This window comes from Lissotriton vulgaris, unplaced genomic scaffold (assembly GCF_964263255.1).
Source record: "Lissotriton vulgaris unplaced genomic scaffold, aLisVul1.2 SCAFFOLD_721, whole genome shotgun sequence".
Taxonomy (NCBI): Eukaryota; Metazoa; Chordata; class Amphibia; order Caudata; family Salamandridae; genus Lissotriton; species Lissotriton vulgaris.
Genome location: NW_028246456.1, coordinates 443,178 through 958,013, shown reverse-complemented (window position 1 = coordinate 958,013; position 514,836 = coordinate 443,178). Strand labels below are relative to the sequence as shown.

Below are 514,836 nucleotides of genomic sequence, written 5' to 3'. Positions count from 1 at the left end.
CATAAATAAAAAATGTCATTTACAATACCAATAGCTCAAACTTTCCTAATGCGAGACCTATTGCATTGCAAATGCTTGTTAATGTGAGTTTTCCTACTGCAACCTGGTCCGGTAGGAGGCAGCAATGCTGAAACGTGTCTGTCAGTTTTTAGTTAACCAAGATTGCTCACTCACACACCCATAGAGCCACTGACTCATACACAATCTCACATACACCCAGGTTGCAGGGACTTTATAGGTAGGAAATTGCATTAAAATCATAGAAATTAACTGAAAAAACAAAGGTAACTGGGATGTTATAGCTGGGAAATCTATATCTATACTACTATTATAAAGACACACCTTTGAGCCAGGTAAACTCGGGAACCACGCGCCAATCCACACACCCGATACATTGTAGAAATTGTCAGGGTGTGCAGATGGACATAGGCGATAAAAAAAAAAAAAACGTACATTTTAAAATGTAACTTTTAAAAAAAAGTATTGTCCTGAAAGTAGCGCCGGCCGCGACGATGTGCTGGCCGCGACGTAGCGCTGGCCGCGACGTGCGTGATGACGAGCGGCGGAGAAGTGAGGAGCGCGGGGAGAAGCGGCGGCTCAGGTGTGTCATGACGAGCGGCGGACATGGAGCTGTGGTGAAGTGAGGAACGCGGGAAGGAAGCGGCCGCTCAGGTAAGGTAAATGCACATTGGAGTCGGGACGGGAGGGGGTCTGGACGTGAGGGGGTCGTGGCGGGATGGGGTCGGAGCAGGTGTGCAGCGGGAGGGGGTCGGAGCGGGTGTGCACAAAGGGGCGGGAGGAGGCGAGAGGGAGTCGAGGAGGGAGGGGGTCGGGAGCGGGTGTGCACAGAGGGACGGGCACGCAAGCATCAAATGCTGCCCCCAGCCCCTTTCTGCCCCAGGCAACGCTGTGGCGGGCTGCTAGTAAAATATAAAAATCCTTAGAAATTCACTGGAAAAAACCCAAAGGTAACAGTGACGTTATAGTTAGGTTCCGATTTTACACACAAAACCATAGAAATTGAGCAGTTCTAGTTTGCCAAGTTTCTATAACTCGTGCCCTAAGGTAACTATAACTTACGCAATCACCATGCACTGTTAACCTCTTCCATTCTTGTGACGAGCTCGTCATGAGGCACAGTGGAGCTGCACTCATGACGAGCTGAGCTAGTCACAGCCGTTGGAACGTTCGCACGCGGGGATAATTTTCCCGCTCTGCTGAACGTTCCAAAAACGGGTGTGGCTGTGACTAGCGCCGCTCGTCACGAGTGCAGCTCCACTGTGCCTCATGACGAGCTCAGCTCGTCACAAGCACAGCGGTGCTGCGCGCGCTCCCCCTTCCCCCCCCCCCCGCACAGCGGGGGGAAAACACCCTGCAGCGAAGGGGTTAATAGCCCCACATATTGCATCACTCATGACCTCTTCTAAGACCTCATTGATAATATCATTGCAACATTTGCAATGAAATTATTGATGAGAACTGATGGCGAGGGCACTATAACTGCTCAATTGCTATGGATTTGTGTTTATAGACATCACTTTGATACAGTGTATAAATAAGGACAGGTGTAAATGGTCAGTTTTTTGCTTACTTACTGTAGTTACTATGCCATTTTTCTACGTCTTAAGTGCTATTGGAAGCTACTTTTTTAGGTTTTGCCTGGCGAAAAGATGCGCTCTGCGCATATTTTTCGCGCAGGCGAAAACCTAATGAGAACTGTAGTGTGGGTTTGGGTCGGCCCTCGTCATTTATTGGCTGGCTCCATAAATGGAGCCTAGCCATTGGACGAGGGGCCTGTCCGTCAATGCCGGACCAGATTCGGGGGCGTTCCCGAGATTCTTTGGCTTTTTGCCGACGTCACGCGACGTCAGCCGAAAGCCGGGAACGCCCCCGAATCTGTTCCGGCATTGCCGGCACCCGCCTTCCTGCTCCGGTGTCTCCCGCCGTCCGTGTCCTCTCCCGCCCCCCTCCCCCTTGATGAACAGCCGGCATTGCCGGCACCCGCCTTCCTGCTGTAAGGGTGAGCCGAGGTGCATTTAATAAAATTACTGTTTTCAGTTGCAATGAGCGATCTTTCACTCACGCTGTATTCTGGGCCCACGACGGCATTTCCTGGTCTCTCGCGCATGTTTGCTGGTCGGCGTCTGCCTCACAACACGTTCCATGTCGATCCGCTCTCCCCGCCTCCCTCTCCCCTCCCACTGCAGATCCCCGCCTCCCGAGCCGCAGCTGATCCCGATCCGCTCTCCCCGCCTCCCTTTCCCCTCCCACAGCAGATCCCCGCCTCCCGAGCCGCAGCCGGTCCCGATCCGCTCTCCCCGCCTCCCTCTCCCCTCCCACAGCAGATCCCCGCCTCCCGAGCCGCAGCCGGTCCCGATCCGCTCTCCCCGCCTCCCTCTCCCCTCCCACAGCAGATCCCCGCCTCCCGAGCCGCAGCCGGTCCCGATGCCGTTGTAACACGGCCTCCGCTCTCCCCCTCCCCTCCTACAGCAGATCCCCGCCTCCCTCTCCAGGTGAGTGTCTACTTTATTTGGGAAACACCACAGTGAGTGCTGTTTTTTTTTTTTTGCGCCGTTCCCGCTCCCGCTGTCCGTTTGCGCCCCCCCCCCCCGTCCGTGTACCGCCAGCGCTATGCTGCAACTTCCCACGCCACTGCCCTCCGGCCACCGGAGACATGTTTCAGATATCCACCTTCCCACACCCGACCCACTCTAATTCCCACCATGAACCTAAGATCGGCCAATGTACCTGATGCAACAACAAACCTTCAGAAGACTGAAACGTGGAGGACGAACTCTGGGTGTTCAGGGTGATGGACTTGTGACCTCTTTCAATCCCAGCCTTAAAGCCGAACCAGATCTCAGTTCAGAAAACAAGTGGAAAGCAATCTCTTTAGGCCATCCTTCGGCTAAAGTCTTGTGACCACGAATGCTATGAAGGAGGAACAGTGGATGTGACGCTCAGCCTCACATACAGTTTGACTCAAGTTACTCTTTATGTTCTGATCCAATTGCTCCCTCTGTGCTTGAGAGTGGTCGTAAACCATCAATGTGCAGATAACACAAATACGTGTCTTTAATTTACGTATGTGCATTAGAAATGTTCGTTTCAAATTGACTACTGAAAATGACTATTTGCGCTTAAATTTAGATTGTCAACTGATCCTGCAAGGATGTGTCTGCAAATGGCCAAGAAGCAGCCATGAGGCTAATAGAGGGCAAATGAATGTAATGGATAACCCACCTTTAGGATAGTACTTGCAACAGCCTTTCCCTCTCCCCTCCCACAGCAGATCCCCGCCTCCCGAGCCGCAGCCGGTCCCGATGCCGTTGTAACACGGCCTCCGCTCTCCCCCTCCCCTCCTACAGCAGATCCCCGCCTCCCTCTCCAGGTGAGTGTCTACTTTATTTGGGAAACACCACAGTGAGTGCTGTTTTATTTTTCTTGCGCCGTTCCCGCTGTCCGTTTGCCCCCCCCCCCCCCCCATCCGTCCGTGTACCGCCAGCGCTATGCTGCAACTTCCCACTTCCCACTTCGTACGTGTTCCACGAGGCGTTTTGTCTTGGAAGTAGCAGCTGCTTTTTTCTTTTCAGATAAAGTGTGCAAGGTGACAGGCACATCAGAGGCTGCACAAGGGATAAGTGAAACGTGTACACGAAGGATTTGGAAAATGAACACTGTTTCTGGGCAGAAAAAGAGAAACTTTGTATTACAGCCCTTTGATGTCCGAAAAAGAAGAAATGATTTGACTTTAGACGTTAGGGAGGCTGCCTGAGGTACAGGGCGGCTGAGTGGCAGATGGCATTTCACCGAAATTACCTTTTGTCCTTGCCACGTGCCAGGAGGCACCTCACTTTATTTGTGTGAACACGTGCACACTTGGACTGCTATAGACACGTCGTTTTTCAATCAGATTTTTATTTTATTTTAAAAGGAACATGACCATTTATTTTTTGCTATGTTCCATCCTGGTGGGGTCCTAATGTCATACTTTTCATCCCATCTACGCTAATAGCATGAATATGCCGTTTGGGAAATTGCAGAGTGTAGTTTATAGTTTTAGATTAAAATAGCTTCCCCTGTGTCCAGAACATGCACTGTGCGCTGTTGTACCAAAACTCCGAAAATGGGATATTCTATTAAAAGATCTCCAGTGTATGTTTGTTGTTGCCCTTTGTTTTGGTTTTCGCTTGATAAATGCGGAACTACATATGGCAAAAAACAAACGGATAGCTAAGATGAGGTCGGTTAATAGGCAAGAAGTCAGGATAACAAAAGCGTGAAGTTGAGCCCCCCCGAACCCCCCCCCCGCATAGCGCCCCACACACGAGGATCTCACGCCTCACTGCTGGATATGTCACCTTTTTATTCTATGAACACTGTTCCTGCCCCAACCCACCCTTCCCGTGTCTTGGGGTTGTATCTGTACCAATACATCAGAGTCCATGTCAAATCATAAAGTGCAATGTCAGCGTAAGCGATTAATCGAAATCTTCGTACTACGTTTACAGTGCACACTGTTAGTCAGGACCGAGGAGTATTGTGAGAGTTTCCGTAGTGGTAGAGCTTTATACGGTGCAGATTAGATGTGCGTTGTAGGAGTGCTGGTTAGTGCAAGTACTCGGACTGGTGTGCATTTTGTAAACTCTACCTCGGAACTTCAAGATAAGTTTACTCTGCAAATCGGAATCTAAGTGTATTGAGGGAGGCTGATATGACTCAGTACTGAAATACGCTCATGTAGCAGGTTAGGGTAGAAGTGCTTTGTCATGGCTGAGTGGATGACTCACTGCTGCTCGGATACAAGTGTGTACTGCGTGTAGGTGCATTGTGAGATCTATGCGTGTGTTAGCACAAGGAAACCAAGGCATGATGCAAGTCATAATAAAGGCGCATTGAGAGAGCGCTTGGTGGCTTAGTCAAAGACACGTAGGCATAATGACACATACAGAGGCAAAAGACTGATGCATGTAATCCTAGTGGCATTTAATCTCTCACTGGGAGATCAGTTCCAGCATAGTGCCAAAGGGAGAAAGATGCTGAGGGATGCGTCTAGAAAAGAGACTTGTGAGCAAATTGAGTAAATGGAATGTGATTTGAATGCCTCTTTCAATTTTCACTCATTCCGGTCATGCTCTGACCCTGAATGTAAAACCACTTGCAGAATAGTTGCGAAATATATTTCCCTGCTGTTTAGGGACATTATCCATCTTTATTCCAAATGAAGGTAAGTTCTGCTGTGAAGGTTTTGTTCTTGCCAATGCTGCATCCGTGATCCGTGATACACCAGCTTCAGGATAAGTAGGCTAAGCGAAAGCCTTGAAATTGATATTGTATCATTGCATCGAAAGACTGGTATCCTGTGGAGTAGTGTGTTTGAGCCAGGAGCATAGGATGAACAATTCTGGGTACAAGGGTCACTAACTAGCGCGGGGCCCGTTAGTTATGTTCACTGTGGATCTGAGCGAGATTTCCACTGTTGTTTCGGCACTCAGTAAGGTTGGTGGGAATGTACTATCTGCAGAGCTTTAACCTGTCGCTGCAGTAGAATGTTATACATGGCTTTTAGTTGATGGTGCTTTCTTTGGCTTAGTGAGTGAATAATCTGTTGACATACAAGCGAAGATTGTCATCTAAGGGCCACTAGGTGCAAATCCTAGGAGCCAAAGATACAGCATACACTTGCCAGCCATCTTCTTTTGTGTAGACCTTATTGTGTGTGCTCTTGGTGTTATGTGAATCAAGTAGAAACTTTGAGCTTTCATCTGCCTCAGTTGCGATCATAAACAGTAGAGGTATCACGTGTGCACTGATTGAGCTCTGCTTAGGATCCCTGTACTAGTTCCCACTTCCAGAGTAGCAATTGTCTTAAAATGTAGACTGATTTGTGTTTATGTGGTTGCGTGCATTGTCTGTGTTTACGGCACTTTTGGAAAATATCATTTCTTTCACTGGGCCAAGTGATTATAATGATGCATTGGCACAAAGCTGTCTTGGATCCTAATTTTGAAATGAGAACTAGGATTCAGATGGGTCAGACTGACAGAGCTCATAGTAGATCCATTGCTGGAGTCAATGAAGGAGTGTTGTGCTGGCTTGTATTGTAAAGCAGAGTCAGGTTGCATTAGTAGCTAGGGAGTCAGAACTGGGAAACCGTGTGCTTAGCTATTGGACCATAAGTCAGCAATGCACAGAGGAAAAATGTATTTTGTTTAGTGATGACAGTTGTTTTGATTCATTCTCTTTACTAGATCCTTATTTCTCAGTGTCATGTGCCAGTCCTGTTGCCTGCTTGTGCCTCCGTGTGCCCCTGTTGCCTGCCTGTGCCTCAGTTTTCGTGCCCCTGTTGCCTGCTTGTGCCTCACTTTTCGTGCCCCTCTTGCCTGCTTGGGCATCCGTTTTCATGCCCCTGTTGCCTGCTTGTGCCTCTGTGTGCCCCTGTTGCGTGCTTGTGCCTCTGTGTGCCCCTGTTGCCTGCTTGTGCCTCTGTGTGCCCCTGTTGCCTGCTTGTGCCTCCGTGTGCCCCTGTTGCCTGCTTGTGCCTCCGTGTGCCCCTGTTGCCTGCTTGTGCCTCCGTTTTCGTGCCCCTGTTGCCTGCTTGTGCCTCCGTGTGCCCCTGTTGCCTGCTTGTGCCTCCGTGTGCCCCTGTTGCCTGCTTGTGCCTCCGTTTTCGTGCCCCTGTTGCCTGCTTGTGTCTCCGTTTTCGTGCCCCTGTTGCCTGCTTGTGCCTCCCTGTGCCCCTGTTGCCTGCTTGTGCCTCCCTGTGCCCCTGTTGCCTGCTTGTGCCTCCGTGTGCCCCTGTTGCCTGCTTGTGCTGTGTGGGTGTGTGTGGAGGGCTCTGTGTAGCTGTGTGTGTGGGAAGCTTTGTGTGGCTGTGTGTGTGGGAAGCTTTGTGTGGCTGTGTGTGTGGGGGGCTGTGTGGGTGTGTGTGGGGGGGGGGCTCTGTGTGGGTGTGGGTGTGGGGGGGCTCTGTGTGTGTTTGTGTGTGTCATTTGCGAGAGATAAAGCTAGTGGCATTGTAAATGGCAATGCCATTTATTTATGTTAAAAAAACATAAATAAAAATAATGTCAAGAGCAATGCCAATAGCTCTAACTTTAACAAAGGCAAAACCATTGCATTGTAAATGCTTGTTTTTACAAAGGACTTGTGTGGTATTCATAGCAACATTCCTAACCTGTTGACATTAACTAATTGTTATGTTATTGCAAAATTAGTTTGCTGAATGTAGAATCTGAATAGTACCATCCTGACCCTCTTTGTGATGAACACTACTAGAACAAATAAATCCGACCAAGCAGGAACATGTGGTTTCTGATCTGGCTTAGAATTCGTCTAAATGTTAGGCAGCCCTCTCTAAAGACCAGGGCGGGCTGGCCGTTCAGGGCATTTTACCGAGGGGTTTGGGGCTCGTTTTTTTTTTGTGTTTGTTACTAGAGGCAGATTTAGCAGCGCTGCTGAAAAATCTGCAGCATGCGAGCATTTCTAGTATCCGGGGAGCAGGCAGTGCTTCCGCAGGGGCTGGGTCGAAAAAATTGCCAGTTCTGCTTTGGGTTTCAAGTCCCGCCCTGCTAAAGATCTAGGCTTGTTAAATTAATACTTGGCGATTCCCTTTTTCGTCAATGTTTAAAAAAAGGCTCAGTTAAATAGATTTGACGTATCATGGTGTGCTAATTTCCTCTGTATTGAGCTAGCCTTTTTCTCAGACTCGTTGAAGCAAATAAATACGTAATTGCCATACAATATTTGGAACCACTGTATTCATGTTCAACAAGCATTTTCTTGGAAGACATGGCTTAGGTGCAGCCTGTGTTCCATGCTGTTGCATCCTCTTTGGTGGTCACATCTTGTACATAGATGTAGGTAGACCACCAGCCATGATGAAGCAAGAGACAAACGCGCTACACACCATCTGGTATGTTCACTTGGGGCTTTCTCGAGGCTTCTTAGGCCAGTGACGGAATTGTGGTCAAGACTGAATCAGTTAAAACGGGGAAAATATGTGAACATTATCCATCGGCCAAAGGAAAAGAGCCCCAGTAGCCCGTTGCCTCGGAAAAGTAGAATGTTTGCGGTTGGCTTCATAGCGAAGCTGTATGGTGCAGTAAGAAGTATCTCATTTTAAGTCGACTTCCCATGTTTACCTCACCTCTTTACCTGTCCATCGCGTGGCTTTGCCTCTCCTTGTAAGACATTTAAGGCGCCAGCACAAAGGCATCGTAATTGAAGTTTTTAAGATTATTATCGTAACCTAAGATATGTAGGGTGGTGTGTCCCTTAAGATATTAAAACTGGGTGCTTTAGAAACGGGCTCAGTGTACTGTTCCACTGTAGCTGAATGCAATCCGAGAAGGCAGAACAGGTTTTGAAAATGAAGCAATAAACATAGCTTTGGGTGATTGATTATTCTCCTGTCTTTCTGTTGCTGTTCGCGCATTGGATTTGCCCTTTGCACTGCATTCCTTTTGTTTTTTACTCGCTTTGGTTTATGCGGAAATGAGCGCATACCGAAAACGGCAACATGTTCCGACTCGCTCACAGGATACAAACCCATCTCCTTGCACGAATGCATGAGCCGAGACTAGATTCTTTCTGTACACACAGTGCCATTCTTACCTACTGTTTATTTCCTTGTTACTTCAGTGCAAGTGTCCAACTCTAAGGGTGCAATGCCAGACTCCATTCTTTCTATTGTATCTTTACAGAATGGGAAAGGCAAATGGTATATCTATTTGTAATATCAGACGAAATAGTTGAGGAAAAATATATTTTTTTATTCGCAACACCTTTGCTAGTATCTCCTGGAAGGCATTCCGACATCGAGAAAAGTGATGATTTCCTGTGTGTTGTAATTAATGTGGAAACTTTTGTGGTGTGTTTTTGTTTTTTTTAAAAACATTTTTTTCAATCTTAACCACACAACACCAACGCATGGCCCAAAGCCAATAGCAAGGCAAAACAGTTACAACAGTTCATATTAGATTGCAAGTTTGACAGCCACAATTAACGCAGAGTCGAGAAGAAACACAGAGGAGACCTCGAAATCCCCCCCCCCTTACAGTCAGTCAGCTGCGGCCCTGTGAGGACGTGTCTCCCATCATGGGTCATGGTCTGGGTGGGCAGGGTTCCAACAGTATCCCAAATCATATTGTGTTTCTGTGGGCACCCACTTGCTAAGTAAACTGTTCATTCCAGACTAGTGCAATAATCCATACCTTTGGCACGTCTGTCGACAGGAGGGGCCGCAGTGTCTTTCCATGTCCATACTATGTCTCGCATTGCCACCAATACACCCAACCAGGGCAACGCTTTCCTGCATCTGTCACCCCCTATATCTCCTGTGGTGTGTAAGAGGATCAATTTCAGATCATTGGGTATCCTTCAGTCCAGTGTTCTTTTCAAGGTTCCCAATCTCCCCCCTCCCCTCCCCCCCCCCCCCCCCCCCCCCCCCACACACACACACACCTCAAAGGGGTAATAAGACCGAACATTGCCAGAATCTATGTAGCAAATTCGCTATTCGGGCATTGCAGCGTAGGCAACATTCTGTGCCAATCAGTCCTGTTTTTTACAGTCTTGTTCTTGTAAGGTACGTGTGGTGTAGCAGCTAGCCAGATCTGTGAGGCCATCACCGCCTCGAATCAGTCTTTTTCCTCCAGTGGTCCCAGGTCTTGCGCCCACACTTCCCTCTACCTGACCAACGGGTCCGTTCGGTTGCGCAGCAGTCTGATGTATGATGGACGGTTTGTGGGCCTTCATATTGGCGAGTAGGATCCTTGCCTCAAAAGGTGAGTTTTCTGGATTGTCCATGTTAGATTGTATGTTATGGCATGAGTCCATGTTGGAGCTGAAGATAGCGGAAGAACTGGGTGGGATTCATATGGTATTCTGCCTGCAGGTCCTAAAAGTACTTCAGTAAACCATTGTGCAGCATGTCGCCCACTGTTGATAGGCCTATCTTGTCCCGCGGAGAGAAGTTACCTGTGGGAGCCTAGTCTCCTCCACAGCATGACCTATTTGCCCATACCATGGATTCCGCCGTATTCACCCAAACAGTCAGTACATCATTTGTAGCGGCAGGTAGAGAGCCCGGGATCCCCCCAATCCCCGAATAGAGCAGGTCAGGGAGGTTGCTGTGATCCATGATACACCTCTCCACCATGTATACGGGCTCGCCAAACCCCTTGAGCCAGCAGTTAAGTACAAGTAGGTACACTGTTCTGTAGTAGGAGTATGTCTGTGGTAGGTAGGTCTGCACTTTGCTAGGGAGATCAGGGGGACTTCGCATTCCCACTAAAGGTCCCTTATCAGGGCATTGATCTTAGCCAAAAAGACTCGTCCCAACAGAAAGGGTTGGTTCTGCAGCTTATAGAGAAGCCTCAGGAAAGAGACCATCTTGAAAATGGGCAATCGGCCCAGTAGGGACAATAGGGGGCAGACCAGTGTTTTTTATGTCCTTTGTCAGGCCATCAGCTGAGGCTGTAGGTTGGTCTTGTACGTCTGGGCCTTATCATCCGGGATGAAGACCCCTAGATATTTAAACCCCAGTGGGCGCATTTGTAACTCAGGTGCCCATGGCATGTCTGGTAGGCATGGAGCAATAGGCTATAGAGGATTTGGCCTTGTTCATGAGTAGGCCGGAGAAAGGGCCAAAGACTTCTAGGATCTGTAACTCGTGTTGCTATGTCACCTCGTGGTAAGACATGTTGGGGTAGAGAGAGATTCTGTCACCAACTGTCTGAGGCCACATGCACCAATGCTGTCAGGGGGTTCAGTTGCCAAGAGAAACAGCAGCGGGGAGAGAGAGGACAGCCCTGGCAAGTGCCCTACTCTATATTGAACCAATCCATCATAGCCCTATCAATGCGCTCAGAAGTTCTTACGGAGCTGAAAAATTTTGTTCCAAAGCCAAACCGATAATTCCAGTCAAATGATTTTGTGAAGTCTACCAGCAGCAGGACTTGGTGACTGGTCAATCAACTACTCAGCTCTATGGCGTTATGGATGCGCCTATTGTGTTGGGTGGCCCGATATGTCATAAATCTTGATTGATCAGGGTGAATGAGATCAATCACTCACATAAGTCGGTTACCTAACATCTTGGCCCATATTTTGACCTCTTAGTTGTACAGGGAGATCGGCCTGTATTCCTTGCATCGGGTGCCGCTTAGGCCTGGCTTCGGGGTCACTACTATCTTCCCCGCTCTGGGGTTCTTGGGTAACTCACCCTTGGTTAGAGCTTCACTGAAAGTTTGTAGTAGCAGTGGGTCCCTCTGGAACCAAAAAAGGTGGCAAAACTCAGCGGGGAACCATTATGCCCAGGCGCCTTGCCAGCTTGAAGTTGTGGAAGGGCTGCTTTAAACTCCTCGCAAGTGACCCTGCCTCCAGGGATTTGCAGTCAGTCAGGGGCAGACGAAGCACTGGTAGGTCTGCCACAAACTGGTTCAGATGCGCCCAGGTGCCCGTTGGGTCTGGAGCATGGAGTCCACTGTAGTATCCTGCGAATGTATTCGCTTTGTCCTCACTTCCTGTTTCCTGGGACTCCCCACCGGTCTCGAGGTACGCAACGAGGGTTCCAGCAGCGCAGTGGATGCTCAACCAATGTGCAGCGTTTTGCTTGCTTTGTCACCCCATTGGTAGGCGCGTCTTCGGGTATCCAGCCAAACCTGACGAGCCTTCTGCATGAGCTCCTGTTAAAGCAAGGATGTGTATATATGGATTCTTCTGCCACAGCAACATAATGCCGCTCAAGGTCAAAGACCTGCGATTCACCGTCCTCCACCTTCAGCTGGGTCAGATCTTGCTGACCCTTTTTGTAGCTAATGATGTCATCGCAAAGGGTGGCCTTGAGGGCCTTTTTAAAGAACACCAGGAAACCAGCCGACCTGCTATTCTCTTTTAGAAATTGTTGGCTCATTGATCAGCCACTCGAAACTCCTCACCTTGGAGGCTCCAGCGGTTCCATTGCCACCCCGTGGCAGACCGGGTGGGTCCCCAGGCTAAGTCCAGCATCACCGGTGAGTGCTCCAACAGGCCCCTTGCCAGCAGTCGGACATCAAGTACTCAATAGCCATCTCTGTGGGGTAGCTGAAAATAGTCTAATTGGGAGAAGGATCTAAGGGCGCCGGAGTAGAAAGTGTACCCGAGTTCTTTTGGGTGGTGTGCTCTCCACACAGCCACAAGATACATGTTGTGTAAAAAGGTAAAGCGTATTGTTGGGATGGGTGTGACTGCAGCGAATACAGAAGATCGGTTAAGGCCAGAGTTGTTCACCTCATTAAGGTAGAATCCATTGTGCATCTGGCAACTTCATGAGGAGATTGGTCAGTTTTCCCCAAAATTCAGAGGTGGAGAAGCGTATATGCAAACCAGAGAAATCAAGGACCCCTGCAAAGTGCCCATCACTGCTACATATCTGCCTAGAGCATAATGCCATACCCTGGACCCTGCCAGGTGGATATGTCTGCAGACCAAAATAGCTATGCCTTTTGAACCCTGAGTTCTATACCTGTGAGTATCCCTTGCGGGCTAGAAAGGGGGAGTTAGCCAGAAGAGCCGTCTTTTGAATCATAAGGATAGTGGGGTTGTATTTGTGATCCGCTTTTAGCACTGCCCCTCACTTGATCTTATCGAACTTGCCATTAACATTCCAAGAGAGGACACTTCGCCTCCCCGAAAAGATGCACCATTTTGCATCAGACATGTGGTTGGGTCCGCAGTAATTTGCTTGGGGAAGTGAGTCTCTAGTGTGCCTGTTGTGTGAGTGCTTCAAGGTGTACTGCTGATGGAAAATAATTCGCCTCCCCTCTTCTCCCAACTCTACCCCATACTTTGCAAACTATAAGTACATGTCAAGGTGCAACTAGGGACAGTAGTCGATGGGGCTAACCTGAGATGTGTATCTCCCCTCTCTTGCAAGCACCCGGTCCCCTACCTCAACGGGCCCAAGGGTACCTGTCCCTCATTCCTAACCAACTCAAACCCACAAAAGAAAAAAAAGGCGGGAGGCCTAGTCGACCAATCATTCCAGGCCTTCACAGTGTTGTGCGAGGCCGGCTGTAGTTCAGTGGGGGCATCTGTTGTGTCAAGGCCCCGTCTGTGACTCTCCCTCCTCATGGATCGGGCCCTGCAATCTTGGTGGCACGGTCTTCGCCTCAGAGCTGTGCGTCACTCACCTGGAATGCCCCCATCTCCTCCACTCCTCCTGGTTCCCCTTCCACCCCCATGCAAGAAGGAACCTCCACTGCATAGTTTGGGACGCTCCTCATCCCAGTCCCAAGTCGACTGCCGTGTGTTGAAAAAGAGTTTTGCGTTCGAAGGAGACTTTCAGGCGGGCCGCAAAAAGGAACATGTATTGGATGCCCATGGCCCTGAGATTTTGCTTTGCCTCCTGGAAGGATCGCCTGTTGAACCTTCATAGTGTAATCTGGGAATATCATCAACGGGAGGATTGGAACGTCAATGAGCTGGCCTTGCATGCAGCTCTCGAATGATGCCATCCCGGTCTGCATAGTTGAGAGCATTGGCACCAAAGAGGAGGGGTGGGGAGTCCGCCTGGGGCCTAGCAGAAAATGCTTGGTGTGCTTGTTTAACAATAACTCGGGCAAAAACCTCCAATGTAGGCACCCAACTTTTCAACCAGTCCAAGATGAATGCGGTGGATGCAGTCCCCTTTGCGCCCTCGGGGATGCCCACAACGCGCAGATTATTGCACTGCAATCTACCCTTGGCGTCCTCCATCTGGGCCTCCAGATGTTCAACAAGACTTTGTAGGGTCACAAGGCGGACCTTGTGCCATTTGAACATATGTTCAGTTTCAGATACTTGCCCTTGACCTCCAAGAGCCTGTGCGCTGTATTCCTCAGATCCTGCTGGAACAGGGCGAGGTCTACTTTCAGTTCACCTATTTTGCCTTTCATTGTGTCCTTGAGATCCTGGATCGCCTGCAGAATGGATTAAGTCTGTAACTGTAAACTAACACAAAAAGATGGACGGAATGCTGAACGTTGTTAAACTCACCTGCAGTCACAGATCTGGGCCTACATCCATTGTTTTATTGCTCCCCATGCCATTGAAGTTTAAACCCAGCCATATGCAAATAAGTCTTGATCCTGCTCCACATGGGAACCGTCCAGCCTGAACTGCCAGGCCCGGCTTCCCTGGGCTGGAAAATAAGCATCCTGTGGCTGGTTTTGGGGAAGTCTGTAAATCCTCTGCAAGTTTGGTGCTACCCCCAGTCTCACTGGAGTCATCCGTCTGGGTTGCTTGTTTGGTAAATGTGACTATTTTCTGTTGTGATATGGAGCCAGACTGTTTGTCTCTCCATGATGTGTTTGGAGATACTGGAGAGGTGAGGTGGGGGCGGAGGCAGATAGCCGAGGGCCACAGACAGCAGCGCACATATGGACTTGCTTCAATTCTCCAGCAAAGTGCTAGGATTTGAGGTTTACCATTAACACAAGCTGACTAAGGCACTTGGAGTGAAAGAACTGGAAGGGCCACGTGACTCTTAGAACGGAGAGAGAAATGGGCCGATATTAAAGGATTTGATAATGCAAGCAATCCGGAGAGAGAGAGCGCGAACAGTTTAGGTTTGTTTTACTCACCGATGGAAGAGAAAGCCAGTCTCCTTCCGAGGGGCAGCCCCACCCATGGAGTGAGGCACAAGCATCACCCTCCGCAGGGCAGCCTGCCAGCTGGGCGTGCCAAAGGCCGCACTGGACCACAGCTGCCAGCCCTGGTTTTCATTTATTCTTTGCAGATTTCATTGCCTGGTTTTCAGTTTGCACAATGGGCAGTGTGGCAGACTTATAAAAAAAATTCAGATCGACTTCAAGAGCGCCCCATCTTCCATGTTTAACTGAAGTGCCATGGGGTATATAACAGTCATAAATTTAGCGCTGTAACAGGAATAACTAGCTCCTATCAAATATTTTAGCAGCGCTACACGCTACATTACATATGAACATTTAACTCGTGTGGTGGGAAGGTTATGGCCTAATGCAGAGATATTTAGCAGTACAGCAAGTAGGAAACCATCATTTAAAAGGACTCCCATTGGTTTTGAAGCAATGTTTAACTATAAATGGTTCACACAGAATTTAGTACAAAAATATAGTAAATGAATGTTTGAAAGACACAAGTTACAAAATGTCAAAAAGCAGAGTGTGCTGGTAAATAGTGGGCCGCTGGGAGAGAGCCCTGGGGCGCTGTTCAATAACAAGCATTTGCAATGCAATAGGTCTCGTATTTACGCGAGTTTAAGCTATTGGCATTGTAAATGACAATGCCTTTTATTTAGGTTTTAAACACGAAAACAAAAATAAAGGCTTTATTACTTGGAATGTCAATAGCTCAAATTCAGAGGTTGCCTAATCAAGTAGGCTCTAGTCTTGATCCCACTTCAAATCTGTTTCTCCCAGCACCCTCCACTTCCTGTTTCTCTAACTCACTTTTGAAAGTTCTTCTTTCATCCATGCTTTCTCAGTGTTTTCCTATATTTGTCTTCCTCCTTTCTCCATTTTCAGCTGTTCTCGCTTGATCTGGGGTAAGGTCTGATGATGAAAAACCAGTCCCAATCCCCCAAAATCAGCATTGTAGCCCCCTATTTCCATCCACCGGCTCAGTTTAGCCGTTGGCGAAGATGTTTTTGCTGCAGAGGGTGATGGTATTTTTTTGAATCTTGAGACTTCACATAAAAATTTCATTATTTCTAAACAATCCGGTCCTAAGAATTGCAGGAAGCTATTTTGGGATCCCTTGTGCAAGATGGACTATTAGAACTCAGGTGGGACAAGATGGATTTATACAGGAGTGGGAAGGGGCTGTGGATGGCCTTAAACTAATGTGAGAAATGTGTGAAGATGATCTGTTTTCGGCTACGAGATATATATACCTTTGTGACATAACCCAGAAGGCACATGAGGAGGTTGTGCTTGTGAGGCAGAGTAGAATATGGATGTCGAAATTTAAAGTCTAGTCAGAGTAAAGAGTTGAAGAACAGACGAAGGTTGCAGTTGCAGTATTTTAGTTTGCTGATAACAAGTGTGAGGGTCATGGTCTTGGTCTAGTGAAGTAACATGTAGGAATGGATCCTGCAGTTCAGGAATGTCAGTATATGTAAAGTATGGTTATGTGATCAGAGACGACGGTCGCATGCAGCAGTCAAATTAAAGGGCAAGATTACTGCTTGAGGCAGGTCATAAAATATGTAGTGAAGGGCACTGAAATTATTAAACTTGTGGCATGATAGACAATGGCAACAACATAGTTTCAGTTTTGGCAAGGTCACTAAAAGATAGCTCAGGGCCATGCAATGTGCGTTGGCAGAGGAGTAGCCCCTAATGTGATTTTTACATAGAATTTGAGTGACTTAGATGAATTCTGTAGTAGAAGAAACCATGCTTTCAGTGGTGGTGTAAAGTCCCCTCTTTAAAAGGATTGAAAACAGTTTGTGGAGTGGATCCTTTTAGAATTTTAGGTTAAGCATTATGGGACCATATTTATGTGAAGGAAAATTCCCCAGCAGACAAATATTTGCAACGGGGAATACCATGTCAATGTGCTGATTTTGTGCTTCCCTGTGAGAACAGGTAGCATGTATTGCCTACGTAATGATGGTTGGCTTTGTCTTTCCCGTTTAGTTTCTTCTTATTTGATGGCTTTCCTTTCTCTTCCTATGTTTGTCCTCCCCTAGAGCATAACGTATTTACCATCCCTTTGATTGGATTACTTATTTCCTTCTAACTGACATTAGGGAGTTACTTTTTTTTTCCTTTTTCTTTCAGCACTCCATGGGAGGGCAGATGTTTTTATGCACTCTTGCTGTGTGCTGCTCCCCCCTCTACAGTCAGCCTCCTGTTCTTCCAACTCCCTTGTTGCTTTCTTGCACTGGTTTTCTTTCCCTACATACCCCACAACTCTTCCATTGCTAACCTGTCCCTCCTTGCTCAGTGTTCTCACATTCCTCCTTTGCTCTCCAATACTGCTTTAACACACTTATACTAATTATTTTTCAAATTTGCCACTCCCAAGATAGATGTCCACCATCCTGAATCAGTAAATTAAAAGAAAAATGGCTACTTAAGAGTCAAAATGCATATGTCTACGTGTAGTGATGCTTTTGTGCATATACAGCTTCATACTGCAGCAACCATTTCAGATGCTTTTTTTCTTTTTACTTATGCTATTTAGCATCAGCAGCAAGTGTTGGCAAAGCTGAGAGATCAGTTAATGCCTTTCAAAGGCGAGGCCTATAGACTTTGCCTGCTCCTAATTAGTAGCTAGATTTTTTTATATCTAATAGTTTGTATCCAATTGGATTATTACCATGTGAGCAAAGAGAGGATTGCCAACGAAGGGCTTGCAGATGCTTCCTCAAAGGATTTTTAGAATCCTTTTGGACATTTGATATGGTGTTGTATTGCCACCCACTGAGGCCTATATCCAGGTTAACAACTCTTGATGCGAAGCTTCAAAGTTACTTATCGTTAGAAAATAGCTTTCACTCTGAACAAAGTCAAACTGGAGCTAGTATCTTGGACTATCTCGGTCTCAGAGTGAGTGCTAACAAAAAAACGGTTTACCCAGATGGCCAAATATGTAAATACCTCACAGAAACTCTGATTTTACAGTTTTAAAAAGGGATGTGACCCGGTTCCAGATTATTTTTGCACCTATAAGGCAAAAATTTAATCTCTGGTGCTGTACGTGGCTGGAGTGTAAAGGCACTGTGATACAAAGGAGTTGACCTATTAAACTTTATTAAACAGATTTTCCATCTTCCAAATTGACCCCTTTATTACTTTTGAGCGATGGCATTGCCTAATGAAATATTTCTGAATTGGCTCCATTCTGGAGACCTGTAGGCAGTGGATGCACCTATGGTCTAATAGAGAATTTACATTTTTGTCAGGAAGGTCGTAGAGATCTGCTAAGCTGTGATAATGTGCTTGTTCTAGGTATGATGTATATATTTAAGGAAAACTTTGCACAATTTGGGGTTTGTGGGGCTCTGGTCCAGTACAGGTTTGGTACTTTTTAAAGATAGTTATTTTGAAACCAAGATTTGTTGAACAGTTGAATGTAAGAAAAGATTCTCCTTTGCTGCCATCAACACAGAGGTGTAGCTGACTCTCACAACCACAGCCCAAGGACTTGACTGCTGCTCGCTGGACCCGCTCCGCCCTTGAGGATTGTAAAAACCAACTGTTCTGGACCTAGCGCTGAAGCGCTGTGATTGGGGAAGGTGAGGGTTGAAACGGCGACAGGGCTGCGAGCGTGAAAACAGGGACTCCGTTTCCCAGGAGTCCCTGTATGACCTCTCACCATCACCTGGTCCGCTCTCCCTGCCTGGCCGCCCCTAAACACCCCCCCCCCCCCCTCCCTATATATTAGGCGGAACACACCGCTGCGCGGGAGCGTCCCGGGAGAAGCCCGGGACAAGAGCGGGGCCGTCTGCGGCCGTCAAAGGACGATTTAGGACGGGACGGGCCACCCCCCGAATATTTGCTATCTCATACCTTTTGGTAAGATTTATGCCCCTTATTGTAACGTCTTATTCTTACTGCTACTTAAAGACAGTATTGTGCTCACCCCACAGTGATCCAAATATTTCTCACCCTTTTGTAGCATAATTAACCCTCCAAATTCCTAACTATGGCCTCCCAAACGTGGGCAAGTAACAATATCACGGTGAAAACCTCTAAAGGGATAGCCACTGGCACGATTGATCAATTCTTTAAGCGTATCTCTATCGTCTTGGAGAAAGAAATTGCCGATACAGAGAAGCGCCTTTCCCTCGATTTACTAACGGGAAAGTGCTCCTCATTAGGACAAATAGGCCAAGCACCTTCCCCGGGTATGGCAAGCTTAGAAGGTGACCCTTCGCAGTTGGCCATAAGGGAGGAGGATGACTAACTGATTTGCCTTAGTGGAAACGTTTCCCCTCCTAATTCCTCGGTGGGGACAGACACCACGGGCCTATCAAGCTCCACAAAATTATCCATTGCCTCGCCCCCAACGATAAGTCAGAGTGGCCAATCGAGCATCAAAGGAAAGAAAAGGAAAAGAAGGGGTTCATCTCAAAAGAAATGTCAGGTTAAGCGTATAAACAATCCAATTCCCGTACTCCAAGTACCCTCGCAGCCGATAGAGATTGGTAATTCAGTTTCTCCTAGAAACCCCTTAGTAATGCCACATGGCTCCAGTATAGAGGGCGAACTCTTATACAAACTAGAGATTATGGTTAGGTCTCTTCTACTCCCCTTAGTCGAGAGAACGAGGATGATCAGTGCAAAGCTAGACAAACTAGGTGACCAATTAGAAGGAAATAAAGCTGTTCTGGCAGAACTAGTAAAAACACAGGCCACAACGAGTATTGGAGGTCCCGCTGTGACTTGCACCCTGACTACAGAACAACCCTCAACTAGTACTTCAAATGTGAATACTGGGACTATAACAGGGAAAAAAAAATGGTGGGTAAATCCTCAAATTCCGCCCACTAAAGAACAATCCACCCAACCAGTAAAAGGCCAACCGAAACAAAGGGAGTCTGCAGTCGCTGAAGAGAAAAGGGTATCTGAGAACAATACCACATTCAATAAAAATAGATTAGAGAACGAGAATGGGGAACAGCCCCCACAGCGATCCTATAGGCACACGTTCAGAAAAGTAGACCTACCACCTGAATCTGCTCCCTTTACTATCATTATGACAGGAGTACCTGAGTTAGCAGAAGGGGTGAGGGAAAACCATCACGCCCTAAAAAAATAAAACAATCCATTGGTTAGAACAAAATAGACCACTCCTGCGCATGTAGACTGAGAAATCCGAACCGTGAGGCGCGCAAACTGGGTGGGATCACGACCAAAGGACAGGAAAGGGGACGTAGTAATTGTACATTTTAAGGATCACAGAACCGTGAGATGCATTGGAGATTGGTACGAGGCAAGAGGAGGGGGGGACTCCATCTCCACCCACTATGTTAGTTATTTTTATCCAAGAGACCCATCATCCTACCAAAAAGCTAACTCTGTAAGAAGGAACCCCTTTCAATGGAAAGAAGTGGGGCACCAACCTTTTTTCCAAAATCCTCATAACCACCCAAGTTGGCCACCGTCGTATAGGGGGTTTAATAACAATAGCTTCCCAGTACAACAGGGATTTAACCTTCCCACCTTTAATCACTTCTCAATGCTCTATGGGTTAGATAAAGTGGACTGACTCATCCCGACTACAAATGGGGATGAGGGCCCTTTATCAAAACTTATTCCCCTACAAACTACTAATATAAGGGGTGCTGATATAATGGAGGATGAGACAAATGAGGAAATGATAGCATACGATCACCAGCAGGTAGCTTCTAATCTGGTACCCCTGGAACTGGGAGAAACCCTGAATCTAGAGAACACACTAGGCACTAAAATAGGCTTCCCAAGGGAGAAGAGGCAACTGATAGTAGATAGTTCCCCCCTAGAGGAGGCTCCCCCAAGTGAGGTATCGTATGCACACAAAGGTGGAACGGTATCACTCTTGATTTGGAATATAGCGGGACTTCGCGCAAAGATTGAGGATGGTAGTGCCCTAAATTATGTTAAAGAATATGGGGTTATCTGCTTACAGGAGACTTGGGCTACCTCGGAACAACACCTGATGGGCTATAAAACTTATTTCTCCCCAGCAAAAGCAGCTACTCCTGGAAGGGCAAAGGGCGGTCTGACCACTTGTATAGCAAATACCATATCTGGGCTGAAAGTCACGGTCCTCCAAATAGAACCAAACTATCAACTACTAAGCCCCTCTTTTGGGAAGAAGGAGACTGTTCTCCTGTTAAATTTTTACGACCATTTAACTGGTAGTGAGGCAGTAAAAATACTTGGTGAGCTCCGCCAAAAACTCAGTAAACTGATCAATTGAAACTCACGAGCACACCGAGTATTATCTGGGGGGGGGATTTTAATCAGCACCCTTGTCCTAAAATTAATACCAATATCTGTGGTTTGGCGGATAATCAAGACAAGCAAATTGTCCATTTTAACCACTCTATGGTAGGAGACTATTTAAACGAAACTTTATCTGAATTAGGCCTAGTGATAACAAATGAGGTAAAAAATTCACAGGGAGGATTGGATCCAACCTATTTAGGGAGAGGGTGTGAGTCGACTATAGATTACATCCTAGCCACCACCACATTGGTGAGCAAAATTAAAGATTTTAGAGTATTAGTAAACTCTCTAAGTGATCATGCGGCTCTGGGTGTGAATCTATCTTTAGAACAGGGCCAGCTCTCACCCCAGCTCATTTTGACTGCTCTTGCCCAGAACAACTTACATCTCTCCAAAATGAATGGTTATGCTCTGGGCTGGTAAAAGATAGATCCAGCAGAATTAACAGCCAAGGTGGTATGTGCGGTATATCTGGCCATATCGAAATGTCTAGATACTGACATAGAGGAAGAGGAGGTTCTCCAAAACTTCGATTTAATTCTGGAAAATGTGAAAAAAATTCTAACTGTAAAGAAGAAAGGGAAGAGAGACATAAAAAAGGATGGTTTAACCATAAATGTACATTGGCCCACAAAAGCTTAAAAAGAGCACTATCTAATAGACCTAGAAATCAGGAAGAAATAAAGATGCCGAGAAGGTCCTATAGATCAGCCTGTAAGGAAAGAAAATTAGAACTGAAACAAGCCTTGTGGAACCAACTACATGAAAGTTCCCTGAATAAAAACAGCGAGACATTCTGGAAAGTGATAAGAGCCCCGTTTCTAGCAGACAAAAAAAAACAACCATCAATAGAGGTGGCTATAGAGGGACCTGCATGGGTAAATCATTTCTCAAAAATCTTTGGTAAAAACCCAGAATCAGATCTTGCAGGGGAAACAAATAGCGAGAGTAACACCCAACAGCTAAACCTTCTTCCAATCCCTTTAGTATTTGCATTAACTGAAGTTAATGATGCAGTAACGGCTAGCAAAAGTGGGAAAGCCCCGGGCCCAGACGGGGTACCAGTGGACTTTTTTAAATACAAATTAGATTTGTGGGCCCCAATTTTAAAAAGGGAATTTGACTCCGCTATGAAGTGTGGGCTACCTAAATCCTGGACCCAATCTTTTATGGTCCCCATCTTTAAGAAGGGTGAAAGACAGGATGTCACCTGTTATCGTTCAATCTCACTCCTGGATTCGCTGGGGAAAGTCCTGGGCAGAGTGGTTCTCCAGCGTTTACAGGAGTGGGTTGAGGACGCGGAGATTCTTTCTGACATCCAGTTTGGCTTCCGAGAGGGTTTCGGGACAACGGAGCAAGCCCTAAATTTGTCATTAATGATGGGGAAATATGTCTCAGCAAAGCGGGGCAGGTTATATATGGTCTTTGTTGACCTGTCCGCAGCGTTTGATTGCGTTTCCCATTCAAAACTATGGTCTGTCCTCACTGAGATGGGGATAGATCAGGCCCTCGTAACCTTCCTGAGAGAGCTTTACTCAAACGCCTCTGCTAGAGTACGTTTTGGAGTAAACGGCGAACTATCTGACTCGTTCGCGGGGGAGCGTGGTGGTGTTAGGCAGGGTTGTGTCCTGGCTCCCTTTCTCTTCTCCCTCTACACAAATGGCCTTGAGGTTGAGATGTTGAGGGGGAGTCAGGACCTTCCTCGAGTAAGAAATCGGCTGATTCCCGCTTTACTATATGCGGATGATGCCGTGATTCTCGCACGCCGCGCGAATTACAGAAGACACTAGATAGGTACGCAAGGTTTATGGGCAGTTTGGATCTGCGCATAAACATAAAAAAGGCCTACGTCATGGTGGCAGGAACTAGGTAAAAAGGGGGAAATGGTATCTTCCTTGACAGCGAAAGGATTGAAACAACTGCCCAATATCCATATCTTGGCATTATGATGGATGAAAAGATAAACTGGAAACCAGCCATAGAAGCTCGAAAGCACCAGTTGCTACGAGCAATCGCTGCTCTTAAAATTTTTTCACAAAAACTAGGAAAGAGACCACCAGTAGAACTGCTCCATATTTACAAAGCACAGTTTCAATCTACTGCACTTTATGGGGCAGGACTTTGGGGACACAAAAACACTAACTCCCTACAGGCTGCACAGAATACATTTCTAAGATTCCTTCTGGCAGTCCCCAGACGTGTATCTACCTATACCTGCCATATGGAGCTAGGCATGCCGCATATAGTTGACCTGGCAAAAATACAACCGCTCCTGCTCTGGTGACGTATCTGGACCGCGACGAAAAATACCTTATCCAAACAGATAGTAACAGATTGTATTTCACTTGACTATGCGGGGAAAATTGAGTGGCTCATGTACGTAAAGAACTTCCTCACAGATCTGGGGCTTAGTAAATATTATTCTGCCCCGGAACTAATTGGTGAAATATCCAGAAAAGATCTAAAAAAAGGGCACTGAGCCATGTGGAAGAGTTACGAATTTGCACTGAGGCAAGAAAATCTTCGGTCCAACACTCCATGGCGGCTATGACCACCCTGGAGATTGAGCCGTACCTGACATATGTCCAGTCACAATTCGAGCGCTTCCTATTGACAAGATTTAGAATGAATATTTTTCATAGACTGGTGGCATTCCCGATAAAAAACAGTTGGGAAGAGTGTTTAACAGTGTGCCCATGTGATGACACACCAGAACAATCCACCATGCACACCTTTCTGTTTTGTAAATTTTACTCTGCACACCGTAAACTTTGGCTAATCCCACTCTTAAGAAAAATGGGTCTAAGAAGATGTCGCCCCGCCATGTTGCGTTTGCAATTTATAGAATCAGAAATAGTTTGTAAATACATAGTGACTTTTTTAAAATGTATTTTTAAACATAGAGTAAATCTTTGACCAAACTCTGTTGTATATTTTAGGAAAAATGAGAGAAACTGAAAAACTGTTCGATATGTCTAAACTTCATTTTAAAAACTTTTTTGATACTAAAATCGAACTAGGGGAAAGGTGATCTTGTTATCCTGTAATAATAATAACTTGTTGACTGTATATGTTATGATATATTTGCTGAAATTCTTTTATGGTTTTTTATGTACCTTGAAAACAGAATAAAGATTTACTTACTTACTTACTACTAATAAGTAATTATTAGACTTTCCAAATAAGATATTTCTGAAACCCTTTTGTTGTTTTTTATAATCGTAACCCTTTAAGTGCTGCCGTCGGCCAACGGTCGTCGCGAGCACTACCTTGCCAGTGCTGCGCACGACCGTTGGCCGACGGGTCCGCACCCGTTATTCGAACGTTCAGCACTGGGCGCTGAACGTTCGACGCTGCTAAGGAGTTAATTTGCCTTGTAGACTTTACCAGAATAAAGGTTTTGAAGTTCAGTGGCAGAATTAGTAACTCACAGTTTTACTTCACATTGGAATGTAAATAAATTGGTTATTGTTGCGACAGTAGAAATAATGAAGTTTAAATGCACTTCCTGCTTTTTGCTCTTTAGATGTAAGTAAAAAATATTTAATGCTAAGTTAATTTAATGTATCTATTTCCAGGTGCTCTATATCAGCCAAGATAACATAAAACAAGCATGTACAATGCAATGGTTTCGCCTTTTGGAAAGTTTGAGCTATTGGCATTGTAAATGACGAAATTTGTATTTATGTGTTGGTTTTGAAAACAGATAAATAAATGGCATTGTCATTTACAATGCCAATAGTTTAATCTCTGCCAAATGCCACACAAAAACACACAGACCCACACACACACACAGACCCACACACACAGACCCACACACACCAACAGCGCCCCACACACCAACAGCGCCCCACACACACACCAACAGCGCCCCACACACACCAACAGCGCCCCACACACACCAACAGCGCCCCACACACACCAACAGCGCCCCACACACACCAACAGCGCCCCACACACACCAACAGCGCCCCACACACCAACAGCGCCCCACACACCAACAGCGCCCCACACACCAACAGCGCCCCACACACCAACCGCGCCCCACACACCAACAGCGCCCCACACACCAACAGCGCCCCACACACCAACAGCGCCCCACACACCAACAGCGCCCCACACACCAACAGCGCCCCACACGCAGAGCCACACACGCAGAGCCACCCCCACCCACCCAGAGCCGCCACACACCCACCCAGAGCGCCACACACCCACCCAGAGTCACACACACCCACCCAGAGTCACACACACCCACCCAGAGTCACACACACCCACCCAGGAGAGCAAGCACAGCAAGGGGGCACTCACATATTACACTTTGAGTACCTATTCCACCCGCCCACACTCACACAAATATTACACTTTGTAGGTATTTTTTCCAATCCACTTTGAGCGCACTGAAATATATTATTACATATATACCCTTCGACCCTCAGTGCGTAAATGAAAAAATCAGCAATATGTACACGCCAACCCACACAAACGCAGAGAAACGCACCAAACACAAAAAATAAATACTGGCATGGACACCTTACCACACAGATGCATATATACCCAAGCATACAGAAATACAAACGGAAAGAGAAACACGTGCGTAGAAATATACGTAGGTGAAGAGAACGCACAAAACGAGACACACAAATATAACACTGACTTCAAACGTAGGCTGACCGCGATAAAAAAATAAAGCAGAGAAGTACACACACGGGTCCATTTAACTTGCATGTCCAACTCTTTGCGTAGCCAACTTCCTGTGTCAGAACCTTCACCGGCGAGGAGAAGTGGGTTCCACCCCTACAGGACACTGGCTCTTCTCAAATGAGCCTAACTTTTATGGCGGATTAACAAAGGAAAACTGCATCTTGTATTGTTCTGTAGAGTCTTTTAAACATCCACATTTATACAGAAATAAAAGTGACAACCTTTTGGCATTAACTTGAAACTCCCCCTGGCCTGGGAGGGATGCAGCGCTCACCGCCACTAACTTCGTGGCTGTGAAATGTCTGGGTAAACACTGAAAACACTTCCTCGGGGTAGCGTCTCCCGCCACCAGTCCAAATCGAAACTAAAAGTGCAGAACGGGCTAATTTCAGTGTTTGAACTTGTAAATCTTCAGCGGAACGCGCTGGATGGGCTGGTTAGGCCCCGTTACCAGCTCACATAAAGATCACATCACACGCTGCTCGGTGAACACAACTAAGTAAGGAACGCGGCCATATTACAGCTGGTGCCATTTTCAGGCAGTATCTAATAACGGGTCGATATTGTTTCTGAAGCAGCAAAGGGGAGCGATTATCGATGAACTGACGGAGCGAGGCCCTCTGCTTTACACTACTAGCGGGAGGGGGACGGGCACACAGACAGCGGGAGGGGGGGGGAACGGGCACACGGGCAGCGGGAGGGGGATGGGCTCACGGACAGCGGGAGGGAGGATGGGCACACAGACAGGGAGGGGGGCGGGGAACGGGAGTAAAATATGCCGCTTAACTGCTAGCAACTCTTGGAAAGTGAAATCACGCAGCCCACCCCTGCAAGGCACACGTTGGTAATGAAACCAACATGCCGATACGAAAAAATAAAGCACCGCCCACCGCCGCATGACATGGGCAAAATGCGAAAAACTGTCTGGAACGCCCACGAATCTGGTCTGGCCATGACAGACAGATCTCTGTTCCAATGGCTAGCCTCCATTTATGGAGCTAGCCAATGGAACAGAGAGGCGGCACAAACATCCATACTGTAACTCATAAGATTTCGCCTGCGCGAAAGTCTGCTGCGCAGCTTTCGGCGAGGCGAAACCTAAACATAAAGCACCAGGAAGAAATAAAATTGGTTTATTTTTTTTTACTCAAACTTAAATGATGTGGTTTAATCAAATATCTCAGACAGTTTTGCTCCATCATATCCATGTTACAAAAATTCGATTGGCTGCTCGTGGTACAAAATATTTTTGTTTAAGAAAGCTAACTTGGTGCATAAGTGTTTATGAACTCAGCCCCACCTTCATTTGAAAATTCTTTTGAGATCATATGCACTGAATAGAATCCATTGCTTAGCATCAGAGAGCCTCCTGACTGTAAGTTCAGGAGAGAATGTAGATTAGTTGTGGTATGAGGGCAAAGTTGCAAACTAAACTGCTGCCTTAATTGATAATGTGGTGTAGCAAATTTAAATTTAAGTAGTGGAGAAGTGTGGCGCAGGGGTTAGAGGCGGCAGACCCGGAAGCTGAGATCTGTCCTGGACCAGGGTTCAATTCCCCGCCTCGGCGGGTCTTGGGCTCAAAAATTCCACGGACTGGATAATTCTCGTTCCGGTGCCTACTTGACTCACGGGTTCACACACTGCGACTCTGGGCAATAGCTTGCTTAATCTCCACTACGGCCCCACGCGGCGGGATGCCTGGCTTTCACCTTGTGGATACCCTGCTGGGGTTATCTCACAGGGGAATACCAGGACGGGTTCCCAAGGCAAGCGCCTTGATGCCTTCAGGTGATACGTGCGCTATATAAATCGCAATACATTTACATTTACAAGTAGCAATTGTCTGCTTTAATATCCCTATTTTGGAAACATTTTCTTCAATGTCTGTAAGGATTTTTGTAAGGATCATTTTACTATCTAAAAGTTGCTCTGTGGAAGATGGTGATCCGTATTTAAGAATGTTTAAACATTGGTCTATGGAGACAAATAGCTTCATGCAGTGAGCTTTAAATTGGCTCCAATCTGAATGGTGTTGCTTCTTGCATCATAACTCAATCTTATCTTAATATTAAAATTGAAGTGTTGGTGATTTGGACTCTGGTCACGTTTGCATACAATGGGCTATTGCCGTGGCACCGTAGATGAGCATAGTAAATATTTTCTATCATTTTGGTTAAGAAATAATACATTGGTTTTGCATGCAACAATTATAGCCTGTCATTTTTAAAAACACATTGTGTTGTTTTTATTGTCCTCTTTACTTCTACAACCCATTTCCACCTTGTAGCTGAACTATAATGTGCTCACAAACAAAGCTATTTTATTATATATATTATCTATGATTGTAACATCATTGGCTGTTCTCACTTAATCGTTCCGTCCCCTCTTATTCTTAATAACATACCCACCCACTCTGAGTGGATCTATGCACCTAATCTGCTAATATGTGTACTGTATTTGGTAGGTATTTTGTTACCTTAAATTATCTTGTGATTCGATTCATTGAATGGGATTTATCTGTAACTGTTGTAAGAATTTATGAAGCTATACCATAAACTTGATTAAAGTGGTTTTATTTCATGTTAGTTTGGTCTCTTTTAATTTGTTCACTTAAGTGTTCTCATCTTAAACAATGGAATCTGTTGTTCCATGGTCTGTCATAAAAAACATGCAGTTTGGCAAGCATTTTTAAAACCTACTATTCAAAGGTTAGGCAATATTTGTTGGTCTACGGATGGTTTCATATGAATAGTAACGACAGTTTGCATATTTGATCTCCTTATTTGTAGACATTTCAAACCAACGAGTTCCATTGTGCATTTATCTTTTTTACATTGGTGATTTCCATAGGTATTGTTATGTAAAATGTATTTAGAAATTGATTTTGTTGTTGTTTATTTAGGAGGCCGTCACACGTTTTATTCAGACCTTTTCTTCATTATCTTAGGGCTTCAGCAACTAACTTGTAACATCAGCTGCTTGAGGATTTAAGCTTTTTAAGTACAAAATAAACCAATCTCCACTGGTAAATATTTTTTCACAGGTATGTGTATTTTTATAAATTATTTACTGGTACATATGAACAAAATTTTAACAATGGGTTTATATAGATCTAGAATGCAAGAGAGCACGGATCAGTCTAAAACTCTGTAATACGTTTGAATCACTTTCCTAATTAATACATTGTCAAATTATCTCAAACATTGCAAACTGTTGGTAACTTTTTTCTTTCAAAGGGAAATTAATAGCATTGATAAGGTTTGATGAATATTAGAAAGTGTTATCTGTGAAACGTTTCAATAGGGTTTTTGGACAATTGTAGCATTTTTATTTTTAAAAGGTACTAATCAGACAAGTAATAGCTATAATGTGATGGAAATAGATGAACGATTATTGGCTGAGTCACAGCCTCTGTTAAAAATGAATGCACTGGTGTGTGTTTCTTGGGTACATCTATCATTCCCCGACAGCACACTTGACCTGAAACACTATGCTGGGGAAAGATGCAATGCAATTAAAGGAATACATTTCTGGTCCTTGCTGATCTGTGGAGGACAATGTGCTCGTACACCAGAATAGCTAATGAGAACAAATTAAACGCTCTGAATCTGGACCCTGCTCACAGGTTGAGTATTCATTGAGATATCCCGGATAAAGGTAGCGCACTGCTTGACTGACTCTCTCAGCATGCAGGTTCATTTTTGAACCGTGGCCTGTAGGGTCAAATAACGCAGCCACACATTTTCAAAGAGAATTTTGCTCTTCACATATGTTTCACTCATTTTATGTGTAGGTCTGCATATATGCCTGCAGGTGCTAGGCACTGTATGTATTATTAAAGGAATTTATAGGGTGCTCAAATACCCGGAGGTGTCTTGGCGCCAACTTTTCTCGAACACAAGGAAACAACCCTTAATTATTAAACAGCCATGTTTTTAGCTCCTTTCTGAAGTATAGCAATGAGGGCAAGGCCCCGATGCGAGGAGAGGAAAGATTCCAAATCTTGGTCGTGCCTGTAATGAAGTTTCTTCCTCCCCAATTTGTCCTCTTGTATCTGGGGACCATGGTGTTTTTGGCCCCAGAGAATCGCAGATTCCTGCTGGGTTAGTACTATTTCAATGCCTGCCTCAAAAACTCAGGGCCAATGCCATGCAGTGCCACATGGCCTAAGCAGAGAGCCTTAAATGTGATGTGGTACCGGACTGTCTGCCATTGTAGATTGCCAAGGAGACTGATTGAAGTTCGGAAATGCCCAAAAGCAACCTAGCTGCCGCATTTTACAAGGTCTGTAATTTATTCTGGTATTGTTCTTGCATATTTAAATGCAGACCATTCCAGTAGTCGTTTTGTTAAGACTACAGCTGTCATTCGTTTTTTTGTTGTTGCATTTGATGGGATGTACGGATAAATGTATTTAATCATCCTCCGGTTGTAGAATGAGGATGAAACAACTGAATTGATCTGATTTTCGAAGTTCAGTTTGTCATCAATGACAGCACCTAAGTTTGCCTTTTTCTAGGGAGATGGAAGCGGTCCCAGTTCCTCGGCCACTGGAATGGGGACCAAACCAAGGTATGATTTTCAAATAAGATGACCTCTGTCTTTCCTGAATTTAACTTTAGACCGTGTTTGCTTATCCATTCACTGATTGCTCAAATGCAACCGTGAAACGTATGCCAATGATGTTTCCGGTTTTAAATGCGAACATCCCAATTTGTGTGTTGTTGATCAGAACCTTCTGGTCTACTATATCAAAGGCCACCGACAAATCAAGGAAAATAAAGATGCAGTTCCTCCCTTATCCATTGCTGACTTTATCTCGTTTGTGGCCTTGATTAAGGCAGTTTCGGTGCTTGTCCAGGTCTGAACCCAAACTGCGTTGGGTCCAGAAGATGGTTGCACCTGGAATAACATTATCTACAATAGCATGGAAATTCACTGATGTTCAGAGTATCCACCATTGATGAATCCTCGTGAGGTGCGAACTGCTTTCCTTTGTATTGCATCTCAACTTAATACAGTTTTGTTCTTAGTGATTCCTGTAGTCCAACAACAAATGACTTGCTTTAAAACCAAGCTGTACAAAAACTTGATTGCTCCTCTTGTCACTCTTTGGTCCACTGACACTGGAACCTTTAGTAATTACAGTGCGACCGACTAATATTATAGGAGTTAAAATGGGTAAACATTTGCACACTTTTGATGTATATGGCCGATGACCTGGTGCTGACCAATAACGCCATGCAATCAATTCTGGCCTTGATACAGGATTTAGGAGTATTGTGAGAAACTCAAGGTTCAATATGAACATAGCCGAATTCCAGATCTTAAATCTGTCTATGCAGTGGGACCAGGTGGCTCTGCTTAAAGCGAAATTTCCCTTCTATTGCCTGAAGGAAGAGTCACCCACTTAGGGTTACAGCTCACCCACTCTCGACCAAACAAACCGGCAAAGCACACCTCTCCTGAGCAATATCAGATAGGACAGACGGTCATAGCACACTGAGGTCTGTCCTGATGTTGAAGAGTTGCTATGGTTATGATGACCACCTTGCCTATAGTTCGTACCTCTTTGAAGCACTCCCACTGTTGGTACCTGTGCTGACTCCGAGGAGGATCCAGGGATGATTGTTGAATTTATCCCGGATGGGAAAAAACAAGATTATCCAAAGACATTATGCATGGATCCCTTAAATTAGGGTGACCCGACTTTGGCAATATTAAACTACACTACCAGGCAGCCCAACACCGGTACCTTATGGAAAGCTAACCCCCAAAAACCGAGAAAAACTATTCAATTAGTGTCACAATGGTGTCTGGCAACACAATAAGGAAAACGAATTGACTAGAAACCCAGGGCGCTTTATTCCTAGTCTGTAGTCGGGGCAACGCTTTGGGACCTGGTGGCCAGAAAACGGGTTAAAAATGTTTCCCTCTCCCTGCACACCAGTGCTGGACAAATCTGTATTTCACCCCAGCTCAAGAGATTGGGGTCATTTTCTGGTTGGAGGGGTCAGGTTTGCAAGGGAGTGGGAGACCAATTTGACAAAGCAGGCATAAGAGCCTTTGAGTGCATAAAAACATGTCTCTGGCTTACTGAAACAAAGTGAATTTACTACTACCAGGTTGGCCACTGGGTAATGAGTTAGTCTAGTGTTGACCTCATTAGAAAAATGGCTCACTGCGAGACGATATGACAAGCGCCTTCTGGCTGGCTTTTATAAACACCTTACACATTCACTTGGACCAGAGAGAGTCCAGTGACATAAGAGATGGGAGGCTAAGCTAGGGCAGTCAGTGTCCACCAAGGACTGGGAGGAGATATACCATAGAACATAAGACTTCAAGATTCAGAAGACTACAGTAAAATGTGATGTACTAGTATTGCATACCTGTGAAACTACTTTCTTGGAATGGACACAAGACAACACATGTTGAGGGGTTGGGGCTTGCTATTTCATCTGATCTGGCAATGTCCAAAGCTAAACGCATATTCGTCATGCTGTCTACCAATTATTATTTTTTTTTTGCTCTGCGTCTGGGAGAGCGGATAGTCTCAAAATCAAGTGACGTCCGCACATGCAGTGGCACCTTTATAGGTCCCGTACTACAGTTCCGGAGCAGATCAGTCTCATTGCGGAGCCACATGGCACCACCTTCAGACAGTTACTTATGCAAAGTTTCCGGATTCAGTCTGACACCTCGGGCATATTCAGATGGTGAGCAATCTGTGGCTAGATAGTCTCGATCAGAAAGAGTGTTACTAAACGTAAGTTGTCCATTAGACCATGAAAAATGTTGATTAACATTAATATCCCAGAAATGATCCCTTTGTTTTGGATACATTGTGTTTTTCTACCTGCAATATTTAACATTGATTGATGCAAGTTTTGCTACTGCTACTTATGTAAGAATACCTTTAACCTGATAGTGGAGCCTCACAAAGCACGCTTTTCAGCTGGCTCAGGCATCAACACCCATGCAGCTTTTGCAATTTGTAAATAAACTAATCACGTGAAGCAGTATTAGAGTAGGATTCTGTCATTGAAGATGCAAGAATGCTGGTGCTCATTATCCTGCTTGGATGCATAATGATTCAATGTGAAATGCTAATCTCTTTGCACACCTTGAAGTACTCGTGGGCAGAACAATATATGGAAAGCGCCTTTTATTTTCTTCTTCCACTATACTGATCTAAGAGCATTGAGGAATGTTCTGTAATTGGACATTGCTCATATTTGAAAATCAAACATTGTAGCAATGTGGGGCAGGGCTAGTTTCAGTAGTTTTTTTGCGATTAACATGTGTGCCTCACTTTTTATGAGACTTACCAAATGGGCATAGACTTGTAACTGTGTTATTGACAGTGGTGTGTATTTGCCTGTCACATTGATTGTGAAGGGGTGAACTAATATTTGCAGTGTAGATCTAACCTTGGTAGACTCTGAAGGGAATGTTTATGAAAGGAAATATGGGATTTTAAGATGCACAGCTTAATCTGCCATGCAGGCCTTTAAGTCTCTCTAGGCTTTGATGAGCAACCAGTCAAGCGACAAGAGGACATCAATGATGTCACAGATGTGATCACATATAACATTAAAGACCTCTCTAAAGTGTGATTTGGTATGTGCGTCTTAAGCAAGCACAAGAAATAATTAAGTCTATTCTATATACATCTAAGAAAAGCAAAATGGCTAATCATTCTGCACAGTGAATGCGTCTTGCGAAGGGTTATCACCTCAACTATCCCTGAAGAAGGTAGTGCATGATAAACATATAAAAAGCACAAATGGACGCAGTATACCCATGATCGAGAGATGGCTGACCGCACATAATGGTTGAGTACGTAATTCCTGGATGAAGAGGTTAGACCTCACAGAGTTTCAGAAGAGCACGTGTTGTATCATATGCACCATACAGATAAGTCCTCTATGAGCACAACATACTGAACTGGTCATACTGATTGTGTTTGAACTTAACCGGTATTGTGCACCAGTAATAGCCACAACATGCGTACTGTTCATTAAATAATAAGGCTAAAGGTAGTTTATATGGTTTAGTCAGCTCAATTTATCTTGTATGGTTTACCTGTTAAGCCATGAATATTGTTTCAGGGTAGTGGTAACCAAATTGTAAACTAATGAGAAATTGGCACAATGAGTATGTCGACTTGTAGATCGGGGGGAAAAAAAAATCTAAAAAAGCCTGCACCTAGAGACAAGAGAGAATGTACTACCCGTGGCTCAGTGTTACACTTGGTGTACAGGCCACTGGAAGAGGTTTGTGAAAGGTAATGTCTAACCTCTTCGCGCTATTCTGAAAGTTGGGTGTGTGTGAAGATCTAAAGGATATTTACCTTTAATGTAGACCATATTATCTTTAAGAACATAGTTTGCACACATTATGGTGTTAGTACGTAGTGTGAGAGAATAAAGGGGATTTAAACTCTGCCTTAAAAAAAACTGCTTCTCATGTATATATTAATACTGTCGTAGAACCAATCAAGTGCTTTCAACTGCAGTGCCGTCAATGTCATCAGTAATGTGTCTGGCCCCGTCATACATGTGTGAGGTCACGAGCAGTGCAAGGCGGCAATGAGGTATGATTTATAATGTGGCTTCTGATAAGGTATCAAAGATTGTGAGAAAACATTGGAGGACCCTAAACAGCGGGGGCCTAGATCTGGCGTTACCTATGTTCAGCCACCGAAAAGGGAGAAACCTGAAAGACCTGTTGGTACATACCAGGCCAAGAGAAAAGGTGGGACAAGTACGTCTTTTACATCCGTTGCCACTTGGTAACTATCCATACACTGACTGCAGCGTTTGCCACTTAACAAAGAAAGTGACATTCAACAATGGGGTCACTTGGGACATAAGGTCATACTCCAATTGTAATACAAAAGGCATGGTTTACATGTTCACATGTGCGTGCAATCTGCACTATATTGATATGACGACAAGAAAGGTCTGCACACGCATGATAGAACATCGCAGCAGCTTTAGATGCAAACATTCGAACACCAAAATGACCTCACATTTCTTAGAAAAGGGACACACCACCACCAACTTCAACTGGGTGGTCCTTGAGACTCTACAGCCACAATATGACCTAGAAAAGAAACTACTGGAAAAAGAGCAACGCTGGGTCTTGAAGCTTAGGTCTCACGTCTTGGGTCTAAATGATGACATACCATGGGGGCAACCGGCATAGACAACCACTCAGACAGCAGGTTCCCTCAAATATGAAGTGAGAAAAGGATGCACAGACCCTTGTCTAGGTGTACTGGGAGACTGGCCCAATAAGAGGTGTTGTAACACTACTATATATTCACCCATCCCTTCAGATATGCATGAAGGGTAAAACAACAACTACTACCACTAGTGGCACCCAACTCAAGTATTTGAAAACACCATAGGGTCAGAATAACACTGTGTTAATACCCTAGTAATATACGACAAGAATAAAAAAAAAACGGGTCATAAATCGTTTTTTGAACCAAACAAAGGGGAGATACTCATAATATACCAACTGTTAACATGAGAATGAGTAATTTATCATTTTCAAAAACGAGACCCCTTTCATGTGAAAAAATAGTTTTTAATAGTGGAAGATCCTAGGGTACACACAAGATGGCGCCCGCTCCTATGGATAGTAGCTAGCACATATCAGGAATTAGGTCCGATTTTATACAATTGCCCAGAGACTTTTACTTTTTTGAGCCCATAGTGTGCGAATCCGAAAATACTTATTTCTTCAAAAACGAGGCCCCTATGAGTTAAATATTGTAAAAAAAAACTGTTCCAGAATCCCGGAATACACCCAAGATGGAGCCCGTTAAGCACGCGACCACCACATGTACACGCGCTAGTCTTTCTATTCTCACACCAGGAAGCAGGATACATGAGCAGGCACCGCCCTCGGTCCACTAACATTCGGACCGGAGAGGTTTGCCTAGGTGAGACCGATTGTGGTATCCCGGCAGCAAGTAAGTGTTTTTTGTAGCGTTTTTGGAGGCACCAACACTGGGATAATCTCCTAGTTCTTTTACCAGCCTTTGGAAACATTTATCAAGGGAGACAGCTAAGGCTAACAGACACCATTCTTCTATTTTTCCCAGATCTACCAGGATATTGTACCCCTACCAATTCCATGGGGCACAGTTAAGCCTCTTTTCATGTATGTAAAAATGTCTTTGTGTGAGCGTAGTCACAACAGTGTGGTTGTGTTGTGTGTGTTCACTGTGTGCTCACCAAGAGGTGCTTAACCACGTTTTCAAAAACGTCTTCACATCAATGGGCCACATGAAATACAGTCAATATTCTTAAAGGTCCATGCAATATGTGTGTCATGTGAAATTACAAGGGGAACTTGATACCCCTTAACTATCACTATTGTTTTCCTTTTATTTTACAGGACCACGTGATTAAGTTTGGTTGCGTAGGTACCAGATGCATGCCTCATTTATTTGCAGCATTAAATTAACTATTATTATTATTATTTCGTATTTAATAGCTTATTAGGCTTTGGATAAGGAGTGGCGAACACAGGGCTGGTCCCTGTGTAGCCCTGAGGAAGTGCTAGGGGGACGCACGAAACATGTTGGCAGACAGGAGTTGTTAGGTACACCTAAACCCATTACAATTTAGGTATCCTACCATTTCAACACCATTTTTAGCTTTACCACCTAGGAGCCAGAATAAAGTATTTGCAACTCACTAGGCAGGTAATTTTAACTAATCACATATACTCCCCTCCTTCACATCACATTCCTCGCACCACACATAGTCTTTTGTAAGTGCTCCTACGTAATTCTGCAAGTCGCAGCACGCCCCAGTCCGTAGAGTGCTGGGATGGCCCCTATGATGAAGCATGTCACCGTGGGGCAACCCTGGTGAGTGAGGGGACACCTAAAAAAAGGAATATTTTTCATTTTTTTCCCTTTTTTCTTTCTTGGAACTATTGACACTATTCCAACACCATTGTGTGCTTTGGGAATAGAGTCATAGACTACGGCTGGGTTCTTGATCTCTGTCCCCAGAGATCTTGTGTGACGTATGATTTTTGTAGCCATCCGTGGCGGCTTCCTCCGCCAAGGCGGAGAACGTTGCCGCACTGCTCAAAAGGCAAAATAAAATTATTATACGGTAACGCTATTATTATTTTATTTTTTCTGTGTCAGTCCCTGGTGGGCGGTGCTGGCCAGAGCAGGGGGGGGAGTGGTTTGCGCTCTTAGTGCTCATGACTGTTTAGCCAGCCCTCTTGTGCCGGCCATACAGTTATGTGCACTTTGCATGTTCCCCACCAGGCTGCATTACACAGCTTGGAAAAGAACATGCACAGCCTCCCTCTCCCCGTCTGAGCGCCGAACAGGAAGAACAAAAAGGATTAAGGAGAGGCGGCTGCTGACCATTCCAGGGAAGGTCTCTTTTTTTTCATTCCCTGGACAAGCCCCGTCTGACAGTAGTCGCTACTGGTAGCCATCCATAAGTTTTTAGATTTTCTTTCATAACCTTGGCATCGCTTTAACTTTTTTTTTCTTCAGGGAAGTGCTGAAGTTTGTTATTTATATATTTTTTTGTTTTCTGTATTTATTACATGCACAAGTCCTCTCAGCAAAAGAAAGCATAACTTCCCCTTTAACCGCGGTGGCAATTCTGCCACGGTGGGGCCGCGGTGGCCAGCGGACGAACGGAGCACTACAGAAGTAGTGCGCGCGACGCCCGTTGGCCGACAGAAGCACGCAATGGATTAAGTTAAAAAAATATATATATTATTTCTCATGCCACAGAATGCTGTTACTTGTGGCGTTCAGCTGTGTGCAAAAGGGTTGGGCAGAGGGTTTCGGCTTCAGCTGTGCAAGGTTGAAGCACATGCGATCTGGGCACATTGAAGGAATTAGCTTTACTCTGCCTACCTTGCAACCAACATTGATCACTCGCTGTGCATGTCCTTCACTGATGCATACCGATTTTTGGATGCAAGGAGAGGTGTCCAACACTCGCTACATGTGCCTTTTGGCCATTGGTGGGTGCCAGGATGCAAACCGGACTTGTGGCTGCCCAACCCCCAGTTCGCACATCCGTTGGCCTTTTACAGTAAGGCAGTGGATGTATTAGTGGATGGCAAACCCCAGTTATTCATACTCGGTGGAATTGGCCTTGGAGCATGGTCTGTTGGGAAGGCGCTGACCCAAACATCTGTGCCCTTCCTCCTCTAGGCGCAGTCTGGATTAGCGCCAGACCTTGATTTTGTGAAAGATGTACAACCCGGTGTCCAGGATCCTTCACCCATTATGATTGTGCTTCAATAAATGTCACAAATAGGATAATATGTATACCATGATTTTTATAGAAAGTCCTGAAATTAGCGAGAATCAAGGAGTTTTTTTTTGTGGCAAAAATAGATATTTCTTATAAAAACGTATTCTTTGTGGTTTTATGTTTTTGAGGGTTTTTTCTTTTTTCTTTTTTTTTATTTTCCCTAGATTTGACATACACGTTACTGAACAACAGTACTTTAAATACTTTAAACCTAGGATTAAAGTATTTATATTTCGTCAATATTATTGGGGGAATTTCCTTTGATGTATTTTCCATCATTTGTGAGTCAATTCTCAGATTTTTCTATTCGTACCACACATTTGTTTCACCCTGCTGTATCATGCAAGGTGTGGAAGCAAACCGCATTCCCATACCTTATTTTCTGCATTGCTTTACAAACAAATTATGTCCTTGCCTCTTTTGGGGTTATTTTTTTGCTCTAGCTTTTCAGGGTCTTATACTCTTTAGTAAGTTAACGTATTGGTAACTCATTTTGTTGCTCAGCTGTTAAGTTTCTCTTCATTGTTGGGATTCCAAAGAAATACATACCTGTGTGTCGCCGACTCAGAATCCGAAATCATCTCATAAACGTGCGCAATCAGTTCTGTTCCCTTCGTTTAATGTCAACATTATTCCTTACATCTTTGCAGTCATGAAGAGTTACAACCTTCCTCCTATTTTCTGGACGAAAATACAAATTAGGCACTCCCATCCCTAAAGCAATCATGCCCTCTTGTGGCATCTTCACTTCATTTCATATCACTATTTCTCTTTATTTATCTTATGAAATGTGTGTTCCATTTTTTTCTTGATTAACGGGTCTATATACTCCTTATACCAGTGATATTCAAGATATCCTCCTTTTCTTTAGAGTGAGGTTATTTTTTCAGTATGGACTTTTCCTTTTTGTATGAAAAAAGATATACGCATGCAATAAGTCTTATTGTTCGATTATTCTTGAGCAAAAATATTCTGCCTTGGAATCACCTTAAAAATCAAACTCTAATCAAATACTCTCCATTTGAAGCAAACGAATCCAACACGCAGCTTCTTTCCCTTTCTTTCTGTCTGCACCTTTTTTGTATAACAGTCTGGCACTTTCCTGTTCTTCTATCTAGACTTCTGCTCCAGATAGACTTTTTTTTAATCCTTTAGGTGTTACATAGTCATTTCTTCATTTGATAGTGTGACTCTTCTGCCTTTATTGAAATGGATAAATTAGCCTATATAATGCAATCCTAATCTAATATTTTTCAACTCATCAGATGTCGCACAGCCTTTATTTATTTAATGTCCTTTAGTTATCTTTCTCCACGAAAAAAGCTAACTTCATATTGTTAAGACTTCGCGGACCAAAGTTTCAAAATGTTCTATGAAAATCTTTCCTCGACTGTTAATGTTTCTTTCTCTGACATTACTCTTTGATAATTCCAACCAGTGCTCCCTCTACTTATTTTCATCTGCCTGGCAATAGAGTGCTTGTGGGTATACTTTTCTTTTTTTTTTTTTTATGTGAGAGCCATTGAGAATAGTCACACGAGTCACAGAGCGTGAACTATCAGATTTGAGGGGTTGGTGGTGGTGGTAAAGCTGTAGGAGGAGTCCGAGGTAAGGGGCTTAGCTAAGATCTGTTCGAAAAATTTCCACAAAAGAGAAGTGCACTACTCGATCTACCAAAGATCCAGTTGTGGACTTTGGACCCGAGTTTGGGTAAAATTACATTACTGTAAAAGAGGGCGCCTCGGATGCTTACACGCGATCTGTCTAGTCAAATTATTTGCAAATATGCTGGCAAAATTCTATATAAAAGTGAGATCTGGTAGTATGTAGCTGGTTCAGTTCCCAAATGGAGCACACTCAAATGGGTATTAGCTAAGAATATTGTACAAATATAAACAAGATTATAAATATAAAATAGTAATAAATAGGTTCACTTGTAGATATATTTTTTGGTCTGTACTCTCACTGTATTTCCTGCAGGGCAGCAGAAGGTTTACCAAGGAAGATTCTGGATTATTCCCCATTATGAAAAATGTCAAACATAGTTAATCTGTTTTAAGGCTCAATATTTTAAATCCTACAATAAACATGAAGCACCATACACTGTCCTGCAGACTTTTTTTTAACGGATCATAGTCTTTCCAGAAGTCTTACACCGTGTGCCTGGATACAAGTCCAAGTGCAGACACATTTTAAAATGCACAGGTATATGCTCTAAATAAAAAAGAAGTGCGTTTAGGTGTGCATGTTTTACCCACACAGCAGAAGGATGACCTAAACGAAAGAGACTGCAGTATCACCCAGTGATAAAAGTAAAAAATAAATAAAAATACTCTTTTGAAGAACCAGTGTCTTGAATTCTAAACTGCTTCGTAGACACTTCAAAAATAAGGATAAAGTGTACTGCAAGTCCTTCTTAATGGTTGTGCAGAGCTCTCTATTAATTGGCAGAGATTCTTCGAGAGAATTGTAGAGTGGGCACAGGTAAACATGAAACCGAAGAAGACTTGCCCAAAACAAATACTGGAATGTACTGAATAAATGAAGCTCACCTTTTATAATAAGTGTGTACATGAGTGCATGTTTTCTGCAGAGTGCAACGCCCTATGTGTTACACAATCCATTGTACTCTGGACAGGAGAAAGGAGAGATTGCCTGAATAAGAAAAAAATTGCTAAGGAATTTGGGTATACAAATATACTTGAGACTTATTAGGAAACATTTTTAAATGGTTTCCCCTTCTGCTGTGCGCACGGAAGCCATACACTCTATTCAATAGCTTTGTGCACAAAAACTCTATATTCTTAAGATCTTTGTGTACATAAGCAATACTATTCAGTAAAGGGTGAGAGGGTAACTGGTAAAGCCGTAGCTCTCAATGGTGTAGCACTGTGAAAAACGTTTGTAAAGATGCCCATTGCTGACTTATGTTCAATAGTTTAAAAAGACTGTACACAAACTCCACTTCTCCCAAGGCATGCCTTTTGGACCTGTAATGGTAATGATGTACATTTGTTGAAGTATCGACACTGAAGTGTCGCCGGGATACTCTTGCAGGTAGTGCGCTGTAGAGATACACATAACATAAAAAGATTGTATTTGACCCTGTGCTGTCAAAAGGAAAAGAGAAAATGGAACTTTAAGAAATGTAAAGATTTATAAGTTGCACTTGGTAAACAAGCAAGCTGTAGTGCTTATAGAAAGATATATTTTAAGTGGCCTATTGTTTGCATTGATGTAGAAGCTGCTGGAGGAAGGAGTAATGCATTTTTTTTAGCAACAAGTTTTGGGTTGAGATATGTTCACGAGAAATGTGAACGAGTTCCGTAGGACAGCCCTACACCAACTAGAGACCTGCGCCTAGGCTTTAATGTAAGGCCCTGTGAGCGTTAGCCCAATAGTAATCCCCACACCCCTCAGCCCTCCCACTATCTCCCTAGGAGGCTAGTAATTGCTGTATTTGTTCCGTCAGGTTTGTGTCTGCGAGCGGTCTGCTTCTCTGTGGGAGATATGGCGACAGTGGTTGTGTGGGCATCCAGACCCACAACTTGAAGGGAACCCATATTCCAACATTTGAAATCTTAAAATGTGATAGTTAATGTTACTTTTGAACAAAGTTCTTTGCCAGCGGTGATTTTGTGTTTTTTAAACTTAAGTTTGATCCCTGTTCATTCAATCAGGACTAGGCTTTTATTTCAGTGATCTCTAGTAAAGTCTCTATGGACATTTATTATCATAGATTTGTTTTTTGCTCTCATGTTGCATAATGTACATGTTTTTATCTTTTTTCCTGTAAATGGGTGGCACACCAACCCTTCTCAATGCATAGGTACAGTTTGTACAATTTAGGCAGCACATGTTTCCTATTAGTGGATTTAGCAATCTTTGTTGTCATCAATCGTTGATTTACATTTGAATCCTAGATCCCTCCCATTTCCAAAATCTATCGTGGTTATTTTACTTATGTTTGTGTTGTCTTCAGTTCATTTCTAATATCTGTTTATTCTGATCTGATTGGTCTCAGAGTTTTATCACATATATTGGACATCATTTTTTTCTTTTTTTGATATGGGTTTAGGCAATACCTCCTTGATTTTACTACCACTATACGTATAATATTCGTACTTATAGGGGCGGTTGCCACCTCTCTTAATCCATTGGTCTGTTACTGTGTAATTCAATCTTTTTTCTTCACCTACTACAGGATACAGGATGGGGCAGTTGACCAGTCCACTGATCTATTAGCTAACTTCACATTGGGTGACTGGATTCACTCATTTCTCAAGAAGAACATCCACACACAAAGTAGTTCCCTTAAGTGACAGGGACGTCTATGGCAATGTGTGCTTTTTCGGACCCAAAAATATTTTGGCTTGTAGCATATCCTCTTCCCTAGCTATAAAGATTTGCAAAAACCATGACAAACTGTGACAGAAGAAAACGAGCATTGTTAAAGTCAAAAGGGCTGTGACGAATCCCCTTTTCTGATCCATTAGTCTCATACAACCTTCCATACTTGCCAGTATTTCTTCTAGACCTGGTAGTTAAATTAAAGCTCGATCTCAGAAGGGGTGACCACTGTTAAGCTGCAATTAAGTATGTCTCATGTTGAAGTCTGCGATCAGCATTATATTTCTAGTTTTTGTTGAGAAAACTTTGCATACCCTTGAAGTTAAAAGTACTGTTTGAAAACCACAAATGAATTCACTCACTTTGGAGTGCATGCTCAAAATATGTCTAGATAGCTACAACTGGATTGTTTCAATTGTATGTATTTTTTAGTTTTCTGTAGCTAATTAGGTCATTGACGAGTCACTTCAGAGCGTATCTGCCCTACAATGATATCTCAACATGTGCGGGGGAATTAGTTTGAAGCCCCTTATTAATGTCTTTAGAGAACCCTTGGTGCTCATTGTAATCATCTTAGGGTACCTTTGAGATCTGGCCAATATAGCAGTGTATTGGTACTTTTTGGGATGTGAGAATTTGGAGGTTGACTCCTCGTATATTTATGGTGTGTTCAACATCTATGGGCAATGGACTTAGACACTTTCTTCCATGTTTTAATTGCCTACTGCTGTTTTTTCGTGAGCTAAAGTTGGGATCTAGAGGTCTGGGCCATGGATGCCTTTCTCTCAGACTTTAAGATTTCTGTGCTCATGCCTTCCTCCCTTTTCCCCTCTGATTCTACAAGGCTCTTCAGTTGTGCTCTTTTCCTATTTATCCCATCTTGTTTTCAAAAGCTTGGTTCTTTCATCTTCTGGAGTTGGCAGTGGATTTCTGTCTATTCTTCCTAAGTTTAATGTTCTTCTTTAAAAGTCTGGATGGTCCTTACCATGAAGTGGTCTTTGAAGTTTAGTGGTAGTTCTTCACTTGGAGAATCTTTTGGGATCCTTGCAATAAGTGGAGCTTCTGAGACTTGCTGCTGACTTGGTCACCAGGTAATGATTCACAGGAACTAGACATGCCTAGGAGTCTTCACATTCTATACAGGGAGCAAGAGTAATAAATAAGACAACCAGCACACCTTCCCATTCTACCATAATGTTAATTCAAAATAATGTTCATTAAACGGATCATTCAATTGTAGAGCCTAAATTATTAAGTTCAGTGGTGTGAGTGTTGATGAGGTAAAGTTTGCATCCCCTTACTGCTTTCCCTACTTCCCTTGCAAATTTTCTTTCAGATCGGCTTGTTTAAGGTTTGTGCTAAAGGACCAGCCTTATTTATTCCTTGGTGATTGCGGCCCCTCTGTACTCTACCATGTTGTTTCTGTTGGTAAAGACCCATTGATATGCATCATAAAACGGTCAATTTCTCCAAGAAACCTCCTTCTCCCTATTGTCTTTCACTTGGTGTGCATCTCTGTTGTGTAATCTCGTAAATCTGCTCTTTTTTATCTTGCAGAAGATTCTCAGATGTTCGTGCTCTTTCTGACTTAGACCTTCAATTTGGTCCAATGTGGCTTCTGTTTGATCTTGTACCTCTACCTTCCATTGGGTCATCACTTTAACATTGCCCCCTGTCTGAAGTAATATGCATCTGGGACAATCCCCCTTAGATAACATACCCCTGACCACCTCCATGATATCCTTCAGGAATCCTGATAAGCAAATCTCACTGGGGACTTGTTACCTGAATCCAGTGGACTACATGGCTGGCAGATTCCTGCAAGGGCTCCAAACTTGTTTACTGTACCATCTCATTGTCTTGATCTAGACATGAGATTTTCCTAGCTTTAGCAAAAAGGAAACCTAAAAGTTTAGTAAAGACTATGAAAGAAGTGTATTTTAATTAACCAAGGAATCTAAACTATTTACATTAGAATGAAACCAGAAGAAAAAAACCAATGAGCATAACATTAGAAGATTTGGGATGGCCAAAGCATGGAATAGTAAACCATATTCTTTAGTATATGGTAAAAAAAAAACTCTTAATGGAACCTTCCAATAAAGAACAGCTCTGCAGTTCTTATGTGAAGAACCTTGGATTGGTGGGTGAGAGATTCATCCAGAAAAGGTGAGTTTTCTCAAAAAAAAGACTGAGTTTGGTGCGAATAGGAAGGACGTTTCACACTTATAGCTACTCCTGAGATGGATCGCCTCATTGCTTGTAGTGTTTTGGGGTCTCCAGGTGGATTCTTTGCTTTTCAAATTCGGTTTTGCTTTAGATGTAGTCTATAGATTGAACAAAACAGGAAGGATATTCAGATGTAAATATGTACAACAAAGAAGGGAGAGGAGAGATGAAGTGGATTCGGTCTCCCCGGACACAATTATTTAAACAAAAAAAATCTACACAAGGATATTGTTGGGGTGAACTCTACAATGGTGGGGAGCACACAGTGTTCTTTAAATACCAGTCGCACACCAAAAGGATCCTTGGTGTCATGCTTCATCATTGGGGTCTTCGCACCCCTCTACGGAATGCGGCGTGCTACTAACCGACGATTACGTGGGAGCACTTTATATTTAGGCTATGTGTGGTGTGTCAAGGGGTTTGGATGTTAAGTGAGTGGTGGGTTCGAAAAAAGTGAATATTAAAGTACCTGGCATGTAATGTCTAAACGTTTTAATGGGCCTCCGTGCTGATACTGTTAAAAAGGGTGAAGTCTAGGTATTTTGTATATTAATTTACAACACCTCATGTGTGCGTCGACCTGTTTCGAAGCTAGGCTTCTTCAGGACGGGGTGCACAGATCCCCACCTTACTCACGTTGTGGTGTCACTAGGCGTAACTATAAAACCCAGTTCTGATTAATTCAGGCTAATATGTGCCTACTTCTTTATTTACAGATATCTGCAATGTATACCTGAAAGAAATGTGGGAAACTGAAGAACACAAAAAGAAGCATATGGCATTACAATAGTGAAATATCCAACATGCTGGTTCAGTGACCTAGAAAAAAGTGAGGGCAGCACTGTCTAGACAAAATGTCATTCTATTCCTGAGGTGCCCTGTAAAAAAAGAGACTAACACAAGACACACACACACACACACATGTAACATGAAACACACGCTCTATTTGAATATCCTTTTAGATGATGATATGCTGTGGGATATAAATATATCAATGTGGTTCAAAGTCAAAAGATCAATTTATAGTGCATACTTGCTGCCAAACTAATGGTTAGCATCATGAGCCTTCAGGACGGGGGGTTGTAGTGTTTAATAGCATCCTGGAAAGAAGCAGGTGAAATCATAGTCCAGCTTGCCCTTGTATTAGTCACGTAGCGAAAGATGACCCTGTGATCTATCTCGGCTAAGCCGTACTCACTAAATCAGGAGAATCCCTGTGCTTGACTGCCCCATACCGATGCTCCGTCGATAATGTGAGTGGCCTGGTTGTGTACCTTTAAGTACACCCTTCAGTTACCGTTAATTGGTGAAAACCGGGAAAACCGGGGGGCCATACAAGGTATTTCCGGGTTTGGATCGCCCTCGCTCTGCTCGATAGTACGCATTGCACGTCTGAGCTTTGGGAAACTCAGTAGTGGACCGTGGTCGCGCATGCTCAGAATGAGCTGCGGCGCGTAAGTTACCGACAGATCTTCTTCTTTCTCCTGCCTTTCTCCTTAGTCCTGTATTTTTATGGTAAATAAACTGTGTGAACAGCATGCCGTTAGTCAGTACAGCTTGTAGATATTGCTCATTAACAACGGGTAGCGCAAGGGTAAAGGGGCGGTTGTTTGCACATATCGGACCTTTTACAGGTAATCCTTCGTGACACCAGTTTTTCAAGTTATAAGACATAGTTTAGGCCACAAACCCATTGAGTTAGGGCAGTGATAAATACACATGTACCAATTATCCGCTCCTCAGTATGACACGCAAATATATGGGTTCTGCTCCCATTTTTTGGGCAGGGGTGGTACATCCTTCATTTATCTATAGGGTGTCAAAAAACCATGCATCAAGGCCACTCAGTCCAACCTGAATTCCCTATGGGCACTGTATACAGTCACAATGTGCTTTGTAAACTTTCTTTCTTTTCTTTTATCCTCTTTATTTCGACATGAATGTCATAAAAGAGGTCACAATGCATCGACAATAAAATTTCTACTGGAATCATTACAATTTTGCATAAAAAAGACCAGAAATACATCGTGCCAATAAAACTATTTCATCAAACTAAAATAGAAAAGCATTATAAACAGTTAAAAAGAAAGTCTACTCAAATTCCCTACCCTCGCTAATAACCTTCCGGGACCCTGAAGCTATACAACTGGATCTCATTTTACCATAAATTTCCTTCTCATGTTCCACATATTAGCTAAAAATGTGGTTACAGCAAAAACAATTACTGGAGATAAATCAGTTTTTAATATTCGGTACGGCTGGAAACACTGCCTAATCCCCAAGTTTTTGCAAATTGGAACAATCCAGTTCTTCCTGGGTGTCCGATATGCCGGGCAGAAGAACAATACATGCAGTTCATTTTCTAGCTTTGCAGTGCAGGCTGCACAATTTTTAGAAGTAGGTGGGGACCAACGGCTAGTAAGGGCTCTAATTGGCAGAGAGTCGTGTCTCCATTGGAGATACAACTTCCTTAAACCAGTAGGACTGATATCATCAAGAACGGTCTCAATTTTGTAATAGTCTTTCCTTGCTAAGAATGTGTTCGACAGTGTCCCTGTTTGGGCATTCAATAAGCAGTCAGCCAGATTGTGATCATAGTACAAGTTAACCAGCTCTTTACGGGATATGCTTCTACAAGCTTGTTCCGGGTTAATCCACAGTAGGGGGCAGCCTAGCCTCTCAAATTCCTGCCTTATATATTTTAACCAGGGAAGTTTCCATGCATTCGGGAGATTTAACAGCTCCGCCAGTTGTTGCCTGTAAGTGGCGAGTTCTGGGGTTACCCAGAGTCGCCTCCAAAAAGTTAAAGGCTTAAGGCCCAATTCCTCTTTTAATGATCTCAGTCCCAGATCAAGCCTTAGGGGGAGCAGAGGTGTACTTATAGACCAAGATACCAAGTGCCTAAGGAACTTGTTTTCCGTGACGGTAATTACAGGGGCACACTGGTGACCCCACAGCTCGCCACCATAAATTACCGCTCCACGGGCCTGCATTTTATAAATTTCAAGAGGTGGGCCAATAGGTTTTAGCGTGGATTTATTTAGCAATTTAAGAATGCCCCCCGCCTTTTGAGAGCGCTTTAGTTGAGATTTAATCTGGTGTTGAACCCAGGTAATGTTTTCATTGAGAGTCAGACCCAGATACTCGAACGTCTGCACTCTTTCAAGCCGAACACCTCCTATAGCAGGGTTTGGGCGTGATGTTTTCGGAGGATTAAAAATCATGAATTTCTTTTTAAATGTATTTATTTCCAGCCCCTGGTCGTGGCAAAAGGTGACAAAGCCATCCAAGACTCGCTGAATACCCATTGGATTCTTAAAGAGTAACAGGGTATCATCTGCGAACATAATCGCAGAGATCCCCGACCTAGCGAGCCTTGGGGCATCTCTATTGGGGACCGCGTTCAGATGGGGGATTACTTCGTTGACGTAGAGGCAAAACAGGGTAGGCGCCAGGACGCAACCCTGCCTTACCCCCCTGCCAACGGAGAAGCTAGATGACAAATTGCCTTCTCTCCCGCACCTGACCCTCGCGAAATTCTGGGTATGAAGTCTTATTATGTTTAAAAGGGGGGCCGGTATGCCTAAGTCCCCTAGAACGCTCCAGAGTTTCCGACGTGGGACCGGATCGAAGCCCGCACGAAGGTCTACGAAAACAGTGTATAATGACCCGCCATCTACCTTAACCGTTTTCCAGAAGAGCGTAGTTAGTCTGAAAATCTGGTCTGTGGTGGATACGTTCTTCCTAAAGCCCGCCTGATACAGGCTTAAAATTTCAGAGTCCTCTATCCAGTCCAAGAGGCGGTCCAAAATCAGCCTTGCAAAAAGTTTCTGAGATACATCTATTAGGCTGATTGGCCTGTAGTTGGCTGGGACCAGAGGCGACCCCTTCTTAAATATAGGGACCAACTCTGCTCCCAGCCAAGTACTTCGGACCATCATACCGCCAAGGATTGCGTTAAAAATTGTTAATAGATAGGGAGCCCAGATCCCGGGTTCATGTTTATAAAGGTCGCACAGAACCTTATCCAACCCGGGGGGCTTTACCCCCAGGGAGCTTAGATATAGCAGCCCGGACCTCGCCTAAAGTGAACCTAATCTCTGGTGAGCCAGGGACAAAACTGTTCAATATATCACCTGGAAGGGGCTCCATATGGGGATTGTCCCCCTTGTAGAGTGTACTAAAGTGTTCCTCCCATACCTCAGCTGCAATGTTCGGCCCTACTGCCAGCTCTGGTTGCACCAAACCAGTGCTCACAATCTGTCAGAACTTCCGTGCATCTTTAACCGCTAAGGCTGATGTTAACTTCGCCCAGTTTTCATTCCCCCACTCGATCTTAGCATTGTGGATTAACTGCCGGTGTTCTTGTCTCCTGCGCTTTATAAGTTCCCTGTTATTCTGTTTCAATGCGCCAAGGAGTTCTCTTTTCGCCAATCTGCAGGCCCTGTTATACCAGGTTGGCTTCCTTCCAACCTATACCAATTATCCGCTCCTCAGTACGACACACGAATATATGGGTTCTGCTCCCATTATTTGGTCAGGGGTGGTACATCCTTCATTTATCTATAGGGTGTCAAAAAACCATGCATCAAGGCCACTCAGCCCAACCTGAATTCCCCATGGGCACTGTATAGAGTCACAATGTGCTTTGTAAACACCTTTCCACATAGGAAGATGCAATACCATTTTGCCACTAAAGTGCCACTTTTGGTACGATTAGTATATGTGTATTTATCACTGCCCTAACTCAATGGGTTTGTGGCCTAAATGTGGTCTTATACCTTGAAAAACTAGCGTCACAAAGGATTACCTGTAAAAGGTCCGATATGTGCAAACCACCGCCCCTTTACCCTTGTGCTCCGCGTTGAGCAATATCCATTAGCTGTACTCACTAACGGCATGCTGTTCACTCAGTTTATTTACCATAACAATACCGTACTAAGGTGAAAAGCAGGCAAGAGAAGAATATCTGTGGGTAACTAACGCGCCGCAGCTCATTCTGCGCATGCGCAACCACGGTCCACTACTGTTTTTCCCAAAGCTCAGGCGCGTGATGCATCTTTTCTTTTGCGCATGTGCCAAATGTCAATACTATCCCTTGTATGGCTCCCCGGTTTTCACTAGTTAACGGTAATTGAAGGTTGTACCTAAAGGTTGACAACCAGGCCACTCACATGATCGACGGAGCAGCGGTCGGGGGCAGTCAAGCACAGGGATTCTCCTGCTTTAGTGAGAACGGCATAGCCGAGATTGATCACAGGGTCATCTTTCGCTACGTGAGTAATACAAGGGCAAGCTGGACTATGATTTTGATTGTTTTTGCCTGCTTCTTTCCAGGATGCTATTAAGCACTACAACCCCCCGTCCTGAAGGCTCATGATGTTAACCATTAGTTTGGCAGCAAGAATGCACTATAAATTGATCTTTTGACGTTGAACCACATTGATTTATTTATATCCCAGAGCATATCATCATGTGTAAATGTAAATGTACAGGAATTTATATAGCGCAAATCACCGAGCGGTTTCTAAGCGCTTGCTTAGGGAACCCGTCCTGGTATTCCCCTGTGAGATAACCCCGGCAGGGTATCCGTAAGGTGAAAGCCAGGCATCCCGCCACGAGGGGCCGTAGTGGAGATTAAGCAAGCTATTGCCCAGAGTCGCAGAGTGTGAACCCGTGAATCGAGTAGGCACTGGAGCGAGAATTGTCTAGTCCATGGACATTTTAGGACTCAAGACCCCGCCGAGCCGGGAATTGAACTCTGGTCCCGGGCTGACCTCTGCTTCCAGGTCTGCCTCCTTTAACCAGTGAGCCACACTTCTCCATCTAAAAAGATATTCAAATAGAGCGTGTGTTTTATGTTAGATGTGTGTGCGTGTCTTGTGTTCGTCTCTTTTTTTACAGGGACCTCACAGGAATAGGATGACATATTTTGTCTAGACAGTGCTGCTCTCACTTTTTTCTAGGTCACTGAACCAGCATGTTGGATATTTCACTATTGTATGCCATATGCTCCTTTTTGTGTTCTGTTTCCCACATTTCTTTCAGGTATACATTGCAGATATCTGTAAATAAAGAAGTAGGCACATATTAGCCTGAATTAAACAGAACTGAGTTTTATATTTGCGCCTAGTGACAGCACGACGTGAGTAAGGTGGGGATCTGTGCACCCCGTTCTGAAGAAGAAGCCTAGCTTCGATACATGTTGAGGCACACATGAGGTGTTGTACATTGACATACAAAATACCTCGACTTCACCTTTTTTAACAGTTTTGGCATGGAGGCCCATTAAAACGTTTAGACCTCACATGCCAGGTAATTTTTAATGTTCACTTTTTTTACTTTTTCGAACCCACTACTCACTTAACATTCAAACCCATTCACACACCACACATAGCCTAAATTTAAACTGCTCCCACGTAATCGTCGGTTAGTAGCACGCCGCATTCCGTAGAGGGATGCGAAGACCCGAATGATGAAGCATGACACCAAGGGTCCTTTGGTGTGTGAGGGTTATTTAAAGAACACTGTGTGTTCCCCACCATTGTAGGGACAACCCCAATAACATACATGTGTGGATTCTTTTTGTTTTATTCAGATGCAATGCCTTGTGTGCAAAGTAGTCTTTCTTATATTTGGCCATTGCTTCTAGGGGCAACTCTGAAAGTCGCTGATCTCTGGACTGAATGATGACTGGAGAATGCCTGCCAAAATAAAATTTCTAAAGGCATATCCTGAAATAATTTGGGTATGACCATCAGTTTTTACTCTGCTTGAGGTAATATGGTACTTAAATTCTTTTTAGTTAGTTTAGCTAGAAGGTAGTCTTATTTAATGTGTTTGTGTGAGAATAGAAACGCGGCATTGTCAAGTGTGAGTATTGTATATCTCCCACCTTCCCAACCTCTGAAGAAGTTTGTTCCACACACACCATTGTAGTTTATTTTCCAAGAAATTACATTTTAAAAATACAAATTTGAGAATATTTTTAAACTTTTTTTTTTTTAAAGACAATTTGTACCAGTTTGTATACTAAAAATGAGAACCAATCAGTGGTTATAGTTGCCCAATGCCAAATTGGTCCTCTTACGTGCAAAAAACTTGTTGCAAAAGAAATTAATTTAAAATTTCTTTGAAAGAAACTTATCTTACCAATTCATGTAAAAAAGAAACTAGAACAAGTAAGTGATTGCAAATGCTTAACAGAAAACTTAGCCCAGTAACAAATCCCAGCATCATCTTTGCCCAAGTTATTGATATTTGACGAATCAACACCCCTCAGACCACTTCTTCATTCATATTGTGGGCACTTCCTCTGAAATTAACTGAAGAATCTTATACTAGCAATTGCTATGTAAAAATATTTCATTGAAAATAAAATAGCAAATGCTTCTCAACAAGATCAACTTCATGGTTCTTAAAAATTGGGCGACTTATTTTTTCCTTTTTCTCAAAAAGAATAGACAGTCTTGAGGAGGGCAAGTTGTGCCTTATTTTACTCTTAGTGCAACATGAAAAACAACTTAATGGATGGAATGCTTAAATTATTCTCAGCCACTGGCAGTAGCTCGGGTCACATACCAGTCCATGGAGGATTCCTAAGCCTGCTGAAGGACTTGCAATTTTGTTTTAATATCGCCTCATTTTTATGGGGGGGGGCAGCCTGTACTAGGAAAGTCCCATTCTCTAAGTCACTATGTGGCCTATATGCAGGTTATTGATCTTATTGTATTGTTTTTAAGTCTTTAAGTGTGCTTATTTCCCTTTTTATTGAAACATACTTAGAATTATAGCAGGCCTAGCTATGCGCTGCACTCCTTGCTTACAACTGTTGACTAACTGCCATTTTATGTTTTCATTACTCTGAAGTGATTTTAATTACATTTTTACTGTTGTATCTTTTATGATCAATTGTGTTGAACTGAATAAAGATTTTACTTCAAATCGACTGATTTGCCTATGGCTTGTTCAAATCTGAGGTGGCATGGTGGACAAAAGAACGATGGGTTGGAATGCTACCCCAAGCGATTGGCAGTGGTTAGACTTATTTCAAGCATTCTCTATCACCTTTTGTGTGTTTGTTGTCTACTGCCAGGCCGCAAATGCAGCAGCCATTCTCCATGTTGGGTCAATTCCTATGCAACTTAAAAAAATGATGTTCCAGACACCCCTCCAAATAGGGGAAAACCCCTTCTTACCCCCAAAAATCAATAGTGTGGCACTTTTTGTATTTTTTCATTTTTTTTACTTTCGAGAACACCACAGTACCGAAAACTTTCTGAAATTAACCCAATCCATTCTAAACTGGTCTTTCAGGTTGCTCACATACATCGATAGCTGTGTGTTGACCACACACCAGAATTGTTTAGTTCATGTATGATATTGTCCCTGCAATAGGGCCCTGTTTTAACTAAATGAAAATTGTTTTCGCAATATTAATGGCTAGAATTTTTTATCCCATTTGTAAACTCTTGTGTAACTATTGCACTCTTATTATTCATTAGTTTCTTATGTACCATGTTTAGCATTCTTGTGTGTGAAGGGCAGTCCCTGTCGGACCACCCTGTGGAGTGTCTTATTTTGTGGTCAGATTAAGCTGTCTATGACAGTTATACAGCCTTTAGATAAGACAGTACTTTTTTTGGAAGTTGGTAATTTTTGTGAGTTGGTCAGTGGAAGAGTTTGCTCATTAAGGTTGTTGCTTTGTTTGTGGTATTACAATTTAACGTGCCTCTTTCAGTGAATCTTTGGACTTTAAATAATTGTTACATTTTGATTTATCAGTGTCTTTTATTGCAGATAGTGGTGCACACAAAACTTCGGGACTGGCTTTAGGTGAGCTTTTCAACGCACGTTAAAATTGTCTAGAAATGAACTGTTAATATGTGCATGTCATGCAGAATGTCTAAAATCAATGCAGTGTAATTTTCAGTTACAAATTGCATCTTCAAATGAAGTGGGTAATTTGAAATAAGGTTTTCATCTAATGCTGTTGTCCACTTGCCCTGTATCGTGAAACTGCCTAAAGTGCTCTTGCCAGTGCCTTGTTTTTTTTTTACCTGGCAGAAAGTTTATTTAATGATCTCCAACATCATCCTAATATTTCATCCCACCCCCCTACCCACTGTGATTTACTTTTGCTTAACTAATGCTTTGAAATGTTCCATTGATGAATACTCGACCTGTTGCCAACATCCCTGCTGCTTACCTAGGAGGAAGCAAGTATATGTATGACAACTGGACACTGATTACCCCAATGTTTTGGGAGACTGTTATCCATATATTCAAAAGTATGACCACACCCCAGCAATCTTCCCTCTATTGTTATTGGCATAGAAAAGAGAAAATCTGACGCACACTGAAGGTGTATATTTAGAGTTCGAGGCATGTGGGCTGCTGAATTCATATCTGTGCATAGATCGCCGCCTAGTGTTGGGTCCGGATGATTGCACATTGTTGTCCTGGAAGAGTCTTCGAAGTATCACGAGATAGGTGGCTCCTCCCCTGGACTACAGTGCGCATGGGCATCGCCTCCATCCCCAGATTGTTTTTTTCCGCCATTGGGTTCGGATGTGTTTCGGTTCCCTCTGTCGGAACCGATAGTTGTTCAACTTCTACTCGAGACCAGAAGGTCTTTAGGCTGAGCGTCGATATTGTTGCGTTCGGGTTTCTTATCTGACTCTCAGCTCCGAACTCTTGCTACCCTTCCGCGTGCTTTCGGCGCGGACGGGCCTACACTACACTACACTTCTGCTATGGAGCGAACACCGTTTAAGAAGTGCCCGGTGTGTAACTCCAAATATTCACACCTCGACGTGCACCCCGTGTGCAATACCTGCTTGTCACCGGATCATAACGAAGACAGCTGCATGGCGTGTTAGAAATTCCGGTGCAAGAAAACTCTCAAGATTCGTCGGGCCAATAGGCTCCAGGCCAAGTTCTCGGCTACCGCGGCGCCCCCACCAGACGACATATTCCAAGAATCTGTTGGAGACGAAGACGACGTACAAGGTTCGGAATCTAGTCCCGCGTCCGAAGGGGATGCCTACGACGCGGGTGATGAGGACTTTGACGAAGTCGCCGACGAGGTAGGGGACGACGATCGGGCTATTGCCACCGTAGGGGATAGCTCGGAGGAGGAGCATCCCCAACCAGACTCGGGGGTCAATCCCCTTCATACGGCCCAGGTCGAGGGATCGCCTTCGGGCCTTACCCAAGATCTACTTATAAGTCCTACGTCCCCGCCTCCGGGCCCGGTCACGGACATTTCTGAGGCGCCACTCCCGTTGAAGAAAACGAAAGTGAAGCCATCTGGTCACGCTTCCTCGGTTTCGAAACCGAAAGTGAAAGTTGCGCTAGGGCAGAAGGTTCTGGAGGCGTCAACTTCCAAAAAATTCAAGATGGCCGACTTGAAGAGCCACGCCAAGATGGCCGACCCGAAGCCCTCGGGGTCGGCGTCGAAGGCGACCGACGCGGCAGCGTCGGCGCGAAGGGGGTCGAGGACCCGAAGACGGCTCCGAAGAAGCGTCAGGGCGACGACGCGACCCGGGCACGGCCGGCGCCGGGCCTTTGGGACAAGGCGCGTGAGGTGTCGGCCCCGAAGAAGGTGCCTGCCATCGATCCGACTCCCGACTCGGGGAGATCGCTCGAGCCGGTCAAGCCCTCTCCTGCCTTGACAAAGAAGGTGGCGGAATCCCTGCAGCGAATACGGAAGGACAATGTGGTTCCTGATCAGGACACTGTGGCGCCTAAGCACACGCCGAAGCCTGCGAAGGCGCAAACGCCTATCCGTTTTACCCTGCCGCCAAAGTCGACGCCGAAGGCTTTCGCGCCGAAACATGGCGGGCCCTCGAAGGAGGTATTGACACCGAAAACAGCCTTGGTGGTGTCGAAGCTTCGGCTCCAGCCGCTTGCTGAGGAGGAGCGTCGAGAGGTCATCATCAACGCCAATACTGGGAAACTATCTCTCCTCAAGAGAAAAATCACCACTGAGCCGGTGTTGGAACATTTTCGGATCCCTCTCAAAAATAAGAGGGACTCTGCGGAAACTTCGGCCCCGACAGAACCTATGTCTCCACAAGCCCTAGAACACTTGCCGACGCATTCCGCCGCAGGCGATGCTGACGAGGAAGATGCCGAGTACAACTATCCGGCGTACTCGGACCCGGAGGAGGAGCACGAACCTTGGTCGGCCGGAGGCGACGCGGAGGACCCGCAGTCGGGCCAGGACACGCAGCTTTTTGCGGCCAAAACGTCACCGACGGAGGACTCAGCGGCCTTCAACGCTCTGATCGAGAGAGCTGCGGCTAACCACGATGTCGAGCTGCACTCGGACCCTGTGGATGTGGACTTTTTATTTGACACTTTCTCAGTGGCGGAAAAGTCAGTCAAAACACTGCCAATGCTTAAGGGGGTGCTTAAACACGCAACGGAGGTCTTCAAGGAGCCCACCCGGGCGCGTGTCGTCACCCCTCGCATTGACAAAAAATATAAGGCAGCGCCCTCGGATCCTACATACATCAAGGGACACTTGCCACTGGACTCGTTGGTTGTATCCAACGCTCGGAAGAGGGCGAACTCGCAGACCACTGGTGACGCTCCTCCCCCAGACAAAGAGTCCAAAATCTTCGAGGCCTCAGGGAAACGAATTGCTGCACAGGCAGCTAATATTTGGAGAATCTCAAACACACAGGCCCTACTTGCACGCTATGATAGGGCTCATTACGACACCTTAGAATCACTACTGCAACACTTGCCTGACCAGTACAAGGAGGCAGGGGAAATGCTGATTCAGGAAGGAAAGCTCATCACAAACGCATCCATAAAATGTGCGCTGCATGTGGCCGATACAGCCTCCAGGGCAGTCAACACCAGTGTGTTGCTTAGGCGGCATGCTTGGCTTAGAATTTCAGGGTTCAAGCCCGATATTCAAACGACAATACTGAACCAAACAGTTAATCCTGACCACCTGTTTGGCCCTGAGGTGGATGCGACGCTGGAAAAAATGAAAAAAGATACGGACACTTCCAAGTCTATGGGGGCCCTCCAGTCTCAGCAGTTTCGGAGTGGTTCCTTTCGCCGCTCCAATTCCAGAGGCACCTCAAGGGGTCAGGCATCGCAGTCCACACAGTATTACAAAAGTAACACCCAGACCTCGTACAACAACAAGGGTAGAGGTGGCTACAGAGGCAATAACGTCAAGGGCAGGGGACGTGGAAACAACAGCTCCAGGTCCACCACCGCCAACAAGCAGTGACGCCTTGTCACTGCCCCCCGACCATACAACACCGGTCGGGGGGAGACTCCAGCAGTTCCTGCCCGCGTGGAGATCCATCACCACGGACAGGTGGGTCAAGTCTCTTATCCAGTACGGTTACTGTCTGGAACTTACTTCCATTCCACCAAACATACCCCCAAGGAGCCGTCCTATGTCCGGCGAGCACTTGACCTGGTTGCAGCAGGAAGTTCTAGTCATGCTGCAAAAAGGGGCAATGGAGCTCGTTCCATTGCAGGAAAGGGGAACAGGGGTTTACTCCCTGTATTTCCTAATTCCCAAAAAGGACGGATCCCTCAGGCCCATCCTGGACCTCAGGCCCCTCAACTGGTACATTCTCTCGGAGCACTTCCATATGCTCACGTTGCAGCAAGTTCTCCCTCTGCTTCAGCAGGGGGACTTCCTGGCTACGCTGGATCTGAAAGATGCATATTTTCATATCCCCCTGCATCCTTCCCACAGGAAGTATCTCAGATTCACGATTCAAGACCAGCATTACCAGTTCAGGGTTCTGCCGTTCGGGGTCACCATGGCGCCAAGGGTATTTACAAAGTGCCTAGCGACTGTGGCGGCGCATCTCCGTCGCCAGAACGTCCACGTCTACCCCTAATTGGACGACTGGCTCATTCAAGCAAAGACAGAACAGCAGTGAGTCGACCACGTGTCACGCACCATTCATCTCCTGCACGATCTGGGATTCTCTCTGAACTATCCAAAGTCCCATCTCCAGCCCGCCCACGTGCGACAGTATCTGGGCGCGACAATCAATACTCTGGCTGCCACTGCGCAGCCAATTTCAGTGAGAATCGCCAGTATCCAGACGCTGATCCAACGATTCAGACCTCAGCACTCGCTTCCAGCGAAGGTGTTCATGCAGTTGATAGGCATGATGGCCTCCTGCATCTCCATTGTCCCGCACGCGAGACTACATATGCGTCCGCTTCAGGAGTGCCTTGCACGTCAGTGGACTCAGGCTCATGGGCAACTGACAGACCTAGTGTTGGTGAGCGGTCGGGCATACAACTCTCTGCATTGGTGGAATCCACAAAACCTTTGCAAGGGCCGACCATTCCAAGAGCCTGTGCCACAGATTATCCTGACAACGGACGCCTCTCTCCAGGAATGGGGAGCGCATGTACTCCAGTACACAGTGCAGGGACTCTGGACACTACAGCAAAGGAAGATGCACATCAATGTGTTGGAACTGATGGCAATCTTCATGGCCTTAAAGGCGTTCACAGTACATCTGTGCAACAAAGTCGTGTTGATCCGGACGGACAACATGACGGCCATGTACTACATTCAGAAGCAGGGAGGCACACACTCTCCGCAGCTGTCTCATCTGGCTCAGAGCATGTGGAAGTGGGCCATTCAGAGTAACATCTTCCTCATGGCAGAGCATCTCCCGGGAAAGGACAATCAGATGGCGGATCTGCTCAGCAGGCACAGCCATCAAATGCACGAGTGGGAGATACATCCATCAGTACTCCAACCGTACTTCCAAAAGTGGGGTCATCCAGAGATAGACCTGTTCGCCACAAGGGAGAACGCAAAATGCCAAAGCTTCGCCGCCAGATTCCCACACCCGCAATCACAGGGCAATGCGATGTGGATGAACTGGTCAGGCAGATTTGCGTACGCTTTTCCCCCAGCACCTCTGATACCGCTGGTGGCACGCAAGCTCAGGCAGCACTCGATGACTCTCATCCTGGTTGCTCCAACGTGGGCTCGCCAACCATGGTACACCACGTTTCTGGAACTCTCCGTGGTACCGCATCAAAGGCTTCATCTCACCCCCAGCCTTCTGACGCAGAATCATGGCGACATTCAGCACCCAGACCCGCAGCAGCTCAACCTGGCGATCTGGCTCCTGAAGTCCTAGAGTTTGGCTACCTCAATCTTCCTCCCGATTGCATGAACATCATTTGGGAGGCAAGGAAGCCCACTACTAGAGCTTGTTATGCAGCTAAATGGAAGAGGTTTGTCATCTACTGTGTTAACCACAATATTGACCCGCTAGATGCTTCCATTCAAAACATCATTTGTTACCTGTTTCACCTGTATCAATGCAATTTAGCATACTCTTCCATCCGCATTCACCTGTCTGCTATGGCGGCATACCTCCAGAATAGGCAACACCTGTCACTCTTTAAGGTCCCTGCTATCAAGGCCTTTCTGGAAGGACTCAAAAGGGTCATTCCACCACGGACACCACCAGCTCCGGAATGGAACCTCAATGTGGTTCTTACAAGGCTGATGGGTCCTCCCTTCGAGCCACTGCACTCTTGTGAGCTTCAGTTTCTAACTTGGAAGGTTGCGTTCTTCGTAGCAATTACATCGCTACGGAGGGTTAGCGAGCTGCAGGCGCTCACCATTCAAGAACCTTTCTTCCAGGTGCATGCTAACAGGGTTGTGCTCCGCACTAACCCTAAATTCTTACCCAAGGTTGTATCTCAATTCCACATAAACCAGACAATTGAGTTGCCGGTGTTTTTCCAAAACCCAGAGACTCTGGCGGAGCGGATGCTCCACACCCTTGACGTTAAGAGAGCCTTGATGTACTATGTAGACAGGACAAAAGATTTTCGCAAAACCAAGCAGCTTTTTGTTGCTTTTGCCACACACCACAAGGGAAACGCTATCTCCAAAGCGGGGATCGCTAGGTGGATCGTGAAATGCATTCAGATCTGTTACGCTAAAGCTAAGCGCACTCTCACTATCCCACCGAGGGCCCATTCCACCAGGAAGTTGGGGGCCTCTATGGCTTTCCTAGGTAACATTCCCTTAGAAGATATCTGTAGAGCAGCCACATGGTCTACCACACATACTTTCACTAAACACTACTGTGTAGACGTGCATTCCAAACAGCAGGCAGCTGTTGTTCAGGCTGTTCTCAAAACACTTTTCCAGACTGCTGCAGCTGGCACGGGCGGCCGCCGCTAATGGAGGGACTGCTATGTATTCTATGCACAGATATGAATTCAGCAGCCCACATGCCTCGAACTGCAAATGCTACTTACCAGTATGCATCTGTTCTTGGCATGTAGGGCTGCTGACATTCATATCGCCCGCCCTCCTCCCCGGCGCCTGTAGCAGCTGCAGTATCATTCATATGTATATATATATATATATATATATATATATATATATATATATATATATATATATATATATATATATATATATATATATATATATATATATTCATCACTCACATACTTCACTCCATCTCTGCCAATGGCTAAAAACAATCTGGGGATGGAGGCGATGCCTATGCGCACTGTAGTCCAGGGGAGGAGACACCTATCTCATGATACTTCGAAGACTCTTCCAGGACAACAATGTGCAATCATCCGGACCCAACACTAGGCGGCGATCTATGCACAGATATGAATGTCAGCAGCCCTACATGCCAAGAACAGATGCATACTGGTAAGTAGCATTTGCAATCGAAGACGACATGGTAAAGGTGTAAGGCTGCAAGAAAGGAAGATCGCTGCGGTTTTCAGGTTGTTAGAAGAGGACACTAAAGTGATCAATTAGACCTTAAAAGGTAGTGGCAATGTGGGAAATGATTGAAAAATCCTTGGCATGCCCAGGAATTAACCATGAGCACCTGTTCAGTAGATGGGTGGAATAGAAAAGCATGATTTTCAATGAGAAAGGCATAAAACCGATGTGTAGGCAATTGTGTAGCTTATCATTTAAGGAAATCTTAACTATAAGTTGTAGTTAAACAACTTTTTTTTAACTTATTTTTTTTGGGGGATACACCTAGCAGCAGTAAACAGTACGAGCATATACGTCATATATACAGTATATCATTATGGTTGAAAACCTGTAGGAGGTGCATGCCAGAGCATGTATTATAGTCAAAATGCTATAAGAGCTGCACATCCCTATATTTAGGTAAATAAGCTACAGCGATATGGTGATCAATAAACACGTAACCATTAACAGGAGGAATGAAAAAATTAGGCAGCGGTTGGCAGAGCAGCACTTCTCATATATCTTCTAACAGGGACCTATGTGATTTTACGGCTATATCCATCCCAACTTCTCCTCTGATGGATCTTTAGTGTATTTGATAGCAAAGTACTGAAGACTTGCCCCTATGTATCTCCTGCAGCTTGGCATCCTAGGCCGTAGGGGCGGCTTGCTCATCATCAAAGTATGACCATAGATCTCATCTTCCTGCAGTAAACGATCAGGCTCCCTTGTCACCAAATAAAACCCCTAAAACTCCCATGTCAGCCGGTATTATCCGGGATGTTTGAGTTCCCCCACCACCCCCGTCTGAAGTTAAACAACAAAATATAGTAGTACACCGATTTAGAACCATTACCTTAAGGTTGTACATCCAGTGGCATGGTTTCTGAAAACTAAGCAAGCAAGCAAGCTTGCTGGATGAATATGGAATGATCTGTAATAGTTAGTCAACACTTTTAAAGTCCGGTGACTCTATTAGCCAAAGTCTGAAATGTGGTGTTAGCTGCATGTGTGTTGTAGATGCATACCCTGTACACTTCGCAACGTAAAACAAATCCATGTTGGGTATGTTTAGGAGGCTGGCTTAGTATATGGTGCACGTTTATTAAAGTGAATCAGCTTGCACTAATCCAGACCACCTGTATGTTGATTTTAGGGGTCTTAGACAACCTTAGAAAGTTCTCGAAGTGGTAGTGGTTGAGAGCAACCTTCAGGCTTGGTTCCAGAGAGTGTTAAGCAACTTGTTTTACCAGATTTAATCATGTATTGTAGGTTAAATGAAAGAACCACACAGGGTACTTATAAAAATTTCCATTCATTCTACAACACTCACTAACACATTGGTATATCTCCTACACGTAGATATCAACACAAATACACACAATGCTTCAATTGTAAATAGGTAAGTAAGCACAATGCACAGTGATCTCCTGGGGGAGACCAAACCAGTCCCAATTCGCATTCCCCTTTCTTAGCATATGAAGTCGGGACTTGGACAGGGAGAATCAGAAGAGCTGTAGTCCCGAGGAACCATCCAAGGTAAGTACCCAGGAACTCCACTGAGTCTGTGTGCAGAGTGGAAACACAGCTGCATACTCAATAGAAGTCAACAAGAAAGTCGTGGTTTCAGTTTTGTAGAAGGACCCTTACCAGTGGACTCAGATGAAACTCTGTGGAACCCAGAAGGTTGGAGAGTCACCCCACCCGTGGATACCCCAGGAACCAGGATACCTACACCAGGGAAACCAGGTGCATTGGTGCAAAGTGATGTCTGAAACCGCCATAGACCACAATGGTCGACTTTAGAAAAGATGCTTCTGGTGAAGACTGTGCAAGAGTCCGATGGAATCCAGGGAAGGATTCTTTAAGAGAAAAACCTGCAAGCAGAGGGGACAGAGTCTATACCACTTAGGAGTTGACCAGAAGGCACGGAAGGGCAATGACCACTGATGACGAAATTTGCAGGAGTGATGACGGTGACCTTGTCACTGCAACTGTGAGAACCAGGCGACGCTGAGGAAGACCAGGAGATGTTCTCGAGCCTTCCCACGTTGCGTTGGCAGTTGAGAACCAGGGGGGGTCGGTGTCCGGCAGGAGCACCAACAAGCTTTGGCAGCAGCAACCGATGTGGAAAACGATGAAGGAGCAATGTTGGGGCCAGCAAGGACCAAGGGACTCACCAAGTGCAGGAGAGTCAAAGCAGGCCCTGAGCAGGCAGGGGAGCCCACTGAAGCAAGAGAAGACCCTTGAGAGGACCCACAGGCAAAATGCATCAGACTCGCAAGAGGACCTCTAGCAGCTCACCAAAGAAGGTGGCCCACAGTGCAGAGGATGCAGTGAGGACGAGTTTCTTGGCAGGAAGAGATACTGGAGAATGGAGCTTCTTGCAGCCCAAAGATCTTTGGAATGCAGAGCCAACAATCCGTGGCAATGGTAAGTTGACGCAGTGCAGTGGGGTTTGGTCAGGTCAGGCCTCGAGGGTGTTACAGAACCACCACTTGTGAGGCTGGGCCTTTCGAAGTCCATGTGACGTTAGGAGCAGCAGACCGGTCAGCTTTGTCACAGTGCCTGCAGATGCAGGGGAGTGACTCCTTCGCTCCGAGAGAGATTACATCTGGTGTCCTTGATGCCCACAGGTCTGTTAAAGATTATGGAAAAAGCACAGACACAGACCATGAAGACGACTTGCAGAATAGCTAGACCAGTATCAGCAGGAGTCGTCGGTGATGCAGTCTCGATTCCAGGCGAAGTCCAAGTGTCTAGACAGTCGTAGAGTGATGTGGTTTCAGGCTTGAGTCTTGTCCCCCGATGAATCTGAGGACCCACCCACAGATAAGCCCTTTTATACCCTAAGAAAGAGGTTAGGATGACTCAGCGGTCCCTCCCAGAGGAGGGGCTGGATAGACGGGAGGAGACTTCCATGTCCTTTGTCCAGGTTGGCGCCATAGTGGGCCCCTTTTTCTTCTGTTACCTTCGTTGTCCCTCACTGCCCTTGCCCCTGCGGCCCCGCCCCCTTGACTGTCAACTGCTCATTTGCTGCCCCCCCCCCCCAGCTGTTCCTCCCTCCCACCTCCCCATATATGCCGGCTGCTCCGCTGGCGCGCCAAAGGCGTGCCTAAGGCAAGCTCGTCTGTGCCTGGAACGGCGCCCAGCGCCAGAACCCCTGGCTCCCGCACCCACCACAACAACTGCCGCCACTACGACGTCATCACTCTGCACTCTCTCAACTCCAGACGGAGCCACACCTGCTTCAAGGCCACCCCGAAACGCACACACGGGCCCCTTCACCTGCCGGAACTGCAGCTACACCAGCCTCCGAGCCGATGAACCACCCGCCAAGAAAGACCCCAACCACCTCCGATGCATACTACTGAACACCTGCTCCGCACGCAAGCATGCCGTCGAGCTCTGGGACCTGCTCGACACAACATTCTCGGACATCGCCTTCCAGGCAAAGACCTGGTTTAACGACTCCTCCGCACCTGACCTCGCCAAAGCCATCCCAGATGGCTACAAGATCACCTGCAGAGACTGCACCAACATAGTTGGAGGAGGAATCTCCATCGTCCACAAGAACAGCATCAGGGTCTCGACTAGCACCGACGACGCGCTCAGCACAGCCGAACACATGCATTTCCAGATCCACACAGACCCTAACTCCACCCTCAGAGGCACCCTAGTCTGCCGCCCCCCCCCCGGACCCCGCCCCTAGATCAGCGACTCCATTGACGACTTGATCAGCACGCACGCCCTGACCTCCACCAACTACATCCTCCTTGGAGACCTGAACTTTCACCTTGAGAACAACAACAATTCCACAACCCTGATCAATAACCTCACCAACCTCTGACTGAAGCAACTCGTCGCAACGCCCACCCACTCCGCCGACCACACACTCTACCCCTTCTTCTCCTCAAGCCTGCACGTCTCCGTCAGCAACACCACGGAACTCCTCTGGACCGACCACCGCTGCATCCACTTTGCCTTCCAGAAACCCATCACACACCACCGCACCCAAAAGATCCCCCGCCGCTGCTTGAGCAAAATCACCAAAGACCAACTACACGCAAACCTCACTCTCAGCCCACCCACCGAACCCTCCAACACCGACGACGCTGTCCACCGCCTCAGATGCTGGATCGAGGACTGCACCAACACCCTCGCCCCGCTGAAGAAACCCCCCCACAGAGACATCAGCAAGAGGGCCAGCTGGTTCACCGCAGAACTCCTAGCCTCCAAGCAAGCCTGCCGGAAACTAGAGAAGAAATGGCACAGTGAACCAACTCCCGACAGCCACGCAGCACACAAGGACGCCATCCGCATCCACCTCCACCACCTCATCAGGGCGGCGAAGAGGACCTCCTTCAAAGACCGCCTCGACAACAATGCACACAATAGCAAGGAGCTCTTAAACATCGTGAAGGAACTCTCCAACCCCAGCTCCAACACCAACGACATCCCGCCGTTGCAAGCCCTGTGCGACTCCCTCGCCACCTTCTTCCACCACAAGATAGCAGCCATCCACAACCGCTTCAACACCTAGACATCCCCAACAGACAGCAACACAACAGACTCTGTGCACACCATCGACCACGACCCCCTGCTAGCCTGGGCCAGCGTGAGTATCGATGACACCAAGACCATGCGCACAATCCACTCCGGCTCTCCGTCAGACCCATTCCCGCACCACGTCTTCAACAGAGCAAGCAGCTCCATCACACCCTACCTGTGCAACGTCCTCCATCGAGACTGCGACCTTCCTAGAGATCTGGAAACATGCCGAGATTAACGCCCTACTCAAAAAACCTAAGGCAGACCCAAGAGACCTCAAGAACTCCCGCCCCATCTCTCTGCTCCCCTTCCCGGCCAAGGTCATTGAGAAAACAGTCAACAGACAGCTAACCCGATACCTCGAAGAAAATAGAATCCTGGACCCTTCCCAGTCAGGGTTTCGCAGCAACCACAGCACTGAGACTGCCCTTATCGCCGCCACCGACGACATCAGGACCCTGCTGGACAACGGCAAGACCGCAGCACTCATCCTCCTAAACCTCTTTGCGGCCTTCGACACCATCGGCCACTGCACACTACGCGCACGTCTCCGCACCGCAGGGATCCGAGACAAGGTTCTGGATTGGACCACCTCCTTTCTCCCCGGCAGAACCCAGAGCGTCCGCCAACCCCCATTCCGTTACAAAGCCTCCAAGATTATCTGCGGCGTTCCCCAGGGATCCTCCCTCAGCCCGACGCTGTTTCAATATTTACATGGCCCCGCTCGCACACATAGCCCGACAGCATGACATCAACATAATCTCCTACGCCGACGACACTCAGCGGATCCTCTCGCTCACCAAGTACCCCATCACCGCCAAAGCCAACCTCCACGAAGGGTTGAAGGCCGTCGCCGACTGGATGAAGACCAGCCGTTTGAAGCTGAACTCGGTCAAGACCGACGTCCTCATCCTCTTCTCCAACCCTTCAGCCTGGGACGACTCCTGGTAGCCGACGGCACTGGGGGCAGCCCCAACACCCACTGACCACGCACGCAACCTGGGAATCTTCCTCGACCAACGCTCTCAATGACCAAGCAAGTCAACGCCGTCTCCTCCTCCTGCTTCAACCCCCTCCGATTGCTCCACAAGATCTACAGATTGATCCCGACAGATGCAAGAAAGACAGTCAACCAGGCCCTCGTCAGCAGCAGACTAGACTACGGAAACGCCCTCTACGTGGGAGCCCCAACCAAGCTCCTCAAACGACAACGCATCCAAAACGCCTCGGCATGACCGATCCTCAACGTACCTCGCCACGGCCACATCACCCCCCACCTGGGAAACTTGCACTGGCTCCCCGTCAACAAGAGGATATCCTTCAAGCTCCTCACCCACACAAACAAGGCACACCACGTGACCGGCCTAGCCTACCTCAACAGACTGCTCTCCTTCTACATCCCCAACCGCCACCTACGCTCCACCGACCTCTTACTAGCCACCGTCCCGCGCATCCGAAGAACAACCACCGGTGGGAGATCTTTCTCTCACCTCGCCGCCAAGACATGGAACACCCTCCCACTGAGCCTACGACAGACCCACAAACTGCTGACCTTCAGGAGGATACTCAAGACCTGGCTGTTCAATCAGTAGCGCACTCCCCACCCCACGATATGACACACCAATCCACTGTATAACAATTTACTCCTATGTACGCAATGACAGTCCACTCTAAAATACTCCACTCGATTGTTCAACACTCTGCTTCACTGTACTACACTACCCTCCACTTTGACACTCCAATCTATGACAATCCACAATGCAATTTAAAACGCATTTCTTTTTTTTTAAACAAATTTTTATTGAGTGCATAATAAGCATATATTCTGTAATGCTCGGTCACCCAGAGTCAATCACCATCATCATTAAACAAAGCACAAATGCACTCATTTTCTTTTTTGTTGCAGTAAGGAAGAGGAAAAAATGCAAACCAATTGTGCATCAAACTGGTCCCCCCCCTCCCCGATCCCACCCACAACACCCACCCCCCCTATGCGCTGCTGCCTGCTCTGTTCAAGTAAAGCACCTTCAGTGCACAATACATCTCATGCACCGATAAATACACAGTGTTGCCAAGATTGTCCGGCTAAATCCGAGGCTGGTCTGTAGTGTCCTCTGGTGGTGGGTCTAGCTCCAGTCCGCGATAGTCCGCCCACCTCTTCCAAATCCTATAATGTTTGCGCGGGCATCCCCTGGCCACAAAGACAGGCTGCTCCATCCCCATGCAGAAGTCCATACCCTTTTTCCATGCCACTAGTGAGGGAGCCTGGGGCGCCTTCCACGAGCTCGCAATATCCCTCTTCGCTAATGTTAATCCCAGTAGAAGTAAATGGCGCTTGTACCCATTACCTCCCACCCCAGCCATAACATGTAGCAGAGCCAATTTAGGGTCTCTTTGAAGTACCCAGGCCAGGACTTCGTCCAAACACCGGAGCACCCCTGTCCAGAATCTCTGCAACGCCCTGCATTCCCACACTGTATGTAGTAACGTTCCAACCTCCGTCCCACACCTAAGGCAATCTGGGGACGCAATCAGACCCGCCTTCCACAAGCGCCGCCTAGTATAATATGTGCGGTGTAGGTACCTAAATTGTATGAGTCGCAGGCGCGTTGATATTGCAGCTCCCCTATGGCTCTCCAGTGCCTCCACCCAGTCCTCCTCGTCCAAGTCCCTAACATCTTGTTCCCATGCTGTTCTAAGGTGCTGCAGATCGGTGGAGCAGTGTCTTACTACGGTTTGGTAGATTCGGGACAGTTTCTTGTCGGGTAGCTCCCCCATAAAAACTTTGGCCTTTAACGGGCTAAATTATGGGAGGTCATCCAACCCCGCTATATATGGCGTCGGAGCATGACGGAATTGAAGATATTTATAGAACTGAGTTCTCAGCATCTCTAATTCTACTCGCAGATCGTCAAAGGACTTAAGCACGCCCCCGACATAATGTGTCCTAAGGTAGAGATGCCGATCGCGTCCCATCCCCGGAAGCCCATCAGTGTGTCCAACTGAGGTAGTCGGCCATTGTGCCACAGTGGGGTCTCCTGGGTTAGCATGTTCCACCAACCCATCCTACGTAGTGCCTGCTTCCAAACCTGAAAAACCACCTGTGTGATGGATGGTAGAGATTTCCTGAGAGGCGCCGAGTAAAGTATTGTGTGGACGGACGCTGTGCCCATCAAAGCCCTCTCCACTGGGTAGGCGGGGTCATTTCTGTCTGCATACCACCAGTCGTTCAGAACCAATAGGTGGGATGCCTGGTAATACGATAGGACGCCTGGTAATACGATAGGACATCTGAGGTGGCCAGGCCCCCAGTGTAGGTTGACCGGAAGCAGGTCCTCAGGGCAGCCCGTGCCGTGGCCCCCTCACACAGGAACCGGCTGAGCGCCGAGTTAAGGCGCCTGAACCATTAAAACACATTTCTATTAAAAAATAAAAAACATTAACATACAATGAAAAAAACAAAGGTTAAGGATCATTTATAGTAAGAATTGCCTTGCGTATTCTTTCTATACCAAACCAACTTGATATTTACAAACATAAAAAATGATAATTATAACTTCAATTTATAATTTACCCACCACCTTCAAATTACTATAGGTTGTGCACCTCCAAACAGTCTGGTCACCTCACTCTTCATACTACATTACCTATTACTCATGCCTTTTTCGTGCAACGGTCATACCCTTGCATCCTACCGCCTGTGAAATCATAGCATTGATAACATTTATAACTCTCAAATTACATTATTTGTCACAACACTGTGCATGATAGTGGTGAGCTATAGTTATTGTTGTCTGGCTATCAAGCTGAAAAGAGTGTGTTACGAGGACTGCTACTTACAAGAATTTGAAGGTGGTGGATACATTGTAAATGAAAGTTCTAACTATAACTTTTAATTTTTATAGTTTGTGTAGTCTAAACTTGGTTTGTATAGGGGAAAAACTTTTTCCTGACTATAACTAAGCTTTAACCTTCGTGTTTTTTCTTTGATATATATTGCTTTATAATGTTCAAACCCTGGGTGGTGATGGAATAGTTTTCTACGCTGGTGATCAGCCACTGCAGGCCATGAGCGTTCCGGGAGGGGGTCTTAATGACACTTTGCAAATACTGTATAAGGGCACCTTTTTATAGCTGAAGAATCTATGTAGATGCTCTTACAGCATCCAGCCCCTTATCAATAACCAACTGGCCTGCCTAGTCTCCTTCTGGCTATACAGTTAAAGGCTAAAGGACACACAACTCTGTGATCTCTGCATAAGAAAATGTTACAAGTAAGTATCTTGTCTATTTTTAGCGTATAAAAAAAAAAGTATAATGTGGTCAGTGCAAGGTTATATGTTGCTTAGTCATTCCTTAGGCATTATCTACCAGAATATTTCTCCCTACAAGGAATACATTTCTGGTTTAATTGTGATTGTCTCAACTCATCCAAAGTAATATTATTAAATCTCCTGTGCACCGGGTGACAATGCCCGTTCCATCCATTCACTATTATATGGTGGTTTGCTAATCTAACACGTGTTGTTGTACCCTAGAGAAGCCACCACTGATTAAACCCATCCTCCGGCAGAAAAGAATCACCAGTACTAAACAACTTTGCCATTTTTATTTGTAGGTTTGCTGGCATGGGTAATCTCATTAAGGTCCTAACCAGAGACATAGACCACAATGCAGCACATTTTTTCTTGGATTTTGAAAGTAAGTCTATTCAGACCTTCACAGCAAGTCCACTTCAAACCGTGACTGTGAGCTATCTCTGCAGCAGTTAAGGCAAATGGACAAATCTATTTAGAACCCACTGTTGGACATGGGTGCCATAATTATTATTTTATATTATTTTAAACGGTGGATAACACATTCGTTTAACAATTGTATTTTCTTTTTAAAGTCTGGAAGGTCATTGGTTGCTCAATCATATGGATACTTATTAATGTAGGAAAAAGGTGGCATTTTTGGGCATTAAAGCTCTGTCACTAAAGATTTCAGTGTGGAGGATTTGTTTGGATCTCCAGAGCTGATTGGATGACCATGAAAGAAAACGCTAGTTACACCATTTACAGTGTAATGATGTTTTCTTTTAAATGGTTGCAGGTAAGGCTTTTGATAAATTTTGAGGAAAGATTAGATTCATTGAAGAGATAAATTTGTGCAATTGAATGGTTTGCTTTAATAACCCTAATCCCATTGTTGTAATGGAGGTGGATTTATTTTATGTTAACCCTTCCAACAAATGCTCTCCACTGAAGCTTGAGTGCCGGGCTGCAACTAATTTATCTAAATAATCCATCTGTGTTGCGCGTCGTGTATCACAGAAGGATTAGGATTTTGGGCCTTCTTTAAACAATTTTGCATAGCATGACCAGGTTCAGTGTTGGTTTTTGACAGTGATATAGATCAATCAGACTGTCACAGATAATAAGCTTACCTTTCTCTCCACAAACCACACGTTGTGCTACTGCTTTTGGGCTGCTCTTACTCACAAAGGGAAATGTTCTTTCTTTTTCTTGTCTTAACAGGTACCTTAACATGGGGAACCTTCTAAAAGTTTTGACTTGCACAGACCTTGAACAGGGGCCAAATTTTTTCCTTGATTTTGAAAGTGAGATGATTTTCCTATATCTTCTTGTCTGCAGTAGACTGCAATTTTGTCTTGTTCTTAACGTGCTTGCACATTGCCATCTATTTACTGACTTTTATATTCGGAAATGTGATTAGTTCCATGGAATACCTACTACGAAGTAATAAAGAACTCTGTACAGTATACCTTGACATATCTGCAGTGTACCTGGATAGATGTGAAATGATACATTTGTGTTTTACATTACATTTGTGGGTTGAGGCTACTTATTATCAGAAAATCAAGCTAGAGTTGTTGATATAGCAGAGGCACTGTTGACCGCTACAAATACCCTCTTCCTTTTGTGACATCCACAAGTTCTGATAACACATCACTGTGTACATGTATAATCAACACTTGTGTACAAATACCATTTCAGGCTTCTCCGTGGTCCTTTTGGAGGGAGTCACAATGACCTACAGATGACATTCCTTTGTTTTGACTTGAGTGTATGTTCCGAGCGTAGAGGTGTTGCCAAAACTGATTTACATCCCCCAAATACATGTACTGACAGATGGAAGCCACACCTGCTGATCATGATCATTTATTGGTAACCACTCTGAGGAAGGCTAAAGTTTTTTCTTTTGGCAAGAGTACATGCAAAATGATTTCTTTCCCTCCTAGAAGTACAGCTACAAAATGAAAAATATATTTTTCAATGTATATGTTTGTACTATGAACAGTCCTAAATAAATTACATTTCAGATCTTATTGTAAATATATCTGGTACTTTTACCTTTTATCAGATATCATTAAAGACTACCCAACCCCACAAAATGGTGGATAAATAATTCTGTTTCTCGGTTAGGTTTACCTTTTGAACCTTGTAGGCAGTGCGTACACAGGAGCAGGAATAGGCTGACTATGCAAAGTAGTACAAATTAGCTGTGTGTTTTACATTCATTGAACTCCTTGATCAGATATATATATTACTTAGCGGAGCAAGCTGTGCTTGACCTCTTCCTTAGATAATGCAGGTAATAGATGACAGCTCATCCATGCGATTAGCTATGCAGTGTTCAAATACACTTTTGTGGGATATATGTAAACTTAAGGAGTCCACACATACAAAATACCAAGATCATTCACAGTGTATTGTTAAGTTATAGAGATGAATCCAGTCAATGTTCCTATCTTACCAGCCTTAGAGGAAAGGTCTTGAATGGTCTCTGATATAAAAGAAAAAAGTCTGAGCGACTGCTCTGACCAAAATGAGGTGAATTACTGGTCATCATGCAGGAAACTGTTTGCATCTGGATTTCCAGCACTGACTTACAAGTGAACTACAACAGGGAGGCATAGTTGAGGCAGATATGTTGATGTCTACCATACAGAGCCTCTATACTATTCATGGAGACTATTCACAGAAAAGTAAAGCGAAGTGCCATGATGCAAACCTTTAACATTATTTGACATTGCACATGGTGATGAGCACAGTTTTCCTCAAACTGCTACTAAAGACAATACGCCAAGTCATTTCAAGATGGTGATGGTTGGGCAGTCTGTATAAATATGTGCCTTGCTGTAGATCGAAGTGCTAAATGTAAATTGATAAAGATCGGCTTCCCTTTTTCATGTCATATGAGATTTTGCATGGCACAATGTACAACAGGTAAGGGAACTTGATTGCTGTGAATGCTTAATTGCTGTGCATGCTTCTTTGCTGTACTTTGTCTTATCAAGTTTTTTATATGCTTTAAATCACCTACATTCTTTACTGTTTTGATTATCAAATGTTTCACTTTGTCAGTTGAAGTGTCTGAATACATATAAATCAGTGCATTTATAGGGGTTTGGGTGTGGGCAGGAATGTACAAATGCTGAAACGCACGCAGCATGTCACAAATCTGTTATTCTAGAGATTAGCATTTAAAAATATCCCCAGAAAATCCACCATCAGTACAAATCCTTAATGAACATTACTGACACAACTAACCTGTTGCAAATATTTCTCTATAGGACAAATATTGTTACTAGGTGCCTCACTATAACTAAAGTTAAACTTTGACCTAAGCCTCATCCTAACTCCAACTATAAATTGAGACCAAGCTCTACGCTTAACCTTAACCCAAACCGTAACAGTTTTTCTCATTCTAATTGTAGCCCTAAATTGAATTGTAGCCCTAAACCTAACCTGATCCTTGACCCAGTCTCAAGCCTGTACTAAAAATCTAATCAAAATGATTCTTTTTTTCGACAGAAATATCCCTTTGAATTCAGTGCTCAAAAATCATAAAAATCATGTTCTCACTTACCTGAACTTTCCTTTGAAATTACTTTTCTTTCTGGAGCGATTATATTTAACCCCTTCCTTGCTGATGACGAACCCCAGCCGTCATGCACTACGGTGCTCGTGTGCTGATGACGGCTGGGGTTCGTCACGGCCCGCCCCTGTTCGTGCTGTTTACAGCACACCAGGGGAATCGCGGCCGCATGGAAAGGGTTAATAGTTTTCTCTATCAATATTTTGTTGTAACATTGTCTTGCATGCCAGCCAACAGACCTTCCCATAAACTTGGTCTTTTGTCTGTCTATTCCAGCATGGAATAGATCCCTCACTCTTTCGACAAAGAATGCAGAGTCTGAACAGTAGACACATCATGTTTGGCTGAAGATACTGAGGGAATAGGCAAGGTGTCTACTGCTATCCTGCAGTGCCACCACCATATCTGGCCAGCGTTGACATGTTCAGCTAGCCTAATCTTCTTGCATTATCCTTTGAGGAGCACCTTAACCCAGCTTTTGCATCAGTTAATGTGCCCTTCCCTGGGCTACACTTCCTTTCGAGCACCTGTTTTGACTCTTTCCTCCATCTCTCCTAATTTGTATTACTTGTCTTGATCCTTCTTTGCTTCTGGCCACACCTTCAACTTTCAGTATGACCATTTAATTTCAGTAATTTCTACATCTCCTAATCTTTCTTCTGTAACAGTGTCATTATTTATCTAGGCATTTTTTTGCAATTGGCCAAGTCACCTTGAAGTCCAGAGACTACCTTTTTTTCACTGACGTTCTGAAAGCCCCATTATTTTCGTAGTTCTTTTGGAGAGAGATTTTTTAGTGTTCGCAAATCAGATTGCACTGAGCCCAAATGTGATCAGAGCTCCATCCATTGCTGATTAGTGGCAGTTTTGTGAAGTAGTGCCTTTTGTGTGTCAGATGCTTCTTCATCTTTTTAACTGTTGGCTGTAATCATTGTGCATGGCCTGATTTTGGGGAACGGTCGCTTACACGTTTTCTTTCTGTGAATTTGTCCCATGGTGATGATTCTGTATATGGCAGTCTATCGCAGCTTTCAGAATTCTTATTTGCTAACTGGGAATTGTTGCTATTTCCTGCGCTTTGGTGCTAAATGAACTTGACATTTTAAATTGAAAAGCCAGCATCTCTGTTTCAATTGCATAATCATTTTACAAACAATGAAAAGGATTTTTGGTCTTTTTGAGAAAATAGTTTAGAAAATCCCTGGTGTGTTCAGAGTAAATGCCTTGTGGAAGAGAAATTAATAAAATAATGCTTTGCAAGTGCATTGTTCATCTACTCTAGAATTTGTATTAATTTCTGAATGTGTATCTGATGTTTTGTATAGAGTTGATGTATGTTGCAAAAAGAAAAAACTCAACTTCCATTTGCAAGAAAATAAAATGCACTTTTTTTCTTGGCAAATCAGGCTTTGACACATAGAAGTACACAATAGTGTCATCGGAGACCTAAATAATTATTTTTGATCATCTGTTTACGTGATTTGCAAGTGTTTCAGAATAGGAGCCTCCTGATCAATAATATTATTGAAAAGATGTTGGTTTTGTAATTCGAATGTGGTTTGAACCCCTAGGACTTTCCCATAAATGACCCTTGGCACTGCTAAATGCAAGTTATAATTGGTCCCTTACAGTATGGTTTATCTGTCTGAGGATGTCCAATTATTCAAAGGTAGTTAAACATTGAGTAATTGAGGTGTGAGTAAGACCTACAGCTGTACTCTGCACTCCTTTTTCTACCCTAAACTAGACTTTTATGTTGCTTTGATCACTGAATAAGACCTTACCAACTTTCAGTTTATGCCAGAACTGCTTATACCCGTAGACTGAAGGACCACACGTTTCTGATGAATACTGCTACTGGCAGATTCTTCACCTCTCGAATCCTGCCAGGGGCCGGAGTGCATCTTGAATCTGTTACACCTCTCCAGTGCCAGTAGGTCACACAACAGCAAAAGGAACAAATGATGGACGGAATGCTGAACAATGCAAACATTCACCCCCAGTCACAGTGATCTGGGTTTAATCCCCTTGTTCTTTTGCTCACCACGCCATCCCAGTTTGGACCCAGCTACATGCAAATCAGTTGTGTCCCTTCCCCTTATGGGAACAGTACAACCCAAACTGCCTAGCCAGGTCCTCCCTGGACTGGAAACAAGCATCCTAGGACCGATTTCTGGGTGTCACCCCTTATCAGCAAGGCAAGCTTGTTTCCAGTAGCGTATTGAGCACAGGACCCACGTCTGGGCATTCCCTTCCCACTTATGACAACAAAACCCAAATAAACAATGATCGACAGAATGCTGAACAATTCAAGCATTCTCCATAAGGCACGGAGATCTGGATTTAATCCATTGTTCTTTGGCTCACAACGCCACCCCAGTTTGGACCCAGCTGTATGCAAAACATTTTTGACACTGCTCCTTATGGGAATAGTCCAGCCCGAACTGCCAAGCCAGGTCCTCCCTTGACCAGAAATAAGCATCCTGGCACCGGTTTCTGGGTATCACCCCTCATCAGCCAGGCTATCTTAATTCCAGGGGCGCAGTGAGCACGAAACCCACGTCTGGGCATACTCATAGGGCGACAAAAGCAAATGGAACGAATGATGGCCGGAATGCTGAACAATGCAAACATTCACCGTGTGTGAAGTTTATTGAACCTTTACTGGGTGGACAAAAACATTTAAGCACTCTAGTTTCCTTATCATATTAACTGGTGGCTGCAGAAAAGTATCCTACAGGACTAGCAGCCTCACTGACCCTTAGTCCTGTTCAGACCTGGGTGGGCCCAGATGAGCGTGCCTTGGGTGTGACTGTGGTACAAAAGGGGGTGGTGATGGACGGAGAATCTGAACCAATCAAACACTCGCACCCAGTCAACCGATCTGGGTTTAATCCATCACCTTTCTTTAGCCCACTCTGCCACCCCAGTTCAGACATGGCCATATGCAAATCAGTCTGACCCTGTGCCTCATGGGAACAGTCCAGCCCGAACTGCCAAGCCATGCCTTTCCTGGACCGGGAACAAGCTTCCGAGGACCGGTTTCTGGCACTTTAGCCGTGTCCAGCCCGGCTTGCTTGAATCCAGTGGCAAAGTGAGCAAGGGACTCTCGTCTGCGCATACCCTGCCAACTTATGGCGAACAAAGCAGTACAAAAGGGGGTGGTGATGGACGGAGCATCTGAACCAATCGAACACTCACACCCAGTCAACAGATCTGGGTTTATTCCATCACCGTTCTTTAGCCCACTCTGCTGATACCAGTCCTAGGATGCTTGGTTCCGGTCCCAGAAAGACATGGCTCTGCAGTTCGGGCTGGACTGTTCCCATGAGGCATAGGGTCAAAGCTGATTTGCATATGGCCATGTCTGGACTGGGGTGGTGTGGAGTGCAAAACAACGATGGATTTAGACCCAGATCTCTGTACTGGGGTGAATGTATGACATTGTTCTGCATTCTGTCCATCAACTGTTATTTTTGCATTTGTCACCCGAGTGGGGTGGGTATGCTCAGTCGTGAGTCCCATGCTCTCCACACCACTGGAGTCAAGCTATCCTGGCTGAAGACGGCTGATAGCCAGAAACCGGTCCTAGGATGCTTGATTCCGGTCCAGGAAAGACATGGCTTGGCAGTTCGGGCTGGACTGTTCCCATGAGGCACAGGGTCAAGGCTGATTTGCATATGGCCATGTCTGAACTGGGGTGGTGTGGAGTGCAAAAAAACGATGGATTTAGACCCAGATCTTTGTAGTGGGGTGAAGGTATGACATTGTTCTGCATTCTGTCAATCAACTGTTATTTTTGCAGTGGGTGTGACTGTGGCACATGCAATTGTTCAGTGTACTGACATGCCATTTACCACCCTGAATAGCCCTAATTGCGTGTTGATGAAGTTGGCATTGTTGAGCGAGAGGCGCATGTTCAGATGAACATCCCTCTGCTCAACTGGGGAAGAATCCTGCCTTACACCTGAAAGAACAGGATAGGAAAAAAGGGAAAAAAACCTGCCAAATTAAGCTAATTAACTGAAATAAAAAGTTCAGTCTCGAACATACACCCCTTAACTTTAAAAAAAGGGAAATTTTTAAAATGTGCATGCTTTACTAATGTACAAGCTGGAAGCAAGATTCTTTCCGCCAGGTACAAGGATATCGGAAGACTGTGGTAAATAAATGAACCAATCATAGGTTAAAGAAATAAATGGCTTCTTCTGTGGCTTCACATAGAGAATTAATAGGTGTCTATCAAGCAGCAGGAGCCAGTAACGTCATGGAGGTACTTAAGGCGCCACTTAGGTGCCCAAAAGTCAGTCCCTTTTTTCCCCCAAGCCCTGGGATGTGATTCCAGAATTGCTTACCTGTGAACTTTGCAGTTAAAAGCTTTAATAATGCAGAATTTTGGTTACAGTCTAACCTCTATAGCTTACAGGCATAAAACATTGACACTCTTGCGGCAAACAAATGTTGATATAGAACCCCCACGATGTCTGCCGGCTGTGTCTCAGACTGTGGTATGATTCCATATATTGTGAGAAGTGTGAGCTCATGCATGCTAAGACCATAAAGGAGAGCGGATGCTAAAAAGCTTCATGATCCAGGATCGGCATCTGGTAAGCAGCGCTGCTTTGCTATCTTGTGCCATTACATATTCTACTGTAGTTTGCCTTTAATCAATAAATCCCCCAAGAGTGCGCCCTCCACTAGCAGGCCTCTAGGAGACCACACAACTGGCGCTTGAGAGATTCTTTAGTATGTCGATGTTTGTGTTCCAGGGATAGATCGTTCAGCTACTGGTTCTGCATCTCGACCATGGCTTTTGAGTCTGCTTCAGTTGAAATTTTTAAGTGTGAAACCGGCTTTACAGATCGAGCTAAATGATGTGCTTTTGGTTTTTCCAGCCCCTGGCGTGGATGCAATAAACCCAGTGGACTTCACGCAGGCGTTCCTAGCCGCCTCTTGCAAAAGTTCTTCCTAGCTACCTCTGGTGTGTCTTACTTATCAGCCATCCACCCCTCATTCTTCACCACAGACATTGTCAGCTGTTCTGCCTTTAAAGCTGGAATTGACTCTGCCTTTGGCACCATCTGCACAGCATTAGGTTACCTTTTATTATTGGAGGGATTTTCAGAAAGCTGAGTATTTTCCTGTCTAATCAAAAATCACAGCATTTATTGGGAGATATAGCATACAGGACCATGCCTTGTGATGAGTACTTTAACTGTATGGGAAAATGTTATAGATTCAACATGGATCCAATTTGGATACCCTCTATGATTTATCATGATAACAACAAGGTTGGACACCTTCGTCCTCCTGTGAGAACAGGGGCTAGGGACTACTTTTGCCTTCAAAATGCTTTTGGATTGGGCACGTTGCCTGATGTTGACCTAGATGGTCATTGGGTCTGCTTCAGAGGATATAGCTTCAGTTACAGCCTTCTGCATTAGGTGACAAAGGGCCTCAAATTGCACTTTGCCTGTAGAAGAAGCCATGTGGAATCTTCTCATCAAGATTCTGCTGTCTGTCATTGACCCTTTCCTGCTGTTTGAAGATGTCTTGAAGGACCACTTGGAAGAAGCTGGCTTCCGCTCCACTGTGCTTGACGGACAGGATGGCAAAACACATACTCTGCTCTGGTTGCGACACTGTCGACTCAATATATGGTTTCCTCAGTTGCTATCTGCCACAATGCCTTTATGCGCTCCATGTGAGTTTTCAAAGATAACCAACATCTTTAACTGATATGCACTTCTTTGCTCTCTGCTCTTTGGCAATGAGAACATTTCAGCTCTGAAGACCTTTAAACAAGGATGGGTCTCAGCTTCGTTTTTGTGTTTCACACTCTCCAAGGGAGCTGCCACTTCTAATCGCGGTCTTATGCTTTTGTTATATATTGGTTCCGTTGTGTATTTTTTTTTTGTTAGCCTCTGCATGTGTATCAGCACAGCGCCCGCTTCATGTTTTACGTCGGCATTTGCATCGCTCGTTTATTGTTCTACTTTGGAGGGCGGTGTGCCTTTTAACAATGTACACACTTTCATTTTCACCATTGCGTCTGGTTTCCTGCTCGTCCGGTGCAGTCTCTCCCTTCATTACTAAATCCTTACAAGGTCCCAAAGGAAAGACCTATTGCATTGTAAAGGCTTATTAGGGAAGGGCAACAGTTCAAGAAAAGCAATGTCATGTTGTTAGTTCAGCTTTTATACCCGTCACTCTTTGCAGCTTCCGTACTATTTCCTCCTAAAACGGTCCAATAACCTGGCATGTTCACGGGCCGTGCAAAGGCAGCTGGGGACGCCTGCATCTTTGCGAGTTGGGTTCACCCTATGCAACTACTGCGGTGTCGGGTACGCTCTATGTAAGTAATAAAATGGTGTCAATTTAAACATGGCTTTGCTGGCCACCTCCTACACTTGCTCCCCGTTACGCCTCCACTCTCCACCTGAGAGAGCTCTCTAAGCTCCAGTCCAATTTATCATGCGTGGATGTGAAATCCGTCTACCTATCACTTTCTAGAACAGCTTATAGTCTGGAGAGTATAGCCTTGGTGGATCCGGGGTCCAACATCACCCTCAGAGTGTTTAATTCACTAACCCAGGGAATGCTGTCTACAGCTCCCTGGTCGTGCGGGACACTGGCGTATTGCAAAAAGTGTCCAGGAACTATTCCGTAATGTACTCCTGCTTCCTCCATTGTCATGAAGGTACCAAATGGGTAGCATCTTAGCATAGGGTACCCTCTTTAGTACTTGGGTGACTGCTCTTTCCCAGGTTTGCGCGACCTATCTGACTGTAAAAGAGGTAGCTGCTGGTGATCTGTGGCACTGCAGAGGTAACTCTGCAGCAGTCAATCTCTCCGGTAACAAGTATTCCCATTTGGAGTCTTCATGCTGCGTATTGAAGTAACCCTGCCAAGTAGTGTAACTTAAGGTTTGGGAGACCCAGTCTTCTTCAGCCATGTCTAGCTTTAGGTTCTCTAGCTAAACTCTGTTATTTTTCCCTGACCACACCTGTGAGACCAGTAATCTGTCAAGCCTCTTAAATAAGGAGTTTGGTAGGATGCAGAAGGAGTGCTACATAGCGTATAGGCATTGGGGTAGTAATACCATATTGTTTAGTGACACCCTACTCATAACCAACGGCGATGGCGTGTTCCAGAACTTTAGCCTGTGAGGCCTTCCAACACTCTACTCCTATTCATTTCATATTGTTGGTGTGAGTCCTGCATTATCTGCATTCCCATATTATGAAACTGTGGCATCCCACGGCAACCGACAGCAGGGAGACCAGCCTCCGAACTGTCTGCTAGGGACACTAGGGGGAAAAGTATGGTCTTGTCGCGGTTGATGTGAAGACCCGACACTCTCCCAAAGGTAGTCTTAAGCCGCAGGAGGTTGGGCACTGAGATTCCTGGATCCGACACATATATGAGGGTGTCACCCGAATACATTGACACAAAATGTCATGGCGCCCGCTCGCATACCCCAGTCACCCAGTTCTACCCTCAGGTGTATAGCTAATGGCTCCATGGCGAGCACAAAAAGGAGCAGGAACATTGGGCATCCCTGCCAGTTCCTCTCTCAATATTGAAGGCATCGTACACAGTCTGTCGGGTGCACACCCTCGCTCTAGGCTTTTGATACAGAAGGCAGACATGTCAAAAAGCCTAGAACCATACCCATCTGCCTCAACATCTCCCACAGATATTCCCAGGAAATGGTATCAAATGCCTTTACAATATCTAAGGCAACTAGTGCTGCCTCCACCGCTTTGTCTTGGGTCGAATGCATCACATGTGAGAGCCTTCTCAGATTCATGTAGGTGCCTCTTCTTGGCATAAAGCTGCACTGATCCCTGTGTACCAGGTGTGTAACCACACAGCTCAAACTCAGTGCCAGTACTTTCGTGAGAAGCTTGACATCCACATTAAGCACGAACAGTGGCTGGTATGAACTGGGATCCGTGGGGTCCTTGTCATGTTTTAAGAGTATAATTATCGAGAACTTCCGCATGTGGGTTGGTAAGGCCTCGTAGGTTTGAGCCTCACAAAGTGTCTCTACCAGGGCAGAAAGTAGGACAGCAGAGTATGCTTGGAAATACTCAACTGGGAGACCATCGGGTCCCGGGCATTTACCGTGGGCCTTGTCCCGAAAAGCCTGTACATTTAATGTTGATGCTTTCGCCTTTTTTTCGGCTGATTTACTATAACATGAAATAACATACAATTGAATGTTTACTAATATATTTTCCTGCTGTTTAGATGCCAGACCAACAGAATTTGAAAAGGAGATCTACAATCAGGTGAATGTAGTGTTAAAAGATGCAGAGGGAATATTGGACGATTTACAGTCATACAGAGGTGCAGGCCATGAAATTCGACAGGTAAAACTTTCAAAATGTCTACGATGACTTTTATTCTGGCAGAGATTGTTTTGCTGCCAGTTTATGCCATCCATAGGATTTTTACAGTGGTGGGTGATTAACATATTCATTCCATTGTAATGTTTAGTTTTCTCTTCCTTAACAGCCAAATATTAAGTGACCATATATGCGTGTTATGTAAATGGACTTTCCAATTAAGTATAATAGCTGCAGAAATCGCCATAAATGGCGGCCGACACAATGGAATGGCGACTGAGGCCATGATCCATAGAGATGGCCTTTAAAAGCTATGCAGAACTGTTAAGTCAAATAATGTGATGCAAGTGTTCATTGGGAGTGTATATGAATTTACTGCAGGTTGGTAAGAGATGTTTGTGTGGTGACGCTGGACGAGAGAGGTCTTTAGACTCTGGGCATAGGGGTGTGAGAGGTAGTTGTATGTAGTGCATATGATTATGCTTTTTTGCACACATCTACTCAAGTGGAGAGCTTCACAAAAACAAAAGCAGTGATCCTCAGTTCAGCAATTCCAAAACCACTAGGTAGAGATTAGAAAAGTGAAGGAGTCTATAAAGCTTTGCTCAGTGGAGGCAATATTTGCATCTCCTCCAGTAAATAGTAAGAGTCTGACTTGCTCCTGACAGCCACACTAATGTGCCACCAAGTCCCCCCCACACTGGTATCCACAACTAAATTGTTTGTTCGTCCTTGGTATATCGTTTTCTGCCAATAAGTGACTCTGACCAAGCAGGGAGAAAAGGAGGACAGGGCACCTTAGCGGTGAGGAATACCAGTGGTAGAATTTACAGAGTTGGGAACATTCTGCGCTAGGTGAATAAAAAGCATACCTGTTTTTTTTTTTTAAGATCTTTTTATTGCAAGTAAAGCAAACAAAAGAAGACTAACAGTAAGCATTACACAAGACACACTTCGACGAATTCTGAACCCCATCTTTCTTCAAAGCCCTCAAACCCCCCTGCCATCAAATCACAAGGCAGCATTTGAGTCTGGACGCTCCAGATCTACTGGATTAAAACCAGTATTTGCAATAGAGGCACATATACCTCCTCTGTAATCATTCCATTTCTCCCATATCTTTGGCCCAATTTTGGGGACAGCCTCTTCTTTCATACCCCACTCTCTCCACCAACATGCACCAGTCCATGTCCTCTTTCCACTCACTCTGTTGCGGAGCTGGTTCATACTTCTGTTTTTTTAATAAACAAATTAATAACGGTCTAGGCATTTTTCGTAATCTGGGCCTCTAGTTTTTCTATTACATTTGCAAAATGCCACCTCACAATGTGTAAGCTATAAATATTGTGGGAGATTAGCCTCAAAGGTTGTTCTGTGTCTTGCAGTAACAAGCGGTGGTAGCGCTTCTTGAAATTGGTCTCTAAGCCCTTGAAAAAGGGTGAAGGTGGAAATAAGACATTGTGATAAATTAATTTAGATATAAAGAGGATGCCCAATAAAAGGATCCAAATGTACAGACCGATCAGGCTCACATAATTAAACAAGCAGACAAGGCAGCAATCCTGGTTGTCGCAATCAATCAAGCAGGCGTTTGTTAAGCGCGACTACTCACCCATATGGGTCTCAAGGCGCTGGGGGCTGCAGGTTTCAGTCCATCAAGGAGCGGGTCCGCCGAAGAGCCTGGTTTTGAGGGTTCTTACGAAGATGGGAAGCGATGTTGTCTGGGACCACAGCGTGGGAGAGCTGGGCTGATAGTAGGGTCCTTTGGGGTGCGTGGAATTTGAGTTGGCTGTTCAGGTATGCTGGTCCGGTGTCATGGAGGGCTCTGTGTGCGTGGGGAAGCATCTTGAAAGTGACTCTTGCCTCGATGGGGAGCCAGTGGAGTATGCGCAGGTGCTGGGATATGTGGCAGTGTTTTGCCAGGTTGAGGACCAGTCTTGCCGCAGCGTTCTGGATGTTCTGTAGCTTGCGGTTGAGTTTTTTGTTTATTCCGGCGTAGAGTGCGTTGCCGTAGTTGAGTCTGCTGGTGACCTGGGCGTGAGTGACTGTCTTTCTGTGTTCAAGGGGGACCCATTTGAAGGTCTTACGTAGGAGGCGGCAGGTGAGGAAGCAGGAGACTGAGGCTGAGACTGAGTTGATCTGGCGGACAATTTTTAGCTCGGAGTCCAGGATGATTCCCAGGTTGTGTGCGTGGTCCGTGGGGGTGGGCAGGTTTCCGAGGGCGTGGGGACCACCCAAATCCCAAATCCAGGTGTCTGGGTGTGGGCCCATGATGAGTACTTCTGTGTCTTTGTTGGCTTTTAGTTGTAGGCAGCTGTTCTTCATCCATTTGGCGATGGCTTCCATGCCTTCTCGAAAGTTGTGTCTGGTGATGTTGGGTTCATTGGATAGGGAGACGATGAGTTGGATGTCTGCGTATGACACAATGTTGAGTGCGTAGGTTCTGACGATGGGGGCGAGCGGAGCCATGTAGACGTTGAAGAGGGTCGGGCTGAGGGAGGAGTCTTGGGGACTGCGCAGGTGGTTTGTGTAGGGTCAGAGAGGAGGGTGGGGTGGGGGACTCACCCGCTGCGTTCTGCCGGAGAGGAAGAAGCTGATCCAGTAGAGCGCCTTGTCCTTGATCCCTGCGTCGTGAAGTCTGCATATCCGGGTGCGGTGGGAGACTGGGTCAAATGCCGCTGAGTGGTCTAGGAGGATGAGGGCTACTGTTTCCCTTTGTCCAGTAGGGTGCGGATGTAGTCTGTTGCGGAAAGGAGGTGGTTTCCGTACTGTGGGTTTTCCTGAAGCCGGATTGGGAGGAGTCGAGGATGTTGTGCTCTTCGATGAAAGTGGCGAGTTGGCTGTTGATGGCTTTCTCTATGAACGGGAGCAGGGAGATGAGTCTGTAGTTTTTGAGGTCGGTGGGGTCCGCCGAGTGTTTCTTCAGGAGGGGGTTGATCTCTGCGTGTTTCCAGTCGTCTGGGAACGAGGCGGCCACCTGGGAGCGGTTGATGGTGTGGCGGAGCAGGGGTGCGATGGTGCCGGCAGCTCTGTTGAAGATGTGGTGGGGGCAGGGGTTTGTGGGGGCCCAGAGTGGATTGACTTGTCTTCAGTGCGTCTTTTGTGGTGAGGGCTGTCCAACTGTCTATCGTTGGCTTAGGGTGTCTGAGTGCTTGGTGTGGGTTCAGTGTGTGGGCTGTCTTCGTCAAAGTTGTTGTAGATGCTTTTGATTTTGTGGTGAAAGAAGGTGCAGAGTTTGTCGCAGAGGTCTTGTGAGTCAGGGATGTAGGTCGATTCGCTGGTGGGTTGGGCGAACTTCTTGATGATGTTGAAGAGTTCTTTGCTGTTGTGTGCGTGGATGGAGATTCTGTCTTCAATCGCTTTTTTCCCCGTTTTTCTGATGAGGTGGTGGTGGGCCTTGTTAGCGGCACTGAAGTTGTGGGATTTGGTGTTCCTCCAGGCCTTTTCGAGGCAGGTGTGTCTGGACTCTGAATGCTTGAGTCTGTTTCGATAATTGGTTAAGAATTTGAGGGTTATCTGACTATCTACATCGTAGAAACATGGCCACAGTTGGTGACCATCAATTTGTCAGTCTTGAAAGGTAAACATTATACTGCAATGCGGGGAATAGCTTTTCTGTTGCTATGTTTATAATTATATCCACTCATGGATTTATTTTCTGAAGTGTTTATAACAAACCTCTAGGGCACATGTAAGAGTAAACCTCTTAAGGTTTCTTTTTCAGTAAACAATGTGTATTTCACTAAACGTGCAGTTTGTTAAAGCAATATTCTCCAGGGCCTTCCCAATTGAAGGTGGATCAATCTTTTTAATACATACTGCCTACTAATAGGAACCAAAATATTACCATTTGCCACTAGAAAAGTTGTGACACTGTTTGATTTTAAGAGTTGTTTAGAGTATATTTGACCATTTTCTTTTAACTCTCCCCTCTATGACTACCTATGAAAGTCTTCACTAGATGAGGATATAGGATCAAGATCTAGAGTGAGTGTGGCAAAAAGGAGCATATCCAGCTGGATTTAAAGGCTAAACAAAGTTGCCTTCTTATTTAGTTCCACAACGATGAGACTCCTGGATGGGTTTTAAGAAGGTGTCATTTTTGAGTTAGTGGGTTTTCTTGGGAATTGGTTGGAAGCATGGATGAGCATTGGAGTGACAACTAGTGTTGAAGATGTTTAACAGAGATGCCATATCCTTTCCTAAGCTTCACCAGGATTTTCTGACAGCTTCTACATTCAGGTTTAAGGGGAATAGATTTTTCTCTCTTTGGCATCTAATTTCTGAGTTTAAGATTTGCTTTATACACTGTGCCCATACAATAAAGATGTTATCAAACCCTGAATAAATGGTCAAATGTTTTCGGAGTATGTCTTCAATCTGAGGACCGGTCGTAAGGAGTGGTCAATGCAAATAGCATTTTATTCAAACTTTCATGTCTCAACCTCCACAACAACCACTACATGATCACTGCCTGTACCGGTCTCTGGGCCCTCCATGCTGGGATGCCCATTAATAATCCTTTGCTTGCAGGTTTTGCAACAAAATTGTAAACTCTAGAACTAGTGTAGTCTTTTAGAGAACTGTTGCCAGAAGTGGTTTCCATGCAATACTTTTTAACAAAATGTGCAAACTATTGGTCCCAGATTTGAGGAACAGCAGACATGGTCGTCCTGAGATGATTTACAAATCAGGCTTGTGTTAATTTTTTTACCCACATGCCATAAAGGTTCAGCTAATCAAAGTGACCTTTACAGTAAGTGATTGCTCTTAGTAAATTGAGCGATCAAAGTAGACCCCGACATCAGCGACTCTGCATTTTGGTTGCAATATTTTTGACCCAGCCTGGAGTTCAGCTGCTTTTATCCTGGAATCTTCTAAGATCTAGAAGGGTTGCAGTTAGGCTTTTGTGAAGTAAAGATTCTAAAATGATTCTGTTTCATTCCGATTCATGTTTCATGAGCATCCAGACTTGAACATTTTTCTACATTAATGGGCATTGCGATTAGTGGCAGTGTCCAACCTTTCAAGGAGCCTGTCAAACTATCCCTGATTTGAACAGACAGGTTGATTAAAGAATTGTAAAGCACATGGTTACCAAATGTATCCTGGTGCTAGATTTTAAATGATTAGTGGCGGGGAGAACAGTTATGAGGGATATAGGTATGTTAGTAGTCTGTGGAATGATAGGTAAGGAGATGTATAAGGCGGAAGCATACAAGATCTTAGACATAGTCTTAAACGGAGTGGCCTACTACCTGAGCAGAGCATATCCACTGAATATTGGCAAGTGCCAAAGAGGCAGGTCAAAGAGTGTTTAGGTACATAATGACTGATCTTTCTTTGAAAGTCTGTAGGATCAAAGATATTTAAAGGCAAGTGAACCAAATATAGCGCATTTGAAATTCCTTCGTTTTTTAACAAGAAGCTATTAAAGGTTGCATAGATGAGTGGAGATTTATTTGCGTTACTTTGGTCCCGAAGGAGAACAGCTGCAGTTTTCTGAATAATCTGCAGTCTACTGGCTTGGAACTTGGGCAGCCCTTGCTAGAACGTGTTTTAGGTCAGATGTGAGGATATCACAGACTAACGTGTGAGGCACCAGTAGTATGAATGCAGGTAGTAGGATAATTTTGTACAAGAACATAAGATGAGGAACACACCAGAGGCCACGTTGATGATTTGGTAAATGAAATATAAAGCAGTGTGAAAAAAGACACCAAAATTGTGACTTTTTGAGGTAGCTGTTGGCCATCGGGTTGTGTTCCAGATGGAATGTGGGAGGGATTTAGGGTGAGAACCTCTGTTTAAATGAAGCTAAGATTTGAAGAACTAAGTCTTTCAGAAACCTCTAGCAAGCAGAACCAAAGATTCTAATATTCATTCCTTTGCGGGCCATCAATATGGACCAGCTGATTGGGGTTATCTGTACAAGCATGAAATCAGATACCCAAAAGTGTGAATCCGTGCCGCAAAAAGGGCTACAAGTGTACCTAAGAGCATTAGAATATAAGATCTGTGACCTGGGTCAGTCAACAAGCAAGTGTTTTATATTCATGTACAAAAGGAAGTAGAGACAGCCTTATTCTGACAGCCAAATAGGAATGCATCACAATCAGGGAGAGGTGCCTTATTTCTTGCATACTTTGAATGCTGGACAAGGCACTCTTAGTAGTATGTGCCTCTCATTCTTTCTCTCCTAATAGAGAATACAAAAAATGACATGCTAAGCACCCTCCTGCCATACTTTGTTTGGATTATTGGCCCTTTCATTATTGTGGTCTGAACACATTTACTGGTTTCGGTACAGTTGTAGAGGTTCATATTTTATTAGAAATCACATTTATCACAACATACAATAATTAATCTAATTTTGCGGTCTATAATTCAACATTCCTTGGCCTACTTAAATGTATGTTAGTTTCTCAGTTTGGTTACAGTGAATGAGGCCTGGTACATGCATTGCACATGAAGAGAGCAGGGTGTGGCTAAGAGCCTACAACCTCCACATTGGCCAACTTAAGTGTCCAAACTCTCTTCTTGGGCTTTTTGCTGATTTGGCTTTTCCAATGTGTTGACTGTTGCCTTCAGAATACAACTAAGCAACCCTGCCCATCGCTTGCCCAACATTGTGGGACACATCATAGCCCTAGAGCAATAAGTCATCTACTTCATTGCAATATTGTGGGTGTTTAAAGTGTACCGACCTTGGAGATATCAGGGATGGGTTTAGACCCTCCTTTGTCAAAGATGGTACAATTAAAGTTTGGTAACTTGTATTTTCCACGAAGCACTGTGAGCCTTATTTAAAGATAAAGGCTTTTGTATTGTATGTGTAGAACCAGAATGCATTGGCAGAACATGCTTTTATGGCAGCTCTGCAAAATGCCAAGTAGTCTGTATTTCAAAATATTTTTCCGTGTTTGATAATTCACTGTGTAACCGCTGTAGCTAGCTCACAAAGTGTAATAGTGAAAATTGCTGTCTTAGTCTACTTGTTAGAATGCAGTTCTGTTTGTCCTCTTGTCTAACATGTCGCTTTTCAATCTGCGCATTTCGAAGTTAAGTCCTCTTATGAATGTTTTGAGTTTGTGTTATCCATAGTCTGATGTTTTTTACTTTGATTTTAAAGGCAATTCAGCATGCTACTGATGAAAAGTTGCAGGAGAAAGCATGGGGTGCTGTTATTCCCTTAGTTGGAAAACTAAAGAAATTCTATGAATTTTCACAAAGACTTGGTAAGTGGCACCAAAATGAGGTAAACATTTGTTACAAGTTAGTTTCTGTTAAGTCATTACTCAAGCTTTGGTATGGAGATATGGTAACATCATGAAAGGGCATTGAAGTCTTTGGTCCTATTAAGGTATTCGAAATACTGCTGAACTCTGTTTACTAGGACATTGTGGATTAGAACCATGTGTTCTGGCAAACACAATGCCCGAAATCCCTGTGGTTAATGATTTCTTTCTCCTAGAGATCAAACAAACTGCATGATTAATGAGACATGATCCATTGGACAGAAAAGTCAACCTCTGCACATCTGTCTGTCAGTGCAAGGCATCCATGTAGTCACAAACATTTAATTTAAGGAACACACATGTATAGGCCAACGAAATTAGCCAGATTTCTTTTTTTTTATCTGCTCTGTACCCCGCAGAATCTGTTGGCCTTTTTGGAATATGCAGAATTCTGTAATAATACCTGTGGAGATTAAAATGCACATTTCTGTTGGGCACTTCTACCGACTGATAACTCCAGGTGCTTGAATGGATCTGTTAACATTTTCACATACCAGTAGCTCTTCAGGGATACTGATGGTGAAATGAGAGTCCAGTTGCGGCCCCACTGATCTATTACACTTTTTGGCACGTTTATATCAGTTCTTTATTTTGTGCGCCTCACCAAAGTAAGTCCATTCTCTCCTTCATTGTTGTGGAATTCCTCTAAATTATATCAACCCTTAATCACCAGAAAAGGTCAAATATGAACTACTGATGTGTTGAGATTCAAATCATGTTGACTTTGATATAAATAAGACACTGTCCAACCCCCCTCCCCCCCATGACATCTGTCTGTGCCCTCAGTGGATGACACCTGCTCCTCTATGCCCTGCCAGAGACTCCTTAATTGGTCCCTTTTTCCTCCCTCAGGTTAATCTCCTGACAGTGGTCCTCCAAAATGTTCTCTCGCGTAAAACACAGCAAACACCATAGAAAACAAAAGTCCTCCTTCAGCCTTGAAGAAAATGTCACACTCTTTGATCATTTGGAACGCGTGATGGCCTTCTGCAACACTTCCTTCTTCCTCTGAGCGAATTCTGGCTCTGTTGGAGCTTTGGTTGGTGTTCCTATCATCATCAGCTCTGCTTCAAGTTGCGGCTTTACGGCAAGCCCTGTTGGACTTTATCAGCCCTGCTCCTTCTCCCTCTGGACCCTTGGTGTCTCCAAGGAGCAGACACAACTATTTGGGACTGCCTCCTGCACCGTTTTCACAGAAGCTGCCCCTCTAAACTCCTGGGACACTGACATTAACACACCTTTTGACACCTATTCTCAAGGGAGGGTTAGTGGCATAGCATATTTTAGGCACTTTTGGCTATACGTTACGTCTGCACAAAATAAAAATATAGTTATACGTCTATATATAAAAAGTCAACGGGCAAGCAAAATATTGGAACATGGGAAAAGGTTCTATGTCAGGTTAAAAGTACACATTACTGAAAACAACTAAAATCCATAATTGCCAACATAATTCAGGTCATATTGTTGGGCTGAGACCACGGAGGAGTAGCACTGGTTTGAAGACAAGCAAACGCACACCTTGGTAGAGAAGGTCAAGATGGATTTATTTGGTCCAGCTTTACAGCCCCTTTTAGATTCCAACATTGATTAGTAGACTCCTGGGTTGGCCTGCTTTTGTAAATTGTAGCTTTTGCAGTCCAACTGTTAATGTGGATGGCAGTGAAATTAAAGAGATGTTTTATACTCCTTAGGCGTCTTCCATACACTGAGCCTGGCATGCTCCCTGACTGAAAAGCCAGTTATGCCACTGTACAATTTCACTTCAGTTTTTAGGTCTCGGCCTGATCCTGCGCATGCGCTGGTCTCTGCCGTGATAATTTCTGGCTCTGAGAAATGCTACTTTGCCGGTGATCAGCTTGCTAGAACGCGCACAAGAGCGCGCACATGCGCGTCATAGCAAGCTGATTGCCGGCAAAGTAGCATTTGCGGTGATGCGGATGCGTCACCACATGCGTTTTATTTTTGTTATTTAATTTCGCGGCCACCAATGCTTGTTTCCAGAGCTGCCCACAACTCCCGGTCCCAGCCGAACTTCTCACGTGCACCATTTGCTTGTTCTTCTGATGGATGCTCTGCTTCAGCACACTCACAATCATCCTTTCCTTCTGTCCCTCGGATGTTGCTTTCCGGTAACATATTCACTCTGAATTTTTATGTCTTGCTCCGTATGTAACAGAACCTACTAATACGGTCTGAACTTTGACTAACAAAGGAGTGCACTACGGGGTTGCAGGCGAAGGAATGGAGTCAATTGACCCATCAAAGAAGAATGGAATAGTGTCTGCCTACCTAGAATTTGAACTCCTGAATTACAGGCTGCAGCATTGGTCACCGGCGAGTGTTCAACACACAGGGCCCCCAACCACGAAGCAGAAAAAATGGGATTAGAAATCCATTCAATTAGGCTAAAACTGCATTAGCCGCTTACTGACAAGTAAGAATCCGAGTGGACTGCTGGCTTAATGCAGGCTTCTAGTTAACTGCGGCAGAGCTTGCTGGCTAGCACTGCGAGCTGCTTCAAGATTAGAGCTTCGAGCGGAGGCCGCATGCTTGGCGCTCATTCAAGAAAATTTAAACAGTAATGAAACAGTTGCGAGCCGCCCATCTTTAAGCCCCGCCAGCTGATCAACTACAGACCCTCTCCGAGCTTCAAGAGACTGGATAATTGCAGCTTTGCCACTTGTCCCCAGCGTCCTGTCTTCGGCGCATGTGCTGGGCAGCTCGTGCCCTAGACTCTGACACTCCTCTGCAAACTTACTCTGGACGACCACCCCTTAGGCTCCGCAGGTAGAAGAGAGTAGCAGCTTCTAGCAAATATCGACAGCGTAAGATACTCAATGCGTACCTATTATATTCTGATAACATCACTAACATTCCAAACGTTAAACACCATTCTGCCTGCTTACTGGCTCAGTACTCTAGCCAAGTGTTGGTGATTTCCAGAGCACACTGGCATGGCTCTAGTTCCATGTAAAAATGTCGTCTGAACACACACACTGCAAATCTATATTTTTTTTAACAACCCTTAATTGTCGAACTGGACCCATGCGGATCATACCAGTTTTTTGGGGTGATGGTGGTGTTAAAACGAAGAATGCTATTTTTTGAAGGAGATATTTTCACATGTCTTGATTTTCGAGTTTTCTTTTTTCTGTGTTTCGGTATACTACCAGGGAAGAGCCTCAGCCTCTCCACCTGAATGACCTGAATGACCTTGCCCCAACACCCCTTTCATAGCATGCACGTGGTACTGTCCAATACATTATTAACTCAATGGCGCATTGATCCTTCTCAATATTTGGAATAACTGTGCAGCGATACTGTGTTTTTTTTTTTTGCTTGTTGTTTTGGTCAAGAGATGCAATAACCTCTCGTCGAAATGCCCGCAATGCGACCCCTCCCCCCGCTCCAGGACGGAATGTAGTTAAACATACTGCCCCAGCTGCTGGAGTGATCTTTGACCCCTCTGTAGACATACTTGGTGTGATAATGGCCCCTCGACTCCCTCCACCCTTGAACTCGGCCATTAATCACATCCTAGACACAAAGCATCTCTCACTACTTCCTGTTTAAGTCCCGCAGACCCCTGCGGGGAATGGGCCTACCCTGACTCCCCCTCCCCCGCCCCCCAGCCTACACAGAGCCCTCTACCTGCCTGTGGCCGGTAAAACAACAGCGCCGCCTTCCTAACGGTCAATACGATAGCAATACGACCAACGCCACAGGTCCCCATTAACATACCAAATAATATTCAGTGGATCGCTCCGGTTAGGGCAAGATGATTTTCGGTCTTCATTTTGAATAACAAAAAATGCTCAACAAATGCTTTAAAGAGCTTTAGATAGGTCGATAGATTACTACCCCAGCTGCAAATTACTACCCCAGCTGCAAAGGCTATTGCGCACAGCACAGGCCACTAAATATTCCAATACGATCTGTATTTCCACAACCAACCAAAAAGTCAGTATTAAAGTTTGGGTTACAGAAACAGGTGCACAAATAATACTAATTTTGCAGTTTTCTTTCCAACGGGCACAACTCGGCCGTTTATCCTTCGGAGGTCAATACGATGAATAGCGTTCAGACAGACAAGGACGATGGAGCTCATCAGCATTTCGAGAGGTAACACCACTTTACATAGATAGCGTACACCACTAAAGCTCACACGCAACTCCTACTAATTTACTTCATCACAAAGATACTGAAGTAAACGCATAGAATGCACTTCAATAGGTCTCTCAATATTAAAGTTTGAGCTATTGGTGTTGCATTACTATTAGCAATGCCAGTAGCTCAAACTTTAATAATGCAAGACCTATTGCATTGCAAATGCATGTTTACTTTTGCTGTAATTTTCATTTGTGTTTGCCAAGACTAAAGCAAGTGGTTTTTCCCCCCCATGAAACACGCTTTTGCTTAATACCAGTAGAAACTTCTGCAAACTGTAATACGATCATCTTCGTGTACCTATGTACAGTCAGGCACATTTGGTCTGTTTTCTCTTTACCCTCCTCTTCCCCTGATGTTCAGTGGTAGATTACCCGTTAGCAGTCCCAACTACTTTGTGTTTAGTGTATTCTACCCTATTCAAAGGGATTCACTGCCGAGAATTTCTGTTAGCTTGGGAGAACCTTCATCTAATCAAGAAAGTACAGGTGATTTAGAAGAACTAGAGGCAAAATCTGATTTTCGAGGCATGTGTGTAGGAGAGTAGGGTCTGCAATCCTATGATCACCCCAGATTTTTGCTTCTTGCTTCACTGGTTTACGACTTCCCTGGCTGTGGGCCTGCTAATCAGACCCACAGCCTAGCTGCTCTCTCTCTAAATTGACACGTGTACCGTAGGTGCATTTACCAATTGGTACTGGGCCACCTTATCAGTCCCTGTACACAGGGCATAGGTGTACCCAGGGCCTACCAGGGGCTGCAGCATGTATTGTGCCACCCCTGGCTGGCCATCTAAATCTGACACAACTGGCTGCACGACAGCTGGGGCAAGGTGGTGTAATCACCCTTTGCTTTAGATATAGTATACCTATATCTAACCCTAAAATGGACACATATATTCCTATCAGTCACTCCTATGGCAGGCCTTAACAATCCTGAAGGCAGAGTGCTTGGAATTATGTGAGATGGTGCTCTGGCATGAGCTGAGCCCGTCTGCAGCTTGCGGAACCAAGATCTAATAGCTGTTCTTTGATAATGCGTACCATATACTCTTAAGTGCATTATAATCCTCGCGGTTATTTGCTATCGCTTTATCAAAACATGTCGAGTAAGGTGTCATACGAATTGGAATACTAACCCCTCGCCAATTCTGGCAACGGGGTTAGCATTCCACCCTTCTAGAGGGACACGACATGTATGTAACTGTGAACCCCGGTTAAAGTTAACTCGAGCCTCAGCATCACAAAATGGATGCTGCCACCACAGACACAAGTCTGACCTCCTGCTGCTGGGAGTCCTTCCAGCGAGGAGAGCTTGGACAAAGGGTTTCCTGTCAGGGGCGGTGCTAGCACCATCCCAGACAGGGTTTTGTGTATCCTAGGTAGGCAGGGCTGAATAGGAAGGTGACTGCAAGGGGCACCCCGGTGCTCACTATGCATCTGCCGGCTTGAACCAGTTCCAGGGGCACACCAGCCCCTGAGCTGGGCAAAGTTTGGACAGGGGAGAGGGGTGTAACCACCCCCCTTCCTGGTCCCACCCATGGGCAGGACCTAGTCGCGTACCAGCCCCTTTCTTTAGAATAAAGGTAGGAGCGGGGACCCTTCCAAATTAGATCATCTTTGAATCCTGAAACTACTTTCTACGAAAGGAACTCAGACTTCTTCTCAAGATTTCTCCCTTGTGACTAAGGAGTAGTCACCCTGCCGCAGCAGGCACCAACTAAGTATCTTGTGGTTTGCTGAACGTCCTTCCTCCGGAACCAGACCGACCAGCACGACGAGATCCGGACTCCCTGCCCTCTCTGACCTCTACCTGCCTCTACAGCACAGCTGAGAACCGTGGGTGCGACGAGACCAGAGGACCCGGCGACCATCAGAACCAGCACGACACTGACCCAGCACGACCGCCGAGGGACCCTCGAGTGGGTGCACTGGGGTAAGAGAAGCCCCAACCCCAAGCAGCACGAGCACCGAAGACAGCCCCCCAGCATCCACCAGATCTGCGTGGGGCCCTTTTGCGTCTGTGTCGCTTGCCACGTTGTCCGGTCACTAGCCCGTTGGCTAGTGACCCTCCAGACGACGACCTACGTTTGTTTTACCGCTGGTCTAGCTCCTCTAGACTGGCCCTAGTCTCCTCCTGAAGGGGACCTTCCTCTGACCCTCCTGGTCCACTCCAGACGCCATTTTGTGTCGCACGTGGGCTTGCCGTAGCCAAGGCTTGTTGCCTCCTTCACCGGATCCAGCATCGCCAGCAGCAGACATCCGACGTGGGACAGCTCGCAGACCACCAGCCTGATCGACATCAGCGCCCCCTGGCCCGTGCAGCAGCAGAATCCAGTGTCACCTCTTCACCTGGCTGAGTGACCTCGTCCGGTGCCATCCTGGTGCCCACCTAATCACTGGCTAGTGATTCAGAACTCGGTCCCCTCTGCTTAAATGTAAATGTATTTGAGCTTATATAGCGCACAGCTACCCACAAAGGGTTTCCCGGCGCTTGCTTGGGGAACCCGTCCTGGTATTCCCCTGTGAGATAACCCCGGCAGGGTATCCACAAGGTGAAAGCCAGGCATCCCGCCGCGAGGGGCCGTTGTGGAGATTAAGCAAGCTATTGCCCAGAGTCGCAGAGTGTGAACCCGTGAGTTGAGAAGGCACCGGAGCGAGAATTATCGAGTCCGTGGAATTTTTGAGCCCAAGACCCGCCGAGGCGGGGAATTGAACCCTGGTCCAGGGCCGATCTCACAGGTGCTTACAGGTACTCTTCTTCACTGATCCGTCCCTGGATCAGCCCGGAACATCTTCACTGGTGGCCTGCCAGCAACTTCCACTTCAGGCTCCTGGTTCGTCAACGAGGATTCCCGACGACACTTGAACCCTATGCAGCCCCTGGGCTAGGTAAACAGAGTACCACGGTGCTCCAGCGTAGAACAACTCTCTAAGTGTCTAGATCCACTTTCGTTTTTGACCTACCTAGTCTGGTTCGCCCGAGAACACTAACTTTGCATTTACTAGCCTCCATAGACTTTGTCCCGCAGTACGCGTGAGAGTTTCCACTCTGCACACGACGTCCCTAGGCCTCCTGCTTCTAATCTAAGGGTTCAGCATTGTAGGCCTAGCGATTCTAAAGTCTCTGAGAATAGTTACTTACCTGCTAGTAATTCGCATTCCACTTCCATAGTATATGGTTTTTCGTGCCCCTCAGGCATTTGTGTAAATTGTGCGACTTTCAGTATTTCTTTAAGAGTTTTGTATTGTGCTTAGCACCCTGTCCTCATAAAGAGTCCAGGGTTGTTGTGTTATAAATAAATATCCTTTTATTTTCATAACAACTTGTGTGGTGTCCTTTCACTTGGTGTTCAAGGGGTGTATGTGATGGTATAACAGCTGGCTTAACACGCCCTCTAGAGTTTAGCCTAAAGACTGCTCTTGTCCATGCTACTAGGATAGCTGGTCTATAAGGTTGACTTACAACCAATCATCAATAAGGGTTGTTTGGACTGATACATAGTGATCACTAGAATAGTGAGCACTGCATATCAGGCCAACTTCTCACATTGGTGAGCAGCGGTTGGGATTTGAGCTTGCTGTTGTTTTACTACATGTATCCTAAGAATATCATTTGAAAGATCACATAAGTACCAAGGTACATATAACTTAGCTTAGAATACTCTGAGTTCTACTGAACCAGCTGTTGTAGTTCAACAGGGCCTAGCACACCCTGACTACAACTCTTAGCAAGGGATCAGTAGGCAAACAAATAGTGTAGGTAAGTGCACCACTTACACCTCACTAGAAAAGCATGTCAGACAAAGGAGGGAACTCAGAGGCCCCCCTTGTGTCAGTTGGCCCTCCACAGGTCATTTCAAGATATGCAGCTCTTAGCTTCCAGGAGATGAGACAAGTGTGTACCTCCAGGAAGCTAAAACAGGGTTCTAATCCTATAATCCCATTCCTGATTGGTCTCTTAGAGACTTATGATGCCAGGAGGGCTTCTAACACAGGCCCTCCTAATCCAGATGGGAGCATGCCCCCCTTAGAGGGAACCCTTGGGGACCCTGACCTTAACCTCAATGAAGCAGTTAGTGGTGGTGAGGAAGAGGATCAGGAGTTGTCGGGGGATGAGGCAGACAAAGGTCAGGTAGAAGTCAGTAGACTCACCAGACCAACTTAAGCAGGCATGGGAATGGATTTGGGGGACCCCCAGGCCCACTCTCAGGCAGGCTTAACATTGGGAATGGACGAGTTAGGTCTCTATCCAGAGGCTCTAACAGATCCATTCGAACCAATGGCTCTCAGACCTCTTCTCACAGAGGGATGACATCCCCTCAGAGAAGAGAGCATGAAGCTAAGATGAGGGAAGTCAATCTGAGGATTGAAAGGGAAGAACTTGCCCTGGCCAAAGAGAGACTTGCCTTTGCTAGAGAGCAGAAATTGAGTGGGGCAGACCCCACTGGTGACAGCATTTTACCTAGAGAAAAGGACAGGAGTTTAGACACTAGACAACTGAGTAAGATAGTGCCCCCCTTTAAACAAGGGGATGATATCCACAAATGGATAACTGCTTTGGAGAGGGCCTGCACTGTCCAGTGCGTCCCCCAGAGTCACTGGGCAGCTGTCTTGTGGCTCTCCTTTGAAGGCAAAGGTAGAGATAAGCTCCTCACTACTAGAGCGGAGGATGCTAACAATTACCAAGTCCTGAAAAATACACTGATTGATGGGTTTGGCCTAACCACTGAGCAGTACAGGTTGCTGTTCGGGGACACCCAGAAAACTCAGTCTCAGGATTGGTCTGACTTTGTGGATTGTGCCACTAAGGCTTTGGAGGGCTGGTTGCTGGGCAGTAAGGTTACTGATTACACAGGATTGTACAATCTGATCATGAGGGAACAGATTTTAAATAATTGTCAGAACCAGTTGTTGCATCAGCACCTTGTTGACTCAGATCTGACCTCTCCCCAAGAATTGGGAAAGAAGGCAGACAGATGGTCCAGAACAAGGGTTAAGCAGAACCAGACTGGTCAGAAGAAAGAAGACCAAAAGGGTAGTAATAAGAATCAACAAAGTGACCAGAAGTCTTCGACAGGCCCCCAACAAACCAAAGAGGGTGGGGGTCAGGCTTCACAGCAGAAAAAGAAGACTCAAGAAGGCCAGTCTAAAAGGTGGTGCCAATACTGTAAAAGTAAAACTCACTGGTTTAGTGAGTGCACCAAGAAAGGAGGGCAAACTCCTACCACTACAGCCCCTAAGGCACCTGCACCCCCTAGTACAGTCAGTAGTGGTAGTGCACCTCCCAAGGGATTAGTTGGGCTAACCTTGGGATCTGAGGGGTATGACAACTTAGTTGGCACACTCACTCAGGCTGTCCTTGTCTGTACAGGGGATGTGGATGTATCCCCTGATGCAAGTCCCAATACTTTGGGCAAATACAGGCAGACAACTTTTATAAATGGAAAAATGGCTCAGGCCTACAGGGACACTTGTGCCAGTGTCACAATGGTGACACCTAACTTTGTGGACCCTGGACAGATCATGCTAGGTACAGACTACCTAGTGACCAATGCCAGCAATGTCACTACCCACCATAGTATGGCAATTGTTGATTACTCCTGGGGAGGGGTAAGTGGCCAAAAGAAGGTTGTGGTTAGTTCAGACCTCCCAGTTGAATGTTTGTTGGGCAATGATTTGGAAACATCACTATGGTCAGAAGTAGAGCAGAGGACTCACATGGAAATGTTAGGCTTGCCAGCACATGTGCTTGCTGTGACTAGGTCACAGGCCAGAAGATGCCCCACTGAACAGGTGCTGGATCCTGGAACAATGGACCAGAGACCTTCCAAGAAGAAGAGCAGTAGGGTTAAGGCATTGCCTTCCCCCTTGCCCCAGGTTGTGGATCAAGTCTCAGAGGAGGCTGACCTCAAAGAGCTGAGGGAAACTGAGCCTAAAGAACTTGAACCTGATCAGGATGAGTTTCTGGGTTCAGGGGGACCCTCCAGAGAAGACCTGGGGAAGGCACAGTTAGACTGCCCTTTTCTTGAACCCCTCAGACAGCAGGCTGCTGCTGAGGCTGCAGGGAACGCCATAGGTACCCACAACGTATACTGGGATGATGGACTCCTGTACTCTGAAGCAAGAGACCCCAAACCTGGTGCAACCAGGAGGCTGGTCATCCCCTTGTCACAGAGAGGTTTCCTTCTTACCTTGGCCCATGAGATTCCCCTTGCAGGACACTTAGGCCAGACAAAGACTTGGGACAGGCTTGTCTCACACTTTCACTGGCCTCACATGAATGAAGATACCAAGGAGTTTTGTCGCTCCGGTGTCACTTGCCAAGCCAGTGGTAAGTCAGGTGGCACAACAAAGGCCCCCCTTATACCACTACCTGTGGTGGGGGTACCCTTTGAAAGAGTTGGGATTGACCTTGTTGGTCCAATGGAACCCCAGACAGCATCAGGGCACAAGTTTATACTGGTGGTGGTGGACCATGCCACCAGGTATCCTGAAGCTAATCCCCTTAGGACCACTACAGCACCTGTTGTGGCAAGAGCCCTAGTTGGAGTATTCTCCAGAGTGGGCTTCCCTAAGGAGGTCGTCTCCGACAGAGGTGCAAACTTTATGTCGAGCTACTTAACTGCTATGTGGAAGGAATGTGGTGTCAACTACAAGTTCACCACACCCTATCATCCACAGTGCAATGGGCTTGTTGAAAGGTTCAACAGGACCCTAAAAGGGATGATTCATGGACTACCTGAAAAGCTCAGGCGTAGATGGGATGTCCTGATACCCTGCCTTTTGTTTGCTTATAGAGAAGTCCCACAGAAGGGGGTTGGCTACAGCCCTTTTGAACTTTTGTATGGACATCCTGGAAGAGGACCCCTGTTTTTAGTAAAGGAAGGATGGGAGAGACCTCTCAAAAAGCCTGCAACCAACATAGTGGACTATGTACTTGGTCTCCGCTCCAGGGTGGCTGAGTATATGGAAAAGGCTTCTAAAAACCTTGAGGCAAGCCAAGAACTCCAAAAAGCTTGGCATGACCAAAAGGCTGTCCTGACTGTGTACAAGCCTGGACAGAAGGTGTGGGTGTTGGAGCCAGTGGCCCCAGCAGCACTCAAAGACAAATGGTCTGGGCCCCACACAATCATTGAGCAAAAGGGAGAGGCCACCTACCTGGTGGACCTTGGAACTCCCAGGAGCCCCCTCAGGGTGCTCCATGTGAATAGGCTCAAGGCATATGTTGACAGGAAGGACATGAGCTTGCTCATGGCCACAGATGAGGGACAGGAGGAGGAGAGTGACCCTCTCCCAGACCTGCTCACTCAGAACCCTGATGATGGGTCAGTTGATGGTGTTGTCTTTTGTGGCAGCCTCTCTGAGCATCAGCAAAAGGATTGCAAACAAGTTCTTCAATCCTTTAGACATATGTTCTCTCTGACACCCAGTCAGACCAATTGGTGTACCCATGAGGTTGACACTGGGGACAGTCTGCCAGTTAAGAGTAAAATCTACAGGCAGCCTGATTATGTCAGAGACTGCATTAAATCAGAAGTGCAGAAAATGTTGGAGCTGGCAGTCATTGAGCCCTCAGATAGCCCTTGGGCTAGTCCAGTAGTTCTAGTGCCAAAGCCTCACACCCAGGGTGGTAAGAAAGAGATGAGGTTTTGCGTAGACTACAGAGGCCTCAATGCAGTCACTAAGACTGATGCCCACCCAATACCAAGGGCAGATGAACTTATAGATAGGCTTCTGCCAACTACTTAAGCACATTTGACCTGACAGCTGGGTATTGGCAAATCAGGTTAGCTGAGGAAGCCAAGCCCAAGACCGCATTTTCTACCCCTGGTGGGCATTATCAATTTGTGGTAATGCCCTTTGGTTTGAAAAATGCACCTGCCACCTTCCAAAGGCTGGTGAATCAAGTTCTCACTAGGCTGGATGACTTCTGTTCAGCATATCTTGATGATATAGCTGTCTTTAGTTCCACCTGGGAGGATCACCTGGTCCACCAGAGGAAAGTGTTAGAGGCACTGCAAACAGCAGGTCTCACTATCAAGGCCACAAAGTGCCAGATAGGGCAGACACAGGTTGTATACCTGGGCCACCTTGTAGGTGGAGGCCAGGTTCAGCCACTGGAGAGCAAGATACAGTCCATCAAGGACTGGGCTCCTCCAACAACCCAGACTCGGGTTCAAGCTTTCTTGGGCCTGACTGGTTATTACAGGAAATTTGTCAGAAATTATGGATCAATTGTGACTCCACTTAATGACCTGACGAGTAAAAGGATGCTAAAGAAAGTTCAGTGGACAGCAGGCTGTCAAAAAGCATTCGATGACCTAAAACAGGCCATGTGCACAGCACCTATCCTAAAGACCCAGACTACTCCAAACCATTCATTGTCCAAACAGATGCTTCTGAGTTTGGTGTGGGAGCTGTTCTATCTCAGCTGAATTTTGATGGTCATGACCAGCCCATTGCTTTTATTAGCAGAAGGCTGACCCCCAGAGAGAAAAATTGGTCAGCTATTGAGAGGGAGGCCTTTGCTGTGGTTTGGGCCCTGAAGAAACTGAGGCCATACTTGTTTGGCACGCATTTCAAGATTCAGACCGACTATAAGCCCCTCTTGTGGCTAAATCAGATGAAGGGTGAAAACCCCAAACTACTTAGGTGGTCCATTTCCCTACAGGGGATGGATTTTACAGTGGAGCATAGACCTGGCACTGATCATGGCAATGCAGATGGGCTCTCCAGGTATTTCCACTTAGAGCACGAAGACTCACCTGGTCAAGGTTAGCTTATTGTCCCAAAGTTTGGGGGTGCGGGGGGGTCATGTAGGAGAGTAGGGTCTGCAATCCTATGATCACCCCAGATTTTTGCTTTTTGCTTCACTGGTTTACGACTTCCCTGGCTGTGGGCCTGCTAATCAGACCCACAGCCTAGCTGTTCTCTCTCTAAATTGACACGTGTACCTTAGGTGCATTTACCAATTGGTACTGGGCCACCTTATCAGTCCCTGTACACAGGGCATAGGTGTACCCAGGGCCTACCAGGGGCTGCAGCATGTATTGTGCCACCCCTGGCTGGCCATCTAAATCTGACACAACTGGCTGCACGACAGCTGGGGCAAGGTGGTGTAATCACCCTTTGCTTTAGATATAGTATACCTATATCTAACCCTAAAATGGACACATATATTCCTATCAGTCACTCCTATGGCAGGCCTGAACAATCCTGAAGGCAGAGTGCTTGGAATTATGTGAGATGGTGCTCTGGCATGAGCTGAGCCCGTCTGCAGCTTGCGGAACCAAGTCCTAATAGCTGTTCTATGATAATGCGTACCATATACTCTTAAGTGCATTATAATCCTCGCGGTTATTTGCTATCTTTGGTATCGCTTTATCAAAACATGTTGAGTAAGGTGTCATACGAATTGGAATACTAACCCCTCGCCAATTCTGGCGACGGGGTTAGCATTCCACCCTTCTAGAGGGACACGACATGTATGTAACTGTGAACCCCGGTTAAAGTTAACTCGAGCCTCAGCATCACAAAATGGATGCTGCCACCACAGACACAAGACTGACCTCCTGCTGCTGGGAGTCCTTCCAGCGAGGAGAGCTTGGACAAAGGGTTTCCTGTCAGGGGCGGTGCTAGCACCATCCCAGACAGGGTTTTGTGTATCCTAGGTAGGCAGGGCTGAATAGGAAGGTGACTGCAAGTGGCACCCCGGTGCTCACTATGCATCTGCCGGCTTGAACCAGTTCCAGGGACACACCAGCCCCTGAGCTGGGGAAAGTCCGGACAGGTGAGAGGGGTGTAACCACCCCCCTTCCTGGTCCCACCCATGGGCAGGACCTAGTCTCGTACCAGCCCCTTTCTTTAGAATAAAGGTGGGTGCGGGGACCCTTCCAAATTAGATCATCTTTGAATCCTGAATCTACTTTCTACGAAAGGAACTCAGACTTCTTCTCAAGATTTCTCCCTTGTGACTAAGGAGTAGTCACCCTGCAGCAGCAGGCACCAACTAAATATCTTGCGGTTTGCTGAACGTCCTTCCTCCGGAACCAGACCGACCAGCACGACGAGACCCGGACTCCCTGCCCTCTCTGACCTCTACCTGCCTCTACAGTACAGCTGAGAACCGTGGGTGCGACGAGACCAGAGGACCCGGCGACCATCAGAACCAGCACGACACTGACCCACCACGACCGCCGAGGGACCCTCGAGTGGGTGCACTGGGGTAAGAGAAGCCCCAACCCCAAGCAGCACGATCACCGAAGACCGCCCCCCAGCATCCACCAGATCTGCGTTGGGCCCTTTTGCTTCTGTGTCGCTTGCCACGTTGTCCGGTCACTTGCCCGTTGGCTAGTGACCCTCCAGACGACGACCTACGTTTGTTTTACCGCTGGTCAGGCTCCTCTAGACTGGCCCTAGTCTCCTCATATCTGTGCATAGATCGCCACCTAGTGTTGGGTCTGGATGATTGCACATTGTTGTCCTGGAAGAGTCTTCGAAGTATCACGAGATAGGTGACTCCTCCCCTGGACTACAGTGCGCATGGGCATCCCCTCCATCCTCAGATTGTTTTTTTCCGCCATTGTTGGGTTCGGATGTTACTATCTTAGCTCAAGTTAGGAAAACTTTCTACAAAGCCAAAAGGCTTTCGAAAGTGTCGGTATCGTTTCGTTCGGTACCGATAACTTTGCTTTGAGAGGACATCGAGGAATCAGACTTTTTTTTTTTCCACGCTCGACCCGATCTTCGATCTACGATGGAAAGAAGCCCATTCAAGAGGTGTCCACTTTGCAATGCAAAATACCCGCACATCGATGTCCACCCGGTGTGCAACAAGTGCCTGTCCCCGGATCACAACGAAGCCAACTGTATGGCCTGTGCCCGGTTCAGGTTGAAGAAAACTCTTCAGATTCGACGCGCGGCTCGATTTAGAGTCTCAGAGATCAGCGCCTAATCCAGAAAACATCTTCGGGACCGAAGACGAAGAGGTCATTGATCTGGAGGATCCGGAAGAACACTCGGATCCTGTTTCAGAGCATGACTCCGAGTATGACGATGAAGAGATATTGGAAGAAGAAGAAAACGTCGTCGAAGAGGTAGGAGACGACGCAGAGGCCCTTGGGGCCGTAGAAGATAGCTCAGGCGAGGAGCTAGGCCCAACAGCGCTGGGATGCTCATTGGGTTACTATGCGCTTTACAAAACCTTTAAATAAATAAATAAATAAATAACAGTCTATACGGGGGCCGACGATGAAGCACTCGAGAAGGCTCGGGTCGAGGGATCGCCACAAGGCCTTTCCCAAGATCTATTGAATCGTTCTACAGCCCCGCATAAAGGCCCGGCTACGAACATATATAAAGAGCCATCGGTATCGAAAATGCCATCGGTAGATCCAAAGAAATCGAAACCGAAAGCATCACTACCAAAAACGAAACCAAAAGTGCAGCTGACTCTGGTCGGTTCCAAGGCCTCAAACCCCTCGGAGCCCAAGAAACAGAAGGCCATCGATACCGAGAAGTTCAAAAAGGTCATCGAGCCGAAGGTTGGGGCACCGAAGACCAAGGTCAAGGCTGTCGAACCGACGAAGTCGGCGCCAAAGAGAGTCGACAGACAAGAGGCTCGAACCGAGAGAGGGGGTCGATCCTCGGACAAGGCCTGAGACCAAGACAAAGACTGGCTCCAATGACCCTGTCGAGTCGACACAGCCGACCCCATTCGTATCCAAACAGGTGTCGGAGTCACTCCAACGCATCAAAGAAAAGGCTAAGACGGTCGGACCAAAGAAGGCCCCAACCCCGAAGTTGGTCGGAAAAATTCAGACCGCATCGACACCAATCAAATTTGGGTTGCCACCGATGGTGTGACTGAAGATGTTCGAACCGAAAAAGGGTATCTGAGCCATTAAAGGAGTGTCGATGGGACTAGGGGCTACAGAGGAGCCTGAAGAACAGGAGTTGAGGCAGTTCATCGACTCTGACACTGGTAGACTATCCATGTATAAGAGGAAAATAATACCAGAAACACCCATGGAGTCATATAAGATTCCATTAAAGAAGAGGGATTCAACCACATCACCAGTTTTTGTGGAACCTCTGCAATCCTATGGACAAGAACCTCAGTCTTTTTCACCCACATACTCAGATGTGGATGCAGGCGATGACGATAATGAGGAGATACCCTTTCGGGGGTGGACTTCCTGCGCTATACAAGCACATAAATAAATAAATGCCACTTATCATGTGGACACTGATCCAGACGATCAGAACCAACCATGGGCAGACCCAGCTGACACAGGGGATCCACAGAATGCCCCTGACACACATACATACAATGTAAAAACATCTCCTACTGAGGACACTACAGCCTTTAACGCCCTTATTGAAAGAGCGGCGGGTAACCATGATGTGCAACTACATGGTGACCCTGTGGAAGATTTTCTGGTCGACACCTTTTCCACTTCGGAAAGAACCGTCAAGACTCTGCCCATGCTAAGAGGGGTCCTTAAGCATGCTGATGACATTTTTAAGGAGACCACCAGAGCAAGGGTATTAAACCCTAGAATTGAAAAGAAATATAGACCGGCACCTGTGGATCCTACTTATATAAGAGGACAGTTGCCATTGGACTCATTAGTTGTTTCTAATGCACGTAAGAGAGCATACTCCCAAACTACAGGTGATGCTCCTCCTCCTGACAAGGAGTCGAAAGTACTGGAAAGTTCGGGAAAAAGGGTGGCAGCGCAGGCAGCTAACATCTGGCGCATTGCCAACACTCGGGCACTCTTAGCCAGATATGACAGGGCCCATTATGATACCCTTGAGACACTGTTGCAACACCTACCAGATCAGTACAAGGAGGGAGCGGAGCTGCTAATCCAAGAAGGAAAGCTTCTAACCAATGCTTCCATCAAGTGCGCGCTAGACACAGCTGACACTGCAGCCAGAGCCATTAACACTAGCGTCATGATAAGAAGACATGCCTGGTTAAGAATCTCGGGATTCAAACCAGAAATACAAACTACTATCCTCAATCAGCCAGTTAACCCGGACTACTTATTTGGACCTGAGGTTGACACCACCCTTGAAAAGATTAAAAAAGACACTGAGACTGCAAAGTCTATGGGGGCTCTGCAGTCACAGCAGTTTCGGGGTGGCTCTTTTCGTCGCTCCAATAATAGAGGACCTTCAAGAGGCCAAAACACACAGCAGACCCAGTATAATAAAGGAGGTACACAAACCACCTACAATAAACACAACAGGGGTGGATATCGTGGAAACAACATCAAGGGCAGAGGAAGAGGAAACAACTCCAGATCCTCTGCCAATAACAAACAGTGACGCCCTGTCAATTCCCCCCCGACCATATAACACCTGTCGGGGGGGAAACTGCAACAGTTGCTGCCGGTCTGGAAATTCATCACCACAGGCAGGTGGGTGAGAGACATTGTCCAGTACGGGTACTGTCTAGAGCTGACATCCACTCCACCCAACATACCACCAAGACACCGTCCTATGTCCGGAGAGCACTTTCACTTATTGCAGCAGGAGGTCGTCAGCATGCTGCAAAAAGGAGCCATAGAGCTCGTGCCTGTAGAAGACCAAGGGTCAGGGGTGTACTCTCTGTATTTCTTAATACCCAAAAAGGACGGGTCTCTCAGACCCATACTGGACCTAAGGCCTCTAAACGGATACATTCTGTCAGAGCATTTTTATATGCTCACCTTACAGCAGGTTCTACCGTTACTCAGTCAGGGAGACTTCCTTGCAACACTAGATCTGAAAGATGCGTATTTCCATATACCCATACACCCATCACACAGAAAGTATCTCAGGTTCACTATTCAAGATCAACATTATCAGTTCAAAGTCCTCCCTTTCGGAGTAACGAAATCACCCAGAGTGTTCACAAAGTGCCTGGCGACAGTAGCAGCACATCTAAGGAGAGAGCACATACATGTCTACCCTTATCTGGACGACTGGCTTATTCAAGCAAAGACGGCCCAGCAGTGTGCCAGCCACATGTCCCACACCATTCATCTTCTTCACAGTCTGGGATTCTCGCTGAATTATCCAAAGTCACATCTTCAGCCCGCCCACGTGCGACAGTACCTGGGCGCGACTATAGACACTCTGGCAGCCAAAGCTCAGCCAAATTCAGTGAGGATAAACAGCATGCAATTGCTGATACAAAAATTCAGACCCCAACACTCGCTTCCAGCAGGAGTGTTTATACAGTTGATAGGCATGATGGCCTCCTGCATCTTCATAGTCCCGCACGCGAGACTACATATGCGCCCGCTTCAGGAGTGCTTGGCACGTCAGTGGAATCAAGCTCAAGGACAATGGAAAGACCTAGTGTTGGTGAGCGGTCGGACATACAACTCTCTGCAGTGGTGGAACCCACAAAACCTTGGCAAGGGCCGACGGTTCCAAGAGCCTGTACCACAGATAATACTGACGACTGACGCATCTCTCCAAGGATGGGGAGCTCATGTACTCCATTACACAGTGCAGGGACTATGGACGACACAGCAGAAGAAGGTGCACATCAACCTTCTGGAATTGATGGCAATCTTCATGGCAATGAAAGCTTTCAAAGTACACCTGTGCAACAAGGTAGTGTTGATCCGGACGGACAACATGACTGCCATGTACTACATACAGAAGCAGGGAGGAACACACTCTCCACAGTTGTCTCATCTGGCTCAGAGCATGTGGAAGTGGGCCATTCAGAGTAACATCTTCCTCATGGCGGAACACCTCCCGGGCAAGGGCAACCAGATGGCGGATCTGCTCAGCAGACACAGCCACCAGATGCACGAGTGGGAGATACATCCATCAGTACTCCAACCGTACTTCCAGCAGTGGGGTCATCCAGAGATAGACCTATTCGCCACAAGGGAAAACGCAAAATGCCAAAGCTTCACCCACATCCGCAGTCACAGGGCAATGCGATATGGATGAACTGATCAGGCAGGTTTGCGTACGCTTTTCCCCCAGCACCTCTAATACCGCTGGTGGGACGCAAGCTGAAGCAACACTCGATGACACTCATCCTGGTTGCTCCGACGTGGGCACACCAGCCATGGTACACCACGCTAGTAGAACTTTCCGTGGTACCGCATGAAAGACTGCGGCTAACACCCAGACTTTTAACGCAGAGCCATGGTGAAATTCAGCACCCAGATCCGCACAGCTCAACCTGGCGATCTGGCTCCTGAAGTCTTAGAATTTGGCTACCTCAACTTGCCCCCAGAATGCATGAATATCAAGGAGGCAAGAAGACCCACAACCAGAGCATGTTATGCGGCTAAATGGAAAAGGTTTGTCATATATTGTAACAATAATGACATTAACCCACTGGACGCATCAATTCAAAACATTATCTGTTATTTGTTGCACTTGTACAGATGTAATCTAGCGTACAGTTCCATTCGTATACATTTATCCGCAATAGCAGCTTATCTTCAGAACAGGCAGCACCTCTCACTATTCAGAGTGCCTGCCAATAAAGCTTTTCTGGAGGGACTTAAAAGAGTGATCCCTTCCAGACACCCACCTTCACCAGTCTGGAACCTGAATGTGGTCCTCACCAGACTGATGGGACCACCTTTTGAACCTCTTGTGAGATTCAATTTCTGACCTGGAAAGTAGCTTTCCTAGTAGCCATTACCTCACTGAGAAGAGTTAGTGAACTCCAGGCACTAACCATTCAAGAGCCATTCATACTGGTCCACGCAAATTGAGTTGTACTACGCACCAACCCTACATTCATGCCTAAGGTGATTTCGCAGTTCCACATTAACCAAACCATAGAACTGCCAGTTTTCTATCCTAATCCGGAAAATGTCACAGAGATCTCTACACACATTAGATGTCAAGAGGGCTCTTATGTACTGTATAGACAGAACAAAGGATTTCAGGAAGACAAAACAACTGTTTGTTGCCTTTTCTCCACAGCACAAAGGCAACCCCATTTCCAAAGCAGGAATAGCCAGATGGATCGTTAAGTGTATACAGATTTGCTATGCAAAGGCTAAACACACACTAACCATTCCTCCAAGAGCACCCTCCACACGTAAGCTAGGAGCATCCATGGCTTTCCTAGGGAATATTCCTTTAGAAGAGATATGTAGAGCAGCCACATGGTCCACTATACATACATTTACGAAACACTACTGCGTAGATGTACATTTAAGACAGCAGGCAGCTGTAGGACAGGCTGTTCTCAAAACTCTTTTTCAGACTGCTGCAGCTGGCACTGGTAGCCGCCGCTAACAAGAGGGACTGCTATGTAATCTATGCACAGATATGAATTCAGCAGCCCACATGCCTCGAACCGAATATGCTACTTACCAGTATGCATCTGTTCTTGGCATGTAGGGCTGCTGACATTCATATCGCCCACCCTCCTCCCCGGCGCCTGTAGCAGCTGTAGCATTCAGAATTACTATGTAGCATGGACATCACTCACTGTATTACACTCCATCTCTGCCACAAAACAATCTGAGGATGGAGGGGATGCCCATGCGCACTGTAGTCCAGGGGAGGAGTCGCCGTTCTCGTGATACTTCGAAGACTCTTCCAGGACAACCATGTGCAATCATCCGAACCCAGCACTAGGCACAGATATGAATGCCAGCAGCCCTATATGCCAAGAACAGATGCATACTGGTAAGTAGCATATTAGATTGCTTTTGGAGGCAGGAAATACAATAGATAATCTAAAAGTGTAAAAACTTTGGGAGATAGTTGGAGACATTGCTCTGTGTACTAGTAAGATGAATCAAAGAGTCGCATATTTGAATCTCAGCAAGTTAGACTAAGTCTTTCATCCATTTGGGATAAATAGTAGTACATATCTAATAGGCAGGATGTTGGTAAGATAGTGTCCAGGCTAAGTATTTTGTGACCTCTAGGATGAACAGCAGGACAAGAATTAAAATCATGACCAAGTCAACTGTGCCTTCTATTCTTCAGTGATAGATATTTGGAGTACCTTTTCTTTGGGTAGTAGTAGTTTATGTGCTTAGGAACAAGAAAACCTAGAGTGGAAAGTGCTTTTTAAAAATAAATTGATATTGATGTGATAATATAAAGTTGTGACATGAAGTTTTGTCCAGTGTTTGATATTGAATAATGACTTTGAGTACAATTAGGTTCTTCTCGTTTTGTAAGTTTAATGAGTATGTACTACTGCTCCCAAAGGGATATTAAATTTAAAGCACCACATAAATAAAAATATTTAAACAAATTAGGAATATGGTTAATGATATTTTAATATATATCCTTTGTTTAGAAGCAGCATTGCGTGGTTTACTGGGAGCTTTGACAAGCACGCCGTATTCTCCTATGCAGCATCTAGAGCGAGAGCAGGCTCTTGCAAAACAGTTTGCAGAAATCCTCCATTTTACACTCCGATTTGACGAATTGAAGGTAAACTAGGTTTCCGTGTAATTGACTCAAACATATTTTTATTTGAATGACGTGTCAATAATTGTTGACAGATTTCCTATGTGAGATTTTACATATCAAAAGCAGAAATGTATTTTTTTCTTTAAAACCTCAACAAACTTTTCTTATTTTAATATGCACATATTTAATGTTTTTAGGTTGCTTCAGTTTCATGGATTAAAAAAAAAGTATTTGTTTAAATGAAAGCTTTTAATGTGTCTTCGGACTGATTTGTTCTATCAGCACATTTTTTATGTTGGAGGCAGAGTAGACCTAAACTGCTGTCAAATGTTGGTGTAAATATTGATGATTTGCAGTGTTCTGTGATTTGTACTATTCCTTGACTAATTTGTATTTTTTGTGTTCTGAAATGGCGCAGTTATACTAACACAGATAACTTTTCTACACACTTTCCTATGAATCTTTGGTTTGAAAGGGCTAATAAATCTCAAGTGACTGTTTATGGACTTTCTCAGCATCATAGTAATGTAGATTTAACAGCTACGCTCTCAACTACAAATTGTATCTAAGCAAGAACATGTTTGCTGTATTGCATAGATTCTCCCAAAAGAGACCTCTTACTTTCCTAGTTTTGTCCCCCTCTATACCCAAGGTTATTTCATATATTTTATGGGGTACACTGACTCTGGTGTCTGTAGTTTCCACCTGAATGTATTCATTCGTGTCCACTGTCTCCAGAAGATTCATCAGGATCTTGCGAGCTATGGTCACTTCTGCTGCACTGTCTAGCATTGTCTGGGCCCACTCTCAGTTCTTGAGTTGTGTCCTCAGGATCCTCGGCATGTTTTATTTTAATACTAGCTACCTTCTTTTTGGGAAATTGTGATTTTTTTACTGATGATGAGCAGGTTCCTTGTCTTTGGACTTGACATGCTCTTCTTTATTTTCTGACCGTCCTCTTCTTTCCGAATTCTGTGAGGAAGTCTGAAAAGATTGAGAGAGACGTGTATCATTATCTTGATATCTCAGGTTTTCTCAAATTATCCCTATTTCTTAAGTTGTATCTTTTTTCAGAGGGCTCTCGTTGGGGAGACCTACCACCCCGTTCTGGAGATCTCTCTCTCCTTTGGGGAGACCTTCCTCTGGACTGCAACTGTTTTTCTCTGGGAGTGGTCTGTTTATTACCCTCCCACTTCTTTTTTGGAGTAATGAGATTATTCTTAATAAAAGTTTTTTCAGGATTTTCAGTTAGTTGTGGTTTTAGTGGTTTCCCAACAAAACTATCTACCTAATTCTTCATAGCACTTTTCAATTATTCTGGCAAGTTCAAAAGGTTGGTCTGTTATTTCTGTTTCTTTTAATTTTTGGCGGATCGCCACAGATGCTGCTTCTCCTTTTATGTTGGCTAGTAATATAGCCGAGACTTGCTTAAAGTCTTTCAGTAATTTCATACCTAGATTTAAAGCAGGCTCTGGACAGTATTCATTTTGAATCTCTTAGTACGTCTGGTATAACCGCCATAGACTGAACACCATGTGTTTTTGTGTAGATTGAAGCAAAGACTGTTCCCCAAGTGTCACATGTGGTGCGATCCCCATTGGTAAACAGATTGTCAGAATTCTGTGTTTTTCATGAGGTGTACTATCATGGAATATTGCCTCTATTTGAGTAATCTTTTGAGCTAACCAGAACCGAATTTGTTCCCGTTTTGCGGGTAATTTGCCAATGACTGATTGTATAGTCTGTGGTGTCATTTTATTTGTGTTCCCCTGGTGAGGGGTGTGCTGTGGATTTTTTTTTTTGCCGGTTGGACTGTTAAAGTCCGCGTGACATATTGGACCAATTGTCTATGTATTTTAATTAATTGTTTTAGCTGAACTAAAAGTTCTCGGTCTGACATATCTTCAATGTCAGGATGTGGTGTATAGCTGGCTAGAACCGGCCATGTGGCTCCAGGTCTGCCTAGTGGACCGAGCCTGGTAAGGTGATTTTGACGTTTTAGGGCGCCATTAAACCAGAGCTGATGCTCCTGGTAAGTTAGTGGAATTTTAATGTCCTCGAAAGGAACGTATTCCGTTGGAGGTTCCTCTGCTTTGTAGTAGTGGAACTCGCGTTTCACACAGCATTTGCTTCTGGAAAAGTTATCCATGAATAGAATACCTCTGTCTGCCGATACTCATGTGTCTCTACCACAAATATGACTGTACCACCTCTTGATGATACTCCACTATTTATAAGTTTGTAAGTTACACTTTTTCTTACATTTATCGGGATGATTACTGCATTCGGATTGTTTTTTTTGGAGACTTGTGTCCTCCGCTAACAGTTGAGTTGCCAAGGCTGCTCTCTCCCTTTCTTCGTCACTTTACGTCATTTTACTGACAGAGTTTGCAGAGCTTGAAAGTTTAAAGGAAAAAAAGATTAGGTGCACAATATTTTGGAACACTGTATCCTTCAACGTTGACTAAACCAAAAACTAATACATAGGATTCTCCTCCTACTAAGTTTTGGCGGATATTAACCTTTCACCCACTCCAGACGTCTATTGGAGTTTTTACGGGAAAAAGGGTCTGTGAGAAAAGCACGACTGAGTTACTCTAGTATCTAGCGTTATATTATTGCCTTACCAAACGTGGGGCGCCATGTAGTGTAGTTCCTATATTCCCAATAGGGTCTGCGCATTGGAATAACATAAACAATAGTTTAGACGTAGGACTTAGGTCGACTAGGTCTCTATTGAATATGTTAGACTTAATTATGAATCCCAGCTAGCTCAGAGGTCACTAGAAATTTTCTCGAGTTCACAAGAAGTGATTAGTTTCTGAAAACCGCATAAACATGACAACTTTGCTCCCCCAAGAATAAGGAGTATATCTCCAGAGTCGCGAAACAATAGATAGCTATTTTACTCTGTCAATTGTGCATGCTTAGGAGTGCAGAGATAATAGAGACGGGCGTTTTCAATAAAAAGGTTATTTATTGAGCAGTTTTCTTTCTCATGCAAGCGAAGTGAATTGCTACAATCGCAATACTTGTCATAAACTAAAGTGCGTACAGTAAAAAGAGTATCCTGAAATAATACTGTGAAAGCATGGTATGGTTTCTAAGCCATACGGTACTTAAAATGGATAAAATGCATACAATGATAAAATAATGACTTAACGTACTCAACTGGTGCTTCTAAGATACACCTACCCCGGTGTACCTAACCTAAGCCTAGTACATGGGAAGAAGTACGGGAGAAGCAGTTTAAAGTTAAATAGTTTCTGCCAAGAATCTAAACCAAGAATTCTCTACAGGTCTAATCAGCTCCGTACCCTGGTTATAGAATGAAGGAGGTCTTGTATCTCTTTCTCAGGACTCAATCCCCCAGCAACCCGCAATGGTAGCAGGGAAACACTGGAGCTGGATTTCTCGGCAGGAAAAAAGACAGCGTCTCTCTCAGTGCGTCAGCGGGAGGGTCGGCTTCCTTCGGCACTTGCTCCAGCAGGGCGTCGGGCAAGTAGATAGTCGATCTGCTCCAAACCACCATGTGTTTTGCTAGGGCAGATGCTGGTATATTTATACCTGGAAGGTGCAGAGTTTGACGTAAGGTTGGACATAAGACGTCACTAAGAACTCGTAGTTCTTTCACGACTCCAGGAGTTCTAGGACAAATCAATACAGAAGCAGGGGGAAGTCCCGGGCTGCTGGAGGCTTGGTTTATCTAAGAACATGTTGTGCTTTCTAGGAGTCTATAGGAGTAGCCTTGCCGTATTTGGACTGCATTGGCTATATGTCTTAATATGGGTATGATTCTTATGCCTATATAAGGATATGATTTGATATAACCATATAAGGGCATAAATTGGGAATATTAACTAGAGTCCTAGTTTTGTCTACAACAAGCATGCTATCTGTTAGAGACTATGGAACAATTGTCCTTTCAATTTTACTGACCGTGAGGCACCTGGACATAGTCAGCAGCTTAAACCTCTTGACAATAATTCTCAGTTAATTTACAGTTTTTCTATCCTTGCTGTATTGCATGAGCTCCACTCGCCCTTCTCTCTCATATGGTTTCTGCTAGTCATACCGTTCGGACGGATGGTACACGCTCCGCTTTTGACTGTATTTTGGTGTTAAGACATGGTAGAATTAGAGGATCTGTCAAATGAGATTCCCAGCCACCTGGGGGCACCTTTCATCCTCCATCTGTTAGCTTACCATCAGCCAGACAATGAAACATAAACATCCATACATTGGATTTTGTGTTTTTGGGTTAATTTGCTGCTTGAGTTCTGGAAGGGCAGTACACATTGTGAGGCTTATCCTCAACTGGGATTTACACAACCCAATATAATCATTCATGTCTCCTAAAGACATGGAGATCTGAATGGACAAGAAATTGAAATAATGAATAAATTATTTCTCAAATTTTACATTTGACCAATTTCTCTTCACTGTTGGCCCTAAACCCATGCACACCCTAAAAGAATCTGAAAAAGCACTGGCCAAATAATAAGTTTTAAGTCTGGCGAATATACTGCTTTAGCCTTCTTTCCAGCCTTTTGTTTTCCGAAAGAATCGTAATAAAAACATAAGCCTGTATATATAACTGGGAGGGCTTTTGGGCTCTCTTCAACCACTGGTCTGTTTAAGTGTCAATCACATTTAGTTTTATCCCAGCACAGCCTACAGCATTGGACAGTGAGTCATCCCTCTCAGCCATTGGCTTTCTTCTGTGTGATTAAATGCATTTTGCTCTTTGACATGTACACATCTGCCTAGAAAGTAGTCCACCTTGGTTTAAGGACTGGTAGGCCAATCTCCCAATTTTCTTTCTGCATTCATTTAATTTTTTTTAATTTATTTTGACAGTGGGGCAGTTTATTTTCTTACTTGTTCATATGCATTCTAGCTTTAGATAGCAGCATATTTACTTCTTTCTGCTGTTACATGTTCAATGTCTATTGCATAGTTTTGCAAAAATCATTATAAGCTTGTCAATACTCGTTACTAAATCCATTCAGGTCTACTCCTTTCAAATAGTTCAAATCTAAGGTTGCCTCCTCTTTCATACCACTGTATCCAGGCTTCAAAAGAGCCTCACCTTAGCCAATGTGGACAACAGCAGCAGACTTGCTGCCTACCACTTTCATTCCGAAAGCAGTCTAGAAACAGTAGAAGGGGTTATGTACTTGTGAACATGGTAGAATATGCCAGTGCAGTCATTGTAATTGAAAGAGGACTAGAGGTTGTCCAGAGTGTTGAGGGACCCATAAATAGGACCTGCTGGGTATTTCCACTTCACTTTCTTTTTCTTACTGATCTTCACCTGTGCATCTACATAAACTGTTGTTCTTCAACTGCTGTGTTGACGAGTGTTTATTAATACTTTTCCTATTTTAAAGAAAAAAGAAAAGTAAAACACAAACGACGTCCCACCTTCGGAAATGTAAATTGATACTTGTATAGCGCACTACTCACCCGCAAGGGTCTCAAGGCGCTTGTACGAATACCGCTGTGGAACCCATCCTGGCTTTCCCTGTGAGGCGTCCACTCCTGGGCACCCCCAAGGTGGAGGCCAGGCATCCTTAGCGTTGTAGGGACCGTTGTGGAGATTAAGCAAGCTATTGCCCAGAGTTTCAGAGTGGGACTCCATGATTGGAATAGGCACCGAGGCGAGAATTATCAGGCCCGTTGAATTTTTTAGCCCAAGACCCGCCGAGGCGGGGAATTGAACCGTGGTCCCAGGCTAGACCTCTGCATCAGGGTCTGCCGCTCTAATCATTGAGCCACACTTCTACCTGGCCACCTTCTTCCACCGCAAGATCGCAGACATCCACGACTGCTTCAACGCCACAACGTGCCCCGACAACCACTGAGACCTCCGCCCCAACGACCACCAACCGCCTGCTCTCCTGGACCAGCATCAACGACGACGACACCATCAAGATCATAAACACCATCCATTCCGGATCTCAGTCAGACCCCTGCCCACACCACATCTTCAACAAAGCCAGCACGCCATTGCACCCCATCTCCGGAAAGTCATCAACATCTCCTTCGAGACCACAACCTTCCCGGAGAGCTGGAAGCACGCCAAGATCAATGCCTTACTCAAGAAACCCAAGGCAGACCCCAAGGACCTCAAGAACATCCGGCCCAACGCCCTGCTCCTGTTCCCGGCGAAGGTCATCGAGAAGACCGTCAAACATCTGACCCGCTACCTCGAGGAGAACAACATCTTGGACCCTTCCCAGTCCAGGTTCCGCAGCAACCACAGCACCAAGACTGCCCTCATCGCCGCCACCGATGACATCAAGGCCCTCCTGGACAACGGAGAAACAGTGGCCCTCCTCCTCCTGGACTTGTCAGTCACCTTCGACACGGTCTGCCACCACACACTACGAACACGCCTCCACGGCGCCGGGATCCAACAAGAGAAGGCCCTGGACTGGACCAGCTCCTTCCTCTCCGGCAGAACACAGAGCGTCCGCCTTCCTGCCTTCTTCCTCCCCCCCCCCCCCCTTCACCCCCCAGTTCCGCTCCAAAGCTACCAAGATCATCATTCGACGTACCCCAGGGCTCATCCCTCAGCCCAATGCTGTTTAACATCTACATGGCACGGCTCGCCCACGTCGTCACGACCTCAACGTCCTCTCCTACGCCGATGACACCCAGCTGATCCTCTCCCTCACCAAGGACCCCCACACCGCCAAAACCAACCTTCACGAAGGCCGTCGCCGAATGGATGAGGAACAGCCGACTGAAGCTTAAGTCTGACAAGACGGAGGTCCTCATCCTCGGATCCACCCGTTCGGCCTGGGACGACTCCTGGTGGCTGACCGCACTGGGAACCACGCACGCAACCTAGGGGTCAACCTCTACCCCACCTGCTTCATGACTAAACAGGTCAACTCTGTCTGCTGCACCTGCTTCCACACCCTCTGCATGCTCCGCAGGATCTACAAGTGGATCCCCACTGAAATGAGAAGAACGGTCACCCAGGCCCTCGTCAGCAGCAGGTTGGACTACAGAAACACTCTACACAGGAGCTTTGGACAAACTCCTGAGACTGCTCCAATGCATCCAGAACGCCTCTCCATGCCTGATTCTTGACACCCCTCGCCACAGCCACATCACATCCCACCTGAGAGACCTGCACTGGCTCCCTGTCTACAAGAGGATAACCTTCAAGCTCCTCACCCATGCACACAAGGCACTCCACAGCACCGGACCAACGTACCTCAACAGACGACTCCGCTTCTACACCCTACCCACTAGCTCCGCTCTGGCGACGTCGCCCTCGCCACAGTCCCCCGCTTCCGAAGAGCAACCTCCGGCAACAGATTGTTCCCCCACCTCGCCGCCAAGACCTGAAACACCCTCCCCATCCACCTACGGCAGACCCAAAACCTGGCTTTTCAAGCAGTAGCAGCATTCCCCACCCCCCAGCGTCTTGAGACCCTCACGGGTAAGTAGTGTGCTTCACAAATGATTTGATTGATTGATTGAACTAGAACAAATGAAATATGAAGACTGACTAATCAAACTTCCCCGCTCAGCTCCACTGTCCTTCTCTGACATATTTATACAGTTCACTAATTCATATCGGAGAGTGCTCTTGTCCAGCCCAGGTATTTACCAGGTAGGTGAGGAAAAACAAAGATAATCAAGGCAGCTGACTTAAAGCCTTAAGGATCAAAGGATAATAATGTGATCCTCCACTCTACTTGACCACCAGAGAAAAAGCATAATTCACTTCTCCATCCCCATGATGCTCTATGGACAGTAACCACTAGCTGCAACCCCAGCTCATCTGTTTGTTATAACATCAGCCAGTTGGTCAACTGAAGCACCTACTGCAGTTATTAAAGGCTATCTTGTGCAATCTGTCTGGCATACTGTACAAAGTATCATCCAGTTTACCACAGCCGACAGCCGCCACACAAAAATTAAATATCTCTAATCCCAGGTCATATTATCTAACCTATACCACATTTAACACTTTCTCATTAATCAAAAATTCCATAAACCCACACGATATCTCATCACATAGCTTCTCCTTAAGCAAGCAGTTGTGCCCAGTAATGAGTCCGTAATGCAGGGGGTAGCTCCAGATGCCTCCATAGCAGAGTTGTTCAAACAGGGAAGTGGGGGAGAGCTGCCCTTGGGGGTGGGGTGGGGTGTGGTTGGAATTGATTATAGGAGAACTTGGGCACTGGCAGAGAGGGCATCATGCTGAAAACAGTACTATGTATTTTGGTGAAAACAAACCGTCAGTGCGCCACTCTTGTAGTGTAGTTCCTATATTCCCAATAGGCTCTGCGCATTGGAATAATATACACTATAGATTTGACATAGGACTGTATGTTTCTACCGAGTATATTAAACTTAATTGTGTTTGTGCCAGCTAACTCCGAGGTCACTAGAAACTTTCTCGAATAAACAAGAAGGGATTAGTCTCTGACAACCGCATAAACATGACAACTTTGTTTCCCCTAGAACTGGAACAATATCTTCAGAGGCGTGGAAACAATAGATAACTATTTCAATCAGGCAATCGTGCATGCTTCGTTTCTACAGAGGTGCATAGAAATAGGGAGACTAGCATTTCAATAAAAGGGGTTTATTGAACAGTCTTATTTCTCATGCAAGAGATATGAACGGCTACAATCGGAAGACAGAATGGGAAGTATAATGCGTACAGCATAAACAGTAATATAAAATAATACTGTAATAGCATTGTCTGTTGCTATGACATATATAAAAATACAGGCTAAAATACTCAACTGGTGCTTCTTAAATACGCCTACCCCAATGTACCTAACCTATGTCTAGTACCAGCGAAGACGTAGGTGCTGTTTAATTATAGTTTTAGTTCTGCCAAGAAGTGCCAAAGGTTTCTCTAGGTTCTAATCGGCTCCATGAGAGAGGCTAGTATCTATTTCCCTGGCTCGATCGCCCAACACCCCGCAAGGGGAGTCAGAGACACTGGAGCTGGATTCTCGGCAGGAAGATGACCGCTTCTGGTCAGTGCGTCAGCTGGAGAGTTGGCTTCCCTCGGCACTTGCTGTAGCGAGCTGCGTCTGGCAAGTAGGTTGGTGAACTGCACGAACCTCGCCGTGCTTTGCTATAGCAAGTTAAGGTATATTTATACCTTGAAGGTGTTTAGGAATTCCAGTATTGACGTAAGAGTCGGGCATATGAACGTCATGAAAGAACTCCTAAGGAATAGATGTTCATACAAAATGAGTTCTTGAAGAAATCAATATCCAGGCAAGGTAGAAGTCCCTTCTGCTTAAGAGTCTGGTTTTCCTAGAAATCGTGACGAAGATGAACGGATGGAAGTAGCCATGCCTGTATTTGGGTAGCATGGGCTATTCCTAAATAAAGACTGGATTTCTAGCCCTATAAAAGGGTAATGTGAATTATACCTATATAAGGGCATGAATCGGGAAAATGCATACGGAATCTAAATCGATACACAACACTAATCCACTTTCGTATGTACGACGTTACTAAAAATGTTTAACATATCTAAAACATATCTACACATGAAGTGCTAAAACCCCTCCAAAATACATACAAAATGCATTAGAATTGGTTGTAAGCATACAAAATGCACTAGTGCAGTACACATTAAAGCAATGTTTCATTCTAAGCATATATTTACATTTGAATTCTAAATGAATGAACCATGAAAATTTCCATTTGTGAAACAGCTCGTGAATACAGAAGAAAAAAGGCCGAAACCATTTCATGTCAGATTACATAAAACTGTCTGTTTGTGGACAAGGTCATTTATTGTCTCTGGAAGTATTCAATGACTTCTTGTTCTCTATGAATAGTTTTACTATAAGCAGATTACTTGTGCCAAAAAATGAAAAATACAAATTTGAATTTTTTTTTTTTTATCATTGGTAAAAGTTCTTTGTTTTAAAAAATGAAGGTCAAATTCAAAGTCTCTAAGAACACTGTGTGCCAAATTCAAAATTCAGTGTTAGCGCTTGGAGAAAACATGAAATATTCTATGTCTGTGAAAAAAATTGTCTATCATTGTAGGTGACAGTTGGATTACCTTGTTTAGAAGATTAACCGCACATAGATGTGAAGCATCACCTTCAGTATTGGTCGCATGTAGCAATGTTTGTATCGTATGTTACTTGGGTGCCTGTTTCCTCTCGTGCCTCAGCATCCGCATTTTGCGTCTGTGAGATCTCAATGAATGCCGTCATCCGAATTGGTAGCCGCTGGGGACAACACAGAGCATGGACCGTTACCGGTTCAAGCAAAGTATCAACATCCGTTGGCATGACTGATGGAAGTGTTAGACAGATGTCTAGTCCGCATTCTTCTCCGCATAGCAGGCAGCCTAAAACAGGTAAGATGCAATCTTGCCAGATTGGTCTGAATGACAGAAACCATGTGGTTTTTAATTTTCGTAGAAGAATGAATCCCAAATTTGGACGATGCGCTCACAACACTTCATCTCCAATAGAGATTTCTCTATGGTGCTTGAAGTGACGCTGGTGATTTGGCTTGCCATATCGTAGCAGAAGGAGCAAAAATAGTATACCTGCAATGAGTCCTAATAGGGGGGGCAGTCCGCCAAACACAGAGTGCACAAAGTTTGGAAATATTCAGAGGACTGCTTGAAAAGGTGGTAACAGTCCGGAACATACATTCTTAAGTACAACACTGCTCGTATCAGACATGTTTAAAATATTACTTAACATTTCCGAGAAATGTATAGGGCACTTTGTAGTTAAAATGGCATGTATCTCGGCAGAAGTCCTTGCGATTTGTAGATCATAGGTCTCTTTGGCCGAAGGTCAGTGGCACATTTTTTGTAAAAGAATGGCTTTCATTCTGCTTAGCGTATCAATTTGTATAGAAGAGATGTTCCGTGAAGGCCATAATGGCGACTCCCTGGCTGTCTTGGTTTTAGGAAACAATACTTGCATACAGTAAGTGACCCTGGCGGACACACAGTTACTAGATATGGTATGCCTGGCAACATGCCACAGCAGCCGTGATCGTTCAACATGAGGCAACTCCCATTTGAAAGTTGTCCCAATATTGGATCAATCACTGCAGGTGGTGACAGGATAAATTGTTAGAGGAACCATCGCAGACCCCGTGTAAATTAATACCCTGACAAAGGAGAGAACCGCTAAGTGCGTTTTCAGTTTTTCAGCTAAGAAACACTTCACAAGGTGATGAGTCTCTGTTTGAACGTCTTGGATCGTAGCTAGAGGAGTGCGTCTGCTACTTGGTCGGAGTCCACTTGGCCTACTGCTTAGTATCGGCCACATAGTGTGGTTTGATCAGGTCTATAGACACAAACCTGTTCTCCTTTTTACCAGCAAGGGGCGGCAACAAAACTGTTCTTGATCCGTGGATTGCTGGGACAGGTACTGGTTGTTTGTAAGAAGGGCCAAATTCCTTCTTGTCCACAATCTTTTCTCTGACTAGATCACCAAGCTTTGGGATCCAGACAGGCCTTGCTGGGACGGCTGTTTTTTCTCCAGTGGTCGTTGGCTTCAGGAACACGTTGCATTGTTTCGTTCTTAATTCACTTCAGTCCTGTAAAACAGCCAAACGATCTTTGATATCAAATGTTTTTTGTTCCACCACTGATGTCTGACAATCAAGGTCGGGGACCAACATTCCTGTCCCAAAAAGGACTTCATATGGAGTGATACCCCCTAGAGAACTTCTTGGCAAATTATTTAAACTACTTTGGACACTTATTAGAGGTTTGACCCACCCATCACCCGAACCGAATACCCTAGCTGTTATAGATTCTTTTATGTCCTGGTTTTTTCTCTCCACAACCGTATTTCCCTAAGGATGGAATGGACTAGACTACAATACTGCAATGTAACACTCAAACTGGCCATGGCTTCTTTGTAAGCTAGAGAGCTAAACTCAGGACCCTGGTCAGAATGTAGCATGCCCATTGCGTATGTGCTGATAAAGACTCGTAACTCTTTTATTACAGTTCAAGCGTCAGTTGAGCGCTGAGGCCACATCCAAATGAACCTTAATTTAGTGCTTGTGTGACTGCATTTGTCTATAAAGACGTCTGCGCGTAGATAGTCTAATGTTATTTAAATTATTATTTAAAATTTTATATAGCGCGCAGTTACCCTAGGGCATCCCAGCGCTGTCTAACAACGTTGTATGTACTGGGCTTTCTATGCTATAGTCGGGTAACTGGCGGCGTTCTGTGCTGCGATCTATATTGCAGTTAATTACAAAAATGTGAATGTGTGCATTCATTCCTGGCCACCAGAACGTCTCTTTTAACTCTAATATTGTTTTAGAGATCCCCTGATGTATCGGACCCTCTCCCAAATGGGCTTCGTAAATCAAAGCTGTCCTTCGTTCCCTGTTTGGAATTACCCTATCCCTCACTCCAGGAATTTGAGGAAAAGGAACATTCTTTGCATCCGTTATATGAGTATTTGAGTGGAAACCCTTTAGGTAACGTACTACCGCTGCCTTTGCTTGTCACATTGACAGCTAGCATTATTTCAATGTCTATTTTCGTTTTTGAACGAGTGATTGCAGCTACGGAAGCAGTTTGCACAGCTGCCTACGCGCTTTATCAGCCAATGAATTCCCTTCAACGTGAACGCCATCACGTTAATGACTCAGCGTTTGTATTACGTGAGTGTTTTGTAGTCCTTCTCGTAACTGAACTTCTTGTTCCCAAAGCGTTTTATGCTTTAATTGTGCCACCTTTTGCATCTTTGAAACTGTTTTGAAGCCAATTATGTAAATATTCAGTATAAGACTGTACACAATAGAAAGAATCACACACTATAAGTGTGGGGAATTTGCGATCCGTATTTTTACAAGTGCCATTTTGAATGCTTGTAGTTTAGCTTGCTGAGCTGTACAATCTCCTAGAGATTGCGTTTTAGTGACCATTGGCCCAAATTTGCCAGTGCGCATACGACCTTTAACGACCGCGCACTCCACACTATAAGCTTGTTTACCCCCGTAGCGGGGTTGAGCTGATCCGTCCGTATAAATTTATACATTCATTCTGGTCAAGTCGCAACATTTCAGTAGACCGAGGGAATTCTTATTCCTATTGTACAAATGCTCGTGTTTTCGAAAAAAAGGATCAACAACGTATTCAACATTTGTTGCAGTAAAAGAATTAACCTATTTTATCCATCTCGGATGTAAAGCTTTAGCATTTGGAATGCTCGCTTTTGTCACTGCCTCTAAGGCAGGTACAGGAGTTACGAACATAATGTTTTTTCCCTGTGCTATGGCTCTTTCTTTTGCTACAGCGGTTTGAACAGCTGTCAGAATTTTTTCTGTAGAAGTGAATTTCATTTCTGTCTGTGTACACAAATGTGATTTGTAAGTTATTGGAAATTTTTCACCTTCATTAAAAGTTAAATAGGTGAATCCGCATTGACCCGGAATGATTGGGATCACTAGGTTGCGTACGTTTACGCGTGTTTGCAAATGTGTAGTTGCTAACATGTCTTTTTGTAGTGAACGCAACATTTCTGTGTGTTTTTGTGTCCAATTTACTGTTTTGAAATCGGGTCTGATTAATTCGTAGAGAGGTTTAACCCTTTCTGCGTAGTTTAGAATGTAAGCTCTTCCGACATTCAGGAAACCTAGAATTGACTAAGTTTTTCAGTGTTCTTGGAGGTTGGAGCAGCGCACACTTTTCTAGAAGGTTTGCTGCTATGCTTTTGCCTTCACTTGATAGTTCATATCCTAAAAAGGACATTTAAATGGGCGATTTTTTTAAAATTGAATTTATAACCCTCAGAGGCGAAGCCAAGTATAATGGTGTTCACCCTATTCAAGTGCTTATCCAAGACATCATCTGTTTTGCTGAGAATAACCCCGGACTATTCATGAATCCTTAAGGGAGACGACAGAAGTGACTCTGTGTCCCTATAATTGAGAAAGCGGTCAAATACCTACTTTCTGGTGCAATTTTTTGACCCGTTCGAAATATCTAATGTGGTTTTATATTTTTTACGCACAATGTTATTCATTAATGCTGTACTGTGTGCATTTTGCACTACAAATGTTTTGCAACACGAGTTTAGATGTCTGTAATCCAATGCTAGACTATATGTATTGTCTGGTTTGGAGACAGTAAACAAAGGTTTGCTCATTGACTAGGTGCATGTTTCAATCACCCCTTGGTATTCAAGTTGATCTAAGATCTCCCTCACCTGTTTTTTAGCTTCTTGCTGAACTGGGTACTGCCTTTGCGCAGTTGGTTGATTCTTTAGTTCGATTTTATGGTCGGGCGAGTCCTCATCCCATCCTACATGATTTTTGTATAATGCTGGGGCGACTTCCCATTTCCTGGCGTATGTATACTTTAAATAAATTGGAATATGGTTAGAGAAGGCTGGCATAATGAGGTCTTCGCCATGTGGGCACTAACTGACAAATGTTGGTGGCCAGTCTTTTTCAGCAAGAAGTATATCATAACCCTTGGAAAGTCTCTTCCAAAAGAGTGCTTGCACTTTTCTTGGTATGTCTCCTTCCATCAGAGTGTTATTTCATATAACCTATGTGGAGATCTAACCATGGTATCTGCAGTTTCAATGTCTTCATTTAAGTCCACTGTCTCCAGAAGACCCTTCAGGTTCTGGCAAGCTATTGTGGCTTCTGCGCTGTCCAACATTGTCTGAGCCCATTCTCTGTTCTTGAGCTGTGTCCTCAAGATCCTCGGCATGTCTGGTTTTTAGACTTGCTACCTTCTTTTTGGCGAATTAAGGTTTCTTGTTTTTCTAAACTTGTTGATAGTCTTTAAACTTTACGCGTTCTTCCTTATTTTCTGACCGTCCTCTTCTGTAGTAGGGGATCTCTGTGTATAGTCATAATCTAGTGAATAGTCCCGCCTATGTGCGTGGACCCCGGAGCAATCAAAAATAATCTCTTAAATCTTCAAAAATTGCAGACCTGCACAGACACTTAAGAGCGAATTTAAAGACAGATAATGCAACCTATATCCACAGGCTACACTGTCCAGTACTTCAACTGGAAATTCCACAAAAACCCACAAACAGCACAGCCTGTCCAGCGTTCTCCACAGAGAAAAACTTTCCCTTACTAACAAAAGACCCTGGAATGATAGAGCGAAAGGAGTGGACAGACAAGTCCCATAGGCTGCCATTATGTGGCTCCGAACAGGATACTGTGCCTTTAAGAGAACTTTCCAGAACTCTCTCAGTATCCCAGAATGTACAGCAGGTCCCTTTTTACTTTGAGTCCTTTTTTCCGGCTCCTGCAAGCAGGACCCTGGAGCGTTGAGCTCTCCCTTTTTATTAGGGTTTCTTTAGAGATTTTTTCACTTTTCAAGTATTTAAGTGCTTTCATTTGAAGTGCTTTGGTGCTTTCTTCCTTGTGTGTGTATTTGGTAACTCTTTTATTTGTCTCGAGGAAGAAGGCCAAGTCGGACCCACACGAGGTGTGCATCATCTGCCTTCCTTCATCTCATGTCCCGGAGAAGTGTGACATTTGCCAGACCTTCTCCAGCAGGACCCAGAGAGAGAGGACGAAGATCAGGCTCCAAGGCCTGGAAGATAGGAGGCTGAAGGAACAAGGTGGGTCTGAGCATACTCCAGCTGCCCATGCCGAGGCCTCTGGGGGGCTCCCCAGGGGCAGGAAGACCAGCAAATGTCCCTGTTCTCCGCCGGCGTCGATCGCACCGACGACGTCGAGAGGGATGACAGCAGTCTGTTCCCCGTCTCCCCAGGGCTCTGGGTCGAAGCAGCGTCTACGTTCGGCGTTCAGGGAACTGACTAGGCCACCGTCGATCGCCGTTGACGGTGTCATCATCATCGTCGTCGTCGTAGAGTCGTCTACATCGAGAGGCGGTCCGGCGTCGGCGCTCGCCGTTGAGGCGACACCGCCGTTCGCCGTCGGCGAAGAGGTGGTCGGCGTCAAGGGGATCCTTGACATCGAGGAGGACATTGAAGTCTTCCAGGCGTTCGTCGTCCAGGAGGCATTCGCCGTCGAGGAGAAAGCGTTGGCCGTCGAGAAGGAGGCGTTGGCCGTCGAGAAGGAGGCGTTGGCCGTCGAGAAGGAGGCGTTGGCCGTCGAGAAGGAGGCGTTGGCCGTCGAGAAGGAGGCGTTGGCCGTCGAGAAGGAGGCGTTGGCCGTCGAGAAGGAGGCGTTGGCCGTCGAGAAGGAGGCGTTGGCCGTCGAGAAGGAGGCGTTGGCCGTCGAGAAGGAGGCGTTGGCCGTCGAGAAGGAGGCGTTGGCCGTCGAGAAGGAGGCGTTGGCCGTCGAGAAGGAGGCGTTGGCCGTCGAGAAGGAGGCGTTGGCCGTCGAGAAGGAGGCGTTGGCCGTCGAGAAGGAGGCGTTGGCCGTCGAGAAGGAGGCGTTGGCCGTCGAGAAGGAGGCGTTGGCCGTCGAGAAGGAGGCGTTGGCCGTCGAGAAGGAGGCGTTGGCCGTCGAGAAGGAGGCGTTGGCCGTCGAGAAGGAGGCGTTGGCCGTCGAGAAGGAGGCGTTGGCCGTCGAGAAGGAGGCGTTGGCCATCGAGGGAGGGGTTCGCCGTCGAGGGAGGGGTTCGCCGTCGAGGGAGGCGTTCGCCGTCTAGAAGGAGGCGTTCCGTGTCGAGAGAACGACTGTCGCCGTCGAGGCGACGTTCTTCAACGCCAAAGAAGCGCAGAAGGAGTTCTGGCGCAAGGAGTCATTCTGGGTCCACTGGGGACTCTGCCTCTCCATCGCCTCCGCCTAGGAAGAAGAGTGAGTCACCGGGCTTGGTGTACTCTGAGGTATATACACCTCCTAAGGCGAGGTCGCCTCCCCCTCCTCCTCCCTTGCCCAAGGAACCTCCGCCGCGGACTCCCCCTCCGCTTCCACCTCCGCCTCCGCCTCATCCTCTGCTTCCGCCTTGTGGAATGGCTGCGGTTCCCCCGAGGACGGCTTCACTACCACGATACCCGACGCCTCCTGAGGGGACTCTTCGGCCGAGGTTCCCTGTCAGGTCACAGTCGCCTACTCCTTTGAGGCCTGTGGAACGTCCGAAGCCGAGGAGATCGTGCTCTCGCTCCGGCCGGAGGGGGCGATCGCGGACTCGTCACCGGCCGCCGACGAGATCAAGGCGACACCACAGGAGGCGTAGATCAAGGTCCCACACAGACTCTTCTGGGGCCAGGGACTACTCGCCGACTTTGTCGGAATCCCCTGGGACGAGGGTGTCTCCTGTAGACTACATTCTCATTCCAAGATGTTCTGTTGAGGGGTGAGGCTAAGTTGGGCATCACGGTGACCGTGCCTACGCCCACGACGTTCTTGATTTTCGAGACGCTACATAAAAAGCACCTGTCTCGACCGTTGCTGCCTCTAGTACCAGGATTGGGGGAGCCCGCCGAGGAGTTGTTTCTCACTCCAGCGGTGACAAAGGCGGGTCCTTCCAGGCTCCTCAAGAAGTACCGGGATCCGGATTCTGACCCGGCTTTTCTTTGGATGGATCCGACACCGAACTCATAGTGATGGCTACTAGGAAGCAGCATGCCACCACCCCGTCGTCTACAGTGCCTCCTGATAAGGAGAGCCGCTGGAAAGGCTCAGCAGGCAGGAAGGCCTGTGGGACGGGGTCTACTGCAATGAAGGCTGCAAGTGCCGCGGCTTTGCTAGGGCGATACGATCGAGCCCTATGGGAGTCCCTTCAGCAATTCGCTGAGCTCTTTCCTAGAGAGAAGAAAGAGGACTTTCAGGAGATTCTGAATGAGGGGATGCTGGTGTCGAACCAACTCATCAGCGTGGCTGCTGATGTGTCTTCTGGCGGCACATGGGTACTGCCATGGTGTCCACTAACGGTTCCACGCTTGGCTTCGCCTTACATATCTCACGCCAGAGGCTCAACAACAGGTGGCCAACCTGCCTTTCTCGAGGGAAACCCTGTTTGGCAAGCATGCAGACGACGAGATGGCCCGCATGGAAGCGGAGACGGCTGTCGGGTTGGAGAAGCCCAAGGAGAAGAAGAACTACCGCCCATTCCAGAGACTGTTCGGGCGCAGGGCAGAGGGCGAGGGCAGGCTCGGGACAGCAGCAACAGCAGCAGCAGTTCCGGAGGCCCTTCCCGAAGCGCCAGAGGGGCAGAGGTGGCCAGCAGTCCGCAGCGGCGAACAAAGGCCCAGCTGGGTCTAGGCCCTGAGCGGTTACTTCCCCTGCATCGGTGGGGGGGAACGTTCAATTCTTTCTGGAAGAGTGGAGAAAAATTACTCCGGACAAGTGGGTGCTGAATATTGTTTGCAATAGATACAGTCTTCGGTTCTCCAGCCCACCTCCAGCAATTCCACCCGTCAGCTCGCAGTTTCAGCTGCGCGAGCTTCAGGTGGAGGCCGATACCTTGTTGTGGAAAAGGGCGATAGAGGACGTACGTCGGTCTCAATGGGGAAGAGGTCTGTACTCCCGGTTCTTTCTAGTTTACAAGAAGGACAAGAACTAGTTCAGGCCCTTTCTGGATTTGCGACAAGCAAACCAGTGGATTCGCAGAGAGAAATTTCGCATGCTGTTGTGCATCAGATTTATCATCCGCTGCAACAGGCTATGTGCTATAGACCTACAGGATGCGTACTTCCATGTGCCCATTGCACGCAAACACAGGAAGTTCCTGCGATTCCAAGTCTGCGCCAATCATTATCAGTACGCAGCACTGCCATTCGGGCTGAAGTCTGCACCCAGAACATTCTCAAATTGCATGGCAGTGGTAGCTGCACACCTGAGGAAGAACAAGGTGTTCATCTACCCGTACCTGGACGATTGGTTGATCAAGGCCTCCTCCTTTTCGGAAGCTCAAGCGCACTTCCAGAAGGCGTGCGTTCTCTTGAACAAGCTGGGGTTGCACATCAACATGTCCAAGTCTGTCACGACTCCGGTCCAGTGCATACAGTACTTGGGAGCCTCCATCAATATGCTGTCAGCAAGCGTGTCTCCTTCGGAGGAGAGATGATTATCACTCCTTCGGAAGGCTCAGGCTCTTATGACCGCTCCATCTACAACAGTGAGGACGGTGTCTTCTATACTGGGGTCGATGGCCTCTTGTATCTTCCTCACGCCACACGCACGGCTGCCCATGAGACCATTGCAGGAGTGCTTGGAGGATCAGTGGGATCAGAGGAAAGGGTCTTGGGACGACAAGATAGGACTGTCTCTGCATGCTCTTCAGTCTCTGAAGTGGTGGTGTTCAGCGCAGAATCTCCTCAGAGGGGGTTCCCTTCCACAAGGACATTCCCACACAGACTATCGTGACTGATGCACCTCCACGGCTGGGGGGGGCGCACTCCGGAGACTTACAGATTCAAGGAATGTGGTCCTCGACTGAGTCCACGTATCACATCAATTTCCTGGAACTCAGAGTTGTTCACTTGGCACTGAAGGCCTTTCATCCGTCCTTCCAGACCAACTCTCTGCTTGTACAGACAGACCATACGACCATGATGTATTACCTCAACAAGCAGGGGGGCTCGAGATCACGCACTCGTTCGCAGGAGGCGCAGGCGATCTGGTGATGGCTTTTGGCCAGAGGACTGACTATAACTGCTACCCATCTACCAGGTGTGCAGAATGTTCAGGCGGACGCACTGAGCAGACTAATACAGGAAAACCACGAATGGGTCATAATTGACGAAGTACTAGGAGAAGTCTTCGCAAGGTGGGGGACTCCCGACGTAGATCTGTTCACCACCTCCGAAAACAGCAAACGCCGAGACTTCGCCTCCAGGTACTACCAGCAGGGGACGCTGGGGAATGCGCTATGGATCAACTGGTCGAACAGCATTCTGTACGCTTTTCCAGCCATTCCCCAGATTCCGGCGGTGCTCATCAAGCTGTTCCAGTCCAGGGCGCGGATGATCCGGAATGGCCCAGGCAGTGGTGGTTCATGGACCTGCTTCACCGGTCTCTCCTTCCTCACATACGGCTGCCGTACCGGCCGGACCTTCTCACGAAGTTTGGGGACAGATGATGATCTACCAGAAGATTGTATGGACATACTGAAGGAGGCTAAGCGACCTTCCACTAGGACTTCCTTTGCTTACAAGTGGAAGAGATTCTGCATATGGCGCAAGTTCAAGAATCATGATCCAACGACATGTAAGGAGGATGTCATCCTTCCGTATCTTCTACTTTTGGCGCGGTCTGGCCTTAATTTCCATTCCATTAAGGTTCATCTCGCTTCGCTGACTGCCTACAGGAAATGCCCTTCACAGACTTCCTTCTTCCAGATCCCTGTGATCAAGGACTTTTTGGAAGGCTTGAGGAAAGTGTTCCCCCCTGTCCGGCTTCCTTCGCCTTCGTGGGAATTGAATGTAGTGATGTCCAGATTGATGAAGGAGCCTTTTGAACCTATTCATAAGGCTTCCTTGCAGCACCTGTCCTGGAAGGCGGCGTTCCTCGTGGCCATCACATCGGCCCACAGTGAAATTCAGGCGTTGTGTTGCCAAGAACCTTATACTCTATTTCATGCTGCTAAGGTTGTTATGCGTACTCACCCTAAATTTCCTCCAAAGGTGATCTCTGATTTCCATGTTAACCAGACCAATACGTTACCTACGTTTTTCAGAATCCCTATTCTCCAGTGGAAAGGTCTCTGCATTCCCTGGATGTTAGGAGGGTGTTGAATATTTATCTGGATAAAACCAAAGATTTTCGTAGGTCAGACCAATTGTTTTATCAATTATGGATCCGTCAGGACCGGTCTTTCTACCTCAAAACAGTCCATTTCTAGGTGGATTGCGTCCTGTATACAATTGTGTTACCAAAAAGCTAATAAGACCTTAGGGGGAAAACCTAAGGCTCATTCCACCAGGGCCAAAGCTGCCACGACTGCTTTGCTGCGTAATGTTCCAATTGCAGAAATCTGCAAGGCGACCACTTGGAAGTCGGTCCATACCTTTGCTAAGCATTACTGTCTGGACACTGATGCCAGGACAGACGCTCAGGTTGGGCAGGCTTCGCTGCGAAATCTGTTCGCACAGTAGTGGTGTTATTTCTCTTCTCTCCACCGCCGCTTTGGTGTGGGGATGGGCTTGCCATTCTATTCACTAGATTGACTTACACATAGATCCCCTACTACAGAAGGAGTAGTTTCTGTCCTGTAACTCCAGTTCTGTAGTAGGGGTATCTCTGTTATAGTCATAAGCGCCCGCCCTCCTTCCCGGTGGAGAAAGATATTCATGTAAGGAATGCTACAGGTCTTGCGTGTTTCGCCTTCAAAAAGAACTGAAAGTAAAAGGGACCTGCTGTGCATTCTGGGATACTGAGAGTTCTGGAAAGTTCTCTTAAAGGCACAGTATCCTGTTCTGAGCCACATAATGGCAGCCTATGGGGCTTGTCTGTCCACTCCTTTCTCTCGATCATTCCAGAGGCTTTTGCTGGTAATGGAAGGTTTTTCTCTGTGGAGAACACTGGACAGGCTGTGCTGTTTGTGGGATTTTGGTGGAATTTCTAGTTGAAGTACTGGACAGTGTAGCTTGTGGATATAGGCTGCATTATCAGTCTTCTTTTTTTTTTTTTGTAAGACATTTATTATGGAAAAAGAATCATAAGATTACACTGCGTCACACCAACAACCCGGAGGCAGGCCGCTATGAAGTTTACATATCACCAAGCATAATAAAGCAGTCGGTTTTAAAGTAACTCTGCGGAACTCCGAGCTCCCAGAAAGATATACAATACAGTAATGATTTGTATGTGAGCAATGCAACCTTAGCACGTTAAGTGATCTTACTTTTATCAGTACTGTAGACAGATAACCGTAGCATGAGGTAATATGGCTGTTCCGGGGCGATCAGCAGACCCCAGTATTGAAACAGCATATGAAAAGGGTACGTCTAGCAGTACTGTTTTCACCCAACCTTCCCCAACAAACAAAAAGGAAACGTAAACAACCTAACATTGGTGCAATTACAGAAAATCAACCACGCAGTGTCCCACACATTGATGGGGCTGCGTGTGCCTGCGCCGGACGACTATCAGTGGATGGCGATCTGTGGCAGGGGTGGAGGTGTGGCAGGTATCAAGCCTCCTTCGTGAAGATGGAGGGGGGGGGGGAAGGTAGGGGGAGGAGAGAGATGATGTCGGAGCAGGGCAATCCACCGGGTCATGTGGTCTCAGGGGAGGCAGATGGGACAGGACACGCAGAGCGTGCTAAGTCAAAAAGGACAGCAGGGTCAGTACTCATTACGGCCAGGGCAAGCTAGCGCCGGATTAGATCAACAGAGTTACAACAGTCCGGTCTCATGCTCAAATCATTCAGCCCATATCATCCGAAACACCCACATCAGGTGATCCCCCAGAGGCGACCGAACCCGCACGCTCTCTGGTCCATTGCAGAAACGGTTCCCAAATGTCATTCGGCCTAGAGGCAGTGGGCATAGTCTCCCAGTAATGAGTTAGTTGTGCATGCCCATAAGCGACATCCCCAATCCACTCTGTGAACAATGGAAGTGCTTTCCTGCCCCAGTGTAGTGAAATCTGTCGTTTTGCATAGAGGAGGAGGAGTGCATGCAAGTTCGAGGCATGTGGGCTGCTGAATTCATATCTGTGCATAGTCCGCCACCTAGTGTTGGGTCCGGATGATTGCACATTGTTGTCCTGGAAGAGTCTTCGAAGTATCACGAGATAGGTGGCTCCTCCCCTGGACTACAGTGCGCATGGGCATCGCCTCCATCCCCAGATTGTTTTTTTCCGCCATTGGGTTCGGATGTGTTTCGGTTCCCTCTGTCGGAACCGATAGTTGTTCTACTTTTTACTTGAGACCAAAAGGTCTTTAGGCTGGGCGTCGGTATAGTTGCGTTCGGGTTTCTTACTGACTCTCAGCTCCTATCTCTTGCTGCCCTTCCACGTGCTTTCGACGCGGACGGGCCTACACTACACCCTTTGCTATGGAGCGGACTCCATTCAAGAAGTGTCCGCTGTGTCATTCTAAATATTCGCACCTCGACGTGCACCCCGTGTGCAATACATGCTTGTCACCGGATCACCGTGAAGACACCTGCATGGCGTGTTCGAAATTTAGAAGTAAGAAGACTTTAAAGATTCGCCGGGCTAATCGGCTCCAGGCTCAATTGTCGGCTTCGGCACCCCCACCCGATGACATCTTCCAGGAATCGGTCGAGGGAGAACACGACGTACAAGGGTCGGACCCTGGCCCCGCGTCCGAGGAAGAGACCTACGACGCGGATGAGGAGGCCTGCGACGAAGCCTCCGACGAGGTAGGGGACGACGATCTGGCTTGTGCCACGATGGGTGATAGCTCGGAGGAAGAGCATCCCCAACCAGACTCTGGGGTTACTCCCCATCATACGGCCCAGGTCGAGGGATCGCCTTCGGGCCTTACCCAAGATCTAACTATGAGTCCTACGTCCCCGCCTCCGGGCCCGGTCACGGACATTTCTAAGAAGAAACCGAAAGTGAAGCCAACTGGTCTCGCACACTCGGATGCGAAACCGAAACCGAAAGTGGCGTTGGTGAAGAAGGTTCTGGAGGCGTCAACTTCCACGAAACCCAAAATGGCCGACTTGAAGAGCCACGCCAAAATGGCCGACCAGAAGTGCCGCGCCAAAATGGCCGACCCGAAGCCCTCTGGGTCGGCGCCGAAGGTGAAGGCATCCGACGCGGCTGCGTCGGCACCGAAAGGGGTCGCGGACCCGAAGACGGCTTCGAAGAAGCGTCACGCCGACGGTGCGCCAGGCCATGGGGCGTCGGCACCGAAGAAGAGGCCTACCGGCGCCCGGGCTCTCGGAGACGAAGAGTCGCTCGAGACAGTTCAGCCCTCGGCATCCCTTACAAAGAAGGTGGGAGAATCCTTAAAGCGGATCCAACAGTCCACTGTGGTTCCCAGCCAGGACACTGTAGTGCCCAGGCCCACGCCGAAGCCTGCCAAGGAACAAACGCCCATTCGTTTTACCCTTCCTCCCAAGTCGGCGCCGAAGGCCTTCGCGCCTAAGCAGAGCGGACACTCTCAGGAAGTATTGACGCCGAAGGCTGCCTTGGTGGTGTCGAAGCTTCGGCTCCAGCCGCTTGCGGTGGAGGAACGTCGTGAGGTGATCATCGACGCCAACACCGGAAAATTGTCGCTCCTCAAACGAAAGATTACGTCTGAGCCGGCCTTGGAACCTTTTAGGATTCCACTCAAGAACAAAAGGTACTCTGCGGACTCTTCGGCTCTGATGGAACCTCTGTCTCCACAAGCCCTGGAACACTCGCCGGGCCATTCCCCCGTGCCTGATGTGGACGAGGAAGAGGCCGAGTACAACTATCCTGCGTACTCTGATCCGGAGGAGGAGCAGGTGCCCTGGACAGCAGGAGGCGACACAGACGACCCGCAGTCGGGGCAGGACACTCAACTTTTCGCCGCAAAGACGTCCCCGACAGAGGACTCGGCGGCATTCAATGCATTAATAGAGAGAGCTGCAGCGAACCATGACGTCGAACTGCACTCAGACCCCGTGGATGCAGACTTCTTGGTCGACACCTTCTCGGTAGCCGAAAAACAAGTCAAGACACTACCGATGCTGAAAGGGGTGCTGAAGCATGCACAGGAGGTATTCAAGGAGCCCACCCGGGCGCGGGTGGTCAATCCTCGCATCGACAGGAAATATAAAGCGGCGCCCACGGATCCCACGTATATTAAGGGACACTTGCCATTGGACTCCCTGGTGGTTTCCAACGCTCGAAAGAGGGCGAATTCGCAGACTACTGGTGACGCTCCTCCCCCGGACAAAGAGTCCAAGATCTTTGAGGCATCAGGCAAACGCATTGCTGCACAGGCAGCGAACATCTGGAGGATCTCTAACACTCAAGCCCTGCTTGCACGTTATGATAGGGCCCATTATGACACATTAGAGGCCATCCTACAACACTTGCCTGACCAATATAAGGAGGCGGGGGAGATGCTCATTCAGGAGGGTTAACTCATTACAAATGCATCCATCAAATGTGCCCTAGATGTGGCAGACACTGCCTCCAGGGCTATCAATACAAGTGTGTTACTTAGACGTCATGCCTGGCTTCGAATTTCGGGGTTCAAACCCGACATACAAACCACAATATTGGGTCAAACAGTGAATCCTGACCATCTGTTCGGCCCTGAGGTGGATGCCTCCCTAGAAAAGATGAAAAAAGATACTGAAACTGCCAAATCTATGGGGGCTTTACAAAGTCAGCAGTTTCGGGGTAGTTCCTTTCGCCGCTCCAATTCAAGAGGCACCTCGAGGGGACAGGCATCCCAATCCACACAATACTACAAGGGTAACACCCAGTCCTCGTATAACAACAACAAGGGCAGGGGTGGCTACAGAGGCAACAATATCAAAGGCAGGGGACGTGGAAACAATGCATCCAGGTCCACCACCACCAACAAGCAGTGACGTCTTGTCACTTCCCCCCGATCACACGACACCTGTCGGGGGGAGACTCCAGCAGTTCCTGCCGGCGTGGAGGTCCATCACCACGGACAGGTGGGTGAGGTCTCTTATCCAGTACGGGTACTGTCTAGAACTTGCGTCCATTCCACCGGACATACCGCCAAGAAGCCGTGCTATGTCCGACGAGCACTTGACCTTGTTGCAGCAAGAAGTTCTGGTCATGCTGCAAAAAGGGGCAATAGAGCTCGTTCCATTGCAAGAACGGGGAACGGGGGTTTACTCCCTGTATTTTCTGATCCCCAAAAAGGACGGATCACTCAGACCGATCCTGGACCTCAGGCCCCTGAACTGGTACATCAACTCGGAGCACTTCCATATGCTCACATTGCAGCAGGTGCTTCCCCTGCTTCAACAGGGGGACTTCCTAGCAACGTTGGATCTGAAGGATGCCTATTTTCATATTCCCCTGCATCCTTCCCACAGAAAGTATCTCAGATTCAAGATCTTAGACCAGCATTACCAGTTCAGAGTCCTGCCGTTCGGGGTCACCACGGCACCGAGAGTATTTACAAAGTGCCTAGCGACTGTGGCGGCGCATCTCCGTCGCCAGCACGTCCATGTCTTTCCATACCTAGACGACTGGCTTATTCAGGCAAAGACGGAACAGCAGTGCGTAGACCACGTGTCACGCACCATTCACCTCCTGCACGATCTGGGATTCTCTCTGAACTACCCAAAGTCCCATCTCCAGCCCGCCCACGTGCGACAGTATCTGGGCGCAACAATCGACACTCTGGCAGCCACTGCGCAGCCGAATCCAGTGAGAATCGCCAGTATCCAGGCGCTGATCCTACGATTCAGACCCCAACACTCGCTTCCAGCGAGGGTGTTCATGCAGTTGATAGGCATGATGGCCTCCTGCATCTCCATTGTCCCGCACGCGAGACTACATATGCGTCCGCTTCAGGAGTGCCTTGCACGTCAGTGGACTCAGGCTCATGGGCAACTGACAGACCTAGTGTTGGTGAGCGGTCGGGCGTACAACTCTCTGCATTGGTGGAATCCACAAAACCTTTGCAAGGGCCGACCATTCCAAGAGCCTGTCCCACAGATCATCCTGACGACGGACGCCTCTCTCCAGGGATGGGGAGCGCATGTACTCCACTACACTGTGCAGGGACTATGGACACTTCAGCAAAGGAAGATGCACATCAATGTGTTGGAACTGATGGCAATCTTCATGGCCTTAAAGGCGTTCAAAGTACATCTGTGCAACAAGGTCGTGTTGATCCGGACGGACAACATGACGGCAATGTACTACATCCAGAAGCAGGGAGGTACACACTCTCCACAGCTGTCTCATCTGGCTCAGAGCATGTGGAAGTGGGCCATTCAGAGGAACATCTTCCTCATGGCAGAGCATCTCCCGGGCAAGGACAATCAAATGGCGGATCTGCTCAGCAGACACAGCCATCAGATGCACGAGTGGGAGATACATCCATCAGTACTCCAACCGTACTTCCAAAAGTGGGGTCATCCAGAGATAGACCTGTTCGCCACAAAGGAGAACGCAAAATGCCAAAGCTTCGCCGCCAGGTTCCCACACCCCCAATCACAGGGCAATGCGATGTGGATGAACTAGTCAGGCAGATTTGCGTACGCTTTTCCCCCAGCACCTCTGATACCGCTGGTGGCACGCAAGCTCAGGCAACACTCGATGACGCTCATCCTGGTTGCTCCAACGTGGGCTCGCCAACCATGGTACACCACGTTTCTGGAACTCTCTGTGGTACCGCATCAAAGGCTTCATCTCACTCCCAGCCTTCTGACGCAGAGCCATGGCGACATTCAGCACCCAGATCCGCAACAGCTCAACCTGGCGATCTGGCTCCTGAAGTCCTAGAGTTTGGCTACCTCAATCTTCCTCCCGATTGCATGGACATCATTCGGGAGGCAAGGAAGCCCACTACTAGAGCTTGTTATGCGGCTAAATGGAAGAGGTTTGTCATCTACTGTGTGGACCACAGCATTGACCCGCTAGATGCTTCCATTCAGAACATCATATGTTACCTCTTTCACCTGTATCGATGTAATCTAGCGTACTCTTCCATCCGCATTCACCTGTCTGCTATGGCAGCATACCTCCAGAATAGGCAGCACCTGTCTCTCTTTAAGGTCCCTGCTATCAAGGCTTTTCTGGAAGGACTCAAAAGGGTCATTCCACCAAGGACTCCACCAGCTCCAGAATGGAACCTCAATGTGGTTCTTACAAGGCTGATGGGTCCTCCCTTTGAGCCACTGCACTCTTGTGAACTCCAGTTTTTGACTTGGAAGGTTGCGTTCTTAGTAGCAATTACATCGCTACGGAGGGTAAGCGAGCTGCAGGCGCTCACCATCCAAGAACCTTTCTTCCAAGTACATGCTAACAGGGTGGTGCTCCGCACTAACCCTAAATTCTTACCCAAAGTGGTCTCACAGTTCCACATGAACCAAACAATTGAATTGCCGGTGTTTTTCCAAAACCCAGAGACGCTGGCGGAGCGTATGCTCCACACTCTTGATGTGAAAAGGGCCTTGATGTACTATGTGGACAGGACAAAAGATTTCCGCAAAACCAAACAACTCTTTGTTGCTTTTGCCACACAACACAAGGGAAATGCAATCTCCAAAGCGGGGATTGCTAGATGGATAGTAAAGTGCATTCAGATCTGTTATGCTAAAGCTAAGCGCACTCTCACTATCCCACCAAGGGCCCACTCCACTAGGAAGTTGGGGGCCTCTATGGCCTTCCTAGGTAACATTCCCTTAGAAGACATCTGTAGAGCAGCCACATGGTCTACCACACATACTTTCACTAAGCACTACTGTGTAGACGTGCATTCCAAACAGCAGGCAGCTGTTGGTCAGGCTGTTCTAAAAACGCTTTTTCAAACTGCTGCAGCTGGCACGGGCGGCCGCCGCTAATGGAGGGACTGCTATGTATTCTATGCACAGATATGAATTCAGCAGCCCACATGCCTCGAACTGCAAATGCTACTTACCAGTATGCATCTGTTCTTGGCATGTAGGGCTGCTGACATTCATATCGCCCACCCTCCTCCCCGGCGCCTGTAGCAGCTGCAGTATTTATTCATTTACACATATGCTCATAGCATGGTCATCACTCACTTTCTTCACTCCATCTCTGCCAATGGCTAAAAACAATCTGGGGATGGAGGCGATGCCCATGCGCACTGTAGTCCAGGGGAGGAGCCACCTATCTCGTGATACTTCGAAGACTCTTCCAGGACAACAATGTGCAATCATCCGGACCCAACACTAGGTGGCGGACTATGCACAGATATGAATGTCAGCAGCCCTACATGCCAAGAACAGATGCATACTGGTAAGTAGCATTTGCATTTCCTGTCGCAAGGTTCAGTGTCTTTGACATAGCCCAACAAGCCCAGGAGTGGTGAAGGTGTGTCATTTCTGTGTAAGATTTGGTTGATAGCTGTGAAGACGTCCGCTCAGTATTCGTGCAGTTTGGGGCAGCTCTATGCCACATGTATGAAGGACGCATCCTCTCTTCCGCACTTCCAGCAGGACGTATCCGTGCGGATGCCTATGCGGTGTAGCAGCATCGGTGTGCGGTAGTACCGGTGTAAGAATTTGAAGTGTATGAGCTGCAGTCGATAGTTTGGAGATAGTGCCGTCAGTTGTTTACAGCAGTACTCCCACATTTCGTCGGTTAACGGGACTTCCAGATCAGCAGCCCAAGCCATCTTGGCTGTGGCCACAGTGATTGGGGCCTGCTCATGCATGCTGTTGTATAGTCTCGATACTAGCTTTTTGGGAGAAGGTTTTGAGAGCAGGTTCTGGAGGGCATCTAGAGTTCGCGGCTCTTCCGGGAATTGGGGCCCCATCTTTTTGCAAGATTCCCTAAGGGAGTGGTATAGCAGCGCGTCCGCAAAAGATTCAGGCTGGTCGTCATCTCTCGCGCACAGCTCCACAAAGGTGCCGTCGGGATATAAATCTGCGAAGGTGTGCAGCCTCTTCCCGCGGAGCATGAGGACGTCACCCCTTGCGGTTAAGCAGGGTAGCATCGGGTTTCCCCGTAGGGGGATGGCAGGCGCGTAAAGTAAGGAGAGTCCTGCTCTCTTTTGCAGTTCTCGCCAGGTCCAGCTTACCATCTCCACGGTGTCGATCTCCCCTGAAGGGCGTGAGACTTTTCCGTATAGTGCCACTCGCAGAGGCAACGGGGCAACCGCGGCCAACTCCACCGCCACGTGCGGTTGGTAGGGATTGGGGAAGGCCCAAAAATGTAGAAATTGCGCCTGCGCACATAGAGAGTACAGCCTCAAGTCGGGAGCCCCAAGGCCCCCTTGCCGAAGCGGGAGTGTGAGTAGGTCCCAGGAGACCCTCGCCTGTCCCCCAGCCCAAACCAGTTTCAATAACAGAGAGCGAACACGTGCGTGAAAATGCGATGTCATGGGCAGCGGGATATTCACGAACAGATACAGGAACTTGGGGAGAATCACCATTTTCGCTTATGCTATTCTTGCAGCCAGGGATAAGGGCAGTTTATTCCAAACCTCGATCTTCCCTTCCAGCCAGTCCACCGCTCTCCCAAAGTTCAGTGACCATAGCTCCTGCACATCCCGACTTACCCATATCCCCAGGTATTTAACAGCCTCAGTCTCCCAACGCAGAGGGTAGTCTGGAGCTGGCCGACTAGTCCCATCCGTCGGAGGGAAAGCCACAGACTTAGACCAATTTATGGATACTCCCGCCAGGCCCTCAAATCTCACGAATTCTCGGAGCAACGGGTTCATATTGTCCTTAGGGTTGACGATGTACAAAGTCACATCGTCGGCATATAATGAGATCAGTAAGCTCCGGGAGCTGAACCCGATGCCTCTCGCGGTGTGGTGTTGTCGTATCCTAGCCGCAAGCGGCTCCATTGCGATGGCAAATAGGAGGGGGGACAGTGGGCACCCTTGTCTGATTCCTCTAGTGATATCGAAAGGTCTAGAGACAAGGCTGTTAGCGCTCACTCTAGCTCTGGGTCCAGTGTACAGTAATTTTATTAGGGTCATGAAATTACGACTGAATCCCATTCTTTCCAAAATTTTAAATAAATATGGCCATTCCAAAGAGTCAAACGCTTTAGTGGCGTCCAAGAACACCACCGCTGCCTGCACAGATGGATGTAAGTAATGAAGGATCGAGAAAATAGTCCTGAGGTTGTGTGACGTGGCCCGACCGGGGATGAATCCGGACTGGTCAGGTAGTGCAATGATCGGCAACATCGGCTGTAATTTGTCCGCAATTATTTTAGCATAGATTTTTGCGTCCACATTAATCAGGGATAGGGGCCTATAGGAGTCCAGGAGCATCTCGTCTTTGTCAGGTTTTAAGAGCGTAATTATTAAGGCTTCACGCATGGAATCTGGCAGGGAGTTTAATTCAAGAGCCTCCACGAACACTGAGTGTAGTTTCAGCGCCAGCTCATCTGCATAAGTTTTGTAAAAGGACGTTGTCAGGCCGTCAGGCCCAGGGGCCTTGTTTGCCGGCATGCTTTTGATCACCTGGACAATATCCTGGACGGTAACAGGTAGGTCCATGTATTGTCTGTGGTTGTTATTAAACCAAACTAGGGCAATAGAGTCCAGAAAGCTGTCCAAGGAGGCCGGGGCAGTGGGTTGTTTGGACGTGTACAGTGACTCATAAAAGTCAGTGAAAGCGCGTAACACAGCTTCTTGGCCAACGGCCAAAGACCCCTCCTTGTCATAAATGGTGTGGATGTGGTGTGATTGTGTGCGAGGAGCTATCAACCTGGCAAGTGTCCTGCTGGGCCTATCCCCCTCTCCTTATCTGCGGGCCTCAGCTTGCCTCCCCAGAAACCGCACCTCGCGTTCCGCTTCCTCATGAAAGGCAAGCAGCTTTGTTTTTATGTCACCAGCAATCGCTAAGGTCGGGTCAAGGCTAAAGGCCGCATCCAGACCTCTCAACTCCCCCTCCAGTTTGGCCAGTGTGTCACGAATTGTTCGCAGCACTCCCGCCTGTCTCTCTATGCACTGGCCCCTGATTACCGCCTTAAAGGCATCCCATTCAATGGCTTCTGAGGTGACGGAACCCGCATTCTCGGCAAAGTATTTAATGATATCATCTCTTATCTCCTCAACAAATACTGGGTCCGTGAGTGCGTGTGGGGGTAATCGCCATGTGAATGCCCTGTTAATGGTGTCGGGTAGGCGCAGCTCAAGCATACAAGGGGCGTGGTCTGATAGTGATCTAACTGGTATTTCGACCTTTGTTGCAACCTCAGGAGACACCAACCAGAAGTCCAATCTGGACCAAGCCCCTTTATGACATGTGTAACAGGTTCCCATTCTCGCATTCGGGTGACAAACTCTCCACACATCAGACAGCAATCCCTCACCCATCACATCAAGGACGGCCTGTGCAAGATTACGTATCTTCCATCCACGTCCTGCATGTGAGCATGTTCCCGCCAATCCAGCCACCTGCGTACAAGTATAGCCACCCCTCTCGCATAATTAGAGTAAATGGCAGAATACACATTTGACCATCTGGAATTTTTCAATCTGGGTGAAGGGGTTGTATTAATGAGTCTCTTGCAAGAAGCAAATGTCTACATTATGTCTGGCCAGTGTGCCATGCATCAGTCGGGCTTTTTTGTAGTCCCCGAGGCCCCTGATGTTCCAGGTCCATAGCTTAATCCCTCCCATATCTGAGGTATTGTAGAGGTAGGGTCATCCCCATCTTTTCCCACCCTCCAGTGCCACAAGGTTCTTCACACCTCCCTGCCACTAATCTCGCGCACAAAAATGAAATCATAGCAAAAGGCACATTGCACCGTGTCAGAACAAAAAATAACAATTCAATTAATCCCCCCCATTTCCCTCCACCCTCAGCAACCTCCCAATTAGGTCGTGATATACCCCGTAGTAAGGCACGCAAGGCGTGACATAAAACCAACATCGAAAACAATGGGAGGCACCCCATGGGGCGTGGTGTGCCCAGCTTACACCCCCGTGTGAACGGGGTGGCTACAGTTAGGTATAAGGTTCCATGGTCTCTGCGGGTCCCCCGCCCTAGGGTCATTTGGTTCTACCATTTCTAATATTCACATAGGCAGTAGGGCACCATTAATCACAGCCGGGTGTCTGGGGATATGGCATGTTCTCACCCCTCTCGTTCCCAGGTTAAGTGTAACAGCAGTGATCGTAAGGAGACTTCGTGAACCCATGTATGACATGAGGGGGTAATCCTATAATGCCGCAAACCGTACAACAGCAGACCATTTAGTCATTATCACTTAGCTGTTCCGCAGTGTCCTCGTGTCTGGGCGACCTCCTTCTGGCCCCTGCACCGCCGATGTGCTTGGCGAACTGGAGTGCTGATTTTGCATCAGTGAAAAAGTGTGTAGTGTTATCATGGAGTACCTTCAGTTTTGCTGGGTATAGTAGGGAGTACGGCACACCTGCCTGCAACAACAGTTTCTTCGCCGGCAGGAATTCTTTACGGGCCGCTTGCACCAGGGGAGTGAAGTCTGGATAAAAGGAAATGTTTCCTTTATGGGTGTTTTTGCCCTTCTCTCTCGCCAGTCGCAATATCAAGTCTCTGTCCTGGTAATTTATCAATTTAGCGAGGATGGGACGAGGTGTAGCCCCTGGCGGTGGTTTCTTCCCTAGCGATCTGTGGGCTCTCTCGACCGTGAAGACTGAGGACAGGTGTGGGTCGAATAATTCATGCAGTAGGTCTGTCACATACGTCTCCATCTTGTCAATGTTTGTCGTCTCCGGAATTCCCGTTATGCGTATATTGGATCTACGGGAACGCGCCTTCAAATCATCCGACTTGGCTCGCAAAATGTCCAGCTCTCGTTCCAGAGATGTGATATGCTGCTTGGCCTGCTGTTGGAATTCACAGCATTCGGTTTGCCTGTTTTCTAAGCAGTCCAGCCGAGTTTCATGTACGCCAACCTTGGATTTCACAGATTCCAGTTGCGCAGACATGGCGTCGAGTTTGGTGTCAATACTTTTCAGGCTGGATCTAACCTCCATGATGAGCGCACCAAAGTCTATATCTGTTGGTGTCCCTTGCGACGACGCCATGTCGCCTCCCGCCTCTGTAGCTGGGTTCTTCGGAAGACGTTTATTATCAAAGCTTATTTTGGGCTGTCTGGCTTCGTTTTTCCCCATCGTGGTGGTGAGACCACTTCAGCAGGTGGCTCGGAAACGCAGTGGTCTCCCGCAGTTGTTATGTGCGCCGATCGGTGTGGTGTCGGAGCAGTACAGGCAGTCCCGGGGGGTTCTGGACGTGTAACCGTGTTCCCAGGCCTCAGTGGCGTATCTGCACAGTGTTCACGTTGTCAGCAACGCACAAGCCAGGCCACTCGTAAGTCACAAAATGGCGGGCGCCTTATGTACTTCACTTTAGCGGCGACGCGCAGCGTCTAACAAGTCAGCAGAGCAGGGGGCCGGTATACGATGTCAGGGCCCCAGTCCCCCGGTGCCACAGCGGTGCAGGTATTGCTCAGGACCCGTTATCTAATGGCTGCAGCACTGCTCAGGCGGAGCGGTGTGGGCAGGAGGGTGTCAGTAGGTCCCCACCACACCTACCGCTTCTCGCTTCACCCCTATCGCCGTGGCCGGTATTTGTAGTGGTGCAGGGTCAGTCTCTAACCTGGTTGCAGCAGCTCCGGTCACCATGCGCCAGCTCCGGACGAATGGCGGGTCCGACTCCTGCGTCTCAGTCGGAGCCGTCGCCAAGCAGGGGATCCGGCCGCCCTCCGTGTTCTACCCGCCTGCAGTGTTCAGGGCCGCCCCTCGGGCTCAGCAGGGGCTGATCGAGGATTGTTCTAAGCAGCGGCGCCGCCGGCAGCAAGATTTCGCGCCTTCGTGTGCCAGACCCCCAGAGGCCTTCAAAGCCGGGGGCTGTAGTGGTTCGCGTTGCCCAGGGCACAGCACTTCCGCCCAGGACAGAGCGGGCTTTCGGGGCGACAGTTCCGCAAATGGCTCTAGTGTCCCGACCACATCAGCTGCGCGCCTCAAACTTCCGCGCAGGGATCCTTTAGGTGTCCGCTGTCGAACCCTGAGGTAGCGGGGGTTCGCAAGTGCCAGGATCAGGATAATAGCAGGATTAATGCTCGTAGCCGGCGGTGCCCACTCACCGAGCGACCATCTCGCAGCTCGGCTAGCCACGCCCCCGCATTATCCGTCTTTAAATTCTCTCTTAAGTGTCTGTGCAGGTCTGCAATTTTTGACGACTTAAGAGATTATTTTTGATTGCTCCGGGGTCCACGCACATGGGCCGACTATTCACCAGATTATGACTATAACAGAGATACCCCTACTACAGAACTGGAGTTACAGGACAGAAACTACTCCTTCTTTTGGATTTCTGTGACTAAGTCTAAAAGGTACGATCGGAACGTGTATCAGTATCTTGATATCTGTCCGTTTTTTTCAAATTAACCCTATTCCTGAGGTAATACCTCCTTTCAGAGGGCTCCTTTTGAGGAGACCTGCCTCAGGATTGAGAACGCTTCTCTTTGGAAGTTTGTTTCCTATTTTCCCACTTCTTTTTAGAAGAAGTAGGAGTGTTTTTAGTAAAGACCTTTTCAGGACTTTAAGACAGTTGGGGTTTAAATGGTTTGCACCCAAACTGTCTCTGCCTAATTCTTCATATGATTATTCTGGCTAATTCTTGTGGTGGTTCTGTTACATCAAATTCCCTCAACTTCTGGCGGATCGCCACTGATGCTGCTTCTCCTTTAATATTATTGCTGAGACCTGTTTGAAATCTTTCAGTAGTTTCATACCCAAATTTAAAGCAGGCTCTGCCCCGTATTCGTTTTGAATCTTTCAGGATGTCCGGTATTACCGCCATAGACGGAACACCATGTGTTTTAGTGTAGATTGCAGCGAAGACGGTACCCCAAGTGGTGCAGTCCTCCAGATGAGGTTTGATTTTTTTTTAATGAGGGCTAGTATTAGGAAATACTGCTACGATCTGAGTCATTGTTTGAGCTATCCAGAATGGAATTTGTTCACGTTTTGTAGGTAATTTACCTATGACTTAGTGTGAAGTCTGTGGTGTAATTTTTTGTGTAGTCCCCTGGTGAGAGGTTTGTTGTGGAATAACTACTGTAGGTTGGACTGTAAGAGTCCGCATGACATATTGAACCAATTGTCTGTAAATATTCAGTCATCGAAGAGGCAAGGTGCATCTTGGATTCGGGAGGATCAGCGGTAGTGATCCTCCTGGATCTAAGTGCAGCCTTTGATGCGGTTAACCACCGTATCCTAATTCAGCACCTATTTAACATCGGAGTTTCAGGCTCTACCCTGGCTTGGTTAACATCCTTCCTTAACATCCTTCCTTAACAATCTGACTTTCCAAGTTTGGGAAGGCAATGCACGGTCCAACTTGATCCCCCTCCAGTGTGGTGTGCCGCAGGGCTCCTCATTGAGCCCTACGCTGTTTAACGTGTACATGTCCCCACTGGAGGAGGTTGTTGCCCCATTCGGGATAAAAATAGTTAGCTATGCAGACGACACACAACTTGTCGTCTCACTTACTCAACAGGTCCAGTGTTTCGAAAACCTTCATTCCGGTTTGGCTGAAATACATGCCTGGATGAGCAAGTCCTCTCTCAAATTAAATGGATCTCAATCCGAGTTTATGGTTCTGGGGCACAAACTGACATCACCACCTGATGCCATCTGGCCTGCCTGTATGGGAGCTCTCCCCCCTCCAAAAAATGAAATCAAAAGCTTAGGGGTATGGATTGATCAGGACCTCTCTTTTAGATTTCAAGCCAAGAAAACTGCTGGCATCTGCTTCGGCTTACTTCGTTCCGCTCGGAAGATTCTTCCCCTTCTCCCTGCCCTCTCAAAAAAACTCCTAATCCAAGGGTTGATCCTATCAAGGTTGGATTATAGTAACTCCCTGTATTTGGGCGCCCCGGAAGCGACAATCAACAAATTACAATATATTCAGAACTCCGCAGCCAGGCTGCTCACAGTTACTCTGGCAAGGTCCTCAGCGAAACCGGCCCTTAGAATTCTTCACTGGCTGCGTATTCGTGAGAGGATAAAGTTTAAATCCCTGTGCATTGCTCATAAATCTTTACAAGGCAAGGGGCCTCCCATCCTGAAGAACCTAGTGTCCCCTTACAAAGACAACAGGCCCCTTCGCTCTGACCACGAGTTTCTGGCCATAATCCACAGTGAAGAGGGCGCACACAGGCGGTCTGCGATTTTCCGTCAACGCAGCAACTCTGTGGAATTCTTTACCACTGAAGATTCGAGCTGAACCGAGCCATTTGCGGTTTCGGAAACTCCTTAAGACCATCCTTTTTCCCCAGGGTCCCTAACTCAGCCTTTGTCCTTAGTAATCTTGGCTCAACAGCGCTGGGACGCCCCCGGGTAACCATGCGCTTTATAAATCTGCATCATATATCATATTGATTAACTCTGTGAGTTGAGCTAATAGTTCTAGATCTGTCATTTCTTTAATGTCAGGATGGGGTAAATAGCCGGCTTAAATCTGCCATGTTGCTCCTGGTCTACCTAGTGGACGGAGCCTGGTAATGTGATTTAAATGTTTTAGGGTGCCTTTAAACCAGAGCTCATGCTCCTGGTATGCAAGTGAAATTTCATTATCTTTGAAAGGAACACTCATCCGGTGGTTCATCTTCTTTGTAAAAGTGAAACATATGTGTTACTGGATTTGCTTCTGGGTAGACCATCCTTGAATAGAATACCTCTGTCTGGTGATATTCATGTGCCTCTATCACAAAAACTGCTCTACCTCTCTAAATATTTTAGTGTTTGAAGTTTTAAATATTTTGCCCTTGATATATTTATCTAATTTTGTTTTAGATGACAAATCCGGCCATACAGAATGACTTCAGCTATTACAGAAGGACATTAAGCCGTATGCGGATTAACAATGTTCCAGTAAGCTAAATTGTTGAAATATTTTTTTGTTTATGCACTTTGTAAATCAGGTTGGTTCCAGCATGCTGTAGATAAGGTTGGTTCCAGCATGCTGTGAACAGAGAATACTTTTAAGAGTTTGCTTTTTCTTTTGTAAGGTATGCATAAAATGTTTAGTGACCCGTACCTTCTTAGATATTGCCCATTTTATATTAACTTCAGAACCAGTTGTCAGCAGTTCTCAAATTCAGAGTTTGCACAGCACCACCAATTTCCGCTAATTTACTGACCCTTTCCCCCTATATAGACCGTGCCAATGTTGTGTGTCAACTATACTAGGTGCATGTTGGGCTGAATTTAGTTTGTGTGCTGCGTTTTTTTTTTCTTCCACACTTGGGAAATGCCTTACTTGCTACTTTTTCGTATTAATTCAATTTTCATTTACAGGCAGAGGGAGAAAATGAAGTTAATAATGAAATGGCAAATAGAATGTCCTTATTTTATGCAGAAGCGACACCAATGCTGAAAACGTTGAGTGATGCGACAACAAAGTTTGTATCTGAAGTAAGTGCACATACTCGTACTAAGGAGATTTATTTTTATTAACATTAGTAAAATAGTTTCTTTGTCTGTGCAACCACGAAAGTACTGCTGCAGAAGTGTCTATTCCATACATTTCAGCATGAAGACGATTTTCTCAGTAGGGACTTGTGCTTAGCTTTCCCTTAACTTACTCAAAGATGTGTATTAAAATGTGACTCCAAACAAAACGAGTATACATATTCCCATATGAAATAATTTAACTTGTATAGTAGCATTTACATTGTTCAAGCCCAGAGCCTCTGATGTTCTAGAGTTAGATAATGAGTACTGGTTTACAATTCCAATGGTTTAACACTGATGAATATTATGACAGCAAAACCCTATCCTGCCTACTTATCAAGACTAGGCAGATGATTCAAGAGTACATAAATCTTTTCTGGTAGTCTCGAATGTTACTGCAACCTCCACTCGTAGTGTAAAGAGGCTTCTGCAACCAGTGTGAATACACAGGTGTGTTCATTACCTGCATGTTCCTTGCCACACAGACCAACGTCAGTGTGGTTTTTCCTGTCCTGAAGAGTCACTCCCTACTCTGCCTTAATCCTAAATGGCTAAGAGAACTCAGGCCCTCCAGCAGCCTTAGAGCTAGCATTTGCTTGGGTGATGGACATAACCAGGCCTCTGTGTGAGTAAAGTTACCCAATTCATATTGTCAGTATCGCCATAGGGGTTTACGGTCTCAAGCAAGGCAGGATTGTCTGCCTTATCCACATGGAACGAGAGGCTCACCCCAGACCCCACTCAGGCTTGGTGCCCCAAGGCATACTCTCTGGGACCCCCAGCATTCTCTGCTTCATGAGCCCATTAGCTGTTTGCTATGATGCATTGCCACCTTGCACACAGGAGTCCGAATAGCACAAGGCATCATTGAGCAGCTGAACCAAGAATGCCATTTTCTCCATCACCTCCAGGCAGCTGCCTAGTTTGGGGGGAAAGTGGAACCAATACTGCAAAGCTTCTTTATGATGTGCTTGGAAGCTAGTGTCACAGGTTGCTATTTTACAAGCGTTTCCCCATGCAGCGTATTGGAGCTGTATGGTGATGTTAGTGTCTAGGCAGCCACCTAGACACAAATGCGCACATCATGTGTTCTATTTTCTTTTAGAAGACTGTCAGGTTTGCTGCCTTTTGCCGGATTCTTTGATGGTATTTTAATCAGTTAGTGCACATCATATGATAGAAGCCCAGATGTGTCAGGACCATTGATTTTGCTAGCTATGTTATTTAAGATTTGATACAAAAACTGTGACTAGCAATAATCCTTAGAAGCTGATACCCTTGACCACAAAATTAATGTTTTGGATGCACAGTGGATACTGAAGATAAAAATGAAGGCGATAATCCTCCAACTTTAAATTCAGGAACACAGCTGCTGATGGATCAACAGTATTTCCTATTGCTGAAGAATGGAAGCCTCTGTTGTATTCTAGATCACGCCTTCTAAATGCTTTCCTGAAGAAGGATGAATTCAAAATGCTCACACTGGCACAGGTTCTGCCCTGGTTTGAGTCACTGAATGGTAGCCTTGAACCTGCCGGACGTGCACTTTCATGTGCCTGTCCTTCTGTTCCTCAGATATTAATTGTGGTCTGGGGTTAGCCAGGAGCATTTTAAGTTTACTCTGCCCTCTTTGACCTTACAAGCACCCCTGGAATATTCACAAAAGTGATGGCGGTGGTCTCCGTTCAACTTTGGAGGCTGGCGATACCCCTACTTTGACAATTGGCTGTTGAAGTCGGGCTCACTGTCAGTTGTACACCACCAACAGCATACGTCATGACACTGTTGAGTTCTTGATCAACGAGCAGATGTCGGACCTCACTTCTTGGCTATTACTTTTTTGATTATAGTTAGAGCTTCTTTCGACACAGTGCTGTTCAGGGACACTCCTCTGCTGCAATGAGTCTTGGACATTCGGACAATGATCCTGTTGTTTCTGTCTCTGTTCTGGATCTCAGTGAGAGCAGCTCTGAGGTCTCTAAGTCTGGTGGGCATTGTCCTCTTTGCCAGGTGACCGGTGCGAACCCTGCAGTGGGATCTGCAGTCTTCGTGGCCCCAGCCCCAAGGAAACCTGTTGGATGTTATCCAGGTTTCAGAGGAGGCTGCACAAGATCTGCAGTGGTGACTGCTGCTTGACCGCAACCTGACACTTCACCACCCAGAGCTGAATTGAGGAGGTCATCTGGGAGAAGTGGAGATCAGAAGACTCTGGTCTTGTGCAGAAACCCTGCTCTACATCATTCTGTGAAGCTGGAATCCGTTCTCCTAGTATTGAAGGCCTTTCTGCTGTCCAGCAAAGGGAAGTTGGTGCAGGTTCACACTAACAACACCACCACCATGTGGTACTGCAAGAAGCAGGGCAGAGTTGTGTCCTGTGCTGCCAGGGATCATAAATAACGGTTGCTCTCTGAGGTAGTGCCGAACATTTTCTGACAGTGGACAGAACCCTGGCTGGATCTTTTCACCACCATCAAGAACTTGCAGTGTCAACATTTCTTTGTGTTGATTTCCTAAGAACGATATCTCTGGGAGGCTCATTCAGGCTAGATTGGTGCAAGGGACTCCTGTGTGAGTTTCTGCCTCTGCTTCTCTTGCCCAGAATTCTGAAGAAGATTAGGAACAACCAGGCATAAGTCATCCTACTGGCTTCAGATTAGGCCAGAAGAGTGTGGTATCTGGAATGTATGGGCTTGAGCATTTGTCCTCAATTCAGGCAACTGCTTCTTGAGGAGTAACCCTGGGCGATGAACTCCGCTCACTGAGTTTTTTTCCTTGCACATGCTCGTCAACATCAAGTTGGTGAGCTTGAGCGTGGAAAATCCACCTCCTGGCGAGAGTGTTCCTCGTACGCGATCGTCCACGTCAAGTTGACGTGCGTGGAAAATCAGCCTCCCAGCGAGATTTTTCCTTGTTCGCGATCATCGTCCAGTTGAAGAGCGCGGAAAATCAACCTCCCGATGACATTTCTCAGTGTGGGCGGTCTGATTTCTCTTTGCAAGTGGTCCTTTCGTGTTAAGAAAGCTGCCGCTCGAGTAAATATACTCGAGCGGCAGAAAAGAAGCAGTGCCCGCCTGCGCTGGGCATGGTGGCGTTCACAATGGTTGCACAGTGCGGATAAACACCCAGCACTGAAAATCACCACAAACTGCAATTATCGAACACACTCCACCGCTTGCAGAGCTCTGCGTAGCGTGGTGCAGTTTTTTTTTGTGTTGCATTTATGCAGCACACCGCAAACTCCACCCAGGCTTACTCAGGAGCAGGCAGGGTTCTGAACCTATACAGTCTACAGTTCCATATGCGGAGATTGAGCATCAGTAGTTGACTGCATTCGATCTACCACCTGAGGTTGTGGATGTTATCATTTCAGCCAGGCATCTATCTACACAGTTCATCCATGCCAGGATCTTTGTACAAATTTGTGGCCTGGTATGGAGTCAGCCACACAGACGCCTTGTAAGCCAAACTGTCAGATGGTTTATTGTTTTTCTCTTTGGCTCAGCAAAGCCTTGATGTTTTTCAATAATGGTTTGACGCACATGTTTTCTCCCAAACCATTCATGATTCCAGTGATATCTTAATTTTGTTTTGACATTCCTCATGCGCATCCCCTTCGAGCCAATGCAGATCTGCCTGTTGCGTCTTCTGTCAAAGCTGTAGGTGAATGAGCTCCAGGCTCTCTTGGTGCAGCCGCCCTACACCACCTTCTTTCCCTCAGACAGGGTGGCCTTTTTGCAGAAAGTTATGACTCCTTTTCACTTTGGGCAAACCATTCCCCTCCCAGCGATCTTTGCTCACCGTCAACCCTTTAAAGCGGAGGAGAGACTCATTTGGCTAGACCCCAAGAGAGGCTTAAGCTTTAACTTTGATTGTACCAGAGACCATTGGCTAGTATGGTAAGCTTTTTGTAGGGTTCTCTGTGGCAAAGAAACGCAAGTAAGTTCTAGAAATGTCTATGCTAAGGTGGATAGTCCACTGCATTCAGATTTGCTACGTATACGCCTGGAGGGACTTAGGGCTCTATTCACCTGGGCTAGGTCATCTATCGCTCTGTTGGCATACAGATTGCCTGTTCTTGACATCTGTGAGGCTGTGACGCAGGTGCATATGTTCAAGAAGCACAACTGCCTTGGCAGCCAGGTCAGACTGGAAAGCTATTTTGACTTTTTAGACTGATTCCAAACAGACCCTCCACCTTTGGAAGTATTGCTTTGGTATCTGTTTTAAAGGTAAGTATTCTGTGTGGTCCGAAGTATGCATCAGTAACCTTTTTTGCCAGTGGATACTCTCTCTAACCATCTAAAAACGTTCGTCCCTGCCCCAAGTATTTATAATCATGGATGCTTTAATATCTGGGTGGGGTGCGCCTCTCGACAACTTGAGCTTTGGTACTCTGTGGTCTCTGAATGAAACCAGTTTGCAGATAAATGTATCTGAGTTGATAGCAATTTAATTGGCTCTGAGTTTTGCTCCTGCATGTCTAACGCAAGCAAGTGCAGACTTTTAACGACTAGACTTGTACATTGTATTATCTAAACAAACCAGGATGAGTGGGCTTCCTACCTCTTTGTCAAGGAGCTCTAGCCCTTTGGAGCTTGACGATAGACAAAGAGAGCTATTCGGGTGTGATGTAACAATTAACGAGAATCATAAGTCGATATACTGGTTAGGCTTCTTTTAGAAAATCAAGAATGGGAACTTCATAATCTAAATACTTTTCCAGTGTTTTTTGTTGGGGTGCCAAGTGTGGCTTTGTTTTTAACTCCGTCCAGTAAGAAGTGTCATCTGTTTTGCTAAAAGATTATTTCATCCCGTTCACAAGGGAGCAGTATCATGGCTCAGGGGACCTCCTACCTACATTATGCTTTCCACCAATACGGTTGATTCAGACTTCCCTGAATAGCAGGTTGCAGAAGGCTATAGTCTTTCTGGTAGTCCTGAACAGAGTCAGGAGACAATGTTGTATGTTGCAGATTGCTCTGGATACCCAGTGAGTTAATCCATGCTGCGGATATCTCCCATTGTAGTACAATCAGTTGATTTCTCCAAACATCTTGAAAGGTTAACATTAACTAACCTCAATTTGGATACAGACTTGGTAAATATTTTGCTTGCTACCTAGCAAGCCTTCACCAGGAAGGTTTACCTGTACTACATGGCTAGTTTGGTTATCTTGGTGTAAGGTGAACTCTTTGGATACTTCTGAAGGTGATGTTATTCTCTGAATTGGCTTACACTTGGTAAAGAAAGACCTTCATATAGGCAAAAAGGTTACCTAACAGCTATTTTGGCATGTTGGTTTGTTCCAGATCAAACATCACTTTTGAAAATGCTGTTGGCACGACTTCTTAAGTAAATCTTTCCTCCTTTTCTTGCTTTTCAGGGGAGTCTTAATCTTGTGCTATTTTTTCTAACGAGGGAGCAATTTGAACATTTTACATTTTTGTAAATAAAAATTCCTTAACCCCTTCGATGCTCATGACGAGCTCAGCTCGTCATGCAGTACACTGCTCGTGTGCTCATGATGAGCTGAGCTCGTCATGAACAATGGGAATAAATCAGAAGTAGAACAGAGGGGGGATTGCTGCAGCACTGATGGTGTTAAGGCGGCTTTTATACCATCTATAACATCAACAAGAAATGTTGGTGCAGATCGGGCTTTATCAGATTATACTCGGTTTGCTATTTTGTTTTCTCAGAAAGGACTTTAAGGGTTCATTCATTCAGCCTTCTTTTTTCCCCAAATACTTTCTGAATTTCATTATCTCAATTGCTTTCTGTCTCCTTTTACATTCCTTTTCTTATCCTATTAAAGATGAAGAATGATGAGGGGCGCTAGGTGGCGCCAGAGCAGGATGGCTGCCCTGGCGTAAAGCTCCCGCCTAGCCGGGCGCTACAATAATCAGAATCCTCATCCTGCCCCATAAAATGCTGCTTTTCACCCCGCCGATGCTGCTAGGAAGGTGTTGAGCAGCTTCGGTGCAAATTTGGGCCGGCTCCGTGGAGCGGAGACACCCCCCCCCCACCCTCCCCCGATGGCGGTGATCATTAGAGCGTAGCGGCGGCCTAGTACTGTTGAAAGCCAGAAGCGGATACGGCAGCTACACGAGGCCCCTGCTTTCGGGCCTACTGAATTCCTTGGGTCGGCTCCGATAAATGGGGTGCGGCCACCCACGCTCACACCCTTGTGGCTGCTCCTACCTGGCCTGACAGACTGACGACCCGCTGAGTAAGGCCCTTTACTCACACTCCTGGGTGCGGAGGTCCGGCACGGAGGATCGCGGCCGACATTGCTGGTGAGGAGGGACAACGATGGAGCGGCTCTCCTGTCTGTACCCTGTACCCGGCCCCCCAGTGCAGGTGAAGATACGGCGCACTCCCCCCCCCCCCCCGCCCCCCTCAGCCGCGCTGAGCACCGCGATCCGCCATTTTGTGTACCATGGGGCGAGCTGGCGGAATCAGCGGCCATACACCACTGCTGCAGCTGGGAGTGAACAGCCGCCTTACAACTGCCCTGCTGTGGCCCCCAGGGGCCCTACTACACCACTTGGCTCCCTCACCTCTTTGCCCAGAGGGCACCCACTGCGGACCGCATTGAGCCAATTACCTGCGCCAGGCGGCGGAAGGTGACTGCCATTACATTGCCACATGCGGTGGGCCCACTAAAATCCTGCCACTTCACTGCTGACCCAACCCCCTGCTGGCACGGCCTCGGGAGACTCGGCGGAGGCGGACACGGAAGTTGGCACTGCCCACAGCGCTGGGTGCCCGGAGCAGGAGGGGAATTCGGCTGGCCTTCTTTGGACGCGGAGGGGAGACCCCATACACAGGTACGCTGCCAGTGAGGCTTTGTGCAGCGGGTCTACTACACTGCACCCCCCTTGAACGTTTTTTGGCGCCACCAATGTACTGCGGCCTGTGACGCTTCGCTACCACGCTCTATCTACATTGGGCCTGACCCCCTGGGAGCTGCTACTGGTCGGGGTATGGCTCCGGCCAACGCCCGGGCCTCTATCCTTGCGTCTATTGGGGGCACAGCCGCGGACGTCCCTGTCCCCCCACCTTGGGTGGCGGTGCTGCGTCTGGGGGCAGCGAGCAAGCATGGGCAAGACGGAGCCTCGGCAGTCCAAGCTGCCATTTGACACCCGAAAGACACCGAGTTCTGCACCTAGAGGACATGGAGATGACGATCCTCCAGACATGCGGGAATCTGGTTAGAGGTAATTACTAATGAGCATGCAGCAGAGCTTATCCTCCATTGACTCCAAAATAGACCCGATTACCCTACGCCTAGATAATGTGTTGTAGCGAAACTAGATGGCCATGAAGAACGACTAAAAGAGGCTGAACAACGCGTGTCAGACTTGGAAGATGGCGCCAGCGCGAGCAGCTAGCACGTGTCCCAAAAGAGTTTCCACTAATGGAAGGTGCACTGACGTGTTTGCATCTGAAAGGGGAGTCCGACAGGGATGCATATTGGCACCACTACTGTTCACGCTATACGTGAACGCTTTAGAGCCCGCCCTAAGGGGCGTTACAAGAGACATCCCACGTGCAGGGGAACAGGGCATACCAGTTCTTCTGTACGCGGACGATGCGGTTCTACTTGCTCGAACAGGGGTGGGGCTTCAACGACTTTTGGACGCCTTTGAATCCTTTATGGGTTCCTTAGACCTGAAAATAAACGCGAAAAAATCTCAGGTTATGCTCCTGGGCCGTGCCTCAAGGAAATCTTTCCACAAAACCTTTTTCTGTGGCCAGGAAAAGCTTGTTCGCGTCACCTCTTTTCCCTACTTGGGGATCACCTTTGATGAGAAAGGTAGTTGGGGTCCCCACGTAAAAAGCAGAGTAGCCACGCTGGCCAGAACTTCCGCTGCCCTCCATGGGTTTTCTAAAAAACTGGGGGGTAGGCCAATTGCAGCTATCAGTAAAATATATAGAGCTAAATGCATCTCAGTTGCATCATATGGTGGCTCATTGTGGGGTTATAAGGGAGTTGATCCCATTCAGACAGCGGAAAACACATTTTTTAGATCTGTTTTGGGTGTCCCACAGTCAACCCCGTCCTATACCGTCCATTTGGAATTGGGGGAAGGCTACATCGCAGATTTGATTAAAACAGCACCCTTAATCACTTGGCTCAAGATGTGGCTTAATACTGAAATCCCCCTAAATCATACCATAATGAGGGACTGTTTGACTCTAGATAATGTACATAGGATTGGGTGGTTGATGTATATTAAGGATAGCTTTTCTAGGTTGGGGAGGCCCGAACTATACTCTGTCATTGACTCTATAACATCCAAAGACGTCGTTTACACCAAGGTGGCCATGAAGGAGCTCCTTTTATTGGAGAGGGAAGAAACCGAGCTGAAGAAACCCTGTGTCAGGGCCAGTCTTTTGCTGGCTATACCTATTGGTCCTGACAACTACCTCAACGTGGTGACTCATCCCTACCACAGGTTCATTTTAACTCGTTTTCGACTTAATTTGATTCATTTTAACTTGGGTTTTTATCCTGTGTGGAGCACCCCTGAAAAGGCTCCGCCCTGTTCTTGTGATCATTTTTCTGAGCAAAGTACAATGCACTTTATAATGTTCTGCAGTTATTGTAACGATGCTCGGAAGCTGTTTCTTGTACCTATACTTAAGGAAGCAGGATTTATTTTAGTCAGACCTGCTCTTATTTACTTACAAATGTTACAAACTCCCAGGATCATGTTTTATGTGGCAAGTTTCCTGGTGAGAGCTATAAGAAGCAGGAACATCAGACTTAAAAATGTGCCTACCTCCTTTTGTAGCCCAGACTCGCATATCAACTAGTCTGGCTGCTGGTAATTTTTGGACAAGATTCTTAGATTATATTGTAACAGGGCTTGTAGTTACCTTACTCTATTATCTTTGTGGGGACACACCTAGGAAAATTTGTAACCTTTTCTGCACTTTAGCACTTTGCACTTTAAGTACCTCATAGCTTGTACTAATATTTTATCTATGAAATGTAATATGGTGTACAATGATTTTAACTAAAATGTTTTTTAAAAGTTTTTTAACTGCTTTTATTCATGGTACTTGTTGTTTGTGATTTTATGCCATTGTCTTTGTATGATATTAAGTTATCGCAATAAAGAACTTTGACTGACCGACTGACAAACTCCTGAAAATGATCTCTGACAAGAACGAGGAATTGGAATCCTGCTCTCGGCGGAACAACGTTCGCATGATTGGACTGGCTGAGACGAGCAATACGGGGCGGCTGGAGGACTTGATGGAAACCCTGCTTGCGGACCTGTTTGGCAGAGACTCTTTTTCCGCACAACTGGTCATTGAGAGAGCTCATCGTTCCTTGGCTGTTAGACCTCCACCGGGGGCTCAACCTCGCCCCATAATAATGCGGTTCCTCAACTATTGAGATCCGGATACCTTGCTGAGGCTGGCGAGAGAGAAGGGGGAAGTGAAGTATGAGAATACCACCCTCTCATTTTATCCCGACTTCACACAAGCTGTGCAAGACGCACGTCGGAAATTCCTTGCGGTAAAGAAGCAACTTCAGTCCCGCAGCATTCCGTATGCTATGCTGTACCCTTCACGATTTTCTCAAGCACGACCGACGCTCCGCCTCTAGGGAAGCTACTGCGCGGCGCAGGTCGAGGTCCCACTCGCTGCTGTCAGAGCCCTCCTGACTGTGATGAGCCTCTTGCTGCAATGGGACCACACCGGAGTCGCTGCTGAACACCTGAGAGACGCTCTCCAGATTGGTGATGTATGACTGTTCTTATTGACCTGAGGGCACAGACTTTCGCCCGGCCGCCCGCCCTCGTCCCGTCAGATCGACCCCCGACTACAGGGGGTTGTGGATGGGTGAAATAAGAGAGGTGGCGTGGTAAAATGGCGGGAGCCCCCACCCTGCAGCTCCCCTTTTGAGGGCATTACCCCTAGTTCATGGTCTGTTATATGTTCTTGGTTTCGTCCTTAGGAACTGGGACCCTAGGTCCTATGGGATTCTCTGGGGGGGGGGGAGGGGGGACGTTACTTCCTGGCTAGTTGGGTCAGCCGGTGTGGGTGGGAAGGGGTGGGTTGGGATGTTTAGTAACACTTCATTGGTGAATAGTGAGTCAAAGCAGTGCACCGGCACGCATGTATAGAGATTTCCTGCGACCATGGGTGAAAGAATAGATAGCAACGTTAGCAACGTATCGCTCTTCTACAGGAGACGCACTTGGCGATGGGTAGCTCCCCCAGATTTGCGTCCCGATGGGCCTCACATAGCTGCTTTGCCTCCTACTCATCGTATGCCAGGGGAGTAACTATACTTATCAAACGGGGAGTCTGATTTGTGGAGGGTGGACAGGACTCTGATCCAGTGGGCAGGTATTGCTTATTATGGGGAGGCTTCAATCACATGACCTCGTACTAGTGAACTATTATGGGCCGAATGTTGATGATCCCCCACTTCTTGTTAACGCTCAGGGGTAAGATTTCCACGTTAAGATGTAGATATGTCTTCTGGGGGGCGGGGAGGGTGATTTCAACACAGTAGTTCACCCCTCCTGGGATAGGTCGGCTGCGACTGCGGCGCATTACACCTCCTCCCAGCGCACCTTACAGGACATCTTAAACACGGACTGCTATGTAGACACATGGCGCTTCCTTCACCCCACGCAAAGAGAAGGCACACATCACTCTTCCATGCATAACACCTGGGCCAGGTTGGATTATGTGTTTGTTGCGAAAGGCATGACTAACTGGCTACTGGGGCGATACACATGGCTAAGACCTTTTCAGATCATTCCCCTGTGAAAGTTTCCCTGCGCCCCCCTGTGGATCTCACGCCCTACCTTAGCTGGAAGCTTAACCCCCTGCATTTACAAGACTCCGTCTTCAAGGTGGAATTAGAACAAGAAATCCTGGATTTCTTACCCAGGAACACTGGCTCAGTAGCAAGCCTCCCGACTGTCTGGGAGGCTTTTAAAGTGACTGTGAGAGGGTGGTGCATTTCCAAGGGGGGAGGCATCCTACAGGACCTTGGGCGGACCTTCGCCACATTAGAAACTGAAATGAAAACCCTGGAGCGGGAGGTGCTAAAACGGGGAGACTCAGGACCCCTGATGGCCACGTTATGCAGAGTGAGGCAAGAAGGGGATGATATAGACCAGTTGGAGGAGGGGGAGGGGCAGGGAATGCTTAGAACTATCGGGGGTAGATTCGGGGGGGAGGAATTGGCAAGCTACTACGGGCAGATGCTCATGTTAAGATGTATATGAACGCTGTTGTTCGACTTGCCTCTTCTATGGAACTCGCAAACTGCAGACTGCGGCAAATTATGGTAACTGTGCGGTAATGTTTCCTGGGTGCATTATGAACATATGTTTCATTCGCTACGGTACCATGTAACGTTGTTATGGTTGGGGACTGTAAATGTCACTGGATGTGTGGGAGGAGATTGTTAGGGGAGAAATGATGCTTGCTTAGTGATGGCACCATTGTATTACACTACAGCTGCACTTTTGCCAAGGATACCTGTTTTGTATGACAAATGCAAATAAATACAAAAATAAAAAAGATGAATGATTTCATAGTTTTGATCAATGTAAGGCCTCTATCATTACATTTACAGGACCATGGATTTGAGAGTCGTTAACAGTTTGTGAGTTTCACTTGTTAGCAGAACTGTAGAGTAGTCTATTTCCTTGTGGATTTATTTGGTGGTTGCTTAGTGTTATGAATTTGCAAATGTATCTGTAGTGGCAACTGTAAACACACATCCCATAAGAAGCACTGTCTCTACTTTTTCTTTTTCTGGGTAGAGGGTAACTAAGAGGACAATGAATACTGAGACAACTGCAAGTAGTTCATGGGTTACCATTGTTCGCAATCTGTGGGAGTAAGGGTTCACAGATGCAGTACACACAAATTCTATGATGTTATCTGTTTGACATGTGACAGGGGTTTGGGCCTGCATCATTTCACAACCTAATCACTAACATCAGCATTAATTGCTCGCTGTGTTTTAGCCCTGTTGGGGAACTGTATATGTGCATGTAGATACACCTAAGGTTTGGAAATTTTTCTTTTTCGGTATTGTGTTGCGATATAGGTGGTACAGTCAATACACTGGTACACGTGATCATAGTTATATTACGGTACCTCATCTGCCATATGTCCTGCTGGTATCGTACATGGTATGGGAAGGGGATGTATGGCGTTTAGTCGTATTGCATTTTTCTATGGGAAGACTGTGGACAGCGCTGCATCTGTTGGGTGTTGCATTTCGCCTTCGAGACAATAAGTGATTTTCTGCACAACTGTTATGGTACAACATGTTATAATCTGATGTGCTGAGGGAACATAGGTATGGCCCAGACCCCCCCCTTATTCCCCCCCCTCCTCCCCCTCATACCAACGATGGGGACTGTGGGCACCTAGTGACCTCCATAAGGGTACACCCCAAGCAGTTCTACATTCGTAATTAGGGTATGGGCAGACTTTCTGCTTATGGTGGGTGGGGGGTGGCTTCTTTTTATGGTGTTTCTTGCAATGGGGCTGCTTGGCATAATTGGGATGCCTGAGTGGGAGGGGGGTTTGGTTGGGGGTTTGTTTTACTGCACTATTGAACGACTCTGAATACATTATGGTAGCCAGAATGTGAAATACAGCTTGCATACAGTGACAGTGTGATGCACAAATTGTGACTGGAATAACTGATGACTGAGGTAGGCAAACTTACATGGTTGACGTGGAATGTCAGGGGCCTTAACAATCCAAGAAAAACAAGGCAAGTACTAGCCTACCTGGATAGACATAATGTGCAAGTGGCGTTCCTACAAGAAACTCATTTGTCCAAGCAGGCAGCTGATAAAGTGACCACCATATGGGCTGAGGCAAAATGGGCATCCACTTACTCCTATGCGAGGGATGTAATGATTTTATTTTAAAAAAGCTATTCCTTCCTGAAGACGCATGTGGACATAGATGATAATGGAAGATATATTATTGTGCAAGAGAAAATCTGTGGCATGCTGGTAATTCTTCTTAATTTATACGGTCCTAATGTTGATGACCGTCTGGACCTCTGTGAAAGCGGTTGCTCCCACCACGCTCCCTGGCCTCAAGAGCTGTCTGACTCACTGTGGTATCGTAGGCTGTCTTTATTCATAGAGCATTTTAGCGCTGAATCTAGCACTCGATTGTAATCTGTTTCGAAGCGCAACTTTAGCTTATTGAATCTGCTGCCGCCTTTAGGATTTTGCATCGTGTGCTGCTCTGAACATTGTTTTTTAAAGCTACCGCCGCCATTAGCATTTGACATTCGTGCTGCACTGTTTGCTTTGATATTGATTGCATCTTCCTCAGCCCAGTTTCACTTTCCCAGGAGACATTTTGTTGTGTTTGTTTTTGCCTTCCTTTGGGCCGCCTACCCTCCCTGATACCGCCTCCCAGCTGACCTTTCAAATAAAAATCACGAACAATTACACCTTTAGTGGTCTATTAATCTACAGACCACCAAGTGCCAAAACACCTCTAATTGAACTTTTAAGCCCATTTTTGGAATCCAGCGTGACGTACTGCGATTATACAATTCTAGGAGACTTTAATATACACCTAGAAAAAACATCAGACCCTAAAGTAGAATCATTTAACGATGAAATGAAAAACTTTGACTTAGAGCAAAGAGTAACAACAGATACGCACTGTGCCGGCCACACTCTGGATGGAATCTTCACCTCGTGTCGGAAATTAAAAATAACTGACACACTCATGATTCCGTGGTCAGACCATAAGATGGTCTGTTTTCTTTTGGAAAATATGCAAAACACGAGAAAACCGATCAAAGCTAAAAAAACCATATATCATGAATGGTCTAAAACACAGCCTCAAAAACTTATAGATACTTTAGGTTCCTCGTATCCAACGTTAGATGCAGACAGTAACAAAGCCTGCAAACAAATTAATACATGGATAGAGAACGCAGTCCAATTAACAGTTCCAACGAAGCAAATCACTCTTAGAAGAAAAACCCCTTCACAGCCATGGTTCTCAGAAGCTCTGAGGGAAAAAAAACAAGAATGCAGAAGAGCAGAAAAGAAATGGAGAGTTGAATACGAGGGGCAAAAAAGATCAGAATATAAAACAATACTGGCTAGCTATAAAAAACTAATAATATCAGAGAAAAGTAGATTCTTTGTCCAAAAAATTAACGAATCAAAAAACTCCAGCAAAACTCTTTTCTCCACTGTTAAAAAACTCTCAAAAATAGAAAACAACACGCCTGAAGAAATATCACCTGAATTTTGTAATACTCTGGGGAATTTCTTTGTAAACAAAGTATCATCAGTTTATGATTCCTTTAAAAAACACGAAAAAGATAAAACGAATCAAACAGATAAAGCTATAACTCAAACAAACTTTAAAGAAAAATCAGTCCAACATACAATGTTTGAATTCACTGTTCCAACAAAAGATCAAATTCAAAAGGAATTACTTAGCATTAATTCAGGCAGCCCAACAGACCCATGTCCGCCTAAAATAATGCATATTTGCTCAGAACAAATGAGCATTGCACTAGTGAGTCTTTTTGGCAAAATAATTGATACCAAAACGTTTCCGGATGAGTGGAAAAAGATCTCCATTAGACCACTGTTAAAAAAGCCCAACTTGGATAGAGAAGAACCAAGCAGTTATAGACCTATAGCTAGAATCCCTTTCGCCGCCAAAATTTTGGAAAAACTCCTAAACAAACAACTATCCCGCTATCTGATTGATGGCAACTGGCTAGACGACTCTCAGTTTGGCTTCCGGGAAGCACACGGAACAGAAACTGCCCTAATTACAGCAGTAGAAGAGCTTCGGAAAGTGATGGACAATGGAGCGAAGGCCGCCTTGATATTACTTGACTTATCGGCGGCCTTCGACACGGTCAGTCATGAAATTCTTCTACAACGACTAAAAACAGTGGAAATACACGAATCAACATGTATGCTCATTGAATCATTCCTTGCTAATAGAACTTTTACAGTAGAAGTAGAAGGATCAAAATCCAAAGCCTTCTCCCTACCATGTGGAGTTCCACAGGGTTCGTCGTTAAGTCCCACCCTTTTTAACCTTTATGTAGCCCCACTAGCTGAGATAATAAGAAACAATGGATTCACCCCAATATCATACGCTGACGACACTCAGATCGTGGTGACCATCAATAAAGAAATAGAAGAAACAGCAGAAAAATTCCAACATTGTATGATACAGGTCAGCCAATGGATGGAAGGAAATTGTCTAAAACTTAATGGAGACAAGAGTGAAGTGATGATAATGGGAGGTGACATTAACATCTGGTCCCCTGCCTGGTGGCCCACGGACATGGGCAGATGGCCTGGATCATCAGAGAAAGTGAAGAATTTGGGCTTCACTCTTGATGTGAATCTATCATTCGAAGCTCAAGCCAACAAGCTGTCATCATCACTCTGGTACATCTTAAAAATGATAAAAAAACTATTTCCATATCTACCACAAGAGTCTCGAAAAACAGTAGTCACAGCACTTGCTCTAGCAAGACTGGATTATGGAAATGGTTTATACGCCGGAGCCAGGAAAAAGATCACAGATAAACTACAGCGTCTACAGAATACAGCAGCAAGACTGGCACTGGACATACCCAGGTTTGAGCCGATCAGACACAGACTGAAAAGTCTACACTGGCTACCAATCGAAAAAAGGGTGAAATTCAAATCACTCTGTATAACATACAAGGCACTTCAGGGAAAGGGTGCAAAGTTTCTAAGGGATCATTTGAAACAGTATGAACCCATGAGACCTCTAAGATCGGGCCAAATGAAATTAATTACTGTTCCTAGATTTAAAAGAGCGAACTGGGGAGGAAGAAGCTTCCTGCTGCATGCAGCACGCACATGGAATCAACTGCCTCTGTATATAAAAACCTGTCCATCCTTAGAAACTTTCAGGAAGGAAATAAAAACATGGCTGTTCTCCGAATAAACATCAGACTTTGCCATCTAGCTGGAAAGGATTTATCTTAGCGCCAAGACGCCCATGGGCAATCGCTGCGCTGTATAAATTGACAAATCAAATCAAATCACTCGCCCACGCTCCGCCCCCCCCCACTCGCCATTTATGTCAGTTGTCCCAACGTGCAGCGTTCACGCGCAGCGATCGCGCCCCAGTTGCGCCGAAGGTGCGCCAAAGGTAAGCCCGTCTACGCCTGGACCGCGCCCTGCGCCAGACCCCCTGGTTCCCGCATTGCCCAGCCCACTCGCATCACTTACGATGCCACCACCCTTCTAGCCCTTAACCCCGGCCGTTCCCCCAACTGCGCCCAAGCCGCTCCAGGACACACCCATGGACCCTTCTCTTGCAACTCCTGCAAGTTCGACGGCACCAAGAACAACTCCTCATCAACGAACACACAACAGATATCCGACATCAACCACCTAAAATGCATCCTGCTCAACACCCGCTCAGTCCACAGACACGCCATCGACCTCTGGAATCTACTAGACACCATCTCCCCGGACGTCGCCTTCCTAACAGAAACTTGGATGAACGCCTCTTCAGCCCCAGACATCACCATTGCCATCCCGGAAGGCTACAAGATCATCCATAAGGACCGCACTGACCAAACAGGAGGAGGCATCGCTATCGTCCATAAGAACTCCATCCGCATCTCAAACAGCTCAGACGTCAACCTTGCCAGCGCCGAACACCTTCACTTCCAGATCCACACCGACCCCAAGACCACACTCAGAGGCACCCTCCTCTACAGACCACCAGGATCCCGTGCACAATTCAGTGACATCACTGACTTTATCACCCCACACGCCCTCCCCTCTAAGGAATACATCCTATTGGGAGACCTCAACTTCCACCTGGAAAAGAGCAACGACAGCAGCGCCACCACCCTTCTGGACAATCTCGCCAACCTTGGACTCAAACAACTTGTCACTACCCCCACCCACGTTGCCGGACACACACTCGACCCTATCTTCACCTCCAGCAAACACGTCTCATTGAGTCACACCACAGCTCTTCATTGGACGGACCACAGCTGCGTTCACTTTATCTATAATAAGACCACAATCCACAACCATCCTCAACCCACTCTGCAAAGAAATTGGAACAAAATCACCATCGACCAGATCTCCTCATCGCTTCTTCTAAACCCCCCCCGCCCACTCCTCTAACCCCGACCTAGCAGCCATTAACCTCACCCAATGGCTATCCAACAGCGCCGACATCCTAGCACCGCTGAAAAAACGTCAAATCAAACTAGGCAGCAAAAACGCCTCTTGGTTCAACGATGATCTTAAGAAATCCAAGAAACTCTGTCGCTCCCTAGAGAAGGCCTGGAAAAAAAACCCAAACACCAGCACCAGGGACACCTTCAAAAACGCCACTCGCATACACCACCAACTAATCCGATCTGCCAAGAAAGCCGCATTCAAAGACCGACTAGATAACAACGCCCACAACAGCAAGGAATTATTCAACATCGTCAAAGAATTTACCAACCCATCAGCCAACTCCAACGACATCACCCCCTCTCAAGCCCTCTGCGACTCCTTAGCTTCATTCTTCCACTACAAAATCGCAGACATCCACAACAGCTTCGACAACCGTCCCGGAGACCATCCCACCCAACCTGCTGCCGTACCCTCACTCCCCTTGAACATCCTTAATGAATGGAACCCAATCTCCACTGAGGACACCATCCGCCTGATGAACTCCATTTACTCAGGATCCCCCACAGACCCATGCCCTCACCACATCTTCAATAAAGCTGACTCCATCATAGCACCACACCTCCGAGACGTCATCAACTGTTCCCTCAACTCCGCCACATTCCCGGAAAGCTGGAAACACGCAGAACTCAGCGCCCTTCTGAAAAAACCCACAGCTGACCCCACCGAACTCAAAAACTACCGCCCCATCTCGCTTCTTCCATTCCCGGCCAAAGTCATCGAGAAACCTGTCAACAACCAGCTCGCCGCCTACCTCGAAACTAACAAATCCCTCGACTCCTCACAGTCAGGCTTCCGAGCCAAACACAGCACGGAGACCGCCCTTATCGCAGCAACAGACGACATTCGAACCCTACTGGACAATGGAGACACAGTCGCCCTCATCCTCCTCGACCTCTCCGTGGCCTTCGACACAGTCTGTCATAGCACCCTTTTACAGCGCCTCAGAAACGTCGGAATCCAGGGAAAAGCACTGGAATGGATCACATCGTTCCTCACCGGAAGAACCCAGAGAGTCCGCCTCCCACCATTCAAGTCAGAAGCCACTGATGTCATCTGCAGCGTGCCACAAGGATCGTCACTCAGCCCCACCCTCTTCAACGTATGCATGAGCCCCCTTGCGGCCATCGCTCACCAACACAACCTCAACATCATGTCCTACGCTGATGACACTCAACTGATCCTCTCACTCACCAAAGACCCTAACACCGCCAAAACCAACTTACACGAAGGAATGAAAGAAGTAGCCGAATGGATGAAGCACAGCCGTCTGAAACTGAACTCAGACAAAACAGAAGTCCTCATCTTAGGCACCTCCCCCTCCGCCTGGGATGACTCTTGGTGGCCAGAGGCCCTTGGAAAAGCACCCATCCCGACGGACCACGCACGGAACCTGGGCGTCATCCTGGACTCCTCACTCTCGATGACCAGACAAGTCAACGCCGTCTCATCTTCTTGCTTCAACATTCTTCGTATGCTCGAAAAAACATTTCGCTGGATCCCCACCGAAACTAGAAAAACGGTCACCCACGCACTGGTCACGAGCCGCCTGGACTACGGAAACACCCTATACGCCGGTACCACCGCAAAACTCCAGAAAAAACTCCAACGCATCTAGAATGCTTCAGCCAGGCTCATACTAGACATCCCGCCTAAAGAACACATCTCCGGTCACCTGAAAAACCTCCACTGGCTCCCTGTAAATAAGAGGATCACTTTCCGCCTCCTAACCCACGCACACAAAGCACTTTACGAACTTGGACCCGAATGCCTCAACACACGACTGTCCTTCTATACCCCCTCCCGTCAACTACGATCCTCCAACCAAGCCCTTGCCACTGTACCTCACATCAACAAAGCCACCATGGGAGGTAGATCCTTCTCCTACCTGGCAGCTAAAACCTGGAACTCACTTCCCACTCACCTTCGCCTTACTCAGAACCACCTAGCATTCAGAAAGCAACTTAAAACTTGGATATTCGACAAGTAATTCCCCTCCCTTCATCAAGCGCCTTGAGACCCTATGGGTAGGTAGCGCGCTATATAAATTTTTTGACTTGACTTGATGAGGTCTGGAACAAAGTCTATAGACTGCAGCCAGCTCCCATTGTTTTTGGGTGGAATCTGAATGTGGTCTTGGATCGGAAATTAGACCACCACTCCAAGGTGGAGTATGTTGCCAAAAAGGCTGCGCAGACCGTTAAAAATGGTGTGCAGGAATTTTCCCTAATAGACATTTGGAGGTTGAGGCATCTGGGGCAGAGGGAGGGCACATGTCATTCTTACATGCATCACTCTTGGTCTCGTTTAGACTATTGGTTAGTTACGGATGAGATCAAGTTGTTGATCACTAAGGCACTCCATCTGCCTAGAACACTTTCTGACCACTCCCCATCCCTGTTTCAAATGATTATACCTACATACATGCCACCCCAATTCCAATGGAGGCTGCAGGCCACTGCCCTGCAGGATCAGGTGTTCCGGGAGGGGGTGAGGGATGCCATTGTAAATTACTTTGCTGAAAACACTGGATCAGTTGACAATTTGAGTACACTGTGGGAAGCGTTCAAAGTTACAATTTGGGGTGTGTGTATAGGATTGCAGGCATGAGTTCTTAAGTCGCTACGGGGATCTATGAAGCGGCTGGAGCAGGACCTGATAGAACTAGAACGCCAGTACACGACGACCTCGATATCCAGACCTTGGCATCAATTAGAACTAAAGTGACTGAATATAATGATTTAGCGGACTCGGAAGTCGAACATATGTTGCACGATTGACGGCCAGATATTATGGTGAGGGCGGAAGGCCGGGTCGGGCTCTAGCAAACAAAATCAAAGAGCCTTAGACAAAAAACAGCATGATATAATCTATTGTGGATGGGGAGAATAGGCATTGCGACAGTGCGGGTAGCCTTGCAACCTTTGTACGGTATTATACGGATATGTATAAAGCTAGACAGAAACCGGATAAAGACGAAATAGCACAGTATCTAGAGGATATTGCCTTGGTGTGGTTGAAAGGGCAGAAAGATTTTTTAATGCACCCTATCACGACTGGCAAAATACATGATGCAATCTTCGCTTTGCCCAATGGCAAAGCTACAGGTACGAACGGGCTCCCTGCGGAGTTTTATAAGGAGTATGTTGATATACTGGTGCTGCATCTGCATACTATGTTTGAGGATGAACAGCAGACGCTGCCTGGCACGCTCCGTGAGGCACTGATTGTAATCTTATTGAAATCAGGGAAGGAATCTGATAAATGTGAGTCCTATCGACCGCTGTCCTTAATGAATACGGACGTTAAAATACTTGCGAAGGTCCTGGCCACGAGGTTGCAATTATTATTGCCTGTCATGGTGCTGCCAGATCAGTCTGGTTTTGTCCCTGCTCGATCCACAGTCCATAACCTGCAAACACTATTTGCAGTCCTACATCTTCTAGAGCCCACTTTGCCTGCTGCGGTGGTCCTTTTGGACGCCGCGAAGGCATTTGACTCGATCTCCTGGCGTTATGATAGCTGTGCTACAACATATGGGGGTACCCTTTATTTACACCAACTGGATAAAATTATTGTATGAAAATCCTGTGGCCCGAGTGAGAGTGAATGGTCGGATATCTGAGCCGTTCCCAATTCGACGTGTAACGAGGCAGGGCTGTCCTTTATTGCCTATACTCTTCGCGATAGTGCTGGAGCCTCTGGCTTGTATACTGCGGCAGCATCATGCCAACGCGGCGTTGCGTTTTCATCAGAGACCATTGGTAGTTTCCATGTACGCGGATGACATGCTTTTATATGTGCGAGAACCAGCAGTGTACATAGAACAACTAATTATGGAATATATATAAGGTTTGAGTGGCACTCCGGGTTGGAGATCAATTGGAATAAATCGGTGGTGTTCTCTTTGACGACAGTCACGAAGAGATTTGAGCTAGGATTCCCTCTGGTGTGGAGTGATGAACCGGTTAAATATTTAGGAGTGTGGGTTCACAGCGACTTGCAATGCGTTCTTAGCGAAAACTATGGCACTGCGATTACCCGGCTTGTGGAGCAGGTCACTCCATGGATACGCCTACCATTGACATTTGCGGACCGGGTGGCACTGCTTAAAATGGTAGTGTGGACTTGGGGAACGTGCGGACCGGAATAACAGGCGGGGAGGCCGAATATAGTGAGCTATGTCTCTGGTTTTATTCAACAGATGGATGGAAATACAAAGTCACTGTGCAGTTAGGGATGATGGATTTGGTTGATGACCCGGTTCGATGAGGGGGATCCTGGATCAGGTGTTGCTTCCCGCTTTCGCCTTTCGTCTCCTCGGGATGGCGCTGGGGCTCCACGGAGGCTTGAAGAAAGGGAGAGAAGCGTAAGGGCTTTAGTCCGTGCAACACAGTCGGAATGCTGCCACCTACACCCGGGCGTGAGGGGGTATGAAAGAGGACGGTGAGGGAGGGACGGTAACGGGGTTTGGAAGAGGCAAGGAAGAGACGGGAAGGTAAAGAGGTGCCAGGTGCTGGGCAGTGATTGGGCTCTATACAGCGTGCGTGAAACAGGGCTTATTAATATATATACAGTGACTCGGTGCTCGTGAATCCTACGATATTTACAGGTATCTATATACAATTCTATGTACAGGGGCACTGAGAAAGGGTGACGTGTACTCACGTGCCCCGCCGCAACTCTCGTCCGAGTTGCGGCCGCTCTCCAGCTTCCTCCTGAGGACGCCACCAGTCCTCCGTCCAGACGTCCTCGTCCTCCTCCTCGCTTCGATCTAGCCGTGCGGCGCCGCTCTCTGTCGGGGGTTCGTCGCTCTCCGCTGCCTCCTGCCACGAGTCGGTTGCTCCGAACGCCTTTCCTCTCTCCTCGGGGCTTTTTCTATCTTCCGGCTGGTTGACAGCCCGTCCACTTCCGGGGTCAGGGGCGGGTACTTCCGGGTTGAAAGAGGTCGTCCTGTTTCCGCTTCCGGGATCGCTGGTGAGGGTTTCCGGTTCTCCGCGTTCAGGGGTCGGCACCTGCAGGGGATGAGAAAGAGAGGGTGTCCTGGGTGACCGGGACGTTAACTGGTCGAGCGAGGGAGACAGGAGTCCGCCGCTCGGACACCGCCGTAAAGAGGTAGGTGCAGCTTCCGTTCCACAGGTAGTTTTACCAAAAATGTTATACCTATTTGTCACTATACCCATAATATTGAAGCCACAATTTTTGTAACACACTCCGCAGCCTACTGATTACACTGGTTTGGGTAGGGGGGGTGGACGCGCGTTAAATGTGAGGTCCTGACACGTCCTTATGAAATGGGAGGCTTTAAAGTGCCTGAGATGCACTTGTACTACTTATGTGCCCAAGCGCAATATGCCTTTTATTGGCAGAATGCGCCGCCATACACACCACATGTATCTGAGGCTGGGACGGTGCGACCAGTACCGCTAAATGCAATGATTGTGAATAGCACTACGGTGTTTGAAAAAGGTGAAATAGATACTGTACAAGGTACAGCACATGCTTGGAAAGAACTCGGTAGGCGAGCTGCGAGATTCCCATTGTATGCGCCGTCACAGCTGCTTTTACACCATGAGGGCATATCAGTGTCCAATGAACCGGGCTCACTCAGTTTTGCAAGGTGCAGGAATGTACACTATGGGTGATGTTTACCCTGCTGGCAAATTTCTTGACCTTCAGACATTTGTGGGGGAAGATAACCGGCCCGCTGTGGCATCGTTTATATACAGTCGATTGAGAGCTGCGGTTAGGGCATTATATCCCGGATTTCCTGACGAGACCCCTACTTTAACAGCTTTACAGATACTATACACTTCGCAGCTTAGAACTAAATTGATCACCAGATTGTACACTGCCTCACAGGCTGATGAGGCGACTGTTGCTATGGGACGATGAAATGATGTATTACCACAGCCGCTCACAGATGAGTGGGGGTCATGCTGTAGGCTAACAGGCAAATATGCGTCTAATGGAAACTTGCTGTTAATCCACTGTAAATATCTTCATCAAATGTATTATACGCCAACACAGCTCCATAAATATGGGCTCAGGAACTCGCCCTGCTGTAGGCGCTGTGAGGCGGATAATGCTGACTTCTGTCACCTGGATTGGAGCTGTCCGAAGGGGGCGGACTTCTAGACAAAGTCCCAGGGGACTTGAGGGAAATAATTGGTGAGCCTGTATCCTGTGATATGACTTTGTCTTCTAGGAAATGTGCTAATGCCCAAATCTTGTAATCGGAAGTTGGCTGCAATGGTGCTGCTGTTGGCGAGACGGAGGGTCTCAATTCACTGGGATGGTAGACCTGCACCACAAATGACACAGTGGCTTAAAGATGTTGCATATTGTCGTGATCAGTTGGTGTGTTATGGTGAGGAGCTGCCTCAAGACCGCGTGACATTTGGGGTACTTTTACTGCTTATGTAGTAGCGCACTCGACTACTGAATAATGTCTCTCAATATTCTCCTGACATTGTATGATTTGCTATTCTACTGTGTGTTACTGGGCTATACTTGAATTTGATAATGCTGTTGCACCTTGCTGCTATGTATTCTTACTGTTAACTGAAAATATATAAATAATTTTTTTTAAAAACTATAGCGATCCTTGGCCATAACCTACAGCACAAAGTTTAGTAAGTCATGATTGCAGGTTAGTATTTTGCTCCGTATACTATACTTTTAGGATAACCACCGACTGTGTAAACAATTCCCTTTTAGAATAACTGTATGTACATTTTTCTTTTCTGTAGATCTTAATAATCTGACCGGAACATAAACTGTACAGCCTGGCTATAGGAGACTAATAGCCACTTAATTTTTTGCAATTTCAAAAGATATTTTGAGTGAAGAGAAAGATCTGTGTTGCAGAGGATGTCTATTTGTGAGATATTGCTCCAGAAGGTTTTTTTATTAGCTGTGAAGACCTTCTCATTAATGTGTGCTACCATAACTAATGAATTTTAGTTAACACCTTAACCCCGGCGGCAATTCTGCCGCGGTGCGGGCGTTCCATTAGGTGGGCGCGGCTGCTTCGGCCAACGGACGTGCGCAGCACAACGGAGGTAGTGCTCGCGACGGCCGACAGAAGCAGCGAAGGGGTTAAAAAAAGTTTTCAACTGAAAACAGCAAAAAGCAACATGAAGTTAAAAAAATTTTTTTTAAAGTAGGCTGTGGAATTTACTGGTGTACAGCCCAGGTATCCTAGAGTCGGCAACCTCTCATTCATTTTCTAAATGATCTGCTTACAACCTCGAGCAGGTTGCAGCAACGCCTTTAGAGTCTTTGCAGTTGTAAATCAAATCCTATTCTTTCATTTGCCATAAGAAATAGAAGTGATATTTGCGACTTTTGACTTGCCATTGTACTCCGGTTACAGTTCTTGATATTTCCTTTATGCTTTCTCCTAAAACAGTACTTTTTATTTTCCACAGAACAAAAACTTACCTATAGAAAATACGACTGATTGTTTAAGCACCATGGCTAGTGTGTGCAAAGTGATGCTGGAAACGCCGTAAGTATTTTTAATCCGCTTTCTGAAGAATACATTGGGACTGTTTGATGCATACGCCATAAAACTTAATTTAGGATAATTGAACAATATTTCTAGGGATGATAGTGCACCATTTCCTGGAGAGCTTGGTCCTCGAGATAAAACAGATTTCTGATTTTCCTTTCCTTGTGAATACCCCCCAGTCACCAGGTTAGATCCAGCAGCTCCTAAAATAGCTCCTAAATGCAACGAGTGGCATTGGTCATGGCTGTGACTTCAGGGAGCCATGTATGGTGCCACTATATATCAGTTTCTATTTTTCCTCTGCCCCTTGATATGGATTCAGAGGGCCTCTCCAATTTTTACAGGTTTTCTCATAACATTTTAATATTTGGCATTGTGCATTAGGGTGGTCATGCTTCCTTCCACTCTCCATTCCCACCCTCGAAAATTAAGCTCTAGATTTTTTTCAGTAAGTGAGTCATTTAAACAAAAGTATTCCAGACGAAAATCCTCTCAGTCCACCCGGACTCCTTTTACTGCTTGGCAAATCCTTCTCGTTCTCTTGATATGTTAGACTTTAAGTTGCATTGTAGAAATCTTGTAGCCTGGACAGCTCCCTGACGCATATCTGGATTGTCTAGTTAGTCTTCCCTGTGAGGAAGTTGCTTCTTTTACTGTAGTGATCTACAAGGTGGTCAAAGTTCTGGAACTTACTATGGAAGAAACTACGGTTAGCTAACTGAGATTTGTCTACATTCCTCTTCTTTCTTTTCCACTGCAGAGCCTTTGATGCCCTGCAATAAGGTTCATTTGAACTCCTTTATGCAGCCTTTGCAAGCTCTGTGTTCCTGTGGTTAATCACTATTTAGCTTGGTGCCATGATCCAACTTTCTTTGCACTAACCCTTAGCCCAAGAGCCTTCTAATGCAGGCTTCCTTTTATAAGCAAATCCCAACTCTTACCTTTCTGTTCATCCCGAGTAATAGTCCAGGAAGATGGGACCTGCGAGGAGAAAGGTTTTCTTTTATTCTAGTCTGGCTCTGCAGTCTTCCAGTGGTACATGCCATTCCCACGTACTTTGGAAGATGGCTTAACTGGATATGGGTAGTCTTCTGGACCAAAACCCTGTGAAGCATGGTGAAGATGTTGCCAAACAAATTCCCCTGCTCTTGGTTGAACGCAACCCATTCCATCGATCTCCAAGTCAATTGCCACTTCCTTTGCCATCCACTAAAATGCCTACATGCGCTCTACTATATTTTCCAGAGACCTGCAAGCAGTTCATATTGGCATACCTTTCACTGTTTCCTATCTTTTTGCAGACAAGACCGACTCTGTCTTGGAACGTTCTAGGCAGAACTGCATTGGCATGCTCTCTAGGTCTGCCATCTCCGGCACTCTAGTTCCACCTTTAGTACCAAAGGTTCTTGCAATTTTCATCGGGCCTACCCACTTGTGAGCCCTACCGTCTTAGCACTGCAGCAGCCACTGCAGTTTTTTGAGTCTCCAAGGGATGTGGCTGTGCCAAGGGAAGACACCAGCAAGAGTCTTTTTATTTCTTCCTCTCGCGCCACTTCCTCAAAAGCTCTTGCCTTTGCATTTGTGCAATCAGGTGTATCCTGTGGGGCAGCATGTGTCTCAGTTTACAGCACTCAGGCGAACCATCATGGTAGGCTGTTGGATCATCCAATTTAGTAGCCACCTCTCTATATTTGTCGTACAGGTTCTACAGTGTTGGAAGATCATGCTTAGATTTTCCGCAAGGATATGCTCTTGCTACTGAGCTAAGGAATTGGTCCCTTAGGCGTTATTGGATAAGGGTGTTACCATTTGGTTCTCTTGAAGAAGGGTGGATAGTGTTGAATATGATTACTGTTGAGGTATTTCTCCATGCTCATTGAGCATTCCGGTTAGTATACTCCTTTTTCTTCAACTACTAGAACACCTGACCTGCTGTATTTTGCTTATTCTGTTCGCACATTGACACATGGGTACTTGTCATTGGTATCCCTGGCTTCAGTAGACTAGTGATCCCTACAGTCCGCATTTTGATTTCCATAATGTGTTTTCAGACCTGCAGTGGTGGCTGGTGCTAAACTATCTAATTTGCAGGCAGCCCTTCTGTTCTCCACCAAAAATTTCCAAAATCGTGACCATTCCTTAACTCTTAGCTTGGTCTGTCATCCCCATGTCATAGCAAAACAAGGATGCCACATCAGTCTGTTCAAGCTGCACGCAATTCAGTAAGACCTCAAGGCATTACTGCCCTCTGTCTGCTGTTGGGCACTTAAGTCTTATTGGACAGTAGAACTGCAGTGTGGTACATCAGCGAATAGAGCAGTGAGGGTTCTTGCTCCCTGTGCCTAAAAGGTCTGAAGTTATGGTGCTGTACAGTACCTTACGATGTCTCCCTCTCCATGAATTTTCTACCGGATCTCTGGATGTGAGGTCAGATATCCTGAGCAGATGACATCTTGCCAATCACAAGTGGGGTCTCTACCCAGAAATAGATTAGTTGTTGTTTGCCCTTTTGGGACATGCCCAGAGTGGACACATGAAAAAAAGTTCACTGTCTGTGCCTTGTAAATTAGGCTGCAGTGGGCTTTTTGAGGAAGGCTTCTTTGGTGGAAGACTGTCTTTCTCATTGCTTTTTTCTGCGACCGGGGTCAGCAAGCTGCAAGCCCTTTCTGTTCATCATTTGCTTAAATTGTTCTTCCTGGGCAAGCTTTTTTGTTTGTTTGTTGGGCAGTAATTTCTCTGCTGATGTTTTCGCCTCCTCTACATCCTACCACTGAGGCTGCATCACTTGAACACACACACTGGCTTTGAGCTCCTGTAACTACTTTATTTGGGAATTTCGTGTTGACATTAGTTGTTTTTTTTGCGTCCTTTTCTCCAAGAGCAAGGTGGACCAGAAAAGGACAATCTCCGCTAGAATTGCCTTAAGCATTAACAAGTTCTCAGATGTGCAGCCTTTGACAAAAATGAGCCCCTTGCTGGCATCAGGGTGCATTTTACTATAGTAAACACCACTTCTTCAGTGTTGTCTAGGGGTGTTGCATTTCTAGACATCTGTGAGCTGTAGCACACCTTCACCAGATGCGGCTGACTATTGGTTTACCGCATCTACTACTACCTGGACTCGGAGGATGACAGAGAATGGTTGTTTTGCCAGGGTGATACTGCAAGATTTTGTATGGGGTCAGCTCCTCGGACCCACCTCCCTGGAGGTACTGTCTTGGTGCTGATTCACACGGGGGCAATCTACAGGTAGAATTGTCCTTCGGAAACCATTAGTTTTGTGTAGGTCAGGATTCTTTAAAGACCTGCCCACCTGATGAATGGCCTTACAAATTTTGATAAGGACCAAAACTAGTTTCATTCTGTACACAATTATTCTCTCAATTTTGTCAGTCTCTATTGTGCCTTTAAAGTCATTGAAAGTAGGTTGGGATCTGACATGTGTTCGGTTTGATTGCATGTCACTGCTGGGGAGTAACCACTATTGAAGCATTTCTGGATCCACTCATTGGCCTGTGGAAATTCACAAGAGGGGGGATATCCATGAAGATAGATATAAAGATTGTTACCAAATGAAAGATTTGATTATTAAAAGGAAAGGTTTTTTCCTGGCAAAAAAATTATTTTGGGAACAATAGGAGCCTCTTCAGGCACCCAACGCAGGGTGCACAGCATGGGTTGGGTGCGTGACGAGTCTCATATTGTTTTCAGAGATATTTCCTGCGCGCTGATGGAGCGTGTTTCAGGATGGCACACACTTATTTCTTTGAGCACCCCAAAAAATTATTGATTGTGTTGTGCATTCTACCATAGGTGTGTAAAAGGTTTATTTTGCTAGACTGAAATGGCAGTTATAACTGCACTAGAGGCTGCAGTGGTAGACCTGAGTAATGTTTGTAAGATGGTACTGTAGTGGGTGGTACAAAGAGTGCTGCAGGCCCGCTATTAGCACTTCATTTACAGGTACAGGTTACAGTAACTAACATTTACTAGAGACTTACAAGTAAATTAAATGTGCCAATTAAGGGTAGGCCTATTTTAGCATATTTGTAGGAGTGAGCACAAACATGTCTGCACTGGTTAACAAATGCAGAGTCCTAAAGGCAACAAAATCGAATTCAGCAACAAAAGGCAAAAATGTGGGGAGAGACTCTGCAAAAAGGAACAGGCTGACCAAAGGTGTTTGAGAAAATTAGGCACTTGTGTACTGCAATGAAGGCCAGGCACTAATACTAATTCCAGAACATCTACATGACCAGTTATATAGATGAAAAAAAACAATGCCTTTATTAAAATTTCTGAAAGTCAGTCACCTAAAACTTATCTACTACATGTGTAAGGCTTTAGAAGACTTGGATAATAGCTGGAATGGTTGTCAACTCAGAATTATAACGTTTGAAATACTTTGTTAGTAGAATTCCCTTTCATGAAAAATGTGTGGCATGAATTATATCTACTTTAATTGCTTTCAGCAATTTTGATGGCGTCCATTGTTTTTTTTTTTTATCATGCTTTTGTAATTTTTTTTAATAGTTGTGAGCACGTTCTGGAGTGATCCACTTACTCAGCTTTTTGTGTGAAGCATTGACTGTACAAAGTCATCTAATTTTGTATTTATTGTGCCCACAATATTGTGGCATTCTACCAGTTTTCTCCAAAATGATTGCTTTAATCTTCAGGCCTAACCTTTACCTAGTTAGTAGTTTTAACATCTCTTATTTCCTTGGTTAACCCCTTCGACGCTTGTGACGGAACCATTCCGTCATCAGTCACGGTTGAGCTGTGCTGATGACGGAATGGTTCCGTCACGACCACACCCAGTTATGGAATGTCCAGCACCGGGGGTAAATCGGGGTCGCACGCAAGGTGTTAAAGATATATCATGAATATAATTTATTTATGGCATGCTGCCAGTATTCCAAAAGAGTTCGAATATAACTTTTAGTTAAAAGGTCTAGCAAGGCTGTCAGTCAGGTAGGTGTGTGCACTTTCTAAAAGGTGTGTTTAATTTATAATTTGAAAACCATGGTACCAAATAACTCTCAAATAGTACTTGTCCCACAATCCTGCCACTTTAAAATGACAATTTAAAATTGCTGTCTATACTGAGGTTGGTATCGGGTGATATAAGCAGGATTATCTGATCCCAAAGGAGTGTCTCAAAAGAATTGTTGTCCGTAGGAAGTCAATACATTATTACACTGTCTTTAAAGCCAATAGTATGCATATGGCTGTGATGTGTTCAAAATGCACAAATGCAGGTGATTTTTAGTTCTTTAAGCTGACATCAGATGTATGTATTATTGCTTACCCCTCCCACCTTTTCTGGGCCAAAAGTACTGTTTGCCTTTTCTGTTGAGCAATGATCCACAACTGCAGCCGATTAGTAGTTTAAATCATCCAGCTACATATCCATAACAGGCTCAGTGTTTGGTTTGGCTTCTTTAATTAGATTGTGAATGTCAGCGCTGTGCACATTTAGTTGAGTGCATTTCCATTGCTCATCACTAGGCTGAAATGACACATTTTTTTTTCTCCATCATGGTAGCCAGTGGTTGGAAGGTTTTTTTTTTCTCTGAGGGAGGCAGCAGGGCTTGGGTAGTTGTGGGGGGTGTGCATGCCACTGGGCAGGGTCTGGTCGCCTGGCAACCTTAGTGCAGCTTGTAGTGTGAGCTTAGGTGCGCTTTAGTGGTGTCTGCCACAAGTAGTCAGGTTCTCGAGACCAGCCGTGTGAACCATAAAGAAAACTTGCCTACCTCAGGAGGACTCCCTAACTGACAACCTTAACAAGTTGCCTTGAATCTGTACACCAAGTAGGGAAGTGGTCTGAAATAAGGTATCATTTTTAAAACAAGAGTTCAAGCTGCGGTATTAAATACAAGTGTATAAACTAAACTTTCCAGTAAAGCACAGTACATACAAACCTAAGAAATGTCTGAAGGAACTGGGCAAGCAGCAACATTTAAATCAAAGGATGTGAAAATAAAGCCAAAAACAATTAAAGCATGCATTGAATTAGAAAGACTACTGAGTCCCTTTCCAACCATGTCCAGTATGCTGAAACATAGTGCCAGACACGAGAAAATTCTGCAGCAAAATAATATAACAATAATGACAGCTCAAATTAATGCTCCAACATGCTTTCAAATCCTCCCAATACCCAAGTTGGACTTAGACAGTGATTCCATACATGGAGGGTCAGAACAATCGGCACAGGACTTAAATTTCACACAAAAGTCTCCCTAAATGACTGAAACTTAACTGAGCTAGATACCTTTCTATGACCCTTGACTACATAAAACATTGGACACCTCGATCCAGCGATATTAGCAGACGAGCAATAAACAGCATTACTGACAGATGATACACATTCTTTTCCAAAATACTTAAATAAAATAACATCACAAGAACTTGTTGAGGACAAAGACATGCCACCAATCTACCCATTTCGATAGGCTATCATTGCCTTAAGCAACAACTTCTAGAAAATATCAGACACAATAGTGGAACAATCAAGTCATTGCAAATCAGATGGCAGTCTTAAGCGTTTGCGAACAATCTAGATACTGAAAAAGAAAACCGTATTAATGCAGTATTGCTGAGGCTCTTGGAACTGTTAATGATGCAACTTTAGCAGACTTTCCACATTGATGATATAGTGGATTTGTTACAGTTTTTAAAGTCAAACCTGAAAGGCCTACTAGTAGATCTGGGAAACTTATCTGACATCAGTACTGTCACTGCTACTCTGCTTTCATCAGGATCAGATACAAATGGTGCCTCAGAGTCGGTCCTGGAACCAAACCAGGAAACTAAGAACAAGAAGTCAGGGTTATTCCACGCTAAAAGCAATCCAGATACCGTATCCTATCATCAAACAGCAAGCTTGAACATAACACAAAAGGGGTAGCTTCCCATTACGGCTCAGGAACCCATGAAAGATCAACACTCACTTGTAAGACCTAAAGAAGAAGCTGATGGTATCATCCATACATCAGCAGAAAGCGGCTGAAAAGGCTACACAAACTAAATAACGAAACCACACCATTTAGCTCTATTTAATAACCCATCTCAGCATATCGAGCCAAGGAACTTTCCTATATTGTTGTATAGCATTTTAGGACCCTAGTGTGATTAATGCCCTTATATAGGTACAAATCACCTTGCCCTTTTTATAGGCATAGAAATCATACCCATATTTAGACATAACTCATGCATTCCAAATTCAGGCATGGCTACTTCCACTAGTTCCAAAAAGCCACAACGATTTCTTGGAAAACTCTGCTTCAGCAGTCAGGGACATCCCCTTTCTTGAATATTGATTTGTCCTAGAAATCATGGCGTTTTCAAAGAACTACCATTCCCTTGGGGTTCTTTGGTGACGTTATGTCCAACTTTACGTCAAACAAGGCACCTTCAAGGTATAAATATGCCACACTTTCCCTAGCAAACACACAGTGGATTGGAGCAGTTCCACTATCTACTTGCCCGAGGCAGCTCCAGTGTCGAAGGAAGCCGACTCTCCAGCTGAGGCACTAACAGAGATGCTGTCTTTTCTCTTGCTGAGAATCCAGCTCCAGTGTTTCCAAGCTCCCCTTGCGGGGTGTTGGGAAATAGAGTCCCGAGACCGAGATACCAGACCTCCTTCGTTCTACACCAAGGTACGGAGCTGATTAGACCCTAAGAGAAATCTTGGATAGATTCTTGGCAAAGAAACTAATCTTATGACACCCCTCACTTAATTCTTCCCTCGTACTAGACTTCGGTTAGGTACATCAAATCAGGCATATTTTAGAAGCACCAGTTGAGTACTTTTAGTCTTTGTTATTTATGTATGTATTTTATGGCTTAGAAACCATACCATGCTTTTACAGTATTATTTTATAATACTCTTCTTACTGTACGCATTATACTTTGCAACCAGTATTACGATTGTAGCAGTTCACTTTACTTGCAAGAGCAAGAAGACTGTTCAATAAATACTTTTATTGAAAACGCCTGTCTCTCTATTTTCTCTGCACCTCTGATGAAACAAAGCATGCACGATTGACTGAGTAAAATATCTATCTATTGTTTCCACGTCTCTGATGATACGTTTTATTCTTGGGAAACAAAGTTATGATGTTTATGCGGTTGTCAGAAACGAATCCCTTCTTTTTTATTCGAGAAAGTTTCTAATGACCTCTGAGCTAGCTGGCACTCACAATTAAGTCTAATATATTCAATAGAGACCTAGGCGACCTAAGTCCTACGTCACATCTATAGGATATATTATTCCAATGATCAGAGCCTATTGGGAATATAGGAACTACACTACAATATGTGATGACAACCACATGCTTTTAAAACAAAGTGTTGACGACTAGAATAACTGAATTACTTTAACAAAGGCAACCTCAAAAACCGAGCTACATACAGAGTTAAACTTTCAAGAACAAAGTACCAAGAACACAAAGTACAAATTTCACACAAAAAAAACAGTGAAAAAGCTGAGTGTCCTTGGTAAACTGTTAACCTGAGTCAGGCATTCAAGCAAACTCGGTACATAATGTGGCACACTCTATGCTGGAAGGAACAATTGTGCCTGGACAAAAGGATAATACACTTAAAAAAACTGTTGATTACTTTAAAAACGCTGAAATAAAAAAATAACAGGGACGTCCCCAAGCTGACACATGTTAGAAGGTATTGCAGAGATTTTGAACAGCTTACGACACCCACAGTCAGACCAATGCATTAGGCAGGGACTTAACGTAAAAGGAAGATGGTGTGCCTTCCGAAACATGGGTTCATGGTAGGAGCATCTCACACCTATCAATAGCACCACTGGCCCCATAGATGCAGTTTCATTTCTTAACACCTTCATCAGCCACCGCACTTAAGACCCAGCTAAAATCATCACTAACGTTGCAAATAAACTGGAGCCAACATCTTTCTACCAACATACGGGTCTGAGGGATCTTTCACAATTCTAAACACACAAAATATACTTAGGGTCTTGCAGCAGTTTAAAGACGTGGCAATCATTCAATCTTTGGACTTAATGAGTATCTGCTATCTGACGGACAAAAGCTCCAAGAGGGAATTTATTAGAACAACTTGGTGCTCTGGAAATTAGTATGCAAAATATTAACTAAAGCCACAGTGATATTGGATTGGGAAATTATTATTAAACCTGGAATAGCCATACTACTTAAAAAAATAAGCTAAAATCCAGGTAGGCAAGCCAGCAAAAAAAGCCCTTACTCACATGACCACCTTTAAAGGGCCAGAAATTTATTTTAAATGAGGTAAACCACTTCAGAGTCACTTTCTTAAGCAACAAACCAAATGAAAGAGTAGTACAACAACCAACAGGCCCAGATGAGTTGCAATCAATTTGGCACTCCTGATGGCAGCATTCACTGGCAGGTAAAAAATCTGATCAGTTTGATGGTATGTTCATGGAATATCGCAGGCTAAAAGTGGCAGCTATAAGAGACTGTGTCAATCTATGCGCCTTTCTCAATGCCTCCAAACAAATTGAAAAAAATCTGAATAAAATGTTCGAGGCATGTGAGCTTTAGATCAAATGCTTAAGCATAGATCTCCATCTGGTGTTGGGTCTGGATGTTTGCACTTTGTTTTTCTTCAAAGAAGTCTTTCCAGTCACAAGGTAGGTGACTCCTCTTTTTGGTGACTTCATCACCAGATTGTTTTTTTCCGCCATCGGGTTCGGATGTGTATTGCTGCGGTGCTGTATCTTCCGACGCTCAATCCTCTACCCTCGCTGGTTTTGTCATCGATCGTGGTTCCCCATTCGACACGCATAGTTTCGACTGGGAACACCTTTGATCAGGAAACTCGAGGCAGGCCGTTTGGCCTAACCGTGCTGACCGGGCTAGCAGCCGATGGAACGGATTCCATTTAAACTATGTCCCGGGTGTCATGCTAAGTTTCCACGCACCGATTTGCATGAGGTCTGAAACCTCTGCTTATCCCCGGAACACAATGAAAAGGAATGTGACGCATGTCAATCATTCCGATCGAAAAAGATAATTTGCGATCGTCTGGCTCGAAGCCATGAGAAGCAACACCATAGCAGCTCCGTTCTAGACATCTTCGGCAAAGATTCTGTTATCCAACACCCAGCTGAAGAAGCAGAGAAAGAACAGGTCACCGTGTCCGAAGCAAACTCCGACATGGAAGAACAACAGCACATCACTCTGGGTCAGTGTACAGTGAGTACTAATTCCCCCGTGCCCAGTGAACATAAGACCAAGGCTCCGATACCTCCTTCGCCTTCAGGCTCAGTTTGGCACCGACAAAGTTTCAGACGCCATGCCCCTCCAGCCAAGGTAAGAAACCTAAAGAGAAGCCTTACGGCTCGGGCTCGAGCCAGCCCCATTCAGGTGCTGAAACAACACCTTCGGCACCAAAACATAAGTCAAAGCATACATCTGAAAGAAACAGGTTAGTATTTGATTCCTTACCTTAGAATATCCCCAGGCGTCAGACTGGATCCGGAAACTTTTGCGTAGCAGGACCTTTGCGCGTCGGTAGGTGTCGTCTGCTGCTCCGCGTCCGTCGTCGGCGTCGTTGGCGCCGGGATGACGTCGCCGGAGTACTTAGATGCCGCCCACGCGCGCTGACCTCAGTTCTTCTTTTTTCCGCGCCAGCTAGCGCCGAGCCTGAAAAAGTGGTACTCTTAGTACATTTTTGACTAAACTTTTTCATCCCTTTTCGAAGTCAACACGACTCCGTCGGTGCCGGTAGGATGCCCGGGTTTAAACCCTGCGAGGATTGCGACTGACTGTCGGTTACCGACCCCCATCGCCGGTGCCTGCACTGTCTGGGCTACGACCACGACGACAAGGCCTGCCCAGACTGCCGAGCCCCGACGTCCAAAGCTAGACGGGAGTGGTCCCGTAAGCGGCTCGAGCTCCGGCGGTCGGCCCCGCGCTGCTCGAAGTCCCGGTCCGGACGGAGGTAGAGGGACCGGTCGCGGGGTCGGAGCCACCATAGCTCCAGGAGTAGTCATCGGTCTTCGTCCTCTAAGTCCACCGGTAAGCACAAGAATTCTAAAAGGAATCATCGCTCTTCTGACTCCACCCGACGCTCGCACGATACGGCCGGGTTTTCGGGGGACACCTTCCATGCGCCTCCGTCGGAGACGCGGGCGTTGCGGCCTGCTTCATACCCTCCGGTCCCTGGGCAGAACACGACGCCGGAGGAGATCGAGCGCTTCCTCATGGCCATGAGGTCTCTCTCTCTTCCGTCTGCTTCCGCGGTGCCTTTGGGCCCAGCGGTCCAGTCTGGGGGCCCCAGCCGGTCGGGTGCTTTGGCCGGACGCCGTCTGGTGCTTCGGCCCCGGCACCGCTGGCGACTTCGGTTCCGGTGCCGCAGGGCCCCACTGGATCCGGTTCCAGATCCGGGTCGTCGCCGGTCGACCCACTACCCACCCCGCCCCCGACGCCTCCTCGATTCGGTTCCGGCGCCGCTCTCGACGCCCACCGAGGTCCTCAAACCGCAGTCAAGCTCGGCTGAGCCTTTGCTGCCGTTTAATGAGGCCTTGATGGACGTTCTTTTGGGCACTTGGTCCAGGCCCGCTACAGGGCAGCCTGTTCATAGGAACGTGGCCAGACGCCACCGCCCGGCTCCGGGTGACCCTTGCTTTCTGTCCACCCACCCCACCCCCGAGAGTATGGTCATCCAGGCCTCTAACTCCCAGACTGCATTCCCGACGGCTCCCCCGATCGGGAATCTAAGAGGTATGAGCAATACGGTAAAGTATTCTCCTCGCTGAGTTTGGGACTGCGGTCTGCCAACACCGCATGCCTCTTGGGCCGCTACACCCACTCTCTGTGGGACACTGTTGCAGACGTGCTGCGACAATGTCGGGTGGAGGTCCAGACTAAACTCGCCCAAGCCCTTGCGGAGGGTCGAGATGCGGCAAGTTATTCTATCCGGTGTGGGCTGGATACCACAGACTCACTGGGCAGAGCGCTGGCAACGACAGTGGCGATTCGTTGCCACGCCTGGTTAAGGTCCGCCAACTTCTCGGCTGATGTCCAAAACACCCTTCTGGACATGCCGTTTGATGGCTGCCGCCTCTTTGGCGACAAAGCAGACCATGCGCTTGAGCGCTGTAAGGACTCCAGGGCTATGGCCAAGTCCTTGGGCCTCTCTGCCCGCTCCAGCAAATGGGTGCCTTTCGCTCCTTTTGTGGCCAAGGAAGGGGCGCCCTAACACGTGCTGCCAGCCACGCACCGCAGACTAACATCCAGCGCTGTGGTGGCCGTGGTAACCGCCGTGGCGGCGGTCAGGGACAACGGCGAAGCCAGTCCACACCCGCCCCTGCAGCATCCGCCTCTAAGCCCTCCTAGTCCGTGCTTTCAGGCCCATGTGACGCCAGTGGGGGGCAGGGTTCGCCATCATCACTTCCACTGGCGCACTGTCACTTCGGACAGGTGATTGCTGCAAATCGTCCGAAGGGGCTACTCCCTCCCCTTCGAGGCGACCCCTCCAGCCATGCCACCGCAATACCACCGCGTGTCGGGGGATCACTTGAAACTTCTACAAGAGGAAGTTACGGCCCTCTTAGCTAAGGGGGCCATCGAGCACGTTCCTGAGCCAGAATTAGTGTGGTTGTTACTCCCACTACTTCCTGGTACCCAAGAAGGGCAAAAGGGGCCTACGCCCTATCTTGGACCTATGGAACGTCAACGGCTTCCTCCGGAAGGAAAAGTTCAAGATGCGGACACTGGCTCAGGTCTTAGCTGCCCTGGTCCCAGGATACTGGATGGTAGCGTTGGACTTGCAGGACGCTTATTTCCACATCCCTGTCCTGCCGGCCCACTGGCGCAACCTGCGGTTTACGGTAGGGCACGAGCACTTTCAGTTTACCGTGCTCCCCTTTGGCCTTACTAGCACCACATGGGTGTTCACGAAGGTGATGGTGGTGGTCGCAGCTCATTTGCGCAGGTTAGGGGTTTCAGTCTTCCTTTACCTCGACGACTGGTTGTTGAAGGTGGGCTCGCCCCAGACAGTCGTCAGCCATCTCCAGACAACGGCAGACCTCCTGCACCAGCTGGGGTTTCCATCAATGTGCCGAAGTCACACCTGTGACCCTCTCAGAAGCTCCACTTCATCGGAGCGGTTCTCGACTCGGCGCAGTTTTGGGTTCATCCTCCCGAACATCGGGTTCGGGATATTCAGGCTCTGATTCCGATCTTTCAGCCTTTATCCCGGGTCTCGGTCAGGTTGATGCTGCGGCTTCTGGGGCTGATGGCCTCCTGCATCCTTCTGGTGCATCACGCCCGGTGGCGGATGCGGGCTCTGCATTGGGACCTGAAGTTTCAGTGCGCCCAGCATCAGGGCAACCTGTCCGACCATGTCCTGATCTCGGAGGGAACTACGAGACAGCTGCATTGGTGGCTTACGGACCGCGATTGGGTCAGCGGCACATCCCTCTCCCTACCCCAACCGGAGCACGTAGTTGTGACGGACGCGTCCCTCCTAGGTTGGGGAGGCCACATGGGAGAGGCGGAGATCAGAGGCCTCTGATCTCCGGCGGAGTCCTGGCTCCATATCAACATTCTGGAGCTGCGGGGGATTAGTCTAGCACTGAAGGCATTCCTCCCCTCTGTCTGGGAGAGTGTAGTGCAGGTGTTAAGGGACAACACCACCGCCATGTGGTACTGCAACAAACCGGGCGGGGTGGGGTCGTGGACCCTCTGCCAGGAGGCTCTGCACCACTGGCAGTGGCTGGAACATCCGGGCGTGACCCTGGTGGTTCAACAACTGGCAGGTTCTCTGAACGCCATGGCGGACAAACTCGGCAGACTGTGCATGATGGATCACGAATGGCGTCTGAACTCGGACGTGGCGCAAGGTCTCTTTCTGCAGTGGGGAGAGCCTTAGTTAGATCTATTCGCCACAGAAGAGAATGTGCAATGTCATCAGCTCTGCGCGTTGGAATTTCCAAGGCGGCACTCGCTCGGAGATTCTTTTCGTCACGAGTGGATTTGCGGTCTGTTGTACGCCTTTCCGCCTATACAACTTCTGCCCAGAGTGCTAAAGAAGATCAAGCGCGACCGGGCCCAAGTCATCCTTGTGGCTCCGGACTGGGCACGAAGGTACTGGTATCCCGAGCTACTCAGTAGGTCTGTCGATCCCCCGGTTTGTCTGCCTCTTCAGGAGGACCTTCTGGCGCAGCAGCAGGGGACTGTCCTCCACCCAAACCTGTCCAGTCTCCACCTCTATGCTTGGAGATTGAGCGGCTACAGTTGAGGCCATTTGACTTGCCTCCTGAAGGCTGTAATGTCATTCTGGCAGCCAGGTGTCCCTCCACAAAGTTGGTATACGCCTGCAGGTGGAACAGATTAGTGGCATGGTGCACAGCAAAGGCTGTGGAGCCTCTCTCTGCCCCTCTTTCTGAGTTTTTCCTCTTCCTTCTTTATCTTGCCCAGCAGGGCTCTGCTCTGGGCACTATCAAGGGCTGTAACACAAGGAGGGTACAAAGTTCCCCGAGTAAGGTAAGGGTGTGAATGTAGCGTAGAGAAGGAAAAGGAAAAAAGGGCGGGGAATTTCCCTTTTTGGAACTAAAACCCTCACACACCTAGCAAGCTAGGTGTCATGCTTCATCATATGGGTTCTGCTCCTCGTCAGACTGGCGCTGCAATGTCTGACAGGCACCCGCGAAGGGGCTCTTTATCGGAGATCTTCTGTTCCAGCCATATGGTGCATGCGTGTGAGAGGGCAAGTGAATGTGTAGTTGTGAAGTGAGATGCCTCAGTGGGACTTGAACCTTGTACTAACTTATCTGATGTGTGCTCCCTTTGAGCCACTTCATAACGATCTTCTCTGCCTTCTTACTCTGAAGACTGCTTTCCTAGTTGCCATCACCTTTGCCAGGAGGGTGAGTGAGCTCCAGGCTATTTCTTCCAAATCTCCTTTCCTTTCTGTCCATCCAGACAGGGTTGTGTTGCGGACAAGACCCTCTTTCCTGCACAAGGTAGTCATAGCCTTCCACATCGGGCAGTCCGTCACTTTGCCTACCTTCTTTCCGCATCCTTCAAAAGAGGAAGAGCGGCTCCACAGTCTGGATCCGAAACGTGTGCTTTCATACTATCTTGATCGCACACGCCAGTTCCGGGTGGATGACCAACTCTTTGTTTGTTATGTGGGCTCTAAGAAGGGACGGGCGGTGCACAAGCGGACCATCTCTCGGTGGGTCGTGTTGTGCATCAAGGCATTCTACTCTTTGGCTAAGAAGGAACCTCCTGTTGGGCTGAGGGCCCATTCCACTCTGGCCACGGCGGCTACTACTGCCCTGGGCCGGGGGGTCCCCTTTCAGGACATCTGTCTGGCAGCTACGTGGGCCTCGCTGCACACGTTTGCAAGACACTACTGCCTGGACATCCAAGTCCGGAGGGATGGCTTCTTTGGCCGTTCCGTCCTCCAGGACTTTCTGGTGTGATTATTGGTTCGCAGACCCACCACCGGGGTTGGTTTTGCTGGGGTATCCATTCTAAGGTAAGGAATCTAATACTAACCTGTTTCTTTCAGATGAACAAGTTACTTACCTTTGGTAACGATATATCTGTAAGAAACAGTAGTTGGTATTAGATTCCTTACCGCCCCACCCATCCTTCCTCCCCGTTCTGCGAACTGATATCTAGGGTTAACGTCATCCCCTTTCAGGGCCCTAGTTTCAATGGCACCAGTGTTGGTTTTTAACTTCGCTCTGCGTTTCTGGCGCGGAAACGCTGTGTATAAGAACTGACGTCAGCGCGCGAGGGTGGCGTCTAAGTTCGACAACGTCATCCCTGCGCCGACGGCGGACGCAGAGCTGCAGATGCCTACCGACGCGCAAGGCTACTGCTATGCAAAAGTTTCTGGATCCAGTCTGATGCCTGGGGATATTCTAAGGTAAGCAATATAATACGAACTACTGTTTCTTACAGATGTATCGTTACCGAAGGCAAGTAACTTGTTCACCGGCACCGAAGACTACACCTTCAGCGTCGAAGACTTTGGAACTGAAAACCCCGGTACCTAAGGGATTGGAGCAGAAATCCCCCATTCCTACAGGTTCGGAGCCGAAAGCTTCCATACCTGAAGGTTGGGACCTGAAACTTCCAGCACCAACACATTCGGAGCCGAAATCGGTAACACCGAAAGGCTCAGAGCCGAAGTACAAAGACTCTCAGCCAAAACCTTCCACACCAAAAGGGTCTGAGCCAAAACCTCTGGCACCGAAATCGATGCACAAAGAAAAGGACACTCCAGCCAAAGAGCTTCACTCCGATGAACCACTGTTGGATCCCAAACATAAAAGGCTTGTCATTAACCCTCAAATAGGTGATATTCATGCCACTCTTCCCAAGAAACTGAAGATTGATCTCTGAGGATCCTCCTATACCTCTCAAAAAGGACATGGGTTCTTACCCTTATCCCCCTTACATTCCACCTCTTTCTCCTCCTCCTAATCCTCATTGGCTTAACTCACCAGCAAATTCACCACCACATCCTCTTTCACTTACCACACAGGAAGATGATGATGATGATGGAGATACAGACGGAGAACAGGACATACCCCAAGATCATATTATACAAGAAGACACTGACCCATGGAAAAATTATGACAAGGAACCAGATAGATAGCAACCCTGACCTGTATCCCTCTAAACCCTCTCCACCTGATGATAACGTTGGCTATGTTCAGCTCATTAATAGTGCTGCCCAATATCACGGGTGGAACTCCATTAAGAGCCTTTAGATGAGGACTTCCTCCTTGAAACACTTACCTATTCATAAAAATCTACTCATACTTTACCTATGCTAAAAGGCATGTTAAAGCATACAGATGAGGTATTCCAAGACCCAGTTAAAGCAAGAATACTCACACCCAGACTAGACAAACATAAGCTCGCTCCTACTGATCCTGCTTACATCAAAGGTCAGTAGCCTTTAGACTCTCTTGTAGTCTCGGACGCTCGCAAGAGAGCTAACTCTCAGACCACAGGGAGGCACCCCTTCCTGACAAGGAGTCCAAACTCATTGATGCCTCAGGTAAGAGAGTAGCTACACAGGCTGCAAATTATAGGAGTATCACAAACGCTCAGTCTGTACTAGCACGCTATGATAGGGCTCATTACAATGAGCTAGACCAACTAATGCAACACTTACCTGATCAATACAATGCAAAGGCTAATGACATAATCCAGGAAGGCAAACTCTTCACCAACACTTCCATTAAATCTGCACTAGATGCAGCACACACAGCAGCTCTTGCAGTAAATAATAGTGTACTTCTGCGCCTACACGCACGGCTTAGGATCTTCGGATTTAAACAAGATGTGCAATACTTCATACTTAATCAACCCTTTGATAAGGAACATCTTTTAGGACCAGCTGTAGATACCTCGCTCAAAAAAATGAAAAAAGACACTGAGGTCGCAAAGTCTATGGGGGCTGTACAGTTACCTACTAACAGAGGTTCCTTTCACTGCTCCTTTTACATGGGTGATTTAAAGACAGCGTCCACAGAGAATCCCTCTTCCTCTTACCAAAGGAATAATTAATCCACCTCTGCAGAGGTTGTTATTTTCAAGGAAATTATAGGGGGAACAATAATTGGTGAAGAGGCAAGGGCAACTCAAACCGCACTTCCCCTGCAAAAAAACAGTGACTTCCCTCCACTACCCCCAATTATTCCACACCTGTCGGGGGATGTCTCTCACAATTCCTGCCTGTCTGGAACTCAATCACCTCAGACAAGTGGGTCATCCAAATTATCCAGTAGGTTTACTGCCTGGAGCTTACAAGCACTCCCACAACTATTCTTCCAAAACCACATTTAATGTCACAAGAACATCTCACTCTCCTAAAACAAGAGGTTCTCTCCCTATTGGAGAAACATGCAATAGAACCAGTTCCATTTCAGCATCAAGGGTTCAGGAGTATAATCCCTGTTATTCCTAATCCCCAAAAAGGACCGCCTTCTCAGGGCTATAGTAGACCTGAGACAGCTAAATCTCTACATTCAATCAGACCACTTCCACATGGTCACACTCCAACAGGTGCTTCCACTACTTCAACAGGACGACTTTCTATCCACTCTGGATTTAAAGTATGCTTTCTTTCATATTTTTAGTTTTGCAGAGTTTTATATAGCACGAACTTGACACGAATCGGGCATCAGAACGCTTTACATAGCACCAGGTACGTTACATTAGGACACACATTCATTTTTGTTAGGCACGGAGAGATTAAGTGATTTGCCCAGAATTACAGGATGTTTGGCGTCGTTCCCGAGACTTGAACCCAGGTCGGAGATCGAGCGCCCTAGCCGTTAGGCCAACTCCTATTTATAATTACCATTCACCCGGCTCACAGAAAATAGCTCAGGTTCATGGTGGATGGACAACATTACCAATTCAAAGTTCTCCCGTTCGGGGTAACTACAGCACCCAGAGTTTTCACCAAGTGTCTGGCAGTAGTCGCAGCTCATTTATGAAGACAACACATTCACGTCTTCCCTTTCCTTGACAACTAACTAATAAAAGCCAGATCACAACACAGCTGTATACAATATACTCACAAAACAGTTCAGCTGCTTAACGACGTAGGATTCACTGTAAACCTCACCAAGTCTCACCTCCTGCCATCCAACAAGCAACAATACCTAGGAGCCACCATAGACACTTGCAAAGCTCTAGCATACCCCAACTCAGCCAGGATATGCATCATGGAAAATCTGATATCGCAATTTCAGCCTCAACTCTCATTACCAGCCCGAGTGTTCATGCAATTAATAGGCATGATGGCCTTTTTCATTCTCATCTTTCCTTACGCAAGACTTTGAATGCGTCCCCTGCAGGAATGCTCGACACATCCGTGGAACCAGCCTCAAGGTCAGTTAACCGATCTAGTGTTGGTGGACGGCCGTACCCATCTCTCTGTGCAGTGGTGGAATACACACAAGCTTTCCAAGGGACGGCCATTCGTCGACCCGGTTTCACAAATAGTGCTAACAGCAGAAGCATCGCTCACTGGTTGTGGAGCTCATCTTCAAAAACATACCATCCAGGGCATGTGGACCCTACAACAAAAACTCCACATAAACCACTTGGAGCTACTAGCAATTTTTCTAGCATTGAAAACCTTTCGACTGCATCTAATAGGCAAAGCTGTCCTAGTTCGTACAGACAACACGACAGCAATGTACTACATACAGGGTTGGGGACACACTCTCTACAGCTTTCACAACTAGTTCAAAGCATATTAAGATGGGCCATTCCTCAAAAAATAAATCTCCTTGCAGAACACCTCCCAGGAGTAGATTGCAGATCTGCTCAGTTACCAAAGACAACAGCTTCACAAATAAGAACTACATCCTCAAGTTCTCCTCCCATTCTTCCAGATGTGGGGCTACCCAGAAATGGATCTCTTAGCCACACACCTCAACGCAAAATGCCCAAGCTTCGCCTCCAGGTATCTTTACCTATCATCCAAAGTCAATGCACTATTTATGAATTGGTCAGGAAAATATCCTTACACTTTTTTCCACATCTCCTGCTAATTCCATTAGTGGTTCTGAAGCTCAAACAACATTCCCTGACAATGATCCAAGTTGCTCCAACATGGGCTCGACAACCATGGTTCACAATCCTGTTGGAACTATCAGTAGTTCCTCACCAAAAACTACATCTCTCCCACAAGCTTCTCCCTCAGAACCATGGAGAGATAAGACATCCAGATCCTAGTCGACTCAACCTTGCGATTGGACATCTGAATTCTTAGAGTTTGGCTACCTCGATCTTCCGCCAGACTGTATAAATGTCATTAAAGAAGCTAGAGGTTCTACCACAAGAGCATGCTACGCTGCTAAGTGGAAACGGTTTGTAATTTACTGTACAAACAATCAAATCAATCCACTAGATACTTCAATTCAAAACATAATTGTTTATCTGTTACACCTACATCGTTCCAATTTAGCTTACATCTTGCTGCAAATAGCTGCTTACCTACAAAACAGACAGCATTTTGTTGTTGTTTCGAGTGCCTGCTATCAAAGCTTTTATAGAAGGACTCAAAAGAATCATTCCTCCTAGGCTTCCACCTTCCCCAGTTTGGAATCGTAATATAGTTCTCACAAGACTAATGGGTCCACCATTTGAACCTTTACACAAATGTGACCTACAATTTCTCACCTGGAAAGTAGCCTTCCTTAAAGCCATCACATCTCTTAGAGTTGGTGAGCTGCAGGTATTAACAGTACAAGAACCATTTTTGCAAAGTGGTTCTTAGGACTAATCCCACGTTTTTACCCAAAGTAATCTCTGCCTTTCATATCAACCAGTCTGTTGAGTTACCCGTGTTCTTCCCCCAACCAGATTCAGTGGCAGAGCGTGCTCTTCATACATTAGATGTCAAAAGAGCCACAATATATTATATTGAGAAAACTAAACACGTTAGGAAAAAAATAAAGAAAACCTCTTTTTATTGCATTTGCACCACCGCATAAAATTAATCCCATATCAAAAGCAGGTAATGGGAGGTGGACAGTTAAGTGCATTTAAACATGCTACTTTAAAGCTAAACACACATTAACAATTCCCCGTAGAGCACACTCCACATGCACACTGCAGGCGTCTATGGCATTCTTAGGAAATATACCATTAGATGACATCTGCAAGGCTGCAACATGGTCTACACCACACACATTCACAAAGCACTATTGTGTAGATATGTTAGACAGGCAGTTTTACAAACACTATTTCAAACCACTGCAACAGCTACAGGGTAGCCACCTCTTGGGATATAACTGCTGTATAGCTAAAGCTAAAGCAATATCTACAGCTCATATGCCTCGAACGGAAAATGCTACTTACCACAGTATGCATCTATTTTTGACATATAGAGCTGTAGATTCATATGTGCCCACCGCCTCCCCAGGAACATTTCTCTGTTGCAGTATTATCTTACTAAGATACATTATACCTGGCCATCTCTTTACTGCTCTTACTAACTCCATCATCACCCTTACGGGAAAAACAATCGGAGGATGGAGTTAATGCCCATGCGCACTATCACCGAAAGGAGGTGTCCCCTTGAAGAAAAACAAAGTGCAAACATCCCAACCCAACACCAGATGGTGATCTATGCTAAAGCTTACGACTCTACGGCTCTATATGCCAAGAACAGATGCATTCTGTGGTAAGTAGTATTTTGCTTCCAGAACTAAATAAATCTCAATTCTCCAGCTACAGAAGGGCAAATGAGGAGACATAAGGGTGGCCTATCTATAACATTGAATACTAATATGGGCCAGGAACAAAGCACTAGAACAATATGGGTTTTGCCCATATAATTTGCCTGATTTTCTTGCTGTTTGATCACCTGTTTTGCCTTTTTACTGTAGGTGAGCCCCACAACTGGTGTTTGATCCAGAGTAATCACAACTGTAAACAAACTGCATGTGGTTACTGCAGTTGTCCACAGCAAGTGTATTTGGCACTTTGCTGGTTACATGTGAACACGTGCACAGGCCTGCGCACACATGTGAGGGCTGCACAAGTGAGATCACTGTTGTGGGTAGCCTGGTAATTGTGAACAGTTAGCCCTGAGCAGAGGGAACTCTGCGGGGTTAGATATTGACCTGGGGTAGACCTTATAAAAATAGTGGCCACTTATGTAAAGTCAGTGTGGGCCACTGTCTTGTCTGTCTTAACTATTGTACATATTGGGGGAAATCTGCCTTAGAGTACAGTTTTGCTTCCCTTTGGCCTACAAATCCATCAACATGTCAAAATCGGATGAAAGGTATGCTCCAAGATAAAATCCGCAAGTTTTGAAAAGACATTTAGACGTTATGGATCATCCAGAATTGTCCTAGTTCCCTAACTCCAGATCAGAGCCCAGTCCTTTTGACAGCCTGCTGAGCCAAGTTAATTAAATTGCTCTCCAGTAGCAGGAACAAAAGCCTCCCCACACAAAGGAAGCCATTAACACTCCGCTCCTGAGGAGGAAGGAATAAGGAAGAAAATCTGCATCCATTAATTATATTTCACGCTATAAAAGGCTGGCACAGCCCAAGCCCACTGAACAAAGGAGGGAGTCCAGACCTCTGGAGCCAACACAGGAGAGGTCTCATTTTAGGTGGGAATGGCCTTGGCAGTTACATCAGCAAGGGGCAAAGCAGAGGCCCCCAGAGGAGATGTAACCAGTGAGACCTTGATACCTCCATATTGAATTGTCCCAGCATGCTGTGCAAGAGAGTTGGGATTTGGGTGGTGATGTGAGACCCTAGGATTAGCCAGGGGTTCCTGGCATCTAGAACATTTTGCCTCCCACTTAAAAAGACCTGCACAAGGGGGAGAAAGTGTTTTTGATGGATCTAGACACTGGGACTGGACTGCAGCAGCCATGGGCAATTGGAGGTAGGAACCCCCTGATGCCCACCTGGATTAAAGACTTTGCCAACAGTTGATCACAGAAACAGTGGGTATCTCCGCAGGACCAGGGAAGCTGGCCCCCTTACACCTCATAATGTTTAGTTGGGGGAAGAACTGGAGATCTGCATCTGGTGAGAGGCTGGTGCAGGAAAGCCAGTGGGATCCATCCTCCTGCAAAGTTTGCTGCCCTAGTGACCAGAAGACCTAAGAAAAGGGCTCCAGATGGCTACGGCTCACCATCAGAAGAAAAATGATCCCAGGATTACGAGAATCTGCCTAATGGGCCTAAGATGTCAACAGGAGAAGGATTTGACCCAACCCGCGAGGACACAGAGCAGGTGGAGCTCTGCTGCCAAAGTCCAGATACTCCCAGGGTGGGCAGGACCCCAGCGCAAGCAGAATGATCATGTCTAAGCTTGGGATGGAGCGAGCATGGAGCCCCCTCCCTAGAGGCCTTGAGGCACGGGGATTTCAAGCCCCAGACTGGATTATGCATGAGGTTCCCGGGACACTATCTCCAGGCCCCTGTGAAGATGATCGGAGGGGGAGCACTGTTTTGAGCAAGAAGCAGGAAAAGGGGTCCCGGACCCCATCTCGGAGCTCACGACGTCGCCAAAGGAGCCAGATGGCCTAGGAAGATGCTGCTGATGCGTGAAGCTAACTGAGGCAGCTGAGGGTATGGTGCCCATGCTGCCCCAAACAAAAAAATGCAGGCGGGGTGGCCGGGTGGGACCGATTCTCTTCTCCCCCCCCCCCCCCCCCCCCAAGAATAAAAAATTAAAAAGTAAGGATGCCACGCGGCAACATCAAAAGGAATACAGCCAAAGCCAGTATTTGACGCTTTCTGCGAGGGAGCACTCATAATGACCTGCAGGGCTTGAACTGTTAGTATTTTTCAGATGTTTGTGGCAGCCACGGGGTGGCAGGGGCTCCACTAAAGAGCCATGGTACAGGGGAGCTGCAGAAGGAAATTTAACTGTTTGCAAAAAAGGTGACCCTAAGTTGACAGGGTGCCCCTGCGGCCCCTCTCACCCCGACACAGCCCCTGCTCCCGCCTCCCTACCGCTGGTCCCGCCCCCCTCCCCTACTAAATGGCAACCGCTGCGTGGGAGTGCGTGTGACCCTAGACCTTCCGTCCAGGCCAGTCCTCTCCCCAGCAGCTCCGCCTCACCGCCGCAGCCTTGAGTCCTATACTGTTCGGGTTCGCGCCAGCTGCCCGCCCAGCCTCTAGGTGATTTCATTAATTTCCGCATTCCGCCGGACTCACTTACTTAGTCATAGTATTTTATTCTGCTTATTTTCTTCAGCCTGGTTCCCTGCCGCTGCTGCCCCTGCGCACCCTCTCACCCTGACACAGTCCCCACTCCTGCCTCCCTACCTCTGGTCCCGCCCCCCTCCCCTACATAATGGCGACCCACCCTCCCCTACTTAATGGCGACCACTCCGACTGTGCCGCTGGTTCACCTAAGGCAAGCCCGTCCGATCCTGACAGAGTCCCGGAAGCGGCCAGCGCCAGGAACCCGGAATCCACTACCTTCCATCGGTACAAAAACGCCGCCCTCCTCTCACTCAACCCCAGAAGACTCAGACTGCCAATTGGCATCTCCGGCCTCGACCCACGGCCAGTACTCCTGCCACCACTGCTGCCAGATGTTTTCCTCCACCCGACTCCCGGAACTGCAGACACCACCGCTAACAAAACGCTAAGGTGCATCCTCCTCAACGTACGCTCCGTACACAAACACGCAAAGGAAATCTGGAACCTACTCGACTCTCTCTCACCTGACATAGCCTTCTTCACGGAGACCTGGACGAACGCTGCCTCCGCCCCCGACATCAACACCACCATACAAGATCCAGAGGATGGACCGTCCCCAACACCAGGGAGGATGCCTTGCCATCGTCTAAAAGAACACCCTCCGACTCACCAACTCCAGCGAAACCTTCCCCGCCACCAAACACCTGCACTTCCAGATCCAGACCAGCTCCAACACCACATTCCAAGGAACCCTCATCTACAGACCTGCCGGACACCCTTTGCCACCACCATCACAGACTTCATCGCACCACACGCCATTGCATCAATGACCTACATACTCATCGGAGACCTCAATTTCCACCTAGACAACCCCAGCGACCTCCAACTCCGCTACCCTCTGCGACAACTTTGCCAACATCGGACTCAACCAACTAGTCACCATGCCCACACACAAAGCAGGACACACCCTCGATTCCATCCTCGCCGCAGCCAACAGCATCCGCTTCAGCCACACAACGCAACCTCCATGGACCGACCACCACTGCGTTCACTTTACCATTAATAAACCCAAGGCACCTAAACCTCCCCCTGCCTACCTCAAAGGAACTGGAGCAAGGTCACCCACTACCAACTGAGCTCCACCCTCGCCTGAGAAAACCCTGCCTGGACACCTGGCGCTAACACCGCAGCCAAAGAACTCCACACTTGTATCGCCAACTGTGCAGACTAACTCGCCCGCTATGGAACCCCCGTGAACAACGCCCCAGGAAAGCCATCTGGTTCACCACAGATCTCCAAGAAACAAGACGCACCTGCAGACGCCTGGAGAAGACCTGGAGGAACACCAAGACAACCGACAACTACTCCACCTACAAGAACGCCATGACAAACTACCACAACCAAATCAGAACAACCAAAAGAAACTTAATCCACAGCAAAATCCTCACCAATGCCACCAACTCGAAGGAACTCTTCACCGTAATCCAGGAATTCACCAACTCACGCAGCGAAGCCACAGCCATCACCCCATCCCAAGACCTCTGCAACAAACTGGAGAGCAACATCCACCTCAAGATCAGAAAACTCTACGCCAACTTTGTCGCATGCAAGACGCCACGGTCAGCCCTAACCCCCAGAGGCACCACCCAGCCCACCATCGCCGACTGGAGTCCAGTCACAACTGAGTTCACCACTTCGACCATGAAAAGCATCCACTCGGGAGCCCCCACTGACACCTGCCCCCCGCACATCTACCACAGAGCCGCTGACCCCATATTGCACCTGGAATACAACGGATCATCAGCACCACCTTCACGACAGGCACCTTCCCACACAGCTTGAAGCGTGGCTCCTGCTCAAGAAGCCCTCAGCTGACCCCACCGACCTCAAGAACTACCGGCCCATCTCGCACCTCCCCTTCGCAGCCAAAGTAGCGGAGAAAGCTGTCAACAGGGAACTGACACGGTTCATCGAAGTAAACGCCGTCCTTGACCCTTTCCATTCCATTCCGGATTCCGGAGCAACCACAGCACCAAAGCTGCCCTTCTTGCCGCCACAGACGTCATCCGCACCCTCCTGGACCCAGGCCACTCAGCAGCCCTCATCCTTCTTGACCTGTCCGCAGCTTTCGACACCGTCTCTCACCGCACTGTAGTCGCCAGACTACACTAAGCCGGAATACAAGGGACCGACCTGGACTGGATCCTATCGTTCATCACCAGTAGAAGCCAAAGGATCAGCCTACTACCCTTCCTCTCTGCCCCCACGGAGATTACCTGCGGAGTCCCCCAGGGGTCATCGCTGAGCCCGACCCTCAGCCATCGTCCGACAACACAGCTTCAACATCGTGTCCTACGCCGACGACACCCAGCTCCTCCGCACCCTCACCAGAGACCCCACCACTGCAAAACTAAACTTCCAACAAGGAATGCAAGACTTTGCAGTCTGGATGACCAACAGCTGCCTTAAACTCAATGCCCAGAAGACAGAAGTCCTCGTCCTCTGAACAGCCACCTCAGCATGAGAAAACATCTGGTGGCCTGCCACCCTCGGGAGCCCACCTACCCTTCAGACCACGCCAGTAACCTCGGCATTCTACTTGACTCATCGCTCACCATGAACATACAAGTTATTGCTGTCACAACCAGCTGCTTCAACACCCTCCGCATCCTTCGAAAGATCTTCAAATGGATCCCCTTGAGTCTAGTAAGACAGTCACCCACTCGCTCACCACCAGCAGACTGGACTATGGAACCGCACTCTATTCAGGCATCAACAATTCCCTTCTCCGCAAAGTTCAGACCATACAGAACACCTCAGCCAGACTCGTCTTCTACATCCTCCATAACTAACACATCAGCCAACACCTGCGGAGACTCCACTGGCTCCCCGTGGAGATGAGAATTACCTTCAAGATCCTCAACCACGCCTTCAAATTCCTACACAACAACGACCCAAATACCACAACGACCGAATAAACTTCCACGTGCCCAAAAGAAACCTCCGGTCTGCCAATCTCGCACTGGCTGAAACCCCCCGTATCCACCGAGCAGGCGGAAGATCGTTCTCCCACATTGCAGCTAGAACTTGGAACGAGCTACCAGCAAATATCTGACTCGCCCCCAACCTGAACACCTTCAGGAAGACCCTCAAGACCTTGTTCTTCGGCTGAACGGATCTGCATGCCCCCTCCGTGCATTGAGACTCTCACGGGTGAGTAGCTTGCTTACAATTCCCCGACTGATTGATTGAAAGAAAGGAGGACTACTTTTATTGAAAAATGTAATACGCAAGTCTTTAAACAATGTTTTATTTAAAGGTCTTGTGCTGATAGTAATGCTGATTCCTAGAATGCTTTTGTAATTACATTGTGAGCACATGGTTGCAGTGCCTTATTTCATATGAATGCACATTGATCATGGTTACTAAAGTGTGACATTAAGGATCAAAATTTCGTAACAGAAATATGGAAGCATTTGAACAATAATTTATCACACACAATAATGGATATTCCTGTGCCACAATCTCGTTAGACATCTAACTTCTTGATGTCTCGGTTTAATGACTATACAGTGCAAAAGTAAGATAACTTCTCAACATGGAAATAATTCTATGCAAAGGAAAGTTTGTAAAATGTCTTAAAACGGGCAGAATATTCATAACATTGAAAACAGTCATTGAGAAAGAGCATGAATAGAGCTCCAGATAGCAATTTTGACAAATATACAATAAACTGGTAGACCCTTGTGGGCTCAGGAACATGGTTATATAAATTTGAGATGAGAGTATCATATTTCATATCAAACATGGAGAGAATATCTGTCAGAGCTGTATTATGTTATACCCTATAACCTACACATTAGGGCAGGATCACAAAGTTTGTTTATCTAGGAGACTTTTACAATAGGTGCAGAAAGGTTAATTTAAGCTTTGAGAAACTTCTGAGCACCAGGTCCGGAATGGCCTCTCAATGGCACTTTTAGAACTGAACCCAACATACTTTGGGGCTTTATTATGTGTTATAAATAACTCCATATTTGATGCTAGCTGTGTACTACCATCCTGCAAAGTTTCTATCATTCAGCCAATCCATAAAACCTGTTCAAGAGATTCCCCAAGCAGTCACAGGCTATTAGCGCTGCTAGACTAAGATAAAAATAATTAGCAAAACAGTTGTTGTCTCAACTGGCAAAATGGGTGACTCAACTTAAAAAGATTCTTTCCATCAGCTAAATTTGGGTTTTTGACAGATTTGCGGCACTACAGATAATATTACTTTAACTCTGCCATAGAAAGAACGTTTGTCTATAGTCAGTAAATGATTTGCTTGTTTTATAGATTATTCGATAGCTTTTGACAAAGTGAACAGTGGTAAACTCTGGGGCAAGCTAAACTCATGGGACATGGACCACGATTTACTGACATTACTAATTGACTTTTATAGCAGCATGTGAGTAAGAGTGAAGTTGTTGGATGGAAGGGGAATGATGCTAAAAATCCCACTTAAACAGCTTGAAACAAGATTGTATTTTGGCCCCTTTATTATTTAATTGCTGTATTTCAGATTTTCCAGAGGCCTTACAACAGACCACAGGAGATGCCCCAAAACTAGGCATTGCACATTTGGCATACGCGGATGATCTTGCCATTCTGTCTCCACCCCAAAGCGGTCTACGCTGTCGGTGACAAAACTGCAGGAGTTTATTATGGATCATAATATGAAGATTAAGTTTAAGAAAACCAAGTCTGTCTTTTAGATGCCATAAACTGAAATGTGCCTGGAATAATGGCCTGAATAAGAATGAGCATGTGAAACCATATAACTATTAGGGGATGAAAATGAAACATTTCTTAGCTATGGTAACGGAAAGTTTCAAATCTATTAAGGACTCCGAGGCGAGGATTACGCTGTACTTTTACTTTTTCCACTTTATTTTTACAGCAGCCATTCAAATTAAACATTAAACAACTACAAGAAAAAAATGAGGCAGTCCTATCAGTAGTCCATCCAGATCTCCAGCCAATAGAGGGGAGCCGTGCCACTGATATTCCCTTATCTCTATTCCTCATGCCTCTTTTGATGCACGAGAGCCACAGCCTCTTTTTCACAAGTCTTGTTAATGTAAATCTCCTGCTACAAAAGGCGCATATTACACCTAGCTCCTGGATTCGGTGTATCCTGTGAACAAACAGGTAATGGATTCAATCGTAACTGACGACCACAGTTAACACCAGCATGGGGAGCATCACATCAACAAAACAATGAAAACGAGTACTTACTCGTCACGGGGGTGGGGGTAGGACTACTAGTCTCAGGAATCCTGGATGGGATAAACCTCGCCTCTGAATACTTAATAGAGTTGAAACTTTCAGTTACGATAGGTAGGAAATGTTTCATTTTATGTCAGGACTGGAGGCTCGGATTATGCTAGTTCAAAGCTTACTTACCACCAAACTAGCCAGATCCACAACTGGCTTAAAATAGAACCTCTTAAAGGTTGAGTCTGAAGACCAATCCGCTGCATTGAGGCCAAATGATCACCAAACATGCGCAGATTAGTGCCAGCCTCCTGCATTCCTGCATCACCCATCTGACCCAACGAGCAATCGTGGTTGAGGAGATGACTCTGAGGTTTTCACAGAGCGATGAGGAGCTGTCATTCACTGGGAGGTCGGAACTCTGCATACATCTCTTCATATGCCTTGAGTCAACACACAACTAAGGGGAACCCTGAAGGCCCGATAGGAAACAGATCTTGTTCTACATTTAGTCCGTCTACAATGTTAAAGGTCACACCAGATGGAGAGTGCGCCCGTGATATCCAAGCACATTCGCAAGAGGTGGATTCCCTCCATTTTGAAGTGGTGGTAGACCAACCACTTGTTGAATTCGCGGAGGTTGATAACTGGTTGCTGGCCTTGTCGACCAAAAAGATATTGCTGATAAAGCCCAGCTGGTGTGGGCTCGCTCGAACAATGGCCACTTTGGCTAGGAGGGAGCGTATCTCCTCGTTCAGCAGCTGTTCCTCGCTGTCTGAAAAATGTAGCAGTTGAGGGGCGAAGGCTTGCCAGGGGGAATCTTAAAACTCTGGTAACCCCACACGTTCTGCAACACCCAAGCATAGTTTGTGATAAAAGTTCAAGCCGAGAAAAAAATCGCGAGCCAGCCCCCAACTTTTACAAGCGAAGGAGAAAGAGCACTCGTCAGAGCCACTGGAAGCGGCTGCGCCTCTGCCCCCTCTTCCTCTGCCACATTGTCCTCTGGTGGGATAGAAGTTAGCGAATCTGGCCTGGTCCTGAAACTGCCTTTGTCAGGAGCCTTGTCCCCTGAGGGGGTATTTGTTATTTAGGCGTCCGGACGAGCGACCCCTACCTCGGCCGGCCCCATGGAAAACCTAGTTTGAGAAGACTTGCTTCATGGAAGTCTGCACCTTATCTAAGGAAGTGAATGTATTAACAAACTTCCTTAATTCCTTTATAACGGAGACCCTCCTGCGCAATAGAGGCTTCCTCAGAATCCGCGAAGCCACCCTGTTTGGGGTCCACTTTAATCAACAGGGAGTGGCTCCGCTCCGTCGATAGCGCACAGTTTGCGTTGCCCAAGAAAATGACTGCCCTCTGTGCTCAGGCCAATAGAGTGGTAGGCAATATCACAGAGCCTAAGGACTTGGCCTCCTTGGCTATATCCAATACTTTAGTAAGGGGACCCAGGACGTCCAACAACTTGTCCTGGCATGCCCACCAGGACCTATCGATCCACTTTTTAGGAACTTTCACAAACTTTTGGAGGCAGGTGGCCATTCGTGGGTAAATTTTCCCAAGGGAGATCAGCCAGGGGATCCTCCTCACCCTAGTCCTCATCATAGGGTTCCTTAATGGGAGCGCTAATTGCAGAACACAGGTTATTAGGCTGATATATATATATATATCAGCCCGATAATTTGAAGGCCAAGCCTCAGGGTCACGTACATGCACACGGTGCGCAATCAATAAGGACGCTCTCCTGTGTGTCCCTACAGGTCTGCAAGCCTGTAATATGTACTATGGCCCCCTCTTTTGGGGCGTAAAACTTGTCTCAATACCTGATCCCGAATAGGACGTCAACTGGGAAAATGCAATTAAATCACAGCTGGTAGAGACCACGCGGGGCATCCCTCTCCTGGGGCCAAAAGGCTCAGGCTGGCGGCGTGCAGCTCCAATTCCTCAGCAGTGACATGAATTCGGGCTGCGCGTCGCCGGCATAAGACTTGTTCCAGCTCCTCCTAGGTTCTGGAGGACCGCACCGCAGAGCCGCCCCACAAAAGAAAACAATGGCCATGAAGAAGCAAACGTTCTTGTCGCCGTGAAAGGTAATATAACCTTCGCTAGAGCGTGAAACCGCAATGCTACACAACTAAGAAACAACATAGCATTTCTTGAGGTGTTCGAATGCAAGACTCTCCCACTAAGTATGAATTAAGGCTAAATTTGTATGATCTTGAAGCCGGGGGGAGATAAGAATGACCCTTCGGCATATCCTCCCATCACAATGATTAACACGGACTTGAAGATCTTGACCAAAATCTTGGCCATCTGTCTGGCGCCGCATATGGCCCACCTGGTCCACGCGGACCAGTGCGGGTTTATCACAGGACGCAACACAGCCATGAACCTGTGGCGGTTGAATCGTATTATGCACGAGGTTCGCAACAGGGAGGAACAGATGGTATTGGTGTCGGTCGACCTCGCTAAAGCATTCGACACAGTCGATTGGGGGTATCTGCAGGAAATCCCGCGGGCGGTAGGGCTGGGCCCCAACTTTTGTCACTGGATTCGCATCCTATACAGGGCCCCCCGCGACAGGGTGAGACTGGGAGCGGCACGATCAGAGGAGTGGCAATTGGGACGGGGTACACGCCAGGGGTGTCCCCTCTAACCGCTCATTTTTGCTCTGGCCATAGAACCCTTTGCTGTTAGAGTCCGTACGGAAATGGTGCAATGGGGCATAACGGTGGGGGACACGTGCTGTGTTGTCTCCTTGTATGTGGATGACTCCTTGTTTTATTTGACGGCCCCGCGGGAGTCACTGCCGATCTTGCTACACCACCTGGACCGGTTCGAAGAGGCTTCGGGTCTGAAACTTTGCGGCAAGTCTTTGATATTCTCGCTTGCAGGGTATGGTTCGGTGCCACTGACAGATTTGCCGGACCTCTGGCTGTGCTGGGAGCAGGAGGCATTCAGTTAATTCGGAATTCAGGTGGCCCCAACGGACTCACTGCTGCTGGTCCGGAATATCGATCGGATTCTTAAGTCCCTACAGCAATCTGTGTTCTTTTAGAACTCCTTGCCGCTTTCTTTAATGGGACGGCTAGCCCGTCGCTAAGATGGTAATGCTTCCCAGGACGCTATAAGTCCTCCAGAATTCTCGGTGCCCTCTCCCCCGCGAGTTTTCCGCACCCTTACGTTGCTTACGTCTCTGCTTTGGGCTGGATGAAGCAGCAGGGTCGCCCTTCATACTGTTCGGAGCTATGAGGGAGGCCTGGAGGCGCCGCGATTCGAGTTATACTATTATGCGGCACAACTACAGCCTGCAGCACTGTGGTTTGCGGACGCAGACAGCTGGGAGACGCGACTCTTGGCGGGCAGAGCGAACATGCGGACGTTACAGGTCGCACTGATGCAGGGAAGAGGAGCGAACGACACTCTGCCATATGTGGTACGCCACACTGCAGGCATCTGGCAGCGGTTTGTGGAGAGGGTTCTACGGCGGGCCCCCTTCCATAGGGAGCTGCCAATCTGGATCCTGGCCCCTTTAGTTGCCATGGAGGAGCACATGTCCTTTGGCAACTGGTGGGCAGGAGGATGCGAGACCCTAGCTGACCTCTACCCCAATGAGTCCTTCCTGTCTTTTGAGCACGCGGAGAAGACCTTTTGGGCTTGGAGGGGGGCAATACCTGCACAACTGGGGACTTCAGGATGTGATGAATGTTGCCTGGCCCCAGTTCCTGGACACGCCCCTGATGTCCCACACTCTAAACATCCTTCTTTCCTGCGGTAAAGGGCGTAGATTGATCTCTCTGCTATATTCTGCTATGAAACAGGACTCCACTCCCCCTGTCCTGCCTTCCTGGGGGGGCATGGGGGGCAGATCTTGGTGCCGCCCTGGACCAGTGGCAGCGGCAGCGGCAGCGGAAGCGAATAGGGAGCCTCATGCACAAGGTATCGTGCAACAAAAGGTTCAAATGAATACACTTTAATTTCATGCACTGTACCTATCTGACTCAGATTATCATTGAAATGCATCTCTGGGGACAGGGGGGACAGCTGCCCCCGATGGGGCGTGGTGGGAGCAGGCTACCTACATTTAGCCTGGGACTGCCCATTGGTCAAGAGCTTCTGGATGGGGTAGTAGAACACATATCCATCACCACACGCCTTCGAAAAGTCATGAATCCCCTTCATTGTTTGCTGGCGCTGGTACCCAAGCCCAAGAGAAGGAACCTTTCCTACAAACTATTGCAATTAATGTTGGTACTGGCTAGGCATAGGGTGGCAATTACTTGGATGGGACAGAGGGACACAGATGTGCCCTCCTGGCTTAAGGATGTGAGGGAATGGTCCCTGGCTGAGGTAACGCATATGCAGCTTACGCGCAGAGATGAGAAACTGCAGGGTGATTTACTCGCTTGGCTAACTGTGTGCCTCAGAGTGACTCCGATGGGGCAAGCGACGATCTGTTCTCGCCAGTGAGGTCGGGTTCTGACGGGGAGGGAGGGGGGGACTAATCGGGCTTATTTATTGCAAGGGATTGACTGGTGATCGGCTGCTTCCTCATGCTCTTTTTTTTTTTATTCCATACTATTCTGTTACTCCTCATGGGTCTTGCCTGTCCCGATGTCCTCTAGTGCCATAATGAGGTTGTCGAACTGTCTACATGTGTTGTAACGATGCCACTTTGAGGGGGGGGGGGGTTTATACATGTTGTATAACCAAAAAAAAAGTTCAAAGAAACAACATAGCACATTGCAAAAAACAATGCCTTTAACACGCATGCAAACGAAGAGGAAAAAGGCTACTTATCTTGGCTGAGAGCAGCAAAGAAAGAGACATGAGAAATATAGACAAGGGACTATCAGTGGCACGGCTTCCTTCTCATTGGCTGGGGAGCAAGATGGACTGTTGATCGGACTGCCTCTTTTCTTCCACATTCTTAAGTTTGCATGGGAAACGTAGTTGTTTAATGTTTAATTTGAATGGCTGTTTTAAAAATGAAGCAGAGAAAGTACCGCATAATCAGAGCCTCCGGTCCTGACATATAATTGGCAATAATCTCAGTTGGAGCCCTCACTTGGATCAGTTGCGCACACCACAAGTCCATGAATACAACAGGAGGAATTCAATTATTTGCACAAAAATATGGAGGTGATTCGATGGGACCCCACCTTAACGGCAGATTAGTGCTTGTGATGATGTATGGTGTATTTCGGATGGTCTCAAAAGACAATACGGAAAACAGAGACTATATTTATTACGCTTATCAGGAGTTACTGCAAAGTAGACACTAAAATAGCTTGTCTTCTATATATCACTGAGATCCAGGGAGTAACTTGCTAACGCTTTAGTAGCGAACATATGATAAGATGGGGTAAGCTTGGCAAGATTTTTGCAGTAAGGGAGCATTCAAAGTGTATGACACTAATAAATGGAGTGATGGTGAGTATGAATTTTGGGGATGTAGAGTGTGTAGTAGCATCCAAACATACTAGTGGAGGTGGTAGTCGTAGAGGAGGGCATTTAAAGGTCAACGCAGATTACTAAATGTGGCTATTTTTATTTTCTGTTCTCATCTCCTCTAGTTTAAAGAGTGTTCCCACACATGGTTTGTGGCTCATATGTGATACTATTTTATACTCCTGCATCTGGTCTTTTATGCTCTCTTTTGCCTTTTATCTGTAAATGGCTGAATTACATTTATTTTGTGTCCTTTTATTTTCCCAGTGAGTACAGAAGTCGATTTGCAAGTGAAGAGACTGTATCCTTCTGTCTGCGGGTAATGGTGGGTGTCATTATCCTGTATGACCATGTACATCCAGTGGGGGCTTTTGCAAAGACGTCAAAGATTGATGTGAGTAATACTCTGTTTCAGTAAACTACTGCCAATGTATGATATGAGCATTACCATTTCAAACCTTGAACATCATATGGCAACATTAGCAAATATAATCTGGGTACCAAAGTTAAAACTACTTTTTTGCAGAAACTTTGATCTTTGACAACATCATTGCATGCATTTGCAAAAATAAATTTTGTTTGGATCATCCTTTTTGAATTTGTAAACGATATCAAGAACTGTAATACTTATATTGCCATTTACATTGTACTTTCAGTCACCCCCCCCCCACCCCCCCCCCCATGGAAAATGAGAGGAAATTGGGTGTTTTCAAGCATAGCTATGATGCTTGCAGGGAATTCTGGGTAAATAGACTTACTGGAATTCAAATCACCTTGGACTTCCTCTGGTGTCTAGTTTTCAGAAATGTCTAGGGATGATAGGGTTTCCTGGGTGCTGTCTATCCCTGGGTCCTAAAACCACAGATCCCAGTGTCTCAAGTAACCGTGAAAGTTCAAAGGAAAATTATTGAAGCTTCCCTGTAGGGTTTTATGGGCCTGTCTTGTTCCAAAATCGGCCCATCCATGAAAGTGAAGCACTAAATTTATGAAGTGGGATACCAGATGTATGAACTTCCTACATTGCTACATTGAAACCGGAGTACATTGATTGTTCTGATGAATGGGTGAAACTGCAGATTCTTCGCCTTAAAGATTATCCCCAGGCACCAGACTGGATCCTGAGAATTTTCTCAGCAATGATCTTCTGCACTGTAGATGGTGCCTGGTCTCTGCATGGTGACTCCGTTGTGTCCGTGAAGTGATGGAGCAGAGCCTCCATTAAAGTGCAACCCCTGCAATCTCATGTAATTTTTTTTCTTTCCTCGCTCTTCGAGGCGGATTGGGAACTCTGCTCCCAAATTTTTGTTTTCCACGACTTTCAATACATTACGGACAGTTTGCCAGAGGCATCAAAGCCCAAAGCAACAGAATTAAAGTAGCAGGTAGCACATATTGGTCATGGACCCGCATAACGTGTACCTTTGTGCTTGGACTCCGGTAATGGCTCAGTTATGCAATAAATGCGCATTTATGCGCTTGAAGGTGAATTGGGAACTGGAGGCAGAACTCTAGATCACTGAACATTGAGGGTGCTCTTGAAAAATACAGCATGCACCCACTCCAAGTCATAGGACCATTCGCTATCCCATTCAGGGAGTTGTCTTGTGTATCCCTTTCGCATTTGAAGATGCTCTGTAAGTCCAAGTTGAACTTGACAACATCCTGCCACTCAAAAGCCAGCAAGAATACTCGAGGTCCTCAGTCTAAGGTGCTCATACCCCACAAGCGACTACGACTCTGATTCGATTTTGTCGTGCCCTGAATTTCCCAGGAAATTGTCCACCCTGCAATAAATTGCAGCGTTCTAGATTTCTATGCTGCACCTTTCTCAAACGTCTGGTGCCCTCTGGCATGCCTTTGGGCCCCATGGAGCTACAAGCGATTCTACTTCTGCTAGTGGGCCTCCCTCTGCTGCAACTGATCTTGTGGGAACTGTACCTTCCTGGCATGTACAACCATGCTTTATGGTATATGACCAGCAAAACTTGGCAGCTGTCCCGGAAGACCTCTCTGGCTCAAACGATACATGGCTAAAACATAGTGAAGTATATCTTGTATGCTGGTTTGGACACCATGGCCTGTGTGACCAAAGCTTTATGCAATGATGTAGTGCTTAAAAAGGATGCCTGGATGTGGTTTTGGGGAGATGTTCAGTTGGCTTATAGACATGCCCTTTTATGGCTATAGATTGTTAGAGAAGGCTGATTTTATGCTCAACAGATGGAAGAACAGCTGAGCCAGGGCAGAATCCTGGAGAGACTTGTCTAAGGCCAAGCCATTCCATCAACTGAACAGGATTTTCAGGGGTTATTCCAAGAGGCAAGTCTTAAGACAACCTCAGCCCTCTCACCCTCCGTAGAAGCAGAAGGCTCAGCCCTATGGGAGCAGAGTTTGTGGCGGCGGCTGAAGACTGTTTTCACTAACAAGACAGTTCTCCTCTACGCCTACCTCTCCTGCTGCATCAGCTGCCAGACTGCTTTAACTTGCCTTCACAAGCCCATGCTCAGCCGGCTGGAAAAATGTGTTGAGCAGAAGGGTCTTGTAAGTCATTTAAAGGAGCTATGCTATGCCTTTCTTCATTACCACTGTACCTAATTTCACCCCACACCAGACACTGTCAGCTGACCATTCCGCAATCTCGTTGCAAAAAGTCCACCTTTTGTTGGACAAGGGTGCAGTCGCGTAGCTACTGACTTCAGGGAGAGGAAGAGGGTGGGGTTCTAGTGGCGCTACTTTCTCATACTGAATAAGGATGAAGACGTCTGGCTTATATTGGACAGCTATCCCGTGACTGCCTTTCTGGGGTTCAGGTTGCTCACAGTTTCCAGATTCTTTCTGCTCTGCGCCCAGGAGAGTGGATGTTGTCCCTGGACTTGAAGGCCATGTATTTTAATATATCTGTCCTACAGTTTCACCGGATCCCTTCCAATTTGCTGTTTTCATCTTTGACTTTACCTCAGCTTCTTGGGTGTTAACGAAAGGAAAAACAGTGGTTGCGCCCACCTTCGTAGGTAGGGGATACATGTATTCCCATACCTCGATGAATGACTGCTAAAGGTGGTGCTGCCTCAGTCTGTCAAAAACTATCTCCAGTTCACAGACAAACTCCTTACATATTTTGGATTTCCGTCAATGAGCTGAAGTCCCTCTCAAAGGGTTCCCTTTGCTGGGGCTCTCCTGCACATTTTGGTGTTCAAGGCTTTTCCACCCCTGCAGCAAGTCCGGGGCATTCAGGATATGATCCCAATGTTTTAGACTCACTCCTAGGACTCTGTGTTGCTCGCTCTGAGGCTTCTTCGTGAGACCGGCAAGAATGTGCGGTGCCAATTCTACTCTGCTCTAGAGTTTCCTCAATACAAGAAAGTCACTAGAAGACTCCTTCCAACTGCGATGGGACGCTGTTCTCTGGTACACCTTCTGGCAACTACCTCACCTACCTAGAGTTCTGACATAAGTCAGGGAAGATCACGCCCAATGCCTCAAAATAGTCCCCGGGCTAGATCAGGAGCGAGTGGTACCCATGAGCATTTGCCATCCAATCTGGCTACCTCTTTAGAAGAAGCTCCTGCATAAGCAACATGAGAGGATCCTTCACCCTAGTGTCTGAAACCCTACAACTCCATGCCTGGAGATTGAGTGGCGACCGAACAACACATCCACTTCTGTTTACAATCCATTACACATTAACAGACTGGAATTAAGTAAGGACAGTTTAAAAAAAAAATATGATTACAAGATAAAAATAAATATAAGTAGTTGGCTAAAACTCATTTCCTTGCATCTTGCAATAATCCTATCAAGTTAAAACATTAGTACATTTCAATGTTTTGGGGGCCAGGTAAAAAAAAAATAACAATCTGTCACATCTCCTCAGAGCACAGTGACTGCAAATAAAAACACTCTACATTTCGTGATCTGCATATTTTTTTTAATTGGGAATATTAAACCTTGCAACAGGTACTTATATTTACAAAAAAAGACATTTAATAAAGTTTGAAGGGAAATTTTGGCACAAGGACAACCTATTTTAGCCATTTTGTTGTCCCAAGGGGAAACCAAGTTTCTATCTGATGGACATAATGTGAAACCTTGTGAGTAACATCTTTTTATAGGGATGAGTCACCCATTCCAGTTAGGGCTCCATCCCGGGAAGTAGTTTACATCAAAACCTAATATTTAAAGGAGGGTTTCACTGACTCGGACAATTCCCTCTCCCTGGCGGCTCTATTTCCCATTAATCGCTTAGCCAGCTTTTGTCCTTCCGGAGGTCGCACAGAATAAATGATCTTCCCAATTTCGGAGTGGCAGGCCAGATGTAATGCAGCCATGGAAACTTAAGGCCCAGGGCACATGCCAGACAAATTGTGATAATCTCCCTATTTAGGGAGGCCCTTATTACTCAAATCGAGGCTTAAAGTAGCAAGGGCACCAATTTTACATGGTCCTCAACGTAGTCAATGCAAAGCTTCTCATGGGCCAAGAATGAGGGGCTACTTGCGGGGATGCCCAATATCTGTCTGCCATCTTTTCCTCTACCTGCAGGATTTTAGTGTCCTTTTAACCCCAAAAGCCTGCACCAAAAGTCAGTAGAGGAATACACTTTCTTTTGTAGAGCTTGAAGAAAGACCAAATCGGTTTATTCCCAATTTTAGAGTAGAAGCTGAAGATGGAGCAAACTGTCAGTAAAAAGCATGCTCTCCTACTCGAAAGGCAAGAGGCCCAGGGATCACAGATCAAATGTTACCCTCTGGTAGGGAAACTGGTTTACCCTCTCTAACTGCTTGCCTTTGATGGAGAGACAAGTTTCAGATTCTTTAGACCGCATGCCATAATATACATTTGAGATCTGTTGGTCTCAAGTTTCCGGTTCTCCTTAAAAGCCATATAAAGCATAATGTTGGATCCTGGTGGTTCCCTTTTTTAGGCTGATCGAGGCATGCTGTATTGAGGAATGGAATAAAAGCTCCACCCATTTCCTGCCCATCTTTTCAATTTGCTCCTGTTAGTCCTTACAAAATCGTTGCTTTTCATTTGTGAATAGGTTTACTAGTCCCTCTTTGGTACCGCCTTGTCTGCATTTGCCACCTCCCAAAACGACTGGACTTTTTACTTGTGGTCTTAAATGGTCTGCTTTATCTAGTCGGTGAGATCTATTTTCTTTAATGGCAGTTTTTTTGGGGGGTATTTGCAGCGTGCTTTCATTTAATGGGAGTCTGCTATAAATATGCCCCCTTAACCCACTGCACAGACGCAGTGCGAAGCAGGTGCTGTTAATTTGCCCAAACAGTTTTTTAGTAACTCAGCACCTCTAAGTTTGAAATATGCTCCGTTCCTTGCCCCCTCGTGTCAGGTGCCCCACAAGTGTTACCTTTGCTTGTGGTGCAATTCCGCAGAGACAAGAGCACCCGTCCGTGTACCCACCTGACCCTCGTGGAAGGAAAAGCCCAGCAGGGATGAGATGGACGCAGGGATGAGAGCCAGGGTGTAGGGTAAGGAAAGCGTGGAGCTGGCGGGGTGTTCCGGTGTCAACTGGAAACCAAGAAAGAGCAAGATTATAGACAGACCCAAAAAGGAACCTCCCCCCACATACACACACACACCAGGTAATCGTCTGTGGACTCACCAATGCTTCCGGGAAGGCAGGACCTCAGATGGGTTTCTGCTCTGAGGATGAAAGGCGAGGTCAAGACGCTCCTGCGCGTTATCCCCGAGTTCAAACTAAAGAAAGCTCTCCTGCGCTTATCCCCAAAAGCTATAACAAAAGAAAAGCGCTCCTGCGCGTTGCACCCCAGTGTAAACCAAATGAAAAGCGCTCCTGCGCGTTGCATCCAAGTGTACACAAACAAAAAGCGCTCCTGCGCGTTGCACCCCAGTGTACACAAAAGTAGTCACTCAACCCAAGAATGCTGGCTGAGCTGTTTCCCTTTTTATACGCTCCTGCGCGGTGGGAAACTGATAATGAAGTCTGTAGCCTGTTCAGGAGCAGTCCTGGAAGAAACCAGGTGAAGTTTCACTAAGCGCTCCTAACTAGCGCTGTCTCCTGATGCCGAGTTGCGCTCCAGCGCGGCTTGTCTCCCGTAGAGACGGACAATGGCGCTTCAGCGCGGTTTGTCTCCTGTAGAGACGTGCAGGTCAGAGACAGCGGGACTTCTGCAAAGTGTCTGGAATCCGAAGCACCCATCCGGCGGGAAACGCGATGTTTAAGCGTTTTCCCCCGGAAGTGCTTCGGTGCTCTGTAGACCGGGACTAGACCGGGTACTCGACTTCCGGCCGGAAGTGAGTACTCCGGCCGCCCGTGTGTGCATGCGGGAGAATGGCCGGCCGCGGCAATGCCGCGAACCGTGACACCTCGCCCCGCTACACAGACACCTGCATGTTTTTTAATTTATTTTTACGATTTCACTTTTTGGCTATTTTCAAGTGCCCCATCCCGCACTTTCACATTAATAGAGGCTACGCCCCTTTCTTTAGACGAGCTGTGTCTAATGAAAGGTCTGTGGCTGGCTGCTATTAAAGTGAAACTGCGGCATGGGGCACTTTTACTAGAAAAAGCATTTGTCAATATGACAAACAAATGCTTTACATCCGGTGCAAATGTGGTCTGGGGATGCCACCTAAGTACCAGATTTTGGGGTGTTACGAGGGAGTGACAGGTAGTGGCCAAGGGGCTCTTACCTGGGATGTCTGCATCTTCTATTATGCCCATGTTCTGTGAGAGTGTGACATAGACCATGGCCTGATTGGATAAGTCCCACCATCTTCAAGATGTTGGGCACTGTGAATCGTAAATCATAAGTTCTTATATAGCGCCTTTCACCGTAAGATCTCAGGGCGCTTGCTTTGGGAACCCGTCCTGGCTTTTCCCTGCGAGATAACCCCTACTGGGCATCCCCAAGGTGAAAGCCAGGCATCCCATTGCGGTGGGGCCGTAGTGGAGATTAAGCAAGCTATTGCCCAGAGTTGTAGAGTGTGAACCCATGATTCGAGTAGGCACCGAGGCGAGAATTATCGAGTCCGTGGACATTTTGAGCTCAAGACCCTGCCGCATCGGGGATTGAACCCTGGTCCCGGGTCTGACCTCTGCGTCCGGGTCTGCCTCCTCTAACCGGTGAGCCACACTTCTCCTGTGTACTTGCCCTCGCATCCAGCACCTGAGGGGTGGAGTTGTCAAAGAGGGGTACACCTCCTACCCTAGGTGAGTTTTCCTGCCTGTTCTCTCGCCAAAATTGGGCGAGGACAGGAAGGCGGGCCTGCTCCTTCTAACAGGAGAGGCTGGGGTTGGGTTACAAAGGCGGCAAGGCCTTTGAAGCTCACCGCTAGACATGGCTCTCCCTGACCTTGGGGAGGTGTGAATACCTCCACCATGGAAAGGCATTTTTCTCGACCTCTGAGCGCGCAGGCACATATCTCATGAGGTCAGAACACTGTCTGGGGGTAGCAGACTGACTTCGGCCGGTCAGTGACCACAACAAGGGTTGATAGGTTTCAGGGGACCCCCCTAAGGGGTCCTCTGTCTGTGATTTTTAATAAATATGACACTGGACTCAGTGCAGGTTTATTATGATGCGGTGTTTGGTACCAAATATCTCAAACTTCAGTGAAGCCATCATAGACCTGGGGAACACGTAATGACGAGTGTCCAGCCCATGTACTTATTATGGCTTCCCTTATCACTTACAATATCCAGGAATCTCCATGGATATTGCAGGGGAATATCTGCTCAGGCAGATATGCCCTCACAGGAGATATAGTGCACCCTGCTCTAGTGCGAAGGGTTCTAGAGAGGTGTCTTACCTAAATCCCATGAGGTGTCGGGGGGCATGGTACACATGGATGTGTTCCATGTCAACTCTTCAGTTTTATCTGCACCAAGACACGCAGGCTGCAGTGGCAATGTGCATGTGCTTGGTGAGAGGTCCCTTAGGGTGGTGTATTTTGTGCTGCAGCCCTTTGGGACCCTCGTTAACCACAAGGCTTTTGGTACCGGGGTATCGTTTACAAGGGGCTTGTGTGAGCTAAAGCGATGCCAATTGTGTAAACAATAAGTACGGTTTAGAGAAGAAGCTCCGGAATTTGTGACCTTTTGAAATTATATAATTTTACAGGTAAAAAAGAGGTATTTGCCTGCTTGATACCACTCCCACTCTCACACAAAAGAAGATGAGATTAACCTTTCCTTCAAGAATCTTCATTGTGTAAGTAGAAGAACCTGGAATGTCCATCGGTATTGGCATGGGCAGTCCTAGGTCAGTGTTCCAGTTGAAAGTACATTCCCTGTAAGAATTTGGACCACCTTAGCAGTTTGGTATTTTGATCTTTCATTTGCATTAACGATCTGAGAGGCCTATGGTCGGTTTGAACAAGGAAGTGAGAGCCAAACCGGTATGGCCTCAATGTCTTCAGGGAGAAAAACTACAGCAAAGATTTCCATCTCAATAGCGCTCCAATTCTGTTCCCTGGGGAGTAGCCTTCTACTTATGAAAGCCACTGACTGGTCTTGACCTTGGTCATTTATTTGGGATAGGACCACTCCTATCTCGTGTTCAGAGGCATTAGTCTTCACAATGAATTTCTTGGCATAACCTGGAGCTTTCAGAACAGATGCGGAGCACATTGCTTCCTTCAGAGTGTCAAAAGCCTTTTGACCGCTTACTGTCCAGTTCACCTTTTTGGCAATTCTTTTGGAGGGTGGTTCTGTGAGGGGTGCCACAATTGCCATAATCCCTCACAAACCTCTGTAAGTACTGTATCCAGTCAATACAAGGAAGGCCCTGACTTGAGTCTGGGTAGTTGAAACTACCCATTCCACAATGGTCTGGAGCTTGGGTTGGAAGGGTTAAACTTGGCTTGGCCTACACCAACAAGGTGCTTTGATAGTGAGGCCTGCACCTCTCAGAGCTTCAAATACGTTCCGAAGGTGATCAGGTGATCCTTCCAAGTGGAGCTAAGGACAGCAATATAATCCAGATATGCACTAAAGAATTCCCCTCCAGCAAGGACTTTATTCACTAACCTTTGAAAAGTGTCGGGTGCATTTTTCAAACCAAGGAGCGTCATAGTGAACTGATAATGCCCATCTGGGGTTGAAAATGCAGATCTTTCTTTTGCTCCTGGAGTCAGGCCTATCTTTCCGTACCCTAAGGTGAGTTCAAAGGCACTCAGATTCTTGGCTTCTCCCAACCTGTCAATAAGTTCCTCTGCTGCTGGAATTGGGTGTGCATTGGTTTTGGTCACAGCATTGAAGCCCCTATAGTCCACAAACAAGCTAATATTTTTCTTAACATCCTGGTTATGAGCCTTGGAGACTAAGACCTCTAGGCTGGCCAGGGGTCTGATGGCTTTATGACTCCCAATTCCAGCTTCTTGCTTACTTCTGCTTTGAAGCTTTCTTTCACATTGTCAGACTGCCTGCATATTTTATTCTTGACAGGTAGGCTTACACCCATGTCTACATCCTGGGTACACCTGCTATTCTGACCAGGGATCAAACAGAAGAGCTCAGTAAACTGATTTAGGACTTGCCTGCAATCAGTCTGCTGGTGGGGTTTGAGGGTGTCTGCCAAGACCACTCCTACTGCCCCCAACGTTTAGGTTGTTGGACTGGGTTCAGGGAGAGGTTCACTCTCTACTTCCTGATCCTCATCTGTAACCTTGAGCATGGTCACATCTGCCCAGGCATAGTAGGGTTTTAGGCGGTTGACATGGATAACCCCCTTGGGGTTCTTGTCCGATCCAAGATCCACCAGATAGGTGACCTCACCTTTTCTACGATAGGGTGGGGCCCACTTCACTTGTCTTAGAGAACCCGACTAGCTACTGACTCTAAAACCCATTGCTTCTGCTCTGGATGGAACTCAACCATAGCAGCCTTTTGGTCCTACCGTTGCTTCAACAGCTACTGGGTGGCATCAGGGGTTTTACTTGCTTTCTCCCTGCATTCAGCTATCCAGGAGCGGAGGCCAAGCACATAGTCCACTTTATCTTATTTAGGTTCAGCAAGAGGTCTGTATCATCCCTCCTTCACAAGGCACAGTGGGCCCTTGATAGGATGAACAAACAGAAGTTCAAATGGGGAGAACCTCACTACCTTCTGTGGCACTTAACTAGGCAAAAAGCAGGCATGTAAGTTAGACATCCCATCTCCTTTTGAGTTTTTCATGGAGTCCACCAATCATGCCTTTCATGGTCTTGTTGAGTCTTTCAACAAGGCCATTACATTGTGGGTTGTAGGGGGTAGTGAACCGGTAGGTCATGCCACACTCCTTTCACATGTGTTTTAGATACCCAGACATGAGGTTGGTACCTCTGTCTGACAACACTTCCTTAGTGAAGCCCACCTGGTGAATATGCCAATTAGGACTACCACTGCCCCTGCAGGGGCTATTGCCCTAAGTGGAATAGCCTCAGGATGCCTGGTGGCATGGTCCTCTAACACCAGAATATATCAGTTTTGTGATGCTATACTATGGTCAAGGAGACCAACAATGTTGATCCCTACTCTTTCAAAGGGAACCCCAACCAGTGGAAGTGGGGTTAAGGAGTGCTTTGGGTGCACACCTGTTTTGCCACTAGTTTGACAGGTGGGGCACGTGTTGACAAACTCCTTCACCTTCAGGTGCATCCCTGGCCAGTAGAAGTAGCTGACTAGCCTCACCACGTTTTGGTCTGGCCATGGTGTCCAGCTAGGGGGTATCATGGGACAAAGTTAGGAGGAATTCCCTAAATGGGTGAGGCACTACCACTTGCTTTGTGACACTAGGGTTGGGGTCTCTGGCCTCCGTGTAAAGGACTCCCTCCTCTTAGTAGGTCCTGTGGGAACGACTGACATTACATCCTTTCTGCGCAGCAGCTTGCTGTCACAGGTTTTCAAGAGTGGGACAGGTTTATGCCCCTGGCACAACTCTTCCCTAGAAGGTCCCCCCTGGGCCCAAAGCTCAGCCGGTAAGGCTCCAGCTCCTGAGGCTCAGTTACCTCTCAGTTATTATTCTCGGACTCCGGCACCTCTTTTTCACCCTGTGCTCTGCTCTCTGGTTTTATAAACATCAAGTGTGGGATTCCAAGCATTTCTGCAGGGATTCTCAGTTCTGCCTCAGCCCAGGCTGAGGACTCCAAATCACTGCCCAGCAAACAATCAACTGGTATAGATGAAGATACTGATACCTCGTTCTTTCCTGCAACCCCTCCTTAGTCACAGGACCCTATTGCAATGGGACGGGGTTTTGTCACATTGTCATCATTGGTGACTGGATAGGTTTTTCCAGGCAGATATTGTTCAGAGGACACCAGCTGCTCATTAACCATGGTAATGCTGACACCAGTGTATCTCCAGGCTTTCACCAGATGCTGCCTGTGTTTTTGCATTTTGGTGGGATAGACAGCTAGGGTGACTAAGTCCACATCCCCTACTGGATTTGCCACAGTGAGCTCCTTTGCATGGCTTGTGCTTTCCTGAGATCCCATCTGGAGATTTGTCACTGCATTTACTGCAGGTGGACTAGAGGCATTTTTCTTGTTTATGCAGCCAGTCTCCAGTTTGGTGCCCTTTGGTCCTACAGTTATGGCACCAAGCCTTCTTGCGATCCCAGTTCTCCCCTGATACCCACTCTTTGGAGTCTCTGGGCCCACCCTCCTGAACAGGTTTTTGGGGGCCTGAAGAAGACTGTTTTTAGGGTAACCCTTTTTCCCGTCAACTGACTTTTTGGCCTCTCTTTTGGTCTTCTCCCACAGTGGTATTCTTGGTCACCTTTGCTTTGACCAAGTGGTCTACCTTCTTCCCCAACTCTTGAGGAGAAAGTCGACCTAGGTCTATCAAGAATTGATGTAACTTCTCCTGGTAACAATTACTTAAAAGATACTCCTTTATTATCATATTATAAAGCCCTTCAAAGCCATAAACATTATTAACTTCAAACCAACCTCCTAGTGATTTCACTGAGTAGTCTACAAAATCTACCCAGGTCTGGCTCTGGGTATTTCTACCCTCCCTGAACCTGATCCTATACTTCTCAGTGGTGAATCCAAAGCCCTCAATTATGGTACCATTCATGAGGTCATAGGATGCCGCCTTTTTCTCAGTGAGTGTCAGGAGTCTATCCCTGCACTTCCCTGGGATCATTTCCCACAGAATAGCACTCTACTGCTTCCTGTGGATCTGTCTGCTAGGACCGGTCCTCTTAAAAGCAATGAACCACTTGGTGATATCATCCCCCTTAATTAATTTTGGGACAATTCCTTTGTGGATGTAAGGGTCAAATCTACTTTCGCCCAATGTATTATTGTGCTGCTACCAGAGATGGGTCCTAGGCCCAACTGTTTTCTCTCTCTATAGCTAGGACTTGAACTTCTAGAGCTACCCTCCTGGCTAGTCTTTATAGAGCATGCTCTTCATATGAAGGTTCTTCTATGTCTTGGTGTATTATGTTGTAAAGATATCAATATCCACAAGGAATAAGTTTTGATCCTTTTATTAAAGCATAAACCCTAGTGACAGTAGGAAGTGCAGACGCAGCTGCCTGTCAGCTCTACTCCTGGGTCTCTCCCTCACAATCTCCTAACCGTTCTAAAAGGAATGTCATAAGCATTACATAAACCATTTCAAACAATAACAACATGCCAGACTGAGTACGTACGTGTCGCACCCGAGCCAGGGAAGTTCTGGCTCGAGATACCACACGTGTCGCACTCAAGCCAGGAAAGATCTGGCTCGCGATACAACACTCCCTCCAGCCCCCCCACCCTCACCCCCCTACAATAACCTAAAATAAAACAGTACAATAGAATACAAGAAATAAAGATATAAGCATACTAATCAAAGCTCGTTGTCAATGAATGTGTGTTATGTAATCTTTAATTTTCTTTGGTTTTGTGCAAATACGTTTAGAACGTGTAATAACAGTATCACACTAGTTTGTTCCTAAATCGTCTTGCAAGGCAAAGGATCCAGATTAGTCTCAGATGTTACAAAATCTGTTAGATCTTTGCTGCAAGAAGGTTTTACAGTACCATCACCAATTTGGGGTTCAACAATGGTACCATCACTATCTTCAATCCAATCATATCTCTTGTCAATGGTTTGTGAATTGATGTGACCTCTGAAAAAAGCAATTCTGTTTGCATTCCACACCTTTCCATCACTCAAAAGAGCTGAATTACACAGAACCTTGATAACTTTGAGTGGAGAGGAATACTTACTCTCATCTTTCAATACCATTCTCCCTTTCTTCACCTTAACGAAATCACTTACATTTAGTGCAACACTTCTTCCCCTCTTAGTGAGTTTATCTTTCCAGTGTTTTTGATTATCTTAAAGAGAATGTCTGACACCCTGAACTGACCAGTTCATTTTTTTTGTACTGCATAGCCAACCCATGTTATCTTTTGTACGTGGGGAGCGAACCCTCATTCGTTCAAAAGGGGAGAAACCTGAGGAATCACATTTCGTTACTCTATACGCACAAACTGTCTTTCTTAATTCATCCTCCCAGTTTATGTTGTTGCTATTTGGCATTCAATAATCCCTTTAATGACTGTATTAAAGCGTTCAACGCTACCATTTCCTTCTGGGTGATAAACTGAGGTCGTTCTGAGTCATAAATACATTTCTTAAACTGCTCTCCAATAAATTGTCCACCATTATCTGAAATAATGTCTTTAGGAAGGCCTTCTCGTCCGAAAACTTCCCCCAAAAATTGTAAAACATTCCCTGAGTCAGCTTTCTCAACCACTTTATATTTTGGCCATTTAGAAAAATGATCCACAATTACAATAATTTACTTCTGCATGTCATCAATACCTTTAACGGGCCCAAAAATGTCAATACTGACTCTTTCAATAAATCAAAAAGAGACTAGCTAGGAATGGGGTTAGCATGACATTAATATTATAACCATCATGGTGACTCAGTATTGTTTTGTCAATTGGTGGTGGCACCTGCTGGGTGTCTTTAGAAAGCCCTCACCCACCAACCTAGTTGGTGGCATGCTTCATCATCGGGCCCACCCAGTGACACCTAGCGTGTCCCGGGTGTGCTACGACGCCTAATTACAGCGGAGCAGGTATGTCACTGTGTGTGCGGTGAAGGGTGATAAGTTCGTGAGTTTATAACGGCTTGGCGGGGGTCCCAGAAGATGAGGACACTTTATTAAATGGGCCTCCGTCAGCGGTTAAAAATAAGGCTGTGGGACGTTAGAGGCGGGTTACGACCTCCTACATCCTTAATGTGTCAACATGTTTCAGCCAGTGCCTTATCAATATTCTGGCTTTCTTCAGGACAAATAAAATGTGTGTGTAGTTAAAATTAGGGGGTGTGTAGTGTAGTCTATGTGTCTACACGCCCTAAAGTGTATCTAACTGTGAGAGGGGGATTCCCTTCTCAAGATCACGCTAGTTTTAGGTTGGTTAAGCTTCAAGGTTATTGAAGTGGCAAGGGGTTGGCCAGGATTTCTGGCCAGCACCGGCGTTGGACCTGTTGTGCCTCCTTCGCAGAACCGGTCTGCGAAGGAGGCACAACAGGTGCCGAAGCTGGCCAGAAATCCTGGCCAATAACCTTGAAGCTTAACCAACCTAAAACTAGCGTGATCTTGAGAAGGGAATCCCCCTCTCACAGTTGGATACACTTTAGGGCGTGTAGACACATAGACTACACTACACACCCCCTAATTTTAACTACACACACATTTTATTTGTCCTGAAGAAAGCCAGAATATTGATAAGGCACTGGCTGAAACATGTTGACACATTAAGGACGTAGGAGGTCGTAACCCGCCTCTAACGTCCCACAGCCTTCTTTTTAACCGCTGACGGAGGCCCATTTAATAAAGTGTCCTCATCTTCTGGGACCCCCGCCAAGCCGTTTTAAACTCACGAACTTATCACCCTTCACCGCACACACAGTGACATACCTGCTCCGCTGTAATCAGGCGTCGTAGCACACCCGGGACACGCTAGGTGTCACTGGGTGGGCCCGATGATGAAGCATGCCACCAACTAGGTTGGTGGGTGAGGGCTTTCTAAAGACACCCAGCAGGTGCCACCACCAATTGACAAAACAATACTGAGTCACCATGATGGTTATAATATTAATGTCATGCTAACCCCATTCCTAGCTAGTCTCTTTTTGATTTATTGACATATAAACCGGGGATCTGGACTAGCTAGCTGGTCCTCTCTCTCCCTCTTGATACTCGCACAATACTGACTCTTTCCCATGGCATGTTAGGAACAATGGGATGTATGTTGGTTTACACGTTGTTGAGCTTTTGTCAGAATTGATACAATCCTGACATTAACGTGCCACTCTCTCAATGTCTCTGTCAATACCTGGCCACCAATACGATTGTTTATTTCGGCACTTTGTTTTTACACTGCCTAAGTGGCCTTCGTGACACAGGTTGATTACTTCCACCCGGAAAGTTGAGGGTGGAATTAGTTTTCCACCTCTAAGGAGTAACCCATTTTCAAGAGACAAAATGTATTTCTCACTTCCAGAACAGAGTCAAAGTTTTGCTAAGATTAGATTTCTCCGGCCACCCTTTCTTAACAAATTCACATACTTCTTGAATCTCATGGTCTGAGGATATATTTTTTTATCCAATCATGGGATATGCTCTTAAAATGCTGGCAACGAACCATTTGTCCCAGTCGTTTTCAAAGTTACCTACTGTAGAGAGGGGACTCCTGCTTAAACAATCTGCAATTCTATTACGTGCTCCAGATACATAAACTACATTGTAAACAAAGTCTAACAATTGTGCAGAAAATCGTGAAATTCTAGGTAAAACGTTAAGACCAAAAGAGGTGAGGACTTTAGTGAGTGGTTTATGGTCTGTTCGTAAGGTAACGTTAGTTTCCCAGATGAATTGTCTAAAATGTTTAAGACCCCACAAACACCGTAGTGCCTGCCTCCCTCTCAATCACTGAATAATTTTCTTCAGCAACAGTTAAAGTTCTTGAGCAACAGCTACCACGCATTCAGAGTCATCACTTTGTAATTGAATTTGTAGAGCGGTCTTCCTTTCAAGGTTTGTCTTTTATGATTTTTGTCCAGTGTCCTCTATTTTCTTTTGTCCGAATGCACAGTTTCAGGTGGAATAATTTTGTGGGAAATTTACGCGTAGTTTCTTCCTTAGGGTTATGCGGCCATCGTCGCCATTGTTGTAAAGATATCAATATCCATAAGGAATAAATTTAGATCCTTTTATTAAAGCATAAACCCTAGTTACAGTTGGAAGTGCGGACGCAGCCGCCTGTCAGCTCTACTCCTGGGTCTCTCCCTTACAATCTCCTAACAGTTCTAAAAGGAGTGTCATAAGCATTACATAAACCATTTCAAACAATAACAACTTTTCAGACGGAGTACGCACGTGTCCCATCCGAGCCAGGGAAGTTCTGGCTCGAGATACAACATATTACACTGTCACTCCTGTTGTCAGTATTTTGATCTACTGTAAGATCAGAGTCATCCTTTGGATGCTAGAAGCTCCTGGAGCTGCGCTTTGGAAGAGTTTGATCCAGTCCTGAGGCCATGGGTTTTACATAAGCCTCGAAGCTGTTTCATGCTTAGAGACAGTAAGGTGTAAAGTTGAGTTCCTCCACCTGCATCAGCTCTTTTTATTTACTACTTCTAGTACTCGTTATCTTTACTAGGTTGGGGCATTTTTGGGAAGAGACATTTTTTTTAAAGCATTGTTTATTTTAACTACAGTAAGGTTTGGACTTTTAAATCAGTTGTACTTAAGGGAGCAAACCAGGCACCTATTTAAATTTTGGAGAAATAGTCAACTTTCAAAACTACAAGCAATTTTTGGATATATTCCTGTGGTCACTTATTGTCATAGTGGTCCAGCAAACGCAAAGTCATATACCCCACCTCTGATCCACCAATGTAGGAATCCGGCGCTCTGCACAGTGTACCTCTTTTTGGTAAAGTATGTAGAGTCCCATGGATCCCAAGAGGCTAAAGTAGGTAATGCTAATGCTCTCTATTGTGGTAGTGTGGGCAGTTAGGCTTACAGATGGCCGTGTTCAGCATTATCCTAGGGCCGGCGAGTGTAGTTGTGCCTTTTAGTGTCAGAAATGGCTTACCAGAGCAGGTCATAGTCGAGGGGTCTCTGTGCAGAAGCTGCAAGCCATGTTGAGGAGTCCTGGAGGTGTTAATCCACGATGGCTCGGGTGCGCTGGGAAACCTCACTGGGATCGGTGGCCACTTGGAGTTGGGCCGTAGGCGTCTGAGTCAGAGGTGGAACCAGGAGCATGGTTTTGTGGTTCTTCTGGTCACTAAGGCCTGTACTTGAAGTTTGTGTCTGGTAACAGGTCTGCTATTCTCTTGATATCCTGATCTTTGTCAAAGGTTGGCAGTCCTCCCAAGGTTTCGGAGGTCGCTGACTGCAGGACGAGTCCTCTTTTGGCGCACGATCACCGAAGGCTGCAGACAGGCCGGTAGGGCTGGGGCCAAGTCAGTAGTTCGCTGCAGACTTCTCGGCTGGTGAGACTCTGTGCTGTCCGGCTTGTCTTAGGTCGTCAGGAACTGAGGTTCAGGGTCTGAGGATGCCACCTAAAGGCTAATTTTAGGGGTGTTACAAGGGAGTGACCGGTACTGGCTAATGGACCCCTTATCTTGGGTGTCTGCACCCTCTATTATGCCCACCTCCTGTGGGAGGGGGACATAGATCTAGCCCTGATTAGATAAGTCCCACGATCTTCAAGATAGTGGGATCTGAAAAGTATAATTTACCTCTCCTCCAGCACCTGAGGGGTGTGGTTCGCAAAGGGGGGCACACCTCTTGAGTTTTCTCACCTGTTCTCCGAACCAAAAGGGGGTGTGTATAGGAAGGGGAGCAGCCCTTCGTACCTGGGGTACCTTTTACAAGGGATTTATATGTGAGCTAAGTAGTGCTAATTGTGGAAACAATAGGTACGCTTTAGGGAAGGAGCTCTGGCACAGTGGTCCTGGTTGGCAGGGACCTTGTGCAATGCCAGACCAAAATACATAATTTTCCCTGTAAAATGTGAGGGCTTACCATGTCCAAAAGATGCGCTTTCCTACACTGCCGTTACCTATTCTGAGGAAAAAAAGATGTTGATCGGAAATTGTGGGGACTCCGTTCCAACCCACTATGTCTCCCTGTTCACAGGGCTATCTATTTTGCTAAAATGCGTTACCCCGGTATCTGAAACAAAGTTATAACCCAAAGAAAGATTGGGGAAGTTCTATAAAAAGTTAGAATTTACAATGTTCCAAAAGGCATGTTTATCTTTTTAGAAAGGAGGCTTGAGACCATTTTCCCCACATAACGGTTACCCCTTTATCCTTTTTTTTCTTAGTCAGTTCATACTCCATATGGCAGAATAGTATTTGGTCGCTATACCACTGCGATTTCCTCAAAGCATGTTGGAGATTTCTATTGGTCATCCTGCAAGCTTCATCGAACCAAGGGGATACTCTAGTATCCTCACGAGTTTCATGAGTAACAACTTGGTGGAAAATTCTAGTGTTTCATAGGAGGCACCCACTGGCCCAGCCCAGTCTACCTAGAGCAGGAACTATAAAGTATAGTCTAGTATTTGAAAGAGATTTCTAGCCACAGATTCCTTGCATTAGAATTTATCCCCAGGTATCAGACTGGATCTGGAAATGTTTTGTGAGTAGTACACCTGTGTGCCGGTAGGTGGTGTCGTTCACCTCCGCTTTGTTGCCGTAGTCCGCACCGAAAGTGATGTTCACAGTGCCTAATTAGGTGCCAGCCAGGCGCGCTGACCTCCATGCTTTTCTTTCTGTGCCAGTCAGCACAGATCCGAGAAGAGCTACCCCTTATTCGTTTTTTTTGCTAGGTTTTTCTTCACCATTTTGTCAGTCTTTTTGAGGTCTTATCTCCTGGTGTGGTAGAAATGTCATCTGAGAAGGCTGGCTTCAAGCCCTGCTGCACATGTCACCGTCCGATGTCGTGGGAGGGGGGGTGGAGACCCGCATCTTGTTTACTTCAGGTGCCTAGAGTGGGACCACAACTCGAAGACCTGTCCCGACTGCCGTTCTATGCACCCGAAGGCTTTGAGAGAGCGCTCCCTCAAACTTCTGGTGGCTTGACATGTGATGCCACAACTGTGGGTTCCCGGTCAAGAGGAAGGTCCTGGGAGCAGTCGCTAAACTTGAGGTCATTGCTGCACTCTAAATCGTCTAGTCATTTGGGTAAGATGAAGTCTCACAAGAAGTAGTCATCGAAGCAAGCTTCTAATTTGCCTCAGCCGACGATATGAGGGAGCGTCAGCAATCAAGGACTGTCTCCATGATTAAGCCAGCGCCTCGGCTGGCTGTGACCATCCTCAAGTTTCCGGGCACTGGAGCGAACCCTGTCCAACTTAGAGAATTCTTTGAGGCCATGCACCTCATATTTGAGTGTCCCATTCCTGCCAGCACGTCTTTGAACCCCGCAAGTTCAGGAGGGGCGCCTTCTGGATTCACACCAGTTTTACCATTGTCCTAGCATTTGCTTTGGATATTCACTATCCCATCATGGCCCAAATGTGATGCGCCACGTATCAGCAATACCATAGGATGTAATATTGCATTAGCTAGCATAAATCATGTGCCCTCTCCATGTTTCTATCAACCACTCGCCAGAATACCAGTCTCTTGCAATTTAACCCATTCCTTCTCTGTGGCCTACTGTTGAAGTTCCACTATTCCTCCTTCAGTGAAATCTAGTTCCTTACTTTGCTATACAAGTCAAAGCCAATTGTCCTTGAGCAGTCTCTTTAGCATCCATATCAGCAAAAGTGTTACCTTTTCTCACATAATCCATTATTCTTTTATGAGCACTACATCTGATAATTGCCAATGTATTTGGTAGAAAAGGAGCTTTCAACAATCGCAGTATTTGTTTACCATGCTGTATCTTTGTGCCTTGAGTCGTAAGAAATCCCCTTTCTGCTCATAATCTTCCATAGCTATGGGCCACCCTAAATGCATATGAGTTGCCTGTATAAATGTTTACTGTCAATCCAGTACTCAATTCACAGGCTCTTGTCCATCAGTTATGTTACTTGGGCAGACATTTCTGTCAGTTTACATGTTTCAACCACAGTGTGCAAGCTGGTGACACCTAAGCAGCTACTGGGAAACTACTATCTTTTAGTTTGAAACACGATCCATCCACCCATAGATCCCCAATCTTGTTCTGGCATAATAGTGTCCTGCAGATCTATGCATGCCTGTGCTTGTTTCTCTGTAGTTGGTACAGTCCTACATATATCTAATGTCCTATTCTTTCTGTTCAATGGGCAGCAGGGTAGCTGAATCAAGAGTGGTACATCTGTGTAAAATGGCGTGGACTAAACGGACATAATTCATAATGTGTTAATCGTGCATTTGTCCAATGTTTTGTCGGTTTTAGTTAATAATGCATCTATAGAATTTGGACATACAGATATGTTGTGCAGTCTGGGATCAGTGGCTCAGCTTGTTTCAGGATAACTGCAGAGGCAGCTGCAATTTAGCAAACCTCTGGCGACTGCATCGAATAACAATGAGAAATAGCTTCAGGGGCATTTATGTCCTTGATATTGGCTGTGGACTCCTAGTGCACAGCCATTTTTTTCATGTACAAATAAGTGACCATCTTTAGAGTAATCCGGTTTACCCAAGTTGGGTGCACTATTAAGAGCTTGTTTAACATGTAGAAAACTGTTTTGACATTCATCAGTCCATGGAAGTAGATGAGGAGTATATTTAGTTGTCAGTTACAATCAGGGTTTGGAAAGGAGAGGGAAGTTAGGTATACATTTTCTTCAGTGGCCTGCCATTCCCAAGAAAGCCCATACCTGTTGTTGTGTAGTGAGAGGTGCCAAGTCTAGTATTGATTAGATATGTTTTGGATCCAATCTCCTTTCCCCCTAAGCAAGGAGGTGCCTTAAATAAGCAATCTCCTTGAGAGTAAAACTGTAATTTAGAGCAGGATACCTCGTGTCCATTGTCTGCCACAAAATTCAATAATGCAATGTTATCTCTTTGGCACGCCTTCTCATTGGCACTAGCTAATAGAATATTGTCAATGTACTGTGTATAGGCAGACTGGAGAAAATTGGAAGTTCTCTAGTTTTTTTTGGGCTTGATAATAAATAGAAAGACTCAGTATAGCCGTGTGTGATCCTTTTAAAAGAATATGATCTGTTGGCAAAAATTAAAACTAAACAAATATTGGGAATCTTCTTGTAATGGATGGAGAAGAAGGCATTCTTCAGGTCTATCACTGAAATGTGAGTGCGTCCTGGCGACACTGGCAAGAGCCCTAGAAATGTTTGGAACAACTGGATATTGGGCCTGCACTATTTTGTCAATCTTGTAAAGGTCAACCACAAAACTCAACTAATCTTTAGAGGCTCACTTCCCCTTCTTCAATACCGAAAGTATGGGGCTATTACATTGTGGCTCTGCCGTCTTTTTGACCCCCCGCCCCCCTTTCTCAACAAGTCTGTTATTGTGTTGCAGTCCTTTCTCCCCCTCTTTAGATATCCTATATTGAGGAGTTCCTGGTAAAACACCTTATTTAGCAATAATGGTAAAGTGTGATATCCATGTGACCCACATCATTATTGTCCTTAGCCCAAACATTTTCATTCACTGCGTCTGTGAATCAGTCAGGGATGGTGTTGGGGTAGCTGACAATCTACTAAAAGGTGGGGTTTCATTTGAACAATCCAAATATATTCCATCAGGGGTACACTTGATGGTGGCATGCATTTTCTGTAGCAAATCTATTCCTAGCAAATTCATGGGACATTGGTCTGTTAACACAATGGAATCTTTGTCTGTGATTGGCCCAATGGTGTTTGTTAGTGGGGCTGAAATAGGGCTCCTAACAGGCACATGGGTAAATCCACAGATGTATTATATTTGCCCAAGAGGCTTACCTGTGAGAGGAATTGTTTTAAAACTGAGTAATTGGTGGCCCCTGTGTCTAGCAAAAACGTAACCCTTTCTCCTTGTACTATCCCTTCAATGTATGGACCTTTGTGATTCACTTGGATGGCCACCATTTCCACATCTCCTCTTGGGCTCACCTATTAAACAAAATCCTAATCCGGAAGGTGAATGGTAACTATCTGTTTGTGATCAAAATAGTTAGTGAAATCAGAAAAATTATCAATGGAGAAATCCGCATTTTGGTATTGTTGGAAGGGGCGGATTGTCTGTTGGTGTTAATAACTGGTGATTGCACCCTATCATGGGATCGTACTCTTGGGAGCGCTGTTACTCTATTAGAAGTCAGTAGGTATGGGCACTCCCGAGCCCAGTCGTCGGGCTCCTTAAAATTAATTATTTACGCGTCCACTGTGTTGGCGGCCAGGAGGGGCGGAATGAACCCTTTTCCCTCATCTATTTCCTCTGTGTGACCTTCTGTTCCCAATGCCACTCTGTAATTGTTGTAGCAACGCTTTACTTTTTAGTTCCCAAATCTTCTTATCCATATTTGTCTCTTCCTGAAAGTATTTTTCTTCATAATATTATGTTATGGCTTAAACTTCCATCAGGAGTTTAACAGTCCATGTAGGTTCATATGTATGAATATGTTTAAATATATCTCACTGTAATCCGTTAACTAGGCAGTTAGCCAATGCCTGTTCCGCACCTAGTTGCGAGGTGTCCATGCTGCTAAATGCAGCAAAAATAGCTTACAACCTGGAGAAAGATGAAGACTGTCTGTTTCGTGCCCTGTTGCAATTATTTCGTTTCTGCCAATTTATTTTCTGTCAGGGAATTATTTCCTGCAATCGTTATATCAACTTATTGGGCAAATCTGCTATCACTTCTTGCACTTTCATAGTCGTTTTTACTCCAACATCCTGGAGGGCTTCTAATTACTTCCTCTTTATCTCTGGGCCTTCCCTATCCTGTTACCTCAATTTACACCATATATCTAAGGGCAGGATACAGGAGAACATCTGCTCTGTCATCTAGTGTCAGTTGAAGTATTCAGAGTGTTTTGGTGTACCATTCTTCTGCTGTTTTGTCTAACGTCAAGATAATCTTTAGAGCATGATATTGGTTCTGCCTTTGTCCATGGTACATGTACATGATATAATGGTTTGGCAGCATCAAACCCTGGTGTTTGCTCCCTCAAGGTGGTTGCTTTGTTTTCGGTAGGCATATTAGAGGGGGCAGAGTTGGTATCGTCGGGACGGACACTTAATTTTATCTTTACTCATCTGGTCTATCTGCCATTGTGTTTGTGCAATATCCTATTCTGCAAACTACTGTTGGACAGTCTGGAATATTGCCCTTTCTTTGGCTGGGGGAATATCTACTCCACCGGCATATTTATAAAATTCCTTGTAATTGTCAACTTCCAGGACACCAATCACTGATTCTTTCGCTTTTTGTACTATTTTGTTAAAATCTTTGAAATGGGCTCACATCCTAAGTAGCAATATCCTATTCACCAAATGTTGCATGGAATAAGAGTCCTCCTGGGAAGTCAGTCATAGTCAAAATACTTTATTCGGTTTTACAAATAGCAAACCATAAAAGCGATATTTCAACAATAAAAAGGACAATTATATGATTAAAAATATGTACGTTAAACTTGTGCAAGTAATAAAACGGTACCTTCGTATATTAATACAAAACAAGTTAAAAAGCTTGCATCCCAGCAGTGCAAACCTAAGTCTAAAATGTAGTTGATACCATGAATACGGTACAAGGTTCCGTTAGTTTGGGAGGCTTTTTCTCAGTCTCAATGCATTTTTTAAAAAACCAACCACAAATAAGTGCTTTCTGGGCTCAACATTTGCAGGAAGCAAAACCTGGGTGAAATTCATTTTTTTTTTTTAAAGAGGTTTTAAAAAGTCTACGGGGAACATCATAATAATGGCAAAAGAACATAAAGTGCATTAGGTCCTGTGGAGATGAAACATCGCAGCCACAGGGCGGCAAGACCGGCCCTTTATGACTTGCCTTTGGGACAGCAAGTAGAAGGTAGTAAAGGTTAAACCTGAATCTGGTTAACCGAAACCGCTCATGAGATGAAATAGGCCATGTTAGATAAGGTCCCAGCGAGGGTGTGGTTTTAAGTAACATGAAGTTACGAACACTAGGTTTAACCAGTTCTGCCCCTTCTCTGTTACTTTTTTGCCATAGGGAAAAGGGTTTATTAACATAGGCCACATCCTCGATGTAATCGTTTCAGGGTTTAAAAAGAGATCCAGTCGTCCTAGGTCGTTAAAGCATGATTTTAAATATTTTAGCCAGGGATTTTTAAGCATGTTATCCAGAGTCAGGGCCTCTTTAAGTAGCTGATGATTTAGGGTAAGATCTTTATTTAACCAGCTTTTCAACCAAAAAAGCAGAGGGTGGATAGTTAACGTGTCGCTGATGAATGGGAGCCCAGTTTCTTCATGAATGATTAAATTTGAGGTTCCCTTTGGTACGCCCAATAATTGTTTTAAAAAATTATTCTCAGCCACCTGGATGCCCTTCACTGCTGTATATCCCCATAGCTCACTGCCATAGCTGCCAATTGCGACACTTTTTGCCTGGTACAACTTCAGCATTGTAGCAATTGGGCGTTTGCCCATTTTGCTTGCAAAGCTGAAGATGGCGGCATTCGCCCGTGTAATCTCCCCTCCTTTTTTTCTCAACTAAAGCAGCCCAAATTAAATGGTTGTCAAATAAAAATCCCAGGTATGAGAGTTTTAGTAATGGGCACTTTTCCATTGTTTATCATAAAGGGGAAGTTGCGTTTCGGGCGAGTTCCGACCTGCAGTATCAGAGACTTGTAATTATTTATGGCTAAATCACGTTCAGCCATAAAGCTGCGGAAAGCATTCAGTAAGGATTCAGGCCTCTGGCAGTTCTAGCCAAGAGGACTGCATCGTCCGCATAAAGGAGGACGGGAAGGCCCCTGCGCCCTTCGTAAGGGAATTCCACCCCGGTTTCAATTAGAGACTTCTCTAACTCATTGATATATAGGTTAAAAAGAAAGGGCGCTAAAATGCACCCTTGCCTTACTCCCCGGGTAACTGTAAAATCCCTCGATACTCCAAGATTGTATGAGAATCTGTTTGCCCTGGTGTCCCTGTGTAGATCCCTTAGGAAGTTGACAAGAGTGACATCCACCCCCATGGTGTCTATGGACTGCCACAATTTCCCCCGGTTGACAGTCAAAAGCGGTGGAAAGGTCCATGAACGCCATGTAGATGGCACCCCTGCGAGCAACAGTATACTTCCCAAGGGTCATGTACAGGTTAAGACATTGTGCCAGGGTAGAATACCCGGGGCGAAACCCGTACTGAATATCAGAGATGACTCTATTTTCTTCGGCCCAAGTGGTCAGTCTGTTCAGGACTACCCCTCCCACTAACTTTACTACAGAATCAATAAGGGAGATTGGTCTTTAACAACCAGTGCTATTGCGGTCTCCCTTCTTAAAAACTGGGACGATCGTGGAAGTACCCCATGATTCTGGGCATCCTTCCAGCACTGCTGCATTAAGCACAGCCGTGAGGACTGGGGTCCAAAGAGGTTGATTTGATTTAAAAAGATTGGAAGTCCTTATTCTCTCTGATTTGACCATCTTGTATTATGTTCGTATAAAAATCCAATACTTTATCTTCTTGAGACAAGGATCTTTGCATTTTCAACTTGTCATCTCTAGTCATATGATTAACTATATCTACCGTCGTCTTTTTGTCACTTTTTTCGTCCCCTGGATCACTTCCTAGGTCCACTTGTTAATATGGAGGCAGTCTTCATCCCCTCTCTAACAACCCCTTTAATACTACATCTTTCTCTACCAGTGGGGCAGTTGCACTAGGGAAAATAATATTTTCATGTTTCAAGGCATTTCCTTTACTTTTTGAGTCATTCTAGGCTGCCAACTTCCTTCTGCTTTCAAAAATTCTTTACTCTCCCTCTGTCTAGCATATTTGTCCCATTTATTTAACACATAAAATTGTAACCAACAAATTATCTTCCTGCCTAATTTACACAGACATTCACACCGAAAGGTCAATTAACTAGAAGTGCAAGTTGCATATTCATGCCATTTGTATTAAAAAAAAACACATTTAGTCACCATTTTCCAAGCAGGTGTACTGTCCCTGGCTAAGGCCATGCCTCATTTATGCCTTTCGTTCCACAGTTACCCATTGTGGTACTGTGTCAAAAACATTGCTGCCGTAAAATAAATATCTCGTATAACAATGATACTAATAATAGTTTCTAACCAGTGAAGCATACATTCATATTTCATTTAATTCTAAAGACTTTTGTGATGACAATCATTCATTACAGACTTAGGCCATCATACATCTTACCAGGTCTCCACGTCTGTGTCTCAGGTTCAAGAGGATATAGCTCAGTCATTCTTTAGTCTTGGGTTACCAACGATTAGCTCAGACTGTGAAAAGCGGGAAATGCAATCCCCTCTGCGTAAATGTACTTTGGAGTCTGTCTGCTCTTCAACCAGCCCTTCAACTGCAGTTATAGTTGTCCGTCTGGATTGACTCAGTGAATCCCAGATGAGCCCCCAGTTTGTGAGCGCAAAACTCAAGTACTGGCAATTCGGTGACCCTAAATGGGCACAGTTGTGAAGACAGTTTATAGCAAGTTCGAACTGGAGATCTGCTAAGCCAGATGCTTCATTGAACGCTCACTGGATGCAACCAGCATGTGTATATTTATACAAAATGGTTCCCATTCTATTGTATGGAAAAAACTCAATCATCTGTGCGTGCTAACAGTTTATCCGCAATAAATCGAACTGTTAAAAGCTTAAGCACTTAATCTAGTTAAGATAAGCACATATTCTTGCTAACCTTTGTACTTGTGGTCGGAACATCTGTCACAGGTGTTCCTATCTTGTGATCAGGTTTGATCTCGTTCTCGGAACAAACAAGCAAAACTGTTAATTGAAATCTCCTATCTCACATCTGCACATATGAACTTTAAAATAATTACAGAAGAGATGAATAGAAATCTGGCACATCTAAAATAAATTGGCAGCTGAACCCACAAATTGAAGAACAATTGTTCAACTCCTATGTAGCGCACATATACTTTCTCAATGCTTTCTCCCCCTACTGTGGCTTCAGGGGACAGAGCGTCATTCGCCATGGTGATGTAGATGGCAGAGGAGATCCTTGACCTAAGTCTATCCTCAGTGGCTGTCCAGATGAATGTCTTGACAGAGGTATTGCAACTGGGAGTGCCCCCCTCAGAACCTCTGCTTCTGTTCAACGAAGACCTTACAGACGTCCTATTTGGGGCCTGGTCTAAGCTCAACATGTGTTCTTTACCACCGCCCTGCCCAAGGGGACCCAAACTTCTTCACCTAACATCCTACCACCGAGAGCTTGGTGGTATAATCCTGAATATGTCCTGTGTCAATCCTGGTGCATTCCCTACCGCACTGCTGAACAGGAAGTCCCAGAGGCTAGATAATTTGGGTAGGATGTTTTCTTCTGCCAGCCTGGCACTGCGGTCTGTGGACGTGTGTTTCTTGGGCCATTATTCCCATGCCCTGTGGGATACAGTTGCACAGGTGCTGCCAACGGTCACGGAGGGTCCCCAGGCCGTGCTCTTTCAGGCTGTTGCCATCGAGAAGGATACAGCTTAGTACATCATTTGCTGTGGACTAGTCACCACCAACTCACTAGGCACAGCAGTTTAGTCGACAGTAGCCCTGCAACTCCACACCTGGTGGAGGACTACTGGATTTTCAGGGGATGTCCAGTCATCAGTCATGCTCTTTGATGAATCCCATCGCTTCGTATACAAGGTAAATTCGGCGCTGAAGCGCTTCAAGGACAGCAGGGCTACGGCCAGGCCCTTGGGCCTTTCTATGGCCCTCGTCGCCCTCAATCTGCCTTTCGTGGCCACACATGGGGTGTACAGCTGTGGCCTGTCTTGCCCAGCCCCTGCAGCGCACAAGCTTTCTAGCCTCTGCATGGCTGTGGAAGCTGTACCTACCAGCCCTGTGGGTTTGGTGGCCAGTGGTCGGCTCGGTCCACCACTCCCCCAGCAGCTGCAGCTTCCAAACCCTCCTAGTCTGCCCATTTACCATCACGGGCACCTGGTGAGCGGCAAGATTTGCCATCACTTGCCCCGTTGTCAGTTCAAAACATTGGACAGACCAAAACATTAAACAGATGAGTTTTGCAGATTGCCTGAAGGGGCGACTCCTTTCTCTTCGAGACTACCCTTCCCGCCATGCCACCTATTTATGACCGGCTGATGGAGGATCACTAATTCCTGATGAAGAAAGGATGACTGCTCTTTTGGCTAAAGGAGCTGTAGAGAGACTGCCAATGCCAGAAGTAGGTTGTGGTTGCTATTCCCACTACTTTGTGGTGCCCAAGAAGGCTGGAAATCGTATTCCTATCCTCAACCTGTGTTAATATCTTCCTCAAGAAGTTGTTCTAGGTGCTCACTCTTGATCAGGTCCTGTCTGCCCTGGACCCGACACAGGAGACTGGATGGTAACATTGGACTTGCAGAATGCATATTTCCACATTCCAGTCCTGCCTGCCCACAGTTGCTACCTGCGTTTCACGGTCGACCAAGGGCACTTTCAGTTCTCTGTGCTCTCTTTTGGCTTCACCAGCGAACTTTGGGTGTTCACCAAGGTGATAGTGGTGATTGGCATCCCTGATCTTCACAGATGAGCTGTAGTCTTCCCCTGTCTCGACAACTGGGTGTTGAACGTGTGCTCAGACACCTGCATTCTCCCGGGTTAATGATCAATGTGCCGAAATGAGGAGTGACGTTTCTAGTTGGTACCATAAAGAGGACTCCAAAAAGCCCAATACCTGAGAAGTTGCCTCCAAAGAGGACAACACCTACCCTTTGCACTTTTGGGAGTCCTATGGTCTTGAGGCTCCAAAATAAAAGCGCAGTCACCTTATCTCTGCATTTGTTCTCAGAAAAGTGAACTGTACTGGTAACATGCCACTCAGTTGTTGGTACCATCTAGAACTTCAAACTCTGAGGTTTGATACTGCCATTGTCCCATCCTATGGAAAATATACTCCCACTGCCTTACCAAAATCACAAACTCAAGTCTCTGGTCAATGCCATTGACATTTCTGGAAGATGCCATACAATGCAATATTGTTTTGGAGGTCCTCATAATGTTTGGAACTCTGCATCACAGTAATCCATCGATTTATTTCATCTTCATAGTTAGAAGACTGATTGTTACCATTGCAGATATTTTTCTTAATCCAGCTGCAACTACACCACAGTGCAGAGGCAAGAATCAAAATGCCAAAGGAGTACTCCACCTTCCTGACTACAGATTTCTTTCTAGATTCAGTAATAACATTTAAAGTAACAAGTTCCACTGAAGAATAATCTTTCTTTATGGGAAAAGATGCGAAGATGTCAGGCCAGGGATGTCTGTAGGCAACATTCCAGTTGCCAGTTGATGAAGCCAGAGGTGTGTTTTAGCCATCCGACTAGTTATTATTTTTGTCCTCTGACTTCCCTGAAGCTTTAGGTAACACTGATTCTTTTTCCCCCCCCCAAAATAGGGGGAGTAGGCACACATTGTCTCGTGTATGCAGATGATTTAGTCTTAGTGGACGTTAAAAATTGGATTTTTGGTAGGCTAGGGCGTGGGCAAAGCCAGGCAAAAACCACCACTCTAGTCAGGATAAGGGAGTTACACGTCTAAAATAACCCCTGCTCACTCCCTTGGTAGCTTGGCCCGAGCAGCCAGGCTTATCTTAGAGGCAGTGTGTAAAGCATTTGCACATAACGAACAGTAAGACAGTGTACACACTACAAAAGGACACCACACCAGTTTAGAAAAATATCCAATATTTTTATATAATTAAAACCAGACCAAAAACAATGAAAATCCACAATACTATACTTAAAAGTTCACAGTTCAAAAATACGTTGATTAAAAAGAGTTCCTTGTGTGGATAGCTCCGTCCGGGCTTCCACGGCGTCGTGAGCACACAAACTCAAAAACAGTTCTGGCTGACCGCGGGGTCGCAGGCCAACGACTGTCTGGAAGACCCACAAAAACAGTACCTTACAGAGATGCAGGGCGATTGTGCCCTTCAAGTCACTCGCGTTGCAGGTCAAGCTCCTTCCTGATGGGATCAGGAGTGCTGGCGCCAACAGGCGTCTGGTGCTGCAGTGTGAAGGTGTGCGGTACCCCCAGGTCGCAGCGGCTCGGTGGCGGCGGCGGCGAGACCAGGGTTGCAGTGCGAGATGGAGGCGGTGCTCATCACGGTGATAGCAGGTCATGGTGCAAGCAGCTGCGTTGTTGCTGAAGCGCGGTCGATGGCTGACGACCTAGAGTCGATGACCCCGGCGCCGATGGGCCAAGGCTGCTGTGTGGGATGAGGGCGGTGCGTCGTTCAACTAACGAGCGGTGCCCCCGAACCACGGTGCAAGCAGCCGCATTGATTTTGGCGGGAAGTGGCCGCATCAGGAGGGCCACGGTGTTGTGTAGCGAGGCGGTGCAGTGTGCGCGCCCACAGGTCGCGGCGCGAGCAGCGGCTCTGTGATGGCGTCAGCAGGGGTCGTCGGTGAGACCAGGGTCGCGGTGCAGTGTGGCGGTGGTGCCCTCTGCGGTGCCATCTGTGGTGCTGGAGAACCGCAGCCTTAAGGCCCGGTGGCGCAGGGTATGCCTGAAATTCCCGGGATTCACCTGCCTTGTCAAAAACAGAAACACTGACTCTTCGTCTGGCGTAGAAGAGAGGGTATTTATTGGCTGCAGCTAGTACAGTGGTCTTAGAAGTCGTCAGTACAACGAGGTTCAAAAGAGACTGCCACTTAACTCCGTGGCGCACAGGTTTATATACGATACAATACAATGCAAAAATGCAATCACACAAGAGCATGAGCTATAGGCAAACGTTATAGACAATGTTTTAAGACTAAGGCAACTCAAGTTCCCGGTTCTGTTTGTTACTCGTCCCCTTAAGTAAATTACAAATGAATCCACACAATTCGGTTTACAAGTAGAGAAAATACAGCTGCGTGTTGTAGAAGGACAATCATGAAACAGGAGAATGCATGAGACGTGTAGCGAAGGACAGCAGATAAGATAACTTAAAGGAAACAATTGTGTAAACCAACATGTAGTCCGGACAGGGATTAATCAGCTCAGACAGGAATTAGTGTACTCTGCCAGACCCTGACACTCGTTAGTAAAAATAGGAAAAGAAACCACCTGACACGCAAAGGCAGAAAAGACAAAAACATCGCGTTCGCCGAGCTGCCTGAGTGAGTGCCTGAGTGAGGGCAACATAAAATGGTGGCGATCACAAAATGGAGGCTGAGCACGAACAAATTCGTAATTTACAGAACCTCAGACCCTCATTTTGCCATTACTCAGGCAAAAACAAACCAACTCATGCTAATCTGAGTCGGAATCAACACTGATGTTCATAAAATCCTCAAGCAGTTGCTGCACCATCATCCTAATATTATCGTTCTTCTGAGTCTCAGATTGTGAAACGCATAAAGTAGCCACCAGGCCACAAACTGCAGGTCCACATTGGACGCATATGCAACAAGAGAATATGATGGCCAAAATTGCTCCAAGGAACGTTAAGATCTTCCTTCCCCAAGCTGACAACATTCCCCAAAACCATCCCATAAAAGACCAATCTCCTTCGTCCTGATAAATCGACTCTGAGACCGTGTGCAATTTGGAAATGGCTTGGTATACTGCCGGGGCGTCATCTGGAATATAAATGCAGCAACTAGATCCGATCAATCTGCAGACACCTCCTCGGTCTGCTAAGATCACATCTAGCGCAATCCGATTTTGCAACGTCATAAGACAGTCTGATGTGTTTTATCTAGGACCCCGATCAATATTGTGACCTCATGCCCCTATACTTATCCCTATAATGGCGTAACAATCAGAGCCATATTTCAGTAACTCGCCTCTGCAGTCCATGACAGTCCATGCCACAGCAGAAGCCACTTCCTTAGATTCCTAGATAGCACACAGAGTTTTTTCGACATACCAAACCCCCAGCAACCTGGGAAAGCCCCGCTTGCTTTGTTTTGATTAGTAATAGAACTCCTGCGAGCACTGTAAGAACGACCAGTTCTTAGTGACATCTTTATTGACGTCTTATGTCCAAAAACGTACGTCCAACTCGGCACCTTTCAGGTATAAATATACCAACGTTGCCTTAAGCAAACACACGGTGGTGGTGAATACTGGAGCAGAACAGCTGTCCCCTTGCAGAGAGCCCAGCAGATGCGAGAAGCCCACGGACGCTGCCCCTCCTCCTTGACGCGCTGAGAAAGACGCTGTCTTTTATCCTGCTGAGAAAATCCAGCTCCGGCGTTTCCGGCCTACCCTTGCGGGTGACTGGGATATCTGGTCCTAAGAAGGAGATACCAGACCTCCTGCATTCTATTCCAGAGGTACGGTGCTGACTAAACCCTTAGAGAGAATTCTTGAAACAAACTCTTGGCAAAACCAACTTAACTTAAATTGCTACCTACTTACTCCCTCCCATGTATTAGGCTTAGGTCAGGTACACCGGGACAGGCTTAGTTAGAAGCACCAGTTGAGGTAGTTAGCCAATGTATATATGAATGTATATATATTATTCATTTTAACAATATAATAGCTAAGAAGCCATATCAATGCTTTTACTGTATTTCGTAAAACTCCTTTTACTGTACGCACTTTTCATAATAACAATAAACATAATAACATAACATAATAAACATAATTGCAATTGTGGCAATTCATTTCTCTTGCATGAGAAGGAAGACTGCTCAATAAATAATATCTTTTATTGAAAACGCCCGTCTCTCCATTCTCTGCACTCTGGTGAAAGTAAATCTGCACAACTGACTGAGTGAAATAGCTGTCTACTGTTTCACACGACTCTAGAGATTGACTCTTATTCTGAGGAGCAAAGTTGTCATGTTTATGCGGTTGTCGGAAGCTGAATCCCTTCTTGTCTGAGCCAGGGAAGTTGATTACTTCCTATTCAGTCAAGAAAGTTTCCAGTGACCTCTGAGCTAGCTGGCACAAACCTAAATTAAGTCCAACAGTCAGTAGAGACCTAGAAGACCGCAGTCCTACGTCTACACTGCTGTTTGTTATTCCAATGCGCAGGGCCTATAGGAAAAATAGGAACTACACTACATGGCGCCCAACGTTTGGTAAGGCGATAAAACTAACGCAAGACGTTAGAGTAACTCAGTCGTGCTTTTTCACACAGACCCTTTCTCTCGTAAATACTCCAATAGACGTCTGGAGTGGGTGAAAGGTTAAAATCCGCCGGAACTTAGTAGGAAGAGATTCCTATGTAGAGTTTCTGGTTTAGTCCAAGTTGAAGGATACAGTGTTCCAAAATATTGTGCACATAATCTTTGTTTCCTTGGAAACCTGCTCTGCAAACCTTCATTAATACAATGTCAGTAAATGGCAATAACAACGGAACCAATGAAGTCGCAGTAGACGCGAATCAACAGGGTCCCGATGTTACAGGAATTTATGAACCGGGTGCGATTATAATCCCGGAAAACATAAGAAAATCTATAACTTCAAAACTTATAGAAAACGGACTGACATCGCGAGGTGGTACAGTCATTTTCGTGATAGAGGCACACGAATATCGGCAGACAGAGGTATTCTATTCTTGGATAAACTTTCCAGCGGCAAACACTACAACACAGGAGTTCCACTATTACAAAATAGAGGAACCACCGGAAGAGTACGCTCCTTTCGAGGAGATTGAAATCCCATTAAAATACCAAGAGCACCTGCTCTGGTTTAAAGGCGCCCTAAAACATAATGACCAGGCTCGGTCCACTAGGTAGACCAGGAGCAACGTGGCCGGTTCTAGCAAGCTACACGCCACATCCAGACATTGATAAAATGTCAAAAGAAGAACTTTTAGCACAGCTAAAATTATTAATTAAAATACACAGTTAGTCCAATATGTAATGCGGACTGCAACAGTCCAAACAGCTGTTAATATTCCACAGCTGACCCCTCATCAGGGGAACACAAATAAAATTACACCACAGAACATACATTCATGTCTTTGAAAAACTCCTGCAAAACTGGAACAAATTCCCTTCTGGTTAACACAGAAAATTACTCAAATCGAGGCAGTATTCCCGAATACTACCCCTATTGATAAACACAGAATTCTGACTATCTGCCTTCCAATGGGGGTCGCACCACATGTGGAGGACTGTGACACTTGGGGTGATTCTTTTATTGTGATTCTTTTCTTGTTTTTATTTATGCAAAAAAATATTTTTATTGATATGCACATTACAAATGTTTTAATGATGATTTTATATGAATTGTGAATTGTATATTGTTTATGTGGAATAAAATTTAAATAACAACGTTACCAAACATACACTGTTATAAGTCTTATTTTAATTTATATTCTTGCTGTTAGCACTGTACCGAATCTGTCACAACCCATGTTTGTCCGTGATAATATAATGTGGAACTGATATAGATTGATAATCAAACACATTCGATTGTACTTTTGCTTTTCCCGTTGATTTGTCGACATGTCAAGTTAGGAGATAACTCGTAGTACCATCACTAAAATAGGACAGGTTTCACTTCATCCTCTGGTTTGGGACTTTGTCAATTTTTTAACACTTGGGGTACAGTCTTTGTTTCCATTTACACAAAAACACATGGTTTTCCGTCCATGGCGGTAATTCCAGATGTGCTAAAACAAATTCAGAATGAATACGGTCCAGAACCTGCTTTAACTCTTGGTATGAAATTACTGAAAGACTTCAAGCAGGCCTCTGCTATATTACTAGCCAACATAAAGGGAGAAGCAGCATCTGTGGCGATCCGCCAGAAATTGAAAGAAACAGATATAACCGATCAACCAATTGAGCTTGCCAGAATAATAGAAAAATGCTATGAAGAAGTAGGTAGAGATAGTTTGGGTGGGAAACCAGTAAAACCCCAACTACTCGAAAATCCTGAAAAATTATTTATTAAAAATCATCTTAACACTCCTAAAAAGAGCTGGGATGGAAATAAACAATCCACTCCCAAAGAAAGTCTTCCAGTCCAGAGGAAGGTCTCCTCGGCGGAGGGAAAGAACTCCGAATCGAGAACACCAGTCTCCCCAGAGGGAGCACTCTGAAAAAAGATACAACCTTAGAAATAGGGATAACTTGAAAAAGCCTGATAGATATCAAAGTATTGATACACGTCCCTCTCGATCTTTTTCGCAGAAATCGGAAAGAAGAGGACGGTCAGACCCAAGGGAAGAGCACACCAAGTCCAAAGACAAGGAACCTGCTCAAAGTAAAAAATCACAATTTCCAAGGAAGAAGGTAGCCAGTATTAGAGTAATCGAACATGCCGAGAATACTGAGGACACAGCTGAAAAACGGAGAGTGGGCACAGACAATGCTAGACAGTGCAGCAGAAATCAGCATAGCTCGCAAGATCCTGATGAGTCATCTGGAGACAGTGGACACGAATGAATACATTCAAGTAGAAACTGCAGACACCAGAGTTAGCGAACCTCATAAGATATACGAAATAACACTGCGTATAGAGGGAGAGAAGACTAGGAAAATAAGGGGTCTATTTTGGGATAACCTCTCAAAAGGCTATGACATCCTGTTAGCCGAAAAAGATTGGCCCCCAGAGTTTTTCAGGGAGTGCCCTCATGGCGAAGAAATGATTATACCTGCCTTCTCAAATCACCTTCCAATTCACACTAAATATATATATGCAAGGAAATGGGCAGTAGCCCAGGCACCAGCATTATATAAAAATCATGTAGGATGGGATGAGGACTCTCCTCCTCACAAAATCCAGTTAAAATGTCAACCAACTGCACAAAGGCAGTACCCAATTAAGCAAGAAGCAAAAAAACAAGTCAGGGAGATTTTAGATCAACTTGAATACCATGGGGTAATTGAAACATGCACCTCTCATGAACAATCCTTTGTTTCCTGTCTCCAAACCGGACGATTCGTATCGTCTAGTCTTGGACAGACACCTTAACTCATGTTGCAAAACATTTGCAGTACAAAATTCACATAGTGCTGCACTAATGAATAACATAGTTTGCAAAAAATACAAAACAACATTAGACATATCTAATGGGTTCTTTTGTCAAAATATTGCACCAGAAAGCAGGTACTTGACCGCTTTCTCAATAATGGGGTCACAGAAAATTTCTGTAGGCTCCCACAGGGATTCAAGAACAGTTCAGGACTATTCTCAGCCAGAGTAACAGAGTTACTACAAATATATGATGATGAGGCATTATCTTATGTCGATGACATCTATCTCACATACGACGACTTGGATACTCACTTGAAACGAGTGAACACCATAATACTTGAGTTCGCAGTAGAGGGTTACAAATTCAACTTTTAAAAAGTCAAGAATTGCCCATCTAACAGTCCTATTCTTAGGATACGAATTATCAAGTGAAGGAAAAAGCCTAGAGGACAACTTCTTAGAGAAGTGTGCTGTACTCCAAGCACCGAGAACGCTGAAGAACTTACAATCGATTCTAGGCTTCATGAATTTCGGAAGAACTTGCATTCTAAACTACGCAGAGAGGATTAAACCTCTCTACGAATTAATTAAACCTGATTTTAAACCAATCAACTGGACTCAAAAACACACAGAAATGTTGAGATCACTGCAAACAGACATGTTAGCTAAAACAAAATTGGAAACACGTGACCATACACGCAACCTTGTAATCCGGGTCATCCCAGGAAGATGCGGATTCACATACCTAACCTCTAATGAGGGAGAAACGGTACCAATAGCTTACAAATCACATTTGTACACACAAGAAGAAAAAACATTCAGTCTCACAGAAAATACTGTAAAGGCAGTGCAAACTGCTATAGCGAGAGAACGAGCACTAGCGCAAGGCAAAAGAATCACTGTCTTCACAGCAGAATCAGCCTTCGAGGCACTATTCAGCCCAGTAAACCTGCCTACAGTGTCACTAGATGCGAAATGGATACAGTGGGAAAATTCTCTTGCAGCAGAGGACGCGAAATACTATTTTGTCCCGAACATGAAAAAACTGAATGATTTAAAATATGAAAAAGAATATCCTCTGCCAATCGAAATTCTGCCCCTTGAACAGTACTCCAGTATAATCTATACAGACAGATTTGTACAGCATTACAATGTAAAAGATAAATCCTACGATGCAGCCTGCGCGATTGTTTAAGGTCGCTGGCTTTGGGGTAAATTCAGACCGAAAATAACAAAAACTGAATCGCTGAGAAAATGTTCGGCTCAGCGAGCTGAAATCAGATCTTTAAAGATGGCGCTTGAAAATGCCGAACGTGAATTCCCGACACTAATCGTGTGCGATTCGCATTTTTGCGTCAATTCTTACAATAATGATTTGCAGAACTGGGTTCAAAATGATTACAAAGACACAGGTGCCCAATCAAGCATAAAATGCTTTGGAAACAAGTAGTTCTTTTTCAGAAAGAACTACAAAAGACTCACGTGATACACACTCTGAGTCATCAACGTGATGGCGTTCACGTTGCAGGGAATTCATTGGCTAATTCAGCCACAGTGGAAGCAACTAAACCGGCTTCCCTAGCCACAAAAAAGCGTTCAGAAAAATACATAGACGGGGAAACCATGCTGGCGGTAAAAACGTCTTCAAAAGGCAACTGTGCAGCACTACCTGTGAACCATCCACTCAATTATACATACGTAATTGATGCAAACTCCGTTCCTTTTGCTCGAATCCCTGGAGTGGGGGATAGGGTAATTCCAAACACGAATCGGAGAATCTTATTAATAGCAGACGCACACATGGGTGAAGGTCCAAGGCACAAACAGATGAAGGAATCTCTGACTGAATTACAATCAGAATACTGGTGGCCGGGGATGAGCCTGCACCATTATAAATTTGTAAAGAACTGTCCAGACTGCGACAGAGACCGCAGTAACGAGTCAAGCGGAGTAATGCCATGGACATTTCTGAAGGTAGCATAGAGCTATCTACACATGCAATCCAGCGTCCTATTAATTAAGACTACATTCACTTAAAAAATGTGGCCCCAGCGCTCGGCTGACGCCAGAACTGTTATAAAAGATTTGCGAGTCTTTATCGGCACATACGCAATTGCCATGCTTCATTCTGACCAGGGTCCTTCTTTTAGCTCTCGAGCTTATAAGGAGGCCATGACCAGCATGGGCATTGGATTGCGATTCTCTTGTCCCTTCCATCCTGAGGGAAATGGGGTAGTGGAAAGAAAAAAACCGAGACATAAAGCAATCTATAACGGCAAAGGTATTAGGTTCGGGTGATAGGTGGGTCCAGCATTTAACAAGTGTCCAACGTAGTCTTAACAACTTGCCAAGAAATTCTCTAAAAGGTTTCAGCCCGTACGAACTATTGTTCGGAACTAGAATGTATGTTCAGGACTTAGATAGTCTTGCTTCAGTGGTAGAAGATAAGAATAAAGACTTTGACATCAAAGATCGTTTGGCTGTTTTACAGGACTTAAATGAAACAAGAAAAGCCCTGAGCAACATAAAGTTAAAACCACAGCCAACCACCACTGAAGACACACCACCTGTCCCAGCAAGACCTGTCTGGATTCCAAAGATTGGGGATCTGGTCAGAGAGAAAATAGCGGTGAAGAAGGAATTTGGGCCTTCTTACAGAAAAGCAGTACCTGTCTTAGCAATCAACGGAACAAGATCAGTAGTACTACCCCCCCTTGCTGGTAAAAAGGAGAACCGAGTTGTATCAATCGACCTGGTAAAACCACAAACATGTGTCCTATAATCAATAGCAGGCCCAGTGGACTCCTGAGAAGTAATAGAATACCCAAATTTGCTAGTATCCAAGAGGTTCAAACTGAAAGACTAATCACATTTGATAAACCTGCAGTGAATAAAAAATGACTATGCAGAAATGCCATGGAACTTGTGCCTCTTGAAACATAAATTGAAACAGTTATTCATGAAACACCAGTCTACAATGATGTGGCATCAGAATGTGCTAATGAAAACCAAATGGAAAAATAATTCCAACAATCGACAGAACTGCATCTGGCTACTTGATCAATTTCGACAACTTTTCTGAAGTTCAAAGCGAACCTGAAGTAACGCCAGAAACAAAGACTTTTAAAGAAAAAGCAACAGAACTCTTTCATCAACTCAAAGAAACCTATCTTGTTTCTCCATGGTTAGAATTTTGGATTGGGCTAGGTGTATTTTTCCTCCTGCTTTGGCTCATCATGGTACTTTGTTTGGGAAAATTCATTGAGGGAAAATACAGTTCAATGGACACAGCAAGTCAGAACATCAACTTAGTTCTGAAGCCTCACAAATCATCTCACATCGAGAAAAGAGAACTATCATCAGTAAATGTCACAGCCATTCCAATACCCGGCGGGGTAGTTTGGGACAAGACAGACTATGAAATATATGGCCCAGTCAAGCTCTTGAAATATCCTCACCAATTTAAGGTTTCATTAAGTGACTTTGTAAAACCAAGTACATTCTCTGATGATTGGGATTTTGAAAGTATAAACAATATGATGTCTGATCTAGTGTTGTCAGCAAAATGTACAGAACATGATTATTTACAAGGTTCATCTAATTATGTAACCAATGGGAACATTGTGCTACTCCACCTAAAAGCAGTTCAAAAACATTCTATGAAAAATTCCAATACTTCTCAGGGTTTAACACAAGTAATGCAGAAACATTATTATAAACTGTTGGATAAAACAGGGACAAAAACCATGCTGACAAATACTAAATTGATATATTCAGAAGCATTTTATGAAAAAATGATTACATTTGGTTTTGATTTCTGGAAAAATAACATTGAAATAAAAACCATCTGGGGTACAAAAGATTGGCAGGTACAAGGCCTAGAAGCATTATTTCGAGCCTGCATGATCCCAGAACAAATAATGTTCTTGAATGACACAATTCAACAAACAACCTGTCTTGGTCTAGCCAAGATTAAAGACCTTAACAAACAGTCTATTCCAAAGCCAATACCTGATAATGCAACCACAGATATTGAAGTAGACATATCCCAAATTTTAAATGAAAACAGAACACATCCTGATTGGAAAAAGTGGTTAATCTGGCCTACAGACACGAATATCTGTCAAGATAGATTCCTGAACAAATTACAGGGGTTAAAAATGACCAGACCAGACCCTAGATACTCCCAGAGACAACCTCCAGGGATAGTAACAACATACAGTGTAGGGAAATTATGCCTTGAATGGCTACAAACATCCACACTGGCACAAATTAAGCAACACTTGTCTTTACTTAAAGATGGTGCTGACTTGCACGATTTCATTATGGGACCACGCAAACAGCGTCAAAAACGTTTCATAACGGCCAGCATATATGCTGCATACAACGAGGCATGGAACGAAACTCAAATTGAAACAGCCGAGAAAATACGAGAAATTGATCGTATTAATTTGGAAAAATCACTTTCTGTTGTGGACAATGGGTTAATGACTCTGTCCTCCAGAATATATTCACTGGACAGTATTGTATCATCTGCAATTGATATTATAGACCAGGACTTGCTAATGTTACAACATGGCCAGTCCCAATTACGTTCTATTGTACAGCTAGGCTGGACGTTGCAAAATCTTCGTTCAGGCTATGTGCCATGGCGTTTAATCAACCCAACGTCATTGTTTTCTATCTTTAACCTTACTGATAAACAAATCAGTTTCGCACAAAAAGAAGCAGACTATACAATCCTGAGCATCGAAAAACTTGAGAGATTACCATTGACAATGTCAGAAAGACCTGTCATTGAATGGATAATACACTGGATTATCACAATTCCGATAACAACTTTCCAGTTTAAAAATTGCCTTGAGTATATACCGGCAGGCCAGTATGAAAAGTTGGGTAAAGGATACATTAAGTCATCATGGAAATTACCTTATACACACACATGTTATAGTGACAACAACAAAAGTGTATTTCTTAGTGGTGATAAGTGTAAACATTCACTAAGCGGTATACTTTTGTGCCAAGGTATTAACTTACATGGGGCCTGTGAGGGTACTTCGAATAACCTTTCTTGCCACCAGCATGGCACACCTGCAGCACAAATAGAGCCATTCTTTAGGCAACTTTCTACCGGGAGTTAGGTTCTAATAATGGATCACAGCTGTTGTGGCTTGGTGCCAGGGAAAGCATATCTCTTAAGCGTGAGTTCCATGGTCACTTGCTGTATGCAAGCATTGTATCCAAATGGCCCTGGAGACTCAGTGGCTCCGATTTGGCCTCGTTTGAATATCTCTTCTATACGAATTGATACTTTAAGCCTAATGAAGTCTGTGCTTTTGCAGACAACAGTGCCCATCTCGTCATCAAAAGAGACGTATGATCTCCAAGTTGCAAGACGACTGCAGAGATGCATACACTTTTATCAACAAATTGCCCGGTGCATTTCACAGAAATGCTCAGCCAAATCCTAAATATGTCGAATGCCAGTGGTATCTCGAATGTATTTAAGACCATTTTTTCGGGACTGTTAACACCATTTGAAGCAGTCCTGGGTATCTTTCCCAATTTTGTCCATTCGATCTTTGGCGGCCTACCACTACTTTTGGGACTCGAAGCAGGTATTTTATTTTTGACCCTCCTTCTCCGATATGGCAAACCAAAACGCAGACAAGACTCCGGCAAGGATGGAAGAAACGATCCTAGCAATACGCTACCGGGACCGCATAACTAAAGTCCTTGGGATAGCCTGGCTACGAGATCTGAATATGACCTGGTTTCTTTCATTCAGACCTATATGGCAGACCTGCATCTTACCTGTGCTTCGATGTATGCTATGCGGAGAGGAATGCGTGTTCGACACCTGTCTTGCACTACCATCAGCAATACCAATGGACGTCGATACTTTGCTAAGTCCAGTAACGGCTCACGCATCGTGTTGTCCCCAGCGGTTACCAATCCGGATAACTGCAATCGTTGAGACTCCTGCGCTACGACTAGGTGGTGGCAGTGAGGCAAGCAATGAAAGCAACATCACCCAGGTACGACCCTCTGTGAGCATTGCTGATCCTGAGATCGATGATAGCAATCATTCTCACAACTGCCAAGTTACAGCATTATCGAACTTGGTCGAACTGTCACCTGAATATGTAGACCAATTCTTTGCGAGCCTGTCTGAAATGATGTTCTCCCCTGAACAGAAACAATAACTTTTGGAAAACAATCCGGCACACAGCGTTCCAATGAACTCTGAATCCGGCCTTCAGCTTTGATAAACAAAAGCTACTGAAAAGCGTTTTGAACTATTTTTTCCCCGCTCACCATGAAATTATTTTTTCCAAAATTTCCAAAATATTTACCTTTTTTCTGGCACACATACTTTGCTTAAAGTAGAACTATTCATAAAGAACAGAGCTTCTATTTTTAGTAGATCTAGAGACGTAATAATGCCTCTAGCACATTTTACAGCAATTGTATTTATATGTGATGAAATAGTCTCGCCCTTCTTTTCTGTATTTAGAGACATTTCATGTGTAATTCTTCGCAAAATCGTTCAACTGAATACATATGCAATATTTTTGAATGATTACTATGCTTGTAAAATGTACAGTACCTATTATCATTTTCATGTATTTCATATACACCATTTCAAATGCAAAATGTATTTTGGGGTGGGTAGGAAAACACATGCTTCTTATTGCTTTAGTTTTAGTAATTTGATGGACATAAATTCGTGGAGTGGGTGATGTGTTTTATCTAGGACCCCGATCAATATTGTGACCTCATGCCCCTATACGGCTATAATTAATACTTATCCCTATAATGGCATAACAATCAGAGCCATATTTCAGTAACTCGCCTCTGCAGTCCATGACAGTCCATGACACAGCAGAAGCCACTTCCTTAGATTCCTAGATAGCACACAGAGTTTTTTCGACATACCAAACCCCCAGCAACCTGGGAAAGCCCCGCTTGCTTTGTTTTGATTAGTAATAGAACTCCTGCGAGCACTGTAAGAACGACCAGTTCTTAGTGACATCTTTATTGACGTCTTATGTCCAAAATCTTTCGTCAAACTCGGCACCTTTCAGGTATAAATATACCATTGTTGCCTTAAGCAAACACACGGTGGTGGTGAATACTGGAGCAGAACAGCTGTCCCCTTGCAGAGAGCCCAGCAGATGCGAGAAGCCCACGGACGCTGCCCCTCCTCCTTGACGCGCTGAGAAAGACGCTGTCTTTTCTCCTGCCGAGAAAATCCAGCTCCGGCGTTCCCAGCCCACCCTTGCGGGTGACTGGGATATCTGGTCCTAAGAAGGAGATACCAGACCTCCTGCATTCTATTCCAGAGGTACGGTGCTGACTAAACCCTTAGAGAGAATTCCTGAAACAAACTCTTGACAAAACCAACTTAACTTGCTACCTACTTACTCCCTTCCATGTATTAGGCTTTGGTTAGGTACACCGGGGTAGGCATAGTTAGAAGCACCAGTTGAGGTCGTTAGCCAATGTATATATGAATGTATATATATTATTCATTTTAACAATATAATAGCTAAGAAGCCATATCAATGCTTTTACAGTATTATTTCGTAATACTCCTTTTACTGTACGCACTTTTCATAATAACAAGTCTTGCAATTGTGGCAATTCATTTCTCTTGCATGAGAAGGAAGACTGCTCAATAAATAATATCTTTTATTGAAAACGCCCGTCTCTCCATTCTCTGCACTGTGGTGAAAGTAAATCTGCACAACTGACTGAGTGAAATAGCTGTCTATTGTTTCACACGACTCTAGAGATTGACTCTTATTCTGAGGAGCAAAGTTGTCATGTTTATGCGGTTGTCGGAAGCTGAATACCTTCTTGTCTGAGCCAGGGAAGCTGATCACTTCCTATTCAAGCAAGAAAGTTTCCAGTGACCTCTGAGCTAGCTGGCGCAAACCTAAATTAAGTCCAACAGTCAGTAGAGACCTAGAAGACCGCAGTCCTACCTCTAGACTGCTGTTTGTTATTCCAATGCGCAGGGCCTACAGGGAAAATAGGAACTACACTACAGGTCAGCCTGAAGCTCTGCTGTAATGTTACCTATCGCACCTGCAGTAACATTAATAGTGGTCTCAACCACTCGTACCAGTTGCCTTATGTGTCTGCTGTTGATCATCGGGTCCCAAAAGGGAAGGAATCCTTTAAGGAAATCTCCTCCCTCTTGTTCTGCAGTGTCTTTGGCATCAAATACACCTCTGCTATGCCTAACTCTGTGGTGGTCTGACGGAGCCGTGTATGTAGGGGGAAGGAGAAAAGCTATGTAACAAGTTCCATAAAAGTTGGAAGGGAGCCAAGTATACGCTCGGTCGTTACATACAAAATATGTTCCTTGAGACGGAACTAACGGAGGGAAATCGGAAGACGAGAAAAAGTAAGTGTATAAACATTTCTGCTTGATGTCAGCTTTCTTGCTGTTGACTTGGAGACAAAAATTACCTTGATGGGGTACAGTCCATACTGGAGAAGACTCACCCTTCTTAGTTTTGTCACCAAGGATAGAGACATAGTGGGTAACATTCCATCCGTCATAAGCTCTCTTCATCTAATGGAATTTTATTTTTCTCTATAATCTTAGCCATTACCACTATACCTTTAATCAAAGAGCTGTGACTGAAATCTAATCCATTCCCAGAAGTTCTTACAGGGCTTCTAAGTCTGTTGTGGTATGCGGCTGAAAACATTGTCAAATAGGCCCAGGCTGAACCTTTGTATGAGAAAGGAAGAACCAGATATGGCATTCCCTTTTGTGTATTGTGCGGCATGAGTCCGCACACCCAACAATCAGTCCTATTAATAGCCAACTGATGTTGGTGCACAACTGTCAGTCAGTCAAAATACTTTATTTTCGATAAATTAATATCATAAAAAGACATAGGCACAAATACATTTCACACAATTATCAATACATAATTTACCAAAAAATCAAAACCTTATTGATATACATACTATAAATGTTTGCATAAAAGGAAAGAAAACTCATTATTAAGATGCATTAAAAAGAGGTCACAACTGAATAATCGTATTATTCATATATTCGGCTCTCCTTATCTGTTCATGAGGGGGTAGAGTATGCATTTTGTGTGAAAAGACAGAAAGACGAGAAGGCAAAGAGGTTGTAGAATTAGCAACATTTCTTGATTGCAAAACATGTATGATCCAACCTGTGCAGGCTAATAAAATACACAAAAACATAAGAACACACAAAGTTACGCCAAATCGACTAAGCAATAATTTACAATACTTCGATCTCATTTCCTGCTTCCTATTTTCCCTACCTACGATCGTTGTACCATCCGTCTTTATCTAAAAAAAATGTTGATTCCGGCAATCTTCCTTAATCACTCAGCTACTCACTTCTGTATATCCTGAGGCACTAGCCACTTACTAAAAGAAAAAAATCAGGTTACAGTCTGAGTCTCCTACCGTGACCCTGCGACGGAGACAGATGGCACATCTAATACTAATATCATACTAAAAAACAAGGAAGCAAAAAGGACCCAAAAAAGGAATGTCTTTAAGTAATAAAGAGTATTCAAAATGTTCAGTTCTCTTTGTTAGCTCTCGGTCTTAAGTTGTAGCGTGTTTTGCTCGGCACGGGCTGGTCTCTGAATAAAGTTTCTGGATCGGTAGTGTCTATTCGACGATGCACAGGCACAGCGGCTTGAAGAATATCATCATCTGCTTTTTCAGACTGAGTCCCATACATTTGAGCATCACTAAAAGGAACAAAACAAGGAACCGCTGCAGTGTCCTATTCCCTTACACCACTACGAATCCACTGGTCGAAGGGTAATGGCAGTGGCACCTTTTTACAGTGCACTCCATGCACTCAGTTACGCTTGCCAACCACTTTCACAGCTGTGCGGGTAACAAGCAAAACTTGTGTAGGGGCAGACCAGCGAGGCTCCAAATTCTTAGTCTGTTGAAAATTCTTTATACAGACTCAGTCACCGGGCAAGATGGTGTACCCTGGGTCTGTGGATGCCTCCGGCAAAGCACTTTGTACCTGTTGGCGAATAACACTTAATTTAGTAATCAAGTCATGCAAATAGTCAATTAACAAAGGATATGGTATGTCTGAATATATTTTGGGGCGGGGGATGCCCCAAACATTAGCTGGGCGTCCAAATACCACTTCATATGGGCCAAGTCCCATACGAGAGTGCACAGTAGTTCTGGTTGACAAAAGCGCTAGGGGCAAGGCATCAGGCCAAGCAAGACCCGTACTGGCTTGAATCTTGGCCAGCTTAAGCTTGAGTGTACCATTGTAACACTCAACCAAACCCGCTGACTGTGGATGGTTTGCTGCATGGAATTTCTGTCTAATACCAAGACCAGAACATAATCTGGCCCACAAATTCACTTCCATTGTCACTCCATCTCATAGGAGGGGATTTTAACACCACAATAGATGCAGCTTTAGATAGATACCCTGCTCGATTGCAAACGCCTGGGCCTTCGCGATTCCAAGGGTTCATAGAAGCAATGGGTCTCATAGATATCTGGAGGCACACATATCCTACTACTTGTCAATACACATATCACTCCATGGGACATAACAGTCTCTCCCGGATAGATTATTTTCTGCTATTGGGCACCAGCCTCCAAAATGTTGAGGAGATAGACATACGACCAAGAGGCATTTCAGATCACTCCCCGATCATGCTGACTCTCAAGTCAAGAAAAAGCGCGCTGGCGCCTGTACCCCATCTATCCAGGTTACCTCAAGGTGCCAGCCATCAAAAAAGAACTCTGTACAGCAACCAAAAATTATTTTGAGGAAAGCACGACGTTGGTAGACTCCGCCATAACAGTATGGGAAGCTTACAAAACGGTGTGTAGGGGACAGGCCATTGCATCCATCACTGGGCACAAGCGGTTATAACAGAGGGAACTAACAGAGTTAGAACTGGCCCTTTCAGAAGCGGATAAAGCTTACACATTAGATCCAACTCCAGACGCAGCACATATCCTGAAACTCCGCCAACGGCAATTTAAGGATTGTCTCGAAAAGCGGACCATGGCCAAATTTACAATGACTAAACATAAAATCTATACTATAGGAGACAAGGCTGGTAAAATGTTGGCATGGCTAGACAAGAAAGGAGAAGGCACAAAGGGATTACGATCATGGGAGGGTTCGATTTACTCACACCCAGAGGAAATAGTGCACCTACTAGCAGACCATTTCGGAGAGGTATACACTCCAACTACAGTATTGACGGAAACAGAGATACAGGACTCCCTGGAGCACATCGAGATGCCGACTCTGACACCGGAGACGGCATTAGAGCTGGAAGGGAAACTAACTCTTGAAGAATTACAAACTGCAATTAATGCGGTGAAATCGGGAATGGCGCTAGGACCCAACAGGATACCCATAGAATGGGTTAAGCAAATGGCAGAAACATTAGGCTCACCCCTATTAGCGAAATATAATGAAAGTTTGGGGAAGGCTGAACTCCCGTTGGACCAGCGTATCGCGACGATAGTGGCGATCCCAAAACCTGGGAAACCACTGGCGGAGTGTACGTCATACCGCCCGATATCTTTATTAAACGCAGAAGCCAAAATTTTAGCAAAACTATTGGCGAACAGATTGATGATCCATCTACCGCAGTTAATACACCCGGATAAGTCTGGTTTTCTACCCCACAGGAACACAGCACTTAATTTGAGGTGAGTACAGGGGGCGCTGGCGAGAGCCCCATTCCTAACGGGCCCAACAGTGATATTATCATTGGATGGCATTCGACATGGTAGAATGGAAATATCTATTTGGAGTATTAAAGCATGTGGGTTTTGGCCCTAAATTCTGTGCATGGATAAGACTCCTATGCTCCAAACCCGTGGCCCGGGTTACTGCTAATTGCCACTTATCAGAAGAGATACCGCTGGCGCGGGGAACACGCCAGGGATGCCCCTTGTCCCCACTATTATTTGCACTAGTACTGGAGCCCCTGGAAACACTGATTAGAGCGACCCCTCTGCTGAAGTGAATCAGCTGGAGGGAGGGATGGGAAGACCGCCTTTCACTTTACGCGGATGACATGCTAGTGTATCTGACAGAGCCGGAGAGCGGCATACCTGAACTTCTTAATATTTGTAATACCCATGGGAGGCTCTCGGGATACACACTCAATTGGACTAAATCGGTCATTTTCATTCTAAAGGGGCCAACACCGACACTTCCCTCGGACTGCCCATTATTGATTGCAGAAAACTCCTTCAAATATTTAGGAATACACATCACTAGAACTTCAGCCGACTTCTTTGCCAAAAATTTGACACCACCACTGGAAAGCCTGAGACGCGATGTGGCACACTGGGCATCACTGCCCCTTACACTACTCGGGAGAGCAGCATTGTACAAAATGAAAGCACTCCCTAGATTCCTCTACGTCCTAGAAAATACGCCCGACCCGATAGCATCCCGCTATTTTCAACAAGTAGCGGCACAAGTGTCGATCCTTCTTTGGGGTAACCGCCCAGCTCGTATAGCTCAAGCGAAACTATACAAAAGCTGGTTAGATGGGGGGATTGCACTGCCGAACCTCCAATTGTACTATTGGGCGGCGCAACTTAAAGTAATAAACCACTGGATCCACATACCCCAAGACGACCCAACATACAGGGCGGACAGGGCACAGCTGGGAACAAATAATATGCTAGCAGTGCTATATAACAAAGGATCAGTCTCGAAATTGATTGGCCCTACTAAACACACTGCCCAGATTTGGCATGCGGCACAGACTCGGCTGGGATGGAAAGGAGTGATAACCAAACTGACCCCACTATGGGACATCAAGGTGTTAGGGCACCTGCGACGAAGTAAGGGGTTCACACAATGGGACAACATAGGCATCTCCACAGTGGGAAACCTGTGGGATAAAGGAACAGCGATACCCTTTGAGCAACTACAACAACAATACAAACTGGGCTTGAAAGAGAAATTCAGATACATGCAAATACGACACACCTTACTGAAGGCGATACCACTAGACTCGGAGATTCCAGATGCCTCCCCGCTGGAAGACCGGCTGCTCAGACTATATGGAAACGAGGGCCACCTCATCTATCTGAAACTACTCAATAACCTAGCAGACCCCACAACCCCACTAAGAGTCAAATTGGCAACAGAAGTGGGAGAATTAGACGATCAGGAATGGCAGGAAGCCCTAGCATCACCTAAAGAGTGGGAATGTCTAGCAGGCTCAGGCTAGTGCAGCTTAAAATATTGCACCGCATATACTATACTAGAACCACCCTACACAAACTACAGAGAGCAACCCACCCATACTGCCTCAGGGGATGTGGGGAGGAAGGCACCTTTTTACACACCTTATGGGATTGTCCAGTTTTGGCAAGCTACTGGCGACAGGTACTGCGCACCATATCGCAGACAACAAAAGTATCACTCTTACCAGACCCGAGAAGGTGTTTACTAAATGTATGGGAGCCCAACGACCTCTCGCGTTACATGCAAATCTGGGTTACACGGGGTCTTTTAATTGCCAAACGAGACATTGCGCAGAAATGGGGAGCAGCGGAGGTTCCGAAATTGTCAGCATGGTGCAGGAATATGGACTTAACGATGATCACTAAACGCACAGTGTATGCAACCAGGGGCTGCCCAAGAAAGTGAAATAAAATCTGGACGACGTGGAATACTTTCTGAGGGGACATATGTGACCCATTGCCAGAGTCTGAGGTAGATAGTTCAGACGAGGAGGAAGAGGAAGGGTAAGGATCAATATTAGGGCTGAAGCGAGGCTGGGAACTAGAGAGGGAATGATGTTGAAATGTATTTAACAAAGAATTGCTCTAAAATATGTGACTTGATTTAACTGAGTTTTGAGAACACATCCGACGTATATGCTACTGTATGTATTGCCAAGTTTCTTATTGCTTTAATAAAAACAGTTATAAAAAAAAAATACAGAGCACAATGACACAAGCCAATGAAAAATATGGGCGAGAGTGGGTGTAGTTTAAGTCCCTACCTCAATACAGCATGCCTCGTAGAGCAGCACATGCGCTGCCCATGCTCGACCTAAAAAACATCCAATACACAGACCTGTCAGACAAGTCATCAGGAACTGCCTGATTTCCCTATAGGCCAGTTCGAAAGTGTAGCCAGGAGAAGAACATGTCTCCAGGTGAGCAAAGTGTCCTACGAAATAATGGAACGTTGGGGAATTAAGCAGAGACACAGCAAATGCAACATCAAGGAGACATATGCGTTGTACAAAATAACCTCAAAAAATAATGATCAACTCAACATTTGAACTATTTTCCTTCTGTTGCGCTGTGTGACGACGACGTTAGTTTTAGGTTCCTGAGAGTATTGTTTTCGTGCTTTCGATTTCCCTTAATGTGATTCTGACTGGTTGTGCTGCTGGGGTGTACAGAGGTGTGACAAACAACTCTGAGAACCTCCCCATCCCTGAAGACAGAGGGCTGTGAAAGAGAGCAACAAGCATGACTAAGCACAGAGGGCGGAGGAGGCACACAACATTCCTACACTATATGCCTTCACAACGGGCCCTGAGGACAAGTAACTCTCACAACGCAGTACACAGTTGTCCAACAACTGAAAGCGCAAATGTCGTAGGAAAAGAGAGATTGATATTCAACCCATCTGTACTGTTATGTCCCAGTGCCTTCTGGTAAACTTAGTCCGCCTATCCTAAGAATTAAGACGGTCTTGTTTAAGTGATGGGGTGTGAAGTTCCACCAGTCTCTCCCGCCGTACCTTTTCTGACGTAGCATAGGGCGTCTCTTTAGTAGAAGTGCATACACGCCAATGTCCTACCACTTCAGAAGTTGGCACGCTTTACGCATGCACAGCAACATGCCCGTATTTTTAACCCCACCTTCTAGACTTAGGTTACAAGACCAGAAATAGACGTTCTCCAAGTATCCATTCCAGACCCTTGAGTTAAAATAGTAAATGATCATGTCCTCTAATATTTGGAGATATGTAATTGCCATTGTTCTGCTTTTGAAGTAACCATCGTAATGTAGTTAATTTCAGGGTGTGCGAATGTACAGAGAACTTCGAATGCTTACAGCAGCAATTGCACGGTTGATCCAAAACGAACCTAACCAGCTTCAGTATTTCCAGCAATACCAAATATTCTGCCGTTGTCAGGCCTTACTATGAAGGCAGCTATGAGCACGATCACGTGGGGATCGGTGATCTGCAACAAACCTACTGCAGGTATGATAATGGAGTCAGTCCTCAGCCAAGGCTCACGCGTGAGATTTTGAAGCTTTTCAGCCCCTTGCGGTCCACATGAGATGTGACCATCTCACACGAGCACAGGGACACAGACGAAAGTTAAGAGCGCCACAGATGCACAGCAACCCACATGACCGATGCAGAGCCCATCATATCACGAGCAATCATCCGCACTTTAGGTGGACTGATAACCACACCCAGTGCACAGCGAACCACTGAACGGGTGGGTGCGTAACCTCCATCGCAAGCAGACAACCAACCACAATCACTCTCCCCACATGTACAAGAAAAACCTTATGCTACCTGTATAGTAAACCACAGGAACACATAACCTTTACTGGTAGTGCACAGGCAAGCTTATGCCAGGTGCATAATCAACCTCACCATTGCTGCACAGCAGGTTCAAGAACAGGGGGCACAGTTCACACCACGGATTAAAGCACACATAAGGTGTACAATTAATCCCATGCTGGTACACATCAATCGTATCACAGATGCATGACCAACCAAGAAAACTCACTTCACCATAGTTTACAGCCACCCACGTGACATGAGAAACTGCAAATACTTCACATGTGCTCAACTAAATACACCACAGGTGGACAGGAAACAACACCACAGTTTGAGGTGACCATGTTTCTAAATCCAACAAGCATTGGCCGCACGGCCGTAAAAGTAACGCGGCCGCAAAAGCGAAAGTGATCGCGGGGACGCGCTCTGTGGTGGGGGAGAGGCAGAGAGCACGCAAAAGAAAAGGGCGCCGCGAGGAAACCCAGATGGTGGCTGTGTGCGTGCCAGTTTTAGGCCACAAGCAATAGCTTGTGGTGGGATTTCTAAAGCCCACTCTCTAAATGTCTCGCCAGCTCAACGCATGCGCTGGTTCAGGCGAGACCTTAAAATCAATGATGGACACTGTTTGGAAAGGAACAAAGTAGCAGGGCAGACTAGCCCAACATTATGGCCAATAGCGACTGCCAAATTCAAACCCAAAAAGGAAACCAAAGAATACACAAAAAATAACACAAACACAGCATGTACTGGTAGATTAATCTCCAACCACTGACTGGGGCAAAACAAAAGGAAGGAACATAAAACACTCGCTTTTTTTTTCTACCCTCAGCATTCAAGATGCGAAATCTCAAATTTTGGCCTCCAAAACACATTTAATTTTTAAATAAAATTCCTCTAAAGAATGTCCGTGACTATAAAAGTTTAGGGCTTTCTTTTTTCTGGAATTTAAATTAAATAGTCACATGCCAAATGTTAAAAACCTTGCTTTTAAGGGCTGTAAATGCGGAATGGAGGCCCATCTGTAGATCCTCGAATCAAGGCAGTAGCAGGTAAAATAATCCCTCAAGCACTATATGGGCGCTGAGCTTGTTGCATTAGACCTACGTGCTAACTGGGAATCGCAGGAAAACCTGTGTCTGAAGACTCTCCTGGGTCTACCTCAGAGTTTGAAGTTTCAGGCAATAAGGCTCGAGTTAACTCTAGAATCTTTAAGGTTTCTTTATAGCTTCAATTTATGCAACGGCAATGAAAAACGTTCCGATTTGATTTTGCAGGCCATAATGTCTTCATCAAATGATTTCTCACGATCAATCATGTCTAGTTAAAGGCACAACACGTTAAAGATAGTCGTCCGTGAAGGGGTAAGCTATCGTTCAAAAGCTGGTGACCGAGCATATCTTGCATCAAAACATTAGTTGCACTTTTAATTGGGTGTCTGAGAAAAGAAAAGAGTTTTCTGTGTGGATCCCAGATCCTGGATTAGCGCCTCTCGTCGCAAGCAGAGTTTTAATGGTTTGCAAAAGTCGAAGCAATAAATAAAGATGCCTTTAAGTTATGTCATTTTCTGGGCATCAAAGACAAAGGCCAAATGTCAGGCTATGTCTTTTGACTAATTGCTGACTGTTTATTTTTGTAACATGGGATTTACAAACTCCTCTCGCTTTGCAGTCCGAGAAAGAAAAGTAAAGTGAATTATGTGACAGTTTTGCTGGGGAACATGGCGTGTTAAAGGAAAGGCTGAAAGATGTTTTTGTAAGTATAGAGGAAAATGGAGAATTGTGCCCTCACGATTTGTCAACAGTAGTCCAAAAGAAAAATTAAAACTTTCTTTGAAAGTTTTACATGCGTGATTTTTATTTCCTGTTATATTTGTGAAAAGAGAGGACAGCCGACACGTGTTTTGCCCCTATAGCCTATAGGCCGTGGGCTTTTTCAAGGCTGATGGGTTCGTGAAGATGAATAGAGTGTGAGGACGTTTAACATGGGGACAAAGATCCAAAGAAAAGACAAGGAAATAATAAGGAATAAGCATGGAAAGGAACGTGGGGAGCAGAGCAGGGCAGAATAGCGAAACAGAGAGCGAGAAAAAGGTTAGTCCCCCCCACTTCTTTTTTAGGACTTGTGCCCTGCCCTATAAACAATTCGAAGAGTGAAATTTGTGTGCCCAGTCCAGCCTCTGGTAGGAAGTACTTTTTGGGCGATATCTAGTCTCCGGTCTATAGTCCCTGATCTTAAACTTGAAATGATGTATCAAATGGACATGTTTGTGCACTAACATAAAGCACTGTGAGTGCATTGGTTGGCAGGCACGAAGTGTTTGGACTTACATTTTTTTCGCTCTTTTGAGAAGTATCTCTTCACTCCACCTTTTGCCTTTCAACCCCCTTGCTTAATATGTTGCATTACATTTTTCTCTTTCATTCCCCCCCCACCCTCCCTCTGCACTGCAGCGTCTTACTTCCTTCTTTACTCGTTTTAAGTCTCCCATGTCTCCATATTTCACACTACAGATCATGCTGTCTCCTTCTGCTACCCATAATTTACCTCGTTCTTTTCCTCTCCTTCTCTTTTTGTTCGCTTCTCTTCCAACTCTTTTACATGTGCTTCATCATACTCTATTCCCAAGGCTTTCTTTCCCCATCTCATTTCTTTGCTGCTGCTTTCTCTTTTCTTCTGCATATCCAATTTTCTTTTCTCTCACCACATATTTTTTAGTCCAACCCAGCAAGCCATAGGAATAAAAAAGCTAGAAAACCACTTACTGTCCGAAAGTTCATAAAAAATTGGATGCTGAAAGTTGTGTCCCTAAGTGATATTTAGGAAACCAAAAAAGCTGAGACCTGTAATGCAATACAATATAATACATCTGTCAAATGAAAGTGAAACAACTTTTAAGTAAAATAAAGCTGTATGTGTTGGGATCTTGGTTGCAAAAAAAAAAAGGGAGACCGGGAAAAAGGAAGAAAATAAAAATATTAAAGCATATGGTTTCAAAATTAGGTGGACACACTGAACTAGCTATAGATCAGTCCACTGTTATTTAACTGTTACTTGGGGGATTCAATAACATGGAGTACATGATTAGCATAGTATTGAGCAAATAAAAATGAAGCATACAAGTGTTAGAAATGGTGATGAAAAATATCACATTTGAAATAATTACATCATCTATGTTTGACATGTGAGCCTGAATGTACGAAGTACATGAATGACATACTATCAAGTAATTGAAAATAGAGCATAAAATTATTGAGACCAATACATCATCTAAGTTGGTCATGTGAACTTGAATAAGACCAAGTTAAAAAGCAAAGAGTCATGCTCCATAGTTTCAAACAAGAAGGGAAAAATTTGCACTTGGTAATGGGTCAGAGACGAAGTAAAAATAACATTTAAGGTATACATAACTAAACAAACAATTAATTATATCGTATTGTGAGTAGTGGGTGCTTACCAAATATCAGTTGTTGGGGTGGGTAGAATTCATGATTCTAAGGTAAAGACAATAGGCAGAATAACTTATGTCACGTTGCATGTTGGAAAGAGGCGCTTATGTGCAATCAAACTCAGAGGCCAAGGGAGGGGCGGCAGTCATGACAGCTGATCGTAGATAACGCTGCCGGTAGTTTGTTCTTTTGAATAGTAAGAGAGGAGCGCACTAGAAACAATTAAACAAATCAAGGTCATAAGGACGTGCTTGGCCGAGGAAACGAAAAATAAATGACCAGGCAAAGTTTAAATAATGTTGGATATTTTTATGAACACAAGATGAACTTTTATTGTTTTGTATTGTTTTGTATATTTTGACGAATTTGAGTATTATGTACATCCAAGAAAATGTTAATTTTATTTTTATGAGCCTGGAAAGATGTTTTATATTGGTATTTCTAGAAGAAATTATTCTTGTAAATAATATATTTAATAGTAAAAAAATGACACCTGTCACCTGTACAGTGACTATCTTGTACTAATCAAAGGATTAGAATATGGGGACCCATTACTATCATAGAAGAATGCTGCTTACCCATTACATAGTTTTTATTGGGAGTATTATTTTCACATTTATGAATGTTCGTCTCATTGTCGCTAATATTTTTTGGATGAGTGGCATGAAGATATTTCTGACATGTAATCAAAATGACTAAGCTGCAGAGGAACACGTTTTATAGAAGGCTGGCAAATCTACTATTTTGAGGCACTAGTGTTCTTTTCTGCATTATTGAAGGATCATCTGCTTCTTTTCATTTTGTAAGTGGCCTTTAAAGATAGTTGTATTGTTTTAGAAAGTGTTTTAACATATTCCTGCAGTTGACAGCTAAACGTTATGAATGACTGAGAACTGGAGACAAATAGCCATTTCATAGTGGAGAGAGCCTGAACCTATATTTGTAAATAAATGCTATGAGTGTTTTTTATCCGCATACTTTGTAACTGACAATTACATTTTCGTTACTTGTTTGCAGATGAAAGGGTGCATCAAAGTACTTAAGGACCAACCTCCCAACAGTGTGGAAGGCCTTCTTAATGCTCTCAGGTTGTATAATATCTATGTCACAGCATAACCTATTTCATTTTGTTGTCTGTATCTGATCTTTGATTTTTCATTACTGCTTTCTTTGTGGCGCTTAAATAGATTAAACAAATTTGAATATCTCATGTTAAATAACCTGACATAATAAAGCAGTGATATTGAATGAACAATTGCATTACTTCATTCATGGTTTTATTTATATATATTTTTATATATATATATATATATATATATATATATATATATATATATATATATATATATATATATATATATAGTCCAGTTGTGGTCCAGTTGAAGGCATTCGCCGAAACGCGTCGACAGAAAAAATAAAAATAATTTAAAGAGACTTGCTGTGCTGTGGAATCCCTCTGTGCCGTGGATACTTTGGTGGGGGACCTTGCCGTGCTGTGTATATATATTTAAGTTTCAGGGTGACTCGTCAAGCAGGGGCTGAGAAAAAAGGGGATACCAAAACTTGTTTTCTCATGTTAATTTCCATAGGAAATTTAGGAAGAGGCTTTAGCCTGAACTGCTGAACGGATTTACACCAAATTTGGCAAAACAATAGCTCTTTGTTCAGAAAGCAACTTTTTTTTAAATGGTGCAAATGTGTTCAGTAGTTCCTGAAATTCTTATTTATAAATCTGGTGACCGTGGTGGATCCGCTTATCCTCCTGATTACAAGCTTGAGTCTGATTGGCTAGCAAAACTAAAAACCCAAAAATGTTGGCAGCCATCTTGTGACTCGGCTTAACCAAGTCAGAAGAAGAAAGGTAAAAAAACAAGAAGGGGCAGGGTAGAAACACCCTGACCCCTATGCTTGCTCAGGGGGTCCCACAGGGCCCCAAGGGTCCAAAAAAGCAGTAAAAAAAATGAATGGCCGGCCAAAATTATTATTATTTTTAAATGTGTAGTCTCCCGCACTTTTTCGGTGGGCCAGGTCCCTGGGGCAATGTTTCATATTGGTGGGCTCCCGCAGCCCGGGGGACCACCACCTCACTGGGGCTGTGTTCAAATAAAATGCATGGAGGGGGCTCCTGCCCCTTATGCTGCCTCAAGGGGACCACCACCTCCCCGGGGCTTTCAACTTTAAATGCGGGGGCCGCCTTGTACCCCCCATAGCCCTAGGGACAGCCACCTTCTCAGGGCTTTGAACTGCAACTGCAAAGGTTTACAAAAGTGTGGGGGGGGCTCCTCCCACCCCCGCCCCAGAGACCACCATCTCCCCGGAGCATACGGTAATTTAAATAGAGAGGTCCGTATGATAATGCACCCTGTGTGGAGAACATGCAAAGTGCGCATGACTGCCGAGACCACTGGCCAAAGCGTCCTACATACTTGGAGTGGTCAAACCACTTATCCCCTTCCCTGCTCTGTGAGCAGAGCAGCCCCGCCCTTACCCAGCTAAGCAAGGGGAAAAATAAAATGATAATTAAGTTATCATTTTATTTATTTCCTTTTTAACCTGGTTTATGACACCCAAGTTTGCCTTAAGTCATTGCCCCCCACACGTGAGAAGTTGGCACAGGTTTCCAAGGGCCTAGATACCTATATCTGTGTCAAAATAGAATTTTCTGCTAGCGTATTTTCTGCATATTCGAACCTCACCTGGACTGGTTGAAAGAAGTTGAAAATGCTGCTGTCAGACTCAGCAGCCTAATGAAGAGACCTTACTGCTCTTTTTCTCATAGGAGACATAACATTATACTGTGCCAGATCCCTAGGTGCTTACTGACACGCCCTATATCATAGATCTTACGCTCAGCAATCTCTTATCTTACTACTCCATCACCAAACTTTTCAAAAGAGGTGTCAGTTGTTTTCACAGTGGAAGTCATTCGCCTCTTAAATGACCTTTCATTGTCCCCCACCATCCTAACCAGGTTCTATTTGACATTGCTAAGTTTCACAATGAACCTAAAGGCTGCCATTCCCGACAATGGAGTGTGTGTATGTATGCGTTATTTGTAGCCAAAAATAGCAAAGCACTGTACATCCCACTCCCAACATTGGAGTATGTGTGTGTTTATTGTACATATGTGCTATTTGAAGCCAAAAGCAGTAAACCACTTCACGTGGTCCAAAGCAAAAATTCAGTCAATGAGTGAATTGAGTGGTAGCAGGGCATTTAGATGTGATGTTAGTTAGATTTCTTTACATAAGTGTCTTCCCTTTACCACATTAGTCGGTCAAGGGCTTGATAAATTAAGAGATGTAGCTGCAAATCTGTGTTGCATGCCTGGAAAAGACGAGGCTGATGGTACCGTGGCTGCTTGTGTCCCAAGAGCGTTGAGAGGTGGTGGTTTTGTCAGCCAGGCAGTTAGGGTGCCAATCGTGATGGAGCTGTTTTTGAAGATGAGGCGAGATGGCAAGCAGAGCATGTGAAGTTCCATCAGGGAGGGAGTTATGAGGTTATGTTTCCTCCAGGCTCTTGATGAGGCTGTGTGGGCTGGATGTTCTCATTGGAGCAAGGTCAAGACTGATTTGCATATGGCTGTTTCTGTACTGAGGTGGCATGGTGTGCAACAACAATGGACTGGGATGCTGCCCGAGTAATTACCTGTGTCTGAGATCTGATAGAGACTACTAGCCACAGATTCCTTAACGTAGAATTATCCCCGGGCGTGAGACTGGATCCGGAAAACTTTTTGCCACAGCATCCCTGCGCTCCAGGGGGACGGCATCATGCGACTCCGCCCATGCATGACGTCGGCGAGGTCACAGAAGTCCTACCCCGGCGCGCCTACGTCAGTTTTTTCCTTTTCAGCGTGCATTGCAGATCCGGTCTCTGTTCGAGCTCCCTTTTTTCCCTCATTGTGATAGTCAGTCAATTCCTTTATTCTCGATAAATTAATATCATATAAAGACAAAATAGCACAGTCATATATACAAACTATTACGGCGAAATTGAATTAAAAATGTACAGTCAGTTACAATAAAACTCATTAAGATTAAGAATGTCATAGAAATAGAGCAATGTTTAACTTAAAACTCATTTCATGACATATAAAATAAAGTATACATATCAAGACAACTATTTGTCACATATATTTAAGAGTGGTGGAAGTGTGACATTTCTCCTCCTTATTCGATTTGCTGCAATTAAAAAACATGCAACATGAAACATTATTTTTGGTGAACCAAGTTGTTTTAGGTACACTAATGCCGGTCTAACTTGTAAAAATCCTGCCTCTTGGAGGATTGGCAACAAATATTTCCTCCTACACTCAATAAAATGTTCACAGAACATCAGGAAATGTAGGGTATTTTGAGGTGAGAAATTGTCGCAAGAGCAAGGGGCTGCTTGTTCAGGGGAGCACCATTTATGATATACACCCAGCGTATAATGAATAAGGTTGAGCCGGAATCTGGTCAAAAGAAACCGATGATAGGGTTTATTTACTGTGACCAGATACGGTTTCGGCCCTGTGCAGGTCACCAGTGCATAATTTTCTCTTACCCTGATTTTTCCCACCTCTATCCCTTCCCGCTCTAAGGAGAAAAGATCCAAAAGGGCTTTCTTCATTAAGCTAATATTTTTTTTAGTTATAGTTTCTGGGGATGTAAATAAGCCAATGCGCCCTATTCTCTGGAATCCAGTTCTTATATATGCCAACCAGGGGATTTTATGTGCGTTATCCAGTGTCTGACAGTCCTTGATTATTGAGTGATTTAGAGGGATCTCATCATTCACCCATATTTTTAGCCAGTAAATCAAGTGTGCGATTTTGATCCGATCAGAAATATACCCAAGTCCCAGTTCTGTGTGGGTTGAGAAAGTAGGGGTGGATTGGGGAACTGAGAGTATACTTCGTAGAAACTGGTTCCCCACTAATTGGAGTTTCTCTTCTCTAGTATAACCCCAAATTTCGCACCCATACGTTGCAAGCGACAGGCATTTAGATTCATATACTTTTAAGATTGCCTTTATCAGTTTAGCTCCCAATTTTTTACTAAACCCCATAAGCCCTGAGACTGTTCTTGTGAATGCCACCGAGCGGCTGTGATTTTGTGCCTGCCAGGTGCCATTCTGATCAAAGACCACCCCCAGGTAGGGAAATGTAGGTACCCTAGAAACCATTTCGCCATTACAAAAGAAGGTTTTTGCTTTGTTTTTTGGTTTACTTCTTCCTATAATGAGGACCTGGGATTTCTTGGCATTTATTTTTAAATCCAGGTTCTGCATGAAGGAGCCAAAGCTATTTAACAGTTTTTGTAGACCTACCCAGGTTTGTGATATAAGGACCGCGTCGTCCGCGTATAGTAGAACAGGTAAAACCATTTCCCCCACACGCGGACTATCTGCGAGAACCTCCCCTAGAGTTTGTTCTAAGGCATTTATATAAAGTGTAAACAGCAAGGGTGCCATAATGCACCCCTGCCTGACGCCCCGTCTGACCTGAATTGCTTAGTGCATCTGCCATCTGAGTTTACTCTGATTTTGGCCGTGAGGTCTGTATGCAGTTCTGCTATGAAGTGCACTAGCGGTGCATCTACCCCCAATTCGAGCAGAATATTCCAGAGTTTGGATCTATTTACATAGTCAAATGCAGAGGAGAGGTCCATGAACCCCATGTACATGGACCCCTCCCTTGCCACAGTATACTTGTTGATTAAAAGATGTAAATTCAAACATTGATCTATAGTACTATGTTTAGCTTTAAAACATACTGAGTTTTTGACAGGACACCTCTATCAGCTAGACTATCATTTAATCTATGCAATAAGACCCGACCCAAGATTTTTACAGAGGAGTCGATCAATGAAATCGGCCTGTAACATGTAGGGTCCTGTCTAGACCCCTTCTTAAAAATTGGCACGATAATTGATGTGGTCCATGTAGAGGGGATACTGTCCTGTCCTAAAGAATTAAAAACGTTTGTTAGGACTTTAGCCCATAATTTGGGGGCGGCTCTGAACAGGTCCGCAGGTACCCCATCCGAGCCGGGGGCCTTATTTTTAGTCATTTCCCCAATGGACCTTTCAATTTCTTCAGTCTCAAACCTCAAGCGCTGTACAGCATAATTAGGGGCATAATTCCTGGTATTATCTCCACTCTGAGGGACACTATATATTTGCTAAAAGTGGGCGATCCAGGCCTCATCAGTGATGTTACAGTCTAACACAGTGTTAACATTGTTTTCAAATAGTGGCTGATTTATAACTTCCCAAAATCTGGAGCTATTTTTCAAGACTTCAGGTGACAGCAAATCAGTCCACGCCTCATCCCGTAGTTCCCTTTTTCTGTTAAGTACAGCTTGTTTGTATTCAGCTCTATTTTGGGCTACCAGTCTCTTATCCCGTGGAGTTGTCTTCAGGGATTTCAGGAGTGCGGCATGAGCAGAAGAACACTTTTTGTCAAACCATCTGTGCTCCCTATGAGGTTTGCGTTTATCCCTGTCAACTTTTGGTTTATATGTGCACAAATAACATCAAAAGCATGTATTATGGTTGGTCCAAGTCCTGAATCATCTAAACCTATATTTATCTCGGCACCTGCGTACGTTAAAATTTCTGTTGTAAAGGCCTCAGGGACAACTTTTCCCCATTTTAATTTCCTACCTTGGTCCGTTGATGTGACCTCTCGTTGACCTTTTGGGGTCAGATCTTAAAGTCAATGCACCCACCGCTGCTAGTTCGATTATCACAGGATTATGGTCGCTGAAGGTAGAGACCTCTATAAAGTACCTAAAAACCAAACCTAACATAAAGGAAGTTAAAAAAATATAATCAATGACTGTGCCCGAGTCTCCATCCCTCCCTTTAAAAGTGGGGATCCTTTGTCCTACCTCGCTACACACTCATTGTGATATATTTTGGTGGAACCGTGTGCGAATGCCTTCGGGCTTCAAGATTTGCACGTCATGTGGGGGTCTTATGTCGGCGACGGACCCTCACCTCACCTCATTTGCATGTGGTGTTTGGGGTAAGATCACGGCACCACTGATTGTGAGGCATGCCAACAGTTGAAGCTGAAGTCACGGCGGGATCGCCGGATGAAACTACTCTCTGCGTGTCTCTCAAGGTCGGCTTCATCCCCTCGATCAGCCTTGGCAGACTGTTTTAGAAACGCCCGTCGTCGGCATCCTCATCCCTCCGCTGTCGTGAGAGCGTCGCTCCCCGGTGGGTAAGTGTCGCAGCTTGTCCCCGAGGGCTGGTGTCCGGCCTGCCGGGGGCGTGGGCTCTCTGCGGGTGATGCGGACCTGCGTGTTGGCCCCCTATCCACCGTTTCCTGGTGAAGGGTCGTCGAGAGTCCAAATGAAGACCTATGCGGCGGCCTTGCAGGCCTCGCTGGCGTCTCCTCCTTCCCCATCTGGGGCGTCAGTGGATCCCTTGCCTTGCGCTGGGCCCTCCGCGTCGCCGGTGGCTCCGGCGCCGACTGGTTCGGCTCCAACTGGTTCGGCTCCAGGCTTGGAGGACGTGGTGCTGTTGGGGTGCGGCCCTTCGGGGGTCCCTCCTTCGGATAAGGAGGGACCCCCGAAGGGCCGCACCCCAACAGCACCACGTCCTCCAAGCCTGGAGCCGAACTAGTCGGCGCCGGAGCCTCTACTTTGCCGCAAACTCCCGCGGGAGTCTCTGTGGTGTCGCGGCAGGTCACCGGGGCTCCAGTCGCATCCCCGAGCCCCGCTTGGCTCTCTGGACATGAGACTGCCTTGTCCATGGCTGAGCTGACGCCGCCGAGGCGCCTGCTGGACCGGGCGGCACAACAGGGGTCAGGGGACCTTCCCCGTCCCGCTTTGAGTTGAGCCTGGATGGGGACCCCTCATCCTCCTCCGGGCCCCTCTCGTCCCTCCACGCAGGCGGCTGCCTCATCAAAGGGCGAGTCGGAGGTTAAATCTGACCTGTTGGCGCCGCATTGGTCGGCGGGCCACCTCTGTCACATTCTGGGCCGAAGCTGGCAGAGGGCTTAGTTTCACTCCCCTGGTCCCTCTCGTCCCTACACGCTGGCGGCTGCCTCGTCTGAGGTAGAGTCTGCATTGTTCCGGCACCGCCCTGTGGCCACTTCGGCCCCGCTCCGATCCCTGGCGCGGTGTGACTTGGAGCAGCCCAATCGGGCGTTTCCTTCGGCGCTGGATGGTGATGACGTCCTGCCTCAGGCGGCGGACTCTACGTCACCAGACAGGCGTCAAGTCACGGATTAGTCATCGGACGCTTCCTCTTCTCCAAAGGTTTGGTGCCTACTGGTGTCATCCTCCCCGGAGACAGGCCGCCGCGTGGTGGCTTTTTCACCCGTGTCCTTGAAGGGCGGCTCCCCGCCATTCCCAGATGTTCGCCAGAGGAGCGACAGGTCCCCCACTCTTCGGTACCTTCTGACTTCCAGGTCTGGCCTTTGCCTGCCTCGCTTGGCTTCGGGGACAGCCGCCTTAGTTTACAGCCGTCGCCCATGGAGGAGCTGCTTTCTCTGCCGCGGGGCCCTATGGAGTCGGGTGCGGCCTTCGCCCAGGCAGTGTCCACAGCTGTGGGTATACTGCACATGGGTGACCCGATTGCGCATTTCCCAGCGGTTCTCCACCAGGGCTCTGGTCGGAGGGAGCTATTGCTTTCCTTTGAGGGTTTGCTCCTTTCTTCCCTGATGGGGGCTTGGCGGCGCCCCGCCTTAGGGGATCCGGAGCCTCAACACCTTCTGCACCAGCAACTTCCGGCGCTGCGTGACCAGGCATGTCTTTCCCTCCACCCCACTGCCTCAAGTCCACTTTTACGGACTGCTTTTCCCTCCCTGCCGCCACTGTTGACTCCACCATCCCGGGAGGCCCGCTGGCTGGACCCTTGGGGGCGCACCATGTTTGCCTCGACCAGCGATGCCCTGTTGGCCATTAACACCTTGTGTGTTGGCTAGGGCCACCTCTTGTTTGTGGGACTCGGCTGGGTATCGGCCGCTTCACAAGAGACTGTTCAGGTGGACTTAACAGCATCATGCGTTGGATGGCCGGGAGCTAGCAGCGTTTATTCTCGTCTCCGCTCTGGACATCTCGGAAATGCTGAGCCGAGCCATGGCTTCCTCAGTTGCCTTCTGTCGCCATGCTTGGCTTCGGGACGGCTTGTTCCCTGAAAATGTTCGGGAGCGGCTGATTGATTTTCTATTCAATGGCCCCCTGTTATTCCATGCCCCGGCAGACTCTGCCATCCAAAGGCTCCGTCCTCCTCCCCCTCCTCAGTGACTGCTGAGTTAAGCTGGTTCTGGACCTTCATTTGGGCAAGTTTCCCTTGCTGTGGGGTGTGTTTTATGGCCACTCGAGTCCTCCTTGCTGGGACTGTGGCTTTGTTGGCTGCTGGACGGCCCTTTTGTTGACTGCGTGTTTTTGCTTTAGTCATATGCACAGACTTGACCCTGAGATTAGGCCTTCTGTTTTTCTCTTGGGCTGCTTGACGAGACCCTTGTGGGTTTTTTTTTTCTCCGTGGCTCTTTTGTTTTTTCCTCTGCTGCGGAAGTTCCTTCCAAAGAGGGTTCCCATGTCTTGGGACTTAACTTACCCTATGTGGGGTAGTGGTAGCTGTTAAATAGCTTGCACTCTGCTAGGGAGTTCTGGTCGCCTTCGGGCCTCTGCAATCCAGGGCGTTTATGTATGTTGCTGAATCTTCTTTGGGTCGTGTGTGCGGACCCCTTGTAGTAGTGTGTCGGGCATTTCCTCGCCTTCATGCTCCTGTCCTGGAGGCTGGGAGGGTTCTGTGTTTCTCTCTTTGTCAGGCGTAGCCGCCCGGTCTACCTGGGGCCCCGGGTGGTTCTTCCTGTTTACGGCGGCTTATTACTGCTGACGCCGCTCGGTCTGGTCTGTTGGTATGGTGGGCTCACCTTCTTTTCCCTAGTTTCCTTGGTCCCTCTAGGCTTTTCTTCTTCAGTGTCCTGATGTTGGATGGAAGCTATGTTGCCTTGTAGCGGCGTGGGGTGCTGCAGCCTCCCTGGCCTTGCCCTTGGTTCCTCCGTTGAGAATGAACGGGCTTCTTCTAAATTCTTTCTTCCCACATCCCTCTTTGGGTCGGTGGTGTTCTGCTTGTGGGGGTTCCCCCTTGCCTAGGAGGACGGGGCTCTTCGCCCTGTCCATTGGACTAGTCCCCTGTGGGACCCTCTGTTATGTCCAGACTGGTGGGGTCCTTCCAAAGACCCTTCTTCCCCGTGGGTATGGCTAAGGTATCTATTCTACGTTATGGAATCTGCGGCTAGTTGTATCTATCAGATGTACGAGTTGCTTACCTTCGGTAACAATGTATCCGTTAGAGGCGATTCTAGCCGCAGATTCCTTCACTGCCCGTCTTTCCTCCCCGTTCTGTGGGGACCTTTGGCTTCTGCACTCGCCTCCCAGTCGGTGCCAATTATGTCTACTGTGAGTGCATACTTTCGTTCTTTGACAGGTTGATTTGTCTTTTTCTGGAATCTCTCCTCCTCTTTGACACTTTGGAGGAGGGGTCTATAGGTAGTCCTGTGCCCCTCTGCTCTGGTTACTCCGGGGTTGAGGCTTGCCTTTACTCTCGTCCCTCCCCTTCCGCCCTCTTTGTTACGTGTCCTGGCCCCTCTGCTACCCTCTGGGTTTGGATCATTTGGCCGTGACCTGCCCTGGCTCCCCTGGGGGGGTTGTCGCACTCTGTGCTGGGATTGCTTTGGAGGTCTTTCGTTCCCGGTTTGTCTTGGAACTGGCTCCCCTTCATGGGTCTTGGTCGGGGTTGTAGTCCTGCTACATGTTGTTTTTTTTTTTAAATAGGTTTGTCATAGCAAGGTCATCATTACACTTATATTCACTCCGTCACTTCATTGTTGCAGAATATATTACGGTGCCAACATCTTATCAACAATGGAACAACTTTTTCCGTTTACTTTGTTTAGTACTGTGCGCCCCCCCCCCCCATGACAAGAAATACTATTACAAGTTTACTTTTGTTTCAATTTTTGCATCAACTAAACTCCTCCCTCCAACCGCCCCCCCCCCCTCCTCCCCCCCCCTCCGGCACTCACATATGATATAGAGTTTTCTCATGCGAGCAATGTCCATTCCTTTATATTCCGTGATGTAATATACATTAGTCGTACAATTCTCATGTTACAATGCAACTGCAAGGTATGATGTATTCACAGTCTGCAACCTGTACTACGTGCATGTGGCTCATGGCGGAGTGTGTCCGGCACCCTACGCATGAGCCCTCACCTGTCCTTGCCAGTTTACCGCCATTGCCATTATCGGCCTAAGTATTCATTCAATATGCGCCTTTGCGCACGCTTCAAACTCTGCTACCACTGAGTTCCAGTCTAGGGAAATCGGGGTTTTGCGTAGGCCCCTTCGCTCCTTTCTTTGTAGCTCCTGGCCCTCTGCCTTTCCCCAGCGCAACACCTCGCTACACCATGACTCCACACTCGGCGGTTTCACCGACTTCAATTTCATTGCTATCGACCTCTATGCTAATAACGGCGCCAGGTCTACAAATCTAGTGGCCACACTCCTCTTCTTTTCTTTGTGTCCCATTCCCAGTATGTTGTATAGTGTTGAGTCATAGAGTCTGCCTGGGGCGATCTCGGCTAAGATGTGATGGATTGTGACCCAGTAGTATCCCAACTTAAAGCAGTTCCAAAACATATGTAGCATACCTGCGTCATCACGGTGACATCTGGGGCATTGGCTGGACGCCTCAGGGAACATCACGTGTAGTCTGTGGGGGGGGGGTTAGGTATGCCCTATGGACAATCATTTGTTGAATGAATTTGAATTTAGGGTTGCGTGACACTTTATTGGGCAGCTTTAGTACCTTTTCCCAGTCCTTATCACCAATGTCTCCACCCGTGTCACCCTCCCAACGTGTGCAAAGGGGCTGTAGCGGGAAGCTTTACTCGCTCTGATGCACCTAGTGAGCCACTTTGTTAAATGGCTGCCCGATCCCATTAGATATTGCTTAGTGAGCAGGGCAGTCGTTGTCGGTTCCACACCTTCTCTCGCCCAATGTGTGGATATATAGTGTGTGACTTGTGCATGTTATAAAAACAACGACCGCGGCGTCTGGTGCAACTGCATGAAGTCTGTATGTGTAAGAAGTCTGCCCTCCAAGAAAAAGTCCCCCACTTGTGTTACCCCAGCCTCGTGCCACGATTTCAGTTTACGCTCCGTGAGCGTGCCAGTTCCTAGGGGGATGTCCAAAAGGGGTATCGTGGGAGCATAAGCCTGTCGTCCGCTAGTGTACCTGAGCGCTGCCCTCCACTGTTGGATCGCAAGCTTAAGCAAGGGAGGGGCCGATTCTGGTATTTTTGCTTTGGGGAGCAACAGTCGTGTATACATCCCCCATTCCTGTCCGCCTCCGTCATGTTCAATTCGTGCACATTACGTCCTGCTAGCCAGTAAGCTAACCACTGAAGCTGGCAAGCATAGCCATATGCTATCAGATCGGGGACTCCCATACCTCCACCGTCTGTTGGCAATTGTAGTTTAGCTAGACTTATGCGTTTCCTGCCCGTACCCCATACCAATTCCGTCAGCAGCCTGTGTAGATGTTTAAAGAAGGCCATGGGCACCAGGACGGACAAGTTCGTGAAGAAATATATCAGTCTGGGCACGACCACCATTTTCGGAATCGCCACTCTGCCTACAACCGACAACGGCAGAGTGTTCCAGAAGCGTACTTGTGGCTTTAGTGCACTAAGGGCCTTACCCAGATTACCCTCCTGTAGATCCTGTGCATCCCTAAGTATTTGAAGGTTACTGGCGCTAATTCGAACTTGTATGGTGCAAACTGTATGTGCATGTCTTCCATGGGCCTGTGAAAACTATACCCGTATGATTTGGATGCATTAATCGCGAGTCCCGATAACCCTCTAAACACCTCCGATATCTGCTCTAGCGGGCTTGTTACATCGTGAAGGAACAGCAGTATATCATCCACGTATGCAGAGATGATATGGTGGGCGGTAAGTCTGACGATCCCCATGGTATCCGCCAACGTGCGGACTTGTATCATCAGGGGCTCCAGGGCTATTATAGAGAGTAAGGGCTATAGTGGGCATCCCTGCCGCATTCCCTTTGCAATCGCAAGTTGGGCAGAGATGCATCTATTGGTCCTAACGCGCGCTGTGGGCTTGTGGTAAAGTACAGCGATCCAATTTATATAATCCTGCGGGATGCCGAATTTGCCCAATACTGCCAGCATATAATCCCATTTTAGGGAATCAAAGGCCTACTTAAGGTCCAGTGATATACACCCTTCATTATTCTCCCCCTCCCTCCCCTCGGGCCATTAGTTGTCTGTCTCCTCAGGTTCATTGCGGTGCTCCTGCCTGGTACAAATCCGCATTGGTCTGGGTGTATCATATCTGGTATATATTGCGACAGTCGAGTTGCCAATATTTAACTAAGGATTTTATAATCAGTGTTTAGCAGCGAGAGGGGCCTGTAATTCTCTACTTGTAGCGCTTCTCTCCCTGGCTTCAGCATTGACACTATCAGTGCCTGTAGCGTCGACTCTGGCAGTACGCCACTTTCCAGCGCTTCTCTGTAAAGCGCAAGGAGGCGGGGGCCAGGAGGTCAATATAAGTCAGATAGAATTCCGCCGGTAGCCCGTCCGAGCCCGGTGCTTTGTTCCTCGCAGTGCTTTTATGGCCTGCCTAACTTCTGCCAGGGTGATGGGCTTAGAGAGATCGTGTTGTTGCATATCTGTCAGTTGTGGGATGCATGTGTCAGTCAGGAAGGACTCTAATTCCGGTTCTGAGAGCGGCGCGTGTGGGCCGTACACGTCTGCGTAGTATGTCCGGAACGTATCATTTATATCTAATTGGGTCCACACTATACCTCCAGCCTGGTCATACACCTCGGTTATAGGGACACTGCCTGGGGCATTGCGCGTCAGGCGTGCCAGCAGAGCACCCGCTCTGTCAGCCTGCGTATGCATCCTATTTGTGTATTCCCTATAATCTATTAACCTTAGTTCTTCCAAAAGTTCAGCGTGTTGGATATGAGCCTCCTGTAATTGTGTGAGGCCTCTTGTACTTGTGTGAGGTTACCGTCGGTGCCTGCCGCCTCACCTTCCACACCGCTAGGCTTCCCTCTACTGCCCTCAACTTCTCCAGTATTAGGCGCTTCACTCCTACTTTAGTATTAAATCTGTTTATTCAGAGCAAAATGTTTACCGACCTGTGCTCAAAGGTGCACCGGCCACTCCGTTACAATGCTTGGATGAAATCATAATGGGCACAGCGAACAGTCCGGATCATTAAACACAGCAAGCCGCCTACAACCCAGAAGGGCCGGCCGCGTCAAAAGGTAGTGCAACGTGTCGGAAGCCGAAAGTAGCTAAGCCTTCAATTCAAACCCCAAACAACCCCCCCAAACGACCCCCCCAACCCATCCAAACTACCCCCCCCCCCCGTCCCATCCCCCACCCCCTTCTTGTCCGTCCAGTGATCCTCCCAAAACCCCAACCAGCCTAGCCATCCGCGAGGGACAGTTTCTAAATCTGTCCATTCTGAGCTCTACGCCTGCAAGTCTTCTTCTTTCGTTCTGGTAGCGGGGTGTCCGCGAGGTGCAACAGTCGCAGGTATCGGGGGCAACTCAGCTCCCGAAATTCCCCGTTGAGCAAAGACAAGAATGGCCTCCAGATATCTGCAAACTCCTCGCCCTGCCGCTGTCAGGGACAGCTTCTCCATCCCCAAAACTGTCCAAAGTCTGTGTAGCCAGCCCAGATGAATAGGGGGCTGGGGGTCTCTCCATCGTGCTACAATGTTCTGTACCGCGGCACCCAGTGCTATGGCAATCAACCTCCCCCGCATGGATTTCAAGGGGTACATTAGTGCATTCGGCAGACCAAGGAGGATATAGGCCGGGAACCTAGGGAGTTGGGTGTTCAAGTGTGCGTCTACAAGGTCTAGAATGGTGTCCCAGTAATGCCGCAGCTTCGCGCAGTCCCAAAGTAGGTGTACGAGTGTACCCCGTTCCCCACATCCTCTCCAACATCGATCGCTGGTCTTGGGATCCCAGCGATGGATACGCGCCGGAGTATGGTACCAATACATGGCCACTTTAGTCAGGGTTTCGGTGAGGCCGGTGTGATAGGCCGAGTGTCTGGCTCTGTGGTAAATTCCCTCCCACTCCTTCCGCTTAAGTTGCCTCCCCAGGTCCTCCTCACACCTGGCTTTCCCCGGATGGTAGGTGTATATGTGAGGGAGGAGCAAGTGTTGGTACAGGTCGGAAAGCAGTTTTTTCTCTGACTTGCGCGTGAGGAGCCATTTCTCATAGGGAGTAAGGAAACGCTGCGCCCCTGGCCGAATTGAAGGCAGGAGGACCCAGTGCCGGACCTGCAAATACTGGAGCCTGTCCGCCTCCTGGATCCCGTAGTCCTCTTTCACTTTCTGAAAAGAGAGGACGCCGTCCAGATTGAACATATGTCCCACCTCTCTACAGGGAGTGGACCTCCATGCTTTATAACACTGTGGGTCAAGGCCCGGGGTGAAGTCGGGATTCCCGAATATGGGCGTCAGCGGAGATGGAAACGAAGTGAGTTCACTACGGACTGCCACTTGATCCCAAACCTTCATCACCGTGCTTGTGATGTAGGAAGCGTAGAGGTTGGGGGGCCCATGGCATCGCGGCAGGAAGGGTACACCCTGGAGCGGTCGACCAGCGACCGCCTGGTCCTGGAAGAGCCAGTGTTTGCTAGACTCCAGCTGATACCATTCGACCAGGGTGCGCATCTGTGCCATCTGAAAGTACAGTGGGAGATCTGGCATGCCCACGCCACCATGTGCAGGTGGGAGAGTCGCTATCCGCTGCTTGAAGCGGGGGCGTCGTCCATTCCAGATATAGCGTGTCAGATCCGCCTGCGTTTTCTGGAGCCAGTCCGTCGGGGGGCGCAAGGGCAGGGTCTGGAAGATGTATAAAATTTGCGGCAGAAGGGTCATCTTGACAGCTGCGATACGTCCAAGCCAGGAAAGCGTAAAGCGATTCCACTTCCTCAACGTCTGTTATTTGTGCGCTCAACTTGGTGTAATTGGCTTCCGTTGTTCCCCGCACCGTCGGCGCCAGTAAAACCCCTAAGTAGGGGACTGTGGAAGCGGACCACTGCAGAGCGAACTCAGCCTTGGCGTCTGCGAATACGTCGGGGGGCAGGGACACATTCAGGGCCACTGACTTCCCCACGTTAATTTTAAAGCCCGAGGCCTGCGCAAAGGAGTGTAATTCCACAAAAAGCGCTCGCAAAGACTGCATAGGGTCCATCAGGGAGAGCAGGACATCATCAGCATACAGGCTGATCTTGTGCGTATCGCCCCCAAAGGGGATGCCCTTAATGCGCTGGTGATGCCTGACTCTCTGCGCCAGTGGCTCCATATAGAGCGCAAACAGGAGAGGGGAGAGTGGGCATCCCTGCCTGGTCCCCCTACCTATCGGGAAGTGCGGGGAGGTGTGGCCGTTGACCCGTACCGTCGCGGTGGGCTGACGATAGCAATTAAATATCCGATTCCGGGTAATCTCTCCGAGGCCGAATCTCTGGAGCACCTGGTCCAGGTAGGGCCAGTGCACCCTGTCGAATGCTTTTTCAGCATCGATCGCCAGGAGCATGCATCCCGGTCTCATGCGTGAGCCCGCCTCAATAAGGTGGAGCAAACAAAACAGGTGATGGACCGAATGTGGATCAATGTCACACATTCACCCCAGTCAAAAGATCTGGGCCCAAATCCATTGTTTTTTTGCACTCCACACCACCCTGGGTTAGACAATGGCGATATGTTTCCCCCATCTTTCTTGCCCTTCATTAGGGGCATATATGGAGCCTATGAGTAGTGTCTGACCTGCCACCTGAAAGCTAAGGAGTAGCAGTCTGCCTTTAACCTCTGCCTCCCTCTGCAGCACTCGCCCCTGGAAGAACCGCGCCACCAGTATGGCCACCCCAGCTACTTTCTTGGACGCGGAGGAGAAGTGTTGCACCGGGAAGGCGCGGGACCTAAGTCTGTGGTGGTCCTTGGATAGCAAGTGCGTCTCCTGCAGGAGGCAGATGTCCGCCTGTGAGCGCTCTAACAGGGAGCGGATCGCCCTGCGCTTGTTAGGGCTATTAAGTCCCCTGACATTCAGGGAGAGGATAGTCAGTGGAGGCATACTACCAGGTGTGGAGTGCTTGCGAGTTCTTGTGCAGTGCGTGTCTGAGGCTCGAGAGGTAAAGGTGCAAGGAAGCCTTCAGATTCGGCGGACAAGAAGGTGCCCCCCCCTCCCATCCCTTCAAAAGTCAGACCCACCCTAACCCCAACCGTCATGCCCCACTCAGCCCAACCCGCCTGGATCCATCCACCCTTCTCCCCCACCTCCCCCAACAGAATCAAAACCTGAAATCAATGAAAATCAACCATTGTCCCGGTCCCGGTGAGTTATACCAGAGCGTAGAAGGTCTCTGCAGGGAACGTCGCAGTGGCGGCGCCACCCCGGCCCCCCTCCCATCAAGGCAATGTGTGATGTGCGACCCCCAGCTTACTGCTCAAGGAGGAATGGCGGTGTCCCTCTCCTCCTCCTGGACCGCTGCTGCTTGTTCCTGGGCAATAGTCGCGGGGTCTGGCCTCAAACGTGCCCCACGATTGCGCCGTCGGCGCACTCTCTGCCAATCCTTCCGGTTGCGATGCGCCGCTCCGTTTTGGGAGCCATGGGGAGACCCCTCCTCTGTTTCCGAGGGGTCTGGCAGGTCGATGCTCAAGAGGGCTCAGGTGCCTCTGAGGGAGCGAAGTTGGTGCAGCTTTCCCTGCCATTTAAAAATGATCCGAAACGGGTGTCCCCAGGAGTACGGAATCTCCTTCTCGCGTAGAAAGGCAGTCACAACTTTAAATTCGCGCCTCTTCTGCAGTGTGATAGCCGACAGGTCCTGGTATAGCACCACATGCACCCCTCGAAATTGCAGAGGTTGCTTCCGTCGGGCCTCCTGGAGGATTCGCTCCTTCAACGGGAAGTCCGGGAGGTAAGCCAGGATATTAGGCGGAGGGGCAGGCCCACCCTGTGGGCCCGATCAATACGAATAGGGAAGTCCTCCGCCTCACCTAGAATCTCCCGAAAGAGGTCTTGCAGATATCCTGTGACGCTATTCCCTTCAGCGTTCTGTGAGACATTCCTGACCCGTATATCATTTCTCCGGGAGCGGTTTTCCAAATCTTCTGCGTGAGCCTGTAGGCCAACCTGCTGCTCCTGAAGGCGTAGGACTTCCTGCTGCAGGTGTACGAGCTCTTCGCTGCGTGCGTGGCCAGTCTCCTCTACCGCTGCCACTCTTTCCCCAGACCATCCAAATCCCGCCGGAGTTCTCGCTGTTCGCCAGCAATGTCCTGTTTAAGAGCCTGGAAGTCTTCCCTGAGAGTGTTGAAGAGCGACTCCAGAAAGGTGCGGGTGATGGGGGCGTCGTGCTCTTCCAGAGGTTGCGTCCCAGTATCAGCCGGGGTGGAGGGGGGCGTTTGAGTTTTCCCCCCCTTTGGTGGTAGGCTTGTGGAGCATATCCGGGATGGTGCGATTAGTCCTGCGACTCGCGTTGGCCATGCTGCCACCAGGGCCCGGACTGCGCCGCACCCAGGCTCAGGGGAAGCTCGCTCTGACCCCCAGATGGTTGCTTGGTCCGCCTACAATAGCCGCAGCCGCCCGCTGCCTCTCCCGGCCTTCACCTCAACAGAGGCCTCGTCCCCTTGGTGTACCCCCTCCCTTTGTGAGCAAGCGTGCCACGTCCAGGCCGGCCTCGTCAAATGTCCACCACTCCTCCCGCCGGGGACTCGAGCTCCCTGTTCCCCGAGTTGGGCAGCCCAGCCCTCACTCCGGTTAGGACCTTCCTATATTCCAAGGCTCTCAGGGCCGCAGTGAGAGCGTGCGGGGGGGTTCTCCTTCTTCGGCACCTTCAGGGGTCCAATCTGCCCAGCCGGCACCCCTAGGTTTAGCCCCAGCTCACTGCTTCAACCTGCTCCCGCCGGGCCAGACGTGCAGGCCCCAGGCCGGTCCCCCAGGCAATCGGTGTGGTATCCTGCCGTGGTCTTCGGGCCCCCTGCGCAGCAGGCAGTCCCTTCGCCAGCAACGAGGCTCCTGTCCTGCCCCCCGGGCCGGCTATAGTTCGCGCTGCCACAGGCCACTCTCTGCACGCGCCCTTCTGAAGCGCGCAATCTCACCTTCTGCTTCGGGGAAGGTCAGGCCCCGCTTATGTGGCCCGGGTGTTGTGGAAGTCACCCCTTCCTCTCCCAGGGTCCGCTGCGCCGCTGCCGGGTCCCGCTGGGTCTCTCCGGCCTCTCAGCCGCACCAGGTCGTCCGTGTCCGCCCTGCTCGCCTAGGCCGAAGCCGGGGCCTCAATTTAGGGCTCCCGCCGGCGAAGGGTGGTGGGCGGGCCGGTCGTCTCTCCCGGCCGCCGCCCGTACCCCGTGGTGTTGCCGGGTCTCCGCGGGCGTCCGCTCCTCGTCAGCCCACTCCAGCAAGGGCCAGGTGCAGCCTCACCGCCCTCAGTATCCTCCGACGTTCTGCCAGCCGGACTTCAGCAGGGTCGGTGACTCGCGCAGATCGGCCCGCCTGCTGGGAGTCGACCGGTCTCCGTGCTCCGCCGCTCAGAGGGCCTCCTCCTCCATCCGGTCCTCCGCTGGGCCAGTAGCTCTCCTCGCTCGCCGCTCCCGCAGTCGACCTCGGGATGGACCTCCGCTCCCGTCGGCCTGAGCCGCTCCCGGGGCCCTCCGCAATGGCGGCCGTTACCCGCTCCGGGCCGGGGCCGCCGCTCTCTCCTCTGTCTCGCTGTGTCAGGCCCAGGGTCACTCATGCCAGCCGCGGTCTCCTGTCTGCTCCGCCGGGCAGAAATCACCCGAGTGGGTGGCCGCCGCTGAAAGAAAAGGGCGAAATCGGGATTCGGGCCGGGGAGCCGAGGCAAACCACGTCCGCCTAGCCCGCCATCTTAGCCACGCCCCTCTTCACTCCTACTTTAGTGCCCATTGCCACTCCGCGCAAAGTTCCCACTCTATTTGCCTGCTGCTGGCAGTGTTTTTGTTCTCTGTGAAATACTTCGTGCAGGCGTCTAGCAGTGAGGATTTGAACACTAGGTCCTCCAGTAAACCTGGCGATAAGCGCCATGTCGGGATGGGAGTGGGTAATCTCCCCCACTGTAAGGTCAGTTCTACCGGATTATGGTCAGACAGTGTCTTACCCATATGTAATACTGAGGTGATCGACCCCCGCAGTGTCCTAGAGCAAAATATGTGGTCGATCCTGGTGTGCAACCTGTGTGGCGGGGAGTAAAACGTGTATTCCCTGTTGTTCGTGTTTAGGACCCTCCATGCATCATCCAGTTCCCATCCGTTTGCCCATTGTGCCAGTGCCATAGCCTGTCTCCTATTATCCGTCGCATGCAGTGGCGGGTGTGACCTGGGGTCCAGAACCGCGTTGCAGTCCCCCCTATCACCCAGTGTTGTCCCACCCAGTCCGACACTACTCCGCTAATGTCATCAAAAATCCTCGATTGCTCCGAATTGGGGGCGTATATACTGCCAAACACTATACACGTGCCATCCAGTTTCCCCCGTATGAACACAACGCCCATTCTTGTCCACCCGTTTCTCCACTAGTGTAAACGGCACACTTTTCCTGATACAGATAGCCGCCCCCCTTGAGAATGCTGAGTATTCTGTGGTGTACAGTTGGCCCTTCCATTTGCGAGCCAGTTTCTCTCCCTCCGCCCTATTCAGGTGTGTTTCTTGTAGGCATGCGATCTGCGTTCGCCTCCTATTCAGCTGCGCCCTTATTCTATGCCTTTTGTGAACCGACTCCATGCCTCTTACATTCCAGGTGCAGAACTGATAGTGGTTAGGTAACGACATGACTTGTATCCTCATCCCCCTTGGACATTGCCCATGCTCCCCTCAAATATGTCAGCAGAATGTACATTTTAAGTGCCATACTTGTGCGTAACTCCCCAACCTTGTGGTCCCCACTCCACAACTGGGCGGGACCAAACCATAGTACCCAACTGGGGTACGAACTAAATGCAGTCATGCCTATGCCTGGGGGGCGTGTGCCCAACCGCTCTCTCTCTGCGGGTAACTTACAAAAGGCCTCCGTTGAACGCCCCATTAGCAACATTTGTCCTGGTTCCCTTTCCCTCCCTCCGTACAGTCTGTCAGAGTCACATAAGGTGGAGAAGTGTGGCTCAATGATTAGAGCGGCAGACCCTGATGCAGAGGTCTAGCCCGGGACCAGGGTTCAATTCCCCGCCATGGCGGGTCTTGGGCTCAAAATTCCACGGACCTGATAAATCTCGCCTCGGTGCCTATTCCAATCATGAAGTCCCACTCTGCAACTCTGGGCAATAGCTTGCTAAATCTCCACAACGGCCCCCACAACGCTAAGGATGCCTGGCCTCCACCTTGGGGGTGCCCAGGAGTGGACGCCTCACAGGGAAAGCCAGGATGGGTTCCACAGCGGTATTCGTACAAGCGCCTTGAGACCCTTGCGGGTGAGTAGTGCGCTATACAAGTATCAATTTACTTATACATTACCAAGTCTCCTCCGTTCCGCCCACTCTCACATGTCCTCTGCCATCTGTGCCTTTATGCGTGGGTACCGGTGCAGACTAGCATCCGTGTCCGATGCCACTGTACTTGAGCTGTCTTGGCTGTTCGACACTGTATCAATGTTTTTGTCGTGCTCTGCCAAGGCGTTAGCCGTAAGCACCACAAGTTTCGTCGAGTTCCCTCCTCCCGATGTCTGTCTTCGGCCATCCCGCGGTGACCCTGCCTCCGGAGCTCCTTTCTGGGCCGAAGTCTTGCCCTCGTTTGTGGATAGCTTCTGGTTCCGCGTTTCCACGTCATTGCCTCCCAATGGGGGCGTTGGGAGCGTCACCTCCATCCATTCAGATGCTTCCTCTGGGTCGTCAAAGAAATAGGACTTGCCACCATGGATAATTTTTAGTCTCACAGGGAAAAAATAACCCATATTTCATATTACAGTATCTCAGGGCACGTTTCACTCCCCAGAAGGACGCCCCGGCTTTCTGTACTGCTTGTGTAAAGTCCGGGTAGATCGAGATGGTCTGGTTGTCGTATTTTAACGCCCCGGCCTCCCTCGCAGATTTCAAGATCGCATCCCTGTCTTTAAAATGCAGAAGGCGTGCTATTAAGGGACGTGGTGGCGCCCCTGGCCTCGGTGGCACTCTGTGCGCTCTTTCAACACAATACATCTGGGTGAGTTCCGCAGGGTGCACTATTGTCTTCAACTCGTCTTCTACGAACCTGGCCAGGTTGGCCCCCTCGCTTCGCTCCGGCACGCCCAAAATGCGGATATTGTTGCGGCGCGAGCGTCCCTCTGCATCATCCACTCTCTCTCAACTCTTTGAGCTGCTTCTCCAATACCTCCAGGCGTTTGGAATGTTCAGTCTGCTATTGGGATGAGGTCGGTCAGGGCGATCTTGTGTTCCGCAACTTTTTCGGCCAATTTCTTATGGTCTTCTTTCAATAGGGAGAGGCCTGTTGACATCGTGTCGATTCTGGCTTCTAGCGCTTCCCTAGAGGCCCTGATTTCCGTCAGGATAAGATCCAGCTTTGCATCCTGTGCACTCACCCCAGTTGGTGGGATTATATAGTCATTGGTGGATGCCAGATGGTCATCCGAGCCAGAGGAACGCGCCGCACCATTGGGGACCGGGTCCGGTTGCCGCAGTCTATTGCGTCCCATTGTGCCCTCCTGTTTCTCACCCCGTAGGCTACCTCTGAGTGTCGTCCGCCTTCCTGCCCGGGGGCAAATGCCTCTTTTGAGGGGCTGCCGGACCTCCACTAGCGCCCTGTCGTGCGGCGGGCGTGCTCTAATGGTGTGCCCTCCTCCAGCGAGATCCTCCACGTTTTCGCCCGTCGTAATCCCGGGCAGCCGCAGGTCAGATAATGCGAGTTTGAGTCCTCCCCTGTATCTCCCGGAGTGTTATGACTCAGGCCCTGCGCCCCACTCTTCAGCGACCTCCAGCTGCCACTCGTCTCTACATCCACAGATGTACCAGGAGCCTGAAGTCTCAGTATGCCGTGCCCCAGCTCCTCCGCCATTATGCCAACCGTTTCTCATTGGCAGGGGTTCGCCAATGGCCAGTGGTACAGTTTTAACAACTATAGAGCGCCGCAATGAGTATATCCCCCGGCCGTAGCGTGCCTCTGTGGGGGGAAGGGGGGGGGGGCGAAGAGGAGGCGGGATGTAAACTGTCTAGGCTCTGCATGGTCGTCCCATATATACCCGACTGTGCATGTATGGCGAATCACCTGTAGCCTGTTCTTTGTCTTCTGGCAGCGTGCCCTCCTTCGTCAGGGACCCGCCTCACCACACGTATCCACAATCAGCCGCCATTCAGTCTTGAGGGGACAGCAGCGTTGTGAACTCCCGGCTTGCCGATGTCCCAGCGCTATGCCTGGCTTCAGTGCCCTCAGCGCGTGTCCACCTTCTCAGCCGGGGCTGGGGTCTCCGTCCCATTTCCGCCCTGGCTGCTGCTCGTCCCCCTTCGGTAGTGGGTCTCCTGCGCGCCCTGGTACGGTCAGCCTTCCCCCACCTCTTTCTGGGCCGTCAGTTGGATGCAGACCTTCACAGGGCCGCCCTTTGTTGAGTCCTGTGCGCGGCACTCCGCATCTTCAGCGCCGAACTCCACATTCTACTCCTGGGTCCGGGCTGGGCCTCCCCCGATTTTATTGCGGTGCGTCCCAGGACCTGCACGCTGGGCCTCTCCCCAAGACCCCCGCCTGACCTGATGTCGATGTCTTCTGTCCCAGCAGGCCTCCGGTGAGTGATCCACTAGTCGTCGGTCATGTGGGGTCGCCGGAGCTGAGCCGGTGCCATCGATGCTTTCCAACAGCCTTGTTCGCACCCTTCCAACGGCCGGCTCTGGGGCGCCTTCGCTCTCGCCGTACGTGCGCCGCGGACCCTCCTCTGCTGCTACATAAATTGGCTATTGTTCACACCCTCAGCACTCTCCACCCATGAGTCCAGGCAAGCTCCGGGGCGTAGGCAGTGCTCCTATGCCAATTTCCGACATTTAACCGTAGGCTGTGCTCCCTCTCACGTGCCGTCAGGCAGCCACTTCCAGTCCGTCACTGCGTAACTGTGGGCCGCGGCTTGTCCCTGCTCTCTAGGCCTCACCGCAGCTCCGACTCAATCAGTCTGTCGGGATGTCCCGGTGTCTTTTACGGCCCATCAACGCCTCAAACAGCCTTACTACGCTTCAGATGTACAGGAGGTAAGGTTGTATACCAGGTTTCAGGATATTTTATCAGTATTTCAGGGGTTTCTCGGAGGGAGCTAACTCATCCCGCGTGTGGCATGCTCGGCTGCTAGCCACGCCCCCCGTAGTCCTGGTACATGTTATGACATTTTGCATATGTTCCTTATCTTAAAGGGGGTACTGTTTTCATAACTGGCAGGGTGGCTGCTCAGGGCTGTGCTCTGTTCTTTCTTATTTCCCTGCTTTTGGGTACTGCAGTGTTGGCACTGCTCCATATGGTGTTCTTCGCCACAGTTCCTTTTTCTTTTCTATTTTTCTGCTGTTTCGCACACTGTTCCCATGCTTCCACAGTTTCTCTGCTGGCTCCGCGTTGTGGTGTGGAAAAGCTCTACGAAGAAAACTGACGTAGGCGCGCCATGGTGGGACTTGTGACCTCGCTGATGTCACGTATGTGGACGATGCCTGGGCGGAGTCGCTGCTGCCGTCCCCCCGGCGCGCAGGGATGCTGTGGCAAAGTTTTCCGGATCCAGTCTCACGCCTAGGGATAATTCAACGTTAAGAAATCTGCGGCTAGAATAGTCTCTACCAGATACATAGTTACCGAAGGTAAGTAACTCGTACATTAATTCAAGTATTCCTGTAGTAGTGTTATGGCCTTTGTGTGATGGCACACTCTCTCTGTACCAGATCTCAAGTATCTGTACTCTCTCTAATGGTAATCCGTTAGTATCCTGTACGATAACAGTGGCATCTTTGCTCTTTGGCCAATCCCCCACTTTACCTGTTTCCATTACCCTGGAGCACTTTTTGGAGGTAAATTTTGCGAAGGACCAAGAAGCATAAAAAGGAATAACTGTGCCAGTGCAACTAAGAGGAAATGTTTTGGTCACAGTGTCCATAGATACCATAACACTGATGGGAGTGTTGGTGGACCTCTTGAAACTGCAAAAAGATACATTGCTTTCCAGTCATTCGTATGCAGCTTTACATTAAATGATTAGCGCATTCTTGTGCATATTAACAGTAAATTTGATGTTCTACTGTACCATACAGTCTCTTTTGTAAATAACATAAGAATGATGAGAAATGCTCGCAACTTAGCAGGATTAAAAATTGTGCAAGCACTTAAGGTGCAGCTCACTGTAATGCTGTTGCTCATTGGGGGCACACAAGAGTGAGTAGCAGGAAGAACACTCAGTTTTTTAACTTCGAAGCTATCGGTGTGTTATTAAAACAGTATTCTAACTATGAAAATGTTGGCATATATATATATATATATAAAACTTATTAAATTTCATCTGTGTGGTTTCAGGTACACAACGAAACATTTGAATGATGAGACTACCTCCAAGCAAATCAAATCGATGCTCCAGTAACTAGGAACTGAGACTTTTACCTGCTGTAGACAAAAGACAGTATTCTGCAATCACTGTTATGCACAGATTTTTTACAAATGGCAACTAGTTTCTTGATCTTGACATACTTTGCCCCTTTGTCCTTCTCATGTAAATCCTCTTGTTTTTAAATGCGCTCATTCTTTTCTGTGCCAAAATCAATGACAAAAAAAGTACATATAAACCCTGGAAAGCATTTATTTTTATTTTTTTACTTTTCAGAATGGTCTTTGAAGTGGCAGCTATTTATGCATGACCTCTGAATTCTTCTATACACTGGAGGATTCCGTGACTTGAACTTTGAACTCACTTTTATTTTCAGGAAAAAAAACTAATATTTAATATTGATTCCTCTGAATGGCAAACAGCCTATTTCCGGTATTTAAAACACGCCACTTGTTTTTCATTTTTTATTCAAGTATTTTCATGTGATGAGAGAAAAATATGAACAGATGTTTAAATTTACTGTTGTACGAAATGGTACTCAGCACAATGATTTTTTTTAAATGAGTAAAATAGCAGTTTTGTTTTAAAAATGTTAGGTTTTGCGTTTAGAGTAATTTTGTAAGGATGTATGTTATTTGTTTAACCTTTAATGAGTAATATTAAATACTGTGATGTGTGTACTGGAATCACGTGTGCATGATCTTGTCAAACGGATGGCTGTGGATAAAGTATTAAAAAGAAGCTTTAATTTTTGTAAGTGTGGTCTGTTTTACTATTATTTTAGAAAAAGTATGAAGCCGCATCTTACTCTTAAACTCATAAAAACATTTTCTCTTGAATAATCTTTCTTGCAACTTGTATTCAAAATCCAGAATTTAGGGCATATTCAGAACTTTCCTCTGTCAAAGCACTTACGGTTTAAGTATTGCTCAGACTGTAAATGGTACGGGTTTGGAGAAGACTTGCAGTAATCGTGCCCAGTGCCGAAAAATGATGCTGCTTGTGTCTTATGCATCCTAAAATCTTGTTAGGAAAAATAATCATGGCTTTTCATAAGGACTGACTTGAAGTTTGTTGGAAGAATGCTCATCCTCCAGGGGTTTGGAATTCCTATAGCTCTATGCCCAGGACATATTGTTCTGATGAATACATCTGCCAGTGGATTCCTCACCTTGTGAATATCCCCTGCGTCAGCAACTTTCGGAAAATTCTTTCGTAGCTCGTCACGCCGACGTGGACTACGTCACAGAAGCACGGCATTGCGCGCGGACCCAGTTGGCTTGATGACATCAGTTTCCTTTTTTTCGCGTCGACGCAAACGTTTTTTTCTTTGGATTAACAGTAGCTTGTGTGTTACTTTGTTACTGTTACTTGTTTCGAGTTAAAACTTGTTTCCTTTTGACATGTCATCGAGGAAATCTGAGTTCAAGCCCTGTGGGGCATTGGGAAGCTGATGTCGATCACGGATCCGCACAAGGACTGCGTTTGGTGCCTTTCTTCTGACCACGACGTCCAAGAATTCTCCAGCTGTAAAGAAATAGACACGAAGGCGCTAAAGGAGAGAGGCGAAGCTGTTTGTAGCGAAAATGAAGGAGAAGAGGTAGGAGACGTTAGAGATCCCGGTCGAGGTCGGCATAGAGGTCAACTTCGGGACATGCTTCTTGATCGAAGAAGCACAAGAAGACGCATGGGTTGTGACATCATTCTGGAAGCTAGTCGAATCCGAAGTCGCAAGGTGAACCTCGGAAGGACTGTATATCTCCTTCTCTGTTCCATCGAATCCGGAGTCGCAAGGTGAACCTTCTCCTGAGGCTTCTCCGGAGCATGCACCGGCTTTGAATCCTTCTCAGGCGCCATTGCACTCACCATCTCGAGAGGAGGTTGAAGGTTCATTGCCTGAAGGGTCTTCGACGCTGATGGATCCGTCCGCTGGTACGGTTGTCCCAACTCAGATTGTTCCACAACAGGAGCAGCCTATGGGTCCATACCCACCCTTTCCAGGCCCGGGGCAAGACACAACGCATTATTTGAATGCGATGTACAGCGTCTTCTCAAGAGCCATGTACCCCTCTGGAGCAGCATCTGGTCCAATGGCCTATAATCTGGGTGTTCCGCAGGCTTATGCACAGGCACCATTTTTGCCTTTTCTGCCCGCAACACCTTCCTGGAATTTCCCGGCGCTGAGGTCATCGACGCCGATTCCATCTTCTCCGGCTCCGATTCAGTCTCTACCTCGTACGTTCCAGACTGTGCCTCTGGATTCGAGCACGACGCCGGCTCCTTCGGAGTCTGTTGTAGCTCCATCGACTCCGATCCCGAGGATGAGGTCTAAGCGGGAGACTCAAAGACTATGGGAGCAGCAAAGGTATCGAGCAGAGGAGATGGAGGAGGGATAATTGCAAGAGTCTGAGGACTTGTTTGAAGAGCTTAAAGAGGCAAGTGGTCTGGAATTCTCTCCGAAGTGGGAGCTTTCTTCGACTCCTGATGTCCCATCAAAGGATTTTGTACCGTATCACACGGTCATTAGAAAAGCGGCTGAGCTCTTGGATTTGAATTTGCCTACTGCAGAGTTTAAATCTAACATTTTAACGGAGGTGCTTCATTCCCCTTCTTCGGTTGTAGAGCTAATGCTGCCATTCAACAAGGCTATTACTGAGCCCGTTTTGGAGGTGTGGCGTAAGCGCTTTTCTTCTCCTGCGGTATCAAGGACTGTAGCAAGAAGGTATAGGGTTGCTTCTAGGGATCCGGACTTTTTTTCTTCACATCCATCTCCTGAGTCTGGTAGTTCAGGCAGCCTGCTCCAAGAAATGTACCGGAGCCTTCCCTCAGGTACCTAGTGATAGGGAGTCAAAGAAATTGGACCAATCAGCAAAAAAGGTTTTCTCATCGGCCAGCATGGCTTTAAAATCTACGAATGCGCCATGCCTTCTGGGGCGTTCTATTCATGCTCATATGGACTTCGCGAAGCAGTTGGTTCCAAATATACCTGTAGAAGATAGGCAGAACTTCAGTGAGGTTTTAGCAGATACGCAGGCTGCCGCTCGCCAGGTAATCCAGAGCGGTTTGGATACGGCGGACTTTGTGGCAAGTTCATGGGTTCATCTGTTGCCACTAGGATGGCTGCTTGGCTGAAATCTGAGTTTTCTCCTGATGTGCAGGTGACTTTGATAGATATTCCTTTTGATGGATCGGGTCTGTTTGGCAAGAAGGCAGAAGCGGCCTTGGAAAGGTTCAAAGACAGTAAGGCGACTGCTAGGTCTCTAGGCTTACAAAGCAGAGGATCTTCAAATAAGATTCAGAGGATTTGGAAGGTCTTCCTTTCGCTCTTACAAACAGCAGCAGAATTCCCTGTACAAATCCTACAGGGACAGAAACAGGACCCGTGGTCGAGGTCGTCGAGCCTCCTCCTCCTCCTCCTCCTCTTCTTCCTCTTCCCACCCCCCTCCTGCCACAGCAAAGCAGCCCTAGATCCACCATTCTGGATCATGTCAGCCCTGTGGGGGGTCGGCTTACTCATTTTCTGGAAAATTGGGAATCGGTCACATCAGACCTTTGGGTTCTCAATCTTGTAGATGGATACAGTATCTACCTGTGGATTCCTCACTGACCCACCCGCCTCCCCGTTGTCCACCATTGTATACCTATAATAGTTGCTATTGCTTTTGTGCATGTTGTTTTTAAGGTAATGTCTTGTTTATTTTTTGCTCTACTGCATTGTCTTCACACTGTGTGTTACCTAGATTATTTTGTACGGTCTACACTGTGTGTGTATATATACTGTTGTCGGTTCGTCCGTGTGCCTCGAGGTCACTGATGTCATCACGCCAGCGGGGGGGGGGGGGGGGGGTCCTATTATGGATTCAGTGACACAGTGCTTGATGCCGTGCTTGATGCCATGCTTGATGCCGTCGGCGTGACGAGCAACGAAAGAATTTTCCGAACGTTGCTGACGCAGGGGATATTCACAATGTGAGGAATCCACAGGCAGATACTGTATCCACCAGAAAAAGCGTTACCGAAGGTAATTATCTTGTTCTTTGGGGTGAAGGACTTAGTAGTTTTCATGTTTATTTTGTCTTTGTGACAAGTAGGCCCATCCCCCCAGTCTGCAGTTTAGGGAATAGTTGTGCCCATATGTTAATACTGTTGAACTTGTATTTCAGGTTCATTAATACAAAGCCTTTATTATCAGACTGCCATACTGGCAGCAGCTCCAGTATAAACATGTGGACATATGTTTCCAAAGTTTAACAATATAAGGCTACATATAATGCTTCCAGGATGCTCTCTGATTAGATGCAAATATATGCAAAAGTTTGAAAGCAAGATTGCAACAAAATTATAGGGAACACGAAAATAAACAAACAGCCATTGGCAAAGCCAATAGGTACGACTTTGGTGGTCAGCCTTTTGGTTATATCAATGCGTGGCTTGTTTTGACATGGGTTTTGTAAAACTTTTATTGTTGTCGGAGCTGCCTGGCCATCATCATTGTAACAAATAATGGCAAAAGCAAATATTTATTGGATCTCAAAAGCACAAAAGTGCCACAGTAGTTACTGTTACTGTACAAAACTTATTTGTGTGTCAATGTCTTTGCAGTAGTGCGGATTTACAGCTTTCATGAATTCACAAGAATTTACAGAAAAAAATTACTCCACAGGTTAGCTGCCCTCTTGAGCCGTAGCAGAAACAGAGCAAATCCCTTCCAGGATACCATGCCAAATAGCCATCTCTGGCACACATTCTACAGCCTATACTTGTTCGGTTACTAGGACGGCTTCATCTAATGCTGTGTCTGCACCAGGGCCCTTTGCTGTGGATCCATCCTTCATCCAGCTGTGCCTCACAGATCCTGCTAGATGATTACTGCCTTTTCGAAAGGTGTCATCAACTTCAACAGCACTAGGCTTGATGACAGTAACTTTCATTATGAAGTCAATAACATTGGCACCAGTGTGATAGCGTGACTCTGAGAAACATGGCATTTGATTATCCCAGAGGAAGAGATGCCTGCTACACAGAAAATAGCCCCTCCATCCATCGTAATCTAAATAAAGTGATTTATATCACTTTGTAACCCTCTGTTACAGTAGGTAATTGGCAAAAGGGCCGAGAAACTGAAGCTAGCATCATCAGATCATGCATTCCACATCAGAGAAAATGATTGATTGGGCTTAGCCAACTTCAGGTGTTTACTGTTGCTTCCATCCTTCTGGACAGGCAATTGACAAAGATAGAGAAACTACTTCAAAATGTGTTTTCATTAGATTGTATGATTTGTCAACCTGCAGTACTTTCGTGCATAATGGCATGCTGCTCTCATGTTTTGTGGGAGGTGGTGAAGATGGCTCTGTCAACCCTAAACAATTAAGATGCCATTGTCACAGCTTCTCAGTGTCAAGTAGTGGCAAGACCAGCGATGCACAATGGCCTTGTCATAGTTGATGCCGTCATCAGGTCCATGGGATCAGGTACATTCTCATGCTAGGACACAATACAGGTTTTATGGGGATGTTGAACTTTGATGGGTAACACCTCTTTGGTGAAAACGGTCTAAGAAGAAGAGTGCCAAAGCTCTTGAACGAACATCACCTGCTAGAATTTTCTATTATCAACAAAAAAGGTTGTAGCATAACAGACAACACATTCATAATGTATCCTATAAATGAGAAGAAGTGTCAAAGTAAACCCACCTCTGTGCTGGTCTTGTGGAATTTTGCTACAGACAAAGTAATTGGATTGTCAGTAGCTCATTTACTGTCGAATCAGAACCTGAGATGAGGTCGAAACTCTTATTCATAGATGGCAGCATTGAGGTAGTTTAGGACATCTGAAGTCAGAATGCGAGAGAACGTTGAAGGCTGTTTTGAGGGGAATCAGGGCAGGGTGGACGTCTGTCTACGATTTCTGCTATTGATTCTTGTCTTGTTTGTCTTCTTGGTGAAAAAGTGATTTATAGCACTGCACTTGCCAGTTGAAGAAGGGACTGCCTTGAACAGTGCTCAGCTTTTGTTTGAGGCTTTGTTGGTGGTGTTGTTTATTTATATATTTAGTTGGTTGAGGTGATGGTAAGCTTGCGTTCAGAGCTGAAATTTTTAATTTGGGAGACTTCAAGGGTGTTTTACTGTCTCCAGATTTTTTTTTGCCTCCTTGCAGTTTGCTTGTTTTCTGTGCGCTCTTGGGATATCATTGGGTTTGGGTGATTGTATTTTTCAAAGATGAATTTGTCTGTGTCATTTTTCAAGGCGGTGTAGCAGAAGTTGACAATTGTTGACTGGTGCGTGATGCAGGGTTTGGTGAGTTCTTGGTTGGAGGATATGCATGACCATTAGCTGTTTGACACAATTATGTTTACACATATTCCTCAAACGGTTAGTGTAGGGCATCAATTACATCAATAAGCAAGAATGCTGTTTTTGTTCTAGATATTCAGGGAGACCACATCCAGACATCCGCCCTGACCATGGTGTTACCCCTGGGGCGCACCTCATATCGGGAAAACGGCTATGGTTAAAATATAATAGTAAGCATTTTGCCAATCATGAGGCTGTTCCATCTCATATCCCTCCCGCATTGCCCTATTATATAGCATCACCACCACGCGTCTGTGTAATGCTGCCATGTGCCTGGCCACTGTTCATTCTCCCTCCGTCTCTCCTGTCTCTTTGCCCACAGGGTATGTTTGATACAGGCCCCAGTGATTTTTAGATCAACACTGAGGGAGAAATTCAATGTGTACACCGACTGCGTGTTGCAGTAGGCCATGTCTGTGTGTCATTCGACCAGGGTGGTAGCCAGACCGCTAGCCCAGCGCATTGCTGTCTGGCCAGTAACATCCCAATAGACACAAGTGTTCTATTTTTTTTTTATCCACTCCCTTGTCGTATCCCAATAGAGCCAACATGGGGTCAGCATTCAGGGAGGAAACAATCATTCCCAACCCTCAGAATACTGCTTTCCAGAACTCTGCTACCTCTGTGCAATATCATACCCGTGTATAAAATCAGCCACACCTGTACAACATCTTGGGAATTCCTGCAGTGTGTCCTAATATTTGAAGAGTCTTTCTGGGGTATTGTGTACTCACGCGTGATCAGGTCTGCGTTCCTGCTCTAGAGCATAGAATTTAATGACCCGCCCGGTGGGAGTGCCTGATTCCCTTTATGATCTAAGGACCCCTGCATGCTTAGTGAGCACAATGCCTCTAATATAGACTTTGAATGTTTCCCAAACTGTTGCAAAGCTGTCGACCGACCCTACATTGCCAGTTCGAACTTAGAAACCGGATCCAACAGGGAGTAGGGGAGGAGTTGCCAGGTACATGCAGCAATCCTTGGGGCGCTAAGTTCTAGGTCCAGTATCATAGGTGAGTGGTCAGAGTAGGTATGCAAGAGGGGCTTACACTCAGTTACACAGAACACCAAACTCCTAGATTGTGGTGTAAATGTTATGGACCGCGGAGTAATGGGTGTATCCGACGTCTTCAGGGTAGCAGTATCTCTATATATCGACCAGTCCTGTGCATTCTGCTATTTCTGAAAGTACCCTAGCAGCGATGGAGTGGTGAGGTGGACCCCTCAAGAGGTCTCAATCCAGATCAAGTACACTTTTAAGTGTCTCCCACCCCGATTTATGGGGGGATCGCCCCATTGTAGCAGGCGAGCACTGAGGGAGTGGTAAAACTGAGGGTTGTGATTAGGACCATACACCCCTACCAGTACAGCCTCCAAATCATCCGTACGGCAGGAAGCTATTGCAGATCTGCCACCTGGGTCAGTGAATGCTTTTGTCAGTATTGTCCCGAGCCACTATCTGCCCACATAAGAACTTGTGCATGTGTGGAGAACCCTGCAGCATAGTGGCTATGTAGTTACTGCCTTATCAGTGTGTTACTATCGGGTGACATGTGCATCTCCTGCTAAATAGCTATGTCCACCTTATGTCGTTTGGGGTACGCTACCACCTTCCGGATTTTGTGATGATCATTAGGGCCACGCACATTCCAGGTGTTGAATCGTATCTTCGGTTTGTCAGGACAGTCCAACTTTGCCCGCTCTGCCTCCCATCGGCCCTCAATGGGAAGTAATGTTTGGTCATACCCTATCTTAAGTTATGTTTCACATTTCCCTCAAAATAACCCCACCCATGCTAGGAAACCCCAAACTGTCCATAGCAAAAACAGTACCCTCACCTTCCCGACATATCTCCAATGAAAAGCAAATAAAATCTGCAATTTTCATTTGGTGGTGCACATATGGGGGTGGATGTTATTGACCGTCTAAGTCTCCGCCCCTTACAATTTGTTGATAAAGAACAGTCTAGAAGTGCGCCCATTGCCTGGGAAGAGGAGGGCAAAGAAGCCAGAGGGGGAACATGTGACATGGAGGACCACAAGCCTGCCCTAATCCGTTTTCGTGCCCTCTAATCCCAGAGCAGGCGCCAATCAATGAGCAATGTCAACCCAACAGTTCAAGGGAGCTCATTCTACGGGCAGCCATGTCCATATGCATTACCCAAAATAGCCATAGGCTTTTTTTGTGCTATAATTAGAACAATCTTATCAGTGTCTCGTGCTGGAGCAGTGCGGTGAGACATTTCAAGCAGCAACCTCCAGCTGTAACCAGTAGAAGACCCAAATGAGCGGTGTCTTAGCAGTCTGTGGGTCATATCTCTGTCGCCGCCAGATCAGGAGTGAGTCCTGCATCACTGCTACCTTGAGCTTTTTGATAGTTCCGGGCCTCGATGAAGGCTCCTCCGCGTTGCCTGCATCCTCGTCCTGTCAAGAGGCGGTGCGCAGAGATCTTCTGCTCTCCGCCCCTTCTCTCTGCTTGAAAAAATTAAACGCCTGCTTCGGGTCGGTCAAGTAGCGCACCTTCCATTCCGAAATAACATGCAATTGCGCTGGATATAAAAGGTTATATTCAAGCTGGAGATTGGGGGAGTTTCCTTTAAACAGAGACACATGGCCATCGTGCTGCCTGTACCTGCTGCATGAAGTCCGGGTACAAGTACAATTCGATGCCTTCATGTTGCAGGGTCCTTGGGTCACACGCCTTGTGAAGTGCGGGATCCCCATCTCTAATTTAGGAGCTTTGCTAAAATCAGACAGGGACCTTGTCCCCAGATACGTTCTGGGCGCGAGCGTGTGGTGGGCATGCTCCACCACAAAGATCTCCGAGAAAATGTTCCTTCCCAGAACAGAAGTCAGGATTCGTTCCACAAATTGCTCCATATTGTCTGTTTGTTGATTTGGCAATCCCCACGATTCGTATATTGTTTCTGGGGCAGTGTGCCTCCTAATCTTACGCCTTCGCTTGTAGGTATTGTAGTAACTTTCCATCTTTTTGTGCGACACTGACTCCGCTGTTAGTACATCTTCAGCGTCAGACACTCTTCTGTCCACCATGTTTAGTCTCTCTGTGTGCTTGTCCAGCCGTTCTGTCATTCTGTCCATTCAAAATGAGAGGGCATCTATTTACCCATCTATCTTAGTCAAGCTGCGTTGCATGGCTACAAGGATCTGCTTCAGTTCAGGGTCCGTGGGCGGACCCCAATTCCGCAGTGTTCAGGTCTGCTTCACGCGGTTTGGGGGTCTTGTGTGACTCGAAGTGGAGCTTGGGCTGGGTTCTGTCTGTGTTGCCCAACATATGCCTGTCTTTTGGCCAACTCTGTATGGTGACAGTTATGCATCGTGATAGTAAGCTGTGGTTAGTGCAAAGCTGTGGTTAGTGCAATGGAAGCAAAAAATACAAAAACAAAGGAAGAGTGTCCGTCAGTAAGGCGTGAGTGTGATCGAGATAGCACGTGTAGATGTAAGGCCAGCTGTAGTTGGTCAGAAGGCTGGGCTAACTTTCAAGAAAAAGCTCATTATTTCTTCAAGAAACCCTCACTCACCCTAGTGGTGACATGCTTCATCATCGGGTCCACTCGGGAGATCGAGTACCTCCCGAGTGTGCTACGAAGCCAGGAGACTGCGGAGCAGGTTGTTGTGAGAGTGAAATGTGAAAAAAGGTGTAGTTAAAAATGTCAGCGGTTGTACCAAAAAATCATTTATTCGCTGGTCAACTTGACATATTAAAATTAAAGGCTATGTGCAGGGAAACTATCCAAAAGAAATACAGGTGTTTCCCTGTTAGGGGAAGGTCAACATGTTTCTGCCCTTTAAGTGTGTGAGTTTACAGGGCTTTCGTCAGGACCAGTAAGCGGGTGTTACCTCAACAGGTATAGGCGCGCTAAGGCCTACCCTGCCGTAGGTTGTGAAAGTTAAAAACAGTGGCACTATGTGTAAAAATAAGTGCGTGGAAATACAAACCAAAAGGCTTGGGGATTTACCTCTGTTGCGAGGAGCCCAGAAGTCTGCAGATAGGTGAAAGACAGACAGACAAACAAAACACAAAACATAAAATGAACAAATGGTCATTAATGATCATGGTTTGTTGCCATGCAACTTTAGGTGTGGCGTGATACGTGCTAACAGACCTATCAATGGCCGTGGTCGGAAGGGATCACGTTGTAAAGTGGAAGTTGTGCCCAAGAACCTTGGTGATGGGCCTCAACTAGAGCCAGGGTAGTGTGACCTGGCGCAGTAAAAATAGTGAGGTAATGCAACGGGGGCTTGCAGTGCTAAGTCTGTCCGTGTGGGGAGCCTGGTAGGCTGCCCATAATAGTAACATTACCTATGGTAAAAGTACGGAGACATATTCCCCGAGGAGTGATGTAATGAGACAGAACTGCGTAATAGTAATGCGCAGCCCTGTTGGCCGTGAATTAGAGAGCTTAAATAGGCACACTAATTGAGAATATCGGTGGCACAGTCCTCACTTGTATTCAGTATGAACCACGCCCCATAGATTCAGAGGGGGGGTGGGAGCGACAATGGCACACCCTGTCAGGGTAAAAACAAAAACACACACAAAGGAGAGTTCAAGGAGAGTAGGCAGAAGCTTACACACACAAACACTTAGCTTATTAAGATGTCAGGTCGCTTGTACATACGCCCGCAACGCTCAGCACCCTCTCGGCACCTAGCTGTCCCCGCTGGATCTCGTGGATCACGAGCGAGGAACTAGCCCGGCGCTAAGAGAGGGAGGCGTCGGGACGTCGGCCAATCCCGAGCGTTGACTGGAACGAGGCTTGGGAAGCAAGCCTCGCGTCGTCGCGTACAGATCACTGTTGCACGCCGCATCAAAGCGAGGCTTGCAACGCACGTTGTGTGCGCATGCGCGTGAACAAGGTTAGAACCAGATCGAGGCTTGGCACGCAAGCTGCCGAGCAAGATTCTAAAAGAGGCTTGACACGTAAGCCTGTAAAAAACGGACCGGCAGTAAGGTTCGTGAAACAGAAGTCGGCTATCATATGAAGTGTAAAGCTCACGCTAAGATCAATTGACATAGTGGATGGGTATAGGTTCAGAATAATCACGATGTTGGAGTACCCATCATCACAAATGTGAATGGGGGTTGATGATGTAATCGATCATATTTGTGTACTGTGGGTTGTAACACGGGAGTACACTCATCAATATGACCAGCACACAAAACGATAGGGGTAAGTACCCACCATCATAGATGATATATTCAAGGGTCTGTAGTATTGGCATACTGAGGGCTGTGTCCAAAAAAGCGATATCACCAGTGAAGAACATATATCATTGGTAGTGCCCTGAAGTGGAGAGAAGCACAATATTAATGTTTCAGAACGCTGGCCCAAGGAATTTGGTCATTTAGACCTTGATTGTGTGTGTTAAGTCTGTAGACCCAGCGCTGCTCTTTTTCAAACAAAATATTCTCTCTGTTCCTGGGGTTGTTGACCTGTTCTATTACTGTCCAGGTCATATCATTGGGGGTATGATTTGCCTGCAGAAAATGCTCGCTGAGTTTGGTCGTTACTTTCTTGCAGCGAACATTGCTGCGATGTTCGCCAATGCGGGTCTTCACTTTCCGAGTTGTCATGCCCACATATCTCTTGGCACACGGGCAAGTAATCAAATAAATAACATGAGTGGAATTGCAGTTGGTATGGGACATTTGCGTCCATATTTTACCCGGTTCCAGATTTAGCTGTTTTGTGTGGGTGGTTAAATGACAGACACTGCAGTCGGTACAAGGGAAGTGTCCAGTAATGGGGGGTAAATGCCATGGTTCAGTAACAGATCTGATAAGTGCTGATGGACATGCTAAGGGCCTTGTGTGTACCAGGACATCCTTAATACTCCTGCCCTTTTTGAAAGAAAACAATGTTTTTTCCCAATTACCAATGCTACTGGTGATAATTCTCCAATTTTTGTTTATTGACTTTTTTACATTGTCTGATAGTGTGCTATATGTGGTAACACACGTCAAAGGGACCTCTGTGTCGATTTTTTCGTTCTCTTCCAGAAGGGCTTCCCGGGGTTGGTTCCGGGCTCTAGTCTGTCCTTTGTTGAGGATGCCTTGAGGGTAGCCTCTTTGTTTCAGTTTGACAGTTAGGTCCTCTGCCTGTGTCTTGTAGTCCGTAGTGCTACTGCAATTCCTTCTTAAGCGGAGATATTGCCCGTAGGGCAGGTTCTCACGTAGTGGTCTTGGATGGAAACTACTGAATTGTAGAAGATTGTTCCTTGCTGTCGGTTTGTGATGGGTCACAGTGGTGAGAGCTGTCCCATCGATCCTTATCACCACATCCAAGAAAACTATTGATTCTTTGCTGTAGTTGTTCGTGAATTTTAGATAAGGGTCAAGAGTGTTGACCCAGCTTAAGAATTCAATGAGACTGTTTTCAGTGCCCGTCCATAGTATGAGAATATCATCTATGTACCTCTTCCATAAGCCTATGGAGGAGGCAAAGGGGTTTGAAGGGGGCAGGATGTGTTTAGTCTCAAAATCGTAAACGTACAGCCCCGCTACGCTTGGAGCGAAGGTGCTGCCCATAGATGTCCCTGTGCATTGAAGGTACAGTTGTCCCTTGTACTCAAAGTAATTTTCTTTTAGTGCCATCCTTGCACATTGTAAAATAAACGCCTTAGGCGTGACATAATCCCACGTCACAGTGTCCAGTGCTTGTGCCAGTACCCGTAATGTTTCTTCCTGCGGGATACTCGTGTACAGACTCTCTATGTCCATGGTGACCAAGATGACAGAGTCTGATTCAAAAGAAATGTCATTCAGTAGCCTAAGAAGGCTTTTAGTATCCTTCAAATAGGTGCTGGAGTTTTGTACTATTGGCTTTAGGTAATGATCGCAGAATGTGGATAGCGGTTCTAGTACTGAGCCAATGCCAGACACTATAGGGCGTCCTGGTGGCTGTAATCTATTTTTGTGTGTTTTTGGCAAAGTATAGAAATAAGGGATTGTTGGTCCCCCTGCCGTGAGATAAGCCGCCTCATGAGCTGAGATATATTCATTCAACTCCGCCTCTCGTACCATTGTGGATATTCGTGCTTTCATATCAGCAGTTGGGTCTGTAATGAGAGGGGTATAGTTGGTCCTGTCATTTAGGAGAGTTAAGCAGACTTCGTCATAATCCTTGGAATCCTGGATGACAATTCCACCGCCCTTGTCGGCGGGTTTTATGACGATGTCTTTGTCATTTTTCAGGTTCTCAAGGGCTTTGTGTTCCGCCGCCGAAAAATTATTGAACCGTTTGGGGTTCTCAAGGGCTTCCAGATCTTTTGTTACCGCCTGTTCAAAGGTCGTGATTGCGGCTGGTATAGTATGCGGTGGTGGCATAAAAGTTGATTTAGGTCTGAATGTTGTGTCAAACTCCTGTTCGTGGGTTTCAGGCTGTTCTTTAGACTCAAAAAACGCCTTGAGTTTTCGGAAGAATTGTGCTAACTCGCAGTGGAGTCGAAATTTGTTCGGACGTGAAGTTGGGACAAATCCTAGGCCCCTCTCTAGGACTTTTGTTTCCTCTGGTGTGAGAATTTTCTTTGAGAGGTTCGTTACGAGACTTAGATTGCACTCGTGCTGGCTGTTGCTGTTCGACTGCGAGTGTGTTTCCCCACTGAGTCCTCGTCCTCCCAGGTCACTTGTGTGTTTCCTCTGCTCCGTCCCCGTCCCCGCCCGCCTCTCCCTAGTGCAATGGAAGGACACCACAGGGTTCGCCACAGTTGCTATTGTGGCTTAATGTGTCCTGGCATAATTTTCTCTCGTACCCTTATTTGAAGGCACGGCGCCATCAGCGGACTGTACAGGATTAGTGACCAATTTGCCACCAATATAGCGCCTTTTGATTCATCTGCCTCTTACTTTAGTAAGTGTATGGAGCCGGGGCGCAGTTGTAGATGGGGCGAAAGTGGGGGCCCTAGATCAAACCGGCACCTGTATTCCTCCACCTGCTGACTTGTGGCCGCTCGATCTCCGCGCTTCCAGGGCCACATACTTCCACCTGGCTGGCCGTCGCAGTGGAGATTGATTCATGGCAATGAGAGGAGAGTTAGCTCTCGGCTATTGGTTCTCGCGAATGGTGCTTATCGGTCAAGGCACCGGTCACACAAGCTGCATCCTATATCCACTCACCTGCGGCACCTCTGGAATAGCAAATTCTGCGCATTCCTCTGCTGCAATCTCAGGCACTTCTTGCAAGAACCTTATCCCGGGTCTTTGCCGTCCGTCCCACCACTGACACTGCAGGCCTGAAGGAGTGGTCTTGATTGAAGAATGGAATCTTGCTGAGGAGATATCCTGCCTAAGGAGACCCTTGTCTTTGCAGACCAAAGTGTTTTTTTCAGTTTTCTTGATCTGACCCTCCAGGTGGTGGCTGGTCCTGACTGAGATTTCCTTTGGTGCATGTTTTGAAGTGACCATTAGGTCGACCGGTTGGAGACTTTTGTTTGGTAAGGTCGCTGAAGTGGCACTCTTGATTTTTGGATTTGCTTGGACAAGATTCTGGTTATGTATGTTTGTTTACCTACTGCAATAGTTAAAGGCAGTTAATGTGGAGATTTTTCTCTACTTTGATATATCTGGGATAAGTAATATTTTACTATAATTTAGTAGCATGCCTGCTCCTAGCGCTCTTCGCTGGTTGTGTTGCTGTCATGAAGGTACCAAAATGAATTTAGAAAGAAGTCAGCCGGCTCCCCCAGAGGGGACACCTAATAGGCATATGTACATTAAATACGTTATTTCTTCCATAATGTATAGTACACTGTGGAACAAATATACGAAAAAGGATCCTGATTTACGATGGCCTGTGAATGGGTCATTTGACTTTAAAAAGATTCAATATTTAGAGCAGTGTTTATTTAAGAAGGAAACTCGACAAGAAATGTTTTTATTGAGTACAAATGTGGGAGAAAGAATTGCAAGAGCGAGTGAGGAAAGAAGACGCTATAGCTGAAAAAGAGCAGCGTGAAACGATATACCAAAAACCATTGTAATTGAAAAATAAGGAAATGAAGGAAATTAAAAAAAAGGAAAGGGAGTAATGTTTAGAGGTAACTGGCCAGTACCCTATATGGCGCCCCATTTATCCCATACTTAATAAACCTCAAGATGATTCCATCTTGTTAGATAGACCTCCACCCTGTATAAATTCCCTAGTGCCCTTGAGAATGAGGTTTCTGACAAGGAGCATTTGTCCTCAGATGAGAAAGATATAGTTAATAAAGATGGTGGCACACGGAGGAGGAGCTACGCGAGCATCCGAGATGGCCGCGTGAGCACAGGGCTCCCGAGACCCTCGCCGCCCTTCGCACATATCCTGAAATTATCCTGATTCTGAAGGCGGGTTATTAGAGATGAACCTCTGCTGACGCTTTTGCTCTTTTGAAAATTTAATTTGGACTTTGGGAACCGCAGTTACGTTGATCTGAACTTTTGAGGCCCACCCCATGGTGAAGCCGGGGGCTTTGCAAGCTAGGACGCCGGGACGTAGTTGAACAACAGCGGTTGAGGGGCTCTCCAGCCCCCCCCCAGTAGCCTTGAACCAACTTTCAGTTTAGTTTTTGGGTCCTGGCACTATCCGATCGCAAGACTGTTCCGGTTTGTCCGAGGTCCAGCTTGGCTCTGCCTCTTCGAGTGCCTTCGGTCGTGAGCGCTTCTGTATCGAGCTACGTTGTCACCTCTGCCACTTGAGCCCACTTTTGTAGACTTTGGTGACTTGCCCGCGAACGGCCATTTTCACCAGGTCTTACGGGCCCCTCCGGGGCACATTTTCCAAGATGGCTAATAGGGTCGACAACGAGAAGCGGAAAACCAAGACGCCTTTACGCGGGGAACCGATCCAAACTGTCATGGACCGCTATACCCATCCTAAAGGGTCCCCCGGTGGCACCAGCCGTACTCCGGAAGAAGCCCAGGAAGAACCGGCTGCGCTGATTGAACTGTCTCTCCAGGATGTCATGGGCGCTATTGCCAACATGAAGGCTACCATCGGCCAGCAATATGAAGCTCTTGCTCTTAAAATCGACACGGTGGCCATCGATGTTACCCTGATCAGAGCTGACTTGTCTAAGACCGATGAAAGGGTCAAGTCGCTGGATTTAAAGACCTCTAGCCTCACGACCGATGTGTCAGATCTACAGGCTGAAATCGGCAATCTGCGATCCTCCAACGACCTCATGTCTCACCGACTGGAGGACTTTGAAAACCGGGCCCGTCGCAACAACATACGCATCAATGGTGTCCCTGAAAACCCCGAAAATCCTGCAACCGCACCTCCGAGACGTCATCAACTGCTCCTTCAACTCCGCTACCTTCCCAGAAGACTGGAAACACGCTGAACTCACCGCCCTTCTGAAAAAACCAACAGCGGACCCCACCGAACTCAAAAATTACCGCCCCATCTCGCTTCTTCCATTCCCGGCCAAAGTCATCGAGAAAGCCGTCAACAACCAGCTCGCCGCCTTCCTCGAAGCCAACAAATCCCTCGACCCCTCACAATCTGGCTTCCGAGCAAAACACAGCACTGAGACCGCCCTCATCGCAGCAACAGACGACATTCGAACTCTACTGGACAATGGAGACACAGTCGCCCTCATCCTCCTCGACCTCTCTGCAGCATTCGATACAGTCTGCCACAGCACCCTTCTACAACGCCTCAATAACATCGGAATTCAAGGAAAAGCACTTGAATGGATCACCTCGTTCCTCACCGGAAGAACCCAGAGAGTCCGCCTTCCTCCATTCAAGTCCGAGGCCTCTGAAGTCATCTGCGGCGTACCTCAAGGATCCTCACTCAGTCCCACCCTCTTCAACGTATACATGAGCCCCCTCGCGGCCATCGCACGCCAACACAACCTCAACATCATCTCTTACGCGGACGACACTCAACTGATCCTTTCTCTCACCAATGACCCCAGCACCGCCAAAACTAACCTACACGAAGGAATGAAAGAAGTTGCCGAATGGATGAAACAAAGCCGTCTGAAACTGAACTCAGACAAAACAGAAGTCCTCATCTTAGGCACATCCCCCTCTGCTTGGGACGACTCCTGGTGGCCGGAAGCCCTCGGAAAAGCACCCATCCCGACAGACCACGCACGGAACCTTGGCGTCATCCTAGATTCTTCACTCTCAATGAACAGACAAGTCAGCGCCGTATCCTCTTCCTGCTTCAACATTCTTCGCATTCTCAGAAAAACATTTCGCTGGATCCCCTCCGAAACAAGGAAAACAGTCACCCATGCTCTGGTCACGAGCCGACTGGACTACGGAAAACACCCTCTATGCAGGTACCACCGCTAAACTCCAGAAGAAACTCCAACGAATCCAAAACGCCTCAGCCAGACTCATATTAGACATCCCACGCAACGAACACATCTCTGGCCACCTTAAAGACCTCCACTGGCTACCCGTCAATAAGAGAATCACTTTCCGACTGCTTACCCACGCACACAAATCACTCTACGACATCGGACCAGATTGCCTCAACTCTCGACTGTCCTTCTACACCCCCTCCCGCCAACTACGCTCTTCCAGCCAAGCCCTCGCCACTATACCTCGCATCAACAAGACCACCATGGGAGGCAGATCCTTTTCATACCTGGCTGCTAAAACATGGAACTCACTCCCCGCTTACCTTCGCCTCACCCAGAACCACCTAGCGTTCAGAAAGCAGCTTAAAACGTGGATATTTGACAAATAATCCTCCTCCCCTTCCTAAGCACCTTGAAACCCTCTGGGTATGTAGTGCGCTATACAAATTTTTTTTGCCTTTGACTTTGACTTTGCAACGGATCTCCTGGTGGAAGACCTCGTCCTAAATCACCTTGCCCCTACAGGTCTGAGCAAATTTTTTGCCGTGGAGCGTGCCCATTGTATGCCGGGTGGGAAACCGAGGCCGGGTGCCCCTCCGAGGCCTATCATTGCCAGGCTCCATTTCAGAGATAGAGACGCTATCCTGCAGGCCTCGAGGGTGAGAGGCCCGGTAAAGTTCGAAAACACACCAGTGAGCTTTTACCCGGACTTCACCCAGCTTGTTCAAAGGCAAAGGATGGGTTTTCAGGGAGTGAAGCGAAGACTGAGAGACATGGGCCTGAAATATGCGATGCTATTTCCAACCAGGCTTCGTGTTGAATATGAGGACCGGACGTTTTTCTTTGACCGTCCTGAAAGTGTTAGTGACTGGCTGGATTCTCTACCTACGCGGAACGATCGAACTGAGCACCCTGGTGGTGCCGAGGGTGGTGCGCCGGAGCAAGAGTGACGCTGTGGTTCCCGACTTCCGAACATTTGACTTTTCACACAGCTGGGTTCGATGATTCTAATACTATTGTGTTTTTTTGTTGTATGCCCGAGGGTGGCGGGGGAAACGAGACTCTTTCCTCCGCCGGGTTTCTTTTTGTAGATTAGTTTAATGTCAGGGCGACAGGCACACTGCAAGTTGGGGTGGCTTCTGAGTCTTACGCAGGGGTGCAGGGTGGGGGGTGTTGCAACAGGTTCAAGTTGGGGGGTGTTGGTTGTTATTTTCTCTCAAGGCAACGTATTGTTCTCCTCTTTGATCCGGTCATTGTGTTCTTTGTGGGGTGGATTCTGCATTCCTTGCCGGGATGGGGGTAGTGGGTTGAGGCTAATGTCTTGGAATGTCAATGGGTTGGGTGATAGAATAAAACGGGGAGTGGTGCTACAATTCCTGCGTCGCCTCTCCCCCGATGTCGTTTTCCTACAGGAAACTCATTTGATTGGGAATACGTGTCACGCCATGAACAGGCGGGGGTATCGTCTTGTTGCACACTCTGGATTTACTTCTGGTTCTAGGGGTGTGGGCATCCTTGTCCGGTCCTCTCTCTCTTTGGAAATAGATAATGTAATCCTTGATGACAGGGGGCGCTACACCGCCCTTACTGGCAGATGGGAGGGAAGGACTGTTTAACTGATTACCGTATACGTCCCGCCGGGGCTACAGACCTCTACTTTTGCTGATATTGGGCGTGTAGTGCTGGGGCTTCCTGATGGTATCCTGGTTATGGGTGGAGACTTCAATTCGGTTGTCTCTGGCAGTGTAGATCGCTACCCCCCAAGAGACCTTATCAAGTCTCAATTATGGCTGAGTGGGTTTTTGGAGACTTTTTGTCTGGTAGACTGTTGGAGGTTGATGCATCCCGAGCAGACGCAATACACTTTCCATTCAGGGGCCCACTGCAGTCTCTCCAGACTTGACTATGTCCTGATGCCGGCGGCGCAATCCCCCTCTATGAGATAAATTAGACACCTTGCCCGGGGCATATCAGACCATTCTCCTTTGTGGCTCTGCATGGATACTAAAGTGTGTGGCGAAGGACAGGTCGCTCCCATAAACCCTTGGTATTTCCGCAATCCCTAGACCAGCGCTGATTTGATAAAGTCCCTTGATCACTATTTTCTTGAAAATGTGGGGTCTGTGTCCTCCTCTGCGTCATTGTGGGAAGCCTTCAAGACGGATATTCATGGACAGGCTCTGTCGCTAATTGCTGGGGCTAAGAAACCTAAACTAAATATGTAGAAACTGTTAGTCTTGAGACAGAGATAGCTGAGCTAGAGAGTGACCTTGAGGCTGGTGTGACTCGTGCTAAACTACACTCCCTCGGCCTGAAGCAACTAGATTACAGAGCCCTGGTGACTAATGCTGCCAAAATAATGAATAGAGAGCCAACAGGGCAGATTGTATGATGTTGGGGACAAGGCTGGTAATTGATCGCGTAACTCGGTAAGAAAGGGCGAGTCGTGTGGTTCCTGTGATTGAGAAACTTGATGGAGTGTGTGTGACAGATCCGGCTGAGATTGTTGAGTGTTTTGTAGAATACTTTCGAACGGTTTTCTCTCCGGTCACTGATAGGGCAGAGGAAGATTCTCATCTGTTGCGCGACATTGCATTACCGCGCCTATCGGAGGTCGACCGACTTAATGGATGCTCCACTCTCGGCGGATGAGATTGCTATTGCCATTCGTTCCGTTCGCTTTGGCAAGGCTATGGGTCCCAAAGGTCTGTCCATTGAACTATACAAACTGCGTCCTGATAAAATGGCACTGTATCTTAGAGATATGTTCCTGGAGTCGCGAGACCGTGGCTCCCTTCCTCGCGATCAGCGTCTCGCTACGATCGTGGTTATCCACAAGGAGGGGAAGCCGCGGGATCGCTGTGCTTCATATAGGCCCATCTCGCTGCTAAATGCCGAACCCAAAATTCTAGCCAAATTGTTAGCTAACCGGGTGATCAAGGTAATTAGTGACCTGATCCACCTGAATCAGTCTGGTTTTATCCTGCATCGCAACACTGCACTTAACCTGCGGCGCTTACATGGCGTCCTCGCGAGGGCGGTGTCTCTTCATGAGCCGGCCATTTTGGCTTCCTTAGACGCCACGATGGCATTTGACACAATAGAATGGCCGTATCTCTGGGCCGCCCTCGCGAAATCTGGTTTTGGTTCCTGGTTCATCAGGTGGGTGAAACTTTTGTACGAGAAACCGCTGGCTCAGGTGGTCGTTAATGGCAGAGTATCGGACTCTTTTAACCTTGGGAGGGGTACACGGCAGGGTTGCCCGTTGTCCCCCCTACTTTTTGTCCTCGCTCTGGAACCACTGGCTGCAATGGGAGCCTTTGATAAAGGGTACCCAGTGGACCCTGGATTTTGAGGATCGAGTATCGCTTTATGTAGACGATATCTTGTTGTACCTCACGTCCCCCCGAAAATCTCTTAACGTGTTGTTTGACGTGCTTACTTCGTTCGGAAAGAACTCCGGTTTAGTCATTGATTGGACTAAATCCTGTGTTTATGTGCTTTCAGGTGGTCTCCCTCCTCCTCGTAGATTTCCTATCCAGGTCTCGCAGACGGGATTCAAATACTTGGGGATCTTCATATCTTTGGACCCCGCCGTCCGCTACGAACGCAATCTGCTTCCCCCTCTCCAGAGGCTGAAACTCGACGTTATGCGCTGGCGTAGGGTGCCATTGTCACCGCTCGAGCGAGCTGCGCTTTTTAAAATGTCCCTGCCACGATTTTTGTACGCGCTCCAGAATACGTTCGATATTATTCCGGCGAGCTATTTGAGAGGTGGAGAGCTTACAGAGGCGGCTAGTTTGGGACGGACGTGCGCGTACCGTCCTTGCTAAGCTAACACTCCCCTGGTACGACGGAGGTATAGTGCTTCCGGATATCAGGCAGTATTATTGGGCCTCTCAGTTGAGTGTGATTAACCACGCAACGTACGCACCTGGTCCAAACCTGGCATTCGAGATGGACAAGTACCTGTTACCGGGTGGGAACTATAGTAGGGCGCTCTATTCTAAGGTAGCAGGGAGGAAATTAACTGGACCTACCAAGATCGCTGTACGAGTCTGGCATGATGCGAATGTGGCTTTGGGTTGGAGAGATCGACTGACCCGTGCAACTCCTTTGTATGCATCTGAAAGATTGGGATGTCTCTGGAAACGAAAGGTTTTGAGAAATGGGACATGATTGGTATTAGCAGGGTGGGCGACCTCTCGGCCAAGGGCAAAATTAAGACCTTTGAGGCATTAAAGACCGAATATGAGTTGAGCGACAGGGAGTTTTTCAGATACGCATAGGTTTGCCACGCTTTGACCTCGGTTTTCACTGTTGGCGTCAATATCCCTGAGTCCTCCCTGCTCGAGGATCGTGTGCTTGATGGTCATGTGCCCGATAGCACGATTTCATTAATATACAAGAAGTTGATCAACAATCGGGCGGATCTACTTGTACGTCTTAGGGAGATCTGCACTGGGGATGGTTTGGAACTGGACGATGAGGATTGGCAATCCGCGTTTTCTCCTAAGGAGGTGGCTATTCCTGCCCGTCGCCACTTTGTTCAACTTAAAATCCTCTATCGTGTGTATGTTACTGGTCCGCGCTTGGTTCATATGGGTTATTCCACCGATGGGTTATGCAAACGTAGCTGTGGAATGGTTGGAACCTTCCTTCATATAATTTGGATGTGCCCGGAGGTGGTTGCGTTCTGGAACCGTGTGCATGCAGTGATGGAGAGGGTCATGGGAGCTGTGTTACTGCCTGAAGCCAGGCGCTGCCTGTTGAATGTGTGGGAACCGAATGATTCTAATGTTGCTCAGACGCAGTGGGCGACCCTCGGGAATATGATTGCCAAGAGAGACCTCGCATAGTTGTGGGGTTCCCATGGCATCGGTATGGAAGGAAAATGTGGATTGGTGCATGTTTAGAGAAAAGACTGTATATGTGGCATGGGGTAGACTGAGGAAATGGAATAACATCTGGAACCAGTGGAATGCCTACCGTGGAAACCTATGTATGCCCCCTTTAGTTGAGAGCCTAGATGTCTCCCTTTCCCCCTGATCTGACATTCCATGTATCCTTCACTTTGTTACTGTCGACCGGCTTCCCCGCTGACCCCCGACTCTCTGTATTAGTTGTATGCTGAATAACATTGCACTCAGAAGTCCTTCCTGTATGAACACATGTCCGTGTATATTGTACTATTGCCTTGTGTATTGTTCTTTCTTTTTTTTCTTAATACAATTTTTTTTTCAAAAATGGTGGCACACTCACTCTACTTTGACCAAGGAAAAGAAAGATGGATTACGGGACATTGCCAGAGAGGAAGCGCGTCGGACTACTACATCGATGGTCCTCACAGTTACAGTTCAGACTTGGGAAAACGCCAAACAGTTATATTTTTAGGAAAATTCTCTTGGGTGGTAATATATGTTTGGCGGCATAATTCTAATGAAACAGAGACAGATATCAGTATTGATTATAAACAGTTAGTATATGGGACTTTCCTTTTTTTCAAACTTACCTGATATGTTAAGGTGAGGGGTAAAATTATGAGATTAAACATTGCATTTACGAAAAGAGTAAAAGTTAGCTAGAAGAAATAACATTGTAGAAATAGCTCCATCTTAGACAAAGGTAGTAGATGCTTCAGTAGATGCGAACAAACCTAGTAGTAGTGAAGCTATTATAAAAACCAATGCGTGAAGTAGCACCTCTGTATGTTCCCCCAAAGGGAGTTGAAACGGATGAGGATAAAACCTCAGATGATGCAAAGGGATATTTTATTTGTAATTGGGTCTATACCCCTTGGAGTAGAGCAGATGTAATGGCTCTTTAAAGCTGCTTTGCCCGACCCACGGAAAAATCCGGCCGCTTTTTATGACAAGTGGAAGGAGCAAATTAGCTCCTGCACTATTACCCTGCCAGATATTGATAGGTTTTTTTGGATTTATTTTGCCCCCTGATATGTGGAGAACAATTTGGAAGGTAGACAATATTGCAGCTTTTTTAAAAAAAAAAAAATTTTAAGACGTTTATTAGTGTTCAAAAGTGCAGTACATATAGCAAAGCCTACAACCCCGCGGGCCGGCTGCAAAAGAACGATAGATCGTGAGGGTGCAGGTCTGCACAGGTGGGCGTGCTGTTACGCCCCACGTGTTTCTGGAATCTAAGATCACAGGTATTATGTTCACATTACCTTTAATCAGTAAATGAATAGTTCCATAAATGACGTCTTATTTTACAGTTTTTCTAGAACTAAACCATGAATTCAGCAAACTAAACAGAACAGTTCGTATCGGCATGTCCCAATGTTCCTTTCGCGGCTGCGCCGCGTCTAGTCTGTCCTGTTTGCACAGTGCTAGTAGAAGACCCCTCTAGACGGTGTGGTGTACATCAATAATGCGTCAGTACATTAGGGGGTCAGTGGTGCGCATGCGCAAATGATCGCAGACTTGAAGTGGGACAGCTCCTTTGGGCCGTGGTGTTTCGCCGGCCGCCGGCCTGGTTAGTGGCGTGTGTAGCAGTCAAGTGGAGTAGCCTAGCTGTTGGTGTAGCAGGTGTCGCCCGCGCCTGTACTCGCTGTCTGGGGCGCGGTTGGTGGCGTCTATCCACCGTGACGTGGGAGGTTGGTGAGGCTACCGCCGGTGAGCAAGAGTCCGATACTACAAACATGTGAACATATGTGGGGAAGGGGGGGTGGGGGGTGGAGTGCACTTGCGGGGGCGGTGTCAACGACTCGGAGCTGGGGTCGAATTATATGGCGGTGTCTGCTGGTGAGCACTTGTGTGGGTAGCTGGCCGTGTCTGAGGCCTGCCCGCTGGGTGGTCCGCGTCTAGGTGGGGGGGAGGGGGGGGGGGCACGGTGCGTGGTGGTTCCGTCTACTGAGCTGTTGCCTCCGTGGCACACTCCCGGCAGAGCTTTTTCTATGTGAGCCCTCTGACTGCGCCCTCCCCCTGCAGGGACCCCAGGATGACCATATTGCAGCTTATGGTGACACTTGGGTGAATTTAGAGGAAAAAGATGCGGCAAGAGAGCCTGCTCAGAAACCGCAACAGGTGATATTAGATCTTCCCAAAGCTATTATAACTCACTTAAAGACTCTGATACTCCCTATGAAAATGGATTGGACCACTTTAGCGTTCTGTAAGCTGAAAAAGGTTGAGTTAGTTTCTGACTTCTTTTCAAGATTTGAAGAGACATTCCATGATTTTAGTTGTCAGTCATTGGCAGATGACACGGGTAAGCATCTGTTTGTCGATAAATTTTCGCTAACATGTTGCCAGAAATATCTAGTCGGCTAAAGGCCAGTGAGAGTTCATGGACTACATCTTCCCCAGTCTCCTTTTTGACTATGGCCCAGTATTATGAGCGTCAGGAATTGGAAGCAAAAGGCATGGAGGATAAAAAGGTTAAGGATTTAAAAATGAAAGTTATGTTGGCTCAAGTCTATGGTCCACCATTCAGAGGTAGTGGCAGAGGTGGACATGCTGCATATACCCCTGGTGTACACCCTTTCTCTCGAGCAACTTTGTCTTCTGATCAGTGTGCTTATTGTACAGAGATTGGACATTGGCATTCTTGAGTGCCCTCTTTTGCAAAGGCAGCAGTACCACCGGGGAAGGGGTAGTGTGAGAAGGCGCTGGGGGAATTCAGGAAACGGGAGGTACAGGAGCTCTCCCCAGATTTGAAGCAGTTGAACAAGGACTAAATACTCTAATACTTTTGATAGACGAAATCAATATCAAATGTCTTATTATTCTGCTGATGCTCTTGCAGATTCCGACAATGCATAGGGATTCCTAGGATGGGGTAATGGACCAGTTGAGGTGCCAGTAGATCAAATGGGTCCTTATGTTGATGCAAATGTCTTGGGCTCTACTGCTCAGTTTCTGGTTGATACAGGAGCTACTCTTAGTGCTCCGTCTAAAAAAATTGGTTACTAGGGCTTCCCTGTCCGGCACTATGATAACATCGATAGGATTCGATGGAACACCTACACCTAGCTCAATTTCGCAGTCAATTGAGTTCAGACTTGATAAATTTACTGCAGCCTGTTCATTTCTTGCTTTCTCCTGCCATACCTGACAATACTGTGGGTATCAATATGCTTAAATATATGCGTGCCACAATACGTTGTTTTCCGGAAGGTGTGCGTGCTATTTTAAATAACAATTATTCAATGGTTGAGAGTAAGCATGGGCGAATTTGCGATCCGCGGATTTGCGAATTCGCGATTCGTAAAATTCGCGAATTTGTTTTTTTGCGTGTTCGCGGGGCTTTTTGCGTGTTCGCGAGCCGCTTGCAGTCGTTTATGGGAGAGGGAGGGAGAGAGAGATAGATAGAAAGAGAGGGAAAGAGAGAGGGAGAGAGAGAACGAGAGAAAGAAAGAGAGGCCGGATCTCTGAAGGGCCAGATTCCTGAGTTGCCCCTACAGAACATACAGCTTTTTATTTTTAGCAAAATGCATATGAAAATTGTGCTGTAAAGGTCTCTTTTAGTTTAACCCCTCCTGACAACTCAAAATGGGTGTATTTGCCATCCTCTCCCTTCTTCCAGTTTTTAGGTCGAGCTGATGTGGCATTCATGAGAAGCATGAATGCATCAGCTCGACAACTTATGCTGCAGAGTGGACAGCAATCAGACGCGCGCTTTCCCATTGTCAGATTTCACCTCGGGAGCGCGCGTCTGATAGCTGCGCATGCGCGGTGCAAAGCCCTGGCTCTCACACAGACACAGGCAGCCCCCACCCCTCTGCATGCACGCTCGCACACACACACAGGCGCGCGCATGCACACGCAGGCACACAGCACACATACAGTCTCACATACAGGCACACTATCCCCTGCCTCGCATTCTCACAGTCACGCATGCGCACACACATTCCCTCGTGCACACACTCCCTCCCCCCCTCCCCTCCCCCACAGGCATACACACAGGCACGCACAGACTTCGCATCAGCCCTGGGCCCCACTCACCGACTGCGCTCTTCCGGCGGGGCTCCTCACGGCGCGTCTCCTCTTCTCAATCGGGGCTCTCTCAGGTCAGAGGAGCCCCGCAACAGGCGCCACACTCCTCCTTCTCCCTGGCCCCCTCCCGGGGACCCGGGCTACACCGGACGGCAAGGCCCTTCATGCGCCGGCAGCTCGCGGACCTCGGGAGGCGGGACTTCCGGTCGGCCGCGAGCAGATTGGCCGGCCGGCCAAGAGCTTCCGGGTCGCCGCGGGCAGCGCGGCGGCACTCTCGCGATCAACACAAAACAGGAGCTGTGCACGCGACTGGTTAAGTTTAAGTTTTAAGTTTAAAATATTTGTTGAGCGCAACATACACCTGAACGGTTTCTTGGCGCTAAAGTAGAAGACAGCCCACTGAGCGGGGACAGTCACTGAGACAGGGCTGGAAAATAAACGATAGACTAGGGAAGAGCCTGAGGGAATAAAAAGGTCTTCAAAGCTTTGCGGAAGGCGGAATAATCAGTGAGGGACCTAAGATAAAAAGGGAGAGAATTCCAAAACATGGGGGCAAGAATGGAAAATTTTGAGCCACCCTGTTTTTTTTCCGGTAACGGGGCACATCTAGGAGGAGTTGGGCCGAGGAACGGAGGTCTCTGCCAGGGACATAAGCCTTGATGGCCGATGATATAAATAGGGGGGCCAGGCCAGTCCTGGCCTGGAACACCATGCAGCCTAGTTTAAACAGGGCACGCTCCCGCACCGGGAGCCAGTGAAGAGTTTTCAGGAGGGGGGAGGAGTGGTGGAATTTAGGGAGACCAAAGGCAAGACGAGCAGCCTGGTTTTGCACTAATTGCAATTTACGGAGGCTGTACTGAGGGATGCCATTATACAGAATATTCCCGTAGTCCAGGCGGGACAGGACCAGTGCGGACATAATTTGCTTGAGTGCAGGGAAGGAAAAGAAACGGGAGATAGAGCGAAGAGTAAGAAAGCAAGAAGAAACCACAGAGCCAATCTGGGAGTGCATAGTGAGTTGATTGTTGAGCTTAATACCAAGAGTCTTAACAGAGGAGACCGGAATAGGAGGAGAACCAAAAGAGGGGGGCCAGAAAAGAGAATTCCAGGGACTGGAACAACCACCCGTCACCACAAGTTCCGTTTTATCGGGATTGAGTTTCAGGTGGTTGAGATTCATCCAGTCCCTGATGAAAGATAAAGTAGATTGGAAATTAGAGATAGAGTCAGGAGTAGAAGAAAGATTAAAGATGAGCTGGAGGTCGTCGGCATAGTTAAATACCGAGACCTCCAGGTGCTGTAGAGAAAAGATGAGCGGAGCGATGTAAAGATTAAAGAGTAAAGGAGAGAGAGAAGAACCCTGAGGAACACCGCACTGGACCTGGCAGGGGGTAGCTGAAAACTCCCCAAGATGAACCGCCTGGGTCCGGTCCCTCAGAAAGGACGAGAGCCAAATGAGGGCTGATCCTCCTATGCCCGCCGCCTTGACACGGGAAAGCAAGATGGAATGATCCACCGTGTCAAAGGCGGCGGACAAGTCGAGAAGGACCAGCGCCTGAGATCTACTGGCGTCCATACCCTCTCTGAGGGTATCTGATACTGACACCACCACTGACTCAGTTGAGTGCCTTGGCCGAAATCCCGCCTGACAGGGGGCCAACCTCCCGTTCTCCTCGGCGAAGGCGCTGAGTGCAGATGTCACATGCCGCTCCAGCACCTTCGCCAAAAAAGGGAGAAGGGAGATGGGGCGATAGTTAGCCATCACAGAAGGGTCGGCTCCCGGCTTCTTCAAAATGGGAACGATGGAAGTGGCTTTTAGCGATGGGGTAAGAACCCCTCGGGCTAGTGAATCGTTAAGGAAGCCCAGAGGGGGCGACGAGCAGACAGTGTAAATCTGCCGTAGAATATGAGCCGGGCATATATCAGATGGGGAACCGGACTTGATTTTAGGGAGAAGGGACAAAAAAAGTTCTTCCGAAAGTGGAGGAAAGGAATTAAAAGTAGCTGGGGACAGGTGAAGGACGGGGTCAACAAAAGAGGGAGAAGGGGGAGGGATGTTGGATTTAATTGTCGTGATTTTATCGACAAAATAAAAGTTCAAAGAATCGCAAAGTTTCTGGGAGGGCGGGGGGGCTTAAGTGTGGTCCGGTCCGAGAACGCCAGATCATGGGTGATGGCAAAGATCTCCTTTGGTTGATTCTCGGCCGATAGGATTTTCGCCGAGAAATATGCTTTCTTGGCCTCAATGATTTTCTGCTTATAGGTCCCCAGGAGGTGAACGTAGCGGGTCCTGGTACTCAAGGAGTAATCCAGTCTCCACTTGCGTTCAGCCCTTCGAACGGTGAGCTTCAATTCCTTCAGCTCGGTGTTAAACCACCGATTGGCGTCTTTAGGGCGCCTAATCGAGGTACGTCGGAGAGGAGCTAAACGGTCGCTTCCTTCTGTGAGCCATGAGTCAATGGCTGTGGCTTGGGCTGCGGAATCTAGTCCCGATAGGGGGGGAAGGGAAGCCAGGAGTGCGGTCGAGAGATCAGGCAGGTTAACCTTACCCCAGTTGCGGGCCCAGGAGTTTTTGATGTACATAGGGGTCTTAGCCACTAAGAGACTAAGGGAAAACGAAATAATAAAATGATCGGACCAAGTGCAGGGGGCAACAACCAGCGTGGAGAGGGTACAGTTAAGAGACCAGACCTGGTCAAGGATGTGCCCGTGAATATGAGTAGGGGAGTGGACAAAAGAAACAAAATTGAGGGAAAGAAGGGTTTCTGAAAATTCCTTAGATGACACACACTCCTTAGGGTCCGAAGGCCAATAATTAAAGTCCCCGAGGACTAAAGCCGAGGCATAATTGACCGACAGGGTGCCAAGTAGGTCTTGAAAGGCCGGGAGAAAAGAAGGAGTTAGTTGAGGAGGGCGATAAACGAGCACTATGGCTAGATGAGGGGAAAGGGAGGAAGAGCGGAGCACCAAATAGTCGATTCCGACCAGGGAGGGAGAAGGGAGGACTTGAAACTGGAGATCAGAGCGGGCGATGAGAGCTACGCCTCTGCCCGTTTTCCCGCCAGGGCGGTCGGCGCGGATGGCATAATAAGTCGAGGGATGGGTAGCCAGGAGGGAAGGGAGGGAGGCTTCAGTAAACCAAGTTTCTGTAAGCAGTAGAAGGTCGGGTTTGTCAGTATCTAAGAGAGTAAAAAGTTCATGGTGATGTTTGACAGCAGATCTAGTGTTGAGTAATATGATAGATAATGGGGGGGGATGTGAGTCACCGGTGATAAGTGGGGCGGGGGACGGAGATGGTGCGTGAGAGGGCGGGCAACCAGATGGACAGGCGTGACAGGGGGAGTTACAGCCCAGCAGTGCAATCCGATGGATAAGACAAGGATCCAGGGACCAATGGCCCCGCAATCGGAGCAAAGCCGCGGGCGAATATTGAAAGCGAGAGCCAGGGGTGATGGCCCCTAGCCCCGGTCTGCCGCGGACGGGCGCAGACGGGCTTAACTCTGGCGCAACTCCGGCGTGCCTACGTCGCGCCCGCTGCGCTCGTCCGCTGCGCTGACGCATAAGGGGCGGAGCCTAAATAGGCAATGACGCGATGGGGGAGGAGTCAGGGGTCGGGTTGGGGTGAAGTTAAAAAAAGATTAAACATAAGATCGCCGTTCGCCGCTCCTAATCAGCGGGACGGTGAGGGGAAAGCCAGGCAAGCTGCTAGCAATCAGCAGAGTGAAAGTCTTAAAAAAAGCCCAAGTGTAAGTCCTGCGCTCGGCGCGATGCCTCCACCCTCTGCCACAGGGCTTAGACAACGCGCGGGGGGAGTGGGCGGAGCCTAAATAGGCAATGACGCGATGGGGGAGGAGTCAGGGGTCGGGGTGGGGTGAAGTTAAAAAAAGATTAAACACAAGATCGCCGTTCGCCGCTCCTAATCAGCGGGACGGTGAGGGGAAAGCTAGGCAAGCTGCTAGCAATCAGCAGAGTGAAAGTCTTAAAAAAGCCCAAGTGTAAGTCCTGCGCTCGGCGCGATGCCTCCACCCTCTGCCACAGGGCTTAGACAACGCGCGGGGGGAGTGGGCGGAGCCTAAATAGGCAATGACGCGATGGGGGAGGAGTCAGGGGTCGGGGTGGGGTGAAGTTAAAAAAGATTAAACACAAGATCGCCGTTCGCCGCTCCTAATCAGCGGGACGGTGAGGGGAAAGCCAGGCAAGCTGCTAGCAATCAGCAGAGTGAAAGTCTTAAAAAAAGCCCAAGTGTAAGTCCTGCGCTCGGCGCGATGCCTCCACCCTCTGCCACAGGGCTTAGACCTCTTCTTTTCTGAGCGTCACATCGGTTTCATCAACCTAGAAAAAGCTATCGAGCATTCTGCGCGCACACTTAAAGGAACCGCATTGATGGCTGTTGCAGATAAATGAAACAGGATTTTGAGATTGTATCTTTCTGTGGCATGCTGTTTTTGCCAGAATGCAGACTTTTAATGGTAGTCACGTAGCCCATTTTGTGGCTTGTTAGGCAATGCACATTTGCAGTCCACACTAGTAGTATAACGTCAATGTAACAGTAACATTAAAGGTCAGGTTTGGCAGGTAACCAACAGGGGTCAAGCTACCTTACATGGCTCACCCCATGATTTTGTCAAGGAGGCTAATATCTAGTTATTTTCAGATGAAAGCAGCTGGTTATTCCTGAATGACTGCATTTTCGCTCTTTGGACATGGAACTCCTGTGCCAGGACACATTGCTGAAATAAGGTCGGAAATGGTCTTCAAGCAGAATCCTGACCTCCTGAGGGTGTGCCGGAGTTCGAAAAGAGTAAAACGCAGAGTATCTGTTGAACCTTATTTGTAACATTTTGCCAGATACAGTGTAGATGTGTAGCCTATAGTAAGATGCATCTGCCCTGTGTTATGCATGTAGTATGTCCTTGCAAAGGGTACCATACTTACAGGTTCTGACCTCCAGACACATTATGCAGTACATCTATGTAGAGGAAAGTGAAGGGCCAAGTTAGTGGAGAGTGAATAGATTTTATATGTAAATAATTGGTGAACTCTGTCACCAGGAGGTACAGGTAAAAAGGAGTGCCCCCCTTGCAAGACTATCAAGTGTCACAAGTGTCCCCGGAGCCTGGTACTAGGGGGCAGTTCAGCTGTCGCGCCATCATATGTGGGCGTACTCTCTCAGCGACTTCCTGGCCAGCAAACGCTGGTGCTTTGCTAGTGGTACCTATAAAACTCCAGTGCACTCTCATCGACTTGCAGACTGCCAATAACAGTGAGGGGCAACATAGGACAGGCTGGAAAAATGTTGACTAAGGGCAGTAAATCGTAGTTTTTCGTATCATGCAAGGACCTTCAGCCTTAAACACGGTCACTGTACCAGAGTGATTGTTAGTCCAATTTGTTTGAGAAGACGGATGTGCTATCTTACGAGGGTAAGTGCATACACGCGAAGAGATGTCCATCAAAGAGCTCTCTTGAAAAAAATAAACTTGGCCTCGGGCAAAGTGGCTGTAGAAAGGAAAATGAATTAAGGACTAGGGACATGACGAAGGAAAACACGTGGAGGCAAAAGAGGAATGAGGATCGCATCTAGGAGGGCTATCTGTGACACCGGACTCTATGTGCTAGGCAAAGCTAAACTGGTCTTTTTATGAGCAGCTAAATGCAAAGATATACAGGGCATAGGACTGAAACTAACATTTCAACTAATACGAAACTGAAGTCATGAAAAGGGTATCCATAAAACAAAGTTCAAATGAGGTGCTTCTTAAATGGCCACCTTGCCCATCCTTATTGCCTGCATCCAAAGAGAGAGAGAGAGAAAATGATCATGCAAACATGGAGGCTTCCAGTGTCAACCTGTCTGACAGATTCCAACTGCCCCTCCTCCTCTTGCATCACTCGGAGGGCTCTGGGGTGCCCTTTCGTTTTGGTCGTCCCCACGAACTGTGCCAGGCACGGTGTCTGCTTCCTCCTGCGGGTACTAATATTTCACTTCTGTTTTGGATTTTCGTCACAATAAAATACACTGAACATAATCTTCACAAGTTTTTTACAAAAGTTTAAGGTATTGCCATTATAAATTACAATAACTTTTATTTAAGTATTAATTATTTTAAAAAAATTAAAAGCAATTTTTATTTGTAATATTAATACATCTAAGTCACGTAAATACAACACATTGCATTACAAAGGCTATAAGTGTCACATTTGCGGAAGTTAAAAGTATTGGCATTGTAAATGACAAAGCTATTAATTTCGCTATTTTCAAAATCAGTACATAAATAAAAAAAATTGTCATTTACAATACCAATAGCTCAAACTTATCTAATGCGAGACCTATTGCATTGCAAATGCTTGTTTATATCTGTAAGTGTTTCCTGATGAGGTTTAATTCCTTGGACAGGTGCCTCGTTGCCTACTTGTAACTATTCTCTGACCCTGCTTCAAGGATCAGAGCAGGGTCAGAGAATAGTTGCAAGTAGGCAACGAGGCGCCAGGAAGCAATTAGCAGCAGGTGTCCAAGTTGAAGTTAATTTGTTTGTAACCCTTTTGTAAAAGGTTACAAAGAAATTAGGTTCAACCTTTGCACTTGCTGCTGTAACCCTTGCTTGGCTGAAAATTTGTCCCGCTGATTTTACCGTGATTTCGCGAGATTCGCGGATCGCGAAATCGCGGAAAATCCGCAAATTCGCCCGCGAAACGGATTTTACGCCCACCCTTAGTTGAGAGATCCTGTCTTATCAATGAGGATGCCGCTCTGACGTCCTTACCAAGTGTGAAGAAGGAACCCTGTTATTGTTCCTTTTTTTTGCCCCCTATCATCACAAAGTCTCTAGAAAGAAATTACTATTTTGTAGACAGCAGGTTACCTATTTAGGTCACCACCTGTCTAAGGGGGGACGTGCACTCACACTAGACCGCATTCAGATCATTTTAGACATTCCTGTACCCCGCACTTGGAAGAATGTCCGTGCACTGATTGGCCTTACCTTTTTTTTTTTGTAGGCAGAGGATCCCTAGTTTTTCACACATTATTACATCTTTTCTTTGGCCCTTTTTTTGACTAAAGGCACTCAGATGCCTTTCCCATGGACTACTGAATGCCAGAATGCTTTTCAACAGTTACGTCACGCTCTTAGTTCTGCACCAGTATTAGAAACCCCAGACTACACTAAGGCCTTCCCCTCATGTACATAGAGGGTAAACAGTTGTGCGCTCTCTGTTTTAGTACAGACACACGGTGATAAGCAGCATCTTTGTGCATATTTCTCAGCTGACCTTTATCCAGTTGCTCGTGCGCTGCCTGGTTTTCGAGCGGAGGCAGCAACAGCTGTGTCCATACGTCAAAGTGAGAGAATAGTCTTGTCACATAGATTGCTTGTGCTAATACCCTATTTCAGTTGATATCAAACGAAAACACAACATTTGACTAGTGCCTGTTTGACAGGATATGAATTTACACTTTTGGCCCCTCCTATCACACTGAAAATATGTTTCCAGCTTCTCAGTCACAAGAGCTACAGGACTGTATATCCCTTACTGAAGAACAAAACAAAGGGTTGTGTTGACCTACAAGATATGCTTCTTTCTAACATTGAAGGGGAACTGTGGGTTGATGAGTCTTGCCTGAAGTTGCCTGATGGCACTACATCTGCTACTTGTGCAATTGCAACACTTCAGACAGTAGTTGAGAAAGCTTGCATCCCACAGAAGTCGGCTCAAGCAGCCGAGTTGATAGTACTGATGAGAGCATGTGAGCTTAGTACAGATCTACTTGTTAGGATCTACATCGATAGCCGATATGCATTTGGAGTTGCTCATGATTTTGGGCAACTCGAAGGAAAAAGACTTTCTTACTTCACATGGGACGCAAATGGTGCATGGGGAATTAGTACATAATCTCACTGCTTTGACGTATCCTAAGAAAGTGGCACTTGTTAAGTGTAGTACACACAATAAAGTGTCTGATAAAATGGGAAAAGGAAATGCCTTTGCAGACCACACAGCTTGTGAGACTGCAATACAACAAAGTACTACATCTATGTTTGTAGTTAAGTCACAGGCTGAATTTTGGCATGATGCCAGACAAGAGGTGCTGGACATGCAACAATCTGCCTCTGTCGAATTAGACCAAGGAGGGAGCATTGGAAGATGAGGGCTGTTGGAGGAATAAAGAAATGACAAAATGGAAGGTACCCTCAGCCTATTTACATCCTATGATTCACATGCCACAAGAGCTGGCACATGTTGGAACATCCTCAATAGCAAAGCAACGTATGCATGTTTGGGATCATTCAGAGATTGTCAGTACAGCTAAGAAACTAGTACAGTCCTGTCTGATTTGTCTTCAGTATACTCTTGGAAAAGGAACTGTTAGAAATGGCCCTTTTTGCAGGATTATCCCCAAACATTTTGCTTCTTCCTCCCTTGTTTTTCCTGACCTGTGGTTGTTGGAAATAGGACTCTGGGCACTTTACCACTGCTGATCAGTGCTAAAGTGCATATGCTCTCCCTGTAAATTATGACTGTGATTGGTTATCCATGATTGGCAAATTTGTTTTACCTGTAAAGTCCCTAGTAAAGGGCACTGAGTGTGCCAGGGCTGGTAATTCAAATGGTACTGCTGGGTCTGTGGCACTGATTGTGCCACACACCTGAGTAGCCCTAAAATGGTGTCTCAGGCCTGCCACTGCGATGCCTTTGCGCAGTCTGTGACCTGCCATGTTGTCGTGGTCAGTGTACACACTGACACTGACCAGGCCTGACCCTTCCCTTTTCTTACACATTGGACACCCCTATGGTAGGCCCAAGGTACCCCTCTGGGCAGGGTGCAGTGTATGTGAAGGGTAGGACATGTACGAGTGTGGGAGACATGTCCCTATAGTGAAATACTGCCAATTTCGTTTTTCACTATTGAAAGGCCATCTTGCCCATAGGATAGAATGGGGGATGCTGTGTCCCATGTGTACCTGCATATCTCCCCATAGGAGCAAGATCAGAAGCTGGAGTCTGGTATCCCTGAACTCAGAATTTGATAATGCATTTTTTAAGAAAGATGGTTTTTAAATTCCGTGTTTGAAAATAGGACTTTCAGAAAGTGGCTATTTTCCTGTGTGACTGGCTGTTTGAGTATTGACTGTCTGGTTTGTGAGTGACCGGTGCTGGGAATGGCTCCAGGAGGCTGGGTGAGTCCGCACTAGGCTGAATAGACCCATCTACATGTAGAGATGTGGGGAGGAGTAGCACCTGGGTCTGAATATGGCTGTGCCTGCCTTCCACAATGCTGGCTTCACCTCCTGCAGTGCTTCTGATAGCCCTGGCCCACACTCACAAAGAAGACATGCCCTGGCAGAGGGCACCTATAAATGGTTTGGACTGGATCCTGGACCCCCTCACACATGTAAGAACAATGACTTTTGGGGTAATAAAGTAAGAGCTGAAACCCCAGTAAAATTAGACTACTTCTGCAATCAAGAGGAATCCCTGCCAAGAAGATCAGCTGAAGAGACTGAGGAGGACTGCCCTTGCTGTGTGTTCTGGGGCTGACCTGCAGTGAGGAAGAGGATAAGGGGGACTTTGCTGTGTCCCCCCACCTGCTTGAAGAAGGTATTTTGCTGTGTCCAAAAGTCTCCAAGGGCCTGATGAGAGCTGGCCTCCTGTTTCAGGAAAACTCAGGGATACAAAAGTTTTCCAAAGGATCATCTACTCAGCGCTGTGTGTGTGTGTTTTGTACCCAGCGTGTTTTATGAGAGGTCTGAGAAGCCCTGCGCTATCTGAAACCTGGAACGGCCGTGGGGTTGTGCTGTGTGACCAGGGACAGCCTAGACCCCACCTTTGCGAGTTGCAGCATGGCTCGGGAAGCGCTGCTATTCTCATTAGCTCTATCCGTTCTCTACAAAAAATTGCAAGCCTTTCACCAGTGCCTCCACTTGCCCAAGACGTATTGCCAGATTTCACCGCCACCAGCTGAATCTCAGGACCGAGTAACCCTTCCTTCTGAGCAGCTGCAACGTGCTAACTCAGGAGCTGCTCCAAACCTCCTGTGTCTCGTCACTGCCTATGGCCCCGGGCTCGAGGAGGAGATCACGCTGCAGCAATAGCCACGGCCAGACATTGCCTAGCAACGCGGATCAAGCACAGTGGGAGAGCGGGTGTGCTCTCTCTCGCTGGCCGAGACCTGCGTCCTACAGGATGCCGTTGAAAGTTCGGGTGGCCGTCCAAAAAAGACCGGAGGAGCCGGGAAGAGGCCAAACACCTCCGGTAACCACCGGACTGAAATCCGGGTCCGCAGAGTGTGTAGCGTTGCCTGGGGGCGGGTTGCTGGCTGAACAGGGCCGGAGTTTAGAGATCAGCTGTGCCGAAGGGGGGCCGGAGTCACGCCTCCCGCCTCCATGCATTGAATTTAGAGACTGATTGCGGTAGTACCGGGGTCTGTGCTCCAAAACAACCTGGGTCACCTAAAAGTATACCGGGGGCATATTGCTTCAACTGACTGCACCAAGTGCTGAGGGCTCTCCTTTTCTTTCTTTAACCCACGCATATGGCCCACCCCGGCCCTGCAGACTAGCTGCAGTACCAGGGCCTTGTCATCGGAGCTTGTGTTGACGACAAGTTAGGGGGCACATATATTTCACCACTGCGTGCTTAGCCTTTAGAACAGCACAGTCTAAGTAAACAACCTTGGTTTTAGGATAAGCCTTTCAGACGTCTGGAACAGATGGTTTACATTGGTTTAGAGACTTGCAGAACCAGGCACGTTAATTTCTATCAAGAACATTACCAAAGTGAACGATTTTCAAGAGACCATTTCTAATGAAGGAGTAATTTATGTTTGTGCATTTTGGGTCATTTATGATCTCACCTATACTATATAAAGAAACTTTATTTCTTATGACCACCTGTGTGGTGTCAATTTGTGGTGTTTAACAGTGTTATTGTGGGTGTTTGTGCAAACACTTTACACATTGCCTTGGGGATAAGCCTGTCTGCTCGTGCCATGCTACAAAGCGGGTGAGCAGGGGTTATCAACAGTGTGTGTTTCCCCCCTGACTAGAGTGGTGGTTTCTGCCTGGCTTTGGCGCGAGCCTCAGCCAACCAGAAATTCCATTTCTAAAAGGAACACAAACTCCAGCAGGAGGGTTTGCAATACCTACTGCACCTTTTGAGGTTCTGCCAATGGATTATATCCAGCTTGAACGCTGTAATAATCTGAAGTATGTTCTGGTAGTGGTTTGTGCATTCAGTAAATAGGTGGAGGCATACGTCCCGAAAGCTAATACAGCTCTTACTACAGCAAAGGCACTTCTAAAGGAGTTTTTATCCAGATATGGCATTTGTCGAGTTTTGTGGAGTGACGACGGTCCCAATTTCACTGGGCAAATTGTTGAGTATATTATAAAAGGATTGGGAACTAAGCAGAAGTTTCATGCTGCTTTTCACCCACAATCAGCAGGACTAGTGCAACGTTACAACTCTACCCTTAAACTAAAACTGGCCAAAATATAGGGTTCCACATCTTTGAAATGGCCTGATGCACTACCCTTGGCATTGCTATCCATTAGATCGATACCATATACAAGATCTGGCCTCACACCGTATGGGGTGGTTTTTGGAATGCCAATGAATATTTGGGGGGATTCTGCAACCACGCCCTATACATGATGTACCCCATGTATTGGTGAATGACTATTTGTCTCAGTTAAGTGACAGTTTGTCTTCTATTTAGCAACAGGTTCGGGAGACTCTTCCAGACAGATCACAGGGTGAGGGTCACTGCTTGCGCCCTAGTGACTTTGTCGTCACAAAGTCCTTCCAGAGAGCCAGCTCCCTAGCACACAGATGGCCCTGAGCATGTGCTTTTGGCTACCAGGACTGCGGTTCGAGTGACCAACCGGAAGAATTGGATGCACGCAACACAATGCCGGAAGGTGTTGCAAGACCTAGTGAGCCCAGCTGTGTTGGCAGATCACCACGACATCCTGGCCACAGAGAAAGGACAAGCTGTGTCACCTGAAGAATCTGAGGAAGTCTTCCCGGACCACACGATTCCTAGTACATCTAGATATCCGCTGCGACCCCGGAAGAAAGACACTTTGTTGCTGGAAAAGACTGTTTGAGCCACTGTCTTGGGTGGTTAAAGACTGACTTCAAAGGGGGGTAGCCTTTTAGTGACTGCTCGTCTCAACCTCAGTGAAGAAGCCAACGTCCAGGACCTTAGGGCACCATCTGTTTTGTGTTCAACGACGAGATGAACATGCCTAAGGAGAAGAAGGATACTGCTGCAAGAGTTTGTGATCGAAAGAGTATTTTCATTATTGGACTCACTTTTTGATTGTTGTTCTCATTGCTAGAACATTGGTTGTAGATAGAGTAGCTCCTACTCAAAAACTGACTGCTACTAATCCTGTCCCATTGAACACTACCATTTTACTCTTCCTTATCACGAGCAGAAGCATAGACTGACTTATCTCAACAATACGTTCATTCAAGTTTTGCATCACACCCATAACGCTACAAACCTTACCAACTATTGGGTGTGTGGAATGATGCCAGCTTATCAGAAAAAGGGAGGAACGACTTTTATTCCTTTGCTGTTTTCACACAATGGCTCCTGTAGAGCCTAGTTTGCATTGTTATAGGCCTCTGAAGTTGCTAACATTACTTATGCTGATGTGGGAAGACTAAACTTTCAGTTAAATAGAGCTTGTTACCCTGATGAGGAAGTAGATTCACACGCTAAAGGAACTGTATGGGAAATGGAGGAGTATCATGGAGAAAATTCCTCTGTGCACTATGTTTTCCCTAACACTGTAACTATCAAGGGTAATGTACCTTATTATAGCGGTTACGAGAGCTCGAGCAGACCTTTGTGTGAGCAGTATTGGCAGTATCCCTGTGGGAAGAAGTGACTGTACTATAACATTTAACATTACTGGAATTAAAATGAGAACATTCATTTCTTTTTTATTTACACTGCCTTTCTTTTGCTACCTCCTATTGATCTGCTTGAAATGTGCCATGCCAAAACAGATGAGTTCATTTTTCTGAAAGAATTTGTATAGATTTTTCAGATGACTCCAAAGTTATTAGGAAAACAAAAAATTATTTTCAAAAGAAACTCTAACTTGACCATAACACACAAAGGCACTATCAGTGCCTCTGTAAAATATACAGTATATTTCCACTGAAAATAACTAAAGTTAGTTACGTTATGATTAGCTTTAATTAGGTATAAAAAACAAAACTTAGTTAATGAAAAAAACCACCGCTACAGTGGAGTTAATTCACAAGAAGTCCATAACTTGCATGACAGCCATGTAAACCATAACTTCCAAAACACATTCAATAGTCTTTTTTTATTATTTATCGATCACTTTATTGAGGTTTATTTTTTTTACCCCCCGATATAAAGGAATACCATGGACAAAGACCAACTTCCACTCTGGTCATATTTCCCGCCCCCCCCCCCCTACCTCCCCTCCCTCCAAAACACATTGATGCGTGTATTAAACCCCCCTTCATTACTACTTGTGAAAAGGACAACAAGGTGGTGGCGACAAAGTTTCCATTGAGATAATCAATAACCGGTTCAGTTTACAGAAACATGTAAATGAATAATAAGAGAACAAAAGTGATAACCTGAAATTTCAAACATTGACAGTCATCTGCACGGCTCAACCATAACTAACGTACTATTGAATCCGATTGGGAGCTTGCATACTTTAAACGGCCGCTGTACATCATTGCGTCTGGGTAGTGTCTGTACCGCTCTTCGCCTGGTCAGTGCTGCTATTGGTATCATGCGGACAGTGAGACTGAAGTTAAAGTATGATGGTGTCCCAATAAGTGGCAATAGGGTGTTTCCTCAGTCCCAGATTATCTTCCCTGTATAACACAACATTTTTAGCCTGTCCCCAAGTGAGCATTGAGCAACACCAGGCAGCGAGCGGTGGGGGTTCCGAGGATTTCCACCTGCGAGTAATGAGAACAAATGCATTATTCAGGACCTCAATCTTCATGTAGTAGATGTAATTGCAAAATCCATATTTAATCCTACTGGTTCGGTTTCATACCACATTACCCTTATTATTGAGCTGATAACTATCAATGTACTTATTTTTATTGGTTTGAGTATGTGTTATTTAATTACATTTCCCTGTTTGGTAATGTTATTTATTCTAACAAATATTGTGAGGTCATAATTGCATTTGGCAAGCGAGTTCGTTTTCATGACTAGTGTGCGGGTTATGAGTTTCTGTCCTTACCATAACTTGCATAATTTATTTGTTATTCGTTTTTAATCCACAACCATAACTGCAGTTTTACTGTTTTTTTGTTAATGTCTGAGTTTTCTTTCAACCTCAAAACCATGACCTCCGCTTGCCTCCTACTACTAGAAATATTTTATATTGACACTAAAGATTTTACCATTTGAAACTAACTGTGTCTCACCATGAATTTTATGTTGTATCATGAATATGTATAAATTACTATCAAATGGTTATACTAACCTCCACGCCGTCGGGGCGGATTGGTTACTTATTGGCAGATATACGAATTGAAATGTTTTTTGCAATAGCATCCCTAATTTTAAAGTTACGACTATTTGATTTCCTTTTATCTGTCATTTTTGAAAAAAATGTAATTGAAAGATTTTATCAATGATTTTTAACTTACCATGTATTATTTTGTATATTTTTGCAATGGTTTTAAGTAACCACGCAATTGTCTAAAAAAACTTAAATAGCCACCCATCTGTGCAAAAAAAATAATCCTCTGCAATTGTGGGAGCTACATCAAGAGATTTTCTACGCATCCAAAAAGGAGCCATAGAGATTGCCCTCGGGAACCAGATAAGCCAATACTTCAACTCTAGATTATTGCTGATTAAGAAAGAATTGGGCAAGTGGAGAACAATTCTCGGTGTTTGGAAGCTGAATAAGTTCCTGAAGAAACTATTCATCCCCATGGTACCCCTTCCTAGAAGTCCTTATGATGCTTCAGGAAGGGGAGAACCTATTCTCCCCGGCCCTTCAGGATGCATATTTTCCCGCCCCAGTACATCCACAACAGACCATGCCTCCAATTGTCTGTGGTGGGGCATCACTACAAATTCAAGGTAGATTTACACAAAGAGCTTGGAGCCAGTGACTGTCTTTCTTTGAAGACCGGATCGCCAAGAATATCTGTACTCGAACAACTAGCTTGTCAAAGGAAGAGGCTTTTACCTCTTCAGCTGCCTGCAGCAACCAGGCCACTGAAGTCTTCCATCCCTCATATAGCAAGACTGCAGTTCTAAGGGCAATCCTGTACAGTCAACTGGGAAAAGCCTAAGAGTGACAAAATATCTGACCATTGTATGAGCATTTTGCTGCAAGCACACCGTGCTGGTCCGAACTGGCACCACTTCAATCTTATGTAGTCTTTCATTAGCCTGATTCCTGTCTGCAGGCTCCGGATGAGCCTATTCAACAGGAGCTAAACCACCAATGTAAGCAAGCGACTGATGCACAGAACAACTGCAAGTCCCAGAACGATCAAACAAGCCTTTCTGTGGTGGAGGTTCTCTTCAAACCTTGGAGCCGGTCTTCGGTCACAGTCTTTCTCTAACAATATGACAGATGGCATCAGTGGAAGGTGGGGTTCCACTTGCAAGAGCTAGCCACAGGTGGCCTGCGTTAAGTGGCCGACAAAAACTCAATATGAACGCTCTAGAGCTATGGGTCAATGGGTTGGCCCTTCGATAGTGCCTTCCAAAGCTAGCAAAACAAGCGGTGTTGATCAGGATGGGCAATACAACTTTAATATATTCGATTTCAAGACCAGGAGGAACGAAGTTCCATTCACTATCAGAGGAGGCACAAATTATGTGGTACTCTGCCATCGCCAAGAAAGTGGATATCGCTAAGTATCATCTTCCAAGATGCTAAAATGACCAAGAAGATGACCTTCCCCTTTGCCACAAAAAGGAACTTCATCATGACCAAGTAGGATGCATCTTTCGAGAGCGGGTCAGCCAATAATCATCCTATTTGCCTCCCTGAAGAAGATATTCCAGTATTAAGTCAACATGTTCTATCAACCAGATTCCGAGAACAAAACTTTTTAAATAACCTTGTTGAATGTCTTCACTTATACCTTTCTGATGTTTTCCCTCGTTCCCACAATGCTGAGGAAAGCAAAAGCAAATGTCTGTTCCCTGATCCTGGTTGCACTAGCATGACCTCAAGTTTTGATGATACAACCTCATGAGGCTGTCAGCATATCCACTGGTTCATTTGATGAACAATCCAAAGCTCCTCTCCAGACACAACGGAAAGATACTCCAACATGCTTGCCAGTCATTGGGCTTGATGGTGTTGTTCCTGCCCACCTGGAGTATGGCCACCTAGATATCCCTTCAGGCTGCAGAGACATCTTAGCGCAGATGTGGGCATACAAAACTGAGACCTACAACGCTATGTGGAAGAATACACAGTTCTCCCCGAGCACTCTTTAATATAATATCTGTAAAACTTATTCAATCAAAGTGACACAGTCACAGAAATCACTTTTATTGTTTAATTTTTACAGATATTATATTAAGGAGTGCTCGGGGAGAACTGTGCATGCTTTACGATTCACTTAGGGGGGATCGAGGTGGGTGGTGTTTGGTAACCACACTTTGCCCCCTAGTAGCACCTTGACTATTGAAGTATCTTGCCCTATACTTTGCTGAGCGCCCGTTTGCCTGTTGGTTACCAATCAATATTACTGCTATGTGGAAGAAATTCTGAAAGTGGTACAAAGAAAGGGCCCATAACACAGCCGTTGTGCAATTAAGTGTTACTATACTTGCTTGAGCTTGTCAGGAGTGGTCTCCATAGGTTGTTCCTGTTCCACTGGGCTGCAATTTTAAAGTTGTGGAGGATGGAATACTCATCCTTATCCTTATTCTCATGGAGGATTATAAACCATTCGATGGAAGCGCTTTTTAGGGCCTTTACTCTGGCGAGGCATCCTCCAGTTCCATGGGAGTGGAACACTTTGTTGAGCTAGCTCACGTTGCTTCTTTCTAACCCATTTACAGAACACATCTAAAAGAAATTCATGGAAAACTGAACTCCTGCTAGTTCTCACTTCAGCTAGAATCTGTGAATTACAGGCATTCACCCTAAAGGAGCTATACATTTTCTTCACCACAGACAAGGTGATTCTGTGAACAAATTATTGGCAGCTCCTGTTAATGGGCCTTGGGGCTAAGCCCCATTTGTTTTCTGGTCTGCTTGTTTTTAATATACGAAGGATAAAGAATAATCTATTATTCATTCTTGGTAAAAGGAAAAAAAGGAATGCCGAACTCCTTTGGGTCCAGCAACAATCAGTCTGATGGGTGGCACAAGCGCACAAAATGTCTGCAACAACCTTCAGAGTGAGATCACCAGGGTTGGTCCCATTCATGGCCTTGGCACGCCTCTGTACCTTCCCCATTTGTGACACGCTAAGCATCCCTGCTAAAGGTAGACATGAGCACTGCAAGATTAAGCCCTGCAGTGCCCACGGCTTCACATCAATCAGCCTGTCGCTGCAATTGATCAGGTTCCAGGCTCCGCGTCGGAAGCTGAAAAGCCCAAGGTAAGAAAACAAAACAAAAAAGCTTAAAATTGTTATGTGCTGTGCATATGAGTAAGTGTGTGTTTGTTGATTAGTGTATTTGTGAGGGAGAGCGTGTGGTGTAAAAGTGAGAGAATCAGTGGAGGAAGTCAGTGAGAATGAGCGATAGGAAGAGTGAGACCAGGATGAATGATAGTGAGTCTGGGAGAATGACCTTGAGTGTTACTATAAGGGAGAATGACAGTGAATGTAACTGTGAGGGAGCCTGATAGTGAGTGTAACTGTGAGGGAGAATAGCAGTGGGTGTTACTGTGAGGGAGAATGACAGTGAATGTTAATGTGTGTAAAACTCAGTGAGTCTTACACACTCTGAGTGAGAATTGGTGAAACTGATTTTGTCAGTGAGTCTGAATGAGTGGGGCTGAGTAGGAATAATTGAGACTAGGTGAGTCAGTGTGATTGAATAAAAGTAATTGACTGAGAACGAGTGAAAATGAGTGTGACCGAGGCTTACTGAGAATGAGAGGCTGAGTGAGTAAGTGTGGGTGAGTCACAGTCTGAATAAGTCAGAGAATGAAGGACAGAGTGAGCGAGACTGAGCCGGAGAATGAGTGGGAAAGTGAATCAAAGTGGGAGCAATTAAGTGGAAACTAATGAGACTAGGTGACTCAGTGAGGATGATTGAGGGAGAATGAGTGGGGCCGAGTTATAATGAATGAGATTGAGTTTCCCTAAGTTGGACTGAATGAGAATGAGTGAGTCTAAGTGAGTGAGTCAGAGTAAGAATGAGACCATGTCATGAGTGATGTAATATGTGACATCAGAAGTGCATTGCGGGGGCGCGAGTTATAGTTAGCTCAACTAACTATAATGCCCGAATTTCTCTGGTTTTGTACTCCTTGAATTTATAGTTTAGCTTCTATGGAAACGAGGAAGACTAAACCTGAGGTTACCACTCCACAACACAGACTACCATAATTCCTCTCCATAACACATAATCCCACTCTGCATAATTCCTATACACTAAATACCACATACCTTCTATCCACATCAAAGTCTATCCACATCATTTCACTGCACAACATACCACATAATTCCACTACACCCAACGTACATACGCTTCACTCCAAAAAACATGAGTAAAAAACATTTACTTTACATTTACAAGGCCAATACCTCCAACTCTTACAAATGTGAGACCTATTACATTGCAAATGCTTCTTTAACTAGTTGTTGCGTTTGCAGAGTGGTGCAGAAAGGGTGCTGGGCCTCCGACCAGCGCTGAGGAATTCCGCTGCGTAGGACTTACAGGCAGTATCAGGAGGGCTTCTTGGCCTCCAAAGTCCCTCAGGAGTAAAGTGGACTGCATCCCCCAACCCGTAGTGTGCCAGAAGGTGCATTTGCAGAGTGGTGGAGAAAGGGGGGAGTGGCTTCTGAAGACCTCTTAGCAATCCCACTGTTTGAGACTTTTTGGAGGTAACAGGAGGGGTCTTTTGGTGTGCCATTTAATGGTGTACCCTTAAATACTTAGTGAAAATACGTTCTGCTGTGGTGCCGTGAATTCTCGCTGTGCTGGAAGAGCTCAAGCGTAGAATTAATCCTAGTTCTATAAGTTCATTTCAGTTTAAAAAATCTACTCACTTCAACCTTTGTGAACTAAGATCACCCTTACTTGAAGTCCAATAGATTGCCCAAAACGATACAACTGTGTTTGTATTCTATATGCCTAATGACCTCCTAACACCCTGTATTGTAAAGCTGTGTAAATGTTGGTGGGAGGAGACATTGTTTAGACACTAGTAAATGGAAGAATTTATCCACAGGTTAAATAAGCCTGATGTCAATCTCTGTTTTACAAACAAGATCAGCAAATGTGAGATTGAGTTCCTAGACATCAGGATACAGGTTGTGCATTGGAAAATTTAGATTTCCCCTTTTAGGAAGGAGACGGCGAGCAATACACATTTCATTTTTAAGTGCCAGGTGTAACTACAGTTGTGTGAGGGAAAAGGAAAATATAACCTATACGTCTGATGTTATTTCCACAGAACATTGATGGGACCCATGAGAGCTGATAAAAAAGATTGAGGACATAGCAGCTCTTGCCTAAGCAAAGTAGGGTCGTACAATCTGACATGCAGAGTGAGATTCATTACCACTTTCAACGTAGAGGTGCACACATAGTTAGATAGGCTGTAAGTCCGCATTAGAAGATGCTGACGAATGATGCAATAACTGGTAGCAACTTTAAAATCAAGCCCATAAAGCTGCCTCGTTGAAGGATAGGCCAGTACACCGCTATTTTGGAAAACAAACTGATAATTGGTTATCACAAAGGAAAGGCTTTGAAAGATGTGGCAAATGCAAGCAGTGCAAATTTAGTTTTATACCGCAATGATTATTTCTGACAAATTTTGATTCACGAAATGAAACATTTTAAGTTAGGTTATAAATGTGTTTTATCGCCATATTGAAAAGTAAATATGTTGTCCGTAAAGTATGTCTTGCTTTTACTGTGTTGTATTGATCATGGTCGAGGGGAAGTGGGGCTTGCCATGCTTGAGAAAGATGCTGATGCTGAAACATGTTGTAACTCCTGTAACTACATCTTAATGAGTGCCTTCTCGTCTTCTTTGAAGTACTACTACATATTAAGAGCAGGATTGTCGCCTATGTTGAAGGAGCACTGACGCCGCTTGGCAGGAGGACTCAAAGTTGAAGGTAGATCAATTTTTGTTGGCTAAACCAGATATTTTTCTGGTAAATGGGTTCAGCTAATTCTGCGTAAACCCATAAAGTAGGTCTCTCTTACAGCATGCATGAAAACAGGCCCTGACAACCGAGGAGTTGCTATTTAAGCATCAGTGAATGACACAAAAAGACTACTTACTTTGGCTCAACCCGAGCCTTGCTCACATAAGTCTCCATATTGTTTTCAGAATTTTTTTTAAAAACTCACGTTGCGTCACAAGATCACGATAGGTATTGAATAAATGTTAGCCTCATTTCTCCATACATATTTTGGTTGATTACATTTTGTCTTTAAATATCCATAATTAACCTTTAAAACCAGCACCTGCTATGCAATAGGTCTCGTATTTTGGAAATTTTGACCTATTGGTTTTGTAAATGACAATGCCTTTTATTTATGTGTTGTTTTTAGACACGTAAATAAAAGGCATTGTCATTTACAGTGCTTATAGCACAAAATCTCGCAATTGAGATACCTATTGCATTGCAAATTCTTGTTCACTTGTCACTAGAGTGAGGCCTACAGGCTCACTCGGCATCACTCATCTTTCCAGCTGATGTGTGCTTAAGCCACCCATGGCCAGCATCAGTTAGATGCGAGACCTTTGCAGTGTGGGAGTGGTGACTTCACTGGTTGTATGTGTGCCTGTGAAGGGTGCAATACAGGGATTTGAATATGAACCGCTAATAACATACATCTTGTCGTATCGGGACACTTCAGGTAGACAAGAGTCCGATAGATTATTCATAACGATCTTTATTCTGTGTGCGCTGCGCCTGCCATGCGTCCAGCCTCTTGCCCTCTTGTTGGATCCTGCCCGTCCCCCACCCCTTGACCGGAAGTGGCGGTATTTATGGAATTTTAACTTAATTTTAATTACCCCTTGACTGGAAGTGGTGTCCGGTTCCTTGCTCCCCTCCCCACCAGTCGGATACAGGGTCCTAGTGCCCTGTGCCCAGGTCACGACATCTCCCCCTTTGTTGCAGTTGAATAGTTGGAGAGAGAGAGAGAGTGAGTGAGTGAGTACTCATTACATCTCTTCAATCAGTCTCTTTGGTCTTTTGCACTGTATTCTTTGACGTGTTTCTCCTTTGTCCATCTGCTCATCCTCATCCAGTCTCATGCCTGCGTCTCCTGTTGCGACAAGTTGTTGTTGCTTCCAGCTGCGGTAGCCTTGTCCTGCTTGATCTGCCCAGCACTAGCTCGGCGGGACACCGTCCTGTGGAGCTGTGAGGGTTGTTCCGATAGTCTCTTAGTGCTTGACCCAGAGCCTGCCCTATTGATATCTGCGCCAGCTTTGCTCTTAGGACAGCCTTCTTTATGTTCCCCATGAATCTTTCCACCATGCCATTTGCTTGTGGCCACAGAGGTGTTATTTTCCTGTGATGGATCCCTAAATAGTCCATAAATCTTCGAAATTCTTCCCATGAGAGTGGCGGACCATTGTCTGTTTTTAGTGTTTGTGTGGAACACCATGCCGCAAATACGTCGTCCAGAGTTGGCAGTGTTGCGCTTGCTGATGTTGACAATACTTCTCACATGATGGGAAACCTGGAGAATTTATCAATTATCACGAGCAGGTAGTTTCCAGAGGCCCGTAGAAGTCTGTTGCCAGTTCGGTCCACACTGCCCGCAGGAGCTCTGATATTTGTAACTGTTCTGGTTTTGCTGGCTGCCCCGTCGTTTGGCAGATGTGGCAGTTTGTGGCGGTGGCCTCCACCATGTTGTCCAGCCCTGGGATTGTGTTCTTTCCCTGGTTTGGGCACGATCTTGAAGTTGTAGTCCATCAGCCTTACGCCCAATCTCTCGATTCTGGATGGTATTTTCGCGTTAGGATTTCCAGAGATCGTTACTAGGGCCTGATCCGTTACAATGGTGAACAGTTTCCAATATATGAAGATGTGATAGTGCTCACATGCCCATACTTCTGCGAGGCTTTCTTTTTCCGGCTGTGAGCATGCCCTCTCAATGTCGGGCAAGCTTTTGATTGCGTATGCCACTATATTTCTTGGAGACTCTTTACCTGGCCTATGTTGTGCCAGGATCGCTCCTAGTCCCACCGGGCTGGCGTCCACCGTCAATTCTGTGCATAGCAGGGGATCGAAGTACGCAAGATAGTCTGCTGCTATCACTGCATGTCTGATGGCCTCAAACGCTTTGTTGCAGTCTTCTGTCCACATAAATGTCTGGCCTTGCTTTGTCAGTTCTCTCAATGTTGTGCTTACCGGTGTTAGACCTGCTTGTTCCAGCTGGGAGCATCCGTCCTGCAATGCTTTGTCCTGCTCATCATCTGTTCGACCAAATACCAGAATGTTGTCACTGTAGTTGAGGCTGTTTTTTACCGGCCTTATGACTTGCCGTATTGTTTCTTGAAATATTTCTGCCGCTTGTAGCGAAATAGAGCCATGTGTGTGGAGAATGTCGTAATGTACCTTGACTGTGGGTCAAGCTCTAGCTGATGATATCCTTTGCACGGGTCCAGCTTTGAGAATCGGCACGTGCCAGTTAGGCAGCTGATCATGTAGTTGAGGTGTTTTCCAGGGTGTCTTTCCCAAGTAATTGCTGTGTTCGGTATCCTCATATCGACACAGATGCAAATTTTGGACGTGTTCTTCTTTGGGACTGCCACTATTGGTGACACCTATGGTGTCGGTCCGTCTGCCGGCTCTATAATGTCCTGATGTAGCAACATTTGTATTTCCTCCTCTACTTGCGGTTGCAGGTGTATCAGTACTCGTCTGTGATGTTGAGCTACTGGTTTCACTGCTTCATTGATGTGCAGTGTTATTTGTCATCCTTTTAGTTTTCCTAGTCCATGTAGGATTCCTGGATAATCTCGCAGGATGTTCTTCTTTTCTGACATGTGGTATGTCATTGCGAGGAGGCCCATCACCTGCGCCGTGACGTTACTCAGTAAACATGGTGCTGGAAATTCACCCTTCAGTACATGTATGTCTTCATTGCTTGATCGGTCTTTGTATATCAGTGTCTCTGTAAATTTTCCCAAGTTGATCACTAGTTTTTTTGATCCCCACGTCAACCGTGGATGGCACTAGCGCCGGCTTTGTTTCCATCTTTTCATATTCTGGTACACACATGATGTTGCATGTGGCGCCGCTGTCAACACAAAACGTGTGTTGTCCCACATCTATGTTCACGGTCGCTGTCTTTTTTACTTGATGTTTCTCTATTAGATGAATGCTTTCTCGCCCTTTGTCTTCTTCTGCAGAAGCAACGTCTGACATAAAGTATAGTCGTTCCATGTCCTCTTGCACAGCTTCTCTATCAGATTCAGCTGACGAGCTGCGGTTAGCCGTTTCCATGTGCCTGGCATATCGGTTTGTCGTCATCCACGGTCTACCAGGTCGTCCTCGCTCACTTCCGAATTGTGTGCCCAGACACGCTCTTGCAAAGTGATTGCTCCTGTTGCATTTTCTGCATGTCTGACCCATTGCGGGGCTTGAGCCGTGTGGGAACTCAAGTCCGCATCTGTAACATGTTTTTTCATGTTGTTTTCTTGGCAGTTGCTCATTGTTCTCTTTCTTCCAGTTGTTCATGCGGCTGCTTCGGACCATGCGGTTCGCTTGTTCTATTCCCCTTTCCTTACCTTGCTCCATCTGCTTTGCTTGCCCCATCACCCTCGCTTCTGCCCTGGCCATCGTTAGAATTTTCTACAGCTAGGTCGGTTCTTTCAGAATTCGTGTGCGGAATTCCATTGACCGACATCCCTCAATGATGCGCAGGCGAATTGCTTGTTCTTTGTCGAACGTGTCCAATTCGTAATGTGTGACCAATTTGCGCAGTCTTGTTGCAAAATCATCAAGGGACTCGATGTGCGCTGAAATGCAATTGCGAAGGTGTATTTCTCAAAGTCAATGTTTCTTTGCGGATTAAATCTGTCTGAGAGGCACTTCATTAGCCCTTTGTATGTTGCCGTTTGGTCATCAGGAAATGTCAATAGTAGGTCGTCTACTTCATCCCCTACGAGGTTTAAAAATAGAGCCAACTGCTTAGCGTCAGTCAAATACGTGGCACGAATGTATCTTTTGAACTTGCGAACCCTTCGCTCCCATCTGATGCCTACTTGTGGTTCAGATAGGTTGAATGGAAGGGGTCAATGCTACTGAGCGCTGGGTTTGTCACTCGCTTGTTCAGTCATTGTGGACCTGTGGCACTTCTTTCTTTTATTCCGTTTTCTTTTGTTTTCTTTTTCACTTCTGTGTAGCTTTCCTTCTTTTCGCACTTTTTTATGTTTTTCTGTGTTTTCTTTACTTTCTTCCTCATTGTCTCTTTGTTTTTGCGCAGCTTTTCTTCTTCTTTAGACTTTGCTTCTGCTGTTTCCGGACTTTTTTTGTCTTGTTTTCTGTGTCTCCGGACTTTAAACTGTTATTCGGTTTTCCTTTCCTTTCTTATTGTCTCTTTTTATTAACACACTTTTCTTCTTCTTTTGCCCTTATTTCTTTTTTTTTGTGCACCTTTTTCCTTGTATTCTAATTTCTTTCCTGACCTTAAAATGACCGCCAGGCCTCTCCAGCTCCTGATTGGCTGAAAATGCCTGGTTCCAAAATAGCCGCCCAAGTCGATCAAGCTCGCGGGTCCCTTTCAGTTCCTGCCTGACTTAAAGATGGCCGCTGGGTCTTCCGCGACATGATTGGCCGATTTGCCTGACTGCAAGATGGCTGCTGTCTTCTCGCGAGATTTCTTTCAATTCTCTCTCTCTCGTATCTTGGGACGTCAGGGTCTACTTACCGGCTTTCTGTTACGGCCGGATGATTTCTTCTTTTCTCCCATGCTGGTCCTGTTGCGGCTGGGGTGGGCTCCCTCGCCGTGACTCTGCTCCGTCACTTGGACCAGGGTGGGCTCCTGGCTCCGTAGTTCTTCACTCCTGGGGCACTGGACACATGCGCGATCCTCCTCCACAAACCTTCGCCGACAGTTGTCCTATCGGGACACTTCAGGAGTCCGATAGATTATTCATAACGATCTTTATTCTGTGTGCGCTGCGCCCGCCATGCGTCCAGCCTCTTGCCCTCTTGTTGGGTTCTGCCCCTCCCCCACCCCTTGACGGGAGGTGGTGTCCGGTTCCTTGCCCCCCTCCCAACTGTAGAGAGCCACCCGGCCTCCTCCATACTTTGTATCGATATTCACATGCATCCCCACACCCCCGGGGCGGGCTTGCTCCGGGGTATATAATAAAGAAGCGGAAGACCGCTCGGGGTCTTTCCGGCATACCGCTATTCTGTGTACCTGCTGTCTCTGTGTGTGTACAGAGTGTCCACGTGCGAGGCCCAGTCCCCGGACACCACACCAACCAGTCTGGTCCAGGGTCCTAGTGCCCTCTGCCCAGGTCACAATACATCTCAGCATTGTACTCTCGGTGTGCCCACATGGTATATACTGGTCACCAGTGCACCACAAGTCTATTGTATTCTAGTTGCAATAATAAGGCGCCGAAACATATAAGCTAACAGGTAGCAAAGTAATCCCTTTGAGCGCTTGGATGAAAGAGTTTGAGCCTTTCACGTGGCCTACTTGAGAAGTGTTTTGTGTGTGGAAACAAAGTCTAGCTCATCGGTGCATCCTACAGCGGGTGCAAATAAAGTAATAGCTCATCTTATTTGTTATTATAAATGATATATTCATAAATGACAATGAGTCATGTCTTCATTGAACCTTCAGGCAGTCCTGGCTTCCTGTGACTTGTATTATAAGAAGTGGCTTAAAATACCAGGCTGGAAAGTGAAGATGGATTTAAAGGTAAAACCGAGAAGAGGAATCACACGAAGCTCTGTGGGTCCCAGGGGCGCACAAACACTGAACATGGCAAGGATTCACTCCAGGGCTGCATCATCATTAGTAGAAGCAGAACAGCTGCAAACTCCCGCCTCTGAAAACAAACTGCGTCAATTTTAGTACCTAAAAGGCTAAAACCACACCGATGAGAATATAAAAATAAATTTCACGTTGGTGACAGTCGGCCAACTATTTGTCGAATTAAAAAAAACACAGTATCAGTCATGAAAGCACTGCACAATGTATATTCTTACTTAATATCTCGTCTATGCCAGTGTCACAATAATATGCACAAATATTTTAAAAGGAAAGTTGTAGCTCTTCTATTGTTAAAATGCGATGGAGCGGGTGATCATATCAGAGGGCCCTTAAGTATCTCCGTTATATAGTGCTAATTAATTGCTGATCAATATCGTGAGCCTTGGAGCAAAATATGGAACGCTTCACGAATTTGCGTGTCATCCTTGCGCAGGGGCCATGCTAATCTTCTCTGTATCGTTCCAATTTTAGTATATGTGCTGCCGAAGCGAGCACGAACTGAAATGTTAACACAGCAGTATATAACGTTTAATTTTCAAACACTTCCTCACTAAGGGTGCCTATTTTTTTACTAAAAACTGTGAGTATTACACTTATAGTACTTTACCTTCAACATGAATGTATTCCTTCCCCCCCCCAAAATTTGAACGTGAGGGAAAAAACCTGCACTACATATGTTGCAGCGCAAGAGCAGTATGGGTATGCAAATATTTAAAATTACGTCACCGCACAGGCTGGTCGTACGCTACAGAAGGCAAAATACGTGGAACAGCAAGAACTAGAGAAGGAACTATAAAGGCGGTGAACTTCCGTTTAATTTCGTCACCGCACAGGCTGGTCGTACGCTACAGAAGGCAAAATACGTGGAACAGCAAGAACTAGAGAAGGAACTATAAAGGCGGTGAACTTCCGTTTAATTTGATATTAAAAAGTTCAATTCCCTCAAGAGCAATGTTAACTTTGCATATCTAACAGTTACAACTATTCGGGAGATAAAATGGAAGTGGAATCGTGTCTCGTAGCGGAGCGAGGACATTGAGGTCTCCCAGGACACTTGCTTCCGGTAACTCTGGGGGCTCGTCACGCCCTTTCTCTGATGGTAACCAGCAACATAATCTGCTTTAAAAATCCAAGCATGCCAAGTGCTGCTGGAGAATCACCCAAACGTGACAAAGGGACATGCAGGGTGCGGGGCCGCGTGCAAGGCACGAAAAAAAGAATGTCCAGGACTGTAATGGTATGCAGTGCACAGTCACATCGTAGAGTTGCAACCTCTCAGAACAAGCATTTGCAATGCAGTCCGTCTCGCCTTTGAGACCTAATATGCATATACCTATGCAGCACATTAGCCTGGGTGCTGCCCTTTTCTTGACTAATGGGGCTGGTGACTTACCTCTAGATAAAAATGGCAACACATACACACTCTGATACAATATAAAGCATCACTTAAATATATTTTCCTTATATAATGAAAGACAATAATGAATCCTAATGTATTATATAATAATTAAAGTAGTAAATACTATGGACAGCATATCAGGCGCTGTACCGTATTGTAAAGCAGTAGTTATAAGTATTATATAAGGCTTCGACCTGTTACACCTTATGCGCTCCAGCATTCCATATACAAGTGTATAATGCCTGTGAAATGACACAGACAATGAAGTCCACTGGAGCGATCACCATTACACAAACACCCCCAGCAAAGACCTCGACTTGGGCCAGATGCTGTGCCATATACCACACTTATGCTGCAGTGCCAACGTTACAACACCTGTCCCATACCTAGGAATCAATCAATCAATCATTTATAGAGCGCGCTACTCACCCATGAGGGTCTCAAGGCGCTGTAGGGAGGGGGGGCGGTGCCGCTATTGCTAGAATAACCAGGTCTTGAGGTGTTTTTTGAAGGTGAGATGGTCCTTGGTCAGTCATAGGTGTGCGGGGAGGGAGTTCCATGTCTTGGCTGCCAGGTAGGAGAACGATCTTCCTCTGGTGGTGGTTCTACGAATCCGTGGGACGGTGGCGAGGGCGAGGCTGGTGGAGCGTAGCTGGCGTGTGGGGATGTAGAACGAGAGGCGGTTTTTAAGGTATTTGGGGCCCATGTTGTGGAGTGCTTTGTGTGCCTGGGTGAGCAGCCTGAACATGATCCTCTTGCTGACGGGGAGCCAGTGCAGGTTTCTCAGGTGGGCGGATATGTGGCTGTGGCGAGGGATGTGGAGGATGAGTTGTGCGGAGGCGTTCTGTATGCGCTGAAGGTGTTTCTGAAGTTTGGCTGTGGTTCCTGCGCATAGGGCGTTCCCGTAGTCCAGTCGGCTGGTGACGAGGGCCTGGGTGACTGTCTTTCTGGTTTTGGTGGGGATCCACCGGAAGATCTTTCAGAGCACGCGCAGGGTGTTGAAACATGAGGACGAGACTGCGTTGACTTGCTTGGTCATCGTGAGGGAGGAGTCCAGGATGAATCCCAGGTTGCGCGCGTGGTCCGTGGGTGATGGTGCAGTGACCAGCGCCGTGGACCACCAGGAGTCGTCCAAGGCGGATGGGGATTGTCCGAGGATGAGGACCTCCGTCTTGTCCGAGTTGAGCTTCAGACGGCTGTGCTTCATACATTCTGCAACATCTTTCATTCCGTCCTGGAAGTTGGTTTTGGCGGTGAATGGGTCTTTTGTGAGGGAGATTATCAGTTGGGTGTCGTCGGCGTAGGAGATGATGTTGATGTTGTGTTTGCGTGCGATGGTGGCGAGGGGGCTCATGTACATATTGAAGAGGGTTGGGCTGAGTGAGGAGCCTTGGGGTATGCCGCAGATTATCTTGGTGGCCTCGGAGCGAAAGGGAGGGATGCAGACTCTCTGGGTTCTGTCGGAGAGGAACGATGTGATCCAGTCCAGGGCCTTTCCTTGGATCCCAGTGTTGTAGAGGCGGGTTATTAGAGTGCGGTGGCAGACGGTATCAAAGGCTGCCGAGAGGTCCAGGAGGATGAGAGCGGCTATCTCTCCGTTGTCCATCAGGGTCCTGATGTCATCGGTGGCTGCGATGAGGGCGGTCTCGGTGCTGTGGTTGGCTCGAAATCCGGACTGGGATGGGTCGAGCGAGTTGTTTGCTTCGAGGAATGCAGTCAGCTGCTTATTGACTGTCTTCTCGATGACTTTAGCTGGGAAGGGGAGAAGAGACATGGGGCGTAAGTTCTTGAGGTCTTTAGGGTCAGCTGTTGGTTTCTTCAGAAGGGCGTTGTTTCCTGCATGTTTCCAGCTTTCAGGGAAGGTGGCTGACGTGAAGGAGCTGTTGATGAAGTTCTGGAGGTGGGGTGCGATGATGGTGTCGGCTTTGTTGAAGATATGATGAGGACATGGGTCAGGGGGGGAGCCAGAGTGGATGGTGTTCATGACGTGGGTGGTCTCTTCAGTGCTGATGGGGGTCCATGCGCTGAGGCTGGTGGTGGGGGTCGTTGGTTTGGTGGCTGGAGGCGGAGTCTGAGGTCCGAAGGTGTCGTGTATATCTGCGATCTTGCGGTGGAAGAATGTGGCGAGGGAGTTGCAGAGGTCTTGCGACTGTGTGAAGTTGTTGTTGTTGGAGCAGTGGGTTGGAGAGCTCTTTGACGATGCTGAAGACTTCCTTGCTGTTGTGGGTGTTGTTGTCCAGCCGCTCTTTGAACGATGTCCTTTTGGTGGTGCAGATCACCTGGTGGTATTCGCGGGTGGCGCTCTTGAGGGCTGTCATGTTCTCTGATGTCCGTTTTTGGCGCCAAGCTTTTTCGAGGGTTCGGCATGATTTCTATGCGATTATGAGGGCGTCTGTGAACCATGAGGTTTTTTTGTTGCTAGTCATGCCTGGGGGTTTCTTTAGTGGAGCGAGGTTGTCGGCGCAGTTGGTGATCCACTGTGCGAGATTGTGTGCTGCGTCGTTGGTGTCAGGGGTGTCGACAGGTGGGTTCTGGCTCAGCGATGTGGTCAGCTGGTCTGTGGTGACTTTGCTCCAGCATCCTGCGGGGGATCTGTAGCGTGTGGTGGTGGGATGTGGTTTTCTTGAAGGTGAAGTGCATGCAGCTGTGGTCGGTCCGGTGTAGTCCGGCGGAGTGGCTGAAGGAGATGTGGTTGCTGGCTGAGTAGATGGGGTCGAGCGTGTGGCCAGCGAGGTGGGTGGGCGTGTCCACCAGTTGCTTGAGTCCGAGGTTGTCGAGTAGGGTGGAGGTGTTGTTGGAGGTGGAAGTTCAGGTCCCCTAGGAGGATGTACTCTGGTGAGGCTAGGGCGTGCGGGCTGATGAAGTCGGCGATGGTTTCGCTGAATTGTGTCCGTGGGCCCGGGGGTCTGTAGATGAGCGTTCCTCTGAGGGTGGTCTGGGGGTCGGTGTGGATCTGGAAGTGTAGGTGTTCGGCGGCGGTGAGTGTGTTTTCGGCGTTGGTCGTGACGCTGATGGTGTTCCTGTAGATGATGGCGATTCCTCCTCCAGTTTTGTTGACGCGGTCCTTCCGGGTGATTTTGTAGCCGTCCGGATGGCTATGGCTATGGCTATGTCGGGGGCCGAGGAAGCGGGGGGGCAAGGGTGCACAGGGAGCGCCAAGAAGCCCAAAAATAAGAAGGCAGTAAAGGTAGACAAATACAGGAGCAACAACAATTTACCAAAAGGAATGCAAAGACCCGGGGCACACCAGCGGCAAACCCTCGTCAGCCCTTGGGTCCCAGAAGGGTCGAGCGGTGTGGGGAGTGACCCAAGGTCAGGTCACGCTCACCTGCGCCGCGTGACCTCCACAAGAGGCCAAGTGGGAGGGAGGGGCGGGCAGCTGGGAGGCGGGAGCGGGCGGCCAATGGGCGGGCAGGGGTACTGAAGGAAAAAGGGGGCAGGCCGCGGGGGAGCAGCGGGTGGAAGCGGGGAGCTGGGGGGGCGCACAGAGGGGCAGGGGCGCACAGTGAGCGCCAAGAAGCCCAAAAATAAGAAGGCAGTAAAAGATAGACAAATACAGGAGCAACAACAATTTACCAAAAGGAATGCAAAGACCCGGGGCACACCAGCGGCGAACCCTCGTCAGCCCTCGGGTCCCAGAATGGTCGAGCGGCATGGGGAGTGACCTGGGAATCTAGAATAGCTCCCAGAGGTAACCAGATACTCTGTTATGACCAAAACTTGTGGAGGGTTTTGGTGGTGTTCTGAGACTTTGTATTACGCAGTGCTGTGTTTGAGCAGCCTGCTGCCTATCTTGCCCCGCCATTATTGTGTGGAAAAGAATCAGACAGAGTACACTGACAGAGCCCCCTCAGGCTGGTACATGACTCCGTTTTTCGCTCATCTTACACATGGATAATTGAGCCGTCCCTCTGGGCATCCCTGAGTACGACCATGCAACGTTTAGAACTATGGTGGACAGGCAACAGAACAGCTTTCTATGGCGACCGAGTGGCCGTTTTAACATAGAAACAAAACCACATTCTCGCCTCAACTGGTGGATTAACCAGCACAATTACACAGGAACCAAGCCGAGCTAGTGCTGTTCCTTTTGACAACATTAAATTGCGGTTGGTGCTGAAATATCAGTCATATCCCAGTCGATTCCCAGGGGCCAGTGAGGGAAGCTATGATGGTTGCAAAGAGCTTTACAGCCCATTATGAACATTCAAAACCTGTCAAAATTAATCGCCAACCGCCTAAGGCATAGGTACTCACAAGCTTTATTTGGGGGAGGGGGGAAAATTTAGAGTGTGGTTTGTGTCCGAGGGCCGCACCTGTGGGGGCGGGTCAGTGGGGGGCGGGGCTAGAGTAAAAAAAAAACTGTGACCATGAGGTTGAACACAGGCCCCTGCAGCAGATGCATTAGTCCACTAAGTGACCAGACACAACATACAGACACGTCTGTCTGTCTGTCTGTGTGTGTGTCTCTGTATGTGTGGCTCTCTCTCGCTGTCCGTGTGCCTCTGCCTGTGTATCTCTGTCTGTGTGTCTGTCTCAGTTTCTGTGTGTGTAGCTCTGTCTGTGTGTACGTCTGTCTCTGTGTGTGCATCTGTCTGTGCGTGTCTGTCTGTGTGTCTATCTCTGTGTGTAAATCTGTCTCTGTGTGTGCGTCTCTGTCTCTGTGTGTGCGTCTCTGTGTGGCTCTCTCTGTGTGTGTCTCTCTCTGTGTGTCTCTCTCTGTGTGTCTGTCTCTCTGCGTGTCTGTCTCTGCGTGTCTGTCTCTGCGTGTCTGTCTCTGCCTGTCTGTCTCTGCCTGTCTGTCTCTGCATGTCTGTCTCTGCCTGTCTGTCTCTGCCTGTCTGTCTCTGCCTGTCTGTCTCTGCGTGTCTGTCTCTGCGTGTCTGTCTCTGCGTGTCTGTCTCTGCGTGTCTGTCTCTGCGTGTCTGTCTCTGCGTGTCTGTCTCTGCGTGTCTGTCTCTGCGTGTCTGTCTCTGCGTGTCTGTCTCTGCGTGTCTGTCTCTGCGTGTCTGTCTCTGCGTGTCTGTCTCCGTGTGTCTGTCTGTCTGTGTGTCTGTCTGTGTGTATATGTGTGTGTGTCTCTGTGTCTGTCTCTGTGTCTGTCTCTGTGTCTATCTCTGTGTGTCTGTGTGTGTGTGTCTGTCTCTCTGTGTGTGTCTGTCTCTGTCTGTGTGTCTCTCTCTGTGTGACTCTCTGTGTCTCTGTGTCTCTCTGTCTCAGTCTCTGTCTTTGTGCGTGTGTTTCTCTGTGTGTGTGTGTCTCTGTGTGTGTGTGTGTGCCTCTGTGTGTTTGTGTCTCTGTGTGTGTGCGTCTCTGTGTGTGTGTCTATGTGTGTGTATCTCTGTTTGTCTGTCTCTGTGGGTGGAGTAAAGGCTACAGGAGAAGAGGACGCAGAAGAGGACGTCATTGGAAAACAGGAAGCTTCCTAAAATGCCCTTTAACCCCTTCCATGCTGGGCCGTTTCCGCCGCTGTGCGGTAAACAAAAGAACAGGGCGGGCCGTGACGAACCCCAGCCGTCATCAGCACATGAGCGCCGCAGAGCGTGACGGCTGTGGTTCGTCACCAGCATGGAAGGGGTTAAAGGTCAGCTGTGAAAACGCTTACAGCTGGCTTTTAAAGGGCCTTTTAGGAAGCTTACCGACTTTGCCATGTAGAGGTCGCAGAGGCCAGCAGTGAACACAGAAAATGACAGCAGGAGCATTCATAGTGAATACGTCTTTAATACGTATTCACCACCTATGCTGCTGCGGTCATCTTCTGGGTTTACTGTTGGCCTCACTGGCAATGTAAACATGGCATGGCAAGGTCCGCGGGCAGCCAATGAAGGCCCGCGGGCCGTACTATGAGTACCGCCGGCCTAAGGTAAGAGCAGGGCGCAAGTCCTAAATAAAGAAGTGGGCGGATGCTGACGTCACGACCGGAAATGACGTCACGAAAAGTGGCTTGCACTCAGTTGCAGTTTGTGGTTATCTAGCGCTCGGTAAAATAAGTGGGGGGACACCATCCACCCGTGTGGTACCCCGACTGCACCGACATAAATAGTAAACTGTCATCTCAAAATTGTGAAGTGTGCTAATCGGAGTAACGTACATACTACTACATTTTAATCTTGTTAACCAAGATGATAGACATTAAAAAACACTTTTGGATCATGAGGTTTTACTTTTTGTGATCTGTGCAAATTTCTCACAATTAACTTTTCTTTGAAGCCTCAGAGGGTCTTCTAAAGCTGAATTTATTGAAAAAAAATGCTTAGTTGATTAAAACCAATGCACATCCTACATCAAATATAAAATTAATGCAGAATTCAAAACTTATTATTTTTGTCTTCTACTCAAGTCAACAACATTTCATTATAGCAATTCATAATTGGAAAATAACTTAATGTATTAAGGATACGCACCGAATGGTTGCCATAAGTTAATATTTTCTCGAATGTTCAATTTAGGCTTGAGTACTTAATTTATTGTCTCTTGCTACGATATTCAGGGCCATATTCTCAAGAAGGTGTGATAACCATTGCAAAAGTAACAACCCAACTCCCAACATTGCAGACTATCGCAGGAAAATTACGTCGTGTTAACAAAGCATTCTCAACAGGGCGTTACCATGCGATAGTCAGCATATAATGCGTCAAATAACCGCGTTAAAACCAACGCCACGCCGCAAAAATACGATACGCGAACGCAAAAAATCCTGCAATGAGGCCAATCGCGGAACAAAAATCTGCGAAAACCAGCGACAGGTCTGCAAGTCACATGCGTCAGGTGAGAAAAATCACCATAAAAGGAGAAACAAAACAGACAAACAAATGCCAAACAACAGCGAAGTACAATGGATGGTGCCGTAGCAAGTATGGAGGAGAACCAGAACCCACAAGCCCCTCGGAGGACCAGACGGGGACCTCGCAGTCAGGGAAGGCTAAGTAGAAGAAGAGTAGGAAGAAGCGCTTCAGTCTGCAGGAAAACAGGATCCTGATATCTGAGGTGGTAGAACACCATCAACAACTATTCGTCACCTCCACTGTGTCATTGGCAACAATAAGTGGACTATGGCAGTTCATCATGGACAAGGTGAATGCAGCGGGAGTGCTGAAAAGGACAAAGGAAGAGATCAAGAGGCACTGGAATGACAAGTGCAAAACCAAGCTGAAACTTTCCTGCACCACAGGAGGAGCTGGACGACATGGAGGAAATAGTGTCCACAGTCATCAGTGGGGAGACGGTGGCAGGAGTCGGGGGACCGGACACTGCTCAACATGACCGGACAAAACAGCACCAGGGTGAGTAACAACCAGGGACTGGGGGACGGGGGAGATGGGCACAATGCCACACATGCACAATCAAGTAGAGCACATCTGCGGACAAACCATGCCCCAGACCCCCAACTCCCGCCAAGAGACCAATGTACCCAAGTATGCAACATCACAGTACTACATAAGCACAGAAGTCAAAGGCACATCGCATGAAATAGACAAGGGGAAGCACAAACAGAGGTGCAGGAGCCACTCTCCCAAAATGCAGCACACACACATAACATGCAGAGCACATCAACACTGACAATCATGTGGCACAACCCGCAACACGTCCACAACAGAACACAGGACACAACTGGTGCTGATTGGGTGTAGACACTGGCCAATCACAAGTGGCATTGCAGGGAAATGTGAGTTGATAATGTACAAGCACACACACATCTGTTGTCGAAATGTCCACTGTCCCCTATCAAATAGTCAGCTCCTCTCAAAAAGCCACGATCAATCAATCAATCAATCACAGCATTTGTATAGCGCGCTACTCACCCGGAAGGGTCTGAAGGCGCTTGGGGAAGGGGTCCGCTACTGCTCGAACAGCCAGGTCTTGAGTTGTCTCCTGAAGGCGAGGTGGTCCTGGGTCAGCCGGAGGTGGATGGGGAGGGAGTCCCATGTCTTGGCCGCCAGGTAGGAGAAGGATCTGCCTCCGGCGATGGCTCTTCGGATGCGTGGTACGGTTGCGAGGGCGAGGCTGGTAGACCGTAGCTGGCGGGTAGGCGTGTAGAAGGTCAGGCGGTCGTTGAGGTACTTGGGGCCCAGGTCATGGAGAGACTTTTGTGCGTGGGTGAGGAGGCTAAACGTGATCCTCTTGTTGACGGGGAGCCAGTGCAGGTCTCTCAGGTGGCTGGAGATGTGGCTGCATCGGGGGATGTCCAGAATGAGTCGGGCGGAGACGTTCTAGATGCGTTGGAGTCTTTTCTGTAGCTTGGCTGTGGTTCCGGCGTAGAGGATGTTTCCGTAGTCCAGTCGGCTGGTGACGAGGGCCTGGGTGACCGTCTTCCTGGTTTCGGTCGGGATCCATCGGAAGATCTTGCGAAGCATGCGAAGGGTGTGAAAGCATGATGAGGATACGGCGTTGACTTGTCTGGTCATCGAGAGGGAGGAGTCCAGGATGAAGCCCAGGTTGCGTGCGTGGTCTGTTGGCTTGGGGGCGGTGCCCAGGGCTGGGGGCCACCAGGAGTCGTCCCAGGCGTAGGGTGATGGTCCCAGGATGAGGACTTCCGTCTTGTCTGAGTTCAGTTTCAGGCGGCTGTTCTTCATCCACTCGGCGACGTCTTTCATCCCTTCGTGTAGGCTGGTTCTGGCGGTGTTGGGGTCTCTGGTAAGGGAGAGGATCAGCTGGGTGTCGTCGGCGTAGGAGATGATGTTGAGGTTGTGTTGGCGTGCGATGGCAGCTAGAGGTCTCATGTAGACGTTGAAGAGGGTGGGGCTGAGTGATGATCCTTGCGGGATGCCACAGATGACTTTGGTGGCCTCGGATCGAAACGGGGGGAGGCGGACTCTCTGTGTTCTTCCGGCGAGGAATGAGATGATCCACTTCAGTGCCTTCTCTTGGATGCCGGTGTTGTCGAGGCGTTGGACTAGGGTGCGGTGGCAGACAGTGTTGAATGCTGCAGAGAGGTCCAGGAGGATGAGTGCCGCTGTTTCCCCGTTGTCGAGCAGGGCTCGGATGTCGTCGGTGGCTGCGATGAGGGCAGTCTCGGTGCTGTTGTTGGCTCTGAAACCGGACTGCGAGGGGTCGAGGGATCCGTTCGTGTCGAGGAAGGCGGCAAGCTGTTTGTTGACGATCTTCTCGATGACTTTTGCAGGAAAAGGGAGGACTGAGATGGGGCGGAAGTTTTTGAAATCGGTGGGGTCCGCTGTTGGTTTCTTCAGTAGCGCGCTGAGCTCGGCATGCTTCCAGCTCTCTGGGAAGGTGGTGGTGTTGAAGGAGGTGTTGATGACGTCCTGGAGTTGGGATGCGATGGTGGATACGGCCTTGTTGAAGACGTGGTGGGGGCAGGGGTCGGTTGGAGAGCCGGAGTGGATGGTGTTCATCGTGCGGGCTGTGTCTTCGGTGGTCACCGTGGTCCAGGTGCGGAGGGTGGCGGTGGGGTTCGTTGGTTCGGTGGTTGGGTGCGTGGATGGTGCGCCGAAACTGTTGTGGATGTCGGCAATCTTGCGATGGAAGAACGAGGCGAGGGAGTCGCAGAGATCTTGTGAAGGGGTGATGTCGTTGTTGCCGGTGCTGGGGTTGGAGAACTCCTTGACGATGCTGAAGAGTTCCTTGCTGTCGTGGGCGTTGTTGTCCAGTCGCTCCTTCAGTGATTTCTCCTTGGTGGTGCGGATGAGCTGGTGGTGCTTGCGGGTGGCGTGTTTGAGGGCGGTCATGTTGTCAGTGGTTCGGTCGAGGAGCCAGGCTTTCTCGAGGGTGCGGCAGGTCTTCTTGGAGTTCTTGAGTTCGTCGGTGAACCAGGGGGCTTTCTTGCTTCTGGGTCTGCTGGGAGGGTTCTTCAATGGTGTGAGGTCATCGGCGCAGGCGGTCAGCCACTGCGTGAAGTTGCGGGCTGCTTCGTTGGCGTCTGATGTGCTGGCAGGTGGGTTCCGGCTGAGGGAGGTGGTGAGCTGGTCGGCGGTGATCTTGCTCCAGCTGCGAGGTTGTCCAGCAGGGTGGCGGTGTTGCGGTCCTTGTTGTTCTCCAGGTGGAAGTTGAGGTCCCCTAGGAGGATGTAATCGGCGGAGGGGAGGGCGTGTGGGCTGATGAAGTCCTTGATGTCTTTGCTGAATTGCGTGAGTGGTCACGGGGGTCGGTAGATGAGGGTGCCTCTGAGGGTCGTCTTTGGGTCGGTGTGAATCTGGAAGTGGAGGTGTTCGGCGGTGGCGAGGGTGTCGTCGGCGTCTGTCGTGATGCGGATGGTGTTCTTGTAGACGATGGCGATGCCTCCTCCGGTCTGGTTGACGCGGTCCCTCCTGATGATCTTGTATCCATCCGGGAAGGCGATGGCGATGTCGGGGGCTGAGGAGGCGTTCATCCATGTTTCAGTGAGGAAGGCGATGTCTGGTGATGTTGTGTCAAGGAGGTTCCAGAGTTCCACGGCGTGTCTGTGGACGGAGCTAGTGTTGAGCAGGATGCATTTGAGGTCGCTGCTGGAGTTTGGCTTGGCGGGTGTGGTGCAGGTTTGGAGGCAGGAGAACTTGCAGGTTGTGCAGGTGAAGGGTCCGTGAATGCGTCTTGCGGCGGATTGGCAGCAGGTGGGGTTTCGGCCGGCATTGAGTGCTTTGAGGGCCGCGGCGTCGTAGGTCTGTTGGGTCGGCTTGCATCGGTGGGGACCAGGGGTTCTGGCACTGGGCGCGGTCCAGGCGTGGACGGGCTGGCCTTTGGCGCACCATCGGTGCGCCCGCTGCGCGTGACCGCTGCGCGTACGCGCAATCACCATTTATGGCTAAGTAGGAGGGAGGGAGGAGCATTTGGGAGGCGGGAGCGGGGAGGGAACAAAACGAAAAGGGGGAGTGGCTGCTCGGACAGCGGCGGGAAGCGGAGAGCGGGGCAGGCAGGCACAGGGGGACTGATTAATAAGAAACAAAGCTAATACAACAACGTGCAAGGGGACAGCAGTGACAACAGTCAAAAGGCAAATGAAAACAAATAGGAGACAAAACGATTAATCACACACACGCAAATACGGCGGAGGGGCAGGGATCAGCGAGGCAGGCACAACGAGGCTGCGGGCAACAGCGAGGCGAGGGGCACACACACAGCTGGTGGCCGTGCGGCGCGGGGGTGTCCTGAGAACAGGGCACACTCACCTGCGCCGCGCGGTCGCCATTTATGGCCATGTGGGAGGGAGGGAGGAGCAGCTGGGAGGCGGGAGCGGGGAGGGCACAAAACGAAAAGGGGGCGTTGCCGCTTGGACGGCGGCGGGGAGCGGGGCGGGCAGGCACAGGGGGACTGATTAACAAGAAACAAAGCTAATACAACAACGTGAAAGGGGACAGCAGTGACAACAGTCAAAAGGCAAATGAAAACAAATAGGAGACAAAACGATTAATCACACACACGCAAATACGGCGGGGGGGCAGGGATCAGCGAGGCAGGCACAACAAGGCTGCGGGCAGCGGTGAGGCGAGGGTCACACACACAGCTGGTGGCCGTGCGGCGCGGGGTGTCCTGAGAACAGGTCACGATGTACACAGTCATGCAGTTTGTATGAAAACATGGACAATGTGACAACATACATGTGAAAATAATGTTAAACTGCATCTCCCATTAACATTGCAGAGGAAGAATCAACACCTCCTCAGAAGGACATTTTAGCATTAATCTCCACAATATGGCTGGTTTCAGCTTGGTACTGCCCTCTGCATCATCACCTTTCACTGTCCCCCGATGCACCCTGCGACACTCACCTTGGACATCGACATGGACTGCCATAATCTGTTTGATCGCCAATGACACAGCACTCAGACTGCGGATTGAACACTTCCTCTGCCTTTGGACTTGTCATTCCCTGCAGGACTCTGGCTGGCCCTCCACGGGCCAACAATGGAAAACGGGGTTTGCTTGGCCCTGTACTGCTCCAGAGGCAACACTCCGCTGAATGTGCATTAAACATTCCGAATCACACAGATGTGTTGTGTCAATGGTCTTTCAAGTGTGGTTGTATGATGAATGTAGGGTCAGGGAATTCCCCCTACGTCCATGTGTCACATGTCATTGGACTTGGATCACAGGTGACACATTGCGGAATGTTGTGCGGATGGCGCAGACGCAACAACAGCGACACACGCATTGGTTACTTCCTTATCCAACCACGTCCGGATCCACGCCCAGAGCCCCGGGGTCATCGTTCAAACCCTCACGCTGGACTGGCATTTGCCAGGTCAGCCCGCTCCGCTTACGCTCACAGGGGAGGATGAAGATGCCACATGTGCCAGGACTTCCCTGAGGGGATCTGCTACTCACAGGTCTAGTTGTCAGCATGCCAGGGCCACTCCCTCATGGCTGGTGTGCACCCACACCCATCCATCACACGCATCACAGGATATGTGACTCTGCCAATAAAAAGGGCCGGGCGCACGTTCTTGACACCATTTCAAACCTCTCTCAGGTTGTATCTGTGTGGTGTGCTTGTATGCAGGGGGGCGGGGGGGCAGGGGCCTGCAACATTGCATCCCGCAGTCCCCGAGGTGACATGATGGCATCCGCACCACAATGACCAATCATAGAGGGTCCATGACTAGCAGGGCACAGACTTGGTGGCACCGGATGCACTGTGGCCGGCACAGGCACATCGCCACAGGACGGTGACTTTCAGTGCACTGAGGTAGGGGCACCTTAAGTGCTGAGCCGGTGTGCAGCCTGCGATGATGCCCAGCTCCGGCGGTCTGGACGGCTCGTGTTTTCTGTACCCTGCTAGACCGCAGTGTAGGCCTGAGCCAGCGGGTAGGGCGGGCCTATTGCCACGTGGCGTCGCCTTCAAGATCACAGAGTTAGTGGCGCTCTATGAGGGTGAGTGGGTGTGCAGCCTGCAATGATGCCGGGTGCACTGGTATGTCCTTTTCCATGGAGAAATCAAGACCCGGCACCAAATGTGAAACCTGGTGGCCTGCGGAGCCGGACTGCATGATGTCAGCGGGCCCAGTATGCCATGTCAGCGGCCCCGGGCTAGTGGCTTGCTGTGGTACGTGGTGGGCGCTCTTCTACACGCCGGTGGCAGAAGGTGAGCAGTGAGGCCTGGGTGCACAGGGGCGGGCATGCATCGCTGGGCGGCGGGAGGGGCTGGGGTGCCGCTGCCTGGGTGCGCAGGGGTGGGCATGCACTGCTGGGCGGTGGGAGGGGCTGGGGTGCAGCTGTCTGGGTGCGCATGGGCGGACAAGCGACGATGTGTGCAATTGTATGTACTGTGCCATTAATTTATCTGGACTCTGTTTCAGATGATGGATCTGTTTCAGATGTGGGACCTGGTGAACTGCACTACATACCGGCACGTGGTGGGAGACACACTGGTGACAGCAGGTGAGCAGTGTGGCCTGGGTGCGCAGTGTCTGCTTTCTCTCTTCCTGTCCCTCTCTTCTGTATTCTGTGTCTCTCTCCCCCTCTCTGTCCGTCTATCTCTCTCTCCCCTACTCTGTCCATCTATCTCTCTCTCTCCCACTCTGTCCGAACATCTCTCTCTCACTCCTTCTCTCTCTGTCCCTTGATGTGTGCAGGACACACCTTCTCATCATGATTTTTGTCTTGCAGGCTGTGACCTACAGAGTGTCACGAAGGATGCCGCCATGTGTCTGCTTTGCTTTCACTCCTGAAGCTTGAGCCGGGAGGTTAACTTTTTTAAAATTTCCGATGGCTTTTAACCACTGTTGAATTTCTTCCCCGTGTGTCCTTTCCCCCTCCCTTTGGCATTTGGACTGATCGCGCGCTGTTTAACATTGAGGCACGAACTTTTGAAGGCATTTCCCTCACTTCGTGTTGAAGCGACAGACAAGGCAAGGGTGACTTAGATTTTACCCGCTTCCCTTGATAGCTGGCAGACTACTTGCCTTCCCCTTCTGGGTGTGGCCGATTCACGGTTCGTCATCTGCGGGGACTGACAGGGATAGGGTAGCGGCCATCTTAGTGAGGGCTCGCAGTGCACGTCGCTCGGACGACGGCATAAAAACACACGTCAATGGCTCCGCGCAGCAGACGCACATTGCGGGCGCGCCGATCACGCGCCGGAGTCAAGCCAGAGTCCAGCCCGCCCGCGAACGACCGGGGCGCGGGGCAGGACTCTTTGGCCCCACCCCTCAACCAATTTCCGCAGCCCTAAGAAGCAGCAGCAGCCATCGAATTCATTATTCGAAAACAGACCTCCTTACACTTGGTAAGAATCCGATTCAAACCTGCTTTCACACTATAGACCCTGATTCCATACCCTCGTTTTATAATCTATGTAATCAGCCACTTCCCACGATACCCAAAACTTCAGGAAAGATAGCTAATTTGAAAATGATATTGCTAAACTGTAGGTCCATGACTAAACATAAAATGGAAATCCACGACCTATTGATAAATAAAGATCTGGACGCCATGTTTGTTACAGAGACATGGCTAGAAGAGTCATCCTCCCCTGATATTCTAGAAGCTATACCTCCCAATTATAGTCTTCTGAGAATTGACAGACAAAAGCAACGTGGAGGAGGACTAGCACTCCTCTGTAAGGCAGAGTTAGAATGCACTTTAACAAAATCAACCATAATCAATAGTGAGTGTGGTATATTTACAATAAAATTAGAACCTACAACCACAATCACTGGCCTACTTATTTACCGGCCTCCAGGTCCTGCGGTGCCTTTCTGCAGCCAACTTATTGAATCAGCCACCCAGCTTGCAGTCAGACATAAAAATCTAATCATCTTAGGCGACCTTAATCTTCATTTCGAAGATATTAACTCCAGTGAAGCACAACTTCTAGCGGCCGCACTCAACTCTGTAGATATAAAGCTCCTTTCTACAATACCCACACACCAGCAGGGACATCTTCTAGACCCTATTTTTGCAAATTGGGAGGGTATTAAGACCTCACCCCCAATTCCATTAATTTCGTCTGACCACAGCATGGTGCCATTTGAGATAATAAGAGAACCCACAAAAACCATACCTACAAAACATCCTCCTCACAAACGCCGAAACTGGAAAAAATTCACCCCTGAACTCTTCAAAAGCATGCTAGCCGAGCAACCTCCAATAATAGGCAACTCTTTGCAAGAGGTTTGGGACAACTACGAACTATGGATAGTAAAAGCACTAGATAAAATCGCTCCCTGGACCACCAAACCTCCAGCTAGACAATCCAAAACCGCCCCATGGTTTTCAGAAAAACTCAGAACAGTAAAAGCTCAATGTAAATCAATAGAGCCTAAATGGAGGAAAAACTACGCACCTGAACTTAAAGAAAGCTACAGAATTGAACTAAAAAAATACCAGAAAATGGTTAGAGCGGAGAAAAGTCATCACTATAAAAATAGAATTGAGGAAGCAGATAATCCTACAAAAGAGTTGTTCTGTATCTATAGAGAACTCACTATTCCCACACGATTAGATACTCAAGACACATACTCCGCTGAGATATGTGATCAAATCGCTGATTTCTTTGTAGAAAAAGTAGAAAGAATTCATGCCACTTTTGTTAGCAACACAACTCCCGTAAATAGCAACGTAGATAATAAAGACACCCAAATGCACAAATCTCCGCTCACCAGGTTCACTACCCCGGATAAACAAGATTTATTGAAAATCATTAATGGAATACACTCTGGCTCCCCCATCGATGCCTGCCCACCCGAACAATGTAAGGGAGTTATGGAAAACACACTAATTGATCACATCAGTTACATGATCACTTTATCCTTTACAGGAGTGTCACGTGCCAGAAATTTGGAAAACTGCTCAGGTGATGCCTTTAAAAAAGAAACCTAACATTCATATTTCCCAATTCTAAAACTTACGGCCAATCTCACTTCTCCCGTTCTGTGCTAAAATCATAGAAAAAGTGGCAAATAAACAACTAATGGAGTTTTTGGAGAAAGAAGCCCTCCTTCATCCTTCCCAGTCAGGATTTAGATCAGGCTATTCTACTGAGTCGCCAGTCCTATACTCGACTGAATGTATTCGGAAGATGGTGGACGAGGGCGAGACAGCAGCGTTGGTCCTACTGGACCTTAGTGCAGCATTTGACACCGTGCTGCACTCAACGCTGTTGTCTCGTCTCTTGGACATGGGAGTAAAGGGCCCAGCACTTGCTTGGCTTCAATCCTTTCTGACCGACAGAACGTTCCAGCTACACTGCCCACCCTTCAGATCATCTCCGCGCAGGGTGAGCCATGGGGTTCCACAGGGCTCCAGTTTGAGCCCTACGTTATTTAACATCTATATGGAACCCCTGGCACACATTGTAGAGGATTTTGGGGTGGGCATTGTCAGCTATGCGGACGACACCCAGTTGGTGTTCAAGCTGACCCCGGATCGAAGAGAACTTGCCACCAATTTCTCGAACTGTATGTCGGCGGTAGCAACCTGGATGAACAACAACTGTCTGCGTCTGAATGGAGATAAGACAGAGGTTCTGGTGGTGGGGAGAGGTGTCTCTACATGGTCTCATGCATGGTAGCCCAGTGAACTGGGCAAGCTGCCTACTCCCGTAGAGACGGTTAGAAATCTAGGCGTTATGCTGGATTCCGACCTCTCCAGTAAGACCCAAGTCAATAAAATAACGGGAAAATGCTTTGGCATATTAAAAGTTCTTCGCAAGGTACTTGACCTTCTTCCCACTGAAGCCAGGAAAACCATAGTCCATGCTCTGATAACACCTCATCTGGACTATGGAAATGCCCTCCTGATAGGTATCAGCTAGAAAGGCCTTCACCAACTACAATCTGTACAGAACACAGCAGCCCGACTGGTGCTCTGTCTCCCAAGAAAAACATCCACTAGAGCTGCCTTATCCAAACTCCATTGGCTCCCTATTAAAGAGAGGATCCAATTTAAGACCCTTTGCTATGCCCACCGTATCGCTCAGAACAGAGGCCCCGAATACCTGAAAAGTCTTCTCACCAAACACCGCCCGATTAGGGATTTAAGATCATCAGGTATGATGTTATTTAAACTTCCCCGAATCACAAGAGCTAAAATGGGAGGTAAATCCTTCCGTTACCTGGCCACAAAGTATTGGAATGCTCTTCCGCTCCACCTGCGGATGGAACCTTCCGAAATGAGATTTAGGACAAAATTAAAAACTCATCTGTTCCCTAGCAAGTAATTCTTCTGCTGAGCTCCATGCCACTAGTCCTCTGGATTTGTATTGTATTAGCAGTTTAGCGCAGGGACACACAGTTTTGTGCAGCCAGGCGCTTTATAAATGTTTTATTATTATTATTATTATTTCTGTTCTGTGTTTATTTTAACACATTTTCATTTGTTGCTTCAAAGGTGTATGTGTGATGCTCATTTTTGTGTCGACACATGCATGTGACCAGATGTGATTGTGCGACATCAGGCAGAATATTTGGTATATGATTCCATGTATTTGATGTGGCATGTCTTGGTCCGGGTGGGGGGGGGGGCTGGAGAGGGGGGGAGTCCTGGACATGGTGGGTATTGTGGCCCTCTTGGGTGTCCGGCCCGCATGTTCGGTGGCTCCATGGCATCTGTTGTTCTTCAGGTGTGGCTCTGGCATTGGCTCCCGTTTGTGGTGCAGGCTGTGGTCCCACTTTGCACTAGGTCAGAGCAGGTGTTAGTTTCCTGCTGCTAATGCACCTTATTGAATGTTTTGGGTTCTTATCACCGGTTTGGCTGGTCTTTGAGAATGTTGTGGAGTGGTGTTGTCATGGCTTTTGGCACGGGAACGCCTATTCTGGATTTGGCTTCTTAGCAAACTTCACAACTTTAGTTTTCCTGGAGTTTATTTCTAATTTATTCCACAACGTGTAGGTGTAAAGAGTGTATAAAAGGCGATGCAATCCTGCTGGGTCCTGTTGAATAATTGTAGGTCCTTGACATACAGAATATGGATTTGAGTTTGGTTACTAGGTTTTGATGCATGGCCTTTTAAAGCATCTAAATCTCTGGATTGACACACCGATTGTTTGGTTCCTGATGCGTGAGCCGGGAACAGTGAATCATTTGAACGAAAATATTTTTTAAATTGTACTTTGTGTGTAAATATTTGTAAAATCGCTCCTTGAGCACTTCCCAACTTCTGTGCACCCTCGCGCTCACCGCGCTGAAGCTGGGGCCACAGCAGACGATTTAACACTGCAAACTGATAACCAGCATCGCCATCTTGGGTGAGTCAGAGGGCGAGCAGATTACTTGCTCGGCCCTCCCACACTGACCGCTATAAAATGGTACCTACTCCCCGGAAGCGCAGCGGGCGCGCCGGCACCGCGCCGAAGGCAAGCCCGTCTGCGCCCGTCCGCGACCGGGTGGGACCTAGGGCCATACCCCTTATATCTCAGTCACCAAATAGAAGGTACTATAGTTAGGAAGCCCTCCTTCGCATGAGGCCCATAGAAAATAAAGGCTGTCCGCACTCATTCCAGGCTATAGATCTGCCAGCGGTCTGTCCGGTGTGTAAACAGACTCTTAAACCCAAGCAGTTACGCGACGCGAAACTGGACTAAAGCATGCTTATGCTAAACTGTAGATCTCTACCAAAACATAGGATGGAACTCGCACTCATGCTAGAAGAACGTATGCCAGATGCAGTTTTCCTCACAGAAACTTGGCTTACGACAGACTCCGACCCTGACATCGTGACAGCCCTTCCTTCAGGCTTCCAAATCATCCGGCAAGATCGCCTGAAGGGAGAGGAGGAGGCCTAGCTATATACATAAAGAGCAGTATCACTGCCGAGTAATCCCTGAATCAATTCCAGAATGGGAGAGCCTAGCATTTAGCCTGGAATTCTCCCCCAACAACTGTTTCTCAGGCACCGTTGGATACCGCCCCCCGGGCCCCTCTAAACAGTTTCACAAGCATCTCCCATCCATTGTAGCCGAACGGGTCACAACTGCCTCGAATTATACATTGTTAGGCGATCTCAATTTTCATTTTGATGTCACCCTTGATCATACTGCCATGGCGTTGGCAGATGATCTAGCGGCCCTACAGTTATACCAACGGGTCGAGGCACCCACCCATATTAAGGGTCATCTCCTGGACCCAGTGTTTAGTAACTGCACTTATTTTATGGTTGGGCTACCAATTCCCCTCCCCTGGACTGACCACCTACTTGTGCCCCTTACCTGGACTACACGTACACTACTCCCTAGCCCCATCGTAAGGAATGGTAGAATCTGGGCTGACTACCAGTCGACTCCTGGTCCAATAGACTTGTGACTGCCCAGCCCTCTTACAACGGGGACCCATGTGTGGACACTCAAGAATATGAAGAGTGGATTGTACAATCCCTCGAGGCCACCCTTCCCCTTTGTAAAGTTACATCGAAACTCTCACAAAAAACTGCCCCTTGGTACTCGGAGGTCCTCAGGGAAAAGAAACGTCACTGCAGGAAACTAGAAAGACGTTGGCGCATGGATTACTTACTGGATGAGAAGATCCAATATAGCGAGGCAATCAATTCCTATAAGGTCGAGGTCAAAACTGCCCAGTCTACCTACTTCTCGGATAAAATCATGCGAGCCAAGTCTAAACCGAAGGAAATTTTCCAAATAGTGAAAAGCCTCACTAAACTCCCCTCCCCCGGGACGCACCCGGGTAAAACCACAGCCCACTGCAATGACTTGGCAGAATTTTTCCATCACAAAGTCAATCAAATCTACTCCTCTTTTCCTTCCATAGCACCTGACTCCAGAGCTCAGGGACAGGCAAACCTGGGGGATGCTCTATCGCAACCCCCGATAATTCTGGAACACTTCCCATTGCTAGATCCCGAGTCCCTGGACTCCTTAGCCCGCCAAGTAAAATCTGGGTCACCATGTGACCCAGCACCTCCAGAAGTTATGATGCTGGCACCTCAGGTCGTTCTACCCACCATCATGAACCTCCTGAATGCCTCCATCACCTCTGGCACCGTCCCACCTGCCTGGAAGCGGGCCATGGTCCGTGCTCTGCTAAATAAATCGAACTTGGACCCCGGTGACTTCAGTAGCTATCGTCCGATCTCCTTGCTCCCCGGGGTGAGCAAAATTCTCGAGAGGCACATCAACATCCATCTGGTGGACTTTGTCGAGAATAACCAGCTGCTAGATGCCACCCAGAGGGGATTTCGACCCAGACATGGGACGGAGACCGCTCTACTGGCAGTCACTGAGGAAACCAGAAGGATCTGTAGTTCCGTGAGTTTAAGGGTCTGGTTCGGGTGTTCCGAACCCGTTCAAATAAGGTCGTCGGAAATAGACGATTTTGGTATCCGCAGACCGCAAATGACGAGTGTAGCGTGTATGAGCGTTTTCGCATGAATCGATCTATGAGAACACTCTATATTCAAGGATTTAGTTTGAACCTTTGGGTTCCATTTTGTGTACGGCAGCCATTTTGAGCGGTTGCCCTCACATAGGCCGAAGATTACTGCCGAAGGAGTCCTTGAGACACGTATGTCTTAGCTGACCTCTGAATGACCTGGCCGAACTGACTCCGTGCCCGAGGCTAACCTCGCTGAGCCAGTTCCTTTTAAGCAGCTAGTCAGATAAAGATCAAAGAGTAAGGCAGGTCCGAGTTTATGGTACACTGCTCCTACCTTTCTATCTCACTTCCAATCTGTTTCTGTTCCTTCCTTTACGACATAATCACTGATTTGGGTTGAGGGTTTATGATGGGTTTGTCCGGCCTGACTGAACAGGATATGGAATGTGCTTGGTCATTTCTGGTGGGCTGGACAACGGAGAATGGGATTGTCGTCATACGCTACTTTCAAAATGTTACTTTGCTATTGGTCGATTTGTATGAACTCAATGCTAATTTGGAATGTTGCCTGAGGCTTGATTTTTGGCATAAAAGACTATGCTCCGCTCATTGAATTTGTGCAATCTCTAGCGAACCACTCGTGTGTGCTTCGTAGATCTCTGTTCCTGGATGCAGCCAATAAACTTTGGTCTTTGACGTCATCAAGAAGTATCCCGTGTCTCTGGGAACTCGAAGGTATCAGGGGTTTTCCCTGACGCCGCTGAGTTCTAAAACCCGGTCCTTCAGTTGGCGCCCAACGTGGGGCGACTTCAGCGGTACCGGTCCAAGCCCGAAGATTGTGGACAGCTTCGTGTGGAAATTCTGGAGGAAAGGCCTACCACTTCATCGACCCCTGTATGTCGGCGTGGTCCGAAAGTCTTTGCTCCGAGGTTCCCCGCCTTCCGACGGCTACGAAGGACTGCTGCCCTGACTGTCGCCTTGCCTTGGAGCCTTAGACGATTTGTAGAGCGAGACGATTGACGGGTCTTCTGGTGACGCCATCAACATTTCAGTTAAGTATGAGTGGAGCGTCTCCTAGTTCTTAGTTTGTTTTTGGTATCCCTTTAGAAGATCACTTTGATTTGGTACCTGCAGGCCCCAAAGCCAAGGGACTCGTGTATTCGCGAGACTATCGTTTTGAGATTTCCCTTGTAGTTTGAAGCTAGACTAGTGAGCAAGATGCCTGGTCTTAGCAGACTTGGAAAGTTGTTTAGTTGTGGTTGTTCTAAGGATTCCCGGTTAGAGGATTCGTGTCCGGTTCTTCCAATTGGAACTCCTACGTATGAATTATACGTGAAGCATGGTGTGGGCCCTATTAGTTATAATGAGATCTGAGTAAAGTACACGAGGAAAGACGGTGTCCTACAGTGGCCCCATTATGGTAGTTTTGAAACTGAGATTTTAGACCATCTCGAAGTGAAGTTATTCAAGAAGAAAGCCCGGCCGGCAATGTTAGACTCTTTCCGCATATGGCGCAAAGAAGCCAAACAGAAAGAAATTAAGTTAGCGAAGAAGAATAAACGAGAACGAGGCATGTCAATGGTACAAGCTGCTGTTGCATATAGGGATAATGAGGAAGAGCAAGAGAGCGAGCAGAGGCTTAGAATGAAGAAGTTAGCGGTAGATAGATGCTACCCAGTTTTGCCGCCTAAAGAACAGGAAGACAAGAAAGATCTTGCGACAGATCCTTTAATGTCGCATCTATTGAGTTCGCCACCCCCTTATGCACAGAGTGCTAAGGCACCAGTTGTGGCTGTGCAACAACCAATTGTAGTACCACCTGCGATTCCTCCACAGCCAGCTCCTCTTCAGTTGGCTACTATTCCTTTGGCGCAGCCTCCTCAGGGGCCGCCAACTTTGCCTCCCCCTTTGTCTGCTACTCCTACGCCTGTTTCTAATACTCCTTCTGTTCCGACTTTGGATTCTTCTACTGTTGTTCCGTCTTCCCTTATTCTTCCATCTTCTCCTTCTACTAGACAGCGCATGACTGCCGCTTTTTCTGGTTTCTTTTCTCCTTTGTTGGGACAATTGGGTATGTCCCCTGTGAATGAGCGTAGACAATCATGTAGTCAATTGCCTGATACAGATGAACGTGTAGTTTTGGACCATATGGCACGTAGATGGGTTACGTACACTTCTTAGTACGATCTTGAGGTTATTATGGATGTTTTCCGGCAATGGAAAGCACCAAATCAACGATACGTCTTTCAAATGATGTGTGTGTTCCTTCATGAACAATGGATTGACGAAGTGGGTAAAGCTCCGGAAGAATTGTATCGATTGCGTTCTGAGTTTGAGAACGGGACGATTGTGAGTCTTAGTGACATTGAGAGAGCGCTTGCGACGTTGTTGTCATTCCGTAATAATGCTCCTTCTGAGCGGTTGTTTGAGTCTGATTCGTCAGGAGAAAAGCGTGTCCATATCCGATGCGTGAGGTTCCTCCGGTGTGGAAGGAAGCAGTTCAGGCTGATGCTGGATTGGGTATTGTAGCTGCGCCTGCGCACTTTCAGCGAGTATGGGTACATGTTCCCTGGAAGCGTGTTGAAGTTCTAGCTATTAAGCAGTCTTTACCTGATCCGCGCAAAAATCCGGCAGGATATTATAAAGAGCTCACTCAAACTGTGGGATCGTGCGTCATGAATTTAGCGGACATAGACATGTTGTTTGGTAATGTCGTCCTACAGCCTATCTGGAATGTGATTCGACATACGGATCATGATAATGAATTGGGTGATACATGGGTTAATATTGTTGCTGCCAATGATAGACAAGTTGGAGGTGCTAAGCCTGAAGATCTTATCACTCAACTTCCTGGTAGGATTATTAACTTTATGAAAACTTTGATGCCCGAAGTGCATGTTAACTGGGATAAGTTGTCTGCATGTAAGCAGAAGAAAGACGAGTTTGTGTCTGATTTTTTCACGCGGTTTGAAGAGACTTTTGTAGATCATAGTGGTCAGAATATGGCTACTGAGGGTGGCCAGAGGTTGTTCGTCGACAAATTCGTACATAATTTGCTTCCCGAGTTGTATACTAAGTTGAAGGATTCCGAGAGTGCTTGGGCAGTCTCTACATCAGCGCAAATTTTAGCTACAGCTCAGTACTATGAGAGTAGGCGCAAAGATGAGTTAGAGAAAGCGGATAAGAAGACTAAGGAATTGAAGTCTAAAGTTCTTCTACAACAAGCTTATCCACCCCGTACTAATAGTCAGCGCGATTATCAGCAGCCTCAGCAATATTCGAGAAACTCGCAAAGGAACGAGTTTCCGCAACAGCGTTTTCCGTATGGGCCTAATCAGTGTGCCTATTGCAAAGAAGAGGGCCATTTCAAGAATAGTTGTCCGGTTTTGTTACAGCGCACGAATGGTGCTTCTGATGTTAGAGGTCGAGGTGCTCAACAAGTGCCTAGAGGTATAGGTCGCGGACAGAGCGTACCTCCTTTGCCTCCACAGAACTCCATGAACAGTTTTGATCAACAGCAAGGTTCGTCTGGTAGGACAGCGCAGTATTACATGGATGTTTACTATGTTGAAGGTGACGAAGTTCATGGTAACGATTGTTAGGACAGCCTTGGACAAAGAGATGGAGTTGTTTCAGTTCCAGTAGATCAGAGTGGACCCTATGTAGAAGTGATTGCATCAGGTGTGTCGGAACCTTTTCTGCTAGATACTGGTGCTACAAAGAGTTCAATTATGCACTCTAAACTCCCTGGGCTTTGTCTGGCTTTGATAATGTTTCTGTAGGTTTCTCTGGCGCCCCTGTTACGAATCCGATTTCTGCTCCATTGTCTCTCTCTGTTGGTCCTTGTAAGTTTGAAGCACCCCTCATTTTGACTACAGGTTGTAATGAGAATTTGTTGGGATTTGATTTATTGAAGAGATTGTATGCAACACTGTATTGTTCTCCGTCAGGAGTACATCTTACCTTGGGTAAGAGTGTGATTTCTCCGATGTATATATCGAGAGATAGTCTTCCATTTGTCTTCTTTACCTGATTAATTGTGGACTACTGGTCCGAATGATGAGGGCCTACTGGAAATTCCTCCATATGTTGTGACACAAAGTAAATGCTAAGTTGCCGTGCATTCCACAGTACTGTATCTCGAGTGATGGTGAGCGTGCACTTTTAGCGATCATTTACGATCTGATTGAGAAGGGTGTTATTGAGGAAACAAGAGGTAATGTGTGCAATAGTCCCGTTTTGCCTGTCCTGAAGAGGAATGATTCTTCACAGCCTCCAGTATATAGGTTTGTCATCGACCTTCGCGAAGTGAACAAGATTGTTGTTCCACAATTTCCTGTTGTGCCTGATATAACAGCTTTGTTGACTCTGATTCCAGCTACAGCCGCATGGTTTTCGGTGATTGACTTAAAGAATGCTTTCTTCAGTATCCCGATTGCCATGGAGAGTAGGGACATTTTTGGATTCTCTTTAGGAGGACGAAGTTTCCGCTTTAAGCGGGCTCCTCAAGGCTATTGTGAGAGTTCATCAATCTATAGTCAAGCTTTGAAGACACAACTTGATCTGTTGGTTTTACCTGATGGTGCAGCCCTTATCCAGTATGTTGATGATTTGCTAGTTGCTGCTGACACTGAAGAGATTTGTAGAGAAGCCACTTTGTCATTGTTACGCCACTTGTCTGATTTTCATCACAAAGTTTCTCTCTCCAAGTTGCAATATTGTCGACAAGAAGTAACCTACTTAGGTCACCTCTTATCGAAGGAGGGAAGGAAATTGACCCCAGAGAGAATTCAAGCTATTGCGAAAATGAATTTGCCTACGACACAAAGAGAAGTACGTGCGTTTTGGGTATTACGTCGTACTGTAGACAGTGGATCCCTAATTTTTCCTGGTTAGCGAGGCCCTTGATAGCTCTTACTGTTAAGGATACTCCAAATCCTATTCCTTGGACTGATGAATGTCAGAAGAGCTTTTCAGAATTACGCAATGCGTAGTGTTCGGCTCCTGTGTTGGGTACTCCCGACTTCAGTAAGCCTTTCACATTGTATGTCCACGAGAGAGAAGGATGTCCATTGTCAGTGTTGACTCAGCAGTTTGGCAATAAGCAACGTCCGTGTGCTTATTTTTCATCGACTTTAGATCCTGTAGCTAGACGGTTGCCGAGTTGCTTGAGAGCTAACGCGGCAGCGGCTGTTTCAATTCGACAATCTGCTGGTTTAGTTATGGACAACACGTTAGTAGTCATGGTTCCACATGCAGTGGATACCTTGTTGAACCGTACCAAGACACAGCACTTAACTAGTGCTCGGTTGTCGGGTTACGAGTTGACGTTGTTAGCGAGTCATGTACACATTAAACGATGCAACATGTTGAATCTAGCCACGTTGTTGCCAATTGGAGTTGAGACAGATAGTGAAGAACAGTATGACAGTTTTTTGAGAACTGAAGAAGAAACGAAAGGGAGGATTGACCTTAGGGACACTCCTCTTCCAGAGTGTGATGGTACTTTGTGGGTTGATGGTTCGTGTTCTAAGTTGCTGAATGGTGATACGACTGCAGCATATGACTTTGCATACCATTGTTGAAGCTGCACGTATTCCCCATAATTCAGCACAAGCAGCAGAGCTGATTGCATTAACGAGAGCATGTGTGTTGGCGAAAGGAAAACGAGTGAATGTGTATACCGATAGCCAATATGCCTTTGGCGTGGCTCATAGCTTTGGACGTTTGTGACGTGAACGTGAGTTCTTGACTTCGCATGGGACAAAGATCCAGCATGGACAGTTGGTGAATGAACTCCTTGAATCTCTTACTTTGCCGTTACAAGTAGCGATTGTCAAATGCAGTGCCCATAAGAAAGTTACGGATGATGTTGGTCGCGGAAATGGGTTTGCGGATGAAGTTGCGAAAGTAACTGCGAGAAATGTAATGAGTAGAATGTATGTTGCAAGTCCGTTGAGATGGGTTCCAGAGACGAGTATGTGTGAAGATACGATTGAAAGTGTGAAATCGGAGGAAGAGCCAAGATGGCGACCGGAGCGGACGTGTAAGCTCCCGGCTCCGCCAGCCCTTGTGCCCCGTCGAACTATCCTGCCTGCTATCCTGCCTGACTCATCGGCTGCTCCGGCGGGGGCGACGTGCTGATATCGCCCATGTTTCTCCGGACTCTTGGCTCGTCCGGAAGGCTGAGATAACCTGGTGCCCGTCCCGACGCAATTGCCCCAGCGCTCCTCGCCGCTTAATGCCGGACCTCGGCGGAGTGGGGACGAGCAACCTGCCTGTGGAGCGCTCACATTCTGAAAGGGGCTGCTCTCCCTGGAACGTGGACATCAGCATCCCGGGTGCCGTGGAGTGCTAAACATCGCGCTTGACACGCGACTGCAGGGACGATCGCACGGCACTCCGGCTCCATTGTTTCGAGCTGAGAGGGGGCGACTCGACTCCATTGCGGGACTCGCCCGAACCTGGCTGACCGCCCGTTCGCCCTAACCGCCTGATTTTGCTGACGGGGGCTCCTCACTGGCGACGCTATACAGCAACTCGTAGCGGTGGGAGACGGAGCGACTGCTGGCCCATGTCGCACCCCCCATGTTCCTGTGCCTGGCTTGTGGGCCCTATGGAAGCCCCCGCTGACCCGCGGGACGGAGAAGACCGTCCGCCATTGCCCCTTGCCTGTGATGCCGTGGCCGCGCCGGGGATTGACTTGCCTGCACCTTCCGATGATGTGGGCGGGGGGGCACACTGCCTACCCTGTCCTATGGAGATGTCCTGCTTGCCCTATGTGAACTGCGGGCGACGCTACGGCGAGACTCCCAGGAGCTATGTGACAAGCTCGACGACATTGCCCTGGACCTGGCGCAGATTCGGAAGGACTGCTCTCAGCAACAACTGATCTCTCCCCTGATGGTTCCTGCTAATGATACTGTGTTGCCGAGTGTTTCCAGTGGGACTGAGTTTCGCTCTGCCATGATTGGCGTTTGCAGACGATCGCACACCGACTCTGCCTGGGATACATTGTTCCCGCATTCGGCTACTGTTTCATCACATTCGCTGCTATTACCGGAGGTGGGACTGCAGGCTATTCTACTCCTGGCCCCCTTGAAAACTCTTTCATCAGAACCTTCGCCTTTTCCCCTGTTGTATCTGGTTTCTCAGAGTAATTTTGGGACTCTTTGTATTGTAACCAATGCATTATTGGGTATGTGGTGCCATCCATTTTGTACTTGTGAGTCTCCCCCTTCCTCTTTGCTTCCATCTTGTTCCTTTGTTGTCGAGGGGGTCGACACTCATAGAGGGTTGTGTACTGAAGGGCGTCCGAAATCGGGCCAGGGTTAGACAGTTTGTCTGCCGTATTGCTTTCTTACCTGATGGGGGTTGGGTTCAGGATGCTATGTGGGGGGAATGTGTGGACCACACGCAGAGTGCAACTTGATTTTTCCAGCTGGTTGGATGTTCTTGGATATTGCTTGGCTCTCGCTCTCAGCGCATCCTTTGTGTCATTGCACTCTTGTTTACGGCATAGTCGGAGCTACAATTGGCTATCCTGGTACCTAGTGAGCCATCGACTCTGTTGAATTTTTTGGGTGTCTGACTTGCCAACAACGATCATTGGGACGGGGGGTTGCCTGTGTAGGGTGGCGTCCATTTTATTTTTCTTTGTTTCTGCACTGCCCGGGGCGGCCATCTTAGTCTTTGTTCTGGCTGGGGCGGGTTTTGGGCGGGTACCGTGGTGTAGTGGTCGCTTGCGACTTACATAGAGCTAAGGGGGTCCGGGTGTCAACTTGTATTGGCCTACCTGATGTGATTTAGAATCGCGGCGCCTCCTTGGCGCGCATCACCGCTACAGCTCCTCACATTTATTTGCTTCTTGTCCATCCTGACACCTTCGACTGTGAATTGGAGCTGCTCATATCCTGTGGTTTACTTTACACGTGGGGTGGTGTTTTATGGGTCCGCGTTCTGGGTGTACCTGTACTTGTACCCCCCTTGCTTTTTTGGCCTTTGTCTCTTTAGATTTCAATGGCGTGGGAATCGCTAATGGCTGGGTGTCCGGGAGTTTTGTTATTGTATCGGCTCCTCCCCACCTCCTTTAGTGGGAGATCTGGGACTATTCTTCCTTGCTCCCCTTATCACTAGTGAATGTTTTTCTTTGCCTTTTCTTCCTCTCTCTTTCTCCACTTCCTTTTCTTCCTAAATTTCGGGTTTTTGGGGCGACAAACACTCTGCTGGGGGGGGGGGGGGGGGGGGCAGGCCGTAGCCTCTGCATGTGTGTAGGGTGGGGGGTTACATTTTATTTTTCATTGGTTTCTATGGTGCCTATGTATTTCCTTTTTATTATTTTCTCTTGTCTGTTCTGGGTCTGTGTGACAGGGGTTCTGTAGGAGGCGGGTGGCGCTGGGGGTGGTACGTGGACGCGAACTGTTTCCTCGGTTGACTTGTGAAATACTACCATCCTGACTAGATGGTTTTCACAACTGTTGGTTCTCTTGATGCTGCCTGCCCATGCTGTGAAGTGAATGTACGGACTCAGTTCTCCTTGACTCTATTCTTCACTGCGTTATTTTCAGATAAAAATTTAAAAAATTTTAACCTTCAATGCTCCTTCTCCCTGGCGACATGACTCCGTTCAGTGTAACTGCTGTTAATTATAGCTGTATTGCCTGATGGCGCTGGGGACGCGTAATGCTTGCTCCTGTGCTTCAAAGTATCGTGGCCGGCCTGCTGGTTGTAGGCCCGTATTTGTATCATGTTTTAAGCACAATAAAGGTTTTCAAAAATTTAAAAAAAAAAAAGAAAGTGTGAAATCCATTCAAGCTGAAGCTACAGAGAAAGAGCTGAATGAATGGAGAGAAAGCAAGGGTAGATTGGATTCGAATGGTTGTTGGACTGATTTGTCCGAGCATCAGAGATGGTTGTTGACTGACGCGTATGTGCTTCCAGTTGTTACAATGGCTCATGGAATGGCACATATCGGCGTGAAAGGGATTTGCAAGTTGTTGGCTCCGGTTTGGCAGAATGCGGGAATTCCAAAATGTGCAGAGAACTTGGTTAAGAATTGTATGGTGTGTTTGATGTACAATCCTGGTAAGGGAATTCCAACACCAGTTGGTCATTTTGCTCCTCCTACGTATCCGTTCGAGGCTTTGCAGCTAGATTTTATCCATATGGAGAGATGCAACAATCTGAAATATGTTTTAGTGGTTGTTTGCTCCTTTTGTAGATGGGTAGAAGCCTATCCCCTTAAGGACAACACTGCCTTGTCCACAGCGAAGGTTTTGATAAAATAATTTTCCTCAGGCTTGGAATGCCGAGAATTATCTGGAGTGACAATGGGAGTGAATTTGTGGGTCAAGTCATGAAGAGAGTGTGTGAGGGACTAGGAATTCGGCAGAAGTTCCACGCTGCAAATCACCCCCAATCAGCTGGTTTAGTTGAGTGCTATAATGGCACCTTGAAGTTAAAATTGGCCAAAATCCAAGCGAGCACTGGTCTACAGTGACCAGATGCCTTGCCTTTAGCGCTTTTGTCAACAAGAATGACTGTGCATTCGCGAATGGGTTTGAGTCCGTATGAGGTTGTTTGGTCGCCCGGCGAATATTTGGGGCGTACCAAGACCAACAAAGTTTAGTGAGATCGAGTATCCTGTGTTGCTTGATTACTTGTGCGAACTGACGACCAAATTGCGTGTCTTACACCAACAGGTGCATGAGAGCCTCCCACAAGCTTCTGAGGATCCAGGCCACGCTATTGAACCTGGCAGTTGGATCTTCATTAGAAATTTTCAGCGGAGCAAGAACGATCAGCCCCATTGGACGGGACCCTTCCAAGTTCTTCTGTCTACACGCTCTGCGGTTAGAGTACGAGGCATGAAACACTGGATCCACGGCGTACATTGCAAGCGGGCTCCGTTGCCCTTATTGTACGATCAGTGGGTCTAAGAGGGACTTCCAGACTCTGAAACTGACACTGTTCCACGATTTTTGCCATTCAGCGATGCTAGTCTGATTGGTACGAACTCTGAGAGACAAAGTGACGATATTTTGCAAGAAGCTGTGCCTCTTTCGAATCGATTGAACACTATTGAGCCTGACCTCCTGTTTAGAGATCAAGAATTGCCTGGAAGAAGCCGCTAGAATTTGCGACCGAGAGTCATGGACAAATAAAGCATAAATAAAGTTTTTTATGATTTTTCTGTGTTGGACCTAGGTTCCCCAAGCCTACATATGGTAGCTTGGCACAGTAGTGGTCTACAGCTAACTCCAAGCGTTGGCTAAGTACTTACAAATCTTACCCACAGTAACACAGTGATGAACCACCAAAATAAAGACACAACACCTCTGTTTGGAAAAATACCGTTACCTTTTATAAAAATAAATGTTTTCTTGTTCTTGTTTTGAATAAAAGCAGTGTATACTAAATTTATACAGTTCTCATAGCTTTCCAATCACATTCAATACTTTTCCCAGTCAATATGTGAGATTCAAAGGTACATTACATTTGTGATAAGGGGCTGTCTATAGTACAACACACTACTCCACTATGAGGCTACAGTTAGGAAATTGCACTTTACAGATTCAATATGTTATTTAACCACTTTTAAACAGGTACATTACATTCAGATCTTAGCCTTCTTCTCACTCTACAGACCTCTACCACCGGGGTGGGTCCTCTCAGCATAAACCCCCAGCCATGTGGCTAAAAGAAAACAAAGCAGAATCAACAATGTTCCCCCTTTTGTCAACTCACAGGTGGCACCTTAATAATGAAGGTTTTACTTCCTCAGTGAATCACAGGCTATAAGGGTTTTTACTAGTGAGCCTTATACTCTCTCTGCACACCGCTCTACCCCTCTTATCTAGTTAAATGATGGGTTTTAAATGATCTGGGCAGTTCTGTACTCAGTTCCTCGTGTATAGCTCTGGTGACTTTCAAGTCAATTGCCTGGTTTCAGGATTCCCCGCATTGATGCCTTCAGACACCCGATGTTTCCGCCTCCCACACCCTCTCTGCCCGGCTTACTTTTGGGTTCCGGTCAGTCAAACTGGTGTTGCCCAGGTCACGCGGTGCTAGGGAAGTCTCTCCGCAGTTGCAGAGGCGTCAGGGAAGCCTACCTCAGGCCGAGGCGCTTCACGGAGGTCACCGATGCGGCGCTTCTGCCTCTTCGAGCTTACCGCTGACTGGAGCTCTGCTTTGGCGCTCCTCCGATGACGCGACCGGCCTCTCCTGGCTCCGCCTAGCGCCCGCCTCTTTCGTCGCGCTGGGACCTTCTTGCCGGTTCCGGCTCTGCGCACCTCGTCCGATGCGACGGCGTCCCTCACCACCTCGCAGGCGATCAGCTGGGCTCTGCTTCGCTTCCCGCCTCTTCCGGCGCCTCAACGGAGCTCTTCAGATGACGAGACACGACAGCTGGGCTCTCCCTCTTCCGACGCCCTCACGTCAGGGAATGCTTTCGGCGGCAGCGTCGTTTCCAGGTAGGGACGACAGCTGGTTCTGCCGCTTTCACCCACAGGGGAGGTTGTTGAACTGGAGCGCTGCAGTCACGCGTTTCCTTGTCTGTCACCCCCTGATTTTAGGGTCAATTAACTTGGACGAGACCTCCGTTGTACTCTTTATCCACGACCTTCAGGATGGGTTGAACAGATCCCAGGTAGCCACACTTCAGGGAGATCAGCCCTTAATAGACTCGTCGCAGGGACTCTAATAACTTGACGATGCTTGCTGAAACAGTGGGGTTTGGTCAGCCAAGGTGGGGGCACTTCCTGGTAGCGACAGCCGGCCCCGCAGGTCGATCTGGTCACAACTAGTGTACAATCCTCCTCCTTCAGTTGCCTCTCTCCGCACTGGTCATTCCAAGAAATGCACAAAATGGCTGTTGGTCACTGGCCTTTTATAGGGTGGCCTGGAACCTGCAGAAATCACTGGTTGCTTCTAGAAAATTCCCTAGGTTAGCCTATGGCCTGTTTTCCAGTAGTGTCCGTTATGGCAGTTGGTGGACACCATTTTAGGTCTCTGGAGAGCCCTAGATTTTCAAGGGGCCTGACTAGGCCTCACCAGTGATGAGGGAAAAATGGCGTCATCGCCAAGGAACACCTAGCCCCCTGACAGCATAAAAAAACTCCTGATGGACACATGTAAAAATAAAAAATAGAAACTCTGGGAGGCTAAGGGGGACAAAAATAAATCATGGTGGTTAGAGTCTTCCCAGAAGCAGACAGGTCTAACACGCGTCCCCCCCAGCTGAAAGTGGGGAGAACTACCCAACCCCTTGGGAGTCCTCATCACTAAGGCGGAAATACCTGGATAGACCGTCTGCGTTGGCATGGTCTGCCCCAGGTCGATGTTCCACCCTAAAGTCCATTCCCTGTAGGGAGATGGACCACCTTAGCAACTTGGGATTCTCCCCCTTCATTTGCATCAGCCAACGAAGGGGGCGATGGTCAGTCTGAACTAGGAAGTGCGAACCAAACAGGTATGGTCGTAGCTTCTTCAGAGCCCAAACCACCGCAAAGGCTTCTCTCTCAATTGTACTCCACCTCCTTTCCCTGGGGAGTAGTCTCCTGGACAGGAAGACCACGGGTTGATCCAAGCCCTCATCATTTAGCTGCGATAACACTGCCCCAATGCCATGTTCTGACGCATCTGTTTGGACAATGAATTCCCTAGCAAAATCAGGTGCCTTGAGAATGGGAGCGGAACACAGTGCTTGTTTCAAGGTCAGGAAGGCTCGCTGGCAAGCCTCCGTCCAGACTACCCGTCGGGGTTGCTTCTTGGAAGTAAGCTCAGTGAGAGGGGCCACGATAGTGCCATACCCCTTCACGAAGCGACGGTAATATCCAGTGAGGCCCAGGAAGGCTCGGACCTCTGTTTGAGTCTTGGGGGGCTCCCAGGCAATGATAGCCTCAATCTTGGCCTGGAGGGGCTGCACCGTCCCTCTGCCCACCAAGTGACCTAGGTACACCACCGACCCCTGTCCGATCTGACATTTGCTGGCCTTGATTGTCAATCCAGCCTGTTGCAGGGCATGTAGAACAGCTTGCAGATGCTGCAAATGGTCCTCCCAGCTGCTACTGAAGACAGCAATGTCGTCCAGGTATGCAGCAGAAAAAGCTTCCATTCCAGAAAGGACCCTGTTCACCAGCCGCTGAAAAGTGGCAGGGGCATTCTTGAGCCCAAAGGGCATCACGCGAAATTGGTAGTGTCCCTCAGGTGTAGAGAAGGCTGACCTTTCCTTCGCCTCCTCTGTAAGGGAAATCTGCCAGTACCCTGAAGTTAGGTCAAAAGTACTTAAGTATTGGGCAGCTCCCAGCCGGTCAATCAGCTCATCCGCCCGGGGGATAGGATGGGCGTCAGTTTTGGTCACTGAGTTCAAGCCTCGGTAGTCCACACAGAATCTCAATTCAGGTGTGGTGCCTGGTGGGGCAGCCTTTGGTACCAAAACCACCGGGCTAGACCAAGGGCTTCCAGAAGGTTCAATCACTCCCAGCTCCAGCATCTTGGCGACTTCACCCTTGATGCTGGCCTTCACCTTGTCCGACAGCCGGTAGATTTTAGACTTCACAGGTGGGCTGTCTCCTGTGTCCACGTCATGGGTACACAGGTGGGTCCTACCCGGGACAAGGGAGAACAGAGAAGAGAATTGCTCCAGGATCTGGCGGCAATCACTCTGCTGTTCAGGAGTTAGGGATGGCGAGAGAATTACTCCCTCCACCGACCCATCCTTTTCTTGGGACGAGAGAAGATCAGGGAGAGGTTCGCTTTCTTCTTCCTCTGCTCCATCGGTTACCATCATCAAGACAACCGCGGGCCTCTCATGATGTGGCTTGAGGCGATTGGCATGCAGCACCCTGTGGGGCTGCCTTGGGGCTTTAAGATCCACCAAGTAGGTGGACTTCCCCTTCTTTTCCAACACCTCAAAGGGGCCTGTCCAACGGTCCTGGAGGGCATTTAGCTCTCCAGGTTCCATCACCCACACCTTCTGTCCAGGCTCCAGTTCCACTGGGTGAGCGTTGTGGTCATACCACTCTTTCATCACCGCTTGGCTGGCCTCCAAGTTGTCTGAAGCTTGCTTCCACAACTTAGCCATTTGGCTCCGGAAGGCCAGCATGTAGCTCACCACGTCCTGGGGAAGTTTTCTGGGAGTCCGTTCCCATCCATCCTTCACCAGGCTGAGAGGTCCCCGTACAGGGTGCCCGTACAAAAGTTCGAAGGGGCTGAAGCCCACTCCCTTTTGTGGCACTTCCCTGTAAGAAAACAAGAGACAGGGTAGGAGGATGTCCCATTTCCTCCGCAGGCTCTCAGGTAGACTCCTGATCATACCTTTCAAGGTTTTGTTAAACCTTTCCACAAGACCATTGGTTTGTGGGTGATAAGGAGTGGTAAACCGATAGGTAACTCCACACTCCTTCCACATAGCCCGCATGTACGCTGAAAGGAAGTTAGTCCCCCTGTCGGACACAACTTCCTTGGGGAAACCCACTCGGGTAAAGATCCCCATCAGGGCCCTTGCCACCACAGGTGCAGTGATGGTCCTCAGAGGTATGGCCTCTGGGTACCGTGTGGCATGGTCCACCAAAACCAGTATAAACCGGTGACCAGCTGAAGTTGGTGGATCCAATGGCCCAACAATGTCGATGCCCACCCTCTCAAAGGGGGTGCTAACGACGGGCAGTGGTTCCAGGGGAGCTTTGAGCTTCACTCCTGTTTTCCCACTAGCTTGGCAGGACACACACGTCCGACAGTATGTGTCAGACGCCACTTTCATTCGAGGCCAGTAGAAGTGGTGGACAAGCCGGGCAAAGGTCTTGTCCTGTCCTAGATGTCCTGCCAATGGTATCTCATGAGCCAATTCCAGTAGAAAGGCTCTAAAGCATTGAGGGACCACCAAGGCTCTGGCTGAACCGTGGCCAGGTGCCTTGGGCTCACTGTAGAGGAGTCCATTCTCCCAGTAAATCCGGTAGCTCCCTGCAATGTTTCCTGCTGCCTGGGCGTTGGCCTGTTGCCTCAGCCCCTCGAGAGTAGGACACTCCTTCTGAGCTGCACAGAATTCTTCCCTGGAAGGACCTCCCTCCACATGCCACTCGGTAGGGATGGGTAGGTTCTCCAAGGAAGCAACACTCTCCCCTGTGGACTCCAGATCCACCTCCGCAGGTGGTCCAGCTGTCTCACGAGGCGGAGATGTCGAGGCAGGGTCCTCCGGCCTCTTGTCCTTCTCCTCTCTGGCAGCTGGCTGGGCCATTGTTCCAGGCTCCAGCGTAAGCAACTTTTCCCTTCGGGCAGTTGCTGACCTCGTGCTGACACAGGTCCAGTCAGGGGGTCCCAGCATCTCAGAGTGAGTCTGGTACTCCACCCTCCTCCAAGCATTGTGCTCCATATCATTCCCTAACAGGCAGTCAACAGGCACGGCAGGGCTTACGGCAACTCGAAGTGGACCTGCAACCCCTCCCCACTCAAAGGGAACCTCAGCCACAGGGTAGTGGCCCAATCTGCCGTCAGCCATTACGGCGGAATGGAGTACATCTGGGATGACCTGCTCTGGAGACACCAGCTGACTCCTTACCATAGTCATGCTGGCTCCTGTGTCTCTCAGAGCCTCCCCTCTACGGCCATTGATGGTGACCCACTGCTCATACTTAATAGTATTGGAGGGCAGCTGGGTCTTGGGAACCATCTCCTTATCTCCCAGGGACACTAAAGTGACACCCGCCCGCTCCCCTCCATTAACCAAAGGCATCTCCTCCCCGAGCACTACACTAGTGAGTCCCGGGGCTTTTCCTCCAGGGGGAGGGGGTGGTCTTTTTGGGCACCTCACATCTCCTTTATAGTGTCCCACACCACCACACTCAAAACAATGCACAACCCTTGGCTGCTGGCTTTGGCCAGGGGTAGGGTTGCGAGGGGGGTTACTCTTGGGGATGAATCCTCTGCCCCTTCCTTGCGAAGTATTTTGTGGCCCTTTAGAGAACTCCCTCTTAGTTTCCCCTCCCTCTTTCTTCTGGGGGGCGCCCTGTCCTGGCTTCTGGGAATTCCCTCCAGTCCCCTTAGTCGACACCCGGGTACTAACCCAGATGTCCGCCTCCTCAGCAAGCTTCCTGGGGCTGGTCAGCTTGCTGTCCACCAGATGCTGTCTTAGCTCAGGAAGACACTTCTCGAGTAGGTGTTCCTTGAGTATGAGGTCATATAGTCCCTCATAGTCCCCTACATCACTGCCTCTTACCCAACCCTCCAGGGCCTTCCTGGAGTAGTCCAAGAAATCTACCCAGTTTTGTGTGCCCAGCTTGTAGCTGCCCCGGAACTTTTGTCTATATTTCTCAGGGGTCAACCCAAACTTCTTGAGCAGCGCTAATTTCATAGCCGGATAATAGGTCTGTTCACTCGTGTCAAGGGCCAACAAAGTATCCCTGCCAGTGGGGGGCATGTATTTGTACAACCCACCTCCCCAGTGGACTTCCAGAATCCCATGGGCCCTCAGCGAGACCTCGTAGGCGGCTAGCCATTTAGCAATGTCGTCGCTGGGTACATAACAAGCCATAATGTCTTTTGGTAGGTACGGTCTATGTTCTCGGGTGTTGGTTGAGTTATCGCTGCCACCATTCTCTGGTTTGGGGGTACGTAAGTTTAGGGCTTGCAAATCCATCTCCTTGATGGTCCGCTCATGCTCCAACCTCTTCTCCTCCCTCACCATGTCCATCCTGGCTAGTTCTATTCTCATCCTCCTCTCCTCCCTCCTGTCTTCTAACTCGGCGTCGGTCAGGCCCCTCTCTGACACACTACTGCCCACTCTAGAAGGTGTTCTAGGACCTGTTACTAGGTTCTCCCCTCCCGCCTGGTACAGTGTTGTGGTCTCCAGGACAGTGTCCTTGTCACTCTCTTCAGGATCTACCTCCTCCCCGGAATGAGCCTCTACCCATGCTCGAATACTGGTCAGCAGCTCAACTTTCCTGGCGCCTTTCTTGAAAAACACCCCCTGCTGCTGACACCATTCTTTCAATTGAGGCACAGTATAATTGTCTAGCTCTTCCACATTTATCTCCATTCTTGTTTGAAGTATTAAATGCTATACAGGAGAGATCCACAGAGTGACCTGAGGTCAACCTCCACCCACCGCCAGAAGTTAATTTAGAAAAATCAAAAACGTAAATTAGGAGGGCCGCAGGGAGAAAACTCCAGGTGGGGTCTCGTGGTTGGCACTGCGTTACTAATAAGTAAGTGTAAGTACAAATCCGCTATCCCACCGCTAAAACACCAATTATGTTGGACCTAGGTTCCCCAAGCCTACATATGGTAGCTTGGCACAGTAGTGGTCTACAGCTAACTCCAAGCGTTGGCTAAGTACTTACAAATCTTACCCACAGTAACACAGTGATGAACCACCAAAATAAAGACACAACACCTCTGTTTGGAAAAATACCGTTACCTTTTATAAAAATAAATGTTTTCTTGTTCTTGTTTTGAATAAAAGCAGTGTATACTAAATTTATACAGTTCTCATAGCTTTCCAATCACATTCAATACTTTTCCCAGTCAATATGTGAGATTCAAAGGTACATTACATTTGTGATAAGGGGCTGTCTATAGTACAACACACTACTCCACTATGAGGCTACAGTTAGGAAATTGCACTTTACAGATTCAATATGTTATTTAACCACTTTTAAACAGGTACATTACATTCAGATCTTAGCCTTCTTCTCACTCTACAGACCTCTACCACCGGGGTGGGTCCTCTCAGCATAAACCCCCAGCCATGTGGCTAAAAGAAAACAAAGCAGAATCAACAATGTTCCCCCTTTTGTCAACTCACAGGTGGCACCTTAATAATGAAGGTTTTACTTCCTCAGTGAATCACAGGCTATAAGGGTTTTTACTAGTGAGCCTTATACTCTCTCTGCACACCGCTCTACCCCTCTTATCTAGTTAAATGATGGGTTTTAAATGATCTGGGCAGTTCTGTACTCAGTTCCTCGTGTATAGCTCTGGTGACTTTCAAGTCAATTGCCTGGTTTCAGGATTCCCCGCATTGATGCCTTCAGACACCCGATGTTTCCGCCTCCCACACCCTCTCTGCCCGGCTTACTTTTGGGTTCCGGTCAGTCAAACTGGTGTTGCCCAGGTCACGCGGTGCTAGGGAAGTCTCTCCGCAGTTGCAGAGGCGTCAGGGAAGCCTACCTCAGGCCGAGGCGCTTCACGGAGGTCACCGATGCGGCGCTTCTGCCTCTTCGAGCTTACCGCTGACTGGAGCTCTGCTTTGGCGCTCCTCCGATGACGCGACCGGCCTCTCCTGGCTCCGCCTAGCGCCCGCCTCTTTCGTCGCGCTGGGACCTTCTTGCCGGTTCCGGCTCTGCGCACCTCGTCCGATGCGACGGCGTCCCTCACCACCTCGCAGGCGATCAGCTGGGCTCTGCTTCGCTTCCCGCCTCTTCCGGCGCCTCAACGGAGCTCTTCAGATGACGAGACACGACAGCTGGGCTCTCCCTCTTCCGACGCCCTCACGTCAGGGAATGCTTTCGGCGGCAGCGTCGTTTCCAGGTAGGGACGACAGCTGGTTCTGCCGCTTTCACCCACAGGGGAGGTTGTTGAACTGGAGCGCTGCAGTCACGCGTTTCCTTGTCTGTCACCCCCTGATTTTAGGGTCAATCAACTTGGACGAGACCTCCGTTGTACTCTTTATCCACGACCTTCAGGATGGGTTGAACAGATCCCAGGTAGCCACACTTCAGGGAGATCAGCCCTTAATAGACTCGTCGCAGGGACTCTAATAACTTGACGATGCTTGCTGAAACAGTGGGGTTTGGTCAGCCAAGGTGGGGGCACTTCCTGGTAGCGACAGCCGGCCCCGCAGGTCGATCTGGTCACAACTAGTGTACAATCCTCCTCCTTCAGTTGCCTCTCTCCGCACTGGTCATTCCAAGAAATGCACAAAATGGCTGTTGGTCACTGGCCTTTTATAGGGTGGCCTGGAACCTGCAGAAATCACTGGTTGCTTCTAGAAAATTCCCTAGGTTAGCCTATGGCCTGTTTTCCAGTAGTGTCCGTTATGGCAGTTGGTGGACACCATTTTAGGTCTCTGGAGAGCCCTAGATTTTCAAGGGGCCTGACTAGGCCTCACCAGTGATGAGGGAAAAATGGCGTCATCGCCAAGGAACACCTAGCCCCCTGACAGCATAAAAAAACTCCTGATGGACACATGTAAAAATAAAAAATAGAAACTCTGGGAGGCTAAGGGGGACAAAAATAAATCATGGTGGTTAGAGTCTTCCCAGAAGCAGACAGGTCTAACATTCTGTTTGCAGGTTAACTCTCCACCAAGGATCTACTCATTTTTGTTTTTCGAACCGCCATCCGGGTTCAGCTGTAGGGTCGCGGTTGCCGAAAGTCTTTGGAGTGCAAGCCTGAGACACTAGGTCGAAGGTTCTGGTTGGCCTAAGGGAGTTGCCCTGGGTTGACAGAGGCATTCCTTAGCATAAAACACCCTACCATCGCGAGCAGCATATTTAGTTTAGGGTGGATTTCTTTGAGTTGGAGAGACCTGCACGAACAATGATTTTTAGAAAGAAGTTATGCAAATTGATGGCAACTAAACGTTTTATAATACTGTGTCTGTTTTTGTTATTGAGTTTAATGGTATTCATAATCGGTTATGTGACATTTTCTTTTAAAGTAGCGTTTAATCCCACTGTGCAGCCTACACCTCCACCTACTATTTCTTCTCATTCTTTTCATCCTTTGCCTGAACACGATGTAGTTAGATGATTTGAATTTGCCAATAATTCCTTTATTCAACTTTTGCACCAACACCAGTTAGTGATGAACACGACAAACTGTTGGATCTGTGGTCTAATGCCCCATACGACCGATAAGGGTATTCCATACTTAGTTTTGCCCTTCAGTTTAAATGGTTCGATTTGGGCTTACAGAACGATGTTTATTTATGCCCATAGTGTCTATCCCTTACGTTCACCGAAAGACAATCCGAAGAATAGTGCTCTGGTCAAGGGTATAGTAGACCTGATTAGAGGAATAGATTCCTATGAGACTATCCCGAGAGATGAGACACTAGCATTTATTGGGTGGAATGTTACTGGATATGGAGTTAGTCTGAGTGTTAACCAGCGAGCGAAAAGTTCTCCACCGATTTGGATAGTGCCCCATCAGGGTCGCTATTGTCTGCCGGATAATGGCAGGAATCCGAGAGCTCAGTTAGGGAAGAGCGTTTGTACTGATACCTACGTGTTTACGTCCCAGTCTTCCCCAGCATTTTTAGCTGCTAAGGGTACCTACTTTGTTTGTTATGACAAAGCATATACATGGTTGCCCCCTGATTTTTCGGGCACATGTTTTGTTTCTTTCCTGTTGCCTCCCACTTTTACAGCTGCGGCAGATTACCATAAGACGAGAGTTGCTAGAGGTGTCTTGAGCCAAGAAGACACTGCAGGGCAAGAGTTGGGAGATTTCTTTAAGGGATTTCTGCCGTTCTGGGGACCGATGGCTAATAGCAGGAATATTCGCCAGTTGACGAGAGTGGTTGAGTCCACCATAGTCGAAACTGCCGGTGCCCTTAGTAACCTGACTGCTGAGCTCCAGTCGGATAGACTTATGACACTCCAAAATAGAGTTGCCCTGGACATCATATACGCAGACCAAGGTGGAGTTTGTAAACTGATTCAATCGAGCTGCTGCGTTTTCATTCCGGACAGCGCTCCGTCAGTTTTCCAGGTCATTTCCAAGCTACATAAGATCTCCGATTCTGTCCATTTGGACAAAGGAGATTGGTCGTTGATGGGATGGTTATGGGGATTGAAGATTTTGATGGTCATTGGAATGGTTTTAGCTATCGTTTTCATGTTCTGTCTCTGTGTACAGTGTGCTCCTGCTATTTGTGGCCTCTGTGCTACTTCGTGTACAAGGAGGTACTAAGTAATAGGATGATGCTACAGCAACACATCGATGATCTAATGAATATAGATCCAGATTCAGATTAACATGGGTTTGGGTCTGTTGACTATGTAAGGGCAAAAGGAGGGACTGTAGTTCTGCGAGTTTAAGGGTCTGGTTCGGGTGTTCCGAACCCGTTCAAATAAGGTCGTCGGAAATAGACGATTTTGCTATCAGCAGACCGCAAATGACGAGTGTAGCGTGTATGAGCGTTTTCGCATGAATCGATCTATGAGAACACTCTATATTCAAGGATTTAGTTTGAACCTTTGGGTTCCATTCTGTGTACGGCAGCCATTTTGAGTGGTTGCCCTCACATAGGCCGAAGATTACGGCCGAACGAGTCCTTGAGACACGTATGTCTTAGCTGACCTCTGAATGACCTGGCCGAACTGACTCCGTGCCCGAGGCTAACCTCGCTGAGCCAGTTCCTTGTTAAGCAGCTGGTCAGATAAAGATCAAAGAGTAGGGCAGGTCCGAGTTTATGGTACACTGCTCCCACCTTTCGATCTCACTCCAATCTGTTTCTGTTCCTTCCTTTACGACCTAATCACTGATTTGGGTTGAGGGTTTATGATGGGTTTGTCCGGCCTTACTGAACAGGATATGGAATGTGCTTGGTCATTTCTGGTGGGCTGGACAACGGAGAATGGGATTGTCGTCATACGCTACTTTCAAAATGTTACTTTGCTATTGGTCGATTTGTATGAACTCAATGCTAATTTGGAATGTTGCCTGAGGCTTCATTTTTGGCATAAAAGACCAAGCTCCGCTCATTGAATTTGTGCAGTCTCTAGCGAACCACCCGTGTGTGCTTCGTAGATCTCTGTTCCTGGTTGCAGCCATTTGGTCTTTGACGTCATCAAGGAGTATCCCGTGCCTCTGTTTGCCAAGGCAAGGGAATTCGAAGGTATCAGGCGTTTTCCCTGACGCCGCTGGGTTCTAAAACCCGGTCCTTCAGATCGTGGACCAAGGGGGATCAGTGGCAGTGATCCTCCTTGATCTAAGCGCGGCACTCGACACGGTCAGCCATGACACCTTGCTGAGCCGTCTCTCAAATGTCGGAATATCAGGCAGGGCATGGCTGTGGTTCAAATCATTTCTGAGCAACAGGTCCTTCAAAATTTTTGATGGAGACATGGTATCCAAGAGCAGGCCGTTGAGCTGTGGACTCCCGCAGGGCTCCTCCCTAAGCCCTGCGCTTTTTAACATCTATATGAGACCGCTAGCTGAGGTTGTCCGTCCATTTGGTATTAAAATCATCTTTTACGCGGATGACACTCAGCTAGTGGTCTCCTTGGCGCAGGAGGATGGCCTATCCGCATCAGCGGGGCTGGCGAAGTGCCTGGAGGAGGTAAAGGGTTGGATGACTTCATCCTCCCTCAAACTTAAAGGGGACAAAACAGAGCTGATGCTCCTGGGCCCCACGAGTCCCATACTTTTTAACTCCCGCTGGCCCCCATGCCTAGGCACCCCTCCAACCCCCAAGGAGAACATAAAGAGCCTGGGGGTCTGGCTGGACAAAGCTCTATCTTTTAATACCCAGGCCACAAAACTCTCGGCAACCTGCTTTGGTCTCCTTAGGATGCTGAAGAAAGTTCTTCCACTGATACCTATAGAGGCCAAACAAGTGGCCATTCAGGGCCTGATTCAGTCACGACTGGACTTTAGCAATGTCCTCTATCTCGGTGTCCCTGAATACACACTGTGTAAGTTGCAGATCGTCCAAAACTGTGCGGCCCGCACATTGCTCCAGCTGCCGCGTAGACTGTCAGCCAAACCTGGACTGAGCAGGCTGCATTGGCTACCGGTACGACAAAGAATTGCCTTTAAGGCTATGTGTATATCCCATCAAGCCTTCTGGGAAACAGGACCGGCAATCATCCGTGAACTAATAACACAGTACCATCTAAGTAGAAATCTTCGCTCTAGCCAGGCGTTTCTGGCCACAGTCCCTAGAATAAAAAAGGCAAGAGCTGGTGGCAGGATATTTACTTACAACGCCGCCAAGATATGGAACTCACTCCCCCTTCAACTCAGGTCCAACCCTAATCAGTCCTCCTTTCGGAAGCAGCTGAAGACTTTTCTTTTTAACGTTCCTCACTAATCCCCCAGCGAAATCCCTCTGCTAATCAAACCACACCTGTCAATTAGCGCTTGGACGCCTCAGGGCAGCAATCGCGCTTTACAAATATACATTTCATTTAATTTCATTCATTTCATAGGGTAGATATGTAGATATTAAACAATAGAGGCCAGGTATGCATCACTGATTAAGACCGGTTGTGTGGCGTGTTTCCCTAGACAATTTCGATCCATCTCCTAATTTCACACAAACCCATGTATTGTAGTACAAGAGTTGGAAAACTTTCAGTATTGGTTGTAAAATCCCAGTATCTGTTAGTTTCTGCCACAGTAGTTATCTGGAGACCGTTTTGAACGCTAGCGTGAAGTCTACGAAGCAAACAAATAGAGTGGTTTTTGAGCTGAAGGCCTTTCCCATACTGATCGCAATAACAGCTATATACAATAATGTACTCTGCCCTGCACAGAATCCTACTTGCTTCCAAGGGATTATGCCCAAGCTTTATGACCAGTCTAAAGATTTAGTAGTATCCAACTAGCATAATACTTATTCGACATCACACAGGGCAATTAGCCGATAATTGTCTGGTTTGCTTCTGTCCCCACTCTTAAAAATTGAGTGAAGTATGGAACCCTGTCCAGATTCTGGTACTGGAGTAGACTGCATAAATGTTCTGCCCAGTATTCTGTGATGAACCTCACGAGCATGTCCAGTAAGCCATTTGGGCCAGGCACCTCCATCTCGTCTGGTTTTCGTATGACTTTTTCAGTGTGGCTTGTCTAGTGATGGTCACTATGTACCTAGTCCCCAAGAGGATTTGATATTTTCATTCAATGATTTTTATTAGCCATCTATGGACTATATACCTGGTCATCTTTACTTCTAGTTAAACTTCCTGCTGACTGATTTTTCTCATCCTTTGTGTTACTTTTCAACTCACTGTGAAATTTGATAGCTAGGCGGTATTATATTCCTTCAAGTATTGAAGCGCTTCCTCTGTTGTATCAATATTATCGGCTGCTGTAGTGTCCTTGTAAATCCCACTGATTAATTTTCAAAAGTTTTTACTGTTTTCTGTTTTACATCTATGAAGCATTTTTGCCCAAAATGTATCCATGTGTTCATTCTTTGCCAGCCAGATTGCCCTTTTCGTATTCTCATCACATCCTCCTCATCATTTCTTCTTGAGCTGTTTCAAGGGGATTTGTCTTTGCAGTGTAGTTCCTATATTCCCAATAGGCTCTGCACATTGGAATAATATACACTATAGATTTGACATAGGATTGAGGTCAGTATGTCTCTATCGAGTATATTAAACTTAATTGTGTGTGTGCCAGCTAAGTCAGAGGTCACTAGAAACTTTCGCAAATAAACAAGAAGGGATTAGTCTCTGACAACCGCATAAACATGACAACTTTGTTTCATTTAGAACCGGAAAAATATCTTCAAAGTCGTGGAAACAATAGATAACTATTTCACCCCAGTCAATTGTGCATGCTTCGTTTCCACAGCGTTTGCACAGAAATAGAGAGACCGGCGTTTCAATAAAAAGGGTTTATTGAACAGTCTTCTTTCTCATGCAAGAAAGGTGAACTGCTACAATCGTTAGACAGAATGCGAAGTATAATGTGTACAGCGTGAACAGTAATATAAAATAATACTGTAATAGCATAGTCTGTTGCTATGAAATATATAAAAATACATACATTAAGAACACAGGCTAAAATACTCAACTGGTGCTTCTAAAATACGCCTATCCCGATGTACCTAACCTAGGTTTAGTACCAGGGTAGAAGTAGGTGCTGTTTTAGCATAAGTTTAGTTTTGCCAAGAATTGTCAAAGGTTTCTCAAGGTTCTAATCAGCTCTATACCTTAGAATGAGAGGGGTTGGTATCTCTTTCCCGCGACTCGATTTCCCAACACCCCACAAGGGGAGTCCAAGACACTGGAGCTGGATTCTCGGCAGGAGGATGACAGCTTCTGGTCAGTGCGTCAGCTGGGGTGTTGGTTTCCTTCGGCACTTGCTGTGGCGAGCTGCGTCGTTCAAGTAGGTAGTCTAACTGCACCAAACCACACCGTGCTTTGCTATAGCAAGTAAAGGTATATTAATACCTTGAAGGTGTTTTAGGAATGCCAGTATTGATGTAAAAGTCGGGCCTATGAACGTCACGAATGAACCCCTAAGGAATAGATGTTCATGAATAATAAATGAGTTCTTGGAGAAATCAATATCCAAGCAAGGGGAAGTACCTAACGGCTTAAGAGTCTGGTTTTCCAAGAAATCGTTGTGACTTAGATGAACGGATGGAAGTAGCCATACCTGTATTTGGGTAGCATGGGCTATGCCTTTATGGGCCAGATGGCTGTGCACTGAGGGACAGCCCCTAATTAGGAGATGCTTCTTGGTTTTACTTCATACAACACTTCAAAGGATTGGAGAAGGATACCTCAGGAGCACGCGACAACACGTTTAATTTTGGAACAATCAGGCTGTGCGTGGCACCATTGATTCTTGTTATGCCTAAATAAGGACTGGATTTCTATGCCTGTATAAGGGCATGAATCAGGAAAATGCATACGGAATCTTAATCGATACACAACATCTTGGGTAGATGGTATTCCCTATTTATAGTTTTCTTCAGCCATAGTGGAGCTGTTCTTTCGACTGTGACACTGCATAGGGAGATCTATTTCCTGCTTTATTTTTCTACTACTAATGCACAAGATTGCTCCCAGGTGGTAATTGTATTTTGCGATGCCAGTAAATGATTATCTAGATCATCTAGTAAGGTCACTAAATTCGAAATATGGTTTCTTGAGGTCCATGCACATTTGAGAAAAACCTCACATATGAATAGTTATTAATGAATGGCAGCACATTGTTTTGGAATTATGCCATACACAATGAATATCATAGTGAAAGTCTTAGATTCTTAGTAATGCCCCAGTGAGGAAGTTTGTTTAAATTCCCCATGTAAACGACACTTATTGGCCCAAGTGGGATTTGACATCTAAAACTTAATTTCAGTTTGTCGCATCAACAAATATAGGATATCAAATCATATTAAATATAAAAGGCCACTTCCCTTATCTTTTTTTTCCGAAAGAGTGATCCCAATGGAAAATTCATTATCTTCCAATATCTAATCAGATCCTAGAAGATTTAAAAAAGAGAAAAAAAACAGACGTAAATTGTGAATTGCAAACTTAAATGTACATACAACTGTACATCCATATTTAATTCTGAAAGTTCATTGTTGTTTAATAGAAAAAGAAAGCTATATTCAAGACCGCTCAGACTATTTTCTTGATTACCTGCATGTGGATTAGGAGGTACCATGTCTATTGCAATATAATTCAGATCCTCAGATTTTCCATTATTCAATTGTTTGAAATGCCTAGATACTGGATATGATTTGTCTTTATTTTTAATGGCTCTCCGAAGTAGTACGCTCCTGTTTACAGGTGTAAGATTGTACTACCTATGTATAATTTTGAACAAGGACACATCAAGACATATATCACATTATACATTTGGGCGTTGATTTATTTATTAATCATAATTTGTGTGTGCATACAAGAATTTATTAATACCTCTGGTTCACACTGTCTGCAAGCTAAATGATTCCTACAACAAAAGACACCACATGTTATATTCAAACTTGAATGGACCTGCATTTTCATGCCGGAATTCATTTCTGACTAACCTTTCATTGAGAGATTATACTTTCCTAGAAGTGATGGAAGGTCGATTAAATAATTTCACCAGTTTTTTAAAAATGTTCTTAAATCTGCTGCGTTCATTATTATAGGTCCTATTCAGACTGACTTCGCTAGATGTTTCCTTCTTGTATCTGGTATCAATAAGAAGTGCTTGTCTTTTACAGTGTTTCACCTTGCTTATCACTTTAGTGAATCTATGTCTGAATACCCTCTGTACCTGAAATGTTTTATCGTTTTTGTCTGTTTTTCCACTTCTAGTGTGGGTGTACTTCAAATTCTTTTAGCTCTCAGAATTTCATTAAAGGAGATGCCACTCTTTTGTGGATCAAGTTGAAATCTGCTACCCTGCATCAAATGGTTTTCTGATGTTTGTTTTTTATATAAAGAGGAGACCATTTGATCTTTCTGTACGTTTAATTGATGTAAAAAATATTTTTAGCGCCTAGTATATGTGAAGGTTCGGTTCAGATCAATTATGATCAAGAATATAACAAAATGTTCAAACTTGTCTTGTCTTTTTGATGTAAAGAACAAATCATCAATAAACATGACCCATAGTATAATGTTGCAGGCAAAACCAGACATGTCTTCTCCAGCCAGTGCCTGCCATTCTCACTAGCCCATTTGTAACTTTGCTTAACAGTGGGCCAAGCAAATACTTATAGCTGGTCCCATAAGGAGGCTATACATAGCGTTATTGAACATTAATGTTTTCTTAGAGACACCAATGTATCATGATCAGCAGCATATCGGTATGTTTGTATAAACTTAATGGTGTATACCCGTTTATTGTGATGGTATGTCTAATGCTACTATCCTACAGTCACTTTCCCATCTGATGTCCTATATTCAGCTAAAAAAAGAACTTTCATCTATTCTGTTCAAAAGCAACGATTCCTCCAACTGATGTAAAAAGAAAAAAGCATAAATAGAAGTATTCTACAAATAACTTTCATTGGTGGAGATACTTCGCCTACCTGAAGACTTTGTTTTATTTGCGCGTACTTTCTGTAACAAATAAAAGGGATGATCATTCCTTAAGCAATCTTATTCATCTATTTCTAATAGACCATTTTCTCACCATGAATTTAGCTCAGACTAGTACCAAGACAGGGACATGTCTTTCCTGGTATCTCAAGAATGGAGCGAGTTAGTGGCAACATACAACGTCACAGGACCCACCAACGGTAACAGTGAAGAAAACTCCCATCTCCCAACAGAGGGGACCGGAGATCCCCCTAACCTCTTCTGGGCAACCCTACTCAATACAGCACAGCTATCCTCAACGGCACTTCAGTATCAATCAGATAAACTCGATCTACAACTGCCAGTCCTTCAAAGCTTAGCAGAGGCCACTATGGGGATCGACAGAAAACTAGCTGACCTTAACGGCCTAATAAAAAGAGGACAGGAGTCAGCTAACCTTATTCAAATTGAAAGAACCAACTGCATCTGCTCCCCAATCATTGACAAACTATCATCTTTACCCACGATGCTGGGAAACCTTTGGAGGACATAAAAACAAATATCACAAAGCCCCCCTCAACAATCGAAAGGCATGATAAGTCTGTAACAAAACCAATTTCAGCGAAACTTCCATCACCAAAGAGATGGCCCGACAACCCTCCCCTCAAAGGGGCATCAGCAAACAGAAAAGAACCACACAAAATAAAAACAAGCACGCAGTGGTGCCTGCCCCCACCCATAACAAGCTCACCTGAAGAACCGCCTCGGAATATCTTCAAAAGAGGACAAGCTGAAGAACTGGAGAATCCACCTAACGCATGGGCCCGACGTAAGCAAAAAAGAAAGGGCCGGAATAAGAAAACAACTGAACTGAAAAGTAGAGAAGAGCACAGTCAACTCACCACACCGAGGGACAAGGAGCAGCCAGGTGACAGCAAGCACCAAAAGGAACCTATAAATCTCCCATTACCACCCATAAATTCATTACAAACAAAGACGCAAACAGAAGTAGGAATAGGATCCTTTGCGCTCTTAAAATAGGCCCCCAGCCCCTACTTAGAGCAGAACCCTGTCGGCCAACCACTTAAACTGACAACCGGAAACCCACCAGGACAGGAACAAAAAGAGCAACGGGCTTGTCAAGCGGTAACAACACAATCGACCCCGGAAGCAAGCAGACAGTCCCGAGAGGATCCCAATCCAACCCAAACCGAAGCTACATCAAAAAATTCCTCAGAAAAATGCACCTGTAACAAACCTGAGACCGGCACCAGTGAAACAACACAGAACCGCCGATCAATAAGTGTCGACATCTCGTTAAGCAGCCAGATAAAGGAGAAACCGGAGGGGGTGACATTGAATAGCAGAACAACAACTCCGTATATTCATAAACCACACGGTAACACCCAAACCGAGCAACAAAAGCATCAGCAAACATCTCCCCTGGTGGGAAAGGTCTCGGACACAATCTTATTTATTCCCGAATTCATCTCCAGAGGAAGAGTGGACACTCTAAACAGGGGCAATATTTTAAAGCTCATCAATTCAATAGAGAAACTAAAAAACATAAAAACCACCGATCTGCTAACACTCGAATTCCAATCAGCCCCCCACCCACAAGGAAATGAAACAACAAAGACCGCATGGTCATCAAGGGAGGTAGCAAACCTAATTATGGAAGAATCTCCTATTTTTTCACAGTGGGGAATCAAACTCGAAGCAGAAAAAAACCACCCTACCCCACTCTGCTCCTTGAAGAAAGGAATCAAGAACACACCCAACCGGCCAAATCAATACTGAAAGGAGCGCTTAGCCACTCCCCAGGGTTTGACAAATATTCGCCGTTTTCTCACAAGCCCTCCACTCAGCAAACAACATCACGCAGTCTTAAAATCACACATACTATACGTGGAGGAGACCCCAACTGACAAAAAGTGCCACTCTTAGCACCTGACCCAACGGCCACCCTCACTAAAATCAAAATATGCAGTTGGAACATTAATGGCCTCTCAAACAAACTGGACGACCCAGACACACAAAATTACTTAAACAGTTTTGACCTGATCCTACTTCAGGAAACATGGGAGCCAAATGACATCCCTTTACAAGGCTATACAACTCTGACCCATCCGGCAACCAGAGGCTCCCATTATGGCCGATGCTCAGGAGGACTCGCAATACTCTCCTCAATATCTACCATCGGCGCAACGGAAATAAAAAGAGCAAACATCACCCCACCAAACGGAATACAGTTTATATCATTTGCAGTTAAAAACAAACAGGTCATTCAACAGCTACACGTCATAAACGCATACATTCATCCGAAGCACAAAAAATCAGGGTCAAGGGAACTCATCAAAGAACTGACAAGGCTCATGGCCGAGGGGGACATGGAAAACGTACTTGTGGCAGGAGATTTTAATCTTAACCTTTTCAGAGATAAAACCACGGACGAAATGACAAAGGAAATGGACACCATCTGTAAAATCCCAAGCCAATCTTTCCCCCCCCCCCCGAAACAGATACACCAAAACCGCAACCCAGTTTGTACAAGATCTCGAGCAATTACACCTGAGAGTGCTCAACGGACGACTCACTGAGGACATTCCTCCAGCACCGACTTATTTCTCATCAAGCACCTTTTCACACCTCGACTTCATGCTCGTATCTCTCCCACTGTACGAGAAGATAAGCTCGTTCAAGATAGGAAACAGCACCCAAAGCAACCACCTGCCGCTAGAATCCACTCTTGAATTGACCAGCGCGAATAAAGCAGTTCCAAGAAGATACTTTGCTACAGAACACACCACTAACTACAGAAGAATAAGATGTAAACCCACCGAGCCCGAGAAACTTCTAAATAGCGCTAAAATAATCCTACATCAGACATCCAGCTAAAAAAAAAAAACCCTCGACGCCTGGGTTCGATTCGTCACGGAAATAGGAGTCAAACACGCAACAGAGATAAAAACCCAAAAAGGCAACAACATCGCCAGGATCACATATGGCAAAATAACAACTGCAGAGACAAAAAACATAAAGAGAGAAATAAAAAAGACCCTCAAAGAACTCCGAAAACATCCTAACATCGAGGGCACCCAAAAGCACCTCCGCAACCTAAAAGCACTGCTAAAAAAGAAGACCTGGGAAAGAAAAAGGCAACTAAATGAGGACCTTTGGGCAAAAATCCTCCACAACTCCAAACAGAAGAATAGTTCCGGCTTCTGGAAGATCATCCATAGTCTCCAACAACCAGGTCACAAAGGCATCGACTCCAATATCTCCGAATCAGACTGGGCTACTCATCTATCAGCTCACTTTAACACAGCGGACCCAGCAGTGGTCAAGCCAACAGGGGGAGAGAGGTCAGACGCAGGGTATCAGAGCCTCGACAAACTGGGCACATTTCCCTACAAAGATAACCAAGCCGGCAGGTCTAAACCAATCAAGGAGCAAAACCCAGCCGAGGCTAGAGGTCATTCACCCACACTGGACCCAACCGCGCACCGAGAAGAAATCTCACCCCAGGTCAAACCAGACAGGTTAAGGAAACTAATCCTGAAAGGCAAACTCGAGGGGGCCCCCGGCCCCAACGGGATACCGCCGATCCTATACAAGCAAGACCCAGCCTTCTGGTGCAACACTCTGATACCAGTATTCCACGCAATAAGAGGAACGGCTAGCATACCAACATCCTGGAGGGGCTCAATAATAAGCCCGATCTACAAAAAGGGAGCCAGGAACGACCCAAGTAGCTATCGTCTTATTGCCCTCATTGATACAGAGGCCAAATACTATGCAGGCCTCATTTTGGAGGAATTAACATCTTGGGCAACAGAAAAAAACATCACCGCAGCAACCCAAACTGGATACCGCAGCGGCCAGGGCACCTCAACCAACATCATGGCGCTAACCCTTTTGTCAGACGCTGCAAAAACCTCTAAGGGGGCACTCTTCACGTGCTTCATTGACTACAGTGCCGCGTTCGACCATGTAGATCGGCAAAAACTCTGGCGGAAGTTGGACGGATGGGGAATTTCAGGCCCACTCTTACAACAGCTGGTAATGCTATATACCGACACCTGGGTCAGGATCAAGCTGGGTTCTGGCACGCATCTTTCGAGACAAATCAAGACCAGTAAAGGCCTGAAACAGGGATGCGTCCTAGCCCCCACGATGTTTAACCTTTTTCTCGCAGACCTCCCCGACGAACTGGAGACAGTTAAATCCCACGCCCCAAGACTAGGCAACATCACGCTTTCAAATCTCCTATATGCTGACAACCTAGTCCTCATCAGTCGGTCCCCTGTCGGTCTTCAACACCTCCTAAATAAAACCAATGCATTTTCAAAAATCAACTCATTAACTATCAACTTAAACAAAACAAAAGTAATGACAATAAACTACCATAAAAAACGGAAACATGCATGGTTCCTGAACGGACAGAGGTTAGACCAGGTAACCTTCTACAAATACCTAGGAGTCATAATAGACGGCAATGGTTCCTTCAAACAACAACTAGAGGCCATTCGCCGAAAGGGCACGACATTCCATCTATCGATAAGACCTTTGCAGAAAGCACTCCCAGACCGGTCCTGGGGCCCTCTCCTACAGGTATTAAAAGCTCGCTTACAGCCCATGCTCATCTACGGCAGCGAGGCCATGAGAGGAAAAGACGCAACAACACTAGACAATACCATCAGTCGAGCATACAGGGCAATATTCCATCTCCCCAACAACTCATCACCAGCACAAATTCGGTTTGAATTCGGCCTGCAGAAACAAGCAGTCGAGAGAAGAGGCGCATACCTAAAAAGCTGGCGGAAAATCAGAGATGCGGACCAAGGGTCCTTAAACGCCCATCTATGGACGGAACTATCGATTAGAGACAACTCACCTGCAAGGACCTACTTAATGGATTCACTGAAGGTTTTAGGACTTACAGACCTATGGGAGTCGGCAACTGACCCTCGTACCTTTGAAAAAGTGGTGTCAAAAGTCACTAAGATGATTTCATCAATCGAGGACAAAGCCACCCTAGCTAAGAGAGCGCACGGTTGGGTGGTGCTGAATGGTTACAGCGCTCTAAAACCACAAGACTACCTAACGATGGGCCTCACACAAAAGACAAAAAAGAAGTTTCTTAACATGCGCATGGGCAGAATTCCTATAGCTCCGCACCTGGCACCATGGGCAAGGGAAAACCCCGCAAATCAATGCCGCCTCTGTCTTTCTGCAAAAGAGGACCTTATACACATTATCTGCATTTGCACAAACCTCCAGGACATAAGGCGCTCCCTGCTACGAGCATTATGGAACCAGAAGGGCATAACGAGCTGCAGGCAGGCCGTGATGCTCTGTTTTAACCCTGATGAAACTCAGCTAAACTGCAGAATAACAAAATACTTTGAGATAGTGGCCAAAAGACTAAACGAAAAAACCAGAGGGTCTTCTCTAGCAGAAGTCAAATAATAACAAAACAAATACCCCTGGCTATCATGGTCATCGAAGTGGAAGTATTAAGGCCACGAAAACTCCTCAGATTCTTATACAACCAAAGCTGAGACTTTTTACATTTGAACTACTGCACTTTACTTGTTTTAATGAAGATACTGACTTTTTAAAATTTGTACGTTTTATAATTGTGAGTTTTTATTAACTGTACAATAAACAAACCTTTAAAGTACCATTGTTTAAATTGGAGGTTTTTTTTACTATTCGGGGAATTAGGGGGCCTACGAAGACGGAGAAAAACGATGAATGGTACCCCATGGTATACAGCGGCATGTAGGCAAAAGAGAAAGGCCATATCGACCTCCATCAGGAGGAAGGATGCGACAGCAGTGAGGTTAGCTAGAAAAGAGTATAACATTTGCATTAAATTGGCCAAAAGAGACTGGGAGGAAGAGCATTGGCAGCAATTAAAGCAAGCAGCCAATTTGAAGGACTCAACTGTGTTTTGGAACTTGGTAAATAAATTAGATAGAAGGGGAGTAGAGCCCGTACTTAATCACATAATGGAGCACCAGTGTTATGCCCACTTCTTTAAATTGTATTGTGGTGAAGTAGTCATGGGTCAACCACCAGGGGAATCTACAGAGCTTTCTGTAGAGAACCGATCTCATGCAGAACCCTTTGCTGCCAGGGAAGTGCATGATGATATTATAAAGATATCACCCAGTAAAGCTGCGGGCCCGGATGGGTTACCAGGTGACCTACTTTTGTATGACCCCAAGTTGTGGTCAGACTTCATCGCCCTCCTAATGAATCTGATTTTTCATGGACATCTGGTCCCTGAATCACGGAAGGGCGCCGAAGTAGTGACCATATACAAGAAAGGCGATAGGGAGGACCCTGCCAACTACAGACCAATAAGTCTAATTGATACCATTCAGAAAGTAGTTGGCAGGGCCATTGTTACTAGAATAGGGTCTTGGTGCGAGGAAGGCAACATTCTGACCCATTTCCATGCGGGGTTTCGCCAAAATGTAGGCACGATGGACAAGGTTTTCAGGTTTTGTGCCATATATTGGAAAACTGTGTCCATCGCTAAGGGCAGCCTATATTTGGCCTTTATTGATTTAAAAACCGCGTTTGACGTGGACCCTCGCGATAAACTCTGGAAGGTGCTGCTAGATATGGGGTTTCCGTGTTATCTTTTGGAGTTTATCGTAAGGCTTCATCAGGATAATTATGCTAGATTCTCGTGGGGGACCCAAGGACAGTTAACAGGGAGGGTGCCTGTGAACAGGGGGGTCCGCCAGGGCTGTGTTATGGCTCTGACATTGTTCTCTCTCTTTATCAATGGGGTGGTAGCCCATTCGAGGGAGGACCCTGCGGATGACCCAGTCCTGGCGGGGGAGAAAACACCCACCCTCCTCTTTGCAGACGACACCCTCCTGATGTTCAAAACTCCCACGGGTCTCCAAAAGTTGCTGGACAGATTTAGTCTGTTTTGCGATGAGCGGGGGAAAACTGTAAATACCACCAAAACTAAGCTGATGGTGTTATCTTCCCCCAAAAAGCTAGGAGAGTACATATAACCCTTAATGGGTCCCCGCTAGAGGTGGTGGAGGAATTTGACTACTTGGGAGTCAGGATTAATAGCATGATGAAATGGGACTCCCACGTGGCCAAAAAGCTCCTAAACCTCAAAAGAGCTTCTGGAGCAATTTTGAGGAATCAGCGCATGTCCGTCAGCAGGCCCATAGCTCCGGCCTTAGCTGTCTACGAGGGCAAGACGCTGGCTTCAGCGGTCTACGGTTCTGACCTAAGGGGCTGCGAAAGTATTAAGGATCTGACAAGAACTGAGAACAAGTTCATTAGGGACTTAGTTCCCTTCCTCACTCAACACCTTTGAAACCCCTTTTTATTGATACGGGCAAACGCCCAATTGCAGACATAGTACGCCTCAGACCCTTGCTTTTCTGGGTGCACCTCAGAAGGACACCAGAACTGGAAAACTATGCTAAGGTCCTGGATGAATTGATTGTCCTGAATAGCTCAAACAAGATACAGTGGCTTAATAAACTGAGGCAGCTGATCGTGAGCATAGGAATGGGCGAATTTTGGGATTCCCAGTCCCCCCCCCCCCTCCCCCCCATCCCCCCTACAAGCAAATTGTTAAAAAAACGTATTGGCAGTGGGTACAGGCTGAGGATTTAAAGAGCACTAAGTGGGGGGTGCTTACTACAAAATTCCTAGAACATAAGCCCAACAGAAAGCTAGAGCCATTTCTAGACTATATTCAAATCTGAAAATGAGATACGGCATACTCCCTCCTAATAAATTTAAAGAGGGGTGGAAAAGAATGAGGGACCATTGTTTCACCTGCCCAGGATGTCCATGTTTGAAGGAATCCCTACCCCACTTCTTGTTTGCTTGTAAGGCATACAAGGGGCCAAGAACAAGGTGGTTAAAACCAGTATGCAGGGAGCTGGGCGTAAGAGACTTTAGGATTGCCCTACGTATCCTCTTAACAGATACTTCATCTCTGTATATTGTATGCGGGGGTGAAGTAGTGTGGCTCACTGGTTAGAGGCGGCAGACCCGAGAGCAGAGCATGGCCCGGGACCAGGGTTCGATTCCCGGCGCGGCAGGTTTCTGGACCAGGGTCAGCGGACTCGATAATTCTCTCGCCTCGGTGCCCACTCTGATCAGCGATCACACTCGGCAACTCTGGGCATTAGCTTGCCTCATCTTCACTAACAGCCCCACCAGACCGCCGGGGATGCCTGGTCTCACCCTGGAGATACCCATTAAGGGACCATCTCTCAGGGAAGCCAGGAAGGGTTTCGCAGCGGTCGAAGCGCCTTCGGACCCTACGGGTAAGTAGTGCGCTATATAAATGCCTATACATTTACATTTACATTTACAGTTTCTTGCCAGTCCTTGGTTTACACGCACAAGGCTGCTAAATGAAAACTGAAACTAGATCATGCCTCAATTTTTTACTTATATATATATATTACTGTGATTGCACTTTACCCCCTTGTAACCATCCTTTTTTAAATTGTAAATAGCTTTTTATCGTTTTTATGCTAAGAAATAGCCAGAATATTAATTATAAGTAACATTTTATGTCTGGAAATGTTTGTACTTTTATGATATGAATATATCGAATAAAGCATTATCATCCTTTAAAAAATGGGAATTAACAGTTAACCATTGTTTAATTTTAGGTTTTCTTTTCTGGTGAGGATTTCATGAAATTTTTCTGTCATTAAGCTGTTTAATTGCTTCTTTATAAATGTTTCAGCTCACATTGCTACATTACCTCGCTCATCTGATAGACTTCTAGCCTCAGATTCCTTAATTTTGCAGGCATCAGACTAGATCCGGCAGATTTTTCGTGAGCAGTACCCCTGTGCGACTGTAGGTGGCATTGTTTGGCTCTGCGTGCATTGTCTGAGTGGTCCGCACTGGAAGGGACATCTGCGGCACCTATATAGGTGCTATTTACCTCTCTGACTTCGGTTCTTTTCTTTCAGTGCCACCCAGCGCAGATCTGGAGAAGCGCTACCCCTCAGTCACTGCTTGACTGGATTTTTTTGACATTTTGTATCCTGGTGTGTAGAACGTCATCAAAGAAAGCAGGAATCAAGCCTTTCAGAGCCTGTCATCAGCTGATTTTGGTGACTTACCCGCACCTTGCCTGTGGTATCTCAAACGCGAGCTGAGGTTGTGCTCCGACTGCCGCGCCAAGAATCCCATGGCCTTGCGGGAGCAGTCCATCAAACTTATGACAGCCCAGCGTGCGACTCTGCGACGTTTGAGGTCCCACTAAAGGGGAGGGTCAGACAATGAGACATGGGAGTATCAACATTCGAGGCCGGGCTCTCAGTAGAGCCTGGGCTGAATCCGCACCTCCCCAACTTTCCAGGAGCCGGAGCGACCCCTACCCAACTAATGGAATTTTATGAGGCCATGTCCCTTATCTTTGGGAAGCCTGACCCGTCTGGCACACTGTTGAGCCCCACAGGGTTGGAGGGGGCCCCACCTGGTTCTGTACTGGCAGCTCTGACTTCAGTGGGTCCCCATGGATCAATTCCTGGATTGGGATAGGCGTCGGTGGTACACACTCGACCTTTCTCGATGCAGTGGCGTAACGAAACTTGAGGAGGCCCCCTGCAAACTACATGGAGGGGGCCCCACCTCCCATCCTCCGTGCCAGTCTAGATCTCTCAGGCCAGTGACCCGCCATACTGCGGAGCATGCTGGGCTATTGTTACACCACTGTAACTAATCCAGCCGTTATAAGTAACACTGGATGGTGGAGGTAAAGGTTGGGCTTAGTCTGCCCGCAGGCTATCAAAGGTGGTGGTCCATTCATTACAGGGTCCCTGCCATCAGTAGGCCGGGGAAGTTTGCCCAATTTTAGGTGGGTTTCCCGATGCAGAATCCTGTCATGATATACAACATCGGGCCCACTCATCGTTCAGTTTTGACAAAAGTGGTTCCACTACTCCTTTTCATTTCCGTTTTAAAACATTAGACAATGCGACAATGCAGTATTTCAAAAGCAGATGTAACTACAAAGAGCAAATTTTGATAATACATTTTTATTAGTAGACAATAGCAATCTTAAGAGGCATTGCATAGCTGCTTCATACACACTGTGACCCCAATTCCATCACAGTCTCTCTCTCAGTGAGTCAGTCTCTCTCTCTCTCTCTGTCATTCAGTCTCTCAGTCAGTCAGTCAGTCTATCTCAGTCAGTCAGTCTGCCAGTCTCTCTCTTTCTTTCTGTCAGTCAGTCAGTCTCTCCCTCTCTCGCTCTCTCTCTCTCTCTCTCTGTCAGTCAGTCTCTCTCTCTCTCTGTCAGTTTCTCAGCCAGTCAGTCTCTCAGTCAATCAGTCTTCAGTCTCTGAGTCAGTCAGTCTCTACTCTCTCTCCACTCTCTCTCTCTCCACTGTCTCTCCACTGTCTCTCCACTGTCTCTCCACTTTCTCTCTCTCCACTTTCTCTCTCTCCATTCTCTCTCCACTCTCTCACTCTCCCTCTCTCTCCACTCTCTCCACTGTCTCCCTCCACTCATTCTCCACTCTCTATTCTCTCTCTCCACTGTCTCCCTCCACTCTATCTCTCCACTCTCTCTCCACTCTCTATTCACTCTCTCTCTCCACTGTCTCTCTCTACTCTCTCCACACTCTCTCCACTCTCTCCCTCCACTCTCTCTCTACTCTCTCGCCACTCTCTCTCCACTGTCTCTTTCTCCACTCTCTCTCTACTCTCTCTCTTTCCACTCTCTCCCTCTCCACTCTATCCACTCTCTCTCCACTGTCTCCCTACTCTCTCTCCACTCTCTCTCCACTCGCTCTCCACTGTCTCTCCCTCCACTGTCTCTCTCTCAGCTGTCTCTCTCTCCGCTGTCTCTCTCCACCCTCTTTCTCTACTCTCTCTCTCTCTCCACTGTCTCTCCACTCTCTCTCCACTCTATCTCTCTCCACTCTCTCTCTTCACTCTCTCTCAACTCTCTCTCTCACTCCACGCTCTCTCCCACTCTCTATCACAAAGTAGTGTGCGTTGCCATGGGCGTACGCAGAAATATTTCAGAGGGGGGGTGGCACATTTTTACCATCCTTGCACCCTTCTCCCCTCTGCCTTTCACCCTTCTCGCCCTCTCCCTTGCACCCTTCTCCCCCTTCCCCTTGCACCCTTCTCCCCCTCCGCCTTGCACCCTTTTCTACCTTGCACCATTCTCCCCTCTGCCTTGCACCATTCTTCCCTCTGCCTTGCACCCTTCTACCCTCCGCCTTGCACCCTTCTACCCTCCGCCTTGCACCCTTCTACCCTCCGCCTTGCACCCTTCTCCCCTCTGCTTTGTACCCTTCTCCCCTTGCACTCTTCTCCCCTCTGCCTTGCACCCTTCTCCTCTCTACCTTGCACCCTTCTCCCATCTGCCTTGCACCCTTCTCCCATCTGCCTTGCATCCTTCTCCCCTCCCCCTTGCACTCTTCTCTCCTCTGCCTTGCACCCTTCTCCTCTCTACCTTGCACCCTTCTCTCCTCTGCCTTGCACCCTTCTCCCCTCCACCTTGTACCATTCTCCCCTCTGCATTGCACCCTTCTCCCCTCCGCTTTGCACCCTTCTCCTCTCTGCCTTACACCCTTCTCCCCTCTGCCTTGCACTGATCTCCTCTCTACCGTGCACCCATCTCCCCTCTGCCTTGCACCCTTCTCCCCTCCACCTTGTACCCTTCTCCCCTCTACCATGCACCCTTCTCCCCTCCACCGTGCACCCTTCTCCTCTCTGCCTTGCACCCTTCTCCCCTCCACCTTGTACCCTTCTCCCCTCCGCCTTGCACCCTTCTCCCCTCCACCTTGCACCCTTCTCCCCTCCGCCTTGCACCCTTCTCCTCTCTGCCTTGCACCCTTCTCCCCTCCCCCTTGCACCCTTATCCCCTCTGCCTTGCACCCTTCTCCCCTCCACCTTGCACCCTTCTCCTCTCTGCCTTGCACCCTTCTCCCCTCTGCCTAGCACCCTTCTCCCCTCCCCCTTGCACTCTTCTCCCCTCTGCCTTGCACCTTCTCCCCTCTGCCTTGCACCTTCTCCTCTCTGCCTTGCACCCTTCTCCTCTCCACCTTGCACCCATCTCCTGTCCGCCGTGCACCCTTCTATCCTCCCCCTTGCACCCTTCTCCCCTCTGCCTTGCACCCTTCTCCCCTCCACCCTTCTCCCCTCCGCCTTACACCCTTCTCCCCTCCGCCTTGCACCCTTCTCCCCTCCGCCTTGCACCCATCTCCCCTCCGCCTTGCACCCTTCTCCCCTCTGCCTTGCACCCATCTCCTCTCTACCTTGCACCCTTCTCCTCTCTGCCTTGCACCCTTCTCCTCTCTGCCTTGCACCCTTCTCCTCTCTACTTTGCACCCTTCTCCCCTCTGCCTTGCACCCTTCTCCCCTCCCCCTTGCACTCTTCTCCCCTCTGCCTTGCACCCTTCTCCTCTCTGCTTTGCACCCTTCTCCCCTCTGCCTTGAACCCTTCTCCCCTCCCCCTTGCACTCTTCTCCCCTCTGCCTTGCACCCTTCTCCTCTCTACCTTGCACCCTTCTCCCCTCTACCTTGCACCCTTCTCCTCTCCACCTTGCACCCATCTCTTCTCCGCCTTGCACTCTTATCCCCTCTGCCTTGCACCCTTCTCCTCTCTACCTTGCACCCTTTTCCCCTCTGCCTTGCAGCCATCTCCTGTCCGCCGTGCACCCTTCTATCCTCCGCCTTGCACCCTTCTCCCCTCCGCCTTGCACCCTTCTCCCCTCCGCCTTGCACCCTTCTCCCCTCCGCCTTACCATTAACCAATAATTCAAAACATAGTCTTGCAAGTGTGTGGGACAGGGTGTTACCCGTCTGCCCATTCTTACTTAGGAAATGGCAACCAGTTAATGAATAACATGCATATTTGCATCCATACTCTCCTCTGCCTTGCACTGATCTCCTCTCTACCGTGCACCCATCTCCCCTCTGCCTTGCACCCTTCTCCCCTCCACCTTGTACCCTTCTCCCCTCTACCATGCACCCTTCTCCCCTCCACCGTGCACCCTTCTCCTCTCTGCCTTGCACCCTTCTCCCCTCCACCTTGTACCCTTCTCCCCTCCACCTTGCACCCTTCTCCCCTCCACCTTGCACCCTTCTCCCCTCCGCCTTGCACCCTTCTCCTCTCTGCCTTGCACCCTTCTCCCCTCCCCCTTGCACCCTTATCCCCTCTGCCTTGCACCCTTCTCCCCTCCACCTTGCACCCTTCTCCTCTCTGCCTTGCACCCTTCTCCCCTCTGCCTAGCACCCTTCTCCCCTCCCCCTTGCACTCTTCTCCCCTCTGCCTTGCACCTTCTCCTCTCTGCCTTGCACCCTTCTCCTCTCCACCTTGCACCCATCTCCTGTCCGCCGTGCACCCTTCTATCCTCCCCCTTGCACCCTTCTCCCCTCTGCCTTGCACCCTTCTCCCCTCCACCCTTCTCCCCTCCGCCTTACACCCTTCTCCCCTCCGCCTTGCACCCTTCTCCCCTCCGCCTTGCACCCATCTCCTCTCTGCCTTGCACCCTTCTCCCCTCTGCCTTGCACCCATCTCCTCTCTACCTTGCACCCTTCTCCTCTCTGCCTTGCACCCTTCTCCTCTCTGCCTTGCACCCTTCTCCTCTCTACTTTGCACCCTTCTCCCCTCTGCCTTGCACCCTTCTCCCCTCCCCCTTGCACTCTTCTCCCCTCTGCCTTGCACCCTTCTCCTCTCTGCTTTGCACCCTTCTCCCCTCTGCCTTGAACCCTTCTCCCCTCCCCCTTGCACTCTTCTCCCCTCTGCCTTGCACCCTTCTCCTCTCTACCTTGCACCCTTCTCCCCTCTACCTTGCACCCTTCTCCTCTCCACCTTGCACCCATCTCCTCTCCGCCTTGCACTCTTATCCCCTCTGCCTTGCACCCTTCTCCTCTCTACCTTGCACCCTTTTCCCCTCTGCCTTGCAGCCATCTCCTGTCCGCCGTGCACCCTTCTATCCTCCGCCTTGCACCCTTCTCCCCTCCGCCTTGCACCCTTCTCCCCTCCGCCTTGCACCCTTCTCCCCTCCGCCTTACCATTAACCAATAATTCAAAACATAGTCTTGCAAGTGTGTGGGACAGGGTGTTACCCGTCTGCCCATTCTTACTTAGGAAATGGCAACCAGTTAATGAATAACATGCATATTTGCATCCATACTCTTGTCATGAGTGTGGTATGTGCCTTCAAAACCTGCCGGAAGAACACCATCTCCATTCCCCTCTCACAACTAGGTAGACCTGACCTCATGACTTGTTCTGCGTCCTAATTGCTCTGTGCTGCCTCCTGCTCGGGGCCCCCACCCACCCCATCCTCTTTCCGGGGCTTGCTAGCTCTGACTGAAGAGAAACATTGCAACTTGTTACTTTGTTTCTCTTCAGTCTGAGGGAGGGGGCGAGTGGCTCAGAGCAGGCTGCAGACAGCCTGCACCTGCTTTAGAGGGGGAGAGGCTTGCTTCAGCAAGCCTCTCTCACAGCTCGCTGAGGGGCCCGGGGCCCCCTTCATTTACTGAAGAGAGTAGGGCCCCCCGCACTGCGGGGGCTGCGGGGGTGTTTGTTATGCCCCTGCTCCGATGCCAGTCCCAATGCTGACTCTCGGGGTGCTGGAGGCACCATCCCCATTTTGATTGCCAATTCCGATTCGGAGCCAGAGGGGCATCGCTCGACACCGCATACGGAGCAGACAGGAGCCTTGCCTCCTAGATTGGAGTCTGAGCCTTATTCCCTTGGGTTAGGACTCTGGGAGGAATGGGAGGGGTCGCTGGACCCTGGTGAATACCAGCCATATGAGGGAGATCCTGGCATGGACTGGTGTGAGGATCTGGGTGAAGCCAGTTGATCGGATACCTCTTCAGATACTGGTATGCATTCTCCTCCTACCGTGGCTACGGAGGAGAGAGTCTCTAATGCAATGGTGGTGCGGAGAGTGAATGAGGTCCTTGACCTTCATTTACCCTCGGTGGCTATCAAGACTAACCTCTTGACAGAGGTGCTACAACCGAGAGTCTCCACATTCGAACCACTACTCCTGTTCACTGACGTCCTTTTAGGGACTTGGTCCAAACCCAACACAGGGGCTCCTGTGAAGAGGATGACTGTCCACAGCTCTGATCCAGAGATCCCAAACTTCCTCAACCAACACCCTACCCGGGAGAGCTTGGTGGTCCAAGCTTTAACATCCCATGGCACTTTCCGAATGCTCTCCTGGATAGGGAATCCAAGAGGCTGGACTCTTTGGGGAAGAAGATGTTTTCTTCCACTAGCATGCTGTTGTAGTCTGTGAACACCGCATGCCTTTTGGTCTGTTATTCCCACACTCTGTGGGACACCGTTGCACAGGTGCTGCTGCCAGTCCCGGAGGAGGCCAGGGCTATACTGTCTCAGGCTGTTGCTGATGGGAGAGATGCAGCAGCTGTGGACCTGACACCAACGACTCCCTGGGCTGAGCGGTTACATCGACAGTGGCCTTGAAGAGCCATGCCTGGTTGAGGTTGACTGGCTTTTCGGGGGATTCCAATCCTCACTTATGGACATGCCCCTGGATGGAAACAGTCTCTTTGGAGACGAGGCAGATTTGATAGCGCTTCAAGGACAGTCCGGTCATGGCCAAGTCCTTGGGCCTTTCAATGGCCCACGTCACCCCCATTCGCCTTTTACTACTTTCGTGGCAATCAAAGGGGCTTCCAGCCACGCCAATTCCCTCCTAGCCACAGAGCCACGTGTGCTCCCTAGCCTCTGCATAGGCAAGGGCACGTTAACCACAGACCTCGTGGGTTAGGTAGGCAGCAGTCTGGTCAGTTCACCAACTCACCAGCAGCTGCAGCCTCCAAACTCTCCTATTCTGCCCCATTACCACCATGGACATGCAGTTAGCAGAATTCAATATCACCTGCCCCACTGGCAGCTCATAACATCAGACAGATGGGTTTTGCAAATAGTCTGAAAGGGCTACTCCCTCCCCTTTGTGAATGACCCTCCCTCCATGCCATCATCTCTCAACCAGGTGATGGATGATCATAGGTCCCGTTTCCATGATAGTCATGACTTTTTTTGCCAAGGAGCCATAGGAAGGGTTCTAGTGCCAGAAGTATGCTGTGTTTGCTATTCCCGCTACTTTCTGGTTCCCAAAAAATAGGACAAAGGGCTTTGTCCTATTCTAGATCTATGAGCCCTCAACTTCTTCCTCATGAAGGAGAAATTCAAAAGGCTTACGTTAGCTCAGGTCTTGTCTGCCCTGGACTCAGGATACTGGATGGTAGCATTGGACTTGCAGGATGCCTATTTCCACATTCTTATCCTGCCTGCCCACTGGTGCTATTTGTGGTCTGCAGTAGGCCGCACTCATTTATAGTTTACTGTGCTCCCTTTAGGACTTACCAGTGCCCCTCAGGTGTTCACCAAGGTGATGGCGTTGGTTGCAGTTCATCTGCAGAGATCAGGGTTGTCAGTCTCCCCTCCCTCCCCTTCTCAATGACTTGCTGTTGAAGGCAGGCTCGCCCCAGGCTGTGGTATACCACCTCCAGACTACAGTGGACCTCCTGCACACTCACTTGGGTTTACTATCACCATTCCGAAGTCATGCCTGACTCCCTTTCAGATGCTTCCTTTCATCAGAGCTATTCTGGACACAATGCAGTTTCAGGCTTATCCTCCTGAGCGCTGAGTCCAAGATATTCAGGCTATGATACTGATGTCTCGGCCTCTATCCTATTTGGTGAATCAGACCATGAGGATGTTGGGACACATGGCCTCCTGCATCGTATTAGTAAATTATGCACAATGGCATATGTGGGCTCTACAGTGGGACGGACATGAAATTCCAATGGGGACAGCATCAGGGGAACCTTCTCGACATGATCGAGATCTGAGAGAGAACTGCGAAAGATCTACAGTGGTGGCTCACAAACCCCAATTTGGTCAGAGGCAGCCCCTTCTCCCTTCCCCAACCAGATCTCACAGTAGTGACGGATGTGCCACTCCCGGGATGGGGCGGCCATCTGGGAGAGGTGGTGATCAGAGGACTCTGGTCTCCGGCGGAATCCAGACTCCACATTAACCTGCTGGAGCTCTGTGCGATCCTACTGGCATTGAAAGCCTTTTTTTACCCTCCATCAAGGGAAGGCTGGTGCAGGTGTTCACAGACAACACCACTGCCATGTGGTACTGCCACAAACAGGGTGAGGTGGGGTCGAGTCTCAGACCCTATGTAAGGAGGCCATGACTCTCTGGACATGTCTGGAACAGCAGGGCATATCCCTGTTGGTTCAGCACCTAGCCGGCTCTCTGAACACCAGAGCACAGAAACTCAGCAGTTGATGCCTAGCGGATTATTAATGGCATTTTCACACTGACTTGGTGCAAAGTCTCTTTCAGAAGTGGGGAGAACCTGGTTTAGATCCGTTTGAATCCATAGAATGCGTATGTCAGCAGTTTTGCGCACTGGAGTTTCCCAGGCGACTCTCACTCGGAGACACCTTTCATCTTAAGCGGAGCTCAGACCTCCTGTATGCATTTCCACCCATACCACTCCTTCCAGAGTTCTCAAGAATGACCGAGCCCAAGTCACCCTTGTGGCTCTGGACTGAGCACACACAGTCTGTTATCCTGAGCTACTGAGCATGGTCATCAATCCTCCGATCAGGCTGCCACTGAGCCTTCGGGAGGATCTTCTGATGCAGCTACAGGGGAGGGTTCTCCACCGGAGCTGGTCCACTCTCCGCCTTCTTGCATGGAAATTGAGCGGCGACAGTTGACGGCTTTAGCCCTTCCTCCCGAACTCTGTATTGTTATCTTAGCAGCTAGGCGTTCCTCCACCAAGATGGTATACACCTGCTGTTGGAAAAAAAATGTGGCATAATGTTCAGACAAAGGCATTGATCCCCTTTCTGCCCCTGATTCTAAAGTCTTGCTTTTCATTCTAATCCTTGCCCAGCAGGGCTCTGCTTTAGGTACTCTTAAGGGCTATCTATGTGCTCTTTCTGCTTTTTTGAGGCTGCCTGACCAAACCTTATAGTTCAAGTACCCTATTGTACATAGGTTCTTGAACAGTCTTTTTTCATCTCTTCCCATCTTCATTATTTATTATGCCTCAGTGGGACCTCAGTGGGACCTTAATATGGTTTACATTTTTCTAATGAGTGCCCTTTTGGAGTCTCTTCATACTTGTCCCCTCAGTTTTCTGACAATCAAAACAGCCTTCCTTTGGGGCAATTACATATGCCTGTTGATTGAGTGAGCTGCAGGCCTGGTCATCTGTGCCACCTTACCTCTCAGTCGCACAAAGGACTCCTTTCTACCGAAGGTGGTCACCCCATTTCATGTAGGCCAGTCCGTCACCTCTGCTTTTTACTCTCTTCCACATCCCTCTAAAGAAGACGAGAGACTCCACTGTCTGGACCTAAAAAGAGTGTTCTTGTTCTACCTTGACTGCACACGAAAGTTCCGGGTGGATGTGTTGGTGGGATGAAAGGTCGAGCTGTGCAGAAGCGGACCATCTTTAGATGGGTCGTGCTCTGCATCAAAATCTGCCACACACTGGCCAAGAAGCAACCTCCTGATGGCTTGCAAATGCATTCCAGTTGAGCTAAAGCTCTGACCACTGCTGCCAGGGTGCAACATGGGCTTCCCTGTGCACTTTTACAAAACCTTACTGTCTGGACAGTCAAGTTTGTAGAGATGGGCACTTCGCCTGTCTGGTCCTGCAGTACTTCTTTGTGTGAAATTGGTCAGCAGACCCAATACCGGGGAGGTATTGCTGGGGAATCTGTTCAAATGTAAGGAATCTGCGGCTAGAAGTCCCTATCCGATATTCAAGATACTTATCTCCGGTAATGCCTTTTCAGGTAGAGACTATATCTAACCGCGGATTCCTTACTGACCCACCCATCCTACCCGCTCGGTGAACGGATTCCTAGGGACTGGGCTGACCCTGTAGTGTAGTTCCTATTTTCCCTATAGGCCCTGCACATTGGAATAACATAAACAGCAGTGTAGACGTAGGACTGCGGTCTTCTAGGTCTCTACTGACTATGTTAGACTTAATTTAGGTTTGCGCCAGCTAGCTCAGAGGTCACTGGAAACTTTCTTGACTGAATAGGAAGTGATCAGCTTCCCTGGCTCAGACAAGAAGGGATTCAGCTTCCGACACCCGCATAAACATGACAACTTTGCTCCTCAGAATAAGAGTCAATCTCTAGAGTTGTGTGAAACAATAGACAGCTATTTCACTCAGTCAGTTGTGCAGATTTACTTTCACCAGAGTGCAGAGAATAGAGAGACGGGCGTTTTCAATAAAAGATATTATTTATTGAACAGTCTTCCTTCTCATGCAAGAGAAATGAATTGCCACAATTGCAAGACTAGTTATTATGAAAAGTGCGTACAGTAAAAGGAGTATTACGAAATAATACTGTAAAAGCATTGATATGGTTTCTTAGCCATAAGATGGTTAAAATGAATAAAATATATACATTCATATATACATTGGCTAACGACCTCAACTTGTGCTTCTAACTACGCCTACCCCGGTGTACCTGACCTAAGCCTAATACATGGAAGGGAGTAAGTAGGTAGCAATTTTAAGTTAAGTTGGTTTAGCCAAGAGTTTGTTTCAAGAATTCTCTCTAAGGGTTTAGTCAGCACCGTACCTCTGGAATAGAATGCAGGACGTCTGGTATCTCCTCTCAGGACCCGATATCCCAGTCACCCGCAAGGGTAGGCTGGAAACGCCGGAGCTGGATTTTCTCGGCAGGAGAAAAGACAGCGTCTTTCTCAGCACGTCAAGGAGGAGGGGCAGCATCCGTGGGCTTCTCGCATCTGCTGTTCTGCTCCAGTATTCACCACCACCGGGTGCTTGCTTAAGGCAACGTTGGTATATTTATACCTGAAAGGTGCTGAGTTTGACGTAAGTTTTTGGACATAAGACGTCAATAAAGATGTCACTAAGAACTGGTCGTTCTTACAGTGCTCGCAGGAGTTCTATTACTAATCAAAACAAAGCAAGCGGGGCTTTCCCAGGTTGCTGGGGGTTTGGGATGTCGAAAGAACTCGGTGTGCTATCTAGGAATTTAAGGAAGTGGCTTCTGCTGTGTCATGGACTGTCATGGACTGCAGAGGCGAGTTACTGAAATATGGCTCTGATTGTTATGCCATTATAGGGATATGTATTGATTATAGCCGTATAGGGGCATGAGGTCACAATATTGATTGAGGTCCTAGATAAAACACATCACCCACTCCACGAATGTATGTCCATCAAATTACTAAAAACTAAAGCAATAAGAAGCACGTGTATTCCTACCCACCCCAAAATACATTTTGCATTTGAAATGGTGTACATGAAATACATGAAAATGAATAGGTACTGTACGTCATCATGCATAGTAATCATTAAAAAAAAAATATTGCATATGCATTAAGTTGAACGATTCTGCGAAGAATTACACATGAAAAGTCTCTAAATACAGAAAAGAAGGGCGAGACTATTTCATCACATAGTAAATACAATTGCTGTAAAATGTGCTAGAGGCTGAGGTAATATTTTGTCTCTAGATCTACTAAAACTAGAAGCTCTGTTCTTTATGAATAGTTCTACTTTAAGCAAAGTACGTGTGCCAGAAAAAAGAGGTAAATATTTTGGAAAATTTTGGAAAAAATAATTTCATGGTGAGCGGGGAGAAAAATAGTTCAAAACGCTTTTCAGTAGCTTTTGTTTATCAAAGCTGAAGGCCGAATTCAGAGTTCATGGGAACGCTGTGTGCCGGATTGTTTTCCAAAAGTTATTGTTTCTGTTCAGGGGAGAACATCATTTCAGACAGGCTCTCAAAGAATTGGTCTACATATTCAGGTGACAGTTCGACCAAGTTCGATAATGCTGTAACTTGGCAGTTGTGAGAATGATTGCTATCATCGATTTCAGGATCAGCAATGCTCACAGAAGGTCGTACCTGGGTGATGCTGCTTTCATTTCTAGCTTCACTGCTACCACCTAGTCGTAGCGCAGGAGTCTCAACGAATGCCGTCATCAGGATTTGTAACCGCTGGGGACAACACGATGCGTGAGCCGTAACTGGACTTAGCAAAGTATCGACGTCCATTGGTATTGCTGATGGTAGTGCAAGACAGGTGTCTAACACACATTCCTCTCCGCATAGGATACATCGAAGCACAGGTAAGATGCAGGTCTGCCATATAGGTCTGAATGTAAGAAACCAGGTCATATTCAGATCTCTTAGCCGGGCTATCCCAAGGACTTTAGTTATGCGGTCCCGGCAGCGTATTGCTAAGATCGTTTCTTCAATCCGTGCCGGAGTCATGTCTGCGTTTTGGTTTGCCATATCGGAGCAGGAGGGTCAAAAATAAAATACCTGCTACGAGTCCCAAAAGTAGTGGTAGGCCGCCAAAGATCGAATGGACAAAATTTGGAAAGATACCCAGGACTGCTTCAAATGGTGTTAACAGTCCCGAAAAAATTGTCTCAAATACACTCGAGATACCACTGGCATTCGACATATTTAGGATTTGGCTGAGCATTTCTGTGAAATGCACCGGGCAATTTGTTGATAAAAGTGTATGTATCTCTGCCGCCGTCCTTGCAACTTGGAGATCATACGACTCTTTTGATGACGAGATGGGCACTGTTGTCTGCAAAAGCACAGACTTCATTCTGCTTAAAGTATCAATTCGTATAGAAGAGATATTCAAAGTAGGCCAAATCGGAGCCACTGAGTCTCCAGGGCCACTCGGATACAATGCTTGCATACAGCAAGTGACAATGGAACTCACGCTAAAGAGATATGCTTTCCCTGGCACCAAGCCACAACAGCTGTGATCCGTTATTACAACGTAACTCCCGTTAGAAAGTTGCCCAAAGAATGGCTCTATTTGTGCTGCAGGTGTGCCATGCTAGTGGCATGAAAGGTTATTTGAAGTACCCTCACAGGCCCCATGTAAGTTAATACCTTGGCACAAAAGTATACCGCTTAGTGAATGTTTACACTCATTATCACAAAGAAATACATTTTTTTGTTGTCACTATAACATGTGTGTGTATAAGGTAATTTCCATGATGACTTAATGTATCCTTTACCCAACTTTTCATACTAGCCTGCCGGTATATACTCAAGGCAATTTTTAAATTGGAAAGTTGTTATCGGAATTGTGATAATCCCGTGTATTATCCATTCAATGACAGGTCTTTCTGACATTGTCAATGGTAATCTCTCAAGTTTTTCAATGCTCAGGATTGTATAGTCCTTTCTGTGCCAAACTGATTTGTTTATCAGTAAGGTTAAAGATGGAAAACAATGACGTTGTGTTGATTAAACGCCATGGCACATAGCCCGAACGGAGATTTTGCAACGTCCAGCCTAGCTGTACAATAGAACGTACCTGGGACTGGCCATGTTGTAACATTAACAAGTCCTGGTCTATTATATCAATAGTAGATGATACAATAGTGTCCAATGAATATATTCTGGAGGACAGAGTCATTAACCCATTGTCCACAACAGAAAGTGATTTTTCCAAATTAATACGATCAGTTTCTCGTATTTTCTCGGCTGTTTCAATTTGAGTTTCTTTCCATGCCTCGTTGTACGCAGCATATATGCTGGCCGCTATGAAATATTTTTGACGCTGTTTGCGTGGTCCCATAATGAAATCGCGCAAGTCAGCACCATCTTTAAGTAAAGACAAGTGTTGCTTAATTTGTGCCAGTGTGGATGTTTGTAGCCATTCAAGGCATAGTTTCCCTACACTGTACGTTGTTACTATCCCTGGATGTTGTCTCTGGGAGTATCTAGGGTCTGGTCTGGTCATTTTTAACCCCTGTATTTTGTCCAGGAATATATCTTGACAGGTATTCGTGTCTGTAGGCCAGATTAACCACGTTTTCCAATCAGGATTTGTTCTGTTTTCATTTAAAATTTGGGATACGTCCATTTCAATATCTGTGGTTGTATTATCAGGTATTGGCTTTGGAATAGACGGTTTGTTAAGGTCTTTAATCTTGGCTAGGCCAAGACAGGTTGTCTGTTGAATTGTCATTCAAGAACATTATTTGTTCTGGGATCATGCAGGCTCGAAATAATGCTTCTAGGCCTTGTACCTGCCAATCTTTTGTACCCCAGATGGTTTTTGTTTCAATATTATTTTTCCAGAAATCAAAACCAAATGTAATCATTTTTTCATAAAATGCTTCTGAATATATCAATTTAGTATTTGTCAGCATGGTTTTTGTCCCGGTTTTATCCAACAGTTTATAATAAAATGTTTCTGCATTACTCGTGTTAAACCCTGAGAAGTATTGGAATTTCTCATAGAATGTTTTTTAACTGCTTTTAGGTGGAGTAGTACAATGTTCCCATTGGTTATATTTAAAAACATTTCTAGGTTGAGCGGATTTATGTAAATAGTGGTCTGCGTAATGTGTAAAACAGTACATCTGTTCATAATTAGATGAACCTTGAAAATAATCATGTTCTGTAAATTTTTCTGACAACACTAAATCCGACATCATATGATTTATACTTTCAAAATCCCAATCATCAGAGAATGTACTTGGTTTTACAAAGTCACTTAATGAAACCTTAAATTGGTGAGGATATTTCAAGAGCTCGACCGGGCCATATATTTCATAGTCTGTTTTGTCCCAAACTACCCCGCCGGGTATTGGAATGGCTGTGACATTCACTGATGATAGTTCTCTTTTCTCGATGTGAGATGATTTGTGAGGCTTCAGAACTAAGTTGATGTTCTGACTTGCTGTGTCCATTGAACTGTATTTTCCCTCAATGAATTTTCCCAAACAAAGTACCATGATGAGCCAAAGCAGGAGGAAAAATACACCTAGCCCAAACCAAAATTCTAACCATGGAGAAATAAGATAGGTTTCTTTGAGTTGATGAAAGAGTTCTGTTGCTTTTTCTTTAAAAGTCTTTGTTTCTGGCGTCACTTCAGGGTCGCTTTGATCTTCAGAAAAGTTGTCGAAATTGATGAAGTAGCCAGATGCAGTTCTGTCTATTGTTGGAATTGTTTTTTCCATGTGGCTTTCATTAGCACATTCTGATGCTACATCATTGTAGACTGGTGTTTCATGACGAACTGTTTCAATTTGGGTTTCAAGAGGCACAAGTTCCATGGCATTTCTGCATAGTCCTTTTTTATTCACTGCAAGTTTATCAAATGTGATTAGTCTTTCAGTTTGAACCTCTTGGATACTAGCAACTTTGGGTATTCTGTTACTTCTTGGGAGTCCACTGGGCCTGCTATTGATTATAGGCCACATGATTGTGGTTTTACCAGGTCGATTGATACAACTCCGTTCTCTTTTTTACCAGCAAGGGGCGGTAGTACTACTGATCTTGGTCCATTGATTGCTAAGACAGGTACTGCTTTTCTGTAAGAAGGCCCAAATTCCTTCTTCACCGCTATTTTCTCTCTGACCAGATCCCCAATCTTTGGAATCCAGACAGGTCTTGCTGGGACAGGTGGTGTGTCTTCAGTGGTGGTTGGCTGTTGCTTTAACTTTATGTTGCTCAGGGCTTTTCTTGTTTTATTTAAGTCCTGTAAAACAGCCAAACGATCTTTGATGTCAAAGTCTTTTTTCTTATCTTCTACCCCTGAAGCAAGACTATCTAAGTCCCGAACATACATTCTAGTTCCGAACAATAGTTTGTACGGGCTGAAACCTTTTTGAGAATTTCTTGGCAGGTTGTTAAGACTACGTTGGACACTTATTAAATGCTTGACCCACCCATCATCCGAACCTAATACCTTTGCCGTTATAGATTGCTTTATGTCTCGGTCTTTTCTTTCCACTACCCCGTTTCCTTCAGGATGGAAGGGACAAGAGAATCGCAACCCAATGCCCATGCTGGTCATGGCCTCCTTATTAGCTCGAGAGATAAAAGCAGGACCTTGATCAGAATGAAGCATGGCAATTGCGTATGTGCCGATAAAGACTCGCAAGTCTTTTATAACAGTTCTGGCGTCAGCTGGACCCACATTTTTTAAGTGAATGTAGTCTTAAACAATTATTAGGACGCTGGATTGCATATGTAGATAGCTCTATGCTACCTTCATAAATGGCCATGGCATTACTCCGCTTGACTCGTTACTGCGGTCTCTGTCGCAGTCTGGGCAGTTCTTTACAAATTTATAATGGTGCAGGCTCATCCCTGGACACCAGTATGCTGATTGTAATTCAGTCAGAGATTCCTTCATCCGTTTGTGCCTTGGACCTTCACCCATGTGTGCGTCTGCTATTAATAAAATTCTCTGATTCGTGTTTGGAATTACCCTATCCCCCACTCCAGGGATTCGAGCAAAAGGAACGGAGTTTGCATCAATTACGTATGTATAATTGAGTGGATAGTTCATAGGTAGTGCTGCACAGTTGCCTTTTGAAGACGTTTTTACCGCCAGCATGGTTTCCCCGTCTATGTATTTTCTGAACGCTTTTTTGTGGCTACGGAAGCCGGTTTAGTTGCTTCCGCTGTTGCTGAATTAGCCAATGAATTCCCTGTAACGTGAACGCCATCACGTTGATGACTCAGAGTGTGTATCACGTGAGTCTTCTGTAGTTCTTTCTGAAAAAGAACTACTTGTTTCCAGAGCATTTTATGCTTGATTGTTGCACCTGTGTCATCTTTGTAATCATTTTGAACCCAGTTCTTCAAATCATTATTGTAAGAATTGACGCAAAAATGCGAATCGCACACGATTAGTGTCGGGAATTCACGTTCAGCATTTTCAAGCGTCATCTTTAAAGATCCGATTTCAGCTCGCTGAGCCGAACATTTTCTCAGTGATTCAGTTTTTGTTATTTTCGGTCTGAATTTACCGCAGAGCCAGTGACCTTTAACAATCGCGCAGGCTGCATTGTAGGATTTATCATCTACATTGTAATGCTGTACAAATCTATCTGTATAGATTATACAGGAGTACTGTTCTAGAGGGAGAATTTCAATTGGCAGAGGATATTCTTTTTCATATTTTAAATCATTCAGTTTTTTCATGTGCGGGGCGAAATAGTATTTCACGTCTTCTGCAGCAAGAGTTGTCCCACTGTATCCATTTCGGATCTAGTGACACTGTAGGCAGGTTTACTGGGCTGAATAGTGCCTCGAAGGCTGATTCTGCTGTGAGAACAGTGATCCTTTTGCCTTGTGCCAGTGTTCGTTCTTTAGCTATAGCAGTTTGCACTGCCTTTACAGTATTTTCTGTGAGACTGAATGAATTTCTGCTTGTGTGTACAAATGTCATTTGTAAGCTATTGGTACCGTTTCTCCCTCATTCGAGGTCCGGTACGTGAATCCGCATCTTCCTGGGATGACCCGGATTACAAGGTTGCGTGTATTGTCACGTGTTTCTAATTTTGTTTTAGCTAACATGTCTGTTTGCAGTGATCTCAAAATTTCAGTGTGTTTTTGAGTCCAGTTGATTGGTTTAAAATCAGGTTTTATTAATTCGTAGAGAGGTTTAATCCTCTCTGCGTAGTTTAGAATGTAAGTTCTTCCGAAATTCAGGAAGCCTAGAATCGATTGTAAGTTCTTCAGCGTTCTCGGTGCTTAAAATACAGCGCACTTCTCTAAGAAGTTGTCCGCTAGGCTTTTTCCTTCACTTGATAATTAGTATCCTAAGAATAAGACTGTTAGATGGGCAATTCTTGACTTTTTAAAGTTGAATGTGTAACCCTCTGCTGCGAACCCAAGTAATATGGTGTTCACTCTTTTCAAGTGAGTATCCAAGTCGTCGTCGGTGAGATAGATGTCATCGACATAAGACAATGCCTCATCATCATATATTTGTAGTAACTCTGTTACTCTGGCTGAGAATAGTCCTGGGCTGTTCTTGAATCCCTGTGGGAGCCTACAGAAATTTTTCTGTGACCCCATTATTGAGAAAGCGGTCAAGTACCTGCTTTCTGGTGCAATATTTTGGCAAAAGAACCCATTAGATATGTCTAATGTCGTCTTGTACTTTTTGCGAACTATGTTATTCATTAGTGCAGCACTATGCGAATTTTGTACTGCAAATGTTTTGCAACATGAGTTAAGGTGTCTGTAGTCCAAGACTAGACGATGCGATTCATCCGGTTTGGAGACAGGAAACAAAAGATTGTTCATTTGAGAGGTGCATGTTTCAATTACCCCTTGGTATTCAAGTTGATGTAAAATCTCCCTGACCTGTTTTTTAGCTTCTTGCTTAATTGGGTACTGCCTTTGTGCAGTTGGTTGACTTTTTAACTGGATTTTGTGAGGAGGAGAGTCCTCATCCCATCCTACATGATTTTTATATAATGCTGGTGCCTGGGCTACTGCCCATTTCCTTGCATATATATATTTAGTGTGAATTGGAATGTATTTTGAGAAGGCAGGCATAATCATTTCTTTGCCATGAGGGCACTCTCTGACAAACTCTGGGGGACAATCTTTCTCGGCTAACAGGATGTCATAGCCTTTTGAGAGGTTATCCCAAAATAGACCCCTTATTTTTCTAGTCTCATCTCCCTCTATACGCAGGGTTATTTCGTATATCTTATGAGGTTCGCTAACTCTGGTCTCTGCAGTTTCTACCTGAATGTATTCATTCGTGTCCACTGTCTCCAGATGACTCATCAGGATCTTGCGAGCTATGCTGATTTCTGATGCACTGTCTAGCATTGTCTGTGCCCACTCTCCGTTTTTCAGCTGTGTCCTCAGCATGTTCGATTACTCTAATACTGGCTACCTTCTTCCTTGGGAATTGTAATTTTTTACTTTGAGCAGGTTCCTTGTCTTTGGACTTGGTGTGCTCTTCCTTTGGGTCTGACCATCCTTCTTTCCGATTTCTGCGAAAAAGATCGAGAGGGACGTGTATCAATACTTTGATATCTATCGGGCTTTTTTAATTTATCCCTATTTCTAAGGTTATATCTTTTCTCAGAGTGCTCCCTCTGGGGAGACTGGTGTTCTCGAGTCGGAGTTCTTTCCCTCCGCCGAGGAGACCTTCCTCTGGACTGGAAAACTTTTTCTTTGGGAGTGGATTATTTATTTCCTTCCCAGCTCTTTTTAGGAGTATTTAGATTATTTTTAATAAATAATTTTTCAGGGTTTTCGAGTAGTTGGGGTTTTACTGGTTTCCCACCCAAACTATCTCTACCTAAATCTTCATAGCATTTTTCTATAATTCTGGCAAGCTCAATTGGTTGATCTGTTATATCTGTTTCTTTCAATTTCTGGCGGATCGCCACATATGCTGCTTCTCCTTTTATGTTGGCTAGTAATATAGCCGAGACCTGCTTGAAGTCTTTCAGTAATTTCATACCAAAAGTTAAAGCAGGTTCTGGACCGTTTTCATTTGAATTTGTTTTAGCACATCCGGTATTACCGCCATGGACGGAACACCGTGTGTTTTTGTGTAAATGGAAGCAAAGACTGTACCCCAAGTGTCACAGTCCTCCCCATGTGGTGCGACCCCCCCATTGGAAGGCAGATAGTTAGAATTCTGTGTTTCTCAATAGGAGTAGTATTCGGGAATACTGCCTCTATTTGAGTAATTTTCTGTGCTAACCAGAAAGGAATTTGTTCCCGTTTTGCGGGAGTTTTTCCAAGACATGATTGTATGTTCTGTGGTATAATTTTATTTGTGTTCCCCTGATGAGGGGTCAGCTGTGGAATATTAACAGCTGTTTGGACTGTTGCAGTCCGCATTACATATTGGACTAACTGTCTGTGTATTTTAATTAGTAATTTTAGCTGTGCTAAAAGTTCTTCTTTTGACATTTTATCAATGTCTGGATGTGGTGTGTAGCTGGCTAGAACCGGCCACGTTGCTCCTGGTCTACCTAGTGGACTGATCCTGGTAATGTGGCACCTTTAAACCAGAGCAGGTGCTCTTGGTATTTTAATGGGATTTCAATCTCCTCAAAAGGAGCGTACTCTTCCGGTGGTTCCTCTATTTTGTAATAGTGGAACTCGTGTGTTGTAGCGTTTGCCGCTGGAAAGTTTATCCAAGAATAGAATACCTCTGTCTGCCGATATTCGTGTGCCTCTATCACGAAAATGACTGTACCACCTCGTGATGTCAGTCTGTTTTCTATAAGTTTTAAAGTTATAGTTTTTCTTATGTTGACCGGAATGAGGATTGCATCCCGGTCATTCTGTAGGAGACCTGTGTCGTCCTCCATTGGTTGATTTGCTAATATAGTAGCATCCCTTTCTTCATCACCCATTTTACTGTCATAAAGGTTTTTTATTGCAGATCAGGTTTCCAAGGAAACAAAGATTAGGTGCACACTATTTTGGAACACTGTATCCTTCAACGTTGACTAAACCAGAAACTCTACATAGGAATCTCTTCCTGCTAAGTTCCGGCGGATTTTAACCTTTCACCTACTCCAGACGTCTATTGGAGTATTTACGGGAGAAAAGGGTCTGTGTGAAAAAGCACGACTGAGTTACTCTAACGTATTACCAAACGTTGGGCGCCATGTAGTGTAGTTCCTATTTTCCCTATAGGCCCTGCGCATTGGAATAACATAAACAGCAGTGTAGACGTAGGACTGCGGTCTTCTAGGTCTCTACTGACTATGTTAGACTTAATTTAGGTTTGCGCCAGCTAGCTCAGAGGTCACTGGAAACTTTCTTGACTGAATAGGAAGTGATCAGCTTCCCTGGCTCAGACAAGAAGGGATTCAGCTTCCGACAACCGCATAAACATGGCAACTTTGCTCCTCAGAATAAGAGTCAATCTCTAGAGTCGTGTGAAACAATAGACCGCTATTTCACTCAGTCAGTTGTGCAGATTTACTTTCACCAGAGTGCAGAGAATAGAGAGACGGGCGTTTTCAATAAAAGATATTATTTATTGAACAGTCTTCCTCCAAACTCCAAACTGATGTCAGTGTGCCTAGGAAGCACCTATATAGGTACTGTCGACATCACTTCCAGCCCAGACGTCGTTGACGATGCACACTGAGCTGAGCAGTGCCACCTTCCGGCGTGCAGGTGTACTTCTCATGACAAATCTGCCGTACTCAGTCTGACGCCTGAGAAATTCAGAGGTAAGAAATCTACGGCTAAATCTAGTCTCCACCAGATAAGGCGTTATCGAATTTAAGTCACTTGTTCGTCGGTGGGTTTGATTATAGAAGAACTCGGAGCATTGAATTTCATGATAGTGTAGGACAATCTGTCAGTTTGCATTTTATTTCTGTTTCTCTTATTGCCAGATTACAGTAAATGTCTTTGGAATCGTGTGGTAACTCTGGTATATATCAAGAAGGTTGTCTGAATTTTGTCCTATCCCTTGTAAAATGTTTTAAGACGTGATAGAGTTGATGTTTTCATCCTGTTTTATTTCTTCAATTATATTGCCATAATAATAAGAATTCTCTCTCCCCCCAAACTGCTCAGTCATTCAGGATCTCTATATCGTCAATACTCAAATTGTAATCAGTGGATTTCAGGATATCCTCAGGTTTCTTATTTTTCGACCAAGAAAATGATTTTAATAATGCCAATTTACAGAGGAATTTGTAAACGTTGATACTAAGAGGTTTCTGGACAAAAAGTCCATAATTGACTAGGTGCAATTCTGATCTGTTCAGTTGAATGTCCAATACATTGATTATCGTGTTTTGATTCATGATAGAAGCCAGTTCTTCTATGCTTTCCTAGTGAATATTTTTTTTCGGAGCGAACTTGACCCAATAGTATCAGAGCGTTTTACATGAGTACCAGTTGCGTTACACAAGGACAAAATCATGTATTTTAGGCATGGGGAGATTAAGTGATTTACCCAGAATCGCAGGATGTTGAGCGTCATTGCCGAGACTTGAACCTGGTTCTCCTGATTTGAGATCGACTGCACTAGCCTGTAGGCCACATCCTCTTCCCTTTTTGCCCTTGTTTGTCTTCCCACCTCTTTGTTGAAAACTATTCCTTTGCTTTTTTCCTAATGGCAAAGTTGTTTCTTCAGTTTTATTTGTTCGCACAATCCTAACAGGTAAAATTCCTCTTAGAAAAGTAGGTGATTCTATTACAATTGTGATGAGGGAACCATCCTCTGGATCAGTTTTAATTCCTGAACTCGCATCAAAGCTTATATCACATCGTTTTCTGTGATAGACAATTCTGTTTCATGCTCTTTTCCTATCTTAAGTGCTTACATTTATTTGCAAAAGTACACACTTGTCCAAGTTAACAATCCACTTTATCGCTCTGGTTTTTAAGTGGCATCCTTTTCCTGACAAGTTCTTCTTTCTATGGTCTGATTTTCATCTCCTCAAATTTCTTGGTCTTTGTATTTCTCTAATCATCGCACAAACCAGTTACTTCTTCCAGTATTTGATTCCTGTCCAGGATGCATACTTACTCGGAATTTGTATTGATTTCCGCCAATTCCTTAAAAATGGTGGAATTACAATGTTTATAACTTGGTATTCAGCAATCTGCAGTTCTTGTGAGATTTGACGTACATATAGGTATTTGTATAGCAATCTACTTTCCGCCATTTAGACATTTTAGAACTGGATAACCTCTCCGGTCTATATAGTTTATTTTTAATAAATGCTTCTTTTATCATTATGGTACGAAAAGCTCACTAAAAGTTATGAATTTTTTTTAAATTTGCATAGATTGAAAATATAGCACCGTATGTTTTGTGAGGAAGTCTACCATCGTTGGTTAGCATAATTAGAATGTAGTAGTATATAAATTATTCGAACAATATGTAGTAATTGACATGGTTTGTTTAAAAAATAAGTTCAGAAAACAATATGGCGACTTAGGTGATCAAGATTCTGGGTAAGCCAAAATGATTCCTGTGCCATTCACTGATGCTTAAATAATATATTCTAGCACTAGTAACAATCCATGAGTTCCAGTTCCTGTTTTCACACTGTATACTGGATCTGCTTTATTTATATATATATATATATATATATATATATTCACTGAACAAACCATAGGTTTCACACCAGTTATAGTTAGCAGGAAGTTTTACTCGCATAAAACCATTGAAATTCCCACGTTATAGTTAGTTGGACTCACTATAACTTGCGCGTGCAATGCACTGCTGATGACGTCACATATTACATCACTCATGACATGGTCAGTGACATCACTCATGACATCACTGATGACACCATCCTTGTGACAGAGTGACAGACCTCCTTTCACTGTAATGTAACCCATGAAACACACGCCCGGTACGCGCCCGGTACGGTGCGCGTACCGGGCGCTCCCCCCGCGCAAATTAAAAAAAGAATGTGCCCTTTCATAGCCCCCACATCAAACCTAGGCGGTCAGGGGGGGTCTACTTTGCCCCCTTATGGTCATTTCCCCCTTTGTTTTTGCCACCTCTTGTGTCTCGATCCTACCGAGACACAAGATGGCGGCCGCTCCGAACTGTTTGGAATGTTGAAAGACACCCGAGAGCCAATCACCTTTCCGCGCGCGAACTCGCGTAGCGCGCTAGTTAGCGCCCCGGTGCGCGGCCATATATATATATTTTTTTTAACCTAAATTACTCATAATCCACTGGAGCACATATCTTGAGACATAGCAAAGGCACATCGGGCTACCAGTCCCTACAATTTTGCCAAGTTTGGTGGAAATCCATTCAGCCGTTCGGACTAAAAGTGAGGTCGACCGCCCTATGGAAATTAACATGGGGAAAACACGTTTTGGGACCCCCCTTTTCTCTCGGCCCCCACTTGACGAATCCCCCCCAAACTTTCCGGACCGGAGCGCCGCGAGGCAAATTTGAGGAAATTTTCAAGCAGATTCCTCAACCGGCGCCAAAGTTATTCACATTAGAATGTTGAGATTTTGCATTGAAAATTATCCTAACTATAACTACCTACTGGCGACCGCCAGCAGGATATATATATATATATATATATATATATATATATATATATATATATATATTTTGCTTCCAACACGGCCCACTTCCTGATCAATTGGTCCATAGTCACTTTCAAAATCAAAAGAAGCAAGAAACGTGGCTGAAACCGAGAGGCTTCTTTAAGTGTATTAGCTGTAAGGTGTGCGCATTGCCAAGAACACGAATGAGGTAATGATGACCAATAAACCAATTCAACAGCTGATCAATTGCAAAAGTCAATTTGTAATATACATAATCGAATGCCTATGTTCCATGAAATATGTGGGCAGTACGAAATGTGAATTGAAAAAACGCATTATGGAACACGTACGTGCCACAATAAATACCGACAGAAGCAATACTGTGGCCAAACACATGGAAAAAGAGCATGGGGCCAAATGGAAAGACTTGACATTTTATGCCGTGGACACAGTGGGAATGCATCCAGGAGGAGGAGACCTAGAAAAAATTCTCAGGCAGAAACGATCACGACACATCTTGAACTTTTGAAGTCTTCCTCTGTATGGACTGAATCAAGACGAGGATCTCCATTATCATTAGTGAACTGTCTGGGACAAGCTCCAGGTTTAACATATACAAGATCATAGTAAAAACCAGATAGTGGCCTCCCCAGATTTGTAATCACATTTTCTATCACAATTTTTATTTGTAATAACACTTTATTATTTGGTTGATGAGGGGTTAGTATAAAAAAAGACTTTTTTATCAAATAGTTTTAGTCACGTGTAAATAAGAATTTAGATTAGGATAACAATAGATGGTAATAATGATTGGCTGAAGAGCAATGACAGAATGGTAAATGATGATAAATATATAAATATATAAGAGCGGATATTGAATAAGTAGAGAATAAGTGCACTGCATTAAGTCTATCACTTGTGGGACCACTTGACAGCAGTTGAAATCCTAGGCCCACCAGAGGGCTGGAGTGTGAAGGAGAAAGGTGCCTTTGCCCACTGGAGGGCTAAAACAAATGAAAATATTTAGAAAATTGTTTATGCGGAGTGAAGGAGAAAAGTGCCTTTGCCTTTTGGAGAGCCACAGTAAATGAAAATAATTATGCAGTAATAATTAGTAATTGCAAGTGCAGCCATGGAAATGACTGAAATGGCAGAACGCGAGGACAGGCGCAATGTGAAAATGTATTCTACATGAATTTGGGTGCGCTTAGAATGCTTCGCGGTACTGATAACTAGTGAATCAATTGCATGCTAAAAATCATGGATGCTATCCTATACATATTTGAATTTTAACAGATTTGTAGAGCGCGCTTATACCGGGACGGTTTCATGGCGCTAGGTAGCGGTGAACCAGTGGACATAAAGACGGAGGCTAGACTGCTAGGGATCTGGAGAACAAGAAGGTCTTAAGATGTTTGCGGAATTCCGCATAGGATGTAGAAGCTCTAAGGGCAGAAGGGAGAGAGTTCCAAAAGGATGGAGCTAAGACCGCAAATCTTGTCCCCCCGGACCTCTTCTTCCTAAAGCGGGGAATTGTCAAGAGGGCCTGGTGAGATGAGCGGAGCTCTCTGGCCGGAAGGTAGGGTGATATGACATCACAGAGGAAGACAGGGGCAGTCCCTGACCTAGCCTGATAAGTCATGCAGCCCAACTTGAAGAGAGCCCTCTCCTTCACCGGTAACCAGTGCAGAGATTGCAGCAGAGGGGTGGCATGATGAAATTTACGGAGCCCGTAAATCAGGCGGGCAGCCTGATTTTGAATCTGTTGAAGGCGACGGATCAGGTAGTCTGGGGCGCCATTGTAGACCACATTCCCATAGTCAAGGCGCGATAGCACCATGGCCATGAGGATAAGCTTAAGGGCGGGAACAGAAAAAAAACGGGAAACCTTACGAATAGTGCGAAGTGAAAAGAAGCAAGAGGACACCACTGAGTGAACCTGCGTGTGAAGGGAGAGCTGGGAGTTGATAAAGATGCCCAGGGTTTTAACCTTTGGAACCGGGAGGGGAGGGGGACCAAGTGAGTCGGGCCAAAAAGACGGGGACCAGGGACTGCAACCACTCCCGGTCAAAACCAGTTCGGTTTTGTCGGGATTTAGTTTGAGGTGGTTGCAGTTCATCCAATCTTGGATGAAGAGCATCACCCTCTGGAAATTCAGGGCAGAGGAGGGAGAATGGGAAAGGTTAAAGATAAGTTGGAGGTCGTCGGCGTAATTGAACACCGAGACCTCCATCTGCTGTAAATAAAAAATAAGGGGTGAGATGTATAAATTAAATAGCAGGGGAGACAAAGAGGAGCCCTGGGGAACGCCGCATGTCACTCTACGAGGAGGGGCAGCAAAGTCAGCCAGATGGACAGCCTGTTCCCTGTCCGTTAGAAAGGACCGGAGCCAGGCAAGGGCCATGACCCCAATGCCCGCCGCCTCGACACGGGTCAGCAGGATGTCATGATCCACCGTGTCGAACGCGGCGGACAGATCTAAGAGGACCAGGGCCTGGGGGAGGCAGATGTCAATACCCTCCCTCAGTTTGTCCATCACCGAAACTACCACCTTCTCGGTTGAGTGCAGCGGGCGAAAACCTGCCTGACAAGAGGAAAGGCGGCCGGTAGACTCCACAAAGGAGCTCAGAGTTCCGGTGACATGAGCCTCTGAGACCTTCGCTAAGTAAGGGAGAAGGGAAATGGGACGATAGTTAGCGGGCAGAGATGGATCGGCACCTGCCTTTTTCAGAATCTGAATGAGAACTGCTGATTTATGGGCGTTTGGGACGATGCCAGTTTTAAGGGAGTGGTTGATTAATGTGAGTGGAGGGGAATAACAGCTGGAGAAAATCTCTTTCAGGGCAAAAGCCGGGCCGATGTCCTGGGGTGAGCCCGATTTTACCCGAGCCAGTATGGGAAGGAGGGTTTCTCGTGTCAAAGGGGGAAGCTGAGTGAGGAGTGGAGCAGCGGGAGGCAGGGGAGCAGTGGACGGTGTCGGGAGTGAGGGAGGGATGTTGGCCTTAATGAGAGCTACCTTCTCAATAAAGAAGGAGTTGAGGGAATTGCAGAGTGATTGAGACGGAGGAATTTTGGAAATCACCCTGTCGGAGGCAGCGAGCTCGTGTACCGTGGCGAATATTTCCTTAGATTGATTTTCCGCTGCCAGAATTCTACCAGAAAAGTACTCAGTTTTAGCTTTTAATATGTCCCTTTTATATTCATTGAGTACCAGGCAGTACTTTGCTCCAAGAAGGGGACAATAGGTGCGTCGCCATGCTCGTTCTGCTCTGCGCGCCGCCAACTTCTTGTCCCTGAGGAGAGGAGTGAACCACCTGTTGGCAGCGTGGGCGCGTTTAATAGCCACTCTCTTAAGGGGAACAACACTGTTGCATGCCTTTAGCAGCCAGTTGTTGATGGCTGTGAGCTGAGTGGGGAGGGATAGATCACTAAGCTCAGGGCTAGATGCCGCAAGGGAAGAGCAGACTTCGGGAAGATCAGCCTTGTCCCACTTTCTAACCCAGATGTTTTTGGGCAAAGAAGGTTTAGGCGGCTGTCCAAGGTTTAGTGCAAAGGAGATAAGGGAGTGGTCTGACCAGGGACAGGGCGAGGTGATAGGAGAGTTGGTTGGGATGTTGAGGGTCCATATTTGGTCAAGCTGATGGAGTGTTTACACAAATTACACATAGGAATTTGTTTTTTCCCTGTTCATTTATATACGTTTGTACTACAGTAACCAGCCTCAGGCAGGAAATGAGGTAATCACTGGTGGATGATGTTTAAAATAGAAAAAAATCACAGCCATTGTTGGTTTGCTATTCTCGTGGGCGAGGTCTCTAAAGAGACCGAAACACGTAGAGAGCTTACAGACATGCTGAAATAAAACTCGAATGGCGTGAAATTCTGATTCATCAAGCATATGACAAGGAAAGGCGGGGTCTCATGGTACTATTTCCTTCTCAAGACAGAAAAAAGGGCTGAACAGAATTACACCAAAATTGATATGATGGCTAGAGCAGTCGACCTCGGAGCTGAGAACTGGGTTCAAGTCTTGACGGGTCGGGATGCAAAATCCCTGGGCAAATCACTTAGGCCCCCATGCATCATTGCATCCGTTTGCGATTCCTAAATTGCGAAAATTAAGGAATCGCAATTTAGAAATCGCAAACGGCAATGCATGAACAAATCGCATTTATTTTTGCGATTCTGTATTTTTCCTTAATTGCGATTCACAATTTGCGAATCGCAATTAAGGAAAATCCTTCCCATTGATTCCTATGGGCCTTATGGCCCATAGGAATGAATGGGAAGGAATTCACATTTTGCAAATTTCAAATTGCGATTCGCAAAATGTAAATGCAATTTCAAGGGTGCAGGGGGGGGTCCAAAGAACCCCTCCCTGCACCCCTGAAATGTAACTTTCATTGCAATTTACACACACACATGCCCCAAGGGCATGTGTGTGTGTAAATTAAAACTTTCAAAAATGCAATTTGTGCATATTTGAAAGATTTCTGTGAATTAGTATGAAGTTCAACTTCATGCTAATTTACCACTTCCAAATTGCAAATTCGCAAATGAAAAATGATCATGCATTGCATTTAAGAAATCTGAAATTTCGATTTCTTAAATGCAATCGCAATTTTAGAAATCGCAACATTGTTGCAATTCCTAACATTGCGAAATGCATGATGCATTCCAAATTAGTCAATTGCATTCGCAAACGGCCGAAAATTGCGATTCGAACCGTTTGCGAATGCAATTGACGTTGATGCATGTGGGCATTAATCTCCTTGTGCCTAAAATAAATGAATGTGTTGGTCTGTAACGCAACTGGTGCTCATGTGAAGCGCCCTGATACCTTCGGGTCGCCATATAAAGCTCCCCTCAAAAAAAAAAAAAACTTTACTCAAGAATGTGCCTTTGCTTGGTTTTGTGTAAACCCACACAGTAGTTTTTGAGAAATTTTTTAGTCTTAGTTCAGTGACCATCTGATTATCTGGTTGCAACCTGGGGGCGGGGCGGGTGAGGGGCGGTGTTGCACTCCCCATAACAGGACAGTGAAACTCTGTCTCTGCATCCTGGTAAACAAAAGTAAAGGCACATACATGGGCGAGATGAGCACACCCAGACCAATAGGCCCCTGGGTTAGGGAGATCCAAGGGGCACCATGGTTTCAAATGCTGATTTTGCCACAGGTTTATGGCGTCAGCTGCTGGATTCGCAGCTCACAGTCTAGCCTGCGTGTTTTTGCGAATCATAGCAGAGAACTTCAAATCTGTTGCACGCTATCACTGCCTGATACCACAAACCCAGGGCAAGCTTCCCAAACCTACGTTGGGCTGCTGTTGGATTCGCTAGCCTAGTTCTAGAACTGCTGATCTGACACAGGTACATAACGTTTGACCTAGATTCACAGTATCAGCTATAGCTGTTTGAAAAGAATCTCAGAAGTTCACTTGGAAAATCACAGTTAAAGGTCAGATTCGAATTAAAACCGAAAATCCAATGAAAATCGCAAGTTATGGTTAGTACCCCAATCCAAACCTAGCACGACAGATGCAAACCATAACTTGCAAATCAAAAGCAATGCTTATGTTTATGTTTTTGGCAATTTTTATAGCTCGCAAATACCCGGAGGTGTCTCGGTGCTCAAAGAAACAGAGCGATGGCCAATGTAGGATTTAAAGTGGGAAAAGCCAGGTTTTTAATTTCTTTCTGAAACTAATGAGCGTAGGGGCCATTTTGATGGAAAGGGGGAGTGTATTCCAGAGTCTAGCTGTGGAGATGCTGAAGCATCTGTCACCCCAATTTGCTCTCTTAGTTCGATGGACTTTGAGCAAATGAGCTGAGGAAGAGCGAAGAGTTCTGGAATTTTCCAGGGGCAGGAGGGCGTCCTTGAGGAACTGTGGGCCTAAGTTGTTGACAGCTTTATAGGCAATACACAAAGCTTTACATTTTGTATGGCTCCTGACGGGGAGGCAGTGAAGTTGTTGGATATACAGAGAACAGGAGGTAAACTTGGGTATGCCCAGTAGAATTCTGGCTGCAGCATTCTGTAACAACTGGAGTCTGTTAAGGACTTTCTCCTGGGCGTTAAGCAGGAGGGCGTTGCAGTAGTCTGTTTTTGCGAAAACCAGAGTGCTGATGAGGGTTTTGCCTGCTGAGGTGGGTAAGTAAGGAAGAAGTTTCTTAATTTTCTTCAGAGTAAAAAAGGAAGTGGAGACTACGGAGTTGGCGTGATGGGGAAACGTCAGTTTGTTATCAAAGATAACTCCAAGGTTACGAACCTTGGTGACAGGTTCAGGTGGAGGTCCCATCTCAGTAGGCCACCAATGAGAGGACCATGTAGGTTCCAGTTTCCCGAATGTCATCACCTCTGTCTTATCAGAGTTTAATTTAAGACAGTTTGATGACATCCATGAACTAATAGCAAGCATTCCTTTCTGAAAATTTGCAGCGATTGTGTCTCCGTCATTGTGCACAGATAGGACCAGTTGGGTATCATCGGCATAGGTCGTAGGAGCAATGCCGAAGGACTTGATCACCCTCGCCAAGTCCGAAACATATATATTGAACAAGGTCGGACTTAGCGAGGACCCCTGTGGTACTCCACAAGGAAGAGAGAAAGTGGGAGAGGTAAAAGGGCCCATCTTCACAGCCTGTGATCGATCGGATAAGAAGGAGGCAAGACGTTCTTTGGCCTTGTTCTGAATGCCCATAGCTGCGACACGGTCGATCAGGATGGCACGATCGACCGTGTCGAAGGCTGCGGAAAGATCCAACAGCACCAGTACAGCTGCTCCCCCTTTATCCAATGTCATCCTGATTTCGTCTGCCGCTTTTATTAAAGGAGTTTCGGTCCCGTGACCTTGCCTAAATCAAAATTGAATTTCATCTAGTAGTTTTTTATCCTCTATGAATTTTGAAAGTTGAGTATTCATAGCTTTTTCGAATACTTTTGCTGGGTAGGGGAGACATGCGATGGGTCTGTTTAGCTGAATGGGAGGGAAGGGTCGAGGGTGGGTTTCTTCAGAAGAGGCTTAATAATAGACTTTTTCCAGACAGTGGGGAAGGAGCCGGTGGTGAACATGGTGTTACATATGTTCGTTAAAGCAGGGGCAATGGTTTCTGGAATAAGATTGAGGATAGCTGGTGGGCAGGGGTCTTGGGGGGAGCCCGATTTAGTGCTGCAAATTAAACGGTGAATTTGTTCCTCAGTGACAGCTTTGAACATAGAGAAGGATGGTGTATTGGAGAAAGATGATTGATTACTGGTAGTAGTAGATGGAGATTTTTTAATAAAAGCAGAGAAGATAGCGGTGACTTTATCCTTAAAGAAATTTGCGAGGGAGTTGCAGAGCATTTGAGATTGTTCAGTAGGGGGGTAGGGGGGTTTGAGAGATGGTTAACCACTTGAAACAGTTTTTTTGCGGAGTTATTTGCCTGTTCAATTTGGGAGGTGTAGTACTTAGTTTTTTCTGAGGTAATGAGATCTTTGTAATTTGAGAGGGCGCTTTTATATACGATTTTATCTGTCGGATTGTAATACCGGCGCCAGTGTCTTTCTAAATTTCTACAGTGTTGTCTCTGAAGACGGAGAGATTCTGAAAACCAAGGGGCAGAGGGAGACTTTCTATTTCGTTGTGAAGTTTTCAAAGGTGCTAGTTTAGAACATGCTATATCTATGCTGTTGAGGTAATTACTGGAAGCTAATGATGGATTAGGTTCGGTCATAATGAGGCTTTTGGTTACCATAGAGGCAAGATGAGAGGTGTTGATGTTTTTCCAGTCTCTAAAAGAAGTAGGGGCGGATATTCCGGTTAGAGATGGTGGAGATTTAATTTTTATGGAAAAACAGACTGCTGAGTGATCAGTCCAGATAAGGGGGTTTACGTCTAGAATCATGATGTGGGGATTATTGGTGAATATACCATCTAAAGTATGGCCTGCGATGTGAGTGGGCTGGACGACAGTTTGCTGGAGTCCTACTGCTGATAGATCATTGATTAGCGCAATGGTATCAGCGTCGCCTGGGGAATCAAGATAGAAATTGAAATCTCCAAGTATGGTATATTATGGAGCTCCAGCCGTGACCTCGATTAAGTTGTTGAGATTATTGAGGAATTTGGATCTGGACCCGGGCGGACGGAAGATTAGCGTGCCTACAAATGACTGATTGCTTGAGAGGTTAATGGAAAAGGAAGAGGCTTCGCATTCCTTGTAGTTAAGATCGGTAAATTTGACTTTAAAGTGGCTCCTATAAATGATGGCTAGTCCGCCTCCTTTTCTTTTTGGTCCGTCTAGTCTATGTACGCAGTAGTCTTTGGGGATGGCAGCTTTAAAATCCGGGCCGGAGGATTCGTCACCCCAAGTCTCGGTTATGAACAGGAGGTCGAGGTTATGTAGTACAATGAACTCTAGAATTTCAGTTTTATGTTTGGGGAGGGAGCGTACATTAATAAGTGCTGCTAGGCCCTGTGAAGGAGGATTTGCGGCGGAGGTATGAGTACGGCAAGTGGGACATTTATGGGGGCCTACCAAGGGGTCCTTGAGTAGCAAGAGCGGTACAGAATGAGGAAGGTTAGCCGGAGGATTGAGATTTCGAAGTTGAGATGAAGTGTAAGAGATCCTGATAGGGGTTGCAGAAGTATGTGGTGAGAATTGGCCAAGGGGGGTGGCCCGTGGCTCGGTCTCGGCGCGGACGAGCGCAGACGAACTTGCCTTAAGTGCGCCTTCGGCGCGCAAACGTCACGCTCGTCCGCTGCGCTTCCGGAAGATGCACATGCTTTATAGGAGGGAGGGGAGTGTAAGAAGGGGGCGTGGCCTACACAAGAGAGCGTGCCTCGTGTCTCTCAATGGCGGCAAAAATACCAACAATCGCCCACGTCAGCGCTTGGTCCGCTGACGTGGGCGAAGAATCACACAGGTTTAAAAAATACAATTAGCTCTCGCTACTCCTGGCTTCAGCCTCAGGAGAGTTCTGTTGCTAAATGGCGCTTGATGTCAGCGCGCTATTTATTTACCTCGGTCACTAGGGGGCGTTGCCTACACAAGAGGGCATGCCTCGTGTCTCTCAATGGCGGCAAAAATACCAACAATTGCCCACGTCAGCGCTAGGTCCGCCCTGCAGGAGATGACAGCATTAGGAGGGAAGAGTGCTCAGAGGGTGAGTAAAATTTCTATTAAAATCAGAAGAATCACACAGGTTTAAAAAATACAATTAGCTCTCGCTGCTCCCGGCTTCCGCCTCAGGAGGGTTCTGTTGCTCACAATATTTACACCAATCAATATATACCAGTACCTAAAACCAAAATGTCATTAACAACACATACAGAGACCAATAATTGATAATAGTTTGATAGTTGGTTGTCAAAGTGGTAAGGGTAATGTTGTGTAATCTCTTCTGCAAGATGATTTACGACATTTGTGAGTGCATCTCTTTCATTAGGCATGAGCATTGCATCTTGTGTGTGATTTATGGTTTGCACGGCTCTTCTGCAACTTAAGAATTCTAGGGGCAGATGTATCAAGATTCCATTTTGCGATTTCTAAATAGCGATTTTTAAGGAATCGCTATTTAGAAATCGCAAAATGGGATGTATGTAAAAAATCGCTTTTTTTTAGCGATTTCTTAATCTTCCTTATTTGCGAATTTGCAATTTGCGTATTCGCAATTAAGGAATAATTTCCCATTCATTCCTATGGGCCAGGAGGCCCATAGGAATGATTGTGAAATTAATCTCAATTTGCGATTCGCAATTTGCAAATCGCAAATTGAGAATAATTTCAAGGGTGCAGGGGTGTCTCAAGGACACCCTACTGCACCCCTGAAATGTACATGTGTGTGCATATGGCGCACATACATGCCCTATGGGCATGTGTGTGCGTCATATGCCACCTTCAAAAATGCCAAATTGTGCATTTTTAAAAGAATTCGCAAATTAACATCAACTATAAGTTGGTGTTAATTTGCGATTTCTTAACCAAAATTCGCTATTGAAAAATGCTACATACATAGCATTTAAGGAATAGCAAAATTGCGATTCCTTAAATGCTATGGCAAAATAAGGAATCGCAAATTTTTGCGATTCCTTAATTTGCGAATTTTTGATGCATGCCAAAACATGCAAATAGACCGTTTGCGATTCGCAAAGGGCTTTATACATCTAGGCCCTAGTCCTATTACACTGTGCAGATCTGCGACATTATGTTGCCACGTGTTAGTTACATTTCGATATTCTGTGTAGTTTTCCCTTTCGCGCAGTGTATCGCTCTCCGAGTCAGCTCCATGCTATATAATATTAGTAATAAGTAAATAAATGGTCTGCATCAGGGGTCTCTAACCTTTTCATTAGTAAGAGCTACTTAACTTCAAAGAAAATCATCACGAGCTACTGATATTCTTACTACTGTTGTGTTGTATTAGTCACCACATCAGACAAGATTACATTAGCGGCCACCCTATTCAATGTTAGTATCGGTGATCACATCAGTACATCAGGCAGGGTTTCTAGCAGTAACGTTAAAAAAAAGATTTGTCGATTGGGAACACCTTTACTTTGATAATACCTACAACGTCAAGGGGCACCAAGGTAATGATGTTAGTAATAAGTCTCCCAAATACCAAATGATTTATCACTCTGTAGCGCTCTAGTGCTCCGAGGGTCTCAGGTTGAGCCCCCGGAAGCACTCCGCACAATGTATCACTTTCTGGCCAGGCGTGGCCAGAAAGCTTTAAATAAAGGGACCGAAGTGGCACGGCACTTCCGGTCCACACCAGAGCAGCAACAGTGTGTGTGTCAAGTTATTGCGCTTAATAAGCGGCGCGGCGCTGCAGGCCTAACCTGGCCCCTGGGTCCTCACACTGGCGACGAGGGTGGGATGCCCGTAAGCTAAACGGTGCCAGCCAGCGGCATTACCTGCCTGAATACCAGCCGACCCGATCACCACAGCTGGGCACCGGAGAAGAACATCCGCGACGGCGGCCACCACCGAGAGCGGAAGCTACACACACCGGTAAGCAGCGTGAGCAAGGACCTGCGTGTGGCACCGGCGGCAGCGACGGCAGGAAGGCCCAAGACAGAGACGCGCGCCGAAGGAAGCGACCCGGCGGTAGGCCCAGCAGTGCGCGCATGCGCGGAAAGAGAGGCATCGCCACCAGAGAGAGAGAGACCCTGGGAGAGCGCGAGGCCGGAAAGGCGCCTCGAACAAATCGAGCGCGAGGCCCAGCAGACACGAGAAAGACCCAGCGAGGCCAACCACACCACGAGGCGACACAGCCAAGACCAAGCACGCGCAGGCAGCGCCCCATCAAGCATTGGCCAAGGCGAATCACACAACAAGCACAAGCAAAGACAATCAACCACCTGTTGCACACCAGACTAAACAAACGCAAACAAGCACAAGCAAGTGCAACCAACAGCCTGACAAACAGTGGCTCATACAGACACCAACAAGCACGAGCAAGTGCAACCAGGAATACAATAAAAAGACGCCCAAAAGGCAAGCGCCCAGTCACCGCCCAGCACCAAAATGACCACAAACCCAGGAGGAGCATCTGGGGGAGCCGGCCAAGCTCAGCAAGCAGCACCACCAGCGCCAGCAGTAAATCTCGGCACACAGCCACCAATGCCGTCAGCCCACTCACAGATCCAGGCACTACCACCTTTCAGCGAACTGATAGACCCCGGGACAGCGGCCCCCAGATGGGCTGTGTGGCTAGGACAACTCAACAACTACTTCACTGCCACCAGGGAGAAAGATAACGAAGTAAAGAGGTCCCTGCTCTTACACTTTGGGGGCACCGAACTGTACAAGCTATTCAAACATCTCCCGGACACAGGAGATGACGACGACTATGACGCTGCAGTCAATGCGCTGAACGCACATTTCGACCCCCAGCTGAACCCGCACTATGAGCGATTCAAGTTTTGCCAATCCAGACAAAGGGAAGGAGAAACCATGGATGCGTTCCATGCGCGATTGAGGGATCTCATAAGCACGTGCACGGATGATGACGAAAAGAAAGAAGTGACCGCACAGCTCATTCAAGGTTGCCGCAACAAACACCTAAGAACACTCATTCTAAGGCAACCGCGCATCACACTTGAAGAAATATTGATCCTGGCCAGATCCCACGAACTATCGGATGCACGCGCAACAGCAATGGAAGCAGCCCTGAACCCGCGGGCTGAAGCAGGAAACGTGGTGAAGACAGAAAGGGTGGATGCAGTCGCAACACCAGTCGGGGAAGCAGAGGAAGATGGCCGACCAGGACGCCACGCCGAGCGTCATGTGGATACTGTGGCCGAGACGAACACAACCAAGATGGCTGCCCGGCACGTGGCAAGACATGCTCAAAATGCGGAATACCCAACCATTTCGCAAGCGTGTGCAGGGGTGGCTCCCGTGGAAGAGGAGCGTCCGGAAGAAAACCAATCACGGGAGCGGTGAAACAACTATCGCTAGACGACACAACGTCGTCTCGATTACACAAATCGCCGAGGCAACCCCAATTCGACGATTCCCCCTCAGAGGATGAAGATGAATGCTACTATGTGTCATTCGTAAGTGAACTAAAGAAGCAGCGGAGACCACAGCCAAAATGCCAAATACACATCGACGGATCCCCAGCAACTGGCGTCATCGATACGGGAGCTACCGTGAACGTCATGGGAATCCAGCACTACAAAGCACTGAAGCCAAGACCCAAGCTAGTCCCCTCGAAGGCGCGCATACTAACATACGGCAGCCAGGAACCTCTCCCACTACGAGGGAAAATGACGGTCCAAGTAAAGGCAGAAGACAACGAGGTGACGACAACGTTCCACGTAATAGACAAGGAAGCAGACCTGCTTGTAGGCAGCAACACAGCAGAAGACCTCCGCCTCATTGCGTTTGCAAACGCCGTCAAGGCGCTACAAACAGAAGACATCCTGGAAATGTTCCCCACACTATTCGAAGGCCTCGGCACAATCAAACGACCACCGATCAAACTACACATCGACCCCGCCATCCAGCCAATAGCCCTGAGGCACAGAAGGATACCATTCCACTATCGCTAGACGACGCAACGTCGTCTCGATCACACAAATCGCCGAGGCAACCCCAATTCGACGATTCCCCCTCAGAGGATGAAGATGAATGCTACTATGTGTCATTCGTAAGTGAACTAAAGAAGCGGCGGAGACCACAGCCAAAATGCCAAATACACATCGACGGATCCCCAGCAACTGGCGTCATCGATACGGGAGCTACCGTGAACGTCATGGGAATCCAGCACTATAAAGCCCTGAAGCCAAGACCCAAGCTAGTCCCCTCGAAGGCACGCATACTAACATACGGCAGCCAGGAACCTCTCCCACTACGAGGGAAAATGACGGTCCAAGTAAAGGCAGAAGACAACGAGGTGACGACAACGTTCCACGTAATAGACAAGGAAGCAGACCTGCTTGTAGGCAGCAACACAGCAGAAGACCTCCGCCTCATTGCGTTTGCAAACGCCGTCAAGGCGCTACAAACAGAAGACATCCTGGAAATGTTCCCCACACTATTCGAAGGCCTCGGCACAATCAAACGACCACCGATCAAACTACACATCGACCCCGCCATCCAGCCAATCGCCCTGAGGCACAGAAGGATACCATTCCACTTGCGCGCAGCCGTGGAACAGGAACTCAACCAACTTGAAGAACAAGGGATAATTGAGAAAGTATAGGGGCCGACCCCGTGGGTATCCCCAATGGTGATAGCCGAGAAGCCGCGCCAGCCAGGCAAAATCCGCATCTGCGTAGATATGAGGGTCCCCAACAAAGCCATTCGACGGGAGCGACACCTCACCCCAACAGTAGATGACATCCTGACGGATCTGAATGGGGCCCAATGGTTCTCTAAGTTGGACCTTAATGCAGGATATCACCAGCTCAGGCTAGCGGAGGAGAGCCGCTACATTACAACATTCTCAACACACCTGGGGCTGAGACGATACAAGCGACTAAAGTTTGGCATCTCATCCGCAGCCGAAATCTTCCAAAATACAATTAAGGAAATCCTAACAGGGCTTGACGGAGTGCTGAATGTCAGCGACGATATCTTAATTCACGCCAAAACAAGTGAAGAACACCACCGAAGACTGAAGGCCACCTTACAAAGACTCGCCCAGTATGGCGTCACATTACACAAAGACAAATGCCAGTTCTTCAGGAAATCAATAGAGTTCTTCGGATATGTATTTGACTCAGACGGAGTAAAGGTAGACCCCCGCAAATCACATGCCATCAAGAATGCTCCAGCACCGTCAACCGCATCCGAAGTAAGGAGCTTCTTAGGAATGGCACAGTACTGTGCCAGATTCATACCCAATCTGGCCACAATCGCGGAGCCTCTGAGAAACCTGACGAAGAAAGACAGCTCATGGAAATGGACGGCAACAGAGGACAAAGCATTCCACCGGATCAAAGAGGCCCTGTTGGACAGCACAACAATGGCATACTTCAACACTGCAAGACCCACCGAAGTACTAGTGGACGCCAGCCCAGTGGGACTAGGAGCTCTCCTGTCGCAAGAATCTGAACCAGGGGTGTGGGCCCCGTTGACATTCGCAAGCAAAGCCCTGACAGCGACAGAGTCACGGTACTCGCAAATTGAGAGGGAGGCGCTGGCAGTAAAATGGGCGTGCGCCCATTTTCACCTCTACGTATCCGGTCACCCATTCAGAATGGTGACAGACCACCAACCGCTAATCCCCTTATTCCGTGGTACCGCTCCACACCCACCGCCAAGGATTGAACGCTGGGCGATCCAGGTTCAACAGTACCAAATGGATCTAGTGTACCGACCGGGGGCGAAAAACCCGGCGGACTTCCTGTCTCGCCATCCCCCCGTGGAAGAGTCCCGCAATGCAGATCCGGAAGTCCAGACCGAAGAATTCATCAACATGCTAGCAACCGGCGCATGCCCCTGCGCGCTGACCGCCAACATCATCATCTCCCACTATGACAGCGATGCAGTCGTCAGGAGGGTAAAAGAAGCAATACAATCCGGAACGTGGGTAAACTTCCTGAAAGATACCAATGGGTGGAACGAAGCAGACAGGACACGCCTGCAACAGTACTGGAAGGTTCACGATGACCTCAGCTGCGCTGACAATGGCCTCCTACTGAGAGGGACTCGAGTGGTCATCCCCAAAGCGCTGCAAGAGAGAGCAACCACCCTGGCACACGAAGGACACCAAGGCACCCGCAGAATGAAAGCGAGGATGCGAGAGAAGATATGGTTCCCCAACATGGAGGAGGACATTGAAGCCTGCGTGCGAGAGTGTCGAGCATGCCAAATCACAAGCAGCCCCGAAGTACCAGCCCCAATAATCGCGGAGGAACACGCCCCATCACCATGGGCATGGCTAAGCTTGGACTTTGGCAGCTTCCCAGACGGGAGAGTCACGGTAGTACTAGTGGACAACTACACTAAATACCCCATAGTGGAAACGGCAGCATCAACCAGCTTCGCGAACATTCGCCCCATCCTCAGCAAAACCTTTGCTTTGTTCGGCATCCCGATGGTCATCAAGACGGACAATGGGCCCCCGTTCCAGGGGAGTGAGTTTAAAGAGTTTCTGAACAACCTTGGCATAAAACATCACCGAATCACCCCGCAATGGCCACAAGCCAACGGTGAGGTAGAACGCTTTATGAGGACAATAAACAAAGTACTGCGGATATCTTCCGCGGAAGGGAGTGACCCGGAAGAAGCACTGCAAGCGTTCTTAAGGGAGTACCGCAGCACACCACACAGCACCACCATGCAGTCACCATGGGCGTTGATGCTGGCCGGACCTCGGAGAGACTTACTACCCATGGCCGACAGTTGGGCTCCCGCACCGTACTCACCAGCAGACACCCAAGAAAGGAGAAGAAGGACAAACGAGAAGGCAAGTTGCACAGAGGAGGGCCCAAACAAAGACCCTGAATCCGGGAGAGACTGTGCTAATCCGAACAAGAAGGCCAGGAGGAAAATTCAAGACTCCATTCGAACCGGAACCCTGGGTCATCAAGGAAACCCACGGAACAGCAGTCACAGTCAGCCGAGACGGAGAAGAGGTGACTCGCAACGTATCGTGGTTCAAGCAGATACCCGCTCCGAAAGGACAGAGCTCAAATGATGGCATACCTGTAGCGAGGGAAGAAGGAGAGAATACAGCCACGAACGATAATTCGTGCTTGCCCCCGGACACTGCAGAACACCCATCTCTGCCCTCACCGGGACCTCCTCGAGACCAGATCCCTCCGAGAGGCAAGTGGCAGTATAATCTTAGATCCAATCCACGGCCCAATCACAGACTGGCAGATTTCGCATGTTGAACTGACTGTTATAGTTATTTTTGAAAATCCAAGTTGGGAAGGGATGTAGCGCTCTAGTGCTCCGAGGGTCTCAGGTTGAGCCCCCGGAAGCACTCCGCACAATGTATCACTTTCTGGCCAGGCGTGGCCAGAAAGCTTTAAATAAAGGGACCGAAGTGGCACGGCACTTCCGGTCCACACCAGAGCAGCAACAGTGTGTGTGTCAAGTTATTGCGCTTAATAAGCGGCGCGGCGCTGCAGGCCTAACCTGGCCCCTGGGTCCTCACACACTCAAATATCCGCTTTAAATATATTCAACCACATGCTTTCACTTCCCCCCCCGTCGGCTCACACGCTCCCATCGCAAGCGCTATCCTCACAGCCTTGCCCAACATGCTTGGAAACCGGCCGCTTATGGTGGAAGGCTGACCTGGCAACATTCCGAAGGAATCAGTCCCCGTCTGCGATGTGCAGCGTGCGCTGGAAAGAAGTGAGGCGTGTGGAGAAAGAAATGCTGTCTCTCCAAGGCCAGAAAGCGATCTCACATCGCAACAAATGATGCATTTACAGCAAACAGCTCAAGAATGTTTTTGAGCTAAGGGATACAAAAATGTTTTCGTTGTTTATGTGACATAAACCAGAACCCTCCACACTGAAACAATGCAGTTGGAGCCCCCACCACATGTACACGCTGTATTTCACGTGTGCTGCTAAACAAAATGTATTACCAGTGATAGTCTGGTACTCCCGAAACATATTCCAAGGTGCAGCCTTCCGCGTCATATCTCATCACCTCTCCAGTGCTCATATTTACGCCGTTAAGAACCAAATTAGAGAACTTTGTCCGCAGAGGCAATGTTGAACATTAACTAGCAAGTGATTTCGCTGGCCATTTTTCAACAATTTCCGAGGCTTGACAGAGAAGTTTCAGTTTCTGTTTGAGATACACGCTAACGCTTCCTATTTACAAGAATTGCAGGCTGCTATGACAAATTCTCCTTGGAGGTAGGTTGAAGGTAAATTCTGTTTAGGCTGGAGGGTTGAGCATGTTGGCGGAGATTAGCAAATAAAGAGAGCGGTAGCGGTACACTGGAAAGACATTAACCACCATAGTTATCATGCCATTGGAATAATCCCCTGAAAATGCTGCATACGCAAATATGTCTGCAAGCTGCTTTTATCTCTGTCCAGCCTGTCATAAAGTGGGCGCCCCCTTGACCTTGGTGCCCTGTGCGAGGCCAATGCTCGCACAGCCTCAAAGTCGCACTGTCAATGCAGATAGGGTTGCAACCTTCAGTTCCTGACTGCTGTTTGACTGCTGTTTGAAGTCACCAGTAATGTGCTGTTTACACCGCATTAGCCGATTTTGCCCCAGCACCATGAACAGCATATGCAGTTTCTTGTTTAAAGTTGCACCGTGGCGCATAGTGGGATCTGTGTAGAATACAACCCTTGTTGGTTCTCCAATAGCCAGAACCTCCAAACCTTGCATGTTATTATTATTATTATTAAAATTTTTTATAGAGCGCGTAGTCACCCTGAGGTATCCCAGCGCTAAAGCTAAAGATCCCTACACCTGTGAGGTCGGGGGTGAGAAGAGGGGGGGGGGGGGACAGCAATTTTAAACAGAAGTGGTTAAAAATTAAGGGAACAAGTGAGTTTTGAGTCGTTTCCTGAATCGCAGGTAGTTCGGTTCTTTCCTCAGGTCTCGGGGGAGAGCGTTCCATAGGCGAGCTGTGTGGATCGAGAAACGTCTTCCACCAGTGCGGGCTTTCTTGAATCTAGGCAAGATGATGAGGGACTCCTTGTCCGATCGGAGGGATCTAGGGGCTTTATAAGGTTGTATAAATTTCCTCAGAATGGGGGGGCCCTGATTCTGCAGTAGTCTATGGGCAAGGCTTAAGGCTTTGAATATTACTCGTTCCCTCACTGGGAGCCAGTGAAGGAGCTTCAGAGCAGGTTTGGGTGAGGATCCGGGCGGCAGCATTTTGGATTTTCTGTAGTTTGTTTACGGTTGCTTCGGGTGCGCCCAGGTATATAGCGTTGCTATAGTCAAGCCTGGACAGTATGAGGCCTTGGATGAGAAGTCTTTGCGATGTGGGTGGAAGAAGGGGCAGGATCTTTCTCATCGATTTGAGTAGCCCGAAGCAGGTGCCTGCTACTTTTTTGGCCTGCGTGGTGAATGAAAGGTCTGTTTCAATCCATACTCCCAGGCTTTTTACTTCCTGTTTAGGGGCAGGGGGGGGGGTCCCAAACAGGGTGGCCAGATGTTCAAAGGGAAGGTGAGTCCTTTCTGACCCAGAAGGAGAATGTCAGTTTTAGAACCATTCAGCTTTAAGGCTGAGTTATTCATCCACCCTTGGATCTGCGTCAAGCAGTTGAATAGGTCCGCAGGCTGTTGACTAGGGTGGGAAAGGGAGACAACTAGTTGTGTGTCATCCGCATAACTGACAATGCTCACTCCGAACGGGGTGACGACCTCCTCCAATGGGGACATATAGATGTTAAACAATGTGGGGCTCAGGGAGGAGCCCTGAGGCACGCCACATTGGAGGGGTGTGTCGGAGGAGCGGGTGTTATTCTCCCAGATCTGGAAGGAGCGTTGGGCCAGAAAGGAGGCAAGCCAGGATAGAGCGGTGCCTTCTACTCCTACCTTCTGCTTGGTAGTTTAGTCTGCCCTGTTCCCATGATGCACTGGGCCAGGGACAGACTGATTTGCATATAGCCAGGTTCTGAGCTGGGATGGGGCAGTGAGATAAATAACGGTGATGGATCAAGCCCTGATCTTTGGACTGGGTAAGAGTGGTCTGTTTAACTCAGACACTCTGTTCATCACCACCCCCTTTTTGTAAATCGTTTTTGGCCACTATAGGTGTGGCAGGGTATACTCAGACATGAGTCCCTTTCTCACTGCTCCATCAGGATTCAAGCAAGCCGGGCCGAAGAAGGCTGAAATGCCAGAAACCGGTCCCCGGTAGCTTGTCTCCTTTCTGGTGAAGAATTGGCTTGGTAGTTTAGTCTGCCCTGTTCCCATGATGCACTGGGCCAGGGACAGACTGATTTGCATATAGCCAGGTTCTGAGCTGGGATGGGGCAGTGAGATAAATAACGGTGATGGATCAAGCCCTGATCTTTGGACTGGGTAAGAGTGGTCTGTTTAACTCAGACACTCTGTTCATCACCACCCCCTTTTTGTAAATCGTTTTTGGCCACTATAGGTGTGGCAGGGTATACTCAGACATGAGTCCCTTTCTCACTGCTCCATCAGGATTCAAGCAAGCCGGGCCGAAGAAGGCTGAAATGCCAGAAACCGGTCCCCGGTAGCTTGTCTCCTTTCTGGTGAAGAATTGGCTTGGTAGTTTAGTCTGCCCTGTTCCCATGATGCACTGGGCCAGGGACAGACTGATTTGCATATAGCCAGGTTCTGAGCTGGGATGGGGCAGTGAGATAAATAACGGTGATGGATCAAGCCCTGATCTTTGGACTGGGTAAGAGTGGTCTGTTTAACTCAGACACTCTGTTCATCACCACCCCCTTTTTGTACTTCTACAGTAGAGCATTAGAAGGGTGGATCAAGGGCAGCAAGGTCACCACTTTCGAAGAGTTATTTGATTTGATAGCCTGGGAGCACCTGTCCCTAAATTGCTTTGTAGAACTATGCCAGCACCTCCTTGACCGCAAGCTGACTGACCCTAGAAGGCTTGCTGTGGAGGCCGACCGCTAGGTGACCACCCGGGTCCCCAGGGGCCCAGTGGGAGACTATGCCAGGAATGGGCAGGGTCCCCGACAGCGGGTGGGGGGAGGCCAAGGTAGGCAGCGGGAATTCCAGCCAGGGCCCCAACATAGCCCCCAAGGGAACCAGCAGGAAAGTTCACAGTCTACCCCCGTGATAAGTCCTGGGCCCCTTTCAGGCAGACCGGGGCTCAGGAACTCCATATCTTGTTACAAATGCCAACAACCAGGCCACTATGCCAGTGATACCCAGTGTCCCCTCTACAAAAAGTCAGCCATCTCTGGCCCCCCCACCAGACAGGTGGCCGCGGTTAACCTGGGGGAGGAGTTAGAAGCTTCCGAGGAGTGGGAACCAGTAGTCCCTAGTCTCCCTAGGGGAGAGAGAAATGGTCCCCGGAACCCTGCTGCAAGCCAACACTGCGAAGTACGGGCAGTGGGTGACCATCAATGGGCACCGAGTAGAGGCCCTCCGCGACACCTGTGCGAGTGTCACGGTGGTCCGCTGTTACTTGGTAACAGAGGAGCAGATTGTCGCTCACCTCCTCTGTCCCGTCCTTTCAGCAGATAATTCTGAGAGTCTCTGCAAAATGGCCCGAATTCCCTTCGAGTGGGGGGGAGTATCAGGCACTTTGCAAGTCGCGGTTCGAACCCACATGCCTGTCGATTGCTTACTGGGCAACGACCTGGAACATTCCCCGTGGACACAGGTGGAGCAGAAGGCTCACCTAAGAATGATGGGCCTGCCCGAGTGGGTGTGCGCCACTACTCGGTCCATGGCCGCCAGGATGAGTGCTCAAGAAGAATTGGGGCCAGAGAGAGCGGCCCACAGCCCTACCTTAGAGGGGGGAGAAGGTGAGTACGGGCAACCAGACCCTTCCAGTCCCAACACCCTAGGGGAAGCAGACCCGGAAGAAGATGCCCTGGGCCCTACCAACGAGCAGATTGCAGAACTGGGGAACCTACCTGAGTTGGCCCAGTTGCGACAAGAGGGTGGACCTTCCCGGGAAGAGTTCTGCCGGGAGCAGACCACCTACCCCACCCTCCAAGGCGAGCGGCAGCAGGCCGCCTCCCAGCTGGTCACCCATTTCTATTGGCCCCGGATGCGCCGCGATGTTGCCACCCACTGCCGGTCCTGCCAGACCTGCCAAGCCAGCGGGAAAAGTGGGGGAAGGAGCAAGGCCCCCCTCCATCAATTTCCAGTGCATGTGGGAATCGATATTGTGGGACCTCTGGACCCCGGGACCACCCTGGGCCACAGATTCATCCTAGTCCTGGTGGACCATGCCACCAGGTACCCCAAAGCCATCCCCCTCTGGACAGTGGCGGCCCCCGTGGTGGGGCGGGCCCTGATGGGAATATTTTCCCGGGTGGGTTTCCCCCGGGAGGTGGTGAGCGACAGGGGGACAAACTTCATTTCCAAATACATAAAGTCCCTGTGGTGGGAATGTGGGATTACTTACAAATTCACCACTCTGTACCACCCCCAAGGCAATGGGCTGGTGGAGAGGTTCAACCGGACCCTCAAGGGAATGATCATGGGCCTCGAGGAACCCCTGAGGCGAAAGTGGGACATCCTCCTGCCCTGCCTCTTGTTAGCTTATCGGGAAGTTCCCCAGAAGTCCTTGGGGTTCAGCCCTTTCGAACTACTCTGTGGTCACCCCGTCCGAGGACCTCTAAGCCTAGTCAAAGAGGGCTGGGAGACAGCCCCCCGGAATCCTCCTCAGGACGTATTCCGATACATCCTGACCCTAAGGAATCAGACTCGGAAATTCAGGGAACTCGCGGAGGCCAACCTAGAGGCTAGCAAGGAAGAAAGGAAACGCTGGTATGACCAGAATGCCACTCTAGTAGAGTTTCAGCTTGGTCAGCAGGTGTGGGTGATTGCCGCGGTAGAACCTTGCGCTCTCCAGAACAAATTGACTGGTCCCTTCAAGGAGGTAGAGCGCAAGAGCCAGGTCACCTACCTAGTAGATGTACAGTCCCCGAGGAACCCTTTGAGGGTCCTCCATGTGAACCGCCTCAAGCCCCACTTCGAGCGGGCTGAGGTGAGCATGCTCCTAGCCACTGATGATGGAGTAGAAGAGGAGACCGAGCCTCTACCTGATCTCCTGTGCACTAAGGAAAAGAATGGCTCCGTGGAGGGGGTGGTCCTCTGCCCCTCTCTTATCCCGGAACAGCACGAAGACTGCCACCAGCTATTGAGGCAGTTCTCTGACCTCTTTTCCATGGGCCCCAGTGTCACCGATTGGTGTGTCCACGATGTAGACACTCGGAATAACCCCCCTGTGTGGCACAAAGCCTACCGCATCCCAGACGGAGTCTGGTCCTGCATCAAGGAGGAAGTCTCCAAAATGCTTGCCCTAGGGGTAGTGGAGTCCTCTGACAGTCCGTGGGCCAGCCCCGTGGTCCTGGTCCCAAAAGCGGCCGCACCAGGTACCACCCCCGAACTGAGGTTCGGCGTGGACTCCATGCTGTCACTCTAATGGATGCACACCCCCTTCCCCAAGCGGATGAACTCATTGACCGCCTGGGAGCGGCACACTACCTCACCACCTTTGAACTGACCTCAGGGTACTGGCAAATCGCCCTCACAGAAGGGGCCATGGAGAAATCTGCCTTCTCCACCCCCGATGGGCACTACCAATTCCGGGTAATGCCCTTCGGGATGAAGAACGCCCGGGCCACCTTCCAGAGACAGGTCAACCGGGTACTAGCCGGGCTGGAGGAATTCAGCGCTGCGTACCTGGATGACATTGCAGTGTTCAGCCCCAGCTGGGGGGACCACCTGCGACACCTCTGGGAGGTGTTATTGGCCCTGCGCCGGGCCGGGCTCACCATCAAGGCAAGTAAGTGCCAGATCGAGCAAGGATCAGTGGTCTACGTAGGGCACCAGGTAGGGAGTGGCCAGGTGGCGCCCTCCAACCCAAAATCGACGCTATCCTACCGTGGGAACCCCACACGACCCAGACTGGAGTGAGGGCCTTCCTCGGCCTCACCGGTTACTACCGGAGATTCATCAAGGGATATGGCTGCATGGTAGGGCCCCTGACAGAATTGACCTCTAAGAGACAGCCTAAGAAGGTGCACTGGACCCCCACCTGTCAGAAGGCCTTTGACACCTTGAAGGCCGCCATGTGCACCGCCCCAGTACTCCATGCCCCTGACTACTCCCGGGAATTTATTGTCCAGACCGACGCCTCAGAGCATGGCATAGGGGGTAGTACTCTCTCATCTGAATGAGGAGGGCATAGACCAGCCAGTAGCATTCATTAGCCGGTGGTTACTACCCAGAGAGCAAAGGTGGAGCACCATCGAGCGGGAGGCCTTTGCGGTGGTTTGGGCCCTGAAGAAACTGAGACCCTACCTGTTCGGAACTCACTTCAGGGTCCAAACTGACCATCGGCCCCTCCGGTGGTTGATGCAGATGAGGGCAGAAAATCCAAAGCTGTTGCGGTGGTCCATTTCCCTCCAGGGGATGGACTTCACCGTAGAACACCACCCTGGTACCGACCACGTCAACGCTGATGGTCTGTCCCGGTTTTTCCGCCTCAGTGAAGAGAACTCCCAAAGAGATGGGTAGTTCTCCCTGCCTTTCGGCTGGGGGACGCGTGTTACGTGGCCCCCCCTCATGTCACTCTCCTGTCGGCCAACCCTGGTAGTAGCCCCGTGCAAGGCCAGCCCCCGAGGTAATCCTATCCCCGGTCCTCCCTGATCCCCCATGACCCCAGAGAAACAATGGCAACCCCGCATGGCACCCCCAGGTCCCCAGATGCAGGAAACCTAGCCGCCAAGCAAAACGATAGAAGGCCTAGGTTAAGCCACCAAACCTTCCCGTAGGGCCCCTGACTCCATAGCCCCCCACGCAGGGCCCCGACCCCCAGGGAAACCAAGACATCAAACGATCCAAGCCCAGCTGCCTGTAGCGAGCCTCTCCCAAATGGAAAGGGGTGGAGTAGTTTCATCCTCACCTCTTGCCTCCCCCAGAGATGGCCTGCACCCCGCCGAATGTCTGGAAGCCCTCCAGTCGGACTTCAAAGGATCAAAGGGCGGATGGCTGGAAGACCCGACAATCAGCCCCGGGGCACCAGGCAGGACGGTTCGGACTTGAAAGAGAACTATAACTGGGGCCGCTCTGAAAGGAGGGGGAGATTTGGCAGACTGGAAGACTGGAAGAGGGGAGCCCTGCAAGACTGGAAAAGGGGAGCCCTGCTGAACTGGTCGCGGCTCAGTCCTTGATGAAAGACACGTCCTGAAGCCTTCTAACACTTCGTGAGCCCAGCGGACCTGGTTGCGGCTCAGTCCTTGATGAAAGACACGTCCTGAAACCTCCTAACGCTTCGTGAGCCCAGCGGACCTGGTCGCGGCTTGTACTGGTGGTGGGAGGAACGTACGCTCGCCCCTAGAGCCTCTCTGATCTCTGCCGACCTAGACGAGGTAAGAGCCGTACTCCAGATAGAACCACCACCAAAGGAAGGGTATGATCCGTACAGAGGTACGAGCCGTACTCCAGAGAGAACCGCCACGAAGGAAGGGTGCGAGCCTTACAAAGGTCCAGAATGCGGCTGCAAGATTGCTATCTGGGACCCCCAAATTCAAACCGATTAAGCAAGTAATCAGGAATTATCACTGGTTGACGGGCAAAAACCGGATTAGATTCAAAACTCTGTGTCTTACCTTTAAAGCCATCCATCACCTAGAGCCGGAGTTTCTTAAACAGAAGCTCATTCTCTATCGCCCTACCCGACAATTAAGATCCATAAATTTACACCAACTAGTGGTGCCACGGACCAAGACTGTCATCTGGGGAGATAGATATTTCACCAACACCGCAGCCAGACTTTGGAACACTCTTCCATTGGTGATTAGATCTACTCCCACACTGTTTCAATTCAGGAAACTGTTGAAGACCTGGCTGTTTGACCAGTTGTCCTTCTCCTCACCTCATCATCTTATAAAACTTGATACTGTTCGCTTGAGGCATTAGTTGAGTTATAGCGCCAAGACGCCTACGGGCATACGCTGCGCGTTACAAATCGTAAAAATAAATAAATAAATAAATAAATACGAGCCGTACTCCAGAGGGAACGACCACCGGAGGAAGGGTATGAGCCGTACCGAGGTACGAGTCGTACTCCAGAGGGAACCACCACCGGAGGAAGGGTACGAGCCGTACTCCAGAGAGAACCGCCACGAAGGAAGGGTGCAAGCCGTACAGAGGTACGAGCCGTAACCCAGAGAGAACCACCACGAAGGAAGGGTGCGAGCCGTACAGAGGTACGAGCCGTACCCCAGAGAGAACCACCACGAAGGAAAGGTGCGAGCCGTACAGAGGTACGAGCCATAGCCCAGAGAGAACCGCCACGAAGGAAGAGGGCGAGCCGTACCCTGGTGCAAGGGTCGACGCCGAGGGAGTAGTACGGGCTGTGCCCGTCTCCTGGTACACTGCGCACCTGACCGCATCTTTGCGCCTCGCACCTCGAGATTGAGAGCCGGGCACACCGCGCACCTGAGAGTATCCCTGCGCCCAGCGACTCGAGGATTGAGAGCCTGACACGCAGCGCATCGAAGGGGCCTTCTCACACCCCGCGGCTCGAGGATTGAGAGCCGTGCACTGGGTACGAACCCCCCGGGCCCGAGCCAAGTTACTGCTGCTCCTCACGGTGCCCCCCTTCCTCAAATACCGGCCCGGACAGGGGTTAGCCGGGCCCACAAACTGTGAACTACCTCTCTTGATGGACTGTGAGGAAGGGGAATCTCCTGCATATCTCCCACTTGAACTATCCCCTATTCCCGTCCGACCTAGGAAGGTCCCCGTTTCCTCTCCTTGAGTGAAAAGTAGTCTGTGACCTAGTAAATTGCCTTATAAAGAACCATTTCTTCATATACCCAACTGGTGTGTTGTCCCTTTTGTAGTGTGGCAGAGTCTCATTGTGTACACCATAAATGCCAACACCTCGCCTATGAGGGTTTGACGCAAGTGCTCTTCAACGTTACCAGCGGAGGTGGTACCGGGGTGGTCAGAAGTACTTACCTCTGTCCCCCAGGGACTTTCCCCCTCTTACAAGAGTGCAGTGACATAGAGCACAATGGTGTACGATTAAAAAAATATATATATTTTTATTAACATTTTTCAAATATGCTCACATTACCTTATGATACACAATAGAGGTATAGTTATGCTACATGTAGGCATGTTGTGTACATACAGCAGGAACATTGAGGGAATAGTCCACCCATCTTCATGGTAATGCAAGTTCAAGGGGGGAACTGGGGAAGATAAATCTAAGAACGTCCAGTCAGGGGAGGGGGGAACGGACCTGGTCAGGGACTGAGCATCATGGAGGATGTTCGGTCGCGTCAGCCACTATCTGTCAGTGGGGTGTCACATTGTGCATAGGGGCTGTCCGGTAAAGAAACTCAGCAGGCGGAGTAGGAAGAGTTGCGTGCCATAGTGTGTCCATACCTCTTTAGGTGGCCTTGAAGCATGGTGGCTGCCGCACATGTACCCTAGTTTGATGTGTTTGTTGCCGGGACCGTAGGATCATCTTGGGAAGCGTTAGGAGCTGTGCGTGTGTGTGCCTCTGTGAACTGATGGGTCAGCATGGCCCACTCAAGCGATATGGGATGTTTTTGCTGTCCCATAGCTTCCTCCTCCCTCAGGGTTTCCTCCTCAGCTTTCGCCCATTTCTGCACCGCTCCCACCCATGCCTCTAACTTAGGACACAATGCTGTTCGCCACTGCATGGCGATATATCGTTTGGCTAGGAGTAGAAACAGAGTCGCGAAGCGGGCCTGCACTTTGTGTGTTTTCGACCGCTTCCTACGTGTGTAGGTCCATGAGGCCTGTGAGTGTGCGAACTGTGTCGAGGACGGTGAACCAGTATTGTCTCAGGATGGGTCAGCTCCAGAACATGTGTTGGAAGTGTGCGTCCTGCGAGTGACATCTGGGGCAGAGAAACTGTGTGTCCGGAAAGAACCTCTGAAGGCGCACTGGTGTCCAATACGCTCTGTGCAAGATGTACAATTGGATGTTTTTGAACAGCGCGTTTCTGGATACTGTTTTGGGAAATTCCAAAGCCCTGACCCATTCCCCATCATGAACCTGCCGTGCAATTTCGTCCTCCCATGTGGTTCGCAGATTGTGCAGTGGCCTGTTTGCAAGTACTCGTATGGACTTATACAGCCAAGTGACCAAGTGCCGGCCTACGCTCATGTATAGAATGGTGTGGACGACTGAGTGCGTTGCCAGCTCGCCGACTGTGAGGTCACAGTGTGGGCGAAAGTTATCTATGAGCCGACGGTGTGTTAAAAACTGTTCCGGGGGAGGTCATGGTCCTCCACAAGCTGCTCATAGGGGCGAAGTCGACCCTCCGCAAACAATCCCTCCGCCTCAGTTATCTCGCAGTCTGTCCATGCGCGGAGCATGGTGTGTGTGAAGTAGAATTCCCGCTGCGGCCAGCCGACCAGCGGCAGCAGAGGGGAGTAACACGGGGTACCCGCCGATATGCGGTGTATCCTTTGCATACACCGGCGAGCTACCGACACTTGCAGTGGATATGTCCGACGGGGCTTGGTACCTGGAAGCAGGAGACGGCATAATTCAGGAGTAGGAATTGAGCCTCTTGCTGTGTAAGTTTCCCCAGTATGTCTACCCCCGTCCAGTACGACAACCACTGGCGCTGCACCGCCAGGAAAAATGACTCGAAGGCCGGAGAGCCTAGACCTCCTTGCATGGTGGGCAGCTGCAATTTGGTGAGAGCTATTCGGTGGCGGCCAGTCCCCCATACCAGTGCACGAAGGCGCGCATCTAGTTCTTGAAAAAAGGCCCTGGGTTGAATAACGGATAAATTCGTGAAGTAGTACAACAGGCAGGGTACTATGATCATCTTGACTATATCTACTCGACCGATCGGGACCAACGGGAGGTTCCTCCAAAAGCCCACCGACTATCTAATGCCAGCTAACACTCTACGATGATTGCCCTCGTAGATGTCAGCAGGGGAGTGATAGAGACAGACACCAAGATATCGAGGGGCGTCCGTGGTCCAAGGCAGGCTCTGCATACCCAATCGTATCTCCCGTGGTTCAAGGGACTGGTGCAATGGGTAAATCGTAGATTTATCCCAGTTCACCTGGAGGCATGACGCCTCTGCAAACTCCGTCAAAGCTGTCCATATGGGCGTCAGATCCGCAGTAATATCCCAAATATACAGAAGGAGGTTGTCCGCGTATAGGGAAACGCAGTGGACCGTGTCCGCTATGGGTATACCCCATGCGGCCCCTTCTCGCCTCAGGCGTATCGCCAGGGGCTCCACCGCCAGGGCGAAGATCAGGGGCGACAGGGGGCAGCCCTGTCTAGTGCCCCTCTCAACCCGGAGTGGGGACGAGCTGTAGCGGCCCAGCCTGATACAGGAGGTAAAGTTGGTGTAAAGTAGCTGCGTATATTGCAGAAGAGTTGGACCTACTCCTATCCTGCGCAGGACAGCAAAGAGGTAAGGCCACGTTAAAGTATCAAAGGCCTTTTCGAGATCTAAAATTATGCAGGCCACTTGGGGGAATAAGTCCCCCACCTGATCTTGGATGTGGAACAATCGCCGTATGTTTTGGGACGTGTTCCTGCCGGGGAGGAACCCACATTGGTCTGGATGGATCGAGGGGCGCAAAATTTGCTCGTATCGAGCCGCCAGGATTTTCCCCGGGATCTTGCAGTCTGCGGAGAGGAGAGTGATGGGACGGTAGGAGGACAGTTGTTGCGGGTCTCGGTGTGGTTTGAGGAACGTGACTATGACGGTCTCACGGAGAGAGCCCGGGAGTTCTCTCCTCCCAAGGGCATCTTCAAAAGTTTCCGTCAGCCGAAGGGCCAAAAGAGTAGAGAAGGTACTGTAGTATTCTAGGGGCAGACCGTCCAGTCCCGGTGCCTTGTTCCTGGCCAGCGTGCGGATCGCACAGGAGACGTCAGCCGTCGATATTTTAGCATCTAGCGCGGTCTTGTCTGCATCTGTGATATTTGGGATCGGCAGGGGATCAAGGAAGTGGTTCAGTGCCTCCTGTCGGAGTTGAGTTGGGGTGCGATAAATCGTGGTTTAGTGTTGTTGGAAAGCATGTAATATGTCTATCTGGGAGCGCACTAGGTTCTCTGAGGGAGTCATAATCTCGGTGATGGGTTTGGTGTCCGTGCCCTGTTTCGCTAGCCATGCCAGGAGTGTGCCTGTTTTATCTCGCTCCTTGTGCATCCGAGCGGCTTAGGCCCTAAAATTATATTTGCGAAAGTCAGCTAGGGCAGTAGAGTATTGTGGCTACCTGGGCCACCGTGGCAGGGTGTCTGCATCCTCTTGTTTTGTGAGTGTTGCTAGCTTGCATTCAGTGTCAACGAGTGTTTGTTCCAGTGTACCGCGCACCCCCACTATTTGTTTGATGCATGCCCCTCGCGCCACTATTTTAAAAGCGTCCCATTCCATCAGTCTAGAGGTGGCGGACCCCGCATTGTGTATGAAATAGTCTTGAATGCTTTGCGCGTGTTCGTGCAGGAACACCTGCTCTGTCAGACAGTCACATGGGAGGCGCCATGTGGGGGCTGGGGGATGAGGAGGTCACCATTGAACGCGCAGTATGTGTGCATCGTGGTCTGAGATTATCCGGCCAAGATAATCTGTGTATTGGATTTTAGAGATCAGTGACGGGGAGCATAAAAACCTGTCATAGCCGATCCGCAAGTTGTAGGGAATGGAATGAAACGAGTAGAGCCTCGTCTGGGGATGGTGAGCTCTCCATGCATCAACTAACGCCCAGTGACTGACGCGTTCTGATCGCGCGATGGCGGGAGAGCACGGGTGGCGGAGGCGGTGGGTGTGATCTGTCTAGTGCAACATCAAAAACACACAAATAATGGCAAGGTTCTTCTGCGCACAATAGAATTATAATAATCCCTACTTTTTTCTTTTTAGTCCATATGGTGTGCTCCAAGGAACAGGGACAGCCACTATTATCCCCACAATATGGATCAGGACTTTGATCCTTATATACATATAAAAAGATAATGTCCTGAGCACCACTTCGTTTGTAAGAAGAAGTTCAGTCTTGCTTCTGTTACTGTAGATTTTATTCTTCAGTCTTCTTTTTCAACATGTGTATCTTTTTAACACTTCATAGCACTTCTTTGCTAACACGTGTTTTGTCAGATTACCAATGCTTCTGCATCTCTGACTTCCTCAGGGCTCTACATGGATATAAGAATAAATATATTCCCATATTTCACATTTCCTTAATGTGGCGATCACCTTCACCAATCACCCGAGTGAACAGTTGATGATCATTAGGTGAATTCCTGAGGTCTAAAGGATAGTCAATTCTTACGTCTTTGTATGATTAATGTTGTTTTTACATTGTAGGCAAACACTAATCCATGATCAAGAAATTGCTCGTGATATATAAGGTCTATAGATTGCTCCTTCTATTATTCATACTATATTCAACTATAAATTAACCTGCACAGGAAAAGATCTGCATCCCAGATCTAAACAATGGCCACCCAAAGGTAAAATTCCAATAGAAACAAGCTCACCAGTATCAATGATCCTTCAATAATACAGTCTCACGACTTCCTCAATCCATATTCTATCACTGTATTTTTGGTCCTACAAGAATAAACATAGGAATACATGTGCATCTATTAGTATCCTAATGAGGCTAGTACCTATTGTGGTCTAGCCGCATATGAGGGCAAGGTCAGATATTATACTTAAACACTCTTACCTTATGAGTCTTCTAGTTCCACGTCTGGAACTTAGTATTCAACAGAAATAATAGTCTGTTGCCTTCAAAAATAATAAATAGGCAAGTGCATAAGCGACATTTTCCTTATCTCACTTGTTAATCCCTGTAGTAGTACTATCCTTAGCTCTCTTACGATATCGGGAGGCATACTGTTTGTACAGCCCTGAGGAAGTCAGAGATGCAGAAGCATTGTTAATCTGACGAAACACGTGTTGGCAAAGAAGTGCTATGAAGTATTAAAAAGATACATATGTTGAAAAAGAAGACTGAAGAATAAAATCTACAATAACAGAAGCAAGACTGGACTTCTTCTTACAAACAAAGTGGTGCTCAGGACATTATCTTTTTAGTGCAACATCAAGCTCGCAATTGTAGTCGCCCCCTAAAATCCATAGAAGACATGCAAATTGGGCCAGGGTGTCTGTAAGGGAGTCCCAGAACTTATCCTGCTCTATATTCGGAGCATATATGCTGCCCAATAGTACGGATTAACCGTCCAGTATTCCCTCCAAAAGGGCATATCTACCCTCCCTGTCCACTATTCTGCGTATTTCCTGGAATGGGGTGCCGGGGCGGACCCAAACCACCGCACCCCGTGCAAATGCCGAGTATGATGTGGCACATATTGGTCCCCGCCATCGGGACCGTAGTTTGTCAATCTCTGGTGCTGTGAGATGTGTCTCTTGTAGGAACGCAATGTGTGCATGTTGGTGTTTTATGTAGGTGTGGGCTGCATATCTCTTGCGCGGTGTGTGGAGGCCCCGTGAGTTTAGGGTCAGAAAACTAACATCTGCGCACTGCATTGGGGAGTCTGATTAGCGTTACCCGCGCCAGCAGCGCGACCTCGAGTGTAGGGGTTGCTGGTGTGAGTGGCGATCGAGCCGCCCAGTCCTCATAGGAGGCCCATCTAACTCCCACCCAGATGTGCTGGTGGCCCTGATACTCGCGTCCCCCGTGTGGTGTAGGGTGAAGAAAACCTGGGGGAATAAAACATGTAACGGGGGGGAAGTGTCCCAATACCTGGGGCATATCGGTAGGCCCGATACGGCCAAACCAGCGCTCATAGAACAATAGAGCGTAAAAGTTAACATGTGGGGGTGGTGGCACGCGGCTGCGTGGCTTGGTCCTGCCAGGGCGTTGGAAGGATCAATGTTTGTCTTGTATGAGAGTAGAGCACTGTGTCCATCGTGACGCTTGGTGCGGGCGAATCCCTCTTCCTGGAGGTGCCTCCTTCCATGTGCCCACTGGAGCGGAATGTTTCCGGTCTGTCACTGTCTTGTCACTCAATGCAGGGTGTCCACAATTTGTGGAGTGACCGGGGGTAAGGTGATGGAGTCAGCTGCAGAATGGGCCTCGTTGCTGTCTTCTTCCCCTCCCGAAGAGAAGAGGTGTTGGACTCCCTCAGTGTCCTCCTCAGACGGTGGCGCCCCAAGTTCAGTAACAGCCTGGAGGGCCTTGCAACGTTCCTGTATAATCTGCTCCAAGTCCGGGGAGTCCATCACAAGGCGCCCCGTGGATTCCCTCCAGCCCTGTCGTCCTTGCGTTTGTGTCGGTTGTGGGGCGCGCCTCCTATTGCGTGGTGCTCTTTGAGTGCGCCCTCGTGTTGCATCCATAGGGGGGGGGGTCTCGCGTGCAGTCGTGGTTCGCCCATTTACACGCATCTGCGGCAGTGGAGAAGAAGTGCGTGGTACCGGCGTGAATGACTTTTAGGCGGGCTGGAAATAGCAACGAATACTAAACATTGTTCGCTCGCAAGCGACGTTTCACCTCCAGAAAGGATGTTCAAAGCTTCTGCACCACTAGTCAGGGAAGATCATGACGTGTTGATTTTCTACTTGTAGGGGACCCGCGCGTCTGGCGGCCCGCAACACCGCATCCCGATCCTGGAAATGTAGGAACTTTGCAAGAAGAAGCGGGCGGAGTGGGTTACCAGGTGGTGGTTTGCCGGCTGGCACCCGGTGGGCTCGCTCTATGGAAAAGAAAGCTGTGCGGTCCGTAGTTGGGGTGAAGGATTTGACCCATGCCTTCACATATTCGATCAGGTGGGACCCCTCGATGCCCTCCGGACGGCTCAGCATGCGTATGTTACAGAGCTGAGAGCGCCCTTCTAAGTCATCCATGCATTCCTCTACGGTTGTTAGGCGGCCCAGGACCGATCTAAGTGTTTGCTGTTGTTTACTCACGGTCGGTTGTAAATCACTAAGGGAGCGCTCTCCTTCCCTCACCTTGTCGGCCAGCTTCCGGTGGTCGTCACTTATAAAGGTGATGTCCGTGGTGAGGGTGCCCAGGCGTTCCTCCATGGAGGCTCTGGAGAATTCAATGGCCGCCAGGACTCGGTCCAGTTTGTCTGATATGGTCATATCCGGCTGGGTCGTGGATGGTTTAGCCAACGTGTTGATGCGAGGCTGGTTCTCCGGCGCCGTTTCTGGAACCACCGTCTGCTGCGTGGCCCTGGGTTTTCCCATTCTGCCTTCTGAAGTGGGTTCCCTCACTCTGTGCCGCGTCATCCGCGAGGGCGAGGTCGAGGTTGCGCGACCCGGGGAGTCGGTAGACCCACTCGTGGACCTCTTGGTGTAGGGAGCGTAGTGCGCGTGTAGAACTCTGGCATCCCAGCGGGGCCCGTTCCCCCGTACCGCCAGGTGTGCACACAGCGAGGGTCCGTATGGCACAGTAGCTCCCCCTCTAGGTCGTCCCCCTCCTCCGCTCACGTGGCGGTCTCACTGCGATCGTCACAGCGCTCGTCTTGCCCAACCCGGGCGGGGTCGCTGCGGGGGGGGGGCCAGGCCCCGCATCACTCCTTCGGCCCGGTGCAGTACTCCTGAGCGCCCATTCGTAGAGTCCTGGAGCATTGTGGGGGTCTGGTCGCGGCCTGTTCAGTGCACCCCAGTTGTCCTTGCAGCCGCCATATTGAGGTCAGGCAAGGGTGGTCTGTAGTTCGGTTCGCCCGATGGTGTGACAGGCCGGGGGAGCGTATGGGCAGCAGAGGGTTTGCGCTTGCGGTCTTGGAGCACTGTGGGGGTCCGGCGGTGATTCGGTCAGTACGCTTGATCTGTCCCTGCAGCCGCCATGTTGGGGTCAGGCAAGGGTGGTCTACAGTCTATTCCCCTGGGCGGTGGGGCTGGCAGGGCGGAGCGTGTGGGCATCGGAGGGTCCTGGCTCGTAGTACTCACCCTACAGTGCTCTGCGGAGGATCTGTTGGTGTCTCCAGGGCAGCTTCACAGCGCGGGCGCCATCTTGGTAGCAGGCAACCTCGGCGCGGGAAGCAAAGAGATGGGGGGGGTTCTGCGCGCCACCAGCCCCGAAGTGTGTCCCCTGTGGAGTGCCAGTGACGATCGCCTGTGCCGCCACTGGAGATCGCTTCCCCGGTAACGTCGCCACTGTGGGGGGTGCTGCCGCCAGTTTCCGGCTGCTCCCTGATGTCCGCCGTGGCTGAGCGGGTCCTCGTTAGTTGGTGTCGGGGGGGGGAGGGGAAGAAGTCACCACCACGCCCCGACCGAGTGTGGAGAGTCCGCTAGGATCACCCAGCGCTGGACATCGCCTGGTGGGAGTGCCGTTGTAGATCGGTCCGGGCTAGAGGTAGGCAGCCGTCATGTTTTTTCCGGGCCCGGGGATTCGTCTCTCCGCTTTTTCTCCTACAAGCGCCACAGATTACTTGAGACCGGAGGCACCCTCCGGCGCTGTTGCTGTTCCAATGCCAGGGGGGGGCAATTTATCCAAGTGGCCGACGAGATAATACTGTCTTCTGGGCCGCCCGGCTACAGAGCCTCGGCAGACCGCGTCTGCCATCATGGCTTACTTAACCACGCCCATAGCACAATGGTGTACGATGATGTGGCGTAGAGTAGAGTGCAGAGTAGTTGGTGTAGTGTGCAGTGGCTTTGAGCAAAGTGGTGTAGAGTGTATTTGTGCAGAATCCAGTGGTTTAGAGTAGAGTGGCATAGAGTAGAGTGGATTAGCATAAAGTGGTGTGAGTGCAGTGGCTTAGAGTAGATTGCTTCAGTGTAGTGTGAAGTGGCATAGAGTGGAGTGGTAAAAGGTAGAGTTGAGTGGCTTAGAGTAGAAGTGTGGTGGTGTAGTAGAAGAGTGCACTGGCATGGAATAAAGTGGTGTAGACTGCAGTAGTATAGAGCGCAGTGGTGTAGAGTACATTGTTTCAGAGTAGAGTGAAGTGTCGTAGGATGGAGTCGTGCAGAGTAGAGTGCTGTGGCATAGAGTAGTATACAAAACAGTGATCAATAGAATTCTTGAATTAATCTCAGTCTTTGGTAATCACTTGGTCCACATCCCAATCATCGTTATTTTGCACACCATGCCACCTCAGTTTGGGCTCTGTTATAGGAGCCCATAACATGAGTGAAACCGGTCCTGGGTTGCTTGTGTTCTGTTTCAGGAAGGACCTGGCTTGGCAGTTTGGGCTGGACTGTTTCTATTGAAACAGGGCCAAGATAATCTGCATTTAGCTGGGTCTCGACTGAGGTGGCATGGTATGCAAAATAATGATTGATTGGGATTAACTCAAGCTTTCCATCCATTACTCTTTAGTATACTTACTGTGTCGCCCTAAGAGGGATGGGTATGCCTAGACGTGGGTCCCATGTACACTGCCCCTACAACCAGGATGTACCTGGCTGACAAGCCCATAACTAGGGTGAAACCGGTTCTGGGTTGCTTGTGCTCTGTTTCAGGGATGACCTTATTTGGCAGTTCAATGAATTGGGATGCGGCCCGAGTGACTGGAATTAATTCAAGCATTCAATCCATCACTGTTTTGTATACTTATTGCGTTGCCCTAAGTGGGGTGGGTATGCTCAGGCGTAGGCCCTCTACATACTGTGTCAATGGAACTAAGCTTTATTGGGCTGATGAGTCCATAAGTAGGATAAAACTGGTACTGTGTTGCTTGTGCTCAGTTTCAGGGAGGACCTGGCTTGGCAGTTTGAACTGGACTGTTTCTTTCAGAAAAGGGTCAAGACTGATTTGCATATAGCTGTGTCCAGACTGAGGTGGCAGAGTTTGCAAAATAAAGATTTGTATGGGATACGGCCCCAAGTGATCACCAGTCACTGAGATTAATTCAAGTATTCCATCTATCACTGTTTTGTATACTCATAGATTAGTGGCATAGAGTGCATTAACATAGAGTGGAGTGGTACAGAGTAGAGTAAAGTGGCCTAGACTGGAGTAGTGTAGAGTGCAGTGGCAAAGACTGCTGTGGTGCATAGTAGACTGGGGTACAGTACATTGCATAGAATAGAGAGATGTAAAGTAGATTAGAGTGGCATAGAGTGTAGTGGCATATGGTGCAGAGTAGAGTGGCATACAGTTCAATGGTGGAGAGTGCAGAGTAGAGTGGCGTAGAGTGCATTGGTGTAGGGTGCAGAGTGGAGTGGTACAGGGTAGATTGCAGTGGTATAGGGTAGAATAGTGCAGTTTGGAATAGGGGGCAGTAGCATAAAATAGACTGTTTCAAAGTAGAGTGAATTGTGCAGAGTGGAGTGGTGCAGGGTAGAGTTCACCAGCATAGAGAGGAGGTGTAAGGTGCACTGGCGTATGTGGAGTGGTACAGAATAGAGTATATTGGCGTAGAATGTGGTGGCATAAAGTGCAGTGTTGCAGAGTGGCATAGAGTGGAGTGGAGTGGCATAGAGTGAAGTGGGACAGAATGGAGTAGCCTAGAGTGGTGTGGCCTAGAGTGGAGCGGTGTAAAGAGCAATGGTAGAGTGGAGTGGTGCATAGTAGAGAGGTACAGAGTCAAGTGGTGTAGAGTGCAGTGTCAGACTGTGAGGGTGTACAGTAGATTAGAGTGGCAAAGAGTGCTGTGGAGTGGTGTATAGTGCAGTGTCTCAGAGAACAGTGGAGTAGAGTTCAGTGGTAAAGAGTGCAGTGTTGCAGACTGGAGTGTCGTAGAGGGGTGTGTTGCAGCGTAGTGTCATAGAGTGCAGTGTTGCAGAGTGCAATGGTGTTGAATGCAGTGCTATAAAGTAGAGTTCAGCAGAGTAGAGTGGCATAAAGAGCAGTGGTGTAGAGTGCAGCAGCATAGACTAGAGTGGTATATAGTAGAGTGGTGCAGAGTGGAGTGGCACATGGTAGATTGCAATGGTGTATAGTGGAATGGTGCAGAGTGTAATAGAGTGTAATAGAATGAAATGGCGTAGAGTAGATTGTTTCAGAGTAAAGTGAAGCGGCACAGAGTGCAGTGGCATACAGTAGAGTGTTGTAGAGTGCAGTGGTGCTGAGTATATTAGAGTGGTGTAGAGTGGCACAATGGACAGTGTAGTGGCGTAGAGTGCTGCAGAATAGAATGGTGTAGAGTTCAGTGGCGGAGAGTGCAGTGTTGCAGAGAAGAGTGGTGTGCAGTGGCACAGAGTTCAGTGGTGCAGAGCATAATAGAGTGGGGTAGAGTTGTAGAGTACAGTAGCATAGAGTAGATTGTTTCAGAGTCGAGTGAAGCAGCGTTGAGTGGGTTGGTGCATGGTAATCTCCGCCCAATTTCCCTACTGGCCGCTCCAGGTAAAATGAAGGAAAAATTGGTTCGGGCCGGGGCCAATTGAATAGTTTCACGGAGGAGAAAAAAATCATGCATGAAATGCAATCGTGTTTCAGGTCCATCTTTAGTACCGAGACCGCCCTGATTGAGGTAGCGGAGTCCGTTAGGTGGTCTTTATATTCAGGAGCATCTGCTATGCTGGTGCTCCTGGATCTATCTGCTGCCTTCGATACTGTCGACCACGGCAGACTTTTGCGGCGCTTAGAGGATATTGGCCTGCAGGATAATGCTCTCGGGTGGCTTCATTCCTACTTGACTAACCGGTCACCGAAAGTAGCGCTAGGCTGTTTCTCCTCTAAACCGAAGCGGCTGGGGTGTGGGGTCCCTCAGGGATCGGCACTCAGTCGATTGCTCTTTAATATTTATTTAGCGCCACTCTTCACCCTAATCGCCAAATGGGGGGGTCACAGCAATTTCATACGCTGATGACACCCAGCTTGTTTTTCCCTACTCAGAAGTGTCGGAGGCAGCTTTTGCCAAATTCAAGGGGTGTCTCCGCGATGTAGCCAGATGGATGAATTCCAACAAACTAAAATTGAACGCGGGCAAGACAGAGGTGATCTTTTTCGGGAAAGGTGCCCACCCCTCCCCGGATCTGTGGTGGCCATCTGAGATGGGCGCTGCGCCTCGCCCCAGTACAAAGGCAAAAAATTTGAGGGTGAGATGGGACGATAGCCTGTCTTTCTTCTCCCACATCCAGCAGGTGGCAGCAGGGTGTTTGAGTAAATTGAGGAATTTGCGTAAATTCATCCAGCTCCTACCGGTTGATTGTCGTAAAATGGTAATCCATGTGACGGTTACTTCAAGGCTGGATTATGCAAACGGTCTCTATTTGGGCCTACCTAGATACCTGATTCAACGTTTGCAGTCCGTGCAAAATGCGGCTGCGAGGCTGTTGAAACCTATTCCTTTTAAACAGCATGTCTCTCCGCATCTGCGCGACCTACACTGGCTGCCGGTGGCAAGCAGAATCAAATTCAAGGCGCTAACCCTGGCCTTCAGAGCTCTTCGTGGGATCTGCCCCAATTATCTTAAAGTAAGACTTCCTAGGTATGAACAGGCGAGACTCTTGCGTTCAAACTCTTTTTTCCACTTACATGCCCCGCGAGTTAGAAAGGCGCGGCTTGGCGGAAGGACCTTTTCGGCCAGCACGGCGAAGTTGTGGAATGCCCTATCGCTTGCCATTCAGTCGGCAACCACAGAAACTGGGTTTAAGAAGCTATTAAAAACTTGGCTCTTCACTCAAAATATCTGAGCCAGTGGTGTTACTCACTGTCTCTCTGAACTGCTCACTTAGCGCCGGGACACCTCCGGTTGAGGTAACGGTTCGCGCTTTATAAAATTCTGTAATATTATTATAATGTGGAGTGGTGTAGAGTGCAGTGGCATAGAATGCATTGGCGTAAAGTACAGTGGTGTGGAGTAGATTAGAGTGGGTGGAATAGATTAGAGTGGCATATAGTGGATTGGCATAGAGTGCACTGGTGTAGTGGATAGTGGTACAGATGAGAGTGCACTGCGGAGAGTGCACTGGCATAGAATGCAGTGGGGTAGAGTGAATTTGGGTAAAGTGGAGTATGCATGGTGTGGTAGCCCACTGCCATTGCAGACAACACATCTTCAATTGAAATGACCATTACATTTGCACAGACATACAGTTATCCTTATAAACGTATATTGCACACAAACGAGGATGTGTGGAAATGTCATCAGATAGTATATTGGTCTGTTTTGATTAACATATGTATCAAGGACCCCCTGAGTAATCAATTCTAATAATTCCTAGGTCAGGGAAAAACAGCATATGAAAGACAACAACCTAGGCAATTACAACTGGCTTGTCATTGAAATTTAACAGAGAGGAAAGAACCAAGTTATATTTCGCGTACTATTGTTTATTAATATATTCAATTAAAAAAATATACCTATCACATGTAAGAAAGTATATTTCTCAACAACAGTACAATCATACAATTCAACAATGGAATACCATCACAGAATTACACAAAAACATAGTAAGTAAAAAATTGGTTAAAAGTGGCACAATTCATGACGCGCGTTTCGGCGACCAGCGCCTTCTTCAGGAGTAGCCACGTACTACCTACAAAGAAAAATAATGTGTAATAGATATCATATAACCATTCAAAAAATAAACAAACAGTTATTCATATTCCAGCATTAATTTAGCAATTTTTCAGCATTTACAATAATACATTTAACCTCTCATTATATGACAAGCCTAGACAACTTTATAATAACCAGTCATGATAACAACAATTTTATTTCATTGCTCATTTTCATTGAATACCACTGTTAAAGGAGAAGGGGACAAGACAAGATTATTCTTGCTAATAATAAGTAGTATGTTATAGAAGGTCAGGATGGTTAACCCTTCATTCAGAAAGTTCCTAGCTGATTGCATATTGAGTTTCGATCAAACAATGTGACTTTATAAATTGGCCCTAATAAAAAGAGTCCATACTTAAAAAATCTCTAAATGTTATCTGCTCAACAGGATACGGAGCCAGTAATCTTTGATTCACGAGCAATTAACTAAGAAGGATAAAGTAAATACACTAAGTATAAACATTTTAAGAGGGCAATGTCTTCCGTAAAAAATACAGCAAATTTCGTTTAAAATATAATTAGGAACTTACAATGAATAATATCCTAATTTCTAATGTTTGTAATTCATCCACGAAACTTCAAATGTGTCGATTTTTCATAATAACAAACGTTTCTACTTTCTGTCCAGTGACTCGTATTCTTTAAAAAGCAATGTAACAGAATCTGATAGGAAAACAAGTCATGAGACTTCATTAATATCAATGCCAACAAAGGATTTGAAAAATATGAGCCTCGCTATCTAACTAATAGGGTTACCTTTTGTAGAAATTCTTAGGACAGGCTCACGATCGTGTTTTGATTTGCGGGGCTTTTTCGTCCACCAGGATTACCTAAATTATTTTAGAGACATAGTAATATATACATGAACTAATATCTCTTGAGTTGGGCCATGCTTGAGAGAGGAAAAAGGAAAGGGGAAAGAGAAACAAGAAGAGGATCTAATTATTAATATCTCTCAAATTAAGTTAATGAGCAATGAAATAAATGACAAGATATTCAATGTAACAATAACAAACAATTATTTTGAAAAGATCAGCCCTGCACAGACAAGCTGTGGGTAAAGATTAACATATGTATCAAGGACCCCCTGAGTAATCAATTCTAATAATTCCCAGGTCAGGGAAAAACAGCATATTGAAGACAACAACCTAGGCAATTACAACTGGCTTGTCATATAAATTTAACAGAGAGGAAAGAACCAAGTTCTATTTCGCGTTCTATTGTTTAATAATATATTCAATTAAAAATATATACATATTACATGTAAGAAAGTATATTTCTCAACAACAGCATATCAATACAATTCAACAATGGATTACCATCACAGAATTACACAAAAACATAGTAATTAAAAAATGGGTTAAAAGTGGCACAATTCACAACGAGCGTTTCGGCGACCAGCGCCTTCTTCAGGAGTAGCCACGTACTACCTACAAAGAAAAATAATGTGTAATAGATTATCTCCTTTTTTTTAAAAGTACGTCTTAAAAGATTCTTTGGTCTAGACAATTTAGTGGAAGACAGTAGTGATAATAACATCAAAACCCCCTGTCTCCCATCCACTTTCAGTCCATCATTGGACCAATTAGGAGCTGAGGTGGCAGCATTTGAACTTGTGGTCAAGCTTTGTGTTTTATTCCAAAACCAATATACAACCTGAGTAAAGATGAACATTTGGCTTTAAAATCCCTTATTTCAAACAAAACCTTGACCATAAAGAGTTGCGACAAGGGAGGTGGAATAGTGGTTATTGACTCTTCACAATATGAAACAAATATGTATAAAATGCTAGATGACCCCTCGTTTTATACTAAAGTAAAGTCCTATTCGACTACTGCACTCTCAAAAGAAATTCTACGCTTGACTACGCAAGCCCTTGAAAAAGGAAAAATCTCGAAGAAAGAATACGATTTTTTAAATCATAATCAGGGAAAATTGGCATGTGTATATGGACTGCTGAAGATACACAAAGATCAAAATAATCCACCGTATAGGCCACTAGTATCCACTATAGGCCCTATTACAGAACCATTATCTAAATATGTAGATAACTATCTTCGTCCCTACATCTCTAAAATTACATCTTATGTAAGAGATACTGGCCACATGATTGCCAAAATTGAAAATCTTCCATTTGACTCGACAAATGATTTGCTTGTTACATTAGATGTGGAGTCTTTATATAGTAATATCCCTTTGGTAGCAGCAATGGAAACTACCAAATGGTAGATACTTTGCCCTGTTACCTTTGTACTTGCTTGGTTGAAGTTAGTTCTCACAGAGAATATCTTTGGATTTGGTACTCATGTTTACCGCCAAATTAAAGGCATAAGCATGGGTGCATCCGTAGCTCCCTCGGTGGCTAACATATTTATGGCTGCCTTTGAGAAGAATTGCATTTACAATGAAATTGCCCCCTTTTACGAGTCTGTCTCCCATTGGCCCAGATATATTGATGATATATTTTTTGTCAGGACCAAATGGAGAGAGACCTTGGTTGAATTTTTAAGTTGGATTAATGCTGCAGACTCCAATTTGAGATTTACATCACACATCAGTGCAGTAAAGGTAGATTTTTTAGATATTGTCATTATGAATGATGATAGTAAACTTAAGGTCAACCTATTTGTGAAGCCGACTGCAAGAAATACGCTGCTGCACTACAGGAGTTTCCATCCCCGTAATCAAAAGGATAGCATTCCGTTTTCACAATTTTTAAGGGTAAGGCACAATTGCACTGATCTTGGAGACTTTGACAAACAAGCAGCAGTTATGCGGTCTAAATTCATTGAAAGAGGTTACCCTCACCGGCTCGTGAGGAACTCTTATAAAAGGGCACGATATTCCGACCGAGATTTCCTCTTGAGGGTTAAACCTACTAACGAAAATAAACAAGTAGTTTGTATTACGAAACATTCTACCCTGAATGCTAAAGTAAAACAGATTATTACTTCGAGTTGGCATATACTAAACAGTAACTGTACGAATGATCACAAATTAGTCAAACCGCTCTTTGCTCTTTGCGCATCGACGCAATAAAAATATCAAAGACTGCATTGTACATTCTCGGTTTGACAATACACTCAATCAGGGCCGTTTCGAGGTGTTTTGCCGTCCTAGGCAAGAATTGAAAAATGCCGCCCCCTCCCTTTTACTACCATCACTCTCTCCCCCTGTCATCCAGACTAGAAGAATGAATGCATTAGATCACAAAATGTGCCTCGGTATGCCACATAATTTGCATTTTTTTGACGCATAATTCAGCCAACTCTCCGCATAATTTGATTCCCCCTGCGGCTTAATTTCAAGTGGCTCTGCGTATAAATAACACCAACAATCAAAGAGCACATGGCAAAACAGCTGAGTAGATTAACCGCTTGCTGCAGAGATCTGCAGTGTTAGCTGGTCACAAATTGAAATATTTGCAGTCTACTCAGCCTTTCATCTTTCCAAGTTAAAAAGGAGTGCCTTTGTGTTGAATAATATTGACCTATTATTTAAGAACCGAGGCACAATTTAATTAGTGATGTATGTTTTGTAAGTGGGCGCATAGAGTGCAAACGTAGCTGTAGAACATCAGAGCGCGGTACAATAGTACCCTGGGTACATTTGAATTGTAAATCATATAGAGCTGCCAAACTGACTCTAGAACCAGGTGGATTGGAGAGTCTCGCTATATGTATGATTATATTCACGCCGGTCAAGCATCACCCGCTTCATATCTAGCCGCCGCTGATATGTCTCGCCGCATAAATCGTGACAAACAACCCCAAAAGCTAAAGTGCAAGAGGCAGAGCACAATGTGAACTTGTTTTTATTGCCAGTTAGAAAATAAATTATGGCTATTCGTCTTTTTTTCACTATTTCCAGACCATACTTAGACCGGAACCTGTATTTTGGGGTAAAAAAACAAAAAACGAATGTCAGATTGATGTGATGGAAAAAATAAGCCTCTTGGCACCATATATTTTTTAGGAGTGGCGTGCTATTAGCCACCTGTTTGCACTGCTTAAAAACAAATGAAATTACCTGACATGGTTATTTTATTGAGCAGCCGACACAAACAGTCCGTCCCCCATGCGCCGAGTGAGGGTGGTGTGACGTGCGAGACGTTTTCACCTTCACTGGGTGCTGCATAAAGCACCGCTCGGGACTGGCCAAAAATCATGCCCTGCGCTACAAGATTGACGACCCTAGGGAACCACACACTGGTACTGCCGGCCTGCTCCACACACCACTATGCTAGGGAGCGCTGTGCAGCATGTAAAATCAGGGGCGCTTGCACTCACAGGTGCTGCTGCCTGGCCATTAGACAAAAAAGTTGCATAGTGCAGTACAACTTTTTATGATGCAGCCCATCTCTGAATGACATTTTGTGAATCTAGGCCCTGATTCCTTACTGCTCTTACAGATTGAGTCTCCCAGTAAGTTGCAGTGATCTACAACATGAATTCTAGGAAGAAATTCTGTTTGACACTTTAAGAAAGAGCTTATTGTGCTGTGTGTTGTGCTCCTTTCTGCTTTGTTATCTCTGACAACCCCCTTTATCTCCACTTCTCCACGATTTTCTTTCTGTTTTACTTTCCCATTTGTCACTTAGAGCACTGCAAAGTGTTCCTTGCAAACTTAGTGATGTTATTTAAAATAAAATATATTTGTAGCTTTTCTTACTTTTTTTACGTTCACTTATATGTGTACTCTTTTCCATGTGTCTGCACGAGAATAGTGACCTTATTTATACTGCTTTGAAAGGTTATGAAATGGGTTCCCTAAGGTTTCTTTACAATCCTGAAATTATAAAAATGAAAAGAAGGATAACATACATAAAGAACTCCACCTCCTACTTCTGTGAAATGAATGCAGACTGTTCCAGTGGGCATTATAAGCATGCACAAATTAAAAATGTTTTCCCCCTTTTGCCGCCCTTGCCCTTTTAGCGCCCTAGGCAGCCGCCTAGTCTTGCCTAATGGTAGAAACGGCCCTGCACTCAATCAACAGAAGTTTATGCAGAGGTCGATTGTTACTAGTGAACCTATTAAAGGCACTATGCCTTGCTCCTCATGCAAATCCTGCAGTACCATCATTGCTGGGGAACATTTTACTCACAATGGCCACACCACCAAGGCCAATTGTATGTGGAACTGCAAAACCTTCAACGTCATCTATTTTATTCAATGCCCCTGCCTACTCGGATATGTAGGGGAAACCTCCAGGACTATTCAAGTTAGACTATCGGAACATCGTTCTGCCATAAAAACCAAGAAAATTCTGGCTCCCATGGTGAAACATTTTATAGAGCAAAACCATGGTCCAGAAGAATTTAAGTGGCGTATTTTGGAGAAAATACACACGTCGGAATCCAGAGGAGGTATGTTAATTAGGAAAAAGCGAGTGGTTTATTGTATTTTTTTTTTTTTTTTTTTAATTTCAAAAGATTTTTTATTAGGAGCTGCAAAGAGAATCATCAGTACAGGAATAGTCGGATCAGTACGAATAGTTACAGTCACATGAATGGGAATACAGAAAATTGTCACCAATAATGCAATTGAGTACATAAAACATAAAACAATGAGTCCATCACGTTACATAAAATACCCTTAAAATGTCCACATGCATTCCGATAATAACTGGTGTCATGTAGAGCCTGACCTTGAAGGAGAAAGGCACCACCCCACTATCGCAGAGGCTACATAAGCTGTACATTTTCGTTTTTGACACTTTCAAACACGGACTAAACAGTGAAATTCCATGGGAAAACGCAATATGTTAATCCCGTGATATGTTCCACCCATAATAATTTTCCCACGTTCAACCTAATAGTGAACCTTATAATGAGAAAACAGCTGTTCATTGGTTAATATGGAATATTACCCCACGGTGAACCCTTACGAATGGGGAAGAAACCATTACGTCTTAAATAATTGGTATTATTCTGTTTTGTAAGACTATACTTTTTGCGAGTCTGGTATCTAAATTGCATTATTATGTCCTCCATTTCTATTCTTACATTGTATTATGTATAAACATAACAACTAAATAGATGCAAAAGCCATCTTTGAACTGATCTGATTCATATTAATAATACGATTCAGATATTAGGTTATTAATATTGCGAATAGATTTGTGCCTGCAAATATTCAGTCTGTCTTTCACTAGAAATATCTACAAATAGGCGTCACATGTCTCTGAAGTATTGAGTCTTTTGTCTATTTTTAAGAATAGACAATGAGTCCTTCGACTATTTCACTGATAATTATCGTAACCACATCTTGGAGCGTGTATACACCCTCCTTTTTTTTATTACCACGCTTTATTCATTTGCACACGATCTGGAATACCATGTGACTAAGTAGGCGGGTCGTTTCAATTAGTTTGTAGTTAAAAGGCCCTGCATTTCAAAACATGGCGGTCATCACTCTTTTGAACGAAGACGTAAGCAGTTTCCCGCCTCCAGTCCGTTTGAACCGTATATCAAAATAGGTAAGCGCTGCCTGAATCTCTATCATGCTGTGTGCTGATGTGCACGCTTAGCAGTTTGAGATATAGTATACTGGTTTTTTTTGTACTTGAAAATATTCTTTTTTGTTTCGTGGCGGCTAAATACTGGAAATTTACCTTACATCAGGAGGAGTTTTCCTTTTAATTATTATGGCGCAGGTACGCTTATGCAGCTATTATCTTTTCTCACTACTGATACAACGTGTAAAGAATTATTTAATCGGACTGTGTAGTAACTTTTGACACATTCTCCCTTTCATGTTTATAGAGCACATGTTTATCAACTATTCACTCCGGAGGTATATCGTAACATTGAAAATTGTCAGGTAATTTCCTTAGACGATATACATGATTTTCTCCGTATCGTTAGGTTTTGACATAGTTATGGTGAATTTGTATCCACCTTTGCGAACGCATGCTTTGTTAAATTTAGTCTATATACTTGTTTCCATCCTAGTGGCAATTGAGCAATAAGTAATCCAAGAGATGCCGGTTTTATAATATATCTAGTGCTTATTCGTATATCTATACAAGCTGAAATAAAGCAATAAAGAAATCAAGAGATAATATTTCATGTATATATTACTATGTCTCTAAAATAATTTAGGTAATCCTGGTGGTCAAAAAAGCCCCGCAAATCAAAACACGATTGTGAGCCTGTCCTAAGAATTTCTACAAAAGGTAAATCTATTAGTTAGATAGCGAGGCTCGTATTTTTCAAATCCTTTGTTGGCATTGATATTAATGAAGTCTCATGACTTGTTTTCCTATCAGATTCTGTAACATCGCTTTTTAAAGAATACGAGTCACTGGACAGAAAGTAGAAACATTTGTTATTATGAAAAATTGACACATTTGAAGTTTCGTGGATGAATTACAAACATTAGAAAGTAGGATATTATTAATTGTAAGTTCCTAATTATATTTTAAACGAAATTTGCGGTATTTTTTACAGAAGACATTGCCCTATTAAAATGTTAATACTTAGTGTATTTACTTTATCCTTCTTAGTTAATTGCTCAAGATCAAAGATTACTGGCTCCGTATCCTGTTGAGCAGATAACATTTAGAGATTTTGTAAGTATGGACTCTTTTTATTAGGGCCAATTTATAAAGTCAGATTGTTTGATACAAACTCAATGTGCAATCAGCTAGGAACTTTCTGAATGAAGGGTTAACCATCCTGACCTTCTATAACAAACTACTTATTAGCAAGAATAATCTTGTCTTGTCCCCTTCTCCTTTAACAGTGGTCTTCAATGAAAATGAGCAATGAAATAAAATTGTTGTTATCATGACTGGTTATTATAAAGTTGTCTAGGCTTGTCATATTATGAGAGGTTAAATGTATTAATGTAAATGCTGTAAAATTGCTAAATTAATGCTGGAATATGAATTTGTTTGAATTTTAACTGTTTGTTTATTTTTTGAATGGTTATATGATATCTATTTCACATTATTTTTCTTTGTAGGTAGTACGTGGCTACTCCTGAAGAAGGCGCTGGACGCCGAAACGTGCGTTGTGAATTGTGCCACTTTTAGCCCATTTTTTAATTACTAAGTTTTTGTGTAATTCTGTGATGGTATTCCATTGTTGAATTGTATTGATATGCTGTTGTTGAGAAATATACTTTCTTACATGTAATATGTATATTTTTTTAATTAACTATATTAATAAACAATAGAACGCGAAATATAGCTTGGTTCTTTCCTCTCTTAAATGTATATGACAAGCCAGTTGTAATTGCCTAGGTTGTTGTTTTTCATATGCTATTGGTCTGTTTTGATCATATTAAAATATTTGTTTCTTTATGATTAATAAACTTTCTTGAACTAAAAAAAAAATATTTGTTTCCACCACACTTCAGAATTCCCAAACAAAACATGTTTTATTTGTACTTGTAAGCAGAGGGTTTTGAAGTGTATGCGTTATTTGATGGGCAGCCTATGCAGCCTGCGTAGAACTTGGGAAGTATGGCAACGTTTTGGCAATCCGAACAGAGTGCAAGCAGCGGTATTCTGAGCCCTTTGCAGCCTGTTGGTGACTGTCAAATTAGAACCAAGCATGAGAACATTGCAATAGTCCAGGTGGGACAAAACCATAGCCTGGACAATTGTCTGACGTATGAGAGGTTCAAAAAACCCTAGGATGGGGATAAGGGATCGGAGGCGGCCATAACAAGTGCCAGACACTCTTTTGGCATGGGATTCAAGAGTAAGTGAATCATCTACAATAACGCCTAGATTTTTCACTTCTTTCTTAGGAATAGGAGGCGGGCCCAATTTAGGGGGCCACCACTGCTCATCCCACTTCTGAGTGTCACTTCCAATAAGGAGAACCTCAGTTTTAGATGAGATTAACTGGAGGCGATTCTCTGTAAGCCAACTAGAGATGACCAGGATGTCTTTCTGGAATTTGGCTCGGTCACCCACGGTGTCATTGGAAAAAGTAAAAATTAATTGCGTTTCATCCGCATAGGAAATTAATTTGATGTTACGTTCCCTGGCCAGTACGGCCAAGGGGCGGACGGATACGTTAAACAACGTGGGGCTGAGAGCGGAGCCCTGGGGGACACCACAGCCTAAGGGAAAACTGCTGGATGAGTACGGCGGGGCATGAACCTGGAAGGAGCGGTCGGATACAAAATGACATGAACCAATCCAAGGCTCTGTCCCCGACACCGATCTCCCACAGTCTCCTAAGAAGGATCCCATGAGAGACCGTGTCAAACGCCGCACTCAAATCCAGCAGAACCACGGCTGCAGTCTTGCCCATATCCTGTGTCTCCCTTAGCTGTTCCGTAACAGCCAATAAGGCCGATTCGGTGCTATGTTTAGCACGGAATCCATTCTGAGACTCCTCCAAGATCCCATTAGTCTCCAGGAAAGTCTAGCAAGATGGAATTCACATGTCTCTCTGCCACTTTAGCCAAGTACGGGAGCAAGGAGATAGGTCGAAAATGTTCTGGCTTAGAAGGGTCCAGAGTGGTTTTTTTAACAAGGGGACCACTTTGGCATGTTTCCAAGTTTTGGGGATCGTAGCTGACTGGAAAGATCTGTTAATCAGCTCCCGTTCTTCCGTCATGATGGAGTCCTGGAAAAGTTTAGTAGCTCTGGTTTGACTGGATCTTCTGGAGGACCGAACTTGGGGGCATATTACCAAGCAATAGCGATAATTATCGCTATTGCTTGGCTAGAGACAAAAATTTACCGCAGCGCTGCGGCGCTTTTTTCCGCAAATAAACCTTGGTATTACCAAAGTTCAACGCAATGCGGTAAAAATCGCCGCAAAGCATGAATATCGCTGAAAAGTCAGCGATATTCATGCATTAGCGAGCTAATGCTCTTAGCCATGTTATCCACCTCCCATTGGATAACATGGCTAAGAACTGCTCAGGGCAGGTGTTAGCTTTTGGAGATATTCCCACTTAGCGTGAATATCTCCAAAAGTTGGTAATAGGAGATAGCGATGTTAGCGACTGTTTTCAGTCTCTAACATCTTTGCACGCCCACTTTGCATCTCATTAGTGATAAATATCACTGAAATGCAAAGTGGGGCCCAAGATGGTCGCTATCTCCTACTAGCTGTCGCTAACTGGTGTTAGCGGCAGCTAGGTAATAGGGAGATAATTTTATCTCCGCTTTCTTGGCTTTTAAAGCCAAAAAAGCAGAGATAAACCCCCTTGATAATATGCCCCTTGATTTTTTGAGCCAGGACTTCCATATCTGTTTGTGAAATGGATGGAAGGGTATGGAGCGAATAGGGAAGGTTCAACGGGTCCATGTTAGCTCTAGGACTCATCGGAGTACCACCAGAGTTGAGAGAATTATAAATTCCTTGAACTTTATTAACAAAGAAACAGGCCAGTTCTTCACATTGTAGATCAGACACAATTATGGAGTTGTTCCCCTCAGGTGAATAAGTCATCTCCTTCACTAGCGCAAAGATGGTTTTCGCGCGATCACATGGTAGAGCCTTTCTCCAGCCCAACCCCAGTAGCCAATATGATTGTCACATAAATCCTCTCACTTTATGTTATGTTATGTTATGTTATGCGTTTTTATTTGGCGCACAGATGCTCCAGCTAAGGAGCGTCCTGGCGCCCGACAAGGCAGCTGCACAACACAACTAAACAATAGAAACAACGTATGTACACAACTAAGAAAATAAAAAAGTTTTGACTGCGCTTAAAGTCAGAGAGAGAAAATTAAACACCAAGCTCCCTTAGAAGACAGCGCCTGACATTTGACCTCAGTCTTTGAATGCACAGAAAATATGACAGGAGAATAACAAGATTAAAAGGCCTGTTTACAGAAATCGAACACTGGTGGAGCGATGCAGTAAATAGGCTATGGGCCACAGATGGGAAAAACGCAAGGTGAACAGTCTTAAACAAATAAATGCAGCAAATAGAAAGCAAATGTGAGTTACAAACCAGAAACCCAATGGTAAGGAATGAACAGGACTTATTCCCAGGGAAACTTTCTGAATGTCCCCAGGATGTTGCTAGCCAACCGGACAGCTGTGCTGTCTGATAGTCTTCGACCTAAAAAGCAACATTTTGTGGCCTAACATGCATCGATAATGAATTATTCTCATAAATGTCATTTATCTTCTGTATTAGCACTTTTGTGCACAATCCCAAGTTTAACAAACGTTATGTTTGCTTGTGTCATAAATGTAATATTGAGCTTGCTTTTGTGGTGTTCTTTGACTCTATTGGCCTCACCACAGGATACTGGCACATGCCATTCTAACTTGCCTGGAGATCTGAGCCCAGAATTACTGAGTCTGCAAACACTGCACCTGGTAATCCCGAGTCCTCCAAATCGGGACCTGGTAATTTGGGTCCGGAGACCCCAGATCCGTGTGAGGAGCTGTTGGGACTGTAGTTAGCGACTTAGCCGAGGTCTAGCCCAGACTGCTCCTGCACAATAATGTTGCTACAAACTCTCCTCACAGCTCTCTTCTCACCTACTCTGCCCGTCACCCACAACAAGGGCCTCAACAAAGTGCCTGCACCCGTTGATCACCTCCTCCAGGCACTTGGGAAAGGGATTTAGTATTATGTTCCCCTGGAAGAGGGAACAAGATGCAGCTTTGGGCCCAGTATTCCTGAATCTTCTTCTTCTTATTCATTCTGAGGGATCAAGCTCATCCCTGGAATTGGTTTGCCAGGGTTCCATCCCTGCTCTTACATCTGAGGAAGGTGTAATAACTGACCACGGATTTGTCATCCTTTTAATACACCCCCGCACTAGACTGGATCTGCAGATTTTTTTTGCAGTGCTCCCCTGCGGTGGTAGGTGGCATTGCACAGCTTCAAGCTGGCCCACAAATGAGAGAACAGAGCAGTATATAAGCACCACTCCTGCTTGCTAACGTCAAACCCTTTCATCCTGGGCCTCTGATGCGAATCAGGATCTCTGCTCTCAATGTTCTCAGTCTTCCAGTGTTTTGAAATTCTAGAAATACAATGTGCCAGGGCACAAGGACCTCACCGAAAATGACAGGCTTCGAGCTATGCGAAGACTTCTGCAAGCACGTATTGGTCACCAACCCTCACGAAGTTTGTTTTTGCTGCCTGGCCTCTGGTCATGACTCCAAGTCGTGTAACTCTAATGCACCCAAAGTCAATGCGAAACCGGGAAAAGGAGTTGTACCTTTTCGAGCATGAGAATCTGCAGACGTCCTATTGCATGTCCAAGATGTAGGCTGCCCTGGCACAGCCACTAGGCTGTTCCTGCGTCCTCTCCACCTCCCAGGCTAAATCATAGGATAAATCGAAGATCTCTGCTTAGGGAACCGAAACCCCAGCTGGTCCTGGTGCACTGTCTTCGACCCTGCTGCAAACCTTCAATGCTTCTGGCTCCCTTTCGCACAACATAGGGCCGCACTGAATGTCGGGGTCATCCAGGTGGGTGCCCAGAGGTCAGCCTCTTGGATCTCTTCACTGGACCCATACCAATGTTGGTACAAGCTCCATGGCAGCTTCACAGTGCATGCTGGTTTCTGCCATACTGATGCTGCTGATGCTCCATCTGCCTCAAAGCCCATGCCAGACCCCAAGCCAGTGTCAGCCCAGGCTTGCCTGATGTTGCGCTAGGAAAGAATTAAAGCACAACCAGTTATCAAGCTACCGGACTCAAACTCATTACCTCTACAGTAATGGCCCATCAGCAGAGGCTTCATTCTCTTTGTGGCTCCGACGCTGATCCTGTATCCGAACAGGAAGGACCACAGGATACTGATGATGATGATGATGGGAAGGGAAATGGCTTGCTTCCATCTAATCAATTGTACTCCTGATCCCTTATACACCTTGATTTTAAAAAATGCCAGTGGGCTAGATACCTCCTCTGAAAAAAACTTGACTCACCACATGAGACTCAAAGAGCTAATGCAGAGGTCGCAGCTTTGGCTCGGTGGAGTGAGGCCTCAAGCACTCGGAGGCTGCTGCCTGGCCAATACATAGCAAATCCTAATGCAGGGTGCAATCCATCCAGATATGGTGAGTTTCTGCACAGCGTTCTCTTTCTGTGCTCTGGCGAACCCAATGAAAACCTACTACTCGAAAATGTCTGTATCCAGTCTGACACCTGGAGAATATTCTAAGGTAAGGCGTTTGTGGCTAGACTGAGTGTCCAACAGATATAGCGTTATCGAAGTTAAGTAACTTAGTCATCTCAGTCACTGGTAATTACTCTGGCTGGATACAGTCCATCACTATTTTGCATACCATCCATATCCAAATCCTTCTTACCATTGCTCCACTGGAAACATACTAGCCGGAAACTGCCAAGCTAGGTCTTTCCTGAACCGGAACATAAAGAACACAAGACTGGTTTTGTCGTTAATAGGCCTCATCAGTCTGGTATGGCCTGGTTCCAGTGGCACAGCGTGTACAACTCCCATGTCATACTCATCCCACTTCGGATTTCAAACTGAAGTACACAAAAAAGGGATGGATGGGATGCTTGAATTAATCTCAGCCACTGGTAGCTACACAGGCCATATCCCGATATACATAATTTTATGGTGGGGGCGGCTGCTGCAGGTCCTCCCAGACAACATGACCAACATGTCCTACTGCAGCAGGCAGGGTGGAGTGGGGTTCATGGACTTTTGCCAAAAGGCTTTAAGTCTCTGGAGCTGGCTGGAGCAATAGAGCATCCTCTACTAGGCAGGGTTCCTGAATGCCAGAGTGGACAATTTGAACAGATGATGTCTCTATTTGATAGGTGGGCAGAACCCCAGCCAGACCTATTAATCACTGCCAGTAATTCTGCTCCTATGAAAGGGTATTTTTGTCAGCTCTATTGGCCTGTGTGTTTTTGCTGGTTTAGCTGCCCTTGCTTAAAGCACCAGATGTGATGCAGTTCATTTAAGGTTTGACAAGTTTCCTACCAAACAGTTTGTGATGTCCCAGTTAGACATTAACTTAGTCTTGACATTACTTATGTGTACCATGTAGGACCTATGCATAGTTACTCGCTGTGTCTCTTGATCCTGAAAACTGTCTTCCTTTTTTCAGTTACCTCAGTTTGACCTGTGAGTGAACTGTAAACACTCAAACTGCAAACATTCTTAGTACAACAACTCCATACCACTGTCTTCCCAGACAAAGTGATGCTGAGTATCTGGATTCAGGCGGCGTTCTTACTGAAGTTTGTGACTTCCTTTTACATTGAGCAATTGTCCCTTTAAAAGAGGAGAAGCTACATCGGTAGGACCCGAAGAGAGTTTTGAGTTTTTATACTGATCATACCAAGGCCCATTAAGTAGACAATCAACTCTTTGTAGGGTTTTCTTGAGTGAAGGGAGGACTTTGCAGAAGAGGACTCTATTGAGGTGGATAGTATGTTATGCACTGGCAAAGAAGCAGCCCCCCCGGGTCTGACAGCTCATTCCACCACGGCCCAGACTGCTGCAACATGGATGGCGTGAGGACCTTCTGCCAGGCTGTGATGTGGGCACCAGGGCTTAAATTGACAAAACACTACTACTTGGCAGCCAGGTCCGACATTTGCCTTTCTCGGTTCTGCAGGACTATTTTTTATTTGAGTGTACTTCACGGACCCTCCACTTTTGGGAGGTACTACTTTGCAGGGGCGGTTGGTGTCATTTCAAAGTGGTGGGGCGCAGAGGGATTTGCATACAGCACCGTAGCGAGCGAGCCCGAACCCCAAAAGGTGGGTGTGTGGGGGTTACCCCCAAGAAAATTTTGAAAAAAAAGAAGAAAAATCGTGCATTTTCAAGCAAATTTGAGAAAGCAGGAAAGTTAATAAAGCAATTGTGAAAGTGTAGTTATTACATTAATAGATGGCATAACATAGGTAGCTGCTTATTCAGTATAACCACAGAGCTTCATACATTCCGTCCTATTACGCTCAGGTGCTGAATTCAGACTATAAGGCTTTCATGAAAATCTCAGCTCTAAGAGTAGAAGAAGTTGCACAGCAGTTGGGAAACAGCCTTCACAAAGCATTGGATTGGTGCACTGCCATTACAGACAACACATTATCAATTGAAATGACCATTACATTTGCAACAGCATACAGTTTTACTGCGCACAAACGATAATGTGTGGAAATGTCATCACCTACTGTAATGATGCGTTTTGATCATATTCAAATATTTGTTTTTATCCCAGTTCAGAATTACAAAGAAAATGTACTTCATTTGTACTTTCCTAATTCCGATATAACATCAGCACAGATAATGTTTGTTGGGTGCAAGAAAAAATAACATCCTACACCCTCTAGTCTCATATGGGCACTGTGCAGGATTGTCACATAAAAACATTTCTATCACTTTGAAGTCAGAGAAAGAAATTAAACACCAAGCTCCCTTGGAAGACAGATTGTGACATTTGAGCTCTGTCTTCAATGCACAGCAAATGTGACAAGATAAGATTTAAAGGCCTGTTTACAGAGAGGCAGGACTCGGAAGGATCCAGTAAACAAGAGATGCCCACAAGAGAGATGTACTCAAGCTGGACAGCCCAAAGCAACTAAAACCAGAAAATAAAAAGCAGGCAGGCAACTGTGAGTTACAAACTACAAAGACAATGGTAAGCAATAGGTGAAATGTATTCCCAGAGAAGCTTTCAGAATTTCCCCTCGATGTCATGAGCAAACTAAATAGTTGCACCATCTGGTAGACTTCAACCTAAACATGAGAATCTGTGGAATAAAATGTTTGCCTAGGATCACACAGTTTGGATAAGCAGGGAGGCTGGTATTGCACGTTATCTGATTTTATGTTTTGAGATTTGGCCACCAGATGTGTGTGTGTGTGTGTCTCTCTCTCTCTCTCTCTCTCTCTCTCTCTCTCTCTCTCTCTCTCTTTCTCTCTCTCTCTTTCTCTTTCTCTCTTTCACTCTTTCTCTCTTTCTCTTTCTCTCTCTCTTTCTCTCTCTCTCTCTCTCCCTCTCCCCAAAGTGCAGTTTTATGTAGTGCGGGCTCAACCTAAAGGTATCAGAGCGCTTTACATGAGCTGGGAGAGAACACACATCCTATGCTTCGTAACGTGCCCCTTATATTTGTGGCAGGATGTCGAAGTGTTCTACAAGCTCTGTCATGCTTGGTGGTAATGATTCACACATTCAGCGCTCACCTTTGGCCAGTTAGCATCCTTCGTGAAAACAAATTTGATGCCACTCCACTTTATGCAGAAAAACTCCACTCCCCTGCTTTCGATGGTTCAGATGTCTCTCGCAATAACAAGTAGTATTTTCATTGTAGCCTCGCAGAAACTGCGGCTATAGCGATGGCAACCTGTATGACACTGACAGGACACTGTTTAATGGCCCGGAAAAGTTTTTTTTCATTCCAGCCTCGCAATAACAAGTTATTCTAAAGAATACCGTCTGTAATAAGTCTGCAGCCTCGCAGAAATCATAAGATGTGAAAACTGCAGGGCCAGACAAAAGGGGAGAGGGTGTGGTCTGACGGCTAGCGTGGCCGACTTTGGTGCTGGAAAACAAGGTTCGAGCCTCATATCTAGCTAAAGCTTTTTTATGACACTCACGAGTGGCTCTATTTCTTAATTCAACCCTCGATATTTCTTAATCCAACCCTGGTCGCTGGCTGGGTGGTTCATGGATGGATGCATGATGGGTGGGTGAATGGATGCATGATTGATGCATGCATGATGAGTGGATGCATGATGGATGGATGGATGGATGGGTGGATGGATGCATAAATGATGGATGGGTGGATGGATGAGTGGGTGGCTGGGTGGTGGATGGATGGATGCTTGATGTGACAACGTGTGTGAAAGAACACTCTTTAATGGTCCCAAAAAGTTTTATTTCATTCCAGCCTCGCCAACGTTTCTGGCATGACAGGTTAAGTGTCACTAAGTCTTCTTACGTGGCAATGGTCCACAGGTAGTGAACAAAATACGAAATGTGCCTTGTGCTATTGTTATGGACACCTTCATGCTGTGAGTGGAACTGGTCCTGAGAGACAAGGCAGCATGCCCTGCAACCTAAGAACTTTGCTTTTTTTTCCCTACTGACGATTGAGGAATCATGAAACACGTGTCTAGGGATACGAATTGAAACTAATAATACAGCACTGGCTATGAACACTTTGAATTGAACTGAGCGAGAAATAATGAACTACATGAACCATCATGCAAAAGGTAATTTCGTTAGGGCGTGTCTGGTGCGCTCCCACCTCCCTGAAACTATTTTTATGGACACGTTCAGATAGAAATATGTGCGCCCTCTTCTACACCACAGACAGCAGCTTCAAGCTTGTAACTAACAGGCATTGTGAATGGGATGGAAGGCGCATAAAAATTAAGCATGTGGCAGAGAGAGGAATGCACACACAGGCAGATACAGACAAATACAGAGACCGGCAGATGGACAATCACACCTGTCCCTGGAGCCGAATCGTATTCTACTACATTTTCAAATTACGTAACGCGGACGCCCAATGCCAGGACAAGTGTACGTATTCAGTGCGGCCCTGCTTTCCTTCCTGCCCCTTCTTAGTACTTTGCACAACTTACATTTGAATCCATTCTTACATTATTGTAAATGAACAGATAAACAATTTAAAACAAGAAAGAAAGCTCAGTGCTCTCATTTCGAGTCGTCTTCCTGCCTGGCGCACTTTGCAGCTGATCGTGTGGGAAGAGGAGAAGTGAAACGCGGAAACCCCCTGGTTCAGCAGCCAGGTGCTGAGAGGCAGATCTTGCCTTTCCTTTCCTCTCATCCAATATTTATTTCTCGTATTCACTTGGGCCCTGTTCCACTTTCCTTCACTGTCTTGAGCAGCCTTTAAAAAATGCATATATCGGAGAACTGTTTTTTCCCTTTCCTGGACGGCATTCCTCGGATCGTAAAGTGTCACACGGAAGCAACAGATCCGCCCGGCAACTGGAGCTGCACTCCACTCCAGCCTTGCTGCACCCACGTTTCTTGCTGTAGTCACCACCAACGGGGTCTAAACCAGGCAGACATACTACTCGATTAGACAGACATATTTCCAAAATGGAAAAGAGGCAGGTGTGTGGTGACTAGATGTCCCTGATTTGCACGGACAGGGGGCGACACACAAGAGGCAGGGGGGGCTTCTGGAAAGGGGCAATACCAAGAGGCAGGGGGGTATGGACAAAGGGGCCAGGAGGGGTGTGGGGTGGTAAGTGGGCACAAGGGGGGGGTCCACAATGCCTCGTGCCCTTGCTACTTGCCCTATATTTTACCCATAGGCAATATGTTTATGTGAAAGGCAGTAAAAATATTGGTAAATCCAGATAACAACCGGGATTTCCCTAGTTTTGAACATAAACTTCAAATAATGCCTTTATTGAAGAAATTAGTTCAAAATTATTTTAGCGTTCTCTAAACAGTTCCTTTACTATAATTAAAACAAACAGCGGCACAGTTGTCATACTGAAAACTGCAAATACTTTTACAAAAATGGTATTCAAGTACCGACTGCAATCCCTTCCAGGCTCTCAAAGCAAACAAACTCTCAGTGTTATTGGTTTTTAAAGGTGTTAATTTCCGCCAACTTTCCGAGCGTTAATTCTAGGAGCTGGCAACCCTGAAGGCCCCCCTGTGTCTGTGGTTCCACTAGGGCCCCCAGGGGCCCAGGCAAGGCTGGTGAGATCCATAAAACTGTATAAACTTCACAAAAGGAACCATCTCTTGGTACCCTAACGGCAACCGAGGAAGGATGAAAGGCCGAGCTGGTCGCGAAGAGAATCAAAGCCGGCCATGAAGGCAGTAACGGAACCTCTGCAGACTTCCTCCTAAAATCAAATGTCCCAATTTTTAACAGAGAGTAGGGTGAACCTGCACATACATCGATCGTAGTGTTGTACAGGCTTAAGTTACATGGCTCTCTCAGAAACTGGGGACAGATTCGGAACTACAGTTGTTGTTTAGACATTACTGCTGTGCACGCAAATAGTCATCATGTGTACAGTAGTTAAATTAAAATACCTGATCCTCAAGTAAGTACTCGAGGCGAGTCGAGAGAAAGGGCACACAGGCTGGCTCATGCACACGGTCCACACTCGAGGCGACTGGTGGCGAGTAGAGAGAGGATCTGACGACAGCAGCGCCGCGCGCCGCAAAATGGCAAATCACTGCATGACTACATGAAGTCACACACAGTGATTGGCCATTATGCAGTGTGTGTGTCACCACCCACGTGCGGCATCCAATAATGGATTGCCCTGCCCTGCTGCGCGGGACCGGCCAATCCTGGCGCTGCAAGCAGCGCCAGGATTGGCAAGGGGGGCTCACTGACTGCTTGCCCAGTGTCGCCTTTGTAAAGCCGGGGGCTGCGGCCCGGTTAAACAAGCACCCCCCTGGTCACTCTCTGTGGGGGAACACTGATGCGCATGCTCGGGCTAGTTTCTGCCCCAAGCATCACTTGCGCATACCTTGGCTGGATGTCTGCTGCTGCAGCTGAGTGAGTGCGTCACGTGGACTGTCACTCAAGCTGCGCAGCAGTCCAGACCAGCCCCCCTGCACTCCCGGATAACTCGTGTGCTTCCCGGATTCCCGGCGGCGCTCGCTCGGCGCTTACAAAATGTTTCATGACAAAAGTGTGTGTTTATTTTTTCTTGCAGCAGCGTCCATGGGCTTGTGGGGCTACGCCCCAACGCCTCAATGGACGCACCGCGGCTGCTACTTTGGTATCTAATTGTAAGGTGAGGAATCTATATTTAGGAGTATCCATCCGAACAGCAAGTTACTTGCCTTCAGTAATGCTTTTTCCTGCTGAAAACTCTAGCTAACTACTGATTCCTCCCTGCCTTCAAACCTCCCAATTGTGTAGAGTAGCCTCTTCAGCATCCAAAAAAGGCCCCAATTTAGAGATCAGCATATTGTTCCCAATAATTGTCTCATGCTCTGCATCTAAGGTTGCAGAAAAGCAGAAGATAAGAAACGGGCATCAGTTCGCAGAGGTGGTATTTATATGTGGCTCTGTTCTGTGGTTTCTAGGGAGATATGGAGTAAGCTGGAGCACTGATAAAAGTTCTACGGCTCCAGTCTGGCACATGGGGGATATTCAAAAGGGGAGGAATGTGCGGTTAGATAGTGTCCAGCATAGAGAGCGTTACAGAAGGGAAGTGACTTGCTCTTTAATGATATAAGTAAGGTCTTGGGCATATAGAGCGATAGGTGCTTTAAAAAATAATATAAACTATATTATTTTATATTATATTATTCATTCGGGTAAATCAACGGAATGCCTTTTTGAATCGTACTCTTTAACACATACTTAAATCATAAGTTATTGTTAACTGGTCATTCCCAATTGTAAGAACAACACCATCAAATATAGATAATACCTTACATTAACATACATGTGCCTCACTCACTACTAAATATTGGTAAGTGACAAAATTGTTTGAACACACCTACAAAGTGCATGAGTCTACGGCAGCCTTAATGTTCAGGTATCACCCCTGGCTAGTGTGACGTTCAGGCAGTAAGGTGAGGGTGCTGCTCATCAGTTGGTCCTTGCCGCAAGGGATAGGTGAGGGCGCCACTCACATGGTGCTCGTTGCCGCAAGGAATAGGTGCGGGCGCTGCTCATGAAGTGCTCCTTGCCGCAAGGGATAGGTGCGGGCGGTGCTCATCAGGAGCTTCTTGCCGCAAGGAATAGGTGAGGGCCCTGGTCATTATGTGCTCCTTTCTGCAAGGGATAGGTCAGGGTGCTGCTTATCAGGTTCTCTTTGCTGCAAGGGATAGGTCAGGGTGTTCTTGCTGCAAGGGGTTGGCAGGGTGCTGCTCATCATGTGCTTCTTGTCACAAGGGATACATGAGGGTGAATCATCATGTGCTCCTTTGCTACAGGGGATTGGTGAGGGTGCCGCTCATCAGGTGCTCCTTGCCGCAACGGATAAGTGGGATGCCGCTCATCATGTGCTCCTTGCCGCGAGGGATAGGTGAGGGTGGCACTCATCATAAGCTGCTTGCCAAAGGGATAGCTGAGGGTACAGCTGATCAGGCACTCCTTTCTGCAAGGGATAGGTGGGGTGCCGCTAATCATGTGCTCCTTGCTGCAAGGGATAGGAAAGGGAGCTGCTCATCTAAGGCTCCTTGCTGCAAGGGATAGGCGAGAGTGTTGCTCATCAGGTGCTTCTTGCTGCAAGGGATAGGTCAGGGTGCTCCTTATCAGGTTCTCTTTGCTGCACAAGGTAGGTCAGGGTGCTGCTCATCATGGTCTCCTTGCTGAAAGGGACAGGCGAAGGTGACGCTCATCATGTGCTCCTTGCTGCAAGGGATAGGCGAAGGTGCTGCTCATCATGTGCTCCTTACTGCAAGGGATAGGCGAAGGTGACGCTCATCATGTGCTCCTTGCCGCAAGGGATAGGTGAAGGTGCTGCTCATCATGTGCTCCTTGCTGCAAGGGAGAGGCACAGATGACGCTCATCATGTGCTCCTTTCTGCAAGGGATAGATGAGGGTACTGCTCATCAAATGCTCTTTGCTGCAAGGGATAGGTGAGGGTGTCTCATCATATGATCCTTGCCACCAGTGATAGGTGAGGGTGCTGCTCATCATGTGCTCCTTGCCGCAAGGGATAGATGAGGGTGATGCTCACCATATGCTCCTTGCTGCAAGGGATAGATGAGGGTGCTGCTCATCAGGTGCTCCTTGCTGCAAGTGATAGGTGTGGGTGCCTCTCTTCATGTGCTCCTTGCCACCAGTGATAGGTGAGGTGCCGCTCATTATGTGCTCCTTGCTGCAAGGGATAGGCGAGGGTGTTGCTCATCATGTGCTCCTTGCCGCAAGGGATAGGTGAGGGTGCTGCTCATCCTGTGCTCCTTTCTGCAAGGGAGAGGCAAAGGTGACGCGCATCATGCGCTCCTTGCTGCAAGGGATAGGCGAAGGTGACGCTCATCATGCACTCCGTGCTACAAGGGATCTGCCCAGAGTCAACTTCACCTGTGTATCTCAGTGTCAGGGCTCTGGATCACATTATCAGTAGAATACAGTTCCATTCTGGCAAAAACATTTAAAATATTGTTTTCTGTGAGTTGTAACTCTTCTGCTTCCATTCAGTCATTTGGAATAATAAATCCCAACATTAAACGAAAGCAACAAAATATTGGTATCCCGCTGACTTTGAGCACTCTTCATGTGCTCCTTGCCACAAGGGATAGGTAAGGGTGCTGCTCTTTTTGTGCTGCTTGCCGCGAGAGATAGGCAAGGGTGCTGATCATTAGGCTCTCCTTGCTGCGTGGGATAGGTGAGGGTGCTGCTCATCAGGTGCTACTTGCTGCGAGGGATAGAGGAGGGTGCTGTTCATCAAGTGATACTTGCTGCGAGGGATAGGCGAGAGTGTTGCTCATCATGTGTTCCTTGCCGCAAGTGATAGGCGAGGGTGCTGGTCATCATGTGCTCCTTGTCGCAAGAGATAGGCGTGGGTGCTGCTTTTCATGTGCTCCATGCTGTATGGGATAGGCGAGGTTGCAGCTCTTCAAGTGCTCCTTGCTGCAAGAGCTAGGCGAGGATGCTGCTCATCATTTGCTTCTTGCTGGAAAAGATAGGCGAGGGTGCTGCTCATCATGTGCTCCTTACTGCAAGGGATAGGTGAGGGTGCTGCTCATCAGATGATCCTTGCTGCAAGGGACAGATGAGGATGCTGCTCATCATGTGCTCCTTGGCACAAAGGATATGCGAGGGTGCTGCTCATCATGTGCTCCTTACTGCAAGGGATAGGTGAGGGTGCTGCTCATCATGTGCTCCTTACTGCAAGGGATAGGTGAGGGTGCTGCTCATCAGATGATCCTTGCTGCAAGGGACAGATGAGGATGCTGCTCATCATGTGCTCCTTGGCACAAAGGATATGCGAGGGTGCTGCTCATCATGTGCTCCTTACTGCAAGGGATAGGTGAGGGTGCTGCTAATCAGGTGATTCTTGCTGCGAGAGATAGGTAAGGTTGCTGCTCATCAAGTGCTCCTTGCTGCAAGGGATATGTGAGGGTGACGCTCATCATGTGCTCCTTGCCGCAAGGGATAGGCGAAGGTGCTGCTCATCATGTGCTCCTTGCTAAAAGGGATAGGCGAAGGTGACGCTCATCATGTGCTCCTTGCTGCAAGGGATAGGCGATGGTGCTGCTCATCATGGGCTCCTTACTACAAGGGATAGGCGAAGGTGACGCTCATCATGTGCTCCTTGCCTCAAGGGATAGGCGAAGGTGCTGCTCATCATGTGCTCCTTGCTGCAAGGGAGAGGCACAGGTGACGCTCATCATGTGCTCCTTTCTGCAAGGGATAGGTGAGGGTGCCGCTCATCCTGTGCTCCTTGCTGCAAGGGATAGGTGAGGGTGCCTCTCATCATGTGCTCCTTGCTGCAAGGGATACATGAGGGTGAGTCACCATTTGCTCTTTGCCACAGGTGATAGGTGAGGGTGCCGCTCATCAGGTGCTCCTTGCCGCAAGGGATAGGCGGAGGTGCTACTCATCATGTGCTCCTTGCTGCAAGAGATAGGCGAAGGTGCTGCTCATCGTGTGCTTCTTTGTGCAAGGGAAAGGCGAAGGTGCTGCTCATCATGTGCTCCTTGCCGCAAGGCTTAGGTGGGGGTGCTGCTCATCCTGTGCTCCTTGCTACAAGGGATAAGTGAGGGTGATGCTCATCGTGTGCTCCTTGCCGCAATTGATAGGCGAAGGTGTTGCTCATCATGTGCTCCTTTGTGCATGGGAAAGGCAAAGGTGCTGCTCATCTTGTGCTCCCTTGTGCAATGGATAGGTCAAGGTGCTGCTCATCATGTCCTCCTTTGTGCATCATGTGCTCCTTTGTGCAAGGGATAGGTGAGGGTGCTGCTCATCATGTGCTCCTTTGTGAAAGGGATAGGTGAAGGTGACGCTCATCATGCACTCCGTGCTGCAAGGATCTGCCCAGAGTCGACTCCACCTGTGTATCTCAGTGTCAGGGCTCTGGATCACTTGGTCAGTAGAACACAGTTGTTCCAGTCTGGGGATAACATTTAAAATATAGGGGCATATTACCAAGCAATAGCGATAATTATCGCTATTGCTTGGTTAGAGACAAAAATTTACCGCAGAGCTGCAGCGATTTTTACCGCAAATAAACCTTGGTATTACCAAGGTTTAACGCAAATGCGGTAAAAATCGCCGCAAAGCATGAATATCGCTGAAAAGTCAGCGATATTCATGCATTAGCGAGCTAATGCTCTTAGCCATGTTATCCACCTCCCATTGGATAACATGGCTAAGAACTGCTCAGGGCAGGTGTTAGCTTTTGGAGATATTCCCGCTTAGCGTGAATATCTCCAAAAGTTGGTAATAGGAGATAGCGATGTTAGCGACTGTTTTCAGTCTCTAACATCTTGGCACACCCACTTTGCATCTCATTAGTGATAAATATCACTGACATACAAAGTGGGGCCCAAGATGGTCGCTATCTCCTACTAGCTGTCACTAACTGGTGTTAGCGGCAGCTAGGTAATAGGGAGATAATTTTATCTCCGCTTTCTTGGCTTTTAAAGCCAAAAAAGCGGAGATAAACCCCCTTGATAATATGCCCCATAGTTTTCTGTGAGTTGTAACTCTTCTGCTTCCATTAAGTCATTTGGAGTAATGATCCCAACATTAAACGAAAGCAACGTAATATTGGTATCCTGCTGATGATAAGCAGTCGGGCAACCATGGTAAGAAGCCATGGCTACAAAATCACGTATTTGCCCCAGACTCTGGCACAGTACTTCTTATGCTCTTTGTTCGTAATATTTCTAGACATGCGGGGCATATTATCAAGGGCTTTATCTCTTTAAAAGCCAAAGAAGCATAGATAAAAATATCGCCCTATCAACAACAGGGTGCTAACATGCAAAATCGCAGGTTAGCACCCTTTTCCACTACGCTTCCCTTTGCATCTCTAATGAGATGCAAAGTGGGCGTTCCAGAGCAAAATAATAGGAGAAATGTCGCTAAGCGACATTTCTCCTGTTATCAAGTTTCACTCTAACCCTGTTAGAGACAAAAAAAGCAGCGCTAACCACGGTTAACGTTGCTTTTTTACGTCTGCTAATTTTCAGATTTAGCCGTGTAATCCAATGGGAGGTGGATTACATGGCTAAGATCACCCTGCCCTATCAGCAAGGTTTGGCTGGTAGCAGTGTGATTATCGCTGGATTTCGAGCGATAATCACACTGTTTACCAGCTAACGCATGGATTCCTATCGCTTGGGAGATAAGCATTGCTGATAACACGCTATCGCCGCGATGGAATCCAGCGTAAGCCTGCGATAATTATCCTCGCTCTAAAAGCGCTGAGCGATAATTATCGTAGGACCTTGCTAAAATGCCCCTCAGTTCTTCGGTACCGTACTGATGGCTTTGATTTCTTTACGCAGCTGCTCTTTGGTGCATTCTTTGCACTGGGCACACAGTACTTCTGATGGCAGAATTTATGTAGAACAATGGGCCTTTGAGTTTTTGCGGCAAAAGCTCTATTGTATGTTAACTATTATATCTGATGTGGCCCAATATCTTCAGAATGAGGCAGTTTGTAAAGTTAGGGGCAACATGTTTCTCTTCCGTGATTCTGTTGGGAAACATATTTGAAAAGTATTGAACGTTTTTTGAGGTCACTATCAAATGTTTTTAAAAAAAAAATATATATATATATAAACTGCTGCATTTTGTGAGCAGGTGAGAGGAGGATTTGAAAGCCATGCCTGAGAAGTATTGCATCAACAGCGGCAAGAAGGTGCCGTTCTTTTCCCACTCCCCATAGAAATGTGCCTCTCCTCATGGGCACAAGCGGTTTTTTGGCTGTTCCAGTCTGTTGCAGGGTCGGATTGGTAACGCAGGCAGTCGGGAAATGGCCGAAGGGCCGGTAGCCGAGTTCTAGCAGTGGGCTGCTTTTTTGGGAAGCCTGGGGGCTGTCTATGCTGTTAGGATTCGCCAGTGGCCCGGGGGTGCCTTAGTGGTCTTTCTAGAGGCAGGTGGGCAGAGGTATCATTGGATGCCACTATCTCACTTCTTGTGTTATAGACTTCGACTACATGGTTTCAAGAAAGTCTGAGGGTGTCCACAAGGTGGCAGCAGAGCACTACAACAAAATCGTGCTTCTTATCTGGTCTTAGAATTACAATAACTGTCGGCTTGCCACCACGTTCTTTAATTAAGTCATTCTTTCTCTCCACAGAATCAGCAGTATTTTTAATCACTGTACTTTCCTTTTTTTCAGAGATTATAAAGCCTCTCAGGTCATGTCCTTGGACTTTAAACGAGGTAAAGCTATTGCAGCACTGGCAGATAACCTATTAATTTCTTTTGTACATTTATTCGTTTTAAAGAGCAGTTCCCGCTTTTAATTCCAGAATCGGACAACGCAATAGCCATTTTGTAAGCCACTCAGTTTGATCAGCAATTTCCATTTTGATTCTGTTGCCCAAAGAAGAGCCACTTGTTGGTTCCTTGCTTTCGCAGGGAATAGGCACCAAGCAAAACCTGCGCCTTAAATCGTCAGCAAGTTGAAATCTGGAAAAAAAAACAAAAAAAAAAAAACAATAATATATATATATATGCGGGGAATGAGATTTAGGTGTTTTATCTGATCACTTAGATACCTATCTCATTCATCCAATTTTGGATCGATTATTGACTGTCATTGAGTAAAAGGCAAACCCACATAAGTTAAATCAACCCCATAAACTGACGCAACTCTGAAGAACCACTTACGACTGGTAAAGTTTAAAAAGTTTAATATAAAACCAGCGTTAATTGCAAATACAATCCTCTCAAGATAAGGTTCAACAAGTATACAGGTACTAAAAGAAACATAAATTCCCTAAAGAATCTCAGTCTACAAAAGAAAACGATCAAAACCAATTTCCAAAATCAACAAATTGAATAGCATAGACACAAAATGAATCTGCTGCGTCATTTACAGAAATGAATAAACAAGTTAAAACTCTCCCTACTCTGTACTAGATGGAATCCCTACTCAGCAAGTTCTCTTACCTAAAAAGGTGTCAGCAGTTTGACTTCCAAAGAAGTTCAAACTCTCTTAGGCTCTGGTGGAAACCTATGTCGAGAAGCAGTACCCTATCTGCCTACCCATCCGCTCTTTAAGGGTCCTTGGCCTACTGCTCTCTCTGTCCTGACTTCGGCTCTCCTCAGGCCATCTGCTCTCTGTGCTGTCTTCTCCCCGGGGTGCTGTCCCTAAATACAAAATCACAGTATGGGTGGAACGCCCCTTTGAGACGCCCACCACGTACACATTTCACGTAGTCTCGCTTCTGGGTTTTTCCATAGTTCGTCTCTTCGAGTCGTCTGTTAAGTTGACCTTGCTTCTTAGGCGCCATCTTCGTCATCGTGCTGGTAACCTCCATGACATTCCAGTTGACACTTTCAGTCCAAAGTCTATCACCTCAAACAGAGCTCTATTCATTACAGTTGTGATTATAACCCTTTTGGTCCTGAGAATGGTCACTTCTAAACAAGACCCCAAATTCCAAGAGTCGCTTATCTCACTTAGGCCATAAACTTCGTCCACATTGTCACTTTAATTTAACGAGGCCTTTGACTCTTGTCTCGCACGTACAGATCAAAGCTATTCCCCCATCCCAGTGAGCCCACTAAATTATACGCAGTAGACTACACTCCTGCGAACGCTTGGTCCGTTAGGTTAAAATCACATATGAACACACCATTCTAGAATTCCTACAAACTCTTCTAGACAGTATGACTTTTAATACACATATATATATAATCGAATTAGCAAAGCATTGATTATACTCGAATCCATGTTACATAAAATACAACGTTATACTCTCGTCCTTACACAGTGCTATATAGTCTGCACATTTCTTCAATTTACATTTCATCTTCTTTCTCCGTTTAATTATTGCATACATGAATTCAGCTTAGCACGTTTTACTGTTCTTAAGCATTTTCATACACTTCTACATTTAGCCCAACCTATATACGGGCCTTTCTAATTCTAATGCATATTCTAGATTAAATACAAATACATTTCCTTATTACTTAAGTTACATATGCTAACGTTATGCTACAAGTGCTAACTTTACGTGACAGGCTTGTAAATATGGTACAGACATATGTTTCATTCAAATTGCGCTCTCTCAGTTCCCCCCTTTGATGACCTTTAGGGGTCATCACTAACACCACAATTTGAATGTCACTTTACACAGAACTAGTTACAAGGCTCCCTCTTTTTATCGTTTCGAGAGCTCTCAAGCTTCTATACTGTTGATCTTGTAAAGCAGCTAATCTCCTTTCTTGCTCTCTCATGGACCTTTGTAACTTGTTTGACCTATACCATTTGTACAGTCTCACTAAACCCAACAATATGATTATGCAAATCAATATTATTAAGACAGGTTTCAAGATATACCATACAACACTTTTACCAAGATTGGCAAACCAACTTCCAACTTTTCCCATTCCATTACCTACTTTTTCCCAAACATTTACCCTTGTTAAATCTTCGATTTCTTGATGTATCTCAGTAATGTTCTGTATTACCTTCTCAAGTGGTTTTGAATTGTCTGGAATATAAGTACAACATTCCTGAACCTTCAAAGCCTTGCAGACTCCGCCTTCTTTTGCTAGCAGAACATCTAAAGCAAGACGGTTCTGAAGAACCATTGCCCTAATCGACTGCATCTCTCCTTCAACTAACATCAATGACCTTGCAGTACTAGCAGACAATCTATCCACGACTGTAGCTAGTCTCCTGATCTTAACATCATTAAGTATCAAACCTAAAAGAGGAAACATAGCTCCAAATATGTCTCCAACTACCTCAGCATCTCCTACTTCCCTTTTCGCTCTTGTCGAAGCCTTTCCTTCTATGATCTCTAAATCCTTTGCATGATATATTTTGGGGAAGACAATTGCCAAATAACACGAACCGTACCAATTGTCAGGCAATTTTACATAGGCATTTCTTCCACATACAAAATATACATTAGGAATCGCTTGCATCCCTTTCATAAAATCTTTCGTATAGTACTCTAACCGAAAAGCATGTTCGCAACTAACTTCACCTACAAATACACTCTCATAATATGTCTTGCTTCGAGTTAAACATAACTTCCCTTTCTGCGTTCTATCCAAAGCTATTGGACCATTACTACCCTTCCTTTTGTGTGCTTTTTCCTCTTCGGTCCAATCTGTTTTCCACTGTCCTGACATTTTTAGAATCTTCTGCCTCCTGTACCGGTCATCTACTTGTCCAATGAATCTTTTCTCAACCTCTGACACTTTGCAAGTCAGATTATTCCGTCGTGCATATGACGTATCTAGTGTATCCCAAGGGAGAAAGAATTTTGCTAATCTATCTTCCTTTTTGTGATAGTCCCACTTATTCATTTGTTTATAATTCGGGACTTCAGGCAGTACCGAATCATAATTTGAAAAGTAGTACTCAAACCCTTCTCTACCATAAAATATACTGAGCAATAAACTACATGTTATCCCATATGTCAGTGGGAGGTGATGATATCTGATACCTTCATCTACGGAAGCTGGCAATTGCATGCAAACATAACAATCCTTGGCCTCCATGGCATCAATATACTCGTACAATAACTTGGCATATGCATTTGATCTAAAATTTCCCTGCGACTCGTCTATGTGTAATCTACGAGCTTCATTTGCCAGTAACGTCTTTTCACGAATTACATTGCTCTCCTCCTTCTTCCCAACAAGAGCAGGTTTCAAAGTCGTTACAGGCTTTACATCTGTTGTCTCCTTTACTGTTGCATGTCCTATTATGTATGATATGGTAACTACTGTGATAATGAGAAAAATCACTACTGCTATTAGTGTACCTATTATGCATCTGGCCTTTCGGTTTGGGTTGCCAGTCTCCATGTCATCAAACAACGTAGCTCTTTCTTTTTCGAGGAAAAGTTTTCTTTTTCAGGTCTTTATTTACGTTATCTGATTTCTCAGTCTGTGAAGCGCTCTTTAAAAAAAGTCTCTTTCTCAACAATGTCTTTTTACTTTCAACGACAGACAACCCTAAACCTTCTCCGTCCTCTAAATGTAATCCCTAATTTTATTCTTCTTTCCACTCGGCGCTAGGTTATCTTCTTCTTTATAGCTTAATCAAAAAGTCTTTATGTATCTACAATGATTTAGTGAAGGTCAGTAACCCCTCAGACTCGATTCCAGGCGTCAACATCCATAGTTCCACTGTCACAATTGGATCGAGATTGGTTACCTGTACTTCCCTCACTCTCCCAGATCTCTGTCTCCAGGACATCTGCTAGATAAGTCCATTCTGGGGTGGCGTATCTTCGGCAGGGCACACGTACCCTCCTTGATCTTCTCGGACTCTCAGAGCCTGAGTCCGTAGCTCCTTGGTCTAGATCTGAATCTTCGGAGATCGGGACAAGGGTTCTCTCTGGATTTGCTCTCAAGCTTGACCTTCTCCTTCCTTCTGGCCAACTAGCTTCTCCATTCCTTGTCCTCCTGCTCCTTGTTCTTGGACTTGTTTCTTGATCACTTACAGCTTGTTCGGTGTCTGACTCGAACTCCCAGCTACTTTCCTCTTCTGAGGGAGCTTCGGTCTCACTGGTGTACTGATCATCATCGGCCTGTTCCGACACAGGCTCAGCCTCTTCAATCACCTCTACAGCTTGACTTTCCCTCTCTGTGGCTTCTCCGCTTTCCGCTGGATTTTCATCCGAGAGAGGAGCTGTTTCTTCCAGAGGTGCTGGAACTCTTCGGGTGTGTGAGGGGTGTATCCAGTTGGGCAAGCCTCCACACTTTACTGCAGTGTTCGTCACTAATATGACTTGAAATGGTCCACGCCAGCGCACGTCTAGACAGTTCTTCCTGACATGCTTCTTCACCAGGACCCAGTCCCCCGGACACAGGTCATGGCACAGGTCTTGTGCTGATGGAACCTCTGCAGCCTGGACCTGGAGGGACACAGAATGAATGGCATCAGATAGTCCCTTGCAGTAGTCCAAGATCAAATCGTCTGTGATGTTCAACAGGGCTGCAGTCGGAACCAATGGCAGTCTCATAGCTCTCCCCATTAGCACCTCGTGTGGAGAGAGACCTGTTCTTCTATCTGGTGTGCTACGTATGCTCATAAGAACCAATGGAAGTGCATCAGGCCAACTCAGGGATGTCGATGAACAAACTTTGGCGAGTCTGGATTTTATAGTGCTGTTGATTTGCTCTACAATCCCCGAGGCTTCTGGTCGATAACTACAGTGGAGCTTCTGGTCTATACTTAAAGCTGAACATAGCATCTTCACTATTTCGCTGTTGAAATGAGTTCCTCTGTCCGATTCCAAAGAGGCTGGCACCCCAAACCTCGGTATCAGTTCTCTAAGTAACAATTTTGCTACTGTAAGTGTATCGCACCTACGTGTAGGGTAAGCCTCAACCCATCTGGAAAATATACAGACAATCACTAAGACGTATCTGAGGCGATTACACTTTGGCATTTCAATAAAATCCAGCTGCATTCTATTGAAAGGCCCCCCAGACCTCCCTATGTGACTCAATGTGACTGGTGTTCTCTTTCCTACGTTTAGTTGCTGACAGATCACACAACGCTGACATACTGCTTCTGCCGCTACTCTAAAATTCGGATTATACCACGTTTGTCTGAATACTCTCACCATGGCATCTCTGCCTATGTGTGCTGGTCCATGCAATCTCCTTGCCATTGGACTAATAAGTTCGTTTGGTAAAACTGCTCTCCCATCTGCAGAGATCCAAAAATCCATCTCACTTTTGGTACAACCAGCTGTTTCCCATGCCTTTTTCTCAAAATCAGGTGCATTTTCCTGGACACACTTCAGTTCATCCCACGTATCTACAGTTTCTAATAACATAGTCAAATCAGTCCTTTCCTGTATTCCCCCCACTTCTAGCTTGGTGTGAGAATACCCCTGTTCCGCACAATAACGTGCGACTTCATCTGCATAACGATTTCCTTGCGACACAAAATCTGTATTCTTTGTGTGCGCTGCACATTTAACAACCGCTATAGCTGCTGGACCTTGTAAGGCCTCTAACAACAATCTCACGAATTCTCCATTCCTAATGGGAGAACCCGAGGAGGTCATGTAACCTCTTTGAGACCACAACTGCCCATAGTCATGAACTACCCCGAAACCATACTGGCTATCGGTGTATATGGTGATTCGAATTTTATTGCCTGCCAAACAGGCACGGGTCAAAGCAATGATTTCAGCTACCTGAGCGGAGTGTACTCCTTCCAGGCAAGCGGCTTCCACAACTCTGGTTATGGTGCAAACTGCATATGCTGCTCTCAGCTGACCGATATCGTCTCTTACGCATGAACCATCAACAAAGAAAATTTCATCAGGGTCGGTCAATGGCTCATCTACGATATCCGGTCTTGGTTTGGTGCATAGTTCAGTCACATCAAGGCAGTCATGATCTGTACAAACTTCATCATCAACATCATTTGGAAGTGGCATCAAAGTAGCAGGATTCAAGACGGAGCATCTTTTTAGGGTCACGTTCTCAGCAGCCAATATGACTTGCTCATAGCGCGTGAGCCTGCTATTCGTCAGATGCTGAGTCTTGGTCCTAGTCATTAACAATTCCACAGAATGCGGTACGTACACCACTAACTGATGTCCCATAACCACGTTTTCACACCTTTCAATGCTGACACCCGTTGCAGCAACGGATTTGAGACATCCGGGCAACGCTGCGGCTACTGGATCTAAGGTAGCCGAAAAATATGCAACTGGTCTACGAGCATTTCCGTGTATCTGGGCCAAAACTGCTAAAGCACAACCTTCCCTCTCACAACAATAAAGCAAGAATGGTTTCTTGTAATCAGGCATTCCCAAAGCCGGGGCACGACACAAGTCCTCCCTCAGCTGCAAAAACGCCATCAAACAATCCTTGTCCCATGGTACCGGATCACTCACCCCCTTGTGCGTCAGTTTTTGTAACGGTTTTGCCTTCAGTGAAAAGTTGGCTATCCACTGCCGACAATAACCAACCATGCCTAGAAACATCCTGACTTCTCTTTGTGTTTTGGGCGCGCTCATTTTCATGATCGCCTCTATTCTGTCTGGAGACACCTTCCGTTTTCCCTTTTCAATCCTGTGGCCCAAGTATTGTACTTCTGTCTGACAATACTGCAATTTACTTGGAGACACCTTGTGTCCGTTCTCGGCCAAGTGATTTAGTACGGTGATGGTGTCTACCTTGCAAGCTTCCTCAGTTTCTGATGCAACAAGTAGGTCATCTATGTACTGGACCAGAACCGAGTTCATGGGCAGTACTAGACTTTCAAGATTTTTCTTCAGCAGCTGGTTAAAAATCGATGGGCTTTCTGTATACCCCTGGGGAATACGACACCATGTTAAAACGCGATTTTCCAGCTTAAAAGCAAAAAGATACTGGCTATCCTCATCTAAGGGGATAGAAAAGAAAGCCTGGCACAGGTCTATCACTGTGAACCATTCAGCTTGGAACGGTATCTGAAACAATATCACTGATGGATTCGGTACCACTGGACAACATGAAACAACGATATTATTAATCTTTCGAAGGTCCTGCACTATTCTGTATTTCCCACTAGGCTTCTGCAAACCCATAATCGGGGAGTTACATGGACTTCCCACGATCTCCTTCAGTATTCCCTGTTTAATCATGGATTCGATCACAGGCTTTATTCCTGCAATCGTCTCTGGTGTCAATTTATATTGTGGTATTCTTGGATACTCGGCATTGGGTTTTACCATGATCTTTACCGGTTCTACCCCTTTGATCAGTCCTATTTCTTCTCCAGTAAAATCCCACACCTCAGCTGACACCATCTCTTTCAAATCCTGTGGAAGCTCCTCCACCGTTAGGGTAGGGTAGAGTTCCACGCATCCCTGCGAGTTTACAACCTTAAAGTCGGCATCATCATCGTTAGTCTGCACTTCTACTCCTTCCGGTGTGCAATATATGGTGCAGTTTAGTTTACACAACAGATCTCTTCTTAGTAGACACACAGGGCTGGAATCACAAATCACAAATTGATGTTCATCACTGTAATTCCCTATCTTCACTGATACTGGTTCTGTTAGAGGATTCGTCATTCTCCTATTTGCGACTCCTACCACCTGGATCGTCTCTCCCGACATTGGCAGACCTGGGACTACCGCCGATCTCAATGTGGATCGAGTGGCCCCCGTATCCACCAAAAAGGTCGTAGGACATCCAGCTACCTCAGCTTCCACGTATGGTCCCCTCTGATCTACCTCCAGGGCTGCTCCTAGGGTACAGTCTTCTTCCCTATTCACTCGTTGCCCCGTAAGGGGATCAAAGTAGTAGCATTCCTCTCCTCCTATGAACAGTGGCAGTTGTCTATAGGTTTTCCCTCCATTTGCAATGCGAGGCGGTTGAGGAAACTGAGCTCGAGGAGTCTGAGTCCCCCCTTTGATAAACTTTCCCTTCGAGACTGCTGTTCCTTTTACCAAAGTGTTCTGAACCTCATCCTCCTCCTGTTCTAATTCCCCCGTCTCGACATTATAGGGACACTCGCGTCTCCAGTGTCCTACTTCGTTACACTGATGGCACCTCGTTGTCTTCTTCAGTGTCGCGATATCTATCCTAGGTCTCGGTTTTTCTTCCTCATTTCTGCTTTGATTATTCTGTTTCTTCCCTAGGGTTCCTGTTCCCTGTTGTAGCTGTCCACCCTTTCCAGCTGATTGCATCTGCACCAAGATCAGCTTCTCCTTAAGTTTCTTTGCTTTCGAATCTATTTCATCGCTGCAATACCTTGCATACCTCAGAATCTCATCTAAAGGTTTGTTTTGCCAACAGATCAAATGCTGTTGAATCATTAAGCTTATGTCTGATCTCAATCCCAGGACGAACTTCGACACAAACTGTCCTATGTCTTTAGGATCCATCACGTCCAATCCACTGTACTGTTTGAATGCTTTCAGCAATCTCTCATAGTACTCGTGAACGGTCTCTTTAGGTTCCTGAGTGGTTCGATCTATCTTAACCCAGTCTATGTCCTGCAACGGCACCTTCTCTTTCAACCATGCCATTACCCTCTCGTATTTCTCCATGACTCTCTCTGATGGTCCATTTGTCTGGGCATCTCTCGCTGGTTCACAAACGGGCCATTCAACACTAAGCTTACATGCCGTCCACAAATCTCCGGGTACGACAATGTCAAACAGGGTGTTCAAATCCATCCACAGTACCTTAGAGATCTTCACGAACCTCTCTACCTGTTTGTACCACTCGACGGGATTCTCTCTTAGCTTTGGAAAGGAATTGGTAAATGCCGCTAGATCCCCCCTACTCCAGGGCACATGGACGTAGTTTCCGTTCGCGATTTCTCGCAAAGGGAAAGCTTCCATCCGCATTAGCCCTCCCTCCGGGGACCCCGCAAGTGTACTCCTTCTGACGGTTCCCCTCTTGGACCATCTTTCCTCCCATTTATCCAAATTCCTCCATAATCTGATACTCACGATCAGTTCCTTTATGTGTATTTTCAGCCCAATCGTCCTACGCTCATCTAGATCCTGATCTGTGTAATTTAGTCTATGGTTACCCTGTAAAGCTTTAGTTTGTGATAAGTCTATCATATACCTGTCTGCCAACTCAGATAATTTTTCATGAACTGACCTCGCTTTCCGAGTAACATCTTTAGCTATAAACAGTATTTCGTCCGGTTCATACAATTCGATCCTTTCCATTGGCAATGTGCCATCTATTATTTCGTCCAAATCTGATTTTAAACTGATTACATCGAGCCGTTTTGCTTTTATCTCAGCTCTCAGTACTTCACTTCTTGGTGGTCCACTTACATCCCTCTCACCCCCACTACGAGTCCTCCGTCTAGGCATAGGTGAGTTAGGAGGAGTCCTCCTCCCTTCTCTTTGTTCCCACCTCTCTAAGTCCCAAGCTTTTCCATCTTCCCTAGGAGTATGGTGGAACAATGTCCTATTTCCCACCACTGCCTTCTGTCTTTCCAGCTCGGTCTCTCTAGATGCAGGATAGGATCCTCCGTTCTGTTCTGAATCACTGCAACTCCCTTGCTGTCTGGTGTCGCTCAATAAACGATAAGATCCCTCACGGCCCTCCATGTTCCCGCGATCTCGTCCGTGATCACCGGATGCATGGCGAGACGCTTCACGACTCCCTATACTCTCGTGACTCCAATGTCGCACATTTTCGTCCGGGGTATGGTGAGTGCACCTGTAACTATCTCGGTACTCTTGTGTCCTTCGTTCTCACTCACTAAGGATGAGGCGAGGCACCCCCCCACATCCTGTGCTCTTATCTTCACACAATTGTCTATTGCCACTGATGGTATGGCAAGTATCTCCTTTGCTTCCTTGACTCCCTCCCTCCCACTCCGGACTGCTTTCGCCAGCTCCGCAGTGAGAGAGGATCTTATTATCTTGATCTCTCCATTCTGCTTCTGTTTCTATTCTTTTATTCTGAGTCTCTACGGAAGCATCCCATTCTTTCAAGTACTCTCTTAACTCCTTAAAGGATTTCGGTTTCGGTCCCCTCAGATCCATTCGTCCTCTCTGACCCCCCTGTTCTATCCAGGGATCCGTTACTGGATCCAATGGGGTACTCCGACTCCTTGGTCCTAGCAACTGCCTTTGGGAATTGATCGTATTATTCCTACTTTCCATCTCTGCCCTTTCCCTGTCCCACCGTGCCTGTTCCTCCTCCTGGGCTCTCTCCGGGTTGTAGATTGACACTATAGGACCTATGGTACCAGGTACTTGTAGAGCATCTGGCAGTTGATACGACTTTGCACGCTCCGTTTCTGGCACCTTCTGGACCACAAATCTTCCTACCACTCTCTGTACGGGACTAGATTGAGGTATTTCCTCACCTTTCTTGGGTTCCCACTCTGATGTGGGGAGCGGTTTATATTCCCCCCACCTAGCCCCGTCCCCTTGCTGTAGTTCGGGACTTTCGGCTTCTCTGTTGTACGGAGGTGGTCTGTCCATTAATAGCCTATCTATCAGATCCTCATCCGGCTCGCTGTCCTCATCTTCTTCTAGAGGTTTCTTTTCTCCCGTAGCTTCTAGCATTGGGTACAGTTTGTCTGCTTCTATCTTTTGCACCCTCCACTTTTTAGCTTCATCGTCCCATTTAGCATCCTGCACTGCTCTTACCGATCGTCTCACTCTTTCTTTGCGCCTATTCAAGCTTTTGTCGTTTGCCGCCTTGAACCATGCGCTAAGGGCTTCGAACTGTGTTGGCCTCGGTAGAGGTCTCGTTGCAAGCATTACCGCTTTCAATTGATTCAATGCTTCTAATCTAAACGTCCCGTATCTCGGGAACGTCAGTTCCTCATTTCCTTCTGTTAGCTTACTCCACTCGGAGATCCATAGTATTGAGTGTAACCCTACATTCACAGCCATATAATAAGCTGGTGTGCCCTCCGGTGGGGCCTCTTCCCCTGCATACGAGTTCGCTCTATCTCTCTTAAAGATCGCCCTTAAACGTTTAAAACACTTCATTGTCAAAGATCTACGATTTCTCTTAATTCTCTTCCTTATTTACTTCCTAATGATGAACCACCAATCCCTGCGCGGTTCTCGCTGAACAGCCAATCCCAGCGCGGCTCTATGCTGACGTCACTCGTCCCCTCTGCAGCAGTTCCCCTCCTTTCTCAGCTCGTCTCGCGGTCTTGCATGCGTCTCATTCATACACCGAAAAATGACTACTTCCGACCAAGCGATCACTTTTCTTGACTGTACGTCCACAGTCTAACTGTAATTGTCACCTCAACTGGCGAGACGTCTTCCTCTCACTTCAGACGCCCGCCTTAACTGATAGGTTACTTACACACAGTAAACGTCCGACCAGCGTCCGTTACTCATACACTCCCTCTTACGTTCCCCCTATCTCGGTCCTGCGGGCGATCAATGGTACCTCATGACCCCCTTTTCAACGGTAGACAATTACTCTGGATGTTCGATACACCCAAACCACTTAAGCTCTGAACTTAAGATTTTCACCAGGTTGCGCGCGCTCACAACCGTCTCACAATCACACTACAGGCATTCAACTCCGCTTGACATTACAACACAGGTACAACACAAAACACCGCAATCTGGCAAGGCATGACCCTTATACTCACTCTCGAACGACTCTGCTGCTTTTCTTTTCTCGCACCGTCAGCACCTTCTTCGGCAGGGACTCTTCTTCTGGTCGTCGATGACTAGGGACCTTGGGGTAATCTAACCTAGGTTGCCTTCCTCAAGAAGCCAACCATCTTTCTCTGCTACCAACTGCGGGGAATGAGATTTAGGTGTTTTATCTGATCACTTAGATACCTATCTCATTCATCCAATTTTGGATCGATTATTGACTGTCATTGAGTAAAAGGCAAACCCACATAAGTTAAATCAACCCCATAAACTGACGCAACTCTGAAGAACCACTTACGACTGGTAAAGTTTAAAAAGTTTAATATAAAACCAGCGTTAATTGCAAATACAATCCTCTCAAGATAAGGTTCAACAAGTATACAGGTACTAAAAGAAACATAAATTCCCTAAAGAATCTCAGTCTACAAAAGAAAACGATCAAAACCAATTCCAAAATCAACAAATTGAATAGCATAGACACAAAAGGAATCTGCTGCGTCATTTACAGAAATGAATAAACAAGTTGAAACTCTCCCTACTCTGTACTAGATGGAATCCCTACTCAGCAAGTTCTCTTACCTAAAAAGGTGTCAGCAGTTTGACTTCCAAAGAAGTTCAAACTCTCTTAGGCTCTGGTGGAAACCTATGTCGAGAAGCAGTACCCTATCTGCCTACCCATCCGCTCTCTAAGGGTCCTTGGCCTACTGCTCTCTCTGTCCTGACTTCGGCTCTCCTCAGGCCATCTGCTCTCTGTGCTGTCTTCTCCCCGGGGTGCTGTCCCTAAATACAAAATCACAGTATGGGTGGAACGCCCCTTTGAGACGCCCACCACGTACACATTTCACGTAGTCTCGCTTCTGGGTTTTTTCCATAGTTCGTCTCTTCGAGTCGTCTGTTAAGTTGACCTTGCTTCTTAGGCGCCATCTTCGTCATCGTGCTGGTAACCTCCATGACATTCCAGTTGACACTTTCAGTCCAAAGTCTATCACCTCAACCAGAGCTCTATTCATTACAGTTGTGATTATAACCCTTTTGGTCCTGAGAATGGTCACTTCTAAACAAGACCCCAAATTCCAAGAGTCGCTTATCTCACTTAGGTCATAAACTTCGTCCACATTGTCACTTTAATTTAACGAGGCCTTTGACTCTTGTCTCGCACGTACAGATCAAAGCTATTCCCCCATCCCAGTGAGCCCACTAAATTATACGCAGTAGACTACACTCCTGCGAACGCTTGGTCCGTTAGGTTAAAATCACATATGAACACACCATTCTAGAATTCCTACAAACTCTTCTAGACAGTATGACTTTTAACACACATATATATATAATCGAATTAGCAAAGCATTGATTATACTCGAATCCATGTTACATAAAATACAACGTTATACTCTCGTCCTTACACAGTGCTATATAGTCTGCACATTTCTTCAATTTACATTTCATCTTCTTTCTCCGTTTAATTATTGCATACATGAATTCAGCTTAGCACGTTTTACTGTTCCTAAGCATTTTCATACACTTCTACATTTAGCCCAACCTATATACGGGCCTTTCTAATTCTAATGCATATTCTAGATTAAATACAAATACATTTCCTTATTACTTAAGTTACATATGCTAACGTTATGCTACAAGTGCTAACTTTACGTGACAGGCTTGTAAATATGGTACAGACATATGTTTCATTCAAATTGCGCTCTCTCAATATATATATATATATATATATATATATATATAACAAAGTGCCGTTACTCTGAAGTTACAGTTAGGGTAACTGGACCTAGGGATTTCTTTGATTTTGTCACTTAATAACTTTATACATGTTTTACGAATTTCCGCGGAACTTTGCAGACCCACTGCCTCTGTTTCATTCTTGCAGCCCTGAAAGTGTCATGGTTTTTCGTCACGGGGTGCGAAGAAAAAGGGGGGGGTTGCAAAACGGGTGGGCAGAAGATTCTTTTGGGTACTGCAGGTAAGTATTTTGTATGGTTTAAGTGTTTTTAATTTAGCTATGTCTGTGGCTACTGTGGTACCACAGTACTGCGTGGTGCATATCGATGAGAAGTCATTAGCTAATGAATGCTTTTACTAAAGTTAAAGATCGCCATGTTGTTTTCAGTTCAAGTTTCCCTATGTTCTGCGTTACGTCATTCAATGTTGGCAAGTATTAGGTTTGATATTTTTCCCACAATTATTTCAACTTTAGTAAAGTGGTAATCGGGTAAAATATTTATAAGTATATATATATATATATTTTTTTTAAATCAGGAGCACCGCTGTACCGGAATTTTTTTTCAAAAAAAGAAAAAATGGCAAATACACTATTAGTCAGTATACTGTATAAATATAGTGTGCTAAAATGTATTTTCAGTTTAAAACATATTAAAATATGTACAAAAATGTGTAAGGAATAGCTTGCTAATTGCTAAAAATGACTGTGCTACTTTACAACGCAGTTCAGAGTAGACTCCTATAAAAATGTATAGAAATTAAAAAAGAAAAATGTTAACATTACAAAAGGTTTTAGGGGTACCGCTGTGCTACTATATACTCCATATTTAAAAAACAATACATATATACATAGAAACCTATATTTTGATCTACCTATTCCCACTTTACTAACGTGGTTATAGTTAGGGTAAAAATACTACACCTTATACTTACTGACATTGGTAGGCGTAACGCAGACCACGGGCAAACTGTACCTAAAAAAGCAACACAGCTGTGATGAACTTTTCTAAAGCCAATGATTAGACAATCAGCTAATGACTTGTTATCACTATGTGCTGTCGTCCTATTGCTTAATACCCCAATATTTTTCTATAATATCGCAACAACAGATATCACAAAATTTAGATACCGCAAAAATTCAAACTACATTATACTACTTACTTAATCTACTCAAAATGATAATGTGGGCACTAAAATATTTAATCCTGCCACATTGTAACAAAATGCAGCATTGTGATTGGTCTGAGCGCCGTGGCTCAGCACACAGATGAGGAGAGGGAGGCTTTGCATGTTCCTCAGCAGGCTGTGTAATGGTGGGGATCATGCAAAGTGTGCATGACCTCTTGGCGGCCCGAGAGGAGTGCCAACCACTCCTCTCCCTGCTTTGCCCAGGGTCACCCGCCCCGAATGCCACTGACTCTAATAGGAAAACAAAAATGATAATAATGATATCTTATTATCATTTTAGTTTGCCTTTTGAGCAGTGGGGCGATGCTTCTCCGCCTTAGGGGAGGAGCCGCCACTGGTTACATACCCAGTTGTGAGCCTCTTGTAACGTGGTGTACCGTGAACTTAGCATGGTACACCATAGCATAATATATAAGTATATTTTATATAATGTATACTTTTAATATTACTCACACTATTTACATATACAACCGAAACATTTACATATTATAATATGTATTTTGTATATATAAAATTGTCATTTATTTCACACACTTTAACCCAATATTTCCTATTTATGAAAAAAACATTGTCAAATTTAGCTGCAATCCAATGGGAGTCCAGCGGGATTGTGGCAAAAAAAATAAATGCTGGGCACTTTTATATATATAAATGAACTATTGGGGGGGTTCAGTAGATCACCCTCCCCAAGCCAATTAGGGCCCCAGGACCTCATTCCCCCAATGGCTGGACATATTCACCTAACTATAACATCACTTTAACCTTTATTTTCTTATTGAATTTCTAAGGTTATTTAAAAAACGTAGGTGCTGATTACGATGGCGGGCGTACTTTAGTCCGCCCGCCATCGTAGTGGGATCGGGACCGCCCGCCTGTAATGCGGCTGTCGTGCACCCCTAATTACGATGCGACCACCGCCGCGGCGATAGCATCCCGCAATTTAACATTGCGGCGGGTGCTGCTAGCTGCAGTACCCACCGCAATGTTAAATGGCCATGTTGTGTATTTCCATGCATGCGGTGCCTGTCACCTTGTGCAAGGAAATGTAGGGGGGTACCATGGGTACCCCACAGTGCACAACTGGCTCCCTCAACACTGAGGGGGCCTGTAACATGCCCCCCAAATCTAGCCTTTCCATTGCAGTTCCACCACCATGAAAAGGCTGGCTGATGCCAGCCTTGTGATCGGGTGGGCAGTGCCTTCGAGGCACCGCCACCATATCCCCGGTCTTAAATGCTCCACCAGACATTCGTTACGATTGCCTGTGGCCGAAGCGTGTCGGGCTGGCTTTGCCATGCTGGTGGAACGGTTCCCCCCTCCACCCTGATGTGGCGGGGGGCAATGGGCATGTCAGGCGGTGGCGGTCCCTCCGCCATCGTAATCAGCCCCAAGGACAGAGCTTTCTATTATGCCTCACTATAACGTTACTTTAACCCTTGTTTTTTCAGTTAATATATATATACGTATATATTTAGTGAAAAAAGCAAAGGTTAAAGTATCATTATAGTTAGGTGACTTTCTCAGTGACAACAATAAAATTGTGAGCTAAAAAAACCCCACAGAAGTTCTTCAGTTATAGTTAGCAGCACTAACTATATAAAACTTGCACCAAGCCATTCATTGCTTAGGACTTCACATATGACATCTCGCATGACATGTTCTATGACATCACTGATGACATCTCAAATGGCATCATTGATGACGTCACTGATGACATGATCCAATGAGTGTGCTAGATTGTTTCATAGTTTACATAGTAGTGGGTAGTTGTCATAGTACTTTTCTACCTAATTTTGCACAACTTGGATTCAGCTCATGTGGGTAAGTGTTTACAAAATGCATGTGCTTGTAATGCACCAATGCTGTGTAGAGGTATTGAACACGTTATAATTTATTTATTCAAGGGTATCTCTGTGTGCAGGTGACAGTTGCTTGTGTTCATTATGTTTCAACCAAGTACAACAAGGAGCTGAAGGGGTAGAGAACAGATCATCCCCCACTCATGTAAGCACAAACATCAAAGGACCTGTTCACACGGTTAATGTATTACTCAGAACCCTTCCAATCCATTACAGTCTATAAACTTTATGTGGTCAACATTATACCATCTGTACAGGAGTGACCTGGATCATCTTTCTGTTATAAAAATCTGTGATAAAAAATCTGTTGTGTTAACATCATTATGTTTCAGACAAGCCTTCTGGTTCTACGGCAAAAGTTTCTTACAGGAGAAAGATTCTACGTAGTGAATACTACCTTTTGCAAGCTGTCTTAAGTTATTAGAGTGAATTGTGTCAGAATGATAATTTATACTTACCATAGATGACTGTGTGTGCCAGGAACTAAGATATGCATGTGTGCTAGTTTTGCTAGAATTGTTTTTACCACAGTGTGAAGGTGCAGGTAATGCTCTTTAGCACCTTCAGGGTGTGGTTATTTTTTTTAGAAAATTCAGTTTTTTTTACTTACAAATGTTGCATAGAGTGTACACTTTTCTTAATATATTTTTTTAATACCCTCTGGTGCACTTCTCATGAGAGTTTCACTGTCTCTAACAGTGTGCTACAGAGTAAACTCTCTCCATAGAGAAAAACTGTTTACAGTACCTACTTTTTGGCTCCTATCATCTTCATTTCTCAATGTAGTTTCGGTGAGTGTTAAGGATTTGATACAGAAAAAAGATGTCCATAGTAGGGCATTTGTTTTGAACTGGCATTCACTATTATGGCTTTCTGTCAACAATTGTATAGACACACTGCAGTCAATTAGTGTTTCTCTTATATCTGTGATAGAGTGTTAATTGTATCTATGCTACCTATAAAGTGATTGCTATAAGGTGAATGTTGCATATAATTCTTTTTTCAACATCGAAGTCAGTTGTTTGTGTGGTGGCTGTAGTAATGTCTAATTTTCTCTCAAGCTGTTTTGTACTTATTGTCAGGCCTCCAATGTTAAACTAATTTATAGAGCAATAGGTGTGAAAGTGAAGTTTGGATGATGTCATCAGTGAAGTAATAAATTATGTGATAGAATATGTAATGAGTGATGTCGTATGTTAGGTCATAAGCAGTTCATGGAGAGGGCACAAGTTAAAGTTTGTGCTGCTAACTATAACTGGTAAATTTCAGTGTTTTTTTAGTTCAAACCGTGAAATTCACTTACCTATAATGTTACCTTAACCTTTGGTTTCTTCAGTGAATTTCTATGTGTGTGTTTTTTTAAACGAAAACAGATTTTTTTATCACACCTAACTATAATGTTACTTTAACCTTTGTTTTTTTTCAACCAATTTCTAGGGTGATTTTCTTTTCTTAAAGTAATCTTTTTTTAACTGTATGTATGTTAGAGTAACTGAATAATATATGCTGTTGCAGACAATATTCTGAAAGGTAATTGCTTACGTATTGTAATTTAACAGGAAAGGGTGCAAAATGTTTCTACACATGATGTTTGAGTGTAAAAGAGTAATACAACAATGTTGTGTTGAGATTGTCTACCTCCCCAGTTCTTCTTTGAGAGGAAACTCACCCTAAGGAAGGATTGTGATTGGTTCATTTGGCTGACTTTATTTAGAAGACAATGATTCCATTCTTTGTGCTTTTTTCACTTTTGGATTTTGGTGAGAGTAGATACATTTGGCCTGCTCTCCTTTCCTGTTTGCCTTTCTTCACACACAAAGATGTATCCATCAGTTTCTGATGAGCAGCCAGGGGCAGCTGCACCAGCTTAGCCATCTCAGCCACCCACGGATTCCTTGGTGTGACAATTCTTTCAAGTTAGGCCAGGGAGCAAGAACGTTTATGCAAAGTACTTCACCTGTAAATTTTGCAGCAAAAAGTTCAGTTGGGTGGAGCAGAAATGAACACTATAGAATGAGTACCACAGGGATGTGGAGACACCTGAGGACTAGACATCTACAAAGATGTGCACAGGCAGAGTTGGTTCATACTGCGGAGCTAGGCAACTCTACTGGGGCTTCAACATCATTTGCTCCAGGAGATAATGTGTCTGCGCAGATTCTAATCAATCAATCAATCATAGTACTTGTAGAGCGTGCTACATACTCGTGAGAGTCTCAAGACGCTGAGGGGAGTGGGGTGCTGCTACTGCTCGAAGAGCCATGTCTTAAGGAGTCTTCTGAAGGCGAGTAGGTCTTGAGTCTTCCGTATGTGGGTAGGGAGGGTGTTCCAGGTCTTGGCGGCGAGGTAGGAGAAGGATCTGCCACCAGAGGTCGTTCATTGGATGCGGGGGACAGTGGCGAGGGCGAGGCTGGTGGAGCGGAGCTGGCGGGTGAGGGTGTAGAAGCTGAGTCTGCTGTTCAGGTAGGCTGGTCCGGCGTTGTGGAGTGCTTTGTGTGCGTGGGTGAGGAGCTTGAAGGTGATCCTCTTGTCGACGAGGAGCCAGTGTAAGTCTCTCAGGTGGGAGGTGATGTGGCTGTGGTGGGGGACGTTAACAATCAGTCGGGCGGAGGCGTTTTGCATGCGTTGTAGTAGTCGTAGGTGTTTGGCTGGGATTCCTGCGTAGAGTACGTTGCCTTAGTCCAGTCTGCTGCTGACGAGGGCCTGTGTCACCGTTTTTCTTGTTTCGGTCAGAATCCACTTGTAGATCCTGCGGAGCATGCAGAGCGTGTTGTAGCAGGAGGAGGAGACGGCGTTGACCGGTCTCGCCATGGAGAGGGAGCAGTCGAGGATGAATCCTAGGTCGCTTGCATGGTCGGTGGGTGTTGGTGCTGCTCCCAGTGTGGTCGGCCACCAGGAGTCGTCCCAGGCTGAGGGGGTGGGTCCGAGGATGAGTACCTCCATCTTGTCCAAGTTCAGCTTCAGACGGCTGTTCCTCATCCAGTCGGTGATGGCCTTCATTCCCTCGTGGAGGTTGGTTTTGGCGGTGTGTGGGTCCTTGGTGAGGGAGAGGATGAGCTGGGTGTCGTCGGCGTAAGAGATCATGCTGAGGTCGTGATGGCGGGCCACTTGTGCGAGGGGGCGCCATGTAGATGTTGAACAGGGTCGGGCTGCAGACAGTAACCCTGCTTTTAGAATAAAGCGCTAGTTTGCTGCTTGTGTAGACAGATCATTTGTTTTTTATCAGAGGCAAGCAGGTCTCGTCAGGGGAAGCGTATTCAACAGCACTAAGGCCCCCTAGGCCGTAGAATTTAAAAAGAAAAAATTAACAATTGTTTCTACATTTTTCTTTTTTTTTTTTAAGGAGTTGCTTTTTAAAACTTCAAATTGTATGTTTTTGTTGTACCCTTTAAAAAAATGTCAATATGAAAAAATAAAATCAAAATGTTTGAAAACACAATTTTTTTTTAAGTTGTTGAAAACTGTTAACAAACACAGTTCTTTTCAAAGCAAACCTATAGTTTTATAATCTATGTTTGCACTACGTTTCCCTTTTTTTTCTTCTACAAAGCTCTTGTGAGACTCTCGCGAGAGCCAGGGAAATAATCCATTGCGTGCAGTCCGAGGTGGTAGTGCTACCTAGTTTGCTCATGCAAGCCTCTCGTGAGATCGTACATTTTATAATGGACTTTTCATTTACAAAGAATATATCCTTTTGTAGTATGTATAATTTATATGCACAAGAATAGTAACAATGTGTTTTGTTTAATGAAATGAAATGCATTATAAAATTGTGGGGGAAAATAAATCATTTACATTAACTTTTCAAAAAAATAACACGTTTTATCTGCATGAGACCAACATTCACACATTGATACTCATTCATTGGTTTTAAATGCATTTATTATTAGAAAAAGTTCAATCACTAATTTTTTTATGATCCTGCAAGAGTCTTGTGAAATCGCAAATGTTTTGTAGAGGAAGAAATTACACTTTCCTTTATTACAGTACTTATGCCTTATAGTCTCCATTAGTAGGGTGTGGGGAGAAAGTAGACTCTCAAATTTGAACTTTTCACAGTATAACAACAATGCACAGTAGAGTATAAGGAGACACTGTTATCTCACAGACACCTCTCCACAGCCTAACAACTTTCTTTAGTTGAGTATGGGGTGAGATTGGTCTCTCCAGTGAGACCTGGCATTAAGGTAACTAGTTTAGGGTGTGAAGAGACACTGCATTTCCTCTCACACCTTCCTCAGGTTCAGTAGTATGCATAGTAGGGTGGGGAAGGTATTCACCTCACATATAAAACCTCACTATTCCACAGTACGCATAGCAAGTACTGAACTCTCCACTGAAACCTTTCCCAAGAGAAATAACTATATATATTAGGGTGTGGGAATTGATTTGACCAGCTAGTCGCAGCTCTACACTGCATGACAGACATACACATTAGTGTGCAGTAAAACATTATATCCTCAGCTAACATGTATCTCCAGGACAACGTGGATGTTCAGTATGTGTAGGCAAGCAATGGCCTCTGGACTGACATCTCTCCCTACAGCAACAGCGATATTCAGTGCTGTCCGGGAATGGAGTGAGCTGTCCACTAACGCATCGTACCAGGGTCAGAGGAGTCTGTATAGAGTTTGAGAATAAAGTATCTTTCTGGTAATACCTCTTCGCATGCTGACAGGTATGCATAGTAGATTGTGTGGAGGATGTGCCCTGTTTGCTGACCTATCTCTCTTGCACAATAAGTCTTCATAGTACAGGGTGGGGAGAGACTGGTGCTCTCACCTGTAACCTGTGTCTTGGATGATGGGTTTGCACATTAGCACATGAACACAAGCTTACCTCTCTGCAGATAGCTCTCCTTAGGATGACAGATGTATGGGTAAGGTGTGGGGAATAAATTACCTCTATGCTGAGAAGTCTGTCTTGCATAACAACTATCGGTACTATTGTGTGTAAAAACACTTTGCTGTCAGCTGAGCCATCGCCCCAGAGTAATATAAGTGCAAAGTAGGCTGTGGGTAGTGTGTTATAGGAATGGAGTATCCTCTCTGCTGAGGACTGTGTCTTGGTTAATTGGTGTGGAGAGTTGTATGTGGGGACCAGTGCTTAATTTGAGACAGTGGTTTCTGGTGCTCGGCACCGGCACTTAATTGTCAACACTGGAACTTATGACTGACAGTCTGCCACATGATGGCACTGTTTGTCTAAATTAGAGATGAACACAACAACAGTTTTTTATTAATCTATTAATTTAATGTGCATTAAAATCGACTAATAATTGCTACCCAAGCCATTCCTATGTATTTAGGGGCCTTGAATAGTCTGAAATGTTACACTTGTAGGTTATGATGTTTAGTAGCTGTTCTGATTTTGTTGGTAGTGGCACCAGGCAAATTGCTCTGCCAGACCCCAGGGGGGAGGGAGATGCGAGGAGGGATGCAGCCGAGTTGTTTGCTAGGGCTGGTTTCAGCTGATTTTTGTTACAGTTGGCTGATATTGCCAGCCCCCGGTAAAAAAAAATGCCCAAGGTGTCACCTTGGTGGCCCACCAGGGAAACGTCCGGTGCCTGTCACTCAATTTTCTTTTTACAGATTAGGCACTACCTGTCAAATAATTATGGCCCAGAACCTGAGGTGTGTACTGGAAGGAATGTGAATTTACAGCTGTTAATATCTGTTAGCATGTGGGCAGTAATGCTTTTAGCATCCTCACCTATCTTAACCCAGAAAAAAGCAAATATATCTACTTACTGCCCCTTCATGTCTTTGCACCGGAAGTAGGATACAGGCAAAACATTAGCCATTGTTGCCAGCACTTCAGTCATTCTTTTTGGTTGAGCAGTATTTATTTATTTAGATGAGAAAAGCTAAAGCTACTCGTCTCTCAAATGCTCTGGTAATATCTATAAAAATGTACTGCAGCAACAAAATGGGTCTGGGTAACGGTGATCCTAATGTGGGTGACTGCACAAAACTGAGTTCTGATTTCTGAAAGGGATCCTTGATAACAGCTGCGATCAGCCAGATGCGACGCGTGCCAGGGAGGCAAAGCCAGATCACATAGGTGCCCGCAGGAAACCCCTACTGGTTGCGGGAACACCGGAAGCACCACAGGTAAAAACCTTCAAAAAAGATGCGTAGCGATTGGGCGCACCTTTTAAAATTACAAACCGCCAAAGAGGTCAAAAGAGGGCATGGGCCCCCTCTTGGCCACAGTTGACCATCACCTCATCGCCTCGGAAGGGAATCGATCATGGTCAATTCTCGTCACTGGCATGGTGGACCACGGGCTGCAGGGTTGCGAACCACAGAGAGATCCAGCTCAGGTGGATAACAAGCGCCTGCGAGAAACATCGAGGAGCCCATGTCTTGCACTGTTATCTACAGACGGGAAGAACACACTGGTTCTGGATGGCGTGCCCAATGGAGGTGTCGGGGCACCTGGGAGCCATCAGCAATAGGGTGACCAACCGTCCGTAAATTTCACAGACCATCCGTAATTGGGACCTCACGTCCGTTGTCCTTGAGGATCCCTTTTACGGACGCCTTTTGTCTGTAATTTTGGCCTTTGGGGATCAGCCCTGTTCCCCTGTGAGAATCCTCAACTCCCTGATGGGGCCACCTTGCACTCCGCTGAGCTCAAGAGCAGCCCCATCCCGCCCATTGTCATTCTGTATGGGGATGATAATTGCCACATACAGAATGACAATGGGCCAGTCTGGCTTGAAAAGCATGTAGTGGGCCTCTTCCACCCTCGGGCATCCTGTGAGAAGGAAGAAATGTACAAAACGCCCAGGCTGCTAAGAGAGAATATTGGGGCATGTTATCAAGACAGGCGATAACATTACACTTTAGCGGCAGAAAACAGCTACTAAAACTGCGATAATGGGCTTGATAATATGCTCTATGGTCTTCCAATTGAAGCTCAGGTTGGATGTCCTTCACATCTAACATGGGCTTCAATTGGAATTCCATAGAGCATATTATCAAGCCCATTATCGCCGTTTTAGCTGCAGTTTTCTGCCACTAAAGCCGCGATAATTTTATCGCCTGTCTTGATAATATACCCCATAGTTCCTCAAAATAGGGTGGTGAAAGAACTTTTTTTTAAAAAAAAGGGTTATAGTTCTTTGTTTCTGCTTTTTTATTTTTATAAAACTAACAACACTTTACAAAGCCAGTAGTACTGGCTTGTTGTAGGTGTGATTTATTATATATCTGGGTGCAATAACAGACGTAGCAGAAAACCAGTCGGGCGACACACTATGCAAAGCACAGATTTTTAGCTTAGGTGTTTTAAGCTACGCCCTTAACTGCATCAAACACCCCCTTTGGAGAGACCCCACAGTTTTGTGATTCCACTTAAAGCCCTGGAAACAACTCCATGCCACAGTCACCTCACGTCCTAGCACAGTGCATCAAGCATGACTTCCAAGATTTCAGATTGACTATGTGCAGGGGCATCTTGAACCCCTCCCTTTGTTTTAGGAACCACAGCAAAGGGTGAGTTCCTGATAGGTCTCTTCTGTCTGCAACTCTGCAGCCAAAGACTCAGCTCACAATTAATTAATGTGAAAAGGTGATGAGAGAGTAAGTGAAGGGATGGGTGGATGGCTGGATGGATTAGTGAAAGGGTGACTGGACAAATGAAATAGTGAATGGAAGGATGATGAGAGAAAGAATGGGTGGATGGATGAGTGAAATGATGGATGGATGGATGGATTGATGAATTGATAAGTGAAAGGGTGAATGGCTGGACGGATGTGTGAAAGGGTGGATGTAAGGATGGATGAGTGAGTGAAGGTGCATGGGCAAAAGGTTGGATAAAGAAAGGTGGATGGATGAGTGTGCAGATAGATAGGGGGAAAGGGTGGATGGATGGATAGTGGATGGATGAGTAAAAGGATGGATGGAGGGATGGATGAGTGAAATGTTGTATGGAAATATACATGATGGATAGGTTTGCAAATGGTTGAATATGTTTGGATCTGGATTAGCTGCATCTTATGCTTGCCACTTTACATTTCACAATGTCTATCCGAGCAGATCTTCCCAACCATTTCTCTCATCAAACATGCCTGCTCAAGACCATGAATTGTAAACAAAATATCAGACTGGACAACCCAGTGCTGTAGCCATATATATAGATTATTATCATATGAAATACTACAAAAAGACCTGCACAGTTGATCAAAGCTGCGTGCATACTGAAAAAACATGTTTCAACCTAATATAAACTTATTTTGACTAGTGCTTAAATGGTTGTCTATTTGCTTATATACTATTGCGCAACCTCCTCTGATGTGTCTGTAAAACATACCTTTTGTCCAGAAGTTGTCTCCTGAATTTTGACCTCCTGTCCTGAATTTTTGTCCTGAATTTTGACCCTTTGTCCTGAATTTTTACACTCACGGTCCTGAATTTGCACCCATGCCAGTTGGTCGCCCTAATCAGCAATGACGAAGACAACAGGGTTAGGAATGCAAGCTTGCAGGAGGCACCTAGCACCCACGAGCTGGCTCCTAAGGAGCCAGCCCAGTTGGGCGCAGGATGAGCAGACCTAGAATGTATGACTCTCCCTAATGGGGCCAGCTTGGTTAGGTTGCATATGTCACAGAGTGTCAGTACAGGCGGAGGTGCCCCTGGGGGAATGGCGTCACGGAGCAGAGGCCTCGGGCAGTCGCGGCGGAGGGTGAGCATGGGTGAATCAGGAAGGCTCAGTTCTTACCACAAAGACAGATAGGGTGGCTGTAGCAGCATTATATCCAATTCTGCTCTATGATGAGCTCGTTTATTCTAGCACCAATGATATACTAGTGTACATCGTATTCACTGCGGCTTAGGGTAGGTACGAGAATGGCTCTATAGCTCAGATGGCTACCGAAAGGCTCCGGTTGGCAAAACAGAGAAGGGGCGGTTGGAGCACCATAGCCCCTGTTAGTTCACCCATATTTAGCCTATTGTTCTCTACTAGTTCGAAAGAAAAGTTGACCACCCGGACGTGGGCTGGTGGCTATGGGCCCAGCCATTCATGTTGGAAGTCAGGGGCTCAAGTTTTTGCCAGCTGGTGAGGCTTTGTTAATCCTGCTCCGTGCTGAGCTAGTTTATTCTTGAGCCATCAATATACTCATGTATGCAATATTTGTTGAGGGAGGAGTATAATATCCTCTGTAGCACCCCTTCACCCCCCCCCCTCCCCCCCCCCTCCCATGAGCTGAATATAATGAGGTGTAGGAGATGCAGGGATGTTTGGAACGGGCAAGGAACATTGCCATTGTAAAAGAGTTTTGGTGAAGGTCAATTTTTCATGCATAACCACGTTTCCAAGGAAAAGAAAATCAAATAGTTTTAGGAAGTTTAATAAAGTTCCTAACTTCAAAAAACTATATTTCCCATTTTCTGCACTTTTAGAGTTGGGGAAAAAGAGGCGTATACTAATAAATGTAACAAGAGCATACTACATTGCCACTGCTTCTGCCTCGGGTAGTTGTGGTGCAAGTAACAAGCTGGACAACTCTGCCATGCATATGTTTAATTCTACGCATGCAAAGATTTGGGATTTTGGTGAAGCCAACTGAGTGCCTAAGTGCAACATGAGAGACAAGTAACAGCTGCAGGAGGCGGGATTCAGATCCAGGCTAACGCTCCCGTCTCTTATTAGCACCCCTGAGTTGGAGGTTGTGAACGCGATTGGCTCATAAATTCGCAATTTGATTTCATAAACCTTTAGATGAGCAATGCTCCCAATGTTCATAAATACACAGAGGGCCTACATTGGAGTCCA

The 514,836-nt window shown here is 46.8% G+C and overlaps 1 protein-coding gene and 1 non-coding gene across 6 annotated transcripts; one reads left to right on the top strand and one right to left on the bottom strand.

The window, feature by feature from the left end:
- Positions 1 to 28,574: 28,574 nt before the first annotated feature.
- CYRIB (CYFIP related Rac1 interactor B) lies at positions 28,575 to 288,430 on the top strand. Of its 5 annotated transcripts, none has more exons than XM_086949382.1 (13): positions 28,575 to 28,689; positions 53,348 to 53,383; positions 69,481 to 69,563; positions 70,382 to 70,464; positions 81,003 to 81,124; positions 88,233 to 88,338; positions 109,870 to 110,006; positions 147,253 to 147,330; positions 147,757 to 147,873; positions 172,595 to 172,674; positions 207,355 to 207,481; positions 263,130 to 263,200; positions 287,646 to 288,430. In XM_086949382.1, exons 4-13 carry the CDS (start codon positions 70,392 to 70,394, stop codon positions 287,707 to 287,709), a joined length of 975 nt encoding a protein of 324 aa, XP_086805508.1. In that variant the 5' UTR covers positions 28,575 to 28,689; positions 53,348 to 53,383; positions 69,481 to 69,563; positions 70,382 to 70,391; the 3' UTR covers positions 287,710 to 288,430. The 5 variants fall into 5 exon arrangements, with proteins under 5 accessions (XP_086805508.1, XP_086805506.1, XP_086805510.1 ...); XM_086949383.1 differs by having other exon boundaries at positions 28,592 to 28,689; positions 53,333 to 53,383; XM_086949380.1 differs by lacking the exon at positions 69,481 to 69,563.
- A 52,435-nt stretch (positions 288,431 to 340,865) lies between these two features.
- Positions 340,866 to 340,972, bottom strand: LOC147665955 (U6 spliceosomal RNA). The gene has a single exon (XR_015304945.1). It is a non-coding gene; the product is annotated as a U6 spliceosomal RNA (small nuclear RNA).
- Positions 340,973 to 514,836: the final 173,864 nt, after the last annotated feature.

What these genes read in the sequence shown, in the direction of transcription:
- CYRIB (XM_086949380.1), top strand. Translation starts at nt 70,392, where the DNA reads ATGGGGAACCTTCTAAAAGTTTTGACTTGCACAGACCTTGAACAGGGG. An exon ending in CAGGCCATGAAATTCGACAG is followed by an intron (nt 81,125 to 88,232) that starts GTAAAACTTTCA and finishes TTGATTTTAAAG; the next exon opens with GCAATTCAGCATGCTACTGA. An exon ending in CAAAGACGTCAAAGATTGAT is followed by an intron (nt 207,482 to 263,129) that starts GTGAGTAATACT and finishes ACTTGTTTGCAG; the next exon opens with ATGAAAGGGTGCATCAAAGT.